Source organism: Eleginops maclovinus, chromosome 20 (genome assembly GCF_036324505.1).
Source record: "Eleginops maclovinus isolate JMC-PN-2008 ecotype Puerto Natales chromosome 20, JC_Emac_rtc_rv5, whole genome shotgun sequence".
NCBI lineage: Eukaryota > Metazoa > Chordata > Actinopteri > Perciformes > Eleginopidae > Eleginops > Eleginops maclovinus.
Genome location: NC_086368.1, coordinates 1,402,424 through 1,893,709, shown reverse-complemented (window position 1 = coordinate 1,893,709; position 491,286 = coordinate 1,402,424). Strand labels below are relative to the sequence as shown.

At 42.0% G+C, this 491,286-nt stretch overlaps 1 protein-coding gene and 2 long non-coding RNA genes across 4 annotated transcripts; 2 read left to right on the top strand and 1 right to left on the bottom strand.

Moving 5' to 3' along the window:
- The first annotated feature begins 5,137 nt into the window (after positions 1 to 5,137).
- On the top strand, positions 5,138 to 335,141 carry fhit (fragile histidine triad diadenosine triphosphatase). Of its 2 annotated transcripts, XM_063911525.1 has the most exons (9): positions 5,138 to 5,166; positions 12,623 to 12,691; positions 41,048 to 41,133; positions 64,693 to 64,726; positions 129,729 to 129,844; positions 265,421 to 265,566; positions 271,442 to 271,471; positions 281,734 to 281,802; positions 334,929 to 335,141. In XM_063911525.1, the coding sequence occupies exons 5-9, from the start codon at positions 129,739 to 129,741 to the stop codon at positions 335,034 to 335,036; spliced, it is 459 nt and encodes a 152-aa protein (XP_063767595.1). In that variant the 5' UTR covers positions 5,138 to 5,166; positions 12,623 to 12,691; positions 41,048 to 41,133; positions 64,693 to 64,726; positions 129,729 to 129,738; the 3' UTR covers positions 335,037 to 335,141. The 2 variants fall into 2 exon arrangements, with proteins under 2 accessions (XP_063767595.1, XP_063767594.1); XM_063911524.1 differs by lacking the exon at positions 64,693 to 64,726.
- On the bottom strand, positions 84,363 to 85,195 carry LOC134883577 (uncharacterized). The gene is made up of 3 exons (XR_010168290.1): positions 85,056 to 85,195; positions 84,866 to 84,937; positions 84,363 to 84,757 (listed from the first exon to the last, which is right to left on the bottom strand). It is a non-coding gene; the product is annotated as an uncharacterized LOC134883577 (long non-coding RNA).
- A 94,089-nt stretch (positions 335,142 to 429,230) lies between the features above and the next one.
- Positions 429,231 to 455,769, top strand: LOC134882485 (uncharacterized). The gene is made up of 3 exons (XR_010168162.1): positions 429,231 to 429,338; positions 455,280 to 455,445; positions 455,633 to 455,769. It is a non-coding gene; the product is annotated as an uncharacterized LOC134882485 (long non-coding RNA).
- The last annotated feature ends 35,517 nt before the right edge of the window (positions 455,770 to 491,286 follow it).

Below are 491,286 nucleotides of genomic sequence, written 5' to 3'. Positions count from 1 at the left end.
ATAGAGACTCCTTCATATACAGCAGGTTACAGGGCCGTGCAGAGGCTCCACTAACATGTTATTAATAACACACAGAGACGTCATGTTACCAGCTATCACATATTATTCAGCCCACTTAAACAGAGCATGAGTTTAATTTCAGCATACTGCCATAGATAGCTTTAATTAATGAGCTGCAATAAACTACATTTCAGCATTTAAAGCCATACTTTAGAGGTTATTATGGTGAAAGTAGCTCAAAGTAACACAAAGTAGTGTAACGCATTACAGTTCAGACAGTAATAATGTAATGTAACTTATTACTTTAAAAGACAGCAATAAGTAACATGTACTGTATTACATTTTGGAAGTAACTTGCCCAACACTGTTAGTTACAAGTCTGCTTTGATCTTCCTGTTTATTGGAAGCAGAGTAACCTTTCTCATGCGTACAAACTACAGAGTAAGCAACGACAGTTTGATCATATCTGACCTTTGACTCAGGTCAAAGACAGGACACCCGAGCCAGACAAAAACCTGCCTTGGTTGGTGGAAGTACTCTGAGTGTCTGACTCCTGAGACCTCAATGTTAGGGAGCCAGGCTCTATGGATAAAAGGATTATTATTATTATGGGATAGTTGAAAGGACACATTAAACAGACATTGTTCATTCCAGGAAGAATCTTACCGACTTCTGTGATTCCCTGACCTTTCCTCCAACGCCGCTAATAGGTTAGCCTTTTAGCAAAGAGACAGAGAACTATTAAATTGATTATGTCATTTGACACATTTCTCATGATGATCATATTGACTGGTATGGCCACAAGACAACATAAACATTGTGGCTCAGTTTGTGACCCGCATCATCTATTGGAGAAGCCAAACCTGCTAGAGTTGACAAAAAACACTTATTTATAACCACATCTAATGGAATTGAAATAAAAAAGGAAAGTGAAACTTATGATTGTCAGTTTCAGAGCTCCTTTCCTATCATCTAGAGAATTCAAATAGCTCTTATCATAGCTGCCACTGAGGTACTTCTGGGTCATTTCACTCCGTTAGGAACCTTCCCAAGATATACTGACTATTCCACCGCAACCCTGGACTCACTGTTAGTTCTGAACAGGGGGGGGAAAAACCCTCATGTATTATGACAATTTTCTTTTGATTTTTCATTTGTATGTAGTAGTGCAACTGTCACAGACAACGACATACTACACATTACAGGGGACTACGATAGCATTTGCCCCTCTAACAACTTTGGTAAAGTACTTTCATTTCCAAGATGTTTGTATTACACTGTACCAACACACAACAAACACCTTTCCTGTGTGGAATAATGTCACACTCTTATGCTGTGAAAATTGGGGTTGCTTTTCCTAGTCCTGGTGATCGACACATCTGGGTATTGGACACAATAATAGGTAAGCAGATTCAATGTGATTCCCTTCACAAACACTATATAGCAGAATGTATATAAATAATGTTTTTCCCTCCCTTAAATCCTATTTGGTACAATCCAGATTTGCAACACCTGGTGGAGCATGGGTCCCTCATGAGCACATGTTCATGAGAGCACCATCCTCAAACAGGAAGTGGGCCAAACCAGACATCAAAGAAAATAAATAATTAATTTATAGACCTTGCAATGTGATCACACCTGCCGCAAAGCCAAATTGGGCCAGGGGCATAAAGTGTAAGGGAGGCAAATAATTGTAATTCCATTTATTTTTATTTTACTTTTATTTACCACAAAGTCTTGTTGAGATAACGTCCTAATACAGCCATGGATTTTGCACTCTGTTACTCTGTATGTCATTATTTTAATTCTAATACATCATGCTTTGCTGGGGACATAAAGTAAGCAGGACCACGGTGCTGTCTTGTGGTGCCTGGCTTCGGACAACACGCTCCAGGACACTTTTAATGTTTGTGCATTGCAGTATACTGCTTTAAAGGCCATTCCCAATATGCAGAGCTGACAGGGCACCCAATTCAAAGGTCTCTGTGTCAAATACTTTCAAACTTTAGAGGATCAAGAGCAAGGTTTGTTAGGCTGCAGGGATTTCTCCATGCTGAATCCATTCTTGCAGCCATTCCTGCAAACGCGCAGAAGCATGGTATGCAAATTGATGTATTACGTGGACAAATGGTGACAGCCTTCTCGTATGACATTCAACTTCCAACGGTTCCAATAGGTCTCTTCAGAATCATTGGCACTGATAGACTCAGGAACACTGCCCTGTGTGAAGGCTCCAGGTTGCTGTTCGCCCAGTCGGTTCCATAAAATATAGGCCAAACTATGGTTCTCCAACTGTGCGATGGAAGTTATTTATATAGGAATTACGTTCCATTGTAAACTGTTCAAAATAAGATCTGTGGACTAACTACAACAACACAGACACTGTGTATGGATTTTTGATGATAGAACCCAATAAAATTCGATACACCCATTTGGTTAGAGAAACACAACAAAAAAGTGGGGAAAAAAGGTCCATATACCATTTGGAGAGAAACAAACAAATGCAAAATGTGTACATTTTTTCGTAATGTAACAATACCTCGACATTTGATACTCTGACATGGTTGGGTGCTAGCGGCACAAGAAAAATAGTTAATAGGTCACTGGAAAGCATCGAGCCAGCTAGCCCATCAGAACAGACTGGGCATACATACAAATATCAAACCTGGAAGTGAGGGGCCCTTTTGACGTTTTTAAATATTGTGTTGTATAAGAATGATGATCCTCCTTTTAAGTGGGCACTGTGAGACAGAGAATGAAGGACCATGATTATTTCAGCGATATTTTAACAGTGTGTGTAGGAGCACAGATGCCCGATCATTCCTGTCTGTACTTATCCTCTCACATCTGGATGACAATTCATCAATACATCTATCTAGTGCTATCAAGCTCCTTGCTGAGGCTGACAAACTGTAACTTTTATAGGAAAGAAGTCCCTTATTGGGGATTGTCTGACAATGAAAGGCTCTTTTTCACTTTTATGGCAATTAATTTACAACCGATATAAAAAGCTTCATAAACTTTGCAGCTGTTCATGTATAGTGCTATCTTTCACTCAACCAGTCAGTTCCACATTCAGCCTCTGCTTTTTTTTAATTAATAGGGTTGTTAATGTGTCCCATGATGGCATGTGTGATCATTTGCACCTCTTGGACTTTTCTACTAAAATGGCCTTCATTCCAACACAACACTATAGCGGCATTCTATCCATTACAACACGCTTTTCACTAAGGCAATATATGTTGGTCCATTTGCAAACAGGATTTTAGATTCAAATTCGTAGGCGTAATTTAATTTGCTCCATAGCACCAGCAGAGCAAGAATCTTATTTGTGTCAAGTCAAAAAAACAGGACATACTAAATAATAACACAATTGATCTGTTGGTTAAAAGTCCATATGTTCATGTCACGTCAGTGAATATATACAAAAGAAAATGTGGACAAGTATAAGTCCTATCTGGCTTCATCAGAAGGTTCTTGTTCATATTCTATGATGAACAAAAATTTGAGAGAAATGACTACTGATCATTTTACTGGGAAAAATCAGGGGAATGTGTGCATTCCATGTTTTAACATGTTCTACCGATGATGAACTTACTAGAAACAGAACATGAAGATTCATCCTATGGGGATCATCACCTTAAAAACCGTGGATGATTGGTTTACACATGAATGCCTGTGAGGAAAAAAACATTTCAACATCCACAGATCATTGGTCAACACATCTGGAAGATTTAAATTCCTAAGCCAACGGGAGACATTCTGGGCAAATGTCAATTGTGTTTAAATATTAGGTTTGAAAATAATTAATATGAAATAAATAAATAGACTTGTGCATGACCCCTAAAACATAAACAATTAAAATATAGCACAAGCAAATCAAAACGTCCCTCAGCTTAAGGCCTAAATATTCTCAATAAAATTAGTTTTTAGACAAACAAAAATAAAGGCCTGTCCGGCTCTTTGCATTTTAATTAAGGCTGGCTACTGTCGAATTGAAAAGACATGGTGTTCAGTTTTTGCCTGCAGAGATTCCCCTCTCTGGAGGCCGGGATCACAGGCCTTCGGACAGTTTGGTCCACTCATGATAGATTTTACTGAATCACTTAAGGGGACTTAGCAGGCTGTTGAGAAATCAACCCTCCATAAACGCGGAGCGCTGTCCTCTTAGTAAATTGTGCTTAGAGTGATTTTCACAAGACATTTGACCAGAGATATTTATTTTATGGACTTCAACTGCTTTTCAGTCAAAGTGGGGTAAACAACAGTGAATGGAAACACTGGCTGGACCTTGTTTTCTTATCTTACTCATGTATATCTTTCCTCAGCTCCCTGCATTCATTGTAGCTCATTCAGTGGATGTATGGTGCAGCATCCTGAAAAATGTAGATGAGCAAAGTCTCTTCTCAAGATATCACTGTCCTGAAAAACAGTGTTGATAACCTTTTAGTTTTGGCCTGATTGGGAGCTAGATGATTGGTCAAACTTCAAAACATGCACAACCATCCTCCTAAGACGGATTCACAGAAATATGTGAAAAGTTCTTTAAATAAAGCATTGAATGGAGAGACAGACTGTCCACTTAACATAACATATATTTATCTCAGATGTAACACACTCATTCTCAGTTTTAGTTTTGCATTAAACCCTACCATATTAGTTTTGCAATATTTAACGTTTAAAATCTACCGTTTTCATGTCTCAATGAAGTTACAAAAAGTTTCAAAATTGAAATCTCTCATTTTTGTCAAAGATTTAAACTTCCAATTCTTGAGTCTGTGAAAGGGATTCTTTTTCCTAACTAGTCTTCAGTGAATGTAGTGTTTGTTGTCAATCTGTTTTAGGCCATGTTCAAATTGTGTTTGTCACTGTGCAAACGTCTCTTAAAAAGTTATTAGGATCTCAATCATACTATTTACTTCAATAAAAAATAGAATTACATGTAATGTCGGTGATTTATTTGTAATTCAATTTAGTTAAAAGAATATGCACTGCCGTAGCTGTCAGCATAATTCCTATCTGCCGTAAACGCACCATTAAGATTACATTTCTTCAACCTGGTACTTGTAGTTTTATTAAAGTTGACAGAGGTTTATTACGCTCTACGGCACGTCTTTAAAACTACACCTCCCAGAATGCAGCGCACAGTTTAGCCCGTCACAGAAGGTGAGTGTGTGAGCATGTGTGTTTGGATGTGTTGTTAGAAATAGCAGCCCGGGTCAGTGTTTATCTCAACCATTAAAAGCCCCGGCCGTGTGCTCTGTTTTCACTGAGACTGTTAGCCGTTAGCACAGCGGCTAATCCTGCTAACGAGTCGCCGGATGCAGTAGTGCGAGCCTACACATCCGCGAGCACGGATGTGCCTTTAAAGAGCTGTACCACGTGATGTGATTCAGAAACAGTGTTAGCGGAGAGCAGCTGGTCTGTCTGTGGAGTGAAGTTCAGTCCGCTCAGTCTTCCTGTGTCTGCTGCTTCATGCAGAGACTACACAGCTCTTACAAGCTCTTCGTTTTATCCACCCGGTCCTCCGCACATAAACTGAATGTTATTTTAGTGGACAGTCCAAATGCCAGCTCTGGCTGTCACTAAACACTAGTGATATACTAAAGTTTCTCAAGGTCAGGATATTCCTGATACTCATTTGATGTGTCGTTATACTTTTTGTTCCTTTGGCTGTGAAGGAAATAAACTACATTTATTAAAATAAAAAATGCGACTGCATGTGCTCTAACATGTGTTTTTGCTGGAATAACTGTGGTTCACAACCACAGTCAGGTGTTGTACTCCTCTCCAGCACTCTGCACATGTTGTCTGACTTTGTATCACACTTTAAGCAACACTTCAAGCAGCTCGCCTTAGTTTGTTAGCTTGTAACCATCCATCTATGTTGAAGATTCTCCAGGGTTTTAATGAGGTTCAGGTCTGGAGATTGGGCTCAGTCTGACAGGCTGATGATCTGCTGGTTCTCTCCGCACTTCTCTTGAGGGAGAATCACCATGCAATGTTAATCACAATTTGCTCCACCCACAAAACCTGCATTTTATTCTGAGTTGAGCTCGGAGTAAATCTGATGCAAATGATGTCAACATGTCTTATAATGTAGAAATTGTTAATTTATAAATTTGTAATAAAAATTAAACTTTTGTAAAGTTTAGCTTTAGTGTAACCACATTACACGGGTAGTTTTGCTGTAGTCCCAGTGTGATGGTAGTGTTAGCTTGCAATGATTTCGGTGTAATTTGGTGAAACCTTGCAAGCATGCATGTATACGTGTTTATAAGTTTCTGGACGAAGGTGTCATGTATAGTGCAGGGTATGCCTTTATCTGCTTATTGATACAAAGTATACATGTTTCCGCAGAAGCTAACGTTATGCACATGCACAATAGACCATACATACATGTACATTAAATCTTTACTCTCTGAATATACGTATTATCTCCTGTTAACAAGAAAGATGAAAAAGTTATTTTTCCAGACAATCTACAAATTTGAAATGTTACCAGAAAATGTACAAGGCTTAAAACCAGCTCTTCTGATATGTATTTACAGAGTGCTAAAGCTCTACACACCCTCTATAGTGATGTCCGTTTTAAAATGATCCCCTGAAAAGGAGGAGTTTGAATAATGCGTGTTCCAGCAGCTTGAAAATAAGCTGTCCCATCACTTTTCACACCATAAACATGAATTGTGCAGCAACTGAATGTGATCATTTCTATGTGGGAGGCAATTACATTCAACCATTGCAGTGATTTACTCTGCCTGCTTTACTGGCAGTGTGAGAAGGACTCCATGTTTAACTTGATGGGTGGAGGCCCATGGCCACTGCATTACAAGTTGGATTATGCATAGTTTTTTTGTGATATGGGACAGTCAGTTATTTATTTATATAGTTTACCATTGAAAAAGTTTTATTTGTGGTAGTTATGTTGGACTACAGTTTAGGGGAGGGTTAATACAGACAGGTTGGCACCTGAGTTGTGACTGAGTGATGATGTGGATTGTTATAGGTTTATAAATGATGTGGGAATAATAAATCTGAAAGTGAGACAAAGTTTCTGGAGTAATAGTTGAGTTGATTCTTGAAAAGGAGTTGGTTGCAGTTAGAGCTGAAGTCAGGTTTGAGCTCTGTCCTGACTATTAAAAGAACCCTACTGACTGTAATGCATTTCTTTACTGTGAATGATACATTGTTTTATTAGCTTTTATAAACTATTAGGGTATTAAATGCCCTGCACAACCACACAGGAGTTTTCTGTTTCCCTCAGTTAGCAGAATTGTTGCTGGAATTGATGTATGCTCACTAAAGTCTATGCACTGGGGATGATTCTTTCCTCTCGACATAGAGAGCCACGTTGTGTGTATCCTGGTTAAGTACCATCATTGCTACTAGCTATCTCACTGGAATTCCATGTGCCATGCTTGCTAACCAGAGCTGACAGTCTAAGACGGCCATGTCTTAAAATGCAAAGTGCTGCATACAAATGAAGCTTTCATCAGTATTTTGACTGGTTCCAGCAAGTTCTTAATCATTAACATTTCCAGGAGTAAGCTAACAGGACACTGTGGCAACGTGTTTTCTAAGATCTCTGTTCAGCCAAAAAGAGCCATTAATTTCCTTGTTGCTTTGACAATAGCGTTACTTCAGAGTCAGCAGTCAATCCATGAGCAGTACCTATCTCGTATGAGGGAAAACGTTTATGTAAACATGTTGAGCCGTAACGTTACATTAGTGCCCTCGGTCAAAGCTGTCAAGTTACATTAGCTCTTATTCCCAAATCAGCGATGCAGAATTCATATTCATAAAGAGTATACTGTTTTATATCACTGTATTGCATGCAAATGAATAGTTCACTATATCATTCATCAGTGTAATATTTACTTGCGTATGGAATGCTGTTTAAAAATCCAACTCTACATATCCTTCATTACACTGTCAGCCCTAAATGCAGCTCTCCAGTACAGTTTAAAGCTGCTGCGTCTCGATGAGAGTTTAAGGGCTTAAGAGAGCAGTTGCTAAGTTAGAAATAAAGGGGGGGCGCAGCTGGCATAAAGTGATACATTAGTATAGTACTTGAGTTTAAAGAACTGTTACCTTTCTTCCAGCATTCCTCTTATTTACAGCAACAGGTTGCCTTTTGCTGTACATTTTTCTTTGTATATTCTTAGAAGGCGGAAATGTAAAGTGATCAATCCCTTTTGTGCAGTATATGAGACATGACGTTCAAAACACCCCCTTTTTGTGACATGCGAAGGAAAGCCTGAGTTAACGAGAGTGATGATTTCTTCCACCTGTTAACTCAGGTCAGGGTTCTGGTGTTGCCGAGCCAGCTGAAGCAAGGAAACTCTGGCTCTGTTGAGCTTGCTTCGTGGTATACTGTACCCCCCTGGACCTTTTTTTGTACTAGGCTGTTTATTTATGCTGTGAAGTCGGAGGTCTTTGAAGATTAACTCCATTTTTATTGCTGGCCTAATGTACCCATAGGACGAAATGCAGGTTTTGGCCCTGCATGGCTTCATGGTTTGGTTTTTGTTCATTCACCACTCAATAATATTATTTAAATATATATATAAGTCAGAATGTTTCTTGAATAATTATGAATGTTTCTTTTGAAATCATTTTTATTTATTTATTTTATTTAATAGTAGGCCTATGTTTTTTTTAGCTGGCTAGAGCTTAACCCCAACACTATCATTTACCAGATTTGGGAATCAGGTGTTATAGTGTGTATGATGCTATGTACATTGACTCAGTCAACAGTAGGGCTGACTCAGATTGAAATGTTATAAAAATCACAACATTGACGAGTGCAAAATCTGCATAGCAGTAGGCTACAGTATATGTTGTTGTGGATTTTACAAATTGCATTCTACAGACAGTCTTTGTCAGCAAATAAATAAATAAAGACGTTAATAAATACATGCTAAAAAGATCTGCAATAAGCAGCAAGACCACAGTAAATATGAGACTGGCAGTGATAGTATTCAACACGCCTGCATACGGCCTACCAGTATATTGTACAACAAGATACTGGGCGTTTCCCAAAGTCAAGGAACCATGCTCAACTGCCGTCATTTTAAGGACGCTACGTCATAGAGCGCCGCCAAGCACTGTTCCAATGTCGAGAACACTCGCGCCTTTTGTTTTTGAGAATTCTGAGAATTTTCAAGGATGCATCGATGGATCCTCAGTGAGCAAGAATACCCACAATCCTCTGCGTTCACGCTGCGTGGTGTATTTGAAATGGCGGAATCCAGGCAGTACAAATGTAAGTGAAGTTAGTTTAACGTTTTCACAAATATTTTGTGCCGTATTACGTTATTCATATAATGTAAATGCAAAAAATGCATTAAGCTGAAAGACCTGTGCGATTATCCAAACGTTTTTGCAACGTTTGGATACGTATGTTGCATGAATTGTATGCAACGTAGCTGGTGTATAAACAAACTACTGTGAATACTGAATCATTGCCATGATTACAACGTAGCCTACTGATTTTGACGCAGAGATGTGAAGATCGCGAGTTAATGAAGAGAAAGGAAAGGATTGACAGTGTTAAAGACGCTTGCCTGCCACTGTTACTCGCTCACAAGATTACCGATTAGTGCGCATTTCCTGACCATATAACATAAACTAATGATTATTTACGTATATATATGTATGTTTGACAGCCCGGCAAACTGAAACTTTCTTGCGCCTGAGGGTGGCGCACAATCATCTGTTTACGGGGGGAGGGATACGGCCATTAATGTTCTGTCGGTGAGAAGCTCTTGCGGGATTAAATGTTGTTAGACAAATGCACCAATAATTTGCAATGTTTGTAATGTACCTACGTTATTGCAATTTATATAATTTACTTATATGTTGATAGCACTTTGATTGAGCATATGAGCTTGGAAGACCAGGTCACTCCAGTGCAGGCAAAAAATAAATGGGACAACCTGAAGAGTAAATATAAGGTGAGGAGCAAGATGGAAGCAATAATTAAAACGTATATTTTTTAATTTGAGGTGAATATTGTTTTACATTAAGTGCCTTCTTGCTGTGCCGCTATAGGTATAACAGGGAAATGTTAGATTGCTAGTAGACTAGTTGTTTTTTATTGTCGGCAAACCAACCGTGGGGTCATGGCGTTGGTTTGCCGTCATGGATGAGCTCCTCGGCCGGTCAGCGGCAGTCTCCCCCCTTGTGATCGTGGGCTCTGTCCCAACCAGTCTGGGCCAGGTTAGGGTGAGAGTGGAGGAGGAGAAGGAGCAGGAGCAGGAGAAGGAGCAGGAGCAGGGGCAGGGGAAGGAGTAGGAGAAGGAGCAGCACAGGGGAGAAGAGAGAGGGAGGATCCCTTCTTCCAACTTCTGAGAGAGGACATCCTGTACCAGCGCCAGGCAGATGAGCGCAGGGAGAGGGAGTCCAGGGAGCGTTCGGACCGTTTCTTCTCTCTCCTTGAGCGTCTTGTTGAAAGGCAATAGATAATTATAATAAATATATATGTTTATCCAAATCGACACGTTCTTTCTTTGTCTTTTTCCTCCTGAATAATAGTAATTTAGCAGTTTATGGTAAGAAGCGCGCGGTTTAAAAGCGGAAACGCGGTATTAAAAGCGCGAGCTGGAGCGGAAGCGCGTCCACACTAGCTAGTCGTTCCAAACTCCGAACGCTCCGAGCACTACATAGCACTCTAGCCTCATTCTCCATAGAACGCGACTAGCAAGGAAGTGTTCTAGCAAGTATGCTTCCTTGACTTTGGGAAACGCCCGCTGTCGGTGGATGCATGTGTCCCCAGTGTTTTGAAGTGTTTAGTTATCTATTTTTCACCTAGCCTGGTTTAGCCTCACTCTGTGTGGAGAGCCTGAGCTGCAGGGAACCGTCAGGTGGTCCGAGTGACCAGCTGGATTTTTTATTAATTTTCAGAATAATTTCTTCGCCTGTTTTTAATGATGCTGTTAAGGAAGTTCACATGACCTCCCCCCCTGTAATGACATCCATCTGTCTGTCAGGAAAGCAGCTCCTCTGAGATGTCAGTGAGCTTCCCCTGAACCCGTGTGTTAGTGCAACTTTCTTATGACTGGTTTTATGACATTCCTGTGGGCTGATACAATATTTCTTTCTTTCTTGCTGCTCTAAATATTCAGTATTTTAAAGAAAAAGCCATCTGTCCTTGTAGTGTGTATCAGTGCTAATTTGCATTGATACATGCAAGTGTGCTGGAGTCGGCGGTGTGTGTTTACATAAAGCATTAACGGTGCAGCATTAGATCAGTGACACTGTATCCCTCACATACGCTGACCTGCTTTGCATCATAACTCCACGTGGAGATTTGCAATGTAAGAGAGCCTATTTTAATTATGCAACATTTATTCATGCCGCAACAATACCTTCAGTAGATTTGGTTCCTCCTGCTCCATGTATAATTCAGAGCTGCGTCCATTCTCTCAAAGCTCTGTTTTTTCCTAACGTGTTGGACATATGCAGATATATTGTGTTAGTGCATTGTTGTGCGTCATTTCTGTCCCTGACACACATAAGTTCTAAGTAAGGAGAACTACACATTACACTCTCTCTCTTTAACACAGATTACTCTTTGGATCTATCCGACTCACTTCAGTGACTGCTTTGCAAAAGAGAACTGAGCCAGTTGATTCAATATTTAGATCTCTGTGACTATTTCAAATGTTTTCCTCACCAAACAGTGCTTCAAAGTTAACTTCATTGGCCAGATGAAGAAAGAAGTATGTGTTGAATACACATGTTAAGAAATTAGTTCAGCTGATATATAAATATATTTAAAAAAAACGAAACTCCTCAGTGGTAGCGTTATAATAATAATGTTAACTGGTGTGGTACTGAGAATATAAACACAATACTCAATACTAATAATACATTTTGGATTCACTAGCAAAATATGATTTACACAAAGGTAGATGTCTACATTTTTCAAAGCATTTAAATGAATTAAAAAAATGTTTTATATAAACATGTTATTTCAAACACACACTGCAACTACAAAAAAAAATGTAGGTTGATCATTTTATGTCAAGTAAAAAGACAAAAGATATTAGTTTGACTGTTACATTTAATCCATGGCTATTGCTAATGTTCACCTGACACAGCCACAGAGACTGAATGCTGTAACTGACTAATGTGTACGTTATAAACCCTGAGGCACCCCGCTGAACTAAACTAGCCCAGGGAATTGGTCTAACTGGAAGCCGATAGCACATTGTGCTCTGTCAGTGTTTCCCTTCATATCTGGGACTGTAGAAAGTGTCGGGCTCAGAGATATTAACACACATTTCAACCTACATGTTGTCAGGGCTCTTCTGGCCTTTCTGGAGTCTGTGACACTGTATGGAAATTTAAGTAGCAGAAAGTTGGAGAGTGGCCACTTAGAGTGAAGATTCCTCGGTTGTAATTCAGCCGTCAGAGTGTGTGTCTACGTGCAAACTGCCAGAGGTCAGAAGAGCTGCCAAATGATTTTCACTGTGAGGTCAGAAGGTCAACGTCGAGGTATCGAGAGCGGGGCTCTGCCGGACCTCAAGCTGAATATCAATGCTCCACCTCTCCCCCTTAGTGGCTCTCACATTTACATCAGAAATCACATCCATTCTGCTTCCTTCTCCCACAGGCCGAGAGAGCAGAGCCGCTTCCTTCCTTCTCAGCCACGAGCAGCAGCACTGAGGAGTCCTCCATACAGGTACAATACTCAGCCAGCACTCTGCTCTTGGACCACTCTCATTTCTGTTAGAGTGGTTTATCATCTTTTACCCAAATAACAATTGGCTTGGAAACTAGATTGCCGGTTCAAGTCCCCTAGACAGACCAAACTCAGTGTGTACTGGTATTTTCAGAGTTGCCAGTTCACTTGCTGGGCACTTTTCAGGTGCCCTTGAGCAAGGCACCGGACCTCCCCACTACTCCCGGGTGCTGTTTAGGCCTATTTTAATTGAATCACTCTAATGAAACCGAGGGCATCATTTTAGTTAAGATTTATTTTTTCTTCTGACTATAATTCAATATAGCCTCTCAATATTCACACCAATCCAAGAACTCTTAGTAAAATAAAATATCTGCAATATAAACACCTTTTAATGACCATGGACCCCTCGGTTAAGTGTGTTAAGGATACTTAAAAAACAATCAAACTCTTTAATCCAAGAGGAGGCATATACAGCCTGCATTAAGATGTCAATGTTAAAGCTTTCAGTTTACAAAAAAAAAAACAACAAAAAAAAAAATGTTGATACAGCTTATAAAAAATAAATAAGACATTTTTGGAGTTATGGCCGGTTACATCTGTTCACTGATGACATCACTTCGCTAGCAGTTTCTGACCTTACTTTCAGTAACAGAAGTTAAAATCATGTTTCCTCATGTTCCCATTAAATATTCATTGAGTGGGGTGACCAGTATTCAGCAGAAATGCGTTGCCAGCAGGGGACCTGTAAGCTACCGTGGCTGGATCCGTGTGTCCTTTGGCTCCCTTATAATTGGGATGTTTTTGTTTTTTTTCTAGTGGTGGGGGTACTTGAACCTAGCTGATCCAACTGCAAACCAATCAGGCCATGCTGGAACAGTATGTTGTGTTATGTCACTGTAAAGCACATAAGTGATGTTCTCTACCTGGATGCAGCCGATGAAGCCTCTCTGCAGCTTTCACCCAACATCTTTCTGGCTGTTTCTGCTCAGAAGTACTTGAGCTAACAAAGTGATGGGAACATTACATTCCTATAAATGCCTCCCACTGCTTTGCCAATGGAAAGCTTTCAATGTCAAACAGCAGGAAATCTTTGCAGGGGTGGTAACAAAACACACCTAAAAGCATACGGTTAGTATGACTGACAGCTAAAGCTCAAACCGCAGAGATTCAGCGGAACACAGAATGACTAACCCTAACCCTATTAAAAGAGTGTCTTTTCTCTTTGAAACGTGTTCACATCCCAGCATGATTTAACCGGACCATCCTGGGCCTGGATACATGGAATTGGACTGGACTGGTCTTACTGGACTCAATACCATTGCATCCTATCAATTGGTTTTAGATATTGCAGATTCTGAAATAGGCTATCCAAGAGATTTCACCCAGCATATAAAACTGTGTGCAATAAAACAATTATTTCTGTGATAAATTCTATACTTTTGAATATACAGTTTCTTTTTCTTTTTGTATATTTATATTTATTCATGATGCTCATCACCAGACTGTATCCTGGTAGTATTGCTGCTTGCAGCCAATGAAATCTCTTGGTGGGAACTAAGTGTACATCCCTGTCAGCGCTTAATGCTGAATGTTGCAGAAAGAAGGCACTAAAGTTTGCTGTCTGCAGATCCCAGCAGAGGATCCTCTTTATCCTCATGCAGTAGCTTGTGCCTTTAATCCAAAAACCAATGCTATCGCTCTAAAAAAAATTACCTACCTAGTTTCTAGTCAGACTTGGATTTTTCCCTCCATTTGTTTCTGTAGGGACAGGAGCATTTTTAATCTCCAATGACAACCATGTCGTACAGAACGATAATCCAAAGTACTGTTTGAGGGAGAGTGGGAAAGGGAGACTGGAATTTGCTCGAATGCAGTTTAACCAGTCAGTCCTGGAAAATCATATAATTGTTCAGAATGTCCTCGAAAACAACAAGCTGCCCAGGAAACGTAATAAGTGGGCAGTAAAGGTATGACCAGGTTCTTTTATGAACCGTCACAAGCATTCTCTATATTTATACATATATATGTATATATATATATATATATATATACAGTGGGGCAAAAAAGTATTTAGTCAGCCACCAATTGTGCAAGTTCTCCCATTTAAAAAGATGAGAGAGGCCTGTAATTTTTATCATAGGTATACCTCAACTATGAGAGACAGAATGAGAAAAAAAAATCCAGGAAATCACATTGTAGGATTTTTAATGAATTAATTGTAAATTCCTCGGTAAAATAAGTATTTGGTCACCTACAAACAAGCAAGATTTCTGGCTCTCACAGACCTGTAACTTCTTCTTTAAGAGGTTCCTCTGTCCTCCACTCGTTACCTGTATTAATGGCACCTTTTTGAACTCGTTATCAGTATAAAAGACACCTGTCCACAACCTCAAACAGTCATACTCCAAACTCCACTATGGCCAAGACCAAAGAGCTGTCAAAGGAGACCAGAGACAAAATTGTAGACCTGCACCAGGCTGGGAAAACTGAATCTGCAATAGGTAAGCAGCTTGGTGTGAAGAAATCAACTGTGGGAGCAATTATTAGAAAATGGAAGACATACAAGACCACTGCTAATCTCCCTCGATCTGGGGCTCCACGCAAGATCTCACCCCGTGGGGTCCAAATGATCACAAGAACGGTGAGCAAAAATCCCAGAACCACACGGGGGGACCTAGTGAATGACCTGCAGAGAGCTGGGACCAAAGTAACAGAGGCTACCATCAGTAACACACTACGCCGCCAGGGACTTAAATCCTGCAGTTCCAGACGTGTCCCCCTGCTTAAGCCAGTACATGTCCAGGCCCGTCTGAAGTTTGCTAGAGGGCATTTGGATGATCCAGAAGAAGATTGGGAGAATGTCATATGGTCAGATGAAACCAAAATAGAACTTTTTGGTAAAAACTCAACTCGTCGTGTTTGGAGGAGAAAGAATGCAGAGTTGCATCCAAAGAACACCATACCTACTGTGAAGCATGGGGGTGGAAACATCAGGCTTTGGGGCTGTTTTTCTGCAAAGGGACCGGGACGACTGATCCGTGTAAAGGAAAGAATGAATGGGGTCATGTATCGTGAGATTTTGAGTGAAAACCTCCTTCCATCAGCAAGGGCACTGAAGATGAAGCGTGGCTGGGTCTTTCAGCATGACCATGATCCCAAACACACCGCCAGGGCAACGAAGGAGTGGCTTCGTAAGAAGCATTTCAAGGTCCTGGAGTGGCCTAGCCAGTCTCCAGATCTCAACCCCATAGAAAATCTTTGGAGGGAGTTGAAAGTCTGTGTTGCCCAGCGACAGCCCCAAAACATCACTGCTTTAGAGGAGATCTGCATGGAGGAATGGGCCAAAATACCAGCAACAGTGTGTGAAAACCTTGTGAAGACTTACAGAAAACGTTTGACCTCTTTCATTGCCAACAAAGGGTATATAACAAAGTATTGAGATGAACTTTTGTTATTGACCAAATACTTATTTTCCACAATCATTTGAAAATAAATTCTTTAAAAATCCTACAATGTGATTTTCTGGATTTTTTTTCTCATTTTGTCTCTCATAGTTGAGGTATACCTATGATAAAAATTACAGGCCTTTCTCATCTTTTTAAATGGGAGAACTTGCACAATTGGTGGCTGACTAAATACTTTTTTGCCCCACTGTATATATATATATATATATATATATATATATATATATATATATATATATATATATATATATATATATATATATATTCAGTTCATGATAGGCTTTTCATTCTCCAGCACACACAAAAAAACAATGTTGCTTTGAACCAATGCTGTGAACTGAGAATGAAGTCAAAACTGGATTTATTTCCAGTACCTAATTGAAGTACCAAAATAGGAACGTAAAGCTGTCAGTTTGCTTCACGAGAAGTGCTCGTCAGATGAAGAGCTATGGAAACTAGCAGGGGGTGCATTCAACAATTTATGTAACCTTCCGATACCATCCCTCCCTATTCATGCTGTGACTGCCCAGCTGCGCTCAGATAAATCCATCCATCCACCCATCTTCTCCCGCTTTTCCGTCAGGGTCGCGGAGGTAACAGCTCCAGCAGAGAGCCCCAAACTTTCCTTTTCCTTTCCACATCAACCAGCTCTGACTGGGGGATTCCAAGGCGCTCCCAGGCCAGCGAAGAGATATAATCCCTCCACCTGGTCCTAGGTCTCTTCCCAGCTGGATGTGCCTGGAACACCTCCCTAGGGAGGCGCCCAGGTGGCATCCTCACTAGGTGCCCAAGCCACCTCAACTGGCTCATTTCAACGCGAAGGAGCAGCGGTTCTACTCCGAGTCCCTCCCGGATGACTGAACTTCTCACCTTATCCCTAAGGGAGATGCCAGCCACCCTGCGGAGAAATCCCATTTCGGCCGCTTGTATCCGCGATCTCGTTCTTTCGGTCATGACCCATCCTTCATGACCATAAGTGAGGGTAGGAACGAAAATGGCTCAGTAGACAGAGAGCTTTGCCTTCTGGCTCAGCTCTCTTTTCGTCACAACGGTGCGGTAAAGCGACTGCAGTACCGCTCATGCTGCTCAGATTCTCCGGCCCATCTCACGCTTCATTGTTCCCTCACTCGAGAAAAAGACCCCGAGATACTTGAACTCCTTCCCTTGGGGTAAGGCTTCATTCCCTACATGGAGTGGACAGTCCATCGGGTTCCTGCTGAGAACCATGGCCTCAGATTTGGAAGTGCTGATCCTCATCCCAGCCGCTTCACACTCGGCCGCGAACTGATCCAGTGAGTGCTGAAGTTCACAGACCGATGAAGCCATTAGGGCCACATCATCTGCAAAAAGCAGTGGTGCAATCCTTAGACCGCCGAACTGCAGACCCCCTCCCCCACGACTACGGCTCGAAATCCTGTCAATGAATATCACAAACAGGATTGGTGACAAAGCGCAGCCCTGGCGGAGGCCCACCCTCACCAGAAATCAGTCCGACGTGCTGCCGAGGACACGGACACAGCTCTCGCTCTGGGAATACGGAGATTGGATGGCCCTTAGTAGAGACCCCGTCACCCCATACTCCCGCAGCACCTCCCACAGTATCTACCTGGGGACCCGGTCATACGCCTTCTCCAAATCCACAAAGCACATGTAGACCGGACGAGCGTACTCCCAGGCCCCCTCCAGGATCCTTGCGAGAGTAAAAATCTGGTCCGTCGTTCCACGACCAGGACGAAAACCGCATTGTTCCTCCTCAATCTGAGGTTCGACAATCAGCCGGACCCTCCTTTCCAGCACCTTAGAGTAAACTTTCCCGGGGAGGCTGAGTAATGTGATGCCTCTATAATTGACACGCACCCTCTGATCCCCCTTTTTAAAAAGGGGAACCACCACCCCGGTCTGCCACTCCTTCGGTACTGTTTCCGACTTGTTGAAAAAAAATGTTCAAAATGTTGATGAGACGTGTCAACCATGACAATCCCTCAACACCCAGAGCCTTCAGCATTTCTGGACGGATCTCATCCACCCCCGGGGCTTTGCCACAATGGATCTGTTTAATTACCTCAGTGACTTCCCCCCGTGAGATTGGAGTTGATCCCCCTTCATACTCCAGCTCTGCCTCTAACATAGAGGGCGGAGTTGTCGGATTCAGGAGTTCCTCAAAGTGTTCCTTCCACCGCCCTAACACCCTATCAGTTGAGGTCAACAGCGTCCCATCCTTACTGTACACAGCTTGGATGGTTCCCTGCTTCCCTCTCCTGAGGTGTCGGACGGTTTTCCAGAACAACTTTGGTGCCGACCGAAAGTCCTTCTCCATGGCTTCTCCGAACTTCTCCCACACCCGCTGCTTTGTCTCGGCCACGGCTGAGGCTGATGCCCTTCGGGCCCGTCGATACCTTGCAACTACGTCAGGAGTACCCAGGGATAACATATCCCGAAAGGCCTCCTTCTTCAGTCGGACGGCTTCCCTGACCACCGGTGTCCACCAGGAGGTTCGAGGGTTATCGCCCCTTGAGGCATCTAAGACCTTGAGACCGCAGCTCCCCACCACAGCTTCAGCAATGGAGGCTTTGAACACCGCCCACTCTGGTTCAATGTCCCCAACCTCCACAGAGATGTGAGTTGAAGGCCTCCTGGACTTCTGGTCCCACGTACACTTATGAGCATCTTTATGTTCGAACATGGTGTTTGTAATGGCCAATCTATGCCTAGCACAGAAATCCAGTAACAAACCACCACTCCGGTTCAGATCACGGGGGCCGTTCCTCCCAATCACGCCCCTCCAAGTGTCTCCATCATTGCCCGTTGGCCCATTGGTGGCAGTGAAAGCAGAGGGTCTCGACAGACCAGACTCGGGCGACAGAAGCTGGCTTTGGGGACGTGGAATGTCACCTCTCTGGGGGGGAAGGAGCCGGAGCTTGTGCAGGAGGTGAAGCGTTACCAGTTGGATCTCGTGGGGCTCACCTCTACGCACAGCGTCGGTTCTGGAACCTTACTTCTAGATAGGGGTTGGACTCTATTGTTCTACAGATTTGCCCAAGGTGTGAGGCGCTGAGCGGGTGTGGGGATACTCACAAGCCCCTGGTTGAGTGCCGCTTTGTTGGAGTTTACCCCAGTGGACGAGAGGGTCGCCTCCCTACGCCTGCGGGTTATGGGGGGTAAATCTGACAGTTGTGTGTGCTTATGCACCAAACAGCAGTTCAGAGTATCCGGCCTTCTTGGAGACCCTGAAAGAAGTCCTGTATTGGGGCTCCTGAAGGGGACTCCTTAGTCTTGCTGGGAGACTTCAACACACACCTGGGCAATGATGGAGACACTTGGAGTGGCGTGATTGGGAGGAACGGCGAGGGGGTCTGCAGTTCGGTGGGCTAAGGATTGCACCACTGCTTTTTGCAGATGATGTGGTCCTAATGGCTTCATCGGTCTGTGACCTTCAGCACTCACTGGATCGGTTCGCGGCCGAGTGTGAAGCGGCTGGGATGAGGATCAGCACCTCCAAATCTGAGGCCATGGTTCTCAGCAGGAAACCGATGGACTGTCCACTCCATGTAGGGAATGAAGCCTTACCCCAAGTGAAGGAGTTCAAGTATCTCGGGGTCTTGTTCTCGAGTGAGGGAACAATGGAGCGTGAGATGGGCCGGAGAATCTGAGCAGCATGAGCGGTACTGCAGTCGCTTTACCACACCGTTGTGACAAAAAGAGAGCTGAGCCAGAAGGCAAAGCTCTCTGTCTACCGGGCCATCTTCGTTCCTACCCTCACCTATGGTCATGAAGGATGGGTCATGACCGAAAGAACGAGATCGTGGATACAAGCGGCCGAAATGGGATTTCTCCGCAGGGTGGCTGGCTTCTCCCTTAGGGATAAGGTGAGAAGTCCAGTCATCCGGGAGGGACTCTGAGTAGAACCGCTGCTCCTTTGCGTTGAAAGGAGCCAGTTGAGGGTGTTCGGGCACTTAGTGAGGATGCCACCTTGGCACTTCCCTAGGGAGGTGTTCCAGGCACTTCCAGCTGGGAAGAGACCGAGGGGTAGACCTAGGACCAGGTGGAGGGATTATATCTCTTCACTGGCCTGGGAGCACCTTGGAATCCCCCAGTCAGAGCTGGTTGATGTGGCCAGGGAAAGAGAAGTTTGGGGCTCTCTGCTGGAGCTGTTACCTCCGCAACCCTGACGGAAAAGCAGGAGAAGATTGGATGGATGGATGGATGTTAGGAGGATCAATAAAACACATATGTTAAGTAGTAAATACATTTCTTTATTAAACTGAAAATGTTTTTTGCAAAGAGGATATAGAGCAGCCTAGTCAGCTAGCCTGGCTAAAAACCTTAATTTGGTGACCTATGGCACATTCTAATTGTACTATTCAATTTCAAAGGGACATTTCTAAGTATAATCTACATTTGCACAGTGGTTTTCCACCTGTAACTGGGAAGAAGGCAACGTAAAACGAGACACATGTTACTGTTGCTTTTTGTAAATTTAATTGAATTAGAATGCCCTGCTGCTGTTTCAAGCTTCAAGTGTTTCATTGTTTGATTTTGGCAATGAAGATGTAGAGATCGTGCCTTTGTTAATATGACCTCAGGAAGGAGCTCACTTGCAGAGAGGGATTTATGTAACATTGGAAGATATAAGTTGATCAAGACATCTGGAAAAAAAGGGTAGGCTAAATGAACTCTTCACATTGTCATTCTGCACTCACTGTATAACTTGCAGATGCCCTTAAAAAAAGAAATGTGTTTGGTTCAGAAGCATGTATAACTGTGGCGAGAGGGAGATTATAGAGAGGAGGCAAACGGCACAGTGTAAGCACAGTAATCAACTGCTGCTGGTTTGTTTCTGCCATCCCGCCTCAGGCTTTAACAGGCTGGCCAGGCTCCTAGAGGAGGTATGGCTGATATATGTCTTCACCGAGCTCCCTCCTCTGTCTCTCAGTAAACAGACCCATCCTCCTCCTGCAGCTGTACAGTCTGGTGGCTTACATGCAATGTGCAATGCTTTTTAAATCAGGGAAATAATGTCATAATCATTCTATTTCTACAAATAAAGGTTTCCACTCAAAAACTGTCCCTGAAGGTTAGAGTAATCAGACTGAAGGCACATTTAATTTCACCTACTTCCTTTATCATGACAACGTGCAGCTGATCTGTGTGCTTTGTTATTTTGCTGTAACAAGCAGATTTAAAGTCTGAGACTGTGGGTACTGGACATATCAAATGAAGCATCCGTGTCATACTTTTTGATCCAATATAGCATCATATTAAGGTTTGACATAACTTCAGACTACAATACATACAGCAAAGGTCTGTCCTAAGACATTTATTACTTTTCCAAATTGGAATGTTGAAAAGATTCTGTCTTATTTGAACTCATTCACCCACACACAGGATATTGTGATTTTCTTTTTGATAACTAATATAATACCTAGTATTGTTTAACTTCTATTCACGAGCCTTCCCTTTGGATCCCCCCTGAGTATGCCCTCCTCACATTTTAAAGAACCCCCTCCAAACATTATGCCTTAACAGACAAACACCAGGTGGGGCCAATTGGACACATGTTTATAATATTACTCATCAGTAGATGAATTATACTCTGGAAATGTCTCCCTGAGTTGAGCTAATCTTCTCGAAGACCTTGTAGCTTCACTAGCTAAAAATTCAACATGGCGTTTCTTACACTTGTGTCTTTTACTCAACCAACAGCTGTGTGTAGGCACAGGTATCCTGTTCTTTTTACAGAAGAATGTAAGATGATATCATCAACATCAATATCTGTATATATTTATTTTGCTTTGAATACACTTCTAATACAAAATGTATAAAGATGTAAGCAGTAATAGAAGTAGAAGAAGTGGTGGTAGTATACCAAGAGCTATGGCTGTTACGCTTGTCCAATGGAGATGAAGAGTATTCTTCTGAATGTTGGCCTGTTTCTTTAAGAGTTAGAGTGGAAATGTAGGCCAATGTTAAATAAATGGTTCTCCACATTTGATGGCACAAACCTAATTCATGAGCACATTAGGGACACGTGTCCCCATTGGTCTCCCTGAATGTCTTAGACGGACACAATCCACTTTGACGGTTGTCAAAAAGCACACATTTTTCAGTTTTTATTGCTGATTTAATTGCAGAAGAGTTCAGATGTGTTTTCATTTGCATTATGACTCCCAGCTGGTGGATGTGTGCATGCTACACTGAACAAAGAAAGCAAATATTAGCAGCAGTAAATGCCAAATTTGTTCATGTTAGATTCCATAACCAAAGGCCATCAATGCAGCAGAGCCTGTCAGAGTACGTTTATTAGAATGCACTCATTACATTAACTTGGTCTCAAATTAAAAAAGCTGCTATTAACTATTTTAATTGGATTAATATGAGGATAAGGGGATAGATTTAGGGTTCTAAATCTGTCACTCCAAGAAATGCATGGATATTAGTCGTATCAATATGCAAGTACAAATTTGTGCTCTAAAAGGCTGAGGGAAGAGGAACGTTCTCTATGTGATATGATTCAGTTTTTTCCAGTCTGATCTTGATTTCGAAATTCACAACGGCATCCTTCCACTTTAATCTAATGTTTTATTTTATTGCCTCCATTTTATTTTAGACTATGATCTTGGCTGTATGTGCCTACATTAATGTCTATACTCCACATAGTGATTCTCACGTTTATTCGAGTGTTCCTTCTCCCAAATGTCCAACCTGAGAGAGAGTTCTTACGAGTAGAAACTTGTCAGTACTCCTTAGTCATTGCAGGCTGACTTTGTGTGTACTCTATATTTAAAGTGTAGCTTATTGCAAAGAGGCTCCAAGGATAAGACCAGAATGATGTCAATCTGAGCAGAGCTGAATGCTCGCCCTCAGCCATGGAATGTTCCCACTCTGACAGGCCATCACTCATTAGGTAGGAGCAGTGATCAAGGTCACTCTGCGTCCAGAACCATGCTGCCCTGGGTGGAGTTCTGCTGGAACAGGTCCAGGAGCTCCACTGCTGAATTTTCCTGCATCTGTCACGCATGTCAAAATATTAAGAAACATCACATCCATTCTCCAATCATCAAGATTCCAAACTCTTAAACACTCTGTGTCAACCATGATGATAGATGCTAAGGGAGGGTCTTTCCGTTTACTCCCAGTGGATTTGGGAAACATCTCATCCTAAATCCTAAAAATATAGTTATTGAATTACATTTACTACAATTCACATGCTGAGATGATGGGAGGGCAGAAGGAATGTTCTATTCATTCTAGCAGCCAGCTACAGAACATTGTTTGTTTTGCTACCATGTTACCATACCGCAGTGGTTCCCAAAATGTTTCAGTCAGGGCCCCCTTACATTTGTAGGATTAATTGAACAAACATTACATTTTTTCTGCTAATAATATCAAAACACAAAGATCCAACTATATACAGTATATATATATATATCTTTTTTATGGCTAGAACATCCATTTGTACGTTGGTTCGATAAAATGAGCAAGATAACTGTTATGTAGTAATAATAAATCATAAATGTATTTAATGTATTTAAAAAAAATTATAACAAAGAGCAACCAATGTTTGTTTACAACTTCCTAGCTTCACGCGCTAGGGGGTCCCGTCCCCCAAGTTGGGAGTCACTGCGCATACAGCAAGGTCGACCAACATGTGATACTCCTGGGCAGGATGGGTTTATAGTTTGAGCTGGTTCTATGGCACCAGAACTCTTCGTTTTAATGCACATTTTATTATAAAATACATCAAAAAGACTGGATGTTTTTACTCATGATTTGCCAGTAACTTTAAACATTGGTCATAAAACGATGTTCGTAGACCATGAAAGCATTTGTTATAATATGGTCCATTTTAAATGAACTTAGTGCATGGACATGCCAACAGGTTATAAAGACGTTCAGGACTCAGTATGCTATTTCCACTGCTGTGGTGGGGACTCCAGGTCTCACACAATGCTCTCTGCTTTAGCCAAGGAAGCGTAGGATCATTGTGATCAAGTGATGATAATCCGTGGCACCGTTTCCTGACCGTCTGAGTTCAGTTTTTTTGTGAAATTGAATAGTATTCATTGCAGCAAAGATGAACAAATGTTGTGTGTTTTTTTTTCATCTTATCATTTGTTTGGAATAAAGTCATTTAGGCAAGGCAAGACAAGTTAATTTATATAGCACCTTTCATATAAGGCAATTCAAAGTGCTAGACTAAAATAAATAGCATTTAAGAAATGCATAAAAAATGTCATTTAATAACTGTTATTAAAAAGCAAAGAGAATAAAACATGAATAACACAGGTATTACATGAAAACATGATAGTGCAATGTTAGATAAGAATAGTTCATTAAAAGCAACAATAAAAAAAATACTGCCTTCTAGAACAACCAATATGAGCATTCTCTGATTGGCGGTTCCTATCACCAGGATGCAGGTTTCTAATCAGACATTGGTTTGGTTTGAGGGGTTCAGTGCCTTTCACAGATTGATTGATCCAGCTTGAAGTAGGGTCTCACACTTTGACCCAACCTTCTCCTTAAGACACTCAAACTTTAAAGTAACTTAACTCCATCTTTGCTGCAATGAGTTGGCAGCAGTGACTCTCATCACTGCGAAGGCTTGTTACAGTAAACCGATTTTTAAACGGCTCCAAAAACAATGCTTTTTTCCCCCCTGCCTGCCAAGCACAGTTTCACTCAGTGTATTACCAGGGATCTTCTCTTCAAGGCAAGTCAAGTGTATTTATATAGCACCTTTCAACACAAGGCAATTCAAAGTGCTTTACAAAAATTAAGGACATTAAGAGCATTAAGAAACGCATGAACAAATGACATTTAAAAACAGTTATTAAAAAGCAAAGAGAATAAAATGAACATAAAACATGAATAACAGAGGTATAAAATACAAGAATAAAAGTTACAGTGCGACATTATATAGAAAGCAGCGGCAAAAGGAAAAGTCTTCAGCCTGGATTTAAAAGAAGTAAGAGCTGCAGCGGACCTGCAGGGTTTTGGTAGTTTGTTCCAGATATTTGGAGCATAATTACTGAACGCTGCTTCTCCTTGTTTAGTTCTAATAAAATGCTGTATAATTTCTTTCACTAGTGTCGTAAGATTTCACTTTATCGTTCTTGGGACCTTGGGCTTGGTTCATGAACTGTTGCAGGAGACTGTATGTGGTTCTGATCTATATTCAAGTTGACTTAGATCCAATGTCTTTTGTATGTTTGTATGTTCCATCCAGTCAAAAGGAAATGCGTTGTGATGAGTCCATGCCAAGAGGACTCTGGAGGAGCACTTAGTGTTGCTGTAACGTAATGCTGCTGAGCAGAGACTGGCAGCTCCCCTGATTTAATTTACATTCTTTAAGCCAAAGGAAAACAAACATTCTTCTGTTTTGATTTATTGAATTAGACACATAAATAAATACTAAACAAATAATAAATGAATAGCACTGTAGTTATTATTTTTAAATGTCAAACGCGCTCTGTGAAACCCAGATGAGGACGTAAAGATATGACCGTATAGAACGTGCTGTTGGTGAAAGTGAAGCTAACTGCTGTGTTCAAAATTGAATTGAAACGAAATAAAGCAGGCGTTTACAGAATCATACTGGGGATCGAATCATTCTGAAGATGCTACGATGTGTTCTACTGGAGGGCGGTTTGACATTTGACAAAACCTTCAGCTTAAACTGAAGAACCTGAAATGTGAATTATTTAAAACATACTAATACACACTGAACCAAGATCGCAAACTCTTTATTCCTCCAATATCGTTGACAACAGCGCATCCTTTCACAATAAAAACTCTTGACAAATACAGCTTCACAGAGAGGATTTGGTTAAGACAACAACAACCCAGCTGACAGCTCTCCGTTTGGTAGCGGTAGTTTTGTTGTACAGGAGACTGGTTTTGGTCTCGAGACCGGTCTTGAGACCACTTTTTGAAATTCTTGGTCTCGGAATTGACTGCATTTGTACTCGCTCGTGTTTTAAATGCAACCAATAACGTGACTTCAGTGACTTTGAAGCACTCACGAGACTCACAATCTTTTACTTATGCGCCACAATGTTTGTTAACATGGGTCTGGTCTACGATGGCTGCTACCCCCTCATCTCCCCCCATCCCGTCCTCACACATTCAAACGGTCGTGAAGTGAAGAGGTCTGGAAATCCAACGATAATTAAATTTGGCTACACAAACCTCAAAAAAATCACTAATTTACTGATGAAAATGAAAATAATCATTTTTTGAATACATATGAGGAAGTTGAATCTATATCTTAAAGGTCCCATATTGTGGCCATTTTTACTGATCATAATTCCATTGTTGAGGTTCACTAGAATGGATTTACAGGAACAGTGTTAAAAATAAATTTCAACCACTGACTTTTTCGTGGTACTGCCTTCGGTAAGGCAAACAGATGACATTTCCCCTCACATTTCAGGTCACAGTACTTCCTTGACATTTCAGCCTTTCAACAGTAAATTATCGGTTTGCAAAGGGTGTGCCTATTGGTGTATAGCGTTCACTAACAGGCGGACCACGGTCTGGGTCCAGACCCTGATGCCGACCTATACAGACCCGGACCTATAATCAATACATTAATAAGGGATTTTCATTTCGACAGGGCTGTTCTATTTTAACCGGGGCCAAAGAGACGAGTGAGCGATACAGGGAGATAAACACAAGGAGAAGAGACTAGGAAGCGGGAAAGAGAAGATGGAGGGAGAGTGAGAGGGGAGAGACGAATTAGCGGGAGAGAGAAGATGGAGAGAAGAGTGAGGGGAGAGACGAGTTAGCGGGAGAGAAAAGATGGAGAGAAGAGTGAGGGGAGAGACGAGTTAGCAGGAGAGAGAAGACGGTGAGAAGAGTGAGGGGAGATACGAGTTGGCGGGAGGGAGAGAGAGAAGACGGTGAGTGGAGCACCAATGAGCACCTTCACATGTGTATGAGATGGCCCTGACACCATTTCAGCCCTGATTTAAAATCCTGGCCGGACAGGCTAGAGCTCAGTTCTCTCACTGAACTAAAGACAGGCAGTGAGGGAGTGGAATATAAGAGGGACAGAAAGACAAACCTTAAAACTGTTCCATTGTTATGATGTGTTCGGACTGATATCTTATATAATTGGCTGAAACTGTTAAGATGTGAAACAGTTAACAAAGAGAAAGGGAAACTCAAGCTGCTGCTACTTTATTTAATCTTTCTAAAATTAAATAACATGCATTAAAAATATCTACAGTATTATACTGCATAGCTGTATATTTCAAGTGACAATAAATGTTGTTGTTTTTGAATTGTACTTTGTTTGTTTGAGACAGTCAGTTGTTGATTCCATGCAGACGTTGATACAGCTGCTAGGTCACAGCTAATGTATATCACACTCATTCATAACGCCAGTTAGATATTTTGATGTTCTGGACCTTTGATGAGGACATTTTCTCTAACTGGACCTCATTGAATTTTAGTTGAATACCCCTGGTCTATAGCTATGGGCGTGCCAACTTGCCGATTGGTCTCCAGATTTAGTGACGTCAATAACCCCCGGAAAAAAAAACATGGAAAAAGACAAATCTACATCGAGGCGTGGGAGGGCAGCATAGACACGACTTTTCTGCTTTAGAGTTTTACTCTAAACAGGGTGTACTTTGAGGGTTTGTGACTTTGCAGACCGTTTACATGCAGAAAAAGCTACATAACACACAAAAGGACAGAAAAGCATAATAGGGGACCTTTAATGTTAGTTTGTGGATATTTTTATGATGATCTGAATCTTTCAAAATAAATTGATTATGGTATCTTCCACATTTTATTGTAAGTGTATTATGTAGTGTTGGATCCACACTAGTCTGGTTCCGGTCTCACCCTGCCTTGGTCTTGGTCTTGACTTGGTCTTGGTACACTCGGGTCTTGGTCATGACTTGGTCTAGGTGAAGCTGGTCTGGACTACAACACTAGGGAGTGCAGCAGCTAAAGTATTGTGAACTGTGGAACCTCTATTCAGCAAAAGAGCCCTATTAAGGGTTGTGACAAAGGAAGTGTAGTTAGCAGCAAATACAAAAATGACGTTTGTTCTTCTTTTATTCTTTCTCAGATCAGCTAGAACAAAACCTGCCAACTTATTAATAACCCTGGTCATGTTGCTCTCTCTCACAGCCCTGTGTCTCCGCTTCTTTGGAATTCTTATAGACAGCAATGTCAGCTTTACTGGCAACGTATACTTTGAACCTTTTTTTCAAAGCCCAAAACGTTGCCCTTGTCAACCAATTACAGCATCAATAGTGTTCCCATTGCACATGGAGACATAAAGGACTCAGGCAGAAACAGCTGAGAATATGCTTTTCCACCTAACTCATAACTCATTCTTCACAATACACAGAGTTGTTGTGATTTCTGCTGGGTCCTTGTGACAGAAGACACACTTGGATGTCAGGAAGTAGCATGGGATCATGAGAGTTGTTGTCGTTGTTGTCGTTGTCTTTTCCAGATTATCACTGCGCAAGCACGAGTTGGTAAGCCATAAACTTATAAACTATACATCTGAAAATTGTGTTGGTTTATGATCACATTTGTATATGATGTCTGAAGTCAATCAAAACATTGCTCAGTTATATGGCCCTTGCAGAGAAATTCCAAAGCTGGGAAAGACCTTTCAGATTTATCCATGGTTGTCATATGAGAAAAGTAGTGATCTTATTACAAAGTTTTGTTCTTGAATCAACTTTTTAATGGAAAATCTTTCATGTAATTTTATTTAATTTGACAGCTAAGAATAATACATCAATTATTAATGCCATACATTTGTGTATATATTTACAGTAAATGTGTAGCTGTCAAACCGAAGTTAAATCCATTTCTCAATTATTCTAAGAATGTACTAAACACACTAAAAGGAGTTCTTCTCCAATGATCGGGAAATGACATTGTGATAACAATAACTCATCTCTCTCGTTCAGATTAATGTTGGCAGGTTTTTTTGTTTGTTTTTATTGTATTCTTTGCGGAATGCCGCTGTGACAAATGTCCTACTTGGGTTGAGTATGTTGCTGTCCAATATGGCGGACCATCTCACACTTGCGCAGTGCGAATCGGGCAGATGTGCAAATCGGGAAGTCACAGCCTTCACTGTTAAATGACCGCCATTTCTGCTGATGAATATGTTGTGACCAGAGTTGGGTGTAACGCGTTACAAAAGTAACGGAGTTACAGTAATGTGTTACAATTCTCAGTAACGCAGTTACAACACATTTTAACCAGAAATGATGTGTTACTTTGTTTCTAAGAAATCACAAACATCAAGAGACATTCCGACACCAGAGAAATAATTGTGCAGGTAGAATAGTAACTCAGTAAGCCTGTTTGCTATTGGTTAAGATAGCTGCAGAAACAAATTGGAGAGCTGCAGGCTCACAATGCAGAGCTGCAGGCTCGGAGAAAAGACAGACAGGAGTGCTCGCAGGCCGAAGCAACAGAAGGTAACTTTCTCTGGTCTGCCTCTTGAACCCCGAGAAGTTCAGAGACTCGTGGCAGAGTGTTGAAGATCTGCAGCCTCTGTCCTCTGTGGAGTTTAGAAAGCTTGTCAGCCAAATCCCCGTTAACACACCAATGACCAGGTGAGCTAACGTTGAATAGAGACTCGTTGATATACAGCAGGTCACAGGGCCGTGCAGAGGCTCCACTAACATGCTATTAATAACACACAGAGACGTCATGTTACCGGTATCACATATTATTCAGCCCACTTAAACGGAGCCTGAGTTTAATATAGCTCTTTTCCTAATGTTCAGCATGTACTGATAGATAGCTTTAATTAATGAGCTGCAATAAACTACATTTCAGCATTTAAAGCCATACTTTAGAGGTTATTTATGGTGAAAGTAACTCAAAGTAACACAAAGTAGTGTAACGCATTACAGTTCAGAGACAGTAATAATGTAATGTAACTCATTACTCTAAATAGACAGCAATAAGTCATATGTACTGTATTACATTTTGGAAGTAACTTGCCCATCACTGGTTGTGACTCGTGTTGTGAGAAGTCATTTTGACAGAAGAGGTGATGTATTAGAGATTTGTAGTCGAGGGTTTTGAATTGCTCCTCAACAGTCATAAAATAAACTTTAAAAAACACTGTAACTGAGTACAATTCTTTGACTGTTTGGAATAATAGTTGATTTATTATCTGGTGTTTTCCTGGAAGTGACTATGAAAATCTATTTCTGTGGGTTTGAACATTTTTGGAAACACTTACTGTATATGAACACTTTTATAATATAAATACACAACTAAACAAATATATAACATGGGTAGTTGTTTTTACACATTTAATGCAGAAATATTACATATTATATCTGTAACAGGCCTATGATGAGTAGCTTCAAGTTCAGTATCTTTCTACATAATTAAAAATCAATATTGTTCCATAACGTTAAGGCTTCACAGTGTTGCTCTTGGCTTTACCTTGAGAAGCTCTCATTGGAGCACAGCGACTTTCCTCCGCACACTGTTTCTGTGAGAGCCCTCCCCTGAGATGCTACCCCAATTGAAGGGACTGAGGGCATAAAAAACTTTTAACTTGAAGACTGATCCGACATGATATCGGCACTGTATTTTCTACCTCTCACTCGTTTCTCCCCCCTCTCTGTCTTGAGGGAGATTCTTGTTTTCTCCCAGTCTGTCCTCCTTCCGTCACTCTAATCAGCCCTTTTAATTACTCCCGCTATCAGCCACCCAACGCTTCCCTGTCACTCCTGGGAATATCTGCCCGGAAAAGGAGAGAAATGGAAGGGGAATGCAGCGGCTGATGGCAGGCAAGGGGCTTATCAGTCAGACTGAGGGGGGGTCGGGGGGGCCAGGGGCTTTGGTAAAGCGAGCCCTTTGCCAGTCCATCAGTGACACTGCCAGCTGAGGAGCTGATGTTGTGATGAATGGGCTTCTCCTGTCCCAGTCCAATCCAGCACTGTCCTCACCGCAGCACACAGCCTGGGAAAAGAGGCTAAAGAGCTGCTTCAGGGCTTTGGTCTCGCATAAAATAAGATGTCAACTTTATTTATAGTGTGCTGACTTCTAAAACTTGATTTCCTTCTTAAAATAATAATATTTAACATGTATTACAAGATGCAGATGACACTGTACTAGGTGTCAGCGAGTTGTAGCAGCACCCTCTTGCTGATAATGTTAACTATTCATTTGTATTTATGTTATATTTCTATCTTATTGTATCTTTTAAATACTTTTTAGCTGCTGCGACAAAATAATTTTCCAATCTGGGATAAATAAAAGATCTGTCTGTCTGTCTGTCTGTCTGTCTGTCTGTCTGTCTGTCTGTCTGTCTGTCTGTCTGTCTGTCAAACCCTCTTTATTATTGTCATACATGTACAGTACACAGTATAGCACTCACACAACATTGAGTCTCTGCATTTAACCCATCCTACAGGAGTAGTGGGCAGCTATAGTACAGGGCCAGGGGAGTGGTGCCTTGCTCAAGGGCACCTCTACAGTCCATCCATCCACGCACCCATCCATAGCCCACTTGTCAAAGCTAGGCTTTGAGCAGCTTCTCTAAATTGCAGGAGATGCAAAACAACCCCTGAATGCTTTTACTTCTCACACTGACTGTTTAACCCTTATGTTGTGTTGGTTCACCCGTGACCTGTTTCAAGTTAAAATTATATAACAACTACTCTCTAGTTTTTTGTTTTTAGAAAATGTTTTGGGCAACCAGTGCCTTTTAATATAGTGACAGTGCAGGTCAGAAACAGCGAGGCAGAGGGGAAGAAGCGCGGCAAAGGGACCCAGGCAGGATTCGAACCCGGGTCCACCGCATGGGGATCAAACCCCAGTATATGACCGCCTACTGAGCTAAACGACGGCCCCCTCTAGTTTTTTTTTATCTGAAAAAACGCTTCATGATATCCTTGACAACAGCTATATAAACACTACAACACTGATTCTGACAATTGTAGCAAAGTCTGAAGATCTCCCCCCAAAAAAAAGTATAATTTGTGTTCGGGTCTGGTCAAATTTGGAAAGATTCATCTTTGAACCCGCGAACACCATGAGCGGTAACAGCTTTTGAACACAACACCAGGGTTCAAGATTCAAGAAACTTTATTTATCCCGAGGGAAATTACTGCGCAACAGTTGCAGGACAAAGTGGGAAAGTAATAGAAAGTGAGAGGTAAAATCAAACTAACATAAAATAAACTAAGTAAGTAAAAGCAATAAAATTACAGTTAATACGTAGGTATATACAATACACAACAATACGCACTGTGCAATTTAGCAGCTTTAAGGGGTTAAGAGGGTTACCCTTTTTATGTTTTTATTTGAATAAAAGACTAAATAATGTGTGTTAAATTTGACCCATTTCTAAATGTTTTTATATCTGAGTAAAGCGTGTTTTCGTCTAATTGCCACCAAAAAAAGAACATGGATGGTTCCATACGTTCTTTGCAAGAAAAACTATTGATAATTTCTTTGCCTGATTTTCTGAGCACTTTATTCTAATTTATATTGTGGGTCACATGATGACACATCCAACACCGCCCCCAAACACACACACGGGTTACAGGCCATCTGTGCTGTCTCCCTCAGCGCGCGGCATTTACATACCTATTAAAGTGAAGGAACTTTTAGCTTACTTTGGCTGCTGGTGTGACTTGGCAGAGGATTTGGAAGTCTAGAAACTAAATCTAAACATAATGTGAGACCTGAAATATTAGAACCTACTCTTTAATTATACTTTCCCATCAATTGTACAACTTTTGTCCTCCAGTTTAACTATTTCTTAAGAATATATTATTAGGTATCTTAACTTAAATCTGTGTTACACCAACTTAATTCAGATTAATAACCACAAGTGTTGTTCTTTTGCGGGGAATTGACATAAAATGGAACCAACTGTTATAGTTTATTAAGAGGCAAACATTTTGAATGATTTTAAAAATAAAATAAAACATCCCTAATTGAAATAACAACCTTTTTTTTCTTGCAAAGAACCCAGTACGGAACCATCCGTGTTAATTTGTTTTTTGGCAAAATTACCCTTTATTCTGATATAAAATAATTAAGAAATTGGTTAAATTTAACCCGAGAACAACATGAAGGTTAAAAAACTACACTACACACCGTTGCTCTGTCAAATGCAACAATCAAAGTATTCATTTTTTCACTTATTTAAAAACAATTTTTATTAAGTATAAGTATTTTTATTGGGCCATCAATCTTCAACATACAAACTGTTGACATAAGATCACTCGATTTTACATTTTTTATACAATGAATATGGCATATTGGCCATCCCCCCCACCCCCCTACAAAACCAAACCGAAAAGTGTCACAATATGATATAAAAGAGGAAAAAAAAACGAAGTAAATGCAAAAATACAAGAGGATATCATAAAAACACAGAAATACAAAGAGACACTGTGTTACACAATACACATTGGGCTGCATGACCATTCACACGCCAATGGAGACAATCCAGACAATCCCTCATCATTGCGTTATAACTGTCCAGTCTCAAAATAGTAGCCTACAGCGTGCGTTAATGAATAACAGGGTTATCTAATCCCCTACAGAAGGAATATAATTAACAAAAGACATAATAAGATCCCAGGTTTTGTTAAATTTATCAGAGCAGGCCCTTATACAATACTTAATCTTCTCTAAGTATAAGAAAGACATTAAGTCTCTCAACCACGACTGAGAAGATGGAGGTTTCTGGTCCTTCCACTGCAGTAAAATGCGTCTGCGGGCTACAAGTGAAGCAAAAGCAATAACACTCCTCTCCTTGTTAGTGAAACTAGAACAATTCTCAGGGACAACAAAGATAGAGATTGAAGGACCAGGAACCACCGGCTTATTGAAGGCCTTCGAGAGTGTATCATAAGAAGAGGACCAGAATGAACCCAGCTTTGGACAGGAGAAAAACATGTGTGTGTGGTTGGGCGTTGAGAGAGACCATCTATCACACATCTCACTTGTGTCAAACTGTTTGCTAAGTCTAACTTTGGTCAGGTGTGATCTGTGTAGGACCTTAAACTGTATCAGTGTCAGTCTGGCCCCCACCTCAATATGAAAGTTTAATGTTAATGCGGCCCGCGAGTTTGATACGAATGGCACTTTTCAGTGTTGTGTGCAGAGCTGAACGAACCTACCAATCACGGTGGGGTATATTGCTCTCGGGGGCGGGACATCGGCCGCGGGCTCAGAAGCGGAGGCGGCCGCGGAAATTGCTGCTCAGCGGGACAGAAAAAGAAGCGGAAAAGACGTATCGGCTAAACACTGAAACTTCAACGCGACAGTGACACCAAGTGGAAATATATATTACACAGCCCCAAACATGTCTTTTTCAAAGCCTGCAGTGAAGAGAAAGGTTGGTGATGAGCACAGACAATTTCAGGAAAAGTGGGAAGTGCAATATTTCTTTGTTGAACACAGGGGCATCCCGACGTGTCTTATTTGCACAGAGAAAGTTGCAGTGCACAAAGAATACAATTTGAAACGTCATTACACAACTAGACATGCTGAGGAGTATGCAAAATACCAGGGAGATGAGAGAGCCAACCGGGTTGCTAATCTTAAAACATATCTACTGAGGCAAAAAGATTTCTTTAAGAAAGCGACCAAAGAGAATGATGCAGCAGTCGAAGCTAGCTACGTGGTTAGTGAGATGATTGCTAAAGCAGGAAAGCCATTCACAGAAGGTGAATTTGTCAAAAAGTGCATATTACAGGCTGCAAGTATTGTCTGTCCAGAAAATAAAGGTCAGTTTAGCAACATCAGCCTTTCTGCCAACACCGTGGCAGAGCGCATTTCTGACCTGTCAAGTGACATTTATGATCAACTGTGTGAGAAAGCAAAATGTTTCAGTGTATACTAAGTCTCTTGATGAGACCACAGACATCACCGACACTGCCCAGCTCGCAATCTATGTCCGTGGTGTTGATGACAATTTTGAAGTCATAGAGGAGTTGCTCACAGTGATTCCAATGCATGGCCAGACCACCGCTCAGGAGATATTTCACCAGCTGTGTGATGCCATTGAGAATGCCGGTTTGCCATGGAAGTGGTTTGTTGGAATAACAACCGATGGAGCGCCATCAATGACAGGGAGGAAAAATGGACTGGTGGCACTTGTTCAAAAAAAACTGGAAGAGGAAGGTGTGGAGGAGGCCATTGCTCTGCACTGCATTATCCATCAGCAGGCTCTTTGCAGCAAATGCCTGAAGTTTGACAATGTGATGTCTTTCGTTGTGAAATGCATCAACCAAATCAGATCCAGGGGCTTAAAGCACAGAAGGTTCTGTGCTTTTTTAGACGAAATGGAGTCAGAATATGGGGATGTGCTCTACTTCACCGAGGTACGTTGGCTCAGCAGGGGAAACATGTTGAAGAGATTTTTGAGTTGAGAGCGGAAGTGAAAGCCTTCATGGAGAAAGATGGGGTTGCTGTTCCTGTGCTAAGTGATCCCAAATGGCTCATGGACTTAGCTTTTTTTGTTGATATCACACATGAGCTTAATGTACTGAACAAGAAGTTACAAGGCCAGGGGCAACTTGTTAGTGCTGCCTATGACAACGTGAGAGCATTCTCTACAAAACTTATGTTATGGAAAGCCCAGCTGTCTCAGACAAACCTTTGCCATTTTCCAGCATGCAAGGCACTCATGGATGCAGGCACACCATTCAGTGGTGTATGGCGTATGTGCATGTCATTTTGAAGCTACAGGAGGAATTTGATCACAGATTTGCAGACTTCAAGACGCACAGAGCCACATTTCAAATTTTTGCGGACCCCTTCTCCTTTGATGTGCAAGATGCCCCTCCTGTGCTTCAAATGGAGCTCATTGACCTGCAGTGCAACTCTGAACTCAAAGCCAAGTTTAGGGAGGTGAGTGGAAAAGCAGACAAGCTCGGGCAATTTTTGAGAGAATTGCCCCCCAGCTTCCCTGAGCTTTCACGAATGTTCAAGCGGACCATGTGTCTTTTTGGGAGCACATGCTTGTGCGAAAAGCTCTTCTCTACGTTGAACTTCAATAAGTCCAAGTACAGGTCCAGACTTACTGATGAGCATCTTCAAGCCCTACTGAGGGTCTCAACTGCTTCATCCCTGCTTAAGCCAAATGTGGCTCGGCTATGTGAGAGGAAGCGCTGCCAGATCTCTAGCAGCAAGAAGTGGGCAGAAGAAGCCATGTTCAGAACAGTTTATGTTCAATGTTCCATTCATGTTCAGAAAGTTAAATGTTAAAGAACTGTTAATACAGATATTTGAATCTGAATAATAATAATTACATTTCTCTAGTCAGCAACTATATGTGGTTTCTTCAGTCTTCTATATCTGCTGTATTATTATTATTATTATTATTATTATTTTCATTTTATTTATTTATTACTGATTGATTTGTTTTTTCTTATGAATTTGTTAATTTATTTTTTCTTCTTATTTTGTGTTAACAAATAAAAATAAAGACCTTTGATAACATTGGAATGTTTTTTAGTACTTTTCTTGTGGGAAACCTGATGCGGCCCAGCCTCACCCAGACTGTACCTCTAACGGCCCCCGGGTAAATTGAGTTTGAGACCCCTGTATTAGATGATAATAACCCTGTATTCAATCTCCAATTTGAGCGCTGTCCACTTTTAGGAAGCAAATTCCAAATCTAATAAAAGGGGGGCATGGTCAGATATGACTCTTGCTGAGTATTCACATAATTTCACTGAAGGAAGGAGTATTTGTCTAAAGAAGAATAATCAATGCGGGAATATGTTTGATGAACATGGGAATAGAATGAAAACTCTTTTACTGTTAGAAAGAATGCCGTACTTCAGCTCGGTTATAGAAATGAAAGTGGAAAAACAAGTATCAGAGGGGGTATGTAGACAGAGTCCTGATCATTCACTTACTACTATGAACCTGAATGAAACGCTCTGCCTCTTCCGTGGAGTCAAAGATGCAAGTCTGTCCGTTAATAGTAACACACAGGCGGGCAATTGTATTTATCACATTCAAAATGCAGGCACATTTATCGTCAATTATCTCGTATGTTGTTTGCAAAATGAATGAGTTGTCCCTCTTTGATCACATTCTACTGCTAGCGTGGAAGCTCGCCTTCACAATTTTAACAACCAGTTACCTTATTGTCTACCGACCAATCACAACCCTTGTGGTCTCCGCGAGTCTCCATCTCCTCGACGTATAGTTAGGAATTTTGGCCGGCGCACGCAAGGCTACTGAGAGTGTCTCCGGGAGGGTTTCCTACGACGGAGAGGGCTCTCCGTAACCTTTGACGGATGACCATAAATTAGCCTTTAGCCAAAGTGTATTCCCTCCTTGTAGAGCTGCGACTTGACTTTGTTCGAGGCGGCCCGCTTCTTGGCGAGGGTGGCGCTGAAATCTTCGAAGATCCTGATGGGATGTCCTTGGAATGAAACATCCCGGGATTTCCTAGCCCACAGCAGCACACATTCCTTCTGGACATATTTATGGAAGCGGACAATGAAGGGCCTCAGTTGGGGGTTTGGTGCCTTGGTGAAGGGGCACCTCGGCAGTGGCCCAGGAGGTGAATTGACTCTTCTCCAGTACCAGCCCACACTCCGAATTTCTTGGTCCGATTGGGACATGAACCGTCCAAGTCTCTACAGACTGAACCACTGCGACTAAATATACAACCTGATCATGAAATGTGCTTGATCTTACAATACCTTTGGTTATCGCCAGTACCGATCAGTGTAACCAGAGGAGCTTTTAACAGAGCATTGTCCACGAGCCCCTGAGCGGTGGCAAAATATCAGGTGTGATTAGTGTGGGCAAATGTAAAACTGTAACAGTCACAAGGAGTTTGCTCTGCCAAATATATCTAGCCCTTTTATTTGAGTTTACGTCAATTCTGCAGATCAATGATTTGCCTTTGAGCTCTTATCTCTTTACTTTGGTCCGTTAAAGTAAATCTGAGAATATTGGATCTGTCTCCCTGCTGAACCCAGGTACACACAGCTATTTTTATGCAGCCTACCTTGGTTCACAATATGAGGAACACTCTCATATTCCAGGGTGAGCTGAGGGGGCTGGCCCACTGCATGCAGAACCCTGACACACTGAAAACATCATGATGCAATGTCAATTAAAGAAACATTAGGGTTGGTGGGAATAAATACTTCATTTGCAGCGCCTTGGTGTATACATAAAGGTATTTAGGCAAGCACTGCTGTTTATTATTTATGTTTGTTCATGTTTAATAGATATAGTGAAGAAAGACAGAAACAAAGGCGTGTGGAATAGAAATATGTTGTTTTCTGGAGTTAAGACATAATCTTAACAGTGTAGCATATCATATTTTTACATTCTCAATGTATGGTGACCAAGTAGTTGATTTTATTTTCTCAGGATATGTTGGGCTGTTGGTTGTAACAAGACCAAAGACTACAGATACTATTTAATTTGATCCCTAAGGAGTTAGATTGGCAGAATACATGGTGGATCCAATCAGAAGTGACCACTGGCGGCCAGCATCTACTTCCAGATCTTGATTGTGTATGCCATCAATTTAGTTATATTAACCCAAGTCAGAGAAATGTGCTTTCAAAACACTTCAACATTCTTCATGAAATTAGCGTTAGGAGTGTTCTGGTCGGACTGAGTTCACCACTGGAGATCTACTTACCACTCGGAAATGACATTATTACTGTAGATGTACCGATGGATTGACATCGCTCTGTAAGGAATCACAGCTATAGATCTGCACAGAATGGGTTTTACTATCCTTATATATTAACTGTTGTTTATGTAAGTTATAGGTCTCCTATTCTGCTATATTTGAACAATATATTGTAGGTCCATATCTATACAAAACATGTCTGTGAAGTGTTTCTCTCAAAATAGCAAACAGATCCCCCATTGTAGCATGACTCATCCCCCTCTATTTCAGCCCTGTTCCTGAAGTGCTGATTCTGTGACTGTAGCTTTAAATGAACTAGAACACTGACATTATATGTATTATACACTGCCCGGCCAAAAAGAAGGTCACCACCTGGATTTAACTTAGCAAAAAGGTGAGAGCCTCCCATTGGATAATTACTGCATGGGTGATTATTTTTCAGCGGGCAACCAGTTATTTAACCCTAACTGATGCAGTGAGTAGCTTCTCTTTTATTAAACAGTCTTGTCGAAAGACATATCCTGTGGTCGTGAAAAAGACGTTAATCTGTTGCAGATTCAAGATGACAATAGCAGGATCCATCGGGCTCAAATTGTGAAAGAGTGGTTCAGGGAGCATGAGACATCATTTTCACACATGGATTGGCCCCCACAGAGTCCAGACCTGAACCCGATAGAGAATCTTTGGGCATGTGTTGGAGAAGACTTTGCGCAGTGGTCTGATTCTCCCGTCATCAATACAAGATCTTGGCGAAAAATTAATGCAGACAGAAATAAATGTAGTGACTTTGCAGAAGCTTGTGGAAACGATGCCACAGCGAATGTGAGCCGTAATCAAAGCTAAATGCGGTCCAGTGAATATTAGAGTGTGTGATCTTTTTTTTGGCCAGGCAGTGTATATACAACAAGTCTAAGTCCCTCCTGCAGACGTCCTGCTGCATACACACAGACACACAGAGGTGCTGTGGAGGGGATTCAGCTCGCGACTGTATATGAGGGACGATAGGTTGGGACGTGTCACGTGGGTGGGACCTTGCCAGGAGTTCAATGTAAAGCCAGCCCACATTTCAGTTATGACGTCATAACCGAAGCAAATCTGGATCAGCTCGTTTGTACCCACGTTTTTAGAGATGTGGGTAAGAGAAAAAGAGAGAGGGTTGTATTTTCTGACACTTGTGAGTCTCCTTACACACCGGGGACACATATGTATGTATAAAAGACAGCAAGAAGTGCATTTTGCATAATGGGAACCTTTAAATCACAAAAGAGTGGCTCAATCTGTAGGGACTTTGGTTTTGAAACAAAGGGTCACCGGTTCACGTCCCAATCGGACCAAACAATATGTGTGGACTGGTAGCTGGAGGGTGACAGTTCACCTCCTGGGCCCGGCCGAGGTGCCCTTGAGCAAGGCACCTCTCCACATGCATCTGGAGAGGTGCCTTGCTCAAGGGCACCTCGGCCGGGCCCAGGAGGTGAACTGGCAACTGGCACCTCTCCAGATGCATGTGCATGTGTGCAACCTACAAAAACTGTATATTGTGTCAAATTGTGTGTCTACAAAAAATGCACGTGTGTGTGGTTGATGTATGTATGCACTCTTGCCTCTGCGCTACAGGTGTGATCCTGCAACATGAGAACCTCCTTGTTCACTCACGTAGTACACATGTTGATTGTTCAATATGTTGAGACCTAGGATACAAGAAACGTTGTAGAACATTTGTTTTAAAGTTTACATGTCATTTGCTTACTGAACCGTCTTTAAAGCTGTCACTCAACTGTCCAGATTGAACATGTATTACCTTAAATACCTTTACACAGATTTCTACACTACTCTTTCTTTCACTCCTTTCAGTCCCATGTTCCTCCCTCACCCAACCTCTTTATAAGTCCATCTTTTTTTATCTCAATAAAACAGTTTTAAGGCACAGCGCCGACACTCAGGCAGTATCATGCAGGTTCAAATCCCTTGTGTGCATGTGGGTGATTGAACTCATTAGCAGAGCTACAGGCGTGACATACCTGCTGGGATCAATGTCGGGGGGGGTCTCTTTGTCAATAGTGAAGCAGCTTCCTGCAGAACGCTGCTGTCAAACGGTCTCTTCCCTAATCATTCAGCGGAACATGCCATCTCACGACCCCATATGTTTGATCACAACTTGACAGAATGCTCGTATTAGTCCGCTGTATCGTACACTAATTAAACTTGTCTTGTTACTTTCTATTCCCTCTGCCCCCCCAGCTCGAGCAACACTTCTCTCCACCGCTTCCTGCAGTCTCTCTATAATTATCCACCTACAAGGTCGTGGGAAACCAGCAAGGTTGAAGGTAAGTGTTTTTACCTGATACAGGACTAATAAAATGTTGCTGCTTGATTGATTTTCTTTCCATTTTGCTTTTAAGGCATGTAAGCACATTGATTTTGGAGAAAACAAACATTAGATGTTGTTTTCACATCTTTACCGAACACTGAGCTTCTGTACAGGAAGGCTATCCAGTACATCTATAAAAAACAGGATTATTTTAGTATGTTTTAGTTGCTGGATATAAAATCCCAGCAGCCCTGTGAAAGAAAAAACCTGTTAATGTTGTTATGGAATGTTTCAGATGTTTCCTCTCACTGATGCTAAGGGTGTGTGATCTACGTCTTAAAATACTGCAGGTTAATCTGTCAAGGTCCCAAGTATTTTTAATGTTGTGTACATAATGTTGTTGCTTATACAGGTCCCCACCTCATTTTAAAAAGGAGGTCATGGCTCATAATTGTTGTTTCACGTTCAAAGAAACAGTGTGTGTCTTGGCTGTAGTGATAACACCCTGACACAGTGTGTTACAGCAGATAAGACGAGGTCTTTTTCATCTGTAGTTGAGCTGAGTTTGAGTCAAGCAACAAGCCCACATAAGGGTAAAGGGGCCCCTGGTTTTACCACGTGGCCACAGGGTCCGTGGTTTGACTCCCAGCAGGGAACGTTGGCTTTTCTCTCCATACTTTTCTAAAAGAGTTACCTTACTTTCAGCAAACTGCATTAAACAGGAAATGTTGCATTTGTTGGAACTACTGTTGTGTGTTAGTGACTCTCCATGGGACAGATGCTGCATTTGGGCACATTGGGTTCCAACAAACAATAATGGAATATGTGTCACAGTGTTGGGGTAAATAGGACACAAATGCAGTACCAAGACAGGGAAGGCAGGTATCAAGGTTGAAACACAAAGCGAGCTTTATTCCAAAAAAGCTGATTACAAAAAGGGGGACCAGACAATGAAACGTAAAACAAACTAAGAAAAACTAACAAACGGAAAGAACACAAGAAACAGGCACAGAGACGTGGACAGGCAGGTGACGATGAACGAACCAGGAACACAAAGGGACAAGACTAAAAACAGCGAAGGGTAATCACAAGACAAGACACAGCTGGGGAGGAGAGGAGAAACAGCGGGCAACAGGTGAACACAATCAGACCATCAGACACAGGAAGTAAGACCAGACAAGACAATAGGAGGGAGATACATTTCAAAATAAAAACCCTGTAATCATGATATGGCTGATAGCAATTGTAAAAGGAATATGATCAGCGTACTGACATGGTTACTTTGTGTGTGTTCAGCTGTATATAATAATATGTATAGCTACATCTGTCAAACATGTTCTTATATGAATCTTGTGAAAGTCATTACTTCTGCAGTCAGTGTGAATCACAAGCGTGCCAGAAGCTGTTAGAGGTGATGATGTTAACTGCAGCGCTTCAGCCGTGTGCCACTAAAGCGTTCAGTGAGGGAACACTGGAGCAGATGCAAACGTTCCTCTGTGATAATCATGTTAGGGAGCCTATTTGTGTTCTGCATTGGCGTCTGATTTAGCATAAATTGTTCCGATACTCTGGCATATAAACACAGCCGTGGCACTTGAAGGTATCCGTGGTTACAGAGGTCTGTGTGCACTTTGCAGTTTGGGTGCATGATTGTTATTTAGCTCAGTGTGCACTTTGTGGTTAACGCAGCTCGGTATCTTAGTAACAGCAGGTAGGGCTGTCTCCTGATCACCTGTAAATACTTCAACGTCAAGTAAAAAGGAAAATTGCCCTCCTTAAGTTGGGTAAAGCCTCCATGGCCCCTGCACTTAATGAGGGTATAAAATGTACTTCTGCAACAACAGGAATGTAAGTGTACGTTGCTTTTGCAAATTGTGACTTTTCAAATAAGATATAACCTCATCATAACCCCTGTGTAGAGTTACCCGGTGTTCACTGATTTACTGAGAACAGCATTCTGGTTCTAGAGGATACAGTACAGGCAGCACTCAGCAGCAGTTAGAATTAGAAGGTCTGCTCAAGACCCCTCAGTTCATTAAGTTAGTTCTATTTTAACAGTATTTTTTTGGGGGGGGTTACTGGGAGCCGGTGCAGAGCTCATAGAAGTGGGATGAGGTGTTCTAGTCATTCAGTTCTAGTCCGGACTCGGGCAGCAGTGTTCTGGATGACATGGTTGCAGTTGTCTGAAGTATTCTTACAGAGACCTGTAAAGACTACTAAAGACAAAGGCATGAACTGACTCTGAACTAAATTTCCTTCTGAGACTGTCGGATGTTTGAAGCAGCAGCTAAAATCGAGTGGTTCGTTTTTCTGTTATCTCCTTATTTAATTGCAGGGAATATTTAAACATCCAATGGTCCAATGGTCTATGTACTGCAATGGCTTATTGTAATGTTTGCCTGTCATCACGTAATTATTCTATGGTAGTCAAGATATGAGTGATACAGTGATTTATTTAAATAAAACAATGAGCCCTGTAAGAGTCATTTGAGTTCGGACAACAGTTCAGATCTCATTGAATTCCAATCATTTTATTAGCTGTAGTTAACTAGTGGTGTAATCATTTACTCAAGAACTGTGCGATTTAGGGCAGGGGTGGCCAAACTGCGGCTCTTTGCCCAGTCTCATGCAGCTCCTCAGTTCATATGAAAAACGTGAAATCTAAGCATGGATCTGTTCTGACTGAAAAATAATTGCTTCGAGTGGCCACAATGGGATACAAGCCAGATTTGTAAAGGATTATCCAAGTTAATGAATGCCAGAAGTCCCACTTAGTTCAGAGAAGCAACATGCATAGTAAGGTTAAAACCCTTTTCACTTTATTTGAACTGAGAGTTTGAGCTCCGTTGGGAGCTTCAACGGAGACGCTTACCGTTCACTTTGAATGGTGTGAAGTCAAGCTTTGCCAAACTGGATTGTGGTTCCGTTGCTTCCTTTTGTCCTCCGTTGCTCGCGGTGAAAGATGAGAAAAGTTCAACTTTTCAAGCGTCGACGGTAGCGCCAGCCAATCAAATCCTGCGTATGCAAATATGCCAGTACAAGCGCTAGCCAATCAAACTGCGTGTATGTAAATATGCTGGGAGAGCGAGAGCGCGGGTCTTTTCGTCGTTTTCCAAAAAGTGGAGGAGAAAATAACAAGGGAGGGAATCACCTGGTCTTGTACGACCATTCCCTGTACATACAGGGAGACAAACAGGAGGAGTGATTGGTTGTTGGTCGCGTTAACCCCAAGCGCCAGACACGCCCACCGCCGAGCGTCAACGCAATGGAACTGTGTGTCTACTGCATTACTGGTTGACAATAACTGGCCTCTGGTCTTAATACTGGTAGGAGAGGGTTTAAGTCAATTTCTGTCAATATCATGGTGTGTGACATACAGTAGGAGTGTGTGTGTGTGTCCATTATTGTACATTTTTAGATTTTCATTTTGTATGTGTGAGGGATAGAGAGGGGCAAAGTGAACACACGGAAAGGCTGAGAGCAAAAAGAAGGAGAGAGAGATGTGGGTTAGGGTTAGGAATGTGTGCCGGTCTGTATGATGTGGCTTTGTAAAATGATTGGCTCTTAACCTCTGACTGGATGGCCACCCCTGATTTAGGGTATTTGTAAAGCGACTTTGAGCACCTGAAAAAGCGCTTATATAATAAATGTATTATTATTGTTATTATTATTATTATTATTATTAATAATAAGAGATTCATCATTAGTACGTGTATATAGAGAACCAAACATAGCTCCACCTTTACCGCAGCTTTAATGAACACATTAATGCATCGCAAAAGAAATCCAGTAATTTAATATACAGTATGTATGATCCTCAAATGACTGCTTTTACTTTTGGTACTTTAAGTCGATTTTGATGCTAATACTTTTGTACTCTTGATGAACATTTTGAATGCAGGACTTTACTGTAACAGAGTATTCCTACACTCTGGTACTTCTACTTTTACTCAAGTACAAGATCTGAGTACATCTTCCACCTCTGCAGTTATCCTTTGCCCCCCCACCCCCACAGTGAGCAGCTGTTGGATCTGCTCTCTAACTTCTCTCTTTGCGTTGTGTTTGGGTTCTAATGCCACACATCTGCCCGTTGGTTTTAGATTTCCAGTTACATGTGGGGCCACCCACCCTCAGAGTGCTGCTTTCTCTATATTATTCCTTTTAATCACATTGCTGTTCAGCTAAGAGGCAGAACGAAGCCCTTCAGAAGCAGCCCGGTGTTACACACTATTTTGTCAGCTCTTAATTGTATTGGTATATGTGGAGTGCCAGCAACATGTTGAATGCAAGGAGCCGAACATGTGCAATTACTGCTCATTGATGAGGAGTAAGATGATAACCACTGTTACTCTGTTATTGTACTTCAGTGGAACCATCCAGCATCAGCACGGTTTATTCTGACCTCAGCACCAGCATCAGAACCACAGCCATGCTCACCCAATCATCATCATCCGTGTTTTTATCATCAGTATAACCATTTAACGTAATAATATCTGTGGTAAACACTCACAAATACTGCAACCCCCTCTTTCCTGTAAGCTCTATGAACAGAACAAAGGCTGAAGGTTTGTTAAAGCTTTCATTTGTATTTCCTTTATATCTGACACCAACATGTATGAGTAAATGCAACATTTCAGCTCATTTAAAAGCAAAAATAGCAATTTCTCTTGGAATTATAGCTATCATTTGTTTGCCTGCTTTAAATTATCCTGATCTGCGTCAGTAAGAATGCATTGTGAAACAGTTATTCATTTATTCAAAGGGGAAGTAATGCATGTAATGCTAGACTACGCAAGGCTGTATTTTCCATAAAAATGTTCTTTTTCCTGAACATAAGTATGTGATTCAGTAGTTGTAAGAAAATCAGTGTTTAATTGGTACACTTCCACTTAATCAATTCTCATTAATTGCTCCCCTATAAAGTCTTCAGCTCAACACAACAGATCTGCTGAACAGGCACAAATGGGGAATGTGTTTAAAGCCAAGCAAACAAAACCACAAGTGTGGAATCTTTTATTTTTTAGAGCTAGGCCAGGCTAAACAAGGGAAACAAGGCATGACAGGAATTCCTCAGAACAAGAAAGTCCAACATCATCTTCTCTGACCCTGACTGAAAGAAAAAACAGATGCACACCAGACTAATCAAAAGAACAAGACACATGTGGGGAGGGAAGACAAACACAGGGGCAGCAGGTGAACACACTCAGGTAATCAAACAGGAGGGAACACAGACAGGAAGTAATAGCAAACATAACGGGTGAAGAATTCTTTCTAAATAAAACGGGAAAACAAACACAGATCTTGACATGCCAAAAATAAAACAGGGAAAACTAACACGGATCCTAACAGTATGCGCTGTGGTTTGAGTGAAGGTAAAGTTCAGTTTGTTCAAATATTAGCAGAAGATTTCAATCTTCACAGAAAACGAATGATGTAACGGCCCAGGGATCAGGGTTCAGGGGAGCGCAAGGAGCCCGGATAACGGTCAGTACTGTTCAGAGCGTGTGGGCCGATGAGGAACTAAACGTTCAAATGGAAACCCAGTGAAGTGGGGGAATACATGTTTTTCTAAAAGAGGACAAAATGATCTGCTATTTATTTACGCATTCACAGCCTTGCCTTCAGCAGTGTGAGGAGTTTTCTTTTTCTCTATGGTAAGATAACTCTTCATTATTCAGTTTAGAAAAAGACAGATGCTGCATGCGACTCTCATGTTTAATACATCTCACACAGGTGTTCACATGGACTTCCGGAGAAAGCATTCTTGTCAGGAAACACTCTGCTGGAGTTTTTAAAGCAATTTATAGACATTATTAAACCCATTGTTTGGTAATGGTTGTATTATCTCTTTCAATTGTTAATTCAGAGTTTGATGAAATGTAAAAGTTTTACATCTGCCGCAGGGGAACTGTTAACCTACCACTCAGTCGGGGAACCTTGACAGCCTCATGGCAGGTATAATTTCTACACTCAGAGTGCCGTTATGTCAAATGGATCTCTGAGGACAGGCTTTTACCTACTGCTTGTTATTACAAACAGACTTTTCCACTGCTTTAAGGCCCCAGTAATGAAGAAAAAGTTAAATTGCTCAGAGTTATTACGTGAAATGACGATTTTAGAGGTGTTTAAGTGTACTTACTGAAATAACCATTATTTTCAAGTTAGAAGGAAAATTGCTCTCCTTGAGTTGGGTGAAGCCTCCGTGGCACCTGCACTTAATTGTGGGTTTAAAATGTACTTCTGCAACAACAGGAATGTAAGTATTCTTTATCACTCCTGAAAATAATCAAACTTTCACCTTCTGCACTTATGCAGCTTTGTCCATTTATTTTTTTTACGGGGAAGAGACAGTGTTTCCTCTGCTGAGCTGGTACATGTTTTCACATTATTCTTCTTTGCTTCAGAAACTACTAGGTTCAACATCTCTGGAATATAGGCTTAGACATACAGAATTACATGTATTTCTACAATACAATTCCAGGGGCCCGTAGCACATACCAGAGACCAGTGAGGGTCATTGGAGGGGCCAAAAGATGTCGGCCTAGCCAATCATTGATCAATGACGCGTTGAGGTGTGATAAGATGCTGTTAGAAGGGTGGTTTCAACCCTGCCCAAACTACATGAACTACTTTATCGTTGCCAGGTTTCCTGTATGTTTGGTGGAAATCCCAGAAATCCCAACATCTCACACCATTCTGGTTGGTTGTGTATATTGGGACTCTGACAGTGGAGACTGATGTTTGCATTTGTAGCTATAAATACATAAGTCATTCACCTTGCTTAAAAAAGCCAGACAAATGTTAGTCATGCTTTAGTTGCCACAATGTCTATGTTGATTATGTATGTGTATGTGTGTATAAATATATATATATATATATATATATGTGTGTGGGTGTGCAGGTGTGTAATATGTATGTATATATACACATCTATATATTTATTTATTTTTTATATATATGTATTTGTATTGTTTAATCCTCGGAATTGTGGGAAACCGTGTTTTGATCTCTCTGTCTGTACATACAAACTAAAGAGTTGGCAATAAAGCTGACTTGACTTTTGTGGATATTACTCCAGTTGCCAGCATAGTGAACCCGGAAATGTTGAGTACCCCAAAGTTTGATGATAGAAATGTATAGTAAAGGTCCCAAGCACATAGAAAACTGCCGGATTCTAACTTGAATGAATGAGCATTTGTTTTGCAAATTGCAGAAATAGCACAAGTTGCATTAATTGAGCTACCAAATCCTGGTTATTCCAACAACAATTAGTACCCATGTCCAGTTTTAACGTTTTTAATGTATGCATTATTGTATCTTGCAGAATTCTGTTTAACTCTATTTTACCTCACTGTTGTAATTTCCTAGTTCCATAAAAGCACTTCTAGGGACGAGTGTTGCAAACTAGCATTCGCTATAAACACTACGATACTTGCATCGGATAGCTGTTTTCAGTCTGTCAATGTATATTGTATCAGTCCCTACCAAATAAACGATAAGTAAATACATAATTAGCATTAGTTAGCATATGAAGACAACAGTTTTTTTTTTAATGATTTGGCCAATGTTGATGTGGTTTTGGATAAAACTGAGGATGTTGAAGCAATGTCTGACATATTTAGGATAAAAAATTGTAGTTTCAACCAGAAAGTGGCCATATTGGAACTCCCAAAAATGTATCAAAATGAGCCCAACAGGACTACTGATATGGCCCTTTTCTGGTTAAAACTGCCTTTTTTTTATCCTGAAAACGTCAGCAATTGATTTAACATCCTCAATAACCCCCAAAACCACTCCAAAATTGGCCAACATATGCAAGTTAGCATTCAGAAGTTTCCATGCGTTGGGGACCCGTACTATTAATTTCTAACATAAATTTTTGGGGTACATTTGCGGAATGACAATAAGATTCCATGAGCTGACAAACAGACTATATTGTAAGATTTAGGGTACAAAAATGTGTGCTGAATAGTTGCTGCCTTTGCCGTGTGCACTCTGGTGGAACAGCTACCACAGTAGTAAAGGTGGGTGGCGGTGGGGATTGTGAAAGCCATCTTATATGATTCACATCATTTGAAAGATTTGATCTGAAGTCCAAATCTGAATCACAGCTACATTCAGGTTGGCATCCTGTCTGATCTGCAATGCTGCTACGATATGTTAATCTCAAACACTATTAATGTCTGGGATAAAGATGCGTCCATCTCTGTCTGATTCCCATCTGTTTTGATGGTCACCCATTGAACTTTATCCGGAGCTGCTGGATTCATCACCATCTGTTCATGCGAGTAGAGGCGTTTTGGTTTGCTTTGAGAGGAAAGAGGCTGCTTTGCTGGCAGCCTCTTTCCAGAGAAAAGGCCCTCCTACACCATCCTGTTGTTTATGGAGTATTCATTAAGGAATAAAGATGTGTTTTTTAAATGTTCCTTCATTTCTGCAACGCTCTTGGGTTTGAAGGTAATGTTAGCATGAATCATCGAACAATATTTGGTTGTTTCATATTTCTATTTACTTCTGTTGGCTCTGCATGAGTAAGAAAATGGCAAAATACTAAATCACATCTGCGCTCTGTCGATACTGTAATTTACAAGTGTTCATTTTACAGTGGTATGCAAAAGTTTGGGCACCCCTCTGAGATTTCATGACAATTTGCTTTTCCTTTATAATAGAAGATCACAGCAACAACATTTGTTTTCCTACAAAGATGTAGACGTTTTAGTGTTTTCCAGACCAAAATTCTTAGGGTAGCATTACATAGTTTTATTATAATAAAATAAAATGCAAAAAATGGGATGTGCAAAAGTTTGGGCACCCTTATAAATAGCATTCATTTCAACACCTGTACGGATTTATAGCTGACAGGTTGCTGCACAAAATTGCTTTGATTAGCTCATTAGACCTTCAATTACAAAGACAGGTGGAACCAATCATGAAAAAGGCTATTTAACATAGGTAATAGCTGGCTGTGCCTGGCCTAGGTTCTTTCTTAGGGAGTGGCAAGATGGGGACCTCAAAACAACTCTCCACTGACCTGAAAGCTAAGATAATCCAACATTATAAATTAGGAGAAGGGTACAAAAAATTATCTGACAGGTTTAAACTGTCTGTCTCCACAGTCAGAAACGTAGTTGTGAAATGGAAGGCCACAGGAACAGTCCGTGTGAAGGAAAGATGTGGTAGGCCGACAAAAATAGGGGAAAGGCACAGGCGAAGGATGGTGAAAATGGTCACAGAGAAGCCACAGACCACCTCCAGAGAACTACAACAACATCTGGCTGCTGATGGTGTAGTTGTTCACCGTTCCACAATCCAGCGTACTTTGCACCAGGAAGAGCTCATTGGAAGGGTGATGTGCAAAAAGCCTTTCCTGAGTGTTAATCACAAGAAGAGTCGCATGAGGTATGCAAAAGCACATCTGGACAAGCCAGAAGCATTTTGGAACAAAATACTGTGGTCAGATGAGACCAAGATTGAGTTATTTGGTCATAACATGAACAGGTATGCATGGCGAAAAAAACACACTGCATTCAATGAAAAGAACTTGTTGCCCACTGTAAAATTTGGTGGAGGATCTATCATGTTATGGGGCTGTGTGGCTAGCACAGGTACTGGAAAACTTGTTAAAGTTGAGGGCCACATGAATTCCTTACAGTACCAGGAGATTCTTGACAAGAATGTTCTAGAGTCAGTCACAAAGTTGAAGCTACGCCGGGGTTGGATTTTTCAGCAGGACAATGATCCTAAGCACCGATCAAAATCCACCAAGGAATTCATGCAGAAGCACAGGTACAATGTTCTGGAATGGCCATCCCAGTCCCCAGACCTTAACATCATTGAAAATGTATGGATTTATTTGAAGAAGGCTGTCCATGCACGGAGGCCAAGAAACCTGACTGAACTGGAGACGTTTTGTGTGGAAGAATGGGCCAAAATACCACCTGCCAGGCTTAAGGGACTTGTCTGTGGCTACAGGAGGCGTCTACAGGCCGTTATTGCAGCAAAAGGAGGCAATACTAAATATTAATGGAATTATTTCTTAGGGGTGCCCAAATTTATGCACATGCCTATTTTTGTTTGAATGCACATAAACATGTTTCTGTTTGACCAATAAAAGTTATTTCACTACTGAGATGTTTCTGTTACCATAAGGTATAACATATGTTTCACTATTTTATTTATCTTTTGCACCATGTATGTTGAGTTGTTGGAGGAGCATGCGACATAAGATTTTCATTGCCAACATATACGCTGTATCTGCTGTGCATATGACCAATAAAACCTTGAAACCTTGAAACCTTGAAATGTTAAAATGAAGTTGCTGCTTCAAAAGCTCAGCAAGTGACAAACTGATGCAGTGGTTTTCCTAAGGGGTGCCCAAACTTTTGCATACCACTGTATGTGTTGAATCAAGAATGTAATTCTTAAGAAGTCTCCAGCTCGTGGAAAGGGTTGCTGTAGTGAATTAATCTTCATTGCAGCACTCCTGTTAAATATATGATTATTTATATGATCAGACATTTGACAACAATGATCTATGATATAAGGTTTGAGAAGTAAGATCAAGATCCCTGATCAGCCTGTTGGGGTTTTTTTCCCCCATATTGACCCCCATATATGTTGCTTATTACACGGGCAGATACTAAACAAACTAACGACTCGACTCCCAAAATGAATTGAATTTATTTTATTCACTCAAAAATGATCGCATTTCTTCCGCTAAGAAAAAAAAAAACTCTGTTCCACGGCGCACCAACGGCTGGAATGGCGACAACAACAACTTTACTGCAGCACTGGTCGAGGTTTTCTGTAAATGTTCAAGTCTGTTCACAGTTTCTGGTCCACTAACAAGCCCTTAACCCCTGCAGAGCCCATAACGTGTTCCTGTTAGAATGTTTGCTTCCTGTCTGTATTCTTCTGGTGATATATCTGACGTCCAGCGCTACGTCTTTAAACATCTTTTCCTTCCTCTTTCTTTATCCTCCTTAGCAATGATAAGGAATCAATATAGTCCTTGACAACGGTCTGCACCACTGGATTAACAACGTGTCACATGTTCTGAATTGACCAATCAGAATCGAGTATTCAACTAAAGCATGTAATAATTGAAAATAAACAACAATGAGACAAGTTTTTAAAAGTGACATTTGGTGAATCGATTGATGTGTAACCAGATAATAAAAAGATATTTAGGATCATTTTAAATTATATGTTAATTCATTTAGCTTTTATTTGTATTACTATTTTAAAATAATATACACACAAATTCAGAAGGCGTCAACCAAATTGTTAATGCAATCCTTTCTTTCCTAAAACTCTCAAATGAAATGCTTCATTTATTTGGAATATTCTTCTGTCATGATCTCAGAAATGCCTCCCTGTGGGGTACAGAGTAAATGACAGCTTTTTGATTATAGTCATCATGCTCTGATAATTAAACACAACCCTTGGTTACGGCACAGTGGCTTAATTCCTGGCTCTGCAGCCTCTTAGCAGGTCGGTCTTGGGTTCAAATCCAGCAGCTGTTCTGTTCTGTGTGGAGTTAGCGTGTTCTCTCAGTATCTGTGACTCAGATCTGTGCTTCATTCACACACAGTACAGGTCAGGTCACTTGAAAAATATTTAAAAGCTGCAGCTAGCAGTGAATGTGTGTGTGTGATGGTCCTGTGCAACCGGTCCATGGTGTACTCTCACACAATATCACCCCCCCCCCACCTCCATGACCATTCACATGGTGCTTTTTTATACGCTTTTTTCCCAATTTCCTATAGTAAAATTGTCCCTTTTTTCTTTTATGGATAATGATTATAGGCCGCCATTCAGCATAAAATAAGATAAGTACTTTATTAATCCCAAACTGGATTTTTTGCAGCAGCAGCATAAAACAAAACAAGGCAAGCCATTGCACATAATTAAAAATTAAAAAGTAGAAATAAACAATTCTAAAATATAAACATCTAAAGATAAAATAGAAATAAACAGAGTGACAAAAAAAATATACGGTTTACTATGAAGATAAAGGATGTATAAACTCTTTGACAAATAAACACTAGTGTCAGGGCTTCCCTTTTGGTGTACATGTATACATTCAGGGCACATACAGGAAGCAGTGTGCAGTGGGGGTCACGGTTTAATGCCTCATCACACCACTGGAGTCTTGAGGAGATCATTTATGGAACTGGGGTTGATAAAGCTTTCATGATGTTGCAATCGTAGGGCTTGTAGCTGTATAAAGAGTGGGGAAAGAAAGCCTAAAAGACAAACAAATCCTGCACACCGTCACAGAACGATTTCAAAACAATGTGTTACTATTGGTAGTATCTTTCGTGCCTGCACCACCTCTTTCTGTCAGGGGGAGATTCGGGTCTCGAAAGCTTTGTGTTTTATCAACTTTCGTCTTACTCAATATCAAGCCACAATTATTTCATTCTTTCTTTTTATTGTATAATGTCTGACTTTTTGTCCATCAGTGAGGAAGAGGCTCAGAATACTGGAATTTATATTTTTATATCGTTATTCTTTTGTTATTTACTCAACAATAAGTCACAATTATATTTGTTTTTGTTTATTTGTTTTATTGTATAATGTCAGACATTTTTCTGTCCATGTTGTTTACTATCAACAGAATTACGTTGCCAGGCAACAACACACTCTGCTACAAGAACCCTACCTCTTCATTTGAATATGCATAATAGGCCTAACAAAATACCTTTATGTAAATTACGATGTAAAGGAATGTGTGAAAAACAAAAAAGAAACTTTACCAGCTTGGCAGTTGTTTATCCCACACCACCTAGTGGTTCAAACACGTTAGGACACGTTTAGCCAGCTACAGTGATGACATCACGCCCTGTAGCCCTGAAGAGTCCGTCCCATTGACACGCATTATAAAGTCTAAACCAGCCTGAAAAGGTGTCAAAACTTAAACTGTGAAAAGTCAAAAACCGTAAAAGATATCAACAATCTGAATGCAAGTTTAATAGCTGAATTTCTTGTGACCATTTTAAAATAACAATTTGAATGAAGTCTCTAGCTGAAAGTATGCTCAAGGATTAGCACTTTGAACATGGTGAAGGTAAAAGAAGATTTGAAGGTTCCTCCCATTAAAAAAGAATATGAAAAGTTACCCATCATGTCCTGAAAAGGCTGAATATTTAGATATTTAAATGTGTTTTATAGCTGAGAGAATGAAGTTATTGGAAGCCTTAAAATGAACAGAAGAACCGAAAGAAGCAGTTGAAGAATAAAGATTGGAAGAACATTGGAAGTGTTGGTGTTCACAAATCAATAGATTAAATGGGTTGTATAGTTATATTATATATATGTGGTTATGTTTCTTGTTTTGTGTGTTGGACATAGTCATAGACGTGGTAATTAAATCCATCAGAGAAGGTATTTTTATTTTATATCAGCAGTTATGTGTGACACTCGTGGTACGAGTCAACCATAGTGCACATTCCAGAACTGCCCTGAGATCACATTGTGAATATGCAGAGAAATGTGTCAGCAGTTTGAATCATTTATTTTTAAAGTGAGCGAATTAAAGTATGAATATTTCATTTTCAAAGGCATGTAAGCTAAATGACTGAACAGCAGCATATGTGATGTGGTCTTCAATATAGCTCTCTGCTTCTGTATTGTACAATCAGAAGGTCAGTAGTTGTGTATTTGTCGCACCAACACAATGATCTGTTGTTTAGGCGAACAATGACTCCGATCCCGTCACGTCCTCTTCACAGTCGTCTCCGGAGGAATCTAAATGTCTAATAAAGAACAGTATAAATGACAGATAGCTTGTCGATAATGAATCGGAATATGCAAGTTACACTTTAAGCACATTTTAATATTTCAAGCTTGATTAGAACCACCCGGATCCGGAGTTACAAGACAGCGTGTCCCGTCGGTATGTGAAGCACATGTTGGATCATGTGTAGTACTGAATCATTTAGTGTCTTCAGTCTAATATCATTAGCTTAAACAGACCTGATTAACCTTTAATCTATTAAAAGCAAGCACAGACACGACGTATAGCTGTGGTGAATAGCTAACTGTCACAATATTCTGCTCTTCCTCTCCAGTAAACTCTGTGTCCTGATCAGAACTACACAAATATTATTTCCATCAGGACACTCACTTCAAGGTTTTACCCCTCTGCAGAAACAACATTCATTTTATTGTTGACTGCAAGGTGCTCTGAACAAATGATAAGCAAGGCTGACACTGATTGGCCCTGCTTTGTTCTGAAATTACAGGGTTTGCCAAATACGTTACAATGTGTCGTCTTGGCTCCGCTTTGCTCTGAAGCAAATAAGAGGTTTTGTTTTTTTTGTTTCAAGGTCACAATCTTGTATTCATCCTTATTTATTTTCAAAATGTAAAATTTCCTAGATAAGAGTACAGGAGGTGGCTGACCTGGGCCAGCATCTGGGTCATGCTAGCATAAATAGCGGCTACTCTTCACACCAAAACTGTAGAGCGTGATTGTTAGCGACACACCTTTAATGTGCCTGGCTCCTGCTTTGGTCCAGATGGTGGTTCACCAAAATATCAATTAACTGCATGTGAGGGAAAAACCTGTTCATGGCTGCCCAAAAAGCCTTCAGTGTAGGCCATCATGAAATTACAGCTCTTGGGGGCCCAAAGTGTTATATTTAAAGGTTGATTGACTGGGACGCAGAGTGTAATATTGAACGTTTCTTATTTTCTATGTGTTTCACACTCCGGCAGCTTCTATATAAAATGTAAGATGATAAAATAAAATATCAATAATGATGGTATCAGTCAAACGTAATTCATAGTAATGATGGGATGTATTTAAATTGGAGAATTATCATACAATTCATGCAGATGGGAACATTAATGTCTGAACCAGTCTTAGGATGTTTAGATATGTTATCAATAATATTAGGTCAGTGTTTGTTATCATTTTATCAGGATATTTCATTTGAACAAAACTGGGGACGTCACTTCATTAACTGTGTCTATCTCTACAATTAGTGCAAGACCATTTTTCCAACACATCAAATCAGAACATACAACTAATCAAACTAGAATGTGAACTTCACTTCTGAAATGACTAAATGAAAGATAAATCTTATTTTTTCTTTAAATTTGAAGTGTTTCTAAAATTAATTTGGACCAGAATTTCCTAGAATTTAAGTTGTGGAAATGTTTAACCCTGTTTTTCCGTGATATTCATGCGTATTCTCCACCTAGCATTTACCCACAAATGGACAACAAGAAGCCCTTAGCTACTGGTGCCATGGGGGAGGGAGGGAGGAATGGTGTTTGAAGGTAGTGGGGTGGGAAAGTTCTTCTGGTAAACATAATGAGGAATATGAGGAATGGCAGTGGCAGCAGAGGTGTAGTATTTGCTTTCTGCACTTGATCTGATCACACATTAGATCTGAGTTCAACATGGGATTTCACATGCTTTACATGATGATTTTTTAATGGTGGCATGGCTTTGAGATCTCGTTTGGTAACATCTAACCATTCTAGCCCTTAGCCAGGATCCCATCTGACATTGGTGGAGAGGCGGGGCCACTGCGTTCAGGCAGAGATGGGTAACTGCCAGACACCATTTCATTAATTGGCTGCTCTGGATAAAACACCTTGGAAACGAGCAGAACATGCAAACTCATTATTCAGCAGAGGGACCTGGGAACCAATCAGATCTATCAGAATTGATACAAAGAGGCTTCCGACATCTGAAAAAGTAACATCACGTAATAAGCAGTCAACATTAATCCTTCATGCAATTTCAGAAGGAAAAGGGAAAAAACATTATGTGCATCCATGCTCCCTGCAGAAAGCCCGTACTGAACTCTGGTGCATCCTGCAGTTAGCTAGGTCAGTTCGGCTTCGGAAAAACTACCATAGGTAGGATGTTTAAGAGAATAGATGTAGAAACACCTTTGCATGTCATCCCCCATGAAAGTATAATATTATTCTGTCCTATTTGATGATTTGCTTTAGCCTGACATTTTCCTGATGCCGGTTTCAAATGTAGGTGTGCAGAACAGTCCCAGGATTAGAGAGGATTAGTTACCTTCTGCCTTTATAATATTGACATACTGGAAGTAGAAAATATTCATATAACTGTTCTTCTTTTCACTTTTTAAAACATGTTTGGAAAATGTTCTCAAGTATATTTTAGATATTGTGTATTTGTCTTCCTTCCAGAGATAAGCCATGACTGCGTTGCATTGTTAAAGCTCCATTGCATGTTTATGCTTCAGTTTATTTAACAAGGCCATGTGTCTCCATACAGTAGACCTTTCAATGAGTGTCTTCTGTGTGTGTGTGTGTGTGTGTGTGTGTGTGTGTGTGTGTGTGTGTGTGTGTGTGTGTGTGTGTGTGTGTGTGTGTGTGTGTGTGTGTGTGTGTGTGTGTGTGTGTGTGTGTGTGTGTGTGTGTGTGTGTGTGTGTGTGTGTGTGTGTGTCCTCTTTCTAATACTGTGTAGTGCTTTGGATGATCAACACACAGATGCAGCCTCTATTGACCAGGTCTTAAATCGCACGGCTGTGTTTCTCTTTCATGAGCAGCCATGCTGTTTACCACTTTGATGTCCGCCACTGTTTTTTTTGGGGGGGAGTGAACGTGTTTCACTTCACCTGCAGAACTGTCCAGATGGATGGCAGGGGGCATGCGTGTGTTCCCATGCCATCTGCTCATTATCTGCATGGGCCCCCCCCCATCTTACCTAAACGGAGTCTGTGCCTGCTATTGGCCCTCTGGGGACAGAGTGACACAATAGACACACATGAGAAAACACATGCGCTGCTAGTTGTTTGTGCCTCCCAACAACAGCATGCACAGTTAGCGTATGATATTTTTACCTGTTTTTTCCATCTTAAAATCATATTAAACCAAGACTCACTACTGTTATTTGGAGACCTCAGATGATTTAAAGGTCCCCTATTATGCAAAATGCACTTTTTGATGTCCTTTATACATAAATATGTGTCCCCGGTGTGTAAGGAGACTCACAAAGTGTCAGAAAATACAACCCTCTCTCTTCTCCTCCTTACCCACATCTCTAAAAACGGGGGTACAAACGAGTTGATCCAGATTTGCTGCCAATATGACATCATCACCGAAATGTGGGCCGTCTTTACATTGAACTCCTGGCAATGCCCCGCCCACGTGACACGTCCCAACCTATCGTCCCCCATATACAGTCGCGAGCTGAATCCCCTCCGCAGCATCTCTGTGTGTCTCCTTATTCAGCAGGATGTCTGCAGGAGGGACTTAGAGTTGTTGTATATATAATACACATAATGTCTCTGTTGTAGTAGTAACACTGAGAAGTGGTTCAGAAATAATGCTGGATGTGGTTTGGAACATAATATGGCGTTTATTCACGGCAGCGTTTAGCTGAGTTTCTCCTTTAGAAACTTCTGTCTTCAGAGGAGGGATCATCACGCTCCAAAGGGGCGTGGCCAGCTTCAGCTCAGCTCAAATTTAAAGCGACAGTCACAGAATCAGCACTTAGGAAAACGCGGCTGAAACAGAGGGATAGCGGACATGCTAAAATGCATGATCTGTTTGATATTTTGAGCAAAACACGTCAGAGACATGTTTTTTTATATATATGAGACCTATAATATATGCCATAAAAGAGCATAATAGGAGACCTTTAAGAATTTTCCGCTACACCTGCTTCCCGCAGTGCATTTGCATGGAATAAACAGTGTCTTTCTTTCTCTTCTGTTGTCCAATTCAAATCCAAACGATTATCTGCAGAGATGACTGAAATGTAAGGATCACCATGCTGAGCAGCTACACAATCCTTCAGAATTGGCACGTATAAATACCGTGTTTGCACAGCATTGGTATTACCTGGGCTTACTGTGTGATTTGTAAAACTATGAAGAGGTCAACGTTATCCATGCATATTTTTAGATAGATGTTTATCCTACCAACAGATAGTATTGGGATCTCGTTGGTAAACATGTGGGAAAGAGTTTGAGAGTCTAAAACCGTTTTACTATTGGAGTTAAGATGTGTTCAGAACCTAATCCCAAGGTGTGTTTTTGCATATATACTCACCCTAAACAGCACATTTACCATGTCCTATTTGACAGATGTCCCTGGGAAGGGGGGGTTCAGTATCAGACAAAGGAAACAACAATTCATCTGAGTTTCTTCACGAGTCAACACTATAAAGCAGCAACGATAAAACATATTAGTCTCTTGATATATTGCTTTAATGATTGCTACCATTGAATGTCATTAAAAGGTCAGCTTCTGCTGCTCAGGGTCGTGAGTAACAGGAAGCAGGTGTGCAGCATCTGGAGGGGACTATATAGTTGTTGGATGGAGTTTAAATGGAATCAGTTGCAAATTATTTAAATCAAGCCACCTACACCATCAGGCGTCTGACAGATGATCTGATTTACATACCAGGGTCTCAGGCCTTTGAGTGTGTCCCTCTTTCCACATAGCAATAATAATAATACATTTTATTTATAAAGGTGCCTTTCAAGGCTCTAAAGGTCGCCATAGAAGTAGCACACAAACAAGACAACAAGTAGACATTTAAAATATTTGTATATAAGTGTAAATTATATTTAATTTCAACGTTTATCTTTAAATTATTAGTTCAATATCTAAACCAACAATTACCATATCAATGGCTGCTAAAGGTTGGGGATTTTTCAGTTTTGCATTGTAGAAGTTGGCATAATTCACTCATGTGCAACTCAGAAATTGACAAGAAGCACAACCAGTTCTGTACACCTTCTGAATTATTGTTTCTGTGTTCCTCTGCTTCCTGTGTCTGTATATCTGCGTAGCGGCGGACATGTGCGGAGGAGCCACTGGGCCTCACTGATAAAAGACGCTAGCGTAGCTAACTAGTTTCGCTGCAGCTGTGAAACTACCGATTATTACATTATAGTTTTGATATGTAACTGACAAAGCTGTTTCTCCCTCTGGTGACTTTGTGTCTGCCTCACTGCTTTGCTGCAGAGCAGTGTGTGTCCCATTTTCGGTGGCTGCTAGCTGACAAGCTGTCCAACAGACCGTAGCGCTCACTTGTGGCCCCTACCAGACGGGGATAGTAGCTAGAAGTCAGCAGTCAATGATAATAAAGCGAGGAATAAAATGTTTTAAAAGTGTTTAAAGTGTGAATCACTGGAGGAACCAGGGGTACACACACTGTTGGGCAGAAGCAGCAGTATGGATATTAGCCAATAAAATGGACTAACACACAAGTGACCAATCCCATGTTCTCCTTATGGTGCTATGTACTTCTACACTACGCTTTGCCTGGTTTACGTGATTCCATAAAGTTGTACGAGTCGTTAGCTGCTGTGTTAGCGAGGCTACCAGTTCCTTTGGTGGTGGATGACTTCTCCTTTGTGCGTTGTCACGTTAGCTGGCAGAGTTTGAGTTTGCGGCTCAAAGATAGCAGACCAGGTTATCTCTGGAAGACTCTCGAGTCACTGCAGCAGTATTGTAGTCTGGTGCATCTGCTCGGAGGTCAAACAGCCAGCAAACATGTTTCAAGGTCAAACAATAACTCCATGCATGCAAGTCTGTGTAATCAGGGAAACATAATTATAAAGTAAACCCCTTTAAGTGTTTTTAGTTTTGCTCCTCAGTTCACCACCTTTGTATTTTATTGGCATGGTTCAGCTTAGAAGCAGATTGAATACCTACATTTACTTAAATATTGATTAAATAAGCATTTGACTGATTGAGTAGCTTAGGTAACATGTCTAACCCTTCTTAATCTGGCCAAATTTATACTCCCCAGCTGCTTGATCCAAATACTAAATATTCTGGTTCAAAGGTAAAAACGTTGATCATCTACAGCATAGTTCACTAACAGGCGGACCACGGTCTGGGTCCGGACCCTGACGCCGCCCTATATGGACCCGGACCTATAATCAATACATTAATAAGGGATTTTCATTTTTTTTTAGCGGGATACACAGAGAGAAGGTGGAGAGAAGAGTGAGGGGAGAGACGAGTTAACGGGAGACTGAGAGAGAATGCGGAGAGATGAGTGAGGGGAGAGACGGGTTAGCGGGATACAGAGACAGAAGAGTGGGGGGAGAGACAGGTTAGCGGCAGACATAGAGAGAAGGAGGTGAGTGGAGCAGCAATGAGCACCTTCACATGTGTATGAGAATGGTCCTGACACCATTTCAGCCCTGATTTAAAATCCTTAAAGCTGTTCCATTGTTATGATGTGTTCGGACTGATATCTTATATAATTGGCTGAAACTGTTAAGATGTGAAACGTTAACAAAGAGGAAGGGAAACTCAAGCTGCTGCTGCTCTTTATTTAATCTTTCTAAAATTAGACACATTTTCAAAAGCTATTTTATTTGTTTTCTCTATTTCATTTTAAATGCAGCCTGAGTGGAACATTACAAATATCTACTAGGTCACAGCTAATGTATATCACACTCCTTCATAACGCCAGTTAGACATTTTGATGTTCCGGACCTTTGATGAGGACATTTTCTCTAACTGGACCTCATTGGTCGTTGAGCTACAGTTACTGATGATATGGATAACACTTAAAGAATGCTTCCAGTAAAATGACATGATAAAAGAAGTGAAGTGGTAGCACTCTCTAAGATGGACTACAGATGTTGGTTTTAGTGTTGTGACAGAGTGATTCATCTTTTACTTTATAAACAAGCTTCTTCTGAGCAGTGGTCAACCGTATCTATCACAACTGGACTTTCTGTAGAATACGCCCATTGGCTACCAATCAATATATGATTGGTTGATCAAATTGTCAATCCAAACGTATGCTCTCATTCAGTTTAATGGCCAGGGCATTCTATCGAGGATATAGAATACCTGGTTGAAGGATATTCCTCCCAGAGACCCAGAAAAATATCTGAGTAGTTGCATTTTTTTCTAACACAAAACCACCAAATGTGTAGTGCATGGACTGAGAAAGACAAACAAACCAACGTAACACTGAAATATTACAGATCAACCACACAGATATGATTCTCATTTATTGATTTTATTTACATTTTATTAAACTTTGCAGTTTATGTAATATATTGTATTTATTTTTTGTTTTATCTGAGGGTTCCAGGGTCTTTTCTGAATACCTTGAAGGCCCTGACGGTTCACCACTGCTGTAAAGTGAGATTTTGACCTGCTTATATGTATCAATACCAAGTCATTCTAATGAGCAAGTATTTACCCTGAGACCATAAGGATCAGCTCAGTTTCATCTTCCAGCACCTTCATTACTACTTTTACATTACATTACTAGCTTTAGCATTGAGCTGATGAACTGACCGACACACACTGTTTCAGAATCACAATGTTAATGTTTGTCTTTATATAATGGTAATAATGTTGATATGATGATCTTAAAATCATTACAGCGTCATTCACCTGGCTTAGTTAGTTAGTAACGTTGTTGGCTGCGGTGTACTCCTCCTCGGGCAGTCACAGTGTGGCTTGCAGAGCTCTGCTTGTTTCCCAAGTTTTCATTTTGTTCAAGTGTGAAGACATTTATCATCCACTTCACAGAGCAGTCACAAACAGAGGCACACATTTATTGTCACGCCTAGAAATGGGTACGCTCACAGTCAGTACAGCAGTCCTCTCTTTTCACATTCATTCATATGGGAATTTTTTATTTTTGCGTAAAATAATAAAATGAAAATGTTCCTTCCAAGTGAGCAGTTGTGCTACACTCCCTTAATATCCTCAGCCTGCATATCAGGGCTGTCATACAGCCACATTTAATCTCAAGTGGGCCGGACCCGTAAAATCACAGCATAATAACCTATAAATAACCATAACTCCAGCCGGTTCCCTTTGTTCAGTGCAATAAAGAACAACTTACAGATCACAACAAATATAATGTGGAACTGAATAATATAGCATTTTCATTTACGATCATAACAATTTGTCGAGCTAAAAGAAATTCACATTCATTTCCACATCTGTGTAGTACTCCAAACTAAAGAGGGAACTATTAAGGAAGAAGGTTAAGTGATCCCCTGCCATGTGAATGTATACATTCAAAATACATAAAAGTTGTGAAAATTCCAGTTAATGTTTTCTCTGTGGTTTTTACCCCTTGCATAGTCATCCCGCGGGCAGGATTGGATCCTCAGGGGGGGCCGTATGTTTGAAACCCCTGCTGTACAGTATATTATATAACAGGTTACACTAAAAGTAAAAGGAGTAGACCTATGTCTTTGGATACTGCAGGGCAGCCCAACAAATCACTCTTTCCCCTCATGCACCTGCTGTAGCACTGAGTATATCAAATCCCTCTGCTGACTTTAGAAGCTGCGCTCCCATGATAAGCCCCCCCCCCCCCCCCCCGAATAAAACGTTAGCTTGAGATTTGTTGTATTCAATGTAAACACCTATTGTTTAAAAGCCAAGTAATGAAATCTCAAACATGTGCCAGAAGGACAGCAGGGGAAGCTTTTTGAAGAAATATTCCGCTCCCACCATTCATCTCTCTCACTCTGTGTGCTCGCTGCTGTTTCACTCATGGCTAAGCATAAAAATAAATATCAAAAACGTATGACTTTGTCATATATAGTAAAATCATGTTTGCTCTTTTTTTTCTCCTTTCCTGGGATTGTGTGGGAAATTGAAGAGTAGGATTTCTACAGAAAGTCGACAACAGTGACATTCAACATGACACAGCTCGCCTTTTGACAGCGGCTATTTCTGACTTGTCATAATAGCTTAAAAACTAACACTACATTCCCTTTGTGCTGTTCACGTGTCCGGGAAAGACATGGCAGAGTGACTGTGTGCCAACATGCACTATAGCAGAGCCTAGAAATAAAGCGGCTGGAGGAAATGAGCTATCATTTGTTATTAGATTTTCAATGGGACATATAATGTATCAAAATAAAAAAAGACATGGGGTGGCTGGGGTGTTTTGTAGTTGTTTATCTCGATAAACATCAGAGGCAGGAAGAGGAGCGGCTGACTCTGGTGGACTGCAGAGAGAAGTGCCTCTTTGGGATGGGAGGGGTTGAGGACAGACTGTTGTGATTCACATCCTGGATCCTGCTGTAGCCATATAGCATTTTCTTTTTCCAAATGTTCCAAATGAGGATATATTATGTTACTGTATGTGACTGCCTAGAGAAAAACTGCTGCCCAAGTCTTTTTTAGGATTCAGTGTAGGATGCTGACACATAATTTATTGAAGTACTCTACTAAAGTTCAATTTTGAGGAACTTTTACTTTTAGTTTTCTCAGTTTTTTCTACTTCCTACTCTATTACATCTTAAAGGCAATATTGTACTTTTTACTCCACTACATTTATTTGACAGCTTTTGTTACTATGTACTTTTAGGTTAAAATTAATAGCTACAATTAGATATCAATCAATAATTCAGTAAACCTTGACTTTAATGTATAGGTTAAGATATCCAGCACTAGTATATCAAATTATTCAAATTAGTTCTACATGTACCAGTTGTGTCAGTAATCATAATAGAAACTCAATTTATGTATACAAATTTACAATTGGCCATTATGCATTAACTACCAAGTACTTTAACTTTTGATGCTGATACTTTTGTACTTTTACTTTACTTCTGAATGCAGGAATGGAAGAAGAAGTAAGAAAGTACTTTTGAAAGTAAGTCTTGCTGCTTTTTCTTGTGTAACAAATCCTAGAACTTCTTCCACCACCTCTTCTTGTTGAACATTTTTTAACTTTTCATGAGAGCGCCGGTGACATCCCTGTATGGATATTACATTGGTGGTCACATTGTCTCCCAAAGTTTGTCCTCCTTGCTGAACAGCTGTCAGATTGAGCGGCAGTCTGAGGGTGAGCATCTTCCAGTCCGAGCAAATAGGAAACAGTGCAAACTTAATCAAAGCAAAGAGCTGATATCAGTCTATACAACTACAGTGGTGATTAATGTCAACATTCTTGAAACGTTTTTCAAAAACCACTGAAGCACTTTTTTTCTGAAGTTGGGATTAAGCGTTCCCTAATGCGCTACTGGAGCTATTCCATAGGAAAGACCTTGTATCAAAACGCCCAAAACTCCAGTTCCTAATCCAGTATGTTCATCACTGCCTCAGTCTATTCCACACATTCGCAAAATGTGTGTGTCTTATGTTTAATGTGTCATCCAGTCAATGTTCCAAAAGCCTGTTGTATTAAAATTAGCTCTCCTTTGAAAATGACTGCTACACAACTCAAGACTTTACAAGTGTAGCCCAGTTATTCCCTAGTTTAATCAGGGAAGGGCCCTGTGTTCGTTAACTCTATAAATCAAATGTACATTAAAGAATACATAAGGTAATGTTGTCTTATTTCTCTTTCGTTATCCTGTTTATATGTTACCAATATACCCTTTGTGTTATGTTGAGTCCCTTTAAGCACCTTTAAATAATGTAACTTCACTTGTCACTTACCTTACACACATTAGCTTAAATACCTCTATTAACAGAAATCACCAAATTTCACACTGAAATCAGTTTAAGAAATAGAGATCTCAATTATTTACTGTGTACTTATGAACAAACAACATTAATATACAGTCAGAATGTGCCTTCAATAATGTCAGATTAATAATCCCTTTAACTGGAAATTATTATAATACCAAAATAGTTCAGGTCACCTTTGTATCAATTTCACACTTAACTCAGTGGGCCCACACTCATTCAGCACACACACACACACACACACACACACACACACACACACACACACACACAAGCCGGCAAATAACATGAAATAAAACCCCTCACGTTGCAGGCCTGATGTGATGCTTGAGAGCGTTCAAAGTCAACACTATTTGTCCTCTTCACTCCAATGAGCAATAAAACCAAAGCGATACCTGAACATCTGCAACTCCAAACTGCAACTGTACCGATCCCTCAGTCTCAGATGGCGATCAACGGCGGCAGGAAGGTGTCCAGCGACCACGTGCTCTCTCGTATTGTCCAAAACTCCTCACTGTGTCACCCACCTGCAGCAAAACTGCTAAAGATCCTCAGGGTGTTCATGCCCCAACTCCAAACTGAAGCCAATAGCACAAGCTGAGTTAGCTATAACATGGCTAAGAGTACATCCACTTTATTAATGAATGCTAACACTAATATAATATACACACGATGGTAATTCTGTGACAAACTTTGAGTAGAAAGGTATCCAGTTCCTTGCAGACGGTGTGCAGAAAAGAATCCACATGAAGACCGTCGAGCCGACAATCCTGGGACACTAACTGCATACTTATTTGCCACAAAGTCTTAACTTTAATTCCCTTTGGTGCCGCGACTTTGTCAGTCAAGCCACCACTCTCACGCCCCTCTCTCCATCCATTCACTTTCTGCCAACTTCCACCCGACCCCCTGAACCAATCAGTGACCAGCATTTTCCTTATTCACAAACATTACTTCCTGTTTTAACCATGAACTTTCAAAATAAAATATGGTTGCATATGTTTGCTGACACGACTGTATTGTGTTTATTGCATATTAACGCAGCTGAGAGAAGTTGTGGTGCCATGGAATCTGAGAACACAATCCAATAAGGTGTTAATTAAGAATGAGCTAATTAATCATTAAAGATGTTAATGATCCCCTTATTATGCGCTGTGGGACACTTTAATGTTGTGTCATGTAGAATATATGCCTCACTGCTCTGTGTACTCGGCGCTGTGCTGTGAGGTGACAGAACACACACATGGAGGGGCAGCGCTGACTGCTCAGGACTAGTTAACCACAGGCCTGCAGACCCTCCATCACTCACATCTACCTCCTCTCCATATGCTTTACACTCACCCTCTTATTTCCTTTTCCCTCACTAGGTCCACACTATATCCCCATGGGTCCTAAACATGGAGCACCTGTCATCCTTGTATATGTGATCAGTCAAGACATAATACATTCTTATATTTAGCTGAGATTTTTTTATCCTCACTTGTCATGTGTTTGTAAATTTCCGCTGCGTGGCATCATGTCCGGTCACCAAAGTGTATATTCTTCACAAAAATCCAGTTTTAAGTTCCATTAAAAGTTGCTTAAAAAACAAACATGAATAAATAAAACAAAGATGTGATGGTAATTTATTCGTGAAGAACAACACTAATCGTCACATTCAAAGCAGCATTTGTGAACATACCATTATGGTTCTGTTGGAGAGACCCAGTAACAGCATGCTCAGGTTCTCTTAGTAACAGACTTCTTATTCATTTCATCTACATATTTCCAGCTTGTTTTATATTTTTGAACTGCCTTCAAGCTACCGTCAATGTGACACCTCTTCCTGTGAGATGTTTAACATTAAAGGTGCGAATGCAACAATCTCCTATCTGTTCTGGTAAACTTCAGATGTCAAATATTGACAGTTGACCTAAGCATCTTTAAAGGTCCCCTATTATGCAAAATTCACTTTTTGCTGTCTTTTATACATAAATATGTGTCCCCGGTGTGTAAGGACACTCACAAAGTGTCAGAAAATACAACCCTCTCTCTTCTCCCCCTTACCCACATCTCTAAAAAACGGGGGTATAAATGAGCTGATCCAGATTTGCTTCGGTTATGACGTAATAAGGGAAATGTGGGCTGGCTTTACATTGAACTCCTGGCAACGTCCCGCCCACGTGACACGTCCCAACCTATCTTCCCCCATATGCAGTCGCGGGCTGAATCCCCTCCGCAGCACCTCTGTGTGTGTGTGTGTGTGTGTGTGTGTGTGTCTTTTTTGCCAACCGGCCAGTGTGGTTGGTGTATTCTAAAATGTACCAGCCACTCAACTTTTTTACCAGCCACTTTTTATACTAATATATATGCGTTAATGTTTACAATATAATAGGGTACATTATTTTTTTCTAATCAGTAGGCCTACCAACTAGTTTTTCATCAGAATTGATTCTACAATAAGTAGGTGCTACCAAAGAACTGAGTTGCAAATGTTACACTCTTACTGCATATGATATGATAAACAATACACAAGTATCTGCCATGTTAAGTAATGTTTATTCTGGGAAACATTGTGCCATTAAACTTCATAAATGTACCTATTTCCTCAGGAAAAGGTTAACACTTTCAGTTGCAGACAACACAAGCACAAGCCACTTGCAACCATTACAAATACAAACCATATAGGCTAGACAGTGCATCAAACTATCCAAGATCCAAGATGCTTCATAGAAAAGGATGATCTCCAAAACATCAGCGAGAAAACGTTTAGAGAAGTCAGCACACGGCTTCCAATTTCAGGTTTTTTTTTGTCCCCACGATGAAGTTGTTTGACCTGTGAGCGTCCGATGCGTACTGACCACAGGCTGAGCAGTACATGGTCTGGCTCATTTCCTCGTACACCAGCCTGTCGCGATCTGTTGTTCGCCATCTCTCATTAAAAAAGCGCTTAGCCTTTTTTTCGGTGGTAGGTCCCCCACCCCTCCTGTACACTCTCTTCGGCGGGTCTTTTCACCCCAGTGATGTAACGCCACATTTTTGGTTTAACTAGCAGCTGTGATGGCCGCAGGTTTAGGTAGCCTCCTGCAACATTCTTTATCTCTCCGCAACAAATAGTTCCACTTTGATTAGCCTACTTTGATTTAAGCGTGGAGTAATAATTGTGGATAAGGAGTCGGAGTGTCATTCTCACGCCGCTTCGACCCTATTAGAAACACACTATTTGACCAGATCATATGGTTGTGGAAAGCGCAGCTGACCCATGTATGATAGGCGAATTCGGTCGGATATGACTGAAAAGTATTACCGCCACTGGTAAAATGACACAATATACCCGCCAGTATACAAATCCACCCGCATATGACGAGTGCTAATTTCCATCCCTGGTGTGTGTGTGTTCAGCAGGATGTCTGCATGAGGGACTTAAGAGTTGTAGTATATATAATACATATAATGTCTCTGTTCTAGCTTAAACACTGAGAAGTGTTTCAGAAATAATGCTGGATGTGGTTTGGAACATAATATTTAATCACGGCAGCGTTTAGCTGAGTTTCTCCCGGTTTAAAACTCTTCAGACGAGAGATCATGACGCTCCAAAGGGGCGTGGCCAGCAGCTTCTCCAAAGAGGCGTGGCCAGCAGCTGCTCAAAAGGGGCGTGGCCAGCAGCAGCTAGTTCATTTAAAGCTACAGTCACAGAATCAGCACTTTCAAAACGGGGGTGTTTCGTCCGATGGGCGGACAGGATGATGGGGGTGGGGGTCTATAGCATTAAACTACCAGCAATATGCATTGTATTTATTTGCAGAGGGAATTCTACAAATAGCTGTACATTTCCCCCTCTGCTTTTGATGTAGCATGTGATGTCACCAGCTCAACAATAAGCAGGCTGCAGACGCAGAGCCTTAATGGCCACCCTCTGATTTGAGACTTCAATCATGTCTCTCTTTCTAACACTGCCCACATTCACCCATTATGTTGAACTAGAGACAATAACACCCAGGACTTACTTTATGCCAACACCAAGGAGGGGTACAGCTCATGAGCCCTTCCTCCCCTGGGCAGATCTGATCACAACCTGGTTCACCTGCCTGTGTATCAACCTCTGGTCTGCAGCCGGTGCCCATACACACTGTGAAAAGATGGTGTGATGAGGCCCTGAAGGTTTTTTCCAAACCAGAAACCCTGGATTCATCCTGAGATAAATGCTGCGCTCCATTTACATTGGAAGTCGGAGGTCAGAACTAGGAGTGACGTCACATCCGAGTTGAATGCTGAAGCACAAGTCGGAAAAAGATGGACGTCTGCGGGATAGATGTTGTTTACAGCTTTAGCAGTCACCTCCGGTTAGCCATCGTTAGCAACACCAGGTGTTGCAGTTTAAATTCAGACTCGGAACTCGGATACTCCCATTTCCCAATACAACTGGACCGCACGAAAAGGCTCTTCAAGGACAAAGGGAATGGCAACCAGGACAAGCTGAGGTGAAAGATCAGGAAGTGAAAGGACAGAAGCAACATGGAGAACCAAACATCTCTGGGTACCAGGAACCACACTCCCCAGGGGAACCCAAAGACGCTGAATGACATTTTTTATAAACAGATTTCATCAGTCTATCAGTCATGCGCCCCTCCCCCAACCTGGTCCCCCCCTCTGCTGCAACCCCCATTATCCTGAGGGCATGTCCCACCCCCTCCAGTACACTGTCAGCACTGCGGTTAGACACACACCAAAACTGACTGTAAACCTAATTGTGTACTTTTATTTTGAGTATTATTTTAGTTCACTTGATCCTATTATGTGACATCCTACACTTATTTGTACCATGGTGCTGTACTTATTTTATTTTCTTGCCACTCTAATTTGATTGGCCTACTTATTGTTTGCCTTTTATTTGCACTGTCCCTTTTCTGATTTAACACTGTTACTTATTTCCCCCTATGAGAGAAATAATGGGATTCCATCCACCCCTCCAGGACCCTGTGACAAACAGTGAAGACAGGGACATACACTTGTTAAAATCATTCAGATACTTCCCCTATGCAAGGCTGCAGCTGGGCTCATCAACAGACCCACCCCCCCTTCTCCCCCCCCCCCCCCACAAGGGCAACAACACTTTTTTTTATAAATCTCTACAAACATTGAACATGAGTTAGTCAAGATTTACACACACCATATTTTATATTTCTAACACTGCACGACTCTCAATTTCAGAATACGTTTTATATACAGTTCTGTCGATATACACATTTTAAAATGATCAGGGAATGACTGTCACTTATACACAAAGAATTTTCCAACTTCCTCTTTTTCTGCAGGCTGCTAAAATATAAATAAAACATAATTAATGCTGAAAGCATTATGAGTTACTTTGGAACAAACTTTGAGAATAAAAATATGCTAGTGAGAAGGAGCTCTCAAACTCCAATTCTTATCATTAAAAATAAAAATAACTGAAACATTTAAATAAGTAACGGATATGTCTGATGTGTCCCCGTGAGGAATACTACTCTGATGTGTTGGAATAATTAGTGTCATTAGTGTCTGCAACGTTTGATTCAAGACTCTTTTAAATATTCCGATTGTTTGACGGTGTTTTTCCATGCGCCTGCTTTCTGTTTCAGAGTTGATGCTGAGAGTGTTCTATATGCGTTGACCCTGATGGTATAATATAGCACATTATGTAAGTCAAGTTCCACTTAAGGTAGCAGAGAAGCACATTTGCCATAAATTACTTCTAGGCAGTGCATTATAAATGGATTCAGCGCTGCAGTCCAGAGTGTGGCCTTGGAGTAATTTCCAGACATGGAACATCTGAAACCATCAACCCTAAACATGCACTCCACATTTCTCCCATTACTTCCTGGCAGGAAGTGGTCCCGTTGGTCCCTCATCTTGGTTAATGGTGGCTGAGTGGCTCTCAGGCCGCTCATTTAATGACCTGAAATGCATAAAAACTCACCTACTGGGTCATTTTCTTCCTCTCAATCCTAATGTACATTTGAGAGTCCCTTCCAAATGTGTCATTCAGCCCAATGTGTAATGGCAGAAAAAAACTAAACAAAGAAGGAGGTGAAATGGAAGGCATTGTGGTTAATGCAGGGCTGACGATGATGGGTGCTTCCTGTTAGAGACACACAGCAGAACAGCAACAAAAACAGCATGTAGAGGCAATGAAACACAGAGGAAACACACAGTTTGGGCTGAGTGACAGCTCCTGTCCCAATTTCAAACATAACAGACTTGTGGCCCTCACATGTCCGTTTATATGACGGCCTCAGAACACCTTTTCCTTTTCTGTATTCTGCAAAGGTGACCGTGATGTGCCCATAGGTCGGTCTGCATTATCAGGCTGATTTACACTTCAGGGAAAAATGGAGGTTGACCATGCACTGACCAAAAATAATTTATTTCACATAAGCTGGCATTGCTACTATAAAAAGCAAAAGCCTAACAAGGGACTGGGTGAAAATGATTGTGGTGAAACAGGGCGAAGCTCTTGGCTGTCTGAAATAACTCCTTCATTACATTTCTAAAATGAGAACCCTAATTTGGAAATTCCGGACCATGATTAGTCTTGATATTTATCAGTTACAGGTGTATTTTCACAGTTATGATGCCATCTTTAAAACCTGGTGCTTTACATTTCATGGACACATCGTCCACCTTCAAGACTTATTTTCCCAAAAAAGTTAAGAGCAGTCTTTAGGTTAAAAAACATTATGGGAACATTGATTTTGTTTTTGATTTTGATTTGATTTATTTCAAACGTGTAAAACAATAATACAAAATGATAATAATAATGAAACAAGCAAATTATGATACTCTACAAACTTAAGCAGTATCAAATTGATAAACAAAAAATATCATTAACTTAAATATGATATATAAACAATTGATCTACCTGATTGCATATCCAAAAAGGAGTGGGAAGAAGTTAACACTTATTTAATCCCAACCCTTCTCCCAAAAACTTAATTATATATATATTAAAAAAAAATAATTAACACATACATCCAATAACCTAAGGTGCTCTTTACACAAAAAAAGAAGATTAAGTTGAACAACATACCCAAATAATCAGTTATGTTAAATGAACTTGTGTAATATATTTACAGCCAGCATATTCAGTGCTAGTCCCTTCAACATGTATATTTTGCAGTTTTAAAAAAATATATTTGAGTTCAATTAAGTGAAACATTATTTTAATCCAATGAATTTTTGCTAATTAGTTTAACATATTTCCATTTTGTCAACAGGTTCCACACAAATGAATTTGGTAAACCCAACATATTTATTTTACATTTCCTTCTTCAAGGACATATCGCAACAAACCAGTAGGGGGAAGAGCTCAGCACTGTATGGAATTCATTCATTGTGTCTCTTTCCCTACACACACACGCACGCACGCACGCACGCACGCACGCGCGCACACACACACACACACACACACACACACACACAATCTCTTTGTCCCTCAGAGTGCAGGCTCACTCAGCCCTCTCTGTGGGCATGACAAATGATTAGTGATTGTTTGCTGTACAGCGACGGCTCTGCCAGCAGTTACTCGGAGAGTTTTGTAAACAAGTCTATTTGGAAAGCAGGGGAGAAGTTCTTGGACAAAAGCTCTGCCAGTCTCGTATATCATTCATTCCATCTGGCTGTATGCCTGAGATGTTTGCTTGTGCTGCATGAAAGGGTCTAAAGAGACATTGGTGAATGCATAGCACACAATACCTGAGCATTCCAGGAGAGAATATTTATCACAAATCTGTCTGTTCAATCCCTCAGGGCAAGAATACACCTACAGTTTATTTGCCACATGTAGAGGCTGTTTCTCATATTTACCTCTCATGGGGTAAATATGTCTTCACTATGATAATTTCCTCTGAAAAGCTGATCATTTTACAAATGTCAGGCATATATTCTTTGTTTGAAGACCAAGAGTTGGTCTCAAGTAGACCAGGAAGCTTCTCATTTAAGTTTAACAATATTTATTAATGCATTAGTGTAGTAGAAGGGAACACAGCTCCCCGGGCGCTGCCTACTGCTCCTAATACTAGGATGGGTTAAAGGCAGAGGTCAAATTTTACTGTGTGTGCGTTGCTGTGTGCAAGTATGTGACTAATAAAGAGGGTTTCATCCTCCGATTCTATCTTCTATCTGTGGTTCCCTATCCAATTCACTGGTCCACAATCCACATAGAGCAGTTATCTGTCTGTAGGTGCATGGATAAAAGAGGACGATCTTCAGTTTACAAGACGTATACTACTCTCTGGTCCTTCCTGTTTTGTCTTCTCTCATTGGTTGGCGGCGAGGGCCGGATCTTATTGGCCCCTTGTCGGCATATGGGCGCATATCCCCGTCTCTTATTTAGTCTTCTTCCATTGGCTGACGTCGGCGGGGCGGGTCCTCAGCGTATTCTGCTTCGTCATCTTTTTCTGTCGCTCTCTTATGACGAAGCCATGAAGCATCTCCTATTATACTTTATTGTACAATCCTTCTGAGGTTTATTGGTTATTAAATACGTAATAGTATTATTGCAGCATCAATGAGTGAGAGGTAGAGGCGGTGTGTTTAGTATGTAACTCCACGCGTCCTTCTCCCTCTACTCATATATACAATACAATATTAGCTAATGCTATCTGAGGCTAAAAACAATAACATCCAGTGGCCAGAAGTACAAAGTCCGGTCCGTTGGGAACAGTGAATTATATCATTTACTGTTCCGTCTCAATATTTTGATTATCCTTACCCAAAAAATGTTCTCTGAAGTGCAAGTGGCGACTGCTCTCAATCTCTAAACACCTGCAGTCCGTCAACAGAGGGAACGGACAGTCAAAGTGTTATTATAAGAAGTCACTCTAAAGCAGTTTTTAACTGTCCAGGCTAATCTCATGCTGTTTGGTCAAACTGAACATAAATTGAGAGCGCTGAATGGCAGATTGGTGACACTTGGCATTTTCTTGGTAGTCATTGATTATTCAGCTGTGAAAGTATCGTAAGAGTCACCGAGGTGATGAAGTTCACGTTCCTGTGGGTAGTTTCGTTGTTTTTGTTTTCAAATATGTTCACCTTTCTGATCAGTTAAACCTAAGGAATGTTCGTGCAAAAGTGTATTTTATTGCTAGGATTTGTTTGAGGTCTCCACTGATTTTCCAGAAAACACATTTTATCCAAAGATTTGCAGCAACATGCTGATGATACATCCTTAAAAACACACACACACACACACACACACACACACACACACACACACACACACACACACAGACAGACTTGAGCTACCAAGGTTTTTGGGAGCAATACGCAGTACATCGTCATAGAGGATTAGCTCGGGTTTGAAAGTGTAACTAATTACTTTCTGCTCTGCAATACGGGGCCACACTCCAGTGTATCAATGAATATCATTAGATTAGAGGCTGAGCTAACTGAGATGTACACTCCTATAACACCACAGCCCGTGATGAGTCACACACACACACACACACACACACACACACACACACACACACACACACACACACACACACACACACACACACACACACACACACACACACACACACACACACACACACACACACACACACAGCTGCACCAGAGATATGCTTTATATTTGAAGCCAACTTTAACCTGCTGACTGGTGCTTCCCTCGGCCGGCATCATCCCTCTCCAGCTCCATTCCACACATCCAACCCTCTGGCATCTAATGTGGCTGAATTTACAAAGACCTGTTCCTGTCAGAAATAGTCTCTCTCCATCTGTATGTGTAATTGGTATTTTGTATCAGAGATGCTCCAAATGCCTAGGGGGTGATAAACAAGCCCCCAGGAAGTGCTCCGGACTTTCAGAACATATTTGTAGTGGGCTGAGAGCGGGTACTACAACTTCCGTATCAGTCCATGACGTCACCCGGACCAGAAAGACTTTTTCCCATTGACTTACATTGGGAAAGAGACCTCTTTGAATCGGTGGATAATTTTTATAACTAAACTACCCAGTATGAACCCTTTTATAGCCCTTTTTAAAATCATTAGGTCCTTAAAGTTGTAAAATGTGCTAAAAGCTGAATCCAGATTTATTTTCTCTCTCCATTCATTCTACTGAGCAGAGAGCGGGAGATCGGGGGCGGGGCTTAAGGGGAAACTCAACTGCTCATGCTCTATGCCAGGGGTGCCCAACCTTTTTTGAACCAAGATTTACTTTTAAAGTTGATAGTGTGTCGAGATCTACCAAGCCATAACGAAATTCATAGCGTAGCCACAATTAATTGTGCACCTATATAATAACACAATGTTCTGACGCAAAGATCAAGTTTTAACAATAATAATACATTTATTGAAGTAAATGTACGTCTGCAAAGAATAAGCACAAGTGGTTCTCTACCTTAGTGGGACTTCTGGCACTGAGAGGAGGAAGCTACTAGTCTCTCATAGTCCGGACAGTAGGAACTGAGTGCCAGCCGTAAGCAGGCCGCACGGTGGTCATCAGTCATGGTGGATCTGTGTTTTGACTTAATGATTTTCATAGGTGAAATTCTTTGCAGTTTGTCTGAGGTTGGGGTACTTCTTTCTGCATTAGATTCCAGAATTGGACATTTGTGTCAGGTGTAGCTCTTGATTTGAGCTCAATGTCATTATTTAGTGTGAGGATCTCATTCTCAATAGCACCGCTATCCAGGTTGAAGAGTGATACCACTTTGGACGTTATACAATCCACATCTATATTTTCCCCAAATGGAAAACTGAGAAAACTGACAACAGGCTCAATGGATGCAAAGTCAGTAAAGCGCCTGTCAAATTCTGACAAGATGCTTTGCAGTTGATCATCATAACGTGCACTCTCAAGCTCCGCACAGTCTTTGCCCTGATGCTTAAGTTCTGTGTCCATGTGTGGAAAGTTCCGCAGATCACACTGTTGCAACCTGCTTGATAGCAGCTGTAACTTCCTTTTAAAGGTGTTCACGGAGCTGATCATGTTGATGATGTGTTTGTTCTTACCCTGCAGCTCTAGATTCAAGTTATTGAGCTTGTCAGTCAGATCAGTAAGAAAGGCTAAATCCAAGAGCCACTGACTGTCTTCTAGCTGTGCATGTTCAGCATGGTTTGAACGTTTCAGAAATTCTTTAATTGAAGAGGGGCAACTTGCTCTTACTAACGAATTCCATAAAAACCTGCAAAATATCTGTGCCTCTTGTGTGCCCTTTCAAAGGCAAAATGGTCAGCAGCTCTTCTTTTATACTCATATTGTCAAAAACCATTCTAATGAACACACATAGCTGAGCCACATCCACAGCATCAGTGGATTCATCGACTTGCAGAGAAAAACACTCACATGTGTCAATATCATTCCTCTATTGCAGTTCAACATCCTCTGCCATTCCCTCGCATCACCATGTAACAGAATTTCTTGATAGCTGCACATCCTGAATAGCAGACACAATCTCCTTTCGATTTTTAAGATCGGCAAAAAGCGCATCTGCGGCTTCCATGAACACTTCTTTCACAATCCCACCATCCTTGAAAGATTTCTTTCCTTTTGCAAGAACACGACAGACACGATAAGAAGCTATGGTTGCAGCATTACTCGTGGTATTGGGCCTGGTAAAAAAGGACTGTTGTGCTGCTAGCTGACTTTTCAATTCCTTGACTTTTCGGGCGCGCAGTGGTGATTTAGCTGGGAAGTTTGTATCGTAGCTCTTGTGGACCGTCTTGAAATGCTGCTCCAAATTCCCTTTCTTTGGTAAAGCCACATTTGCATTGCAGATAAGACAGATGGACTTGGCATTGGAATACACGAACAAATAATCCTCCTCCCACTCTGAATGAAAATGATAAGTTTTAGATTTTTTAGCTTCTGTCGCCATGGTAGTATCCACTCGCTCTAGTCAAGGTTCTCGTGCCCTTACGAGTCCTTAGTTAGAACCTAGCAACCATCCCCTGCGCGCACAGATAGAAAGAAGCGCGTGAGATTTTTTATTTGATTGTGCCTGATCTACCTTACTATAGCTGTACACATCTACACACTGCTTAATGCGATCAGCAGTTCATTGTGCCTATTTAAGAAGTTTTAATTTAGGCCTATTTTACACAACAGTAGGAGGATAGCTTACACACAACATTTTCTCGCAATCGACTGGAACTCAGCCCGCGATCTACTGGTAGACCACGATCGACTTGTTAAACTCATGTGCGTTTTATTTGTTTATTTGATTACAGTTTTACAAAAACGAAATAACTCCTGTATGTTTGCTGGAACTTCAGTAAAGAAACAAGAAAAGAAAGCCTTGTGAATTGAATTCCACTTCTTCATACAAGATGAAGTTGTTAGCTAGCTGTCTACTTTTGTAAGACTGGAACGCACTGCAAGGGCAGCATAGTAAGACTCTTAACCCTACAGTTAAGTTAAAGTATTCGGTATTCTGTGATTTCAATCTATACATTTGGTTGTTGTATTGGCAGAAGATGGGTCCTTTGTCTGTCTGTCTTGACCACAACGATTGCCGTCACGGGCTGTGGTGTTACTTTGACACCTCTGGGTTTATGCCACTGTTGTGGTAAACTTGTGGAGGACTGTTCTAGGCCAACATACATGTTGGCGTTTTGTGTCTTACAGAGGTCCAGGGTACGGATAAGCACGATGATGTGGGCGCAGAACCCTGCGGAGCTAACGAAAGACCACCTCGTTAATTACAGCTAGCCTGCTAAACGTTGCCTATTATGGTTATGATACGCTAGCATATACGGCTATACAATGTTATAGGTGCTTTGTGCTTTTGCTTTATAATAACGACGGTAATAGTGAATATAGACCCACCCAGCTTTACAGGAACAGTGTTGCTCGTTGACATCATTTGTCCCAGCCTCCGTCTGGATCATCAGCTGATGTGGCAACTCACTTTTTGATGGTGATCTATAGCTTTTGCCTCTATTTTGATCGCATTATGCTTATTCTTTGTTACCTTGATGTCCTGTATGTAACCCTCAAAGGTATACTGTAAACCTCTCTGTCTACTTCGGTCAGAAACAGCATTTGCTGCTTTGTAAAAGCCGGACAGCAGTTCAGCTGGAAAAGCTGCCAAAACGCTGTGTTGAAAGTATGTTTGACAAACTTAGCAACAATAACCAAGGGGGGCTAATATAGCAGCGTGTCGTGTGTGGCGTACGCTTTCTGTGGTGACCAGGCTTCAGATTGTGGTTGATTTCTTACACGTTGCGTTTGCATTTCAATTGTTCATCCTAACTATTGTTGGGTTCTAAATCTTGAAGAAGAAAATAGCCGAAAAGAATATAGGAAGCTTCTCGTCAAGTTTTACAAACAGCGTGTATTAATATGAAGATATGATATGATAAGTCGACAAAGGAAACACAGCTGCGGTCCTTCCCCATGTCACTGACCACAGTCCACATCGAAGTAGTTAGTCTGTCTACAGCTCCATGGAAAGGCTTCGATCTCTTGTTTACAACTGGTTTTCTACTCTCCCGTTGGTTGTCGGGGGTATCGGCCCCTTGTCAGCTCATACGCGAGTCCACGGCCCTTAGCACTTGCTGCTCCATTCAGATCTTCTGTCGCCCTCTAGTGACGTAGTCAAATATCAGATATTATATGGCTAGACAAATTACATAATAGAACACAGTAACAGGTGATGTATTAGCGTCGATGAGTGGGAGTTGGAGGCGGTGTGTTTAGTATTTAACTCCACACGTAATTCTCCATATACTCTCAAACACGCTATCCTATTAGCTACATGCTACTCTGTGAAGCTAAAAACAAAAACAACTGGAGCCCGAAACTCCAAGGTGTCGCCCACCAACCGGTCCGTGAGGCAACACTACAACAGTGAATTATGTCCCTTGAAGTTCCGGCACAATATATTGATTATTATCACACTATAAATTAACCAGAATTATTCTTAAATGTTTAATCATTCTCCCCCATGCATCAGTAGCTTTGTCCCTGTTTTTTCTCCGATCAAATGGTTTCCCTCACTGCTCTTTTTGTGCTTAGGTTCTCCCGAAACGTTTGTGACAAATCCTTAAAAGTTTGGTGTGATGAGAAGTTTTTGCATGTATTCATTGTGTTTAAGCGGCGACAAACATTTTATTTTGGGCATGTCATCGTAGGTGTTTGTTGTTGAAGAGTATGGGAGGGGTGAAAGAGATGAATGTGTGTCTGGAGATCCAGCACAGTGCATCAGAGTGGGAGTTGGATTGGAAGGACTGAGGGGGAAAAAGATTTCAATTACAAAACCAATAAAGTAGCTGTGTGAAGTGGTGTGGAGGAGAGGAATTACATCTCTGTAGTGTTGAATGGCCCGTAGCTCTTCCTGCCTCGGCTATCATTGTCTCCTCCTCCCACAGCTCCCCTGCTTTTAATTGCAATAAACTCATGCATATTCACAAAAGGTGTCAAGCCCTTTGCTGGTGATAGATTGAGGTATGTGGCCAATTTGCATAGAAATTATGCATTTGTTTTGGTGGGTGCAACAACCCCTTCTTCTCTCCACCGCCATCTGTCTGCTAAACACACATGTTGTGTGTGTGTGTGTGTGGGGGGGGGGGGGGGGGGCGTCCACACCTCTTTGTCAATGTCATGTTGCACGTGTTCAAGTAGCGATAACATTTCCACATTTTAACATAAAACAATGTCTAAACCGTACACAATGTTCCTTATCTAGGAGGTTATATCACTTTGTATATGAGCAGTTTAAACAGACAGTATCAAAGCCCCCCTGCCCCCATGAGCGACTTTGTGTTCTACTTTGTTCTCATGTCCAGTCCTTGTAGCACATGGTGGAAAGGAGCAGGGAGAAAAAATCTTATTTGACCTGCCCCAACAACAACAACAATAACAACAAAAATAAAGTGAAATGGCCGTTACAAATAGCAAAGTTCTGTCTGTCACAGTTGCTTACAAATCCCTACAGAAACAGAACACCAGAACACAATCAAAAGTCTACTTCATACTGTCTGATTACTCTTTCTTTACACATTTTCTTTAACTTAAAAATGTTCATACAGCCCTTTAAGTTGTTCGTCAAACAATTCCACACATTTTAATTAAAGTAGTACGTGCAAACTGATGCTTAAAGAGATAATCCGGCGAAAATTGACCCAGGGTCTTTTTCTGCATGAAAACAGATCAAGTAAGCCCTCCAGAGCTTTTTTCGTTCATCAACCAGTTGCCTGTAGCAACCGGGAGCAACGCTAATAGCCCAAATGGCTTACAGCGCATTCGATCGGGGCAGTGCGCAGAACGCTTCCAAAACGGCATTTTTTAACCACTAACATTGCACGAAATAGCACCAAACCTCTGCAGTAGCATGACTAGATTATCGAATGCAATGCAAAAGGAAGGAGCCCATTGAAGATTTGTTCCAGAAAAACACGTATACTTTTTTGTTTGTTTATACTTCATTTGAAAAATGTTTTGCCTGAAATTACAGGCAACTCCTTTCATTTCCGTGTCAACACTCACTAGTTATGAATTTCCATGGAATTATACATTCCTAACATTCCTCTTGAACTGAACTCCGGTGCATTCAATAATCGACTTGTGCGGACTTTGATTAGAGAGGAGCTGGAATGGGGGGCAGTTGGGGAGTCTTGTAAAACAGCTCTTTTTAATAAACTTCGGGTTTGCAAACTACATTGTTGGTGCTCTGTTCTATGTGTAGGGACGCTAGTCATGCTACTGCAGAGGTTTGGTGCTATTTCGAGCAATGTTAGTGGATAAAAAATGCTGTTTTGGAAGCGTTCTGCGCACTGCCCCGATCGAATGCACTGTAAGCCATTTGAGCTATTAGCGTTGCTCCCGGTTGCTACAGGCAAGCTGTATACTGGTCGATGGACTAAAACAACTCTCTGGAGGGCTTACTTGATCAGTTTTCATGCAGAAAAAGACCCTTGGGTCAATTTTCGCCGGATTATCCCTTTAAAATTAAATTCCACCTATGATGCTCATCCTCTGAGATTGAAACACATTTGTTTTGTATATTTTCTGACAGCATTCTGTTTTTGCTTTATGCATAACTAAAGCCGTCTGTAATTCTATTACATCTTTACATTTTCACAGCCGTGAGTCAAAATAAGATTGTTGTTAACCTGAAATCATGTCTGAACAACCATTGTCTTCTCATACAATTAAAAGCAACAAGCATTTCTGATTTAAAATCATGTGTACCGAATGGACGCAGACGATGTGAGAAGGGAAAAATATTTAATCTGCAGGTTAAAGAAAACTCAGGAAACTGTTTTTGGCTCACCATCTGACTCCCCATTGCCATCCATACTGAAAACAATCAAGCAGGTTTTTTCATATAAGTGCTTGGTCGTAATGACAGACCAGCTGCTATCATGGAAAGACCAAATTGAATATGTCAGCAAAAGGACAAAACAAAGAATGTATTTTCTCCGTTGCCTTAGGTCTTTTGAGGAAAGTAAACAAATCCTTATGTTGATTTCTACACCTGATATTGTGTCTGTTCTACAGTACTGCAGGAGTACCTGGTGCAAGTGTTTGTCTACTGCTGTCAAATCAAAACTGTTCCACCAGCTAAAAAAATCTGCTCAAAGATTGTTGGTCAACCCTGTGAGTCACTTTGTGTCAGCATACCATAATAACATTTGAGGCTAGCCAATAACCATGTCCTGAACCATGAATATGAATTGTTGCCATCTAATCGGAGATGCAGGGTCCCACCGAGTCAGACTGAAGCCCTGCTTTGTGCACCATCCTCAAATTAAATTCAGAGCTAAATCCCAGATCTAATGAATGTGAGAAAGTCTTGAGCATGTTTCTCTCAGGGATTGTGGTGTTATGTTAAACGTCTGTTAAATATTGGTCCTTGTTGGTGTTGCAAATGGAGCTGCTGTGATGAAGAAAAAATGTATTCTTTCGTATCATATCTGCTCCTCACTGTCTGGCTGGAGGAGTCTAATAAACCACAGACCGGTGCAACCTGCTGTCACGGTGCTGTTCACGAGCCCAGGTGTGTGAACTTCAGCGTCTCAGCAGGTCACACACACGCTGAGTAATCCTCCTTGGTCGCTGGGGCTCCCTGTCACGGTGCCCCTCAGCAGTTCAGATACTGTGCTAAACTGACTGTGTGTGTGTGTGTGTGTGTGTGTGTGTGTGTGAAACATTGCTTCAGAAATCATCCCAAATAGTAAACAGTGTCCAGTTCCGTTCCATAAATCACAGGAATCTAATTTCATATCATTTAAATAATTTTGTTTCTTAATGTTTATTTTGCACCTGAGTGTGAGTCATCATGATGCTGGCTCTTAGTATCTGAAACTACACTTCCACCCGACAGGAGTATGAAGCTTTTTATTTTTATTTTAAAGGCATTGATTATTTCCATTCATACACATCTACTTACAGCCCTACAGACCTCGAATATGTGCTGCTGTTTTTTAAAAAATTTTAATGCAGTCTACTCAGGATAAGTAGTTGTGATATTAAGATGTGCAGCTACATGTACCTCGTTTGTGAATTCTCAATTTGCAGCAGTTAGCTGCACTTTCCAGCAGGGCTTTTACCCAGTGTTCGAATTACCCCGTTGTTCATTTTGTAATGAAAAGCGTCACCAATTCTAAACTAACATTAGAATATTATGCCCAATGTCATTATACCGTCCAATAATAAAATGCTTATTAAATGCATTATGCTGTTTTATTTATTTTGAAATCTAGAAGAGCAGATCAACACCGGCTCCGGATGGCACTCTCGTCTGAGCGTGCACATCGGTAGGCCTATCATTCTCAAATATGTTTTATTTAAGTGCATCACATATCATCATAACGTCGCATTGCATGAGGAGCCAGGAGAGGGAGATTGGACAGTAGGCTAGTCTGCGGAGCAGTGCCCCTGCAGTCTGGGGGGAAATTGCACCCAATCGGAAGCTTATTTCCTGTGTACAGATTGAATCACAGCCAAAGCTGTGTTAGGCTTCTTCTGTTGCAAACTGAATATGTCCTCCTGCTGCTGCTTCACATTAACATTTTCCACAGGCAAACAAGTCCACTGACTGGGTCATAAATAAAATGTACGTACACAGCGACATGCGGCTGTGGTATTTGGTCAGGGAGGAATAGTGCAGGAGAAAGCAGCCTCGCAACTCATCCAGTTACACAATGCCATGGCATCCTGTTCAGCTTGTATGTAATACTGGCCTTGGACCTCTGCTTCATGTTACACCCCCCTCTCAGCTCCCTGACCCCCCTCACTTTCTCCACATGTTCATATACCTAGGGATGGGAATTGATAAGATTTTTACGATTCCGATTCCCTTATCGATTCTGTGAAACGATTCAATTCCTTATCGATTCTCTTATCGATTCCAATTTGGGGGAAAAAGGAGAATAAACAGTTTGATGTAACATTTATCTTTGTTTTAATGAAAAATATTCTATTGTGACAGTTACTTATTAATCTCTAATAACAAGTGTGTGTGTGTGTGTGTGTGTGTGTGTGTGTGTGTGTGTGTGTGTGTGTGTGTGTGTGTGTGTGTGTGTGTGTGTGTGTGTGTGTGTGTGTGTGTGTGTGTGTGTGTGTGTGTGTGTGCGTGCACTCAAGTAGTGTGTGTGTGTGTGTGTGTGTGTGTGTGTGTGTGTGTGTGTAAAAAAATTAACAGTTCTTTTGCAGATGAACATATCTGCTTTTCTGTACAAGAAAATGTAACAAATAACAAATACTGAATCATGTAATTACAAGAACAATGTAATCACAAGCACAGTGTGTATGTGTGTGTGTGTGTGTGTGTGTGTGTGTGTGTGTGTGTGTGTGTGTGTGTGTGTGTGTGTGTGTGTGTGTGAGTGTGAGTGTGTGTGTGTGTGTGTGTGCACTCAAGTAGTAGTAGGGAAAATTAACAGTTCTTTTGCAGAAATATGAGCATATCTGCTTTTTCTGGAAGGATACGGGATCTTTCGGGGCTTATGGTGTCTCCAGCCGTGGAGAACACCCTCTCAGATGGGGTGGAGGAAGCCTGCACATAGAGGTAGTTTTCAGCCAGTCCAGATAGCAAGGGCAGCGTATCCTGCTTGTTCCACCACCACAGTGCGGCGCTATCCCTGCAGGGGATGGAGGGCAGGCTTTTGTAGAACTGGATTTCCTGATCCACCTTCTGAGCCAGGGAAAGACGGGGCTGTGATTCACGGATTGACTGCAGCTCGTTGTCCTCCTCCTCGAATAGTTCTTCCAAGGCTGTCTTTTTTGATGGTGGTGGCAGTGCCTGAAATTAAATGAACATGAAGTAAAAAAAAAAAAAAAAACATATATAAGTCAATAATCATGACAAAACAGCATCCAAAGGTCATTACAAATGAATGAGTTAACTTACATAGTGTTCCTCTACTTCTTCCTCCTCCCCATCTTCGCAGCCTTCCCTCTGTGTCTCTCCTTCCCCTGGGAGCTTGAGAAGTGATGTAAACACATTAATAACTTTTAACACAGAGCCGTAGAAGGTCTCACTCACAATGGAATCAAATGCAATGATAAGACAAACAGAATTTAAACAGAAATTAAAATACCTCATCTCTTGCTGCCACTGTATTTGCTGTTATTGCAGCTTCCCTGATCCTGTCCCAGACTGCATCACTTTTCACTTTGTATTTAAATCTGGGGTCCAAGATGGTGGCTTCCTCCAGGAATCTCTGAATGTCAGTTCCCTTCAATTTCAAAAAGGAGGATAGGATGACATTAGACTAGTGGTACAAATTGGCCTAAAGCATCAAGGTAAGATTAAATGTAGTTGTGCTTATCTGGTAGCGTTTGGAGAGATCCTTCCAAATGTTCTCCTTGATGCTCCTTGTGAACGCAGAGTCACCTTCCTGCACAGTGTACTGTTGCTCCAGCTTCTGCAAGATGGGCAAAATATCACCGCAGGTTTGCACTTTTGTCGCTGGAGACGGCCAGTGTGTGTAAGGAGAGTATCTTACTGAGCAAGTCTTGTTTCTCTTTAAGAACAACTTTTGCCATGTGGGACCTCTTCATCCAGACAACAACTGCTCGAACTCGTGCTGCCCAATTGGATATGGCAGTGCAGTTGTACAGCTTTTGCGCTCCCAGGTTCAGCGTATGAGCGAAGCATGGAAATTTGACAATTTGCAGCTGTTTGATGGCTACATCCATGTTCGCTGCATTGTCTACAGTTGCTGCCACAACCTTTTCCCGTACACCATATTCTTCTAAAATGTAATCAATCTCCTCTGCTACAGCTGAGCCTGTCTGAGATTGGTACACGGCTTTGGTTTTTAGGACCTTTTCCTTTACCTGGCCATTGCTCACGTAGTGCAGAGTAACCGTGAGATAATGATCCTGACAAAAGCTTGTCCACCCATCAGCCATGATAGCTGCCTTTGACACTGTTTTCAGTTCAGAGATCACATTTCCCTTTTCCACACCATACCAAGCAGGGATTAAGTGGTTGGTTAAGCTTTCCCTGCTGGGGGCTTTGTATTTTGGATTGAAAACCTTTGTCATCTCCCTAGAAAACATATGAAAATGAATGAGTGTAAACATCTGTTTAATGAGGAGGAAAATATTCTATTCTATTCTATTCTAATCTGACATTTGATAATCTGACAACAACCTCACATTCACCTACCGAAATTCAGGGGCGTCTACTGTAGAAAATGGGTGCAAACCCTTAACAACAAATTTGGTAACTGCCCGGTGACATTCTTCTACCTTTGCCTGGGACATTTTATTTCTGCCTGCCTCGACGAAAATAGAAGCCAGAGGTAAACGGGAGCAAGTGCTGCTAGCCTCTGAGTCAGCCAGACTACCCGTCTCGTCCCGGTCATCATCTTGTTCTAAATCTAACGAAGAAGGCATTCGTTTGATGAAAAAGCAATACTGTACAATTTCGGGAAATAAACTAATTTCCCACCTCCCTTTGATTTAAATAAATGAGCGTCACCTTTCTCTGGCTCCCTGAATCGGCGGCGCAACTTACTTACTACTTACCCCAAGGAGAGGTAGGAAATGGGTTTATTTCCAGAAATGGCGTGGTACATAATTTACTAGGAATCACATTAAGGATTAGTCAGTGGGATAGCTACTTACCACCAGAGTTGCCTTCGGTGTTAGCCCCCAAGGTCACGGTGGTCGTAGAAGCTTGGCTGCTGTCACTCCGAAGGGCATCAAAAACGCGACACTCGTTAAAGTTTATCCCGTGTTGTGTGCGCAGATGTTTATGCATATTTGAAGTATTCCCTCCCGCCGATGTTATCAACAATTTGCAGTGGTTGCAAAACGCCCTGTTGCCATCCTTATGTAATGTGAAATGAAGCCACACTTTGGACCGTTTTAACCTTAGGGGTGCCATTTCAGACTTGTAAAAAGTATCACGAGCGTCACCTGCGTAACCAAGCAACTATGCCACGTCAAGCCGGGCTTACTGAATCATTCGTGTGTACCTTGCTGCGTAAATAACGTTACATAAACCGTGCGGTCTGGAATCTATAAGAGAATCGTTTAACGAGCTGCCAAACGGTTCCATGGAATTGAAACACAAGGAACCGGTTCTCAACAGTAACCGGTTCTCGATTCCCATCCCTACATATACCGCCTCCTATATAAAAACACCAGCACTGACCATGTGTTCCTCTCCTGGGGAATACCATGCTGCATGCCCTGGGTGTTTAAGGCTGCTAACAGTTGCTCCTGCTAACCCATGTGAAGGTGTTTCAAACAGAACATGAGGAGCATTCACCCTGCTTTATCATACATTTTGACTCCTGAACCGTGTGGGTTTACTGTTCCTGTGAGTTTGTTGAGCTCAACTCAGACCGACTCCACTCTGAAATCCAATTCATTATGTTTATTTGTGCTATTAATGGCCAACAGTTCCATAATAACCTTTTAGCATAGTTTAATTCAAGTGGTACTCTTCTGTTTGCTGGATAAAACGCAAAACAACTGCAACATGTGAGAGTACACCACCCAAGCCCCCCCCCCACACACCCCACCCATCCTGCCGCTCTCTTCACTTCCACTCTGCACCTGCTGTTAGGGCATGATATAACAATACATAGGTTATATACAGTGGGGAGAACAAGTATTTGATACTCTGCCGATTTTGCAGGTTTTCCCACTTACAAAGCAGAATAAAGTCGGAATCTACAACAAAAATCCAGAAAATCCCATTGTATGATTTTTAAATAATTAATTTGCATTTTATTGCATGACATAAGTATTTGATCACCTACCAACCAGTAAGAATTCCGGCTCTCACAGACCTGTTAGTGTTTCTTTAAGAAGCCCTCCTGTTCTCCACTCATTACCTGTATTAACTGCACCTGTTTGAACTCCTTACCTGTATAAAAGAGACCTGTCCACACACTCAATCAAACAGACTCCAACCTCTCCACAATTGCCAAGACCAGAGAGCTGTGTAAAGACATCAGGGATAAAATTGTAGCCCTGCACAAGGCTGGGATGGGCTACAGGACAATAGGCAAGCAGCTTGGTGAGAAGGCAACAACTGTTGGCGCAATTATTAGAAAATGGAAGAAGTTCAAGATGACGGTCAATCTCCCTCGGTCTGGGGCTCAATGCAAGATCTCACCTCGTGGGGCATCAATGATCATGAGGAAGGTGAGGGATCAGCCCAGAAATACACGGCAGGACCTGGTCAATGACCTGAAGAGAGCTGGGACCACAGTCTCAAAGAAAACCATGAGTAACACACTACGCCGTCATGGATTAAAATCCTGCAGCGCACGCAAGGTCCCCCTGCTCAAGCCAGCGCATGTCCTGGCCCGTCTGAAGTTTGCCAATGACCATCTGGATGATCCAGAGGAGGAATGGGAGAAGGTCATGTGGTCTGATGAGACAAAAATAGAGCTTTTTGGTCTAAACTCCACTCGCTGTGTTTGGAGGAAGAAGAAGGATGAGTACAACCCCAAGAACACCATCCCAACCAGGAAGCATGGAGGTGGAAACATCATTCTTTGGGGATGCTTTTCTGCAAAGGGGACAGGACGACTGGACCGTATTGAGGGGAGGATGGATGGGGCCATGTATCGCGAGATCTTGGCCAACAACCTCCTTCCCTCAGTAAGAGCATTGAAGATGGCTCGTGGCTGGGTCTTCCAGCATGACAACGACCCGAAACACACAACCAGGGCAGCTAAGGAGTGGCTCCGTAAGAGGCATCTTAAGGTCCTGGAGTGGCCTAGCCAGTCTCCAGACCTGAACCCAATAGAAAATCTTTGGAGGGAGCTGAAAGTCCGTATTGCCCAGCGACAGCCCCGAAACATCACTGCTTTAGAGGAGATCTGCATGGAGGAGTGGGCCAAAATCCCTGCTGCAGTTTGTGCAAACCTGGTCAAGAACTACAGGAAACGTCTGCTCTCTGTAATTGCAAACAAAGGTCTCTGTACCAAACATTAAGTTCTGTTTTTCTGATGTATCAAATACTTATGTCATGCAATAAAATGCAAATTAATTACTTAAAAATCATACGATGTGATTTTCTGGATTTTCGTCTCTCACAGTTGAAGAGTACCTACAAATTGCAGACTTCCACATGCTTTGTAAGTGGGAAAACCTGCAAAATCGGCAGTGTATCAAATACTGTGTGTGTGTGTCAACATACCTGCAAACTAGTCACCTTTTGGCGAAATTCGCCGTTTTTAACTCAAAATATGTCATTGACGTGAATCGTGTAGATCCGAAGAGTTTTTTTTTTTAGGGGTGGGGGGGCTGACCGACAACTGACCGACCAACCATAGACTGTATAACCGACTGTATAATGAACAAGAAACAAGTTTGCTATCTTCACAATAAATAAAATCTTTGTTCAAATGACTCGCGTCCACGACCACCGACCAATCATAAGCAAGATAAACCACAGCGCGCGTTTTTTACCCATCGGTCCCTCTTGGAGTGGAGCGCTCAGTCGTCAGCGAGTGGTTCTTCTGGACAATTTTTGGGATACTTTACAGATACAAGTTTTGAGGTAGGTCTAGTAGCAGCTAATCTGGCAAAAACATTGTATGCTGTATCATTTTAACGTTGCTGAAGTAAAATTATTTTAGCCAAATAAAGTGTATTAACATGCTTCAGCTTATCAGCTTGTGAGGTTGCTAGCTAACCTCAGTGAATTGTGTTAAAGTTAGCCTAGCTAGACCCGTTCTACGTCACCTCGTTCAATGCGAACAGAATACGTTTGTGAAGGCTGATCTCCACAGCATCCGTCCTGTTACCTGATATTACTGGCGGCTATGTCATTGTGGTCAGATATGAGAGGGATGAAAATGAACACGTAATGAACAAATACACATCCGTGTGTGGTTTAGTGAGTAGCTAGTAGTGGTGCAACGGATCATCTTTGATCCGTGATCCGTTCGGATCAATTATTTCGGTTTCGCATTCATCAACTTTTTAGTAGCTACGAAAAGTTTGGAGTTACGAACAAAATCTACAAACGCTGGCGACCGTGTGTAGAGTTTGATTACAGTAAGCACATATAACGCTTCACTGTTGGAAATGACAGTATTCATATTGCGCTGTGTTATGTACACAAGACGCAGATGCCTTTGAAACACGCGATCTAAAAACGAAAACACATTTTATATGTAGTAACAATTGTTGGCAATTGGCAGGTTTAAGATCCAGATTAGGTTCATGGTTGTGAATTATCTATGTAAATCGACTCTATAGATTACACGTTCATTCTACATGTTGAATGATGATAGCGTAATAAAAATATAGGCTATACATACAATGACAAAACTGCCGTGGGCGATATGTTATCCGTATCCTTTGTTAAAGTTAATGTTCAATAGCTCTATGCCAATGGGAACAACAGAACGTGCGCATTACATATGGACCAATGCGACACGTTCATTACGGCCGTGGACCGATAAACACTCAGTACCGTACGCACACCAACCGGCATTGCGTGTTTAACACCTTGTTTAACACTGGCGTTACCGCCGCTTAACTTAAATAATGAACAACTGCTTTTAATTACGACTTGGCCGAGATCTTAACGTGCTGTTCATGTTTTCCCATGAATAGCCTACTACTATAACTCGGAGCGGAGCAGGATATAATGCGCATGTGCGGCGTTGCTAGGCAACGTGTACAAAGGCTGGGGGGGATGCCCCCAGACCCCCCTACAACGGTTTAGTTTGTCACCTTTTTCAGCCCTTCTCAGTTTGCAGGTATGATCAAACACTTGTTCTCCCCACTGTATATACAGTATAAAACCCCACGTACTGTCCGCCCTCCTATGCCACCCTGCCTTGACCTCTTGCTCCCTCCTCTGCCACCCCATATGAAATGTTCTGGAACCCCCACTGGTCTTAGCTATCTGAAGCATTGGAATCAAACAGAAGGTCGAAACTATTATTAGAAGGAATTATAAAGAAATGAAGGGGAAATATTAGGTTTACCTTTGGCTACCCGCTAAGCAATCCCATTTTAGCCATGAGGCTAGCGAACCAAATCGAGATTTTTCTCCGCATCTCTGAAATGTGTGGTCAGTGCTATCCGTCTCTTTGAATGTAAGTTGGTGTTCTGTTTTGGGGTTTCTTGGTCGTGTAGGTATTTGTTTCCAATGGTGGAATAGCAACTGTTCTTATCATTGTATCAGTCAGAAGGGACATGCTCATTTGATTGATTTTCAATATGCTGAAAACTGTTCCTGGAATTTTGTTGTGTTTGTATTGCTTCAGTATGGAATGGTGCTGTCTCTAAAATTCCCTTCGTTTTTTTACTTTTGCTTTAAAAACGATATGCTCTTTTAAGGAGAGTCATCACGCCCATTATTGGTTGGACTGTAACGGCTACGTAGTGATTCTAAATGGCTGCCGGGTCCGTAAAATATAGTTACACAGCATAAAGGTTCTGTGAATAGGTAATGGCAGCTTCACCATCAACACATGTAAGAGACATCACTCTCAAATCTCTGATCAAAAAATAAAGGAATATCTTTTAGAAGAATAGCTAACTAAGACTCTATGACAAGCAGCACTGAAGCTTCATGGTACTCCACGTTACTGAAGCATTGCGCTATAAAGTAAATAAGTACATTTACTCAAGTACTGTACTTAACCCGTAATGCCCTCTCGATTGCCATGCACCTTTTGTCCTCTGGGGTCATTTTTGACCCCGCTTGGATTGACTGTGTTTTGCCGTCAAAATGTGTTTCTTATTCATCAAATGATCTGAAAATGATGAGGGTTGTTCAGTACTATGCTCTTAACGATCAACAAACGATCAACAAAAAACAAACAGGCCTTTCCTCACAGGTGTTGGGGCAATACACCTTTTAGGGAGACAGGCAGCACAATCAGGAGGAAGCAGGGCTCTACTGGACAGGAGGCTCCTCAGCTCATTCTGAAACATGTTCTGGAGGAAAAAGACCAGGAGGACAATCCTGGACATAATAACGATGAAGGATCAACTGATGATTCGATGTCAGAAAAGGAGGGAAAATAATGACGAGATGACCCAACATACAGATGAAGAAGCCCCCACATGGCCCGCTGCACGAATGGAAGAAGGGTTTGAAGCGGAGGAAGATGATGGACATGGTGATGACAATCTGAAGCTGAAATAGAAAAAGTGTCAGAAGTAGAAGACGACACTGTGAAAAACGGACTCTTTTTTTTCTGTTCATGTTTGTTGTTGTTGGCCATTGCTTGACCCCACACATCAAAGGTGTGTGTGTGTATGGTGTTTGTGTGTGTGTGTGCGCGTGCGTGTGTGTGTGTGTGTGTGTGTGTGTGTGTGTGTGTGTGTGTGTGTGTGTGTGTGTGTGTGTGTGTGTGTGTGTGTGTGTGTGTGTGTGTGTGTGTGTGTGTGTGTGTGTGTGTGTGTGTGTGTGTGTGTGTGTGTGTGCGCGCGCGCGCGTGCGCCGTGAGAAAGGGGGTGTGTTTGAGTGAGGAAAGTGTGGTGGTTCATCATTATGCTGAAACAGTTTGCCCAACTGCACCACTTTGTCATTTTGATCCCAGAGGACAGCAGGTGTTATAAAATGCAATAAAACACCCATAATTCAATTAAATGACTTCAAATGTATTTTGATCGTCAAGAGCATAGTATTGAACAACCCTCTTCATGTTCAGACCATTTGATGAATAAGAAACATATTTTGACAGCAAAATATTTCCTTGACAGAAGGAGGGCTAAGTACAATTTTGAGGGATTTAATACTTCCCCATTACAATTCGGAGGTGAATGCTGTACTTTTACTCTACTATATCATGTAATCCCTTTAGTTACTTGGATATGTTATCTGGATTAATGATGGTAAATATAATCAGCCCTTAAATCAGACTTTAGTTCACCTGCAGTAAATCCAGCAGCTACCCTGCAGTATACAAAGCCATTCAAACTAGCTGCACCTTTACCAGCTCTGAGAACACTTTAATGATCAATCATTATAATCCAAACTTCTATTTTTGTTTTTTTGTGTATATGCTATATAATGCTAATACTTTTGTACTTTTACTTAAGTAGCATTTTGAACTGCAGGAATGTTCCATATTACTATTTGGGATGACTTCTGAAGCTCTTCTTGTTGGGTTTTGCTTTCAGAAATCAGAATCAGAAATACTTCATTCATCCCAAACTGGGAATCTTTTGAGTTGCAGCAGCAAAATACAATATGAACGTAAGAAATAATTAGAAATATAAATAAGAAATATACAGATGTACAAATAGTGCATTGAAATGGAATATTAAATAAAATATAATTTACATGTACAATGTTAAGTGTAAAGTGTGCATGTTATGTCCAGTTCACAAGAGAGGCTATGGAGCAGTGAGTTGTCTGCCAACCAGAGGGGAATTATTGTTAAAGTGTTCACATGCCGTATCACATCGATATGTCATCGATAGTTGCCAAGACCTCCATGTGTGAGCAGCAGAGTGTTCAACATGTAGCCTGCAGACGGTAAAACTGTGTGTGTGTGTGTGTGTGTGTGTGTGTGTGTGTGTGTGTGTGTGTGTGTGTGTGTGTGTGTGTGTGTGTGTGTGTGTGTGTGTGTGTGTGTGTGTGTGTGTGTGTGTGTGTGTGTGTGTGTGTGTGTGAGTGAGTAAAGCTGCTGTGTACATGGAGCGCACTTTCATCCAGCTTTATAACATGTTTGATGACAGAGCCATGAATAAGTAACCGGCAGCCTGGGGTTGTTTTGTCTTGCACCTATTGACTGCATTCAGCGACCTGATATGACTTCCAAACTCATACCACATCAAGGAATTCTGGGTAATCAATGCTTTTGATGCTTCCAGCTGAAATATGTATGACTGATATCAATATCAAAGCTGAGTATGCGTTTCTGTTCATTCTCTTCCTGTGAACTCTTTTGAAATGTGTTAATTAGTTTCAGTTTGTTAACTGCATATTGCTTTGAACGTCATTTCACACTAGCAATTTACTGATTTGCTTTAGACAAAAAAAAAAAAAAAAAAAAAATCAAATAAAAGCATAACGCTAAATATCAAATCCCTCATTTGGTTTATGATGTGGAATATTGGTCCTGGTGATGGATTTTATTTGATTATATTTGCGTCTGCTCTGCTCCGACATGTACAACAGTTTAATTAAAGGAGGGTAAAGCTTGAATGCGAATGTAATTGAAGAGTAAATTGAATTATTGTATTTGTTCAGTCGTGTTGCCCTGTGGGTGTTCTGTGGATTTCATTTTACACAGTTAAGACTCCTGAGAAGCCAGCTCCGAGACATGACACTCTCTCACACACACACACACACACACACACACACACACACACACACACACACACACACACACACACACACACACACACACACACACACACACACACACACACACAGTTAATTTTATTGCATCAGTGACAAGCATTTATAAAGCCCCCTAGGCATATAAAATTAAAGCCTTTCACTTATTCATTTGATGCACTGCAGTTTAATAAGTTTACTTTCAGGGGCTGTGGGTGGGGAAAAAATATAAAAAAACATTTGAGGGAAAGAAATCTAAATTAATTGGCAATTGTGTATGCAGATATGAGCAGAGGCTGAGATATGTGTGTGGCTCTGTATGTCTCCCTGGTTTGTCCTTTGTTAACAGATTCTACTCAACCACTTTTAGCCACTCCATCAGGCCCAGTGACTCAGGGGCAAAGCTACAAATGAACATCAGGGCTGCAAAATATTGCACAACCCTTCAGTTCAGTTGGGCATGATAATACTGATGGTGTAAATGTACGCAGCAGAGGTTCAGTTCAGTTGAATGATCTTTAAGGACAAACACTGATTAGAGTATTGCTGTAAAGACCACTTTTCAGACTCGACTTTACAGGGCCTGGGGGACGGACACCTTGGACAAAGACCCTGTTTTCAGTCTGATTGCCCCCCTTTTCAAGGGGAAACACACGTTGGACTGTGATTCCACTAAACCAAATGCATCCCAGAATCAATGAGGTCTACACGTTAAATACAGCACATTATTTGAATCAACACGTCATGAACCAGTTACACAGATATGATACAATGTGAAATGTCAAACATAAAAGGAATAGTTTTCCACTATTAATATAACCATCCATCCATCCATCCATCTTCTCCCGCTTATCCGTCAGGGTCGCGGAGGTAACAGCTCCAGCAGAGAGCCCCAAACTTCTCTTTCGCTGGCCACATCAACCGGTTCTGACTGGGGGATTCCAAGGCGCTCCCAGGCCAGCGAAGAGATATAATCCCTCCACCTTGTCCTAGGTCTACCCCTCGGTCTCTTCCCAGCTGGACGTGCCTGGAACACCTCCCTAGGGAGGCGCCCAGGTGGCATCCTCACTAGGTGCCCGAACCACCTCAACTGGCTCCTATCAACGCGAAGGAGCAGCGGTTTTACTCCGAGTCCCTCCTGGATGACTGAACTTCTCACCTTATCCCTAAGGGAGATGCCAGCCACCCTGCGGAGAAATCCCATTTTGGCCGCTTGTATCCACGATCTCGTTCTTTCGGTCATGACCATAGGTGAGGGTAGGTACCAAAATGGCCCGGTAGACAGAGAGCTTTACCTTCTGGCTCAGCTCTCTTTTCGTCACAACGGTGCGGTAAAGCTACTGCAGTACCGCTCCTGCTGCTCCGATTCTCCAGCCCATCTCACGCTCCATTATTCCCTCACTCGAGAACAAGACCAATCTTTATAGACCACCGAACTGCAGACCCCCTCCCCCACAACTACCTCCAAAACCTGTCCATGAATATCACAAACAGGATTGGTGACAAAGCGCAGCCCTGGCGGAGGCCAACCCTCACCAGAAATCGGCCCGACATGCTACCGAGGACCCGGACACAGCTCTCGCTTTGGGAGTACAGAGATTGGATGGCCCTGAGTAGAGACCCCCTCACCCCATACTCCCGCAGCACCTCCCACAATATCTTCCTGGGAACCCGGTCATACGCCTTCTCCAAATCTCCAAAGCACATGTAGACCGGATGAGTGTACTCCCAGGCCCCCTCCAGGATCCTTGCAAGAGTAAAAAGCTGGTCCGTCGTTCCACGACCAGGAAAAAATCTGCATTGTTCCTCTTCAATCTGAGGTTAGACAATCGGCCGGACCTTCTTTTCCAGCACCCTAGAGTAAACTTTCCCGGGGAGGCTGAGTAATGTGATGCCTCTGTAATTGGCACACACCTTCTGATCCCCCTTCTTAAAAAGGGGAACCACCACCCCGGTCTGCCACTCCTTCGGTACTGTTTCCGACTTCCACGCAATGTTGATGCGACGTGTCAACCATGACAGTCCCTCAACACCCAGAGCCTTCAGCATTTCTGGGCGGAGCTCATCCACCCCCGGGGCTTTGCCACTGTGGAGCTGTTTAACTACCTTGAGACCACAGCTCCCCGCCCAGCTTCGGCAATGGAGGCTTTGAACACCGCCCACTCAGGTTCAATGTCCCCAGTCTCCACAGGGATGCCTGAAAAGCTCCGCCGGAGGTGTGAGTTGAAGGCCTCCTGGACTTGGGATTCCTCCAGACGTTCCCAGTTCACCCGCACTACACGTTTGGGCTTACCAGGTCTGTCCATAGGCTTCCCCTGCCATTGGACCAAACTCACCACCAGATGGTGATCAGTTGACAACTCCGCTCCTCTCTTCACCCGAGTGTCCAAAACATGCGGGCTCAGGTCCGATGATACGATAACAAAATCGATCATGGACCTTCTGCCTAGGGTGCTCTGGTACCACGTACACTTATGAGCATCCTTATGTTCGAACATGGTGTTTGTTATGGCCAATCCATGACTAGCACAGAAGTCCAGTAACACACCACCACTCCGGTTCAGATCAGGGGGGCCGTTCCTCCCAATCACGGCCCTCCAAGTGTCTCCGTCATTGCCCACGTGTGCGTTGAAGTCTCCCAGCAAAACTAAGGAGTCCCCTTCAGGAGCCACATACAGTCAAGAGTTTTCCCCCCCATAACCCGCAGGTGTAGGGAGGCGACCCTCTCGTGTACTGGGGTAAACTCCAACAAAGCGGCACTCAACCGGGGGCTTGTGAGTATCCCCACACCCGCTCAGTGCCTCACACCTTGGGCAACTCCGGAGAAGAATAGAGTCCAACCCCTATCAAGAAATAAGGTTCCAGAGCTGACGCTGTGCGTAGAGGTGAGCCCCACCAGATCCAACTGGTAACGCTCCACGTCCCGCACAAGTTACGGCTCCTTCCCCCCCAGAGAGTTCCACGTCCCCAATGCCAGGTTCTGCCGCCCGGGTCTGGCCCTCTGCCTTCACTGCCACCCTTCTGACAGCACACCTGACCCCATGGCTGTGCCCGGCCTGGCTCCAGAAGGGGACCCCGGGCTTCCTGCGTGCCAGGTATCCTCGCTTTCATTTTTTTTTTTCATGAGGTCTTTTGAACTATTAATATAACGCTTTTTATAAACAATTCTAAACAGTATTGTCTTCCCGGAGTTTGACGGTCAGTTCGGACTCCAGCTAACTGAAGCTAGGCCGTTTCCAGAGCTGCAGGCTGCTCGACGCCCGGGGAGGCAATAAAACAGGTTCTTATTTCTGCCCCTTTGAATAGAATCCAATAAACAAACAGACAATGGATGTGTAAATGTGCAGAAGTAGGGGAGGGTGGGGTAAGTTGAGCCAGTGAGTAAGCTGACCCACCCTCTTTATCTAGGGAACTGTGCATTTGTTATGTGACCATAAATCAAGGAAGCACCCATCATTTCTCTTTGACTGTGATGAAGAAAGTGGTACATTACAGTGGTTTTTATTCACAATAAACCATGTTTAGCTTTTTCTAAATGTTTAACATGTCAGGCATAATTACTGTCCTGTCAAAGCAAATGCATCCAGCTCTGAACATATCATACATGTTGTAGTGACATAACAAAATTGCCTCATTTAACATATAGTTCATTTCATAATGAAGTTAAATAAATAAATCCTTTATTTCATGTTATATCAAAGTAGTTGAAGTGTAGCATGGTTTAGAAAGCGGTTTTTATTCTGTTTGCCAGTGCGTCGTGACTCTGAGTTTCTGTGGTTTGGTGCCTCGGAACCAATGTCTGTTCGTTGTGTGTTGGTACTGCCCTTTATGTGACGTACTGTGAAGCACAACGTGGGCAGACGTCGTTATCAAAGCTGCTGCATTATCGTTGTAAGGTATCAGCAGAAGAAGACATTTTAAGAATATCCTTTCATGACAAGCGGCCAACAAGGTATTGTTTATGTGTGCGCCATGTCTTATTTTCTTGTTTATATTTGTATTTGTAACACACTAATGCTAACGTTTGGGCTATGTATGTATGGATGTATTTTGTTTGTTACTATAGTTCTCACGGGCGTAACGGAAGGGGGAGGCTTAAGTATTAAGGCCAAGAATATAAACGCCCTTTTAAAAGAACTGACCTGTGTCTGTTTGGTGAAAGGAGCTACATGTTGGTTATTCAGCTAGGTGTACAACCATGTGAATCACTTAGCTAAAGATTAGCGGGTGCAGGAGCTGCAGGGCTGGAGCTTTCCCCCCGTCTGCCTGAGATTAGGCTTCAGTTGGGGGGGACAGCTCGGTGATAAGATAGATATGAAATCAGTTGCATGTCACTTTCCCTTCTGAAGAAAACTGTCTTTACTGATGGGTTCAAAGCTCTTCTTATGTATTGTCCTTGTGCAGAGGTTGGAAGTAACTAAGTACATTTACTCAAGCACTGTACTTAAGTACATTTGGAGACACTTGTAATTGACTTGAGTTTTTCCATTTTCTACTACTTTGTACTTCTACTCCGCTACAATTCAGATGTTAATGATGTACTTTTACTCCACTACATGTATTTAATCCCTTTAGTTACTTTACAGATCTGGATTAATGATGGTAAATATAATCTCCCTTAATTCAGACTTTAGTTCACCTGGAGTAAATCCAGCAGCTACCCTGCAGTATACAAAGCCATTAAAACTAGCTGCACCTTTACCAGCTCTGAGAACACTTTAATGATCAATAATTATAAAACATATCAGAGATATTATTCAGAAATGGACCAATCAAACAATCACTACTTTTACTGTCGCTACTTTAAGTACATTTAGATGAGAGTACTTTCTACTTTCACTGGAGGAACATTTTGAATGCAGGACTTTTACTGTGACAGAGTATTCCTACACTCTGGTACTTCTACTTTACTCAAGTACAATATCTGAGTACTTCTACTTTTACTCAAGTACAAGAGATGAGTACTTCTACTTTTACTCAAGTACAAGATCTGAGTACTTCTACTTTTACTCAAGTACTAGATCTGAGTACTTCTACGTTTACTCAAGTACAAGAGATGAGTACTTCTACTTTTACTCAAGTACAAGATCTGAGTACTTCTACTTTTACTCAAGTACTCGATCTGAGTACTTCTACTTTTACTCAAGTACAAGACCTGAGTACTTCTACTTTTACTCAAGTACAAGATCTGAGTACTTCTACTTTTACTCAAGTACTAGATCTGAGTACTTCTACTTTTATTCAAGTACAAGACCTGAGTACTTCTACTTTTACTCAAGTAAAGATCTGAGTACTTCTACTTTTACTCAAGTAAAGATCTGAGTACTTCTACTTTTACTCAAGTAAAGATCTGAGTACTTACTGCAAAATATGTTAAAAGATTCAAACTCCGGACAACAAAGACAGAGCAGATATACAGTATTCATTTCAAGCGAGTCTTACCATTAGTCACAAGTTCTAAATTTACTTTTGAAAGTGCTTTTTTGGGAAGAATTTAATCGCCAAGGCACAATAAAAACAGATGGGTTTTCAGTTTGTGACAGAAGATATGCAGAGCTCCCGCTGCCCTGATATCAGTGGGGAGTTCATCCCACCATTTAGGAGCCAGGATAGCAGCAGGTGTATACTCATCGTATGGGTTTGAAGCAGGGGGGGTTCTAATATTATAAACTTTTCCCAAAAGAAAAGTTTATAATATTACTATTTATTGGCTATAGCAGTGGTGTGATAGGTGGAGCTAATGTAATTCTGCATTCTAGTCGGACCCCTCAGAGCAGTACACCGCCACTGGCCGGCTGAAGCGTGCAGGAAAAAAACCTCACTTGTCATCTTAGACCAGAGGCTGATCCCTTTTTTCTTCAAGTCAGATTAAAACCTAGCCATTAAGAGACTAAAAGTCACCAAAAACTGCAAGATATTGTTGCTGAGATGTGAACTTCTGGAAGAGAAAAACCTCAGCCTGTTGCAGAGACCCTGAAGTACAGTAGTGACTGAACTGTTCATTGCCTTATATTCAGATTTGCAGTAAATACTGTTTATGTTATTTAATAAAATTGTAACTTAGTTAATAAAACAAGGATTGTAAATGAAAAAAATAGGTACTACTTAATCTTGTCACTGAAACAAATACCAATTACTGTATTTTATGTTTGTTTCACTCAATTAACTCATACTGCCTTTTTTCTTTTTCAACCCTCTCATAAGATAACTGGCCCCAGCGTGGCCCCCCCAGTAACTTTGGTCTAGAACCGCCACTGGTGTGAAGGAGCTGAGCTTCGTCCCGGGTTAATGTCTGACTGCAGGGAAGTGAAGCTTGTTTGTGATGTCAGTGGGATCATAGTTTCTCTGAGATCAAACTGCTCTCAAGCAGTTTTGTACTGAGAGCAAGAAAGTGTTGTGCGTCAGCTACCCAAAAAAAGGTGAAATTCCCACAGTCCCAGCATGCATTAGGGTGGAAAGCAGGGAGAGACTAGATGGATGGAGCGTCCACTACAGGGCAACACGCAGGCAGACACAGGCCGGCTGTAAATAGGAACTGAAGTGTGTGGTTTACCTGAGCTGCATGTGAAACACATCCCTTATGATTTAAAAAGTAATCCAGATAAATGACTCGGTTAAGCTGGCAGGACATGTATGCTCAGTGTGGAGCTCTCCCCCCTCAGTGTTCTCAGCTTTGCTCTGACTCCTCTCACTCTGAGGAAATGCTGACTGTATCTGTCAGGCCGCATTAGGGTCAGCAATGCCGGCTCTGATCTAACTGACGGCTGTTTGAATGTAGTTTACATGGTGGCAGCTTCTCAAATTACCACTTGCCGGGAAGCAAATTCCACATAACGAGTGTGTGTGTGTGTGTGTGTGTGTGTGTGTGTGTGTGTGTGTGTGTGTGTGTGTGTGTGTGTGTGTCAGCAAGGTCACCGCCACACCACCCACATGCTTTTCACTTCCCTTTAGGTAGAGAATGGACATTGACTGACATGATACTGATCCCATGTTCACAAGAACTTCATTTCATGTTTCAATTATAAATGTCAGATATATGTATTAAAATGATTTTCATCTACACCAGTATTTCCCATTCTTTATCAACCCTTCTGTTGTGTTTGTTTCTCATTACTTTGATTTTGCAAAGCAGTGTGTTTTAACAGCTCTTTCATTAACACAAAAACATTCATCATCACCAAATTTAATTTAAAATCCTTTTAATCTGTAAATAATGTCTCCAAATACTGGTTTACATGAATAACTGCAGTGATTATACAAACAATAGACACTGAAATGTATTCCAAATTACATTTGGCTGATTTGTGTGTGTGTGTTGTGTTCTGTCTGATGGAACATGATACGGTTGCCCTTTCATTTCCTATGGAGGTCATTTTTTACATAGGTGTTTCAAAGTTGACTAAACTTGGAGGATACCATAAGGCCTTGAGGCAATCAAACGTAAAACACAATATTTATGATGAATGGAAGAAGTAAACCACAACCTGTACACAGAGGCGTCGTAGTGGGGGGACAAGTGGGAGTGACTACCCATGACCCAGATGGGGGGAGGGCCCTTGAAAGGCATGGAATTAAAAGCTATAGGTTTTGTCTGCAATTTTTTTCTTCACTAAAATTAAAGTAGCTCAAAAACATTGGGTGAGTGACTGAATTTTGTAACGAAAAACAAATGGTGAACTCGAGTTTGTCGCTGTGTTCGTCATGTCCGACGGACTTTGGAAAGTACAATACAGCCGTGAGTTTCTTCTGGGAAAAGTTCAACTTTCTTCAATGTTGAAGCCAAACTCTCCGTGGAACTCAGCAGCCTGGGACTACTCTGCTCCCCCTATTGTGCCGACCCCAACCCGGAAAGGAGACGCCGCAAGCGGTGTGAGATGAAACAGAAAAGGGGGAAGCGTGGAGGTATCCGGGCGAGGCTAGCGGCTAGCCAACACAAGCCGGCAATTCCAACACTACTCATGGCAAATGTCCGTTCACTGGACAACATACGGTTACTTAGAACAACCCGGCGTGAGGTAAGGGACTGCTGTGCTTACGTGTTCACGGAAACATGGCTCCACAACAACATCCCGGACTCCGCTATTCAACTAGACAAGCTAACATGCTACGGAGCAGACAGAAACATAGTTAGCTGGGGGAAGACCCGCGGCGGCGGTGTGTGTGTTTACATCAGTGATGCTTGGTGTCGAGATGCTATTGTTGTTAACCAACACTGTTCCCTGCTGGTGGAGTTTATGGTTCTAAGGTGCCGTCCTTTTTACCTGCCGAGGGAGTTTTCCGCCATTCTACTGGTGGCAGTTTATATCCCTCCGAGCCCCAACAACAAGGACAGAGAGGAGGCACTCAGTGAACTTTACAAACCATCAGTGAGCAACAGTCAGCACACCCAGACGGCCTTCTCATCACAGCTGGAGACTCCAACCACGCTAAATTAAAAACTGTTCTGCCAAAATTATACCATCGTGTTGATTTTCCAACCAGGGAAAACAACTCATTAGACCTAGTCTACACGACCATCAAGGGAGCATACAAGGCGTCCCCCCTCCCCCACATCGGCCTCTCTGACCACCTCACTGTCCTGCTAAAACCGGCCTACAGAGCAAGGGTAAAGGTTGCCAAACTGGTTTCAAAACAGGTACGGGTGTGGACAGAGGACAGTACTGCTGCACTTCAAGACTGCTTTGATATGACAGACTGGGACATGTTCAAGCAGGCAGCAACTTACAACCATCACATTAACATACAAGAATACACAGAGACAGTCACAGGCTACATCACCAAGTGCATTGATGATGTAACCACCACCAGAGCCATCACCATCCGAGCCAACCAGAAGCCATGGCTGACAGGAGGTCCGCACGCAGCTCAAGGCCCGCGACACCGCCTTCAGAGCTGGAGACCCAGCTGGGCTGAGAGCAGCCAGGGCTGACCTGTGCCGTGGCATCAGGAAAGCTAAACGTCTGTACACCAGGAAAATCACAGGACATTTCAAAGACAGCAGGGACTCACGGAGCCTGTGGCAGGGTATTAGGACCATAACGGACTACAAACTACCACGGCAGACCTGTGACAGTCACACCTCCCTGCTCAAAAACCTCAACGGCTTCTTGCACGCTTCGAGGCACAGAAAAACACAACTGCGCAGAAACCCCCCCCACCCCCGCCGCCGCCGGCGGGACCCGACAACATTCCTGGTCGAGTGCTGAGGGACTGCGCAGAGGAGCTCACGGATGTCCTCACAGACATCTTTTAACACCTCCCTAAGCCAGGCTGTTGTTCCCACGTGCTTCAAGGAAACCACCATCATTCCTGTGCCGAAGAAGTCATCTCCAGCCTGCTTCAACGACTACCGCCCCGTCGGACTGTTTCAGTTTGCCTACCGAGCTAAACGTTCCACAGAGGATGCAATCACCTCCGCTCTACACCCAGCCCTCACACACCTGGACACTAAGAACTCCTACGTCAGAATGCTATTCATAGACTTCAGCTCAGCATTCAACACCATCATCCCCCAGCAGCTTGTGCGTAAACGTACAGACCTGGGCCTCAGCCCCTCTCTCTGCAACTGGTTGCTGGACTTCCTCACAGAGAGACCACAAGCTGTCCGGGTCAACAACAACACATCGAACACACTAACACTGAGCACGGGGGCCCCCCAAGGCTGTGTGCTCAGCCCCCTTCTCTTCACCCTGCTGACCCATGACTGCAAAGCCAGCTACAGCTCCATCCACATCGTCAAGTTCGCCTACAACGCCACCGTGGTGGGTCTCATCAGCCACAACGATGAGACTAACTACAGGAAGGAAGTGAAGCAGCTGGCCCGTTGGTGCCAAAATAACAATCTCTCAATGTGGGGAAACAAAGAAGATTGTTGTTGACTTCAGGAGAACCCACTCCCAACCCCCCCTCCCACTGACCATCAATGGTGCTGCTGTGGAGCAGGTGAGCAGCACCAAATTCCTGGGTGTGACCATCACAGATGACCTCACCTGGAACAACAACACCACTGCACTGGCAAAGAAGGCCCCCCCCCCCGTCATGCTCTCATTCTACCGAGGCGCCACTGAGAGCATCCTCAGCAGCTGTATCACGCTGTGGTTTGGAAGCTGCACCGCCTCCAACCGCAAGAGCCTGCAGCGCATCGTGAACTCTGCCCAGAGGCTCATCGGGGTCTCACTCCCTACACGACAAGACATCTACAGCACCAGACTCACCCGCAAAGCACTCGGAATTGCGGGGGACCCCACCCCTCCAACAGCCTCTTCAGCCTCCTGCCTTCAGGGAGAAGGTTCCGCAGCCTCCGCTCGAGCTCCACCAGGCTGAGGAACAGCTTCTTCCACCAGGCGGTCAGGATGCTGAACTCTCTCCCTTCCTCCCTCCCTCTCTCCTCTCACTCTCTCCCTCCCTCCCTCCATCTCTCGCTCTCTCTCTATCCTCCGTCCCTCCCTCAATCCTGTTTCTCTCTCCTCCCTCCCTACCTCTCTCCCTCCCTCTCTCCTCTCGCTCCCCCTCTCTCCGTCCCTCCCTCTCTCTCCCCCTCTCTCATCTCCCTCTACCCCCGCTCCCATCTCTCCCCTGACCTTTCCGCCCTCCGTCCCATCCACCTTTCCCCACAGCCTCAATGGAAATGCACCAGGACATTAATCCCCCTCCCTCACACACCCGTCCCTCATCCAGCACCAGTCACTTTCTATCCGCTGCTATTGAAATGTACTTTGCACAAAGTATTATTTGCACTAAAGAACTACCTGCACTACCGTCAAACTGTGTTGATTGTGTCCAACATATGTATATACCCTTTTTACCCCCCCCCCCCCTTTTCTTTCTACGCTCTTATCTTTTTACGTTATATGTTCTTGTTTATATTTGCACTGTGGGACTGCCAGAAACGGTATTTCAATGTTCTGTATGTATAACACATGTGGAAACTTTGACAATAAAGTGGACTTTGACTTGACTTCGACTTTGATTCTGGTGTCCCTCTCACCCCATACAAAAGGAGGAAAATGGTTTAGTCCTCCCCCTCGCACTAGGATTCATCTCGTTATCCTTAAGCCGTGCCTCCCAGCACTGCGTCTCAGCTCTGTCACATGAGCAGGAGGGAAAATAACTCTGGTTTCAGCTTTTAGCGCATTTTACAACTTTTAGGATTTAATGATGTGAATAACGGCTATTCAAGTGTCCGTACCGGAAAGTTGATTTACCTCAAAAAACTAGTGAAGTCTTGTTCTGTTGTCTTTTATTGTGCAGTATAGTCAGCACTTTCTCAATGTAGGGGTTAGAAAACTAAGATGGTGTTTTTTTCAGCTAGGTCTTATACCATGGGAACGATAAATACTTAAACATGAAGAATGTTCTTTTAATGATACTCCAAGCCAACCTCATTTAACCATAGTAATTGTAAGTTACTGTATGTTGAGGAAAGAGGGTTGAAATGTGCACAGCTTATTATTACTTTTATTATTACCACTATTATTACTACTTATACTTTAGTTCTACATTATCAAAGTATCAAAAGAGACTACCCTAATAACCGCTACAGATTCATGTGTTGGCTCAATCTTTTGTAAATACATTTCAAAAGATGCCATGGACATGGATACAGCTTACAGAGACAGCTTATGTATAGGGCCCGGAGTTTTGTGCTACGCCCCTGCCTGTACATCGTCAGATCCACACACACAATGTCAGTCAGTCCAGGACTACACACTCTCACTGTGCTGTCTGTTGTCATTTTATGCACCAGTCTTGTTTGTTTTGCTTTTTCTTGAAATATAGCTGGTGAGTTTAATGAATCTCCTGCAGTTGGATTAGTTTGCACACTCAGTGGGTTTAACCTGTTTGCCTTTAAAAGTTGCTTGTTTGTGAGTGGGAAAAACTTTGATGGCAAGATCTCACATCACACTCAGAAATTCAATCAAGATTAGTGTAAGCCTCGTATAAGCTTCAGTAATTAGTGCTCCTCCAAGCAAGGCGGGCTTACCATTCAGCTAAATAAGGGCTGCTGCACCAGGCTTCAAGTAATTGCCTGACTCTATAAATCTTCATTTCTCTTACACTTCATGCACTGCATCCAATTGAATAGAATTTAACATCCATATATCGGCAGTGTTTTTTTTCTGCTTGGCTTTAATCTCAGGGTATCATGCTACACCGGGAGGAGATGATACTGTGTTGTGGATGTTGGCTGCGTAAATATTTCTGCATGTGGGAAGAGAAGGCGTGCTGGGTTCTCACCTCCTTATCTGCCTTTGGTGTTGTTTGTTGCAGATGTGCAAACAATGCATAGTAATTTCAATACGATTATTATGTGTTTGTATGCTGTCACACATAATTAACACTAAAACAATGCAATCCTTGACAAAAATCCAGCTGGAGAGATTGTTCAGTGTTTGCATGGTGCCAACACGTAGCTCTGAAACAATATTTAAGAATTATTGCCACATATGGATTAGTTCATATGTATGCAGTTAATTAAAGATTAAATGATAGCGATGAAATGATTTGAAACGTTCCTGTCCTCTAATGCAGAGCCAAAGACTGTGTTTGTATGCAAGCTGTGTATGGATTACATTTAATGATCACCAGTGAAATGGCGTTGGATTTAATGTGTTCACTGGCATTTTTGACCTCTAATTAAACAAGACTGAAAGTGTAATGCCCCGTTAATGTCCTCTAGAGGCTAAAGGCTTCATTACACTGCAAAACACAGATCTGGATTTAACACACAATATCCATTTTGCATTCTCAGGGGCTTTAAGGTAAGACTTCCTGTTTAATCCTGAGAGTGTCCAAGCAGAATTGTGTGTCAAATCTAGTGGGTTCACCTTCCTGGTTCCTGCCATGAAGAGATATCTGGGGAGTGTGTAGTGGAATTTAACCAATAGAAACTAACAGTTAATTATAAAATGGCGAGGAAACCTTCCAGATACACTGAAATTAAGTTACTTCAAATAAGACTGTCTTTTAAGGAGTTTATTCTTGCAAGAAGGTAACAGCGTTGAGTGTCGAGCTGTGAGCAGCGAAGTACAACAATCAGGAGTTCTGCAGAGGGTCTTATATCCACATTTTCAGGCAACAAATTAAAGTTAAAATAGACAAGAAAACATATCATATATAGGATTCTTTTTAACACACCGGCTAGCCACAAGAGAGACATCATGTCTATATTCCTAAAAAGCAGAAGTCCAATAGCCTCACACAAATAGTTCCAACATTATTTACGACTCATTAGGTTAGGACATATTTACCTGTCAGTCATTGTGTTAGCTAAGCTTGACGGAGAAGAACACATGGAAACTTACAATGCTCACAGAATAATAAAATAGTCCATAACATCTGCTAAAGGAAATCTATGGAGTGTTCATCATGAGGAGATTGCTGGTGTATTTTCCTTGTGATTCCCTGAAATGTATTAACCGGGGGATCAAACTCATTTTTGTTAATGAGCGATCTTAATTGGATGTCAAGTAGCTGGAACCAGTAAATTCATTGCATATTAATCAATAAATATCAAAACCTCAACAATAGTTAGTTAATGTAAGAAGTGAATGTGCATACTCAAAACATTCGCAATTAATGAGCAATCAACTGATCAACAAAACGCGATGAATAGCCAGAGATAGAAATCACTGCTTCCAGAACAACCTGCAAACAAACCATCCTCTTCTCCGATGTGCTGGGAGATTTATTTATTTTTTGCTGTGATGAGTCATAAGATAGTGGCGCTGAATATGTATTATTTCATCCCTGAAAGCTGCACATTTACCTCAGCGAAGAGAAAAACTGGTCCCCTGCATGTCCCTCACTGGAGCTCCTGCACAACCCTGCTCTAACCCTTATATCCAACTTTGATCTGAAACACAATGAGCCATTTCATGCAGATTAGAATGTCTAAATGTGTGCTCTGCAGAGGATGAAAACATTTGAGTGACTCAATGAACTCCCCCCCGTCAGTGTGGCTGAATGTAATGACGTCAGGATATGTTCTGCTGTTTGCACCAAAAGTGTTGAATCTTTTATTTCCTTCCTGCTTGCACATTTCTTTGCAGTTCTGATTAAATCTGATCGTAAACTTCATGATTTTCTTAAACCATCTAGAGTTCATTATAGATATACAGTAAGTGATTGACTTACAATTCTCCATAAACTGGAATAGGTCCCCCCCTGTGACTCTCAGTATCCCAAGGCAATCCTCACAATTCTGCTCTATGAAATGGTATCCCTTCCCGTCCGCTGTTCAGTTCTGCTGTCTGAGTTGAAAAGGAAAACCGGGCAGTCAGACAGCCTCATGAATATTGTGGGTAAGAGGAGCAGATGAAGAGGTTATTCTGGTTACTTTGGCAGGGAGTGAGAACATGTTATACATGATGTTCAGAAAATCTGTTGTATCCTCACTGTTTTGGGAGGATACTGTGTATCCACGGAAAAAGATCAAACAAACACTGCATGTTCACGGCAAATACTGGTTTGGCAGGAATCTTGTTATATGAAGAAATGTGGCGGAGATGACGACCATGAGGGAGACTGTCCTCGAAAAATTAAAGTGAAATAGCAGATACTTAGAATTTACTAAGGTGAAAGATGGAGCAGTTATGAGGAGTATAAAGACTTGGAGGAGCAGCTGAAGTGTTAACACGGTCACATGGACGTCTTTCTTCTCTGTTTTGTTATCTCTCAGCAGCATTTCGAGCTGCCAGTGAGTGGAGTGGCTCAGGCCAGCCTGAATGATAGAAAGGCTCTGTGGGGTGGAGGGTGTAGTCACGACATTTATGAAGAGGTTTCTACTTCACGCCATAGTTTGCAATTTGAAGAACCCTTCAGGCCTGATGTGAGCTAAAGGCCATTTTATCCTCAAACCAAGAGGAAATGCCCAAGAGGAACAAAAACATAGTCCACATATTACATACACTAATGTGGACATATTTTACTTTAGGTGAGTTTGAATAGTCAAGGTCATTGTGTTGGGAGGACTGGTTGGAACACATTCTGCATTTTGTTTATGATGAATGGTGGAATAACCTCGGCGCACACCACAGATCTAATTTTCAGACTTAATAGATACCCTCAGAGATAGAAGCACAGGCGGGTCCAACAGGGACCAGTGTAACACTGTGGTAGACCCCCCCTGTGGCCCCCCCTCCAAAAAATACATCTTTGATAATGCAATGTGTGATAGTGTTGCAGCCAATACTGTGCTGTACCCTGGGCCTCAGATAACAGGACTTTTTAATAAATAAATTGTGTTACGAAAACAAATAATAAGTGGCTGCTCTCTTAATTGTGGCTGCTGTAGTGATATGTTGGTACTGCGGAGCGGCTCAATTGTTGAACCGCCCATAAAGCTGCTGAGACGTGGCAGACAGCTGGTGTGGATTCATGTGCTATTCTCTGTCAGCTGCCACGGGGAGACGCTGACGTGTGTCAGCCCGCATCATATTTCTCTCTGCAGGTACCAATCTGACTGCAGAGCTGTAGTTTATTACTGCTGGGGTGCAGGGCAGCGGATCATGTGATGTTTCATGTGTAGGCTTCAGTGGTGGAAACACATACGCTAATTCAGGGCTGTCCAAACTACGGCTTGGGGGCAAATTGTAGCCCGTGGCCCACTTTTAAGTGACCCGCAGCAAATTCAAAAAGTGTAATGGAATAGGGCCCACACCTGAAACGTGTGTTTTTCCTATATTGTACTTCTTAATTACATACAGGTATATGTAAATATACTACAGAGTATTCATGTGTTAAAAAGCCCACTTTTCAAAGTAATTCAGTCAATGAAGGTTAAAAACATTTTCAAACAAATATTAGTTGATTAAAAGCGCAATCACTTATTACAAGCTTGAAATATACCCTCCATATTTCCTCTTATCATAAGCAATCTGACGATTCTGTTTTAAGGAATGAGCTGCCAACTAAATAAAGGAAACCCTATGTAGAGCTGTGATGTAGGCCCAGCCCTTCGTATGTTTTTCTGGATATGGCCCTCAGTGAAAAAAGTTCCTAAACAAATCATGTGGATAGGTTTTTGAAAGACAACAGTACGACATTATTTGATCGGAGCCTCTTATGTTGAATATTACATTTCAATGAGTGAAGTGGACAAACAGAAAGTCTTCCTAAAACCGCAGAGATGGACAGACACCGAGACATTAACCAACCTCTTCCCTCAGAACAATATTCTCATCGCATAAAAAGCTGTTGACATGTTGCATGAGTGAAATGTAAACCTCATAATACAAATGTTTTTTTTGACGAAACACTGTCTATAACATCACTTTGATAATTAGTGAGGATTAGCACTTTTATCCACTGTGGAGATCAGCAGGACTTTGTGTATGCTAGACCACATTAGCATGTCAGCAGGCATTATCTGATGCATCCTGCTGCCAAACACCCCTCTAATTCATTGATTTACTTACTTATCCACTGCAAAATCATGCCTCCCATTTCTTTTTTTTAACCTCAGGATGTTCGTTGCCTGCACTGTATTTCTGCTGTACTGGTGGGAAGACAGTAGGGGTGGGAATCACCAGGGTCCCCACGATACGATACTTAAGCCACGTCACGGTAGTATTGCGATTCTACGATGCTAGTATTGCGATACGATATAGCTTCAATTTAATTTATCCATTCATTTGGTTAGATACAGCCGGGTGGTAATGCCTTCAAGAGTTTCTGTGGTGTCGGTTCATCTCCAGTCAGCGGGCCCTTGGTCAGTGACAGGGATGTATTTGTCTAACCCCGGGTCCCTGTGCGCACCCCCCCCCCATTACATGCCAGCCCTGGTTTTGTTCCGCTGCTCTCTGAATAGTGTTTCCGCTCCCCAGGGCTGTTAGATTGCTTAGTTATCACCAGGAGGAGATAATTCCTGTCTGCCATTCGCCGTGCCGTGGCAGTTATCCAGCGAGAGGCTCACAGGGCTATTGTCTAAGGGCCTGGGGAGGGGACAGCTCCAACAGTCAAGACCCTGCAGAAAGGCGTTGGGGGGGGATGAACCGCTGAAGCCGGATGGCCAACACCGCAGGTGTTTTTAATCATTTTACATCACATCATTGTACACAGTGAGGCTGGGGGGGTGCACAGTGCTGTGATACTGAGAGTAGAGAGGCAGAGACCGGCTCAACCTTTCAATAAACATGGACTGCGAGTTTTGGCCTTCAACCTCTGAAGACAGCCTGTCCTCCACCTGATCCTGCACTGTTTCAGCAAGCATTTCCAGCAGCTTCGTTTATCATGCCCTCCCATCAACTGTAGAAATGTTGTCCCAGTTTGACTGTTCATAAAACAAATGATTACCCAAATCTTGGTTGCACCTTTTCTGCCAAACTTAATTCCAACTCATTACCAAACTTTCTTTTCTTTTTTTTGTTGAATAGAAACATCTAACTAGTATTTTAAAATAGACACATTTGATGGATTATCAGAGACTGGTCTATTTCCCAATTCAGTCAGGGCGGTTTAAAAGAAAAAACGAAACACGTTATGGACAGCACATTATTACACCAGATGATATTAATTGAAATAAAACACATATTTTGGGGAATTAATTAGGATCGGAGCTGATATTCATCTCCAGCCCCCCCAAACTGTGATGAATATTTCCCCAACTATATTTGTACCCAGAGTGAAGGACAAACATGTCCGTCTTTCTTAGCGTCAGTTGACCCTCTAAATGAACAGTATCTATATAAACTTAACACAAAAAGTAAGGATATCTGTTTGGTAGATTATTTCTTTGTTGTAACAAAGCTTATTGGCATCAAATCTTATACTGTTGGAAAGCCTGTTTTCTTATCTTTGAAATGGTGCCACATTTGAGAGGAACATGCCTTTGTGGGGGGAGCAGAGGAGCTGAGTATGTGGGTTGCGCTGTGAAAAATATGACAAATCTCCTCCGCCAAACAGCCTTTTCTGCTGTTGACCCTTTTGGTGTTGTTTGGTGGATTAGGTGATTGAAGTCTGATGAAACGAGACGTATTGGCAAAAATGTATTAATTTAACAAGAAGCCTGCGTAGCCTCTCCTCCTCATGCTGGTCACCAGCCTGGTCACACACTGCTGTTGGTCAGCATCCCATTCTTCAACCAGCATTTTTCCCAAGTCAGCCAGCGTGGTTGTGTTGTCACTCTGGCATGGACAGCATACCCAAGCTGATCCCACAAGTGTTCAATGGGGTTGAGGTCAGGACTGCAGGCCCTTCCCCCATCGGTGCAGCAATCAGCAGAGCTCTCTCCACGTCTTCTCCACACTGTGACCCTATGATCCATGTTCTGCAGGCAGAATCTGGACTCATTGCTGAACATAATGTTCCTTCACATGTTCCAGTGCAAGTCGGCCTGACAGAGCAGGGCAGTCAATGCAGGCCTCCTGGCGGCCGTACGAGACTGGAGAGAGGCTGGTGTTTGGCATTGGCAGAGGAGATTTGTCACATCTTTCATGGGCGCAACCCACATACTCAGCTCTGCTGCTCCTCTCACAAATGCATGTTCCTCACAAATGTGGCACCATTTGGAAGGTAAACAAACAGGCTTTCCAACGGTTTAAGATGTTTTGCCAAGAAGCTTTGTTACAACAAAGAAATAACCTACCAAACACACATTTCCTTACTTTTTGTGTTAAGTTTATAAAGTTGACAGTGTGGTGATATTACAGCAAAACTTTAATTGCACTTTATGATCAAAGGATTTATTATCAAATAAGAATAAAAAGTGTCCACTGAAGGGCATCAAACTTCAATTTTAAAATGCTTTAAAAAAAAAAAAAAAAGAAATGTGAAAGTTATAGCTAGATAGTTAATACATTTCAGAAATGTGTTTGATATGGTGTCATCTTTATATGCTGACAGCATTTAACACATACACACGAACATGATTCAAAACATCATCAGATGATGAACTGTTCAATACACTAAAACTGTTACGAACTTCAGACACAAGGCAGTTGGACTCAAATGCACGACTCCAGGAGAGAGAGTTAAAGTATAATAAAATACTTCATTTTCAAAAGATTCCAAAAAATAAAATCAGGACGCTCGCAAGGAGGATAAGTAAATAAAAAGGGATCAACACACTTGATGTGGTGAAAAAATACAACAAAAAGAAGCTATCAACAAGTATCAACAAGTCAGCTCAGTAAGAGGAACAAAACTCAGAAAAAATACCACAAAAAGTCAAATCTTAGGTCCTGAGCTGCTGCAACAGTGCAACATATTATAAAAGGACATAAGACAAAATAATAAGAAAATACAAATATAAATAATAAAAAGTATTGCAAAATGAATAGTGAATAGAATATACACACAATAAGCTAAAGGATGCTGGGCATGATGAAAGTGATCGAGTGTGTGCACAGGAGGTATGTACCAAAGTAAAACAGGAAGTGGGTGACAAGACAAAAATGACTACACAAAACATGAAACATGACTAACCATTAACCTGGGGCATGATAGGACACACAAGAACTATGGCAAGACTAACATTTTTGAAGAGACACCCCAAGAACATACTCAGCTGATACAAAGCAAAGCAGGCATCGTTGAAAAATACATTAAAAACACATTAAGTCATGGTCATCATTAGTCTTTATGCCTGATTTGTTATCTTTGTGCACATGATCTACATTTAATGATTTTGAATTAAATCATAATGGAGTTTTTTTAATTTGCCTTCGGGTGCATCTTTATGTAGCTTTTTGTTTTGATTGTTTGTTTTCTTCCAAAAAGCGAAACCCTGCGAGGATTGAATTGCCTGTCACCTTTAATAAAACATCTCCACGTTCCTCAGTGAGGACGCCACCATGAGGCCTGTGCCCTTGAATCCTGACATGGATATTGATATTCATAAGGCTTGTTGATGCAGATTTAATGAAATACAACAGCAAACCAGATTCAACAGGCTCCCTCCTTTGGTCTGCAATACTTGGGACCTTTAATTTCTGCCATAAATATATGACTCATGTTTGGTTGGAATTGAACAGGCGCTATTATTCCTGTCAGGACTAAAGGATTGTAAATATAAGCAAGCAGTGTGGCACAGCGGCTGATAACAAGCCTAATTTATGCTGATGTTGTGCTATAAACTATTTATGGGGGCTGTTAGCGATTGTGAGCTTTATATTGCTATCCCAGCTGCTATAAAAGAATCTAAAAACATTTAAGGGGAATGTCACAAACAAACAGGGACATGTTTCCCGCTGTACACCAGGCAAGGAGAGATGTTGTTTCATGTGAGGCAGCTCATTGCATGTCCTTTCTTCTCAGATCATGGTTCCATAATGAGACCTTGGTGTCCAGATGGCATGTAGTGTGATTACTCTCATCGGGTTGGTTCGGAGGTTTGGTGGGGCTTTGAACCTCCTCCCAAGATCATTGTGGGAATGCAGGCCTTTTGTTCATTTTCCACTCTCGTCTTCACTATCTAAAGGTTCACTCTTCCCTTTCTTAGATGAGATTCGAGTGACCTTGGAGAGCATTTGCTGTCTTAATGAACATCATCGGTATTCGTCCATGGCACGGCTTAGCCAGATTGATCTGTAGTGGATTCCCTTGGTTTTTTACTAAGATTTCAACAAGAGCTGTCCAAGGCCGATGGATGGGGAGATGGACTTTGAAGTGAGGCTTTAGCGCAGTCGGATCCATAGTCTTCCCACATGTCCATCACTAACCCCCTCATCCTCCCAAGCTCCAGCCCTCAGTCCACCAGGGAGCCCTGGGAGCCTGCAAAAACTGTGAGCGCTGCACTTTCCCCGCTTCTTATGCCCTCATTTTTGGCTTGCATTCAAGTTACATCAGCTTCCATTAGAAACACCTAGAGTTTTACATGAGATTTTTATTAAATATGTTTAACCTGTGTTTCACCTTCAGATTCACTGCTTTCGTTACAGGGTCTGTGAAGGCGTCTTCAGTGCCTTCATGTGACCGTATGGAGACATAAAGCTTCAGAGGAAACAGTTTACAATAGTAGAGAGAAATAGAAATTAGAAATACTTTAGCTAAACTTGAATCACTTGAAGGTGTTTTTAAATCGATTCCGTTACTGCCTTTTTTAATACCTAAACACAAATATTTGCATAGGATGAAAAAAGATTCAAAATTCAAAGGCTTTATTGTGATATGCCCGGTAGCTACAGTGAAGACATGGCGATGAAAAACTGAAGTCCCAGGCTAACTGTCCGCATATTCTGTTTCTGAACCATTTCAAAAGCCCTGATAGTAATAGATTTTATTTGGTACTAATAAATGGTATACATAAATACATCTTAAGTTTACTGGTCATGCTTAGTAGTACTTAGCTGAAGACTTTTAATGCCAGAAATCACAGGGAATTTTAAATTTGAAAGACCTGGCCATATAACTGTCAGGGAATGTGTGATCATGGCATTATTATTGTATTACATTTTTGGAAATGAGTTTGACCCAGACACAAAAGTCATGATATCTCCACCGCCTCAATTTTAACCTTATTTTCTGCAATTTTATGTAAAATGCAACATTTCTAAAACTAAATCAGATACAATATTGCATTATTTTTAGGGAACATACATGTGTATGTTCTATATTATAAAACATGTAAGTTTTATTTTTAAAAGATCTTAAGGAGCAAATCATAGTCTGATGTATAACCAGCATCCCTAGTTATTCTGATATGGAACAAGGCAAACAAACTGTCAGCCTTATTGATACAGCAAACTATATATAAATATGCGCAGCACATAAACTGGAAGAGCACTAAGTAATTCATGTGGACTGTGAGGCATGATATCTGACGCTATGTTTCAGAGTTCCTCTCATAGATGAACGTCTGAATCACTACAGTCAGCTGTGCCTTGTGTGCCTGGACTGTAAATGATTATGTTGTGAGTAAAGAGTACTTATAGCCTTACCATTTACCACACTGACGCCATCAGCATTTTGTAATAACTTGATTCACATAACATAGTGCTTGGTTGAGCTTTAAATTAACCTTTCAAAACATTCAGGAGACTTTAGAATTTAATTTATTTCTGTGCATACAATGGGAACCATTTCAAAAAAAAGCTGGATCTCAGGAAGAAAGGAAACGGTGCCCTGTGTGGCCTCTCAGCCAGATGATTTTCTTTAGGATTCAGGAGGCCCATGGTAAATGCATGCCATTCTGACAGGAAATCAATGGCAGCTGCTGAGTCTGGTTTCTACTTAAACTTCTATTTGATTTGAACAACTGTTCAGTTGTTCTTACCAATGGAATTATACAAACTTTGGAAGCAAAATCCCCATTAAATCCTTCCAAAGCTTTCACCCTTCAGTCAGCATGTGTACAGATGCAGGTGGGTACGTTATGCCTCCTCCCTTGTGTTCAATAGAACAGAAGGCAGAAGCCCATCTTAAACCTCTCCTCATCTGATCACACTTGTGTGATCTGTAGCATGTATGTCCAAAATCTGAAACCTTTCCTATGTCTTATATAAATTATAAATGATTAATATTATATTTCAGTTACAGAAATAAGCAACAATTTGACCTCATGTAAACAAATTCTTAATGTTAAACACTTGTTCATAATCCACAACAATCATTCTGTCCTACAAAGTGGTTCCCTCTGCTCCACAGTGCACTGTGGTTTTATTAGCAAATGTGTTAGCTCATGATTACTGTTGACTTGGACTCACCTGACAGAATGGCTGTGTAATGCAACAGTACAAATCAAATGGCTGTTTAGTTTTATTTTAATGGTCAACGCAAGACATCAACTGTGATCCCGCCTTACTTACTGGCTTAAAAGTGAGACCATTCTGAGCAAAAGGTATGTTTGCATGCTTTAACATCCTGCAATAGAGAGCAGTGTCATGGTCTTAAGCAGAAGGTTTGCTGAAAAGAAAACAACGGGGTCTTTTTCCTCAACTTGTTCCATGATGTCCCTCCAGCATCAGCGTACTGTTGAGAAGGCATGAGACGACCAAACGGCCCAAACATAGTTTTTGCTGTCTCAACCTTTTGTTGCATTTTCGAGGACTTGCAAAGGCTCCGTAGTTACTCTAAATTCCTGTGATGTCCAACTGAAGTTTATTGATTGGAGCAGGAACATAAATGTGCGAGCTGTTGGATTAAGAACAATAGGACGATTTAATGTTGGTTACAAACTTCCAACAAACAATTTAATGAAAATGTTGTGTGGGAATTATAATGGCATATGTCAAATACTCACTGCGAAGCAAGAGAATAATTTGACAAACTGCATTGTGCCTGTGAGAACACATCTCAACAAAGGTCAGACTGACAGGATGATCAGGCCAGCAGACCTGCACCGTGCCGGCTCTCTGACTGAGAGTCTGTCTTATTGCTTTATTAGATTTGTTGGTTTATTATTGATAAAGTAAAAAGGCTGTTGAAGAACAGAAAGATGTGTTGCTTTCTACATTTCAACATTACAATTAATATCACAACATATGGACCTAATAGAAGAGACAATGCCTCACCGCACTATAACAGTGTGTTATTCATGGCCACTTCTAGTGAACATAGGGAAAATAATAATAATAATAATAACAACCTTAATTTAGCCTTTCAGGGGACCCAAGGTTGCTTTACATCAGTAACAAAGAACAGAAAAAACAGCCAGACAAACAAAAGCAACAACTCAAATTGGGATGAAAAATCTAAAAAGGCTACACAAACAAAGAGTATGTTGTATTATACAATGTAATCCTAAATTAGTGGTGTACTCTGATAACACAAAGGAAGCTTCCGATTAATTGCTTTATCTGTTTGAATTAATATTCATAACACAGAGACATATTCCTGCTTATGGTCAGTAGTGGACAGCTCTGAGCAGAGAATGGACTCAGGCTTGGTTCTGGAGTCTATTTGTCAGAGGCAGGCAGTCTACCTCTGTGTTCGCAGCCTCTGGTGATTTTCCCGTCACTGCGTCCTCTCTGTCTCTGATGCTTTTACCCGCTCTGATCTCATTTGCATTGCTAATGCCTGTTTCCCGAAGACGGTCTGCTGACAACGTGCATTGTTGTAATGATTCATGTATGCAACCAAATGGAATCTCTCAAACATCCCTGGCATGGGGAGGGTGGGCTCCCCTAATAAGATTTGCTCGCAAGCTTTCCCGGAGATAATGGGGTTAATGCAGGATATGAGTACTTGTTTACAGCTAGCGGACATGCATGTGGGTAGACTTCACAGTTCCCCTTCAACACTGAATTTAGCCTGTGATTCCACACTCAATTGAATTCTGTTTGATGTAGAATGTAATACAGAGGTTATATCAGACAGATCAATGTCAGCATGCCTGTACTGATTGTCTATCCACCCAGAACCCTAGGCTGTTTGATGTGCACAGAATAATTCAATTTGGATTTGCGCTTTTATGTGCAATGTGTGGTGCATGTGTGATTCTGAAATTCATGTCAGGGGGACAGCATACAAGGACAACAGATGTATAAAACATCAAAACCTCCAAATGTAATGTTTCTCTCATGTTGCAGCGGCTTGAGCTTTGCTTATCTCCAAGAATATGAACAAAAAAGTCTTCCTTGAATTCAGAAAGACAGCTTTGGTCACTAAATGAAAGGAACGAACAGCAACTAAAAAGCCATTTACTTGCAAAAGCAAGTTAATGGAGGAATAATTGCTGTGCCATTATTAGTTGCGGAATTTGTTTTTCTACAACATTATGAAAAGCCTCAGAAATGCCTTTTCTGTTTTGTTCACAGGACAGTTTCTTAACGGCTTCCATTAGTGAAACCTATTTTTAATGCTGCTTCAGCGTTTTGATTACCAGTGTAATGTTATGAGTTCAATTATGTTTTTGGCTTATGGAGCAGTAATGAGAGATATGTTTTTGTACAGGAGACTGTACATTATGTACGGTGTTCATTTAGTAATAGGGAAGCTTAAATGCTGTTTAATATGGAAGTGTTAGTCACATCTAAATATGCAACACAGTTACAACAATTGTCGGGCTGTGAAGGTAAGCAGGGGTTGAACTTTCCTCTTATTTTCACTTTTTTCCTTCCTGATAAAAATACTTCTGTCACTGTGTGTACCGCGGAGTGCAACACCATTCGTCTTCAATGAGACATGATCTGAAAGTGTGCATGGTCAAAGGTGCTCCGGCTACACTCTGTTCCTTCAGGTCTGGGGGCATGAGGTTGTTTTTATTTGAGTGCCCGCTGAAAAAGTGCAAAACAAACAGTGGGCTGTGCCAAGCTGTAAGAACATGTGATTCCCAAACAGCCTGACCGCAGGGGCTAACTTTGAGAAACACCCTTCTGACCTACATGGTAGCAGCGCTGACCACGGCCAACCTGACAAGGATTTCCTCCTAGAAACAACGCTGTACCTTGCATTGAACTGTGTTGCTTTGCTGGCGGCCATAATTGAAGATATGTCTCTTTAGAGCTCTGTGTCTTGTTCTCAGTACTCTGCCTGTAAGTTTCCCTCCTCTCAACAGTATTTTTTGTCTTCTCAACGGCTGTTTCAAGTCAATAGACTAATCAGTAGGTTGGATTGGCGTAAGAAGTTCAAATGTATCCAACGTAGCTGAGATGTACGTATAATATAATCACGGATGTTTTTTGGATCGAAATACAAGTTGAGTTGCACGTCTTTCTGCTTACTGAATGCTGACCATCAAAATAACTTATATTTCCTATACAGCATTTTAAACCAAGAACTTTAAAAGCATCAGTATAATGTTACCATATTAAAAGAACATGGCTATTTAAGGAAACTTTTCCTGGATATAGAGGCCTATCAAGTTTAGTTTAGGGAAAAGGTGCTTTGTGGATTTTGAATGCTCCATTATGCTTGCAATGCTTGCCATTATATAGTCTAAGTTGTTATGTCACATTTGATTAACCAACAGAGGTATAGAATGTAAAGGATATACAGATCCACAGTCTCCGTCTGTCAGCTGACCTGCCCTGGAACTATGGGGTCAGATCAGTCTCATAATACCCAAATGCACACAGAAGCATTCACACTTGTAATCCAGGATCCACACATCCATACATGTAAATAAAATCCAAATACAGAAAAAAGTTGTACATGTGTATTTTTGATCCACACATATTTGTTTTCCGTGTCAAACCGCTGAACCTGCATACACAAAGCGCTTTCTGTGCATGGATCGCTGTGCATTCGTGTGTGGGTTTCTTGAGACTCCCCTGACGCTCACCCGATTCGTACTTGTAATGTTTTCCATCTATAGCCAATCAGATGTCTCCTCCATTCTAAGCCAATCACATGAGCGCGGCCCCACGAGGGTATGATTTCTTGCGTTTGTGACGTAACGCTTCATATACGCATTTTGCGCTGTCCGGAGCTGACAGGTCAACTTCAACATGGCGTCTAGCACAGGTGTAGGTAATAAGTGTCTCTGCGTCAGGCCTGGCGCCAGGATAAAATGACTGAAGGGAAATTATTATTATTTTTTCTTCAGAAAATAAAGTGATTTAATGTACCCATGCAAAAAGGCTGAACAATTAGAACATACGGTTTCAACATTTAAAACATTTATTAATCAAATCACAAAAAATAAATCACCTAGAACGTCACAGTGCTAAATACAGTATTGAAAAAATTAAGGCCCCTTAGAATTGGGGGAAGAAATAATTTATAGTTATGTAATAATTGTGACATATTTTGTACTTTTTGATGGATGTTTGAGTATCAAACTGAGGGGGCAAAACATTCAACTGAGGGGGGCAAAGCCCCCTTTTGCCCCCTCATGGCGCCAGTCCGCTCTGCGTGAATGATTAAATATGTTTTAGGTTGGAATTCTTGTGACGTTAATGATGTGTTAGCTATATAATGCTAATAGACTACCTAGGACCTTAACCGGTTAATCCTATTTGACTCAGCTCTAGATGTTCAAATCCACTCCATCAATCAACACAATGGAATATATATTTGAATAATAATTTGGGCAGGAAACTTTGGATTAATTCCTGCTAAGCTGTCCCTAAAAAAGAAAAGAGAATGAAAGAAGTTAAAGGCATGTATGGCTAATGTTAGCTTTTTAAGGTAATAATCCTAGGTAGTCTATTAGCATTATATAGCTAACCTGCCAGAAAACGATAGCATTAGATGCCCCCAAATTACTTCCATGCTAATAGTAACACATCACTAACGTGTCAAGAACTCATACCTAAAGCATATTGAATCATTCACGCAGAGACACTTACACCTGTGCTAGACGCCATGTTGAAGTTGACCTGTCAGCTCCGGACAGCACAAAATGCGTATATGAAGCGTTACGTCGCAAACGCAAGAAATCATACCCTCGTGGGGCCGCGCTCATGTGATTTTCTGTATTTGGATTTTATTTACATATTACAACACATTTGTGTGTGCTTTGAAAATACAAGTGTGAATGCTTTTGCGGATCATGAAATACAAGTGTGAATCCTTCTGTGTGCATTTGTGTATTATGAGCCTGATCTGACCCCATTTGGAACAGCAGTGACTTCACTTTTCATACCAGTGTATCCGACTTAAAGAGACTTGTCATGTGCACTACTGTTTCTGTAATAATCCATGATTATAGGTATGACAAAAAATGAATATGACTAAGTAAGTAAACTACTGTCCTCCTGTCTTCTTTCACATCACTGTTTTCAATGGTCTAGTACCACCAAATACAAATGAATGTTCCCTTTTGTTGTCTGATGAACATTCTCAAGTTGCTCTGGCAGGAAAGAAGAATTCTTCATCTCATCAAAAGTGTGTTCTTTGCTTTGTTATCCCTACAGATTATGTCTGATCATGTTAAGGATTCACCACATGATTACATATCTTACTCTTACAGAATAGCCCCTTTGTTTTGTTAATGTGACCTTATTGCAACACAACTCTGACTTCAGTCTAGCCCTTCAAGTGCGCTGAGTAAGCTGTCCAAATGCTGAGTTGATCCAGGCGTGTACAATATGTTTGAAAACTATTTTATCCGAATTTCCGCCTGTTTCCAAATTAGCTGCAAAATGGTAAATGTTGTCCAACTTGTCTCATTTTTTGGGGGCTTGTTTTTCAGCTTCAGGGGCAATCATTAATCAGAGAGTAAATATAGATGTTGTAATTTCTTAACAGAGAAGGTGATTGAAATGCTGATGGGTTGAAGGCATGGATCTGAATAAAATTTAGAGCTGGACATCATCAGTGTAGCAGTGGAAGTGATGGCCATGTGGGCAAATGATTTTTACAGAGGGGGAGCAAATAGAGGAGGAACAGGAGAGGACCAAATAGGGAACCCTGGGGGACACCATGTGAGGTGCAGTTATTGATTTTAAAGCATTGTTGTCTGTTTGTGAAATATAACCTTAGCCAGAGGAGGGGGTACTTGTGTTGTCAAGGAAGGACTAAAGGTTGACAAGAGAATGGTGTGGTTGATGACGTCAGTGAGATCGAGGAGGAAGTGAAGACCGAGGTGTCTGGATTCTGAGAGGAAGAGGAAGTCACTGAGTTTGAGAAGAACTCTTTGTGTTAGTTCTTTTATGAATGTGTTTTTATGTATTTAAAGCTGCGGAATGTTGGTCCAGGGTCAGTTTACAATCATAGTGTTTAGTAGCACAAGTGAATAGGTTCAGCATAGTAATAAGTCACGGTGATTTGTGGATTTAACTGTTGGAATGAGAAAGATAAGTTCTGTTGCTTCCAATCCCTGCCGTCTTCACAACACAACAGTTTCAGGGCTCTGTGCATGTTTGGTTCACATCTTTTTATTAGTCCCCAGCTATCTGCCTTTGCCTTTCTCTGATTGTAAAACTCATTCTGTTCTAAAGACTTGAAAAGTGTGTCTGACAGATATACTGTTCAGCCACCTCCCATCAGAAAATTGAATCTAAATAAGATTTCCCTTTACCAAAAGACTCCCATTTGTGTTGTGTATGAATCACACGAGTGAGTAGCACAGCTAAGGTGTTGTTATAGTCTTTTAATTAAAAGGCAGTGTTATGTTACCCTCTAGCTGTTGTTTGTCTTTTTTACCCATAGTACCATGCTAAAGGAATGCCTCATCAGTTATGTCCTTACCAGAGAAAAGAAGAATTTGCAGATAAGAGAACTGTCCTCCTGCTCGGCTAAATCACATTTGTTTTGAAGTGAAGATGAGATTTAATCTTGTTTCAATGGCAAGGCTCTTATTACACCTAAGCAGGCACTTGGCAACCTGACATGGGCGACAGGTGAAATGATGTGGGGTTTATTTAGTCTTTGCTAATTGATTTTGCATTGACTTCAGTTAATAAGTGTGATGTGCAGTTGTTAACAGGCCGAAGGCCGAGGTTTAACAAGCGCTTAGTTGATTGCAATGGATTGTTGTGTCTTGATGTCTTTATCAATAGAACAAGGAGCTGGACTGCTTCCTTATTGGCTTCTACCTTAAAACCTGCTGTGACTGTGATCCCCGGCAGCGCTGCAGTCACTCATTGTACAACGGAAGCTTCTATCCCTATGAGAGCCAGGTCTTTCCCTGCTATTTTGAACACATTAATGCATGACAAATAACACACACACACACACACACACACACTTAAAAGGAGAAATTGGGACTCATAATTATAAATGAGCTCAGCAAACAAATAGGGACTTAGGAATCGAGGTTTTGGGCTCATTAAAGTTTTATCCAGATGTTCGGTCAGAGATTTGCAAACTCACTACACACAAGTCGAGTCAAGTCAATATTATTCATAAAACAAGATCCTGATTTATTTGTAAATAAATAATTCACACATTCTCACATTTTGATTAAAGAAAAACCTACTGATACTGTCCATACTGCTAACCATAGGAAATAATTAAATGTCTAAATGTGTTTTAGATGTTCCGTCCGTATGTATAGAAGTCAAATATTCCCTCTCTTTTGATGGAAACTTTCCTTGTGGTCATGTGACATCTAATGCTTTTGACCTTTTATAATAATCAACAATGTTCGCAACCCCAAAGCTGTGCCCAACTATAACAGCTACAGGAAAGGCCCCCCCAGAGTTTCTCTTTCACTAGTGAACATACGACACACTCTCTTTCACACCATGACACTGAGAGTAAGTGACTGGTTCTGAGCACATGGCTCCAATCTGAACAATCCCCAGAGTGATGATCAATGGCTATTTGCCGGTTCAAGGTGTTAATTTTATGGGCTGGTGATTGAGTAGAACTCAGGGCTGTGTGGGGGTCATGTCAAAGACCCTCTTTGACATGACCCCCACACAGCCCTGAGTTCTACTCAATCACCATATGGCACCATATGCATCAGCTACTGATGTTCATGATATCAGAATGTCCTATACTGTTGCAAAGAACCTGAGAGGGCAACGATTCCAGAGTTTGCACAGTGCAGATGCAAAAGAATCCACCTCCAGCGGAGCATCATTGATAGCTGGGAATAAATAGCACATTGCAAATGTCATCTTTGGATTGGAGATCCGTTGCCTGGTCTTGTTGGAAGTCAGTGTAAATGTCAGAGGCTCAGAGGCATGCATGTGCACTGAATCGTCCAGGTAGAAAGGCTCAGCTGGGGAGGGGGGGCTGATTCTGTGGTTGGTGGTGAGATGTAATGAAACACTGTAATATTTCATGATGGCTGACTGTTCTTCATGAGGGTACGCTTACTCTACTACGCCTAAAACTGAATTCATTATTAATTTACAACGTAGTATAACATTAAAAGGCTAATCGTAATATATAACAGCAGCACTGGCTAAAACTGTTGCTCTGTTGCAATTACCTCCAGCCTAACAACACAGCTGCTGTGAAGCTGTGAAATGAGCCTGCTGTCCAGAGTAGTTTTCACTGAAAATCATGCTATAGATAACTTTGTCAACTAAACACACTAACACGTGGGCCTTTTAGCGTTGGTGTTATGTGCTAATACAATACAGACTTTCAGATCAATCTGAAATAAAACTGCATTACGACACAATGACAACATCAATATGGTAGACAGTGAGAGAGACTTGCTGTGACACATAACGTACTGGGAACCAATACCTGCCTAGAGTAGTCGGACAAATTCATCCAGAAGGTATATTTTAAATTAAGTTGTCAATGGTTGAATTGGATTAATTGGTTAACGTGTATTTTTGTTATCATTTTTAAAATCATCTCTTGGTGCACAGAAGAGACATTCATTTGATCGGTCCACAAACATATGAGAAACAACTCCAGCATATAGTACATCATTCTTAAAACTCTGAACCTTAGTTTAATTTATAATTAAGCCTGTTTATTTCCTTGGTAAATTCTAAAGTCTTTCAACTTATTGTGGGATAAACCCAGTTTCTTTGGCTACTGGCAGGACAGGACTACTGAGGCAGGGAGCAGAGCACTGGTTGTGACTGAACAATATCCTCAGTGTTTATAAGCACAGTTTAGAAATGAGAAATTAGGTGTGTGTCCATGGAATCATCTAAAAAGATACTCAAAGTACTTTGAGGCCTAATCATTTAAAATGATCTCTTTTGAGACGTGTGTATAATCTGTTTACTGGCTTACAGAAACGTAATCTGAGCCTGGGATCCCTCCATGTGCCACCCCAAACTGAAACTCTCTGTGGGCTCTCTTTCTACCAATTCCAAACCACCCTCTACACCCTGCCGCTACACACTACCCTTACACACCCCTCCATTTGTGCGTTCCCGCTGAGGGTCCGCCACATTAAGTGCCGTTCCAAACCAACAAGTGTGGAGGGGGAGTGGGTTATCAAGCCCTCCAACAGCGAGTCTGCACCCGACTTCACCTGCTGCTCTACCTGACCGACTCACCGCTGTGTGTGTCCCTCAGGAGACATGCTGTGTGTGTCCCTCAGGAAACATGCTATGTGTGTCCCTCAGGAAACACGCTGTGTGTGTCCCTCAGGAAACACGCTGTGTGTCCCTCAGGAAACATTCATTTAGACTGGTGAACTGCGTAAAACACGATACTCATTAAACATCATACAGATGTTGCCTCATTTTCTTTGTTTCACTCAGGAATATATACAGTACTGAATTTGTGTGAATTTAATTAAAAAGGTGTGTTTATTTAAAGACTGGTGTGAAAACCAACCAGCATATAAACATCATATTTTACAAATAAAGAAACGACAATAAATATTTTGGGAGTTTTATTATGGATATTGTTTTATTTTTTTGACGAAGAGATGCTGATTTGAAACCGTTGTTGAGAAAAGTTATAGTATTTCCTGTTTCGGCCGGAGAGAGCGGAGTTCACCCCAAAGCTGGCTACTGTATCTACACCCCCCACCTGAGAGAAGGGAACCACGTTCAGCTGCGAGTGTAACTACAGACGGAGTTCACTCCATCACTTCATGGGGGTGGGTAGGGTGTAGGGTGTGGTTTGGAATCAGGCCTCTCTCTGGGCTTTGTCCTCCTTGAGGTGGAGATCAGCACCAGGTGTGTGGCTCACCTGCTCCCAATAGGAGAATTAGGAGAGGGAGGAGCCACCTGTTAGGAATGTATAGGGCCTCCGACTACCTGCCTCTCAGCCCCTCACATGACCTATTGTTCAACAGTTTGTGGTATTTTCTCATATGATATTAGTATGTTATACTGGATTCTCAGTCTGTCTAGTGATACTAAAAAGATTTGAAGAGAGTCTGCTGAATATTCATAAGAAGAAGTAAAGAATGCCTCAGACAGACGACAGAGCGTGTGAGGCAGTAATCCACACAGAAACATCGACATCACCTCAGTACCAAGGAGAGCGTGGAACTAGATTTAACTCTGTAACACCAGCAACAAAACATACCATGTCAACAATTTCACTGCAGAATGAATAAAATCAGACGTATAAAGGCCTACCTCACGCTAAGATCTCTGCCACTACAACAAATAGAGAGACATGCTGTACAAATGTGCACCACTGACAGAACACCCAGAAAGCATTTTGAAGAATTGTTGGTGAAAATTGTCCATTGTGGATTCAGTATTTCTTTATTTGGTGTATAATATAGATTGTCTAGTGATACATGTATTTTTTTTTACCGTGAACATGTCTCTAATTGCTGTTTATGTTAATTATTATTATCTTATTTTCTCCTTAAATATTTTTAGGTCATGTGTAATGCTCTACAAAACTGCTGCTCTGACAAAATCATCCTCAGTAGAACTAACGTTTATTATATGAGTAAAAACAACAGGCTTAGGGGCCCCTTGTTGAGTATCAATTACCACACACATCACAATTCTTCCATAAAGTGACATGCAAGTTTTAAAAATGAAATGACTTACCCTAGCAGGCTCTTTTAACATCTTTTCAATTCACTGCGTTTCAGATCCCTAACAGAAGTAATCGCTAGGAAACACACAAACTGACCCGACCTTTCTCCCCGGGGAGCGATGGGCTGAGCTGCTAGCGATGTATATGAAAGAGAGGAATCAGCTGTGCTTTTGTTCCCAAAAAGGCTGTTGGCATTTACAAATGGAAGGTGATAAAATCTGTGTAACGTGGATGCTAATTGGGTGATCTCTCCATGCAGGGAACTAATTGCTGCATTCTAGTTCTTAATTGTAGAATTGTCAGAGTGTATTTGTAATGTAAATGCAGGAGAAACAGCTGCTCAGAGGGGGGAGGAGTCTCCTGGGACCAAATCAAAACTCTCCCCCCTCCCCTCTCTCCTCTCCTCTCTTCTCTCCTCTCCTCTCTCCCTCTCTAACTGTGCTGGATGTGCAGGTGAATGGAGAGGGAGAGAGATGGGAGTAAGGAGCAGTGTGAATAGTGATTACCCCCCCCCCCCCCCTCGGTCAGAGCACACAGACCACCATGAGGCAGCGTGTAATCGCTTAGGCGTCATTTAACCCCATTACAGTTATTCACACCATCCCTCCCAGTCATTAGGTGTGATTCAATTGGTTATGGTGTTGTGCAAAATGATCAAGCCCAGTCCTAACCCCCCCACTCCCTCTGAAATAATAATAATGTCTTTCCAACCCTTAAAAATAAAGATTTCTACTGAAACTGTTAGCTTATAAATATAAATAACAACACTTTACTATGCTTTGATTGTTTGCACAAACTGTGCAAGTGAAGGAATTAAATATATTTGATATATTTAATATATATATATCATCCGTACATATTCTGGAGAAGGGAGCAGAGCTAGCTTACAGTCACAGTCTGCTGCACAGTGTGGTAAACATTTATTAAATCAGCTGCTGGTGCCTCCTCTGTTTAGTAATCCTCTTTTGGTTTCAGGAAGGATAAATCCACAGATCGATATTGTCTTTACATGTCAGGCGTTTCCTTTGAGTTTAGGAAAAGTATCGCTTCACCTCCGTGCGCAATTGAAAAATACTGCTGGTGAATCTCACAAAACCTCTCTGGGAGTCGCCCTCCATGGCTACACCCATCAGTAAATACATGTCTCTGTTGATTGATTGACATCTGACACAGCTAATGGTGAGAGCCCTCTCTTGTTTTCTAAACAGCTTTGGATAAAAGACACGTTTTAAATGGGCAACTGTCAATCAAATGCGGGACAAATCTGTGGGACAAATGATACAAAAAGCGCCTGATCACCCTAGCAGTGAATGCCGACCCAAAACACAAAGCTCTCTCAGGTAGAGACTAATGACCTGTGACCTGTCAGAAAACCCCAAAGGGTTAAAAACCTCACATACAAAAGTAACGTTAGCATTTTGAGAAAAAACAAGTAGCGTTAGCATATACAGAATTTTTATCCCTGTTATCTTCATGACCTCACTTGGACGTGAGTGTGTTTACCATACAGATAAACCTAGTGTGCCATGCTTCCTGGTTTAAGTTATTGCCTCAGTTATTTTCAGGTGGGTCTTAGTATCAGGACTCTCACGTCCACCTGTAGGACAGACACTGGATGCATCTGTATATTTCAGGGGGGGGGCATGATTGCTTCTCTCAGCAGGATGTCGACCGTGAAACAGCTGATGGAGGGGTTTGTCAGATATGTTTCTTTCCTCCGATAAGATAAATTAATCTCTCTACCACAGTGGAGTGTCACCAGGAGAAAAACTGTTGCAAACAATAATGTCTTTTTCACCTCCCTCTACCTGGATAAAAATAAATCCATGATCTGTATTTATTCCCTCATGCCTGCTTGTTACTGCATTCCTCCCACCATGGTTTTCAACAGTGTGATTGATAATTTTCATTAGCAAGGTCAAATTGTGAATGTGTAAGGCTGCCAAACATTAACCAGTGTTGGAGAAACAGGTAATTGTTTTCTTTCTAACTCAGGTGGAAGGAGTTTTCAACAATGTGCTACTGTGCCCTTCAGCGGCTCTCATACTGAGCACCTTACCTTTTAAAATAAAGTAAAATCAGTCACGCAGTCAAGATTCAATGTTAACTGCCTTTGAGTTATTAAAGATCTCCACCAATCAGAAATGCATCCAGACTGAGGAGAATGCTGACTCCTCTTGTCCTGCCTTGAACAGTGTTGACGCCAGTGACAGTGAAACAAAGTATTGTGAATTTGCTCGCTCAGACCCTGTTATTGACCCACTTCTGTCTCTGCCCCCCCCAGGCCTGAGGACATGTTGACCCTCCGCTTTGGACAGCATCTCATCAAGGCCTCGGCCGTGTTCCTGCAGACGGAGCTGTCCTTTGCTCTGGTCAACAGGAAGCCTGTAGTGCCCGGACGTATCCTTTTATTACTTCCAGCTGAGAGGTTAGTGCTGACTGTGTGTGGAAGTGTGAGTCAGTTTCTTAACCCCTCACACACCCTGGGTCTGGGGATGAGTGGTCACTTTGTTTCACTTATTTGGTCAGTAGCGAATCGTCAGGGCCAGCAAGGCCTTCTCTGTTGGCCTGAACCCAGAATCACTGACTATGGTTGGAATATTATTTCACCTAAATGTGTAATAATATGTTCTCTTCATCTTATAGCTGTTCTGTGTTGCGCTCGGTTGAGTTGTGTCCAGTAATGGTTGTTCATGTTGGAGCTTTAATCCAATCATATTGAAGTCAGAATGTGTTGCCAGGTCAAAGCAATCCGTCCGAGGCCTTCAGAAACAGCAGTGCTGGCCTTGTAGCTTAAAAGAAGTGGCAATGAAACTGTTGCATTGACCAATCAGATTTTGAGCTTGCGACAGCGGGGCCTTCTGAGAGCCTTCCATGATGTCGGCATTTTCATGTCCTTTGATTGTATTGTTAGCGCTAGCAAACACTAGCGTGTGTAGCGGTAGCTAATGGAAGACACCTGCTGGCACACATCATCTGCAGTTTCATTAGCTACCAGCACAAAATATTTTTATTTAGCTATAAAAGCATATTCCCTCATTTCCTACCTGGAGTGGACAGTCCATCGGTTTTTCTCAGCAGGAAACGGATGGACTGTCCACTCCAGGTAGGGAATGAGGCCTTACCCCAAGTGAAGGAGTTCAAGTATCTCGGGGTCTTGTTCTCGAGTGAGGGAACAATGGAGTGTGAGATGGGCCCGAGAATCGGAGCAGCGGGAGCGGTACTGCAGTCGCTTTACCGCACCGTTATGACGAAAAGAGAGCTGAGCCAGAAGGCAAAGCTCTCTGTCTACCGGGCCATCTTCGTTCCTACCCTCACCTATGGTCATGAAGGATGGGTCATGCAAGCGGCCGAAATGGGATTTCTCCGCAGGGTGGCTGGCATCTCCCTTAGGGATAAAGTGAGAAGTTCAGTCATCCGGGAGGGACTCGGAGTAGAACCGCTGCTCCTTCACGTTGAAAGGAGCCAGTTGAGGTGGTTCGGGCACCTAGTGAGGATGCCACCTGGGCGCCTCCCTAGGGAGGTGTTCCAGGCACGTCCAGCTGGGAAGAGACCGAGGGGTAGACCTAGGACCAGGTGGAGGGATTATATCTCTTCGCTGGCCTGGGAGCGTCCTGGAATCCCCCAGTCAGAGTTGGTTGATGTGGCCAGGGAAAGGAAAGTTTGGGGCTCTCTGTTGGAGCTGTTACCTCCACGACCCTGACATTAAAGCGGGAGAAGATGGATGGATGGATAAAAGCATATTATTTTTTATTTTAACCCACATTGGCTGACAGCGGAAGACCAAATGATTTGGTGAAGCTAACCAGCGTGTCACAGCATGAGCCTCCATGGCAAGAGAACAGGAACTGAAAACTCAGATAATCTGTACAACAAAACTCTTCTTTAGGAAAGAAAGGGGGATGGATTTGGTTAATAAATAATCAAACTTATTGGTGAATAAAAGCTATAATGAATGACTTCTATTTGCATTTTCTTTCATATTCTCTTAGTAAATTCTAATGCTTCTGCTAGAGGTGATGAGGCTCAGCTGTGTCTGCAGTGAGAGGACACTTGTTGAATTGTGCTATTTGGGTTCCTTACTGTGGTAACAGCATTCATTCTGCTACATCAGATACCTGTCTTTGATGCAGCGCCCTGTTATACTGCGTTCCTGTTCAATATTAATGGTTTCTATAGCCGTGACGTCGTTACGATGGTATTAAGAGGTGGATGTATTCAGGTAGGACACTACTGAAGGCCTAGGGGTCGAATGCACGGCCCGCTACTGAGTTTGGTGAGATGCTGTAAGCAAGAGAGATAAAGAGGAAGAATGTATATGTTTTCTTCAGAAGGTCTTCTTTTGCTTCCCATGAAGCCGTCTTACAGTACACCATGACATCAACATATGTAAAACAATAAAAACAGTATTGAATCAACATAGCTGTAGCTCCCCATGATCCCCATGTCACCTTTGGTCTGAAACACATCTCATCCTGTTTGAACTCAAAACCTTTGTATCACAAACTGTAGGCAAGACCTTTAGAAAGCTAAATCATCTTAATGAGCTGTTAATCTGTGCTCAAACCACCTAAACCAAATAATGATCCTGCACAGGGCTCATTGTAATGCTTTAATAACTAATGTTACCGTTACCTTTATTAGAGCAGAATCAATTCCAAAGATTTGTTGAATGCTCTTAACATGGTGCTCAAGCAGACTTCTCTTACCTTGACTGTCTGTATACTGCTCCTGTTTTTCTTTCTTACACCAGTAATCCAAGAAGTGAATGCAATGCTGTTTGTATTTTTTATTTTTACCGTTACAAATGGTCCAATCACCATTTAAAACACTCTGAAATCATTTCAAAACAAAGTCCTTGCTGGTAAATGACCCTCAATGCTTGAAAAACGTTTTTGGATGTGTTTGGGGTCATTGGAGAGGAAGTGTAGGGGAGCTAAGAGGCTTTAGAGTCTGAACAGATGTTGCTAGTGTTTTTAGAGGACGGGACAAGGGCTTTCCTTTGGAGCGGCACATGAAGCTTCGTCTTTCTGTGACCACAGCTGATCAGCTGTCAGTGGCTTCATCAGCTTCACACACTGCTCAGGTTTGTGTCTGTGTTGTTTCTGTATTGGAATGTGTCTTACCTGTCAGTGCATTTGGACTTTTGGACTCTCAAAGAGGTCCAGCTGAAGCTGAGAAACCAGGTTGGAAACAAACATTTCCTGCCAGCGTCTGAGTGCCTCAGCTGTAGTCAGCTGTTGCAGGACGGCAAAATGGCTATAGTTGTACATAAGAACTCTCATGGTTGTCATGGTTCCTCTGTTGTCATCATGAATCAGCCCAGTACAATCTATTTTGAACTCAGGAATTCTTTTCAAGATTGATTTATATATTTATTTGTACACGGACCATGGATACTTTACATTAATCTCTGAAAAGAGATGATTTATGTCAGATTTGATCTACCAGCTCATTTCCATCTGCAGGTACATAACAATCAACAAACACTAAAAACATTTCATAATCACACAAACAATTATTAAACAAGATTTAGGTACGAGTCAATAACATAGTACATAGTACAGTTCAAAAATAATATTACAATACAGTTAAAATAGAAAATCTCAGATTACAGTGTAATTAATGTTGGTATGACTGGTTGCTTAATATTCATCTTTTTGCACCATAGGAGAACATGTGGGTTTTAAGCTCACCTGGGAGAATACTCCATTGTTGTAGGTGGGGTTATCTGTGGTTAGTGCAGATCTAGAGTTTCTGCAACTCTGCTCACAGCAGAGCGGAAAAAAGCTCCTCAATGGTCGTAGTGTTGTAACATATTAATAACCATAAATTCCAATCAAACTCCTGAAAGCAGAACAAGATTTTCTAAACTGAACAGTTTGTATTTGGACAGTATCTCATAGTGATGGTGTTGTAACGACTTCTCATCAAAAACCTTTAAGGCTTATTAATGTAAAACCTCAATTGGTCTCAGGACAGTCTTAATTGCCAGGGACCAGCGGTTATACAGTAGTGCAGATGTGAGAGAATCATGGCATGCAGAAATGTTTTTGATGCTTCTATGGTTAGTGACTCCCTAATATGTCTAAATTTGAAAATGTTATATTTCAGTGTTTGACTAATGGGGTGAACCCTGCGAGCTAGTTCAGGAAGTCACCTCGAGCACCAATGATACATTCGCACATAACGCCCCTTGTCACACTTGCAACCAACCAAACATTGTCTCTGAATCTGGCGCTCTATTTAAGCTGTTGGATCCGCCTACCTCTGCCTCGCTAATGCTGCTGCTGCTACTACTGCTGTTTCCACGCTGCTAATGTGTTCACCTCACTGCTGCTGCCGTTTTCACGCTGCTAATGTGTTCACCTCGCTGCTGCTGCTGCTGCTGCTGTTTTCACGTTGGCGATGCTCGTCTGCCGCACCACCACCCCAGCTTCCTCCCCAGCTTCCACCTGTAGGCTCGGGGGATAGTTATCTAAACATCACTCAATGTTCTATGTTAATATGTGGAGTGATGAGGCCCGAGCCTAGACGCCAAACTCAAACTATATACTGTTTCTTATAAACATATTAATGAAATACGTGAGTTGTCTGACTGACATGTTTGTGATATGGCTTTCAAAAGTCAAATTGGCATCCAAGATCACTCCCAAATATTTTACCTCATTTACATTTTGTATTATTTTTTCATGCACACTAAGACCTTGACCTGCTGTTTTTCATTTTTACAAATAAACTAAACAGAATCACTTGATTGTAGAATAAGCGGCGTTACTAGTGATAGATATGCCTTGTATCTCCACCCCAATCAGCGGTATTCAACCAGAAGTCACACTGTGGGTTTGTGCTGTCCAAACGACTGAAAAATGTAGCATTATGTCTCATTGAACTTTATTGTATTTGCCGTTACTTATTTACCTATGGACTTGTCTTTCCTACTTTACTTACTTATTTTAATTGTTCTAAGCACAATGATTAATTCATATCTATTCTATTTTCCACTGGCACTACTTTTTTTGTTGCAGGAGCATGCACATGCATTTTTGGAAATGCATTTCTAGTTTCACAGAGCAGTGATGTAGCATTGTGTTATCGTGCCGCACTGAGCATGCTACGTCCTGCTAACGGTGAAAAATCAGAGACTGGAGAAAAAGACAAACAAATGAAACCACTTTTTGCTTTTTTAAAGAGTAACTACTCTTTAAAAAAGCAAAAAGTGGTTTCATTTGTTTGTCTTTTTTCCTTCAGTGGATAAAGCTTTTGAAGTAGCAATGGCTGAAAAAATGAAAAATCATCTATTTTGTGTCTCTGTTTTTTTTTCCTCAGTTACTCTCTTTAACAGACATGAGGCTTTTATACAATAATTATTCCAATCACTTCTTTTCTGCCATTTTAAGAGTGATGTTGTTATGTTTTATTGACAGTATCTTGACAATCATGAACAAAATTGGATGAAACTATGAATAATTAGCTTATGAAAACAGTGTTTCATTTAGAAATCATGGATTCAAAGCAGCCGAGTTGTGACTATGACATAATTGAGTTGTGCTGATGGATGAAATATACTTTAACTACAAGGAAAACTGGAAATAAAGCTTTGTCTCCGAGCTGATTTGAAACGAATGCCTGGTTCCCTCTGCAGAAATAAATAAAAGGCACTAATCAGTATTTGAGGGTCCACAGTGACAACTTATGGCATACCGTTCTAACACCAGAGACCAAGCGTGCCGCTGAGGGTCAGAGGGGACACCATCACAGCATCCTCATTATTGCCTCTGTCCCCTCTTTCCTCTCTGTCCCCTCTGCCCCATCTGTCCCTTCTGACCCCTATGTCCCTCTGTCCTCTCTGTCCCCTCTGAACCCTCTGATCCCTCTGTCCTCTCGGTCCTCTCTGTCCTACGCAGTAAACAAACAGTGTTTAATGCGCTTGACAGTCCTCTGCAGCCCTGCCTGTCTGCGTCTCCACAGTGTCTCATTGTTTCTGTTTGACTTGACTTAACATACGCTGTTCAATGGAGCACTTCCTAAAGCCTCCTGTTGTTGCTTGGCAACATATGCTGTCTTTGCTGAAGTGAAGCTGACCTTGTTGTAAAGGGTATATAAGCGGCTGTTCACCATAGATACCCACAAACACACACAATGTGAGTGACAGTCACAGGGTGTGTTGACGATCGCCTTGGCCTGATGTTATTTTCTGTTTTGTTATTGATCATTTTCATATGAGGGTCAACATACAACAGAAGACGTTTAAATGTGTATGGGTGTCACGCAAAGGGAAGAGGAGGTCATGGATCCCCATGGACTAAAATTAAAAAACTAAAAATAACTTTTACTTTTGTCTAATAATCATTGTTTTTAACAAGGCTGAGCAGAGAAAAAAAAAGAAAATCTGGAATTAATTTGCATGATTTCCATCGCTGATTTGTGTGAGTAATGTGCTTATTCACTTTCTGGAATGGTAATCAGTTTTTTGCTTTGTGTTTCAACTTCTCAAGTGCTGCTCTCGCCTAGCACAACTGCTCAGATTAACTTTGGACCAGTGAGACTTCTCTCTCTGTTCCGCTATAAGCCTCCATTCTGAAGCCATATCTGATCAAATTTCTCTTTAAACACTGTGATTATCACTGCTGATCGCAGAAGCCTGACATATTTTAAGAAAGCCCGTGAATGATCTGAGTGTGCTGCGTGTCTTTATTCCCTCTGAATCAGCCTGCTCTGTGCCTACCTCCGCAGCTGAAAGGTAGTTACATTCTTGGGGAGTTCATTTATATTCCTTCAAATGATGGATGCTGGAATAATATGTGGCTGTCTGAGATAAGAGACTAACCAGAAAAATGAATAAATGAAACATTGCACCAAATGCACCTTGAATGAATCAAATTTGCAGAGGTGGGAGAATTAGTCTGATCGTGTACTTGAGTAAAAGTAGAAGTACTCAGATCTTGTACTTGAGTAAAGTAGAAGTACCAGAGTGTAGGAATACTCTGTCACAGTAAAAGTCCTGCATTCTAAATGTTCCTCCAGTGAAAGTAGAAAGTACTCTCATCTAAATGTACTTAAAGTAGCGACAGTAAAAGTAGTCATTGTTTGATTGGTCCATTTCAGAATAATATCTCTGATATGTTTTATAATGATTGATCATTAAAGTGTTCTCAGAGCTGGTAAAGTGCAGCTAGTTTGAATGGCTTTGTATACTGCAGGGTAGCTGCTGAATTTACTGCAGGTGAACTAAAGTCTGATTTAAGGGCTGATCATATTTACCATCATTAATCCAGATCTGTAAAGTAACTAAAGGGATTACATACATGAAGTGGAGTAAAAGTAGACCATTTACCTCTGAATTTTGGAGTAAAGGACAAAGTAGCATAAAAAGGAAATACACAAATAATGATAATAGTAATAATAAAGTACCTCAAAAGTGTACTTAAGTACAGTACTTGAGTAAATGTACTTAGTTATTTCCCCCCTCTTTAAGTGTGTGTGTTGATGTGATGAGAGCTTTAGCCCTCCTGCAGGAAGCCTTTCACATCTTTTTGGTTCAAATGCAATAATATCTGAGTTTCTGAACCTGATTAGGCAGCAAGTTGCACATTTCAAAGATGTGAAATATGAAATTCCAACAACACATTACATGGTTTCTGGGGAAACTAAAAAACTAAAATGATGCAGGGAATACTCATGATACCCGGAGGATGAATGGTGACTTCCCTGACCTTTAGCGCAAACATCCGGTCCAAATGTCAACATTATATGACTTTTTTTTTTTTTTAAGACAAGCAGATTTTTAACTATAATATACTACTGCCACAAGATTGCTGACATCCACCTAGATCACTCGTATTCTTTGTTATAGACACATGCATTTTGTGCATTTCGGATTGTATGTCGTATGTCCGTCCTGGGAGAGGGATCCTCCTCTGCTGCTCTCTCCAACGTTTCTTCCATTTCCCCCCCCCGTAACTCTGGGGTTTCATAGGAAGTTTTTCCTAGTCCGATGTGATGGTCAGAGGATAGAGGGTGTCATATTCATATTCTGTACGAACTGTAAAGTCCACAGAGACAAATATAAAATGTGGGATATTCGGCTATATAAATAAACTTTGATTGATTGATAAAGCTCCCCAAAGGATTAACATGTTCCTTTTTACACACTGCATGAGCTTTCCATCCTCAGGACAAAATAACAACATTTAAGACAAGGAAACTCTCATCAAATCGGCAGATAGCCTTGAGATTTGAGTGTGTATTCCTCCCAAACTTTGGATTATTACAGCATTATAATGTTTAGTGATCCAGCGACGTTATTAATGGACACTATCATCTGCTGCTTGAATAAATCTGTATGTTGTTATTTTGAACTGGCAGAAATCGACACTCCTTCCATCAGTCTGATCCCCGCTGTAAATTCCGTCTGCGGCGGGTTTAATTGGGGTTGCTCTAACTATTAACACACATTTAATCAGAGGCAAAAAGAGGGCTCAGGAGACAGCACCCTCATAAAGGACTAGAAGCGGAAAGCTTTACCCACAGCGGCTTACAGCATGTAAACACATGTCGGGCTGTAACACATCTCTCCTGTTGATATGGAGGAAACAGATGGAGGGATAACTGAAGATCCTCTTTGTGATCCTATTGAACAGTCGTTCCATGAAAGGGAAGCTGTTCAACACTGTGTGATGGAGAAGAGTTCCTCCTTTGTGCTGCTGAAGGTTACACTGGGAGGCATTGCACCATGCCTACTGGCCTAACTGTGAAATAACACGGGGCGGGCTGTGGTGACAGAACAGCCCCCCACAACATCAACACATCGTTTGATTAGGTCTCGTCTTTCTTGGAGAATTCAATAGAGTTAGAGCTGATTAAGTAGATGTAGTAATCCTATTAAAATGTATAATTAGTAGGATTTTCTTTCTCTCTGCTGGGGTTATGAGTGTGTGTGTGGGGTGGGTAGGTTGCAATTAGCACAGACACAATGCTGTCCCTCGTTATCCAGCCATCTCTGACACACATAGAGACACTCAGGCAGGGATTAATGGAGGAGCAGCACTTTCTTCTCAAAATAGCCCCTAAAGTGTCTGTGATGGCAACACAGCGAATGTGATGTGCTGGGGAGAATTTCCTGTTTATTTCCAGGCTGAAATGTTTAACATTTCAACTGATGGGAAGCTGAGCATTGAGACCACAGACTAATAGAGCATAATTCCTGCCACTGTTGTTGTTGTCAGCTCTGGGTAAGACTGCTGTCTGCGTTTCTATTTTAAAGCTATTCTATTATGCTATATTTTAACCATATATTATAGGTTTCATATCTATACAAAACATGTCTGTGAAGTGTTTTGCTGAAAACACCATCCAGATTCCCCATTGTAGCATGCCTCATCTCCCTCTATTTCAGCCCTGTTCCTGAAGTGCTGATTCTGTGACTGTAGCTTTAAATGAACTAGCTGCTGCTGGCCACGCCCCTTTTGAGCAGCTGCTGGCCACGCCCCCTTTGAGCGTCATGATCTCTCCTCTGAAGAGAGTTTTCTACCAGGAGAAACTCAGCTGAACGCTGCCGTGATTAAATATTATGTTCCAAACCACATCCAGCATTATTTCTATACGTTTCTCTCTCGGTTTACCACAAGGACAGGACCTTTATATTACACACAGTCTCTCCAGTACAGCGTTAGCTCTGAGTGTTAGCGATGCTTGCTAATGTACACACAGACCATATTACTTCCAGAACAGAGGGGTTTCAGCTCACGACTGTGTATGGGGGACGATAGGTTGGGACGTGTCCCGTGGGCGGGACGTTGCCAGGAGTTCAAATGTAAAGCCAGCCCACATTCTCCTTATTATGTCATAAGAATGGCAAATCTGGATCAGCTCGTTTGTACCCCCGTGTTTAGAAATGTGGGTAAGGAGGAAAAGAGAGATGGTTGTATTTTCTCCTTACACACCGGGGACACATACTGTATGTAGGGCCTATGTATAAAAGACAGCAAAAAGTGCATTTCGCATAAAAGGGGACCTTTAAAGAAAACTAAATCAATAGAGGCAAACCATAAACAATGTTTCTACAACATAGAAAACTTAATAAAAGTTGCCTTTCCTGCTTGTTCTGTGTATTAATTTGAGGAAGGTCTGATCTGTGAGGAGACTGTTTTGGTAGCTCTGTTGCATCTTTCTTGATTCGGCTCACAAAGTTTTCTACCCCAGCCAACCTGTGTTTCCACTGAGGTCATTGTTAAGCCTAAAAAAAACTACTGTTGAATTAAACTGAAAAAAGATAGGAATTGAGGCAAATCACATGTAAGTTGAACAATCAAAAAGCTACTTTTGAGGGAAAAATATATTTTTTTAGCATTTCTGGCTTATTTTGTAACACAAAAAACTACCTGATTCTGGTATATATTATGTTTTTGATTAAAATTGTGCTTAGAATAGGTGTGGTTCTAAGTATATCAAGACATTTGTGACTTTATCACCAAAGCTTTTTTTATTTCAAGGACAAAGGTTCTGGTTTTTGAGATCTGTATGGTTAATTTGAAAAATAAACAGATGTTTAAAAAAAATTGACTCATAACTGTGCTTGGAATACGTATTTTGTTGCTTAATTCAGGACATTTCCCATTTAAGAAAGATTTCTGGATGAGTTATTTTTCTTAATTCCAGAGTGTTGTATTCTTATTTCAAGGATTTAACATCTGGATCAGCTCGTTTGTAGTCTAATCATCCCACTGCACTGGCAGATTATTAAACTTGTTTCAAGTCTGTTTAAACTCAAATCAATGTTTTTCTTTTTATAAGATGGAGGTTTTTTGCAGTGATATGTGCTGATTGTGGGAAAAGGCCTGTAATGATGATGTCATCCAAACGTACCTGTTTGTATCCTTTACAACTTGCAGAGATACTTCCCCCCTTAACATAGCACAGTTTTACATTGTTATGTATGAAAACATAATGTTTGTCTTGTCTTTGTTGTTATGTTTGTTGACCTAATAGTGTGTTAATATTTTATGTTGTTTGATTCACAATTAGTTTTGTATCTGTATCATTTTAATGTGTTTCAGTAAGAGAGATGTAATCATGTAGATGGTGTAGCAACATCATGGTGTCACACATATATTGGCTACCTTGTGAAACTTAAGGATATTTTGGTCAGAAGTCAGATGGAGGGGAAGATTCTCCATGTCCTTTCCCCTGGGACACATTGTTTTGTGTGAGACCTCAAATCCCCCCCACGCCTCATACCGTCCACCCTAACCCCACCGATTCTCTCATGCACATGCAGCTGAGCACGGATCACTGGTGCTCGCATGCCGGCGAACGTATAAACAAAATCAGGTCATCGGCTTCTCTGAGCTGCAGGAAGTGCTGAGCCTTGACCTTTTTTTTCTTCTTCTCTGGTGTGTTTACACTCATATCTGGCCTGGGGGGCCCCTATTTGTTGGGGGGTCTGAAGGAGGCGTAGATTTTATCCGAGCCCCCCCACAGAGCTGTCACAGCCCATATACAGCGTGGACAGCAGGCCCCACAAAAGGCCAGTGCAGGAGCAGGCCACAAGGCAAAGAAGAGGGGGGGGATCAATCATGTATGCACACACACATTTGCACCAAGAAAATAAATGTTCCAGCCGGGGAGGGGGGCAGTCTGTTTGAGACCAGACATCCAGCGAAGTAGTGCACGTGTTCTTTAGCAGAAAAGGTTTGAATTGGAATCTTCATCACGACAGCAATTAAAAGTTAATCTAGCCTTTTTGGTATTTTTTCTAATTGTATCTGCTTTTAAGAATTGATTCCCATCTGAGAGATTAGCTGCCTTGGTGGATTGTTTCTGCATGATGTCTGCTTTTGATGTTTGAGTTTTTTCACTGGCACATTTTTCATATGCAATGCATTATAGACACTACTTTGTTCTTTCTTCTCAGTAATCAATAACTCACAGAACTCATCAGAGCTTCTCTTCATCTTAGACAAACAACAATTCATCAGTGCCTGGAACATTTAGACTTTTTGAGGAGCTCTGCCGTTGCTTAAAATAAGCAGCACCTTTTGAATTTTTAAGCAGCTTAAGTTTTTATCTTCCACATACTTTTTTAGCCTTCAAGAAGAAGTTCCCGACCCAGCACGGGATGATAATGTCCATTTCATGTGTGACAGCACCCTTAGTGTAGAACATGACTTAACATTAAAATATATGCTTTATACCACGGTCACTCTGAAGGTCTTCCAGGGTTTTTACCATTAAACACCAGAACATTTGCAAATATTTTTGAGAATGATTATCTGAACCTGAGGATCAGTGTGACAGTAGTGTATGCCTTATGGTCTGAGCTGGTTTCCAACTGAAGCAGGCTCCCGTTGCCCTGTGCCAAGCTCTTGAATGGTTTTTATATTAAATAACAATTTGGTAACACTTTATATTAAGGTACATAAATTCATCATCAGCTAGTTGTTAATAAACATGCATATTAGCATTATATTGGCTCTTTATTAGTCATTATTGCCGCTTTTACACCAACCCGGAGCTGGAGCTGGAGGCGATAAAGGTTTTTCGTGTTTGCACCGCAGCGGCGCAAAAAAAAACAAAAACCGGATCTTTCTGGCCCCACTCGGCTGCCCAGCAAGATCCAGGATCCAATACCAACTAATACGTCACGCTTACTTCAGAGGGGGGAGATTAACCTGAGCTAGTGATGCGCGGGTTAAGGATTTTTAACCCCCGCACCAACCCAACCCATCGTGACAGCCAATCCGCACCGCCCGACCCGCAAAATTACGCTCTGATTTTTTAACCCAACCCGACCCAACCCGCGAAAATGGGAGAAAAAAAAAAAAAAGATACCAATGAGTTTACGTCGTGATTTGCCAAACGGTAGGCCTATTAACGAGGGGTTTTGCTCACAATTATGAGGAGATGCACGGCAGGCTATTATTTTCGCTAAACAAATGATTGACAGGAGGCATAGCTCGCAGCTTGCTGCTGCCTTCTGACGTGCTGCCTGTGTGCGGTGCATGAGACGGAGCGGGAAGAGAGGGAGAAAACCCCATTTTATCCTTACACAAAAGACAAGCATACGAACGGATACATATAACTATAATAGCGGGAATAATTGCGATTTTTACCCGACCCGCCCGCTACCCGCATTTTCCACGGAAAAAACAACCCGGCCCGCCCGACCCACGGGCTAGCCCGCGGGACCCACGGGTTTTGGGCCAGCCCGCGCATCACTAACCTGAGCATTAACTGTTCATGGTGTGTACAGCGAGTACAAGTTGTAACAAGCAGTATCGCTGAGCAAACTGACTACAACGCGACCACACACTTACAAACACACACTTTATAAAGTCAGGCGACACTAACCAGGCTCAGTGTGACGCTGTTTATTTGAGCTTACTTTAATCACCATCCGTTCACTGTTATTGATCATTGGGAAGAGCAGGCAGACGTTCTCCTGTTGTATTATTGCAGCTATCGGGTGGAATCAGTGCATGGGCTACACAGGTTGCCATCAGAAGGAAAATCAGAAGGAAAACTACGCCGGTAAAATATGCCTGTAGAAAACGGCTTATGCCACAATAGGATAGCAGAGTAGTCAAGATAGTCAGAGTAGTGCTGATATGCTTACATCACCTGTCTAATGCCAGAGACACTTTCATAACAGCGTTGTGATGCCAAACAGCGTCAATTCAGACTGAAACACATTCACTTATTGGGGGGGGGGGTATGCATCAGCTGCGAGTGTGACAGTCAGACAGTGAATATGAATCAGTCAGAGGGCACGTAAACGGTTACGTCATGACGCAAATGATGACGCAATGACGCAGCTCCACTTGAGCTCCACTCGGCCTCTGAGCGGTGGAAACACAAGGGGTGCTACAGGGGCTAGAACCAGAAAAGCGCCTGAAAAGCAAAAGATCGGATCTTGAACCGGATCCGGTTTGGTGGAAAAGGGGCATATAAAACACTTAATTATTAATGCCTTACTCTACATGACTAAATTCTACAAGACATAGGCCATTAGTTGAGAGTTGTTCCTCAAGAACCCTGTAATTAGTGCTTATTTATTGCAAGTAAGGAAGTTGTTGTACATGAGTTTTGGTCTTAATATGCTCTGCTCAATATGGGACTAATAAGGCAGTAGAACCACAAGAATAGTCATTCTCCCATAATAACACTCAACAAATATGGTCTATTCTTATGTAACAAGACATGAAACTACAAGTGTTAATTGAGTCCAAATAACTCAAAATTAGGCATTTCTAACTAAGAATATGTTAGTTCCCCACAAAGCCCTACAAATAGCACATATTTTATATATAAAGCCAGAAATAACTCTATATCAACTTACCGTTAAAGTAATCCTCCAAATGAAACCACAGCTCCACATGCCTTCCTGCAGTCAAAGATAGAGCAGAGTGACTTCACTAAATGATTACTGTGTCTTTGGAGATACCATCTTATGAATCCTGCTTCAGGGCTCCAGCCTCTTAGCGCAGGAGCACACTAGACTGACAGTTAAGGCAGTGTACTCAGAGACCTGTTGAAGGAAAGGAAGGAGGTTGACATAGCTGGTAACTTTTTCAGCAGCTCATTGTGCCGCCATTCATTAATCTATCTTGCAAAGTAGTGTGAACACCATCATGCATTTTCATTTCAGTGGAGTGTGTTGAGTGTCAGGATGATGTCATAATGTTTAACATTATTATACCTTCGTTAAAAGGTTCTGACCTACCTTCATCAATTCATTAATGATTTAACGCGACCCTCCCACACTTAGCAAGCTGCATCAACAGATGCATTGTGGGTCTGACTAAGATGCTTGTGATGGCTCCTCCAGCTCTCCATGCTCACTTAGGAAAGTCAGTGACGTGTGCACAACCTCTCTGCCTTTAACAATATGAGACAGCAGAGAACTCACCCAGGCTCAGATAGTTTAAAACTCTGAGTGAACTGCTTGTTTTGTACTTCAGAGTGAAAGAGTGAGGAAGTTTAATCTAGGGCAGACTGTGGTGCTCACACAGACTGCTGACCAGTTGCATAGCAACACATTATGTTGTTTATTGGTTTAGTAATGGCAGAACATAACACTTATGTAGCCAAGCGTAAAAGGGGCTTTATTGGCATGAAAGTTAAAAAAAACAATGTTGCCAAAGCATTACAATAATTACAAAACATTAACATACATTTCAAATTGTTACATATTAATTACATATATACAGTAATACAATTACACTTCAACACGTATGTGTGTCTTTGGGTGTGTGGGTGTTTCTGTGTGTGTGTGTCTCATTCACTATCCCTCAGGTTGTTATCCGTGTGCACGTTGACACACTAATGCTGTCTGGCTCCAAGACCTTTAGAATATGAGACACATTAATCCCTCTTAATCTTTCTTACTTTTTACTTTCAACAAATAATTTAACTTTTCCTTCAATATAATATCACTATAACAATATTACTACGTGAGTAAAGTACATTAGTTATCAACTGTTACTTTGTCTGTTCTGTGCAACACACTGAACATTGTACTGCAGAGAAGAAACACATATAAAGTCATGTTTATTAATGCTAGCAGTATGTTTAGTATCACTGTTAGATACAGTAGTTACATTAGGATTAATAATCAACAATGCAAAATGATAATGTGATTAATAAAAGCGTCTTGATGAGCTGCACTGTGAGAATACAGTTCTGTAATCCCTGTATGTGAGCATGTGATCCAGATTCTTATGTGTGTTTGTGTGAGGACAATGCACTGAGGCAGCATTCACCATTCCTTTTTCTCAGGGAGAATGGGGGGGGGGGGGGGCTCCTTCCCTCAGTTAAAACTTTGTTTTATAATTAAAAGCCCATCTCCCTTCGGCCTGCTCCAGATGTGCTGCTCAGCCTGCTCTCAGCCGCAGAGAGGAAGCACAGCCGGACAGCTCCGACTGAGGGAGGCTTGGTCTCAAATCACATTTGTTTTAATTCACCCTCCCTGGGCAGGGTCTTCAGTCTCTTCAGCTCGCATTAAAGCTTTAAAAAAAATCATTATTGTTACATTTATACCACAAACTGACAGGCATGCCTGCAGCACAGATCAGCTGCAACCAACCAAGTGTTGAGCTGTGACGATTCGGCTGCAGCAGTTTATCCTCAAGGGGGCGCCAGAGGGAAGGTCGTGGGGCTGTCATTATGGTTGATCCAGTGGGGAGCATGAATGTGCTCGGTGCACTTTATGTCATGATAATCTGCTGATGTGATTATGAAATGGCTTTGTTCATGTTATGTGGAAATTAAGAAACTCAAAAAAACCACAACAACAAGCTGTGCAGCCGGGCAGTGAGACCGCGTGAGAGTCATGGACTTACTCATTATGAGTTCCCTGATGGTGGTGCTAAAGAAGTGGAACACGTGAAGTGGTAGAGTCCTCAGTAGAATAAGCAGTTGGATTCAAAAGTTTTAAATAAAAATGAAAGAATATAGGCCTACAGCTCCCGAAAAAGTAAAGAGACCACTCCACATTTTTCTTAAATCTTTTTCTCTACATGTATGGCAGCCATTCCAGTGTCTGTTGAATTCCAACACAGAGAAATGTTGTCACTAGTTTATATAGTATAGTATAATAATTTAACTCAAAGACATTCCTATAAATAATAAAACAAGAGAAAATGATAATGCTGAAGTGGTCTCTTCATTATTTCCGGAGCTGTATGTGTGCAGTTGGCAAAAGAGGAAAGCTATCCTGGCTCTACGTAGTTTGGGGTCGGTGTAGTGGATACAGTAAACTGTGATTAATTTACATCTTACACAATAACATTATACAAACACCTAGCTCTGCTTTCCTTTCCATGCTGAACTACAATCCTTCTAATGCACACAATATGGCTGCAACATATAACAAAAGATGGAGGAAAATTCAAAAATTCAACCTAATCGTTAGTTATATTATTAGGATAGACCATCTTGTGCTCTTGTAATATACTAAATCATAAACTCTGGTGTATCTGAATAATCATAACCGAGCATCAAGCACCCACCAACAAAGCATCATAGGCGCCGATACCGTGGGTGCTTCGGGGCCCGAGCACCCACGGAGATTGCCGAGCACCCACGGAGATTTAACCGCACACACGGAGATTGCCGAGCACCCACGAAGATTTAAACCGTTTAACCGCCAATGTAGAGCGCAGCTGGCTTACGAAATGGAGAGATTTCTGATAAAACCCCCCAAAAAAACATCAAGCGATGCTCAAACTTCCACAAGTGCCCAGTCAACTAACGGTAGGCCTAACGAAGATAACCAAAGCAGTGAAGGTGTGCGGAAAAAAGGACGGTCATTTCAGGCTAGTTGGAAGACGAAATTCCCGTGGATAGCATATGCCACCACCAAAGACAAGGTATTTTGTGAAGTTTGCACAACTGCTAAAAAAATGAATGCTCCGCTTCCATCAACAACACACGATCAAGAATCGTTCAAAGGTTTTGTACAGGATGGCTTTTCCAGCTGGTCTAAAGCACTGGAACGATTCAGATCTCATGAAAAGTCAAATTTGCATCGCATTGCTGCTAGCATTGTTGCTGCTGCTAATGCAGGTGTTAATGTTGCCGCTTCTATTTCTGCTGGAAAACTAAAGCAGATGTCTGATGCCAGAATAGCTTTGTTGGCTGTCCTATCGTCTATTCAATATCTCTCGTGTCAGGGATTGGCCATTCGAGGAAAAACAGACCAGGCTTCCAATTTGATACAGTTGCTAAACTTACGTGCAGAAGATATCCCGGAGTTACAGTCATGGCTGGCTCGGAAGGAGAGCAAGTGGCTATCTCATGACATCCTCAACGAGATGACTGAAATTATGGCCCATGATGTGATGAGAACACTAATTGGAGAAATTAAGTCTGCTGAGTTTTTCTCTGTGATTATGGATGAGACCGCCGATATTACGGTCAAAGAGCAGGTGTCTATCTGCTTCCGTTTTGTGACTGAAGATCTGGAACCAGAGGAACTTTTTCTTGGATTTTATCAGACATCAAAAACGACAGCAGAAACCCTTTTTCAGCTTTTAAAAGACGTTTTGGTTAGATTCTCACTGCCAGTCAGTAAATGCAGAGGACAATGCTATGACGGTGCGTGAAATGTGTCTGGCATTAGAACAGGTCTACAGGCTCGCATGCGGGAGCTGGAGCCCCGAGCACAGTACATCCATTGCACTGCTCATGTTATGAATTTGGTTGTGCATGATGTCGCCCAAAACATTCCACCATGTCGGAACTTCATGGTACTTATTCGTGACATGGTAACACTCATCAGAAATTCCCCAAAGCGACTCACCTGGTTCCAAGAGTTTCAAGGCAAAGACGCATCATCTTTGAAACCGTTATGCCCGACGCGCTGGACCATGACAACGGCCTCGTTACAAGCCATTGCTTCCAACTACAGCGCGCTACTGGAATTTCTGGAGGACCTTTTGCACCTGCAGAAATTTAGCACTTTTTTCTCTTTGAAACTCATGCTGAAATTCTTCTCTCGCATGGAAACAGTCAATGCTGCACTCCAAAAGAGGAGTTTGCACCTACAGAAAGCTAGGCAGATGGTTGACACGCTCAGAGAAGACATAAAGTGTCTTCGTGAAGAAGGATTCCAAGGATTTTGGGAAAACACAACTGCAGCAGCACATGACTTGAATTTGGAGAGCCCAGCTGTGCCAAGGCCAAGAAAAATACCCCGCCGACTGGAAGATGGAGGTTTGCCGCACTGCTTTCAAACACCAGAAACAATGTACCGACAGCAATTCTTTGAGATCATGGATACAGCGTCAACATGCCTGGACTGCAGGTTTAGTCCTTCTGTATTCGAACGCATGCAAGATGTTGAGGATTTTCTGATCGGGAAGGGTGACTGCAAAAGCATCATGGAGTTCTATAGGGATGATTTGGATGAGAAAAGGCTCAGGCTGCATCGTGATATGTGCATTGACTTAGCAAAGCAACGAGGAGTTCGCCTAGCTTCTTTTCAAGATGTAGTGGACTTCCTAAAAGGCAATCAGGGAGAGCACCTGAGAATCATGTTGCCAGAGATGACCAAACTAGTGAAACTCGCACTGACTGTCCCAGTAACATCCTGCAGTTCAGAGAGGTCATTTTCAGGCCTGCGGCGACTTAAAACTTATTTGAGGTCCACGATGGGGCAAGCAAGACTGACCCATATTGCTGTATTGAACACTCACAAGGATGTATCAAGAAATAGGAATCTGGATGTAATCGCAGACGAATTCATCAAGCGCACTGCTGCGAGGAGTGCCACTTTCCTCATAAAGAAGTAGCGTCAATGGTGAGTGAAAACAAATCCAATTTTGATATTTAGTAGCTGTGTGGGCCTATGTGTTGATGGTTAATTGACTGCATTTTACTGCGTGGACCTGTATGCTTTGTGTGTGTAACAACAGCATTAGATGGCCGATTATAACTTGTTTGGCTGGCGGCGTACGTGTCTCACAGCCACGGTGGTGTCGAATTTGCGTTGGATTGTGCACTTGGCCTTAGTTAATGCGAGTCGTTTTACTAAATCATCTTGGTGGAATTGATTATTACTTCAGATCATCTACCTGTGCATCGAACCATCCTGCCTGCCTCAACGACGACTCTTTTGCCTCTTCCTCGCCGGTACTTCTATATCTGACCTGCCTGCCGTGCATCGAACCTGGACTGTGACTGTGACCATCGGACTCCTCTACTGCCTTTCCCATACTGGATATTGTTTTATTTGTTTTTGAACTGCCTACCTGTTTACCGAACCTTTTCAGTAAAGATTATTGATTGCACTCACCCCCTCGTGCGTTTGAATCCTCAAACTCTGCATCCAGGGCTCGACATTAACTTTTTGGCTTACCAGCCAACATGACTGGTAGATGAAAATAATTACCAGCATATTACCATCATATTTTTACCGGCCAAAATTAAACCTGGCTTTTCAGACCTACTCTGACATTGTTTGACATAAACAACCTGTAGCCTAAATAACCCTATGGAAGTAGTATTATTTACATTCATTTGTGCCTAATTTGATATGTGCCTAAATGATCATTTATTATTTGAATAATTCATAGAGGCTTATGCCACCTTCCGTCTTAGATGCAAAAGACTTTTATTTTGATAAAGGTATCGAAAATGTGTTTATGTCACCGTGGGAACGTGAACTTGTCATTACGACTTCAGATCTGGTTACGGATGGATGCACATGCACAAAGTTAACAAATTGTATGGTTTAATGGACCCGTAAGAGAGCTCTTATGGTGTTTTACCCATTTATATTGTTAGGCTACAGAAGAATACATGGCGCTGAAATCCATGCGTTTGACTACTTTTTCCAAATCCATAGGGCAAAAAGTCACGTAGGCTATGTTTTTTGCATAAGGTTTATCTTGGGCGTCGAGGGTCGGGCTTTAAACTTTTTAGAGCACCCACCGGCAGAAACATAAATCGGCGCCTATGCAAAGCATCATTGTTAACGAGACGTCTCGGTGTTACTATAAGTGTCGGGGGTGTTGCTGCCACCACCACAGAGCCCTCACACTACGCCCACAGCCCGACGGTTGCGGGGCCGGGGGTGCTGTTCCGCTCGCAGTCGGAGCAGAGACACCTTCACCAAGCTGACCAAAAGCTGAGAATGCTGTCCGACGGTTAGATAAAGCGCTGGATGAGATATTTATTTGTAGAGCAATAACAGTAAATGTGTCTGCATTGTTCTTGTAGCATTCAGTGTTGGGTGTAACGCGTTACAAAAGTAACCGAGTTACATTGATGTATTTACTTTTTGCTGTAACGCAGTAATAATAATATAATGCATTACTTCTGAAATTTGGGTAATATAATACCCGTTACAATTCTCAGTAACGCAGTTACAACACATTTTAACCCGAAATGATGTGGTGTTTTGTTTCTAAGAAATCACAAATATCGCAAGACATTCTGACACCAGAGAAATAATTGTGCAGGTAGAATAGTAACTCAGTAAGCCTGTTTAGGCTACTATTGGTATAAAAAAAATTCCGGCCATGAAAACAGTATTTTCCGTTACTCAAGAAGGTGCCAGTTTGCAGGTATTGTGTGTGTGTGTGTGTGTGTGTGTGTGTGTGTGTGTGTGTGTGTGTGTGTGTGTGTGTGTGTGTGTGTGTGTGTGTGTGTGTGTGTGTGTGTGTGTGTGTGCACATTTCTCTCTGCGTTACCACTTTGGTCCCCTGGTTTCTCCGAGCTGTGTGTCCCCCCCCCCCATCACTCTCCTCTCCTCAGACAGATGACATCGCCGGTTGGCAGATGATTCACAGTGCCCGCACCAGGAGCCTGTGTGTGGATCCATTCCATCAATAATGGATTTACGTGCACTAACTGCGTCTCTGCTACTTGTGTATTCTAATTCCACAAAAGATATACACTCCCCCCCCTGCTTTGATTAATATCAGAGTCTGAATACCACATGAGACTGCGCTGATTATTTTTATTCTTTTAAGCTTGGGTGGAGCCGGAGGCAGTTACGGCTGAATTAGACTAATGTTTTGACACGACTGCTGGAGAATCGGAAATGGAAGCAGGGGGGCAATGGGCCCTTTATGGATCCAATGAAAGATTGTGTTAAGACAGCAGGACTCCCATTATCAGTGGGATGTGCAGGAAAGAAACTCTGGGGATCTGTCAAGTTAATGTAGCAGCTTAGCATGTAAAGATAATGCTCTCATCAAGCACAATGCTCCAAGTGACCTGTGGGAATTCCAGTCACTTCCATCATGATACCACATTGACCTCTTGTTGGTTTGGTTACGTTTGAGTTTATTGTATTTGTGGTTCCAGATATAAACAGGAAGTGTAACTGAGACAGAGAGGAGGCTGACTAACGGTGTTGTTCAATGTTCCCTCTCCTGCGTGATGGAACTCATAGGGGGGAGATTGGGGTAAGATGAGCCAGTGGGTAAGTCTAGGCAACTGTGCAAATTTGTTGTCCTGTAACCATACATTCAAGAAGCACCCATCATTTTTATCTGGCTGTGATCGAGAGAAGCACATGGTAAAGTGGTAAATGTGTTTTATTCACAATAAACCATGTTCTGCTCGCCAAAGTACATGTTAAACATGTCAGGTTTAATTAATGTTCTGTCAAAGCACATGTATCCAGCTCTGAAAATATGTTTCATACATGTTGGTTATTCAGCAAGGTGTATATTTTATATATTTGTAATAATAATAATAATACAAATTGTGAAAAATTCCCATTACAGCTTCCCATAACAATGTACAGTATGTCATTTGTTTTTATTTAAGACCTACTCACCAACATATATTTAATTTACTTTCAGATAAACGATCTGGAAGCCAGTCCTGTGTCAGTATACAGCGATCAGCCTTAAAGGTCCCCTATTATGCAAAATGCACTTTTTGCTGTCTTTTATACATAAATATGTGTCCCCGGTGTGTAAGGAGACTCACCAGGTGTCAGAAAATACAACCCTCTCCCTTTTCCTCCTTACCCATATCTCTAAAAACGGGGGTACAAACGAGCTGATCCAGAAGAGCTGCTGTAGCTCAGACTGCTGAAACAGTTAATGCTGGTTCTGTTAGAAAGCTGTCAGAACACACAGAGCATCACAGTTTGTTGCGTATGGGGCTGCGTGGCCACAGGCCGGTCAGGGTGCCCATGCTGACCCTTCATGGAGTCGGTGTTCCCTAATGGCAGTGGCCTCTCTCAGCAGGATAATGCGCCCCCCCCCCCCCCCCACACACTGCAGAGATGCTTCAGGAATGGTTTGAGGAACACCACGACAAGTTCAAGATGTTGACTTGGCCTCCAAACTCCCCAGATCTCAACGTCTTGGAGCCAGATACCACAGCACACCTTCAGAAGTCTAGTGGAATCCATGTCTCGACAGGTCAGGGCTGTTTTGGCCTCAAAAGGGGGACCTACACAATATGAGGCAGGGGGTCATAATGTTGTGGCTGTTCGGTGTATGTCGCCTATTGTAATGAACTTCCCTCTGTAAGCCTTACTTTTAGATTTCCAATGGAAATTTTCCATACATCAATATTGAATGATAGAAGTTAATTCATGGCTCAGGAAGAGAGTGTTTTACAGTTGCTTTCTTCGGGCCAGAGGCTCGCCTCTGTGTCTCTAACTGAGCTCCACAGGAAGCCTGTTCATGGCTCCATCCATTATGTGCTTGGCTAGCGCAGCCTGTTTACCCCACTACATTATTTATTTCCTATTTTCTACATTTTTAAACATAATTGAGAAATTGTGTTGGTGGATACCTCGCCAGCAGACAAAAATGAGCCATCTCTATTGTCATGATAAGCAGTCACGCTGCTGGAAATATTTATTCCCAGTGGCAGGCAGCGATGAGTCCTCCCACCATCTTCCTCTTCAGACTCTGCTTCCTGCAGCAGCCACAGTCAACACTTTCTGACTTGCTCTCATGGAAAATGTGACGTTTACAAGAAGTATCATTTGTCCGCCTGTGCCTTGCACTTGGGTTCTGTTGTCACATGATGTCCCTGAGTGAATATCTCGGTAGCTGATCCATGTGACGTATGCACAAGACAATTTAGGGCCACAAGCAGAACGTTAGGCCTACCTAAGCCTTCCTCTGAATCAAAAACTTAGGTCCACTAAAAGATATAATAAAGTGTTGATATGGTACTATTATATCAGTGTGTGTGTGTGTGTGTGTGTGTGTGTGTGTGTGTGTGTGTGTGTTAGGGCTTTGACCTCGAACTTCGTTGTTCGAATATAATTCGATTGTTTAAAAAAATAAAGAAATTCGAACGAATTTTAGGGAGCCCTTAATATTCGAACCTATATGGGAATTATTTTTTATTAGTGTTGTTTTCAATTCAGATTCCAAGGTTTTTTTCACGCCTGGTGAAGTAAAACCGCGAGCTCATTATCAAGGCTATTATTGGTCATCTGGGCTCCTGTAGACCTATGACGTTGGCATCCTCCTGGTTCGCGCAATCGCGCTTATTTTAAAACAATATTCTAAAACAATGGCCGCGCCAACGACAACTACGCCTGACGAGGAGTAAGCCTTAACCTACTTAGCCTGACTGGCTTATTTTTTTATTTATTTTTGATGAGAACAGTGGATAAAACTGTTTGTGTTTAATCCAGAGTCTGATAATAATACAATTAAAAAAACCAAAACAAGTGACTGTGTTTTTCTTCCGAAAGCATCATTGACTGACTAGGTGCAAGTCACGAAAGGTTCCTGTAAGCTCGTGTATTTCCGATGGAGCGTTAACTGTCATATGTGGGACCCACACTAATGTTGTACATATTACGGACACCCGCCATTGACTGATACACTGCCCTCTGGTGGACAGAACATCGAACTGAAGTGTGATACTAATATTGGTCTTACTGAAGACATTTAATGGTCAAAATATTATTAATAAATATTCGAATACATTCGAACTTTAATATTAATAAACAAACGAACTTCGAATATGATTTTTGGGCAAAAGTCAAAGCCCTAGTGTGTGTGTGTGTGTGAGTCTGTGTCTGTGTCACCACACACAACATCACCCGATTGCATGAAAGTTACTTGAGTAGAGCCCCACGTATAATGTTTTGATTCATTTAGCAAAAGTAGTCGTAGCTTATGCTTGCTTCGGCTTGCTTCGGCTTGCTTCGGCTTTTGGCTGACTGTAGAATATGAATATGTGTGACAGATTGGTGGGTCGGTTCTTTCCTCGCTCAGTTTAGTGTCTCATTCGTTTCCTCTGTGTTTTAGTTCCCTTTGTGTGTGATTATATTTCTCCTGCCTGGCTATCCAACGTAATGTATTCATTCCACGTCTCTGATCAAAGTGCTATCACAATGATGTAAAATCAATAGGAGCATTACATAGGAATACATGGCCCATTCATTTGTGATCCATGTTTTACACGTGTGATGCTGCCGCGTTTTCTAATTGAAAGTGAGGTGTGTTCAGTCTCTGTACAGCTGCAGAAACAAACATCAACCTTATTCATGATTAAAGGTGACTCATCAAAGTGTTGTTTACCCTCAACAAATTGTTGACTTCAGAGGCAGAGCATTCCTGTCAGAGAGCTGTGCAGTGTATTTTTAGAGATGCGGAAACAGTATAGTGTGCAGGCAGACCTCAAATTCTAAACTTGGCTTGAAATATTGAAAAACACAAGAGGTCCCACTAGATGCAGCTTTTCATTAAACACACAATTATAATAATGTGATTAAAAATGAAGAATTAGAGAAATGACTGTATTCATGAGGTCCTTGCTTACTGAACATGCTATTAGTCTGCCCCTATCCCCAACCACCAACCGCCTCCACCTTGAAAACATATGCTGCTTGACGCGTCCCAACACTACCAGCCATTGTAATGGAGTCCCAAATTGGATGTTGGTTATTCTAGTCATAATAATGAAGCCGCTGACTGGGAGCGCTCAACACACCCTGACAAGTGTGTGAACCGCCCAACACAATACTGCAGATAATTAGGCTTTTTAATGAGCTGGACCCGGCTGTAAACATTTAGAGTTCAGAGTTTGTTAAATGTGCTCCACTATCAACCCCTCCTATGAGTCGCTAACGGACTCCTATCTGTTAGGATCAGGTGTGTGGGAGGCTTTAATAATGTAGGGATGTTATGGAAATTCATGGACAGCATAACAACAGAGAGTCATTTTAACATAGTGATTAACAGCGGTGACAGCAACGCTGGTTTTGTTTTCACCTTGTCAGTTTGTGTGTGTGTGTGTGTGTGTGTGTGTGTGTGTGTGTGTGTGTGTGTGTGTGTGTGTGTGTGTGTGTGTGTGTGTGTGTGTGTGTGTGTGTCATTTCATAGTGTTAATATTTCTCTCAGTCTGTGATGTGGACAGACTTCTTCACATGATAGCATCACATCTGTGCAAGCTGCAGTCAGGACCACAAACACATAGACATTCAGAGCTCAAATGTCTTCATGGTACAATATTTGATATAAAGAATACATTATAATACAATCTAAATATGCCAAATACAGAATATTGTAGTTAACTCTTTTAAACAACTGATGACTGTTTTTGAGATGGGAAGGACCCAGTACTCGAGGTGAAATGCTGCCCCCTAGAGTGGTGTGTTCCTGCAATAGCGGAGGCTGCCGTCTCAGGACCGCATTTCTAGGACCCTATAGCTCCTCGTGACACTGCCACGTACCGAATTGGAGACATGAAGGTAGACGAATATCAGAGTGTGAGTAATGTGAAGTTCTTTTAAGGTTTTATTTGTTTAACATTAAAAACAATTCCGGTGTCCTGAAATGAAGTGTGAGGAGCTCACGTTAGCTATGATAGTCTTACAAACAATCATCTTTTAGCTTATGATAGTTATAACCATATTAAAGGCACTACAAACAATTATTGGTTAGCTATGGATGAGAGCAACACATGCGTCACTTCCGGACGAAAATACAGTCAATACAGATTCTGAAGTTTTTCGGCAATCACATAAAAAAATTCAGATAACCGCGCCGTTTTTAATCAACAAGATGCCCAATGATGATGGTCAGACTGCAAGCTATTAAAAAATGTCAATGGAGATCGATGATCTGCGTCAATTTATAGTGTAATCTAAATCAATAGGGAAATGATGTCCGGTCAGTCTGCTTGAGGAGGAGTATCGGCAGCAGGCTGACACTGAAACTGAGATTTATAAATTACATCCTTTCTTTTACTCTCCTTTTTCTGGAGAGGAAGTAAAGAAACCGTAACTCTGGATTTGTTTGTTGTTTGGGGTGCAATATATGACTCAGCAGCTTTAATACATGGAGAAAACTATTATTTTCCGCTTCGCTCTAATGCAGTATTTTCACCCAAAAGTGGGCGGGGCCATCATTTTGCCTGGAAGAGCCTCATAGTTCCCTATCGTTTTAAAATAAACTATAAATCGGCACAGATCATCGGTCTCCAATGGCATTTTATTAATAGTTTGCTTGTCTGACCATCATAATTCGGCATCTTGTAAATTAAAAATGGCGCGGTTATATTTATTTTTTGAAGTGATTTCCGAAAACTTTAGAATCTGTATTTACCGTGATTCAAATAACAGCATATGGTTTCCCCAAAAGTGGGCGTGGCCTTGACTTTGCCAGGAAGTGAGGTAGGTGTTACTCTCATGTATAGTTAACCCTAACCCTAACTGTAATGCATGACCAAATATTTCCAAGCATTTTTAGATCGTTGATAACTATTGCAGTGTATAAACAGACTCGTAGTAGGCTCAATACTCGCTAGTTGTTCTTTTGCAGGCATCCAATTCCCTAGGTGGCATGTTGTAAAAAACTAGGGTCAAATATGTGGTCCCACAACTGGTGGCCTGAAACTGCAACTCCGCTATTGCAGGAACATACTATTGGCCCCATACTTTTTTTGAGAAGGTTGTGTGAACATGTTGCACTTTTATAATAGAAATGGCTGAAGACATCCTAATTTCAATATGATATATATATATTCATTTTAATACAAAAAAAATGACATCAAAGGTATCCTGATTAAATTACAAATTACACTTCATCCTCTGAACTAAGAAAGAAAAGATGTCATCAGGTAATTTCCAAGCCAGCAACCGGTGGTATACAGCGGTATTTCGTACAGAGCATGAAAATGTCAGCTCTGCCAACTTTGTGAATCAGTATAGCAGTTGTATAGAACAGAAGAAGAGCTCATTGCACCAGGGACAACACTGTGCTGCTGGATTCACTTTCTACCAAAGCTACCTTTCAAATGACATCTAATATTTCATTAAATGAATATATTAACTAGTCATATGATAGCAGGCCCTACAGGCAGGTGTACTTGTTAAACTGCCTGCATAGAGCTGAAGGTTCTGCCACCCCCCCCCCATCATCAACGAGACAGTGAGTGAACTGTCTGCACTGCATCTTTGTCAACTGTCACCAGCAGGGAGATCCGGCCGAGTCTTTTAGATAGTGTCAGTGCACAGAGACCGTGTAATCTGTCTCCCCAGCTCTAGCCCTCTCATCCGTCTCTCTGACTCCCCCGCCCGCAGGGTCAGTAGTTAGTCACAGCAGCATCCCTCCATCCATCCATTCTGCTAACTCATTCAGCAAATACTTGATTTCACATTAGCAGAAATATATAAATTACACCACTGATTTTAGATAAGATCTGCTGAATGTTAAATACATTTGCACTGCTTGAATGATCAGAGTTTCCATTGAGATTCACTTTGACAGACTCTGCTTTTTGTCTCAGATATATACGACAGTTCCTGTGTGGAGTTTCCCTGTCACCCACCATAAAGCCCCTGAGTCCCCTCATTTCATGCTGCCTCTCTGCTCTCTGTAAATGCTGCCCAACTTTGCCACCAAAATAAAAGTTTTGTATATGTTGTCTCTGGCTTGATCTCTTCAAAGTTGATCTAAACATGTTTGTAAAATTACGAGTAAAAAAAACTACGTCATTTACTGCTAAAGAAACTTTAAGCAACCTCTAGTGTTAGTTTTTCATCACTTACGCTTCAAATCAGTCGGCCTCTGTTCATACATCTGGTGAGGGTAAACAAGTACCTCTGAGGACTAGTGGGACTTTGTGTTGCTTCAGTTAAAGTCTCTAAGAAGGAGTTCCTCAGCTGGTCTGGACCACCAGGGTCCTCTACTAAACAGGCAATGACATCACCCTGTCTGAAATAGATATTAGTTACAGTATATCCCATTACTGATATCTACTTTCAAACAAAGGAAGTGGAGAGTGAGGCACCTGGCAGTTGGCTGTATCTTCACATAGTGTCTCTTCTGTTTTTCCTGACCTCTAAAGACTATTGTACATTTCCAATTTGTGCAGCAACAATAAGAACAACATGAACAATACTTTAACTATAGTGACTGTTTTTAGTTTGGTCCTAAAAAAAACTTCAGTTACTCTTCAGGGAAGGTCAGCGAGGACTGTACAGAGGTACAGAATAGAAGTCCCACTCACTCGTAAGCTTTGGTTTTTCCTCAGAAATCTGTAGATCTGAGTTTGGTTCTGCATAATCTGCAGAGGCTCTTCACTTTGACGCTGCCCCACAAACTAAAGGGAAGTTGAACCCACTTCTTTAACCTTTAGACACCCACTGCACCCAATTTGGTGAAGTTCAAGCTTAAAAACCCCTGCATTGCTCTGACCCAACAGACTGCAGGAGTCGTATTAATTAAAACGACTACATCAGCGTGTAATTAGGGTTTTTATGGGAGAAGTTGAGGATCATAATTTGGATCACCAGAGGGCTCCAAACTTTATTTTAATGTCCCCACCAAAGTTTAACGACTTCCCGACTGTACTCCTGCTGGAAGTTTTTTTGCTCATTAAATCTTCACTTTTAAATCTCTGACTCCCAGTAGAGTCTTTAAGGCTAGATCAATGCTAGTTTCTATGATTATGCTTAAATATGTTTACATTTAATATATTAAAAAAAACGTCTTGTCTTTTAATACCACTTGAAGACAGGACAGTTGGGGCGATAGAGACTCACTGCGGGTCTGTCCGACCAAAACGAGATGGAGAAAAGAACTACCCTGACTCAGTCATTGATAATATAAAATCCAGATTAAATTCAATTAAATCCAAAGTGACAGTAGTGAGAAAATGATTCGCCACCACACTTTTGTCCACACTGTTGGCAGAAGGCAGCTTTTTTGCTGGGAGTACAGTGCGTGGCTTTTGGGAGACATATGGATCTCCGTAAGCAAATGAGCCAACTTAGAATATTGATTCAATTGGATGGTATGGACCCAGTGTTAGAGGTGAAATCCTCATCAGGTGTCTTGGAACCAAACCTTTACGCTAGCAAGAAGTTATTTCCATTTGAACTTGGTGAACAGATTTCTCTATTTCAAATGTGGTCACGCTTTAAGTATCTAGTTCACACCTGGATGAGATGTGATTATCACTTTAGCTGGACTTCCTCCAGAAATGGCTGGTCTAGATGCACACTGATCAAAACATGTTGCTGCATTTACAGCCACAATAACATGTGTTCTCTTTTCCAGGTCATATATCCTGATACAAATGATACTATAATGAAAATAAATATGAATGAAAGGCAATGTAATATGTAGAAAAACATGAAGCCTATGATAGCAGAGACATTAAGTCTTCACATTCAAAAGTGTCTTGAGGATTAAAGTTGACTTAAGTCAAAAACGATGAGTTTTTCAATCAAAGCTCATTGTTTTAGTCCTTCCAAAAACACATTTTCCTATTGTTTGACCTGTAAGACCGAGTTGGGGCTTGTGTAAATGTTCATTTGAAAACAGGATCATGTTGTCTGAAGACTAAACTATTTATTCTTCTCTGCACATAACTTTTCAAAAAGTATTTTTGTGAAAAAATGAGGGCCCCGGGTGTTTCCTGGAACAAACTGAGTGCTTGTTCCTCAGTCTCAGTTCTGTAAAACGACATACCCCTCTTCATCCTGAGCGGAACAGTGGCAGCGTCTGCACCTGTTTCTTGGATTTAAAATGGCAAGTGTGGAGTTCAAAGTTCTCCTAGTTTTTCAGAAATGTACAATATATATTTTATTACAAACACTGTCAATAATTCATTGTTTTTGTGTTAACTGGCAGTTGCCAATTTAACATCCCCTTTCAAAGTGTTAACTTTTTCGGACTGGAAGTCCATAATGAAGTTACTTTCTTTATCAATTTTTTTTTCTATTTGTCTTTCTTCTCGATTTTGTCTTTCCCTTTCAAGTGGCAAAATAAAGACAAGTCTTTGATATCCACCCAGAAAAAAACATGAGCATCTGGGAGATGCTGAGAAACAAAACACCATTTGAATTATTTGCCTTTGAAGCTCCATTCATGAGCACTTTTGTTATATCAGCCAGCGTGACTTGAGCTGCATCTCCAAACTTTGTTGTTGGCAGAACAAAGTCGCCGTGCTCCCGGCTCCGCACACTGTTGTGTCCCTGTGTGTGTTTGCATCTGCGCACGTGTGTACACTTGTCAACCTGTGCTGGTGACAGGGATCTGTGAGCCACCAAAACATGTGGGTTATCTTGTTTGTTCGGTTGAAAAACAGAATCCCCACTCCCCCGCACGGCCACCCTGCTTCAGTTTGCTGGTTGATAGTTTTGGCATTGATACGGCAAAATAAATTCAGTGAGTGGTGAGCTGTTACTGTGTGTATCACTGTGATAAGCTGATCACAAACCCTGGGATTTATGATACCAAATTAAAGAGCAACATTTGTTCACTCATCTATTATTGAGCAGATACTGGCCATGGGGGGGGGGACTTTTCAAAGCTGCAGTTGGTAGGGTGGTATGACGAGACAAAGAAGGAAAATGACTTCAAGCTTTTGTTCCAAGCTTTGAGACATTTATATTTACTCCATTTAGCCCAGATATGACAGCAGGGAAATAAACCTCAAACAATCTCTCAACAACAATACAATCTCATTTTTGAAAAGACTGAAGTAAATGAAATATTATTATAAATGGAAGCTGCTGCTGTCTCTTTTCACAGGCAATGTGAGAGGCTCTTCATCAGTGCACTTGCCTCCACAGTTAATTTCACTGTTGAAGTGAGAGGCTTTTAGCTCACCAATGTGCTCATTTAAAACAACCTGTTTTAAAGTAGAGTGACAGTTTTGGTTCTTTAGACATCCGACTGCATTCAGATACAGAGCTGCTCTGTAAATCACATGGCCTTGACTCTTCTTACAAACCGTGTCCATAAAGGAAACATGTTTTATGTTCCATGACAATGCCCTCTGTCGCTTTTGTTTCTTTGTCCTTGTGGACAGATCACTTTTTCGCCACCAGCCAATCAAATCTCCTCTGTTCTGTCATTGGCTGTAGGTCCTGAGCAGCTTTAGACACAGGAAAATATACTTTATATCAACACTGTCCGAACAACAGACAGCAGCCTCTGTCATCCCGGCAAATAATAAAAAAAAACAACCATTAACCATAAAAGTGGCGTATCAATAATTTTGTATTGCTGATTTTGTCATTGAAATGTCGTTCTACTGGTACTGTAGAAACGTCTGAGCACTTAAAGGGGCCATTTCCAAGCTTCTCACAGATAAGACACACAGACGTCATTAGAAGGCCTCTGGTTTGATGTCTCACTATCTTTGAGAGTCCCAAACAAAGTATCCAACACAAACAGGCTTCCTTTTCATTAGTTGACAGCCTTTCAGTGTGCCTCGTCACTCTGCTCTGCCAATGTGTTCCTCAGCCCCCTGTCAGCACCCAGCAGGAAATACATTTGTGCGAGTGAAATGGATCTCGTGCATCTGCAATTTGGCTTTGGCTTGATGATTCGTTGTGTTTTTCATTAGGCATTATTCAAACAAGCAGAGCTTATTGAAAAATTAAGTGAAATAAATGAAAGAGCAAGTCAGTGGAAGGCCACCATAGTTTGTCATTAATAAGCAGTTCACTGAAACAGCCAGTGTAATTACTTTCTCCATAATAATAGTAGCCAAAGAATAATGGCTTCTGCGCAGTCCCTAATAAATGCATCTTTCTTTTAAAGGTCATCTACTTGGTTAAAGTGTTCAGTGGAGTGACCTCCTCTGCAGCGGTGAACACTTCACGTTTCTCTAACTGACTCTGGAAGTATCCCACATCCTCTAGTCGACTACCTTTACCACTAGTCGGCGCTTTAGGCACTAGTGAACTAGTCGTGAACAAACTGGAGGCAACCACGGGAGATGATGCTGACCTTGGCGCTATTGCAGGCCTGGCCTGCTCCTTCAAGAAAAGCAGCTGCAAGAGGTTGTGGGATTGAGAGTTTGTGTGTATGGAAAGTGATGGCCAAGGCGAAGTGTGTGTGTATGAGAAGAGGGAGAAAAGGATGGAGAGGTATAGTTAGTTTTATGTACAACAGTGTCTGTTTTACTGTTTACTGTGAAGAGCAGCAATAAACAGAGGTGTTCCAATGGCATTTGAATGCCCAGTTCATCTTTTCCCGGTGATATAAAGTGTTCGGACAGCAGGTTACCGTCTGACAACCAGCCGAGTCAAAGCTATGGTTTCGGAGCCTAGACACCAGCAGTAAGAAAGGTAACAGTGCGGAGGTGCAGCAAAATGCGCCAGCAAAACAAGTCTGACATTTATATATTTGTATGTATGAAAGTACTTCACAAAAGATTTTACTGACTCCAGAGTGAAGTGTCAATTGTGTACAGCTGTACTGAAGTACAACTAGAATACCTCTGCTATGCTCAACCATCTAAAGATGAAACACCCGCTGCCGACAGCTAGCACTAATGCTAAAATAGTTGCACACTCAATTTATATTTTAACAGAGTTTTTGCTGCAGTCTTGATGAGTCCAGTTGCTGTTTTTTATTTAATCAGCCACAATATGATGTAACTCGTAGTAAAATGCATTGTTACAGTGTTTAATGTCACTGTATGCAATACAAAATAGAGTTTTCCTTACTGTATGTGTCGTTATGACGTAACGACTAGTCGTTATGACGTAACGACTAGTCGACTGCTATTTGGGAAAACTTGTCAACTACTAAAATTTGCTTGTGGTGAAACCCCTCGTATCCATACACCAATCAGACAAAGAACTCTCTTTTGGATCATTGGGTTTGAAATTCTAAATATCAATACACAGTAGATTAGCAAAGACACTGTGGGCAGTGAGTGGCAGTACATTTAGCACAGCTTTGATCCATGCCTGTTACTTTATATCATGGTCACCTTCTCCTGAACCGAGACATCTCATCACTGAGCTGCACATGCAAGCAACCTCCCTAGCGACCTATGAGGTGAGGAAAACGACGATAGACGGGTCCGAAGTAACAAAAGATATAATCGACTTTGACCTCGAAAGCTTTCTTCTATTGCAGTCAATAGAACCACGTGAGGTCACGAATGGTGAAGGATTTCTTCTTCGTCCACTGACGGCAGTGCTGCTCAACAGACACATGAGTACATGGAAGTAAAGGAAAATAATGAAAATAGGTTCTCTAATATTTTTGTCAGAATTAAGTGTTTACAATGAAGTGGGAATAATGGCAGTATCAGCTTCTCTGTACAGAAGTCCTTTTATGTGATTTTGATATTGGCCTTCAATGTGTTGTAATAGGGTTGTTGAAACAGGATCTGTGACTCTTCTGTGAGCTACCTTTTATCTTTATCTCTCCTAGTTCTAATATAAGTGTCCCTTTTATGATCTTAGCGTTATTGGAACTTAGAACACAACCATTTGGATTCAAAAGGAAACTTGGATTCTTGACCTTGAAAATAGTGATCTTCTGCAGATTGTTAAATATGTTTTCATGTGTGGTAGTTCTTTTGAGTAGAGCAGTTGACTTGTCTGTCTATAAAAACCTTGTTTGACTATTTACTGTTATTTGTTTGGTTAAAATGTGTATTTTATTCTATAAACTACTACATTTTTTTGTCTAAATTCCAAATGAAATATTTACTCAAATACATAAGTTTCAGGAAATGACAACTTGTCCAGTTCCTAAACGTGTCCCTGTTTTCAGAGCTGGAATGAGCTCTCCAGATGGAGAGGAGGCATGGCGCATCTGTAAAACCATGAATACCCGGGACAAACTTGAAATCTTGCCAAGTATATTTGTCTCATTTCTAGTCGGAATATGTTTGATATAAGACATGATAATTTAAGAAGTAGCAATGCAGTGAGATATAGGCTCTTGTTTTCAGACAATACATCTTAGGTATCTTTTTAAGTCAAAGACTTGAGAACATCTTATTTTCAGTTGGATCTCAGATAAAACACGGTTTTTAAGCTGCTGTGGTATCGGTCAAAGATGGATCATCTTGTTTCAACAACAAAAATCTTGCTTGAGTTTATAAACACATTTGAATTGGAAAATCACCAACTAACATCAGAAAACTGGAAACTTTGGAGCATTTATGGCTTATTTATTTATATCACATTTCCTGATCCTGTTCAAATATAGTTAAAAAAAAATTCCCAGCTCATTACAAGATCTGATTATCTAAATATCCCATTTTATTTCGAGAAATGTTACCAAATAAAATGTCACCTGGCAGACTTGTTCGACCTATTCCAACGAAACACCTTGTTTTCATTATTTTTTTTACTTGGTTTTGGAGCAGCATTTTTTCCAGTGACACTACAGGCATTTTTAAACATGTATCTCTACATTCCGACCAGCAGTTCTTCTTTATTGAGGCACAGCTGACTGACCCTCTGTGACAGCAAGATGTTGTGATGTGACTGCAGAGCTGCTGTCAGCTGAGCTCCACCCATCTGCTGGCTGGGTGGAGGCAGTGCAACCATTAAACGGGGTCAGCAGCTGGCAGAGCCAGGGCGTGTTGGCAGCTCACCGTGTTCTCCCTGACCCCGTGACCCCGCCTCACCCAGGATGCATGTAGATGAGGGAGCGACAGCGAGGGTCACTGTCATTAGAGAGGAGGGCACAGTGCTCTAATGACTGCCATGCTGAAACGCCTGCTTCCTGTCAGCGGCGCCACAGGTCATCACATACATCATCATCGTCATGGGACTATTTACTGCGGCCAAAGCAGTTCCAGGCAGCCTGTAGCTCAGGGTACACTGCAGGTCACACCTCCTCTCTAATTACACTGCAATTAAAAAGAAGGTATTAACCACAGATAGTTAAACTCTGGGGAAGCAAAACTGCACTCAGGAAGGACTACACCTGTGTTTTGTAGTTGTTTGCCCCATAATTACCTCACAATGTACCTCCTGCTGAAAACCTACTCCTAAGTTTCAGTTTAAATGAATAGTTTCACACTACATTCTGTACTAGCACAACCTGAATTTTGAGTAAAGTTTGCGCCAAATAAGCTAATGACAAATGACGTCATGTTATCTCAGAAAGTCCTGGGAAATGAATCACATATCACGTATTAAACACAACATCACCTTATTGTTCTGATTCAGATTGATCCGTACGGTTTATATTATCAAGATGTTAATTTGTGACAAAATATGTGAATAATTGAGGAACACTAGCATGGTTGAAATAAAAAAAAATATATGGATGCTTCCCAAAGGAGCTTCCGACCATGGTGGGCAGTGATGTAAGATGCATGTCATGGGGAGTCTAGGTCAAGGTACAGTCTATGAGAGGGAGCCCATTGGAAACCTTGAGATATTACAATATATACAATCTGAAAATCAGTTTAATCTCAGGAAAAACATTCCCAGGAGTCACATTTTATTAAAAAAATTAAAAAATAACCATAAAGTATGCTCACTTTAATTTTCCCTAAGCCCCCGCCTCTGTTACGCTGGTGGTGGCTGCTCAGTCCAATTAATGGAGAGAGTGAAGGATTTACATCTTTTAGGCCCCAATGAGTTAAATATTGACTTTATACAGTGTTCGTACTGAGTAGTGGATTAACCTCCAAAAAATGATACATTAATATACTGTACATTAGTGATGCGCGGGTTAAGGATTTTTAACCCCCGCACCAACCCAACCCATCGTGACAGCCAATCCGCACCGCCCGACCCGCAAAATTACGCTCTGATTTTTTAACCCAACCCGACCCAACCCGCGAAAATGGGAGAAAAAAAAAAAAAAGATACCAATGAGTTTACGTCGTGATTTGCCAAACGGTAGGCCTATTAACGAGGGGTTTTGCTCACAATTATGAGGAGATGCACGGCAGGCTATTATTTTCGCTAAACAAATGATTGACAGGAGGCATAGCTCGCAGCTTGCTGCTGCCTTCTGACGTGCTGCCTGTGTGCGGTGCATGAGACGGAGCGGGAAGAGAGGGAGAAAACCCCATTTTATCCTTACACAAAAGACAAGCATACGAACGGATACATATAACTATAATAGCGGGAATAATTGCGATTTTTACCCGACCCGCCCGCTACCCGCATTTTCCACGGAAAAAACAACCCGGCCCGCCCGACCCACGGGCTAGCCCGCGGGACCCACGGGTTTTGGGCCAGCCCGCGCATCACTACTGTACATACATATCTTCTGGTCAATGGGGAAAAGTATTTTTGGACCAAAAATCTGCAAAATGACTAGAATGAGTCTTATTTTAAAAAAAATGAAAGCCCCAGGAAGTCACTGTATCTTAACAGAAAGTTTAAGATTAGAATTATATTTTCAAAATAATATTCCAAGAATTCTATCCTTACAGAAGAATCAGGATGAGGCTGTTTTCTTTCTAAATAAAAGTCCCAGAAACCAACACGGATGCTTTTGTCAAAACCTACTTATCACTGGGTATATTGGCATCGGGACGCGCACCAGTCACATAGACAGAATGTCTTAAGGAATTTTCTAGTTAGCTTTCTTTTCACTGATTGGTTTAACTGTAGACACTGTGCATCCTGCCTTAGTTTCTGTTGTGATATGCTTTAAGGCTTCTCCCCATTATCCAAAGAGTAACCAGTTTCTTTTACCAGTTGTTTTTTTGTCTTTTAATGAACGCTTCTTTGATGTTGTCATTTAGGGATAAATTCAAGGATCCAGAACCAGGTGCTCCGTTGACTTGGCCTTGTATTTGAAGGTGTGTATTTTCCTGTTTTAAGGAAAGCTTGAAGCTGAAAAAATCACTTAAGGCTGATTAAACAGATGTTCAGGGAGAAAATGGCCTGTATTTATGTAGCGCTTTTCTAGTGCACAGACCACTCAAAGCACACACACACACACAGACACACAGACACACACACACACACACACACACACACACACACACACACACACACACACACACACACACACACACACACACACACACACATTCATACACTGATGTCAGAGGCTGCAAAGTCAGGTGCCAAGAACAGTAAAGGTTCAGTGTCTTCCAAGAGGATTGTCTAGTGTGCAGACTTTATATTTTCCATCTGTTCTGCTGACCATGGTATGGGTGTGCATGTTATGCTATGATTTCTTTCTTTTTTTAAATCTGTGGTTAAATTACATGACTTCAGGCCAGTATGCTTAAAATAATGTTTCTCTAAGGCTTCAGCATCAGAGGCTTATCCAACCAGCTGGATTCCAGCTGACAAGTTATGTCCAATCTTATTCAAGCAAGTGTGCGAGGCTTTTATAACCGGACACGGGACGGGAGCTGTCCTGACAGTTAATAATGCCTTCATCTTTTGCCATCCCAACCTCCTTTTGTTGTTTATTTCATATCATTGTTAAGGGTTGTGCTATAGGCATCAATACTTTTAATATCTGATAAGTGTTAAAGCTCATCTAAATTCCGGGTCCACAAGTTGGTTTTCCCATGAGCGTTCAACCACATCTCACATTCTCCATCTTTGTTTGCATTTAGTTCAGCAAACTGAAAAAAAAATAAACAAAGAAAGCGCCCAGAAACATCTGCTGATTAAAAAAAATGCTTTCAAGTGGACCTCCAGTTAAGATTATTTCTCAGATATACGTCTTTATCCTGCTTCTTAATGTGGAGCTCTTGTACTGGAAGGGAGGTAAGAGACATTCTGTCTGCTGTGAACTGTGATCCTCTCCTCCCAGCCATGATCTGAATACAGAGGAGTCAGACTGACAGCTCCTCTTAAAAAACCTCTCAATCCTGCATCTGTCTGAAATCTTTAACCAGCCCTGCTCCCCCTAAAGCACTGTGCAGCTGGTCAGCCTGTAGACTTTCATTGTTTCTTTTTTAATAATAATAAATTGTATTTATTTAGTGCTTTTCTGGGACTCAAAGTCGCTTTACAATATAAAAGAGGGTTGGGGCGGGGGGAGTACAAACACAGGCACGTTACAGGTCATATTACCCATGTGTTGCTCACCAACCATCAGGATAAACAGCAGGGTGTGTAATGTGGGGGAAGAAACTCATCGTCTTTACCGCTGCCTGAAGCCTCTTTTTAAACACTGATCTCTATGACAACACAAAGTGAGCCTTTTATCTTTGAATGCCGTTTGATGGCTCAGTAGCAGATACGAGGACAGGAACATGCTAGCGAACCTTTCTGACTAAGCCTTTTTTTGGCAGGTTTTTTAACCTGAGTTGCTTTTCACAACGTTGACCAGTAGCCTCCCTTTGTACTTACTAACTTCATGTCTGAGATCTGGGATCCAACATCAGTATTGCATAGCGGGTGCGATGGTAGAAGGTAACCATACCTTGGTTCGGTTTTAACCAACTCACTGTTAGAAACATCTGTAACATCATCAACGTTTACTATCAATCAGTACATTTGTTATTTAAATGAAGTGTATTTTATTCTTTTTAGATAAGTACTTTACGAACCACCAGAGGTGGGAAGTAGTCAAGTACAATTACAAATACGTTGTTACTGTATAATGTAGGCATCAATACTTTTAAGATCTGTTAAGCTTTAAAGTTCATCTAAATTCAAGGCCCACTGGTTTCCCAAGAGCTTTCAACCACATCTCACATTCTTCAGTGTTTGGCTTTTTCAGCAACATCTGCTGATAAAGCCGCGCTGTTGACACTTCCTAAAGATGCTTGTAAGTGGTCCTCCAGTTAAGATTATTTTTCAGATATATAACGGAGAAAAGCTCAAAGCAGACATTTCCCTTGTCACTGCAAAACAAACACAGATGAGATAAATGACTGCATTATTAGTATCAACAAATAGCCAAATATATCATCAAGTACAAAGAGTAGCCCGTCTTTGAGTAAAGCCCCATTTCCCTCGCACACAGCTCCATTAAGTGTCTTTAGTGGGAAAGGTTTGAATCAGCAATGGTTCCTGGAACATTAGACTGCAGCAGTCCCAGGTATTAATGGGATCAAGCTCCTATTGGCAGCGGTGATGCCTGAGACCCAGCTGCTCACGCTGATCTTCCCCCTTTGCTTGGGCAACAGGGATTTGGCCAATTAGCATAATTTATTAATATACACAACACCCTCTTCTCTAAGCTAACAGAATCAAGCCAGACAGCAGTGATTCTACCGTCTTATTTACATTCAATATGATTGGTATTACTATGGCACCAGCAGGAAATTAACTAAAATGCACATCCACACACACAAAGGCTTCAGTAGGAGTCTTTAGGCAAACGGGTTTTACAGTCAACAGTTGGACAGAACAAAGTAACAAAGCAAACGCTTGACCACAGGAAGCAACACAACAAAGGAGGCAACACAGACTAATACACAGGGGGGTGCTGTGGGACAGGTGGAACTGATCAGGGCAGGGCAGGTAATCACAGAGGCCGGAAACACACCAGGGCAGGAAGTGAAGCAATTAGACACGGTGTAGGAGCGTAAATGCAGTTTGTTGATGTTTTGACTTCGGTGGTTCAGTTCATGTTCAAAAGGACAGTAATTAATAACTAATGTTTGGAAGTGTGTGCTGTGATTGTGGCATCTTGATGGCTGTGTGCCTTTTGATTTATTTTTGGTGCACCCAGGGGAGGAGATTCCGGGGTGAATCTTGGTCAGTCAGATAAAACAAAATAAAAAATGCAAGAGTGGAGCCACACAGTTTTTTGACCTCTCTCACTCTCTCTCGATTTTGGAATCATTTTATAACTTTTGTAAAATGACATTATTTTCTGTGCTTATTTTTCTTGAATCAAAGTAAACGGTTGAATTTACCGAGGTGTCCTGAGGATTTTTGATATGGATTACAACAAGGGAAATTGCTACGAGTGTCAAGCTAAGGCTTCAAACATTGGAAAGCTACACACGGGTTGCGGTGGAATTGTCAGTGGGTACTTCTCACTTCTCTTAACTTGCATCCTTGAGTCTTTTCCTTGCGCATTAGTCCCTCCCACCAGGGATGCACGGAGAGACACAAGGAAACCACGCGAAGAGAGAGAGGAAGCAAGGAAATGAGCTTTAATCATAAGTTTCGCTTTGTTTTGTTTTTTCAATTCCAACCTTGGCAATGAAGAATACATGTCACTCTGTTGTCCTCGTTCATAAAGCATACAATACCACCATCAGAGAGCACGGTGCAGAGTAGATGCGCTTTCAGTAGTCCGCTTTATACAGACTGTAGTCCCCCACAGCAGACGCACATTCCTTCATCATAAATACGGTGGATAGTGTAAGTGCAGTTGGAATCTCAAAGCACCGCAGTCTCTTTTACTAAGTCCTTTTGAATTCTCTTATCCATTATTCCTTAACCCTGTGACGTTTCACACAGAGGTCAAGAAATAGTAGGTAGGAATAGACGATAGGAGCTGATTTGTTGACTATTCGATCATACCCTGGGCGTAGTGGCCAATCGGTGGTACTACAACTTCTGGGTCAGTACGTGATGTCAATGGAACCAGAAATACTTTTTAAAATTGATTTACATTAGGAAACAGACATCTGTTAATCGATGCATTTAAAAAAGAAATCTGCTAAGTCAACTACACAGTACACTTTTGTATGCCTTATTTTAATCATTAGGGTCTAAAAGTTAAATCCAGAGTTATTTTAACTCTCCATTAATCTGACTGGGCCGAGAGCGGGAGATCAGAGGCGGGGCTTAAGGGAAAACTCAACTGGGCCTGCCCTATGAGCCCAGAGAGCTGTACGTTTGCCTCCTACAGGGTGTAGTGGCCAAAATCATATAAAAAATAAAGATTTAATTAACTTAAAGTAAAATTGCTGCTGAGGCACCAGTTAGCGAATCTTATGCAGGGCAAGGATGCAAGTCCAGACAAGAATCTCCCTTTATCCAAAATACAATGAACACCCTTCCTATTGACTTGTTTCTTTAAGCCTTTCCTGTGGCTTTCCTTTCTGGCCTGAAACACCCTGGTAAAAACAAACCATGTGCCTACTAGTGCTTTACTCCCACCACCACCTGTCTCCAATATATACCATTACACCAGGTGCCCTAATCAACCAGTGCCCAAACATGACTTCAAAATAAAAGCATCAAAACTACTAAAATAAACGTTTGACTAATAATTAATATACATCAAAATATAGCTCAAACACGGGGACTGTTGTGACGTTTTGCCCCCAAGATTCGGGCCATTTCGTCTTCATGCCCAACTGATCATCTCTCTTAGAAATGAATGAGGCCCCGCCTCCAACGCTGCATCCAGTTTTTGTTGTTGTGTGTGTGTGTGTGTGTGTGTGTGTGTGTGTGTGTGTGTGTGTGTGTGTGTGTGTGTGTGTGTGTGTGTGCTATTATTGTGTATTTGCTTTTAAGAATATGTAATGTAGGCATGAGACTGACATGAATACAACTTTTCCTGTCATGAAATATAATCATATACACATTTGTAAACATATTCTCCACTCTGATGGAAGCAGCCATGAAGAGAAGCCGACAGCAGAGAGACAGTAGAGACAGTAGAGACAGCAAAGACAATGGGATCGACAAAGCTGTATGCTTGCAGTTAGGATGGACAGTGGCAGGAGAAACAGAATGGATATGTGTGCTGGAAGGAACACAGGGCTGATAATGCCCGAGGAAATCCATTCCTCTCACCCCCATACGAGGGGAAATTACAGTTTTTTCACATTCTTGGTATCATTGGCTATTATATGTATGTATTTGTTCAATCTAAATAAGAGCCTTGTGAGCATGGAAATATTGCAGTGAGTTGAGTTTAATAGGGTTTATCAGCAGCAGTAAAAACAAAAAAAGAATCTTGATGTGATCAAAGATGCAACATATTACAAAAGGACATGACACAAAATGATGAATAAATATAATAAAATAAAACAAAAAAATAGATGTACTCTACTTTAATAGTAGATTAAATTAGAGTACAATAGTGCAGGTAATATGTTAGACCTGTCCATAAGTAGTGCAGATGAAGTATACACATACAAATTCAAATGGAATAAACACAATAAGCTAAATTATACTTGGAATGTTGAGAGTGATCAAGTAATGCAGGATTCTACGTACACGTAAATAAGTTTAAATTATACAACAACAGAAGGTAAGATTAAGATTAAATATTGTACAGTGAAGTACAATTAAATACAGTTTGTTCTGCTCATAACTATTAGTATAATAAATGAAATAAATTGTGAGATGCTCTCACCTGGCCAGAGACTATGCATATAATCTGGTCTTCTTGCTAGGTCTGGAACATTTACTGTATTGTTTATTAATATGTCCCTGAGAAGGGTTAGGCGGTCAGTTGGGGAGTAAGGCTCCATAAATGATATGTTTATTTTGTTCAAGCGTCGGTATGTGATGAACGGCCTCTGCTCGTCTTTAGGTCTTTATTCTTGTTTTATGCAGCTTTTTGACAGCCTCTACAGAAAGTTGCTTATTTGTGAACACGTCTTTCTCTCTTCATCTGCATTCTATCATGTCGTTGGTGGAGTGATTGGACTTTAATATCTGCCACGACTAAAGGAATTCTCTTCACCCACAGCAGCCATGATATCTGGAGATCTCTGCTGGTCTCCTCCACCATCAGTCTGCAGTTTACTCTGCTGAGCAGGGCTGGAAATTAGAGTTTGGTCCACGGAGGACAAGTATTCTCGGGATCATTAGTGAAGAAACAGCTTTATTTACTGACAGTGGAGGCAGACAGTAATGGAACACTGCTCCTTTCTGGAGGATAATGGCTCTACTTCTGTTGTGATGAAAATCCCCTCTCTCCCCATCAAACTTCTCCCAGCTACTGCAAACCTCGTCATAACGTGGCCCCGAGGCCCCACGTCAGATCAATTCCAGTTTCCAGCCTGGCTATTTTTCTTTTTATCAGTTATTTTCGGTGTGTGTGTGTGTGTGTGTGTGTGTGTGTGTGTCCACCTGTATCTCTGTTTCTGCTCCCCTGTAGCAGTCTGAGGCAGATGATGTGTAGTCGTGAACAATAAAGCACATTTCTTTTTCTGCCGCCTTTCTAACTCCAGCTCCAGCATTGAGTAACTCTCAGAGCTGCAATCGTTTATTTAAAATAAGCAGTGATTCTGAGCGTGCGTGCGTGCGTGCGTGCGTGCGTGCGTGCGTGCGTGGGTGCATGGGTGGACACTAGGTATTGATCAGAGGGAATAAGGGCAACTACAAGGGACAAGTGAGCCCACACACACTGACATGTGTGCATTGTGCGATCATGGATTTGTACACACACACACACACACACACACACATACACACACACAGAAATGTCACAGCTGGGTTGAAGATGAATGGGGGAGTAATTGACTGAGACAATACAAATAAGGTGTGGCTGTAAAAGAGCATCAGGATGGATGGCTGGGGCTCCTCGTGAAACAGTTCAGAGTTTTTGGAAGTGAGAATAGTCTGTGAGGCGAGTGAATGCTGGAGATAAACAGAGAGAGGGAGAGGAGAGAGAGTGCAAACATGACAGGGGAGAGAGAGAAAGCCCCCATGAATTACCATTTAAGGGGGGGGGGGGTTGCCTATAGACGCTTCTCTCCCCTCCATGTCTGGTGTTGATTAACCCTGTCATACATTATGCATCCTGCTCTGGAAGTGAAAATGACTTTTGGAATGGGCAGATGTGTAAGAACACTGCTCAGATTGCTCTCCTGCAGAACATCCATTCTCGAGTAATCCTTGTTACTCCGCAAACTGTATTCAATTTTTGGACACGTCAGCTTTCGATGTTGTAATGCATGCATTATGTGTCTCGATGAATAATATCACACCTCCATTCTTATATTTTAATATCATTTCTGTGAATACAGTATTGTGAAGGTCCCTATACGACATCCAGAGATGTCTCTTTTTATGAAACACTGTGTGGATAAAGCTGAAGAGTGAAGGTAGGAGTGCATTTTCCCAAGAACTGAAATACAATTCTGAGATACTGAGACTTTACATTCAGTACGTCCATGTTGTAAGATATAATATGTTAACTCTACTGTGTCCATCTGAGGGCTTGTTACTTTGCATTTTAAAAATAATACATATGCTGTGCTATGTATGCCATGTGTAAATGTACTAGGACTCAGCTTAGGGAGTAGTAGAATGCATACAACTACAATACTACAACAACAACAATGTGACTTTACCGTTTAAACAAAACAACAACATACTACTACTAACTACGACTAATATCTTGTATTTTGTAATTCCTTTGAGATGGGGTGGAAATGTGTCTGAATGTGAATAGAATATTCACTAAGTCCTGTTACGTACAGATGCACACAACTGTCTTTCATCCAGAGAAGTACGGGTCATAGGATGTTTTTTTTCAGATTTTATTTCTGTACTTAACAAACTGCCTCTTCTTCTCTCATGCCAGTCTCTACTTCTATAACAGGAAACAACAACTATAACTTCTACTATTTATATTGCTACTAACTGACGGGCACTACAAATGGCCTGTTCGACGGAGCAGGGTTTGGGATTAGTGAGGTAACTTCAGGCTGAGATATACATACGGCAACCCATATAGGACACTAGCTCTGCATGGAGGGTGTGGGAGGGGTTCTCCAGAAGATGGACGTCCTTGTTTTGCTGTATCATGTGATATACAGTATCAGTTACTCCATATGAATTAGACTTGGTGAAGCGCCTTAGAAAAACAAGTTTCAAAGTTACCGTAAACTTATTTAATGAATTCAGGGAAATGTGACTTACTCTGTCATCATTGCCACACGTTAGTGCCGAGCATTGCTAACTGAAAATTACTCTTTAGTTACAGTCAGTGCTGCTTAAAGAAAGTCAGCCTTCTCATTGCCATCAGACTTGTGAAGACTGATCCTCATGCCCTCACCCACCGAGCACAAAAGCCCCTCTCTCTCTGCGATCAGTGTTCTTAATTCAGCAGATAGCATCCCCCTCCTCTGTGATCGCTCCTACCGTTCACCTGCCTCATCTGTAATCCTGCTCCACATGGAACTGTGTGTGTGTGTGTGTGTGTGTGTGCGCGCCCCATGCACAGGAGCCTTGGCTAGCATGGTAGGTACTTATGGTGTAGATAGCATCTTTAATACCTGCCGGGCGTTGTCATCTGCTTTCACATCTGATGGTTCCCCTGGGCAGACTGAATTATTAATGACTCCCTCCCTCCACAGCGGTGCTGATCAGCACTGTTAATACACACTGTAAGCAGGGTTGTTAAAATAACAGTGACAGCGATAGAGAGGGAGGTGTCACATTAACTTGGCACTAACAACAGTGGTGTGAGCATTTAGCCGCTCAGTCCCAACAGTGTCAGCTCTCTGAGGGGAATGGAGGCTGCTAATGGAAAAGAACGGACTCATTACTAGAAACATTACTACCACTTTTCTAGTCTACTTAAAAACACTACTGCAGTGCCTGATGCTTTCTCCCCCCCATACTTTGGTGTTCTCCGCCGATTTCGACTGGTCGGTTTTAACTGCTCTGACATTAACACAAAAACCATTAATCATAACCAAATGTTATGTAACTCCCTTCTAAAGTGTAATCAATGTCTCAGGCTACTGGTTACATGGATAACTGCAGTTAATATACAAAGACTAGACACTCAAAATGTATTCCAAATAGAACATGATTGTCGATTTTGGTGTGTTCTATCTGATGGGAGAACATAATCTGGGGCAGCTGTCCCCTTTTTCAAATCGGGGCTCACTTAAGAATCTAAAAAAATATTGCGGCCCACATTCAACATATACAATACGGAGGCTAAATAAAGTTCTCAGAGTACTTTTTATTTAAATTAGAAAAGGAGCTGACCATCAGTAACAAACAGAAACAAGAAACTAAAAAGTGAGGGGCTGTAGGCAAATTAATAACGATTTCATTCAGAAATTGAGAAATGCATTGTTGTACATAACGATTGCACATATGTTACACGCACCAGATGTAGTGAGGTAAATCACACATACAATGGTGCAGAAAAGAAAAGAAACATCAAAACAAGTGCATTAAATGAATAAGCCTACTAACATACAGTATGTACCGATGCTGTAAATGCAGAATGTAGGCTCAGACAGAAGCAAGAGCTCAAGATCCCTGATCAGCCTGTCGAGTGTTCTTTTCCCCATAATGACCGCCTCGTGGCACATTATCCCTTACTTTCTATCTATTTCTTTCTTACTTACTATCCCTTACACTTTGATAGTTTTAGCTGTGGATGTTAGTTCTTTTTAATAAGCTAGACCAGGGTCAGACCAAAACTGATCAATCAGGTGCATATTCAATGTGGTCCCGTGGGAACGTCCCTACGTAATCATAATGTTTTGCAGATTATTTGGCGGCCCGCTTGCAATGTCTCTTCAGACAGGTTGGGAACCGCTGATCAAGGGTTACCCATGCATTTCCTCTGGAAGTCATTTTTCAGGTGTTTCCAAGTTGACTGAACTTCTTAAAATTCAATGAAAGTGGTGATCAACAGTTTTAAATGTTCAAATGTCCTTGCAGCAATTAAATGTAAAACACAATATTTATGATTGATGAAAGTAGTAACTCAGTCAGATCTGACCCGAACACAACAGGAGGGTTAAAGTTATTGAACCAAATGTCATTAAATATTGTTACTTGTATTGCTCATTATTAAATGCTAATGAACGTAGAACTGCGGCACCCTGCTGTTGGCACAGAGGGTTGGCGTCTCCCCATTGACTCTCACAGACTGTACTCTGCCCCTGAGGATCGACCCAAACTGCCGAGGCTTGATCAGAGAAATGGATTTTGGAAAGTCTGGATATCAACACACAGCAGTGAATCAGATCAGAAAACCAAGTCTGAAGCAGGAGAAAACTGCTCCCGGAGGAAAGCCTTTTTCTAAAAGACTTTTTATGTTTTCAATTAGATAGCAGTTTGCAGTCTCAGTAGAGCATTTGACTCTGAATCCAAAAGTTAATGTAGAGACTGATTTGGTCTTTGGGCTGCTTAAGTGACTCATAATTATGCTTAATTTTTTATGATTAACCTCTTTGAGTTTAATTGTTTTTAAATGTTCTGTTGTGTTGGCTTCGTGTGAGTTGGTGTACTTAAAGCTCGCGCTGTGTGACAGTAACCTTGCTGCCTGATTCATTTTCTGCTGAAAACGTATTTTATAGGCTGCGTTAGAGCTGTTTTTTATTTAGGTTTGGGTTGCAACTGCTTTCATGGAGGGAATTATTAAGACTCTGTTTAGACTCACACACACACACACACACACACACACACACACACACACACACACACACACACACACACACACACACACACACACACACACACACACACACAGTGCAGTCAGGTAGAGCTTTCCTTCCCGACAGCTTTATCAATATTCTCTCTCATCAGAGCGCTCGGTCAGCGAACGTCACTGAAAGGCCACCGCTGCACGACTAACTGCCTCATTAAAAAGTTTGGAGGGGCATGGGGGGCAGCTGGCAGAGCCCAGAAGGGGCCCGAGGTTGACAGAGCTAGGAGTCTCTGAGGCGGCAGCCCCCGGAGATCAACTCTCATCAGAAACTATGACCCCAGCCGCTGACCCTGTCTATTTACACCCCGTTCAGACAGCGAGAGGAGGAACACAGCGCTATCTCTCCGTCTCCATATGTCTCTCTCCCCCCGTCTGTCCCTCTGCTCTGTTGTGAATCACCAAGCTGGCTGTAAAGAGAGTCAATGACAAAAACTTAAGAAAATTGAAAAAAATTAAGAGAAGTGCTTGAGATTTCTTTTAGTTCCCATACTGTGAGAACGACAACTTCAATTTGTAGACCTGAAAATGATTGTTGGGTAAAGTAAACAAAAAATATTTTATTGAGTTGCTAATTATATATTTATTTAATTTCTTGTGTTAAGTCTCTAACTGTACTTAAATAATGGGAAATTATGGTTTAATTAGGTTTTAGGGTTGCTTTGCCAAACCTATACCTCTACAACTGAAACCTGCTGTGTTGTGGTCACAGCAGTCTGCTGTGTTTTTCCTCCTCCTGGGTTTGCCACTCCCCCTGTCGGTCTCACTTCACACCTGGCCGTCATCTGCAATCATGCTCACCTGGTCGTCATCTCCAATCAACTCCCCTTCATAAACCCTTGGATTCCCTGCTGTCGGTGCCAGATCGTACTTCGCTCTACAGTGGTAATGATACGTACCCGGCTCCAGTTTACCTTGTTACCTTGTTACCTTGTTACCTTGTTACCTCGCTACCGAACTCTCGTCTCTTGTTGCCTTTGACCACAACCTAACTCTGTTCCCCTCTGCCTGCAGTTATCCGGATCACGCACTCCAGCTCGCCTGCCTCACCCTCCCCCCGGCTTCCGCGTCCTCTACCTGCTCCTCCACCTCACTCAATAAACCCCCTTGCATCAATTCAACACCGTCTCTTGTCTGCTCTTGGGTTCAGAATCGTTAACATAACAGAACGATCTGGCCAAGATGGACCCAGCGGACATGGACAGCATCCGCGGAGCTCTCGCCGCCCAAGGCACTCAGGTTGCTGAGCACAGCCAAGCCCTCCGGGAAGCTATGGAAGCCGTTAAGAATCTCGCTACCCGAGTCACTCAGATGGGTGCGCAATTGGACTTACTAGCCCCCCTTACCACAGCGCCTCCACCGTCAGCTTCACCTCCGCCGGCCCCCACTCTCCCGACACACCTGCCACGAGCTCGTGAGCCTCTCATTCCTGCGCCTGAGCGCTACGCTGGGGACATGGGTATGTGCAGAGCCTTTTTGATCCAGTGTTCACTAGTTTTCAGTCAGCAGCCCCTCACCTATCCCACTGAAAAGGCTAAGATCGCCTACATTATGGGGTCACTTAAGGGTAACGCATTAGAGTGGGCTTCAGCATTATGGGACAGTGATTCCCCAGTCAACGATAATTTTGAGCTTTTTGTAGCCGAAATGAGGAAGGTTTTTGATCATCCAGTAGAGGGAGGGGACGCCGCCAAGCGGCTTATTTCCCTTCGTCAGAGCTCCCGCAGTGTAGCTGAGTTCTCCGTCGAGTTCCGGACCCATGCAGCCAGGTCGGGCTGGAACGACAGGTCACTATGTGGGCTTTTTCTTTCCGCTCTCAGCGAGTCAATTAAGGATGAGCTGGCTACTAGGGAGGAGTCTAACACTCTCGATGAACTGATCTCCCTTTCCATCCGGCTGGATAATCGTCTACGCGAGCGGCGTAGGGAGAGGACAGGCAGTTCCGTACCCCCGGCACTCGCTGCTTCCTATTCTCCTCACTTCCCGAGAGCTGCTCTCTCTGCCCCCGTGACACATGCAGTCACTGAAGAGGAGCCCATGCAGCTGGGGCGCACTCGTCTTACCCAAGCGGAGCGGCTTCATCGGATCAAGACCGGAGTGTGTCTGTACTGTGCGCTGCCCGGGCATCTCATCTCCACCTGTCCGTCACGACCAAAAGACAGGGCTCGGCAGTGAGACTCGGGGCCCTGCTGAGCCACGCCCCCTCCGTCCCCGTTCCTCACTATGCACGCTCACCGCTGGAGGCCACTCTGCTGTCCCTCGGTCATCCCTTTCCGGTATCGGCCCTTGTGGATTCGGGAGCGGATGAGAACTTCATCGACGCCGGCTTCGCGTCTCAGGTTGGCATTCAGTTGGAACAATTACCCTCTCCATTAAACGCTAATGCCTTAGATGGCCGCCACCTGGCCCGTGTTACTCACTGTACTAAGCCCCTGGAGTTAATTGTTTCTGGTAATCACCACGAGATGCTTCAGTTTCACGTCATCCGGTCTCCCCTTATTCCCCTGGTTCTGGGCCACCCCTGGCTCAAGCGGCACAATCCCCAATTTGACTGGTCTTCTGGCAAGGTGGTGAGTTGGAGCACCTTTTGTCACTCCACCTGCTTACAGTCTGCCCTGTTTCCAACGGAGGGAGGTGTCCCCTTGCCCCAGGAAACCCCCGACCTCTCCTTGGTCCCCCCCATCTATCATGACCTGGGAGAGGTGTTTAGTAAGTGTCGTGCACTCACCCTGCCTCCCCATCGCCCCTATGACTGTGCCATTGATCTCCTCCCCGGCGCCCCTTTGCCCAGTAGTCGCCTGTATAACTTGTCCCGTCCTGAGAGGGAGGCCATGGAGAAGTATATTAAGGATTCTCTTTCGGCTGGCCTCATGAGACCCTCCTCTTCTCCTGTTGGTGCAGGATTTTTTTTTTGTTGCCAAGAAGGACAAGTCTCTTCGTCCATGTATTGATTTCAGGGGACTCAATAACATTACAGTCAAAAACAAGTATGCCTTGCCCCTCATCAGTTCCGCATTTGAGCCGCTGCAGGGTGCTACAGTCTTCTCTAAATTGGATCTACGCAATGCCTACCACCTGGTGCGTATCCGGGAGGGCGATGAGTGGAAGACTGCTTTTAACACCCCCCTCGGCCACTTTGAGTACCTGGTCATGCCCTTCGGCCTCACTAACGCCCCTGCCGTGTTCCAGAACCTGGTAAACGATGTCCTCCGGGATTTTCTCAACCGCTCAGTTTTTGTCTATTTAGACGACATCCTTATTTTCTCTCGCAACCAGGAGGAACACTTCCAGCATGTCAGGCAAGTTCTTCAGCGGCTGTTGGAGAACAAATTATATGTGAAGGCCGAGAAGTGTGAGTTCAGTGTCACCTCTGTATCCTTCCTTGGGTTCATCATTGAGAGCGGGCAAGTGAGGACCTGTCCCGAGAAGGTCAGTGCAGTGACAGACTGGCCCATTCCCGATTCCCGCAAGAAACTGCAGCAGTTCCTGGGATTTGCCAATTTCTACCGGAGGTTCATCCGTGATTACAGCAGGGTTGCAGCACCTCTCACCCGTCTCACCTCTCCTGCCCGCCCATTTGCCTGGACGCCTGAGGCGGAGACTGCCTTCTCTGGTCTTAAGAGACTTTTCTCGTCTGCCCCCATTCTTATCCAACCTGACCCCTCCAGGCAGTTCATCGTGGAGGTCGATGCGTCTGACACGGGGGTGGGGGCGGTCCTGTCCCAGCGCTCAGCTTCTGATGAGAAGATTCACCCCTGCGCCTTTTTCTCTCGCCGGCTGGTACCTGCTGAACGTAACTATGATGTTGGTAACCGCGAGCTGCTGGCTGTGAAACTGGCATTGGAGGAATGGCGGCACTGGCTTGAGGGGGCAGAACAGCCGTTCGTGGTTTGGACCGACCACAAGAATTTGTCATACATCCAGACAGCTAAGCGCTTGAATTCCCGCCAAGCCCGGTGGTCCCTGTTTTTTGGGCGGTTTAATTTCTCCCTCACCTACCGTCCCGGATCCCGTAACGTCAAACCTGACGCCCTCTCTCGTCAGTTTAACACTATGAACACACCGGCCTCCCCTGACACTATCCTCTCTCCTTCCTGCCTCAAGGTTGCTGCTGTCACCTGGGAGATAGAGTCCCTCATCCGGAAGGCCCAAGTCACCGAACCAGATCCGGGCAACGGCCCTCCTAACCGTTTCTTTGTCCCCAGTTCGGTTCGCTCTCAAGTTCTGGTGTGGGGCCACACATCGCGCTTTGCCTGTCACCCTGGCGTGGGCCGCACCCTGTCCCTCCTGAAGAGGCACTTTTGGTGGCCAGCGATGGACGCTGACACCCGGGCATTCGTGCTTGCCTGCACGGTGTGTGCTCGGGCCAAGTCCTCCCATCAACCTCCTGCTGGTCTGTTACGCCCTCTCCCTGTTCCTGGTCGGCCCTGGTCCCACATTGGCCTGGATTTTGTGACTGGTCTTCCCCCCTCTAAGGGCCACACTGTAATACTCACCGTTGTGGACAGATTTTCGAAGGCGGTTCACTTCATTGCGCTTCCTAAGCTCCCCACTGCCACAGAGACTGCCCAGCTGCTTGTGCAGCATGTCGTTCGCCTCCACGGGATTCCCGCTGACCTCGTCTCCGACCGTGGTCCCCAGTTCGTTTCCCAAGTGTGGAAGGCCTTCTGCCGAGCGCTGGGGGCCTCTGTCAGCCTGTCATCAGGGTACCAGCCGCAGACTAATGGGCAGGCTGAGAGAGCCAATCAGGACCTCGGAACCGCGCTGCGTTGTGTGGCTGCGCGCAACCCCTCGGCTTGGAGTGACCATCTCTCTTGGATCGAGTATGCCCACAATTCCATGTCCTGTGCTGCCACCGGCATGTCCCCGTTCGAATGCTCCCTGGGATACCAGCCACCCTTGTTTCCTGCTCAGGAGGATTACATCTCCGTCCCCTCGGTCCAGCACCATCTCCGCCGTTGTCGCAGGACGTGGAGGGACGCACGCACCGCTCTGCTGCGCTCCGCAGAGCAGAACCGGCGCATTGCTGATCGCCACCGGGCTCCCGCTCCTGCCTATCGGGTGGGTCAACAGGTGTGGTTGTCCTCTAGGTATCTCCCCTTACGAACTGGCTCCAAGAAGTTAACCCCTCGTTTTGTTGGCCCTTTCCCTATTATTTCCGTCATCAATCCCTCAGCGGTCACACTCAAGCTGCCTCCAGCCATGCACGTCCACCCCACCTTCCATGTCTCTCGTTTAAAGCCAGTCTCCACCAGTCCCCTCTCCCCCCCGGACGTTCCCCCCCCACCTCCCCGTTTGACTGACAACCACCCAGATTACACCGTCCGGCAGTTGCTGGACATTCGTCGTCGGGGCAGGGGGTATCAGTACCTCGTGGATTGGGAGGGTTATGGGCCAGAGGAAAGGAGCTGGGTTTCGCGGGGCCTCATCCTCGACCCCTCCCTCATCCGGGATTTTCATCGGGCTCACCCAGAGAGGCCTAGGCCGCCTGGAGGCGTCCATTGAGGGGAGGGTACTGTTGTGGTCACAGCAGTCTGCTGTGTTTTTCCTCCTCCTGGGTTTGCCACTCCCCCTGTCGGTCTCACTTCACACCTGGCCGTCATCTGCAATCATGCTCACCTGGTCGTCATCTCCAATCAACTCCCCTTCATAAACCCTTGGATTCCCTGCTGTCGGTGCCAGATCGTACTTCGCTCTACAGTGGTAATGATACGTACCCGGCTCCAGTTTACCTTGTTACCTTGTTACCTTGTTACCTTGTTACCTCGCTACCGAACTCTCGTCTCTTGTTGCCTTTGACCACAACCTAACTCTGTTCCCCTCTGCCTGCAGTTATCCGGATCACGCACTCCAGCTCGCCTGCCTCACCCTCCCCCCGGCTTCCGCGTCCTCTACCTGCTCCTCCACCTCACTCAATAAACCCCCTTGCATCAATTCAACACCGTCTCTTGTCTGCTCTTGGGTTCAGAATCGTTAACATAACATGCTGGGGTTTTCATCTACACTCAAAAATGTATAACACATACAAAACATACATATTATGAACAAAAAAGAACGAGTTAGCTATACCTACTTCATGGAATTTGTAGTATATAGAACTCAGAAATGTAAGTGAATTACAAATTAATACGTTATATCAACAACAGATTATTAGCTGGATCAAATGCAGGCAGTTTTCCTTAAAGATCTCACGAAGAAAAAGGACATTACTATTCCTACTACGATTGTATACACTAATATTAATACAAAATCATTTGTGATTAATTTCAATATGCCCGCTGTATTTTATAAATCGTGATTTATTACAACTTTCCATGCTCGCTTCCGATGTTGCACAACCGCTCGCACCAAACAGCCGCCGCTGGTTTAAAACGTCATGATACGTCACGAGGAGAACTGGACTCCACTTGTTGAATACACAAACAGTTCCGATTTCGGACTCTGGTTCGGATATTTCGACAGAATTGAGTGACAGTGAGTCAATAGGCTCGGTGCACTTTCAAGAAGAGGTGGAATTTATTGAAAAGGATCCCGGGGTCGTGGAATCAGATCATGCGGGCGAGTTTAACGTGGTGGAACCATACCAGTTCAAGCCATAATATTCAAGTAGTAGCGACAGAGATACAGACGGGAGTTTAGGTGTCCTTTGATAAGCAGGCAGTCATATCATTGGCTAAAACGAGCTGGATCTAATTGATATGGACATAAACGCGAGTATAATCGGACGGGAGAGAGAGATCAGAGATCAGGATCAGCTGCTGCTGATGGAGAAAACGCAGCTCCGCCCGGATCACCTGCAGCTCCGCCGTGGTGGCGGACCGCTGATCGGAGTAAAACACACACTTCAAGTTAGAACATCACACTAAGCTATTTTATCTACTTCTGGAACTAGCTAAACTAATTATAAGTATGTTTATTCATTACTGTCGGGTCACTCATTAGTGGATCCACAAGCTGCATGAGACGGATACAGATGGGCTGTCAAGAGAGCGAGAGAGAGCGCTCCGTTATTATTAACCAAAGTTACTGTAAACGTTTGAATACTGTAGTGAATCTACTAGTAGTTTATTTAAATGTATTAATTATGTAGTTTTTTGTTTGTATAAGCACACCAGTATTGATTCTGTTGTGATAGGGGGGTCAAAATTACCCCCCTTGGCGAACCGTAAAGCGCAACATTTTATCATTTTTTGGCCACAGAAACATCCCATAGCCAGATTTGCAGACTTCCCCACATCCATATACAACACATCGCTTGTCAATTACTCTTACCATTCTACTGCTGTCCATTCTCTATCGTAATGAGTGACATCAATGTTTGATGGACGCTTCAACGCATACAAACAATGGTGGCCGCCCTGAGCTGTGTTCTGTTCATGACGTCATCGCCGGAAAGTGCCAAAGTGGATGTTTCCGTCGCGGCGAGCAATTGTTACTAGCAGACAACTTTTTTATGCTGTTATAATCGTGATTTATTAAAAATACATCAATAATAAAAAACATATATGGCACATTTCACAATAAAAATGCAATGTCTATCATATACCAAGCCCATGATCAGGTATTGATAATATTTTGTAAGCTCTTTAAGACTTAAGGATTTCATTTGGACTTAAAACTCCAAAGTCTAGTGAAGACAGTTGCCTGGAAATTTGTTCTAACGTATTATAAAGAGATTGCAGTTTTATTTATGTGCATTTTAACCTTTTTTCTCCTTCTTCAAAGAAATTGTGTACCTGCTCCTGGTGACCTGGCACAGGCAGACCCAGAAGGGGCCATGAGGGAGGGGGATAAAACTGAAAACAGTCAGCACATTGCAAGACAATAACACCAAGCTATCCTCGATAAAGGAAATTGAATTCTAAAACGACTATTTGTTGCAACAATAGCTGGCTTTTTATTGTGTACCTTAGGGCCAGGCACTGGAAAGGCTGTCAACACAGTCATAAACAAGCCTTAATCATAATGCGAATCTCTATTCACATTATTTCTTGTCTTTATGGCGACAAAAAACTGTCAGCACTCACTCCTCCTGGCCTCAAAAAACTCATTTTAGAAGCAGAACAAACAGGGTAGTGAAATAGAATTGTAAAATCAAAAGAGGATTTAAAGGTGGAAGGGACAGACGTGAGAAAGGAAAAAAAAAGTGGCAGATTTATAAAGCTGGTACCCGAGAGAAACATACAGAGTGACGGAGAGGAAGTTAGCAGACAGCTTGCCTCCCTCTCCTCGGCTCGGCTGCTCACTGTTTAACAGATGGAGGATGACAGCGGAGGCTTAATGAGGTTTCAGGCACACAGGCAGTAACCTGTGCCACCAGGAAAAGAAACACATGGGTAACTATTCCTCAACACTTGGAGAGTCCCTCCTTCTGAGTTACACGTTTGTCAATTACGGCACACCAGCATGGGCCACTGTTTTCCACCATTTCCCTGGGGGCTGCTCGCCAGAAAACAATAAGCTGCGGTGTATTTGACTCGATGCAGATAAGCAGAAGTCATTCTTAAGATGAGGTTTTAACAGTGCAATCACCATGCACAGTGCTCCTCTGCACTTACAAAGTGAGACTGTTTCAAGTGGTCATGTTAACTTCCTTCATGGAGACCCAGCAGTGCTGTGTAGTTATTGTTGGAAATCAGAAACTCTGCCACACAGGTTTCCTTTTTGTTTTTATGCTTCTTTTTATTGGTAAAAAGTACTTTAGGATCAGGGAAGAACAACAGCACACAGTGTCACCATGAATCTAGCCTGCAATAAATGGACAAGATGCAAACCAGGTGTGTATTTTAGCTGTAATAAAGGTCCCCTATTATGCAAAATGCATTTTTTGCTGTCTTTTATACATAAATATGTGTCCCCGGTGTGTAAGGAGACTCACAAAGTGTCAGAAAATACAACCCTCTCTCTTTTTCCTCCTTACCCTAGCTCAGATTTACTGCGGAAATGTGGGCTCGCTTTAGATTAAACTCCTGGCAACGTCCCGCCCACGTGACAAGTCCCAAACTATCGTCCCCCATATACAGTGGGCTAGCTGAATCCCCCCCCCCAGGTTGTCTGCAGGAGGGACTTAGAGTTGTTATATATATAATACATATAATGTCTCTGTTCTCGTGGTAACACTGGAGAAAGAACAAGCTATGTGCTGTATCAGAAACAATGCGCCACGTATTTTGGAAGTAATATGGTCTGTGTTTACATTAGCAAGCATCGCTCAGAGCTAACGCTGTACTGGAGAGACTGTGTGTAATGTAAAGGTCCTGTCCTTGTGGTAAACCGAGAGAGAGAAACATTTGAGCTCCATACTGTTTCAGAAATAATGCTGGATGTGGTTTGGAACATAATATTGCGGCAGCGTTTTCCTGAGTTTCTCTAGGTAGATTATATCGTTCAAATATAGCATAATTGGGGACCTTTAAGGCAACATTTTAAATCCTTGTTTTCATCCACTACCTTAATGCTACTTTCAGACTTCATGATTTGTGAAAAAAAAGTTACCATTTCCCATTTAACTTTATTTTGATATTATTATGTAGACCATAAGCTGTTAGAAATACATATTTTCCAAGCTCCTGCACTTTTTATAAATGAACTGCAAGCAGACAATGTACAAGCCCATTGTAAAATATGTCCACCCTGTCATGGACACATTTAATGTAGATTGTATACATTTTGATCTAAAAATGTAAAATTTCAGAAAAATATTCTGTCCCTTTTCAAAGAATATATTTTTATAGTGTACATATACTTATGTTTATAAGAAAAGTATTTTGATAATATCGAATGTGTGCCAAAAATTGGTTTCCCTTTAAAATATGTGATATTTGAACCTTTTTTTCTAAATAAAATCTATGAACAAATATATCTGGTCAAACTTTCAATCCATATTATATGGTCCTCATTTGTTTATAAAGAAATCACACACAAGGCTTTTCTAACTTATGGAAATAGTTTTTTTTATTTTAATAAACTTTCAGAAGACAGGTTGGACATTGACATGACAGGGTGGACAAATACTTACATTTTTAAAATACAATAGAACACATAAAGCGGAAACCATTTAACAGTTAATAAACAATTAATAACACACATTGAACATTGTTTGGTCGATTAAGAATGCTTTGCACAAAATTCCAAACAGACTGCTCTACCTGTACAGAGCGCCTGTTCAAAGCCTGTGGCTCTTGCATTAGGCAGAGGATCTGCCCATAAAGGTACCAGCTGATGTCCTCACAGGGACCTGGCCAAAAGAACTTGTTCATGCCATTTCTATGCATCCATTTTATTTTAACACTGTGCCCTTCCACATCCATAATGACCCCTGGGTAGCCTTCATTGTCATAGTTCACTATGCACCCTGTCGGCGTCGGACATTTTGGTACAACGACAGGGTGGACATTTTGACCTATAGTTAGCATTTAAGATTCCAACAAGTTGTGACAAGCTAACTAGCTAGCCTGATTATTGGAGAGATTTTTGTATAGTTAAACTTAAATGTTTATAAAATAAAATATTCTAATCTCTTCCAGGATATTTAATGCCGATAGGGTGGACATGTTAAGCTTGGAGAAAGCAAGTTATTAAAGTTATACAAAGAAAACTATTAAAAAGGAAAATCACTAACTCACCCACCTTTTGACTTTAAATTTCCCGCCACTGAAGAGAGATAATAATTGCCTTTGTGATGTCACAGGAGGGAATTGTCTCTTCTTAAAGGGGCGATTCCCGAATATGACAGGGTGGACATTTATTTATGGGAGACACACAAACTCTCAATTTTTTTATAAAGAAAATATGATTTTGATATGTTTAATGAACTTAAGCTGAGCTGTCATATTAAGCAAAATCATAATATAAAAATATATGTATATTTTTGTGATGATTTGACTTATTTTAACCACTTTGCAATTTAATGGATGGTGCAAGGGACATAGCAAAATAGCATACATCCTCTTCTATAAAACTGAAAAAAACGAGAGAATGTATGCAAAGAGCCAAGTAATGTATTATATCTATATAATAAACACTAAACTAATATGAAAAAAAAATCGTTTATGGTAAATCTTTGATGAATTAACACAGCAAATTGATGATTTATGTACAGGACACCAAAAGGCTAGCCTGGTTATACCAGCCTGTTTGACTTCGATTCTCTCCGGCATACAGTCTGGAACAGCGTCATTGGATTTGGAAACTTGTCTGAAGTTTAAAATCATTGGAGTTCCCTTAACCAATCACTAACGTTTGGTAATGACATATGTTATGCGCCGAAGGGCAGGCTCTGACCTGACGCTTCCTGCTTCCGCTTTCACAGTAGTAAACAAATCGCTACCTGCGAGCGTGGCTGTCAAAATGGCTGTCAAAATGGCTGTCAACGACATTCGTCGATGTTGTCAATGTAACATAAGGATTCAGGGGACAATTCGTAACTCGAAACAATTATTTCAAAACAAGGAAGGCGGATAGCTATTAGCGTCTCTTCCTCCGTCGCCATTGTTGAACTACAGACTAGACTACAATTCAAACTCGGCTCCAACTTCGACGTAATCGCTCTCAACCCCTCCCCCTGTTCGCTGATTGAACCAATAGGATTCTGAGTTCCAGTAATCGTACGTAATGAGTTCTTGCCCAGTCTCACTTCCAGGAGCAAAATGAAATTGGGCGGAAGTACGTAGGCTGGTATAGCCAGGCTAATTAAACGCACCCTTCAGCGAAAATTACCCAGGTTGTGTTCATGAAGGTGAGCAGTCGCTGGCAGGACAATGTGTAATGTTAAGAATATTCATTGTTTGAGGACCAAGAGTTGGTCTTAAATAGACCAAGAAGCTTCTCTGTAAAGTATTACAATATGTATTACCGTAACGGCACGATAAGTCTACAAAGGAAACACAGCTGCTGTTCTCAGCACGCCACGGATCCGCAGACCACGTTGAAGCAGTCAGCTGTCTACCAGCAGCGTGGAGAAAAGGCCCTTCTCTTTTGTGTACATCACGCATTTCTACTCTCTGGTCCTTCTGGTCTCATCTTCTCTCATTGGTTGGAGGAGGGGGCCCGATCCTGTTGGCCCCTTGTCGTCACATGGGCGGGGAGGGTCCCTTTGTAAATGTAATACAGATAGTTACGTGTCTTCAAAAAAGTAACGTATTCAGATTACTTTAAGAATGCGTTTGGAATACTTTCATTTTTGACCCGAGAGCAGTTACCAATGTGGACAGTAATAGATGGCGAAATAAATTATTTACTGGCTACGATGAGCACATTTGTTGCCAGTCACTTGCCCCATGCATTCAGTAGCATGCTATTCACTTTGATTTTATCCCGTTATGAAATAGTCATCATTTAAACAATAAAGACCTGTTCCAAACGATGACTTACCTCCAAGTGCTTTTTAAGATTAGACGTGGAGTCCTTTGATGCAGACAGTGTATTGATGTCTGGAAGACACAGGGTACACTGGCCCGACACGACTTGTTTAAATTAGAAATTCCATGTTTCGTTGCTATTTTTTCACTGAGCGGACGCATGCCTTTTTCTAAACACTTTTTTTTAAACGCTTTTTTTCCTTTTTTGGTTCCATCTGTGGCGGTACTAGGTTTTGTGAGCTGTGATGATTCCTGTAGGCTGCAGCTTTAGTAATGAATATAGCATTTTGTGAGGAAACCTTTCCACCAATAATTCCAATAAGTGTTCCCAAATGTATTCCCTTCAGGTTTATTAAAGTCACTATAATCAGATTTGTTTTTCAAATATAACGCAAGGTGAATAGTTACTTGATTTTTGTATTATGCCGTTACATGTATTCCATTACAACCCAACCATTAGATGAGCATCACCAATGGGCTCCCAGGCTCCGTGTCCATGTGTACTCTCATCTGACGATGACAGATAAACAAGATGGCTAAGATGTCAATGTTCCGCTGAAGTGATCCTGAGGAAGAGACTGGGAACGGAGAGCTCAGAAAGCATCTGTGCTGCAAACTGCTCTGGTGACAAGTTGCTGAAAGCCATAAGGAGGATGTGAACTATGACACGCGGGATAATGAGCATGTTCAGTGTTACAGTGCACAGTCAGCAGATGGACTGTCCCATCACTGAGCTGCTAGGAATCATCAGTACTTACATACAGTAAAATATCTAGTCCATTTATTTTTCTGTGTAAATCTTCTTTCATTTTTAGTCTAACCTTTGCTTATTATTGTACATGTAGAAATGCAGAGAAAAACTAGAGCCATCAGTGAACCTGGGTTGAGAGAAATAAAGGACAAAGATGAGAGATTTGGGTTGGATTCAGGGAGAACATATATTATCACTAAAGTTTTCCCAGCAGTTCTTGTGCCTTGCTTCTGATGATCCATACACATTCTGCATACAGTCTTTAGAACTCCCCCGTGTTGTAACCTTTGGCTGATTAATGCACAGTTTTCTAAACGTCTAACCACTCTGGACTGGTATTATCTGTGGACCTCATGTCATTGAATGGACTGCAGAGGTCATCCTGTTTGTAATCTAGTGTGCATATGTCATTTACATAATGTGTGGGATGAGAATGTGACCTGATAACTGTGACCATTAAAGAGCAAGGCCATCTGGATGCTTTGTGATCCCACATTTATTTGCATTTTTATTAACAGACCAAACTAATCTCAGACTCCTGCTGCTCCTCAAAGTAAAAGTCTCACCTGAATTGGAAGTCTTTTCAGTAGTGACATTAATAAGCATTTCTTCCATCACAGGTTATTGCTTTCACTACATTTAATGGCTCATAACAGTGAATAGTGTTTGTCTTATTAGGACAGTTGTTGATGTGGAGTAACATTCTGGGACAGCCATTATGCCAACATCCTGGTTCTGTCTGTTGGCCTTTAGCAGTGTATCTGGAGCTGGAGGACAGGACTAGGCATTTCACCAGGACTAATCCCCTTGGTTCCTAAAGAGGAAATCTTAAGGTGTATATCTTGGTCATGGTAGGGCTCTTCTCGACTCGATTTGACTCACTTTTGGAAGCAGCTACTTTTCCAAATTCTCCAATTCAGTTTGTACCCCTCAGTGTAGGCGGCTGCTCAGCTGTTTGCCAAGGCGATGCTGGTTAAACTGCCGTGTGAAAAGGAGTGATCCGAATCCTTTCATTTACAACCAGGACTAAGTCGATTGTATTAAATGAGATACAGTGGCATTTTGCTGGCTGTTATTTATAGGGATGCTGGAGTCAGTGCCTCGGCTCCCGCTGACCCCTGAAACACATGTGGCGTGGGATTAACCCGTCACCCTGTGTGTCACATACAGACAGCTGTTATTTCATACTGTGCCGTTAGTCCTAACACAGTTTCTGTCATAAGCACATCTGCAGCGTAGCATCCTGTCACCATGGATCGGTGGGTTGTCTCGTGGCATCAGTGGACGGAGACGCCTACAGTACACTGCCTATTTGGGATCACATATCCTACCCCCACCCCCCCCCCCCCCCCCCCCCCCCCCCTTCTGCAGCATCAGCAGCTTGCTTTCCGGCATAATGGCTGTCCCCATGTGCAGGCGTCAGTGTGTGACATCCATAATTAGCCGGACTGTGTGGCAGGGGGAAGTGTGTGAAAATGTGGCATCACCTGTGGGTTAAGTAGAGTTCAGCTCTGGAGGGAAGGGGTCGGTGTCAGCTGGAGAGGTGACAGCATTTTTAAAAAATCCCTCTCCCTTTTGAACTGACCTTTAAAGAATTATAATTTAATTATGCATCATGTGCCGTGTGCTCTGGCAAAACATCAGACCTAACAGCTGAGAAAAAAGATCTCCCATCCTAATGAAAGTGGTGATAAAACTGGAAATCTAATGTCCATTCCTGGCTATGGCTTCTCAGATCTATGTAGTGGTTGAACAGGATTTCCTCTGAAACGACTCCATGTGAGATGGCAGTAAGGAAATACGCTGCAGTCGAGTAACTTAATGTGACCATTCTCAGCTGTGAGTTTTCCTCCATCTCTGTCCTCCATATTTACTTTCTCTCCAGGGAGCCGAGTGAGGGAGGTGATAATCTTAGTGTCTCATTAAGGCTTAATTTAAAATGATAAGCAGGCTAGACTGTTAGGCATGTAGGTGACTTATTAAACTTCTTCAAAGCTTAAGGACTGCAATTCAGCTCCTCCTTTGATCAGTAATTGCTGGCAACTTTCCTACAATTAATTGATTACTCCTGGGAAAACGGGATTTTTCTTACTTCATTTTACAGTGTGCTTTCTTTTTGTTTTTAACTCAACCTTTCCCAAGGTGATAACGAAGCACAAACTTCCTCAACCCTCCTCTCCCATTGGACTGGAGACTTATCCTGACGTAACTTTGTTGGAATGTAATGGCAGACTAAGAGACTGAGGCAGCTGGATTCTGTAGGGATAAGAAAGCATGCTGCTGCTGTGTCCCATGGGGTCCACTGGCAATCTGCTGGAATCACTTGTTTTTCCCTTCGGGGCCCGAGGCCCTCCTTGTTAAAGTAGGTCCACTGAGAGCTGTCATCCACTTGGCAGGTGGAGAAGAGAAGACACCAGATGATCTAAGCTGAGTTTACAGTAGCTAGAAGGCTTCATGTGTGAACTTGTCATGTTGCTTTAGCTGCTGTCTGGATGAACTCTGCAGCGTGTTGGGTTCGCCCTTATTCCTTCTTTCAAGGCCAACATTGTTTTTTATCCATTTTAGGCCATCTACTGCATGCCACATGCACTTCAGATTATACCCAGGCTCAGTGAACAGAGGGGAAACTTGTGGTCACTCAAGCAAGTTACTTGTTCCAAATATGAAATCAGATTATGGCACATTAATACATCAAGCTTTTTGAGTCCAGCAATTCGTATAAACGTGACCCTTTGCACACAGAATGTAAGCTTCTTCTTCGGGTCGGAGGTTAGAACTAAGTGTTTTAAAAGTTGTAGCGGCATCACACAGATGCTAGGAAAGCAACGCCTTTTTATTTATTTACTAACTTGCTAGCTAGTTCATGTCGTACTAGTGGTTTTTTAAAGTTGTTTTTTTTTAAATGTGATGAAGCACAGGCTTTCCTGTTATCTGTGTTAAATGTGTGAAATGGATTCGTTGTCTTTTATCTGCAAACCAAATATACATACGGGTACGAATAAATAACCTAATCCTGATTTAAATCCAACTGAAAAGCAAGTCAATGTTTTGCTATCCTGGGAGAAGAGAAAAAAGAGAAGCTAACTGACAATAGATAATAGTATGACAAGTTCCTGCTGCTGAAATAGTTTCCATTGTTCCTTGTGCAGTTCTGTGACCTGGTTAATTTTGGCTTTCTGCACACTAACTCAACAGGAGGTCTCATGATGGACCAGAGATCATGTCCGATTCCTCCTCATCTGGACGAACTCTAAAATCTCCGTCCAATGCGCCCCTTTAGTTCCCAAATGATCGTTTCACACAAACAAAATCCTCACTCTCTGAACTGCTCATTTGTTATTTCTACATTAATAATGGTTTAGAAATGAACTAGCAAGATATAAGGTTTAGGTTTCGAGATCAATTTGAGATGACCCCAGCTACATCATCTATCACAAGGAACAGTTAGGATTTTTCACTTTTCAAATCGACATGCACTGTCAACCACATAACAGTGCAGACGATGACAGAAATAACAGCAGCCATCCAGAACTGTTCACAAGTGGTATGGGATGTTGGGTCTTCCAGCTCTGCATCCGTATCATTCTCCATGTTCCTTTTGTAACACTGTATACTTAACCAGTTATGAATTTACAGTGAACTCTTAATCCTATATGATATTTGGGCTGTATGGTATCTAGTCTTGGTTACGACTCGGGAGCCAATGACACACAGCTAATAAAGGGTTAATTAGGACAACACATTTATTACGACACAGGAGAAATAACTGATAAACAATGTATCCCCTATGGCTCGTTCACACGGTTCCGTTGCATTGCCGAACTGCATTGTGGTTCCGTTGCTTCGCTTGGGCTCCGTTGCTCGCGGTGAAAGATGAGAAAACTTCAACTTTTCAAGCGTCGACGAAAGCACCAGCCAATCAAATCCCGCGTATGCAAATATGCCAGTACAAGCGCTAGCCAATCAAACCGCGTGTGTCCGGGGCGGGAAATTAGGGTGATTGGTTGTTGGTCGCGTTAACCCCAAGCGCCAGACATGCCCACCGGCAAGTGTCAACGCAACGGAACCGTGTGTAGGCTGAATTACCGCAAGACGCTGGTTTTCTTAGTCCTTGCTTAGTCAGTCTGTAAATTAGTTTAGTCAGTTTGTTACAATTCTTCCCAGCTCAGGTGTATGAATGTTATGGTTGCTACCCGGGTAGTGTGTTACCAGGGTAGCAGTTTTTTATCTTTCCTGAAGCAAGTTTGCTGTCACTCCAACGTAGGCTGGATACTCTCTTTCCTCTCCTGAGATGGATCCTGGCTCGCCGTTACTCGCTCACCTCTTCTCAGAGAATATCTCAGACTCGTATAAAAACCAACCTTCACACAGCAGGGAAAATATCTCTCATTACTATTGTACAATCATTTGGTTACCCATAAGAAAACATAATTCTCTTACTTTCTGTCTGCATAAATTAATTAATTCAATCCACTGTGCACAAAGAAATTAACACTGGAATCCCATACACACTTATGCATTCACATCTTACATTTGGCTCTTAAATCTTCTGTGAGCACTGGCCACAGTAAACCCAGTTTTTCACTAAAACATCAGAAACCTGCCTCGTCATTACACGAGGGATAAAAGAAATTGGAGTTAATGAACACTTATTTTGTTCTTCATAGTAAAACAGAAAAATAAAACTCTGGAAAACATTTCTACACTCATTTAGATGTCTCCGATTGGTTTTATGGTATTCACAATGTAAATAAAACAGTATAGTGTGGCTAATAACTAGCATGCTATGCTAACATAGTATGTCAACTCACCGGAGATTCACAGTGTTATTCCAAAAACAGGCACATTGATTTCAAAATAATCCTCTGGTCTCACCATCAACCACAGAGTAAAAACGACATGAAAAGAAAGTGTTTTAAACAAAAAACTCCTGACTGAGTGCTAACAAGCTGTGTCTGGGTAGCACCTCTGACAACGTCTCTCATTTACGTGGTTCAGTCTCTCGCTCTCTCTAGAAATGCAGTCTGAATCCCCACCATTACACAGTTATAGCGCCTTCTAGCGACCATTAGTGGGATCGTCAAAAATAACTTACCAGTCAATTTAATAAGGCTTTTTTGGACCCAGCTTACCAACAGCAAAGGGCTTTGTTACACATAAGTGGTTGGTAAGATTTGTGGTCCAACAATATTGGAAATTAAAAGACTTTATATGCAGCTTGCCACATTCTCTTCATAGAACGCAGATTGAGATAATGAGCACTTTGAAGGAATGAATTCTCACTCCTCAGCTCCTTATCTCTTGCCCCCAAAAACAATTCTCCTTCCTATAATGAACTACAGTTCCTGCAATGTTGCGTTCATAATAAAGCTGTTGTCATCATGTAATGACACTAATCCTTCAGGTAAATTACTTTAAGGGGTATCACATAAATTGGAGAAGAGTGTGGTCCTTAAAGAGAATCATCTTATTTGGTTTAGAGACGACAAACAAAATAAGAGACAAACTGACGAACTGGCCTTCAACAGGAATCCACTCTCCACTGGCTTTCTGATTGCTCTGCAGCACTCTGGTCAAGGCTGTTCATGTCACAATACATACTATATGATGTGATGTCTTTCAATCATTTCATTCATCTGCTGAAAGAATGATCTGTTACTCTCTGGTGCGTCACATAATTCTGTGTCAGCACATGGACTTATTTAAGACAAGATAAGATAAGATCTACCTTTATTAATCTCTGTGGGGAAATTTGAGTGTTTAACCAGCAACAGAGAAGAGGAGACACAGTACAGGTTCACACAGGGATATGAAACACAAATTTTAAATAAAAAATTCTAAAATTCTTAAAACAAAAAAAATATATAGATAAGTACGGAAGCCGAGAACGGCCATGGTTATGTCGTGATAACGACTCATTATCTCGTTATCTCGACATAACAAAGACTGTTTTCTCGTGATAACTACTTATTATCTAGTTATCTCGACGGCCTGGGTCAGCTGAGACCCTCAACTTCTCCGCAGTCACGCCTTGAGTTGTAAAATTAGGTTGGTTATGGCAAATCATTTTAAGCCGATCAGGACAAGTGCTGTGGCTTGTATTTCATTCATCCGGGCTCCACCAACTGGACCCAAAGAATCCACTCTTCTATGCTACTCGCTCAGGAGGGTGTAGGATGACAGTCAGCAGTGTAGCTGCCTTATATACTGTGTGGCCAACACACGCAGTCAGGTAGGCTGGTCCTTATTGGCTGGCTACGTTTAGGTATGCAATTTCAGTGGGCAAACACATGCGGATGATTGGTGAAGATATTACAAACAGTCCAGTAAAGGGCTCATCTGTTCTTATAGAACTAGATATCTCGTCTGTTGAACATTTGAAACAGTTATTCCATCAAAATTGCTTCTGTCTTTTTCTCGTTCTTTAATAAAGCTTGTGATAAGGAAGTAACATATTGGTAATCACAGCTGAGCCAAAGATTGGTCTCTCTCAGTCACTGATGTGGAGTTTCTGGGTCTGGTTCTAAAAATCACAATACTTGCTATTTGTTTTTCTTAGAATATTTGTAGTTTTAGAGAGGAGAAAGAATCAAATTGTCATGTCTTACATCCAAATGCACCCATCTGCTGTTGAGATTCAAATATATTTCTTTTCTTAGACATATAGGTGTAAGAACACAGAAGGCATGCATGCACACGTGCGCGCACACAAACAGCGTCATGCCTTGCAATCTAAACAGATTGCTTGTGTTGCAGAGCATGTGGGCTGGGTCCACTGAGAGATGTCTCGATGTGGTGATGGAGTGTTTGCAATGCCTGGCGGAAAACAAATGGCACATCTTTGTGTGCACAGACATGGGTGAACAAATTTCACTTATGGTAACAACACACCCAACACTGACAGACTGATTCACACACACTCCGTATTTTGCATCCTGTGTGTTTATGATTTCATTATAAGCATCAGTCTTTAGCCCTTCTTTCCTTCCTGTTTTGTGACAATGTCATTGTTACCCCTTTTTTATATTGTGGTAGATATATACAGTGGTGGAAAGTACCCAAGTACATTTACTCGAGTACAAATTTGAGGGAACTATTGTACTTTTTACCTCACTACATTAATCCAACAGCTTTAGTTACTTTATAGATTACGATTTTTAAACAGAAATATATTAATACCATTTAAAATATTATGTTTTGATATAGATCAAATTATCCATTAAGTACCTAAAACATTGATGGGTTGAGACAGCATTTATTGGCAGCAATTTTGCTTATATATTTTTTATATAAAACATTTCATAGTTCCAGATTTGCTGCTTCACAGATTTTTCATTTATTTTTAACATTTTAGATTTCATCTTCTGCAATGAGTACTTTTACCCCCAGTTCACTTTCCTGATTATACTTACATACCACTTTCAAGGCAGGAATTGTACTTGTCATTAAGTATTTTTACAGTGTAGTATTAATACTTTTATTTAAATAAAGCATCTGAATGCTTTTTTACCTCTTTTTCTATACATGTACAAAAGGATCTTACTGCAACAATCAGAAGGTCCAACTGTCAGACATACACACAAGTACACACACACATGACATCCGAGTGTCGACACACACACACACATGAGCATGAGCCGGTGGCATCTGAGGGCAAACACACAGCCTCCCCTTTGTCTACGTGTCACAAGGCATCACGTTAAACAGGCAGATGCTTTTCACTTGACATAATCATCAACACTCTATCAGAAGAGTGACCCCCCCCCCCCCCCCCCACCACCACCACTCTGCCTGTCAGTATGGTCTGGTCATTGGAGCCCTGAGGAGAATAAAGAGGAGAGAAGTGTCAGCCACAGGGCTCAGCATCCACACGGCTGGCTTCTGCAGCAGAGGCCCCCGCTCTTCGTATCAATGGAGAACACGTTGCTTCTGTTGCACCAGACCTAGCCCAAAGCTCCAGTTATTATTTCAACAAGCTCACTTTGCCTCAGAGACACTATTTGGGATAAAATCTGTCTAGTTTATTCCTTCACGCTAATCTTTAGCTAAATGATTCACATGGCTGTACACCTAGCTGAATAACCAACATGTATGATACATATGTTCAGAGCTGGATGCATTTGCTTTGACAGGACAATAATTATACCTGACATGTTAAACATTTAGAAAAAGCTGAACATGGTTTATTGTGAATAAAACACATGTACCACTTTCTCTATCAGTCAAATATAAATGATGGGTGCTTCCTGAATGTATTGTCACATGAAAACACACAGTGCACAATTGTCTGTATACAAGGAGTGGGTCAATTTACCCACTGGCTCATCTTACCCCACGCTCCCTTGATCTTAACAGATTGAAATATATATATTTTTTGTTTATTGCACATGATGTATATTGCACAAAGATCTTAATCATACTGTAGGTTATGAGCTGTGTCGGGTGATGTTGGTGCCGAGTTCCAGATTAACAATACACCTGATAATTTGCTACCAGCTTCTAAATCATAGGTACAGAATGTGTCTAGTTTTCTCTCACAAACCTCATACTTCCTCTCGTTCTCACCTCGGTGTGTGTTGGCCTGATCACAAGGGATATGCCACTACTTTATTTTTGTTTTGTACACATTTTTTTCATTTTTGCTTCTCATAGCAATATTTTGAATGCATTTCCTTTTTGGAGCATTTAGTTTGTAAATGTTTTTTTTTGCTGTGAATTTTTTAAACGTGTCTCTTGTGTAGTGTGTTTGCCTCTTGGCTGTTTATGTGTTATTATTGTGAGCAGGCCACCCCGGCTACATCTGGCTGTGCTGTGGACGTCTATAAGTCGGTTAATTGTGGAAATGATTTTATTAGCCATGCCAGCAAAACATACCGCTAGCTCATCTTGCTTGTCCCGTCATGCATTCTGAAAGAGACTAGTACCATGATGTCTTCCCTGTTTCCATTGTTTGAGGGATGCATCTGTATTTGGTGGTGACGTATATGTGTTGCTTTCTATGGATATGCAATGGATTGTGTTTTGTGTATTTTTCATTACGTGTTGTCAGATTGGAGATGGTGTCTTTTGGCAGTGTGTAATAGTTGAGGCCAAAATGCAATGGTCTATTTTTACTCCAGTAGAAGTGTTTGCCTTGTATCTGTGTATGTGTGGATAATGACATACTTAATGCAGAAAGCCCCTGATCCAGGTTAACAAGCACTTGCTCAGCAACAATGCAAATAACTAACAGCAGGTGATATTTCTGACAGGTGTGTGTGTGCTGCTGAGTGTGTGTAGTGTGTGTGCTGAACCTCCTGACTGGCTGCCTGCGGGATTTGTACTGCGTCTGAAGGCTGGCCAGTTTACATTTCCTGAGGATGTGCTGTTCAGCAACTATTTCTAAACCCCTCTCTCTCTCTCTCTCTCTCTCTCTCTCTCTCTCTCTCTCTCTCTCTCTCTCCCTCTATCTATATCTGTTAATGTATGTAAACCTATAGGCACCCTAACTTTCTGAATTGTTCTAGCATACAAGTATCAGCTCATTTAAACAGTGTTTTATTTCTCTTATGTAGATGTTAATACATACTGTAAGAATGAAAGTGTACTTATTTTAACTACTGCAAGTTTACTTTGAGGTTTTAGTAGAATATAGTATAAGCCATTCAGCTGTTTATGGTATTCAACATTAATAACATCGGGTCTGTCAATTGATCTTGAAGTTCAGAAAAAAAAAAAAAATTTGAATAGTTTATTTAACTATCTATTGTATTTTGCATTAACACTTACCTTGTTACAGCACTAACAATTACTTTTGATTTATAACAATACAATTGGACTTTACAGTAAAATCAATTCAAATGTTTCTGGTGTAGCGACACAGATGATGTGCACCACTCCTCACTGTATTGATGTCCCCTTTTAAAATGATGCACCATTGTCAGTGTGAGCAAACAGCAGTTCATGTTCAGTAAACATGAACAATATGTGCATCACTGACCTTGATCACTGCGGGGGCCACAGCCGCCCTTGGCCCGTTCCTCTGCATGTAAATTACAGACTATTAAAGAGAGGTGGAGCATGTATGCTGCACTCTGCCAGCGCCACACGGCCAAATTAAAAGGACATACATTTTAATCGGCACTGGCCTCACCCCTCGGCACTTACTACTATCTGATTAATGGCTCAGCCCTCGCATTTCAATAGCCCATGAATAATTCTGCTCCAGTGCCAAAGTCATGATTAAGTGTATTCATTGAGGAGGGAAAAAAAAAAAAAAAAAAGATGTGGGGGGGGGGGGGGGGGGGCACTGTGAGAAGAGACTCATCTGGATTTTCTGAGGACCGAAGTGTCCGTTTCAGCCTGCAGACCTGAGAGCAGGTACCGAGCATGTCAGAGAACACCTTTCCTCTTAGCCCGCTCTCTGAGATACACTGCCCTGCTCTAACGTGTTCCTGTCACTTCATAGGCGGAAAATGGCTACTAATTTAAATCTTTACAGCATGGAAATTAAGGTTGAAACCAATGAAAAAAGTCACATCACAAAGTCCAAAAGCATGTATTTAGGAAAAAATGACAAAAGGAATAGATTGCAATTTGTCACATGAAGGCGACACACTACAGGTGAATAGGGTCATTTTATTAACGTACATATCAGCATGACATTTCTCCAGTTAATTACTGACATTAAGACAATTGTATTTTGTATTACAAGTTTTCTGAAATAGCATGTTTAATTTGCACATTAACCACTATCTAATTAAATATGCACATATTTTAATACATTTCAGGAACACAATTCTGAACACAGGATAAAGCAGGTTCAAAATTCTTGTTTCATTTTGTAGTCATATTTGAATCTAAAGTTTTTACAGAAGGGATTTTGGATATCTCTTTTTATCACTACATAAATCTGGAAATACTGTCAACAGCCGTAAAATATCCATTTTCACCATGTTTTTAGGTATAAAATGTTACATAATTCAGGCTATGAATGATATATGAACAAACCCTTCTGTAAAAACCTTCAGATTATTGATAGGAATAAAACCATAAGGTTTGGTGTATGTAAGTGCTACTAAAGTGGACATTTCTTGCTCCCAATATGAGAAAAAAAAAACATTTGACAAGGTGACACCAACAAAACGTTTGGCTTCTGTATCGTTTGATAACATTTATAAAACCACAAATTAATTTGAATACTTACTATATAATTACTATCAAATTGAATTGCTTATAATTCATTCACTCATAAATCAATGTAATTGTGATAATCAATCAATTAACACATTTTCTCAGCTCCATAACAACAAGGGAATCCATCCATTGAACATCCTGTCTGCACTTTATTCCTTCCTTTAAGCACATGCTGTTTTGAAGCACAGTTTTCCTCAGTATTTTAATTGTCCTCATCAGAAATTGGTCATTTGTTCACACATTGAGAACAGTGTGCTTCACATTAGGAAGGATGTCAGGGGAGATGTCTACATGCAGTGTGTTGTATCCCTTCTCTTACTAACAGTCAATGTTGAATTATTTTAACCATGACCATGATTATATCTTTACCTTTACCAAGTTTAAGTAGTTTCACTGTCCTACATTTACCCATGCGTCAGAAATCATGTCAAATAATATTAAATAATTTGAGATGGCCCTATCGCTTTTCCAACCCAGTCCAGATTCAACCATGCCCACTTCACCAACTGAGCCCTGTGTGACTGCGTCATGGTTGTATAAAGAGATCGTCCCCATGTTAATGACGCTGAAGTAATATCATGTCTACTTTAGCTTGGGGAAAAATCAATCAATCAGAGTTAATTTAAATAGCTGAATATCACAGATTTTACATTTTTCTCAGTGGACTTCACAGTTTGTACAGAATATGAATAACAATTTCCCACCCTCCGTCCTTGGACCCTCACATCGGACAAGGAAAAACTTCCTAACAAACCTTGGGGAGAGCAGCAGAGGAGGATCCCTCTCCCAGGACGGACAGACGTGCAATAACATAGGTAGTCCAGATGCTGGAGAATGCATGAGAGTACACAGGTACAGAGAGAGTGAAAAAGGAACTAAGGTGTCCCCAGACAATCTAAAAAAATGACTACCTCTCCACATGGTCCGACTGTAGCTGTCAAACTAATTTGACGTGGGATAATAACGCTATGGTGGCGCTCAGACGCTGCGTCGATGCTTTCGTTATGCAGAAGTGTGTGTGCTTGAATCTCAACTGGGATGGAAAAACGATAGACGCATGCAGGAAGGAGATGAATCACCTGCATGTTGATTTGGACAATTCCTATGAGACTTTTGCGACACCAGTACCAGTTTGAGCTATGCCACCAGCCTCTGGCCTGCAGTCCAGAGTGCAGCATGGCACCACGCACAGGTCTAGCCGTTTCCTCTGGGTGCAAGCATGCGTTGCTTTGTCGATGTAACTTTGTTACGATGAGCTGAATGTGTCAAACTCGCACAGCTACGCCTTGATGTGAAAACAAAAACTCCTGTCTTCGACATCAGCAGGATAAATCTGTGTATTTGCTGGTGCTTAAGATATTCTTTCCTCTTCCTCTCTCCGCTTCTCCTTGCCTTGATTGTTTTTTTGTTTTGCTACTATGTGTCAACTGCTGTTGCATCAAATCAAGTTGGATGATAGAATATGTGTTGCTATTTAAATGCTAATTTTACCTCCTCTGCTTGAGAAAAGTTTCCTCTCTCTGTTGAGGTGGCAGTAAAACAGCCAGCTTATCTCTGGCTGAGCTGCGTTTTATGCTCAGGTAGGGCGAGTTAATACAAAACTGAGACAAAGCTGCTTCAAGATAAGCACAGCCTTCAATTAACTGTCAAAATCAATTCTCTGTTGGTAAAAATAGGGTATGGACCTGGTTCTCCTTCAATCACACGCATACACACAGCGAACACCGACACAGATCTTTTAACTTTTATTCCCAGGTTTCCATTATCACCTTGTGTTTATGGCTTGCATCTTTAAAGTTTTTTGCTGTAGATGTGTTGGCAATGAAAACGTTGCATATACGACAGAGATCTGAGTGTACCTTTGAAGGTGGCTATCAGCAGTGTTTTTTAGTTGCGTTTTTTGCTGTGTTGTAAATAGGAACATATGTCCCCCCCCCTCCTCAGTAAACGTTGGATTGCAGGGATGTTGTTCTCATCTCACGAAGAGATTGCAGAGTTACACCAAGGAATTTAATCCCTGAGCAGCTGGGAGGCATCTGCTGCTGGAGTGTGGTCTTCCAACACTGTCTCACAAAAAACATGTATTGGTCCACAGGGTAAAACGTAGTAAACAAGAATCCTCTTTAAATGTGACACGGCTTCAATATTGTTTACCTATACACCGATTCGGCGAAGTGACCGGAAGTAGAGCGGCCGCCATTGATGCGGTGTGCGTGCGGTGTGTATTTCGCGGTATTTCCATAGACAGTAAAAGGGATATTTCGCTGGATTTGTGAACGAGATTTGTGAAAAGCAATAATTATGCCCAGACAGTCTGGAAGGGCGTGTGCCGTCATCGGCTGCTTCAATAACAGCCAAAAGCTTCAATTATGGAAGAAGTCTGTGTGCGAGACACACAATTTAAGCGTAAAAGAGGACTGTCCATGTAGTAGACCATTTGGTCTACACCGCTTCCCTGGTCGTGTGGAGGATGAAGGTGTTCAGAAGGTGTGGATAGTAAACATCAACAGAAAGAACTTCATCCCAAATAAAAACAGCACGGTAAGTAGGCCTATTCTCAGTATTTTCTTGGTGAAGGTAATTAGCCTAGTTAACCATTGTGAGCCTTTGTTTACAGTGTGAACACATTTTCTTATTATTTTTCACATCTCTCACTGTAACTTCCACAGTGTGGTGGCTGTGGATGGCCTGGGAAAACCTCACCGATCCTTTCAGTATGACATGGTCTTCCAAAAAGCAATGTAGTATTTCCCGACCCATCCAGAGCTCAGGTAGTTTTGACCTTCTATCAGTGACCCGTAGTTTTTGTTTTGTTGGTCATCACTGGCCAGCCGAAGAATAAAATACTCCTGAATATCTAAAACGAAGCAAAAAAGTGTTTTTGTCTTTGATCACGTCGCAGCCATATCATGTTAATGAAATGTCATGTAAGCTTGCGTTAGTATGTTAGCTACAACAAACGTCAACACATAGCGATGTGTGTTGACAGTCTATTTTCTTGCTGTATCCTATTTTAATATGTCATACTTATTGCTGAAACAAGTATTTAATTCCAACATTAATAATTACATTATTTTTTAATCACGTGGGCTGTCCTTAAAGATTAAATGCTAGTTAGCATGCTAAGGTCAGTAAGTCAATTCAACGGAAGCTAGCTGTGTTTACATCTCCTTCTACTTTCCGTTTACTAATATTTAATTATATTAATTCATGAATTAATATCAGTAATTTCAGATACCTTCATCAGTAACTGGAGGCCACTGTCTGACATCGTCCAACCAAGTAACTTTATTCATTTGGGGTTATGGTTATCTTGCTATTATTGATAGCATCAATGACTGTTGAATGGATAATGAGTGTAATGATTGAGCACGCACACCGCAGCAATGGCCCCGTCGCTAGATGGCGACATACACAAATCGCTCACCGAATCGGTGTATAGATAGTAAGCCAGTGTCCCTGTCACGTGATCATCAACTTTCACGGTGTAAAAATAAAAAAACATGGCAGACACTCGACTTATTTTTTGTGGAAAATACGGGTAGCCGAAGAAACTACACTACCCATAATCCCCAGCCATCATTGCGTAAACGCCACCAGTCCTCTTTGTTTGCCTATTAGTAAACAAGCTCGGTGATTGGATGTTTTAGAGGCAATGCATTTCGGGAGTTGTACTTCATACAATAAGAAAAACAAAATGTTTTGTAAAAAAATGACAACTAAACAACATCTTTAATTTCCCTTCACACAATACGTCTCCCTGCAGTATCAATACTCATTTGGTTGACTTATATTTGATCCAATTGGTAGATAGGCTATATTTTTTTAAAACCTTAATCGCAACACCTATTTGCACACTAAAAATAAACTATAAATATGGTGTCGTTTTGCATCATGGTGCATGGTGTATATTGAGAGTTGTAGTTTTTAAAGATATTATTGATTTTTTTTGCATTAAGTAAAAGTAGAAATACTACAAATTAAAATAATTTGTTACAAGTAAGTCCTGCATACAAAATCTTCCTTGAGTAGCAACACAACAGTGTTGGTAACACTCCTAATCTGTAATTGGTCAATAATTGTGTAAGATGTAATGGAGTAAAAAGTACAATATTGACTTTCAAAATATAGTGGAATAGAAGTATAAAGTAGTATACAATGGAAATACTCAAGTAAAGTACATGGACCCCAAATTCATACATATATTACACCACTGCATGTTTTACATATCTTGTTCACTCCTGTGTTTGTGGATTCACTGGACACACATTTCAAAATGATAGAGTGTTCCTTTGAATTGGTGTCTAACAGCTGTGATATTCTACTGTACATGTGAGTTGACATGAGATGTATACGGCTCACAGGGCTGTGTGTGGAAGTCAGCCGTATCTGCACTGTGTACATGTTCAGATCTTGGTTGTGAACTACAAAGGATCCAGCAGCGAGTCATCCTGACTGTTAACAACTCAGCTTCTATGATAGATTTATCCTTATTCAAATTGGGTAAGCAATTGCCTGCCAGAGAGCTGAGGCAGTGTGTGCATTTTTCATCTCCTTCCATTAATGCTGTTTATATCGGTCCGTTCCAGTCCCCAGGAGACGTCAGGAAAGCATGTCAAAACGCCTCGCAATCAACACACACTATCTGCATAACTCAATTAGAGCTCCAGCATGACTTTGAATGTGCTTGTTGTGTTTTTCTTCCTCCGTTTCTTCAACGTCCTCTCTTCGCTCTCAGTTTGTAATTTAATATCAAGGACTTATTGAATGACAGTCCTCTCTCAGGCTCTATTCTCAAAATAGACTGGTGCGAATAAGAAATGAGTGTTGAAGATCCTGTTGCAGTTGCTTGTCTCAGTCGTCGGTTTAGGGGACATTCTGGAGATATGGAAATGTAAAGACGTGCGGAGTAATATTGCAGTTCTTGCACTTTTTCCTCATTCATACATAAGAATGAGCGAAATCTGTGCAAATCTACATGACTACCGGCCTGACTCCTCCAGATCCTGCAGCTTCTTAAAATGATGAGTGTCTGCTCTGCAGTGGACTGTGAACTATGCAGGTAGAAATTTGAAATGTATGTGATGAAGTCTTCTGTAATCTGCGGTCTACTTTGGAACCAGAGGGTGTATACATAAAACATATTATCACAGCACATATTGATCAAGGATCCCTGAGTATCCTGTGTCACATTGATAGTTTCCTCAGTCTCTCATCAGCTCCATCAGGCTAAGATGTGCAGCTCACAGGAGGTTGAGGTTGAATGAATTATCGTCCAAGCATAAGTAGGTGCATAGGTATAAATAATAATAATCATAATATGTTTAATTAGTATAGCACCTTTCACATGTAGTGCTTCCTGAGAACAACGTTAAAACTAAAACCACAGAAACATGAAGACAATAAAAACATGTGCCAGAAGTTAGGTTAACATAAAAACAAAACACAGGAGTCCCAAAAGGAACAATCAAAAGAACCTAACTTCACATCACACACATCTCAAGGAGACTTCAGTTGTTTTCTAAAAGCTTCTACAGTGACTGCAGAGCGAATGTCTATAGCGAGAGAGTTCCATAGTGTTGGAGTCACTACCTCAAAGGCATGCTCACCTTTAGGTTTTAACCCAGAGCCAGGGACAGCCAGTAGGCCCTCATCTAAAGACCTGAGTGACTTACTGGCGATATAGGGATGGAGAAGGTCACTTAACTACTGAGGTGCTTTTCCATGCAGGGCTGTATAAGTGATAACAAGAACCTTAAAATGAATCATTCTTAGTTACAATAATCCAGCCAGGTTAATATGAAAGTGTGAATGATCATTTCAAGCTGCACTTGTGATACAACATACCTGAGCTTTGCAATATTTCTTACAGTAGATGGAAAATGTATAGCCTGATCAAATGTCACACCAAGATTGCGTAAGTGAGACCAAACAGCTGACGAAAGGGACCCAATGCTTTTTCGCAACCTTCGGAGCTATACTGTCTGAAGCAATGATAAGGACATCTGTCTTGTCTGAATTAAGCTGTAAAAAGTTCTTAGACATCCAGTCCATAATGACAGTCAGACAGTTGTGTAATACAGATAATCTATCAGGATTATCAGGTTTAAAAGACACATATAGCTGAATATCATCAGCGTAACAGTGGTAGGAAATATCACTTAATTTACTGATAACCTGACCGAAGGGAAGCATATACGAAGCAAATAGAATAGGACCAAAAACGGAAACTTGAGGCACACCACAGGAAAGAGCAGCAGACGTGTAAGGACCAATTATATATACAAAAATTCCCTCATATCCCAGCAGCAGGAAGAAGCTGTGCTGGTCATTCACACATTGTTCTTTCTTTGGTGGTGATCGTGGTCCTTGAATGTTACTTTTTTGAAATACATCTAATTAAACTAGAAAAGATCAACTTCACACGTGCCAGGTCCTGAGGACTAATTCTGCACTGCTGCAGTGAAATATCAAATGACCAGATCAACGAAAAATCTGAAAGGGAAAGGAAGTATTTTTTTAAATATAAAAAGCAGTCAGAAAAACAGCACACCTCTGACAACTTTGTTTCCATTAGTTTAATGTATTGTTTGACTCTTTAATTTTCACAATGAACACAAGCTCAAATACAAATAACTTGTTTATCCACTCCTGATTCAGATCACCTACTTAATGTAATGGGTTCTTCCTTGGCCAATGCTACACCCTTTCACTCAGTGGGATAGTTTTACCTAAATCCTGCTGACAGATAGACAGAACAGCATTACCTTCTTGATCACAGAGAGGATCACAGGCTTCAGGGAGAGTTCTCAGCAGCATACAGCCCCAGCTGTTCCTACACACGATAACATCATAGTTTTAAAAAGTTCCATGGTTTCATCCACACTAAAATTATGAACTATGTCAAAAGTGTCAAGCACAGTTTTAGTGGAATTATAACAACAGACGTGTTTCAGATATAATTGTGTAGTTTGGACATGTTCTTAATCTTTGACCTCGTTATCTTTGTTTTAGAAGTAATGCTGAAAAATACAAATGAATCCGTGCAAGTCCTGGTTAAGAGTTATGAACGAGTCTCATACTGCCTGAGTGAACATCAGTCTGCATGGATCCGACGAACAGTTTTCAAGACCGACATCAAAGAGCCGCTCCATTCAGCGCTGCTGGAAGTCCCAGCTTTATTTAGACTTTATTCCATCGGAACAGTTCATCACAAGCTTTCCTCTCTGACCTCTTTCACTAGGACAATCATTTTTGATCGTCTTTTATTAAAGAAAGAGAGGTGTTGTTTACCTCATACAGTGTCTCTGACCAAGCAGAATCATGACAGCTCTGTGCCTCACTGGCCCTCCTCAGTAAGTGCAGCCCTGCTGAGACTCTGGTTATCGCTCTGATGATGAGTTTGGCTTCACAGTAATTGCTCCAGCATCACTAAATCACTGCGCCCGAATGATCATGAGCATTTTACACTTGGAACATCTGTCGCAGCAGGCCGGCTCTTGAAGCGGCGGGGTTTTTATGATTAGTTATCCATTGATCAAGGCCTGTTTATGTTTGATCTATCAAAGTGGGAGCTTGTCTGAGATGAGGGAGTTAGAGGAGCTGAGTGTGTGTGATTCCCTCTGATTAAGGGGCCAATGTGAATACTCCAGTCCCATCTCACTATCATATACTGTAAGGATCGCCTTGATCAAATATACGGAGGTGATAGATTATTCATGGTTCTGTATCTTAGTCTCTGTGAATGTGCTTGTCCTTTTTAGGTTGGAAAGACGTAAATGTGTACTCGTTTATAATATTCATTTAAAGATGGCAGTATATTGTATTAAAACAGTAAGCTAACGCATGATGAGGACTTTGCAAATATAATCAATATAAAATGATTCCCTCAGCAGAACACTCAGATATAAAGCGCTCTGCAGCAGCTGACTAATAATATTGTTAATTATTAATAAATACTATCAACAAGTCAGCATGAGCAAATGGCCTGGCAAGACTCACACACATTTAGTAGTTGGGTGGGATAAAGAACCAACTCCAAGTAGCTTGGAATGGTATTCTCGCTTCACTAACAATATGAATTAAAGTTTCTGTAGCAAAAAAAAAAGATGTGCAACAAAATGCACTACTTTGCTGCGAGACTTCATTCTGAGCTTTACTAATGTGAAGATGACGTTTCAGAGAGTATGGTGAAGAAGAGACAACCCATTCTGTCTGGAATCACATCGTTTCTCTGCAGGACAAAACAAATATTTTTCACTTCAAAACTCTGAACTTTAATCTCCTACAGGGCAGGTTAAATGTGGGCATTGGTTGCCATGGTGATCTGGGAAGCTAAAAGGGAGGTTTTGTGAAGTGTGACTATTTCTCGGTGGTTCACATCTGCTGGATAAATATTCACATCACATGTTAGAGAGAGTTTCTCAGACATGTTGAGTGTTTTATCGATATGTTTTGCCGAGTTTGGCTTATGTGTGTGTTAGCATGGGAATGTGTGTGAGCTAGGTCCCCACATGGCCATATAGACAAACACAGCAGAGCCGAGTTCTGTATTGTGCTTAATGCACTTTGTGATGTTTAAGCGTTATTTTTTATAGGGAGGTTAAGAAGTCCCATAAATATTGTGTAAATAGAATTGTGTTTGTAATCTCCACCACACGAAGCTTTTTGTATATATTATACTTATTTGAGAAGTGTTGTATTTCTTTAAATGCTTTGACTTCAGTGAAATTGTTGCTATCACAGTAGCCGCGGGTATAGCCTAACTGCTGCCACCTGACAGATGATTTAGGTTCTATTGAAAAGTTATATTTGTCTGTTGCAGACCACAGCCACACATGGCTAACATCAAGAATGTGTATTAAAGATCTGAACTAGTGGTGCTGAATGCTAGTGGTAGCTTAGTTGCTAACTGCTCTGTATTCGTGTATTTCACTTGCTTGTTTATTACATGTCTTTTCATTTGTTTATAAGTATTAAACATACTCTGACCTCCCTGTGTCATACTTCCACCACGCTGCCAACCCGCTCTGCCCTGTTCCTCTGGAAGACCATTCATTTTATACCCAGCATGAGTCAGACACGTGTATATTTACAGGTCAGGCTGCATGTTAACCAGTGCGCTGTTACTCTTTCAGTCCTGTGCTTCCCCACAGACTGACAGGGATCACAGAGAGGTGAGGCAGAGGGGGAGGGTTTTGAATGTGTGAGAGACAGCTTGAGGCTGTAAGGTTGACTTGCAGTGCTATAGAGGTCAGGACAGAAGGAAAGGATGAAGCAAACACAGAGCCAGAAACAAACAAGTCCAGCAGGTGCTCACAGCACGGGATATCAGAACAAATGTACATGTGGACATGTAAAACTAAAGCAACTCTCAGCAGCGGCTAAAAACACTCGCTGTTTTTTGACAACCATCACATTATTTCTTCATGTGCACAGTGTGTGCAAAACCAGAGCGAGCTGTGAGTAATCAGTCATGCTGCATGTGGTCCAGTCAGGGCAGCACTGTTTGATTTAGGTGTCAAAACACATTAAAGTGAACGACACCAAACATGAATGCCTGGGCATTATATTTTTATGAGTGAATTGAGATGGTGGGGGCAGCGGATCAGCTAATTGTGAATGAGGGGGCGGGCTGATGGTTTTAGGAAGTTAAAAAACAGGCATCATCATTCCCATGTGGTCCGGACCCCCTTCACACTGATCACACAGCCGTCCTGCACATTATGCATGATGTCTCCCAGCTACTGTGCTGCCACATTCATTCATTAACCCAACGGGACCGCAGGCTGCTGCTAACAGATCTGAATACAGCGTGAGCCGAGCGACGGGTGTCAACATTCATTAGTCTGATTGTCAACTGACTCACTGAGCGTGCCACCAACAGTCTCTAAAAACTTTGTGAATGAGTAATGGGGGGTAAAGTTTCAAGATTTAGTTTTCGGTTTCTAATGTTGGAAGGATCAACCTGAAAAAGTAGTTTGAAGATAAACAAATGATGTTGTTATGGCACAGGGGCGGAACTACCCCCCACTGAAGAGCTTTGCCCCCCCAGCTGCCCCCCCCCAACTTTTTTGTTCTTAAAAGTTTAAGTGGTAAATTCAAAACCCCCTCCCACCTCTCAAAGCATTAAACGAAACAATACTTTGACCTAATTATTTTCAGTTTAAGAGTAACCTAAAGCCCCTAAACTATTTTGCTACGGCCCTGTATCATGCACACAAACTCTGGGTCACAGCTGCAGCAGAGAGAGACTGAGCTGTCCCAGCATCTGAAGGGGAAGTCCGTTACCCCGTGGAACATTCTGTCCTTGTATTGATTTGAGTAAAGACACAAAGAGTTTAATACACAATATTAAAAACGGCGTGAATTGGTATTCATACCTTTTAACAGACTGTCACCTTTTCAGGCCGTTTCGTTCCAACAACACACTACACATTGACAGTGCTAGCTAGGAGATCGATCATTTTTATTTTGTTACTAAGCAGTTAAAATACGTAGGTTAACCTTATATGTCACAGCAAAGAATGAATAAATTAAAACAAGTTAAATCGCATATGTTTACCGCATAGAGGGTAAATAGAGGTGTACCGTTAAACTGAGAACATACAATTTGAGTAAGTATTGTGAACACAAAGGGTTTAATGTCTTTTACTTTTCTGATTTTATTCAAGTTAATTTCATTTCTACATTGCCATACAGTGTAACGTATCAAGGATTTTAACCAGTGCTTTACATTTTGACTCTTGCAGGCCAGAGTAGCTGGATTAATTCAACAGAACATGTAAAGAAAAGAGGATATTGGCTATTTTTTTAGCACAAAAAGTCAGAGAACTGAAGAGAAGGACAAGAGAGAGGGAAATGAAAAAAGGAGAGGAGAGTACACCGGAGGAACCAGGAGGGTCAGAACAGGAGAAGGCCACAGAAGGAGATGAAGATATGGCTAGAGAAGAAGTGGGTGTGAGAAATGAAGAAGAGGGTTCAGACTCAGAAAGAGGGACAGAAGCAGGAAGGCAGAGGGAGGCTGAGGAAGATAGCCGGGAGGCAGGTGCCATTCTAGCTGGACCCCATGGTATGTGTTTAAACCCCCTCCATTACAGTAGTATAGCATGGCATGTCACTCACATAAATCTTCACGTAAAATGACATGTTAATTCCTGGTTTCTGCTTTATGTGTTATACAGGATTACTTGCGTAAAGATTTACAAATGCATATTATTGTATTAGTGATTATGATCAAACAGATATAAAACAAATATCGTGCCCCCTGCAAAAACCTCTTGCCATCCCAGGTAAAATGTTCTAGATCTAACACCGCCATGGCACCACCATCGGAAAATGATTTTGGCTTTGTTTCCCCACACACTCGACCATTCTGTAATGTTTGGAGCAGTTGTAGTGAATTAACATTTTTACTTTTAAAATCTAAATAACCAACATGGCTGTCTCATTTTGTGATGATTTGATTTAGTGCTAAAAGATAGAAATAAGAAATTAAGTTCCTTCAAAATTCATCTGATATTTTTGTTATTGGTTAGAAAATACAAATGAAGAATCGAATTTGGAAAATGTTCTTTGTATTTACATCTAGTAAATACATTTCTCAAAGAATAACAAGAATTACTATTCTATTCAAACAAATGTTTCTTTTTCATTCCACCACCTCAGACAATTCAGGATCCCACATTATACACTTTCCAAAGCTCAAATACAAGAGGAAGGCAGAGCATTCTCGCCAGCTCTTCATCTGCTCTCCCGGAGCCTTGGCCTCTATGACTCCAAAGAAATAAGTGCCATTCAAAGGCATCCTGGGTAGAGGCTGTTGAGTGTGCCTCGATTAGCTGGAGAGGTGGAGAGGAGCTGATGTGAAACACAATGAGGTAGAGGAGGCTAATGTGTGAGGAGCAGTCAGGGTCAGAGGTCAACACCACACTCTGTCTCCTGTTCTAAATGTCTTCATCTAAGGACAATCTGTGAGGACATTAATCCTAAAAGCTCTCTTATGAGAAAACATTGTGCTCCGAGAGCAACTGTTGAGACTTTTTTTACGTTCAAAATATCCATCTCCATAAGGCAATGCACAGGCAGGCAACACAGCCTTTCTAAATCACAGTGGAAATAAAGGGGCATTCAAATGCAATGACAGGTAGAATAGCACATTTAAATAAGCTAAACTACGATAAGACAAGGCATAAAAGTTACAGTGCAGAGTTAGAGATGAATATTATTTGATTTAATAAAAGGCAGTGCCTGACAGACCTGAACGCTGCTTCTCCGTGTGAAGGGGACAGAGTCAGACGTGGATGCTTCATAATGAAGCCGAGGATCAGACATAAACCCTTCAGAGTTCTACACCAACAGCAGTGTTTTCAAGACATGAGGTGACCTAGATGTTCAAAAGCCAAGATCAGTTAGTCCTGACATAAAGGTTTCCTTTATAAGTTTGATAAAAGAAAAATATTCCTGTTTAGAATGCTCATCACTTTGTCCAAATTCAGTAATTAAAATGAAAGTTTTATTCAGAAAGAATCCACTTATTGTAATAGAAACACCACATTATCTCTACTGATGCCGGTACCAGTTTTCAATGTGTCCTTCTAACTCTCAATTTTTATTACGAGTTAACTGTTACTCCTGTCCTAAATGGTAAAATTAAATATAAAATTAAATATATGTATGTAGATGTAAAATGTACATGTAAATTACACAGGTAATCATATTTGATCCCAAATTATTTAGCAAAAGATGTTTGTAAAAACTAAAAGTACCGTACAGATACATTTGACCTTGTTCAATTGTGCACAGTGATCCCTTTTTACAGTGTGGGCACACAGCACGGCATCTTTAACTGAAATCATCAAATAACTGACAGGAAGTGGATTGTTTGACCATTTAATTGTAATTGAATTTCTTTATTCATTTAACATGAGCTCTAATAATAACATGGAGTATTCCAGGGCTCATCTCAACAACCCTGCAGTATAATCACTTCACATGGGTGATGGACACAGAGAGGGGTCTGAGCAGAATGATGTGCAGACCTGGAGCACAGTCATTTAATTACCGTAATATGTATAAAAAGCAAACTGCCACATTTTCCTGGCCATGGATGGCCTACACAACCTCACCTTTTGCTATCAGCTTTGTGACATTAAACACACGTTTTTTTTAAAACATCAAACATGTTTTCTAAAGTGCCTTCATGTGGGAAGCCACCTTTTTGGCTGAACTTAGCACCTGTAGAACAACAAGATGAAGAGACAGAACGCTCCAGTGTAGCGCAGAGGCTTCACTGTGGCCCTCAGGCTTTTACCTTTATGAAAGCAATGTAACACATTCTCATCTGGGTTAAGATGACCGGTTCAGCTCAAAACTACCTATGTTTTTTTGCAAATATACAAAATTGCTAACTACGAATGTGTCTGCTTTTGCAGGTAAAAAAGAGCCCAGACTTTCAAATAAAGGCTATGTATAATCCCACCTCTGTGGCTCTTATAATGAGATTACATTTTGGAGTATTCTTAAAGTTTCTATCCCTGTTCCGGCTGTGAATCCGTTAAATAGTTGGTCCTGATATCATCTAAGCTGGAAATTGTTATACAAGCACACTTCTTAGCTGATATGATAGGAGTTTGCACTCCAGCACTTTTCTTATATCCTGAGGCTGTAATTACTGACTGGATCAATCTGTATGTAGATCTATTGAAATTTCCCTGAATAATTGTCATTATAACATGACACTTAGCTGTCCGTCAAGCCCACAGCAGAGTCACCTGGAGTCCCCCTCCTCCCCCTTTAGTCCTTTAAAGATATGTATCCTCTGTCCCAGTCATGCAAATCAGCCACAGGGTAAGATTGAGGTATTTAAATATATTTAAATCAAATTGAAATGTATTGAGATGAGCGGTTATGCTGCCTGCGAGTCAAATCACAGTGATTGCTATGTGCATTCATGAGGAGATTTATTTTTCCCTTACAACCTCGCAGGAGCTGCACAGTGAGACACCTTCAGCCGACTTATCTCACACACTTTCATTATATGTCCTTACCTCTGAGACACACATCCACAATCTGCTCTTACTAATGTGCATCTGCTTGATATCAAATTAGAAAAGAACGATCAGTATGAGCTGTGAAGTGATCTTTCAGAAACATATGTACTGATTGTTTGTGGCAAAAATGACCAACAAATAATGCAGTTATATATAATAGTTTGTGAAAGCAGTTTTTCTCATGAAGCGGATGCTTACCTTTTGGTTCCTGTTCACTGAAATATCACTTAATGATATTTTGGTACAACCCTAATCAAGACAAAAACAAAAATGCAGAATTAGATTTTAAAACATATATTATTAGAAGATGCCTTTTAACAGTAAAGTAACCACCAAGCAACACGGACCTGCGTGATCTTATGACATTTAGCAGGGATCCAAATGCTCATCATGGCAATTGTTGTCAGTTTGTGGAAAGAAAGATTCTGATGGTTTAAAAATCACACAAACAATACTGCTGAACTCATCAATATATCCAGCAAAGCATTAATGAGGAGGAAGAGGCACTTGTCTGTTTAACTGCAGGATAATTCCACTGCCTTCTCTCAATATGCTCCTGTGTATGTGAAATAAAGTCTTTTGTTCTCATGATGCTAGAGCTTGTTTGTATTGGTTGTGTTATGGTTGAGGTTACGTATCCACATCCATAACACAGGCTTTTGTATTGTATGAATGTATTTAGGGACATCTGGAAGCCTCTCAAATGCAGCTGCATTGACAGCAGTTTGCCGGAGACTCATGCCTTTTCCCATTAAGGTTGATTGACAGTCAAATCCTTTTTTCTATTATCAAACATGAATATTTCTTTCTTAATATTTCTTTTTGGCCTGTGAAATAGATGGGTTGGATAGATTTGTGAATGGATAGGGCGAGGAGACGACGACATGTAGCTGAGGCCATGAAGCCATCTGTGTTTGAACAATCTGTGGCCTGTAGGAACAGGATAGTACTGATCCATTCACCCATTTCACAGAAGACTAAATGATTTCATAATGTGATGTGGATGAGGACTATTGTTTTTAAAATTAGTATCCGTTTCCATTTCATTTCCTAAACCAGGAGCAGAAGAATACAAAACACAAAGACAGTTTATTGTATAACATGCACGTATCCTTGTGCCTTCCACCATCAATTACTGGAGACCAGAGTTGTCTTTTAATCACTATAATGATGAAGAAAGGGGGAAACTAGGAAATTAAAAACAATACAAAAGTGCATAAATATACAGAAGAATATCTACAAACTACAATCACATTGAAGCAACACCAGAGAATATACGCACACATGGCTGTAACACAACATTATGGCAGTTTTTTGCTGAATTATGTTTTTTGTTAAATTATGGTTTTATGGAGGAGTTTACGACACAAATATATGACATCAAAAAAAGAGTCTCTTTAAAAAATGTAACTTGCTTCACATATTTACTGGAAATGAAAGGAAAATATGTTTATCATCATTGTATATACAGAGAATGCGCACAAAGGCATGGGACATTAAGGATTGAAGCGGATTGAGATTACCAAAAACATGGCTGTCATTACATTTACCGGTAGTTTCCTGACCAAGTCACGTGGTGTGTTGGTCACATGATAAATCTTTATTTCATATCATTTACTGCCAGCAGGGGGAGACAAATCTAGCAAATGAACAATAATGTCCTGACAAAACACTCTGCCTGATATCTATGGATACCACCCGATGACTAAGCTTCTAAATACCCATGTTCGAATGTCACTACTTGCTCTTGTAAGTCTGTAAAAGGTCTGAGGAAATGCTTGGCACCATCTTCTCTGGAGATATTGACCTCCAAGCTCCAAGACCTCTTTGCTCGGGAAAGCCTTGGTGACCAATGCCAATCGCCCTTCATTCCTCTTGGCTTGCGATTATTTCACGAGAACAATAGTTCTAACATCACCTTGTCGAAATTGAGACGTACTGCTTCCTCCATTTGCTCCAAAATGCATCTGCAAGGAATTGAACCTGATGCAAGTGACGCTTGAACAGATCTTTGGTGGCGATTCCCCCGGAGGAGCTGAGAAGGTACATATCATCTGTGTGAGGAGGGTAGCAGGGAGTAGCACCACTAGATCTACAGGGCCAGTGGATATTGGACCCAAGGGTCTTGCGTTCATGTTGGCTGCTACTTCTGCCAGAAGAGTTGCGAGAGCCTCATGTGTTAGCCTTAAGGATCCTTCCTGCAGGAATATGGAATCCATGATTCACCGGGCTATGCCTATCATCCTCTCCCATGCGCCGCCCAGGTGAGAGGAGTGGGGTGGGTTACATTTCGAGGTGCAGCCTTGTTTGGATAGGTACTTCTCCACATAGACACTGTCTATGTTTGAAGGTACCTTGAGCTCCTTGCAGGCTCCGATGAAATTGGTGCCTCTATCCGAGCTTCACTGGAACATCAAAGTCAAAGTCAACTTTATTGTCAATCTTTCAATTTGTGTATACAGACAGAAAGATCAAAATGCTGTTTCTCACAGTCCCGAGGTATGCATTAAAAAATATATACAATATATAAAAATATATACAGTGGGGCAAAAAAGTATTTAGTCAGCCACCAATTGTGCAAGTTCTCCCATTTAAAAAGATGAGAGAGGCCTGTAATTTTTATCATAGGTATACCTCAACTATGAGAGACAGAATGAGAAAAAAAAATCCAGGAAATCACATTGAAGGATTTTTAATGAATTAATTGGTAAATTCCTGGTAAAATAAGTATTTGGTCACCTACAAACAAGCAAGATTTCTGGCTCTCACAGACCTGTAACTTCTTCTTTAAGAGGCTCCTCTGTCCTCCACTCGTTACCTGTATTAATGGCACCTTTTTGAACTCGTTATCAGTATAAAAGACACCTGTCCACAACCTCAAACAGTCATACTCCAAACTCCACTATGGCCAAGACCAAAGAGCTGTCAAAGGAGACCAGAGACAAAATTGTAGACCTGCACCAGGCTGGGAAAACTGAATCTGCAATAGGTAAGCAGCTTGGTGTGAAGAAATCAACTGTGGGAGCAATTATTAGAAAATGGAAGACATACAAGACCACTGCTAATCTCCCTCGATCTGGGGCTCCACGCAAGATCTCACCCCGTGGGGTCAAAATGATCACAAGAACGGTGAGCAAAAATCCCAGAACCACACGGGGGGACCTAGTGAATGACCTGCAGAGAGCTGGGACCAAAGTAACAGAGGCTACCATCAGTAACGCACTACGCCGCCAGGGACTTAAATCCTGCAGTTCCAGACGTGTCCCCCTGCTTAAGCCAGTACATGTCCAGGCCCATCTGAAGTTTGCTAGAGGGCATTTGGATGATCCAGAAGAGGATTGGGAGAATGTCATATGGTCAGATGAAACCAAAATAGAACTTTTTGGTAAAAACTCAACTCGTCGTGTTTGGAGGAGAAAGAATGCAGAGTTGCATCCAAAGAACACCATACCTACTGTGAAGCATGGGGGTGGAAACATCATGCTTTGGGGCTGTTCTTCTGCAAAGGGACCAGGACGACTGATCCGTGTAAAGGAAAGAATGAATGGGGCCATGTATCGTGAGATTTTGAGTGAAAACCTCCTTCCATCAGCAAGGGCACTGAAGATGAAGCGTGGCTGGGTCTTTCAGCATGACAATGATCCCAAACACACCGCCAGGGCAACGAAGGAGTGGCTTCGTAAGAAGCATTTCAAGGTCCTGGAGTGGCCTAGCCAGTCTCCAGATCTCAACCCCATAGAAAATCTTTGGAGGGAGTTGAAAGTCCGTGTTGCCCAGCGACAGCCCCAAAACATCACTGCTTTAGAGGAGATCTGCATGGAGGAATGGGCCAAAATACCAGCAACAGTGTGTGAAAACCTTGTGAAGACTTACAGATAACGTTTGACCTCTGTCACTGCCAACAAAGGGTATATAACAAAGTATTGAGATGAACTTTTGTTATTGACCAAATACTTATTTTCCACAATAATTTGAAATAAATTCATTAAAAATCCTACAATGTGATTTTCTGGATTTATTTTTCTCATTCTGTCTCTCATAGTTGAGGTATACCTATGATAAAAATTACAGGCCTCTCTCATCTTTTTAAATGGGAGAACTTGCACAATTGGTGGCTGACTAAATACTTTTTTGCCCCACTGTATATACATACATTATTATATATACATACACATACACACTCAATATATACAAAAAAACACAAATAACCATTATTTCAAAAGTATGCAGGTTATATTAAAAATGTACATGGTGCAAATGGAGTGCAACATATTGTCCATAACAGCGTAAAAAGTGACTGGTGCTGGATCTTTGTGTCTGTGTGTGTGGGGGGGTTGTTAAAGTCCAGGTCCAGTGTGGGCAGGGTGGAGAAGTGAGATAGAGGGGAGAGGTGCTACAAAGTCCCGGCTGAGAGAGAGGGCACGGTTGTAGTGTTCCACCATGCCATCAATTGTTTCGTAGGGGTGGTAGGTGGCGAGGTGGGTCGCTAGGGTGCCAGAAAGTGTTGACGTACACACCCGTTTGATGTTCCTGAACGTGATGGGCCGTTTGGCTCACTGCTTAGGTAGAGGCACCGGGACCAAGAATAGAATGGCAAGGTGGTCAGAGACAGCCAGGTCAGTGCACTGCAGGTGGGAGGGGGTTATGCCAGCACAGCACACCAGGTCCAGAGTGTGCCCTTTGTCATGTGTGGGGCCCTGTACATGTTGAGTAAAATTAAAGCAGTCCAGCAGTGAAAGGAAATCAGTAGCAAGGGAGCAGCTGCTGGAATCCACATGAATGTTAAAATCACCCAGCAGGATGGTAGACGGGGATTTCGGGCAAACAGTGGCAAGCAGTTCAGTGAGCTCTGATATGAAGCAGGCAGAGGCTTTGGGGGGGCGGTAGATTAGGACAACCTGTAGCTGTGTGGACCCAGTCAACATGTGAACACACTGAGAGGTAGTATTCACTGAGATGTCTTTTACCAGGATCTCAGCCCGATGAATAACAGCCAACCCGCCACCACGGCGAAGGCTGCGAGGCTTCTGGATATAGCCATAACCTTGGGGAGTGGCTTGGTTGAGAATTATACATTCTTGTTGGTTCTGCCATGTGTCAGTAAGACATAAAAATCCAGTGATAGGAGAGAGTTCAGCCTCCTGACAGCCTGGTGGAAAAAGCTATTTTTCAGTCGGGTGGAGCTCGACCTCAGGCTGCGGAACCTTCTCCCTGAAGGCAGGAGGGTAAAGAGTCAGTTGGAGGGATGGGAGGGGTCACCCACCATGCTGAGTGCTTTGTGGGTGAGGCGGGTGTTGTAAATGTACAGGAGTGATTGGAGTGAGGCACCAATGATCCTCTCAGCAGTGTTCACGATGCGCTGCAGGGTCTTGCGGTGCAGCATCCGAATCATGATGGAAATGAACCGTCTGAGAGCATTCACAAAGCTTGATGTATCCATGGACTTTATGACCTCCTGGGTGCACAGAAAAACAAAACTTTGAGAAATAAATATATAAATACGGATATGTTATTGACCCCCCCTCGGATTCCCCAATAATTTCTGACAGCTTCTTATCACGGGGGTGCGGAGACGCCTGTCCCCGGCCCGTTGCACAAACACTCTGCCTGTGTGTATATTGTCATTAACTTTTTCGGACTGCATATCTTTCTGAGGCAGTAGCGTTCACAGTGCTTCACATGCTGCAGCTCTTTGTTATCTTCAAACTGCACCCCCCCAACAAGAACCAAAATCTTACACGGCGTGAACGTTTTTTTTTAGCTGTTCCGTCGGCATTTCCTTCAATCATCATCAGGCAGTCAGTCTAAATGAATATTCATACGGGGCGTTTCTTTGACTATTTATAGGCAAATACTGTATGGGCGTTACGTGAAGTCCGCAAAAGCTGCGCCGCATTTCAAGTTGATTGTGATCAAATCAGAATATTTTTTTGCCTATTCACTTCCTTTGTTCGTACATACGCCATCTTTTCACTTGAATCATACGAAAGCTTTATAAATGAGGCCCCAGGACTCAACACATTTGAGACCAGCATTATTTGCGGATAAATGGCCATCTTCTGGGATTCCAACAAGCTTAAGACAAGTGGCACATTTAAAGATGACGCTGCTGTTTAGAATATTCTTTGTTTGACGACCAAGAGTTGGTCTTAAATAGACCAAGAAGCTTCTCTGTAAAGTATAACAATATTTATTAACATAACGGTACAGTAAGTCCATAAGGGAAACACAGCTGTGGTCCTTCCCCACAGACCACAGACCACGTTTAAGCAGTTAGCTGTCTATCAGCAGCGTGGAGAGAAGGCCTGGATCTTCTGTTTACATCAGGCACTTCTACTCTGTGTTCCTTCCGGTCTCGTCTTCTCTCATTGGTTGGCGGCGGGGGCCGGATCCTGTTGGCCCCTTGTCGTCATATGGGCATATCCCCATCTCATTTAACTGGTCCACAGTCCACTTTGGAGTGGTTAGCTGTCTAAAGCGTCTTAGGAAGAAGGGCTGTTTTCAAACTTTTCAAATTGTTTTCTACTCTAAGGTCCTTCCGGTCTCGTCTTCTCTTATTGGTTAGTAGCAACGGGTCTGGTCTTCGGCACATCTGATTTCTTCTTCTTCTTCTGTCTTCTATTGGCTGACGTCAACGAAGGCGGGTCCAGGGCACTTTCTGCTTAGCCTCTCATGACGTCTCTATTTATGATTATTATACAATTCTTCTGAGGTTTATTGGTAATTAAACATGATTTACAGTTTTTTCTTTTTTTTTATCATGTTCTGTTGCTTCTGTGTCCTTGGGTGTCAGGAAAGGTGCCTAAAATGTTTTATCCATCCATCCGTCCATCCATGTTCTCCCGCTTTTCCGTCAGGTTCGCGGAGGTAACAGCTCCAGCAGAAAGCCCCAAACTTCTCTTTCCCTGGCCACATCAACCAACTCTGACTGGGGGATTCCAAGGCGCTCCCAGGCCAGCGAAGACATATTATCCCTCCACCTGGTCCTAGGTCTACCCCTCGGTCTCTTCCCAGCTGGACGTGCCTGGAACACCTCCCTAGAGAGGCACCCAGGTGGCATCCTCACTAGGTGCCCGAACCACCTCAACTGGCTCCTTTCAACGCGAAGGAGCAGTGGTTATATTCTGAGTCCCTCCCGGATGACTGAACTTCTCACCTCATCGCTAAGGGAGATGCCAGCCACCCTGCGGAGAAATCCCATTTCGGCCGCTTGTATCCGCGATCTCGTTCTTTCGGTCATCCTTCATGACCATAGGTGAGGGTAGGAACGAAGATGGCCCGGTAGACAGAGAGCTTTGCCTTCTGGCTCAGCTCTCTTTTGTCACAACGGTGCGGTAAAGCGACTGCAGTACTGCTAGCGCTTCTCTGATTCTCCGGCCCATCTCACACTCCATTGTTCCCTCACTCGAGAACAAGACCCCGAGATACTTGAACTCCTTCACTTGGGGTAAGGCTTCATTCCCTACCTGGAGTGGACAGTCCATCGGTTTCCTGCTGAGAACCATGGCCTCAGATTTGGAGGTGCTGATCCTCATCCCAGCCGGTCGGCCGCGAACGGATCCAGTGAGTGCTGAAGGTCACAGACCGATGAAGCTATTAGGACCACATCATCTGCAAAAAGCAGTGGTGCAATCCTTAGCCCACCGAACTGCAGACCCCCTCCCCCACGACTACGCCTCGAAATCCTGTCCATGAATATCACAAACAGGATTGGTGACAAAGTGCAGCCCTGGCGGATGCCAACCCTCACCGGAAATCGGTCAGACGTGCTACAGAGGACCCGGGCACAGCTCTCGCTTTGAGAGTACAGAGATTGGATGGCCCTTAGTAGAGACCCCCTCACCCCATACTCCCGCAGGACCTCCCACAGTATCTCCCTGGGAACCCGGTCATATGCCTTCTCCAAATCCACAAAGCACATGTAGACCAGATGAGCGTACTCCCAGGCCCCCTCGAGGATCCTTGCGAGAGTCAAAAGCTGGTCCGTCGTTCCACGACCAGGACGAAAACCGCATTGTTCCTCTTCAATCTGAGGTTCGACAATCAGCCGGACCCTCCTTTCCAGCACCTTAGAGTAAACTTTCCCGGGGAGGCTGAGTAATGTGATGCCTCTGTAATTGGCACACACCCTCTGATCCCCCTTTTTAAAGAGAGGAACCACCACCCCGGTCTGCCACTCCTTCGGTACTGTTTCCGAATTCCACGCAATGTTGATGAGACGTGTCAACCATGACAGTCCCTCAACACACAGAGCCTTCAGCATTTCTGGGCGGATCTCATCCACCCCCGGGGCTTTGCCACTGTGGAGCTGTTTAACTACCTCAGTGACTTCCCCCCGTGATATTGGAATTGATCCCCCTTCATACTCCAGCTCCGCCTCTACCATAGAGGGTGGAGTTGTCGGATTCAGGAGTTCCTCAAAGTGTTCCTTCCACCGCCCTAACACACTATCAGTTGAGGGGTAAACTCCAACAAAGCGGCACTCAACCGGGGGTTTGTGAGTATCCCTACACCCGCTTGTTGCTCACACCTTGGGCAACTCCGGAGAAGAATAGAGTCCAACCCCTATCAAGAAGTAAGGTTCCAGAGCCGACACTGTGCGTAGAGGTGAGCCCCACCTGATCCAACTAGTAACGCTCCACCTCCTGCACAAGCTCCGGCTCCTTCCCCCCCAGAGAGTGGCGACATTCAACGTCCCCAAAGCCAGCTTCTGTCGCCTGAGTCTGGTCCGTCGAGACCCTCTGCTTTCACTGCCACCCTTCTGGCAGCGCACCCGACCCCATCGCTGCTTCCCGTAGGTGGTTTGGCCCGCGGGACGGGGAAGCGGAGGTGTTGCCCACGTTGCTTTTTCGGGCTGTGCCCGGCCGGGCTCCATGGCAAGCCCGGCCACCAGACGCTCGCTGACGAGTCCTCCTTCTGGGCCTGGCTCCAGAAGGGGACCCCGGGCTTCCTCCGGGCCGGGTATCCTCGCTTTCACGTGTGTTTTTCATGAGGTCTTTTGAACCAATCTTAGTCTGGCCCCTTACCTGAGACCAATTTGCCATGGGAGACCCTACCAGGAACACAAGGTTCCAGACAACACAGCCCCCAGGTTCATCGGGGCACACTAACCTCTCCACCACAATAAGGTGCTGGTTCTCGGAAATGTTTTATTATTATTATTATTATTATTATTATTAGTGAGTTGGTAGCATGTTTTATGATTGTTGCTCTCATCAGTTAATCTGTTAATTTCATGTGCGGTAAAATAAAGGCCTTTTAACAACAGGCCCACAGGATGCTGTCAAACCCCCATGCTTCCTATTTGGATATTGTTTTTAAATATTTTACCTGGCAGCATTCACATGTGTTTTCAGAGGCTTTCTCCACCCCGATAAAATAAGTCTACCTGAATACCTGGGAAGTTTAATATACTGTATATTTGAGGTTATAGGAAAACGAAATACGGGAAATTATACAAACATACATTTGTAGAAAGTCCAGGCCCTGGAGCTGTGTTTGTTTTCATTGTAACTTATATCAGTCACTTTTTAGCTGTGAGATTAACAGCATGAGCAAACAAATCACTCTGAGAAAATCTCTAAACCAACACCATCGCTGCATTTTCCTTACATTGTTTCCAAACAGCCAGCATTACCTGAGGGGTGGGGGTTTGCATCTCAGACAGCAGCAGAGTCTGTGAGAAATGAAGGAAATTTCGGGGGTTTGGTTCTTCCTTCTTCTCATTTAAAACACCTGGTGGATAGTTTATCAGAAAATTAAATCATGACAACCCCCCCAGGGGACAGGCTCTGCATGGGGCCCTCACACCGCTAATCACTGTAACTGGTGGACGTGATTATTTATGAGGGACAACCCACCAGTGGATACGCTTTTAAACTATAATTGTGTTTGCGTTTTAAACTGGTTGCCTGCTAGATTAAATTTAAAAGTCAAACGGTTTAATGTTTGTCGGCGAAGCGAATAGTAGTGTGTTTACAGTTTAGCAGACGGACACTACGAAGCTGCTCGCCAAGACTGAATGCTTCTTGAACTTTTAATGAAAAACCATGTTGCAATTTATGTGATTGGCAGGTAGTTTGTTGGTTTGCGCCTGCCCTGGGAAGATTAAAGGTGCATTGTGTCTATTTGTGACTCACTCTGTTTGTTTTCTTGACCACACAACAAGCCACAGTGAGTAATGGGCCCTGGGCAAATTAAGCAGCTTGATTAACTCTCCAATATACATGGTGTCATCAATGGTGTCTGTCTTTGCTCTAATGGAGTCTCTAAAGAGCGTATAGAGTTTGTGGTGAGTGTAGCCTACAGCTCTGTGGTGAAGATGCTAGAGCTGGAATCAGTTAATGGCTTGGAAGGCAAGCTCGTTTAGTGGCATCTGCAGCTTCGTGCTTAATGATGATTACATCATCATCAAGCACCCACCCCCCCACCCCGGCCTGGAGCTGTACACTGTAAGAGATGTACACACATCACACTCACTTTATTATCACTATAAAAACTATATTTTACAAGTCATTTGTTTCTTTACTAACTGGTCCAAATGGAATCTTCTTAAAACAACCCACTGAACGACATATACAACCTGATTTTACTAAAAATACATCAATAAAAAGAAGACAGATCGCAGCACTAGTAGCACAAGGTCAAATAATCACTGCATTGCCAGTTGGCTGTTGTACGCTGGTTTAATTCTTTCAACACTGATGCAACTTAAATATGGAATAATCATATAAGTGAAGAGGTATTGGAAAGTTGTGATGGAAAAGCAATGACGTTCTGTAGTTGACATACTGTATATACAATATGTGATTTGATGTGATGTCAGCATTTTAAATTCGTCTGTTTCAAACTGTCAATAAAGATTAAGGCAGTTTGGTGGATGTAAAGGCTTATACTGTAAACCCAGAGAAATATGGATGCATACAACAGTGTTACTTCTACAATCTCACACTGCCCTGAAGTAATCTATAGCTGGAATGTAGTGTCATTCCCCAGGGAACAAAGAAATATTCCAGAGGGATGATTGTTGAGGAGGAAAGCTTCTGTGAGCTCGTCTGTGGTGTGGATCACTATTTACAGAGTGAATGATGGAACCTTTCCTCTAATTCTTATTGTTTACATTATATTACAGGCCTGTGCTGTTAGGCCCTGTAACTGGTCTAAATGAATGTGTGTCTCTTCATGTTGTTGTTTGACATCATAATGCAACTGTACTCGTAAATATTGGAAAAGTCTCCATTTATAGTTGGTTAATAACCACAACCAGAAAAAGCCCCATTAAAGCATTTATACTTTGTTAAAAAATAAAGCATGTTAGATCAACCAGCACCCTTATTTTATTGCTGTTCCAAGACATGTTCTGTGCAAATGGCCTTCCATACTTCTAAGGGGGTTGGATGTCTTCAGTCCACTGTGACATTGACTTTGGGATGCTACACCACTGGCAACAAAAAGTAATAAAAACAATAAAATACAAATGTTACGTAAGGTTTTTCCACTGGTCTGTGTTATACATGCCATTTCTGTATCATTCCAATCATGTTTTATAGTAAAAATCGACACATTTGGATAAGAAAATGAATTGCAAACACAGCCAGAGACGAGAGGCAGGAATCAGCTCAGCCTGTTACTGCTAGTCATTGTGCAACCTCCCAATTGAGTGGTGAATGTTAGCTTCCTCTTGTTGTGTAATTCTGGCTGATAGTAGCCAGTGCCTCCCCATCCACTGACCTCACTGCACGTTTCTGCGTTAAGGTGTTATGTAGATTCACCAGGTATTCTGGGACAGGATGGTCACAGAGCCGGGGTTGGCATCTGCCAAACATTTTTCCTGTGACATCATAAGGTGAGGCAAAGGCCGACTGCGTTTTTGGAACACACATTTCCTAATAGATTAAGCTTGAAAAATATGCAAGGTCTTTGGATCGTCTTGAATGCATTTAATATATAACCTTTAATTAAGGGAAAGGGAATAGGAATAGGTGTACCTGGCTTCTTAGAGACATGCAATGTTGATGTTCATTATTTTTAAATGACCTTTAGGTGATAAGACAATACTTACAATACATATACAAAAAAATGGTAAAATTATGTCCTGGCTACCCATATGCGAAAAGATGAATCCAGGCTGAAACAACATTAGGTCCTCCTTTCATCAAACCACGTCCGCTCAGCTGACTGCTAGATGCAAGACAAACATCAGACTCCACTGCAGCCCACTCATTTTTTCTGTTGATAAAACACACTGAGGAATTGTATTGCTTCAACTTACCCCATAGGAAAGTAAACCAACTTTAATAGACAAGAGTTTGTCCAATCCACTCTTCAGCCTCACAACAGGAGGATCTCATTCAATGTTCTGAGCTGCTTAAATAATGCACTGTAGCTCATGTTTATTCATCATAATCAACATAACTGTATTTATTGTATTTTGTGAGGCAGGAAGTGTGACACGCTCTCCAGTGGTCTGGTTGTCTTAGTCCTCAGGGGACTGCTGTTTGCGACCAGAATTGCTTTATTTGAAACTCTATTTACGTTCATAAAAAAAAAGTCTGATTCTGATAACTAACACCTCTTCCATAATTATTTTAACACAAACGTTGACTTATTTGCTTTGCAGCTCTGCCACTAGCTTACCCAATCTATCCAACTTCACCTTAGGTATGTTTGTCCGCTCAGCCCTCAGGAATAACCTGTTGAATGAGGATGTGTTGTTCACTAAGATAAATATTATAAGATTTCAACAAGTTAAAAACATGCTGCAAATGGTGATTGAGCGAATATTATTTGTCCGTGATAATACAATCGAGTTCATTTACACTACACGATGGAAACAGAGAAAAAGGACAGTGGAGATTGTAAGTAAGAGATTACCCACGATGCACTGTCAAAGGCGTATTACCGTTCACAGAGCTTCTGGAAGCATGAGGGAGGCAGAGGAGTGGACCGGCAGGTTGAGACAAAGTATGATGAGATGACCCAGGTTGTAACTAGAAAGGAAACTGAGAGAAAATAGAGAAGAAGGAGTGAAGTGGCAATACTGGGAGAGGAAGAGAGGCAAAGGTTGGAGACTGCAGTTTCTGATAACAGTATCAGGTGAAATTATGTCAAAAGGGTTGCACAGAGATAAAAGGAGAAAATGATGGTCCAACATCGAGAAAAAAGCTCTCTGCTTTGTCTATCCACTTTCTCCAAGACTGATTTTTAAGATTTTGGTCGTACTCTATCTCAGCTTCTAAGAAATCAACCCGACCTTTTTTCTTCCTGACCCTATGATCTTCCAGTTGTCTTTTTCTCAAACACTTTCCTTTGCCACTAAGACACATAGAACACCTTTGACCTAGTTAATATATTCTTGTGTGGGACCCAGAGTCATGTTGGGCGTGGAAATGGACATGAAACTTTACTGTATGGCAAAAGCACTTCATTTTTTTAATCATTTTTTTATTGAAACCTAAAGGCACATATCCATCCGACAGTTTCCAGTGGCGGCTCCTGAAAACAATCTCAAGGGGGCCAATTTTTTTCTGATAATGATTAAGGTGACCCATTCAATAGGTACATTAAGCAAGAACATACCAATTTGTTGTTGGATGATTAACTCAGACAGAGATCCCTCTTGTGTCCACCAGATGGCAACCAGTGTTGCCACAGTTACTTCAAAATAGTAATCTGATTACTGATTACTCCTCTAAAAACTAACTTAGTTACTTCACTGATTACTTGATTTTAAAAGTAACTAAGTTAGATTACTAGTTACTTTATTAGTTACATTCAGCAGCTGCCAACAGCAGCTGCCTCAACATAAAAATGACTCCAAGCCCGACCAACTTCTTCAACTCTCCCCCACTTACTGGTTTTGCGCCAGTCCAGGTTTTGTTGTTTGGGTGGTGGGGGACCTCCTGCTTTAGTCACAGCGCTCTGCTTCACACCACCTGGTGGGACTTGCTCTGTAAGTTTGACTGTGCCATGCTGCGACTCCAAATGTTTCTTCAGATTTGACATAGTGTTTGAAGCTAGATAGCACTTTGTCTCCAGCACAGAGAGAACAACGAACCTTAATACTGTCATCTTTAGCTGACACAAACTGAAAAATAGTGACTGTATGTGCAGCTAAAAAACGCGCATCTCTCTCCTCCCTCCATTGTTGCTTACGTTTGTGTCTCTGAGTGGTATTACACGTGAGTGGTCCTCATGCTGAAAATGTGACTTAATTGTCGCATAGACGTCACTCCCCGAGACACAAGAAGAAAGCAAAAATGACAAAAATAGTAACGCACAGTGACTTGGATAAGTAACTTTAATCTGATTACTGGGTTGGAAATAGTAACGCGTTAGATTACTCATTACTGAGTTTGAGGATGTGACGGTTCTTGCTCACCTCATCATTGTGGCAACGAACAGTTAGCCTGTATCCCTCATCCAGTTGAGTGGCAATGTTCACCCTCCCAAAAGACGAAAATCTCAAGCAGCTATCCGTGTGGATCTTCGACAGCTCACGTTTCTTTATTTTTTCAGAGAGATGCTGCATATCTGTTACACCAGTCGACCTCCAAGCATTGCTGTCTGCCGTGCCACCTTCAGGGTGAAACAGTAGGCAGGGATAGCAGAAGACTGCGTTGGCTACTTCACAGCCTGCTAGCCAGCTTTTTCGCTCATACCAATTTCTAGAAAATCCTCGGGTATAGGTTTAAAACTTGAATGGTTAAATTTGCCATCTTGAGAGTAGTAACTGACTTGATCGAAGAAGCTGCAAGCTTTTTTTCTAAGTTACGTATGACGAAAGCGCGTGAGTGCAAGCCCTCCCGGAACCCATAGAGATTGCATTGAAAGCTCTGATATTTGAAAAAAATGAATTTTACATGAGAGTCTATGAGAGACCCCTGCGGCAATTTTCAACCTAACTGAAATTGCCCCTAAAGGGGCGGGACCATATGAAGCACGATTTTAGTCTGATTGGACAATGACGTTTTTGGCAGATCTAACGTCTAGAACACTCATTACGACTGCTGCTGTGTTAGAAAAAAAATCCCTCTTTTTTCCGTTGGTAGTGCGTCGCCCAAATTGCCCTAATACACAAACCGCCCCTGACAGTTTCTCATTTCTTAACATTTTTTAAACAATGAAAATTACAGTCATAAGCAATGTGAAATATAAATTAAAAGAACTGACTTCAAGGTACTTATCCATCATACTACATATACTGTAGAAGTCAATATGTTCGCTTCATATTTACCCTATAACATACAGATCTTTACCATTCTATACCTACATATTCATATTCATATATATTCAACATGTGGAGCGGGGAACCAAGGGATTCTCAGATTTGCCCACATATCTCATATCTAATTGGCGATATGAACTCAATCTAATTTTCCCAGATCCTCTTACATTTGTCCAATTCTTATCTGGAGGAGAAAGTCCATTTCTCCATCAGGTATATGTTATATTACATCGATCCAGTCTTCAGCCTTCGCTAACTCTTTCTTCAGCCAGTTTCTGGTAATAGCCTTTTTAAACATGCAGTTGTCTCTGAAGTTTGTCAGTCCTACATTCATTTTCCCCAAAGATAGTACCTCAAAACAAAAGCACTTTTTTTTATGTTGTTGTAATTTGTTGTCTTTATTAAACCCGTAATTCTCTGATGTGTGATATCAGTTTAATATTTAGTAGGTATAGTTACATTTAATAGGAGTATAGCTCACACAGGCACAGAGGGCAGCTCAGGGGTCCTTAAGGTGAAACACAAAAGAGGTAAAGGCTACGGTTGAATAGTCAGTATATCTTAGGAAGGTTCCTAACGGAGCAAAATGACCCGGAAGTACCCAAGTGGCCGCCATGATAAGACCTGTTTGAATTCTCAAGATGATAGGAAAGGAGCTTAGAACTTCCTTTATAACCTCCTTCCTCTCAGGAAACACTGGACCGCCCTCTAGCAAAGGAAAGGCGAAAATGCTGTCCCACATTGCCTTGCGGCCGCAACATTTACCATGTCACAGCATTCGGCCGTTCATGGAAACAAACGATTGTGACGAGCGTTTCATGAAAGTTACGGTGCTTATTTGTTTTGAACGTTCAGCTCTATATTAATCAAAAGGAGAAATATGAACGTTACTTTTTTACTGAAATGATCAAATAAAGTCCACATTTCAGTGTTTACTCAGTTGTGTGGTGTTTCTGAAACGTTTTAAAACATGTTTGAATTGTGATATACAAAGTGATAGGCTAAGGCATAACTAGTTTATAATAAACACATTTGTATTTATTTATAAATATTTTCATAAAATCATACGTATTGGGATTCATGTGGATTAATGTGTGTGGACCGGAGGGTGAGGGTGACGAGCATGAGTTTCACTTTCCTTTTTTATTTCAATCCCAACCTTGGTAATGAAGAATATATGTTGTCCTCGTTCATAAAGCATAAAATACCACCATCAGAGCACGGTGCAGAGTAGATGCGAATAAGGTGTAGAAGCTGTAGTCCCCCACAGCAGACGCACATTAATAACGTCCTTCATCATCAATACGTGGATAGTGTAAGTGCAGTCAGATTCTCAAAGCACCGCAGTCTCTTTTCCGAAGCCCTTTGAATTCTCATATCCGCAATTCCTTAACCCCCGTGACGTTTCACACAAAGGTCAAGGAATAGATGATAGGAATAGACGATAGGAGGTGATTTTTTGACTATTCGACCGTACCCAAAGACTCTCATTAGACGGGCCGGGTGTATGCGACCCTGCAGGGATGTGCCTGTGCTTTTGTTTGTTACTGGTAAGATCATGTGATGAGAGGTTGTACAAAAGTATTGACATAAATGTATATTGTATATGAAACTGTAACAAACTAGCGGTAATACATTTATATTGTATATTATCATAGTTTTGCCAGTTTAATATTGAGTGTGTAATGTGAGACGTGCGTCCCCTACTAGCTTATTTGGACTACTGCCTGGAGTGGAACCACCTTTAACCGAGTTGTGTAAATGTGCTGAATCATGTCAGTTAATGTGTTTCACGGGTTAACTGTGAGCAGACTGTTAGTCTTTTATGTGTTATGTAAGTTGAAAATATAAACAAATATTAATGCGAAGAAATCACATCTTAGCTCAGTGGTTCCCAAACTTTTCAGGCCCCCCTGACCCGGTTCCAACCTACTTTGGTAGGGTTAATTGTATATAGTTGTAAAACATCACATTTTCTTTAGTAATAATAACAAGACAAAAGATCCAACCATAATTGTATATATTATTATGGATTGAAGATGAACAACAGTGCTTGGATTGGCAAATGATCCTGAGCTCTGTGGAGCAATTAGGCATGATTGAAAATAGCAGGCCTACTTTTTTTAAATGAAAATAATATTAATCAACATTAACTACTATTTGTACTGCAGGTTGCAAATAATCACATCGCTAATCCATTCCTCTTCCACACGTAGCCTACCTATCAAGGGAAAAACTAGACAAATTGGGAACAGAATCAACATTGCTTTATTTTAGGTTTAGTGTTAATTCTGGGCTGCTAACACACAAAACATACCGTACCTGGACATAGCTTTGTAGATTTACTCGTACTGTACTTATTTTGAGGTACTTGTACTATACTTAAACAGTGCTGGGTGTACGCAGCGTCAAACGCACCATGTTAATACACTGAAAACAACACATCTATCTCTAATTCCTCTTCATCCCCCCCTTCATTATCTACTGTAAAAGTACTGTATTCACAATCTCAGGGCCCCCCTGCTCTGCCATTATCACACCACAGCTCTGAGGTCCCTCTCTCTGTGTGTTTTAGGATTACAGAGCACAACTAATTGCACTAATTGCGTCCTAAAGGAAGCTTATTACAAACACAACAACGGCTGAGGAGAGGATACCAATTATCAGATGGAGCTGAAGTCATTTGATGTAATTACCAAGTTCATCTGCAAACATGAAATTAAAGTTTATTTTTGCTGGAAGGCTTGTCAGAGGCCCTTTGGCTGCATTCTTTTCTCTCTGCTCGCTTCTATAGACATAAACTGTCATCACTGTCATGAATGACATCCTTTATCCAGAAGCAGACAGATGTCAGGGAATGTTGTCGCACAAAACAAACACAAAGCAATCTAAATATTTTCCTGCTACACAACATTCCTCTCACTGTTCATCCGTCTTTTCCTTTCTCTTTACAAACTCTCTATATTGTCTTTTCTTCTTCTCAACTCTGAGCTGGAAATGTACTATACGTTTAATTTTCTGGAACTCAAAGCCAGGAGCACTTACAGCATATAAAAAGAGTCTGATGAAGAATTTATATTGCTGCCAGCCTCGGGGCGTCGACAGAAGAGCCTTCACCAGAAATCATTGAAAGCATCAGCAGGACAGGGAGCGCCGCTCGGCATACAGAGCGCGTCTGTGGTTTTAGGCTCCATTCTACTTCTCAGAATATGGATCTCAAGTGGTATCCACACTTCTTCTGTTCTGCTAAGCAGTCAGTGCAACAAGTGGATTTCAATTAACTGAAGTTCAAATTTCTATAGGTAGTGCTTCATCAGCCCAGACATTAAAGGTTTACTATTATGCTCTTTTATGGCATATATTATAGGTCTCAAATATATAAAAGAACATGTCTCGTGTTTTGCTCAAAATACCAAACAGATCATTCGTTTTAGCATGTCTGCTATCCCTCTGTTTCAGCCCGTTTTAGAAAGTACTGATTCTTTGACTTTCCCTTTCATGTAAATGAGCTGAAGCTGGCCGCGCCCCTTTGGAGCACAGCTCTCTGTCTGAAGAGAAAAGTTTCTAAAGCAGAAACTCAGCTGAACGCTGCCGTGATTAAACCCCATATTATGTTCAAACCACATCCAGCATTATTTCTGAAACACTTCTCAGTGTTTACCACTACAATAGAGACATTATGTGTATTATTCAACAACTCTAAGTCCCTCCTGCAGACATCCTGCTGAACACACACACACACACACACACACACACACACACACACACACACACACACACACACACACACACACACACACACACACAGAGGTGCTGCGGAGGGGATTCAGCTCCCGACTGTATATGGGGGACGATAGGTTGAGACGTGTCATGTAGGCGGTACGTTGCCAGGAGTTCAATCTAAAGACAGCCCACATTTCAGTTATGACGTCATAACCGCAGCAAATCTGGATCAGCTCGTTTGTACCCCCGTTTTTAAAGATGTGGGTAAGGAGGAGAAGAGAGAGGTTTGTATTTTCTGACATTTTGTGAGTCTCCTTAAACACCGGGGACACATATTTATGTATAAAGGACATCAAAAAGTGCATTTTGCATAATAGGGGACCTTTAAGACTCGGGAGTCCTTTTTCACGTTCTTGTTGATGTAACCAGAAAAAACTAGCAGACAAATTACGCAAAAACCTTCAATTCATTTTCTACAACGAGCATTGAATGAGTGATAAGTGGGGGGTGTAACGGGCGGAGATTAAATCATTTTAATGTGACCAGGCAGAAGTGGACATTATGGCACAGTCGGCGATCACACATTCTTATGTGTTATGACTGAAGATTGCACTATTTTTAGCTGTTAAAAAAAAAGGATTCTGACAGCTATAAGCTTCTGTAGCAGCAGACTGTAGACCTCCTAATCCACAAACTGTGTGTATTTGACTGTTATGTCTTACTACCAGTGTTGGTTGTAACGTGTTACAAAACTAACGGAGTTACAGTGATGTATTACTTTTTGCTGTTACTTCTGAAATGTGGGTAATATAATACCCGTTACAATTCTCAGTAACGCAGTTACAACACGTTTTAACCTGAAATGATGAGGTGTTTTGTTTCTAAGAAATCACAAACATCAAGAGACATTCTGACACCAGAGAAATAATTGTGCAGGTAGAATAGTGACTCAGTAAGCCTGTTTACTATTGGTTAAGAGGGCTGCAGAAACAGATTCACAATGCAGAGCTGCAGGCTCACAATGCAGAGCTGCAGGCTCACAATGCAGAGCTGCAGGCTCACAATGCAGAGCTGCAGGCTCAGAGAAAGAAAAGAAACAGACAGGAGTGCGCGCAGGCCGAAGCAACAGAAGGTAACGTTCTCTGGGTCTGCCTCTTGAACCCCGAGAAGTTGAGAGACTCGTGGCAGAGTGTTGAAGATCTGCAGCCTCTGTCCTCTGTGGAGTCGCCGGCTTTTAGAAAGCTTGTCATCCAAATCCCCGTTAACACACCAATGACCAGGTGAGCTAACGTTGAATAGAGACTCGTTCATATACAGCAGGTCACAGGGCCGTGCAGAGGCTCCACTAACATGTTATTAATAACACACAGAGACGTCATGTTACCGGTATCACATATTATTCAGCCCACTTAAACGGAGCCTGAGTTTAATTTCAGCATACTGCCATAGATAGCTTTAATTAATGAGCTGCAATAAACTACATTTCAGCATTTAAAGCCATACTTTAGAGGTTATTATGGTGAAAGTAACTCAAAGTAACACAAAGTAGTGTAACGCATTACAGTTCAGAGACAGTAATAATGTAATGTAACTTATTACTTTAAAAGACAGCAATAAGTAATATGTACTGTATTACATTTTGGAAGTAACTTGCCCAACACTGCTTACTACTAATAATAATATGTCTGTAATTACCTAGTTTAGTATTTAGGTTAAAAGATTACCAGTCATTATAAATATAAAGACAAGCCTGTGTTTTGAAGTTCTCACACACTGAGTCAGAAGATCATCAGCCTCCAGGTCAGGCATGTTGCAGTATCTCCCACATCTTGCAACTTCCAAGCAACTTACATTGCTTTAAAAAAAACCCACTCTGATTGGCTGTTCAATCTGAGCCAGGAAGGGTGAGGACCAGGCTTGGAATTTCATCATTTTAGGGGCAAGGCCATTTGGCCTTTGGTGCCACACATTTTTTTAGAGCACAAAGGCCACATGCCAGGGCACAAAGGCCATTGAGGGAAAACATAGGATCTCGTATACAACAGGGTCACAGCCCTGGGATTTGATTAAAAGGAGATCCTCGATGGTCGAAGTCTTCAGCCTTAAGCGCCAGTCTCCTTGCATACGCTTCATTGTGTAAGACTTGAGATGTGGAAACAGGGAATACCAGGACGATCCTGACGAGATGTAGTAAGTTGGGGTACTTGCTCTCCTTTTCCCTCAGCATCTTCTACCAAAGCACAAGGAAGGCCTCCCTCTTGTGGTGCCGCTCAATATCATATTTGGCTTTTAACCATTCCCTCTCCACCTCTGCCACATTGCAGCCATTACTGGTGAGAAGTGGCTCGAAATGCTCGCAAAGCTTACGCAGCTCACTGTCTCCATACTGCTGAATGGCACTGATGTTATCTTCTGCTGTTGCAGTCAAGCAGTTATTGAGGTTAAGACGGTTCTCCTTACACTTTTCTCTAATGGCCTTCAGTATTCCTGCAGCATCACATGAGTCTGGCTCTGTAATACTGAAAAGCAGAAAAATACATAGTTATTTAAATAGTTCCATGCTGTGTGGCCCTGGCAGCTCTTATTGTCTTCAACTGAAATGGGAGTTGACTACAGAAAATACAACACTTTTTGATTGATATCAAAGACATACCAAAACAAATTATCAAAGCACATGAATATGAAGAATAAAAAGCTTACCCAAGTAGTCTGATTCCTGGTGTGCAATTTTCAATTAACTTGATGCTGACCACCTCTTTCTCTGATGTGCCTTTGTCGATGCTTCCATCAAAGAGCAAGGAGCAGTAGAATGGCTTACGTTTAACCAAAGCATGAAGATGGTCTCTCATGGTCCCCGCAATGTGCTCTATGAAGATGCGACAGGCTTTTGAGTTATGATACGTCACCCCCAGTTCCACACCATGCTTCCTTTCCATGGACACTAAGGTTTTAAACAGCCTGAAAGGCTGCTCACAGTAGGCCGCAGTATATGCTATATCAAATAGCTTGCACATGTTGTCTTTGGTCTTTTTTTTCTCACATTTGTAGTCCCTGAAATATATGGTTCAATGCTGCAACGTTTTTCTTGACTTGTGTTCAAAGGACACTTTCCCTGACTCCTTTCATAGTAATCCTTACAACGACACCGCTTTCTTTTTCATAGCAGAGCCAGTCATATCCCCAGGAGTCCATAGTATGGGCTGTTGTGGTCCTGGTTTTCAGTTGGCCTGCCTGGGTTCCTGTCTGTGCTTCTCCCTGTGCTGCTTGTTGTGTCTCCATACTCTCCAACTGTGCCTCTCGTTGTGCTTCTTGTTGTCTCTCCATACTTTCCAACTGTGCCTCTCGTTGTGTCTCTCCCTGTACATCTACTGTCTCTCCTTGTGGCTCTTGTTGTCTTTTTCCCTGAATATCTCTCTCTGCCTCTCCTTCTGTCCCCTGTTGTCTCAGTCCTTGTTCACATCCTTGAGCCTGACTGGCCTTACTGCAAAGCATGAAGACATATACACAAAGGTGTTTATTTTATTTAGCCTAGCCTTACCCATTGAAAAATTATAGAAATAGTTCTGTTGGCGGCCCGGACGACTCCAGCCCCAGCTGTCCTGTCGGCGGCCCGGCCGACTCCAGCCTCGCCTGTCCGGTCGACTCCGGCCTTGCCTGTCCAGTCGACTCCGGCCTCGCCTGTCCTGTTGACTCTGGCCTCTCCGGTCCAGTCGACTCCAGCCTCGCCTGCACTGTTGGCGGCCCTGTCGACTCCGGCCTTGCCTCCGGTCTCGCCTGTCCAGTTGCCTCCAGTCTCGCCTGTTCCTGCGCCTTTGGGGGTCCCGCCTTCACCTGTTCCGATGGGGGTCCAGCCGACACCTGTTCCTGCTCTGTTGGGGATCCTGCCCTCACCTGTTCCGATGGGGGTCTCGCCAACAACTGCTCCTGTCCTGCGTCCCCTCTCCTCTGTGAGGAGCTGCTGCTGCACGCTGCGCATGCTGCAGGACTTCCTCCCCATGCAGTGGGTGTCTGGAGGATCGGTAAATTAAATCCATTCTTCAGTGTTCTTGGGAGGCCGTCTTTTATATTTGTGACTTTGTTATACTTGCAGCTACTCCCGTTAACTTCCAGAAACTTACTATGGCTCGCTCAACCTCTCTCTCGCGCTTACACATGCACACACGTATCCCCCACTCTCTCTCTTAAAGGGATAGGCTGCCGTCTGCATTGTGCTACCATTACAGGTTACAACGTAAAACATCGGCCATCGGTATCAGCAAAAATGTTATTCTTAACATCGGTATTGGCATCGGCCGACATTTTTGCAATCGGTGCATCCCTAATTTAAACTGAGAAAAACAAACTTTGGATATGATGCTTTTTACTGTTGATAACTGGAGACAGCCAGTTCAACATCATCTCACCAGACTTTCAACAACAGCTTCCTCCATCCTGTCACAAATGAAGGCTTCCGTCAAGGTATATGAAGGCTACTTCCACTGTTTCATAAATCTAAGTATCAATTCCAAGCATGCTCCTGAATTTAGCTGCTGGGAGAGAGGTCGAAGAAGGCACAGTCTTGTTCTTGTGAAATTGTTATCAGGCTGAAATACACTCTGCTTTCCTTTGGAGGCCGTAGGCTCCTGGGGATCGGTGTCCCACCTCCCATGTGGTGCTTTGCAAGGATCCTGGTGCCAATGCACCTGATCCTCCCCTTCTCCTTTTGTTTATTAGAAAGGTAATATAATCTCTACTCTCTACTATGTGCTGGATGTTTTCATTAGTGTTGCATTCTTTTGCTGATATGAGAAATGGTATCTCCCAACAAAGACGTCCTTCCCCATTCCAAAAAAGTGCTCCTTTTGTTAGGAAATCATTGAGCAAGCGTTACATTTCACGATGCTATTCATATTTTGTTACTGGCTAGTCTGACGTCTTCATATTCCTATACATGTTATTTAAAACAAGCTCACAGACATTCATTTTAAAAATGTCAAGGTCCTCTAAGTCGTGACAGAGGAAACATGACATTAAGTTAATGTTAGTTTTAGTTGCATTCTAATTTCAATTCAATGCATAGAGAAATATGTCCTTACAGCAGTGTTTTTTTGTACTTTTTTGTAGTGCCAAACATCCTTATGAGTGTGACAACAGGTAGCATTGAACTACAATTTTGTAAATTGTATCTCTACCATTAAATTAAATTGTGATGATAATATAGCCCTGGCCTACCTATAGTGTAAAAAAAGGTAAGTTCTCAAAAACAAGTTTTCAATGCTCAGCATTTGGGAATTTGTAGTTTCTTCTGCAAGAACACTAGTTGATCCACATGCTCTGGTTTGAGAGTGATTCTTTTTGCAGTGGAGAAAACCCACTCTGCAGACACACTTTTTCCTGGGATACACAAGTATCACTTTGAAACCCGGGAGAGGTGTGTGTGTCCTTTAAGCCAGAGATCCAGGGCAGAGGCTGTATGAAGGATCTTGTTTTCTGCCTCACTGTTCACCTCTTCAAGAGATCTGTTTTGATGGCATTCTTGATCTCATGGATCATCGGTGAGTCTCCAATGGTGCCTGTCATGTTCTGGAGGAGTTGTGCATTTATTGGAGCAATGAGAGACACTGTTGGGTTGCTCTCTTCTGACGTCAGTGTGGTTGAATCCTTCATTGGCTTTAATGCACACACAGCGTCCTATGCATTTGACACATCTGTTTTGTTAAGAGTGCAGAGGTCTGACTGTCATTTTCTCACCTTTGGAGACAGCAAGGTGGCACATATTGCAGGTTGTTGTTCCAAGAACCTCTCAACCATGTTGTATGCGCTGTTCCACCCTTGGCAACCTAAGTTATCAGCTTATGATTGTTCAGGCCCAGACATTTCTGATTCACTTTCAAATAGTGGTTCCCTTTAGTGCTGTGATGGCAGAATGTTGATATCCGTCGGACTCTAGCCTGGAGAGGGTGGCCACTGTAAGCACACGCTGGGACGCAAGATTCAGTGTATGGGCGAAGCATTTCACATGATGGAATTTTCCAACTTGAACTGCAACGATCATATTAGATGCGTTGTCTGTCACCAGCACTACATCTTTGTCTGATAGCTGCCATTCTTCCATGACAAGAGACAGATGAACACCTGTGTGAGACTCGTAAACGGCTCTCGTTTGCAGTACATGTGATAAAAACTGCCAGTCCTCACCAATGTAATGTGCCGTACTGTTACATAAGACTCCATTGCGACAGAAGTCCAGGAAACACATGCTATGGCAACCCGTTTAGCTTGGCTCATTGACACCATTACCTTGGCTTTGGTTCTGTTGTAAAGTGCAGGTCTGACATTTTCTGTAAAGTGGCTACGTGATGGGAGCTAATACCATGGCTGCAGCATCTTTAACAGGTGGCGAAAACCGGCGTTCTCCACGACTGCATAAGGACGTAGGTCCTTCGCTATGAAAGCTGTCACCGACTGGGTGATTTTCTTCCCTTTCTTATAGTTGGGAGGCAAAGTTGACAGCATCTCATCAATTCTTAGCTGGGCTGGGTCCGCTGTTTTCTTAACGGTGGCAGGCGTTAGCTTCTCACAGTGAAAGCGGCTAAGGTGGTTCCTCCAAGGTATTTGATTTTTGACACAGCGTGCGTCCTGTCCAGTTCATTTTTCCCTTTTAGGTCATAAAACCCATAATGTCTGCTTTTAGAGCACTAGGAGCATTTTTTATTATTTGCTCACTGCTTTCGCCTTCGTCCGCCATATTTGCACTAGCTCGGTAACCCACAATTCAATGCGACGTTGCTACCATGAAGATTTTTTTCACAATATGAATGTATTATGTATAATGAAACGCAAGTAGCAACCTCACTACGCTATTCATGGGTACCACTTGAACAATCAATTATCTTCTGTCACTGCATCGCGATGCAGAATCGTCCATGTCTGCATCGCGATGCATCTTTGAAACGATTAATTTCAACACCCCTAGTTTTTTGTGCCAAGGCACATTTTTGATATAAAACAAATCCTGAGTCACACCACCAACCAAAAATGTTATAAAATCACATATTTACAATGACAGTTAGTCAATAGTCTGTTAATTTATTTATACTCACTCAGTGTGAAACCTGGGATTGTTCAGATGCACACAAAGCTGATATCCTGGCAGGAACTGAAGAAAGGCACACACGAAGCGCTTCCTCAACAGCTCTCAGTCTCTCTGTTTTTAGTTTTTATAGCACTGAAAAGCTCAGCTCACATAGATATGTTGTGGAAAATGGGAGCAATGTTGCAATAGCTCTGTTTGCCAGAATGGGGAACCCCTTGGCATCAGTCAACCAAAAGCTGTTCAAAGATTGATCAGCCACGCTTAACTTTAAATCACGGTCTTGTCTCAGTTCAGTTAGTTCCTCCTACTCATGCAAAGTCATGTCCGTTCTGAAGACTGCTGCTGAGCTATAAGGGCCCCTAACCCAGTCAAAGTTTCGGTGGAGGTTGAGGGAAATAGAATGACAACTTATCCCAAGAGTTTTCAAATGTTTATCTATTATCTCACTCAGTTTAGCAGTGTTGACATCTCCCTGCCATTTATGTGAGTGGGAACATGTCAAGGTTGGCACTTTCCATATGTTGTTGCCAGAGGGACACCTTAGAACCGAATCCATTGATTTTATATATGCTTGTGAGCAAGGTTTTCATTTCGGCCTTGCATCCGTGTGTTCAGTTCATTCAAATGCTGAAATATATCCGCCTAGTATGCCAGCCTTACACACCACTCATCACTTGCAAGCAGCTTTGCGTAATCACACTTTTCATCAGTGAAAAACACTTTTAGTTGCTCTCACAGCTCATACACTCGGGCCAGCACTTTGCCGCACGACAACCATCAGACCTCCATATGGAGCAATAAGGCTTTATGCTCCGCTCCCATTTCCTCTCATAAAGATGCAAATATGCGGCTTTTCAGAGGTTTTGTCTTTATAAAGTTTACCATGCGCACGAAACATCCAAAAACATGAGCTAGGTCTGCTGGTAAGGTATTGGCAACGAGCGCCTCGTGGTGCCTAAAACAATGGGTAAAAATAACATCTGGCTGTCTCTCTTTCACTCTGCTAACGAAGCCTTTGGTGGACCCGTCCATGGCTGCTGCTCCATTAGTACAGACACTCGTGCAGCTTTCCCACTGAAGTCCTCCTTGTTGAAGATATTCTGATGTGACCCGAAAAATGTCCTCTCCTGTTGTTTTTCCTGGCAGTGTCTTGCAAAATAGGAAGTTTTCTCTTATGGCATCTCAGTCCACAAAACGCACATTGGCCTGGAGTTGAGCATGTCCTCTAATGTCCGTAGACTCATCAAGTTGCAATGCAAATTTCCCACTGATGCTTATCTTTTCCAAAATAACCTTTTCAATGTTTGCAGACATGTCATCAACGCGTCTGGCAATTGTGTTGTCTGAGAGCGGGACTTTTGCTACGTCTTTGACCGCGTCAGGCCCAAGCATCTCACTTACAATGGCTTTGCAGGCAGGCAGTATTAATGTCTCTGCCACAGTGTGGCTTTTTGATTTGGCTACGAGTTCAGCTACTAAGTAGCTAGCTTTCGTAGTTTTTCTCATAAAATTTGCCTGTACCTCCGTGTTTTTTCGCAAGCGAACAGAAGAGTCTGTGTTCTTGCTTTGAATTGACGGACGTGTTTCATTTGGAGATGGCGTTTTAGCTTGCTTAGGATGCCATGCCATGACACTGTTGCTAAGCTTCACCCCACACACCAAGCATAAGGGGTCAGTGCATCAGGAGAATCCAAACGAAAGATAACTTTCGATGTATTTTCTTGTGCTCACCGTTTTTGCTTTCTTTCGACCACCATTCATATTAATCTCTTCATCTTGGCTATAATGTTGTCCAAGGCCCAGTTCCAGAGTCTTCATTTTTCTTTTTCAAATATTTATCCATTGCTGTACGTCTTGTCACCACCAACTCTCCCGCCCATCACTGATTCTATTGTCTTAAATTAACAAGGTTTCAAGGTTTTATTGGTCATATGCACAGCATATACAACGTATATGTTGGAATGAAAATCTTATATCCCATGCTCCTCCAACAACTCAACATACATGGTGCAAATAAGATAAATAAAATAGTGCAAAAAGAGAGAAGAATATTTACAATAACAACAATAAAGATTTGAGGATGTGAAATATATACATATGTGGAATACATTGAAAGTATTTAAATACTTTAAACTGTTGAATGAGGAGGTATGGACAGATGCACATATTACGTATAAACAGATGTATATGGCAGATACAGTGGGGAGAACAAGTATTTGATACACCGCCAATTTTGCAGGTTTTCCCACTTACAAAGCATGTAGAAGTCTATCATAGGTACTCTTCAACTGTGAGAGACGGAATCTAAAACAAAAATCCAGAAAATCACAATGTATGATTTTTAAATAATTAATTTGCATTTTATTGCATGACATAAGTATTTGATCACCTACCAACCAGTAAGAATTCTGGCTCTCACAGACCTGTTAGTGTTTCTTTAAGAAGCCCTCTTGTTCTCCACTACCTGTATTAACTGCACCTGTTTGAAGTTGTTACCTGTATAAAAGAGACCTGTCCACACACTCAATCAAACAGACTCCAACCTCTCCACAATGGCCAAGACCAGAGAGCTGTGTAAGGACATCAGGGATAAAATTGTAGACCTGCACAAGGCTGAGATGGGCTACAGGACAATAGGCAAGCAGCTCGGTGAGAAGGCAACAACTGTTGGCGCAATTATTAGAAAATGGAAGAAGTTCAAGATGACAGTCAATATCCCTCGGTCTGGGGCTCCATGCAAGATCTCACCTCGTGGGGCATCAATGATCATGAGGAAGGTGAGGGATCAGTCCAGAACTACACGGTAGGACCTGGTCAATGACCTGAAGAGAGCTAGGACCACAGTCTCAAAGAAAACCATGAGTAACACACTACGCCGTCATGGATTAAAATCTTGCAGCGCACGCAAGGTCCCCCTGCTCAAGCCAGCTCATGTCCTGGCCCGTCTGAAGTTTGCCAATAACCATCTGGATGATCCAGAGGAGGAATGGGAGAAGGTCATGTGGTCTGATGAGACAAAAATAGGGCTTTTTGGTCTAAACTCCACTCGCTGTGTTTGGAGGAAGAACAAGGATGAGTACAACCCCAAGAACACCATCCCAACCGTGAAGCATGGAGGTGGAAACATCATTCTTTGGGGATGCTTTTCTGCAAAGGGGACAGGACGACTGCATCGTATTGAGGGGAGGATGGATGGGGCCATGTATCGCGAGATCTTGGCCAACAACCTCCTTCCCTCAGTAAGAGCATTGAAGATGGGTCGACAACGACCCGAAACACACAACCAGGGCAACTAAGGAGTGGCTCCGTAAGAGGCATCTTAAGGTCCTGGAGTGGCCTAGCCAGTCTCCAGACCTGAACCCAATAGAAAATCTTTGGAGGGAGCTGAAAGTCCGTATTGCCCAGCGACAGCCCCGAAACCAGAAGGATGTGGAGAAGATCTGTATGGAGGAGTGGGCCAAAATCCCTGCTGCAGTGTGTGCAAACCTGGTCAAGAACTACAGGAAACATCTGCTCTCTGTAATTGCAAACAAAGGTCTCTGTACCAAACATTAAGTTCTGTTTTTCTGATGTATCAAATACTTATGTCATGCAATAAAATGCAAATTAATTACTTAAAAATCATACAATGTGATTTTCTGTTTTTTCGTCTCTCACAGTTGAAGGGTACCTAGGATACAAATTGCAGACTTCCACATGCTTTGTAAGTGGGAAAACCTGCAAAATCGGCAGTGTATCAAATACTGTGTGTGTGTGTCACAGAGCTCAGGAGTTCAGCAGTCTTATAGCCTGTGGTATAAAACTGTCTCTGAGTCTGGTGGTCTTGGATGGCAGCAGACAGAACAGATTGTTGCTGGGGTGATGGGGGTCCTTTAATATCCTACCGGCCTTCTTCCTACACCGCTGGGTGTAGAGGTCCTCCATAGAGTCCCTTCGATGGTGATGGGTGTGTGTGCCTCTCTCTGCCTTTCCTGTAGTCCACAATCAGCTCCTTTGTTTTGCTGACGTTGAGATGGAGGTTGTTGTCCTGGCACAAAGATGTCAGGGCTCTGACCTCCTCTCTGTACGCCGTCTCTTCGCCGTCTGTGATCAGGCCGATGACGATCGTGTCAAAGTCAAAGTCAAGTCAAAGTCCACTTTATTGTCAAAGTTTACATACAGAAAATTGAAATACCGTTTCTGGCAGTCCCACAGTGCAAATATAAACAAGAAGATATAACATAAAAAGATAAGAGCGTAGAAAGAAAAGGGGGGGGGGGGTAAAAAGGGTATATACATATGTAGGACACAATCAACACAGTTTGACGGTAGTGCAGGTAGTTCTTTAGTGCAAATAATACTTTGTGCAAAGTACATTTCAATAGCAGCGGATAGAAAGTGACTGGTGCTGGATGAGGGATGGGTGTGTGAGGGAGGGGGATTAATGTCCTGGTGCATTTCCATTGAGGCTGTGGGGAAAGGTGGGTGGGACCGAGGGCGGAAAGGTCAGGGGAGAGATGGGAGCGGGGGTAGAGGGAGATGAGAGAGGGGGAAAGAGAGGGAGGGACGGAGAGAGGGGGAGCGAGAGGAGAGAGGGAGGGAGAGAGGTAGGGAGGGAGGAGAGAGAAACAGAGGATTGAGGGAGGGACGGAGGATAGAGAGAGAGCGAGAGATGGAGGGAGGGAGGGAGAGAGTGAGAGGAGGGAGGGAGAGAGTTCAGCATCCTGACCGCCTGGTGGAAGAAGCTGTTCCTCAGCCTGGTGGAGCTCGAGCGGAGGCTGCGGAACCTTCTCCCTGAAGGCATGAGGCTGAAGAGGCTGTTGGAGGGGTGGGGTCCCCGCAATGTCGAGTGCTTTGCAGGTGAGTCGGGTGCTGTAGATGTCCTGTAGTGTAGGGAGTGAGACCCCGATGATCCTCTGGGCAGAGTTCACGATGCGCTGCAGGCTCTTCTGCAGCTTCCAAACCACAGCGTGATGCAGCTGCTGAGGATGCTCTCAGTGGCGCCTCGATTTTAATCTCAATGAACTGGTTAAATAAAGGATATAGATATATGATTGTCACTTGCTTAGACATCATCAATGATAGAAACCACTGTACTCCACAGTACGGTCCAGCTTAGATTTCCCTTATCTTTCTTGTGTTCTTTGCATAAGTTCTGTGGGAATTAAAAAGTGATTTCCACAAATGATAATGTGGGATGATCTAACAATTTAAATAGGACAACTCTTTATAGAAGTTGTGTATGTTTGTACCAGGTGTCAAACAAGTATCAACACTTAGTTTGAGATGCAGAATATCAAAGACTCGTGTTCAGCACATAAACATATCCCAAACTAACTGAAAATGGGATGGACCCACAGGAGACAAATAAAAAAGTGAGGTGATTTATTACTGTTGTGGTAACATTGCACTACTTTTAAGTGATTGTTGAAAAATGTAGTATTTTTGGATGATTCCAGGCTGTCCATCTCCCCTCTCCCTGTGGAGTGACACTGACAGCAGCAGAGGATCCTCTCACAGCCACAGCATGTCTCCCCACTGTAATGTGAATGGATCTCCTCGCTAGCATTTCACAGCTGACCAAAGTGACTCATATTTCATACTGAAGGAAATGTATAGATTGTCACCTCAGCACTTTGGCTCCACGTTCAAAACCTCTTCAATCTCTCATAGTAGACCAGACACCAGAAGGGGGCAAAACAAAACACCAGGAGCTATTGTGTCATCCTTCACAACTGCCGCCCCCCTGACAAATGATGGCTTCAAATATGCTATCAAACAGGAAACACACAAGCCAAGGTGACTGTTTTTATAGTAATGAAACCTCTGCTGCTCGTGTTGTATCTCAGGAACAAACAGCTGTGAGATGCCTTCAGGCTGCCTTTAGGGGGGCATGTCAAACAGGGCCGCTGGAATCACATCACAAAGCCGGATTTTCCCAGCAGTGCTCTGCTGTCACTCACAGCCAATAACAAAAGGAAGGCAAATGCAATGTTTTTTACCTCAATTTTAAATCACAAACAAATAAATCAACATCAATTGTTTGTCCTCTCCAGAGCACTGAGACTGGGCCGAGTGTGAAAATGTGAGACTCTGTACAAGTAAGGGTCATTTTGATAGAGATCTTCTTCCTCTTTCGGAGAAAACAACATGCTTGCGTCACAGGAAACTTGATCATGTGCGAGTCTCTGCTGCTAACCTCTGTCCATAAGCTCTCTGAGCCAGTTTCTAATATTCTTCAATTCACAATTTAGGAGTTTTCAGGCGTTAATACATAAACTCCAAACACAAATTAATGACGTTTTGGGCATAACCATCTCGTACTGTCCAAATTAACTTCACATGGGGGTCGTTTTTACCCCCCTGCATTTTTAACTGTTAATATAAAACACACGTATCTCAAATGTGTCACGTTTCCTAAGATGTGTATATTTATCCTCTAGTGAAGGGTCTGTTGGATGAAGAGAAAAGTGTATACCTAGAATGGTTATGGAATGTTGGCGGTTCTAGTGTTAAATTCAAATCCATTTACCAATAAGCAGGTTATGATAAGGTTCTCATATGAGCGCATTCATTTTAATTAATTAATTACACAATTAATTAAAATAAGAAACTCAAATGAAACATAAAATATGATTTAATGCTGTAACCATCACAGCGGGCCCCCAGCCTTGGAGAGCAGCGCCCTATATTTCTAAACACACATATAGTGATACATGTGATTAACTTAAATTATTTGTGTCAAATCTTGTAAATAATCAAATGTATTTTTAATTGCCTGGCAACCCTTTTAAAGACACATATCCCTCCAGAATCTAAGTATGTTTCATAAAGAACTGTCAAATGAGGTTATTAACAACGTAAACACAAAGTTGAATCACAGACCGTTACGTTAACTGTTTCTTTATCTTTGTTTTCACATGAAGTTCTGCTTCTGACTTCTTTACATGATCTATGTTTAACTGTTAGTGTTTCGCAGGTTGAGGTTTTGGGTGAATAAAGCCTGGTTATCCTAACAGACTTGTAAATCAGTGTGTCCTGCAGTAGGAGAATGTTCTGGCTCTTTGATGGACACTGAGGCTGGATCTTGGAGCGTAGATAGTGCTGTGGAGGAGCATTGTGGGCTTTGCTGTTCCCTGACAAGGCTTATTGCTTTGACAAGTCTCTGTCTCTGAGGTCCCTGGCTCTCCAACTGCTTTAACCTTGTGATCCGGAAAAGAAGATGTTTCTCTGGCGGACAGTCCCACATACTGGCTTAGAAGACAGAGAAGCAAAGGAGAGACAAAGAGGCGGGAGTGTGTGTGTGTGTGTGTGTGTGTGTGTGTGTGTGTGTGTGTGTGTGTGTGTGTGTGTGTGTGTGTGTGTGTGTGTGTGTAGGGGGGGGAGGGGGGTGATGTCCTTATCTAATCTAGCGGCTCAGCACCATGCTTGGGAGCATTTACCACAAATATTGATTTCTAACCCTTTCCCCATCCCCGTCCTTCACTCATTTGTTTAATCATATCAGATTCAGGAGCCTGTTGGACATTGATTTCATTGATTGCCTGAGACAAAGCGGCCAATCTCTATCCAAAGCATTTTCTTTTCTAGAGCCCATGTTGTTATGTTAGAGCCCTTGAGTTTAAATTGATCTGACAGCTTCTGAAGACAAATCTGAAATGAACATGGACGCAGGTTTGATTAGCTCTTACTTGAGAGCAGGTTCACTGTGACTGACTACTTTAACATGACCGCTCAATACTCACTTTATATATTTATCGGGTGTTGTTTTTCTTCAGTCTCTCATAAGCCATGTATTTGCAATTCATTATTATTATCCCTATTTGGTTTTCCTTGGAAAAGGGCCAAATATGTTTGTTCAGAAATAGTCTATTTGCCTCCATTTACTTCCTCTAGTAGTATGAACTGTATGTATGTTAAGATGCAGTATAAATATTAAACACGTCGTCAATACGCTCAACAGTTAACGCTATAGTATACAACCCATGGTGTACTGTACACAGGGAGTTAATAATGCACTGGGATTGAATGGTTCTCTATTTACTTAAATATAGAATACAACTTATAATACTCATAATACAACAACAACAACAACAACAACAACAACTACTATTACTACTACTACTACTCATGATCTACAGTCTGTGTCTGGTAGTTCATATTTTTACATGTGATTACCGTTTCTGCTTTTGGAGCAGACTTAATAATTTGGACTGAATGAGCTTTTTAGGACTTTGATCATTTGCTTACCGATCATTTTGTTAGTATTGTAACTGTAAGAGGGGAGATACGAATCAAATCCATCTGTTGTCAGATATATTTAATTAAAAGTGAAAATATATAACCATGGAAACAACGTACAACAGGAGACATATTTTATATTTGCTGTATATGTAGCAGTTTACAGGTATTTGTTTTTATGTATATATATATATATATATATATATGTGATTTATTTATTAAAGAGACTATTCTATCAGGGTCAACAATACAGTTATTTAATTCTAAGTGAACAAGAAAATAATTTAGTGCAAGAGAACCAATATGAATTTGAGTTGAGCAATATTTGAGTTCTTCACGATAATGATGAATGTGATTCCCCCTGAGCTACCCCTGTACTGTGAATGCTGTTTTTGGATTAGGAGGGAGGCTTCTGGCAGTGGCTACGACAGATTGAAATAAAATCCCAGTTATAGTGGAGTTTCTGTAGTCTTAGGTTAGTCTTCAACCTATAGAGAAGTGCATTATTAAAGCCCTTACACCCATCTTTGGTTTGCACAAAGCCCCGGTGTGATCTTGTTGAGGGGGGGATTTAGAGCTGGGGGTTTGTTATCCCGGATGATTCTGTGCAGGTTGTGTCTTCCTTCCTCTCTCTCCATCTCGTGTGTCGGCCCTGTGCTGAGCTGTCACAGCCTGTCTCTGCAGTTCTCTTTTTTTCCTCCGGGCTGTGGATGGGCTCAGGGTAGCTTAAGACCATCTAATCCTAGATGACAGTTAAGTAATTATTGTGGAGGCAGGCTTTGCCCAAGACACTGGGTATTGAATGAGGCTGTGGTAGCTATTGACAGGAGATGGGGGAATTCTATTTTTCCACAGTGGGAGCTTTGGCAGCGTGAGAAATTGGACACTTCAGGCTTATCCCACCTTGGCCAGTTTAGAGTTTGGCCATTTGTTGTGGATCACGTATTGCACAAAGTGGTTCTACTGTATGTACCTGCTTCCTCTCCTTATAAAGCAGCACAGAACTACTGCTTTGGGTGAATAAATCTGTGACAGTGATGTGTGTGGATAATCCGCGTTAAAGCAGACGTTGTTCCTGGATAGACACATTGCTGTAGGATCGAATAAATGATTTTTCTCTGAGCATAAAATGGATCTCCTTCAGCACCATTACATTTAGATTAGAAAGCGAGGAACTGGTGTGTTAATGTGTCGTGCTGCCATGACAATTATATTTCACAAACCTCATTAATATGGGTTGTTTCAATTGTATGTAAGATAGATAATATGGCTGTGAAGAGGTTGGTAGTCAGCATAGGGTACCCAAGTGCCAACAAACCATATGAGGGACAAAGAGGACGTTTGTGTGGGACAATGCGAGACATGTTACTTGTGAGGGAAACTTCTGAAGCAATGGAGACGAAACACAGAGAGACACGGGGAGAGCTGGAACTTTGATGGCAAACACTGAAGGTTTATTATGAAGTTAAGGGATGGAGAATTGACAAGACATGTGCTGCAGCCACGAGTTGACAGAGCTGTTGCCCGACCAACTCTGAAGATGTCTTCTGCAGTCCGAGGTTTTAACTCGTTCAGAGTGTATAATCAACATTCCTCATCAGTGAGAGTAAACAAATATGGACCCTGAATCGAATTAAAGCTGTCATACATGGAAAATGATATACACCAGGGAACCTACGTTCCAGATAAGAAGGGCTTCTAGACGACCCTGAACAGTAAACTATCTCAGGTCAGTTTGTGCTCGGTCATAGACTGGCATCAACAAAGCGCCCAAGCTGCCCCTCCTTAAGGGAGATTACAGCAACCCCAAGGTCTAAAGACCTATGTCATGGGAGTAGAGACAGAGGAAGGAGAAAATGATGAACTGTGTCAAAGTTTAACTACCTAAGCCAAAAATTCCCTAACATTACTGTGTTGCTAAGAGCTAGTTTATATTAAAATATAATGTCTATGTTGGACAGTCTGCTCTGCAGCAGTGAATATGCAGGATTTAATGTTTCACATGCGAAATCTGAGTCTGTCTAAATAAAACGAAGCTAAGACCCCATATTAAACATCTGCATCATGTCAATGCGATTTGAATTTGTGATGTCCTTTGGAATATTTAGATATAACTTAGTCAATCTAAATGCATATAAAAGGCTCACATTATTCTCTATAAGCAGTTGCTGCCAGACCTGTGCTCCGTGCCGACAAACACTATATTCATCAAAAATGAATATAGTGCTTCATGTCAGTTTTATGGTGTGAATACGGAGAAGTGCATGCATAATTTCAAGCAATGCATCCTCCTAATATGATTATTTACTCCCGCTTTTGTCTGCATTTCAAGTCGGGTGATATTTCAATTATAAATCATCAACACACCCGAGCCCCGGAATAATACGCCCTCCGACAGGGGGGCTGTGCATTTATAATGGGGGTGCATAACGCCATGCTTGCTTGCCCTTGTGTTGAGCTAAAAGTTCTGTCCATATCATACATCATATGGCTGTTGACACATGGAGATAAACAGCCTCCTCCACAGGCCAGATTGTGGTGCATGATTGTACAGATGTAATTTGGTTTTAGATCCATTTTGTCTTTGTGTTGGGGCACGCTGCCAGTTGCTGGGGGGGTCTGGGGTTAAGGTTAGGGTTAGGATGTTTATTGAGCTGAAAACACTCCTAAAATAATGGAGTCATTTCCTGTCAATAGAACCCGCTGCTGTCATCCCCTTCATATTCTCATAGAGAGACTGTTTTTGGCTAATCACTGCCAATCAGTTTTAAATACTATTCAACCGCTTCAACCGCTGGCAAAGGACTGGATCTTCTCAGAAAATGACGCTCTGATATAGAAGTCCTTTACGTGGGCACAATGCCTGTCAAATCTCAATGGAGCATATTGAAATGAAATTCAGATTCTATTTTCTATCTCCTCATTCCTTTCCCACCCCTGTTGTTTTTGTGATGCCAGGAATGATGTATGTTTTAGGCTGTGAGTGTTCAAGTGAGAAGACGTTTAGAGTTTGAGGCAGACTCCCGGCTTTGTTCTTCTGAAAGGAACATGATGGGGAGCGCTTATTCTCCTCCTTTTGTCTCTGTGCTGCCTGTCAGCGCTGACTGCTGGGTGCCTGCTGAGTTTGCCTTAGCCTAACTTCTTCTCATTGGCAGGCATCACACCTTCCTCTTCACTGGAGCCTTTCCCGCCTCTGCTCCGGCAGCACATGCTGGCTTCAACACATGAACAACAGTCCATGCCAGGCAGGGAACAGTGTTCCTTCAATCAGCACAGTCAAATCTAACATGCAGCAGCTCAGTGTAGTAAGGCCGTTTTATGTGTGGTGATGTAACCACCAGAGAGACTATAGATGAAGAAAAATGAAGGCTTTAGTAGAAACAGTATGTCTGTCAGGTTCTGGGGATGTTAACAGCACCTATATGCAGAATAAGGAGGAGGGATACGAAGTATAACCAAGAGCAAGCTTTTATTCACTGAAAAGCTGTTACAAAATTTCAAAAACTGACAAAAAGGAAAAGTAGACACAAAACTAGATCAATCCAGGAGGACAAGGGAGGACAGACAAGGGACATCCGAGACATGACACCGAGAACCAAATCACGGGAAAAGTGACGACGAACTGACAAGGAGCACAACGCAAAGCATGGGTACAGTCGAATAGTCAAAAAATCAGCTCCTATCGTCTATTCCTATCTACTATTTCTTGACCTTTGTGTGAAACATCACAGGGTTAAGGAATAGTGGATAAGAGAATTCAAAAGGGCTTAGTAAAAGAGACTGCGGTGCTTTGAGATTCCAACTGCACTTACACTATCCATCGTATTGATGATGAAGGACGTTATTAATGTGCGTCTGCTGTGGGGGACTACAGTCTGTATAAAGCGGACTACTGAAAGTGCATCTACTCTGCACCGTGCTCTCTGATGGTGGTATTTTATGCTTTATGAACGAGGACAAGAGTGACATATTCTTCATTACCAAGGTTGGAATTGAAATAAAAAAGGAAAGTGAAACTCATGCTCGTCACCCTCACCCTCCGGTCCACACACATTAATCCACATGAATCCCAATACGTATGATTTTATGAAAATATTTATAAATAAATACAAATGTGTTTATTATAAACTAGTTATGCCTTAACCTATCACTTTGTATATCACAATTCAAACATGTTTTAAAACGTTTCAGAAACACCACACAACTGAGTAAACACTGAAATGTGGACTTTATTTGATCATTTCAGTACAAAAGTAACGTCATATTTCTCCTTTTGATTAATATAGAGCTGAACGTTCAAAACAAAGCACTTTAGCAGGTTATGGTATAAGTTTTAAACTGCTTAATAAGCACCGTAACTTTCATGATACTTATTTCTCTGTCACGATCTGCTGTTTCCGTGAACGGCCGAATGTTGTGTCATGGTAAATGTTGCGGCCACAAGGCATTGTGGGACAGCATTTTCTGCTTTCCTTTGTAAAGGAAGGTCCAGTGTTTCTTAAGCTAAAGGAGGTTATAAAGGACGTTTCTGAGCTCCTTTCATATCATCTAGGCAATTCCAACAGCTCTTATCATGGCGGCCACTTGGGTACCTCTGGGTCATTTCACTCCGTTAGGAAGATAAACTGACAATTCGACCGCAACCAAAGACTAATTACACAGCCAATCACAAGTCAAGACACAGCTTGGGAGGTGATTCAGAAACACGAAGGCAGCAGGTGACAACAGTGAGACAATCAGACACAGGAAGTAACAACACCAGGAGAAACTACATGTCAAAATAAAACAGGAAACTAAATACAAAAACTAAGAACATGACAATATCACCGGAATAAGATGTGATGGGAAACTCAGGTTGTGTTTCCCGGTTTTCCCAGTTTTGATGGGTCAGAATACCAAAGTTAGTGACATATTAACAAAAGATTCATTTAAATTTAAAGTAATTGAGGGAATAAAGTCCTGATCATCAGAGCAAACTGAAACTCAAAAACTTGCTGTTGTCCTTTAACATTTTGTTGACATAGTCCTCAAATGTTGGAGAGGGTTTTCTCTCATCTGGTCAGTGGCACACATTTCCATATTTGTTTGTCTGGGAGGCATGTGGCTCCCATCCTGCCACAAGTGCAACATTAACTTGTTGCATTAAAAAGCTTTTATTCCAACTCATAAACATTTATAGTACATATTTGAATTGTGATACATCTGCATCATGAGTGTTACCAATGCTGTAGCTACGGTACAAAGACTCCTCACTGATATCTGATCCCAGCTGTGTCATTAGCTTCTGAATAGTCATTTTTGTCACTTTATTTTCTCATGTATCGTAATTCTTGTTAGGAACGGGGGCTTAAGTCGACATAGATACTGGAGTTGTGCTATAGTGTGTTAACAGTTTTCCCTGCCAGAACAAATATGACGATTGTTCTTGCTGTATGTTGACTCATAACAACGTATAAGCTGCAATCAGTCAAAAACAGCTCTGGAGACACTGAAGAGACCACTGCAGCATTAATATTTACTCTGGTTTGACTATTTATAGGTGTGTCTTTGAGATAAATTATTTTTTTAATGTTATTCTATAAACTACTGACAACATTTCTCTGTGTTGGAATTCAACAGACTCTGGAATGGTTGCCATACATGTAGAGATACATATTTAAGAAACATTTGGTGTGGATCTCTGAATGAAGCCAGATAGCTAGCTGGCACTGTCTTTTTTTTTTTATATGAATTGAATAGATTTGAGGTGTGGGCAGTAATTCAGAGTATAGCTTCCTGCTGTTTGAATGTTCATGAAATATAATGTGAGAAAAATAAATAAAAATACAAAAACACAGACTTAAATAATCCAACAAGAACATCAAGCCTACATGTTGACTTTATCTTCAAAGTCATCTAAACTATCCCTATCATCAGCTCTTGTTCTGGTGATGAATGGAAATCCTGAAGAAGCCCTTCCTCTGCTGTCTCTCAGCTCGAGTCCTCTTCACTCGGCTTCTGTTTACCCTGCCAACTGGAAGAGAGGAAGAAAAGCCCTCAGGCTATCACTAATATATGAAGCCATTCCCTCTCTGCCCACTCCACACCATGAGCCCCCCCACTGCAAGCTAATATGCTAGCCCATTTACTCCTGTGTGTGTGAGGGTGTGTGTGTGCATATGTGTTGTGGTTGTAGACCTGTTGAGAGCCTGGGGCCTGCAGAAGCAAGAAGAAAAGAGAAGCACATAGTAAAATAACCCGAAGTTCATACATGTTTGTAACCCTTTATGGCATTGTTTTTCCAACTCCAACATAACATACACACTGGTGTTCTACAGGTATGTCACATCATATGGTATTATGAGTTTATATACAGCGGGTAAAATAAGTATTGAACACGTCACTTTTTTTCTCAATAAATATATTTCTAAAGGGGCTATTGACTTGACATTTTTACCAGATGTCTGTAACAACCCTTGCAATCCATATGCAAAGAAACCTAAACAAATATGTTCAGAAAAATTAAGTGATTTGTAATAAATGGAATGACAAAGGGAAAAAGTATTGAACACACTTACTGAAATGGATTTAATACCTTGTAAAAAAGCCTTTTCGTACAACAAAACCCCTTGCATTCATTGCTCAGGTGTGATCTTGACCATTCTTCCACACGAACAGTTTTCAAATCTTGAAGTTGGCCTCTCTGATCTTTAGATCTTTCCATAGATTTTCTATTGGATTAAAATCAGGTGACTGTCCGACCCATTTTAGCAGCTTTATTTTCTTTCTCTTAAACCAATTGAAAGTTTCCTTGGCTGTGTGTTTGGGATTATTGTCTTGCTGAAATGTCCCCCCTCTTCATCATCCTGGTAGATGGCAGCAGATTTTTCCATTCCATCTGTGCATTACGTGGGTTGTTACCAACATCTGGTGAACATTCCATGCCAACAGCACCTTTAGAAATATATTTACTGAGAGAAATGGTGAGGTGTTCAATACCTATTTTATCTGCTGTATATGGAATGGAGAACAATGACTTAAAACCAAACTCCCCCCTAAAAAAAAAAACCCTCCAAGATTATATTAGTGACTCCAAATAAAAACCTGAATATTCAAATCAGTGAGGATGCAATAAACTCTTTAAAAAGACAACACAACCAACTGTATCATTTAATAAATGCTAGCTACTATAAAAAACATATTAAATTGACTAAAATTAGTAATTGAAGTTCATTAAAGTAACACATCCAACCATATTGTCCTTTTCTCTTCCTCTCACAATCAGACCTACAGTACAGTAGAGTCCGGCCCTGCAGAGCCTTTTTGATGTTTGTGTGCATGGACGGATGAATGTCCGTGTCAGGAGCCGTGTGTCATTTTCTGGGCCATGGTGGGGTGATGGGGGCCGTTATAGGCCAGCTGTAATCAGGCTGAAAGAGCCAATTGTTGCAGCAGCAGTGATGGATCTCTTTGTTTTGGCAAGCCAGGATTTGAAGCTGCCAAGGGAAAGGGCATTTTGATTTATCTGAGGGCCGCTGCCTTCATCACAGCCTGTTATCCTGCCAGTGTGTGTGAGGGAGGAAGTGAGGATGGATGTGTGTGAGTTTTTGTTGTTGTCATTCTCTTCACTCTTAATTGCTGTAGCAGGGAGCCTCTTCTCAAAGCAGAGAGAAGCACTTCAGTTTGTCCCAGCGACACAGGGGGATTCAAACATTTAGCAGACAATGTCCTCAGACATGGAAATATCAAGAGGCCGTGCTGGAGTGTCAAACATATCCACTTGTCATCCATCAGTTTAATGCAACGGAGCAAGAGAAAGGTTTACCTATAAAACAATATATCATTTTTCACTTTGCCTCAAGCTGACTTTTGAAAATGCAAATGATATTTTTCCCCAATCTTTGCATCCATAGTCAACACTGAATTGTTTAGCGATGTGTGGACACGCACACATTTGATTTAGATCTGTTCAGTTTTACTAAGCTGACATTTCTGCAGCTCTAACATTTCCAGCACTCCTAAAGTAAGTAGAACAATTGTTTGTTTGTTCATATTTAATATAGGGGCTCCGACTGTGGTCACAATTTTTTAATAATTAATACCCCCCCAACCCTGAACTAGCGAGTCAGGGAGGGAGGGGGTGGTTAGGGACTGTTGAGAAGTCAGTGAGTGTCTGATAATGTTCAACACATATTAATGATGTTGTAAATCGCCAGTATAATAAAGTTTTCCATTGAATTAATGAAATTAAAACATATAGACAAAGAATGCAAATACATGTATAGATGAAAGACACAATTAAGACAAAACAGGAAGAAAAAAACACGTAATAAAATAAATAAAAAACATTGTAAAGACGAAACAATACAAAACCGATCATAATGACTTTTAAAATGTCTATGTTGACTCCTCTCAGTTAACATACCGGAACTTAGTCCATACCAGTGAAGCTGAGGGACACAGGTCCCATCAACACCTCCCACATGGAGCAGCGTTGTCCTGCAGGCGGCCATTATCAAGGCGACTTCATTGAGTCATGTGCGAACAGCCCCAAGAATCAGTCTATTAGTATGTAGTGTGAAATTGGTGTGATCCTACTGAGATGGGGAGGAGGGGGGAGGTCACTGAGGGACTTCTTCAGTCTCCGGTGAAGTCATTGTACTAGTGTAAAAAGGACTGTGTGGCATTGGGAATAGGAATGGGGGTGAGGATATGGCGTGGGGGGGGGGGGCTTTCAGGGACAGATGTTTTCCCTCAAAAAAATGATTGCATTTGCAATGTAAAACCAATCTGCGATGCCTTGTTCTTATTACATGCACCACGACCCCGGGAGTGAATCAGTCGGAAGCAGTCAAATAACTGTTGTGACAGATAATAATGGGATATGAACAGATGGTTTTCTCACTATATGGAAATGCCTGGGTTCTTCAATCTTATCCTTCAAACCCCCCGACTGGAGCAGACGGCCAGAGACAGAGGTGAGAGGCTGTTCGGAGCTGCAGATCTGATTGGCCCAGGCACAGACATATGGAACGCTCTCCTCCCTTTGAGCCACACAATGGCTGAGGGGAGGAAATCAACCACTCCTGGAACGCTAAGGAGCTGGGTCATTTGGGATCCCCTTTAAAAGGTGGCGTTGTCTGTGTAGAAACACACTGAAAGGTGCTGTGTGTATTGGCACGCAGTGAATGGAGAGAGGCATTGGCACATGGTGAGATCCCTGTGTTTATCAGGCTGAGATGATGAACAGAATGCCACATCTGTGTGTACTCTACTTCCTGATTTGGTTGGGGCTACAGTCAAGGAAGCTATTCCTGCATCCCTGTGTCTTTGAAATGACCCTAATGTTGCACTGAAAAAACTGAACCCTTGACTTTAATTAAATGTATTATGTCAACAGGTTGCACATAACTGTATTAGGTTAATTGAAAGCAATAATATTGAGTTCAGATAGGTTCAACCTAATAGTCAACGTTTCAGTTTGTTCAGTGAGGATGACTCTACAGCAGTGTTGTGAGTTTAGTGTATATATATTTAACTAGAAAGAGTGTTTGGTAATGAAAAAAATCTACCATGTTATTGCTAAAGAGGACACATTATTATTCCTGTAGTGAGTTCTAGAGTTGAAAGTTCTGCAGATTCTCTCCCTCAGAAACACTCCTTGCTTGAAGGGGATCCATTTCCGATGTAACTTGGTGACATCACCATGGGAAACGCATAAGTTCTCCTAGCTACTAGCATGCCATCAGACAGCTAGTCACAGCGGAGCTGAAACAGAGACTTAAAGAGAAGATGCTGTTTTCCACAGGGCTGGGGGGTTAGATCCCACTGTGTTTGGCCAATCTTGTGATTCAGGGCCCCAACCTGTAAGGATATCACTGCAGAAACTTGAAATCATGCCAAGTATATTTGTCTAATTCAGAATAGTCTTTACACTTGATATAAAATATAATAACTTAAGAAGCGACAATGCATCTTAAGTATTGTAGCGACCCTGCAGCGCTGACGAGGGAGAGACTCAAATGGGGGGGGGGATTTATGTGGGGAGGATGTTGCCCTAGTTAGCTGGACAGGGTGGGTAGAAAGACATGGTGGGAATTAAGAGAGTAGAAGAAGAGTGTGGAGCTGCGGAGATTGAGGAGAGCGAAGAAGAAGAGAGAAAGACAATTGGGGAGAAGAGCGTGCGCCGCTTAGATAGTCTAGCCTGTTTTTGTTGTTTTGGGCAGTCTTCCAACCCCTGGGTTAAGTCTGGTGAGGGCAATAAAACCCGGTTCTCTGGTTCAACTGGATCCTCCGTGTCCTCCTTATTCAAATAGCTAGCCAGCCGTGCTGCGGAGCCGCAAATGCTACAATATGTGTTTAAGTCAAAGACTCTTGAGAACATCTTATTTTGAGTGGCATCTCAGATGAAACGTTCTTTGCACCTTAACTTTTTTTTGGAGCAAATGTGGCTTATTTATAACACACCTTTCCTGATCCTGCTAAAATAAAGTTCAAAATCATTTTCGCATCTAATTACAAGATCTGATTCCTCTGAATATCCCTTCTCATTATAAGACATTTTCCCAAGCTAACTTTCACTCGTTTTATTGGCAGATTTTTTTGTACTAATTACAAGCGAAACTTTTTCATTATTTTTAAGCTTTTTTCCATTTATCAGTTTTGGATTATAATATGGTTTAAATGACATACAATTGTTAGAAATGTTGCAATGTTTTTTTAAATTCAACATGTGTTCAAGTGTGGAGGTGGGATAATGATTACAAACTGTGAAGTCACGGTGGATGTTCATACGGTGTTTGTGATATTGTTGGAATTTAAGTACCTGTCCTTTCATAGGTCTGCAGACAAAAATAAGCGTCAATGTTAACATTTCTCCTTAGTGCTTTTGTTACATTGAGGCATGTTGCTCTGCCCCAAATGTTGCTCCGCTTCAGCCTCAGCTTTTTCTGCCTGAGAAAATTGTTGCTGCAGTGGAAACACAAAAACTGGTTCACAATCTGGCACCGGCTCCAGCAGGCCCTGGTGTGGCAGCCTTTGTCTCTGTGTATTAAAGAGCGTTACAATAAAGCTTTAGGCACGTTCTAGAAAACACAAATACAAAACTGTAAATTTGCATTATATGTCCTCTTTAAAACTTCATGATTGCCACAGTTAAGAAACAACCTTCCTCCTGACCAGCTCAGGGCAGATTTCTATTAGAAGCAGATTTGTCTGCAATCATAGTCCTTTGAGCTGAGGAAAACACACACTGAAGGAACAGTGACATCCTTAGGGTCTCACATTACAAGATGCAATCCGCAGGCTCACATGCTAAATAATGTATGTGTTGGTTCATGGGTAAACCCGCTACTTTCTATTCCACAACATACAAATAAGCCTCGCCACCTGTGAAGGACGCAGAAACAGAGGAAAGTTCAAGAGATACAATGGGCGGGTAAAGAAATTAAGGATTATATATCGAATAGTGTACAAGAGGTGGATAAAGCCACTGAGAGGCACTTTATTGCTTTATTGACTATAACATGTTTGGCATTTTTCTTCTGTAGACATATTGGTTTCTAGACGGCCCCCTTGGTTTGTGACATTACATTTTAGATTCAAGATTCAAAGGTTTGTTGTCATAACATATATAAGTACGCTGAAATTACGTTATGTATGAACAACTTAGATCGCAGGTTCCTCAACAGTGCAATTTCAAGTCATAAAACAGAATAGAAAAAGACATATAAAAAATATATATAAAAAACAACAGCAAAAATACAAATAGTGCAGGTGGTGACCAAAATGTGACAAATAGCTTTTATGAAATAAAAACAGACTGTGAAAAGTTATAAAACAAAACACCCTAATTTGACAACACTGTTCTTGTCAATCACAAGTTAGCTCCGCCCTCAAGTGTATTGTTCAATTGTTCTAAAGGAACTTAGATTACATAATAAAGATGATGCTGTCTGAAGGACTGAAACAAGCGGCTGGGATCTTTTCACTCGTAGATAATGGGACAGGGCGGTTCGTTTACTAAAATAATCTGATTTCGTGACAGGCTATTATAAAGAAAAAGGTTTAATGCACTTCCACATCGGATTCCATTTTTCCCCTGGAGGTTGACGCTTTCTAAAAACTAACTCAAAAGGAGCTTCTATAGATCTGATTCATTAACGTATATTACATTTTTATGGTTCCAGAGGGAGCTGTATTGTATCTGATACATGTCCTTAAATGAAGTCACACCATTCAGCCTGGGTCTAGTGTGTTGAACATCATACACATGTTTTATAAAAACTGAATACCAGAACTCACGATGGCACCAGTTATTTTCAGTAAGAAGTGTCTACCTGACGTATTTACCAAGAACACACAGGCTCACTTTCTGGTTATACAGACAACTGACTCTGTGGTGGCTAGGGTGACCAGGTGCCAACAAGCCATGCGGGTCAAAGAGGACTTTTGTGCGGGACAATGATGGACATGTTACTGCATTGCTTAGAGCTAATTTAGATTGAAATATAATGTCTATCCAACCATTCATAAAAATCCCTACTGAAACTATTAGATTATAAATATAAATCCCTATGATTAATTGTTTGCACACACTATGTAAGTGAATGAATTAAATATATATTTTTAATTGTGTTTTTTTTCTAACAAAATATCGTCGGTAAATACATTACCTCCTCTGTTTAGTAATCCTCTTTTGGTTCCGGGAAGGATAAATCGACAGATCGATATTTTCTTTATGAGGCAGGCGTTTCCTGTGAGCTTTGGGGAAGTATCGCTTCAAAATGTGTTCACCTTCGTGCGCATTTGAAAAACAATTCTGCCGAATTTCATAAAACCTCTCTGGGAGTCGCCCTCCATGGCGACACCCATCAGTAAATACATGTCTCTGTTGATTGATTGACATCTGACACAGCTTGTTTTCTAAACACCTTTGGATAAAAGACATGTTTTAAATGGGCAACTGTCAATCAAGTGCGGGACAAATGTGTGGGACAAATTATACAAATGCTGTGCATTCCCGCATGCTGTGCATTCCCGCACAAAGCAAGACACCTGGTCACCCTAGCCCATCAACACTTTTACTGTCTTCTTTTTTAAATGTGGTGTATATGGGCTGGTTCAGGGTGGGTTTTTTTTTTTTTTACCACGAATCTGTCTTTTATGGTGTAGAACTATAAAGCAGTGGCCTTACCCGCCCTCTTCAGCCCTCCTCATCTCTGGCTCCATGCTACCTCAGCTGCTGTTATCATAACACCCTGGAATCTCTGACCAAACAGCAGTTGAGTTGCATTGTGGGTTATGCAGGTGCCAGGTTAATGTGTTTGTTGTAACTATATTCATCGCACAACATAAAGGAAACAAGTCTATCACCTCTACACCGCCCAGCCTCGTCCTGACTAATTTTTCACGTGGCCAAGTGCCATCTCCACGGTGCCACAGAGGAAAGAGTTACATCAGGTCAGGTGGTTTTGTGTGCAGTGAGGAATAAAGCAAACGGATCATTTGTGTGTCTGTTTGAGGCTCTTGAGATGAATGGCTCCCACACGAAGCCACTGTGGCATGAAATGCTACGATGTAATCATCTTCTTGCAACTGTTTCATGAGGGGATGAACTCCAATGTCTCTTTTTACTTTTCTGTTATTTCTTGATGCCTATATCTCTCATCGCCATGGCAGCATGTTCAGCTACATATCCCATGCCTCTGACTTGTGAAGCAAATCAGAGAATTTGATTGTGTTACCGAGCAGCTCCACTTTCTTAAATTGGAATATCATGATATTAAAATATGTGTTTCTACATTTTTTTATAGAACTTTAATCTTGAAGACAGAAATTACTTTATGCAGGTCCTGATAGTAATACAGTAAATGTCATAATAGATATGATTTTAAACATAAAAATAATAATAAAGCTTTATTAATATAGCTCTTTTCATAGAGCAGGAGCAGCTGAAATTGCTTTACAATAAGGCAAACATCACAAATTAAAATCAACAAGAAGAAATTCACCTCAGATGTTAAGACCCTTTTTAAAACATGCAGCATAACAACATTAAATAGTGTTTCAATGTGTTAAAACACAAGGAGGTAAAAGGTATGATCATAAAAACAATAAAACAGACAATGATCCCTCTCAAAGAAATAAAGGAAGACAAAAGAAATCGATTCCAAAAAATATAAAAACGATACAAAAAATCTAATAAACATGTATACACAATAAAATAATAACATGTCAGCTTATTGATAATTATAATAGAAGATAAACCATTAAGAGATTAAAAGATCACCTTAAAAGGAAATGTCGCTGATAAAACTGTTAAATAATAGTAGTTAAACATAAAACCTTTAAAATTAATAAAACAGTATCAAATTGTATACTAAATATAAATAATAAATACTTAAAACTCAATTTTAAGAAGGAGGGTGTTGCTAATAAAATGCTCATTTAAAAAGATGTGTCTTTAGTTGTCTGAGTTAAAGTAAAGAGCGGCATTAGAGCTGCAAATAGAACCAAAGACTGACATGAGTAGAGGAATATTTGGGCAGTAAATGTGAAACTTTTACAAATGCTACTTCTTCATCACTTAACATTATGGTGTTTATATTTTACATCATCATTTTCAATGTTGACGCAACAGAAGAGAATGTAATCCTTTGAATGCTTCTCTCTTTTACTGTTTTATTCTTGGCCAGTGCAGTGGCTACGTTCTTTTACTGCGCCGTTCTTTCCAGAGAACTGCTCTCACTTTGTTCCCTTAAGCTACTGTTATTGATCAGATGACCCATGACGGAAAGCAACATTGTCCTGAAGCCGTTTGGATATTTGCTCTCAGCTGCCCATCAAACTGTGTCTTACTTCTGTCAGCGTGCCTGATTACTTTTCTGAGAGTAATCGCTCTGATGTGTGGATGATAGCTTTTTTTCCAATATGTTCCATGACCTTTATGACTTTAATGGAATTGATCATTTTTCTTGTTTTTTTCAAGTGATCTTACACTGTGTTTGAAGGCCGAAATAAAAATATGTTTTTACAGATGGTGTATTATCAATATCTACATTATTCTACACAGAGGAGGAATTATGAAGACTTTAGCAATATCTCCATTTTACCTCTAGCATCATCTTCACATAATTATAGATATTGTGACTAGGTGTTACTGAGACTGAAACGTGTGTAAAGCTACATATTTGGAAGAGGGAAAGACAGTAGCGGGCTGTGCATTTCACCCCTAGGCCTTCAGTAGTGTCCTACCTGAAAAACCTCTTAATACCATCATTATGACGTCATAGCTATAGAAATCATTAATATTATACAGAAAGAATGAATGCCCTACTAAAGCAAGAAACCCAAATAACGTTAGGGGGTGAACAAAGAGTCGCAGAGGTTTATATTTTTGAATGTGTGTTAAGCCAGAGTTCCTTAACAGACCGTGTTCAGATGTGTTGGTGTGCCCTCTGAGACCGGTGGAACGGTTTGTGGACCTGAAGCCAGATGAGGTGTCGGACTTATTCAGAACCACTCAGAGAGTCGCTCAGCTGCTGGAGAAGCACTTCAACGCCACCTCGCTGACCATCGCCATCCAGGTAAACTCTGCAGCATCAACACAGTGAAAGAATGACTCTCTAGCTGCTAGCTTTGGTGTTAAATGATATACATGATATCATTAGGCCCTCCCTGAGGACATACTCAGCACTACATCGTTCTTATATCTGTCGGATTTGTTTTCAGTTTATTAGGTACACCTATTTAAAGTAAATTCAGCAATGCAACAGTCCTGCAATAATCCTCTCTTTATGAAAGTTATAATAGTTAGTGTTGAAATTGTTTCAGGAATGTGTTAATTCACTTTAACCTTTTAGAGGTGAATTTTGATTCTAAAGTCCAGAGGATCTGAGGCTGCAGTAGTGTTCAGAGTTTGTTGCTGAGACAAAAAAAAAAACTGTCCAACCTACAGAAGAACATACATACAGAGATCATTACAGACTGCCGAGGCCTCGAATCATTTCACTTTAAAATATGCACTACGAGTTGAGTTAAACTTCAAAAATCCAAGCTTGCCTCCACTGTGGTCCAGAGCGTAGTTCAACCTTATATAAGACTTTATTCCCTACATAGTCTAAGGTTTGAACTGTTCTTTCCGTGGAAATGATTATCCTTTCAATGAAGAGTAAATATTACTTTCATACGTTTGGGGACAAAATATTTTCCAGACCAATCTAAAGAAACTTTAAGAGACATTTGAAAAGCTATTACATCAGGTATTACATCTTAATGGGGTAGAGCAGATCATTGTTCTCAAATCAAGAAAAAAGGTTGTTTAGAGTGAGGCTGAATTTTTACTTGTTTGAAGAAAATATGATATTTACAACTCAGCAGAAGACGGAATGAGTTAAAAGGAGTAGAATGAGGCCTGATGGTGTTTTTTATCATGGATCAGGATCATTGATCAGAGTGCTAAAGCCAGAGCGGACTCCACACAGCCTCTCCTCAGACGGAAAGCCTATTCTGCATAACTGGTGATATATATGCTAATAACAAAATAGCACCTAGCAGTCTGCGGCCCTGTCAGAGAAAATTGTTTCACAGGTTAGAAGAGAGAAGCAGAGCAGCAAAGAGTAATCTTTACCTGGATATCATTTTCTTTTACTGGGAGGTGATGAGGAGCGATGAGGAGTGATGAAGAGTGATGATAGGAGATTAGTTGTGACGGCTCCCGGGTTAGAGCCAACACATTAGAGGGGAACTCTCAGCAGTAGGCCGCCGCTGTGACAAATAATAATATCACACAAATCACTCACCGGAGGATTGATGGTGTAGAAAGATTTTTGGATTCTGACACATCACTCTATTGGACTGGATGATTGTTGAAAAAATAACAATGGAGCTTATCATATTTGTTTTTAATGTTTCCCTCAATCGCTGGTGTGATTGGTATTAGAGGCTTCCAGATTCCATTCATCACTTTCTTCAAACAAATAAGAAAGTATAATCCTCATACATTTGATCACACCTAACACAGCAGTCTGAAAAGAAAGCATCGTGTTAGAGCATGTCATCATTAGGATAGACGAGGAAGTTCTGCTGCTGCGGAGAAAAAAATCAGGGCCGGTTCTGGGCAAGAGCCTGATTAAGCTCTGGTTCTTCCGGTTTCCACCGAGGCGGGCCGTCTCTCAGCCCCAAAAAACAGTTATTCACTGTCCCCACTCGGCTGCCCGGCAAGAACCAAGAACCAATATGTAACGTTTACTTCGGAGGATGGGGTGAAGAGCAGGCAGAGACGTAATGTTACCAGTATCACATATTATTCAGCCCACTTAAACAGAGTATGAGTTTAATTTCAGCATACTGCCATAGATAGCTTTAATTAATGAGCTGCAATAAACTACATTTCAGCATTTAAAGCCATACTTTAGAGGTTATTTTGGTGAAAGTAACTCAAAGTAACACAAAAGTAGTGTAACGCATTACAGTTCAGAGACAGTGATAATGTAATGTAACTTATTACTTTAAAAGGACAGCAATAAGTCATATTTACTGTATTACATTTTGGAAGTAACTTGCCCATCACTGTCCACTGATGGGGATAGGGGGTATGCATCAGCTGCTTGTGTGACAGTCAAACAATGAATACTTTCCAGTGGCCGCAGCCGTGAGTTAATGGGACACTAAACGCCGGTGGACGAGGAGCACTGGAGCGGGCGGTAAATACCGCTGAACCACATTAATAAATAATAACTATAAGCAGAGTCGGCGCCAGAGCAGATCTACTGGAGGGGCATTTGGTCATCAGCGGGGGGGCACTGCCGTTTGAGAAATATTTTAACGCTGTGGCGACATCATAATCCAACACAGCAGAAATGCTACCAAAAACGAAACATGTTTTTCTTTGCTATTATTAGCTTTTTATAAATGTGTTAATTTCCGTATCATGACACTTAGTCGAGGCTATGTGTGTAGCCCTATGCACGCAGTTTACGCAAATGAAGAGCATAATAAAAGGCAAAAAGGGGTGGGGTAAAGTTTGGACAACATATAAACTATAAAACAGGACTGCTGACATAAGCTTAGGCACGCATTCGGGCAGGACAAACCACGCATCTAGCACCAGGCTGAAATGACATAAGCCCATATATCTTACAGGCAGCCAACAGGTATAAAACACAAATGCAGATAGACCCAGCAAACATTCATCAACAATTCACCTGCTTAGTAAGCCTTATCATGAAAGCCAGGGCTGGCTTCAAAAAGTGAAATGAACAAACAACTTACCGTCAGAAGAGTTGCAGGCGACGAGTGTTGCTGCTGCTAAGTACTGTGTCCTTCCATTCGCTTGTGCATTTGCGTGTCAAGTCTTTCTCGAATGCAAGTTGCACCAACCTGGCCTTTCTCTCGTGTAGCATTGTGCGTCTGTGTTCCAAGAAAACATTTCTCAGAGTGGAGAATTAATTCTCTCACATTGCTGTAGATGCACCAAATGTTAATGCATGTTTGAAAGCAGTCAGCACACTGGGCATGGCAATCAGATGGTTGTGGTACGTTGAGATGATGTGCTGTATGGTCCATTCTCCCTCTATTGCTTGCTTTTCTGGCATTAAAAACTCTTTAGCAAGGGTAAAGCAATTATAGTCGATTGTGACAGGTCGAAAATATGCTTCACAGCTTTCCCATCAAGGAAGTTATCGGCCTCTGGATTTAGTGCTGCAAGTGCATTTGCCAGTTGTGAGTTGCGCTTGCTGAATCTGCGATCCAGTTCCCCAACCAAAGAATCAATAGTGTTGTAGTACAATCTCCGAAGTTCAGTTTCCAAGTTATCACCACCTCTGTGCTCTCCTGTAGGCCCCATAGCAATGTAACCATCCATCCGTGTGCTCTCTATGGGTCTCCGTTTGGGCCCGGGTCTCAGTGACTCACTGGTGGCCGTGGCACAATCCAGCTTCTGCTTAAACTCTTCATCACAATGGAGTTTTTTAACACATGCTGTTGCACTAGCCACAAGACTTAAACCCATCAATCAGTCAGTGTCTTCTTTCTGGAGAAGCTTGTTCGGTGGGTTCAATAGAGAAAGGACTCTGTGGGTTAAGTTGGCAAGGAACATGAAACTTGGCTCAGATATCTCACGCAGCAGGCCTGTAGCTTCCATTCTCGTCTCTGCGCCATAGTTCAGTACAGTGTCAGCATCAGTCAGAATAAATGTTATGTCATGAAATGACTTAAGAATGACTGAGACAGTGGCAAGATGCCCTGTCCATCTCTGCTCCACAAGACGTTTAAGATGCGCACCTTTGTAATGCATAGCAACCATTGGCTTCCTACAGAATTGAGTAGAGGGAACTGCACACCTCAAAAAACTCCACAAGTTCAGTCTCTGCTGACATGACATGAACCACAACCAAATGCAACTGATGGTTGAGGCAGTGCACATATGGTATCTCACTTGCAAGTCTCTCCTGTAGAATTTTCTGAACACCACCACGTTTCCCCGACATAAGCGAAGCTCCATCATACACCTGACTCAGAATTTTTGAACTATCCAGGCCAACCTTGTTAAGCTCAGTCAGAACGGTGTCAGTTAATGTCTGTGCGTCACCTTTCTGAGCGATAGCGATGCACAGTAGACGCTCTGTAACTTCGTAAGACTCAGTCACAAACCGAAGCACAATGGAAATATTTTCACATTCTGTGGGGTCACGGGTTCCATCAACTCTCAAAGTGTAATAGGAGTCACCAACTTCCTCCACTATAGCCTCTGTCACCACATTACTGAGTGTTCTTATAAGTTCATTTAGCATATCATGACAGGTGAAAGTGGCATTTCGAGGGATTGTCTTCACCATATTAGCCAATTCAGGATCCTTTTTGATGGTGTAATAAAGCATGGAAAGGAAAAGTCCAGACCCCCCCTCGGACATGTCATCAAAAGCCTAAATCTTCCCACGTAGTGGCAACTGGTTTTCAACCAAGAATTCACCAACATCTATTAGTAATACATAATACCGATTTTTCCTTAGTTGATCTGCATTGACAAGGGTTGATACCTCATTCCCTGTATTGCGACGCATCTCCCTCTCCTTCCACATTGCATAGCAAGACAAGTGGTCCTTCGAAGTTTCATGTTTATTAAATCCACGGTCTTTGGCCATGGCGTGTTTCCAGTTACGCTAGCCCACACTCACAAAGGCATCCAATGTTCCATATTTTCTAGTGAAACCGAACATCCGGCAGCAAAAACAAAATGCTGCATCTGCCTTGACACTGTACTCCAACCACTCTCTTCTGTGAAACCATTTATCAACAAATGATCACCCCTTACCACTGTAAACAGTTACAGGATACTGTTTTAACACAATTTGGACAGGCCTGTCAGTCCCGAGATCATCAACCGCTGTCCGCTGACTTGGAGTACTTGTAAGTCGTTGCTCTATGGCTGCACTGGTTAAGTCCGTTGGCGGTTGTCCGGAGCTAGCATTAGCAGAAGGGCCAGCTCGGCTCTCAGAGTCCGTGGCTGTACTGGTGGTGGTGGCTCGGGGGTCAGAGTCTGCTGCTAGAAGAGGCTGAAGAGGGGGAGGTCTAAGCCATTTTCGTAAATCCATTTTTAACTGTATGATAGAGATGGACAAACTGTCTACCGTATTTTGTTCCGATTCCAACCAACAACTTGAAATGGATTCTGCGCAGTGCGCCTGCAGCTTAACGTTACATTTAGAAAGCGAAATCGTACCAAGTTTACTCAGCGACCAATGAGCATTGACCATTGACCAAGACTAGTAACTGGCTATGCATGCACAACCAAAATGATGCGTTTTCGACGCTCATTTCCTTTTATTTCATTTAAGTTACAGTTTGCACATTTAATATTAAAATAATAACTAAAAGGGATAATTTTTTGGGCCACGCCATGGCCTGTGGTAGGAGGGGCATCAATCACCGCTAGGGGGGGCACGGCCCTCGAATGCCCCCCCATAGCGCCGGAACTGTAGACTATAAGGTTTGAGAAGAAGTTGCTTTATTTAATCTGGCTTTGTTTGATTAATAGCAACACGATCATCGACCTGACGCAGTCTTCCCGTGTTTTTGTTGTCAGCGCAATGGAGTGAAAATCTGCAGCGTAAACGGTGATGTCATGACGCAGCACCACTCGGGCTCTGGGCGGTGGAAACACAAATGAGTCAAATACTGTCAGTCATCATGTCTGTATGGTACATGTCACGTAGGTGTAAAAGACTATCATTCAGTCCTCCTTTCCCTCCTCTTAAAGAGTAATGGAATAAAGCCATCGTAAAAAAAATATTTCATAACAGGAAGCAGTCGAAAGAAATGAAGGAAATCTTTTTTTTAACCGGAGGAAGAAGTGAGGCGCTGTATGTAGCTCATCTTGAATTGAAATATTTCTCTGAATTATTAATGTAAATATTTCTGAATTCCCAACTCTTTTCTAATTACCTCTTCTGTTCCCACTAGGATGGCCCTGAAGCTGGACAAACCGTGAAGGTGAGAACTTAATAATTCACCAGCTTTAAATATGTCATGAGGCCTCTGCAACAGTTATACACTATTAAATAATCATCACATTTGTGGTGCTAATCTCTTGGCATGGCTGAATTATTTAAAGGATCTCTTCTAAAAGGTTTAAATCATTTCTGGTTTGGTTGGAGTCTGCATGGAATGATTCAAGTGACTGACTGGGCAGGTTAACGTGAGAGGGACACATCATTACGAACCACTAACCCCCCTACCACCCCCCCCCCCCCCCACCCCCCCCCCCCCCCCCCGCGCTAAACCCACCTCATGCTGCTGCACTCAAGTGTTCTTGTATCTTTTGTAACACATATTGTATCACAGGGCATTTGTTTTGAAACATGTTTACATCCAGTTACTAATACAAGCAAACTGGTTAAACAGTAACACACATTTTCTGTTGTTGACATAGTTTAGGTCTTTTCACAAATGAATTGTGAGATATTCAACCACATTTGAAGAACCATTCGTAACATGTATACACACCTTTGCCATTGGACATGGTCCTAAAACTACACTGTAAATAAAATAAAAATGTAATGTTGTTTGACGTTTTTGTGCATAAAATAAACAGTTAAAATCTTGCAATGCATCATGGGATGAATAATTAGTGCCTGTCGACTTAAACCATCACAGACTTTTGCTGAAGCAATGACTGAATTCATTCAAATGAGCACAGTTTGAAGACAGACTTTAATTTTACTGTTCAAAAAGGGCACAAAAGTTCAGATACAATGCGGAAAGAGCCCCTACAATTACCATGTAAGGTAAATATGATAAATAACCAAGAATTGATCCATTTACAAATAAGTGAATAACATTTATTTTCAGTTGGTAGCAGCACATGTGGGAAATTGAACCTTTAGATGCAGCCCCTTCAGATGTTCCCATTCTTTGGTGAAGCAAACTTACTGAAATGAGTTTGACCTCAAAACTATAATTTGAAGTTTTGCCAACTTAACTAATTTAATGAGACAAAATGTACTCAATAAGCATAATTAGAGTGGTTGCAATGATTACTTTATTTATTTAGCAACAAAACAACATATGTATTGTTTACTTGACTTTTTTCAGATCAACAATTTGAAGTTTTATTTTTTGTGTACTTTGTTTTAAGAATACTAATCCCTGACAATCCAAATCTAAATGACTCAACTCTCAATTTAAACCAGGGTTGTCCAAACTACGGCCCGGGGGCCAACTGTGGTCCATTGTCCATTTTGAATTGGCCCTCAGCAAATTCTAAATGTATGCTTTTCTTATATTATACTTCTTAAATACAGTATATATGTAAAATACATTACACAGTATCCAATGTTAATAAGCCCAATCTTCTAATAAATTCAGTCAATTAAAGTTGAAAACATAGAAAGCACAAATCTTAGTTGATGAAAAAAGCACAGTAACCTATTTAAATAACAACCTTGAAATATACCCTCCATATTTCCCTTTATTACAAGCAACACTGTTTTAAGGAATGAGCTGCCGACACTTTTTGTACCTATGGAGAGCTGTGATGTAGGCTGTTTATTTTCATAAAGCGTTTTCAAGTATCAAGAATAATTTACCTACATTTGATTGATTTTGCCTACTTATAACTAGGGATGGACCGATTGAAAAAATGTCGGCCAATACCGATGGCTGATGCTTTACTATTTAAACTACAATAGTAGCATAATGCAGGCTAAGGCAGTCTATCCCTTTAAGTGAAAGAGTAAGGGATACGTGTGTGCATGTGTAAGAGCGTGAGAGAGGTTGAGCGAGCCATAGTACGTTTCTGGAAGTTACGGCAGACCCACAGTCACTGTTCTAATCCTTCAAAATGATGCCCTGAGATTTGGTCCGTCAGATTTAAAAACAACGACGCTAACGCGACTTTTCCCGGTCACGTAGCAAAACATAAACATCGGCGACTGCCATCGGTGATGTCACCTTATTTACCGATGTGCCGATGGTGGTAAATAGGGCTAACACTGGCCAATACCGATGTCTCACCGATGTATCGGTGCATCCCTACTTATAACTCAACTTAGCCTATAAGGCAATATTCCTCACCTCTAGTGAGGGGCCCATCCCTTTGTTTGTTTGTCTGTATGTAGCCCTTAGGGAAAATAGTTTCGACACCCCTGATTTAGACCAACATGTTTTAAGTCCCTCATCACAAACTAATAGTTAGGTCATGTGAGTCAAACTGCTCTTACATACGTACCGCTCAGCTCACTCAGCGGTCAGTCAACACCAGGGGTAACCGTCCTTTTGTCAAGTTGGATTCTTGAAGGCCACCAACCTTCTCCCTAAAAAAACAAACTCCACTCTGTGCCCTTAGAGAACAATGTCTTTTCAAAATCTTTAAAAGATCTTTATTTTTCCATTTCCACAATCCCCATTTTTTTTTTTATCACATGTACCATTTTTATTTGAGATGAAATGGCTTTTCATCTGGCTACACAAACAAGGTCAGAGAGTAATGTCTTCCTGCTTGGTTTTAGTCGCATTCACAGCAGCAAGTATTTTACCATTATCAGGATATCAGAAGCTCTGAAATATTCTTGTAGACTTTTTTTGAGAGCCTGTACTGCAGGGGAGCACACCAGGTGGGTGGGGGTGGGGGGTTCGGGGGTCTTTAACTCCCTGTAATAATTTACAGTACTCAGCGTAAATGAGTACACCCCCTTCGAAAAGTAACATTTTAAACAATATCTCAATGAACACAAAAACATTTTCCAAAATGTTGACAAGATTAAATTTTATATAACATCTGTTTAACTTCTAACATGAAAGTAAGGTTAATAATATAACTTAGATTACACAGTTTTCAGTTTTACTCAAATAAGGGCAATGCCAAAATGAGTACACCCCACTGAAAGTCTCTGGAGCAAAGCTAAATTTTAGACTACAAATCTAATTTAACAATAACCAACCACAGGTGAGTCTAATTACTCATTACACAGGTGTCCAGCAGACAGCTGACTATAAAAGGGTGTTACTTAAAGAAAACCCCTTCCCATTTCATGTTGTTAGCAATGGCACCACATGGAAGAGAAATGTCACAAGACCTGAGAAAGAAAATCATTTCTTTACGCCGCAAAGGTGAAGGCTACAAGAAGATCAGCACAGCTGTACTTATCAGTCAGACTACTGTAGCAAAAGCGGTACATAAACTTTAAAAAGATGGAACTGCAACCATCTCACAGAGACGTCCAGGCCGTCCATGGAAGTTAACACCTCGACAGGAGCGTCTTCTGATGAGAAGGGTCGAAGAAAATCGGCATGCAAGTTCACTGCAGTTATCTAAGGAAGTAGAAAGCCAAACTGGGGGGACTATATCCCATGACACAATACGGCGTACACTGCAGAGGAATGGCATGCATGGGTGCCGTCCACGAAGGAAGCCTCTCCTAAAGCCCAGGCACAAAAAAGCCCGCCTAGAGTTTGCCAGGGCCCATGCTGACACAGATGAAGACTACTGGGACTCTATACTCTGGGGTGATGAGACCAAGATAAATGTTTTGGGAACTGATGGCTTCAAAACTGTACGGCGTCACAAAGGTGAGGAACACAAAGAAACATGCATGGTGCCTACAGTGAAACAAGGGGGTGGCAGTGTCCTTATGTGGGGTTGCGTGAGTGCTGCTGGTGTCGGGGAGCTGCGTTTCATTGATGGCATCATGGATTCACAGATGCACTGCTCTATACTGAAAGAGAAGATGCTACCATCACTCCGTGCCCTTGGTCATCGTGCACTTTTCCAACATGGCTATGATCCTAAACACACATCTAAGGCCACTGTTGGATTTCTGAAGAAGAACAGGGTGAAAGTGATTCACTGGCCAAGTATGTCTCCTGATCTGAACACAATTGAACACCTATGGGGAATTCTGAAGACACAAGTTGAGCATCACTCTCCATCCAGCATCCAGTCTCTAAAAGGGGTCGTTCTTGAAGAATGGAAAAAGATTGATGTAGCAAAATGTTTCCAACTTGTTCATTCCATGCCTAGAAGACTTGGTGCTGTCATTAAAAATCATGGAGGCCAAACAAAGAACTAGATGTAGTAGTTTTTGTTGTGGGGTGTACTCATTTTTGCATTCCCCTTATTTGAGCAAAACATGTGTAAAAAAAAAAAGTGTAATCTAAGTTATATTATTAACCTTACTTTCATGTTATAAGTTAAACAGATGTTATATAAAACTTAGTCTTGTCAACATTTTGGAAATTGTTTTGTGTTCATTGAGATTTTGTTTAAAATGTTACTTTTCAAAGGGGGTGTACTCATTACGCTGAGCACTGTACATATTTTATAAAGTAATTTTTAACAAAAACCAACTCTTGATGTGTAGACCTGTCTGGTTTATTTATAAAAACAGATTATCTTAGTGCATATAGCGCACCTGCTATAGTGATGGCTCCCCCCCATCTATCACCTGGGTTATTGCAATCAGGTGCCCGCACCGCGGCAATAAAAATGCTGCATTGATTGAATAAGAGTGAGGCAGGCTATAAGAGAGAGGCAAATGCACTGTAATAAACTCAGTGCCTGGAGTCACACACACACAAGATACATTTCTGTTTTTGGAAAGATGGAATTGGATTTTATTTTTGTCTTATGGAAAATGCAGGGTGATTACAGTGATTTATCATGTGTAGGTCTATGTATGGACCCTGTTTGTTTACTAAGCAAGGCTGGCTGTTATATATGAGTGTTTATAGATAAAGATGATTAGATGTAATATGCACAAAGTACACGAGACTGAAGGAACCCACAGGGATGTGTTTCCTCAGCAGTGAATATGGAAGGCTGAGTGAGAGGCTGAGGAAGGATCTTGAGGATTCTGATGAAGTGTACACATTCTGCATCTGACAGAGGATACGCATGGCTGTTTAAGTGGCTGTTCAATTTATTCGTGGAACTTTTGCATCTAATGTCAGTCCATCAGCTGTGTGAAGGTTTGAACTACACAGGCCTAACAGACAACAAACTAGAGGCACTTTTAATGTCCACTCAAGGAAGACACACAACCAAACAGCTTGCAAGCTAAGGTTCCAACAAGTTATCAGAGATTTAATGATGTGGCAACTTGACAGGTATTGTAACCCCTCTAGTGTCATATTGAACTAGTTAGATATATTTCCCAAGATGTTTATCTGCTCTTTTTTGGCCAGAAAATGTAAATTGCTCTCATGTCTGTGTTTCATACAGACAGAGGTTAGGGCATGGTTAGCCTAGCTTAACGTAACACTAGAGCGTCAGACTCAGCCACTCTGTCTCTGTGTGATAAAACCCTATACCACACACACACACACACACACACACACACACACACACACACTCACACACACTAACATTCAGACATCTTTAATATTCAAAATAAATGTTTAGCCATTGATATATATGTCTTAAACCCATTTCCTAGTATATCTGTCCTAATCGGAGAATCATAGGTGGATACAGTATGTCTACTGACTGTTGTATGTCCTCTATGCCTCAAGACAAAAAGTGTGGGAGTGGAATACTAATGATGTTGGATAGGTGTGTAGTACTTTTTAGTACTTTAGTTGACTGACAGTCAGATGGATTGCAAGGGACTTGGACTTTTCAGTTTTATCAGAACCAAAACACCAGGTCAGAAAGAGACAGCTTGCCATTGTTTCAGCGCAGTCTGTTTCAAACTGAAATATAACCTGGGTTTTTTCTAGTCTAAAAACATTTTTGGGATAGTTGGATGTGACTTTCTGATCATTACAGAAATTCCTTTTAGTGCATCATCATAAACTACTCCAGAACCAAAGCATTCTCGAGCAGCACCACCGTCTCGGAATATATACAGCCCCGGAAAAAATGAAGAGACCACTCAGTTTTTCTTAAATCCGTATCTCTACATGTATGGCAGCCATTCCAGTGTCTGTTGAATTCTAACACAGAGAAATGTTGTCAGTTGTTTATAGAATACGATTTTTTAAAAATCATGTAACTCAAAGACATACCTATAAATAGTAAAATCTGATAATGCTGCAGTGGTCTGTTTTTTTCCGGAGCTGTGTATATATATATATATATATATATATATATATATATATATATATATATATATATATATATAGCAGGTTGAGCTTGGTTATGGTTAGGTCAGAGTGAGAGCTGACGAAGATGGCTAAAATGTTCACACTGCCCTTTCGGAATATGCAGATGAGTTTTATATTTTGAAAGCAGTAACTTTTTTTGTTTAAAATCAGTGAAATCCAGCTTGGTTAATACACGAGTATTTGACTGCCTGTTTCAGATTGAGATCATCAGACTGATTTGATAGAGCGGGTCACATCTGTCTACCTGGCAGATTTAACTTCAGTCCCTTAAGGTTATTATATTGAGATTTTGGAAGCTATTTTGCTTGTTTGTTTATTCAATTAGATAATAATTGAGAGACATTGGGTTTCTTTAATTTGAAAAAATGAATATACAGCTTTGCATGAAGGGCGTTCTGTTTGATAGCACATCGTCTTGAAGCAGTAGATGATTGATTAATCGTCCCGGGACATGAAGGTGCTTGCTCAGAATCTGGCTGAAGGATGATGCAAAGTCAAAATGATGAGTGTGAAATGACCTGAACATCTGCAGAGTGTGGAATCAGGCCACACCAGGAACAGAGGACAGATACTGCATCTCAGGAAGGTTTCAGAGGAGTTCTGCTCAAGCACAGAGGAGAGGAAGTTATGATGAGAGGACTGATCAGAGCTGCAGGCACAGAGTTCAGGGCAGGTTTCTATGACAATTTCTGCACCCAATCATGCTCCCCAGGGGATGATCCTGTTCAATTGTAATTCTCAAACAAAAGTGTGTTTTTGATGTGCTTTCCCAAAAGATGCACCTGTGCATGTTCTGATCTGACACTAGAAGAGTTCAAGCTAGGGAGCAATGGTAAATATGACCTATTGATTGTATTTTCCATTTGAATAAAACAGATTTCTTCTATTACTAATTGTGTTTTTATTGATAGATATATATTTGGTAGCATAATAGTTCCAAATCAGGATTTTGAAGTAAAACTCATCTAGACTTGTGTAATGTCACTCAAAATGAAAGTTTGATTGTTTAAAAATAACGCCATATGCTTTTTCTTTATCATTCGAGGACGTCTCAGTTGGGGAGGGTGTGCTTCCATTAATGCGATAGAAAACTAAACTATTCCAAGAAAATGTACGTCCCCCTTTTACAAACATGTGACTAGGAAGGTTTGACTTTTTATATCATATCATAATAATTAATCATTTTCTGAAGTTTTTCTTTAAACCAAAAACTATATTTTGCAACATAAAGTTTTCCACCTACGATGGCAGTATTTATCCTGTCAACATTTTTAAAAATATTTATTTATTATATGTATTTATTTATGGTATATTCAGGACAAAACCAGCCATCTTTATTTGTCTCTTAATGTCAGATATCTCGTAAAATCTTTCTTAGCTTGTGCATGGCAAATAAAGTCTTCAAATTATGTGCCACATTATGAGGAAACGGAGAGCTTCATTATGTTAGTCTGAGGCAGTTCACACCAGCCCCCACCCCCTCCTTGCCTTCATACTGAGAGCCCTGGACATGTAATATTTGCATGCGAGTATTCATTTCATATTGTTTATTTGTCATGCCCCTGGTTTTCAAGGCCTTTTAAAAGATACATTAACCTTGACCAGGGATTTTATAGTTATAAGAAACATGTAGAATGTTCAAAGACTTTCACATTTCCCTACAGCTATGAGGTTGGTCTACTAAAACAGGTTTTAAATTGTAAAATCATTTTAATAATGGAGAACCCATGCAGGGTGCCCCTTGCTGTGCATGTTGGCATTTAACTGGGACCTACCACACACACACAAACACACACACACACACACACACACACACACACACACACACACACACACACACACACACACACACACACACACACACACACACACAGATACAATGCAGGATCAGGACGCCATCATTTCCCAAAACAGCAATACCACCACCCAAGTCACTAGTAGACTCGCACGCACGCAAGCACGCACACACGCACACACACAGTGTCCAGAGGCCACTGCCTCATTCACTCACACATTTGGAGAGACTGTGTGATAAATAGCTCTCCTGCCATGATGTGTTATTTTTTTCTGCATCAGAGGTTTTCCTCAAGGTAGGCGAACTCAATAATGTAGACATTATGGAAATTACCTCATTAAATAGAAAAATGGATAGTGAAAAAGCAGACGCCTCCAAACATGCTATCTTGTTTGTAGCATTTATAAACATTCATGCCACCTGCCTCCACAGTTTATCACAGTGTAGCAAAAGGACATGAATAAAAAACCCACAATTAGGTGGTTATGCCCTTGATGATGCATACACACACACACAAACACGCACGCATGCACAGACAGACAGACACACACACACACACACACACGCACTCACACTCACACTTACACACCTCAGGTCAAGGCCACAGATTACAGGGGGGGGGGGGTTATGGGACTAACCATGTGTAGTTCATAGACAGAACATGTAAATATAGTGGATCAGTCAAGCATATCATTGTTCCACATCACACTATTCCACCGGTTAAATGTATCATGTCAACACATTTCAAATATTTGTATTAGGTCAGTTGAAAGCAATAACATTCAGTTGAAACTAATCTTTTTGATCTTAACTTAATATAATTGCTTTCAACTAACCTAAGACAGTTATGTCAAATGAGTTGACATATTACATTTAATTAAAGTCAGCGTTTCAGTTTTCAGTGTGCTGCTGACACCAGAGAAGTGTTCTGTTGCGTTCCCAGAATGGAAGGCTTTGTGGGGTTTGAGGGAATGATATTGAGGAAGTCAGTCTGAGATATGGCTGCTCAGTATGGTGTCCACCGCTCCTGCGTTCCTGTCGGGGTTCATCCCAAAAGCTTCAAGATAGTTTCTACATCTTTACTGGACTTGTTCCAACCACGAAAGGTGTTAATGCTGTGTTCATATTACATTCTTAGTGATTTGTTGCCTTGCTTCACCAGCTGGATGTCATGATCCTGGTTTTGCTTTTATAGTTTCCTGTTTTATTTTGAAATGTTTACCCTCCTGGTGTCTTGTCTAGTTTTACTTCCTTGCTTGAGTTTCCCTCCTGTGCCTTATTGTATTGTTCACCTGTTGCCCCCATGTGTCTCCTCCCCTCCCCAGCTGTGTCTTGTCCTGTGATTACCCTTCTGTGTACCAAGTCTAAGGTATGGTCGAATTGTCCACAAATCAGCTCCTATCGTCTTCTCCTACGCTCTATTCCTTGACCTTTGTGTGAAATGTCACAGGGTTAAGGAATAGTGGATAGGAAAATTCAAAAGGACTTAGGAAAAGACGACAGGGCTTCAAGAGAATCCGACTCACTTACACTATCCAAAGTATTTATGGTGCTCCAGCGGACGTTATTAATTCACCGTGCTCTGATGGTGTTGTTTTATACTTTAGGAACGAGGAAAACAGAGTTGTCTGTACAGCTTTAATTTGAATAAAGCTCACTTTTTGTTTGAACCTCGATACCTGCCTTCCCTATCTTCATACAGCTTTTAGGTCCTATTTACCACCGTGACACTGGAGTTTATCTGCAGGTTAATTTGTTAATATCTGCCTTTCGTTGCTGGGCCAAATAAACTCATTTTGCCAAACATTAATTTTAATAAACTAAACTAAAATCTTTACATATTATTATGTTCTCCTGCCTTTCATTTTTAAAGGTCCTTGCCTTGGCACTGACATATAACACTTTGAGGATTTACTGTACTGATAGTGGTGGGTAGACGGTGTGGATCAGGGTACAGTTTCTGCTTTACTGAGTGTCTGCTATTTGTTTTCTGTGTATTTGTTTCAACTAAAGCAGTTTCTTTGGGACTTTTATTTATCATCCATGCAAAGAACTATATCAAAGTTAACCATACAGGCGGCCAAGTTAGTGACAGCGGGGGGTTGACACTAGAAGGGGGCTGCGGAAAGAATCAATTAAATTCCTAAAAGCATAAAAATAAGTAGTCTCTGTGGTGCAGGTAGCAGCGCTGGGATGTGAGGCTCTGCTCCGGCTTCAGCGTTCTGTGAAGTGATGAAGACTCTCCATGGAAAGCGTCTCTGTCACATCAGTCAGTCACAGACTCCCAGCTGACAGTACCTGTTCCTCTCAACAGTCCATATCTAAAGCTATGCCTTCTCCTTCTGTCTGCTTACAGCACGTCCACGTCCACGTGCTGCCCAGGAAGGCAGGAGATTTCGAGCGGAATGACAGCGTCTATGATGAGGTCAGGTTTTTGAATCCTTACAACTTGATGTGTGTAGATCCTGCAAAATGACAACTTCAATTCACCTCACTCACCACTGAACCAATATTTCACTCATAATCAGTCAAACAGATGAACAAAATAACTTTGAATGTTTTCAGTAATCAACATCAGGACTTGTATGGTCCTAAAGATATTTTGCCGCAAAATACGTCTTTATTTTTATCCATAATTTTGATCTGCCCCAGCATTCATGTGTGTCTCCTTTTATCACTGAATAATAAAACGTTGACTTTAATTTAATGTATCATGTAAAAAGAATTCACATCAGGTCAGTTGAAAGCAATAATACTAAGTTTAATAATAAAACTTATAAGACTCTATGTCAAGGGCTGGAGGTTAACAGGACCCAAATGCAGAATAAGAAGGAGGGATACAAAGTACAACAAAAAGCAAGCTTCACTTAAAAGCTGTTACAAAAATAGAAAAACTGAGGAAGCAGGGGAAATGCAACAAAAAGGAAAGGTAGAACAAACCAGGAGGACCTAGGAAGACAAAGAAAGGTAAACAAGGGACATGCAAGACATGACACAGAACAAAATCACTGGAAAGATTTCTCTCTCCGGCTGAGAGCACGTTCACGTGAAAGGGGCAGGGTTAGCAACATTTGACCAATCACAAACCCGAAGAAGCGTACTGACAGCGGAGCGTCACTTCATGAATGAAGAGTAAACTGTCATATTAGACAAATAAGAAGTTAAACTTCACACATCCATGAATTGAACACATAATCCTGGATAAAACCAACATAGGGGCAGCTGGAGGTGCAGGAAGGACAGCTGGTAAAACACTACCGACTGTTTGAATGCGTAAATTAACAGGTTTATAATATCACAGCCCCCCCATCTAAAACACGAATGGATCTGACACTTTAATTACACTTGAGTGTTTCGTCAACTTAACGTGTTGTTGTGCATACAGTATGCGGCACTGTAAGTGTTGCACGGCCTGATCCGGCTCGAGGAGCTGACTCAGATAATGTAATATATTATGATGTGATTGATGACGTGATTTGAATGATAAATGCGACTCGTCAGTGTCTGCACTTACAGTACCGCGGACTGTACGCAATGCTCTGAGTTACTTTGCTCTGGTTACTACTGTTCTCGCAGATATGTAAGTAAGCTTGCTTGCCACAAATGTAATAATAGTGAAATTGCTCTGAAGAAGGGCAGTGATTCTATTCATTTTCATGTTCACACAGTTTGCCATCCGTTGTTCCTGCATACGGCACTTTAAACTGTATTCCTGTATCCTGTAGTATGACTTCGTAGCATTAAACTCCAAACACTGAGCTCTGATTGGTCAGCAGATGAGGCTTTCATTGAGTTGGTCTCGACAGGTTAGGTGTTCAGCATAAGTTACCATGGAGATATACCTCGGTAAGAGGTGAAACAGCATCGTAGGACCGAAAACCCAGAGTTAACCCTGAAGTTACCACGCTAACCCCAAATCCTGCTTCATCGTACAGGCCTCTGGTAGGACCACTAGGCTGGGTCACATGTTATCAAGTGAGTTTGAATTTAGACTATTACTCCTGGTTTTAGCTGTTCAAATATTTAAATGATTTTGCTAGAGAGGAAAGACAAGTAAACTCACCAGGAGAGGTGTTTTCTGTTTCCATGCTTGTAGTTCCATTCCAGTGTTTCCCACAGATCTGAAATATAGTTGTGGTGGTAGTGCAACCAGGGTTGTAGTGCTATTTTTTTATAAGTACTGGAGTGCACCTACCACTAGCTATGGCTGCACACGATTGTGGCATGACCACCCAAACAGATGCATGTACATAGGTTACTATATTAAAAGTGTGCAAATGTATTCGGTATCTATTCCATGTCAACATTTTTAAGTGGTGGTGGACCTAATATCCTCTAGGGGGGTCTGGGCGCAAGGTGCAAAACGGTGGGGGGAATCATTCCCCCCACCGTACACATAGATTGGAATTGGAACCTCTTTGCTGGCCTAGTGGCCAGCAAATACCTGATGTGGTATCTTTGCATACTTTTGTTTTTGATGGCACTCCAGGCAATCACATATTTGATCTTTGCTCCTACTAAGCATTAGATACATATAAAAATAAATTAAAACGGCAGAAGAATAGTCCATCAATTATTTTGTGGTGCTGCGCAACTGGCATTGTTCTCCGAGTGAGACTGCGTGTGTTCCTGTAGGAGTCTGAAAACACAATTCACTGCTAATGAACTGATTCACCTGTGGCGCCTAATAACTTTAATTAAACATCTGAGAGATGAGTTTGAACAAATATCAGTGGGCTCTACGGCCCCCAGGAGCCACAATCTCCCAACCAATGAACCACAACACTTCAATAAGAAAATAATGAACATGCCTTTCAGGCTGTTTTAAATTTCACTGTGACATTTTGAATTCACAACCAGAGAGTCTGTAGCAAATAAATATCAATGACTGCTTTGATATGAATATTCCAATAACCACGTTTAATAACAATAACTTCCCTATACTTCCTCATTGTGCCCGAGGGGAGGAATGCAACATGCAGTTCCACGGCACGCTCCCAGAAGCAATATATAAATAGGTTTGTTTTTAATTTGCATGTGATCATCAGGGTTATTGTGAGAGCAGCGCCACCATTTATATTTTCCACGTCACAGCCGGCAAGTGAGAACATTTCTCTCTGAGCTGTTTGCTTTGCAGTGAATAATCACCCCCTGTTTTCCCCCTTGTGCCTTAAAGGTCTCCTATTATTCTATATTTGAACAATATATTGTAGGGCCATATCTATACAAACTTGTCTCTGAAGTGTTTCTCTCAAAATAGCAAACAGATCCCCCATTGTAGGATGCCTCATCCCCCTCTATTTCAGCCCTGTTCCTGAAGTGCTGATTCTGTGACTGTAGCTTTAAATGAACTAGCTGCTGCTGGCCACGCCCCTTTGGAGCTGCTGCTGGCCGCGCCCCTTTGGAGCTGCTGCTGGCCACGCCCCTTTGGAGCGTCACGATCTCTCCTCTGAAGAGAATTTTCTACCGGCAGAAACTCAGCTAAATGCTGCTGTGATTAAACCCCATATTATGTTCCAAAGCACAGCGCCACCATTTATATTTTCCACGTCACAGCCGGCAAGTGAGAACATTTCTCTCTGAGCTGTTTGCTTTGCAGTGAATAATCACCCCCTGTTTTCCCCCTTGTGCCTTAAAGGTCTCCTATTATTCTATATTTGAACAATATATTATAGGGCCATATCTATACAAACTTGTCTCTGAAGTGTTTCTCTCAAAATAGCAAACAGATCCCCCATTGTAGCATGCCTCATCCCCCTCTATTTCAGCCCTGTTCCTGAAGTGCTGATTCTGTGACTGTAGCTTTAAATGAACTAGCTGCTGCTGGCCACGCCCCTTTGGAGCTGCTGCTGGCCGCGCCCCTTTGGAGCTGCTGCTGGCCACGCCCCTTTGGAGCGTCACGATCTCTCCTCTGAAGAGAGTTTTCTACCGGCAGAAACTCAGCTAAACGCTGCTGTGATTAAACGCCATATTATGTTCCAAAGCACATCCAGCATTATTTCTGAAACACTTCTTAGTGTGCATTTGCATAATAGGGGACCTTTAAAACAGTGTTTTATAGATTCAACACATTTGTTTATTCATAAAGACGAGATAAAGCAGGTAAAACCCTTTTGTAACCAACATTACAATAGCAAATCAATAAATATAAATAATGTATTGTAATGCACAAATTCATTTGATTAAGAGTCAATTAAAAACGTTTTTTACAATAATTTACTGGGAACAAGTTAATCTATGCTGACAAGAAAAGTGGCACTCAGGTGCTCAGAGCGCACGGGAGAGGAGAAGCAGAGAGGTGGAGGAATTAATGAGTGAAATAGTTTGGTGAAAAGTTGATTTAGAAGTTGGAAAATAATACCTATCTGTGTGGTGATTCATAGAGAACATATCTTAATCAGCCACAGCGGTTTTGGTTTTCGGCTTGAAGTTGGTGTACAAGTGAAGATTCCCCCGTGGTGTACGCGGGAAGATGACGTGCACATCAGGATACAAGCTGGCGAGCACAACCCCACGGACTACGTTTCTAAGGACAGACTTTTTCTTCACCGTGCCAGTTAGGGGATCCGCTGCGTACAGTTTGACAGTTGATAACTCGCTGCCAGAGTGGTAGGAGTCAGACATTCCGTTGTAGTCCACTGTGGAGCTGTTTAACTACCTCAGTGACTTCCCCCCGTGAGATTGGAATTGATCCCCCTTCATACTCCAGCTCCGCCTCTAACATAGAGGGCGGAGTTGTCGGATTCAGGAGTTCCTCAAAGTGTTCCTTCCACCGCCCTAACACACTATCAGTTGAGGTCAACAGCGCCCCATCCTTACTGTACACAGCTTGGATGGTTCCCTGCTTCCCCCTCCTGAGGTGTCGGACGGTTTTTCCAGAACAACTTTGGTGCCGACCGAAAGTCCTTCTCCATGGCTTCTCCGAACTTCTCCCACACCCGCTGCTTTGGCTCGGCCACGGCTGAGGCTGCTGCGTCAGCAGTACCCAGGGATAACATATCCCGAAAGGCCTCCTTCTTCAGTCGGACGGCTTCCCTGACCACCGGTGTCCACCAGGAGGTTCGAGGGTTACCGCCCCTTGAGGCACCTAAAACCTTGAGACCACAGCTCCCCGCCGCAGCTTCGGCAATGGAGGCTTTGAACACCGCCCACTCTGGTTCAATGTCCCCAGCTTCCACAGGGATGCCTGAAAAGCTCCGCCGGAGGTGTGAGTTGAAGGCCTCCTGGACTTGGGACCCCTCCAGATGTTCCCAGTTCACCCGCACGGTCCGTCCAGAGGCTTCCCCCGCCACTCGACCCAACTCACCACCAGATGGTGATCAGTTGACAACTCCGCCCCTCTCTTCACCCGGTTGTCCAAAACATGCGGCCTCAGGTCCGATGATACGATAACAAAATCGATCATGACCTTCTGCCTAGGGTGCTCTGGTACCACGTACACTTATGAGCATCCTTATGTTCGAACATGGTGTTTGTTATGGCCAATCCATGACTAGCACAGAAGTCCAGTAACAAACCACCACTCCGGTTCAGATCAGGCGGGCCGTTGCACCCAATCACGCCCCTCCAAGTGTCTCCATCATTGCCAACGTGTGTGTTGAAGTCTCCCAGCAAGACTAAGGAGTACCCTTCAGGAGCCCCATACAGGACTTCTTTCAGGGTCTCCAAGAAGGCCGAATACTCTGAACTGCTGTTTGGTGCATAAGCACACACAACAGTCAGAGTTTTCCCCCCATGACCCGCAGGTGTAGGGAGGCGACCCTCTCATCCACTGGGGTAAACTCCAACAAAGTGGCACTCAACCGGGGGCTTGTGAGTATCCCCACACCCGCTCGGTGCCTCACACCTTGGGCAACTCTGGAGAACAATAGAGTCCAACCCCTATCAAGAAGAAGGGTTCCAGAGCCGACGCTGTGCGTAGAGGTGAGCCCCACCAGATCCAACTGGTAATGCTCCACCTCCCGCACAAGCTCCGGCTCCTTCCCCCCCAGAGAGGTGACATTCCACGTCCCCAAAGCCAGCTTCTGTCGCCTGAGTCTGGTCCGTCGAGACCCATTGCTTTCACTGCCACCCTTCTGGCAGCGCATCCGACCCCATCGTTGTTTCCCGTAGGTGGTGGGCCCGCGGGACGGAGAAGCGGAGGTGTTGCCCACGTTGCTTTTTCAGTCAATGCCCGGCCGGGCTCCGTGGCAAACCCGGCCACCAGACGCTCGCTGACGAGTCCTACTTCTGGGCCTGACTCCAATCTTAGTCTGGCCCCTTACCTGAGACCAATTTGCCATGGGAGACCCTACCAGGAACACAAAGTTCCAGACAACACAGCCCCCAGGTTCATCGGGGCACACAAACCTCTCCACCACGATAAGGTGCTGGTTCTCGGAAATCTTCTTACACTGTTTTTATCAATGTTGTTAATACAGTTTCATCTTAATCTTCTCATGTTGTCAAAGAATGTTTCTCCATTAGCTCATAATGTGTCAGTTATGCTGTGCGTTGAGATTCCACCATATCATTTCCATGTCCGAATCTTTAAGTGATTATCAAAGAGGTAAGTTAATTTGAACAGTCAGAGACAAAATCCAGAAATGTACATTAAAAAAAGATATCAAATAATATGCATTTAATTGGATGAAATAAGTATTTGATCCCCTTGCAAAACATGCCTTAGGTGAAGGAGGTTATCAGCCAATATTCTACGATACATGGCCCCCTCCATCATCCCCTCGATGCGGTGAATCGCCCTGTCGCCTTACCAGAGAAACCCCCCCAAAGTATAATGTTTCCACCTCCATGCTTGACGCTGGGGATGGTGTTCTTGGGGTCATAGGCAGCATTTCTCTTCCTCCAAACACGTCATGTGGAGTTGATGCCAAAGATCTTGATTCTGGTCTCATCTGACCACATCACCTTCTCATAAGCCTCCTCTGAATCATTCAGAGGGTCACTGGCAGACTTCAGTACATGTGCCTTCTTGAGCAGGGACGCTGCAGGATTTTAATCCATTAAGGCGCAGTGTGTTACCAATAGTTGCAAGAGGATCAAATACTTATTTCCCCTAATTAAATGCAAATCAATTTATATCTTTATATCTTTTAAAGGTACATTTCTGGATTTTCTGTCTCTCACTGTTAAAATCACCCTACCATAACAATTATAGACCGTTTGTTTCTTTGTAAGTGGTTAAACTAACTAAATTGGCAGGGGATCAAATACTTATTTCCTCCACTGTATAGGCTTCTCAATAGATGGAGTAAAGAGCGTTATCAGATAGCAAAACGTAACTATAACAACAACCGTCATGCCTCAGCATGAAACACCAGACTGTATAAGGAAAACACCGACACTCGTCTCCGTGGTTACAATATCAGTAGATCTAGCAGAACGATAGCCTGAAGGCTAAACACAGACCATCAACATAAACTATACTTTGCTCACCAGAGCTCCAGTATATGGTTAACTTCTTTCATTTTCTGTTTGTATTATTTACCGCTGGTGATGTAGTCTTAGCTCTCGCGTTTCCTCTTCATAACTACACTTTTCACAGCACACACACTTATAGCCAATCAGCTCTGACTTATGAGATGACGTTTTAGTGGGGCTGCGAGCTTCGCTCCACTTGTGATTTGTTTTTTGTTGCACATAGTGAATGAAAAACTACTCTGAGCATGCGCAGTGTAGATTTCACAGTACACGTTAATTTTCACAGTGAGAGAGGGGCAGCCCGGAGCTTGCACCACATCGCTCAGCCCAACTCAATAGCACACAGTGGACACTAACCAGAAGAACGCAGTCTGAAGCAGCAATGTAGAGACGACTAAACATGATCTTTAAATATATTTAAACATATATTTTCAACATATTTTGGTAATTATTGTTCAATCATTTCTGCTGATCGTAGGAGGGGCTGTGCACTAATGACGAGTCTCCACTGATTGTATGTATTTTGTATGTATCACCTTTACTGAACAGTGACTTTTATTGATGGATTGACGATAATGGTGAATGCCTACATATGGTGTAACACTAGCAAAGGTTGCATTATGTTCGACAACTGTTCAGGCTCACCCTCCCATCAAGTTAGGAGTCTGGGTGTCATCCTGTATAGCACACTTTCTTTCACACCTCACTTCAGTAATGTCATTCGGTCTGCTTATTTCCATAAACACAACATCAATCGCCCCGCCCGTCCCTCACACCTACAACCAACAGCACCATAAGTGTTCACACCCTGGTCACTTCATGGACTACTGCAACTGTCTTCTCTTTGGTCTCCCTCTCAAGTCCATCCCAAAACTTCAACTGGTCCAGAACCCTGGCGCCTGCATTATCACCTGAACCCCCACCCCATTAACCACATCACTCCTGTTCTCCAGCTGGCTGCCGGTCAAATGCCATATCGATGTTAAGATTCTGCTCCCCCCCCCAAACCCTAAGGTCTTCTGCTTCCTTACACCTCACTGCAGCACCTTTCTGCTTAACCGCCATGGGTCCAGAGCCTTCAGCTGCTCTGCACCCCCCCTCTGGAACTCACTCCCACCGGACATCCAGAATACTGACTCTCTCCATTTTCAAATCACGTCTCAAAATATATCTCTTCACACTGTATATCCACCCTGATCACAACACAAGTGTTTTTATCGATTATATTGTCTTGTTTTTGTGCTTTTGTTTTGTTTTTTGTGTACCTTGTAAGGCGACCTTGAGTTTCTTAAAAGATTCCTTTATAAATAAAATGTTTTATAATTATTATCATTATTATCATCATTATTATTATTATTATTATTATTATTATTATTATTATTATTATTATTATTATTATTATTATTATTATTATGTTACTTTACCATGACCACCATCTTTCCCTGATTCAATCAGAAAAGTAACATCTTGCGCTGACTGTGTTCAACTAAACACAAGGCACACGTAGTTAAGTTCCAGGTGCTCACAGAGGAGAAGGAGGAGACTCTCCAGAACATTCTGTATTTATTGATTCTCCTGTTTGAAATAACTTAAGCATTCCTAATGAGAGCAGCTCGATTTGATTGTGCAGCTGATAGATGCAGAGGACTCCGCGGCTGTGGTGAGAGGCAGGTCCTGCCCCCTCACAGCTTCAGAGGAGAGGAGTTGAAATGTCATGCTGATAAAGGCACTAACAAGCTGGAGAGGGGGCAATGAGCTGGAGTGGCGTCTTCATTTAGAAAGACTGACATTTTGATTAAAAGTTTCATATGAATATTTATAGAGGGAACAGGCACTCGATCAGCGTTTCATTGGTCGGTTGGACTGAGTTGCACTGAGGCCTCACGCCGTGCACAGGACTGCAATTACTATAACCTATTTAGAGCCCCCCCATCTGGAAACCAAAGTGAACCTGTACATTATTTCATGTTTAAAATGGCGTATGGATTTTAAAACTGGAAGCATGACTTGTTTTCCTATTCCATAAATATTTGGACAGAGACAAAGCTTTTCTAATTTTGGCTCTGTACGTTACCACAATGCATTTTAAATGAAACAATTCAGATGCAGTTGAAGTGCAGACTTTCAGCTTTAATTCAGTGGGTTGAACAAAAAGATTGCATAAAAATGTGAGGAAAATAAAATGTTCATTTCTAATACTTGGTTGAAAACCCTTTGCTGGCAATGACTGCCTGAAGTGTTGAACTCATGGACATCCCCAGACCCTGGGCTTCCTCCTTTTTAATGCTCAGCCAGGCCTTTACTGCAGCGGTTTCAGCTGCTGTTTGTTTGTGAGCCTTTCTGTCTGAAGTTAAGTCTTTAACCGCAAATGCGTCCGGTCCGGTGTCACATCAGCAATAAACACTAGTGACCCAGTGCCACTGGCAGCCATGCATGCCCAAGCCATCACACTGCCTCCGCCGTGTTTTACAGATGATGTGGTATGCTTTGGATCATGAGCTGTACCACACCTTCTCCATACTTTTTTCTTGTCATCATTCTGGTTTCATCTGTCCAAAGAATGTTCTTCCAGAACTGTGCTGGTTTTTTGAGACGTTTTTTTGCAAAGTCCAATCTAGCCGTTCTATTCTTGAGGCTTATGAGTGGCTTGCACCGTGCAGTGAACCCTCTGTGTTTACTTTCATGCAGTCTTCTCTTTCTGGTAGACTTGGACATTGATACGCCTACCTCCTGGAGAGGGTTCTTCACCTGGTTGGCTGTTGTGAAGGGGTTTCTCGTCACCATGGAAAGTATTCTGCGATCATCCACCACTGTTGTCTTCCGTGGACGTCCAGGTGTTTTTGCGCTGATGAGTTCATCAGTGCTTTCTTTCTTTCTCAGGATGTACCAAACTGTAGATTATGCCACTCCTAATATTGTAACAATTTTTCGGATGGGTTTTTTCTGTTTTCACAGCTTAAGGATGGCTTGTTTCACCTGCATGGAGAGCTCCTTTGACCGCATGTTGTCTTCACAGCAAAATCCTCCAAATGCAAGCACCACACCTCAAATCAACTCCAGGCCTTTTATCTGCTTAATTGATGATGACTTAACGAAGGACTTGCCCACACCTGCCCATGAAATAGCCTTTGAGTCAATCGTCCAATTACTTTTGGTCCCTTTTAAAAGAGGGTGGCACATGTTAAGGAGCTGAAACTCCTAAACCCTTCATCCAATTTGAATGTGGATACCCTCAAATGAAAGCTGAGAGTCTGCACTTTCTGTCCATGTCCATTATATAACTATAATTGGAATATGTTTCAGTAAACAGGTAAAAAAACTAAACTTGTGTCAGTGTCCAAATATATATATGGACCCAACTGTATTATGTTCCTTGTATAATATTTGATACCAGCTTTAATATTATCTATATATAAGAAAATCCATAATATAGTTGGTTAAATATTACAGGTATTCCCTAGTTATATGTAAGTTATGTGTTAACGGAAATCCATAAGAATTATTTTTGACCCTCCTTTTTCAGTTTTTATCAAATGAATGGGACTTTTACTTCAATAAACCCGAAGTAGTCATTCCAAAATAACTTATTCCATCTTAATAGTGTCTAAAATCTTTAAAACATTAGTGCGCCCGTTGACTAGAACTAAGACTCTCTCAGAGATCTCTTTATGAACAGTGGCTGCAGATTTTGGAATATAGTGTGCATTAGAGGGTGGGAGAGTTTGATGACCCTGTAGGCTGTGGATAATACATTCATGGATGTTTTAATGTTTGGTTTAGATGTGAACACTTTTGGAGAACATTGTAAATGTGAACCCAAGCTGATCACAGTGCAGTGTGTGTGACGGAGCTCTGTCTGGCTGACCACATGTGTGTTTGAAGCCTTTGTGACTGTGAAAATAATCAATATATTGTGCCGGAACTTTAAGGGACATAATCCACTGTTGTAATGTCGCCTCTCGGACCGGATAAAAATACTTTATTCGATCTAGAGAGATATTCTAATGTTTTTTAACGAGAGATTGGGGCTACTTCCTGTGAAGCTGTGAGACATGTGGACTCTGGATCAGTGAATTGCATAATGAAGTGTTCCCTTGTAGAGCTACTATACTATTGCATTTAAATAAATACTGTTAACTTTACAAGAAGCTTCCTGATCTACTTTCGACCACCTCTTTACCTAACATGACCAAGAGTCTCTAAAGAGCAAATGAGGCTTAGGAAATATCAACAGTTGCTGCTACAAAGAGAAAGATCAGTGTAGTTAGACCGGCGGCATGGCTTTATCTCCTGCAGATGATTCAAGGTCCAAAAGCTTTCTGAGGTGTGATGCCCGGGAGGCTTTCAGAAATAATAAAGAAAAAGAGTTGCTCAGGGACAAATAGTCCTTCTACATCCCCTATTCAGCAGCTGCAGGTCATTACACTGTGCCTCACTGATCAGTGTGTCCCCGGCCCGGTGTGTGTACTGTGGCAGCCTCACCGAGGAACTGCTTTGAGCTCCATTAATTTGAAAAATCCAAGGTCATAATTGTCACTGATTTTGGTCTTTTGTTAACTATTGAACACTTTTTTTGTTTTTTTTCAGCAAATAAATGACTAACTTAATACTAACTATTTATTCCTGGCTTTTTATTTTGTTTTTACAACTGTGCTTTAAATTAGTACACTGGTGGTTTTCTTTGGATAAACACGAGTTATGTACACTGGATCAACATGCTTTGAGCCATTGAACACTTAATTTTTTGAGGTTTATCCGAAGTTACCTTTTGGTTGAGTCTTTTCATCTCACAGGTCAGGGCTCAGAACATTTCAAATAGTTGGGACATGGTAAAGAGAGACTGAGGGACCAAAACATTGTCATCCACACACTGACACTCACACACACACACACACACACACACACACACACACACACACACACACACACACACACACACACACACACACACACACACACACACACACACACACACACACACACACACACACACTGTAACCTTTGGTCAGCTTCCATTTGGATTTATATGGACTTTCTTTTGATTTGAAACTACATATTCCGTGTCTTATTTCCCCATTATTTCGACATGGTATGTACATTGTGAAATAATCAATGATGTTGAAATGACAAACATTATCAAAGGAATACAGTGAATAAAGCAAAGACAAGAAGTAAAACATCCCGGGAGAAGGAAAACACAAACCAGGCTCACAGCACACATGATGCTCAGTGACAGCTGTTGGGTTGAGGTGATGTTGTAAAGAAAATTGAATGTACCATCTGGTACATGAGAGGGAGACAGACACCAGTAGAGAGACACGCTGCAGCAGTGTGTGTTTAGCTGCAGCAGTGTGTAGCTAAAAACACCCCTTGTTGTGCAATACCAATTATGTGCAATATATATTATGCCGTTTATACCTGGCTTCCATATCAGAACTGTTACAGGCTGTGTATTTTGTGTATTTTATAAGTTATGTAATTCTTTTACGCAGGGACGTGCACAGACATTTGGAGGGGCTATTGCTCTAAACTGGAAAAAGGGCTTCTAACTAATTACCTTAAATAAACTCACTAATTAATGAAACCAGTTCAATACACATTATTCTTATTCTTATCATTCGTTATGAGCGCATTCACTGAAAGGTATTGAATTACTTATTTCTTTAGTATTCCATAACTTAATAACGGAGATGGTCAAACTAAAGTGGTAGAAACATGGCAGAAATCCTACAATGAAGCGGGACAGTGAAGTGTTCTCCCTTTGTGAGAGGGCGATCAAGAGAAGAGAGCGAGTGTTGAGGGAGTTTACGGAGCAGATGAAAAGACATAGAAGCACAATAACAAGTATATTTGGGTGTTTTTTTGTAAATAACCGACGGTGTCAAGAGGAAGTAAAGTCCCCAATTTTCCAAAATCTGACACTAGAGGCGGTCTTAACGCATCGGCACCAATAGCCTACAGTATAATAAATGTTATACAGTGGGGCAAAAAAGTATTTAGTCAGCCACCAATTGTGCAAGTTCTCCCATTAACAAAGATGAGAGAGGCCTGTTATTTTTATCATAGGTATACCTCAACTATGAGAGACAAAATGAGAAAAAAAAATCCAGGAAATCACATTGTCTGATTTTTAAAGAATTTATTTTCAAATGATTGTGGAAAATAAGTATTTGGTCAATAACAAAAGTTCATCTCAATACTTTGTTATATACCCTTTGTTGGCAATGACAGAGGTCAAACGTTTTCTGTAAGTCTTCACAAGGTTTTCACACACTGTTGCTGCTATTTTGGCCCATTCCTCCATGCAGATCCCCTCTAAAGCAGTGATGTTTTGGGGCTGTCGCTGGGCAACACGGACTTTCAACTCCCTCCAAAGATTTTCTATGGGGTTGAGATCTGGAGACTGGCTAGGCCACTCCAGGACCTTGAAATGCTTCTTACGAAGCCACTCCTTCGTTGCCCTGGCGGTGTGTTTGGGATCATTGTCATGCTGAAAGACCCAGCCACGCTTCATCTTCAGTGCCCTTGCTGATGGAAGGAGGTTTTCACTCAAAATCTCACGATACATGGCCCCATTCATTCTTTCCTTTACACGGATCAGTCGTCCTGGTCCCTTTGCAGAAAAACAGCCCCAAAGCATGATGTTTCCACCCCCATGCTTCACAGTAGGTATGGTGTTCTTTGGATGCAACTCTGCATTCTTTCTCCTCCAAACACGACGAGTTGAGTTTTTACCAAAAAGTTCTATTTTGGTTTCATCTGACCATATGACATTCTCCCAATCCTCTTCTGGATCATCCAAATGCCCTCTAGCAAACTTCAGACGGGCCTGGACATGTACTGGCTTAAGCAGGGGGACACGTCTGGAACTGCAGGATTTAAGTCCCTGGCGGCGTAGTGTGTTACTGATGGTAGCCTCTGTTACTTTGGTCCCAGCTCTCTGCAGGTCATTCACTAGGTCCCCCCATGTGGTTCTGGGATTTTTGCTCACCGTTCTTGTGATCATTTTGACCCCACGGGGTGAGATCTTGCGTGGAGCCCCAGATTGAGGGAGATTAGCAGTGGCCTTGTATGTCTTCCATTTTCTAATAATTGCTCCCACAGTTGATTTCTTCACACCAAGCTGCTTACCTATTGCAGATTCAGTTTTCCCAGCCTGGTGCAGGTCTACAATTTTGTCTCTGGTCTCCTTTGACAGCTCTTTGGTCTTGGCCATAGTGGAGTTTGGAGTATGACTGTTTGAGGTTGTGGACAGGTGTCTTTTATACTGATAACGAGTTCAAAAAGGTGCCATTAATACAGGTAACGAGTGGAGGACAGAGGAGCCTCTTAAAGAAGAAGTTACAGGTCTGTGAGAGCCAGAAATCTTGCTTGTTTGTAGGTGACCAAATACTTATTTTAATCATTTCGTCTCTCATTGTTGAGGTATACCTATGATAAAAATTACAGGCCTCTCTCATCTTTTTAAATGGGAGAATTTGCACAATTGGTGGCTGACTAAATACTTTTTTGCCCCACTGTATATATAAAACGTAAAATGTGTAATCACACACTAAGCGATATAGATGAATATGAATAATATGAATAATAAAAATGTACCTGGTTTAAAACACTTTAGTCGTCACACTGTGTAGAAGAAGAAGAAAGCTACTAACGCTAAGGCTACAATAATTGTATTGCTGCGAACAAGCACCACGCCATTGAAACATCAACTTTGTTATAAGTTTATTTCACCTTGCTATGTGTTTTTAAAGCATATTTGAAATGTATGAGGTAGGACTCAGAGGGCTTTCCTTTACTTTCAACTGTCAGATTGTAAACTGAGTCACGTGACTGGGGGCAGATGACAGCGCTGACGAGATGTGTTTCCCGCAGCGAGACGCTACAATACTAATTTTGGGCATTTTGATTCGGCCACAACAGAAAAAATAAAAAACTTTCGCTCTCTCCAGAAGGGCAGGTCAGCAATACAGGGCAAACGGGCCATTGCCCGGGCAACATTAGCCCGTACATGTGCACGTCCCTGCTTTTACGTCATATCTTTTATGTTTTTTAATGCTTTTTGGGTAATATTGAGCTCTCTTTGGCTCTTTTTGCTTTAACAAATGCAAATTTACCCTCTGTGGGACGAATACATGTATTTTGATTCAGATAGCTGTCGCAGTGTGTAGCTGCAGTTGTGTGTAGCTACTGTCAGCGCTGCATCCCCCCCTGCAGAGGGCCCCCCCCCCCCGCGCAGCTCCACCTGATCTAAATGAAATGACAATAAAACTGCACTCCGGCGGAGTACCGTCCCTTCTTTTCACAGCGATAAACAGCCTGCCGAGTGTGGATTCAGAGTCACGCACTATTTGCATCTGATAAAGAGCGGGCCCTGGCGATGGGGGGGATGGGGTAACAAATTGCTTTTTACCTGTCTCACTGTGAGGAGCTGTTTCTGAACTCTGTTATTGCACTTTAATTCATCTATATTATGACACAAGCACTTTACCTCATTACTTTTCAATTCATATCCACTGCTGCTATGTACACCCATTTATGTTAAGTGACGTGGCTTTAGAGTTCTCACCTATTCAGTGTGCATTAATCATAACAATACTCACTATTGTAAGAACTAACAGTAAATTAGCAACCCCCGGCTCTGATGTATTAACAGCAGCATTTACTTCAAGTGTAACATTTTAAGGTGATATTATGTTTCACTTTTTGTTGATTTTCAAAGTGTGGAGGAAAATGTAGCAAGTATGTGACAGACACAACACTATATGCGCTACTGGACCAGTTCTAGGTTCTAATGGAGTGGGATAAAACAATATAAAAATTGACCAGAGACCAGTATTAAATGAAGAAGCCAGCACTTTACTTATGTGAACAAAGACAAAACATTAGAACAGTTATTGAAGAAATACAAAATAAGATTTTGGTATCTAATTCAGTTCAGTTCAGTCCAGAAAAATCGACATACTCCACTGTGGATCTCTTACGGCTGCTATAAAACGATGATTATCAGAGCAACGAACAAGACCTGCTTTTAATATCTATCTAAATTGGATTTCTTGATTTATGTTACTTTCCTTGCATGATATCTTTGGCTGTGGCAGCAGTGGTGCTGTGGATCAGAGTTGACCCATATAGGCTTCAGAATGTAATCACAGCACTGACCTGTATTCCGTGGTTTCCTGTGCCCATTGTAGAAGAGGTAATGAATCTGCCTGGCCATCAGATAAACAGTATAGTATCTGGGACAGAGTAATTGCTGGAAACAGTCAGTATGGACCCCTTGATAATAGGAATGCTGTTACTGGGAAAACTTGTGTCATCCATCTGATGGTGTGTATTCTATTATACTTTAGTGCATACTGAGGCCCAACAAAATGATTATTCTGATTTTATTAAAGCAATTTTTGCGTTCCTATATTTGATTTGGCTGTTGTTGTTGTTGGGATATGGTTTGCTGAACTTTAATCTACAAAGACAGCCAGTGGATATTTGAAAATTAGACACAAGGACATGAAGAGCAAGGACATGTTTTGTACAATGTAAGGATGGACCAAAATAAAAGTAAGTGCATAAATAATTTTTAAAAAGTAGTTTGACATTGTAAATGTTTCATGATGCAGATGCATGTTTGTTGAGGGAATGTTCCGGTTATTTGTATTTTATTTTGTTGATTTTTCCTTTTCCAAAGTCAATGTGTTATACATACAGACAATTGAAATACCGTTTCTGGCAGTCCCACAGTATAAATATAAACAAGAACATATAACATAAAAAGATAAGAGCGTAGAAAGAAAAGGGGGAGGGGTAAAAAGGGTAAATACATATGTTGGACACAATCAACACAGTTTGACGGTAGTGCAGGTAGTTCTTTAGTGCAAATAATACTTTGTGCAAAGTACATTTCAATAGCAGCGGAGAATAGAAAGTGACTGGTGCTGGATGAGGGACGGGTGTGTGAGGGAGGGGGATTAATGTCCTGGTGCATTTCCATTGAGGCTGTGGGGAAAGGTGGGTGAGACAGAGGGCGGAGCGGTCAGGGGAGAGATGGGAGCGGGGATAGAGGGAGATGAGAGAGGGGGAGAGAGCGGGAGGGACGGAGAAAGGGGGAGCAAGAGGAGAGAGAGAGGTACGGAGGGTGGGAGGAGAGAGAGACAGGGAGGGAGAGAGAGGATTGAGGGAGGGACGGAGGATAGAGAGAGAGCGAGAGAGGGAGGGAGGGAGAGAGTGAAAGGAGAGAGGGAGGGAGAGAGTTCAGCATCCTGACCGCCTGGTGGAAGAAGCTGTTCCTCAGCCTGGTGGAGCTCGAGCGGAGGCTGCGGAACCTTCTCCCTGAAGGCAGGAGGCTGAAGAGGCTGTTGGAGGGGTGGGGTCCCCCGCAATTCCGAGTGCTTTGTGGGTGAGGCGGGTGCTGTAGATGTCCTGTAGTGTAGGGAGTGAGACCCCGATGAGCCTCTGGGCAGAGTTCACGATGCGCTGCAGGCTTTTCCGGTTGGAGGCGGTGCAGCTTCCAAACCACAGCGTGATGCAGCTGCTGAGGATGCTCTCAGTGGCGCCTCGGTAGAATGAGAGCATGACGGGGGGGGGGGGGGGCCTTCTTTGCCAGTGCAGTGGTGTTGTTGTTCCAGGTGAGGTCGTCTGTGATGGTTACACCCAGGAGTTTGGTGCTGCTCATCTGCTCCACAGCAGCACCATTGATGGTCAGAGGGAGGGGGGGTTCGGAGTGGGTTCTCCTGAAGTCAACAACAAGTCAGTTAAATTATAAACTAACTATTGACACTGAAATGGGCACAACTGTTAGGCTCATGTGGAGTGGCGAGACTGAACCCACAATACAAACACTGAGACAGGGATTGAGTTTAGAACAGGCCGTTTAATTACTGGAGGTGTGCAGCGGGCAGAGCGAGGCGACGAGGAAGACGGCTGGACGAAGCCGGCTGCCGGGTCGGCCGAGGATCTGACAGAGAGACAGATAATTAGTCGGGCAGAAAAAAAACAGAACAGTTCTCTTACTAGAAGCTAAGTTAGCTGGGACGTTTGACCACAAGTGGAAATCTGGCGAACTGGCGAAGACTGGAGATGATGACCGGGCTTTTAAGCAGGTGAAGGTGAGTAGTGGCAATCAGGATGCATGAGCAACAGCTGCAGAGTTGCCATTCCAAATGTGGGTCAGTCACGCCCAGCCGGGGAGACACACACCCACATAGGCAGACAGACAAAAACAGGGAAGTGGCAATGTGGATCCTCACAGTACCCCCCACTCAACGGGAGCCTCCCGGCGACCACCAGGCCTATCAGGATGAGCTCTATGAAAGGCTATGACCATGGCAGGGTCCAATATCCGGGAGCGTGGAACCCAGGCACGCTCCTCTGGGCCATAACCCTCCCAATCCACTAGGTACTGCAGTCCCCTGCCTCGACGTCGCACATCCATGAGGCGGTGCAAAGAATATGCAGGATGATCATCGAGGAGTCGGGGGGAGGAGGGGGAACTGTAGGAGGGCTCAGATCGCTTGTGTGAACCTGTTTGATTTGGGAAATACGGAAGGTGGGATGGATTCTCATGGACCTAGAGGCGGATGGCAGTGGGATTAATGATCCTCCCAATGATGAAAGGACCAATGAACCAGGGGGACAACTTTTTCGAATCTGTACGAAGAGGGATATTTTTGGACGATAACCAAACTGACTGACCTTGGGCGTACTGGGGAGCAACCTGTCTGTGGCGATTAGCAGACTGCTGATTTCTAGCAGAGGTCTTGAGGAGAGCAGAGCGTGTGTCCCTCCAGATCTTGTGGCAGCGGTGGATGTGCTGTTGGACTGAGGGAACTGCTAATTCGACCTTCTCCTCAGGAACAGGGGTGGTTGGTAACCTAATGAAGCCTTGAAAGAGGAGAGGCTGGTAGCAGAACAGGTAAGTGAATTGTGTGAATACTCAACCCACGGCAGATGGGAACTCCACGTAGAGGGGTTTCGGTTCGAGATGCAGCGAAGGGCAGATTCAAGGTCCTGGTTGGTTCTCTCAGTTTGGCCATTGGACTGGGGATGATAACCAGAGGTTAAACTGACAGAGCAACAAAACGCTTTCCATGCCTGGGAAGTGAACTGAGGTCCCCGGTCAGACACAATGTCAGCAGGTATGCCATTTAGGCGGAACACGTGATCTGTGAGGAGTCCGGCAGTCTCCAGGGCAGATGGGAGCTTGGGCAGAGCTACGAAATGGGCAAACTTTGAAGATGGTCAACGATAGTGACTATGGTGGTGTTACCTTCAGGGGGCGGCAGTCCAGTGACAAAATCCAAGGCGATATGGGACCAGGGTCGGCTTGGAATAGCTAGTGGCTGGAGCAACCCGGCAGGGTGTGGGATGCATGGTTTGTGGCGCAGATTGAACACGCAGAGACAAATTCCTTTGTGTCCTTAACAAAGGTCGGCCACCAGAAGCATCGATAAGCGAGATTGTGCGATTCATCCCTGGATGGTTAGCAAGATGGGAGCAGTGAATCCACTGAAGGAGTAGGTCAGCTCCAAAACCTCCTCATCGAAGGGGTCGTGTGCTGAGTCCATATCTGGTTGGGTTGTACTGTCAGGGTTGAGGAAACAGGACCCAAGTGCAGTAACACAAAGGGAGGCAGGTATGGGTCCAAACAAAAGGTGAGCTTTATTCAAATGAAAGCTGTACTATTAAACAAAGGAAAAACCTCACCTACACTAACACAGGGACACCAGGAAGAGGAGCAGACAGACAGACGGACAGGAACAGGCAGGTAACATGGACTACACCAGGTGCGAAACGACGACAACCCAACAAGGAACCAGAGGGGAGCAAGGACTAAATACACAGGGGTAATCACAAGACAAGACACAGCTGGAGAAGGGAGGAGAAACACAGGGGACCGGTGAACACAATGACATAATCAGGCACAGGAGGGAAACGCAGTCAGGAAGTGAAACTAAACATGATACAAGAGGGGAAACATTTCATAATAAAAAACAGGAAACAACAGACACAAAACAAGGATCCTGACACAGTGGTTCATCTTAACCCCCCATGAGGAACTGAGGTTAAGTTTAGTCTCTGTAGTTTAAAATGCTATTTCAGTGTAGTTTTACACAACTGATTTGTTTTTTTAACTGGTCTTGTGTAGATTAATACAGAATCTGGATAGAATGAATTCTACTATTTTAGATTGTTTCAATCATTCTATGGTACGACACAGTAGAAAATAACCAACAAGAACAACTATCACTGACTTTATAAATCAGTACAGTACATTATGTTATGTTTTTACTTATGCTCAGGTTTAAACTTGAAAAGTCCATTGGTCAGTTTCCCCCCAGATGGCTCAATGTACCCCTTGACACGAATCAGAGTTAACCCACAGATTGGGCAACTTAAGCCACAAGACCACTTTTTTTGAGGAGTCATATTTTCATTTCCCTTTGAATATAGATGCATTATTTTCATTTTAATTGACAGAAGACTGCTGCCGTCTGCTGGTGTTGTCATTTGACTTCTATTTCATATTTCCTTGGCTAGAGGACAACATAAGTTCAAATTGGCTCATCTTACTCCATTCACCCTCCAGTGAATTTGGCCTGATATTATTAATGTTGCTATATATTAACAAAGGGACTGAACTACTGTAGATTGTCGAATCGACATCATGGAAGAATATTATCTCATATTATTCATTCATACTTTGTGTAATTTTGCAGTTTTTTTACATTGTCCTTATATTGTGTTTCTGAGCTACTCCTACATCTCTTCGCCTCTGCACATTCTACTCTACATGCCTTTACAAATTGTACCTCTCTGTTATTGCTTTCTGATACGCACAATTACATCTGACACACGTATTGCTCGCTCTTAATGGTGTCCGGTAAACACTTCTTATCCTCTCGTCTTTCTGTGCATGTTTTGTTTTCTGACTTCATTTGGCAGCGTGTTGAGGCGGCCCTGTTGGTCCACTGCTCCCCAGGATTTCTATCAGTCCCTAAGAGAAAGCTTAGTTTAGCATCTCAGCTAGCTGCTTGCAGGGGAGCTTGGCTTTGAATACATTTCCTGTAATGTCCTGTCCACAACGTTTGCCAGTGATGACACTGGTAATTGTTTGGATAGCTGTCAGGTTATTAAGCCCAGCATATGGAAATATTATCAAGTTGTTGTTCTATTTCTGCATCTCGTCAATTTCACAGCAGATTGTATCCCTCAGACTGGCTCTTTGTCATCTCTCTCTCCTTAAACACTTTACCTCACCCCTCTCAATATGCTAATTCAGTTCTCCACACCCAGTGGTAAATTGCCCACTGAAGAAGGAACCATCTGATGTGTTGACGTTCACTAAAGCCAGTACAGCTTGAACTCCATTGACGTTGTAAGCTAAGTGTGAGTGAGGTTCAGAAGATGTCAGAGAAAGTGTTGATTTACACCTCATTTAGCATGCAAATGTATGTATGAACCTGAGCTGTGACTGGCATCATATTTCAAATCACATCATCACATGACTTGTCTCAGTAGTGAACTTGGTAATTTAAAAAGTCACTGTCAATAAAAGTATAACATAATTTATTAAAATATTCCAATACTAAAGAGACAGTCATTTGGAAATAATCATCATTATGTCTAGAATTGAGTTTTGTTGTGTTTCACTGAATCCTAAGACCACACTGAGCTTTTCCAACACACACATTACAGCTTTTTGGGGGGTTTCTGCAAATAGAACATGGCAGCATTTGGTTTTTGCATGACTCACTTATCAGCCTCTCCAATCTCTGGCTTGTTGTGTCAGCGGAATTGCTGTCAAACTTTGAATCACTGACACAGTGTCACCTCTCAGATGTCATCTTGTCACCTTCATTGGCCGCTCTTAAGCTCAATTTCTCTAGCACTTCACTTCCTCCGAGTTTGGAAAGGCCAGGGTTTCCTAAGTCTGAGAACGAAATGGAGGCAAGTATGAATCTCCCCTGTGTCATTCATGGTATCTGTACTAACAATGCTCCTGTGGTTCAATTAGGGAAATGATATGGAAATGGGCTATGCTGTTTAATTACCTCCCACACACTGCATGCGTGGAGGGGGTCACCAGCTGAGGGTATTCATGTGGGCATGGAGATGTGAAGCAAGTTGTTCAATGCCTTTGGACCAGGAGGACTAGATATACCATGAGTGTTAGTTCTCATAGGATTAACTAACTAAATGTGTCTGGGACATTGTGTCATTGAGAAACGGCTAACCATAAATTGTTCATTGAAACAGTAACTTCAACCCAGTCATTCCCCTGAGATAACATTTCTGTTTATGTGAAGGTAAAAGAAACATGATATATCGTGAAATCAGTTTAGTGCAGTCCTATTCATCTGATGGTCTATACTATACTGTAGGCAAACTTCAGGATCACCAACCAGTTCTCTTTTTAGACATAAATGAAATGTAATATTGGATGAGAATTAGAAATCAACAGATTGACACCAAACCAAATCATGTGGAGATCACTTACACTGGAAAAAAAGCTGCCCCAAATTATTTTTTTTAAATGATGAAAACAAGGTGTTTTTGCTTGAAATAAGTAAAGCAGTCTGCCAATAGAACAAGTTAAAATGTGCTTGGTAAGATTGCTAAAATAAGATAAGATATTTGGATAACCGAAATCTTGAAATAAGCTGTGAAAAAGCCAGAAATGCCCGAAATCGTATTTTTTCACCTCACTTCATCCACTTCAGGCACATTCATCTTATTTCAAGTTATATAATAGTAAAACTCTTACTTGAAATAAGATTAGAAGTTTTTATTTAAGAGATAATGTGACTTTTAAGTTAGCTGGAAACACTCCAAATAAGCATTTGTTACTGGTATTATGAAGTGAATGCAACAATTGTTATTCTCTTCATTTGAATTCAAGAGTATTTTTTTAGGCTCAATAATAATTATACTGATGTAGATCTCTTCAATCTATCACTCCAAATAAGTTAAGTCAAAATGAAAACAATATCAATATTTTGTATATTTATAAAGTCTTGGAGTTGAGGTCAGCCATAATGCTAATGTGGCCTGTGATGAACTTGAGTTCGACACCACTGATCTAAAGTATGCATGCACTTTCATGTCACTAGGTTCATCATGTGATACATGAAGAAGCTTCATTGCTAGATAGACTATTTGCTTCAGTAATGTTAACCACGCTGTTCTGACAATAATTGTGAGATGACATGGATATGTTGTGTGATGGGTACACAACCTCGGCCTATACTGAAATATCCATTCTGCTGTAGAAGCGCTGCGGCCTCACACAGCTGCCAGCATATAGACTCTTCATACTTTTTTAAAATCATCTGTAGTGCGCAAAATGAGGCACAACTGGTAAGGAGGTTGTTTTTGTCTATGACTCTAATCAGAGTCATCTTCCATTCCCTTTAAAGCCTGGTGCACCTGCCTTGCTATTTACAGTAAATAGCAGGTTCTGCAAAATGGAGAAGAAGATAGTTTTTTTCTGAGGAAAGGGATCGTAGGCAAAGTGAAATCATGTGAGCAGATGTTTTTGGTTCTTGGTTGGCAGACCCTCTGCCTTTGCCACTTCCAATTCCCTATTCCATAAACAACTACATTTTAAATATAAGCTTTGATACATGTATACACTGATAAACCGCTTTATTGGGGGATTTTGGACAGCGCCAGCAGTAAGATAGGAGCCTTAGACTTGTTTTATAAAAGGAAGAATAATACGATGTGTGGGGAAGGTTATTGAATATGATTCTGGAACACTACTGCTTTTTTGGCATTATTATTAGTGCTCAGAAAATACAAAATGCAAGTCCTATCATTTTCAAGGGGAACATTAACTCTTGACCTTTTTTTTTTGATTGAGCTATTTTCAGTTAGCTATGCTAAGCCTCTAGTATGAACACACTACAGACCATACACAGAATCATGGGTAGACTACAGCTGTGCCACTGTTTTCTTTTCTTACTCTGCTTGCTTAAGTAAATAATAAAGAACACTTCCGACCTGCTGAGCTGCTAGCATGCTCAGAAAATCTAACATCAGACAGTGTTGTTTAGTGAAAACGGGGAGAGTTGAGTCTTTATTATGTTTGGATTAGTGGAAACTGGCTTATCAAGAGAGGCATGCATCCACAAAGAGAGAGCCTTTGAAGGAAGTCAGCTAACCTTCTGCAGAAATCATTTCTCATTTACTTCAGCTTGGTTGCTCCTGGCCTCCGTGCACCCTGCAGGCCATCAGGGAAATGACTGGAGCTGATACTGAGCTCAGAAATAGAAATAGAAAAATATATATCTTCTACTGAGACTATATCAACAATTGTGTTATTTGTATGAAGGTTTTTTTTGTTTTCTTTTCACAATTTGGTGGGTTTTTTTTACTGTTTCTGTTTATCATGATGAATATTTAGCCCCTTGGATATGGGTGTTCATTATGTAAATCTTCCTTAATGGCTTTATCCAGCTATTGCATGACTCCTGCAGTAAAAGCCAAAAATGGTGGCATAGTATCCGGCCCCTCAGCTGCAAAATGGAGCAATGTAATTAGAGAAAATGATAATTAATTGTTATTAATAGCTTATGCTGTTGTGGTCTTTGTGTTAATCTGATGTTATCTTAATCAGTCTGGGGGATTCTAGGAGATTCTACAGGTATGGTTATGGTCTTGAACTTAAAGTAACTTTGGCACTTACTCAGAAAAATGCGTACCTTCACATTCTTCAGATCCACCCCCTCCCCCGCCCCATACACACTCATACACACTATAATATTGCTCACTTCCCCTTCTCTTCATTTGATGCATTGTGAACTTAAAAAGCACCCATGTATGTCAGTGTCCGGTGGGGACTGTCACAGTTGCGTAGGAGCATCGACGGGGACATGATAGAAGCCGCCAGTTATGCTGTTTTTAATTTCTTTGGGGAATTTGCATGGAGCCGTGCTCAAGCGGGAGGATATTTTAAACATGTCTTCTCCCCATTTTTCTAACATGTCTCTGTAGTGCAAATGACTTTGGTTTGTGGCGAGGAGAGCTGGGAGGAAGGGCGCTGAAATGGCTTCCATCTGCGCTCCCTGCTGGGAATGGAAGTAGAATAGTAAACAGGACAGTGACAGGACAGCCACGGATGGTTGGGGGACAGTTTGAATGTCCCTAGCTGATCAGTTTCCTCACTGTACTCTCAACCAACAATGCTCCTGTGGTTCAATTAGGAAAATGCAATGGAAATGGGCTATATTACAAAACACCCACACGTTTCCATCGCATGGTACAGCTTTCTCGCCTCGCCTCACAGAAACTGGTTTTGAATGCAGATAGCACCTCCTCCGTGTAGGCGGCTGATCAGCTGCTTGCTGAAGCTACGCCGCATGAAACTGTCGACTAAACTCACTGAATCCTTTCATCATCAAACAGAAAACATCTGCACTTTATCATCAATTATAAACTGTGTTGTATGCTTAGGTTTTGCTGGTTGTGAATTGTTTATAAATCTGGTTCTATCTGGTAGTTAAGCATGCTTTTGAAAACCACCCTCTAATGAACAGCACATGGTTAACATGAACAATGGATGCACCTTGTTATATAAGCTAGCTAGCGTTAACTGCTCTTCCCCAGCGCCACACTCTTTTGTTTGAAAAACCAATATGTTCCGCCAAACTCTTGGCTCTGTAAAGCAGCGGTTCCAAACCTTTTTTGAATCAGGGCTCACTTAAGAATCAAAAATAATTCCGCAGCCCACATTCAACTATAAACAATACGGAGGATAAATAAAGTTCTCATTACTTTTTACTTCATTTAGAAAAGGCGCTGCCCATCAGTAACAAACAGACACAAGAAACTAAAAAGTGAGGGGCTGTCTGCCATAGGCAAATTATTACTGATTGCATTCAGAAATTAAGAAATGTATTCTTACATACATACAGAACAATTGCACATATGTTACACGCATCAGATGTATTGAAGTAAATCACACATACAATGGTGCAGAAAAAACCCAAACATCAAAACAAGTGCATTAAATTAATAGGCCTAACAAAATGCTGTAAATGCAGCATGTAGGCTCAACCAGGAGCAAGAGATAGCTTCGCGTCGGGCTCCCTGATCAGCCTGTCTGGTGTTCTTCTCCCCATAAGGACCGCCTCGCTGCACATTATCCCTTACTTATACACTTTGATAGTTTTAGCTGTGGATGTTTGTTTTTTTTACCAAAACCGACCAATCAGGTGCATTATCAATGTGGTCCCACGGGAAAGTTCCTACCATCAACTTTCCATTCAAGTTTTGAAAAAAAACATTACGTTTAAAAAAAGATATAACATTATAATGTTTTGCTAATTTTTTCGCGGCCCTCTTGCAATGCCTTCAAGGCCCACTAGGGACCCACCAGGGGGCCATGGACCACAGGTTGGGAACCGCTGCTGTAGAGTAAAAATCTGTCTGTGATTTGAAACAACTAAGTCCTCTTTTTAAAAATATATTCTATGTCTCCTACATAAACACAATATGTTCTATCTCAGAACAGTGTTTTGCTGATAGTTTTCCATCTGTTTAACTGATTGTTCTGTCATTTTAAAACCTGTGCAGTTTTTTAAATGTTTTTGCAAGAATGCAGAATGGTATGCACACGTTCCTGCTTCAACCACTTTAACACTGTTGCTGCTGCAGAAATTATTTGATTTTCTTTTCGCACCAAAGCTGCATCAGATGATTTGGCACCATTGAAATATGTGGCTCTGTGAGTGTACCAGAACGCCACAAAAACTAGAGGAGCACATTTTAAGGCTGGCCTTAGCTCCAGCAAAACAAATGACCAATTACTCAATCTTAGATGATATTTGGGCCTATCTCCACCCAATTATTACAACACAGGAAAAATCAATGTTTACAAATAAAATATCTATCCCCAACTCTTCCCTTACAGCAAGACACTGCTTTTCTTAGTCGTTTGTTAGTCAGTCAGTTAGTCCTCCTTAGTTCAGTTTGTTTCAATTCTTCTCAGTTCAGGTGTAAGTATGTTATAGTTGCTACCCGGGTAGTGTGTTATATTGAGATCTCATGTGATTATTTGTTCTGAAGTAAGTTGTTGTCACTCCATCGTAGGCTGGATACTCTTTCCTCTCCTGAGATGCATCCTGGCTCGCCATTACTCGCTCACCTTTTCTCATAGTATATCTCAGACTCAGAAAATAACAATCATTACTATTGTATAATAATTCAGTCACCATAAGTAACACTGTTTCTCTTACTCTCTATCTGCATAAATGACTTAATTCAATGTATTTATAAATTGAATCCACTGTGCCTAAAGACAGCACAAAGAAATGAACAATTTAATCCCATATGAAGTTATGCATTCACATCTTACATTTAACTCTTAAATCTTCTGTGAACATTGGCCACAGTAAACCCAGTTTCTCAATAAAAACATCAGAAACCTGCCTCGTCATTACACGAGGGATAAAACAAAATGGAGTTTGCGGTGAGATCAATGCTACTAAAAGACCGCTAATATTTACACACTCCCTCATAGTAAAACTGGTCAGGTTCAGCAAATAAAAGCCAAAACCCAAAATAAATTACCCACCCCCCCTCTGATAATCAATCCAAATCCTGCTTGTTAGTTACCCAACATAATTAATATAAAAGTCAATAACGATTCATTACCGAACTCTTACCTTCACAGCTGGCGAAGTCGCGCTAGCTAACTAGCAGGCAATGCTTGCAAATTGGTTGTAACAACCAAGATAAAATATAGATAATTACGCTGTGCATTTACAAACGAAGACCATTATAAGCATCATAAAGGGCCTGTGATACAATATAAACATTATTAATTCAAAAGAGGTCAATATTTCAGCAACGTACCTCTGGAACTAATCGACGGGCCCCAATGTAAGTGAACGGCGTCCAACGCCCAAATACCAATGTTTGGAACTATCTCGATGTCCATACCCCGGAAGTAGGCGCCGCCATTTTTTACAACGGAAGTCTATCGGAGTGTCGCAACTCTTAGTATCTATACAGTTCTGAACAGAGCTATACGAAGCGAGGAGAAGCAAGACTACTGCCAAGTTCACACTACACAATTTTTGGCCCAATCGGCCGCTCCCAGACGGATTTTGGAGCTCAGGGACGAATTAGCACTATATCGGCGTTAAATCGGCGCTCGGCATTTGATCGTTATGTGTGAACTGCTCAAGAGCAAGGTGAAAGACTCCCCGACGCCCGACAGATATCTAGCAAGCTAAATATCTGGACCTGTCGGTGAGTCCAAATCCTGTAGTGTGAAAAGGGTTGTGCCTGGTAATGGGTGCGCCGACGAGAGCGCAAGACACGGGGTGAGGAAAAGCCCCGGGGAGGAACTGCATAACTTTCACAAAAGAAGAAGAAGCGTTGTCTTACACAACAAGTGGACACAGCTGTTTGAAACCTGATTTTGAACTGTAAAGTTGTAGCTAGGGTACACAATTCACTGAAGTTATCATTAGCTGATGTGCTAACAAGCTTAAAGATGAACTGAACTGGAATTTGAAGTAGAGCTGATATAACAGATGTATTTTATCTCTCATCATTGGTGGAATGATTAAAATGACTGAATTTGTTAATAGGGAAAAAATGGTATGGTAAAAGTGTTGCTTTTGTTACATGGGCACCGCCATGTTGGATTTCAACAATCGGCTACGTCACTGGCATGGTAAGCTACTCTGTGGCTAACTAGCACTAGCAGCACAGCCATATATTCGGAGGTGATTTAGGCTAGCAGGCATGTCGGCGGAAAACCAAATCAGCAGGGTTAGAGGGGGGTCGTACTGCATTGCCCCTGGCTGCAGTAATGAACTGTGTAGAGCTAAGGCAGCTGGCAGCAGCAACATTTTCATAGGTTACCTTTAAACTGCAAACCAGCCCTTAATTCATGGCTAGCAGCATTGAAACTGGCTAACCGTCCGACAGCCCCTGGATTCCAAGTCTGTAGTGAGCGTTTTTTAGCCACAGACTATGAAGAAAGCTGTACATTCGGTACAACAGGGTTGCTGTTGAGGGTTAGGTCCAACAGGCTGAAACCTGATACCATCCCATCCCTTTTACATACTATAGCACAGGGCAGACAGACATTCCATCGAGCTGTGTAAACACCACCGATGCTATCCGCTGCAGAGACAGGGCGCTGAAGCGTACACATCAGGCAGAGGAGAGGGAGGTAGTTATGTGTAGCTGTTATCCAGCATGGTAGCAAGTCTACTAGGCAAAGGGTTGGATGTAAAGTCGTTGTCACATACACAAAACACATATTGATACGCACACACAAATAAAGCCTAACGTGTAGGCTTTATAGCGTTCAACAAAACTGAGACTGACACATCCGGCATTAATTGAAATTGAGTCACCAAACAAACTACATAGAGACCAAACGATCCAACCTAGGGAAACACGTTTGAAGTAGTCTTATGTCAAACTCCACAACCTAGCACTCCGACCAAACAGACTGCATAAAGCACGACTCTGACGATAATCACAGTTCGATAATAATGCGTTTACTAGCTGCTTACTAAACCACGGCGGGTATGTTAACATAATCCAATGTCCCTCTCTGCTCACCAGCTAGCTGATGTTCTCCATCTTAGGGCAGTTTGATGCAGAGGGAGTTCAACTCGCAGAAATAGCTGCTAGTTCCATAGTAAGAGGGATCTGTGCAATATCCATCAACATCCATAAGGAAAAAACTAAACTGCCAACTTTGGAACTAGCCTAAAGTAAACAGAGAAACTCACGAATTATCCGTTCGCCTAGGGTGTCTCTAATACATGCAGCCAGAGACGGACTCTGATGCTAACTTACCTTGTAGAAGCGAAGGTCATAGATCAGAAACGGTAAGGCGGTCCCGTTGGATGAATTCGTCCAATCACATTTTCTAGTTATCTGCCTCGATTTTCTTAAAAGCACAGGGCCTCAACCATGTTTTCTATTTTATCTAAATACACACAATATATAAAAAGTTTATATTTCCTAACATACATAATGTGCTTGGACACAATGGATGAGAGTGCATGACCGTGCTTGGATACAATACATCATAGTGCATTGCACATTATGCAAAGAGGCTACTATCTAATGCCTATTTTAGACACAATTTCGTATGGTATGCAATATCTTGAGACAAAACAAATCGACACACATTAATACATTAGGAAACATAACAAACCACAAAGCAATTACTAGTACTTCATTAGCACAATGTTTATTAGTTTGTAAATGTGTAGTGCATAAAATGATCCTCCAGCTTTGTACAAATGTGTCCTCTTCCCCCTTCCCTCAGATCAAACAGGCTTGCATGTCAACAATGGGCAGTGAAACAGTGAATGACAGGGATGAGGAAGATCAGGACATAAACCGTGAAATCAGTTTATCTGTTGGTACCCAGACAGACCTAGTTGAGGAGTATATAGACAAACTGACAAAGTAAGCACTACAAATAGGCATTTGGCATTACACAATTAAGCGCCGTTTATTATTTCTTTCAAAATGCTTTAAAATCCATGGATGCTAGACATCTGTCATCGGGTTCAGTACTAGCAAGCTAGCTATAGCTGGCGTCTGACTAATCTAAAAGAGAAAACGTGTTTATAGAAAATGTGCGGCTGAGGTTATTAACTAAAACTACAGCAACATGAGAGCCAAATCGTGTTTTTTGGCTGGAGTAGCGCTTTGAACTAGCATACAGTAGGATAAGTTATAAGATAATATTCTAATCAACCGATTTCTTTTCAAACGTGACTTGCTGAGTTGGGTTTTGTTTACTAGTGGCAACGGTTGCTAAGGAAAGACAAGTCATGCAGGCAGTGTCTAAGTGTTTCTGCACTTTGAAACTGTTGGCAGCTAAAAGTGTTAGGATGTTTCACCTTACAGCAATAATATACCTAAATATTTCTTCTTTAATTGTAAATAGTTTGTAAATATCTGAATTGAAGGGGACATTTCTTCTACGTTTTGTAGCATGAGATTTATTTCTGGTGTTTGACTTTTGCTTTGTGGTAGGTCCAGTTTATTCCACTCAAAATAGGTATATTCTCCTGTTGTTACTTATTGTTACTTTGGCGTCTCCCGCTCCTTCACTTTTTTTTTTTGAATAATCCCAGTTGGCAATAAATTCAATACATTTAATTAAATCTGTAGTTTGTTTGGGTACTGCTGAGGCAGGAGAATGTAATGGGCTACTGTTTATGTTCCCCAAACCCCAGACAGGGACATAGCCTAAGTGAAAATTCCAGTATTTCCCACAGCCATTTGACAATTATCAGTAGGAGCATGGTCATGTAATGCTTGAATGCAGTAATATGTGTTACCTTCAATCTGTTGAAAGATAATCTCATAATTTCTAAGTCTCAATTTGTTTCTCCAAAATTCACCAGAAGTCACCATTTAATGGTTTCATTTTCAAAAATGTCCTACGGTGGGGCATGTCCCCTGTCAGCAACTGTTTGCTTCATACTTTATTTTAACCGCCAGCCGCCACTGGTATACGGCTACACGCCGCTAAATCCGGAGATCAAATTTGTTCATCACCTTCCATTGGTGTAAGTGACACAATATTGCACTTTTGCATTTAAATAAACAGAGCAGTCTTTTTATTTCAATGATGTGCTACAATCCTACTATTTACTGCCGCAGTATATCAGAATAAAATGACGTTAAAATATTCTTTGGTTACTGCATTATAGTGTTTCAATATGTAGGTAAAAATCAAAGGAATTCTAACACAAACCAAGTAGCATTCAGCTGCATGTTGCTTTGAAATCAACATTAAGAGGATAGATTATGATGATAAACAATCTTAAACTCTTTTAAATAATTGTATCATAAAAACATTTTTTGTATGACTTATACAAACCCAGCAAAAAGCAAACATCCTCAGAGAACAACGTATGGCCTCGGTTGAAATGCTACATCTTTTGTTCCTCTATAGTCTTTTTCAGGCATGTGAAATGAAAAAAATAATGGGAATCAGATTTTGAATGCTCAGCAGCTTTCCGTTCAGTCTCTCCACATACAGCCAAAGATGGAAGCATGTTCCATCTACAAACCTAGAGTGTATTTGAGTCTGACCAACACCTGCACTGAGCCCTGCAGAGCCAACAGCAGTCTGCCTGTTGGCACGGTCCCCGGCCGGCAGCGTGCAGCACGGTCACCTGAGCACGTGGTGCCGCCAATTAGCTGCCGTCACTTCTGGCATTTTGGTGGCGGGCCAAATTTTAGAATTAGTGCACAAAGTAGGTGAAGAGACTGTCTGAAACAGCTGTAACCAAGGCCGAGCTAAATATGGCTCTGCTGTGTTAACCGCAGCTGAAGAGCTTTCTGGATTTCTATATAGCCCGTCTGACCACCTGCATGATGCTTTTTGTGTAACTGTTGGGATTAATCCCACCCAAAAATAAAATAACCACAATTTGTTTTTTATTAACAACAGATTTGATTGTTTATGCAAACACTAATAACACAGCATTTACACATTTATTTTTACAGCATTAAGTATGAAGCTGCAATTTTATTCCAAACACTTTTTGTTCCAACTTCACAGAATCAGGAGTTATAGTTACAGCAGAACCCTTACTCAACATGTTCTCATTAGAACTGATTCACCTGAGTGGAAACGTATTATTGTTACTGTAATTGATTACACCCCTCTACTCATTTACTCAACATGTCAACATGTATAAACTGTCTCTTAATAAAGATCAACAGTTATAAATCGTCAGTTTCATTAAAAATGTGCGAACCAGGCTCAGGGACAGGTTCATCTCACAGCATGCACTTTTTTAATTGTTATTGTTGGGGTTTTTATATTTATTTGTAATGTCGTGTAGTTGTAATGTTGAGGAATCTGGGATCTATTCATTCGTTACAGCTGTGCAAAGAATTAAGAGACCACTTCAGCATTATCATTTTCTCTTGTGTTTTTTATTTATAGGTATGTCTTTGAGTTAAATTATTTATGTTTTATTGTATTCTATAAACTACTGACAACATGTCTCTGTGTTGGAATTCAACAGACACTGGAATGGCTGCCATACATGTAGAGATAAAGATTTAAGTTTGTCCGGAGCTGTAACTATACCGTTGTTGCGTATATGTTATGACAATGAACCTTTGAATCTTGATATTATTGCTTCAGCTAACCTAATACAGTTATGTGTAATACATTTAACTAAATTTGATGTTTCAGATTTTTTTTGTGGAAGCTACTAATCACAGCAGTGTGTAGGTAGCTGTTCTGGAGATTTTCCAAGAACTGTGTTACTGCGACATGGGCTTAGCCAAACCAATGGATTTTCAAGGTGTTTGTGCAGACTAATCTTTTGGGCAACACATAGATAATTTATTCTTTTCATGCATTTTGTGTCCACCAGTGTTGTAGTACTCGAGTCCGTCATTAAAACCCTGAGGTCGACGAACGCGCAGGCACGTTTTCTCAACGTTTTCGATATGTTTTATTAATATTTATGCCATAATACGGTGTAGAAATGTTGCCGGAATCGGTAGACTCTCTTCTTTCCGATGCATTCTCCCGCGAGATCCTACGTGATTCACAGCTGGAGCTCGGGGGCCAATAATAGAGCTTGACGCATACATCTTGGAATTTTTTTTAATGACTTGGACTTGACTCGGCTTGAACACTGGAGACTTGAACGTGGACTTGGACTCGAGGCATATTGACTTGACTACAACACTGGTGTCCACTAATACTCAAGTGCATTTGTGTCAAAACTATCAAATTGAAGACATAAGCTGTTTTATTAAAAATATATCATCACAAAGGTCATTACATCATTCGAACCAAATGTGATCATTTCTCTGGGGGGATTCATGTACAGCACCTGTAAATGGATGAACATCTCTCGGAAATAGTCACTTACAACATTCTCTGCAACATTTAGCTTGTGTATTACTTTTGCACATGTGTCTTCTCATCTGCATTACTTGCACATTGGTCTAGCAACATTCTCTTACAATATTTTATTTCTACTTTATTTGTATTGTTTCTCTGTATTTGTTTTAGATAGAATTGGAGGATGAAACCCTCTTTATTGTCACATACATGCACACAGCAGAGCACACAGTGAAATTGGTCCTCTGCATTTAACCCATCCTAGTACTAGGAGCAGTGGGCAGCTATTGTGCAGTGCCCGGGGAGCAATGGTGAGGGGGGATTGGAGGGGTCCGGTGCCTTCCTCAAGGGCACCCCAGCAGGGCCTAGGAGGTGAACTGGGACCTTTCCAAGTAGCAGTCCACTTTCCATATTTCAAGTCTGTTCGGGGACTTGAACCGGCGACCCTACGATTCCCAGTCCAAGCCCCTACTGACTGAGCCACTGCTGGATTTTTTTTTTTTCATTTCTCTTTTTTATTTTTTATTGTTTTATGCCTGTTACACTATGTTGCATGGTTGGAGGAGCCTGAGACTTAGGATTTGTATTGCCATGGCTATACTGTAACTACTTAGCGTAGGACAAAAAAGCCTTTGAATCATGAAGCTCAAAAATGTAATATACCAAAATGTAATTCATACTTTAAAGGTGGGGCTTTTCATTTGATAACTATTGCGCTATTGAGGCAGTTTGCCCCACCTATACTGCTACTGTGCCAAAAAGCTTCACTTTTGAGCAATCTTTTTTTTATTAACATTTCGAAGCACAGATAAGCATTGTGATTAATTCAAGTTAAAGTACTAGTCCCACCATTGGTTGTCATTATCTTCCTGCTAACTTCTGCTGCTGAGTAAAAAAACAGAGAACAAGTAATTGAGATACCAAGTCAAAACCATGAGATAAAAACCTTTGGAGACATTTTGAGGACTTACAGGATCCTCTTTTCTCCTCCCAGTGGTGGAAACAGGTTTTCATACTAATTGGATTCCACATTTGGGTTTACATCTTAATAAGGAGGTGGTGCTGGTCAGCATCCGGTCCAAACAGGTTGCCCATCTGTTAAGGCTGAGTCATAAAAATAACATTTACATTTAATTCCCTGCATTGTGGGATACAGCAAAACACAAAATAACTGGACACAAGAATAGCAAAACATTTTTACAGGCAGGTTAATGTGTTTCTTTTTCCAGTTAAAATATATAAATCATGTCTAAATGTTCTCAATTGGAATTAAAATGAATCCGAATACAATGTATTTGATACAAATTTGAATAAGCGTTCTCTCAGCCTGTAACACAAAGAAGGTTCCCTCAGCGTTATGAATCCATGTCTTCTCAGATTGCTGTGGAGAGGTAGAGGCTGTTCTCAATGATCCTGTATGTGCCTTTGATTATAATATAGGGAGGAGGAGACGGGGATAAGAGAGCGCTGCAGGGAGAGCAGTTCCTCTTTAGCGGTGTGCAAATTCACAAAACAAAATCGATGTCGCTTATTAACTAAACAACTTCCTCTTAATGCAGCCATTGATGTTGTGACAGATCTTATTTGAGTCTGTTGAGAGGCTCTCTGTAGCACATCACCACGGTAACCTGCAAGCACATCCACATATCCGCAGGACAGACAAATGTTTGAAGAGTCAGACTCAGAATCCCTTTACCTGTCCCACAACCGGGAAATACACATTATTACAGCAGAGAAAGTGAAGAGAATAGACGTGGATTTTACCATTTAAAATAATGAAGTATGCACACACTTCTATCATAAAAAAAAACACAATAAGAAAAAAACAAATAGCAGATAATTACAACATAGTGAAAACAAGTGAACATATTACAATTAAACAGGTAGCTGATACTGTTTTCATTTGTAGACACATTGAGCCAAAGCTTGACAAAGCTCCATGTTTACAGGCTTACTGATGTTCTCATACTGAAGATTCACATGAAGATAATAATAGATGTGACTATCAGGAGTTTGTTCCTCTTTTTTTGTTTAAATGTATTTAATAAATAAGAAAAAGCAGTTGAGGCTGTGAAAACAAAAAAGACAAAAAGTGTGAAGAATTGAAGTGACATCGCTGCGGAGAAATGTACTCCAGAAATAAGAACACCTCATTAAAACGTAACCATGACTACTAAAGTTACTGCTGTATTTTTATTGAACTTATGGCCCGAATGTCAATAGTCTTTTTTACATATATTGCTTGGTTATAAGAATATATATGTTGCCTGTATGGCTCAGATAAATAGTCTTTCTAAAATAACAAGATTATGGATGTATTCATAATTACACATGATTTCAGTTGTCAAATAAACCCAATTCATTTTTTAATCCTGGAAATTCTCACTGAAATGACTTTATGGCAGCAATTTCTGTGGTCAACATGAATAAATGGTGACTTCTCCGCTTATTACACCCCCTCATTGAGGAAGGTTAATGTCAAGGGAGAGAATGGTGCAGCATTTAATAAGTGGGACTTTGTATTACCACCCACACAGAGACCCCCATTACCTCCTCAAAGGTTGAATCGGCAGACTATAATTACTCGCAATTAGCTATATAAAGAGGCTTGGAGGATTTGGATTTGTACCTTAATTCCATCAATTTTACAATCAACAACAAATGTGGGGCTGCAGCTCCTGCAAATCAACTAGAATATCAGCGCATGCTGCTACTATGGGATGGTTCTATTGAATAGAGCTTTTTAAAGTGAAATCCAATTTTAAGTGGGATTTTTCCATAGGCTACAATAAAAAACAGGAACAATAAACATTTCCTTTGTAATCCCTTTTATGTTAAATCAAAAAACTATAATGTATTAGTTTTTGATAGAAACGTAGAAGAAGACAGCCGCTGATGGACTTCAGTTATTCTGACTGTACAAAGCCTGTCTTGGTTAATTTATGTAATGTAGTGAGACGTAACTTAACAATAAATTATAAAATACACTTGTCTATGCATGACATGATGGTGAAAAGATGACGTCGAAAAGACACTTTGAATCCGGTGCAAGCAAGAGAAAAAAAGAAGGCCTCATGACAACATTTCACTTAGGGCCCCATGTTTGTAATGTGATCACTAAATGAATGCATTGGTCCCTCTCTGTAAACATGTGCTTCCTCTGGTTAACTACCACTAAACATTTTGCATGTTGTGTAGTTTAAAAGTCTCTGGAGATATTTTGTTCCGCCTCCCGATGACTTCAGACCCACAGCTCCTTGTTTACATGGAGCTTTTTCAGATCTGACAGGCCAAGGTCAAATTGGCATAAGATGGTTTTCTGTGGGCTTCTTTGATGCCCACACAGCCAAAAATCACACACCTGCATTTTGTTCCGACACAGTATCTGTCAGGAGACTTTTGCATATTTTCTCTCCACAGGGGAAATGCAGTCAGGGTTTTTGTGCTGCTTATTGATGGCAGAATTTTTGCCACATCAGATGCTGTTGGTGCTCTGATAAAATCCCTCCTGCTCAGACGTCCGTCACTTAGAGGTGGCGGTGCTCTCCTGGTGGAGATCATTACCGATAAAGAAGAAACACAAACAGACAGCTGCATCTCTCAGTCTTAAATTCATCCACAATTTCACACATTTGTCTTTCTTTGGGGAAAAACCTCATCTGTTCTGACATCTGGTGTTTATGCTGTGTTGCAATCATGACAGTTATTCAAGCATGCCATTGTAGAAAATGAACGTCAACTCATGTGTCAGTCTTAATAGGCACTCTTTGGGCTTTCTTCATCACGGTCTTAATGTGTGGCAAACTTGGCTTTTCTGGTCTATTAAAGGTCAATTTGTGGTACTTGTGTGCAAACTGTTCAGTTGTTAGTTTCAGATGAATAAATACAGCCCTCAGGACCCCGAGCATATGACCATAACTAACACAATAAGGTAGGCCATTCTCCGAGAATATATGTTGGAGGAAAAGTTGGGCACACTGCTATCATACAGATATATTAGTTTGAGGGAACAGCTTTACAATAATATCAGCTATTAATACAACATATAAAACTGATATGGCCTGGAGCCAAACTGTAAAAGAACATGATTTTAATTCTGCGTTTATGTTCAAGACATTTAGAAAACACAGGAGGTGCGGTGACACAATGAGTTTATACAGTCAGTTTGGACATTGGATATAAATATTGACCTCCTTTTTGATTCTCAAACTGGATTATTAACCATGAGCACGATGTTTCACTAAACTCTAATCCTAACCCTACCAGAAAACAAACATATATTGGAAAGGTATTGACCTTGTTAGCTGTATGGCTGTGGCTATAGCTATTAAAAATGCACAAAGTATTTCCATTCTCACCCTGGGTTCAGCCAATATATTCCTCTCAACAATGTCTTAATAATTTATGGTTTTATGTTAGTCAGTGCTTTAACTGTCAAAGTCTTATATTTTCTTTTTAGAAATTGGTTATAAGCTGGCCCGAACCATGAAAGCCTAAGAATCTCTCCTCTTATTCTGATTGAGAAAATGTCAAACCGATGATAAGAGAATATTTACAAGTATTTCCAAAATGATTATTGCAGTAGCAGCTATTTGGCTAGTATAATAAATTGAGGCCTTCAATGTTCAAATGTTTTGGAGCTTCTACTTTTTGAAAGATTAGCTTTCTGATGAGACCTTGTTTGAATATGATCATGTTGTGCAGTATTCACTGGTATCGTGTCATTTCAGCCATGCTTGTAAAACATTTGGGAGTTGAGCAGAAAAGTGAAATAAAAGATGAGTGCAATAAGTTGAGAAAGTGAAGTGAAACTTTAAGGCACTGTGACCGTGAACGCTCCTCCTGAAACAATAGGCAGAATTTGGAGACTTTATATAATGCAGGTGTTATATTCATACCAACCTGCTCGCCCACACAGCCTTAAGTACTGCTTCAGTATGTATAAGCGCCATCTCTAAAACATCTCATACTGTTATGCAGATGTAAAGTGCAACGGGTTAACACGGGGTTGAGAACAACACCACCTCATACCCAGCATTCTCAGCAAAACAGCTGAGTGAAGTCACTCAGAGAGGATAGTGTGCTACAAGCCAGGCTCAGTGAGTGAGTGACTCACAGTGTTTGTGTGTGTGTGTGTGTGTGTGTGTGTGTGTGTGTGTGTGTGTGTGTGTGTGTGTGTGTGTGTGTGTGTGTGTGTGTGTGTGTGTGTGTGTGTGTGTGTGTGTGTGTGTGTGTGCGTGACTGAGAGATACAAAAGTGCAACTTGGCAACAGTGATCTTTCATTTGTTTTTCACAGTGTATCTCATTTGGAAATTTAAATCTGTGAGAAAAGAAAAAACTGTTGCCAGATATTTGTGGAAAAGTGGAGAGAATTGTCCGATGATTCCCTGTGAAATGCAGGGAAGGAGAAAAACAAATGGGAATAACACAGAGTTCGTTAAAAATTGGGGCCTTAATTAGACACCAACTGCCTTTAATCCTCACAGGGTGGGTACACATTTTGGCCAATAAAAACGCACTTCTTAACACACACTGGGTCGCAGTTGTTACTTGACATGCTAGACATTGTAAAGTTGGTTGGATTCCTTACAATTCAGATGTTTCTGGAGTGCTAAAAAAACAAGCTTAGTTTCCTGTCTCAGGAATCTCAGGATCTCAGCTGATCCTAGACCGTGCCTCAAAATTCCCCAGACCCTCATCCCCGGAATCATTTAGTTTCAGTGTACATTTTGGTTCATGCCCCTGCTTGCTAGAAGTTACGAAATCAGTCACGGGGGAAAAGATTTCCAAAACTTTGTTCTAAACACGCTATTATGCTTATCGCGGATTAAAAATTCCGTTTCACATCTACATTCATGATTCTACTAGACATCGTGATGTCCTAAAATAATGTCATGATTTTGATCGTTTAAAGTTGCTTTCGCGTTGCCTGTGGAGTCTGGATTGTTCACACGTCTTGCATGCCCTTATAAGGAGCTCGTGGAGCGTTTTTGTATGGAAATTAGGTGCAGGAGAACTCTGTGCACAGCTGTTTTAGGAACAGACGGGCTGTTTAGGAACACGTCCAGGCATTCATTAATCCAGCGGAGATCTGTTGTTAGGTTAATCTTCCGAAGCCCGTTTGAATATACTTCAGAAGACAAAGAATGTTGGACAATGCGACCCAATATGAACGCCAATTTATGAATTTATGAATACCGCGGTATCAACGATATCTCAAAATTCATATCATGGCGCAGCACAATACCGGTTTTTACTATCATACCGGTATATCGCCCACCCCTACTTGTTTGTCCAGTGTCCTGTACAGTTAGGGTAGCCTATATATATATACATACATTATTATATATACATACACTCTCTCTCTCTCTCTCTCTCTCTCTCTCTCTCTCTCTCTCTCTCTCTCTCTCTCTCTCTCTCTCTCTCTCTCTCTCTCTCTATATATATATCTATATATATATAGATATATATATTACAAATGGCTGTTATATCCAAATTATGCAGGTTATATTACAAATGTACATTGCACATGGAGTGCAACATATTGTCCATACTGTGGAAGGTCACACACACTTCCTGTGTCTGGATATTTGCTGAAACGACTGATGCTGTTGTTTTGTGGATGGGCAGTCTCCTTAGACCCTAACCATTGGTGGAGCAGAATATGTTACATTAGTTTGAACAGCCTGCACCACAGCACAGGGGATGTCCTCATATACAGAATGGTGTGATTGTGTGCAAATGTCATCCTGATTCTTAAGGTCAATGCATCACACAAATTCATCCTTATGGGACAATGCACATCATGTGCTTTTTCCATGCAAACACAGCTATGTGTTTTGTGAGCCATATAATCACCATCACATCATGGTGGGGGGCCTCTAGAGAAAGAGTCAGGAGCCCACCGTCATCATTAGCAGTTCATCTCAGCAGCCATGTGATGTGCTGACCTGTCAGGCCGTCACTTCTGTTCTCTAAGTCTTCGCACAACATACCTTTGAATTTCAGGGTGGTGTGTGGAGGTCACATTCAACATAAAACCAGATTAATTTAGACAAATGAAAACGTCCAGAAAACAGACTTGACAATAAAGATCTAATAATCAAAGTTTAGTTTTTACTTACCATAACTTTAGATTTACTGCTACCTTGAAGTAAGCAGATATAAAAAGTTATTTTTATTGGCAGCCGCTTCTTTTAAGACATGAGAACATCTGTCAAGTTTTGAAATGTTCTCAGTGTGTTTATGTGCTGTGTCTTTCTCTAACCCATTTAGACAGTCAGCCAGTTTATGTTAGGCCAGACGACAATTGTCTCATTAATTAGCAGCGTTCTTTACCTTCAGAAAATGTATCTACAAAGTTACAAAGCTCACTGCGCCGTCAAAGTAAAGAGAGACGCTGCCACGGATTATTCTGAGAGGCTATCAGAACATCAATGCAGACAGGAGAACAGTGAGCTGCTTAATATAGATTCTGCATTGAGTAGAGAGTGATCAGATCACAGTGATCAGAAACGGTGAGAGGAAGACGGGTTCTTGGAGAGCAGTATTGAACAACTGGAACACACCCAAGCTATACAGTAAAAACGCCCCACAAAATCAGCAATCAATTGAGTGTTTCTAACTATTTCTACTTTCTTGGTTTATTCATGCTCTGTCTGGCTCTAATTGACATACTGCACCACTCTTACACCTCATTAGACAACAGTCTGTTGATGTGCATTTCAACAAAGTCATGCAGCTTTGGTAATACGGTTTCTGTAAGGTGGTGACGGCTGGGAATCTCATACCCCAGCTCCAGTACAGTGAGAAGATGACTTAATCCCTTATTTTCTAGCTCAACTAACGAGAGGTTGACGTCACATTGCCGTAAAGTGGTATCAGGTTCAGGTGGGTCGGAGGACAGTATTGGACCGATACACGATACTGGTATCAGTACTCAAATAACATCCCATCAAAACATATTATATGGCTAAACAAATGACATAATAAAACACATAGTAACATTTGATATATTGATTATTCTCACAACCAGGACAATGGAATTCCTCAGGGGTAGTGGGATGGACACGCTGTGGTGGTAACCCTGTATGGTCCCAGTCAGGACTCCTGCAGAGCCCTTCTGCTACTGGCTCTCAGCATCTGTGTCCATGAGGATGCAGGCTGCAGTACCTATGGGGGGCTCATTATCTGTTCTGTGGATGTGAATGGCACAGAGGTTAGGACACCCTCCCGGTCACCCTACGGGGTCGCTGTTTAATGAAAGCGTGTCCTGTCTGACGTATGGGGTTGCGGCCAGTGTGCCGTCCAACACCCACTCTCCACAGGAGAAAATGGGGTTGCCATAGGTTAATCAAGTGCAATTTCTTTCTCTCCCTCCTGCCTGACATTTCCTCCTCCACTTTAAGGAGCATGTTTTGAAAGAGCTGTACAATCAGCTGCTCCAGATTTGTACAGAATCCAGTTCTTCTAAATCTCTCTGCAGTGTTTTATGGCTCACTCGACGTACAGTTTGGCCCTGCATTAGGCAGGTGATGTTTGCAGAAGCTGACAACGGAAAATAAAAATACAACAACAGAGGTTGTAATTTTTCGGGATTGGCTGAATAATAATCATAGTTTATCACAGGCATTCCCAAAGTGTGGGGGTGCGCGAGCTGCCACCAGGGGGTGCGCGAGATGAGCCATGTAATGGTGGTCTGGTGTAAAAATATTAAACAGTGTTGTTTTTTAAGTGGGATTTTTCCATGGGCTACAATAAAAAACAGGAACAATAAACATTTCCTTTGTAATTCCTTTTATTTTAAATAAAACAACTATAATTTATTAGTTTTTGATAGAAACGTAGAAGAAGACAGCCGCTGTCGTCTTCTACATTTCACTGTAGCCTAGGATATATGTGCGCCAACTCGTTTCATTTGTTCTTTCAAATATGATTAACTGGCTGAAATCAGGGAAACCGTCAAGTGGAACGTCTCATGACAAAGTTATTTATAAGGCGATAAAATAAAGCTTTGGTTTTTTTTGCGTTTTTTGGGGGGGTGCGTCAACCCGGTTGGGACGTAGAAGGGGATGTGCCGCAAAAAAAGTTTGGGAACCGCTGGTTTATCATAACTCAATTTTAATTGAGTTTGGCAAGTGCACTTTGAACAGAGTTGGGTGTAACGCGTTACAAAAGTAACAGGGTTACAGTAATGTATTACTTTTTGCTGTAACGCAGTAATATAATGCATTACTTCTGAAATGTGGGTAATATAATACCTGTTACAATTCTCAGTAACGCAGTTACAACACATTTTAACCCGAAATGATGTGTTTTGTTTCTAAGAAATCACAAACATCAAGAGACATTCCGACACCAGAGAAATAATTGTGAGGGTAGAATAGTAACTCAGTAAGCCTGTTTACTATTGGTTAAGAGGGCTGCAGAAACAGATTCACAATGCAGAGCTGCAGGCTCACAATGCAGAGCTGCAGGCTCACAATGCAGAGCTGCAGGCTCACAATGCAGAGCTGCAGGCTCACAATGCAGAGCTGCAGGCTCAGAGAAAAGAAAAGAAACAGACAGGAGTGCGCGCAGGCCGAAGCAACAGAAGGTAACTTTCTCTGGGTCTGCCTCTTGAACCCCGAGAAGTTCAGAGACTCGTGGCAGAGTGTTGAAGATCTGCAGCCTCTGTCCTCTGTGGAGTCGCCGGCTTTTAGAAAGCTTGTCAGCCAAATCCCCGTTAACACACCAATGACCAGGTGAGCTAACGTTGAATAGAGACTCGTTGATATACAGCAGGTCACAGGGCCGTGCAGAGGCTCCACTAACATGTTAGTAATAACACACAGAGACGTAATGTTACCGGTATCACATATTATTCAGCCCACTTAAACGGAGCATGAGTTTAATTTCTAGCTCTTTTCCTAATGTTCAGCATGTACTGATAGATAGCCTTAATTAATGAGCTGCAATAAACTACATTTCAGCATTTAAAGCCCTACTTTAGAGGTTATTTATGGTGAAAGTAACTCAAAGTAACACAAAGTAGTGTAACGCATTACAGTTCAGACAGTAATAATGTAATGTAACTCATTACTCTAAAAAGACAGCAATAAGTCATATGTACTGTATTACATTTTGGAAGTAGCTTTCCGATCACTGACTTTGAATGTATACATTCAATCACATACAGTTCATATTGTGTGTTCATTCGGTATGACCCAGTATTCAGCCCTAACTTCAAACCAAATGAATCAACACATTTACATTTAAATACATTTTAAACAAATAATTCATACAACACTCATTCATACATTCATAAAAATGTTGCTTATTAGATATTAAAGTATTTTGAAACTGTATACTTTTTGTGGCATTTTGGAGGTCTGACAGAATAAGCTAGTAACCTAAACCTTTGATAAATGAAGTCACTCAACCCCTCATTGGTTTATAAGAGCAGAAAGAACAGTGTTTTAAATTAAATTAAAATAGCTTTTGGGTCCAAAAGACAGTTGGGAGGTAGGTCAGATCGCTTTCCCTCCTGTCACAGCAGAGACAGTAAACAAGTGTTTTGTTGCCACTCTATTTGTATCTGCTTAGAGAATTTGGTGTGGTGGTATATGGTGTGGTAGATTTGGTAACTTTGCGTTTGACTACTAGATGGTTTCCAATGAATGCTGGACCCCAGAGGATCTGTCCTTATGACTTTTTAGATTTTTTTGTGAAAGTGAAACATCTCATCCCCAATTAGATAGAATTAGATAAAACCCGCAGGCTTTTGATGCATGTCATCCCTTTCCTTCCCACTCTCCTACAGCTAAAATGAATAATAATGGTGGAAAGCACCCTGATAAATCATTAAAAAACAATGTTATGAAATTGGGAACAAACATTTGGTTTCCCTCTGGCTGTGATGCCTTTTGATCCCTTAACTTTTCATCTAGAGCCATCACCTTCTATAAATCTCACTTGGTCCAATAATTTCCCACCAGCCTCAGCTGTCCTTTCTGTTTAACGCTATTTAACAAATGTTGGGCGACCATCTCGTCAACAAATAAAAAACTAAGATTAATCCTGTTAAGCATTATCATTTTTAGCATTGTAATTGTTGTTTTTTCAACCCTAAAAGCACCAAGTGCACATTCGCACACAATAGATGAAAACGTTTTTACATATTCTGCTGATGTCCAGGTGTATATCAGTATGTAGTGTCTCTACTTTAAAGAGTCCTCTCCTGCTGATGTTCAGGTGTATATCAGTATGTAGTGTCTCTACTTTAAAGAGTCCTCTCCTGCTGATGTTCAGGTATATATCAGTATGTAGTGTCTCTACTTTAAAGAGTCCTCTCCTGCTGATGTTCAGGTGTGTATCAGTATGTAGCGTCTCTACTTTAAAGAGTCCTCTCCTGTGATGTTCAGGTGTATATCAGTATGTAGTGTCTCTACTTTAAAGAGTCCTCTCCTGCTGATGTCCAGGTGTATATCAGTATGTAGTGTCTCTACTTTAAATAGTCCTCTCCTGCTGATGGTCAGGTATATATCAGTATGTAGTGTCTCTACTTTAAAGAGTCCTCTCCTGCTGATGTTCAGGTGTATATCAGTATGTAGAGTCTCTACTTTAAAGAGTCCTCTCCTGCTGATGTCCAGGTGTATATCAGTATGTAGTGTTTCTACTTTAAAGAGTCCTCTCCTGCTGATGTTCAGGTGTATATCAGTATGTAGTGTCTCTACTTTAAAGAGTCCTCTCCTGCTGATGTTCAGGTGTATATCAGTATGTAGTGTCTCTACTTTAAAGAGTCCTCTCCTGCTGATGTCCAGGTGTATATCAGTATGTAGTGTCTCTACTTTAAATAGTCCTCTCCTGCTGATGGTCAGGTGTATATCAGTATGTAGTGTCTCTACTTTAAAGAGTCCTCTCCTGCTGATGTTCAGGTGTATATCAGTATGTAGAGTCTCTACTTTAAAGAGTCCTCTCCTGCTGATGTCCAGGTGTATATCAGTATGTAGTGTTTCTACTTTAAAGAGTCCTCTCCTGCTGATGTTCAGGTGTATATCAGTATGTAGTGTCTCTACTTTAAAGAGTCCTCTCCTGCTGATGTTCAGGTGTATATCAGTATGTAGTGTCTCTACTTTAAAGAGTCCTCTCCTGCTGATGTTCAGGTGTATATCAGTATGTAATGTCTCTACTTTAAAGAGTCCTCTCCTGCTGATGTTCAGGTGTATATCAGTATGTAGTGTCTCTACTTTAAAGAGTCCTCTCCTGCTGATGTTCAGGTATGTATCAGTATGTAGTGTCTCTACTTTAAAGAGTCCTCTCCTGCTGATGTTCAGGTGTATATCAGTATGTAGTGTCTCTACTTTAAAGAGTCCTCTCCTGCTGATGTTCAGGTGTATATCAGTATGTAGTGTTTCTACTTTAAAGAGTCCTCTCCTGCTGATGTTCAGGTATGTATCAGTATGTAGTGTCTCTACTTTAAAGAGTCCTCTCCTGCTGATGTTCAGGTGTATATCAGTATGTAGTGTCTCTACTTTAAAGAGTCCTCTCCTGCTGATGTTCAGGTGTATATCAGTATGTAGTGTTTCTACTTTAAAGAGTCCTCTCCTGCTGATGTTCAGGTGTATATCAGTATCTAGTGTCTCTACTTTAAAGAGTCCTCTCCTGCTGATGTTCAGGTGTATATCAGTATCTAGTGTCTCTACTTTAAAGAGTCCTCTCCTGCTGATGTTCAGGTGTATATCAGTATCTAGTGTCTCTACTTTAAAGAGTCCTCTCCTGCTGATGTTCAGGTGTATATCAGTATGTAGTGTCTCTACTTTAAAGAGTCCTCTCCTGCTGATGGTCAGGTATATATCAGTATGTAGTGTCTCTACTTTAAAGAGTCCTCTCCTGCTGATGGTCAGGTATATATCAGTATGTAGTGTCTCTACTTTAAAGAGTCCTCTCCTGCTGATGTTCAGGTGTATATCAGTATGTAGTGTCTCTACTTTAAAGAGTCCTCTCCTGCTGATGGTCAGGTATATATCAGTATGTAGTGTCTCTACTTTAAAGAGTACTCTCCTGCTGATGGTCAGGTATATATCAGTATGTAGTGTCTCTACTTTAAAGAGTCCTCTCCTGCTGATGGTCAGGTATATATCAGTATGTAGTGTCTCTACTTTAAAGAGTCCTCTCCTGCTGATGTTCAGGTGTATATCAGTATGTAGTGTCTCTACTTTAAAGAGTCCTCTCCTGCTGATGTTCAGGTGTATATCAGTATGTAGTGTCTCTACTTTAAAGAGTCCTCTCCTGCTGATGTTCAGGTGTATATCAGTATGTAATGTCTCTACTTTAAAGAGTCCTCTCCTGCTGATGTTCAGGTGTATATCAGTATGTAGTGTCTCTACTTTAAAGAGTCCTCTCCTGCTGATGTTCAGGTATGTATCAGTATGTAGTGTCTCTACTTTAAAGAGTCCTCTCCTGCTGATGTTCAGGTGTATATCAGTATGTAGTGTCTCTACTTTAAAGAGTCCTCTCCTGCTGATGTTCAGGTGTATATCAGTATGTAGTGTTTCTACTTTAAAGAGTCCTCTCCTGCTGATGTTCAGGTATGTATCAGTATGTAGTGTCTCTACTTTAAAGAGTCCTCTCCTGCTGATGTTCAGGTGTATATCAGTATGTAGTGTCTCTACTTTAAAGAGTCCTCTCCTGCTGATGTTCAGGTGTATATCAGTATGTAGTGTTTCTACTTTAAAGAGTCCTCTCCTGCTGATGTTCAGGTGTATATCAGTATCTAGTGTCTCTACTTTAAAGAGTCCTCTCCTGCTGATGTTCAGGTGTATATCAGTATCTAGTGTCTCTACTTTAAAGAGTCCTCTCCTGCTGATGTTCAGGTGTATATCAGTATCTAGTGTCTCTACTTTAAAGAGTCCTCTCCTGCTGATGTTCAGGTGTATATCAGTATGTAGTGTCTCTACTTTAAAGAGTCCTCTCCTGCTGATGGTCAGGTATATATCAGTATGTAGTGTCTCTACTTTAAAGAGTCCTCTCCTGCTGATGGTCAGGTATATATCAGTATGTAGTGTCTCTACTTTAAAGAGTCCTCTCCTGCTGATGTTCAGGTGTATATCAGTATGTAGTGTCTCTACTTTAAAGAGTCCTCTCCTGCTGATGGTCAGGTATATATCAGTATGTAGTGTCTCTACTTTAAAGAGTCCTCTCCTGCTGATGGTCAGGTGTATATCAGTATGTAGTGTCTCTACTTTAAAGAGTACTCTCCTGCTGATGGTCAGGTATATATCAGTATGTAGTGTCTCTACTTTAAAGAGTCCTCTCCTGCTGATGGTCAGGTATATATCAGTATGTAGTGTCTCTACTTTAAAGAGTCCTCTCCTGCTGATGGTCAGGTGTATATCAGTATGTAGTGTCTCTACTTTAAAGAGTACTCTCCTGCTGATGGTCAGGTATATATCAGTATGTAGTGTCTCTACTTTAAAGAGTCCTCTCCTGCTGATGGTCAGGTATATATCAGTATGTAGTGTCTCTACTTTAAAGAGTCCTCTCCTGCTGATGGTCAGGTATACAGTATATCAGTATGTTGTGCCCCTCCTGTGAAACGTCTCCATGCTTTAATGTTCAGAAGCGTCTTTATGTTTCTCTTGCTGCCTGTGTTGCAGCACCTCTTTAATTTCTGCCCGTTGTTTGGGAGAATGTGAACTTTTAAGATTAAATGGCCTTATTCTGATCATTTTCAGGTTCCCATTACTGTGACATGTTTCCATGCTTTATTGTTCAAAAAGCTCTTTATTTCTTAGTGCTCTGTAAAGTGAAGACGTCTGTATGCTGGCCATTCTGAACTTTGTTCATCAAACCTCAGGCTGACTTATTTAATGGGGCTTCAATGTCATTGAAGGCAATGCTACTGTCAGTGTAACATTTCCTTAATTAAAGCAGAAATACTATGTTTTTAATAGGTGTGTTAATACCCATCTATTACCCCTTTAATAGCAAAAATCTTTGAAACTCCGGGATGTTTTGGAAAATGGTCAGCAGGAGAGAGACGTAAGGTGAAGTAAATGTGCTTAAAACAGGCAAAACCATGCTAGTCATTTGCTTAATGACCAAATGTAATAAAATGATGGAGGACAGATATATTTTGATCTGAACTCCATACTGTAGTACGATAGAATGAAAACAACTAAAGTATCATCTATTTAAAAATGAAGAGTGGCGCTGCAGCAATGGACTGTATCGCAAAAAATTAAGTTGTTTTCTATAAAGCCCAAAAATAAAGTATGAACCTGAAAGAGAGCATAATATCTCACCTTCAAACCTAACAAACAAGTATACAAATATTTGTGTTGCTAAACTGGAATAATGGCTGTAAATGTGTTTAAACAGTGTACATGTCATCCTGTGGGATAGTTGCAGCATTCAGGGAACAGGCCACCATCTGTGTCACTTCAATTGATTTCCCCTCTGTAATGTACAACTGTAGCAGCATTTCTTGAAAATTAAATCAATATTAAACCATCCAAAAGGGGGAACAATAAATCTAATAGAAGTGCGATTTTAACTCATACAAATAATCAAATTTTAACTTAATTTGCAGATTAAAACTTTTTTTAAACAAAGGGTAGAACAAAGTGACTAGATAAGATTACACTTTACTGATAATAATTCGATTTTAACATTTGAAAATCTATCAATCCATCCATCCATCCAATTGCTGAAATTAGTAAATGGTTGCAGTGCCTGAGAGCCTGACCGCCGCCGCCCCCCCATTGTTGCTTTAGCCAGCAGTAGATGAAGACACACGCACAGCATTAATATGCACTGACATGTTCACCACTGTCACAGAGAGCAGCTCTGTTTCATGCTGCAGCTCTGCAAATGAAGAGGAGCTGCACTAAAGAGCTTTAACACACACACACACACACACACACACACACACACACACACACACACACACACACACACACACACACACACACACACACACAAAGCACAGCAAATGTTTGGACATCAGCTCAGCTGCGAGCGGAGTGGCCTCTGGGGCTTCTCCAGATGCAAAACCAACTTTCTCTTTTTTATTACCATTTCTCTAGTTTAATAATCATACAAATATGGATTTAAAAAATGCACGAAAACCAGCATGTTTAACTTAATATTCCATTCCTTGTACACTAAATGTAAATGATATCCTGCTTTATGTTGTGTTAACTGACAATTGGCCCTTCAACAGTGTTTTATTTGACAGTTTATTGATTCTTTATATTAACTGTATATTTATTTACTCTCTAATGCCGGTTTATTTGTATTTTGAGATGTTTCTGTTTTAGAATTGTTTATTTCTACTCTTTTTATTTGTAATTATATGCAATGCCTTGATTTGTTTTAAGCCTCTGCAAAAGAAAAAATCCCAATTTGGGATCAATAAATGACCTCTTATCTTATCCTCGTACGTGCCACTATAAGGATAGACAAACTGTGCTTTTAGGGAACGGTTTTGCAGGTAATTAGCTACCATAATATGCTACAAAAGTACAAACTATCTTAAAAGTTCATTGCAGCCTGTCCTAAGATAACTATTGTATTGATTAAAGAGAAAAATAACATGTTTTATTGGTTTAATGTCTCTTCTAAATATGAGGGCTGAAAAAGTGTTCATAATATTACATACGCTATAATAAAACAGACAAGGTTGTTTCTTCTATTTCTGACAGTATTGGGTTTTCTTTGAAGTAAAGCGAGAGGGAAATGTCACAGCTGATTAAATTACACCTTGCATGGCTTCAACCGTGTAATAACCTGAGCGTCGCGTATTATACCTGGGGGATATGTTAGTGTTTATCTTTAATGCTATAGTTTCACTGTGTTAGGAAATAGGAGTTCACCCAAGATAGAACTGACTGTTCATCATTCGGACTTTCAGGGTCAGTGCACTTGTTCGGGGGGGAGAAGCTGTGAAGTCTGTCGGCCACAGTGCAGAGGTGCAAGAAGTACTCAGATCTTGTACTTGAGTAAAAGTAGAAGTACTCAGATCTTGTTCCTGAGTAAAAGTAGAAGTACTCAGATATTGTACTTGAGTAAAGTAGAAGTACTCAGATCTTGTTCCTGAGTAAAAGTAGAAGTACTCAGATCTTGTACTTGAGTAAAAGTAGAAGTACTCAGATCTTGTATTTGAGTAAAAGTAGAAGTACTCAGATCTGGTACTTGAGTTAAAGTAGAAGTACTCAGATCTTGTACTTGAGTAAAAGGAGAAGTACTCAGATCTTGTACTTGAGTAAAAGTAGAAGTACTCAGATCTTGTTCCTGAGTAAAAGTAGAAGTACTCAGATCTTGTACTTGAGTAAAAGTAGAAGTACTCAGATCTTGTACTTGAGTAAAAGTAGAAGTACTCAGATCTTGTACTTGAGTAAAAGTAGAAGTACTCAGATCTTGTACTTGAGTAAAAGTAGAAGTACTCAGATCTGGTACTTGAGTTAAAGTAGAAGTACTCAGATCTTGTACTTGAGTAAAGTAGAAGTACCAGAGTGTAGGAATACTCTGTCACAGTAAAAGTCCTGCATTCTAAATGTTCCTCCAGTGAAAGTAGAAAGTACTCTCATCTAAATGTACTTAAAGTAGCGACAGTAAAAGTAGTCATTGTTTGATTGGTCCATTTCAGAATAATATCTCTGATATGTTTTATAATTATTGATCGTTAAAGTGTTCTCAGAGCTGGTAAAGGTGCAGCTAGTTTGAATGACTTATAAGTAGGGATGCACCGATTGCAAAAATGTCGGCCGACGCCGATACCGATGTTAAGAATAACATTTTTGCTGATACCGATGGCCGATGTTTTACGTTGTAACCTGTAATGGTAGCACAATGCAGACGGCAGCCTATCCCTTTAAGAGAGAGAGTGGGGGATACGTGTGTGCATGTGTAAGCGCAAGAGAGAGGTTGAGCGAGCCATAGTAAGTTTCTGGAAGTTAACGGGAGTAGCTGCAAGTATAACAAAGTCACAAATATAAAAGACGGCCTCCCAAGAACACTGAAGAATGGATTTAATTTACCGATCCTCCAGACACCCACTGCATGGGGAGGAAGTCCTGCAGCATGCGTAGCTCACAGAGGAGAGAGACCCCCCCCCGAACAACTTTAAAGTTACGGCAGACCCACAGTCACTGTTCTAATCCTTTAAAATGATGCCCTGACTTCAGATTTGGTCCGTCAGATTTAAAAACAACGACACTAATGCGACTTCTCCTTATTTTACCGATGGTGGTAAATAGGGCTAACATCGGCTGATGCCGATGTCTCACCAATGTATCGGTACATCCCTACTTATAAGTGTTGATTATATTCCACATCATTAATCCAAATGTGCTATCCAAAACTACTGCAAATGTACCATGTAAATATAGTGGCGTAAAAGTACACCACTAACCTCTGAATTGTAGTGTGGTAGTAGTACAAAGTAGCATACAATGGAAGTGCTCAAGTACAAGTATCTCAAAATTGTACTTAAGTACAGTAGCTACTTGAGTAAATGTACTTCCCATCTGTGGCCACTCCCGTTTAACTCCAAAGAATGCATTATGTGTTTATTGTTATAAATCAGCTGAATAACCTCACTTTGGAATATTATTTACAGAGCGCTTTCCAAGACAGTCAAAGACACTTTCGTTTACGGACGAAATTACCTTTCTGCTTAGGGTGAGTGGTCTGGAGAGATTCCTCTTAGCCCTTATAGATGATTCTTTATTGGGGCTCTGAAAAGGTGGTATGGGCATCTATCCCGCTCTGCCCTGAACTGTGCAGACAACATGGTGAGCCACTCAAGGATCTTTTTAAAAACATCAAGGGCCTGATTCACTTAACCTATGCTCCTCTGCCTCTGGTCATCCAGAGTGAGATAGCTTAAGACCATTTCCTTCAGGCCCCTCCAGGCCCTGTTACCTGCAGACCTGTGTATCCGGACAACCCTGACCAAACTTAGCTCTCTACACGAGTGTGAGAAGTTAGATCTGATGAGATAGGTTCGTCCTGAAGCCTTATCTTAACAGAACAAGCTAAATGCATTTGCGTACTCCTGCCTATCATTTTCTAAGACAGCTTAACACCTTCTTTACTCTACCAATCACTCATTGCTATTACGTAGTTAGATGAACCAATCATGTGCTGAACATAACAATGTCAATTTGTGTTTTATTGTGTGCCATTTTAGCCTGGGAGACATTTCACACAGTTTCACGAGGTCATAATGATGAATGGTTCTGACTCCGTACCTTTTCACTGTTGGTTTTTGCAGTTGCACAAGCATGACCGAGAAGATGAGGACAGTCCCTCCAAGTGGAGATCAGAAGAGGAGATGGCCGCAGAAGCTTCAGATTTGAGGAAACAGCTCGAGAATCCCTAAGTGGTATATTTAAAAGCAGCCTGAAAAATACTAATAAAACTGAATGGAAACCATGAGCTGTCCAAAACTTTGGTTTGTGAGCAAATAAACAAGTGAATATTAGACGCTGATAAGCAAATGTAAGAGTCTTATGTCGCATTCACACCTACTCCTCTTCTCTGGTGCCAGAGAAACGCCAGTTTGTTACATTGTTTCATTTTTCAGAAGGTTTAGTTTGCATTCACACGGCCAAACCTCAAACAGACTTTAAACTGTGAACAAAAGTCATGTGCACAGAAATGCTTTTCAACAATTGGTCAGACATAAGCGGTTGAAAATGCAAATCCCAGCAATTTGTCCAGTAGCCTCCACCCTGGAGCATCTGCAGGTTATTCATGCTGCTGTTAATCTGGAGAGCATATCCACAGACTCTAGCGGGTGGCGCATATTGTAATATAATTAGAGAACTTGCATTAAAAACATTATAACACGTATAATGAGAGACGTCTTGCAGTGAGGAGGAGGTTTCCCCGATGACGGGGCTCTGATCAGATGGTTTCATGTATTGTTGAAGGAGCTTTTTACTTCTACACGACACTGTTCAACACTCTAGTTAAATCCATTGTGCGTCATTCTTTCGCAAAAGATTTTGAAAACCTCTGTGTTCTTGTGACGCTTAAACACTACACTTCCTATGTTTTGGTGCGGACTGCATTAACACCAGTGAGGAACCGCTCCAGAGTTCACGAGCAAGCGGCCCGAGACCACCTTTTTTAGGCGGCTCAGAGTCCGGTTGTTTAGTTCACATCAGAGGTTTCGGACTGCGTTCACACCAACCCTAACGAACAGCAACGAGGGCTGGAATGCTCCAGGGTTCGATCCAACCGTACTCACAAGGCTGGTGTGAACGCGACCTTAAACTAAAAGAGGGGTCATTATAACTGCATTGGAATCCTGAGCATGTAGCAAAATGACGCTCGCATTTAGGTCAAAGCAATGGTCTGTCAATTTCTGTATTAGGGTTCTAGATTTAAGAATCATTAATTGTCAATAATCCAACACAGGGTTGCAAAACACATTTTCAACAGGAGTGTGATAAAACTAACAAAATGAACAACATGGCCAACATCTTGAACTGTTTCCCTGAAGTGAAACTTTTATAATGTCTCTGCAGATATTGATGAGCGTATCTCGGTCATACGACATACAGCTCCGGAGAAAATGAAGAGACGCTCCACATTTTTCTTAATTCTCATTCTCTACATGTATGGCAGCCATTCCAGTGTCTGTTGAATTCCAACTCAGATAAATGTTGTCAGTATTTTATAGAATATAATCAAAATACAAATAAATTATGTAACTCAAACACATCTCTATAAATAGTAAAACCAGAGGAACTGATAATGCTGCTGTAGTCTCTTAATCTTTTCCGGAGTTGTATGTTCCTGTAAAGGAGAACACTATAAGTTAGACAACTGAAGCAAAAATATAGCAAGGCTGCAGATTCAGTACACTGTTTTGTTTTGCAGCTAAAGAGGAGTCTTAAAGCATAGGAAGCCTTTTCATAGCAACAGCTCATTAATAGATGAGCGTGAATTTGCGTGAAGTGTTTTTGCGGTTTTGGACGATTTGAAGTTATTAATTCTAGTCTTGGCTTGCAGAATATGAATCACCATAGTCAGACAACAATGACATTTTTCAAGCTTTAGGCAGGATGAAAATGTCAGCTTACACCGTGAACACTGTTCCTCCTCAGCTCTGCTCCCCCTGCCTCCCTACATTTCTACAAAAATAATGAGTGAATGTCTCACAGTACCATGGCAGGACGCAGGACGGAGGATTTCACAACTAAATAAAAAACTCTTTGAAGCTGTAAAGGTACGATGACCCCCGCCAAACAGAGCAACTGAACAAGAGAGACTCAACAAAAGGTGGTCTGCATGCATGCACACGTGCACACACACACATACACACACACACACACACACACACACACACACACACACACACACACACACACACACACACACAAACTCACTCAGCTACCGTCCACTGTGCGTCTTCCCTCCCCAAAAAATACTCTTGTGTCCTTGTGTAGAAATAATTGCAGCATTCCAGAATAGGCGCACACTTGGCAGTGGGTGTTCACATCATCATGTTGTTTGTCCTCACTTTTTTTATTTATGTAAATTGACTGCAAACTTTGCAGGCCTGTTTATCGTATTCATGGCGTGGTAGTTATTATGATATGTAACATATTTTGCATAATAATAAGAGAAAGAATATATAATGAATATATCAATGGAAAACCAACTCTCTCCTCTTTCCAAGCGTCAAAATATCTCAAAAGGAGATTCAGAATCAAAGGACGTTATCCCAGAGGGAAATTATGTTTTGTGTCTTTTGCACCATTTATAGAATATCAGTAATGAATATTAATTCAAGTAAAAACGTGCAATAAAAGTCCTCGTAGCTGCTGGCTCTGGGGCACAGGAACACTCATGATTATATTTCCAATCTAACCCGGGAATCTGGAAAAGCCTGCAGGCACATGATTAACAATATAAACTGACAGTCAAAATGATCATGTTGGTGTGTCAGAATCTGAATTTAGTTTATTGCCAGGTACATCTACACATACAAGGAATTTGTAATAATGAAAAGAAAGCATGTTTAAGAAACTATATCGCATTAAAAAGTAATACACCGAATTTACATTGAAATATACAAACAAAACTACCGTCGGACCAGGAGATGGCAGGAACCCCAACGGACCAGGACCTGATGATGGCTGGGCAGATGACAGGACAGGCTGGGCTGGAGTAGGCTGGGCCGCCGACAGGGCAGGAGGGGATGGAGTGGGCCAGGCCGCTGACAGGACAGGAGTGGCTGGAGTGGGCCGGACCACAGCTGGAAGCATGGCGGCCAGTAGTGATGCGCGGGCTGGCCCAAAACCCGTGGGTCCCGCGGGCTAGCCCGTGGGTCGGGCGGGCCGGGTTGTTTTTTCCGTGGAAAATGCGGGTAGCGGGCGGGTCGGGTAAAAATCGCAATTATTCCCGCTATTATAGTTATATGTATCCGTTCATATGCTTGTCTTTTGTGTAAGGATAAAATGGGGTTTTCTCCCTCTCTTCCCGCTCCGTCTCATGCACCGCACACAGGCAGCACGTCAGAAGGCAGCAGCAAGCTGCGAGCTATGCCTCCTGTCAATCATTTGTTTAGCGAAAATAATAGCCTGCCGTGCATCTCCTCATAATTGTGAGCAAAACCCCTCGTTAATAGGCCTACCGTTTGGCAAATCACGACGTAAACTCATTGGTATCTTTTTTTTTTTTTTTTCTCCCATTTTCGCGGGTTGGGTCGGGTTGGGTTAAAAAATCAGAGCGTAATTTTGCGGGTCGGGCGGTGCGGATTGGCTGTCACGATGGGTTGGGTTGGTGCGGGGGTTAAAAATCCTTAACCCGCGCATCACTAGCGGCCAGGGCTGGGCTTGGCCTGGAAACATGGCGGCTAGGGCCGGAACTGCAGCCTGGAACGCTGCTGCTAGGGCTGAAACTCGAGCCGGAAGCGTGGCTTCAGAAGGCTTGGCTGGAGGAGGCAGGGCTGGTAGCCTGGCCTTTGCACCCCTTAGTCGACTGTTGCAGGCTCCGCGGACCTCCAAAGTCCAGGCGGGAGCCAACAAAAGTGTTGGTGGCAGGAGCCAGTGCTGGAGCCTGAAACACTGGTGCTGGGGTACGGGAAGCTAGTCTGGCCTTGCGTCTCTTGCCAGTGCATTGCAGGCTCCGTGGACCTCCAAAGGCCAGGCGGGACACAAGGAACGGATCAGGGGCTCGAGCTGGAGACAAGGCTGCTGGGGCCAGAGCTGGGAGGCTAACAGGAGTGTGCTCAATGAAGTCCTTTAAAAAGCTGGGCAGAAAGCTAACAAGATGGGATCTATCTTTAGCTTCCTGGCGTGCCAGTTTTAAGGCCGTTCCTTTTAGCTCCATAATAGGAGCTTTCTCCCACTCCTCAAACAAGTCTATGAGGGAGTAGGTCAGCTCCAAAACCTCCTCATCAAAGGTGTCGTGTGCTGGGTCCATACCGGGTTTGGTCGTACTGTCAGGGTTGAGGAAACAGGACCCAAGTGCAGTAAAGGTAATCCAAAAGGTTTCAACAAAAAAATTAGCTTTAATCGAAAAAAGAAATTAAACAAGAAAGAACTTAACATATACTACAGGGGAGCATGACTGAGACAAACATGGAGACAACAAGAAATTAGATATGGGCCATGTGGAAAGCAACAGGTGAACACAATGAAACATCAGGCACAGGAGGGAAACTCAGACAGGAAGTGAAACTAAACATGATACAAGAGGGGAAAACATTTCAAAAGAAAACAGGAAACAACAGACAAAACAAGGATTATAACAAATATATTATAAACATATATTGTCTAGGCTCCCAGTGGACTCCTGCCTGATGAAAGTCATGTAGTTCTTTTTCAAAATGAAATGCTAATGAACAGCTTGTGATCACTGACTGCCATTCATGGAAACAAACAGCTGTAGATAATGAGACCACTAGCTGATTGGTTCATAGTTAGGATATTAATTAGATTTAGCATTTCACTCAGTATTTCATGAATAATTATGTTATGACACTTTCAGATGAGGCAACCTAAAGATAAGGCTACACAGAGATCAATGATGTATTAAAATAATAAGCAATAATTCAATTACACTGCCTGGTCAAAAAAAAAGTCACACACTCTAATATTTGTTGGACCACCTTTAGCTTTGATTACGGCTCACATTCGCTGTGGCATCGTTTCCACAATCTTCTGCAAAGTCACAACATTTATTTCTGTCTGCATTCTTTTTTCGCCAAGATCTTGTATTGATGACGGGAGATTCAGACCACTGAGCAAAGTCTTCTCCAGCACATACCAAAGATTCTCAATCAGGTTCAGGTCTGGACTCTGTGGTGGCCAATCCATGTGTGAAAATGATGTCTCATGCTCCCTGAACCACTCTTTCACAATTTGAGCCCGATGGATCCTGGCATTGTCATCTTGGAACATGCCCGTGCCATCAGGGAAGAACAAATCCATGGATGGAATAACCTGGTCATTCAGTATATTCAGGTAGTCAGCTGACCTCATTCTTTGGGCACGTTGCTGAACCTAGACCAGACCAACTGCAGCAACCCCAGATCATAGCACTGCCCCCACAGGCTAATGACCTTTTTTTTGGGCCAGGCAGTGTATAATGTGCCCTGCATGTGACAACTGTTCACTGAGAGCCTTTATGAAGTCAGTATTACAGTCAGGTGAAGGGGTGACATTCATGCTATCCAAAGGGATAGTTTAGCTGCGCGCTGCCTCGTGTGTTATATATTGTGTTGTTTGCATGTGCACTAAACACTCACAAGAGCAGCTGTACTAAGATCTGTGAATTGAAAAAGCAAATATAATTTGCAATACAGTCACCCAGGGGGAAGAATAATCAGGGAGAGGATAAAAGAAAAGTGACTTTTTCCTTTCAAAACTCTTTTATACGATGTGTTACAAAGCAGTGCTGCAGGAACTACACATTATAGTTTTAGGAGCAGGTAAAGATGGAGCTATTACCTGGTTTTATACTTCCTCTTGTAATTCAGCTGCCTTGGGTTGTCAGGTTTAAGCTGCCTGCAGGCTGGCTGAGGTCAGAATCATCATCAGATCTGTACGCAGAAATAACTGGTTTCAACAACAAGTTGGAATCAATCAGCACACTTACAAGGAGATGAGAATATACTGTACATTGAGCCACCTCAACAGAAAGATTTAAACTCTCGTTCAGGTTTGAATAGATAGCTGATCAGTAGCGACTGTTAGACAGCTTGAAGAATGGGCTGGTTTGTTAAAATTCTGACATTTGACATGTTCCTATAACATCCAGAATAATAATAGTGTGTGTAACTATGTGCTATGTGTGTGTAACTAACCCATCAGCTTTTTCTTTCTTTCTGGTGAAAAAAGAAAGCAGAAGTGTACAAAAACTGACTTTTACAATTTCAATATTTTGAACAGAACGGTCATGACCTATTCAACACAACAGTTCACAATATTGAAGAATGTTAAACGTCAGTTATTGAACGACTCTTTTTCTTGGTGAATATGTAGCACCAGCACTTCCATGGTTTTATTGGTGCTGAGATGTCATCAACAGCTCTGCTGCTGAAGAGAAGGACGACGTGTGACTGCATGGCCCCCGGTGGTAATCAGGCTGTAAAAGGCATCGTGAATTTTAAACAATATTACTAAGGATCAGGGATTTTAAAGGGAGATAATTCAGAGTCTTGGGGGAGGAAATCCATTTGGTGTTGGTTCTGAGTAGCAACGGCTGCCAGCACACAGAGGAATCCACTATTTCAACAAAATGCATTTTCATATCACACCAAGAGATGTCAAAATGTTCATCATCAGCTGCAAGAGCAGAACTGAAGCATCATTTTATTTGAAGTGTAGCTCTACCAGGCAGGTTCAAACCGACGGCTCCAGTTCATTTCTCTTCTCACTTGTTGACTCTGCAGCTCTGAGCCTCTCTAGCACATGTAGAATTTTGGCCAGTTTTGTTTTACTTTGGTTGAGTTATAGATGCTTTGCCCCTGGCCAATGCAACTCTCATAATAGCCAACCAGATTCTGACAAATCATACAGTTTGTCCAACAGAGCGCACAGAGAAGAAGCTTCTCTGTAAAGTATTACAATATTTATTAACATAACGGTACAGTAAGTCCACAAGGGAACCACAGCTGTGTTCCTCCCCCATGCCAACTGATCTACAGACCACGTTTAAGCAGTTAGCTGTCTATCAGCAGCGTGGAGGAAAGGCCTCGATCTCCTGTTTACATCAGGCATTTCTACTCTCTGGTCCTTCCGGTCTCGTCTTCTCTCATTGGTTGGCGGCAGGCGCCGGATCCTGTTGTCCCCTTGTGGTCACATGTGCATATCCCCATCTCTTCTATTGGCTGACGTTGACGGAGGTTGGTCCAGGGCATGTTCTGCTTATCCCTCTTAAGAAGTCACCGTCGCCCTGTGATGATGCAGTCATGAAGCTTCTCCTTATGATATTCTATTATGCAATCCTTCTGAGGTGTATTTGTTATTAAACACGTAATAGTATCAGAGCAGCATCGATGAGTGAGAGGTAGAGGCGGTGAGTTTAGTATGTAACTCCATGCGTCATTCTCCCTCCACTCATATATAGAATATAATCTACATGCTAACTGAGGCTAAAAACAATAACATCTGGTATGACCGCAAGTTCAAAATCTGGTCTGTCGGTGAACAGTGAATTATATCATTTAATGTTCTGTCACAATATATTGATTATTCTTACAGTAGACCGAACCTCCACCTCCAGAAACATCAACTAAAGGGACGAATGTTGTTTTATAACAAAGCATTAAAAAGGCGTACAGTACATTGTGAGGGGAGCAGCTAAATCCCACATCTATCTAAAAAGCTGCTTAAATTAATTAAAAAGACATAACGTTATTCGAGATTAAGGACACTCCAAAGGGGCCCATGCGCCTGAGTTACATTAGAAGAAATTAAGCGAGTGTCTTCCGGAGCAGGCCTTGGCCATGAGTGCTCCAGATGGAGCCGTTGCTCGTGGCTGTTGTATCCATGAGTCTGTGTGTTGGTATGATGACTCTTAAAGCGTCCTCCGTAGAAAGCAGGCGAGCAGTGGAGAGAATACAAAAGTGACTAAATCTGTAAAACATCCCTTAACAATGGCAGATGTAAAGTGATTCGTCTTCCACAGTTTCTTTTAATACAGTTGAGTGGCTACATCTTATAGTATCATCATTATTTGACGATACTCTGCATTACATTAGCTAGGAAAAATAGTATTTATCCAAGCTTTTTGAGAAGGATTTTTTATGTCATAGATTTCATTTCACAAGGTTCAGCGGAAACAGGTGGAAACTTTCTGCTGTCCTGATATCAATGGGCAATGATTTTATTCCTCAGTGGTGTGTGGGAACCTGGCGTGTGCCTTACGGAGTCTCTTAAATTACATTAGTGCACCACTGTAAAGCTTTAACGGCCTGCATTAGCAGCTCATCTACAGATTGTAGTCTTGTTTTTTTCCATAAGTTGCAAAAGAACTTGGTAGAAAATGATATTTTTGCTCATTGTAATAAAATGAAAACATTGAATATATATATTTTACTTTTTTATTTTGAAGTCAGCACTTTCAGTTTTATTCACGCAAAGCTTTTGTTGTTAAATATTACACTGCAACAGCTCCAAAAAGTTGTGTGACTTTAAATGTATGAATAAGGAATCCCTAGCACCAACCCTACTGGATATATTTATATTATGAATAGGTTCAGTTATGTAGAATTTATTCAAGGCAGATTTATAGAAACACAAATCCATCTTTATAGTAGTTTTGTAAATCTTCTAAATCTCTTTTTGTAATCATGTTATTGTAGGCGTGGGATGTCACAGTGTACTGTTGATACTGAAGCGAGCAGGGTGTGTGGAGGTTGTGTTTTGGGTGATTCACCAAAAATGAATGCAGGCGCTGTTCTCATCGCTCCTGGGTTTCTGAGGAGCCTTCTTTTTTCTTTCCTCTGCACTTCATCTGAAAGTCTACGCTACATTCCAAATCCAATGGATGATTACAGGGAGCGCTTTTGTAACTCTCTTGTTTCAGTGAAATAATTCAATATAATAAAGCTTAAAATCGGTTTAGACAAATAATCACAAGTGTGGAGATTTTATTTTCAGGGGGTCAAGAAAACTGTCTTCCCAGCACTTTTTAGGTTAAAGGAGTATTTACTGAGAAAGCTATAAGCTGTAGGTGGGTGATTTCAAAACATAGAACCAGGGAACAATACAGTATATTAAAGATTTGACCTGTCATGTGTGTCGCCGTCTGTTGTTTTCTGTGTTATTGTTTTTTGTTTGTGTATTGTATGTATACTGTGTACAGTGCTGTGAAAATGAATTAATCCCTGGGAACTTTAAAATCTAAATCTAAGCTAAATCTAAAAAAACATGAAAGCCCTAAAGGTACATTAGCTCTCCAAGCCACATGGAAAAACTGAAACGTTGCCTTTAATTAAATGTATTATGTCGAAACATTTCCAATAACTGTATTATGTTAGATGAAGCATAATATATTGAAACTATTTTTTTTTTTACTGAATTGGTTTGCTTTTCATCTAACCTAACACAGTGATGTGAAATCTGTTGACATAACGCATTTAATTAAAGTGAACGTTTCTGCTTTTTCAGTGCAGCAGGCTCATAAGGTGTAGTGGTTTTCCATTATAGCTAATCATTTTTGCATTGCATGTGTCTTCTTTTAGTTTTGTCACTGACTCACGTGTTCGCAGGAGCAGCCTGAACAGTAAGAGAAATAAAAAAACTAACTCCAAACGCCATGTGTCTTATTTATTTATTTATCCAATTTGATGAATGAGTCATGCCTTCTGTGGACAGGAGGTATCCAGTATTTTGTGTTAAGGCTAACATTGAACAAACTGTGGAAACTCTCTAACACTAAAGTTTACCGTTAAGCAACTGATCAGCTGTTGGCTAACGTCCTCTCTACCGTGTTGTTGAAGTAGGAATGCATAGGCGATGGGCAGGTTATGTGGTTACCAAGCAACACAATAAAAAAATACTCAGCAAGCTGGTCTTTAAATTGTATTAAAGAGAAAAAAAATGTATTTCTCTTACTCAGTCTAACGATGTAGCCTTTTCCTATCTGTCTGATGCCCAATGTGCATGTTAAACAGCTATTTATAAGCGTCTTTGAAAAGCCCTCCAAAATAAGAGCTCAGCACCCGCATAAGTGGGCTCCTATGTGAATATGCCTTTTTTTTCTACCCACCTTTTAGCTGAATTTAAATGAACTAGTTTTGAACCATATCCATAAATATATTCAGGCTACTGCGAGCATTATGCAGGTAGATTTGAACTTGATGACTCTCCATTGTCCAGTGCCAAAGGTCAAGCAGGATCAGCTTCTTATCAACTTCTTTCCTTTGTGCTTTGCAGAATTACTTTTTCACATGCAAGGTTTCCTTTCCATAATTAAACCCATGTGAACTTGAAACATTTTTCTTGAATAAAGCTCTGTGAACTCAATCCCAATCTGACACAATAAATCCTCAATCTTCCAAGAAGTGCTGAGACAACCAAAGAGATGCGCAGAGGTAGAGCGGAGCTCCTTATCGGTCTCAGGCAGGCAGTGCTTTCAGGAGTCTTCCCCACGATGAAGAGCTTCCACTGTTGATGTGTGTTGGTCCTGCCTCAACAGAATCAGAACCAGGTGTATTGGCAAGTACATTTACACATACAATGAATCTGCTTAATGTATACAGAATAATATAACGGAATAAAAAGGAGAAGATATAGACCTAATTAAAAAATTAAACTAAAAAATGTTTACAAGAAAAATAAATATACAAAAAGGAAGTACAGAGAGGATTTTACCAATGAAATTATTAAACCTCTTGATCAAGGGCTCTCAGAACAAGATGCCTTGAGAACTAAAGGTAAGTTAACATCATAGGTATAAAGACACATATTGTTATCAACTCAAAAAATAGTGTAATTGTAAAGACTGTCACTAATAGCATTCTGTGGAATTATTGTTTTATTAATGTGAACGTGTTCTACAGTCAGGTGGAGTACAGTTTGATATGACCTCGTTTGAGTTGTTCAATTGCAGAAAATGTTGCATGTATAACAGTCAACATCTTTACATTAACTTTTACATGCAATCAAATTGTAGAAATGTTTCTTGACCATGGTTAGCAGATGCAGTTGTCACATCATGTGTCACCTGTTGAAATCCCTAACATAATATCTTTAGGGCCCCTACATTATGGAGAGATGGCCCTAAGCCCAATTTAGTTCTTCTTTTTGCCATAGGAATAAATCCATAGATGATCTCTTAAAAGAGGAAGAGAACCTACACCCACTGAGGATCAGCCAATCATCCGTGCACGGTATCATCTGCTCATCCAACCCTCTGAGGACACAGAGGCAGGCTTTGAGTGTTTCTAGCAGGAATGCCAGGGTTAGGAGCCAAAGCATCCTTATTTACACTGAAATGTCATTATCAGGGTCTCACCCAGGGAGCCTCCTGCTTTGTGTGTGCATTCAGGGAGAGGTATTTCTGTCTGCTGACTGGTATAAGGCCAAGTCGACTGAGGAAAAGGAGAGGAATACGATTTGATCCTGGATCATTTATCACTCCAGCACCTCCATGGCTCAGGGTTCAGTGCAGAAGGTTGCATATTTCCAAGTTGTTCAACTCAATCCACCTCGTGCCCACATCCCCAGCAGACGGCTGCTGAGAGGAGCTGTGATTTAAGTCACACGGATGGCTGGGAGTCACACAAAGAATGAAAACGGGACTCGGATGCTCCTTCATTCATTCACTTTTAAATAGCGACCGTTCACGCATGACAGCTGGACTGAACCTAGCAACACCATCCAAATCGGCTCTCCTGAACTCCGCCCACCTGGACCGAGCTGCATATTTTTCATCAACTTCTATCCTGCCACCATGTGCATGTGCACTCGAGAGGCAAATGTGAGTCTCACAAGTGAAGTCCAAGCCATCCACCAAACGCCTTCGCTGTTCTACAAACTTCAGCTCCATCTTTCTGAAAGGCCAAAAGAAGGTGTAGTTTCTCATGCCTAGTCTATTACCACTAACTAACTGTTCTACATTATAAAATCATATTGATTAAATGACCAGTGAATTAACCAATTGATAGGTGTAACCATGAGTAGATGAACATATGCTCTCAAATGTTGCTCTGAAACCATGAGAAAATTTGAGAGAGCAATTTACAAAAGATAGGTCATTTAATTATATCAGGATAATCATCAACCCCAACAGCCACATGTTGGACAGAGGAACAATGATGTTTGTGTAAAGGGTTAAACCAGTAAAACCGTAAAAAATAAAATAAAATGCATAGTGTGATTAAAGTACAGTTCATTGATAAAACTAAATTACTTTAATAAAAAGTGTGTCACCCCCATATTTTTTTATTTTTGATGTGTCTTTAGAAGTCATTAAAATTAATTTCATTGTAACTGTGTGGCAGACTGTTCACTAGAGCGCGATAGTGCTCAGCAGGAACCTAAAACCCTGTAGGGGCAAAAACTGCAGAATAAATCCTGCAGTTGAGCTACACAGAGCTAATGTTTCAGCCTCTATGTTCTCCATACGAGGTAGAGTCTCCCGCCGGCCCAGGTACCCTTAGGACTGAGGCCAGCAACATTTGCAACTCAAGTGTATTGTTCTAAAGCATGCAATAGTCAAATCAATATTTTGTTGTTTTGATTTCAATGTATGTATTGTATATTCAGATCCTCAGGAGGGCTGTGATCTGGGCATGGCATCTTTAAATACAGTGTGCCCTTTGCAACACGTTTCAACAAACTGGGCTCTACAGAACTGATCAAACCTCTGCAAAATACAGCAGCACCTTGAAACATGAGTACTGTGACATCCAATATAACACTGACTCTGAAGTCAGTGAGTGTTATGTTCCCCTCTGCTAAACATATATTTGATTAATGGTGTGAAACAAATATCTATCCTAGCTATCAATGCTGCACCATTCAGTTCATTAAGAGGCAATGTGGACTTTGCCAAAATGCTGTCAGGAGAGAAATGAGGTGAGCTGAGTGGTAGGCGCTTTAGAGGTGGGACACATTAAAGGAGATGTGCTGATTTGGAACTGTAGGAGAAAAGCATTTCTCCACTCATGTTATCATTGTTGAAACCCATCCAACATCCATCACACCCCTCATGACATCAGACCTGTCAATCATATGTGCCTCCTTGTTTTTTTTTATACTGTATATATATATATATATATATATATAACTCAGGATATACAGTACATATATATACATATATATATATATACGTACTGCATATCCTGAGTTCCTGAGTTTTCTTCCTGGAAGTACACTGAAAAAACAGAAATGTTGACTTTAATTAAATGTTTTATGTCAACAGATTTCACATAACAGTTAGCTGAAAGTAATGTAATGATATTAAGTTAATGTTTTTTTTATTTAAAGTTAAATGGTATTGCTTTAATCTAACCTAATACAGTTATTTGAAATCTGTTGGCATAATACATTTAATTATAGTCAACTTTTCAGTTGGACCATTGGACACCTCTGGTTCCTTGCACTTCCTGGTTAATATGTGGGTTTGTATTTAGCTTCGTTGGGCTGTGTAAGGGAAGAATGGTGAATAAACCCAAAGACAAACTGTTTCTAGACATGCCGTTGTGTTTTTAGTATAAGAAAATCTCTTTTAAAAAGGTAGATATTAATGATCTGAACACAAACAGTCTTTAAGAGTCTAAACAGGACTGTGAACAGCTAGTTTTGTCCTATCTTTGCCCTCACATCCTGCTGGATGATCATCCCTGTGTTTCTTTGTTCTTGCATCTCTTGTGTCTCGTCAAAAATGTTAGTCTTGTCAAGTTTAATGGTTTGGGTCATCATGCCACAGGTCTATGGTTGGTCATGTTTTATGTTTTGTTTAGTCATTTTTATCTTGTCTCCCACTTCCTGTTTTATTTTGGTACTCACCTTCTGTGTCTCATTCCAGGTCTCTTGACTCCCTGTCACTGCTCTCGTCAGCCCCGCCCCTGATTGTTTCCACCTGTTCCCTGTTACCTCATGTTTAAATAGTCCTGTCTCCCTTTGTGTTGTGCCAGTTCGTCTTGTCCTGCCTGTGGGTCAGTAACCAGCGTACCAGCATTTTGTTTGATGTATCAGGTCTGTTTCTTGTTTATGTGCCAGTATGATTTTGTTCCTCATTCCAAGTGATTTTCTGTTGAGAGTTGTTCAGTATGAACAGCTATGATGAAAAACATATCCAGGCCTGTGTAAAACATTCATTTTGTCAGCAATGGCTCATCAATGGTCAGGAGCCCCAATGGTTAAAAAGGAAGTAACGTTGTGTTGTGGGGGGTTAATGTTCAGCTTAAAATTCTGACATCCACATTTCCCTCAAGACTTGCCGGCAGAGAACAAAGAAGCGGTTTTCATTCAGATGGAAGGCTAATGGTATTAAGGCTCTATGCTCTCCCTCCCTTTCTGCTTCTGTCTCCTCCCCCTCCAACAGCCCCTCCCCTCTGTTAGCCTCAAACAACACCATGCCTATGTTGTATTTCCTCTGTGTGCAGCTCCGTGGGGAGCTTGGTGTGTGATTGGTTTAGAAATGAATGTTTGGGAAAGGGATTTAAAGATTTCCAGCATACCTGTTCCCGTATCACAAATTGGAATAGATAAAGTATCTAAAGGGCTGTGTTCAAATCGTGTGTTTGAACTCTGCTGTGTTTGCCTATTTAGCCAGGTCTGTTTAGGCTGATTTACATGTTGATGATGAACATTTGGCGATTAGGTGGCTTTGTATCATTCAAATGTTAATGAATCAAATACTATGTTTGACTAATGTAAACACAGACCATAATACTTCCAAAACATGTGGTGCATTGTTTCTGATACAGCACATAGCTTGTTCTTTGTCAGTGTTTACTGCTAGAACAGAGACATTATATGTATTATATATACAACAACTCTAAGTCCCTCCTGCAGACATCCTGCTGAACACACACATACAGCTGGGGGGGATTCAGCTCGCCCACTGTATATGGGGGGAGATAGGTTGAGACGTGTCACGTGGGCGGGACGTTACCAGGAGTTCAATGTAAAGCCAGCCCACATTTCCCTTATTACGTCATAACTGAAGCAAATCTGGATCAGCTCGTTTGTACCCCTGTTTTTAGAGATGTGAGTAAGGAGGAAAAGAGAGAGGGTTGTATTTTCTGACACTTTGTGAGTCTCCTTACACACCGGGGACACATATGTATGTATACAAGACATCAAAAAGTGCATTTTCCATAATAGGGGACCTTTAAGGGTTACTACTTACAAATGTGATAATGCTAACTGGTAAATATTACCTCCTGAACATTTTTTACTGTGATGCATGTTAAGATAAGATAAGATGTACCTTTACTAGTCCCCATGGGGAAATTCAGTGGTTAAAGCAGCAACAGAATAAGAATGAAAAACAGGACAGTGTGGTTCACACAGGATAATAAAAGCAAAATAAAATGGTGTACAGGTAAGTATCTGTTCAGACAAAAAATGGAATGAAGGACTTCAATGAACATATATACATTCTGTATCTGGATTGTTAAATATACATTAATTGATACAGCGTGGTGGAGAGGTTTGGGTGCCCCGATGAACCTGGGGGCTGTGTTGTCTGGAACCTTGTGTTCATGGTAGGGTCTCCAATGGCAAATTGGTCTCAGGTAAGGGGCCAGTCTAAGATTGGTTCAAAAGACCTCATGAAAAACACATCTGAAAGCGAGGATACCCGGCCCGGAGGAAGCCCGGGGTCCCCTGCTGGAGCCAGGCCCAGAAGGAGGACTCGTCGGCGAGCGTCTGGTGGTCGGGCTTGCCACAGAGCCCGGCCGGGCATAGCCCGAAAAAGCAACGTGGGCAACTTCTCCGCTTCCCCGTCCCACGGGCCCACCACCTACGGGATACAGCGATGGGGTCGGGTGCGCTGCCAAAAGGGTGGCAGTGAAAGCAGAGAGTCTCGACGGACCAGACTCAGGCGGCAGAAGCTGGCTTTGGGGAAGTGGAATGTCACCTCTCTGGGGGGGAATGAGCCGGAGCTTGTGCGGGAGGTGGAGCGTTAACAGTTGGATCTGGTGGGGCTCACCTCTACGCACAGCGTCGGCTCTGGAACCTTACTTCTGGATAGAGGTTGGACTCTATTCTTCTCCGGAGTTGCCCAAGGTGTGAGGCGCCGAGCGGGTGTGGGGATACTCAGAAGCCCCCGGTTGAGTGCCGCTTTGTTGGAGCCTACCCCAGTGGATGGGAGGGTCACCTCCCTACCCTTGCGGGTTATGGGGGGGAAAACTCTGACTGTTGTGTGTGCTTGTGCACCAAACAGCAGTTGAGAGTATTCAGCCTTCTTGGAGACCCTGAAAGAAGTCCTGTATGGGGCTCCTGAAGGGGACTCCTTAGTCTTGCTGGGAGACTTCAACGCACACGTGGGCAATGATGGAGACACTTGGAGGGGCGTGATTGGGAGGAACGGCCCCTCTGATCTGAACCAGAGTGGTGGTTTGTTACTGAACTTCTGTGCTAGTCATGGATTGGCCATAACAAACACCATGTTCGAACATAAGGATGCTCATACGTGTAGGTGATACCAGAGCACCCTAGGCAGAAGGTCCATGATCGATTTTGCTATCGTGTCATCAGACCTGAGGCCGTATGTTTTGGACACTCGGGTGAAGAGAGGGAGGGAATTGTCAACTGATCACCATCTGGTGGTGAGTTGGGTCGATTGGCGAGGGAATCCTTTGGACAGACCTGGTAAGCCCAAACGTGTAGTGCGGGGGAACTGGGAACGTCTGGAGGAATCCCAAGTCCAGGAGGCCTTCAACTCACACCTCCGGCGGAGCTTTTCAGGCATCCCTGTGAAGGCTGGGGACATTGAACCAGAGTGGGCGGTGTTCAAAGCCTCTATTGCTGAAGCTGTGGCGGGGAGCTGTGGTCTCAAGGTCTTAGGTGCCTCAAGGGGTGGTAACCCTCGAACGTCCTGGTGGACACCGGTGGTCAGGGAAGCCGTCCGACTGAAGAAGGAGGCCTTCCGTTAAATGTTATCCCTGGGTACTCCTGACGCAGTTGCAAGGTGTTGACAAGCCCGAAGGGCAGCAGCCTCAGCCGTGGCCGAGGCAAAGCAGTGGGTGTGGGAGAAGTTTGGAGAAGGACTTTCGTCGGCACCAAAGTTATTCTGGAAAACCGTCCGACACCTCAGGAGGGGGGAAGCAGAGAACCATCCAAGCTGTGTACAGTAAGGATGGGACGCTGTTGACCTCAACTGATAGGGTGTTAGGGCGGTGGAAGGAGCACTTTAAGGAACTCCTGAACCCGACAACTCCGCCCTCTATGTTAGAGGCGGAGCTGGAGTATGAAGGGGGATCAATTCCAATCTCACGGGGGGGAAGTCACTGAGGTAGTTAAACAGCTCCACAGTGGCAAAGCCCCGGGGTTGGATGAAATCCGCCCAGAAATGCTGAAGGCTCTGGGTGTTGAGGGACTGTCATGGTTGACACGTCTCATCAACATTGCGTGGAAGTCGGAGACAGTACCGAAGGAGTGGCAGACCCGGGTGGTGGTTCCCCTTTTTAAAAAGGGGGATCAGAGGGTGTGTGCCAATTACAGAGGCATCACATTACTCAGCCTCCCCGGGAAAGTTTACTCTAAGGTGCTGGAAAGGAGGGTCTGGCCAATTGTCGAATCTCAGATTGAGGAGGAACAATGCGGATTTCGTCCTGGTCGTGGAACGACGGACCAGCTTTTCACTCTCGCAAGGATCCTGGAGGGGGATTTTTCGCCGTCAGTGAGGAAGAGAGTTAAAAAGTCGGAGCAGCTCTTCCGACCGTCCCTTTTTTGTTCATTTCCATTTCAAAATAAAGTTTATATTGTGTTCGTTATTAATATTTGGTTTGTACCATCGGTTTGGTGTAACAAATATTAAAACAATATATAAATAAGCTTCATCAGCCACAACTATCAACAGAAAGAATGATCTGGCTTCCGCCAAAGCGGCCAAACGACTGCATGGAATTCAGCCCAGCCACAGTCCACTCAACATATTCTATGGCGGCAATATCTACTGGGAATTGTAGTTCTAAAATACATTTGCATATTTCTCAGTTATAAGTTGCCAGTATTAAACTATGACCCTGGCAGTTTAGGGGAGGGGAACCCCATTGGTGTTATCAAATACAAAATATATAATTGATAAATGGGGGAAAATTGCTTGTGTCAATATTGGACACTATTCATATATCCACATGGCAGCTAAGGTCAGAAGAGCTTTATTTAACAGCTGGTCCTATGTCTCTGACCCCTCCTTTTGTTAAATGATAAGCTTTGAATCATGCACATCTCAAGGTTCAGAGGGACATCTTGCAAATATGGCAGTAGTCATCTATCATCATCAGATCAACTTGATGTTAAGATAGTATTGATTTTGATAACAATTTAAGCGAAATCCTAACGGTAGACCACAACCTTAAATACACATGTTTATTTAAAAGATAAGCCTCTTGTGATACACTCGCTTGACATTGCAGAAAAGGTGATAGATAGCAATTTGATGCTACTTTCTAGTTCTACTCCATAACAATGAAGAGGTTAATCGTGTGTTTTTACTCCACTATATTTATTTAGTTACTTTGCAGATTTGAATTATTGATATGAAATATAAACAACCCTTAAATAACACTTTAGTTACATCTGAGTCAAATTCAGGGAAGGTGATTATTAAGTCCCTCAAACAATTTAGCAGTATATGTAATAGTGGGTGCTTCAGAACACCTGCAGATCCTTATAAAGCATATTCATTAGCACATCCTTCTATCAAATGTGTGTACTTCCTCCATCAAACTGTCATATTCTGCACATTTCTTAGACTATCAACATAGATCTTATACTCGTAAAACAAATGTATAATGTCAGTTGAAATAAGTGCTTCAAGATAGTTAACATTGCAGGAAAGTCGATTGTGAAGTCCCAAAAACAACTATGCAAGATATTAGACATTATACTTTGCCAGGCTGAATATTTATCTGTAGATATCCACAAAGTGTTTAGCCTATTGCAAAGAAGATCTCAATCTAAAATATTCTTTAATGTTTCAATAAAGCTTAATAAGTGTGTCTGTTTCACTCATCCTCCTATCAATATCTTTGGACATCCAGCATTAAACTGTGATATTCTAGAATCTAGATATCACTAACAGTATCTTCTGGATATTTGCTTTTCTCTATTTCTAACATTGGCCTTCTACTTGCCCCCTAGTGTGTATTTCCTCTCAATATGTTCATTTGTTTTCATCAAATATAATATATTCAGCAAAACATGCAGCAGACTTTAGCAACACAACCTACTTGCATTGCAATAAATAAAATAATAATAAGTTGTTGTAACCACTAGGTGGTGTGGGTTAATAACAGTGCTGCTGAAAAAGCTCAATCTTATTCTATTAAATGGTCTATTTTGAATCTACAATATCAGATTTGGTTAATTTAATTATTATTTTGGGGAAACGCCATATACACTGCTGGTAATGGAGATGTAGCAAGCCATCCTTTCCTTGTTTTATTAATGAATTCAAATCTGTTTTTCTGTCTCTTGAAAAAATACAGTCCTGGAAAATAGCAAAAAAGATTCATAGTGATATTTCTAAATTGGTATTATTTTAAGTCTGCTCCTTAATGCCTCTTTACTTATTTTATTCCCCCTGGAGCTTTTTGGATGAGTCATTTATGTGTCTTGTCTTTGATGTGAATTCACAGTTATTTTTGCTCATATGGTGATGATGATGATGATGATGATGATGAGGGTGATGATGATGATGGTGATGATGATGATGATGATGATGATGATGATGATGATGATGATAACTTGATGTTATTTGTATCCTCATCGAGCTTTTTGTATTGTATTGTAAGTTCTAACTATGTTTGATAACTAAACATACACTGCTGTTTGCGGTTTGGATTATGACCAATATATTTTGTTATACACATGATATGTTTTGTTATACACATGATATGTTTTGTTATACACAGATTCAATCAATAAAGGAGGGTTCTTGTTGCAGATTTTGTGAATGAACAAACTGTTGATTAAAACCCACAACAACACAGAGAAGATGGTCACAACAGCACCCAGTGGTCTGGTTAATAAACATAACATAATAACGATAACAATATAAACTTTATTTTGAAATGAAAAGAAACCAGTGACGGAGAAAAGTCCAACATCACACAATAAAAATAAAGAATTAAAAATAATAATTGTGACGCTAAAGCGCTTCCCAGTGCGTTTGAAAGTTACGCCAAAAAGGGATCTTAACTGACAACTCCGAGACCGGATACACTCTTTTCAGGCGGTGAGAGTTGACGATAACTTGACATGGACGCTGGTCAATAGAAATGAATGGGAGAGCGTTTGCTTGACACATCCGTGTATTTCTCCACTTATGGGCCGTGTTGACAATAGCGTGTATCTTTCACATTTTGAGGGGTCGAAACGTCTCATCTTCACGTCTCCCAGAGTGGACCAACATGACATGTTCACGTCTTGCCGTGATACCGGGTTGTAATAAAGACAATATATAAAGAGCATGTATTAAATGCGACGCAGTCTCGCATCACATGCTTCAGCAGAGAACGGGCCTTAGTCCTTGAATTTCAACACAACGGGGAGCATTCCCTCGCGATCTCAAGTCGTCTACTAACAACGTTTAGGGAGCTCTATAGAAGTCTATGGGATTACCCTGCAAGTTGGAAATTGACGCTAAGGGCTTCCCAATGCGTTTGAAAGTAACAACCAAATACTGAGGTCTGCTGGTGAGGTAATCAGTAATCCAGGCCACCAAGCTGTGATCCACCTGCATCAGTGACAGCTTCTGTGGAAACTGTAGAGGGTCCAGGGAGTCAGACAGGGGTTTGAGATGCTGCAGGATCAGTCTCTCAAAGATTTTCATGACATGAGAAGACAGAGCTACAGGCCTGTGGTCTCCTGGAGTGCTGGGGCGTGTTTTCTTGGGCACTGGGACAATGCAGGAAGTCTTCCAGATCTCAGGCACCTTCATCAACTTCAAAGAGAGACTGAAGGGGTGCACCTTTAGCACCCGTGGGTTGGTGTTGTCTGGCCCATTGGCCTTTCTCACATTGATCTTCGAGAGCTGATTCCTGACCTGACCGTTGGTGATTATCGGAGGTGTGAAGCTGCTGGAAGTGTCACCCAAGAGTGGGGTTGAATGTCCTGTTGACCTGGAGATGGGAAGATCAAACCTGTTGAAGAACATGTTTAGCTCATTCGCACGTTGGTAACATTGGAATGGACTTCAGAGCACTGTTGAGTGAGAAACTTCCAAACTGATAGTAAAGTTTGGAACAAGGCTTATGGAGCCATATACAGTATTTACATGACATTTGGTCTTATGTTACTATGGTTAATATCTCCCGAGTAAACTACTAGCATCATCTAACCTTTCATTGAGCTACTGTTTGAATATTTGTGGTTCCCAGAGTATGAAACCTGATTGTACGGTGCCCCCATGGATTTTGCTCTTGTTCCATGAGAACAAAAGTTCTGCTTACACAAAATAACAACTAAGGACTGACCACATTTGTGCTTCTCAGAGAAACCAATTTCCCTTAGCACTATCCTCCAAATATCATTCGATTTGTAACCCCACAGCTGGCAAGGTTGTAGTAATATATATATTTTTTTAATGTTTGTGCGTGGAGCAAAAAAAGTGTTCATAAATAAACTGTGAAGGTATCGAATATTCTCAACTAAAAGAAGGGCAACATTTTGGGGCAGCAGAAATAAGTGTAATGGCTCATCTAATGAAAGTATGATTGTCAAAGGGAGAAGTTTTTTAATACATTCAAGGTATCAAAGATTTTGAAAAATGTGCCTGAGGTACACTACAAACAAATACATATCATTTATACTATATAGAGTAAACTGTAATACATACATTTATTTCCCTTTTCGTTTGGAAGAAGCACAAAGCCATTTCAAAGGATATCCAGTAGAAAGCACAGAAAGGTCAAAGCATTAAAGCAGTGCTGTGCCGGATCCAGGACTTTTATCAATTTCATCTTCAAGGTCATATGTGTCAATCATTGTGGCAGGCTTCCCCTCTGTGCCCTTCATTGACTGCATTTTAAAAGCTACCAGTCTCTGAAAGTATAAATCCACTGTCGCTACATTTCATCCCTGCACACTCTGTAGGAATGTTCATATGTACTGCGAACAGGTTGAAATAATTGTCTCAAAGGAAGTCTTTTAACAGAATGATTTGTTCTGTAGAAATTTGTTAAAATTACGAAAAGTCCAGCCCTAACAACTGCTTTGTCTTAAGGGAACCGTGCTGAGTTTCTGATGTAAAATTAATCCTAATGTTTCATTTTCCTTTCTGCCTGTTTCCTTTTCTTGCTGCACTTTTGGACAAGCTTGCATCCACTTATTAGCAACATGATTTGATTATGATGTTCATTTATGCTTGAAAATGAGCTGAAGAGACAATTCAAAGCCCTCCATCAACCCCCTCCACCACTCTTGTAATCTCCCTACTAACCATTGTTGTTCTGCACAATACATGCAAGCACACATCGCCGCAGGCCTTTGGGATTAAAGTCTCGTACGAGAAGCACTTCTGGGCGATAATCAATTTGATGTTGCATAAAGGTCATTTCATCCTCTTTTAAAGAAATGGAGAACTGTGATTAATATTTCATACAGTCATTGATTCTCAGTGACCTTTACATGGGAGAGGAGGTCAATTATCTTACCCAGAAAACAGTGAATGAAAGCGTTCCCTCTGCTGCGTTAATGTTTTAATGCCACATTCATCATAGCTATCAGGACAGGCATGAGGAATACAGAGTGAGGGAGGATGTGGTTTTTCACTTGATCTGATTACTCACTGTTCATGCTTACATCATTAGATGGTGAGGGGAGAGTTCTCTCGGTCAGAGGGTGAGGATCAGCCTCTGAGTCTGAGACAGAATGATCATATTGTAGAATGTTTTTTTTTAAACCATCTGTTCAAGAATTAAGGTACATTTTCATATAAAGGAAGATATTCAATTCATGAGCAAATAGTGACTGGCATGAACAGGTCCCAAATGAAGGCCATTTTCAAACAGGGAGGGTGTGTATTTTTTCAGAATGACTTATAAACCCCTGAACCAAGATTTTTTCACGTTTGTATAATAATAGTTTAGCAGAAATTCTACCTGTCCCAACGTCTGCTGTCTGCTCTTCAGCAGTGTTGGGCAAGCTACTTCCAAAATGTAATACAGTACATATTACTTATTGCTGTCCTTTTAAAGTAATAAGTTACATTACATTATTACTGTCTCTGAACTATAATGCGTTACACTACTTTGTGTTACTTTGAGTTACTTTCGCCAAAATAACCTCTAAAGTATGGCTTTAAATGCTGAAATGTAGTTTATTGCAGCTCATTAATTAAAGCTATCTATGGCAGTATGCTGAAATTAAACTCATGCTCCGTTTAAGTGGGCTGAATAATATGTGATACCGGTAACATTACGTCTCTGTGTGTTATTAATAACATGTTAGTGGAGCCTCTGCACGGCCCTGTGACCTGCTGTATATGAACGAGTCTCTATTTAACGTTAGCTCACCTGGTCATTAGTGTGTTAACGGGGATTTGGCTGACAAGCTTTCTAAAAGCTGGCGACTCCACAGAGGACAGAGGCTGCAGATCTTCAACACTCTGCCACGAGTCTCTGAACTTCTCGGGGTTCAAGAGGCAGACCAGAGAACGTTACCTTCTGTTGCTTCGGCCTGCACGCACTCCTGTCTGTTTCTTTTCTTTTCTCTGAGCCTGCAGCTCTGCATTGTGAGCCTGCAGCTCTGCATTGTGAGCCTGCAGCTCTGCATTATGAATCTGTTTCTGCAGCCCTCTTAACCAATAGTAAACAGGCTTGCTGAGTTACCTGCACAATTATTTCTCTGGTGTCGGAATGTCTCGCGATGTTTGTGAGTTCTTAAAAACAAATCACCACATCATTTCCGGTTAAAATGTGTTGTAACTGAGAATTGTAACTGGTATTATATTACCCAAATTTCATTAGTAATGCGTTATATTACTGCATTACAGCAAAGTAAAGTGTCACATTACTGTAACTTCTTACTTTTGTTACGGGTTACACCCAACACTGATCTTCAGACGGTCTGACTTTGAGAATCTCTCTGGATGAGACAGCCTCTAGAGGAGTCAGAAACCAAAACTAAAATCCTGTCTGAGCCACCTGACAAACACAAACAAATTTCATTATTTAATGAATTTGTACATTTCTGTAAATGTCTAAATCTTCAAATAAAAAAACTGAAATACTTGGTTTATAGTTATGCTGTGTGGCAGTGACAATTTAATGTACTTTGAAACTGTTCTTACTAAACAGATTAATCAGGTCCTGCTGTTGTTCTGTTCATATCACCCACACACACACACACACACACCCACCCACCCACCCACCCACACACACACACACACACACACACACACACACACACACACACACACACACACACACACACACACACACACACACACACACACACACACACTCTCTGCTGTTGCTATTTTCACTCCTTCTCATTTGAGTCTTTACATCTGCTGACAGAATCAGTGCATATGTGTTGGTAATTATAGATTACAGCAGAAGCTTTAGAAATGTTTTCTTCAGGTTTTGATGTGGTGACCCAAAGTTAATAACGACACTCAAAAGAGATCTGTAAGGTTTTTACTGATGCACTTACATTTATTTTGATTTTGGAAATGTTTAGAAATATTACAAAAATAATTAGTACAGATATTACAGTTAAAGATAATAATTTAAATAAGATGAATATTTCATAAATGATATACTATTTACTGGGTGGTGTTAAGGGTTCACCAAATATGTAAAGATAGTGTGAATGTGCTGGGATAACTGGTCAGTGTATGCTTTGGTCATTGGATTTTCTTTTCACAAAAGGATATTCAAAAACAAAAAAACAAGTCGATATTTAATTTTTGTTTTAAAAGTGGATTAACTCAATTTAAAAACGGGATGATTTTCATTATCTATTTCTCAAAACAAAAATGTAAATCACTAAAAAACAGAAACGAAAAACCGCCCATTTTTTCATATTTTGCTACCGGAAGTTGCCTTACAAAATAAGAGCGCTGATGAGGACGGTTCTGTGTGTCTCTATTCATCCATGTGCTCTGAAGTAGAGGATAAAAGCGGTGATAGTTAATAGACATGGATCAGTACGTTGTCTTTTGCAACAATAAAATAATGTGTCTCAGAGAAGAATATATGACTGCAGAAAAACGAAGCTGCATATTTCCGGTTAAAAAAATAATAGTAGTAGCCTACATATGTTACAATCAGTGAATAGCTAGCTAACATTACAGCTCTGCACCTCTCTGCAGCCTGTTAGCCTAGTTGTTGGGGATTTTGCATCCTTGAAGTCTGCCTCCACGTGGATTATGAAGTTATCATCGTAATATTATGAATTATAATAATAATAATAATAATAATAATAATAATAATAATAATAATAATAATAATAAGTATAGTTATCACTTGATTTAGAGGTTCACTATTTGGTGAAGTTTCCTCAGTAGTCACAAGACTGCATAAAGGTTTGGAAGTAACCACTAGCACTAGGAGTTCATTTACTTATGATTTCTTTGACAGGTCTCTTCTCAAAGTCTGTATGTGAGTGATGACACCAACGTGGCCTAGTTTCCTGGAGCATCAGGTGTTTTTAACTCCTATGATCTCACTCCCAGAGGTCACTGTGAGGTGCATGGTGAGGACGAGGTCACGCCATCACCTTCAAGTAACATGGGCCAACAATTTTCATTCATGCGATCACCTGCAACTAGTTCTGCTAGGGCCACTATCACCAAAACATTTTAAAGGTACACTTAAAGTCGCTTTTCAATTACCGTGAAACATCATAGTTTAAAATCTACTATTTACGAGATGGGAAATTAATTATTAGATTTAGTTGAAAAAGAGATAGATAAGATTTTAAATGATGAAATTATCATTTCAACTCCAGTTTCCATTCTTTGTATAATTCGTAGTTATTGTGTAATAGTTGATACCATTTTATGCATGTTTTAACTTTTCCCTAGAAAATGCTCTATATTATCTATTTGTTGATATACAAATGACACATATGTAATAACCATTGCTCTGATTATTAATGCCTTGTGTGTCATAGCATTTATGTGGGTATGATATTCTTACAGATCAGTGTACCTTGCTGAACTGGTTTGTGGGAGACTGAATCCCAGCAGAATGGTTGTTGTCAGGTTTGTGGAATACGAGGCTTCCCTTCAAGGAATCATTGGGAAAGTCCAAGATGCCATTGGAACTCATGACCCCATTATATTAACGGATGCATAGGGAAATGAAACTTTGGAGTCAGAGGGAACAACAGGTGGGCAATATTAATGAATTATGTGTATATATTCCATGCCACATTACTACTCAGGACTTAACTATACACTTAAATTATATAGTTTTTTCTACTCCTAAGAGTCCCAATACAGGAAACAAAATGCAAGGGAGATACTTGCTGTACCAGAACGGGACTTCCAGGAGTCGCAAGGAACAAAGGGAGAAGAGTGAGGTATCTTATGTATTCATATTACTCGTATACATTATTCACTTATTGAAGTATATTGTGCTTTTCTTGGTTTTATCCTTAACCTTTATTATTCAGACTATTAAAAATGACACTTTTTTTCAAATCAGCACCTATCTTCTGGCCATAAGTGCTTCTTTATTAACACTTTTGCATGCTGCTACTGTACGGGCTCCCCCACCAAATAAAGTGCCTGTCAATAAAAAAAACATATCCCCATAGTCAAGGTTAGCAATTGACCTTGATACACCCTCTTGCCCTTTGCTGCTGTATTTAATATAAATCCCATAGAAAACAGCCCCGACTTGGCCAAGCTACATTCATAAATAAAATACTTGCATTTTCTAATATTTCAAACAAATGGTAAGACCACGATTAGCATTAACGACTTAACAGTACCATTAACTATGTGTTACGGTGTTTCTGTTTAACACACACACACACACACACACACACACACACACACACACACACACACACACACACACACACACACACACACAGTAACTTCACTCAAGTGTGTGTATTCACGCGAGACTTCCCTTGTCCCCGAACACAGTGTAGCGAACGCGCCTTCTGCTGGTCGGAGTTAGACACTGCATACTGCTAGATAACACTACATTTTTCAAACAATAAACCAACCAACCATCCCTTATCAGAAAACACACAGACAATTTTCACCACACTCTGAACATGAGCTGTACTAAATGCAAATCATGTTAAACATGTAATTAATAATAATGTAGGTATATCAACCCACTGATGGCTCTGTATGCCACACTCTCCCCCTCAATAATAAATGTCTCCAGACATTTCAGATACACAAAGAGTACCTTTTCACACATTGAATTTTTCCACTGAAAACATGGTATTACTTATTTTAAAGTGGCACTTGACATTCAATTCAATTAGTACCCATTTATCAAAATATCTGACCCATTTAGACCTATACCACTAAACATCAGTTACTGTACTCTGGATCCCAATCAGATCAACTCTCAAATGTAACAGAACTCATATCGGCCTTGGTTCTTTTAGTCTGTTACCAGTCTCTTCTTTTGTACAGTACAAGTTCAATCCATTCCCTCAATGTCTAGTGATGCCTACGGTCGCCACATGACCGGTGGGTTGCAGGCTTGTGACATACTCACGACGTGCAGACTCTTGGCACCCGCTTCTACCCACGTCGGCTCACCCAAGGTGTTGTTGGTCAGCATTCGGGGACGGTGCCTGTGTCGCTGCGGGTAGCTGGTCGCTGGCGGAGGGTCAGGATCATCTTCCTCTGATGACTCTTGTAGACTTTCCCCAAGCTCTGCAGTGTCATTCTCACCATCTCCATCAGCTGTGATGCCTCTGTTGTCAGTCTCTGTCTCCTCTTGAGCAACCGTTGCATCTTCCAGATGTGGAGCTCCGTCTTGCATCGTCAGAGCTGGTGCAAATGGCTCTGCCTCTGGATTCAAATCTGCAGCTCTCTGACTTAGTTCTTGGTCGTAAGGGAAACGACACACCAGCTCAACTTCATCACTGCTTTCACTGTCTGAGTCTTCCTCTGGTTCACCGATTTGGTGTTGTCTTGTTCTTGTCTGTGTCTGTATTTTCCTCTCTTGTTTTGCAGGGGCGGGTTCCGGTTTCCCCAAGGGCAGACTGTCACATGGGAGTAGGAGGTTCCTGTGCAACACGCGACTCTTACCTCCTCCCTCTGGTGCTACTTCATACACCGGGCTGTCACTGCTCCTTCTCTTCAGCACTTTAGTTTCCCAGTAGGACCGCAGTTTACCAGGGCCGCTCCTCTCTGACAGGTTACGCACGAGCACCCGTCCACCAGGTTGCAGGTTGGCTCCATGTACTCTTTTGTCATAGCCTTTCTTGCCTCGTAGAGCTTCCCGGGCCGCTGTTTTGGATGCGATCTCATAGGCTTGTCGCATTCGGTTTTGCCAGTTCTGTACATATTCAGTGTAAGTCTCTTTTGCCTCTCTGGGCTGTAGGTTGAAAAGCAGATCTACTGGCAAGCGAGGTGACCTTTTGTAGAGCAAGTAGTAGGGAGAGAACCCTGTGACCCCACTGCGGGTGCAGTTGTACGCGTGCACCAGTTTTGTCAATGAGCTCTTCCAGTCAGCCTTCTGTTCACTTGTGAGGGCGCGGAGCATTGATACGATAGTTCTATTGAACCGTTGACACTTCCCGTTGCCTTGGGGGTGGTAACATGTTGTGTGGGACCCCCGCACGTCACAGCTCTTCTGTAGTTGGTCCATCAACTGGTTGTCAAACTCTCTCCCCATGTCGTGGTGAATTCTCTCTGGAAATCCGACACGGAGTGCAAAATCATTGAATAGCTTGTCAACAACAGTTTTGGCAGACTTGTTTTTCGTGGCGTAGGCTTAGGCGAAACCAGTGAAATGATTGATCACAATAAGAATGTACTCAAAACCCTGTTTGCATGTCTCTAAGTGTAAAAAGTCAATGCATACTAGCTCACCTGGGCGTGTTGTGACAATGGTTGTCATGGGAGCCCTGGTTGCTTTGTAAGGTCGCTTTGCCTTGAGACACTCACACTCTTGGGTGACAAACTGTTCTATGTCAGAGTACATACGGGCCCAATAGAATCGATCTTGGATCAGGTTCAAAGTTCTCTCGACCCCGAGATGTCCCATTTCTCTATGAAGCTCGTGGAATACTGTTTGACGGTGCTCTTTTGGGAGGATAAGCTGTTGTTTACCTCCTGCTTTCCTAAAGAGAATTCCATTGTCATTGACATTCAACTTTGCCCACTGTCTCATTAATACTCTGATGTCCGCCGGTTCTGCTTTCAGAGCTCTCCTGGACGGGTGCTGATTCTCCCTCTTATAATGCAGAACTGGGCCTATGACAGGATCTCTTTCCTGACTGTCTCGTATCTGTTCTGGTGTCAGGGACTTGGTTCGAGGGTGTGGACTCGCATCTCTCACTAAGTTTAGTGTTTCTATGGGGACTGTTGCTACCCAGACCGAGGGGGTGTCTCACTGCACACTGACTCCCTGCACTGCTGCACTTAACACTTCCTGATCCACCTCCTCTATACACTGTGTAATGAACGCATTAATGTCTAATGGCATGCGGGATAGGCCATCGGCATCTGCGTTACTGTTTCCCGGCCTATACTTAATGGAAAAGTCAAACTCGGACAGCTCCCCCACCCACCTATGACCTGTAGCATTAAGCTTAGCTGTTGAGAGGATATAGGTTAAGGGATTGTTATCTGTATACACTACAAAGTGTGGGGCATGATAAAGATAATCCCGAAAACGTTCACATATTGCCCATTTTAGTGCTAAAAACTCTAATTTTCCCGAGTGCATGTGATAGTTCTTTTCAGATAACTACCATACCGTTCTGTCTCTGATAAAGTACTGCTCCCAATCCCTCCTGGGATGCGTCTGTGTGGAGGACGAATGGTTGGGTCATCTCTGGGTACCCCAGAAGGGGAGGCTCTATCAGCTTGTCTATGAGAGAGTTCAATGTCCTTTGGTGGTTATCTGTCCATTGTATAGGAGTGTTAGATGGGAGGTTACCTTTCTTCCTGGTAGTGGCCCTGGCCTTCTCTCTGTTCATTTGACCAGGTGTTGTTGAGAGCAGCTGGTAGAGAGGCTGGGCTATTCTGGAGAAGTTTGGGATGTATGTTCGGTAGTATGAGAGGAATCCCTTTACTCTTCTCAGCTCTCCCACTGTTGTAGGCGCTTTCTCCTTTAAGCCTTGGACTGGGGCCACCTCAGATGGGTCCATAGTGTAGCCCTGTCCAGACACCATCCGTCCCAGAAATCTCACCGTCCTCTTCAACACCTCACACTTGCGGGGGCTGAGTTGAACCCCGTGCTCCTGATATCTCTGTAACACAGTTCTCAGGTGCTCAATGTGGCCCTCAAAGCTTGGGCTATGGACCAGATTGTCGTCCAGATACGGTTGACACATGACATCTCTCACGCAAACAATCTTCCATGTTCCTCTGGAATTCCGCGGGCGCTGCACTCAACCCGAACGGGATTCGGACCCACTGGTACAGGCCCCAGGGGGTTATGAAAGCTGTCAGGGGCTGGCTTTCCTTGTCCAGGAACCCCTGGTGATAGGCCTTTCCCTGGTCCAGTACAAAGAACCAGGAGCTGCCAGTGAGGGAGTCAAGCATGTCTTGGATTCTGGGTATGTTCAGTTCTCTGTAGTCACAACTCAAGTCCCATCCTTCTTTCGTACGCACACGACCGGTGAGGCGTACGGAGAGCGTGAAGGAGTAATTCAGCCCTGATTCAATAAATCCTGGATATACTCTTTCACCTCCTGGTGTAGTGGCTTTGGGACTGCCATGTACGTTTTTCTTACTGGGGTAGTGTCGTGCAGTGTGATGTGGAGTTTAAGTGAGGGGATTTAGCCGATGTCGTCATCGTTGTATGCGAACGCGTGACACTCCTCTCTCAGCAGCTGTTTTGTGATCCTTCTTTGCTCCTCGTTTAAGTGAAGTATGCAGTAGACAGTGTGTTCCTAGCATTCGAGAAGTGACAGAAAAATTTGAAGAGCTGGTACTGGCATCACAGAGCTTATCAGGTGTCACTGTAGCAATCAGAGAGCTCACCAATCTGACTCCCACTCGAAGAGTCACCCTGAGTCCTTCCCAGCTACAGATCATCAAGCAAGGTTTTTGCTGTGTCGTTTGTTTGAGTAAGTATGCAATGGATAGTTGAATATTTATCACACACATAACTTCAAAGCCATTTAATATTGTGTCCACCATTGTACAAATATGCATTTTTACATTCACACAAAAAGGTCATTTGTGTCTTATACACTACAGGTAATTTCATGTACTGACACAGACCTTTGTGTAACACGCCATAGTATGCTATAATAACAAAGACATTTCCAACAGCATTAAAGTTGTGTTAAAAGTAAACACTGTCACCCAATACACCAAACATATTTAACAGGGAGATACATACAGAGAATGACTAGGTTTTCTCATTTTTTCTTCTAGGGTTCATCGAAGAGCCAGTCTTCACACAATGTTGCAAGAGCATCACTGGCTGCAAAAGATGTGTGAAACAGCAGAAGGACACCTCTGACTACTGTGCAAAATGTAGGGGGGGTCAATGAAAACAGCACCATATTTGAGGTTAATGGTCAGTCAGAAGTATGTTCTGTTCTGAAATCCCTTTTGATGAGGAGTAACAGTTTTCCCTTTTATACACACAGACAGGCATGGTGTTTTTGAGTTTACTTTAGTGATGTTATTTGGGTCAGAGTTCTTGTTCAGAATTTCTTAAGTGCAAAGTAGGAAGTAAAAATGTTTAATTCTTCAAAGGAAAAGTTAAACATTTATATTTTGTAGCTTGTTGCCTTACTCTTGAGTTCAAGACAAGGTGACAGAAACATATATAAAAAGAGGCCGGCAAAGATAACTCATCACTTGTTAGCTTTGCACAAATACTGGTAGTCCATAGGAAAAGGTATTATGCTTTGCTGATAGTCAAACGATTAACTTTACAACAACACTAAATGACTACACTACACTTTTATTTACTATCTCAGGACCTTTACGTCTTTTGTGATATTATATTCTGATGCTAACACATCCTATTGACTACCAGTATTGTGTAAAGCTAACAAGTGATGAGCATTCTTTGCCTGTCTCCTTTTCTAGATGCACCAACAGTTAAACAAATGGTTTCTGTCACCTGCAGAGTGATGCAACAAGCTAAAAAATAGAAACACAGATTTGTTGATTAATCTGAAGGTTTAATGGAAAATAAATACTGTATGTTTTGGTTGATTTGGGAAACATGGTCACGCAGACTGCAACAAAATATGCAACTATACAAACTGAGCAGTCATTACATTTACCAGACTATGTGCATACGACCTATCCAGGTAATAGGCATAATGACTGCAGAAGTACTCTTAAAGTTTTACCAGCGATTTTAAGGACCATTTACAAATTGAATATAAAAACAAAAGATCTCAACACATAGCTAGAATATAAGGTTTGATGAAACAGTCTGCGTCTGCAGTTTAATGTTAATCTATAACAAGATTGAAATAAAACCTGTTTTGGCCAAAGGTAATTTTATGTGGCGTTGCGTGTTATCCCTGAAAGTTATAAGGCATGATTATTGTAAAGAAAATGTGAATTATATATGCAAGAACACAGGCTGCCTCGCGCTTCAGTTTAAACAGTAAACCGCACAGAGCTAACGTTACCGTGCGGTCGCTGTTTTTAGTTTCTAATGCGATGCCTGCTGAATCTAACACATCTTGTGGATGTGGACCTTGGTCACCAGCCGAGGGAACATGATGTCATGATGTCATGACGTCTCCTTCTCTGCAGAAATGATGGAGTCTGGAGTCACCAACGCCGGGAAGACCTTCACCTTCCTGGGTTCGGAGCACGACTCGGGTCTGTTGCCTCGCTCTCTGTCTGTGATCTTTAACAGCATCGAGGGTCGGCTGTATCCTCGCAGCGACCTAAAGCCGCAGCGCTGCAGAGACTTCAGCCGCATGACGGCCGAGCAAGAAGCCGCCAAGAGCAGCAGCAAGAGGAGCCTGTGGAGGCTGCTCAAAGAGAGCGACAGAAGTCAGACGTCTGGAAGATCCACTTTCCTCGATGGTCAGTAACTGAAGAAGTGAAGGGAAACATTACAAGTCCTAGTCCTAAGGACTAAGTCCTAAGATGGCTGTCGAGGCGATGAGTGGTTTGTTGGGCTCAACTCAAATCCTCATTTCAACACTCTCAAAGGTTCAAAGGTTTTATTTGTCACATGCACAGCACATACAGCGTATATGTTGGCAATGAAGATCTTATATCCCATGCTCCTCCAACAACTCAACATACATGGTGCAAATAAGATAAATAAAATAGTGCAAAAAGAGAGAAGAATATTTACAATAACAACAATAAAGATTTAAGGATGTGAAATATATACATAAGTGGAATACATTGAAAGTATTTAAATACTTTACACTGTTGTATGAGGAGGTATAGACAGATGCATATATTACGTATAAACAGATATTTATGGCAGATGTGTATAATATATAGATGTGAGTAGACATTCACAGAGCTCAGGAGTTCAGCAGTCTTATAGCCTGTGGTATAAAACTGTCCCTGAGTCTGGTGGTCTTGGTCCAGATGCTGCGGTACCGTCTGCCAGACGGCAGCAGACATAACAGATTGTTGCTGGGGTGATGGGGGTCCTTTAATATCCTACCGGCCTTCTTCCTACACTGCTGGGTGTAGAGGTCCTCCATGGATGGCAGCTCCGTCCTGGTGATGTGCTGAGCAGTTTTCACCACCCTCTGTAGAGTCTTACGGTTGAGGGCGGTGCAACTGCAATACCAGGCGGTGATAGAGCCAGTCAGGATACTCTCGATGGTGCACCTATAGAGGTTGCAGAGTATCCTGGAGTCCATGTTGAACTTCTGCAGCCTGCGGACGAAGAAGAGCCGCTGTCGAGCCGTCTTGGATATGACCCTGGTGTGATGTGTCCATGTCAGGTCCTCACTGATGTTTACCCCGAGGAACCTGAAGCTGCTGACTCTCTCCAGAGGGGTCCCGTTGATGGTGATGGGTGTGTGTGCCTCTCTGCCTCTTCCTGTAGTCCACAATCAGCTCCTTTGTTTTGCTGACGTTGAGATGGAGGTTGTTGTCCTGGCACCAAGATGTCAGGGCTCTGACCTCCTCTCTGTACGCCGTCTCTTCGCCGTCTGTGATCAGGCCGATGACGGCCGTGTCGTCAGCAAACTGGATGATGGTGTTGGAGCTGTGTGTGGCCACGCAGTCGTGCGTGAACAGGGAGTAGAGGAGAGGGCTGAGCACACAACCCTGAGGGGCTCCGGTGTTGAGGGTCAAGGTGGAGGATGTAATGTTCCCCATCCGCACTGCCTGGGATCTGCCCGTTAGGAAGCTCAGGATTCAGTCACAGAGGGCGCTGTTGAGCCCGAGGTCCCTGAGCTTAATGATGAGCTTGGAGGGCACAATGGTGTTGAATGCTGAACTGTAGTCAATGACCAGCATTCTCACATAAGTGTTCCTCTGGTCCAGGTGGGAGAGGGCAGTGTGAAGGGTGAAGGAGATGGCATCATCCGTGGACCTGTTTGCCCTGTAGGCAAACTGCGGGGGGTTCAGTGAGTCAGGGAGGGAGGAGGTGATAAAAGTTTTGACTAACCGCTAAAAGCGCTTCATGATGATGGAGTTGAGTGCAACTGGGCGGTAGTCATTGAGGCAGATGGGTTTGTCTTTTTGGGGACAGGGACAATGATGGACTCTTTAAAACAAGTGGGGACTACAGACTGGAGCAGTGACCTATTGAAAATGTCTGTGAACACATCTGCCAGCTGAACTGCACACACCTTGAGAGCACGGCCAGGGATGCCACCAGGTCCAGGAGCCCTGTGTGTGTTGATCCTTTTCAGAGATCTACACACATCTGCACTGGTTGAAACCAGTGAGCAGGGATCCTTGGCCATCTGTGCCTCCACAGCCTTGGGCCTCTCAAAGAGTGCATAACATGTGTTCAGTTCATCTGAGAGAGATGCAGACACTTCTTCAGCACCACTCGTTGTCCTTTTGTAGTCTGTTATTGTTTTTAGTTTGTCCACAAATATCTGGCGTTGGAGCCCTTGTAGTTAGACTCCACCTTGTCCGTGTATTGTCTTTTCGCACTGCTAATAGCTCTCCGGAGTGCACACCTGGAATTTCTGTACTCATCTAAATCACCGCAGCTGTGCGCTATGGCCCGTGCTTTAAGTTTAGCTCGGACCTCGCCGTCCTCGTCCTCCTCAAACACACAGCACTCTGTGATGCCAAGCAGTGGCGGAGAGCAGAGTCAGACTGCTCAGACCAACGCTGCACTGTCCTTGTCACAGGTCGGTCCCTCTTGAGTCTCTGCCGGTAAACGGGGAGCAGAAGAAGAGATATGTCGTCTGACTTACCAAAGGGGGTCGGGGTAGGGCTTTGTATCCATGCCGGATAGGAGTGTAAACATGGTCTAGTGTATTTCCACCGCGCGTGGGGCAGCTGACGTGCTGATAGTATTTCGGCAGGACTTTCTTCATGTTGGCTCTGTCAAAATCCCCGGCCACAATAAATGCGGCCTCTGGCCGAGAAGTCTCTGTCCTGTCGATAATCCCATACAGCTGCTCCAGTGCTGTGTTGATGTCAGCGTGCGGCGGAACATACACTGCTGTTAAAACAACCGATGTGAACTCCCTCGGCAGATAAAAAGGCCGGCATCCGATCATGATGTGCTCTAGGCTGGGAGAACAGTCCGAAGAAATTATTTCCACATCTGAGCACCAGTTGTTGTTAATCATGAAGCAGACACCTCCTCCCTTGCTCTTCCCTGAGTTTATTGTCCGGTCCTGGCGATGAATGGAGAATCCGTGTGGAGCAATGGCGGCGTCTGGTATCGTGGGATTGAGCCAAGTCTCTGTGAAAACCAAAACATTACAGGTCTTAATGTCCCGTTGCAGAGCCGGAAAAAATATTATATGGTGACTACAACATTAACTGGTTGGACAAAAAGGGTAAACAAAAATTGAAAAATATTGTGTCAAAGTTCAATTTCCAGCAGATGATTAAAGAACCTACAAGAATCATCAAGTCAAAAAGGAATTAAGTAACTGAAAATAAATGGTACTTGATAAGGTTGTGGCAGCTCAGCTAGTTGACCACCTAGAGACCAATAATCTCCTTCACCCCCAACAATTTGGTTTTAGACGAAAATATTCCACAGAAACTGCAAACTGTTATTTCATTGTAAATGTAAAGTGTTTCTTGGATGGGGGAAATGCCGTTGGGGCACTGTTTCTTGGCTAGGGCTGGGCAACAACATCAAATATCACATATTTGAGCATTCATAAGATATTTATGCAAAAGATAGTTTTGATAAAAAATAATTAGTAAAATGGATTTGATGATAGGGAATGTAAAGGCAGAGAATAAAACAGCCAGAACAGTGCAATATATTTATCTTTGCATAATTCTCCTAGAAAGCAGCCTTTAATACCAGAGGTTACACTTACGTATGTCATATTATCTCCAAGCCCCCGGTTTGTTGGAGTTTACCCCAGTGGACGAGAGGGTCGCCTCCCTAAGCCTGCGGGTCATGGGGGGGACAACTCTGACTGTTGTGTGTGCTTATGCACCAAACAGCAGTTGAGAGTATTCGGCCTTCTTGGAGACCCTGAAAGAAGTCCTGTATGGGTTTCCTGAAGGGGACTCCTTAGTCTTGCTGGGAGACTTTAACGCACACGTTGGCAATGATGGAGACACTTGGAGGGGCGTGATTGGGAGGAACGGCCCCTCCGATCTGAACCGGAGTGGTGGTTTGTTACTGGACTTCTGTGCTAGTCATGGATTGGCCATAACAAACACCATGTTTGAACATAAGGATGCTCATAAGTGTAGGTGGTACCAGAGCACCCTAGGCAGAAGGTCCATGATCGATTTTGTTATTGTATCATCGGACCTGAGCCCGCATGTTTTGGACACTCGGGTGAAGAGAGGGCCGGAGTTGTCAACTGATCACCATCTGGTGGTGAGTTGGGTCGAGTGGCAGGGTTAGCCTCTGGACAGACCTGGTAAGCCCAAACGTGTAGTGCTTGTGAACTGGGAACGTCTGGAGGAATCCGAAGTCCAGGAGGCCTTCAACTCACACCTCCGGAGGAGCTTTTCAGGCATCCCTGTGGAGGCTGGGGACATTGAACCTGAGTGGGCAGTGTTCAAAGCCTCTATTGCCGAAGTTGCAGCGGGAAGCTGCGGTCTCAAGGTCTTAGGTGCCTCAAGGGGCGGTAACCCTCGAACCTCCTGGTGGACACCGGTGGTCAGGGAAGCCTTCCGACTAAAGAAGGATGCCTTCCGGGATCTGTTATTCCTGGGTACTCCTGACGAAGTTGCAAGGGATCGACAGGCCCGAAGTGCAGCAGCCTCAGCCGTGGCCGAGGCAAAGCAGTGGGTGTAGGAGGAGTTCGGAGAAGCCATGGAGAAGGACTTTCAGTCGGCACCAAAGTTGTTCTGGAAAACCATCCGACACCTCAGGAGGGGGAAGCAGAGAACCATCCAAGCTGTGAACAGTAAGGATGGGACGCTGTTGACCTCAACTGAAAGGGTTTTAGGGCAGTGGAAGGAACACTTTGAGGAACTCCTGAATCCCTCGTAAGGATCCTGGAGGGGGCCTGGGAGTAAGCTAATCCGGTCTACATGTGCCTTGTGGATTTGGAGAAGGCCTATGACCGGGTTTCCCAGGGAGATACTGTGGGAGGTGCTGCGGGAGTATGGGGTGAGGGGGTCTCTACTCAGGGCCATCCAATCTCTGTACTGCCAAAGCGAGAGCTGTGTCCGGGTCCTCGGTAGCACGTCACACCAATTTCTGGTGATGGTTGGCCTCCGCCAGGGCTGCGCTTTGTCACCAATCCTGTTTGTGATATTCTTGGACAGGATTTTGAGGCGTAGTCGTGGAGGAGGGGGTCTGCAGTTCGGTGGGCTACGGATTGCACCACTGCTTTTTGCAGATGATGTGGTCCTAATGGCTTCATCGGTCTGTGACCTTCAGCACTCACTGGATCCGTTCGCGGCCGAGTGTGAAGCGGCTGGGATGAGGATCAGCACCTCCAAATCTGAGGCCATGGTTCTCAGCAGGAAACCGATGGACTGTCCACTCCAGGTAGGGAATGAAGCCTTACCCCAAGTGAAGGAGTTCAAGTATCTCGGGGTGTTGTTCTCGAGTGAGGGAACAATGGAGCGTGAGATGGGCCAGAGAACCTGAGCAGCGGGAGTAGTACTGCAGTCGCTTTACCACACCGTTGTGACGAAAAGAGAGCTGAGCCAGAAGGCAAAGCTCTCTGTCTACCGGGCCATTTTCGTTCCTACCCTCACCTATGGTCATGAAGGATGGGTCATGACCGAAAGAACGAGATCGTGGATACAAGCGGCCGAAATGGAATTTCTCCGCAGGGTGGCTAGCATCTCCCTTAGGGATAAAGTGAGAAGTTCAGTCATCCGGGAGGGACTCGGAGTAGAACCGCTGCTCCTTCGCGTTGAAAGGAGCCAGTTGAGGTGGTTCGGGCACTTAGTGAGGATGCCACCTGGGCGCCTCCCTAGGGAGGTGTTCCAGGCACGTCCAGCTGGGAAGAGACCGAGGGGTAGACCTAGGACCAGGTGGAGGGATTATATCTCTTCGCTGGCCTGGGAGTGCCTTGGAATCCCCCAGTCAGAGTTGGTTGATGTGGCCAGGGAAAGGAAAGTTTGGGGCTCTCTGCTGGAGCTGTTACCTCCGCGACCCTGGAGAAGATGGATGGATGGATGGACTGCAACATTATTAGCAGGACCTTACCTCCAAATTGGATGTTAGCTTACTAAGCCATTTCAGTTGTTTCCCATCTGACTTAACATGGGCAGGGAAACTACAACTAAGGAAAATGAGCTTAACATGTTGAAATTATATTTGTGAAAGTTTAGGCTGGATTACAACTCAGCAAAAAAGGGGAAAGGAATGGAGAAGGAGCCACTTTCCTTTCCAGTCAGAACAGCAGCGACTGCAGCAATAACAGATTTGGCTTTGATGAAACCCAGAATTCATTCTTTGTGATGTCTTTCTGTGACTAACTGTCACAAACAGAGTGAGCACCTACAGCTCTGTCATTTTTCCTCTGGGGCTTTCCTTCATTCGCTTGTGTTTGGCCCATTTTCTCTCTGAACAATAAAACAGTATTGATGGCCAACTGAAGGAGAGTCAACAGCAAGATTACTGCATTATTTTGCGGCTTGCTAAGCAGTGACTGTGTGTGTGTGTGTGTGTGTGTGTGTGTGTGTGTGTGTGTGTGTGTGTGTGTGTGTGTGTGTGTGTGTGTGTGTGTGTGTGTGTGTGTGTGTGTGTGTGTGTGTGTGTGTGTGTGTGTGTGTGTGTGTGTGTGTGTGTGTGTGTGTGTGTGTGTGTGTGTGTGTGTGTGTGTGTGTCATCAAACGAACAGAGCTTTGTTAAACACAAGCTGCCTCTTCACTATGACACATCCCCCTAATCACCTCCCTCTATAAAGCAGCTAGGAATGGTTTGTAAATTAAACTGAACATGTAATAGCAGAAAGTCAGGACCACCCTGATGGGTGATGCCTGCATAGCATCCATGCAATTACCAAGTTCACAAGCCGGAATATTGAGAATCAGTGCCTGGAAACAACATTTATGACATGCTGTTAGATCAAACATCAATACTGTCAATGCTAAGCAGTTGACTGTTGCTATTAGAATAATAACTTCTGAATATGTACCTCCTGTCTTCCCTGGCAGTAATAGAGCATTTAACAATTTGACATTCAAGTATCTGAAATTGTCTGGCTATATATTTGCAATTTTTGGGGGAAACTGGAGATGTTCTCAATGCCAGCTTTTTGGAAATAAAGCAGAAATATTTCAAGCTCTATGGTATTGGATTTTTTGAATGTAATGACTTACATGATCATGAAATCATAAATAGGATATGTGGCTCAGAAACCCCCCTGATGCTCAGAGCTAGACTTTAAAGCCTCACAGAGGCAGGATGAATTTCTTCTCGGATCATCAGTGAAGTCAGCTCTACCGATGAACTGTGTGCTCGCATGTCTTCAGCTTTCCTCCTGCCTCAAGCTCTCTTTGCTATTTTGATTTAAATGTGTGTCAGTCTCAGCTACAGACCATGAATCAGTTTGTACACTACTACTATACAACTTCCATCTCAGCAAGGCATTAGTACTTAAAATTATTTTTCCTATGTATACATTTATTTCCAAAAGTTTGAACCATTTATTAACTAAGGTCATGTTAGCATGTCAAGAAGGGCTTTATTATTTAAAAGTAAACTACTACCACTTGAACACCAAGGGTATAAGGGTATATACCGCTGAGTGGCTTAAACTATATAAAATGTATTTGAGTATTTCTAAAAGCATTTTAGTTTTTCTTTAAATGTAAAATATTCAACAGCTGTTGAAAAAAGCAGCTTCAAACTTGCTGGGTGGCACTGTAGGGCAGCTCTGTAAAATTCTGCTCAGCCTAACATCCTCCCCATTAAGAAAGCAGACGGAGAAGGGTCATCAGCGAGTAATTTAGTAAACGTGTGCCATATTGTCCCTATCAGTCCCTTAAACCTTGTTACTCATCAATTAATTAATGAATAGGAACCGCCTAACGTCCCGGGTAGTTTAAGGTAGAACCTCGGCACGGCCCCTGTCGCAGATAACAGCCAGGTCTCTAACCCCACAGAAGGGCCCTACTTCCTAATTTAACATAGTCACAATCGGTAATGTGACATTAACCTCGTAATAGAATCCTTATAATCGGACCTTGTGAGAGTTAACATTACAAATGGTCAATCAGGGCAAGTTCAAATAAAGTCAACATCTGTCAATGAGACAAGCTCAGGGTCCAAATTTGGCTCCATTTTTATTCAAGTTGTTTATTGTGAGATCAAATGCAATCATTTGGATTTAGTCTAAGTTGTGCGTGTTTCCATGGTAAGGCATTGGAGGACGTCACAGTGCCAGAGGCCAAACTCATTACCAGAGTCATCTCCAACAATTCACCTATTCTGTCACAAAAGGTTCATTAAAACCAAAAATGCTTGATGTGCTTGTTACATTTTTAGGAGCATGTGTTCTGTCGTGCAGGTGAGTGGGGTGTTAAAGAGAAAGGTCGGACAGGAACAGTTTAGGGAGGCAGGAAGGAAGGTATCCCGTTATCACATAATAGTTGTTATCCCCCACAAAATGGTCAGCAAACTAGAAAACCTTGATCTTTGTTCTTGGCTGTGCTCATGAGTCATGGACTTTCTCTCAGATCGACCACAACAAGTCAGAATTAGTAAGCACACATATTCGACCCTCATCTTAAACACAGGAAACTCACATGGATGTGTGCTTAGCCCTATGGTCTTCACACTTTTCAGACATGACCGCACCCCCATCAGCACCTCCAATTCCATAATTAAATTTGCAGATGACACCACAGTAGTCGGACTTACTACAGATGATACAGATCTACAGGCTTGAGGAAGACCATTTGGCTGAGTGGTGCAAGGACAAAAACCTGGTCCTTAACATCTCTAAAACCAAGGAGCTTATTATTGACACCACTGCGGAGAGCGTGCAGGACCTCAAGTTCCTTGGAATCAACATATCCAGCCATCTGACATGGAGCTCCAACACCTAAAACTTGGTGAAAAAAGGACAGGCTCTGCTGGTGAACATCTATAAATCAACCATCGAGAGCATCCTGACGAGCTGCATCACTGTGTGGTATGCCAGCTGCACAGCTGCGGAGCAGAAAGATCTGCAACGGGTGGTGATGGCAGCTCAGCTCATCGTCGGGACTGAGCTCCCAGACCTTGACAGCATCTACACCACTCGACTGAGGAAGAAGGCCAGCAGCAGCATCATAGACACCACACACCCTGGACACTCATTCCAAAACAGTTCAGGGCAATAAAATCACACACTAAAAGAACAACTTCTTTCCAAGGGCTGAGGCCTCCATCACTCCCATCCCTGTCCAACCTCAGAGCACATTACCAGTGTGGTCACACACCTCCACACCTCCACCCCTCAATGACTGCAACCACAATTATTTATAAAGATTTATGGCTATTTTGTTCCAATAAATACTTATGAACATGGTTCCACACACTACATTTTCGTAGTTTTGCACACTTCAAGGTATTTAGTCACGTAAAATTGCTGCTACCTCTGCTTTTGCTACTGCTTTTATTTATTCATTTATGTTTATTTTTATTACTGCAGTGAGAGAGGCCAAATACATGTTGTTAGACATATGATGAAAATAAAGATATATTCTATTCTAGGTAGGTACACATTCCAGGATTAAGTGTAAAGGTGAAAAGTAATCAGGTGGGTGGGGAGGGTCCGGTAATGGCTGAGGCAACTGGTGGACAATGCAGGGGACTGGATAAGTGACATGTGACTGGATGGAAGGACAGAGAGACAGGAGGGAAGGCAGCGCTGAGGCAGACCTGACATCCTGATTCTGATTACAGATGCATCTGCTCATTTTAATGTTTTCTGTTATGTTTTCTCTATTTTCCCTCCAGTAAACTGACAAAGCAGCACAGCATGTAGTAAGCTGCCTCTGGCAATATATAAAAGCTCCTTTCCATCTGAAATGTCTCCTCTCTGTTTTGCTGGCATGTTGTACATCCAATGACACAGTTAAGATACTGTTTTCATCAGTAGAGGTGTTTGAAAGGTTATGTGAAGCTGTTGGAAAGAGGGAAGGGAAATCTTGTCATACAAACAAACATGAAATGTTGGCCGCAAGAAGTAGTTTATTTAGTCTCCTTTTATAACATGTGGCCTCACAGCCTACACACTGTGAGTCATATGCTGTAGTCTCCAACCAAACTCACATTTTCTGGCAAGGGAACATAAAATGGTGGGCAGTGTCAGATGCTCTCAGCTGGTCAATAAGCATATTTAGAAGAGTGTTTACTAGATAAACTTCTTCAAGCCCTACAGGAGATCTGGGGGTGATAGCTCATAGAATGCAGTTTCATCTCATATGAGTCTGAGTAAAAAAACCTTCAGCTCACTGTGAAAAACGCATTTGTGGAACCATTGTCCACTGATTTTGCCAGTTTTGTGCACCAAGGCTTTGCGGTCAATTGCTACATCGGCAAATGCATCGATGACGTCGTGCCACGGATTACTGTACGGACATTCCCAAATGAGAAGCCCTGGATAAACGGCGAGGTCCGAGCTAAACTTAAAGCACGGGCCATCACGCACAGCGGCAGTGATTTTGATGAGTACAGGAATTCCAGGTATGCACCCCGGAGAGCTATTAGCAGTGCGAAAAGACAATACAGGGACAAGGTGGAGTCTAACTACAAGGGCTCCAACGCCAGAAATATGTGGTCTGGACTAAAAACAATAACAGACTACAAAAGGACAACGAGTGGTGCTGAGGAAGTGTCTGCATCTCTCCCAGATGAACTGAACACATTTTATGCACTCTTTGAGAAGCCCCCGGCTGTGGAGGCACAGATGGCCCAGGATCCCTGCTCACTGGTTTTAACCAGTGCAGATGTGTGTAGATCTCTGAAAAGGATCAACACACACAGGGCTCCTGGACCTGGTGGCATCCCTGGCCGTGCTCTCAAGGTGTGTGCAGTTCAGCTGGCAGAAGTGTTCACAGACATTTTCAATAGGTCACTGCTCCAGTCTGTAGTCCCCACATGTTTTAAAGAGTCCATCATTGTCCCTGTCCCCAAAAAGACAAAACCCATCTGCCTCAATGACTACCGCCCAGTTGCACTCACCTCCATCATCATGAAGTGCTTTGAGCAGTTAGTCAAAACTTTTATCACCTCCTCCCTCCCTGACTCACTGGACCCCCCGCAGTTTGCCTACAGGGCAAACAGGTCCACGGATGATGCCATCTCCCTCATCCTCCACACTGCCCTCTCCCACCTGGACCAGAGGAACACTTATGTTAGAATGCTGTTCATTGACTACAGTTCAGCATTCAACACCATTGTGCCCTCCAAGCTCATCATTAAGCTCAGGGACCTTGGGCTCAACAGCGCCCTCTGTGACTGGATCCTGAGCTTCCTAACGGGCAGATCCCAGGCAGTGCGGATGGGGAACATCACATCCTCCACCTTGACCCTCAACACCGGAGCCCCTCAGGGTTGTGTGCTCAGCCCTCTCCTCTACTCCCTATTCACGCACGACTGCGTGGCCACACACAGCTCCAACACCATCATCAAGTTTGCTGACGACACGACCGTCATCGGCCTGATCACAGACGGCGACGAGACGGCGTACAGAGAGGAGGTCAGAGCCCTGACATCTTGGTGCCAGGACAACAACCTCCATCTCAACGTCAGCAAAACAAAGGAGCTGATTGTGGACTACAGGAAGAGGCAGAGAGAGGCACACACACCCATCACCATCGACGGGACTCCTGTGGAGAGAGTCAGCAGCTTCAGGTTCCTCGGGGTAAACATCATTGAGGACCTGACATGGACACATCACACCAGGGTCATATCCAAGACGGCTCGACAGCGGCTCTTCTTCCTCCGCAGGCTGCGGAAGTTCAACATGGACTCCAGGATACTCTGCAACTTCTACAGGTGCACCATCGAGAGTATTCTACATCACCGCCTGGTATGGCAGTTGCTCAGCACATCACCAGGACGGAGCTGCCATCCATGGAGGACCTCTACACTCAGCGGTGTAGGAAGAAGGCCGGTAGGATATTAAAGGACCCCCATCACCCCAGCAACAACCTGTTCTGTCTGCTGCCGCCTAGCAGACGGTACCGCAGCATCCGGACCAAGACCACCAGACTAAGGGACAGTTTTATACCACAGGCTATAAGACTGCTGAACTCCTGAGCTCTGTGAATGTCTACTCACATCGGTGTATAGTACATACTGTATATATATATATATATATATATATATATATATATGTGCATCTGTCCAACATATACGCTGTATCTGCTAGGCATATGACAAATAAAACCTTTGAACGTTTGAACCTTATGTTGTAATTAAACCGTATTGACTAATGGTTACTAATAATAATAATAATCATGGATTTCATTAATATAGCGCCTTTCAAGGGATCCAAGGCTGCTTTACATGAGGTAAGGACAGACAACAACACAAACAATAGGTAATCCTTACCTATTTTTTATTAACTTGTTATTAACACTCTGCTTAAATTATTAACTTGTAATACAGGTTAGAAAAAGCTAACTCAGCGATTGTGTCTGTTCCACTGTTATGTGTAGATTTAACTTTCTTGTTGTGTAGTCACCGTTAATAATTATACAATCTGTGTATTTCTGTTTAAATTCTTTATACATGCACACAATTGTTACAAGAGCACTATTTAACTTCTATCCTATTTATGTTGCTCTCAAAGTGCATCAGATTAGTGGATTGGACTTTTCAATTTTCTAAATATATAATTACATTTTCCACAAAAAATTCACTAATGATGTGTGACAGCTGAATAATTTATTAGACAGTAATAGTATGCTATTACCTTTAATCCTTTATTTTACAATAATCATATGAAGGTACCAACTTAAATTAATGTTTTACTCCTCTATGAAATGTGCATTTCGTGAAACTTGATTTAAATGAACATAGCCATAAAAGCTAACTGTTTGGTTTGTTTTTAGTAAAATGCTCAGCACACAATTAGACGTTTCAGGTCCATCAAATCACGAACAAACAGACTTAAGAAGAGCTTTTACTCCAGAGCCATACGAGAACTGAACACTGCTAAACACTGACACTGACAACACTGATGATGGAATTCTACTCTTAATTTCATCTGCACCTTATGTATATATTCCAATTGCACTACTGTACTTACCACGGCAAGTCGTAATGTGCAATATCCTGAAGTGCAGTATCTCGCTGCCAATGATAGAAGTTATTGTCGTATCGTTAGTGTGTCCATTTGTTTTGTATATATATATATTTTTTGCACTTTTTTATTTTTTCTACCTCGTTGATTGCTGTTTGTTGTGTGTGAGTGCACCGTCAGGATTGTTACTCTATTTCGTTGTACTTGTGTGCAAGGACAATAAAGGAATCTAATCTAATTAAAACCCTGTTCTGATATTAGTCTGTATTTAAAAAGAGTATAGTGTTAACATTCACTGTAACCATAACCTGCTATAATAGTGAAGACGTTTGCTGGCGTATTCAGTTGAATAATATGTTTTTGATGTTTGTCATATCCAGGTCTTTGTGATTTAAAGGCTATAGCATATTTTTTATTTTTGAAGTGTTGTGATTTTTTGTCATGTGATAATATGTTTCTATGTCCATGTTTTTATTAGAAATAGATGCATTCAATTGTTGTATTCTTTCCCATTCAGGCTAGTCCACACATTCGACAATCACCGCAGTAAAAGGTATTTTCACAATGTATACAGTAGGGATGGGAATGATTAATCCGATCCAAAAGATTCAGGTAATTCGAATATGAATTGTGAATATTTTTATTGTAATATTTTTTTGTTTTGTTTTATGGAAAGGGTGCCTAAGTTGATTACATATTATGAAATGGATTAATTAAATGTATGCGACAGTGCCCTTTTAAATATCTCGAGAAAAAGATCAAAGAAAAAAAAACGTGTAGCGTTTCACTCTAACAGAGAGTCCTCCACAACAAACATGGCATCAAAGCGGAGTAATTTGTGGAAATATTTCGACCAGGCTAATGAGTGCGGTGCAGAGTGCAAACTATGCTAAATTAAACTTGTGTATCATAAGTCAACTACCTCAATGCTTAATCACTCCTGTGTAGACATGCTTATTTTCTGAGTGTTAAAATAGCTGCATACTTTGCATAGGCCCTGTTATATGTTGTTGATCTCTGTTTTGTTGTAATTATCTACCCTATGCAACGCATTCATTTAATTTGCCTTTAAGAATGAGCAATAAGAGGTCAGAAGCAGTTTTGTTATGTTTTAAGCATGAAAGCTGTAGGCTAATAGCTGTCAACTGTTCAAACTGTGGTCACGCGTTCAATAAATGGGAGAAATTCGACTTGGTTTCTATATTTATTTGAACATGTATTTATAATGAAAACCTTTTTGTTTGTTTTTTTACATAAAAAAAATGTATATATATATATATATATATAGGATATGTACATTTCGATAAATCGGTTAACTTTTCGGTTCACTTATCAACATGGCACACCCATAAGGATATTGAGAAAGTGAGTGAAACAGCATTCCACAGTTAGCTGTGTGACTTTATAGAGCCTTGCAGTCAAGCAGACTTTTTCACCCATTTACCAAGACATTTGAAGTTGAAGCAAAAGGTAACGTGTCCATATCAAGGCTGTAATTTTCAGAGCAATGTTTATTCCACTTGTAATGCACATGAAAAAACAAAGAACATCAGATGCACAATAGGATGGCATTCAATCCTGACATTCTTCTGAGAATATGCTTGAAGATCTTCCCCCGTATATGAAAGATCCACCTGAGGAAAGTGTCCCTGAGGCTGATTATGTTGAGTATGTGGAAGATTGGAGAGTCAGCTGGAACAAAATGTAGCTGCTCTTTTCCTGAAGATGTCATAAATTCTTCACATCTCTGAAAGTGCACTGCAAGAGGTTATAAGCAGATCAACCAAATGTATTTGCTGTCGAAGCCCTTGTTACATTCCTCAATTCGGAGAATACTAAATCAACATTGTGAAGAAGTTGTAAACTCTTTAGTGAGGGAGATAGCTAGAGTACTCACTGAGAATAATTTTTTCCTGAAATTCACTTCTGCAGGGGGCTCATTGTCAACTGCTAGAACACGAACATACTTTTTAAGAGAATTCTCTATGGTGATGTCTGTTAAATTTCTCCTAAAAAACGACAAGCAGTCAGTGGTGTATTGTAGTGTTGTTGTCCCCATACTAAGATGCTGCAGACTTTGCTAAGGAATGCAGACATTTTGGACAAGGCCATGTCACCTGAAAGCACATTTTCACAGGGATACAAATTGCACAGGGATGGTTCCCACTTTAAAGACAATTCTTTCTTGACAGAGGAGGAGTTCATGATTGCTCTTTGCTTGTACATAGATAATTTTGAGGTAGTTAACCCCTTGGGAACCTTGAGAAATAAGCACAAGCTATGTGCTATCTACTGGGTACGATATCCTAAATATCGCTCTTCTCTTCATTCGAATTCAGCTTGCTATTTTTTGCAAGGTTGACAACAAAGACCATGGCTATGCGGAAATTCTCCACCCTCTCATCCAGGACCGTTTCAGAACACTTGACAGCTTTTAACCACACAATAAATACAGTGTAGCAACATGCTTTCAGGCAGGGCCTTAACGTATCCATCTACTCTAAAAGGTGCACCATACCTTTATCAATGCAACTTTAAATCTTTTTGAAACTCTGTGTGAAGAATATTTAGATTTTTAATTTCCTTTTCTCTTGAGCAACATGGTGTACTGAATGAGCCTCTAGGAGCCAGCATAAAAGGCATTGTATTGTTTATGGCATTTGTATTATAGCTGCCCATTCTTTGGGAGGGCGATTCTGTATGACCAAGCGCGAGGAAATACATAATAAGGAAGTTCGGACAGGCTTATTCCAACTAAGAACAAAAGAAAATCATGACAGACATGTGTTGCATGATTCTAAAATGGATCAACTGTATCGTGTCAAAGGAAGCTGTCCACTCAGTGAAAGCTTACAACCTTCTCATGTTGTCGTTGGTTATCCACCAGACATTTTGCATGATCTTCTGGAGGGTATCCAGCATTTTCCTTGTGTTTGATATCTGATATCAAAGGGATACTTCTCCCTCCAAATTCTGAATGGAGCTATTAAGAAGTTGCCATATACTTTTTGGGACAGAACAAACCAACCCCATTTCATCACAAGGAACTTTTCCTCCAAGGGAACAATTGGAGGAAATCCTAACAAAAATTGGACACTACTCCGACTCCTGCCTCTAATGATTGGTCAACACATTCCTGAGGAAGGTGGAACATGGGAGATTTTAATGAACTCAAAAGGAAAACCTTTTCCCCGGCTCGTTCCAATGCTTACGATACCGGAAGCACCTTAAGCCAGCCCCCCAAGATAATAGCTTGATCAACACCCTGCAATCCCTCGCTATTACCATGTAGACACTTGATGACCACCTTTAGTCTCTCGAAAGGGCATCAGCATCCGGCTCCAGTTCATCAACCATCAGGGCCACTCAGTCTGCTATGGCGCTGCCTCTGGCTTCAGCCACCCCAGCCCCTCCTATAGGTAGGCCTTATATCCCTAAAACAGCTAATATCTCCTCCCGGCTCAGGTCAAAAATACTAGAATGTAAGGATGTTAATCTGATTAACCTTATCCTGCCTTCTCCTGAGTTTGACAAATCCATCGCCACCAGGGGAAGCGTCACTGCAGTATTCAAATCAACAGATCCCTGTCTATAGGGCAGTTTCTGGTAGCCTTTGGCATTTTCCACGATGTCATCTGCTGAGTTTACCCAGAGAGAAGGAAAGAACTAGAAGCCTATCTGGCTCTGATTGGTGATCTAAAGCTCAAATACGGGAAGAACATCTTCTACTCCTGTCATAAGAGCTTCTCTGGTAAAGCCGCGCTCTATATAGCATACTCAAACATTCGCCTCGACTGGTCCTTACTGGACACCGAGTTGCTCGTGATGTCTGCCGGCTGCTACCAAACTATCACATGCCACAGCTGCGGGTCTCTGGGCCACACCAACCCCCTCTGCCCTACAGTGCCACATCGTCTTCAAAGCCCCACCTGTGCCTCAAACTCCAATTGACAAACAAGGCCATCAGATGCAGCGCTGGCAAAAAAAGGTAGATTTGCAAAGATTTTAACGAGATTGTCTGCTCTTACCCAAATTGCAATTTCCTCCACATCTGCAGCTTCCGCAAAGATGCTCATCCCAGGTTTATGGATCCCTCCCCAGCCTTTGAAACAACATGGCGAAAAAAAAAATCTGAACATTCACTCATCTGCTCCAATAAATGTACAATGTCTAGCAGCAAAATGTTTACTCACCCTGACTCAGTGTTCATCAACTATGTCCTCACAGGGTTTTCCTAAGGCTTTAGGGAAGGGGTGCTCACTTCATATACGTTGCAAAAAAACCAGTCAGCTTTCAAAGAGCCAGCAATCGTTTCTCAGCTTCTAGTGTTCCGCAGTAGTCCAATGGGAGTAGCCACTAGGAAGTATTCAGAAAAGAAAGGTTAAGATCTCTCCGCACCTCGTTCTGGCCCGTTCTTATTAGCCTCATTCCTCCTGAACTATTCTACCTTTTCTATTCCACAGTCGATAATCAAATCACAAAACTTTGAAAAACTGTATGTGAGGATGTAGCCATCAGCGGATATAAAATAAGTAAAGTGAACCCACAGGGTGAACCGTCAAGCATGAATATTGAACGACCCAAAAGAGTTGAAGCAAACGATCAGCCTAATCTACATGAAGGACATGATGAATTGAACCTCAAAACTGCCAGAAAGATTCTCACAGAGGAAATGAAGAAATAAAAACATTCCCACTACGTAGACGAGAGATTGTAAAAAAGGAGAACATGGTTGAACGATGGCCAGTCCTTTTCACAGAGAGACAGGTTGGCTACTTGTTTGTACTGAATAGTTCCTTAAAGTTTGAGTTTTTTCCATGTTAGCATTTCACTTTCCCAGGTTCCCAACCAATGATATAATGCCAATCAATGCAACTAATAATCATTTTCATTATTGATTATTCTGCCAATTATTTTGTGATGGATTAAAGATATGGTCTATGAAGGTCATATTTTTTAAATATTTGGTGTGTAAGTTCAACATCTAAAGATATTCACTTTAATATGTCAATTCTTTTTGATTGAAAGGAAGTCTTTGAAAGAAAAATGACCTACTACATTCGATTATCATAAGATTTGGAATATATTATTGTTCTCAGGTTTTGATCGACTAATCTACCATCAAAACTAGTTAATTATAGAGGCCTGAAATCTCAGCATACAATATTATATTGTAGTGGGCTATAAGTGTACCCTGCCTTTCTATCTTGTAAACCATAGTGGTTGCTTGTGTTGATTGTGTCTAATATATGTATATATTACTTAGTTTTGTTTGTATACCCCTTTTTACTCCCCATATCTCTTTCAAGGCTCTTATCTTTTTATGTTATATGTTCTTGTTTATATTTGCACTGTGGGACTGCCAGAAACGGTATTTCAATGTTCTGTATGTATAACACATGTTGAAACTTTGACCATAAAGTGGACTTTGACTTTTGACTTTCTTGCTGGCATAACTTTTATGAATCAAATTTATGTCTTCTTAATATGCTGGTTCTCCATCTCCAAACCCACCCCCTTCTCTAATTTTTCAGGTATTTGCTGAGTTTAATCAGATTACCAGTTAGAATCTTGGACAGCACACCCCACGTTTCATCAAACAGTTTGAGTCCAAAAAATGATTTTTTTCCCGACAGAAACTGACAGAGTTGATGCAGAGCATCAACTGGGTGGTAAGTAATATAACTTAGCAACTTTTAAACAATCTTTTTTGTCACATGCTTTGATGACAGGATACAATGAGAGATGAGGCCCTGTCTTCCGTCACTGTTGGTGTGCTGACTGTCCTCAGCGAAGACAGTAGTCCTCAGCAGGGTCCGAGCTCTATGCAACTCGAGCCCATCATACTTGACACATGAAGGATGACAACGAACTGAATAAGAACTCAAGGGAAAGCAGGACTAAATACAAAGACACTAATCGCAACACAAGCCACAGCTGGGGAGGGGAAGAAGAAACACGAGGGCAACAGGACTGACAACAATGAAACAATCAGACACAAAGAAAACCAAAGACAGGAAGTAGTACTACACATGACACAAGGGAGGGAAAACATTTAAAAATAAAACAGAAAACAGACACAAAAGGATCATGACAACTACATTTTGGGAATAGTGACGTCCCTTCTATAAAGGTGCTTATCTGAACTCTAAAACTCTGTCAGCTTTTTGATCTCTTTCTGTTTTTCTTTTCACTTTTTGAACAGTGTTTGTATTATGCAGTTATTATAGCTTTTTTTATGTTTAGAATTGTTGTGTTGTTCACTGCTGTTTTATTAAGATAAGGGTTTGGAGTAGTGAATGTACATTTAAATTGGATATTAACCAGCATATTCAATCATCAGTAATGGCAATATTATCCTTGTTCATTGTTCGGCTCAGAACCGTCTAATAGTCAATATGGGTTGAATTACTTTTTTGGCATTTGAAAATAAATGTTGTTTGGCAACTGAATCAAATAAGTTTTTAAATGCATTATTTTTAGGGGATTGTTGGAGTTTACACAATGTTAGTTTGTTTAATTTAATGCAACACTGAACGCTCTGTCTCCAACAGTTCGGGCTGCAGCCTCCGAGAAAGGGTGTAGGGGTAGAGGAGGTCCGTCAAGTAGCTACTGGGGGGCGAGGGCATGGAGAGACTTGTATGTGAGAAGGAGTGTTTTGTACTGGATCCAGGACTGGACCGGCAGTTCAGGGGGCCATATTTACAGAAATGTAAGGGCAAAGGGGGTTGGACATTTCCCTAAACTATTAGGAACCCTGGATGTATTGATCCATCCAACCTCTGTATCTGTGTGTGTGTTGGTTAGCATTTTGTAATACACATCCGATAAAACACGGTGGCGTTGGATGAAGTTTTTAAATGAGGCAGCAAAGGTGAAACCCCCCCCCCCCATGAAATTAACATTAATTTCTGTGGATACCTGACCGGGTTGCACGCACAGTGTTCTAACTCAGACACAAAATACAAATATACATCCATGTACTAGGAAAGGGGTTGTGGAAGCAGTACAGGAGGTGTTGGAGTGGGGGTTCTGCTCCTTTTCTAATTTGCCAGTAGAAATCTCAAGACCCTTTTTGCTTAACATCACCTGACAAGTCAGTTGACATCCAAGAGAGTTCCCTTAATGTATTCTTAAACCTTTTGAAATCGTTTTTTCCCTGCCCCAAAATCTCATGAATAAAGCATAGGGCCCACTCAGCAACTGAGTGGCAAGGAGGGTGGAGGCAGCGGCCAGGTCCCATCCATCACTGTCAACTTACACACACATGCACACACAAACAAGCTTGTCAGCGGCACAGAAGGTGATAGCAGAGTGTTGGGATGGAGATACAGGGATATGAGAGGGAACAATTCTCCCAGGGAGAACGGGAGGGAGCATTTAGTGGGAAAATATCTTCCCACTCAAATCATTTGGAATCAGATGAGCCACCCAAGGCTTCAGGCACCTTTTCTGCAGAGTTGAAGCAGGAAAAAGAAACAAAATCAACACTGAGCTTTTGATGCTTCCGTCATTCCAGCTGCATTGAAGTTTTAAGAATGCATGTGAAGGTCAGTGATGGTTACAACAACATAACTGAAGAGCAGCCGAATGCCAGATTGTAATGTTGAAATTCATGAGGATTTCCATTGCTCCTCTTTTAAAAGGTAACAACAACTACACACAGACAATCATGAGAGTTTCAGATGTTTGAAAATACACTGATTTGTTTGTACTGTACCCAAAACGTACTGTTTTTATACATTTTGTTACCAATGCTTACTATTCATTTTATTATCATCACACTGGAGAAACCAACAGTTTGTGAAATTAAAATGTAACTTAATGCCTGAATTTAAGGACAAACAATAGTGTAGGGAAAGCTTTAGTTACAAGGAAATTATTTGTCTTAAACACTATGTTATGTACTCTTCTCTCTTTTTCACTATTTTATTTATCTTTTGCACCATGTATGTTGAGTTGTTGGAGGAGCACGCGACATAAGATTTTCATCGCCAACATATACGCTGTATCTGCTGTGCATATGACAAATAAAACCTTGAAACTTGAAACCTTGAAACTTGAAACTTGAGTGGGGCAAAAAAGTATTTAGTCAGCCACCAATTGTGCAAGTTCTCCCATTTAAAAAGATGAGAGAGGCCTGTAATTTTCATCATAGGTATACCTCAACTATGAGAGACAAGATGAGAACAAAATCCAGAAATCACATTGTAGGATTTTTAAAGAATTTATTTTCAAATGATTGTGGAAAATAAGTATTTGGTCAATAACAAAAGTTCATCTCAATACTTTGTTATATACCCTTTGTTGGCAATGACAGAGGTCAAACGTTTTCTGTAAGTCTTCAAAAGGTTTCCACACACTGTTGCTGGTATTTTGGCCCATTCCTCCATGCAGATCTCCTCTAAAGCACTGATGTTTTGGGGCTGTCGCTGGGCAACACGGACTTTCAACTCCCTCCAAAGATTTTCTATGGGGTTGGGATCTGGAGACTGGCTAGGCCACTCCAGGACCTTGAAATGCTTCTTACGAAGCCACTCCTTCGTTGCCCTGGCGATGTGTTTGGGATCATTGTCATGCTGAAAGACCCAGCCACGCTTCATCTTCAGTGCCCTTGCTGATGGAAGGAGGTTTTCACTCAAAATCTCACGATACATGGCCCCATTCATTCTTTCCTTTACACGGATCAGTCGTCCTGGTCCCTTTGCAGAAAAACAGCCCCAAAGCATGATGTTTCCACCCCCATGCTTCACAGTAGGTATGGTGTTCTTTGGATGCAACTCTGCATTCTATCTCCTCCAAACACGACGAGTTGAGTTTTTACCAAAAAGTTCTATTTTGGTTTCATCTGACCATATGACATTCTCCCAATCCTCTTCTGGATCATCCAAATGCCCTCTAGCAAACTTCAGACAGGCCTGGACATGTTCTGGCTTAAGCAGGGGGACACATGTGGAACTGCAGGATTTAAGTCCCTGGCGGCGTAGTGTGTTACTGATGGTAGCCTCTGTTACTTTGGTCCCAGCTCTCTGCAGGTCATTCACTAGGTCCCCCCGTGTGGTTCTGGGATTTTTGCTCACCGTTCTTGTGATCATTTTGACCCCACGGGGTGAGATCTTGCGTGGAGCCCCAGATCGAGGGAGATTAGCAGTGGTCTTGTATGTCTTCCATTTTCTAATAATTGCTCCCACAGTTGATTTCTTCACACCAAGCTGCTTACCTATTGCAGATTCAGTTTTCCCAGCCTGGTGCAGGTCTACAATTTTGTCTCTGGTCTCCTTTGACAGCTCTTTGGTCTTGGCCATAGTGGAGTTTGGAGTATGACTGTTTGAGGTTGTGGACAGGTGTCTTTTATACTGATAACGAGTTCAAAAAGGTGCCATTAATACAGGTAACGAGTGGAGGACAGAGGAGCCTCTTAAAGAAGAAGTTACAGGTCTGTGAGAGCCAGAAATCTTGCTTGTTTGTAGGTGACCAAATACTTATTTTACCAAGGAATTTACAATTAATTCATTAAAAATCAGACAATGTGATTTCCTGGATTTTTTCCCCCATTTTGTCTCTCATAGTTGAGGTATACCTATGATGAAAATTACAGGCCTCTCTCATCTTTTTAAATGGGAGAACTTGCACAATTGGTGGCTGACTAAATACTTTTTTGCCCCACTGTAAGTACAATAATTATTCATGGTCTTTCCAAAGTAACAGTAAAATAAAAAGGACCCTCACCAGACAATAATACACACTCCAACTAATAATATATAAGGACTGTGATATCCAGTACTTTTTGAAATATAATCAAATGATTATGACATCTTTAAAAGAAGACAATAAGTTGTATTGTTTGCATGTAAAGAAGTATTTAACCACCTTTACATATATATCTGTTAGTTTTAAGTTTCCTCTAAACATTACCTCATGCTAGATCACCTACAGTTCAGTGAAGTTGAGTGATCATTTCATTCAAAAGGTTAAATTAAGATGTTAACAAGCAACATTGCTGTTTTGTCAGTTTTCACATTTCAGTGTATTTAAGACAGAGACTCTTTAACATTTTGTGAGAATTGCTACCATTTGTCTCGTGGTAAAGGTGAATCTTGCAGTGAGACAACCGAACAGAAACTGAAAGACGCCTGCCTCAGGGTCAAGACGAACATCCAAGAGGAAAATTAAGACTTGTGATATGAGTTTTAAGACCAGTACAGGACGTTCACCCAGAGACACTTTAAATGTGAACACAAAAATCTGCACACTAAATAGTTTAGTAGTCTAACAGGATCTTAATTTGTTTGTGACGTTGCACCTCAGAGAAGGTGCTGTTATTGTCAGGTCGAATACACATCGGTGCTTAGCATTGCCAGAGAAGTAATGACTCCAACTTAACAGGTTTCCTTGATCTCTAACATATTATGGTCTTTTCATGATTTATAAAAGTGAATATATTAGATTTTTGTAAAGGAACTTTTAAAACAGCTTTTACAGACATTTGAACTGTCTCAGCCACTGCTGCGTTCCGTCAGGAATATTCTGAAGCAACACACATATTTAGATAATTCAACTGTGGGAAAGGTATTAAGGGCTGCCTCAGAAAACGATGGCATAACAAAATATTGTGGCCAGGATATCAACCACTAAAAGGAGAGCAGAATATGTGAGCAAAAACGTTGCTGTGGTTAAACCAGTCAGATATATTATTGAAAAATAACAGAAAATAAATGCACTGCTGCATATGTTCCTCTAAACATATGCTCAGGTCAGACATTTTAGACAAAGCTCTTCCAGTAGAAAAGCACGTGCCACAGAGTACAATACATGCAGAGATGGTAAAGGAAAGGACATCCTTCAAGGGGAGTAGTTCAACATCGCTGTTGGACTTCATACAGATGATTTTGGAGTGTCCAATCCATTAGGAACATATGATAAGAAATATAAATTGAGTGCAGTGTATTGGGTAATTGCTAAATTGCCTTCAGAATATAGGCCCACGCTCCACTCCATTCAGCTTGCTCTTTTATGCCTCTGTTATGTATTTGTGTAAGAAACAGTACCAAGCAATGATACAAAAAAAAAAAGTTTGAACGGTTGTATACACCCAATTTTTAATACCTACAGTGCTGAAGATAAGATGTGCCTCTATTGATTCACCATAGGGGAACTTCCATTTGAAGCAGCTCCACAAGGGAATAATGTGTCATTAAAAGACAAACATTTCCATACATATCTATACTACATTGAAAACAGATTGCGAATAGCATCGTTAGCTACGGACGCCTGGGTGCAAACAGCATCTGCCTTAATGTTATATTTACTAGTATATCAATGGGCAGGTGGCTCCCCTCTCCATCTGTGGTGCAGGGCTGGCCCATGGTGACATTATGGTGTGACACTTATGAAGGGTGTGTATGTTACCTCTCACTGTATTTCAAAGAGACTATGTTCCATTTTCAGTGAGTAGTTAATGTGTTGTGTGTGTGTGGCTTTTGTCCCCCACAGTTTGCAGACTATGTGAACAAGTGGAGCAGACCTACCTACCTGGAGGAGACAAAACGGTCCAAAAATCGAGCAATCGAAATTTAGATTATATTTGACCTTTTAATTTAATCTACAATTTATTTTGGTTGAATATGGGATTTGAAATTTAAATATTTATGGTCCATGGATTCCTTCTGCCATTTAGCAGGAGCTGGTGTTGTTGGGTCTTGGAAGGTTACCCAGCCACGGTTAGCACAGAGAGTAAAATCATAACGAAAACTACGCCGGTAAAATATGCCTGTAGAAAACAGCTTAGCCTATGCCACAACAGGATAACAAAGTAGTCAAGAAAGTCAGATTAGCTTCGGCTGCTATGCTAACATCACCTGTCTAATGCCAGAGGGGGGGTATGCATCAGCTGCTCGTGTGACAGTCTGACAGTGAATACTTTTCAGCGAACACCGCCGTGATTTAAAGGCAGACTAAATGCCGGTGGACAAGCAGCACTGCAGCGGGCATAAATGAACCAGAAAAGTGCCAGAAAAGCAAAAGATCGGATCTTGAACCGGATCCGGTTTGGTGGAAAAGGTACATTAGACAGCTGAGATCAATCCGGCAGTGCTGCAACCATGGTGAGAAGAAACCAGCTTTTGGTCTTCCCGTCACATGATGGATAACAAATACTGTGCAAGCAGAGCTACCTTGAACAGGATTTATAAATCATTCTATGAAATTTGTCATTTCTAATATTCTAATAAAGGTTTTGATTTAAATGTCTTACTTCAAAATATACTTCAGCAGATAAATGAAACTTGTGATGTTTCAAGACGTAAAAAAGATGTATTACACTTTCTTTTGTGGATTGAAAATAAACTGAGGTAAGATGGTTTGCAACACTTTTTTTAATGTTCAACCAATACCAATCTATAACTACTGACTTATTTGTAGAGACAGTAATTCATTTGTTTGTCTCAAAATAAGACACTGTGTGGTAACAGAATGCTCAGTGTTTATTGGTTCCTTGCCCATTTTTCCAACCTGTAATTGTATTTAAGACTCATTCAGAGAGGAGCACGCCGAGCAGGGAATAACATATCCACAGAAAAAGAAATATCTAGGTGAGATAAACGCTCTGTTACAGTATGATTAGTATTTCATTGTGTGTGTCGGAAATGACAAACTGTAAGTGAGGCTAGTTATTTTCAGCAAGGATGTTTATTTTTTCAAAGACGCATAAAACCAGTGGGTGGCAGATTTAATCTCTGACTGTGGACTGTTTCCTATTTTTCTGACATGCTTTATGGGGGGAAAATGAGAGCAGGATTAATGCTCCTGGGAGCCGGCTGTGATTAATATCTCCTAAGAGCGTTGCTTGAAGTTGGTCAACTTTAGAATTTGCATTGGAGATCAAGAGCCCTCCTTAAACAATGCATTTTTGACTCATGACACCTTCTCAGTTCATTACCAGCCAAATCATATGCAAAAAACATTCAACTCAGTTCAGAAATAGTACTAAAGTCTAACTTCTACTACTCCAAAATGCTACCAACTCAGTGCTCCAGTTCCCTCATGGAACAGTTCACAGAGGATGGTTCACGCTGACTTCCAGAGAGGACCTGTGGCAAGCCGTTTTAAATATTAAAATGTTATTTGTCTCTTTTCCTTGTGACTGTCACTTTCATAACCTGGCTTTGTGGAACCGGCATCGGAGCAGTCATAGCACTGCCTGACTTCTACTGACTATCGAAGAAAAAGGCAGAGGGATGACACCAGGTAGAATCAAGATTAATGACGGGGATCAACCAGTAGTTCCATCAGCGGCGGGCCACATCAATCACCTCATGTTAACCAAGACTAATGACAGCCTGGGAAAACATCTTGATAATGAACTTTATAATGATGGATGATGTCAAAGATCCCAATGAAAAAAGAAAGAAAACAGCACCTAGATCATGTTTTCTTGCACAGGAACTGAGCCACAAGGAACAGTAAACATGTGTACAGAGAAGATGTCCTCTACTCATGCATTGCATTAGATGTACGTCCTTTCAGTTTCACATACTTCACTCTGTGCCTAACTCTGCACTATAGGGCTCCTGTAGAGGTCATAGGTTGTGTTATAAGTCCTGTTTTGCTTCGGAAGGTTCCCATCGGAGTGAGATGACCTGGAAGAACCTAAGTGGCAGCCATGTTAAGTGTTGTTTGAATGAGCCCCAGGAACATGTTCAAATAGGTTGTCACCTTACCAGGGAGAAAGCACACTAGTCTAGCAAGTTAAGTCTTTCTATGCCTAACACATGGTGGACTAACCTACAGAAGAAGGGATCACTGATTTGGGTAAACGTGGAGCCCTTTTCTCAAAGTGTTGCAGTTTTCATGTTTTAAGTAATGATTTTCATATTTTAAAAGGTATTTGTAGAGTTTAAGAAGTAGCATTTTGATATGTTAAAGATTTCACAATAAGTCAAGAGACATTGGTTGCTCATGAAATCACTGTAGAATATTTCATTTATAGATGAACAATCAGAAGAATCACAGAAGGTGTTTTTCACACAATGCTTGTTAATCAATTAAAAGCAGACTAGTAGCAGAGAAAGCACTGTGAAATGCATTTTAAAGAAGACAAGCAGGTGAGAACATATTCATCAATTAGAAAACACACACGCATTTAGAAATTGCATTTAAAACCACAAAAGGCTTGCAATGTAACGCAGTGCACTGTCTGCATTACATTCTAGGGTGTTTTTTTTTTTAAATGAGCTTGTTTGTCTCTGTGGTTTATTAGTTGCCCAGGTCATAGAATGAAACAACTCAGATTATTTGATCACAAATGCAGCAGAGGGATTCAGACATTGAACCATAATAAAAACTACAAAAACCCCTTAAAGAGAAAAAGTTGCTCTTTCATCTGGCGGCTCAGGAAGCATTCCTTCCAGTTTCATGTCTCCTCTGATGGTGTTTGGTGCAACCTTTTATCCAAAATGACTGAAGGGTCACGGCATGTAAAGTACATTTCTAATTGTCATTTACAGTTGGCCTGACAATGAAATTGCTTTTTGGTTATTATACAAGAACTCGAGTTTCAATTCACACTTTCCCTTTCCCTCTGCCCACACAGGATGTTGATGCCCCCTCCACCCCAGATATGTCGGTGTACTCACAACTTCCTGTGTCCTGTCCTTTCTTTTTTTTTGTTTAACTCGGACTCTGTATTAAATCTAAGATGTGTTTCCTGTCCTGATTTAAAGAACCCACTCTGCAAATTATGTAACAGACCAGCAGTTTGGCTTGAGCTTTAACTAACCTGTGGAGCTGCTGTAAATCATCCTCTTATCTCCCACTCAGAGTGACCGCGGCTCCTCACTAATGGCCAGTCATTCCTGCAGACTGTTCTTCATTTTTATCACCCTATTCCAAGGTGTTATATTATTTTGTTCTGTCAAGACACTGACCACGTTATTATTCATGATAATGAGAATGTTACTCTCTCTGCACAGATACCCACTGGTTAACCACAGAGCACTTAATCTTGTTTAAGGATGATTTTCTATTTTGCAATTAAAAGAATTAGCCCTGCAACTTATTATACCTTAGATAAAATAAGACTTGCTTTATTAATCCCAAACTGGGATTTTTTGGTAAAACTAGGATTTGTCTTTATGTGCCTTTTCCATCATTTGAATGGGCATAATTTAGTATTTCAGAGAGATTGGGGATGGCAAGTGTCAGTAGTATTTCCCAGTCCACTGAATGAAAGTCAAACAGAACGAATATACAGTATGTACAAGCATGGGGTTAAAGTATGTATACAAACAACATTTAAAAAATATGGCACCCATTTGAATGATTCATCTGTATGTTCATCACTTGTTGAATGTAATGAAATGTTCTTCCTCTGGGCGCCACTAGCATTCCTTTCAACATCTAGTGTTGCTTAAATAAAAGTATCCGTCATAACTGAACTCATCTATACACATTACATGAAGCAAAAGCCTAGATAATGTTTTTAGCCATTTCAGACAATGATCAATCACTTGAATTAAACTTAATTACAACTGCTAGGGTTGTGAGCAGCACATAGCATTTGCTATGGTTCCCTTACCATAGACACAGCTCATCAGAAATTCATCTCCTCTCACTTCCTCAGTTACATATAGAAGTGGGAGGGTTACTTAAAAAAGGTATTCCATTACAATTGCTAATTACCTCTAAAACAAAAAGTGATCAGTAACCTAATCAGAGTATCATAATTTAAATATAATGTAACCTGATTACTTTCCCTTACTTTTGGAATACCTCAATATCAAATGTAATGCAAATAAGTAAAATAGAAACAAAATGTGAATAAGATCCACAACCCCCCCCCCCCCACCACCACCACCACCTACTGGCACTACAGTGGGGCAGTGCAATACTTATGTGGATTTTTTCACATCAAAAATTGCACATTTTCGCTTTGCCCTTTCTGGTCCTCCCACCCTAACTTTTTCAACAACAAATGCCATTTCCCAACCCCTAAACTGCTTTCCTGAGGTTTCATCAGCAGAGGTGCAGAACATCAGCTGGAAGATGAGATCCTCCACCTGTGCCCTGGACCCTCTCCCAACCTCCCTGGTAAAAACCCATATCATTGTCTTAAGTCCCCTGTTCACCGCTGTTATAAATCACTCCCTCCAAACTGGTCACGTTCCCCCTGTATTAAAAAATGCCATAATCAGACCATTGCTCAAAAAACCCACTCTTGATCCGGAAGTCCTATCCAACTACAGGCCCATCTCCAATCTCCCCTTCATATCCAAAGTACTTGAGAAAGCAGTTGCCACCCACCTTCAGGACCACCTCAAACATAAACACCTTTAGAATGGGCCTGAATTCTCCTGTCTTCTTGGGAACCAGGAAGTACATGGAGTAAAAGCCCTCTTCTCTACCCTGAGGGTGCACAACAGACACAGCCTGTTTTTGCAACAGGGCTTGGATTTCTGTTGAGAGGAAACCTATCTCCTCTTGGGAGTATATATTTGCCTCCCTTACACCCCTGAGAGGAAGGGCGAGGACTACCGCCAGTAACAACAACGGATGGTTAATGTTACGTCTATTTCTGCTAAAGCGCAGCGGGCCTCCTACCTGGTAGCACAGAGGATTGATAAGGCGCGAAAGCCCCACACAATAGCAGAGGAACTGCTGCTCTCTGCTGCGGTGGATCTGTGTGAGGTGTTGTTGGAGGAGCACGCGATATAAGATTTTCATTGCCAACATATACGCTGTATCTGCTGTGCATATGACAAATAAAACCTTGAAACCTTGAAACCTTGGGGAAAGATGCGGCTGCCAAATTGAGAAGTGTACCTCTGTCAAATGACACCATCAGACGACGAATTGAGGACATGTCTGCTGATATCAAATCACAACTTCTGGAAAGTCTGAGAGGGTCTAAATTCGCGGTTCAATTGGATGAGTCCAATGATGTGTCCGGCTCTGCGCAGCTCATCGCGCTGGTTCGCTACCCGTGGGAAGGAAGGATTCAGGAAGATTTTTTATTTTGTCAAGAGTTGACGGGGCGAGCAACAGGTGAGGAGATTTTCAATGTTATAGATATGTTCATGGAGACTGGCAATGTGAGTTGGGAGAATGGCATTGCAATTTGCATGGATGGGGCAGCTGCCATGACCGGACGCAAGAGTGGGGTGGTTGCTCGTGCCAAGGAGCGCAAGCAGTGACAAAACACTAGCTCGCTTATGTGGTGCGTTTAAACCGCCAGCATTCCAAACTAAGATAGACAGATCACCTATTATGGTATGGACCAGATTTCATAAAAAAGCAGGATAACTGAAAACATTGGCAACAACCGGACCCAACAACCCCAAGCATAACGCTAACATCTGACAAACTTCCCCCCATGTCATGCATTTTGGATTTCCTCACATAGCATTCAAGATTTGCCATCACACAATATAACATATCCCCTGTAGACAAAGACAAGACGAGAAAAGGGACAAACAATGACGAAAAAGACAAGACAAAACATGAGACATAATGCATCAAATAAACTAGGCAGGCAAACAATTTAACATCTAGCTGATCCGTAACCATATATGGATATGGGGCAGCAACATTCCAGAGCCCAACCCATGACTTGTTACTAATTTAAGCATAACAAACCGTAACTAAATAACATGATACAGAATACATCAGTTCTGCAAACATTATACCATACCGAAGTAACATTCATCATGCAGGTAACGTAATGGCTAAAACAAAAGAGAACGCTATCCTTACCCTTCACCTCTCAATAGAGGAAGAAACAGTCCCAACAACTAAAAAGTTCAAGTAGGAGCTCCTAGGTCCAAATGGAAATCCAAAAAATCTGTAGATATCCGAGTGCAGTCCACATAAATTGAGGAGAAACAAATGTCCAAGTGCAGCCCTAAGAGGCTTAGCTAACTGGACGATTAGTGCTAGCCACAGTGCCAAGGTTTATAGCATAAACTAGCTAGCTCTATTTTAGCCTAGCTACTGAACAGGCTATTTAGTTAAAAAAAACTACTGAGAGCACTAACATAAAATCCACAGAAACACACTCCATAAAATAATACAAATAAATGTGAACAAGGCGGCCTTGCACAGAGGGCTGCAAAAGTACCAAAGGCAAAAAGAGGAGGGATGGGAGTCTAGCGTCTCTCTTCGCTCAGCCTACTCGTCTTCATTAGTAGTGCTAGCTGGCCGCGACTCCGTCTCCAGCTGAGCGACGCGGTCCTGCAGATCCGTAGCAGATGAGGGCTGTATGTTGAGGTTCGGCAGAGAATTGACGAAGTCCTTAGAAGAGTGAAACGACTCGGTGTTCCCACCTGCTTTGATTTTCAAAGTGGCAGGGTAGCGGAGGGAGAATTCAACCCCTTTAGCTCTTGCAGTATCCATGGCTCGCGAGAATGCCTGACGTCTCTTGAGGGTGTAGGCACTGTAGTCAGGGGAAAAGCGAATCCTCCGTCCATTTACTGTAGCAGGCGATTTCCTCGCTGCCCGCAGGATGTGTTGATGGGTGGTAGAGCGAATGACAGTAAAAACCATGGTGGGGGGACTGGCTCTATTGTTGCCGTTATCACTATATATCCGGTGTGCCCTCATGATTTCGCCTTTAACATCCCCCAAGGTGGGAAACCACTGTGGTAGGGAATTTGTCAGGAATTGTATGGCATTCGAACCTTCCACCCTTCCAGCTAGACCGATAATGCGGAGGTTGCATCTCCTGTTGCGATCCTCCATGTCGGCTAGCTTGAGTTGCATCTGTTCTAGCACGGACTCATGGCTGCTTAGCAGAGCAGAATTGTCTCTCACCTCAGCGTTCATTTTCCCCATTTCTGCTTTAACAGTCCCAATACTTCCTCTTAAGGTCGTCAAGTCCGCCTGTATTGCGCTCAATGTCCCTTCGGTATCTCTCCCAATTTGCTCCAGTTGATTAAAACGTGCTTCAAGACAGACACGTTGCTTTTCTTGCACAAGGTCAGCGATGGCTTCCACATCTGCACGTGTTCCCTTTTTTGTGGAAGATGCTGTTGATTTCTTGCCTAATTCGGACATCGTAATAGATAAAGCAGGATATACATTTTAAATCAACTCAAATTAATTCCAGTAACGGTTAATAAAAGCGAACTTTATAACTCAGGGTTGAGGAGAGCAAAAATGATGCCGCCATCTTGTCCAACCGATCAGGTGACTCACATTCCAGGTCACTTGTTGAAATTAAATGCTGTTTTTGAGAAGGTTAAAATATGTTTTATTAATATTTATGCTCCCAGTGTGGGCTCTGAAAGGCTTTTATTTTTTGAACAGTTGAAGCATGCCCTTAGCACCTGCAGTAGTGAGGAGTATCTGTTCCTGGGGGGTGACTTTAAGTGCGTATTCGCACTTCAATGTTTCTCTGTTGGCTGATAATCATTTTAAAACAGTCTTAAAATTTTTTGGGCAAAACTACCGTAATTGTAAAAGTGAGTACAGTAGGGAAAGTCCAAATCAAACAGCTTTGCCTGCAGTACACTCTCAATGTCACCAAGGACATGGCTAGATCTCTGAAGGCTCTGGAGAGGGAGGTGGTGGAGCTGCAGGGATTGGCAGACTCCACAGGAGAGCGAGAACATGTTGAGGTTTTCAAAAGTAAAAATTCAGCTCTGTCCGACCTGCTGGGGTTTTCTGGTCAGATCCCGGTTTCAGAACATCGTGAAAATGGATGCTCCCTCTCACTTTTTCTTCGGTCTCGAGCACAGGAATGGTCAGAGTAAGCTGATGCACTCCCTGCGGTCAGACATTGGGCAGCTGCTTCAGGAGTCGGCCGACATTCAGCAGTGTGCTGTCAGGTTTTATAAAGAGCTCTACAGGTCAGATTACCAGGCAGAACCAGAGGCGGCGCTGTCCTTCTTTGAAGGCCTTCCTAAGGTCCCTGAGGGGGACAGCGCAGACCTGGAAGCTGAGCTCTCTGCCCAGGATGTCATTCATGTAGACCAGACATACTGTGTACCCAGCAGGTTGATAACTGACAACGTTACTCTGATTCGAGATGTTTTGGACCTCTCCGGTTCATTGGGCTGTGAGCTTGGTCTGATTTCTTTTGGGTTCAGCTCTGATAGCCAAGATCCAGGTCTGGTACAGGGACATTGAGAGTGTACTGAAGATTAACGGTAGTTTGTGTGCTCCTTTTAAAGCCGAGAGAGGAGTCAGACATGGCTGCTCTTTGTCCGGGATGCTGTACTCCCTGGCCATAGAGCCTCTCCTACACAACCTACATGGTTTTTCTTTTCCTGGCTGCGATCATGTTCTTAAATTGTCTGCGTATGCAGACGATGTAATGGTGATTGTGAAAACTCAACAGTATATCAATGATTTAATAGATGCTGTGGGTGTGTTTAGCAAGCTCTCTTCTGCTATGGTAAACTGGGGGAAGAGTGAGGCCTTAGCAGTAGGGGCAGGCCACTTTAATGGTCTAGTTTTACCTGGGGGCCTTGTTTGGAAGAGGGGAGGTTTGAAGTACCTGGGTGTTTATCTCGGTGACGAGACCTTTTCTTTACAAAACTGGGACGGGCTCGTGGAAAAGGTGGAAGGCCGATTAAAGAAGTGGAAGTGGATCCTTCCAAAACTTTCTTTTAAGGGGCGTATTTTGCTTTTGAATAACCTTGTGTCCTCCATGCTGGCTCACCGGTTGACATGTTCAGACCCGCCTGTAAACCTGCTGTCCAGGGTGCAGGCTCTAATGGTGGATTTCTTCTGGGACCGCATGCATTGGGTCCCGCAGAGCGTCCTTTTCCTGCCAAAGGAAGAAGGGGAACATGGACTTGGTCACCTGGCAAGCAGAGGGGCTGCGTTCAGGTTCCGTTTCGTCCAGAGGTTCCTGACTGGACCTGCTGACCTGGTATGGAGACCCGTGGCTCGTGCTGTACTGGAGCGCTGTGGAGGGCTGGGCCAGGCTGAGTCGCTGTTCCTAATGAACCTTAAGGATTACATTTGAACAACCTCTCATGCTTCTACAAGGGACTTTTCAAGGTGTGGGGGCTTTTCCGGAAAGTGAGAACGGAGAACTGTGCCTCTTTATTCTGGCTCCTCAAAGAGCCGGTGGTCCACGGGACTCGTTTTCTGTGGGGAATAGGGCCTTCTCTACAGCAGAGACTCTGTGAAGAGAAGATCCTCACACTGGGACATGTGCTGGAGGTGTGTGGCACTCGCCTGGACAATGCTGCGGGCCTGGCGGCACGTTTGGGCATCAGGTCAGTCCGAGTGACCGGCCTCCTGCTGAGTGGTTTGAAGCAGCAGCTAAGCGAACCAGAACTGGCACTGGCTGTTGCTTTCTTTAACAGACTTACTGAACCAAACGAAAATTACTCTTTTCCGGAGATACTTTATGTTCCTGACGTCACATGTGATAGTTTTCTGTTAAGGTTAAATAATGTCACTGATTTTAAATTTAGCACCATGTCCAACAAAAGGATGTATTATTTAATGACAAAAGTGTTAAACCAGAGCAGATTGCAGGGGCCGAGTGGATACCCGGTGGAGAGCCCGCCTGGCCCTGACTGAGACTCAGAGGCCTGAGTGAGCGCTTTACAAGCCCCCGCTGACAAAGAGGCTGGGGGATCTACAGTGGAGGATTCTCCACGGCGCGGTTGCTGTCATTGCCTTTGTTTCAGTGATCAACCCAGCTGTTTCTGATACCTGTCCGTTCTGTGACCAAAGGGAAACCATATTCCACTGTTTCTCAGAATGGGATCGACTCCTTTGTCTCTTTCAGTTACTGACCCAGATGTTTGTTTTGTTTGGTGAGGTTTTTTCCCCCCAAGTGTTCATCCTTGGTTACAGGTACACCCAGAGACAAAAGGTTAAATGTCAGCTTCTGAATTTTTTGTTGGGCCAGGCCAAAATGGCCATCTACCTCAGCAGGAGAAATAAAGTTGGGGAATCGATGGCCTGTGGTGCTGTGCTGATCTTTAAGTGCATGGTGAGAGCAAGGGTCAAAACTGATTTCAGTTATTTTCGTCTGACAGAAAATGTGGGGGAGTTTCAAAATATGTGGTGCTTTAACAATGCTTTGGTTTCAGTGGTGAATGATGAGCTGGTTTTCAGTCAATTCCTGAATTGAACATGTTTTGCTTTGATTTTTGTTCTGATGTGGTTTGTTTCATTTATTTGTGAATAAAAGTGGTTTGAAAAATCAAATCTGTCTCTCTGTGTGTGTGTGTGTGTGTGTGTGTGTGTGTGTGTGTGTGTGTGTGTGTGTGTGTGTGTGTGTGTGTGTGTGTGTGTGTGTGTGTGTGTGTGTGTGTGTGTGTGTGTGTGTGTGTGTGTGTTTGTGTGTGTGTGTGTGTGTATGTGTGAAAAAATAGTAATTTAAAACACATTTCCTACATGTCTACACCACCTTGCCTAACCTCTTTGGATTTAATCAAGAAACATTAACCCTGTATAATGTTAACCAAAACTGTACAATTATGTTATATTACTAAAAACGTATTATTGGGAATCGCGAGAAGTTTCAGTGCGACAGAGACACAGAGCGTCCCCGTAACCATGGTAACTCACTCTCACTCCTGCCTGGTGCGCATGGCGCGAGGGGAGAGGGAGAGACGCAGAAGTGAGACTGACTGAGATTACTTTGAGCAACATGCATGGGAATAAATTACAATATAATACATTTGTGTATATTTCTCGCTATTCAGATGGTCTGCTGCCTGGTGCTGCTGTTGCGCAATGTGCAGTGTCCTCTTTTCGCGCCATGACATTATCAGTTATGAATTTGTTTTTCACTGCTTGAGAAAATGGACTTGTGGCTGAGAGCGTGTGGAAAATGTCAATTGTGTGAGAGTTAGCAGCCCTGTGAACTCGCTTGACATTATTATCATGGACTGCCTTGCATCACTCCAATAGTGTCCAGAGCTGGCTGCCATTACAAGTAGTGGTTTGGGATTGTAGCAATGCAGTTGCAGTTGTTTTGCAATTTACTTGATATATGTTGGAATGTATGCATGTGTTCAATTGTTTATAGCCTGCATTTATTTTGTGATTAGACTTTTATAAATCATTTAATTTTAACTAAGAGTGAAACACTTGATGTGTTGTCTTTATATGTGTGTGTGTGTGTGTGTGTGTGTGTGTGTGTGTGTGTGTGTGTGTGTGTGTGTGTGTGTGTGTGTGTGTGTGTGTGTGTGTGTGTGTGTGTGTGTGTGTGTGTGTGTGTGTGTGTGTGTGTGTGTGTGTGTGTAAGTTCTGAAATGGACTTCAAATTATCACTTTTCTCTTGATTTCCCTTTGATATTTTGTTTAGGTACAGTGTGACTTGCAGCTAAATGATTGATTGTTTTATGGGTATTCTGTGTTGAGATGGTGCAAATATTTTTAATACATATCTAATATCTTTCTAATACATTTCTCTTGTATTGTTCTTTCACATAACTAAGACTATAGAAGTGTAAAAAATAGGCTACGTCAGATTATTCCAAGGGACATGCATGTCAAGTCAAGTCAATTTTTATTTATATAGCCCAAAATCACAAATCAGATTGAGGGGGTCCTTGGTGTATTCTGTATCTTGTAAGGGGTCCTTGGCTGAAAAACAATTGAGAACCTCTGTGTGGGGGTCCTCTGTGGGGACGGGCCAGCAGCTGAGGAGCAGCGGCTAAAAAGCTGTGGTACTCTCTGGTGGTCCTCTCCACCGCCAAACCTTCCATAAAAGGAAGATTGGCCCATGGGGGACCGACTTGGAAAGCGCTGAGCCCCTGCAGAGGTCCTTGAAAGCAACGCGGCCATCTCTCGCAGGGGCACGCGCTGCGTATTAAGGGTGTCTCCACCTCGATAGTGAGATGTGTTAGTCGAAGCCACTATACCAGCTGACGTGTGTTTTCTGACAACCACACGCCGGTTATAGTGTTCTGGGACCCATGAACGCGCCCAACCGCTGTCTCCTTTAATGTAGCTATATAGACTGTACACCTGATATTAGTCACCAGGAGCAGATGTCTATTATCCTCAGAAGTGTGAATTTAAAGGGACAGCCAGAGATAAAGGAGCACTACAACTGGCTTAAGTCTGTCTACAGTCATCTTGGACAAGCTGACTGATCTGAAAATTCCATTTGACAATTGCAGAGGGCAAGCCTATGACAATGGGGCCAATATGAAAGGTAAACACCAAGGAGTACAAGCCAGACTGTTGAGAATGAATCCCAGAGCTGTGTTTGTTCCATGTGGTGCACACACATTAACCCTCGTCATTGCAGATGCTGCCAAATCCTCCAAAGATGCTGTTGTTTTTTTTTGGCTATGTACAAAAGCTGTTCACCTTTTTTCCTGCTGGCACACAAAGGTGGAATATCTTGAAACAACATGTGAACATAACAGTGAAGTCATGGACTGACACAAGATGGGAGAGCAGGCGTCAAAGTGTCCATGCAGTCAGGTATCAGTCCTCTGAGATTCGAGAAGCCTTACTGGAGGCCAGGCAGAAGATTAATGATCCTGTGGCGAAAGTGGAGCCACAGTCACTTGCAGAGGAAGTTGGTTCTTACCGCTTCTTGATTTGCTGTGTAGTGTGGTGTGAGATACTGTCAAGAACAAATACAGTGAACAAGCTCCTCCAATCTGCTTCAATGCAGTTTGACGTAGCTGTGCAGTTAATCTCAAATGCAAAAGCCTCTCTCACTCAATACCGGGACACTGGATTCTCAGATGCCCAGACAAAAGCCAGAAGCATTTGTGAGGAAATGAATGTAGAAGCTGTTTTGAAGGACAAGAGGCTGAGAACCAGCAAAAAGCATTTTAGCTACGAAGCACCTGATGAGCCAGTGGCTGATGCACTGCGGAATCTTGAGGTCAACTTCTTCAACATTGTGGTTGAATCTGAGATCTTCCATGTCCCAGGAACGTCTGAGTGGTTTGGCCATCATGAGCATCAACCATGATGTGGGGAAGCAAATATCATATGATGACATTATTGATGATTTTGCATCCAGAAAGTGCAGAAAGGGACACTTTTAATGGTGAGTAATGTGTTACACATTTAGTTTGATTTGATTTGGTCTGATTTGGTCTGTATTTATTTTGAGTTAGACTAACAGGTGGCGACACGAGTGCAATATGTTTAAAGGGGGGATGAGTGGAAGCACTGGGTGTCAGGTGCGTTCAGTTAAGAGGGCCCCTTAGCAGAATTTTGCCTAGGGCCCCATGGAGGTCTGAACCGGCTCTGAGTCAAAACTTAAATAGGATTATGCCAATAGCTGAAGTTACGCCAGACTTTGTGTCTTGCCCGACATTCAATGCGGAGACAGTTGACAGCCTGCCTGTTGAGTGCATCCAGGCTTGTTCTTCCCTGTGACTGGTTGGCATCTTATTTATTAGTTGTAACCTATTTCTTATTCTTAGCCTGTTATTAGTTATTTAAGTTGAACTTTTCAGCGTTTGGATAGTTTATCAATTTATAAACCCGGCAGTATTTTTTGGCCGGCTGTCTGTCAACTAGCTCTAGAATATTTAGTTGCCTAAGTAGACCTGTTCGGGATTTAATTGTTAAGCGAACCAAACGAAAATAGTTAATGTGATGTTAATTTCATCGGCAAAAAAACACTAAACCTGGATTAAACCAAACATAAAGCTTTTGTATTGAAACGGAGATTTGTTAGTGAACTTGTTATCTCTGCTCTGAAGGTGTCCATCATCCCTTAGTCACGTGATCACCAGCTTTTGTGTTTGAAGAACCTGCTCAGCAAGCAAGCTGCAGTCTGCAACTTGCGGGAGGTATGTAAGTTGCTAACATACAAAAATATTCTCCAGCGATGCATAGCTTTCTGAAATATACGATCCCATCCCGAGTGGTAGGGACGACCCCAGTGGCTCATGGACTATAGCTGGTATGCTAGTAAAATCACAATACCAAACATAATTTCATGCACCTTTGGCTATAAGCTTCATTGGTTGACTGGCTAACTACTAGCCGGCTCGCTAGTTAAAACGAGCAGTGTAACAATAGTGTTGGTATGGAAACGGTGGTGCTGTTGCGAGCGCCACAAAGCCTTGCTGGCCAAAATTGGCTTGAAGACGAGGTGTAACTCTTGTGAATAGCTTAAAAAGTAGGGCATGGATCTGCATCATTTTGTGTTGGTGTACAAAAATATAAAAATAGTTCCTGAATAGTCAGTCGGCATGTTCGTATAATTGATCTGCTGGAGGGATTAAATATGCCTCTCTCGTTTCAACTCACCTTCAAACTTTTGGAGTGGCTGAGGGGGCATGTTTTAAGAATTCTGCTATCAGCAGCTCCACGTCCTTCTCTTCCAGCCCCAGCTTCCATTTCATGATCGCCTCTGTAATTAGATTGAATCCGTGATCATTAGATTCCATTTGTGATGTTAGTTTCAGGTAAACGCTTACAGATACTATATTTTTCTGAAAGCATATTAGTCCATGAATCACAGGGCCAAACATGGGCGTGTCACCAACACTCAGGGGCAAATTCTCACTATTTCTTAAAAGTGTAGAAAAATAGCTGAAACAGCAAAATAGATTAGCGTGACCCACCAACAGGGAACTACAGATGAACAAAGCTTCATGACAGGGCCATGTGGCACTCTTGGTGGCATGTGTACACTTTAGCCTAAAGTCACTTCACTATTATTTGTACATTAACATTTTTTTGGCAAGATCTCTATTTTTAGCTCCTCGAGTTCTTCCAGTTCTTCCAGTGTTTGTGCCAGCTGTAAGTCCACAGTAGCGTCCCCTGGGTCCCCACGTCGATTTGCCCTTAGCAAAAGTAGAGCCTCTCTGATTCTGCTCAATAGTTTCCACCTTTCTGAGTAGAACCTCCAATGTTGCTGTAAAAAATTTAAGTTGAGAAGAGAGGAGTGTTTTTAGTAGAAGTTGGTGTCATTTGCATACAGTGTTTTTACAAGACAAGTCACAATTTTGAACTACGTAACATGTATTACCATTGATATTCTTTGCCCAGATGGGCATTGTTTCTCTTCGGTCACCTGAGTAGTGTGTAAAAAGCATAAAGTGTTGTGTTAGTATAGACAGATAACTGTTATAACCTGTGCATAAGAGTGCGTTTAACCACCCTCTCCACCCGCCACTTTACCGTCACCAGTAGAGATTGAACCACCATGGTATATCGAAGATGGAATTGAATCATCTGCAGAAAGTACAAAACAATAATTCAATGGCATTTTTTTGTGTCAAACTCTTGTTGTCTTGGCCAATAGAATCACTGTTATACAGTTGTGCTCATAAGTTTACAAACCCTGGCAGAATCTGTGAAATATTGGCCATTTCTTGGAAAATATGAATTATGATTGCAATTAGTATCTGTGTATAAATAGTCAATGAGTTTCTTAGCTCTTGAGAGACCCATGCACATCTCATCCAAGGATGCACTGACTTTGTTGGATACTGAGCCATGGGGAAAGCAAAGGAACTGTCAAAGGCCCTACGAGAAGAGGTAGTTGAACTTTATTAATCAGGAAAAGGGTATAAAAAGATATCCAAAGATTTGAAAATGCCAATCGGTAGTGTTCAAACTCTGATAGTGGAAAATTAGGGGGTCTGTTGATAGCAAGCCACGGTCACGTAGACCAACAGTGATTTCAGTCAGGCTTCAGCCAGACTTCTCTGCAAAAAACTGGTGTGGTTGTTTTATGGCGTTGGTGCAGTAATAGCTTTTTTCTGGCAGCTCTACAGTGAGGCCCATTGTTGTTCAAGTACCTCCTTATTGTGCATCTTGAAACAGCCACACCACTTTTTCGCAGAGAAGCCTGTATTTCAGCTGAAGTTGCCTGTGTGCTTGGATGAGATGTGCAGGGGTCTCTCAAGAGCTAAGAAACTTATTGACTATTTATACACTGACACAAAAAACACAGACAGTTACAATCAGACAAGTCATAGGTGTGGAAAGTTACCCTTAATAGCCATTTAAACCTGTGTGTGTGAACTTGTGTGTATATTATCAGGCCAATATTCAAGGGTATGTCAACTTTTGATCAGGGCCATATGGGTGATTTCAGTTATCATTATGATTTCAAAAGGGCAAACACAATTATGTGATAATAAATGGCTTCACCTGACCGCTATCCCTAAATAAAAGAAAAGTTTCTGCATGATCAGTCATTTTTTCCAAGAAATGGCCAGTATTTCACGAATTCTGCCAGGGTATGTAAACTTATGAGCACAACTGTCATCATCATTCATCATACGTCATCATTCCCATACATTTACCGTCATTGTCTGTGAAGAGTTGTGTTGCTGGTGAGGATGGAAGGGAGTCATCTACAGAAAGTACAAGATAAGAATTTTGGTTATGTGTTTTTGTTTCGAACCTCAGTCTTTTCGACTTATATAATTATTGGTATTTGTTTTTAACCATCATTCCCTTTCATAACTTTACCATCATCAGGCTGTTGAGTGGAGTGCTGTGGGCTAGGCCGTGGACTGGTGCCTTTTGAACTACTAGGCCGTGGAGTGGGGGGTTCTGTCTGGGGTGGAGGAGGAAGGGGAGTCTTCAAATGCGGAAATTGTCCTGGCTTTTTTGTCTTCTGTTTCTTTTCTCTTCCTCCTGGTGTTTTCTTTTCACCTGGACAGAATCATATTAGCCGAACGTAAACAACAGTGTTACATGTTTACAAAAGGTTTAGAATTGCTGCTTGCACTTTTAACACTAAATTACTGCAGTACACAAGGATGTGCAGATATACCGTTGTGAGTAAAACAATTTGGCATCACAATGATGTGCCTCCCTTTGTCCTCCTTTCCTGTCTCCACGCAGGACTTTGTCTCCACCCTCCTGTTCATCCTGACAGCCTGATCCCAGTCATCTAAACAAAGTAAGGTTGACCAAAACAATTTGTGGGAATTTTTAGCTAGAAATGACACTCTTTTAGAAATGACAACTCTAAATGTGTTGCTTTTTGTGTACATCACCACTTGTTATTGCAGCCCATTAACACACCTGTTGTGGAAAAAAATGTTATTTGCCTTTTTAGCCATGTTTTGGGATCAGGCAAAACTTTTTCTTTTGCCCTCTGTGTGTGGTTGTTGAGTGGCCAGTAGCTGCATGTCTTCTGAAATGGATATCAAATACAAAACAAAAAACGTCACAACAGCAGTGGTGTTTTGCAGAACTTGCATAGAATTTGTGACAGGATTGACATAAAGGTTTTTAGCGTGTACTTACATCTCCCTCTTTTTTTATCCAATTACTGCTCACAATACCAACAGACTCCTCTCCCAAAAACTCCACAATGCTATACATTCTGTAATCAAGAACAGAGAAGTTAATTTGATACAGTAAAGAATTATTGTGTCTTTATAAAAAAAATGCAATGATAACACACTGATGAGAGCGCACATGACAACGTACTGAAATGTCATATTATATAATATATATATTATATTAATAATAAATTAACAAAATAATAATTTTAACTCCATCTATTGGGAAATTTCACAATTAACAGTGTCTGCATTGAATTTTCATTGAGCCTATCCTGAAGTTTGACGTCACGGTAAGTAAATGACCACACCAATACGTCGCCGCAACATTACTTGCGTTACCAAGTGGCAACGTTAGCAAGTGACCACACCACTACGTCACGGTAACGTTATTAACGGCACCATAGGGCAACGTCAGCAAATTACCACACCACTACGTCGCGGCAATGTTACTCCCGGTACCAAGTGGCAACGTCAGCAAATGACCACACCACTATGTTGCAGCAACAAATTTATTTTACTTGGTGGCAACTTCCTATAGGCAACGTTGTGGCAACGTCACTCACGCTACCAAGTGGCAACGTTAGCAAAATGACCAAGCCACTACGTTGTGGCAATGTAATTTGGTTACTTAATGGCATCTTCCTGTAGGCAACGTCGTGGCGATGTTGCCAGAAAGTTGCCAGAAAGTAATGTCGCCATGATTAAATGGCGACTTGTAGGCAATGTTGCCGTCTGGTCGTGTGTTAGCTGGCCGTGGATTAGATTATTCAATTGCCCGATGCTGCGGTCCAAATAATCACACCTCTTCGGTGGGGTGGGGTCATCTTGCTGAGGGGTAATCAGCGAAACGCCCAAAACACCCAGGTTGTTGGCGGCCGCAGCCAGCTGTGCTCCCAGACAGAAAATGTAATCAAAATACTCCAGCGTCTCCCTGTCACGCGGCAGTGGGGGCAGAGATCTCCTCCTCTGAATGCGGCAATGTTCAGCAGGGATGGGTCGATGTCCAGGGGTGTAACAGGGAAGAACAGTGTGTTTTTTTCCTTTCTGAACTCGCCAAATCTTTCTCCAAATGTGGCTTGCATTACGATAATTGCACGAGGCAAATAACCAGCATTTATGTGATTGTGTTCTTTTTTGAACTCTCTCGGGGAGGGGAAGTGAGAGAGTGTACCTCTCTGTACATCTCTGGCGAATAGTCATCTTACGCTCAAACGTCAAAATATCCTCCACCTTCTGCAGGGCCGCCCTTTCCCTGGAGATTTTTGTTCAGCTTGTTTAAGTGACTTGTCATATCCACCATGAAGTGCAACTTTTCCCGCCAACCTAGATCTCCTAGTTCGGGATAGCTGAGGCCTTCGCTTTCCAAGAAGGTTTTTACATGTTCCAGACAAGCAGCAAAGCGTTTCAGAACCTCTCCCCTGGACAGCCACCAGACTTTGTTGTGCAGCAGGGGTTCCAAATATGCGCTGTTGACTTCATCTAATAATGAACAGAACTGTCGGTGGTTTAACCCTTTTGCCATTATTTTGTTCACTATCTGAACAACAAGGTTCATCACTTCCATTCATTCCGGGGGGGAAATGTTTGAGCGCACAGTGCAAGATGCAGTGAAACGTCAGCAGCTTTCGATCCAGCGACTTTTGGAGTAAATTCACAAAGCCCTTCAGTGCTCCTCTCATACTAGGTGCCCCATCAGACACCAGGTGAGAGGTGCTTATTCTTTTGGCTTTTAGACAACTCACAACAGCCTCACAAAGTTCCCGCCCCCGTGTTTGGCCTTTTAGCGGTATCAGTTCAATTAGTTCCTCCTGCGGCCCATCTGTTTTCATATATCTGCATAACAGCGCTGTCTGCTCAATATTGTTTACATCACTTGACTCATCACAGGCAATTGAATATGCTTGAGCTAAATTGATGTCATCTATTTGCTTACTGGTGATGTTGCCATTTTACTGGCCCTGTCCTTGACGGTCTTTGCAGAGAGGCATTTCTCTCATTTTCTGAACAATTTCCTGTTTGTTTTTGAAGTTTGGAGTTCCAAGAGCGCTGGAACTTTCCCAACTGCATCGGTGCCATGGTTTGGAAGCACGTGGTGATCCAGGCTCCGCTAAATGCAGGGTAACTCTACTTCAACTACAAGTCCACTCACTCCTTGGTACTACTGGCTGTCGTGCCCAGTACCTCTTCAGGGTAGTGGATGTTGGAGGCTACGGAAGGAGCAGCAACAGTTGGACCCTGCGGAATTCGGCGTTTAGAGAGGGCCTCAGAGATGGCAGTCTGCAGCTACCACCTGACACTGTCATCCCGGGAGCAGAGCAGCTTTCTTCCCCATGTGTGCGTTGGTGATGAGGCTTTTCCGCTGCTGAACAACCTGCTGCCTCCATTCCCTGGACATCACCTCCCACGTGAAAGGAGGGTGTTCAATTACTGCCTCAGCCGGGCCAGGTTGGTGGTTGCGTGTGCATTTGGCATCCTCTAATCTCGGTGGAGAATGTTCAGGCATGTCATCAACACCAGCCCAGAGGTAGTGGAGTTGTGTGTGAAGGCCACATGTGTGTTGCACAACTTCCTTCGAAGGAAGACGATAGGAAGGAGATCACGCACACCTATCGCAGAGGCCAGTGATGAAGCTCCAGCTACTCCAACCCTGCATGATGCACCGAGGCTGGGCTCCAACAATGCCACATGCAGAGTCCTCCAACTCCGGGACACCTTCTGCTCCTATTTCAATGAGGAGGGTGCAGTGTAATGGCAGCAGAATGTGGTGTAGTATCATCACCATCCAAACCAAAAGCTCTTTTAAGAGCTACCCATATTCTCTTTCAAAATCATATATTCAAAACGAGCCATTTAAAAACCATTAATTCCTAATAAATGTGTTTGTTTCATTGATATTATGATATGACTAACACAACCTTTTTTTCAGCCCTGTTTTTACTGATCAACCACTCATTTCAGAAGGTTTTCACATGAACAATTATACCAAAGACGTCACATTATATATCGACATACATGAAGGATCTGGTATGTTGCAACAGACAAGTGAAGACACAGTAAAGCCATAACTGTCAGGGTTGGGGAAACAGGACCCAAGTGCAGTAACAAAGTGAGGCAGGTAGGGGTCCAAACAAAAGGCGAGCTTTATTCAAAAAGCTGTTAACAAAAACACTAAGCAAGGGGAACACAGGACATGAAACACACTTAGCTTGAGATAAGAAGGACGGACAGGAACAGGCATGTGGCATGGACTAGATCAGGTGAGAAATGACGATGACCGAACAACAGACAAAAGGGAAACAGGGACTAAATACACATGGGTAATCACAAGACGAGAGACAGCTGGAAGGGGGAGGAGAAACACAGGGGCAACAGGTGAACACAATGACGCAATCAAACACAAGAAAAACCAAAAGACAGGAAGTAAAACTACACATGACAACGGAGGGAAAACATTTCAAAATAAAACAGGAAACAGACACAAAGCAAGGATAATGACAATAACGTTCTTTCACAAATGTTTTATTAATATCAACATGTAGTGTAGGTCAGTATGTGTGCAGTGAAGAGAAAAAAGATTAAAAAACAATTGTTGTCCACCTCCTACTCAACCTCCAAAATCATTTTGTGGATCTAAAATCTCACTTTTGCCCTCTGGGCAAATGACAGCCATCGCATCGAAGGCAAGAAGCTTCAGAAGAAACTTTCATCCTCGTTCTCCACTGGTGAAGGTTGAGCTGGTCTGATCTCTTTGGCTGTAGGGCATACCTCGCTCGAACACCGACATCTGCCTTCCCCTTCTCTTTTTTCCCCCGCCCTCTACACTCTCCTCTTCTGCCTGCCCTGCCTCTGCCTGCTGGCTGCTGGCTGCTGGCTGCTGGCTGGCTGAGCCAACTGGCTCTCTTCCTCCGGCACCGGGCTGGGGGTTCAAATTCTTCAATAGAGCAGGCAGGCAGGGTTTGCCGGGGGACATTGCTGGACGTCTCACGGTCAGTGATAAATGGGGTTAAAAACTGGCTGGCGATGCTTGAAAAGTTGAACTTTTCTCAGCTTTCGACACGAGCAATGGAGCCGACGCAACGGAACGGAACCACAATGCAGTTCGGCGACGCTTGAGAGGTCCGTCAAGCGTTAACGGAACGGAACCGTGTATACGGGCCATAAGAGGGCTAAGCAGAACGTGCCATGGACCCGCCTCCGTCAACGTCAGTCAATAGAAGAAGGCAGAAGAAGAGGACGAAGTCAGATGTGCCAGATACCCACCCCGTTGCCACTAACCAATAAGAGAAGACGAGGCCGGAAGGACCTTAGAGAAACAATTTCAAAAGTTTGAGAACAGCCGTTCTTCTACGACTCTGCAGAGAGCTAACCACTGGAAGGTGGACTGTGGACCAATTAAATAGGAGAAGACCTCGGCCGAGTGTCCTTTGCAAACTTATTATATAATTGTATTAATAAATCCTGTTAAATTTAGATTAGAAGCTTCTTGGATTATTTTAGACTATTCCTACTATAGAATTTAGAACCCTACAGAACTTACTATCTAGGGCAAGGACTATTTAAGGTCCCTTATTAAGCAAAATGTACTTTTTGCTGTCTTTTATACACAAATGTGTCCCCGGTGTGTAAGGAGACTCACAAAGTGTCCGAAAATACAACCCTCTCTCTTTTCCTCCTTACCCACATCTCTAAAAAGGGGGGTACAAACGAGGTGATCCAGATTTGCTGCCGATTTGATGTCATAACCGTCTGTGGGCTGGCTTTACATTGAACGCCTGTCAACATCCCCCCCACGTGACATCTCCCAACCTATTATCCGCAATATACAGTCGAGAGCTGAATCCCCTCTGCAGCACCTCGTGTGTGTGTGTGTGTGTGTGTGTGTGTGTGTGTGTGTGTGTGTGTGTGTGTGTGTGTGTGTGTGTGTGTGTGTGTGTGTGTGTGTGTGTGTGTTCAGCAGGATGTCTGCAGGAGGGACTTAGAGTTGTTGTTTATATAATACATATACTGTCTCTGTTCTAGTGGTAAACTCTGAGAAGTGTTTCAGAATAATGCTGGATGTGATTTGGAACATAATATGGCGTTTAATCACAGCAGCGTTTAGCTGAGTTTCTCCCGGTAGAAAACTCTCTTCAGAGGAGAGATGACGCTCCAAAGGGGCGTGGCCAGCAGCAGCTCCAAAGGGGCGTGGCCAGCAGCAGCTAGTTCATTTAAAGCTACAATCACAGAATCAGCACTTCAGGAATAGGGCTGAAATAGAGGGAGATGAGGCGTGCTACAATGGGTGATCTGTTTGGTATTTTGAACAAAACACTTCACAGACATGTTTTGTATAGATATGGCCAGTGGCGGCTGGTGGAGTTTTCTCCAGGGGGGGCTATAACTCCAAAATGTATATATATAAAAAAAAAAAAGCATGCATACATGTACTAAGTTACCAAACGAGTGTATTTACATAAATGAAAACAACAAAAACAACATTATAGATAGATAGATAGAAGTGCAAAGAGAAACAAGTGCGATATATAGAGTATGTACAGTATATGCAGTTAAGAGTGATTATGTAAAGATAAGGGCAGTATAAAGAGGTGGGAATAATTGGCATAGTATAAACAGATGTAGTATGAACAAATATACAGATGTGCTATATTACTATACAGATGGCCAATATACATATATAATAAATATCTATCTATCTATCTCTCTATCTATCTCTATATCTATCTCTCTATCTATATATTTAAATAATATATATCATATATAACATGGACAATACACATACTTTATGACAGAAGGCTGTGACGTCAGCCCCGCCAAATCCAGCTGCATTCAGCTCGGGGCGCAGGAGAGGTGCGCCCCAACATCGTCCTATCTCTTGTATTGAAGAGGAGCTACTGCGCATGTACAACTTTTAACGAGAGTCTATGGGCAAAGATTCCTGCGCCCCAGGGCAGAAATACGTCACCAATCAGACAATGTCAACGAACGAACAACTTTACTCATCATTAACTATGAAATATTTATCTTGCACATCTAAAAAAATATATACATATATTTCGAAATATTTCTATTTTATTATTTCATTTTTATTTAAATTTTTGTATGTCTTATTCAAGGAAATGTGGTGAGAGGTGAGTGGTGGGGCGGCGCCCTAGCGCCCTCTATTGGCCAGCCGCCACTGGATATGGCCCTACAATATATTGTTAAAATATAGCATAATATGAGATCTTTAAAGGTGCTCAAACTTCATAGTCCATGCCTGGATTTTTTTATGATACAGAACATACTACTATATGCTTACCAACCAAAGAGGTATGAGTATGATTTTTAATATTGTAAGGGTCATATTTGCTGGTACATTTTGCTTTGAACAGTAGAAATACTTCTGTTAGACATTGGTGCAGTCATTGTGAAGCTGTTAGCACAGCGCTAACACCAGAGCCGAGTAAGACTCCCCTCTCATGTTGTCATGTATTCCAAAGTCACACACTGCATCCCTGCTGACAAATACTAATGGTGACTTATTCCTGGGAAATACCCTTTTTGTCTTTTGTGTCTCTAGGTGTCCCTATTTTCCTGAGTTCACTGCAGTGCTCCCGTTGTGCGCAAGTGAAATACTGTCATGGGCTATGTTTCCATTCAGCTTATACACTCCCAAAAACCCCAGGACACAGATCATTCATTTCCATGAAGTTTACTGGGAATCTTGTGAAACTGTAAACACAATAGAATGAGATATCTGTATTATAAAACACACCAAACACAATAGCATCTGTGTAATTATCACAGCTTGGCTAGCCTAGCCACGTAGTGTATATGATGAGATACGATCAAGCTAACCAAAATAGCAAGTAACAGAAAAACGGAAAGCTGACTTTAGCACTAACTTAGCCCGAAAAAGTTTCACAGCTGTGGCTCAATAGCCCGATACACGCGTCCACAGATCGCTGACTGAGTGGAACTCATCAGTAGTTACTGTCTGGCGGTCCGGAACAACAGAGAGCTTGATTTCAGAATACAAACATGTTTTATAGAACCACCCTTTCAGACCATAAAATAAACAAACTCAAAAGAAGACGTGCTCTGGTATCGTGCTCTCATTGGTTGGTAGCGGGGGGCTGGATCTTGTTGGCCGCTTGTCACATGGGGTTCTCCGGATTCTTCTATAGGCTGACGTCGTCGGGGACGGGTCCTCTTATGACGTCACTATCGCCATCTTGTTAGTGATGTCCTGAAGCTCTCACCTACGATATTCTATTATGCAATCCTTCTGAGGTTTATCAGTTATTAAACACGCAATAGTATCATTGAAGCATCAAAGAGTGAGAGGTAGAGGCGGTGTGTTTAGTATGTAACTCCACGTGTCCATCTCCCTCTATTCATATATACAATACACCTTCCTCAAGAGGGGGCAGTTTTTCTGTTAGCATGACAGTGTCTCATAGCCCTTATGGGTGGTACATGGCTCGTCCTCCTGCCGTGGTAGGGATTGGTGCCTGTATCACGGGGAGCTGGTAGCTCTGGGGCACGCTATCATTTTGTTTACACTTCTCTGCGGCCTGTCTGTAGTGTTCAAGCATCGGCTTGCTTGATTCCTCTTTCCTGCTCCTGGTAGTCGTTGGATGTTTTTCTCTCAGTGGCATGGGTAGATCCTTGACTTGGATAGTACCCGTGAAGGCAAGAGTTTTCGGTTCCAGCTCCCCGTCCTCATCATCTCCTGTTGAGGAGGCGCTAGAGTTGGTCCTGGTTGGGAACTCAATTTACCGTGGAAGCATAACCTTGGGGAGGGCGGCGATGTAGATCTCAAAGCGTCTGCTGATCCATCCCTGCTTGTCTGATGTCGAAGGTCAATACCTGGGGAACAGGTCTTCGCTCTGGTGCTGTGATCAAGACTGAGCTGGCGCTCAGACCGTCCTCTTTCTGGGTATCCTGTGAAGTCTGCCTGGTGTTCCTCCCGTGTCCCATGTTCTATGCGTAGTTCGTGTATGCGGGATTCTGTCTGGCGTTGTTCCCTTTCGAACCGTTTGGCTAGCATGTCGCCTATGGTCTGTACCTGTGAGTTTAGTATCTGCATTTGTTCCGATAGAACGGATACCGCTAGATCTGCGGTGCTGGGTTCTACTTCCAGTTGGCCTTTTGTGATGTTGAGCACTGGGGCCTGGATTGATGATGCGAACGGGTTCGTGTTTGAATAGGGGGGTGGTTGCAGTGACAGGTACAGTTGGGTAGTGGGCATTGGGGTCTTTGGAGCCTGTTGGTCATCAATGGGATCTTTTCTTCTGCAGCGGATACTGGAAACATTGTTGTGTGAGCAACCATGACCTTCCCTAGTCCGGCTGCTATGTTCTTTGCCATTATTAGTTCTTCTTCGGCGTTCTCTAATTTTTTGGTTCTCTTGGTTATTCCACCCTCCTTCTTGTGTGTCAGCTTTTGCCAGGTTCACTCGGTTCTGTAGTATCTTCATCAGGTTTTTTCTTTGCTCCAGTGGGGGTGGGGCTTCTGCTGTTGGATTAAGCAATCCATCCGTTTGCCACCTTGTCACGTGCTTGTTCACTCGTCTTCTCATTTTTCTCTGTAATTCTTCGGGGTGTGGGTATCCATTCTGTCTTTGAGGACCGAAAGCCAGTTCTGTGGGGCGGAAGTTGTCATCTTTCACGCGTTGTTCTTTATGATGCTTATGGTGGCAAGTGGTTTGCAATGGTTTGTAATTGTAAATATTGTATTGTTAGGTAGACAGAACCTCATATGTTATTTTATTTATTTATTTTACTAGGGGCGATATTTGGTGTAGTACCACTTTACACCACTATGGGTGATTTCCAAATGTAATACCTAAACTATCCTCTAGGGCCGTTAAAATAAATGTCTAATGTAGTACCCACACCTTCCTATAGGGGGCTAAAATAAATTTCAACTGTAATACCTAAGCTGTCCTCTGGGGGTCTTAGTTGATTTGAACTGTAATACATAAACTATCCACTGGGGGTAAATTAACTTTCAAATGTAATACCTAAACTATCCATTAGGGGTAAATTAATTTTCAGCTGTAATATCTAATCTATCCACTGGGGGGTGAATTATGGGTTTTAATTTTACTTGTATTACTGGCTCTGTCCACCAGGTCCAGAAATATTTCACTTTGCTCTTACTTGGTGCACTATCTCCCTTTGGCCACCAGCTGTCACCGTTATTTAATTTCGCTCTTATTTAGTGTATTAGCTTCTACTTGCCACCAGATGTCGCCCTTATTCCTGTCTCTATCTCGGCCTCGCCCTTTTTATCTTATTTAATAAATCTGCACTTATAACTCTATTCAACACCTATTTACTTCTCCTTTTACTAATATTCCCAAAGTTTTTAACAGCATTAGCGAAACACATTCGCCCGGGTATGCTGAACTTATGAGTATTTTCACTCCATTCAGCATCAAACAACAGACTCACCATTAACTGTATCTCAACTCTTTTAACGTTGCCCTTTAAACTATCCCAGGCAACCATTATCTACCTCAATCACTCAACATTCCTTCACTCTTAACTTTTTTAAGCTGCGCATACCCCACATTTGACCACTTTCCACTCGTATTTTGTTGATTTTTGAATTTTTCTTTTCACAGAGCTCTATGTTCCTTTTTTAAAAATTATTTTTATCTTTTCTTGCTCAGTCACAAAACGTTTCACCACTTGACCAGGAGACAATATTGGAAATTATAGTGAGCCATCGTACGTATAACATACGTTCACCCTACTTTCAACATACGTAATTCCTGCAGTATTAAACTCTCCATGGTATTAACACTGGCTCTAACGGACTTTGTCGAAGTGTCTCACTAACGTTTTAACCCAGCTGGCTCCGGTTACTTTTCTTAAGGTTTTTCTCTTTTATTTTTCTTTCACACCATAATTAAAGCGGCCGGACAGCACCGGTCCCTCAGCGAGGACATCTTTCAAACTCACATACATATCATCAGCACAACTGTTTATAATATTTGTAATAGACTTTACTCTTTATCTCTATACACTTATAATTTATTACCTCCTTGCTTTTCCACGCCGCTCAGACACCAGCAACGGTGGGACCTTTTCAGGAGGGTCTACGTCTCCCTGCAGGGCGAAGAGACCGACAACCCTGTGCTCGAGGTGGTGGACATGGTAGAGGCCTCGTCCCGGGCCCGGCTCCTCTCGGGGACCAGTTCCCGGTGGCTCCTGCGTCATGGGTCGGGCGGGCATCCCCGCGCCGGCCTGGCATCCCCGTGCCGGCCTGGCTGTCCCCAAGGAAGCCCTGAGGCGACAAAGGTAGATATACATCCGTCATTCCCAGCCGTGTGCTCCCCCCACCACTGCCGCGGGAACCGGTAAACCGACTCCGCAACGGGTTTTACTGTCCGGCTCACCCGGCACAGCAGGCTTTCGTCTCGCAATGGACCTCAGCAATGGCCAAATGAATAACCATTCGGCTACACCCTGTCCCCATGCACATTCAGCAAATGTGTGGGCTCAGCACTTCAGCCGAGTATTGGGGGATTTTGCTCGATGCAGGCAGGCTACGTGCCACTCTGTCAGAAAACAGACAGACATCCCTGCTTCAGGCAGTCTGCAGACTACCACAGGGGGCGACGGTGACAGCTCTGACCATCATGCAGACCTGGGTCTCATTGCGGCTGCTCACAATGTGGTACCGCTGGGGCTACTGCACATGCATCGCCTGCAGAGGTGGTTTGCCAGCCTTCGCTTCAGGCGAAGCGAACAACGCCTGCTGACTATCCACCACACCCCCGTGCGTCCGTGACAGGATGAGGGGGGGACCTGCCTAGTTAGAGCTCTAGTGGGTGCATGGCCTCGGTCAGAGACCCACCACATCAACCTTATTGAGCTAAAGGCAGTAGTCCTACAGCACTGCAAACCCTTAATACAGGGAAAACATGTGCTGGTGAGGAGCGACAACCACACCACAGTGGCCTACATCAACAGGCAGGAGGGTGTCCACTCCGCCACCTTGTTGAGCACGGTGGAGAACCTGTGGTTGTGGGCCTCTCAGGGAATATGTTATGTCGGGAGGCCCTCCACATTCCGGGACTGGAGAACAGGGGGCCACCCTAATGTGAAGAGGCGGGCCCCTGCCAGATGAATGTGCTTCACCGGATGTGGTGAGACAGATCTGGGCCCAGTTCGGAAAAGGGGAGGTGGACCTCTTCGCCAACCGGGTCGCTGCTCGGCACCGTGGTACGCAGAAATCACACAAATGATGGTGGTTCAGCCCTGGACCGTTCCTCAGTTCTGGGTAGCGCTGTCGCAAGAAGCAGGGCAGTAGGGGCGTTACCCACTCTGGGCCAACTTCTCCAGGCTTGGTTCCTGAGAGGAAGCTGTCTGGTAAAGCTATACAGAACAACCAGGCAGCAAGAGCAGGATCCACCACAGCCTGTTACAGGACAAAATGGTTGGGGTTTCAGCGTTGATGCGAGGAAAGGAGTCTAGAGCAGGGGTGCCCAACCTTTTTTGAACCAAGATCTACTTTTAAAGTTGATAGTGTGTCGAGATCTACCAAGCCATATCGAAAGCCATAGTGTAGCCACAATTAATTGTGCACCTATACAATAACACAATGTTCTGACACAAAGATCAAGTTTTAACAATAATAATACATTTATTGAAGTAAAAGTACGTCTGCAAAGAATAAGTACAAGTAGGCCTAGGACTGCTCCGTAACAACTCAACAACATACAACCCAATTAATAAAATGCCTAATTTAAGTTGGAAAAGTGGTTCTCTACCTTAGTGGGACTTCTGGCACTGAGAGGAGGAAGCTAGTCTCTCATAGTCCGGACAGTAGGAGCTGAGTGCCAGCCGTAAGCAGGCCGCAAGGTGGTCATCAGTCATGGTGGATCTGTGTTTTGACTTAATGATTTTCATATGTGAAAAGGCAGACTCACACAAATATGTTGATCCAAAAAGTGCAGTCAAATTCTTTGCAGTTGGTCTGAGGTTGGGGTACTGCTCTTTCTGCATTAAATTCCAGAATTGGACATTGTGTCAGGTGTAGCTCTTGATTTGAGCTCAATGTCATTATTTAGTGTGAGGATCTCATTCTCAATAGCACCGCTATCCAGGTTGAAGAGTGATACCCCTTTGGACGTTATGCAATCCACATCTATATTTTCCCCAAATGGAAAACTGAGAAAACTGACAACAGGCTCAATGGATGCAAAGTCAGTAAAGCGCCTGTCAAATTCTGACAGGATGCTTTGCACTTGATCATCATAACGTGCACTCTCAAGCTCCGCACAGTCTTTGCCCTGATGCTCAAGTTCTGTGTCCATGTGTGGAAAGTTCCGCAGATCACACTGTTGCAACCTGCTTGATAGCAGCTGTAACTTGCTTTTAAAGGTGTTCACGGAGCTGATCATGTTGATGATGTGTTTGTTCTTACCCTGCAGCTCTAGATTCAAGTTATTGAGCTTGTCAGTCAGATATTTAAGAAAGGCTAAATCCAAGAGCCACTGACTGTCTTCTAGCTGTGCATACTCAACATGGTTTGAACGTTTCAGAAATTCTTTAATTTCGGGCAACAATTCAGAAAACAGTTCCAGAAATGCACCTCTGCTGAGCCACCTTACGTCTGTGTGCAGCAGCAGATCTGTGTTCTGCACCGGTCTCCTCCAGTTGCGCACGGAATAATCGCCTCTGCAGACTCCTGCCCCGAACAGAACAGGCAATCTTGTTAGCCACATCCATCACGTCTTTCATATTTAAAATTTTCCCGCAGCACCCTTGCTGGTGAATTATGCAATGGTGATTCAGGAAATCCGGCAAAGATTCAGACTGTTTGCACAATCCAATGAACCCAGCAGTACGTCCAATCATTGCTGGAGCCCCATCGGTTGTAATGGAGATGAGTTTGAAGAGGGGCAACTTACTCTTACTAACGAATTCCATAAAAACCTGAAAAATATCTGTGCCTCTTGTGTGCCCTTTCAAAGGCAAAATGGTCAGCAGCTCTTCTTTTACACTCATATTGTCGAAAACCATTCTAATGAACACTCATAGCTGAGCCACATCCACAGCATCAGTGGATTCAACGAATTGCAGAGAAAAAAACTCACATGTCAATATCATTCCTCAATTGCAGTTCAACATCCTCCGCCATTCCCTCACATCGCCATGTAACAGAATTTCTTGATAGCTGCACATCCTGAATAGCAGACACAATCTCCTTCCATTTTTAAAATCGGCAAAAAGCGCATCTGCGGCTTCCATGAACGCTTCTTTCACAATCTCACCATCCTTGAAAGATTTCTTTCCTTTTGCAAGAACACGACAGACACGATAAGAAGCTATGGTTGCAGCCTTACTCGTGGTATTGGCCTGGTAAAAAAGGACTGTTGTGCTGCTAGCTGACTTTTCCTTGACTTTTCGGGCGCGCAGTGGTGATTTAGCTGGGAAGTTTGTATCGTAGCTCTTGTGGACCGTCTTGAAATGCCGCTCCAAATTCCCTTTCTGTGGTAAAGACACATTTGCATTGCAGATAAGACAGATGGACTTGGCATTCGAATACACAAAAAAATAATCCTCCTCCCACTCTGAATGAAAATGATAAGTTTTAGATCTTTTAGCTTCTGCCGCCATGGTAGTATCCACTCGCTCTAGTCAAGCTTCTCGCACCTTTCCGAGGCAAGTATAATAAATGTGACTTTAAAACCTCACAGCCATTCTCTGAAATATCCTTGAAAGTGTGAAGCAAAGAGTTAGAACCATAGACTGTATATATTGATGGACAGAGGTTCGTCCGTTAAAAGTGAAGCAAGCGCTAGTCCAGAGCCCCCTGGTGGCTGGCTGCAGTACAATGCGTAGCTCCGCCCATTCCCATGTATTTTCAATGGGCAAGTAACCAACTTTCTATGTCACTTTTCTCACCTAAAACAAATTTTGCATCCACAACTTTTTATTCGAAAAAATAGCTTTCAAGGTGCTTCACATCACACCATTTTTCTTTTTCCCGAGAAATTATTTTCTTTAATGTTATTTTAATAAATATAAAAGGGGCGTGGTTACACTTTGATTGACAGTGCAGCCGCTTGCAACCTCCTTCAACATTTCATTTCATTCAGAGTAGCTGTAGGCTCGGCTGTAGTGGTGTTCTTTTGTCAGGCAACTCATATTTGTTTTATTTGCTGTTATTACTTTACATTTATATATTGACAGTCATGTCGTGTTGTGCTGTTGATTGTACTAACAGGCCATCTCAGGGGAGCTCTGTGCAGTTTTTTCGGTAAGTGAATATTAACTTAATATTAGCTAGCGAACTCATTAAAATGACGGTAGCGATAGCTTAGCCGCTAACGTTAGAAAGTTAACTTAATTTGACAGTAATCTATAGATTTTCGGACATCCTTGAAAGGATTATGGTCATATACCAACGAAAAACAGATAGATTTGTATGTTGAAGACGCTCGAAACATCGAGATTTCTAATGAGAAAAAAGTTAACGTTAACGTTTAAATATTCTAGGCTGAATATTTAATGACAGCTGTCACAGCTGGCTTTGCGATGAGGGTGTTTGACGTGCTCTGTGAAATACATGAGGTGAAATTAACAAATAACATTATTCTTAGTGACATTAGGTAGAAGGATGGTTATTATTGTTATTATTTATGTATCTTATTTGACATTGTGCCAGGAATAGCGATCTAGTTGGCAATCTGTTACGTTACCAGGTTAATTTACCTCAGCATTCAGCGGTACTATGCATTATTAATTTAAAGATAGAACTAGTCTAATCATTGTCAGTATATTGTCAGTTTATTTTATGTAACGATGGTGTGATAGTTCTTAGACGAAGCCGTGTACGTGAAGGATTTCAAACTTTAACATTAACAGTTCTTGGTAACATTTAATGAGATTTAATGTTAACGTTATGACAGCTGTTTTCGCTATGAAGGCGGTTTAACTTCGCTAACGTTATGCTACCGAGTACCTCGGCATTCTGCTAGTTTATTAAAGGCATCAGTGTTGTGCCAGTTCACAGCTTTTCTGAACTAGTTCAAGTTCAGTTCATACATGCTCAAAGTGAACAGTTCACGTTCAAAGTTCACAATTTTAATTCTGAACTAGTTCAAAGTTCAGTTCATTTCACTTTTTTCGTGAGATATTCAAATAAATACTTTTTTTCACACTACGAGCTAGAAATCACTATACGTTCTTTGAAACTGTTCATTGTAGACATTTGCGCATAACACTGCTATTGTGGGTTTCTTAACAGGTGCTGAAACTTGTAGCAATACAGACAAGATAGACCAGTTCTATACTTAGTGCAATGAAATCTACTAGCATTCAATTAAATAAAGAATATATAATATGAAATATGAATATATTATTTAATATATATGATATTATATATACCTATGTGTGTGTATGAAATGAGCAAAACTCTTGAATTGCATTCACACTGGATGGATGTTTTAATTCAATGTGCCGTTTCAAATTCGAGAAGGACGTTGTCGATGTCCTAACTTGTTTTTGCTGCGCAGGTGGACACATCTTACACAGGAAGGAAAGATTTTTGCCGTCGGGGTCTTGGTTTGCAAGAGTGTAAAATTGTTTTAAATGTTCGTGAGGAGAATCGGAGTCCGTCTCCGTGCCATCACTTACTAGCCATCTTGTTTTTTTTAAAATCGCAGCGCTTTCTCTCACTCTCGTCATTGGTCTCTGTATCTCTCTCTCGAGCCTCCAGCCCTCCGCGCTCTCGGCGTTGCTATGCGTAAGCCGCTCTGCTGCAATTCATCATGGGTAACGTCGTGCGGAAGCCAGTACGTTTCAACTATTCAACTCAACTATTCTCAGCCGGACACTACGTTGCCCGCAATGCATTGCGCATACAGTGCCAAAACTATTTCTGCGTTGATACATGATTTAAGCGGCACCTACAGGAGGGAGGAACTTTCTCTCTCGTTGCGTTTCAAAAGAGAAAACAGATGTCACTCAGTTTTCAATGGAAAACAAATGCCAACGTTCATTTACAGTGATGTCTGCCGTTCATGACACATAATGTGAAGTAATTCACGTTCAAGTTCTTTATTGAAAAATGTGTTGCGTTCAGTTCAACGTTCACGAAAAAATGAGCGTGTTCAATGAACGCGTTCTTTTGAACTCGTTCACGCACAACACTGAAAGGCATAGCCTAGTCAAATGAATGTCGTACAATGACTGACTGAACGAATGTGAATGTGTGTGTGGTGGGGAACGGACGGAGAAGGGGGCGTGTTTCACTCGATAAGGGGCGTGTTTCACTCGATAGTGGGCGGGTCTGATCGCGACCTCCTCTTCACTGCGCATGCTTCAGATTCTACTGCGCAAGCGTACTTCGAACTGGCTCCAAATTTTCAAAGATGGCGTCGCCTCGGTTGCTTCAATTCTATAGAACACAGCTGAATGGAGCCACTCTGTCCATCTATATATACAGTCTATGGTTAGAACCTAGCAACCATACCCTGCGCTCACAGATAGAAAGAAGTGCGTGACATCTTTTCTTTGATTATGCCTGATCTACCTTACTATCGCTGTACAAATCTACACACTATTTCACGCGATCAGCAGTTCATTGTGCCTATTGATGTTTTAAGTCGGAAGTCTAATGTAGGCCTATTTTACAAAACAGTAGGAGGATAGCCTACACACAACATTTTCTCACGATCGACTGGAACTCTGCCCGCGATCGACTGGTAGACCGCAATCGACTGGTTGGGCACGCCTGGTCTAGAGCATCCATCTTGTACATTGGGCTCTTTTCTATCCTATTTACAGCTACTGGTGGACAGGGGGCTTGCTCATGCCACAGTCAAGGTGTATGCTATGAGGGTGTTGGGGACAGATCAGTCTTTAGCAAACTGCTTGTGAAGTGTTTTTTGCAGGGGGTCAGGAGACAACACCCGGTGGTGCATGTCTCCACCCTGCAATGGGAACTGCCATTGGTGCTCGAGGCTTTTGTTGCAGAACCATTTGGACCTCTGGAGCTCTCCTCTCTAAAGGTGTTGTCATTGAAAACAGCTTTGCTGCTGGCATTGACTTCTGCCAGGAGAGTGTGCGAACTCACCACTCTATCGGGGCACCCGAGCTGCTTTTTGATTCGTGATGACCGCAACTGAGCGACACTCAGACCGAACCCCTCCTTTGTTCCAAGAACCTAAAGAGTGCTTTCAGGTTGAGGCTTATTTAACTAGACGGCTTTAGCCTTCCACCCCATGCAGGGTCAGGGAGGCAAAATTGCATCTCCTCTGCCCAGTTTGTGCGTTGGCGTGCTATGTAGAGCACACAGCTGCTATTAGACGCACTGAACAACTGTTTGTGTACTTGGGGGATGGCGTGGCCGGTAAAGTTCTGTCAAAGTAACGTCTAGCAGGGTAGCTTTGTGAGTGCATCTCACATGCCTATAGGCAGGCGGGGAGAACCCTCCCCGCTGGTGTCCATGCACATTCTACACGTGGGGTTGCTGTATCTCTTGGACGTGTCTGGATCTTTTTCATCCGCTGTGCTTGCGGATGTGACACAGGACTGTTGAAAAGGGGAGGAGTGTGCGTTAGTGAGAGTATCTGACCCCCCTTTTGTTTAACATGTTTGCCAGGCCCCTTTGGGACCCAGGAAAGGTGGTGTGCAATTTGTTTCATCACTTGCTCCAACACCTGCAGGGATGAGCTAGGGGCTTACCCAGGCCAATTAGGCTGTACCCAGACAGGTGAGCTACGGCCCGACTTCTCCATGGTCACAACCAGAGAGTAAGAAGTAGGGTGCGGTGGCTGTCAACCAAAGGCTGATCAGGAGCAGTGTGGTGGGTCGATGTTGTGAGGCGACAGGACGTGCATGCATCGGGGCTCCACCCACTGTACCCATAGAGTCCAGTAGAGGGCGGAGCCTGTGTGAAATAGAACGAAGGTTATGTATTGTAACCCTAGTTCTATAAGCACAGGGGGAGCCCTCTACCTAGGGCCCCCGTCTTTCCTATGCCGCTCGCTGAAGAGGGTGTAGAATGACAGACAGCGGTGTAGCTGCGTTGTATACTTTGAGGCCTACTCGTGCATTCGGGTAGGTTCGTCCTGATTGGCCGACTACGTTGGCATAAATTCATTGTGTGAAGGCTCGCGTGTCATTAGTGAAGGGTAGTACCCAAAGAGTCCAGTAGAGGGCTCTGCCTGTGCTTATAGAACTAGGGTTACAATACATAACCTTCGTTATCTAATCCTTCCCTACTCTTGCTATAACTTTCCTGTCATTTGTGAAGCACCCAGAGGCCTCTCTTCACTAACTTCTACTGTCCCTCTCTTGGGCCTCTCTGCCTTCTCTTCACAAAGGAATGTGCGGTTTATATTTTCTGTGAACAGAGAAGCAAAATGCAGTTCCTTTCTTATGTTTTTAGCTCACCTTTATCTCTGTCATGAAGCTAACTTCTCTTCATAGTTTAAAACCCTCTTTGGTAGCATTTATACATAGACATGTCTTTATGAGCAAACAATAATAACTAAATAATATCCTTCACATATACAGTATTCCAATGTATACTATTGGACAGTACAGTGAATTAAAAGGGGAGTGATTAGTTAAATATGCATGGATACAAATAAAACATTTAAACTAGGTGAAATAAGATAAAGTTTAAACGCTTGTTGAGAGCTAAAACTAATCTTTACTGCTTCTACTGGAGAGGCTGGTTCAGGAGCCCAGACCCACTCCAAGAGGCTTCATCCAGAACCTGCTGATACAGACGGGCGAGGGAGAAGCAGAGTTAGAAGAGAAAGAGAGAAATACAATGTGAAGAGAGAGAGAGAGATGTACAGTTACAAGGGAGAACGTTAATATAAAGTAATAATATAGATATGGGTGGAAATGTTAATATAGAGTTAGAAGAGAGAGAGAGAGAGAGAGAGAGAGAGAGAGAGAGAGAGAGAGAGAGTTATAATTAATGGACAGTAAGTGAATGTGTTTATAACTGCACTTGAACACGCCTGTCAAATAAATAAATGTGCGATTAATGGTTAGAAGAAAAAGGGCTTCTCACTCCTACATAAATGAAAGCGTGTCTCCAAAGACAGAATAAATTAGCTTAGCTTTTTTACAAACAACAGAAGGTACAACAGGGACCTAAACTGTAGTTTTCAGCACACAGGAACCACAGGACTAATGCACACAGAGACAAGGCTATGCTGTCTTGTTGAGAGTAGGAGAGTGCGATGAGAGGGGCAGAGGGACTCCCTTGCTGCAGCTTAAATGCTCCTGCCTCCTCAGGTGGACCAATCGGTGTGCCCCACACAACCAATCAGTTGACGGGCACCACCTGCTCACTCACACCCACACAGAAGAGGAGATAAACCAAGCAGAGCTCCGACGACATAATGACCCAGGGTCATAACAGGTGACCTTTAATATTTTTACTTGTAATGGTGGTACTCACAACTTGGTCAGGTGAAACTTACTAAAAGTAAGACTTAACAGCGTTTGTTTACATTTATACATATATATGTCCAATCACAATCCAAGTGTAGTGTATATTGCTGGTGCAGATTTAATAATTAATCATTCATTATTCACGTAGAGTGCCAGCCCTCTTGTTTTGAAAACGTAGTGTATTGTCAATCCCTAGCAGTAAATGTCGGTACCAAATAGAACTCTCCATTTTGTTTATTGTCTACACAGCAAAGACAAGCAGGTCACATCGTTGCTCAGTACTATGCCACAGATTGTTTTGTTTTGATCCTTTGAGTAGGTCTGTAAGTATACAAAACTACCTGTGAGCTTTAGTTATTTGTTTAAAAATTGCAGTTCAATTGATTGGGTGGTTTTCAATGTTTGAGATAAGCTAACTAGCTGAAAAGCTAACGGACATAGCTATTTCGTCGCATAGGCTGTCGCTTATGCTGCTTAATTTAAGGCAACTGTATGTAATTTGGTTTATTTAAGTTAGGCTACGCTGAGGGAATCAAAGAAGCCAAGGCCAGGGAATATACCAGGTGCGGGAGCAGAGGGTGGAATCCAGGGGAGCTGAGAGGGCAGGCTGAACCAAGAGAGCACAGGAACACGGCAGGTAAGGGAGGTGGCTGGGCGCGGCAGGCAGTGCAGTAGGTAAGCAGATCTGGATAGGGAGACCGCGAAATAAGTAATACACTGGAGGAACAAGGGGTGTGGGCTAAATCAATATATCGAAGTGGAACTTTAAATGGCATAATTTGCTGTTTCCGGACGGACTAAAGCTCGAACTTCCGGTAGTACCGGATGTTGTTTTTATTTTAGTATAATAACAATGACGCGTGGATATACATACTACCACTCTTTGACGCTACATTATCATGTATTAATGTGTGTTTAATTATGTAACAATCCCAATGAATGTGACGATTAATTACGTGAACGAAGGTAATATGAGAGAATTATTACGGAAGAAGATGACGTAGCCAAATACGTCATGGATCCTCCTCCGTTTGCGAAGAGCTGGAGATATGCCCATGTGACGGCAGGGGGTCAATAGCATCCGGCCCCCGCTGCTAACCAATGAGTGACAACGAGACCGGAAGAACCTTAGAGTAGAAAAAAAAATGGAAAAGTTTTAGATCTGCCCTTCATCCTACGACGCTGTAGACAGCTAACCACTCGAAAGTGGACTGTGGACCAGTTAAGTAGGAGAAGACCTCGGCCGAGCATCCATTATAAACTTGTCATATCATTGTATTAATAAATCCTGTTCAATTTAGATGAGAAGTCTCTTGGAATCTTTTAGATCATCTTATTATAGAAATTAGAACCCTACAGTATCTAGAGAAAGGCCTCAATATCACAAAAGCTCTTGGTTCACTGTACATTCAGAGGTGTTTGAGCATAGAATCATGAAGAATTATGGTAAAATTCAAATTTGAACCATAGGAGGTTATGTGATAATTTGTGACCAAAGCCATTATGTACAAACTGTGTTTGCCACAGTGCATCAGGTATTGTGTAAGAAAGCTGTCAACATTAAAATCCATTTGGAAGACGCTCCCTCTCTTGTGGATGACATTATATTCACTCCAGTATTCCAACTCAAGGGCACAGAACAATAAAGGCATGTATAATAGTTGTGAAAGACATTACACAGCCTCCAATAAACTTAGTGCTAGCTGAATCATACATAAATGAGCAAGTCCTCCGAGTTACAGACGATTAAAGCGCTGTGTGATGGCAGGACCGTTTGGGAGTGTAGAGTGGGGTTTCACAGCTGGAAGGGACATTCAGCGCACAAATTCTTCTCATTTGAAATGTGAGAGAAAAAAGAAAAAAACATTGCAATTCAGAAGTGTAAAACTATCTTTTATATGGTCTTTCTTTGCCTGGGGGAAACTCAGATGTATATCTTAACAGAAGTCAGAAGGGAAAGACTACTCTCAATTAAATCCTTTCTGGGTCGATAGGGGATTGAGCTTTAGTCAGGCATAATTAATGTGGAGATGGATGGACATGTGATTGGCAGGCAGAGCACTGTGGGGAACTCGGAGAGTAGTGGCTAAAAAGTACTAGGCCTAGGCTTCTTTGCCTGGGAATCATTCATCTCTGTACAGAATTTGACATTAAGGTAGTGTACAGCAGTGCTAACCCTAACCCTAAGATCGCTTTTTATTCCAAATTGTATGCAGAGATCTACCAATCTGATATCTTCCAAAAAAAACACACTTAAGACTAAGACTGTTCATGTCATATTTATTTCATCAATTTCTGTTACAACAGGCTGAATGTACGTGCATACATACACACAAAGAAAAACACAGTTATGCACAGTTATCTGCTCAATGCACAATATTCATATTAACAGTAGGCATATCTGTTCAATACAAACTATCCATATTTACAGTATCTGCTCAATGCACAATATTTAGTTTCTCAGTTCAATTAATAATATTCACATTTACAGATATTAGCCTACAGTTCAATGAACACAATCCATATTAAGTTTCTCTGTTCAATGCACAATATCTGTCAATGCTCAAGTTGCTCTATCAGCCTGACTTTAATGTAACTGCACATTATCTGTAAGTCTTTTGAAATCTGGTTGATAGTTAGTGATTGCCAGTCTGAGGCAGTCAGTAAGATGTGCGTCAGTCATACGAGTTCTATACTTGGATTTTATTATTTTCATTTGTGAAAAGGCCATTTCACATAAGTATGTGGAGCCAAAGTAGGCCTTGCGCATGACACAATCAGTGGATACCTCTCTCTACTCACGAGAGACCAAAAGTCCTGGTCTCTTGCTCTGGCCTTTAATTCAATGTCGCTTTGCATTTCAATAATCTCCATGTCAACGCCCATAGGTAATGTAAACACCTCCTGCATTTTAACTGACAGCTGTTCAATGTCACTGCTGAGGAAAGGGTTTGATACAAAACCAACTACTTGCCCCATGTCTTGTACCTCCACAAATCGAGCACCAAATTCTGATGTCAGTTTGTTCAAGTGGGCGCAGAATTGTTCAAGATGAAAAGCGGTTTTGTCTGTGAGGTTTTGTGACAGCTTTTCAAGATTTGGGAAGTGTGTCAACCTCGCATGTCTTAACTGAGTGGTCCACAAACTGAGCTTCACTTTGAATGCCTCCACTGCGCTAATCATGTGACCAAGCTCTCGGTCTCTCCCTTGCAATTCTCGGTTAAGGTCATTGAGTTTTGCAGTCAGATCGGTAAGGAACCCCAAGTCCAATAACCAAGTATCGTCGGACAGCTGCTCATACTACCGTTCCTCGACTTCAGAAAACTGAGGATCTCTGGCAGCAAATCTAGAAAACGCTGGAGCACCTTGCGCCGACTGAGCCACCTTACATCTGCGTGAAGGATCAAATCTCCATATGCAGAGTCGAGTTCGTCCAATGAAGACTTAAATAGACGGTGCTGAAGTGCTTTTGCGTGAATTTAATTGACTATTTTAACAACATTCATTATATGTGACATGTCAATTGCTTTAGCTGCCAATGCCTGTTGATGTATCACACACTGATAGTTTACAAATGGTGGAAAGTCTGTGACTTTTCTGCACAACGCGACGAATCCTGAAGGAACACCGATCATCGCCGGTGCCCCATCGGTTGTGAAGCACACTATTTTATGAATGAGAATCTTGTACTCACGCACAAAGTCCTTGAATGCCTTGTACACGTCCTCACCCCTGGTTCTTTCTTTCAATGGGATAAGGGCCAGAAAGTCCTCCTTGACGGTAAAATCCGTGAAGACCATTCGGACAAACACACTTAGCTGGGCTGTGTCTGTGGCGTCGGCAGACTTGTCAAATTGAATTGAAAAGTATTCCGAGAAAGATAAGTCTTTTAATACTTGCTGGGATACATCTTCGGACAATGACTCGACTCGTCTGGCTACAGTTGGTGCACCAAGTGGTACACTTCTTATCCTTGCTTTTATGTCTTCTTTGTTTTTAAAACCAGCAAACAAGACGTCAGCTGTAACGCTCATTGCGTCTTTGATGAACTCACCATCCCTAAATGGTTTTTTGTGCTTAGCCAAAATATGGCTAACTCAGACGAACGTTTATGTCTGCCTTGCTCTTTGCTGTAGGCGCGATGAAAAGCGACTGCTGTGCTTTTAGTCCTCTTTTCAGTTCATCAATTCTTTTTGATCATAATGCGCTTTTGAGTGGATATGAGCTAATTTGGCTAGCATGATGGCGCTCCAGGTTGCCACGTTTTGGCAAGGCTACCGCCTGTTGGCATGTGAGGCATAGCCTTCTCTTTTGCTGATGTGAAAAGATATTCATGCTCCTATTCCGTGTGGAAATAATACGTTTTTGATTTATTTTTCACCGGGCCCTCAGCCATATCGATGTTAACTGTTAGGTAAGGTTGGCAGAACTTGGCACAGTTTAAAGTTACTACTTTCTCAAGATGTCCGTTAGGATATGATTTTTTTTTAACCCCGTCCACAATTGCATGCAGCCTCAGCATAGACCTCAGCATATCAAATAACCAATTGGAGTTTGTAAAATGACCTATGTGTGATTCAAATCAACAAGCCAGAGCTAGGTCTAAAAAGCTTGTTAAAACAACCAACCAACCAGAGCATGAACATTTTTATTTATCTTTTTAGAAAATGTGAAAATGCTAGGGGTCGACAGTGAAGGCTTTGAAGATCGACCAGTCGATCGCGATCTACCTGTTGGTTACCCCTGGTGTACAGGATGTGAGTGAACAGGAAGCATTTGTGCTTCTGGTGGCGCTACAGGAATGGCCGACAAATCACCAAAGTCATAGGGATTTATATCCTAGGTACCATGAACATCTGTAGAATTAGGATTATTCTGTATTGAGTTATGGTTGACCCATCTCAGTCTGTTAATCTCCTTCAGTTTGCAGACTAGGCAGCGTTCATCTGTCTTCTGAGATGAACAAGTGACCCTCGAGCAGTTGTAACAACATGTACCCTCGTGGATAGTACCATGGACGTCAAGACGAATCCCCTCAAAACTGCACCTGTTACTCTTTTCAACAGCACTTTCTGTCAGGTTTAGGGGATCCACAATCTAACAGGGTTCCAACAGAACCATCCAAAAGGCTCAGCAGAGGAAGTTCAACATTCTTCAGCTGCTGACACACCGCTACCATCCAGTCTGTTGCTAAACAGGACAGAAAAAAGGAACGGTTAAATCAAACATCCAGAAATCTGTACAAATTATACAATTTGTTACATAAATTATGTATTGGAAAAACAAACTGTGCTTTACATAATCTGTCTTTGATTTATCTGACATAAATCCTGTACAGTATTTGCATACTGTACATAACCACTTACACATGCATACAACCTCATCTATTACATCAGACATTCTATATTAGAATTTTTGTTTTAAAATAATATTCTTCATTTATATATAGGCATGAAATGTTATGATTCAAATATATATATATATATATATATATATACTATGTATATACCAGTGGCGGGCCGTGCATTTCACACCTAGGCCTTCAGTGATGTCCTACACAGTCCTACCTGAATTATTCCACCTCTTAATACCATCATTATGACGCCATGGCTCTAGAAACTATACATTTAGACAGAAACGCAGTATAACCGGGCATTGCATCACCTTAACATAGTCAAGTACAACAGAGTTATATTAATATTTCCGAAGCATTTATAATCAATACATCAGCATTTACAGTTAACTTAATTAATCAGATTATCTGACAAACCGCTCCTTGACACCTGTGTCTGTCACATAACGCAGACAAGTGCCAGCTGTGCTACATTACCCACATCTGACGTCTCGTCCACCATAACAGCGACAAAGGGTGCTTTTTTAATCTTCATTTTGATCTCTTCTCCCATCACTTCAGCAATAGCATAAATCAGGTCGTTTTGTATTTTGCCTGACGTCCCAGTAAACATGTTGTTTGTGTACAGGTGGTAATGCAAATCTGTGTTGTTCTCAGCAAGAAAAGAAAGAAGCTCCACGTAGTTTCCTCTGTTTCTGGACTCGGCGCTTTCATCGTGTACCATAAATGAAAGTTCCTGTTTACCCAAAAACAGGACACAATCAATCAGTCTTTCAATATTTCCCTATTTTTGTTCACCCTTTCGTTGTGGAGCTCCGTTTCCCTGCACACTTGTTCGTTGAGCTGTAGATCCACTCGGGTGTCCCCAAAGGTTTTCAAAAGCACCAGTGCTTGCAAGTGCCCAGCTGTGCTTTGGTGTCTCGTTGCTGCCTTGGTTAGACAACTCAAGTTTGCAAATCCAGTGTGGCTCCAAACACCAAATCGATCAGTTGCAAATACCAGGCATTCCCGGCAGTACAATTTGCAGTGCCTCTCGGAGGCTGTGAGCCAGGGGTACCACTCGTAGTTTCCCTGCTGTGCTAGGCTCGCTAGCGTTGGAGTTGGTCGTTCCCTTTTCAAGATGTGTAGCTTTACTTGAAAAGTTAGTTTTGAAAATGGCGTTGTAATTATATCTTCTACCAAATTGATCTCTTCTCCTCCTTCAGCCATTGTGGGTTGAAAAAAATAGCTTGTAGAAATCTACACAAATTAGCTCGCTCAAGTTCTAGTTCTGTTTGCTAGCTCTGCCCATAGACTGTATGGCTCTGCCTACTGCCTAGCTCTGCCTCTCAATAGTGCGTATCCAATCAGAAGATGTGCACGTGCTAACGTTAGCGTACGCCTGCTAGCTGGCCCGTTGTCGCCACCTCGAAATCTGATTGGTTAACGCCACAGTTTTGTTTGCGTTCACTTTAAGCTACAGCCGCCCGCACTGTTGATTCTGAAGGCCTAAGGGCAGATTTCTTTGACCCTAGCAACACATTATGGCTGAAATATGATTGGATAAAAGCTCTAACATAAAGGCCAGCCCTCCAAATCTCGTTCTGAGGCTGGAAGCAGCGCAGCCAAGACGAACGCTATAAAATGAAGAGAATAGACTATGGGGAATAATTTAATACGTATTTGTGGAAAAAATATATCAAAATTTTATTTATATTCTGATGATGTTTAGGCCAGCAGAGAAGGCCTTGCTGGCCCTGACGGCCCACCACTGGTATATACGGTATATTTGATTGGGTGCTTTCAATTGATAAAAAAAGTAAGTTGCGTTGATCACAATCCAATCCTGGAATTAGTCATGATAAATCACAAATAACAATATTAGCATTAACATCTGACCAGTATTTTGGAGGAGATGAAACAAACACATGTTGTTATATGGACATGTTTTACAGATCGGTAAGACAAATCGGGGGAATTCTTACTTTAATATGACATGATTTTTGAATGAGCATATTATTGTGTTTCCAGGTTTACATTATTGAGCTGTGTAAGTTCAAAGGTTCAAAGGTTTTATTTGTCATATGCACAGCATATACAGCGTATATGTTGACAAAAATCTTATATCCCATGCTCCTCCAACAACTCAACATACATGGTGTAAATAAGATAAATAAAGTAGTGCAAAAAGAGAGAAGAATATTTACAATAACAACAATAAAGATTTGAGGATGTGAAATATATACATATGTGGAATACATTGAAAGTATTTAAACACTTTACACTGTTGAATGAGGAGGTATGGACAGATGCATATATTATGTATAGCAGATGTATATGGCAGATATTTATAATATATAGATATGTGTACTATAAACAGATATGTATAATATATATATATGTGTACTATAAACAGATATGTTTTATATATAGATATGTGTACTATAAACAGATATGTATAATATATAGATATGTGTACTACAAACAGATATGTATGGCAGATGTGTATAATATATATATATATATATATACAGTATACATGTGTACTATAAAAAGATGTGAGTAGACATTCACAGAGCTCAGGAGTTCAGCAGTCTTATAGCCTGTGGTATAAAACTGTCCCTGAGTCTGGTGGTCTTGGTCCGGATGCTGCGGTACCGTCTGCCAGACGGCAGCAGACAGAACAGATTGTTGCTGGGGTGATGGGGGTCCTTTAATAACCTACCGGCCTTCTTCCTACACCGCTGGGTGTAGAGGTCCTCCATGGATGGCAGCTCCGTCCTGGTGTAGGAGCTCTGTGCAAGGACAGTTATAGCAAGACAATACCGAAGTTGATTTCTTTCTGTGAGTGTACTGGTGTCCCTTTGTAGTGATTTAATCTCCTGCCAATCCAATCATGCTCCCCCCCCCAGCCCCCACAGACAAATTTAGACAAACAAACTGCCTGCACAGAACTCGTACAGAACTCCTTTTAGTGGAAGACGGAAACACTAAGCTATATTTAGTATGTAAAGCATGTTTGATATTGAATGTGAATGTTATGCTTTGCTCATCCCAGAGAGGTGACACTGATCAATAGTCAGCTCAATAGCTGCCATTTGCAAAACAAGCTTGTTTCCTCTACAGCTTGTAATCAGGCAGAGCAATCATAATGCTATTCCAGCACATCATTTATTCCCATTAGGAAAAGCAATCACTAAAACATACTTTATCACAGCATATTGGGCACAAATCTGAGGTAAGCAGCACCGTGTCACCCCCTCAGAAATTACAGTTAAAGAACATGTTCAGCCAGTGGAAAAAAGGGTGTAGATGATCATATTTCTCTATTACTCCCACGCCTGGAGGCAAACACTTTAACAATGACTGATGCACCTCCCCCATAGGAATATGAACTTAATCAGATTGCATTCAGTGTGGTGAGTCTTCCTTGAGATACTTAGACCTTCTACACTTTCAGAAAGAAAACAATAAAAGCATTCACTGCGTTTCTCTCCTGACACTTTGGACCTCTTACAGGGCTTAATGAAGTGGAGGAGTTAACATTAGAGACAGATACCAAACAATAATTTTAGCTGGCAAAACTATGCCTGATTAGTGTATACTTCAACTCTTTAAAAAGTATTGTATATCTCCATCTGTCATAAGCAGAGTGGAAACAGCTGAGGAGATTGTTACCATGACTACTTGAGTGACAGATATAGCATATATTCCCCTTTCAATTCTTATCATTTCCCTTTAGGCAACAACCAATTTATTCTGTCAAAAATCAGTCTTGAGATCTCACACCTATAGTATATAGTGCACATAATCAGCTCATTCAATTTACTGAATATATCTGCCACACAGCACAGCTTTGCAAGCCAATCTTTACTACCCTCAAACAGTGTGGCATAGGGAAATCCTTGCTCTGACAGAAAAGTGTGCACCTCCAATTGTAGTTCCAACAGCCTGTTCAGTATCCTCCCTTGAGACAGCCAGCACACTTCTGTGTGTAGCACTGTAGTGTGTGTTCAGCTCCCATGTCATCGCAGGCGGTGAAAAAGACACGCATTGCGAGGACATGAGTTGATGAAGTGAACACTGATGCTGTGGTTTAAACGTCATGCAGCACAGGACTCCGTTTTTTGGATGCCAGTGCTCCCAGCAGCTGGGAGTAACAGGTCCTCAATGATCGTGTACAGCTTTTTGGCCTTAGCCACGAACATTGACACCGCATACGACGCTTCAAGTGCTTTGGCTGATGTTGTGGAGACTTTTCGCATCATCTCTTGGTAGGATCTATACTCAGCAATTGTTGTTTGGTGCTGAGAAGTCTCTGGAGGTGCTCTGGTTTCATCGAGTTGTTCGGTTCTCCCCAGAAAAAAAACACAATGCCTGGGGTGGGTTGTGGTTTGTTGATGTGAATCCCATCAAAGCATATGCCTCCTGATATTGACGGCATTTTGTTGGCTCCATGTTGTCTTTCTTTTTTACTCCGTTGTCCACGTTCCCTGCTGTAGTGCTGCAGGATGAGACTGGACTGCAGGGCTAACTCCCTGTGTTATTAGACTTTTTTTCCTCCACTTGATTTAAACTATTGTTGTTTACTTTGTTTTTCATTATTGGTTTATTTTGATGAGTTCAGATTTTCTTGTTATTTGCTTTCTTTAGTTTTTGATTATTCACTTTCAGTGTTTATATACGTTTGGTTATTTTATTGTTGTTTATTGACAACTGTTTTGGTTTATGTTATTTCACTCTTTAGTTATTATATACACTTTCTCTATACCGCATGAGGGCCCGAATAGCTGCGGCTTATTTTGGTTTCCTTGATTTTGCATTTGTTTTTTAATTGCTTTATTCTGTGTCTTTGAACACTCGCTGGTTGTGTTTTCCCTCTTATTTTCCAATTTAGTTACTGAGAGCCGAAGCTGGTGGTGGTGTCCAGGGTGGTGGTTTCCCCCTCCTTTTCGTGTGCTGTGCACCCCTCGGGTTTTGGATTTCCGCCGTGTGATTGTGCGATTGTTGAACACGTGTGACTCGGGTGCTTTACCTTTATTTTTATGGGCTCCCTCTACTCACTCGGCGACCCTGACTCCCCACTGGTAAGCCTCAGCCCCTAATTAGTTTTCCCCCTTTTGATATAGCCCTGTTTGACTGTCTTTTTAAACTGCATTTTAACTATTGTGCCAAATAAAGTATTATATTTTGTGATAATTGAAAACATGTCTCTTGTTCCGTCAGTATTTGAACCTGTGTGTCTTCTTGTTGACGTAGATCCTATGTTTATTTCCCTGGGTGAAATTCCGAAAGTGGCGTTATCGGACTGGTGAATGGTTTAATCCAGGGGTCTTCAACGTTTTTCAGGCCAGGGACCCCCAAACTGATGGAGAGTTGGAGCAGGGACCCCCTACTATTAATATGGCATACAATTGTGTTTTATATTAAACGGGGCCTAGTGCAGTGTGTAAACATAGATACTGTTATTGTACATTCAATACTAAGCTATTCAAATAATACACAGGTTAATATATTCATGTTTTTATTTTAAACAAGTGCAAGGTACAGTGTGGCCGTACCACTGCCATTTATGAACATATATCTTGCACACAACACAGGGCTATTAAAATAAATCACAATAAAAGTTTGAACTTTAAACAAGTGCAAGGTGCAGAGTGGCTGTGCCACTGTCATTTATAAACAAACACTGAGCTATGAGATTTTAACACTAAACATGCATGTAGATGGGACAATGAATCCTCAAACCATCTGTGGATGGCACACGTACTCTCACATCAGTGAGATGTCTGACCCTGATGAGCAGCACACAGCTGATCCAGCCTTGGACGGATGGAGGTTGTCAGGCAGAGGGTCATATCAGCCTCAGGCTGCAGCCTTGACCTGTATTTGTTTTTCAAGTAAGTCAGTGAGGCAAATCCACTTTCGCAAAGATAGGTTGTGGCAAAGGGCAAAAGGCTCATCATGGCTTTTCCTGCCAATTGCGGAAAGTCTTTCTGGCAAGAGATCCAGAACTGGGTGAGTGGTTTTGTGTCATATATGTGTCTGAACGTACTGTCAGTGGATAGTTCGATTAGCTGATCCTCCTCCGTCACTGTCAGGTGTGTGCCGTCTGCTGCGTTGTCTGTGAATGGAAACAGTATCCATGTCTTGTCCCTGCGCCAGGAGTCAGCCTCAGAAAAGTAGTGCCCAAATTGTCCCTCGAGCGCCTCCAAATGCGCAAGAATTGCGCGTGTAATGGGGGGCGAGAGCACAGCAGAATCTCCCAGCTCATCCACTGATGGAAACATGGAAAATATTTCCTCCCCGATGCGCTCCCTCCACCTTTTGATTTTTTTTAGAAAGCCTTCCATTTTGTCATACAGTTGAATGGCATGGGTATTGCGGCCTTGCATTGAACTGTTCAGTTTGTTCAGCTCAGCGAAAACATCAGCAAGATAGGCAAGTTTGGTGACCCAAACATTGTCACTGAAAAGTGCAGCCAGCTCTGTGCGCTTTTGGAGAAGTAAAAACTCCCGAATAGACTTGCGCAATTCCAGCACACGTGACAACACTGTTCCACGTGAAAGCCACCGAACCTCGGAATGGTAGAGTAGCGCAGTGTGTTCTTCTCCCTCAGCAGCACAGAGATTCGAGAAGAGACGTGTTTGCAATGCGCTCTTCTTGACTAGGTTGACTACTTTCACTACCGAGTCCATGACATCTGCCAATTCAGCGCTCATATCTTTGGCAACAAGTGACTCCCTGTGTAGCATGCAGTGCGTCCAAATCACTTGCGGAGACACATCCCTTACAAGTGCGATTAGTCCACTTTTTAAACCAGCCATGGCTCTTGCACCGTCAGTGCACAGCGCAATACATTTTGTCCACGGAATGTCATTTTCTCTGAAAAAAACATCGATCACTTTGAAGATTTCAGAACTAGTTGTGCGTTGAGGGAGGCACTTACAAAACAAAAATTCCTCCTGCATTTCCTTATCATCGACAAAGCGCACAAACGCCAGAAGCTGGGCGTCCTTCGACACATCTGTTGACTCGTCTAATTGTAACGCAAATGCATCTGCCAACCTCAGCTTCTCTATCAGTTGCATCCTCACATCAGATGCCATCTCGTCTATACGGCGAGCTATGGTTGTGTCCGACACTGGAATGGTTTTCAGTTTATTAATGTCAATATCATTTCCATACATGGTTTTACACATATCGGTTGCTGAAGGCAATATTAAATCCTCTGCAAGTGTGTATGGCTGTTTCTTCTGGGCAATCCGAAGAGCAATTTGATAAGAGCATTTCAAAGCTAGCTCCCCAACTTTGGCTGATTTTCTGATCAATGTCTGTTGACCTTGGAGGGATTTGAGGCTAGCTTGGAAGTATTCAACAGGTTTGTCTTTTAAGTGGCTGTGTGTTGTCTCCAAGTGACGCTGCAGCTTTGATGGCTTCATAGATTCATTTGAAAGAACAGTAGAGCAAATGACACACATTGGAAACTCAATGCCATCTGTCTCCTTAAAGGTAAACCCGAACTTCAGATAATGATCTGAATATTTTCGTGTCTTCTCCCTTTTGCGCTTACCCTTATTAGCTGCAACATCTGCAGGCGCAGCAGGTTCTGCCTCGTCACTTGCATGTTCACTGGTGGATGGTATCTCGCTTGTGCTTGTTGATTTTTTCGCTCGAGTTACAAAACGATCCATTTTATATGTATGGTCTTCTCAATAATGTCGCTGCGTGCATCCCTGTGTCTGGGTCTTCAGTAAACTGGGGCCTGAATAGGCTCTCGTCCAATCACGGGGAACCTGACAGAGCCAGCGCATAGACATAATATTATGTCTATGAGCCAGCGTGTGTCACACGGCCTCGTGATTGGCATATCTGCCTCCATTTTTCCGTTCGCTATAATATTTTGGATTTGTGTTGTGCATTTAAAGACATTGCAATTTGTGGGAAAAAACGGTTTGTAAAAAAAAAATATATATATAAAAAATTGTCTAATCAACCAAAGATTTCGCGACCCCCCTGCAGTACCTCCGCGGACCCCCTGGGGGTCGCGACCCCCCTGTTGAAGACCTCTGGTTTAATCAAACTCACTTTAAATAAATCCATTCATCTCCCCTATCATCTGCGGCTGCTGCCATACAATTCAAACAAAATTCCATTTCAATGTCTATTTGTTATACTATAATATTGCAACTGGCTTCACGCTCAGTGTGATTCTAGGTCAACGTCTTCTTCACTGAGTTATATTTCGGCAGTTTACGATTGCATTAAAAATAGGAATATTTTATATAAAATTGTGTTTTTTATTTAACTTATTGTACTATGATTATTTTTTGAAACACCACCATTTGAGAATCACTGTTATAGACTATACAAACAACACATTATAGATTCCAATTATTACGAAACCACACAAATAAACGGCTGCTGAGCAACTAGAAATGTGCTCAAACACCGTCATATGGAAATTGTGTTGAAACCAACAAATACAGAAAAGCACAGAGCTGCAACTAAAACTCCTATTAGGAAACTTGTGAAAAGGTTGACGACAATGAACTCATATTACTTATTTTTCACATTTGATTCAAACAACTTAATCTTCAGACGTTCTATTTTAGCATTCAGCTTGTGCCCATCCACATTCATCACCACCGTCTGCATAAACTCGAAGGTGTATCTCAGAAAGCTCAAATGAATACATAAGCCCCAATACATGTGCGTTTTTATTATTTTCTAGTGTTTTAAAGTTTTCGTCTGTTCAGTCCAAGTACCCCGGACCCAGTGGTGTAGTCTACTTTTTTGTAGTGGGTATACTGTAATAATTGTACTCATCCATCTTAGAGCGACGCATCGCGGAGCGACACCTGTCTCGAAAGCAACACCTCATGAACACCATCACACTCACTAATGCATAGAGTATGCATCTTGAGACTGGTTATGTGTCAACATGTCAATGTATTATAAGCATTTTTATGTGACTTTTGACTACCAGTGACATTAACAAATAAAAGAATGAACAATGATGGAAAAGGCCCACTTATCTTCTAGGGTTGAACAATTAATCGACATTTTTTATCAAAACCTCAATATGGCTTACTGCAATTTTCAATATACAATAAATATGGTCATGCTACAGACCTGACCCACACATCATATTCTACACTTTAAAAAAATCTTTGTTTCGCATAGATCTGCACAAATATCACACAATAATCATTTTAAACAGATTTTTCAATGCATTAGATATTTATTTAAACTTGTTCAGCCCTATTATCTTCCATATATCATTGTCAAACTATGTACTGTAACAGCTTAAATGAACAAGCAAACATCCTTGAAGTGCTACAAGACAAATTAGCTTCAAACAAGAAACAAATGAACAAATAAGCTTCACCTCAATAAATGAAGGTTGAAAAAGCACTCAACATGTCCCTACTGGGTTCACTGTGTTAGTCCACAAGCGCTGAAAAAAGGATGGAACACTTCTAGAAATAGTCTGGTAGTCTACAGAGCTTTCCAGATATGTTTGTACTCAGGCATCTGAGGTGTGCATTGCCTCCTTGCTTGCGTGGCAGAGCGATGGCTTCTCAGCCATGTTGTGACGTACTTCCTTGGCTCAAAAAGTGTTACAGGGGGCCCATTGATGCTGATCATCATCAAATTACTTATATTTGACAACAAGTGTCGATCTCTTGTCTGTGCATATATTGTTCATGAGACTGAAGCCCCTTTCACACTGCCAGGGATGGTCTTCATGCATTGTATGAGTGGCTTTAAGCTTTCAGGCTCACTGTCTGGGTGCTCAAGGAAATCTCTCATACCATTGACTGCTTGCTCTTCACCAAGATTGAACCGCCTGCAGAGTCGTTTCACTTGTGCCTCACCATGCCGTATGGTAGCAGGGGTTGATGGCCAGTTGCCTGTATCCAGAACACTGGGATCATGAAGCATTTCACCATCAAATGAGAGGCGCTTCTCCAAGTTGTTGATCAGTGATGTGTGAGCTTTGCATTTGACTCCAAGGGAACAGATCCTAAATGTCCCAAAGCTTGTGCAGTCAGTGCCTCCTCTAATTTCTCTCCTTGGGTATCTTTGAATGATGCCAGCACTCTGATGGTTTGCAAGTTCAGATTCAGGTCACACAGGAATTCCTTGCTTTGCATTCGACGTGCCAGGCCTCTATACGTTTGTCTCTCTGTGCTGCTTCTTGTTTGGTCGCCTGCAGCATTTTCAAAGTGTCTATTGAGTGCTTCATATGATGTCCACACAGCCTTTACAGAACGGAAACTGCTGGCCACCCATCGCGTACTTAAAACTCTGCCAATTTTCAGGACTTGCGAGCCCACTTCTTGTGCTGCTTCCAGAAGCTCTCGTGAATTTTTATTGGACTATAGAGATTGTGGATCTTCTCTAGGAACACTTTGAAGTGGTTGACTGCCTGAACCTCATCCACAGCATCAGATACAGCCAGTTCCAAACGGTGGTTCATGCAGTGCCATGTGAAGAGGTTAGGGTACCTTGCTGTCAGCCTGGTTGCCACACCAGAGTTCTTGCCTAACATGACACTGGCTCCATCAGAAACAAATGAGACCCAGTTCTTTTGAAGCCACTCTTCAGTGAAGCCTGCAGTGTCCAAACAGTTCAGCAGAGCTTCTTCTATATCCTTTGCCCTTTGGCTCTCCAGCTCAACCAGCTCCAGGAACAAAAATGCAGGAGTAGCTCCATCCACTGAGGCTTTCAAGTTGACAATCATTGCAGATTTGTGGCTGATAGATGTAGCCTTGTCAATGAGAACAGACAACTTGCTTGAAGACGTCACAATACTGTGATTGTGATACTGTGATATTTCTTTCTGCATCTCTTTTGCTATGTGTTCTACAATTTTTGTGGAACTGTACCTTGAGTGCAGACTAGTGCCCATGTTGGCACCATTTTTTTCCTGAAGCTCAATGAGACTATCATGGTCAGTAAAAGGTTGGTTCATCTTCGCAAGATAGTATGCTGTTCTGAATACAGAATATGTCTCTGCAAACACAGTCTCTGACACAGCTTTCACCAAATTTCCAACTAAATCCTGTCCACCCTTCCCTGTGAGCTCCTGGGCTATTTTGTGTGCTCTGGACGTCTCATGTCGTCTAATTTTGTTTCTCAGAGAGGCCAGAGATGTTGATCTGCTTGAATCTGAGGACTGGATCTTAAAGTGCACCCACTCCTCAGACATAGACACTCGTTGTTCTGTGAGGACACCGGTTGATTTTGTAGCGCTGCAAAGAGCACAACCTGGAAATAAACAAAACCATGACTAATTAGCATAGTATAATTTTTTACCAATAACATCTGCAGAAAAGAGCCAAGATTTACTCAAAAGTATTAAATAAACTGCTTACAATATTTACATCATGGCTAACAAATAGTAATTAAATGGTGCAAAGGTTTCAAATGCACTTTTAACATGACCATGAATTAACTCTCATTTGCATAGTCATTGACTTTATGAATTTCTGTTGTTTGGATCAGCTTTCCTTTGCATGTGTGCTGACATTTACCTAACTTTCTGTCCCTCCACTCGAACCAAGGATGCCTGTTCTTAAATTCCCTAGCCTGACTTTCAGTCCACAAGGCTGGCCAGGAGCTCTCATCTGTGTCATCATCTGAAACAAGGAGATAATATAAACATTGTGTTCTGTTTATGACTGCACATACACACACACACACACACACACACACACACACACACGCAGTATCTCGCTCCCTTTCTCTTCCATTGATCCACCACACTAACGTTGATCAAGTTAGCTAGTTCTAACCAACTATCCCCTGCTACTGTTACGTTAATGATAACCATGCTAATTTCACTTACCTGGTAACTTTGCGGTAGCGCCGGGCTCGTTCTCTGTCACCTTTAGGACAGCCGCCTGACCTGGCTCTTCTTCTGTAGTGGTAGTAGGGGAAAACTTCGGAAAACATTGAAATATTGTCGCCTGTTTTCGTTTCATGTTTGCTTCCTGTTTAGCGCTCCGCGAACTTGAATGGTGGACGGATCAAATTGTGATAACGTTAGAGAAACGCGGGGTTTGGCAGAGCCGAACGAAGTGTGTTGCTGTTGCTTAGCAACAGGACAGGCGACGGAAGCCCCAGACGTCCAAAAGTATTAACACAGAAGGGGAGAAAGCGTGAAAGCGCAGTCACAAAATGATGTTGTTACGTATCATCGCTCAGTTTTAAGAGGGTATACGGAAATCACTGGCATTTTCTAGTGGGTATACGGCGTATACCAGCGTATCACGTAGACTACACCACTGGTGGGAGGAGGATTATTTTTTTGTGTATTCGAATGCCAAGTCCATCTGTCTTATCTTTAATGCAAATGTGGCTTTACCAAAGAAAGGGAATTTGGAGCAGCATTTCAAGACCGTCCACAAGAGTTACGATACAAACTTCCCAGCTAAATCTCCACTGCGCGCCCGAAAAGTCAAGGAATTGAAAAGTCAGCTAGCAGCACAACAGTCCATTTTTACCAGCAATACCACGAGTAAGGCTGCAACCATAGCTTCTTATCGTGTCTGTCGTGTTCTTGCAAAAGGAAAGAAATCTTTCAAGGATGGTGAGATTGTAAAAGAAGTGTTCATGGAAGCCGCAGATGCGCTTTTTGCCGATCTTAAAAATGGAAAGGAGATTGTGTCTGCTATTCAGGATGTGCAGCTATCAAGAAATTCTGTTACATGGCGATGTGAGGGAATGGCGGAGGATGTTGAACTGCAATTGAGGAATGATATTGACTCATGTGAGTGTTTTTCTCTGCAAGTCGATGAATCCACTGATGCTGTGGATGTGGCTCAGCTATGTGTGTTCATTAGAATGGTTTTCGACAATATGAGTATAAAAGAAGAGCTGCGGACCATTTTGCCTTTGAAAGGGCACACAAGAGGCACAGATATCTTGCAGGTTTTTATGGAATTCGTTAGTAAGAGCAAGTTGCCCCTCTTCAAACTCATCTCCATTACAACCGATGGGGCTCCAGCAATGATTGGTCGTACTGCTGGGTTCATTGGATTGTACAAACAGTCTGAATCTTTCCCGGATTTTTTGAATTACCATTGTATAATTCACCAGCAAGGGTTGTGCGGGAAGATTTTAAATATGAAAGACGTGATGGATGTGGCTAACAAGATTGCGTGTTCTGTTCGGGGCAGGAGTCTGCAGGGGCGATTTTTCCGTGCGCAACTGGAGGAGACCGGTGCAGAACACACAGATCTGCTGCTGCACACAGACGTAAGGTGGCTCAGCAGAGGTACATTTCTGGAACTGTTTTCTAAATTGTTGCCCGAAATTAAGGAATTTCTGAAACGTTCAAACCATGCTGAGTATGCACAGCTAGAAGACAGTCAGTGGCTCTTGGATTTAGCCTTTCTTACTGATCTGACTGACAAGCTCAATAACTTGAATCTAGAGCTGCAGGGTAAGAACAAACACATCATCAACATGATCAGCTCCGTGAACACCTTTAAAAGCAAGTTACAGCTGCTATCAAGCAGGTTGCAACAGTGTGATCTGCGGAACTTTCCACACATGGACACAGAACTTAAGCGTCAGGGCAAAGACTGTGCGGAGCTTGAGAGTGCACGTTATGATGATCAAGTACAAAGCATCTTGTCAGAATTTGACAGGCGCTTTACTGACTTTGCATCCATTGAGCCTGTTGTCAGTTTTCTCAGTTTTCCATTTGGGGAAAATATAGATGTGGATTGTATAATTTCCAGAGTGGCATCACTCTTCAACCTGGATAGCGCTGCTATTGAGAATGAGATCCTCACACTAATGACATTGAGCTCAAATCAAGAGCTACACCTGACACAAATGTCCAATTCTGGAATCTAATGCAGAAAGAAGTACCCCAACCTCAGACAAACTGCAAAGAATTTGACTGCACTTTTTGGATCAACATATTTGTGTGGGTCTGTGTTTTCACATATGAAAATCATTAAGTCAAAATACAGATCCACCATGACTGATGACCACCTTGCGGCCTGCTTACGGCTGGCACTCAGCTCCTACTGTCCGGACTATGAGAGACTAGCTTCCTCCTCTCAGTGCCAGAAGTCCCACTAAGGTAGAGAACCACTTTTCCAACTTGAACTAGGCATTGTATTAATTGGGTTGTATGTTTACTTCAATAAATGTATTATTATTGTTAAAACTTGATCTTTGTGTCAGAAAATTGTGTTATTGTATAGGTGCACAATTAATTGTGGCTACGCTATGGCTTTTGATATGGCTTGGTAGATCTCGACACACTATCAACTTTAAAAGTAGATCTTGATTCAAAAAAGGTTGGGCACCCCTGCCTTAAAGTAACACAGACTGTGTGTCAGATTGAGAGCATGTGCTGCACTCCTGGGAAACAAAGCCAGCTCCAAAGTCTGTCTCTCGCTCTGTCTTTCCTCTTGGACCCTTGCAGTAGCTACCTGTTTTGGCCTTTGTTTGTCCTTACCTTTGTATAACACAGCCAACAGCTTGCACTACATTATACTCACTAACTAGCATTTACATTACTGATGTACTACTGATGCCCTCATGTCACATCAATAGACTCGTCTACCATCTCCTGTGTAGCCGACTACCTGACAGACAGACTACAGTGTGATTAACTGGGCGGTGTTCTGTTTGATGGAGATTGGTAGTACTTGAGGTCCTCAGGGGACAGAGCTGTCTCCTTTGCTGATTGTCATACACCGCAGCTCTATAGAGCCTAGGTGTTAAATCCTCTCACCACCGATACCATATGCATGCTCACATGCTATGTGAACGGATTCATTATTCCATAAGGGCTGCTCTTTGGGACAGCTTTGTCTACCATTAGTAGATGTAGTTTCTCCAATTCATTTTATTATTAAGTATTTCTCTTCAGGGTCTAATGGCAGCCAAATGTTCAGAATCTGAATTCTTTTATTCGTCCTTCAGAGAACAGCAAATGTACTGATACTCAGGGTGCGATTTGTAGGGGGGGATGGTGAGGATTTCCCCCCCTCTGGTTTTCCTATCCCTACCTCTGCTAAATTATTTTTATCTCCGGTGGGGACAAGGATTTCCCCCCCTTGATAGCGATGAATGCAACTTAACTGCTAGACTACTTAAACTCTTGAAATCTAACGATCTTCAGTGTCAGAGTAGGCTATTCAGCAGCCTTCTGGCAGACTGCGCATATTTCGGAACGTCATCGAAAACAAAAACATTGTAACATTTTAGTGCGGGAACTTTGCAGGAAAAACAGCGCTGATGCAAACATGAAACGCGTTCAGAGCAGCATATCGTCCTACTTTACGGGACCAAATAATAAAACAACGAAATGAACACCTGAGAGTGATAGCGCAAGAAATTCGCTGGAGGTTGGCGTTCATGTAGGCCTGCAGGACGATTCCCAGCCACTTGATGAAAGAAACGCCGATGTTGCTAGCGACTCTGAAACGCATGTGGTAGGAGGGTGCATTGAGCCGGGGCGCTTTGCTAAATGGAGAGAGGGTCGTGAGTGGCTAGCTGTCAGCACAGACGGGTCAGTCAATTGCCAAGCTTGTTCCGACGTCAGGGATTTAGGCCCACACACACAGGAAAGGCTTCATATAGACTCTGCCTTCATTAAAGGCATAAAAGCCAAAACGGCAAAAAAATTAAATGACAAAATCAGCAAGCACGGAAAATGTCAAAGCCATATCAAATGTATTGAAATTGTACAAAAAAGACAAGACGCCGCAATTGAAAAGGCAAATGAGAACAGTGCAGCTCTGTGGCGAAAGCATCATGAGCATAGTTTAAAAACCACAGAGTACTGCATTCGCACAGCTTACATGATCTGCTACACTGACCTGTCATTCAAAATGCAGCCTCACCTGGTTGAACTGCAACAACTCAATGATGTTAACCTCGGTAACATGCTGCATTCTGACAAGGCATGTCGGAATATGCTGATGTTTATTGCAGAGAAAATGACAGTGCGTCTGGTGGACTTCCTTTAAAGCTCACCCGACAAGTTCAGCATTCTCATTGATGAGAGCACAACAGTTTCAAATAAAACATGTCTGATCATTTACATTAGAATTCCATTTGAAGGGGAGTGTTGCAATTTCTTCTTCCAACTTGCTGAGTTGCAGTCGTGCACTGGATCGGCGATCCGTGACACTGTGCTTCAGTGCCTTGAGAAGCAGGGTATCTCAAAAGACATGTTGCGCTCCCGACTAATTGGGTTCGCGACGGATGGGGCCGCCGCTATGTTGGGCCGATACAAGGGGGTCGCCACACTCCTACGTGAGGAGATTAACCCCAACCTGATTGTCATTCACTGCATGAATCACAAACTAGAACTTGCCGTCCATGACACTGTCAAACAAATTACAGATGCAAGTCATTTCCAGATGTTCACTGACTCCCTGTACGCCTTCTCTCAAAGTCCAAAGAACATGCGAGAGCTAGAGCTTGTCGCTTCCAATTTGGAGATGCAAGCTCGCAGGATAGGAAGGGTGTTTGACGTGCGCTGGCTATCCTCGTCTTGCACATCTGTGACGGCTCTTTGGCAAAGCTATCCAGCCCTGGTCAAACTCTTCGCGTCACTGGCCGAAGACACATCACGATCAACCAAAGACAGGGCCAAATGTAAGGGAATGCATGCTAAGATGACTCAGTGGCTTTTCGTGGTGGAGATGGCATTCGTAAAAGACGCGCTCGAAACGATGCAGGCCCTGTCCCTCTTTCTTCAGAGACGAGATGCCACAGCAATCACCGCTACTGCTGAGGTGGGCGTTGCCGTGCGGACACTGAGGGCTATGAGGAATGCCGATGGAGTGAACATACGATGTCTGAAGGAGGAATTGGGCAGTAAGCAAACATTTAAGGGGGTTAATGTGTCTCAGCCGAGTGACGGAGAACAGCGGAAGGCAGAGACCTTTCGTGAGCGTTTTTTCATCTCCTTGGCCGATAACATCCAGAGCAGGCTCGATGACAACGGCATTTTTTCTGCGGCGGCTGCGCTGAACCCCTCAAATTGGCCCTCCGATGAAGATGAACGGTTGCTTTATGGGGATGACAAACTTCTGACCATTCATAAAAGCCTTGCTATAGCAGACACAAATATGCCCACACTCCTCAAAGAATTTCATGAACTGAAATGCAATGGTGTCACTGGGGAGACTTTGAAAAAAGTGCTCATCGCTGTCTCCACGCTCCCTGTGTCAACGGCTGAGTGCGAGCGTGGCTTTAGTGCGATGAACCACATCCTCACGGAAGAACGAAACAGAATGCACGTCTCCACTTTGAATGGCCTACTGTTCATTGGTGTCAATGGTCCAGAGGTGGCATCCTTTCCTGCGCACACATTTGCAGAATTGTGGATAAAAGAGGGCCGAAATGCTGCAGACAATGCCCCGACAGGAAAACCGAAAAAGCCACCACAAATTCGTCACCAGAGCCGACTGTTTACCTAGTCTAGTTTTCCAGACCTGTCCCTGAATTGTTGACAGCACGTTTTGCTATTTTAGTGAATTATTTAGTGAACAGGTGTATATATATAGCCTACCTTTTGCGTTTTTTTCTCCCTATGCAAGTTAAAAGTCCAATGTTCTTGTCTATGAATAAAAAATAAAAAACATCCCCCCCTCTGTTTTTTTGTCAAATCGCACCCTGCTGATACTGATTCTGTCTCAAAAACATGTTACTGAGGTGTTTTAAAGGTTTCCCTCAGGGATGCACCGATGCCAAATTTCTTGGCCGATGCCGTTGCCGATGTAACAATTTGGCTGATGCAGATGTTTTAATGTGTTTGTTTTCCACTATTGTTATTTCACTCTCTGCCAGGAAAAATAAAATAAAAGTCTCTCAAAAATGGTTTCAGTTTCAAAGGCCGAGCAATTGTTATTATAACCTCACAGTACGCTGTTTAGAAAATACGCAGCTTGCCCGGATCACCTGCAGCTCTGCCCGCTGTGAGGGGACCGGTGAGCGGAGCAAAACACACGTTTAGAGTTAGACCTATCACACTTAGCTAATACCTCTGAATCTACCTAAACTAGTTATAAATATATTTACGCTTTACTGTCGGATCACTCATTACTGGATCAGCGATATGCATGAGAGGGCTGTCAGGAGAAGGAGCGCTCCGTTTATTATTCCCGTGTTATTATCCAAAGTTAATCTACATAAGCAAATCGCGGATCTCTGGGTGAAACAGTGGAATAGTCCCACACTGACGACATGTTGTGTTTTTGTTTTCATTAGTGTTTTTTAATTTTCTTTTAAATACAAACGGACTAAGGGTGCTGCAGATGTTCTGACGGAACGCAGGACAAAATAACTAAAGCATTGGCGACGGCCAACGGTGAATGTCAGCTTATCTGCCGATGTGCAGATGGCAGTAAATAGGGGGAATATCGGTGTCTGGCCGATGTATCGGTGTATTAAGCGTCATCAGTCATTTGTTCACAGTTTTCTTTAGTGCAAGACCAGATTCTGTGCATACTGATTCTGCTTTCAGATTCAACTTCTTCTAATATAACATGAACACAAATCCATCTTATTCTTTTTGAAGTCTTGCTAATGCATTCAGCCTGTGTACATAAAAAAAGAACGGTGACTGACTGTTAAATTTCAGGAATTGCCTGCCTTACAGTTCAGAACAAATTGGATTTAAAATTGTACCACTTTATCTTTACAGCAATCTGAACATCCTGATGCAGACATTGGGCAATGTAATTTATGATAACACTAATAATGCTTCATCGAAGAGCAGGCAAAAGCAAGATGCTAACAAATACAAATGTCACATGGCAAAGCAGAGCATGAAGTGTGAGATCAGTGTTTTTACCACTGGCTGAGCATTAGGTTTCATGGTACATTTCTCCCTGTCAGGTCTGACTCCTGCAGATTGATATGTTATTAAATCTCCTGCTTGGCAGCACTGATTGATTTGATCAACAAATAAGGCATTTCTCTGAAACTATTCATCATCACATGCCTGCACACATCTAAACATCTCCATTTACCACTTCAAGTAAAGAACCTGCCTGGGTGAGAAAAGTGAGCGAATGGAATGTAAGTGTGCAGACACGCATGACTTCCTGTATGTCACTTGCACACACCCAACCTCCTGAGATGCACTGACTGAGGAGCAGTGACATGCCGTCTTAGTTTGCAAGGTAGGCAGTGCTTACCCTGGCTCTCTTGTTAGTCACATATTTGTAACCCCATAATATACATTTAATATAAACAAACGTGTATTACTTGTATGGCCAATTCTACTGAATTGGTGCAAAGTGAGGTTGGAAATAGTTTACTCACTAACACATTGTCTGTATATATATTATACCATATCTAAAGTACACATAACTAGTAAATGAACCCTACATTTTTATATTGTATTTTCAGACTGTGTTTAATGTTTTCCCTCTCCCAAAAATTGTCACTACCGAAACACAGTATTAAACTACAATAAATAAGTGTTATATTAACCTGTTAAGACTGTGTTTCCTTCCCTTCTCTAAAGAGTATTTAAAAAAATATTTATTGAAGTTTTCACAATTAAATCAATACAAATGTTTCTCTTTTTTTTTTCAAAGATTTTTTGGGCTAGATTAGCCTTTATTTCAGAGTGACAGTGTTGAAAGGGGTAGACAGTGGGGATGATATGCGTAAACGGTCCCAGGCTGATTCACAATAATTCAATTTATACAATTCATCAAATTCCAGAGTTGATGATTGATGAAACTGAACATACATAAAACCAATCAATAATCATAACATTTTAGTTGATGACTCAATATACTTTATTTTTTTTAAACGTGCAGTGTTTCGGTAGTGACAACAGTATTTTGTTTGCAAGGCTGTATCACATTCCCTTAACCTTATTACTTAATCCTAACTGATAACATGCCTTATGTTGGGAATATCACACATAACACAAATGTTTTGTAGTCAATACAATAATTGTATTTTTGAAGACATTTAAAGTACAAACATTACTTATCAATGGAAAATAATCAACCAAGTGGGTTCAGGAAAAGAGAAGAAGAAAACCAACAAACATGTGAGATTATGCTTTTGCTGTCAGGCTTCTAGCTTATCATGAACACAAATTTAACCAGTTTCACGCGCGCACACACACATGTGCAATTTTAAAAATGAACTGGATTTCATTAAAACAGCAACCGGTCTTCATGTTGCTTCGTTATTGCAAGTGAGCTCCTGCTTTTTGTAAGCCATCATAAAACGGGTCTTCAGTGGTTAGACTTAAAAGACGCTATCGCTCTGGCTAGTCTTTACAGCCAGGTGAATGGAATGAGAGTGAACAAACACAGGGAAGATAAACAAATACACACACACACACACACATACACACACACACACACACACACACACACACACACACACACACACACACACACACACACACACACACACACACACACACACACTCACACACACACAGAATGAGAGAAATATTTAATGTACTGTATGTTTAAGGGGTTCAGTGTCAGACACCATCACAAATCCATTCACAAATGTTCAAATAATCTTCTTCTATGTCTTCAATGATTCCAGGAAATGGGCCATCATCATATGTGATGACACGCCACTTTCCAACAAGGACTTTAGTGACGTCATCAACTGGAACGAGAGTCCCTTCACACCGAGAGCTTGAGGTGGATGACTTCCATCTCCTGGGGCTGTTGGTTCATGTTCATACATCTCTTCCAGGCTGCACAATGTAGGTGGACGATGGGTGGAAACAGGGACAGATGTTCTCTCTGTTGCAGAAGCAGCTGAGCACTCTATAATGGATCGTGCCACGTGTAGTGCAGATTACTTGATGAATGCTCAGTGTACCTTTGATGGTGATCAGCTCTTTTGGAAGGAGTGTGCTTACTCTGTTTATCTGTTCTTCCACCACCTAGAGGAGCATGACTTTGGCAAAAGAGGAAGGAGTGTGTCATACAGGGCTTTCGCTGTGGACATGTCAGTACCCTTGGCTACCTGTGAATCAGCAGTTCTCTTCATGGTGGCTCCAATGCCATCGGCAGGCCCTTTCCCGTGACCAGCTTCCAGGAAACTCGAGCAAAACACCTGGCTTTAGCAATAGCTTTGCAAGCATAATATTTAATAAAAAAAGACTAAAAGTTTACTTTACTGAAGAGAATATCTGTTGCATTTTTAAAGTTACATCCTGATTTTCAGACTCAAGAACACATTTATTTCAAAATGATGGGATTCAACAACTTACAATTCATTTTTGTCACTACTGAAGTGATCATGTCACTACCAAAACCTTCGGTATTGACTGTTTGGTAGTGACAATTAAAGCTGATTTTGAACATAACTAAAGAATGCTAGCATGCACCTACAGTGGGGCAAAAAAGTATTTAGTCAGCCACCAATTGTGCAAGTTCTCCCATTTAAAAAGATGAGAGAGGCCTGTAATTTTTATATAGGTATACTTCAACTAAGAGAGACGGAATGAGAAAAAAAATCCAGGAAATCACATTGTAGGATTTTTAATGAATTAATTGTAAATTCCTCGGTAAAATAAGTATTTGGTCACCTACAAACAAGCAAGATTTCTGGCTCTCACAGACCTGTAACTTCTTCTTTAAGAGGCTCCTCTGTCCTCCACTCGTTACCTGTATTAATGGCACCTTTTTGAACTCGTTATCAGTATAAAAGACACCTGTCCACAACCTCAAACAGTCATACTCCAAACTCCACTATGGCCAAGACCAAAGAGCTGTCAAAGGAGACCAGAGACTAAATTGTAGACCTGCACCAGGCTGTGAAAACTGAATCTGCAATAGGTAAGCAGCTTGGTGTGAAGAAATCAACTGTGGGAGCAATTATTAGAAAATGGAAGACATACAAGACCACTGCTAATCTCCCTCGATCTGGGGCTCCACGCGAGATCTCACCCCGTGGGGTCAAAATGATCACAAGAACGGTGAGCAAAAATCCCAGAACCACACGGGGGGACCTAGTGAATGACCTGCAGAGAGCTGGGACCAAAGTAACAGAGGCTACCATCAGTAACACACTACGCCGCCAGGGACTTAAATCCTGCAGTTCCAGACGTGTCCCCCTGCTTAAGCCAGTACATGTCCAGGCCCGTCTGAAGTTTGCTAGAGGGCATTTGGATGATCCAGAAGAGGATTGGGAGAATGTCATATGGTCAGATGAAACCAAAATAGAACTTTTTGGTAAAAACTCAACTCGTCGTGTTTGGAGGAGAAAGAATGCAGAGTTGCATCCAAAGAACACCATACCTACTGTGAAGCATGGGGGTGGAAACATCATGCTTTGGGGCTGTTTTTCTGCAAAGGGACCAGGACGACTGATCCGTGTAAAGGAAAGAATGAATGGGGCCATGTATCGTGAGATTTTGAGTGAAAACCTCCTTCCATCAGCAAGGGCACTGAAGATGAAGCGTGGCTGGGTCTTTCAGCATGACAATGATCCCAAACACACCGCCAGGGCAACGAAGGAGTGGCTTCGTAAGAAGCATCTCAAGGTCCTGGAGTGGCCTAGCCAGTATCCAGATCTCAACCCCATAGAAAATCTTTGGAGGGAGTTGAAAGTCCGTGTTGCCCAGCGACAGCCCCAAAACATCACTGCTTTAGAGGAGATCTGCATGGAGGAATGGGCCAAAATACCAGCAACAGTGTGTGAAAACCTTGTGAAGACTTACAGAAAACGTTTGACCTCTGTCATTGCCAACAAAGGGTATATAACAAAGTATTGAGATGAACTTTTGTTATTGACCAAATACTTATTTTCCACAATCATTTGAAAATTAATTCATTAAAAATCCTACAATGTGATTTCCTGGATTTTTTTTTCTCATTCTGTCTCTCATAGTTGAGGTATACCTATGATAAAAATTACAGGCCTCTCTCATCTTTTTAAATGGGAGAACTTCCACAATTGGTGGCTGACTAAATACTTTTTTGCCCCACTGTATTTGAGGGGGTGTACACACACAGAAACAAAATAATTTGCATAAAACCCCAAAAGTTTACTTAATTGAAGAGAAAATGTGTTCGGTAGTGACAATTCTTAAGGTTACACGCCGACTTTTCAGATTTTGGAACAGATTTGTATCAAAAGTATAGGATTTACCTACTTACCTGTCAGCCATGAGGGACAGGGATGCAGTGTCACTGCCTTGTCAAAAATGCAGGGATGTGGCTAAAAACCGGGCTCAGCCAATGGACTGAAACTCTTGTGTTTCAGTAGTTACATGAAAAATGGAGACATGATTTTTTTAATACAAAAATTTACCCACAATAAATAAAACTATTCCTACTTCTGTTTAAACTTAATCACAAAGATCTTTGAAATACACCATTTAACAAAAATCCTCAAAAATGTTGAAGTGTTAGTTACAGTTTAAATTTAGATGTCAGCATTTGGGACAGCTACTTCCCAATAGAAAGTACCCTATAAATTAGGCTTTTGTATATATTTAACTTCTCAGTATCTAATATAATATCTTGGCATTAAAAGATCATAACATATTCTAAGTAAATGTCTGAATTAATTGTTTTGTGAAACATTTAAGTATTGTTTCACAAAACAATTACCATTAATTTGGTAGATGCCCTGAATACTTGATGACATGACAAATACAGAAGTTATTTGCATCAGATACGTATATATATATATATATACAGTGGTATGCAAAAGTTTGGGCACCCCTTAGGAAAACCACTGCATCAGTTTGTCACTTGCTGAGCTTTTGAAGCAGCAACTTCATTTTAACATATGTTATACCTTATGGTAACAGAAACATCTCAGTAGTGAAATAACTTTTATTGGTCAAACAGAAACATGTTTATGTGCATTCAAACAAAAATAGGCATGTGCATAAATTTGGGCACCCCTAAGAAATAATTCCATTAATATTTAGTATTGCCTCCTTTTGCTGCAATAACGGCCTGTAGACGCCTCCTGTAGCCACAGACAAGTCCCTTAAGCCTGGCAGGTGGTATTTTGGCCCATTCTTCCACACAAAACGTCTCCAGTTCAGTCAGGTTTCTTGGCCTCCGTGCATGGACAGCCTTCTTCAAATAAATCCATACATTTTCAATGATGTTAAGGTCTGGGGACTGGGATGGCCATTCCAGAACATTGTACCTGTGCTTCTGCATGAATTCCTTGGTGGATTTTGATCGGTGCTTAGGATCATTGTCCTGCTGAAAAATCCAACCCCGGCGTAGCTTCAACTTTGTGACTGACTCTAGAACATTCTTGTCAAGAATCTCCTGGTACTGTAAGGAATTCATGTGGCCCTCAACTTTAACAAGTTTTCCAGTACCTGTGCTAGCCACACAGCCCCATAACATGATAGATCCTCCACCAAATTTTACAGTGGGCAACAAGTTCTTTTCATTGAATGCAGTGTGTTTTTTTCGCCATGCATACCTGTTCATGTTATGACCAAATAACTCAATCTTGGTCTCATCTGACCACAGTATTTTGTTCCAAAATGCTTCTGGCTTGTCCAGATGTGCTTTTGCATACCTCATGCGACTCTTCTTGTGATTAACACTCAGGAAAGGCTTTTTGCACATCACCCTTCCAATGAGCTCTTCCTGGTGCAAAGTACGCTGGATTGTGGAACGGTGAACAACTACACCATCAGCAGCCAGATGTTGTTGTAGTTCTCTGGAGGTGGTCTGTGGCTTCTCTGTGACCATTTTCACCATCCTTCGCCTGTGCCTTTCCCCTATTTTTGTCGGCCTACCACATCTTTCCTTCACACGGACTGTTCCTGTGGCCTTCCATTTCACAACTACGTTTCTGACTGTGGAGACAGACAGTTTAAACCTGTCAGATAATTTTTTGTACCCTTCTCCTAATTTATAATGTTGGATTATCTTAGCTTTCAGGTCAGTGGAGAGTTGTTTTGAGGTCCCCATCTTGCCACTCCCTAAGAAAGAACCTAGGCCAGGCACAGCCAGCTATTACCTATGTTAAATAGCCTTTTTCATGATTGGTTCCACCTGTCTTTGTAATTGAAGGTCTAATGAGCTAATCAAAGCAATTTTGTGCAGCAACCTGTCAGCTATAAATCCGTACAGGTGTTGAAATGAATGCTATTTATAAGGGTGCCCAAACTTTTGCACATCCCATTTTTTGCATTTTATTTTATTATAATAAAACTATGTAATGCTACCCTAAGAATTTTGGTCTGGAAAACACTAAAACGTCTACATCTTTGTAGGAAAACAAATGTTGTTGCTGTGATCTTCTATTATAAAGGAAAAGCAAATTGTCATGAAATCTCAGAGGGGTGCCCAAACTTTTGCATACCACTGTATATATTACATATACAGTATATATGTCTCTGTATTCTAGCAAAAAGCTTTTATTCATTAGGAAGCCTAAGCCAAGACATGATTCATTACTCACGTTAAATCGAGATTCCACACTGGCACAATGTACCCAATATTAACATTAATGCCATCATGATGGCGGCCGAGGACATCTGGGAGCTTCCGAAGTTTGCATATTATACTTTTAAAAGCAAAATTATGTAAAAAAAAAGTATCCAATCCTCCACCAAAATACCAATAATTTACTCAGTACTGCCTCAATCAGTTACATCTCTCCTAAAAATAATGCTTTACTCAAATATCCTAGACGTATAAGACCTATATTCTTTCTTCTAGGTAATCAAAATGAAAATGGCTGGGTCTTTAGAGACAGTTGGATTTAAAATCCGATAAAATCGGTTATAGTTTTCCTGAAATTTAGTTAGCCTATAAATCTACATTTAGTTGGTTACTTTTAAGGAAACTGAATGCAATTCATATTTTTGGAATAATAATTGCATTTAGAGATAGAAGAACGTATCAGTAGGAGGAGAGAGGCTGTGTGAATTGCTTTAAATTGTGGATAAGGTGTGTCAAAATGACAGAAAGATGGGGGCTGTCTTCCCTTATCCACAAAGATGTTTATTGAGAAGATGATCACTACAGTGACAGCAGTTTTGAAAACCGTTTCTGGTGGAAGACATGTTATGGAATCAAAGTCACAAAATGTCAAAATTGACCAGTGCATGAAAAAGGAGGTTTTTGCCTGCCGTGTGTCACCTTAATGTGCTTTATGGAAACATAGCTGCACCAGGACATCTTTGACAATAACGTTTCCATCATGGCTTCTGGACTGTTTGGACAACATCATGTCTTCACCATGAGCCTGAGTCTTTGAACATTGAGGCTTTGTCCATTGTCCATTATGTCTAAATATTTGTATATAATATATTACAGCTTTACATGACAACAGAATGCTGCAGAGTTGTGTGTGTGAGCTGAAACTGTCTTTTTCAGCTGGAATTAGCTAAATGTCACAGACCCTCTAATCAGTGTCTGTCTCTGGCTAATAAATACCTGCGAGTGAAAGCTTTAGCTTAGTCTCCTCTGTAGTTGCTATGGATTATGCCTAGGCAGAAGGCACAGAGGATTCGTAGATTTCTTGATGCCTCGTGTTGTGGTAGGTTACATTACCTTTGTTGTTAGCCCTTTTTGTAATATTTTAGAAGCTTTGTCTTAATTGTTGGCGTTTATATAGTCTCAGGTAAGGTCATTGATTCATTATGAATTATATATAAAACAAAAAGCTGGTGTGAAACCTTTTGTTCAGCTGTGTCCTGTCTGATAAGACTTTGAATGTATTTGTTTTGATGTGATTGGAACTAACGCCTGCATTTCCTGTCAACATGAATATGAATGTTTTTTCGCCAGAGCAGGTCTTTCTTCTCCGCACCTCTGACACTTGTTGCATTAATACTAATGTAGACTTAAAGGCGTTATGTTTGTGCACATTTCTTGCCAACTATTGCTAGACCATATCTACAGCACACTGCTGCTGGGGACTAGGACTTCCTTAAAGGTCCCTTATCATGCTACTCTTCAGGTCCATATATGTATTGTGTTGCTCTGACATGTTTACATGCTTCAATTTTGAAAAAGCGCTTTATTTTCCTCACACTACCTGTGCAAAAATGATCACTTTTCACTCCGTCTGAAAACGCTCTGAAGACTCCATGCCCCCACCTTTGCAAAAGCGCACTCTGCTCTGATTAGTTAGCTGGCGACTCTGCCTTTGAAGGATTTGTCAAATGTCCCGCCCCTGAATAAAACTGTGAAAAAATGGCATCGCTTGTTGTGCGGTACCAGTTTATTACAAATAAATAATGATAGATTATCAGTAATCATTTCAAAGTGACACAGAGACATCGGATTAACCTTCAGCAGCGTTTTTATGACCTTGAACACAACTTTAGATCACAAACAGCAAACACTGTTTATAGCTATGGCTCTGTGAAGGGAAGCTGTTTTCTTGCTCTTTCTTGGCTGCTAGTTCAGTGAGTTTTGTTCATACAGTGATGAGACTTATACCAATGGAATCTGTGGAATCTCAGGTTTCATATGATATGATGGTTTGTGCAGATAGCATGAAGTAAAAAAATCGCGGTAGCCCACTGTGCTATAAAACTGTGCGGTAAAAATGGTTAATATGGTCTGGTAGCTGAGTTTCTTCCCGTTAAGTGGGTATGCCACATTAATAAGTTGTTAAATGTGAACCCTGAGACGCTGTTTCTTACAAGTTGCTGAGTCTGGGTTTAGGAGGTTACCGTGTTGTGAATGAAAAACCATCGCCGTATTTCTGCACAGTTCAGGTAAAGTTAGTGTGCATACAGCCTGAAAGCTTGGTAGCTGTTGCGTTGATAGCACCAGCTTGCAACTTTGCCTACAGAAAATGAAAAACCCCAAAAAGCATAATATGGCCACTTTGATAAACTGTATTAATCCCCCTAGTGGTAAATTCAGGTTCACTCTGTTTTTACATGCATACATACATTCAAGGGCGTCAGCAGTTTTTTGAATGTGGGGGGGACACATTTTTGCGGGGGGTCTGGGGGTCCTCCCCCATAAAATTTTGAAAGGAATAGATTCAATTTCCTGCATTCTGGTGCATTTTACATTGAAAATGATCTCCCTCTTTCATTGTTTTTCCTTGGAGCCGGCATGGTCTGCAATTACTGACTACTATTATGTTTTGGTGTAATACACAGAGGACTGACACTGACAACTTTTTTGGCCCTTTATTTTCTTTTAATGAGAGCAAAATATGAGGATTTAAAAAATCAAAGAGTGAATTAGAAAAGAATGAGGTAAATTTGAGGCAACATATAGCCCTATTTTAATGTCATGCAACAAAAAATCTCTTGAAAAAAAAGTTATGAGGACACATAAAATGCGTACCTAGGCTACTCAGAGCCTATTACAATCAAACTTAGCCCTCTTCAGTGCCCTGCAGAACATAATACTATAACTCAATACAACCTTACAACCTGTTAAAGACTTGCTTTTACTTTCTCCATCCTTTTCCTATAATCATATTTCTCCCCTGTTATCTGTATCATGCCTACAGCAGGATTTTTACAGTTAGAACAAAAGTAAGAGATCATACAAAGGCTCCAAAAGTGTGACCTCTTTTGTCATTTGCAGACACAAATGACTGGCAAATCTCCCCTAAGTCAAGTTTGTCACGATGCTCCTGGTGGATGTGGCAAACAGCCACATTGTTCAAGCGCTTTTGAGACATTGAAGAGCAGCCACGTCTTAAGCCTTCTCAAGGCACTAAAACTTCTCTCAGCTTCTGCTGAGGAGCATGGCACAACAAGAAGAAGCCTGACCAACACTTCTACTTGAGTGAACAAACCTCGAACCTCTGGCAGCATAGCTCTCAGGGTATCCACCACTTCAATGACCGTGCTGCAGGGATACTGAAGTTTGAACATTGCCAGCTGTACCTCCAAAGAATGCTGGTCTAGTTCTGGGTAAGAACTGACCACATCCACATCCTCCACCTTTCCAGTTATTAACACCCTTTCCAGTATGTTGAGTGTTTGGAAGCTGCTCTGGTCAAAGCGCTTTGTCAACTGGACCTCAACTACATCCAACATTTTAAAGAATTCTATTCTGTAGAACTCCTCAGGGGAAGTAGGTCTAAATGCAGGTGCATTTCCTGTGAAGCGCTTTGGGGGTCTCCGGATATGAGGAGTCTGGATAGCCTCATTGTCCAACTCCTGGATCATATCACAGGCTTGGGTATATATACGATGAAATGTTTCATCAGATCTCTTTACTTGAATTGTGTTTTTCACACAATCAACCGCAGCCAGCATCCCTGAGACACTCACTGTCTTGCTCTGAAGGGAGCGGTTGAGACATTCAAGTTCTTTTAGAACTTCAAGGGCCATAATCAGGCTGAGCAAAATGTGCCCCTTCTGAAACCTCTCCAGAAGCCCCCTTGCAGTTATGCAAGTGTCAGAGGAACCAGATGCCAGTTCCTCAATACTGACCAAAATCTTTTCATATTGATCTACAACTGCCTGGATAGCTACCACCCTCATGAGCCATCGTGTGGGGCAGAGGGGCCTCAGAGTTCTGAAACTCCCTTCTTCCGACTGGGCAACCTCCTTAAATATTGTCTAATATTTCCCAGATAGATGGTACAGGTTGCCAAGTTTGTGGACTAAATCCAGCGCATCAGACACAATAGTGCTTGTGCTACAGGCTGTCTGAGTCACCAGATTAATGCAATGAGGACCACAATGAACGTAGAGAGCAAGAGGCTGTGTTTCCTTTATGACTGCCTGAACGCCTTTAGCTCCACCTGCCATATTGGCTGCCCCATCATAGCTCTGCCCGCGAAGGCATGATAAGGGCAGGTTCAATCGAAGGAGGACATCAGTTGCCATCCGAGCCAACTCTTTCCCTGTTGTTGAGGAGACTTGATAGAGGCCTACAAAGTCCTCATGAGGTAGCAAATCCCTATCTACATAGTGTAGGCATATGGCCTCTTGTTCATTCCCAGACAAATATTGTACTCCATCAATTATGATGGAGTACATGAGTGTGGACACCTCATGTATTTCCTTTGATATTTTTCGCACAACGGAGTTGCCCATAATATTTAGTATCTCATTCTGCACTTCTGGACTTGTGTAATGGTTACAGGGCTTACTGAGCCAACGCTTTAGAACATCATCCTCTGCTCTAAGCTTTAGTAGCTGAACAAAGTTTCCCCCATCACTCTCATGTCCACGTAATGCTAGACCCTGACGAGCAAGGAAACAAACTGATTGTATTATTTTCAGCAAGCATGATCTGGCCTCTCCTGTTGCTGCATCTTAACTGATGATAACTGCGTTTCAATGCTTCTGTGAAGGTGTGTGTGTGTTGTGATAGCAACTTTGTGTGCGTGACTGTTTTCATGTGCTCAAAATTTCTCAATGGCTTTTTTCCAGTTTTTAAAACCAGAAACCACAAAGGCTAGATCAGCATTTTTAGCAAGGGGGCTTACTTGCCTTTTGAATGCTTCTTTACAATAGAAACAAAACACCCCCCCCCCCCCCCCCCCAGCATTTGGCACATAATGAACCCAAGGAAAGTCCCTAAACCATTTTTCCTGAAAGGTAAGAGTCTTGTTCAGCAGATGCTGGGGGGGAAGGACTCTTGGGTCAGGTTGATTTGGCTTGTGGTACACATCCTCTCCGTCATCTCTCTCAGACTGGCTCCTCTCACCCTCGTCTCTCTCAGACTGGCTCCTCTCGCCCTCGTCTCTCTCAGACTCGTCTCTCTCAGACTGGCTCCTCTCGCCCTCGTCTCTCTCAGACTGGCTCCTCTCACCCTCGTCTCTCTCAGACTGGCTCCTCTCACCCTCGTCTCTCTCAGACTGGCTTCTCTCGCCCTTGTCTCTTTCAACATCCCTCTCTCTTGTATCTCTCTCAGAATGGGTCTCTCTCTCTTCGCTCTCAATGTTTCCCTCTCTCTCTTCCCTATCTAATGTCTCCTGTTCCTAGAAATTAAAATAAGAATGAAATTGTCTATTCATTTCATTATTCATTTTCATAATTTCCCAGTAAACTTAAGGCATGCTAGTTTATGCCTTTGCAATAGTTGGTATACATATACTGAGGCACTGGGCATGTGTCACGAACTTGAAAACACAAGGTAGTAGGACTCAAATGCACGACCCCAGGAGACAGAGGTAAAGTATAAAAAAATACTTTAATTTTCAAAATGGTCACAAAAAAGGATCAACACTCTTGACGAGGTAAAAGTACAAATCAAAAAGTATCAACGGAAAATCACTCATAACATGAGGAACAAAACTGAAAATCACTCATAACATGAGGAGCAAAACTGAAAATCACTCATAACATGAGGAACCAAACTGAAAATCACTCATAACATGAGGAGCAAAACTGAAAATCACTCATAACATGAGGAACCAAACTGAAAATCACTCATAACATGAGGAACCAAACTGAAAATCACTCATAACATGAGGAACAAAACTGAAAATCACTCATAACATCAGGAACAAAACTGAAAATCACTCATAACATGAGGAGCAAAACTGAAAATCACTCATAACATGAGGAACAAAACTGAAAATCACTCATAACATGAGGAACAAAACTGAAAATCACTCATAACATGAGGAACAAAACTTACTAGTAGAGAAACGCAGCGTGCCGCGCGCGTGATGCTGCTGCTGCTGTGTGTTAAAAAAAACAAACGCGGAGTGGATTTCTGTTGATATGGGTAATGCCCTACTGATAAAGTGGAACGGATTTGTTTGTGAAGCAATGGAAAGAACGCTGGACTAGTAGAGCAGTCATGCACTCATATTTTTGATGGCAAATGTGGGGGGGTCCAAACGACTTTTTTTCAAGGGTGTCCCCCCCCCCCCCCCCAATACTATTGTGGCGACGTGCATGCATACATTGATTGCACACAGGTAGGTGCACACATGCACAAGCATCTGGAGAGGTGCCAGAGCGAAGGCTGCCAGTCTCTCCAGCACCAGAGAGCAGTTGGGGGTTTGGTGCCTTGCTCAAGGGCACCTTGGCTGGGCCAAGGAGATGAACTGGCACCTCTCCAGCTACCAGTCCACAATCCTTATGTTTCCAGTCCCTACAGATTGATCCACTGCTGCCCTATGGAATTAGTCAGTGGACCACCAGGCTTCATCCAGTGAATGACTCCCAGAGCAAAACTTTTTTTTACAACTGGCCAACAGTGCATTGAAGTCATGCTAGAAACTCAACATTACATTATCTTGCAGAGAACAGATTTTTTGTTTGTTGTTACATTAGTCCTCCTGTTGTAAAGCCAAACCACTGCATATGCTAATGCAGCGTACACATGGTTCCGTCGCGTTGACGCTTGCCGGTGGGCATGTCTGGCACACACACACATACATGCGGTTTGATTGGGTAGCGCTTGTACTGGCATATTTGCATACACAGGATTTGATTGGCTGGCGCTTCCGTCGACGCTTGAAAAGTTGAAGTTTTCTCATCTTTCACTGCGAGCAACACAGCTGAAGTGAAGCAACGGAACCACAATGCAGGTTGGCAAAGCTTGACGTCACCCCATTCAAAGTGAATGGGAAGTTGTGTCAAGCGTCAACGCAACAGAACCGTTTGGACGAGCTGTTAGTGTGAGTACTGTGTATCAGCGCTGGCTAACTGGGAGACTTGTAGCGTAGCTTACATCTCTACTGTAAAAAGACGCTATTTCCGCTTCGTCAAAGCTGCTGTGGAGAGCTGCTGTGTTCTGCTCCAGCGGACCACTGCCATGTTGTGTGTGCATATGAATCTTAATATTGCATGTAACATATGATGGCTTTGAGTTCCTCCTGATGCTTCTCCAGAGCCATTTGTGTCCTGTGATCCCTTACATCGACACGATCTATAACCATACAATTAATCATCAGGCGCCAGGGATTCTCCACATTATGTTCACCCTCAGAGTCCATGAAAAACACATTAACTCAGAAAAAGTCATAAAATTATATTTAAATGATCTCTCAAAGCGAGGGTGAAATTAGGGCTCCCTTTTCCTTGCATGCCCCCAATCACCACAGTGCATTATTTTCTATTTGCATAATAATGTCATTTTCCAAATTAATGTGGGTGTGCAGAGTGTATGTATGTATGTATGTATGTATGTATGTATGTATGTATATACATATATTTTTTTTATATATATAAATTTGCATTTTTTAATCCTCAGGATTGTTGGAAACAGTATTTTGGTCTCTGTCTGTACACACAAACTGAAAGATTAACAATAAATCTGACTGACTTTGAATTGGTAAATTTTAAGATTGCATTTTAAGCACATACATCTACCTGTAATAAGACACAGCACAGGGAAGAGTCACAATCATCACAGGAAGAAGTCTAGATGTTGGATTGACAGTAAGGCTCTGCTCTTTCTCTGCATAACACCTAAGGAATGATATTGACATTTTACTGCTACCACAATTGCTTCGTAGCTCAGGAGCAGCAATGCGTCAAAAACATGAAACAAAGCTTCTGTTAAACATCTTAAAGAGAGCAAAAGACAAGAAATCTTTAAACACGAAACTTTAAGAACTGCTGAGGCTTATAGAGTCTATTCATTAATCCCACTTTGATTTGCACAAGGACCTGAGTGAAAGCTCACTTCCTGTTTAACAGCATCAACACAGAGAGATGGCTCGGGACAAACCTTGGAATGACAACAATGTACTTGTATCTTGTTTTGTGCTTCAGTATACCACAATAAATACAATCAAATAAAGAAAAGTTATCAAACTCATTTGCAATAAATCATATAACATAAACTAATTGTTACACAGATCATTTGTCATTAAGCGGTAAATGAGAAGTTGGTGAAGAGTATTTTGGGTCTATAGGTTTGATTAGTTACAATTTTTTGCAATTCAATATTTTGTATTTTTGTGCATAGGCACATTTAATCTTCCTGTTTCTTGTTGTGGGATGAAAGTTCCAAATTGAGACATTGAGCTGTATATATCCCTGGGGATGTCTCAACCACTCAGTCATAACCCCTGGACCTTGAGAGATTCAGATCATTCAGTATTGAAAAGTAGAACTCATCTTCAGCCAAGTTGCCAAAAGCATCAATGTATCCAATGCTTTGGAAAAAGTCATCAACATTTATAGATCATTAACCCACCATGGATCTGCTTTATGAATAACAGAAACATTGCGAGTCATTATCATCCAGCAGCCACCGCACACAGCATGGAGTCTCTGCAGAGAGGAGAGACGGGGAGAATCTCCATTAATACTTTTAGAAGCTTGAAATCAGCGGGCAAAGGTTATGGAAATAAAGAGTTTTCTATGCTTCATGCCATTTATATTATACTAGCCTGAAGATTTTTTTGCTGGTGAACTAAATCCCGCGGTAGCAAGGTAAACAGAAGCATCGTGATTCAGATAACTGCAAACGAGACAGAGGAGGGAGTAGGTGAGCGGGAGGAGCTGGGAAGTGCAGCAATTATTTATTCTTTCAAAACTGGCCAGGGACCATGATTTCTTGATCCAACTCTATGTCCGGTTTACATTTCATAAATTTGTTTATTTGATTAAATGTAAAGTGGTAAAAACAAAACAAAAATGACCTTGTGCTCGTTGTCCCAGGAGACTAACCTGCCTGGACAACATTTTCTGCCACTGATTATACTCATAAACAGAGAAAATACTATTGATGTCTTTGACAAAACGTCTCATCAAAATTATGTTAATAATAGCTCACATTTTAAACAAAATAATCTGGACCTGTTTTACACTTTGCACCTTTATTGGAACATTTCAAAGAGTTATCATGAGGAGTATAAAAACTGCATATCGAAGAGTGCTGGGGTTCTGGCTGGATGCAGGGTGGCGCTGCAATGTATTTCCGCAACCATTGGGGACTGGGTGAATGTGCTAACACTATTCATTTTGAGAGTGATGTACTTAAAATGACATATTGCAAAGCTTACACCACTTCCTGTGTCCACTAGGTGAAACTACAGAACACACGCTTCACAACATTGTTGCTCACCATCATGTGCAGACCACACAGTGCAGTTTTTATGTCTAAATTAGATCATGTTTGCCAAATAAGGAAGACTCCCTGTTCGCTATGATTCATGTTGACATGTTAACATTCGCTGGCCTGAAACCTTATCATGCATGTGAGGTTTGGGGCCAATTGTACAAGGTAATTGTGTTTAACCATCAATGCATTATGTCCGCCACCTCATAGGGCTTTCCTTGAAAACTCACAATTTTGATTTTGGAACTTCTAACTGAAAAGTTCTTTTGATGTTCCGAAGCAAATTTGCCAGGTTAATCCAATTAAATTGGCAAAAAAAATGTCAAAATAGAGGCTTTCTAATGGTTTTAGATTGCACATGATATGCTAAATGTCTGTCCTTTTGTTGGGTTTAGGAAACATTTCCAAGAATCAATTCTATTAAGTAAGTGTAAATTATTGTCTTTTAGTACTGCTGGATTTGTATGCATTTAATATAATACTATTGTTGCAATGAAAGCATTTCTAGCAGGCGATAGGTTTCAATGTCAATGTTTTATGAAACTGAGGCAACATGCCACCCAATGCAACAGTGATGCTAATTGATGTGATTTTATGTTAGGAACGTGATAGACACTTGGACTCAAAAGAGAGTTTCAAAGTTCAAAAAAGGTCTTTACTTGAGATAAGGCAAAGTATAACATAAAGTCACTCATAAGAGGAAAAATGTAGAAAAGCATCTGTAAATATGAGAACTAATTAAACTTGACTAAGGAAACTAACTACAAAGGTATCTCGTTGTGGGAAGCTGGCTATCTTGACGACAGAGGGCACAATACAAGACACAGCTAGGGAGGGGAGGAACAGCACAAGGGCAACAGATGATCACAATGAGACAATCAGACAGGAGGGCAAACACAGGAAGTGACACCAGACAAGACCCAAGGAGGAAGATACATTTCAGGGGGGGTAGAGGGGGACAGCCCCAGTTGGACAGGGACATGGGTCGGTGGGACCCCTAACTGGACAGGGAATGATGTTGGCAGGACCCCTGGCGGAGCAGGTGTCGGCGGGACCCCCAACTGATCAGGAACAGAATTCAAGAGGGGCTGGAGTCGGCTGGAAGGACGATAGGGGGGGGGGGAGCGTCTCGTCTCCTCTGTGAGGAGCTGCTGCTGCCAGGATCAGTAAATTAAATCCATTCTTCAGTGTTCTTGGGAGGCCGTCTTTTATATTTGTGACTTTGTTATACTTGCTGCTACTCCCGTTAACTTCCAGAAACTTACTTTGGCTCGCTCAACCTCTCTCTCGCGCTTACACATGCACACACGTATCCCCCACTCTCTCTCTTAAAGGGACAGGCTGCCTTATGCTATTACAGTTTAAATAGTAAAACATCGGCCATCGGTATTGGCATCGGTATTGGCATCGGTATTGGCATCGGTATTGGCAAAACATTTTTTTTTAATTCTTAACATCGGCCGACATTTTCGCAATCGGTGCATCCCTACTAAAAACATAAGAAAGGAACTACATTCTGCTACTTTATTCACAGTGAATACTAACTGCACATTCCTTTGTGAGAGAAGGCAGAGAGGCCCAATAGAGGGACAGTAGAAGTTAGTGAAGAGAGGCCTCTATATGAGGGCCCCCTAGGGACAGTATTCAGAAATACCGTTCACATACACATGTGAAACACTCTCACACACACAACTGAAACCAAACGCTCTCATAAACACATGTGAAAATCTCTCACACACACATATGAAAAGCTCTCACACACACATATAAAACGCACTCACACAAAATATTTTTTAAAAATGTATATATTAATTTCAGTATGTTGTGTGAGAGGCATTTCACTTAAAACGGAAGGCATTCCAATTAAACAGAAAACGGTTGAGAAGAAACAGTGCATTGCAAAATACAGGCGAAATACTATTCTTTGTTGGTGATGTCTTCTCGACAGCCCGCACGTAGCCTAACTGAGGCAGCGGCGTTGCTCAACAATATATTGGCCTCAGCGGAGACCATTAGAACGCTGTCAAGTGCATCCACAATGGTGCAGCAACCGACCGTTCCAACTCCAGGTGAGGACACCGTGGACGGTCACCTAGCATCGCTCTTCCCATCCCGCAGCGGGCAGCGGCCAGCTACAGCTCCTCTTAGGAGAGATTGTGCGCCACGTTATCAAGCCCGAAACATTGCTTTGGCACATGGACATCTGGCACGAGGAAAACAAGGTAATTATAAATATCCGGAGTTTGAAATTATCTTTATATATCGCATGAACATCGTTTCCACTGCTAACAGACTAACAGTCATCCAATGTAATTATTCAATAGTCCGTTACATTATATTATAGAGTCTTTATAATCCATTTTCACTTCAAAAATGAAAAAAAACAACCATTTTGAGTGTTTTGGTTTGATGTCATTTAAATTGTTCAACTTTTGCTTGCGTATTGGAGACAAAACTTGACTGAAGTTAATACAAATGATATGTGAGATAACTTTACTGCCAGGAGAACCAGGCTATTAGCTCCAGAGTAAGCAGAAGTTAGCTAGCTAGTGTGCTAAATAAAGTTATATGATTTTAGTTCAGTGGCATTAATTAATAATGTGGAAACTGTTATTTCCTTCCCAAATGAAGAGCATTGTCGGTTTTATCATTATTATTAATAACAATAATAATAATAACATTAACATTGTTATAACCTTCCAATGGCGGCGCTGGGGGAGAGCAAGCAGGGTCTTACGACCCTCCAGTCAAAGGCTTTGCCCCCCCATTTGCCCACCCTGCCCTCGAAACATATAAGCATTACAAACTATAATCCGAATAAAGAAAAAATGAAGACACCACCGAGACATAACAATCATAGGTAACCGTCCGACAACAATTGTTTATAACGTTGCTGTAGTGGTCCGTATTACAGAAGCGTCTGTATCTTTTTAGTATCTATGGTAACAAGGGTTAGGATGTGTAGTGCGATTTGATTGGCAGTTTGCACGCAGACGGCCAGACGGCACGCAGACGGCACGCAGACGTGCGTTTGACGTTCATGATGGTGGCGGTTGATGCATAGCGGCTAGTTAACGACGGAGCAGATTAGCGAGTGACAGAGCAAAATGGACCGTTTTGTAACGTTAATTTCCAGAAAGCGGATGAGAGTGGATGATGGTGGTGGCGGCGGTGATTTGTGGATGCACAGTACGATAACATCCCCGAAAATGTCGGGCAAGATTCGGGGAGTGAAGGGAGAGCTTCACCGACAGCCGTAGCTCCGATCTTGGGTGGCGGGAAACCTGGCCCTGTGGATTTAAGCCAAGACCCAGCAGAGGGACCGAGGCAGCCTCAGCTGAAGTCCTACCCGCGTCGGGCATTTTGCTCCCAGCTAACTTTAAGAAGTTTTTGCCAGTCGTGGTTTAAACAATACGCGTGGCTGGAATACTCGGTGTCAGTTGATGCTGCTTTCTGTTTTGCCTGTCGGCATTTTCCCCACCATGCTCGGACATCTGGTCACTCAGAAAAGAGCTTCACCCATGCTGGCTTCAGAAACTGGAGGAAAGGAGGTGAGAAACTAACACAACACCATGCAAGTGTTTCTCATAAACTAGCAATGGAAGGCTGGTGTGAGTTTAAGGCAAGGATGAAAAATGGTTCAAGGATTATGACTAAGCTTGATGCTGGACCTGAGAAAACAGTACAAGAAAACAGGCAGTACATGAGAGCAGTCATAGAATCACTGCGGTTTACTGCTTGTCAAACAATTGCACAGAGAGGGCACAGGGAAGATCAGCAGTCCACAAACAGAGGTAATTTTATTGAACTGTTAAATCTGCTGGGAAAGTTTGACACCATTGTCTCAAAGAAATTGTCCAGTGGACCTGGGAATGCCAAATATGTGCATCATGATATCCAGGATGGGCTGATTGATGTTATGGCCAGCATGGTGAGGGAACAAGTGAGCAGCGAGGTTAAGCTGGGAGAGCATTTTGCTTTAATGGTGGATGAAACAAAGGATGTGAGCAAAAAAGAGCAGATATCTGTTGCTCTGCGATATCTAAACAATGATATGATTCATGAAGAGTTTCTGGACTTTATTTCTGCAGAGGGCCTGGATGCAGAGTCTTTACACAAATCAGTTAAACAAACACCGGCTAAGTGTAGCATAGACAAACATGCATGCATTGCACAGTGCTATGATGGGGCCTCTGTCATGTCCGGGTGCAACAATGGTGTCCAGGAAAAGTTTCGCCAAGAAGTGCCACATGCGCTGCACACAGATTAAACTTGGTTTGAGTTGACTGTGTACATAATGTGAAACCAGTTGCAGAATGCTTTGCAACGGTCAAGATGTTGTACAACTTCTTTTCTGGGACAGTGACTCACAAGGTGTTCATGGAGAAGCAACAAGAACTTGAGCCCACCAAACGCACAGTGGAATTGAAAAGACTATCAGATACCAGGTGGGCCTGCCAATATTCTACACTGTGGGCAATAAAAAGAACTCTCCCTGCTCTCTTAGCAACTCTTGTGGATGTGAGCAACCAGACGAATGCTCATAGAGCTACTGAAGCAAGATCACTGATTGGACTGATTGATGCACAATTTGTTGTGCACATCTGTATGCTGGAGAGCATATTCAAGCTCACAAAGAACTTATCTGATCATCTACAGGCCACAGATTTGGAGCTGGCATCTGCCATTGATCTGGTCTTTGCAGTTGTTGATACCCTCAATGACAAACGCAATGCTGAAACATGGACTGAAATCTGGGAGTGTGCCAGTGATATGTGTGAGACAGTTGGCATTGACATGCAGCGCCCACAGGTAAGGAGAAAAAAACAGCCCCACCACCTGCAGGACTTTGTGGTGAACAGCCAAACAGGATCAAAAGAGCTGCTGGAAACCTCAGAAGACTATCAGAACCACTGCTATTTCCCTGTAATCAATCGATTAATCAGTGAATTGGACAGGCGGTTTTCCTCTGACAGCTGTCACGTTCTAAAAGGAGCAGCAGCTCTTAACCCAAAACACGAGACATTCTTGGACAAAGATACTCTTTTGCCCATGGCTGAACATTATGGCGCATTGATTGAAAACCTCTCAGCAGAATTTCACCAGTTAAAAAGACTGATTGAGAGGAAAAACCAAAAGGGGGGACGTTGTCAGCACCACCCATGATGTGCTGGTGCTTTTGAGGCCATACAAGGATGCATTCGTGGACCTGTTCAAGCTTGTCTGTATCTCTATGACACTGCCTGTCACATCGGCTTCATGTGAGAGGAGCTTCTCCTGCTTAAGGCGTTTGAAAACCTACCTGAGGAACAAAAGCGGAGATGCTCGTACCAGCAATCTGGGTGTCCTGGCAATTAGTTCAAGCAGGGCCAAAGCACTTGATGTCGAGGCAGTGATTAACCGCTTTGCAGCCAATCACAACAACAGGCGGATCGTTCTGTTGTGAGTGACCAGTGAGTACACAATTCTTTTTTGACAGATTTGAATGATGCTACCGGTACTTATTGTTTGCCTCATATTATGTCAACTGTAAGTGTAGTATTTAGCCTGTGTGTCTGTCTGTGTGGTTGTTTCAGCAGTTTAAGTGGAGTCCAGAGGAGGAGGAGAGAGGAGTTGAGAGCAGAAGAGAGGAAGACAGCAGTGGAGAGTGAAGGAGAGGAGAACAGGAGGAGGAGGAGAGATGAAGAGAGGAAGACAGCAGTGGAGAGTGAAGGAGAGGAGAACAGAGGAGTTGAGAGAAGAAGACAGAAGTGGAGAGTGAAGGAGAGGTTTGGTTTGGTTTTTAAAGTCCCTTTATTGCACCATAGCAAAAGAGACAACAGCTCACCATCACATCTTCATTCAAGAGCAACAAAAACCACACAAAAACAAAAAAATAAAATACAAGCAAACCTGTCAACCAGACACAGAACCTGTTTCTCCAATCAGAAACTTACATTCAGCTCTCCGTCCCCCCCCACAGAGCACAAAACCCCCCCAACAGCCCATACATGACCGAAACCATGCACATTGTCCATCATCCGATAATACGCATGTTCCACCCTCAGTCTGGCCTTCAGCAGACCCTTCAGGACCAGCACTGGCTCCACACTGCCAACACTCTGGGCCTGGTTCCTGCGAGTCAGCCAGATGGCCAACTTAGCAACGCCAGATACAAAGTTCACCAATGAGTGTACATCCTTCTTTTTTGCACAGTACTTCGGGCCAAAAATAAACAAATCAAAAGCAAAAATCTCCCCTAGACCCCGAAACCACCTTTCTAACAGCTCAAACAGAGCAGACAAACGAGGACACTGAATAAATAAGTGTTCAAGGGTCTCGTTCTGAGAACAGAAGATGCACTCCTCCCCCAACTCTGGATCCAGGTGCGCTCTGTATCTGTTCGTAGCTATTGCTCCATGTACAATCCTCCACTGGAGGTCTGCTGTCCGTTTTTCAACGGGCAGCTTGTACAGAGACCGCCAGCTGCCCTTCGGGGAAACATCTGGACCAAAAAAACCAGTCCACCTCGACTCCTTCATCCCTGCCAAAGAGCGCAGGCTCAGAACCTTGCAGCAGATCTGATATATTGCCTTCTTCCCTGCGTCCTGTAACTTCTCCAGGTGCGGGGTTGTGAGCGACAGCAGCTGACCACCTCCCTCCTGCCACTCCCCCACAACTGGGGTGACAGACAGAGAGGGGAAACTATACTCCTCCCCTTCGGTCCACTGGTCACACACATTGTGGTCTTGTGCAAAAACCCTCAGGGGTTGTGGCAGGGCAGCACAGACTTCCTCCACCACTCTGTTGATGACCCTGATGGAGGTGATGTTGCTTCTCTGTCTCAAGATATCCACCGATGTTGCCGTCATCTTCATCAGATGGCCCAGTTTGGTGCAGCCAGCCTCTCTAAAATAGGCTCGCAGGCTGGCAGACTGCAGTGTTTGAGTCTGTATAAGAGTATTAAAAAACAAAGGTTCCTCAAACAGCCACATGCCCGGAGTCTCATTTTTGGTACGTGTGGCCTTAAAAATCTGCCATGCCTGTAATACCGAACTATAAAAAGGTGTCAGTCCAGTTAAGTCCACATCCTCAGATTTTAAAAGGAAAAGCTGTTTGTCGTAGCCCAATCGCCCGGCTCTCTTCAGCAGCAAACGAGCTGTATCAAACCAGCTTGGGCCACAATTGTACAGCAGTCTTTGTGCAGTCTGGAGTCTAAAAGAGGCTATTTTTGCCTGGATATTGATGAGTCCCTGCCCCCCTTCAGCCACAGGCAGGTAGAGGGCTGCTGCTCGGATCCAGTGCCGGCCAGACCAGAAGAAGTCCAGGATGACTCGCTGAATGTCCTCCATCAGGCCTCTCGGTGGTGTCAGAGCAATAAGTCTATGCCAAAGAGTCGAGGCGACCAAGTTATTTGCAACCAAAACTCTTCCCCTATATGACAACTGGGGTAGCAACCATTTCCATTTAGACAACCGAGCGCACACTTTCTCCTTAACTCCCTCCCAGTTCTTGTTCTGAAACCCCTCAGTGCCCAAAAATACTCCCAACACCTTCAGGCCCTCCTTCCCCCACTCAAGACCTCCAGGCAGACTGGGCACTGTCTGATCTCTCCACTGTCCCACCAACAAAGCCTCACTCTTTGCCCAGTTCACCCGAGCAGATGAGGCCTTTTCGTACAGGGACAGGGTATCCTGCAAACATTTAATATCCCCCTGGCTGGAGACAAAAATATTAACATCATCTGCGTAAGCAGAAACGGTAAGTGGACGATCAAGATCAGAGGACCCAGGCAGTGAGAGACCACTGAGCCGACCTCTCAACATGCACAGCAAGGGCTCAATAGCTAGGGTATATAGTTGACCGGAGAGAGGACAACCCTGTCTTATCCCTCGCTGCACAGGGATTGGCCGACTCAGCCCTGCCCCCATTTTCACCATACATTGAGCACCATTATACAATAAACCAATCCAGGCCAGAAAACCATCACCAATGCCAAAAGCCCTGAGTGCAGAAAATAAATAACAGTGATCCACCCTATCAAAGGCTTTCTCCTGGTCCAAAGCAACAATACCAAAATTCACATTCTGGGATCTGCACACATCAATAACATCACGAATTAGGAAAATGTTGTCCATAATTTTCCTGTCAGGAACACAATAGCTTTGGTCTGTCTGTACAAGTATTCCCAGGATGTCCTTGAGTCTGTTCGATAAGGCTCTGGAAAGCACCTTATAGTCCGTGCAGAGGAGAGCAACCGGCCTCCAGTTTTTAAGTAAGGCCAGGTCTCCTTTCTTGGGAAGCAGGGAAAGCACAGCTCGCTGACAGGAGACAGGAAGAGATCCTGTTCTAAAACACTCCAATAAAACACTGTGCAAATCAGGTCCAAGAGTATTCCAGAACCGCTGGTAAAAGTCAGTGGAGAGACCATCAATTCCCGGTGCCCGTCCTGATGCCATCTGATTAACAGCGACTGTCAACTCCTCCAGGGTCAGCTCAGAGTCCAGAGCAGCTTTCTCACCCGGGATGAGCTGAGGAAGCCCCTCCAGGAGCTCCTCGCGGCACTCCATGCCGCACTGTTCTGCCCCAAAGAGGTCAGCGTAGAAACTCACTGCATGGGTCCTCATCTCCCCCGGACTGGTGGTCACTCTGCCTCCAGGAAGCTTAAGGCAGGTCATCTGTTTCCTCTGTGCCACCGATCTCTCCAGATTAAAAAAGAAAGAGCTTGGGCCATCCATGTCCTTTAGCTGGAGGAAACGAGACCTAACAAGAGCTCCCTTTACTCTCTCCTGCAGGAATAAGCTCAACTCCAATCTCTTCTCCTGCAGCAGATGACCCGTGGTGGGATCCGAATGTCTATGTAACCCCTCTTCAATGTTCCTAATACTTATTTCAAGCTCCTGAACTGCTGCCTTTATATTAGCAGTCGAGTGGGAGGTATACTGCTGGCAAAAAACGCGAATTTGGGCCTTCCCAACTTCCCACCACAGCTTCAAAGAAACAAAATCCGCTTTCCTGGTTTTCCACTGCTGCCAAAAACGCTCAAAACTTTGACAGAAAGTACGGTCCTGCAGAAGTCTGTTGTTAAAAGACCAGTAGGACTTAACCCTTTCGCCTGGTGAAAGGATCAAATCTATACTGACAAAGTGGTGATCAGTGAAACCAACTGGACTTATATTGCTGTGGACTAATCTGGAGCTGAGACTTTTGGAGATGTAAATCCTATCCAGTCTAGCTGCACTCACCCTGCCATTGCCGACCCTCACCCATGTGTATTGTCTGGTTAGTGGATGTTTGACCCTCCATGTGTCTAACAGATCCAGGTGTGTGATGATGCTGTGAAGGCTCTGAGATGACTGTGGGTGAGGTTCTTCACTTGTCCTGTCTACAGTGAAGTCTAGCGTGCAGTTGAAATCCCCACCAATGATAAATTGATCCTGATGGTACTTTCTTACCTCGTTTTTTAGCAGGGTGAAAAAAACCACTCTATCTGTGCCTTGATTTGGAGCATATATGTTTACAAAGCAGACCACAGAGCCCTCTATTTCTGCCCTTACAATCAACAGCCTGCCCTTCACCACTTCAGTAGATGATAGTACAGTTACATCGACATTTTTCCTAAGCAGAACAGCTACCCCTGCACTAAGGTTGGTGCCATGGCTAAAGGTGCACGAACCATCCCACCATAAACCCCAATCTGTCTCGTCTGCTGGATTAGTATGTGTCTCTTGCAAAAACAACACATCAACCCTTTTTTGAGTAGCGACTTCAGAAATTAATGCCCTTTTTTGTCTGTCTCTCCCACCATTGATGTTCAAAGATCCTATCTTGAGGCTCCCCATAGAGGTCAGAGAAAAAGAAACGGATAAGATGAACAAAACAGAAAACAATTGAAAAGAGAAACCCACCGTGTGATACATGATCATTTTACTTTTTAATCTTTTTAGCAGTTTTGCCTTTTTTTGCTTTCCTCAAAGTTGTGATATGCTTTTTGAGGCGAAAACGTTTCTTCTCATCCAAGAGGTCAAAACCGACCAGTCTTTGCAGAACGCCAACAGATCTGATAAACTTTTCAGTATCACCGAAGTAGTCATTTAATCTAACAGACTTTTTAAATGTTACATCCAGAAATTGATTTATTTCCTCTAAAGAATAGAGATCTGTGTTCCTGATCGAAGTTTCACCTATGGATACTGTATCTGACTCAGAGTCATACTCCATGTCCTCTCCTTCACAGGATGCCTGACTATTTAACATACCCTGTTCTTCATTGGTGTTTACAGTGGGATCTGTGCCTACAAAACTTGTGGAAGCTGCTTCAGTGCCTGCAGACTGTGAACTGCTCAGGTTCTCTGCAGTCACAGAAGCCTGTTGCTTGTCAGGCCGACTCTGTTCCTCCCTATCCAAGTGATCCTCCTCAGAAAGTGAACCAGTGGCACCGGCTTCCACACCCTCCGCACCGGGATCCGCATCCGCGCCCGCGGCGCCAGCACCGGACCCGCCAGCAGCGGACCCAGCACCGGACCCGCCGGCCGCGGACCCAGCACCGGACCCGCCAGCCGCGGACCCAGCACCGGACCCGCCGGCCGCGGACCCAACTCCGGAGCCGCCAGCCGCGTCAGCGGAGTGAGCCGCCCCCTGCTGTCTATGCGGACACGTAAAGCGTTTGTGTCCCACATCTCCACACTCAAAACACTTGAACTGTCCCGAGCTGGCGTACACCATATAGAACCCGTCACCGTGCTTCACTCTGAACGACACGTCCAGTGTTTGTGTCGGCGAGTCCAAGAACATGAACACCTGCCGCCTCAGGGACAGTACGTGCTTCAGTTTGGGATCCTTACATCCCAAACTCACCGTTTTAAATCCACTGGCAAACTTGCCAAACCTACGGAGCTCGCTCTCTAACAACTCGTTCGGTATGAACGGCGGAACACCGGACACGGTGATCCGCGTGGAGGGAACTGACAGCGGGGAGACCTGCACGAATAAGTCCCTGATAAACACTCCGCTCTCTACCAGCTGATACACACGGGGCTCCTCGTTCAGGAACACAACCACTGCTTTGTTCATTCTAGACGCAAACGATAAGTTATCATGACCTACCTGCTCACCGACAGCCAACAGAACCTCCTCCACAGTAACGCTACTATCCGGCGGGACTATCCTTACTCCCTGCCGGATAGACGGAGGCGGCGTCTCGGGGGACGCCATTCCTCCCGAAAACTACCTGACACAACCACTGATCGCTCGGCCAACACAGTAAAAATATTAATAAAGCTTACCTGACCATGCACATAGAACAGACGGAGAAACCAGGGAAAACCCGAAAAAAGGACAGAAACCAATTCAAAACTCCGCGCCACTCACCCCACCACCGCTCGCTCACACTCACACTCACACCGGAAACGGAAAGGAGAGGAGAACAGAGGAGGAGGAGAGAAGAAGAGAGGAAGGCAGAAGTGGAGAGTGAAGGAGAAGAGAACAGAGGAGGAGAGATAGTGAAGATGAGAGGAAGACAGAAGTGGAGAGTGAAGGAGAGGAGAACAGAGGAGGAGGAGAGAAGAAGAGAGGAAGACAGCAGTGGAGAGTGAAGGAGAGGAGAACAGAGGAGTTGAGAAAAGAAGAGAGGAAGACAGCAGTGGAGAGTGAAGGAGAGGAGAACAGAGGAGGAGGAGAGAAGGAGAGAGGAAGACAGAAGTGGAGAGTGAAGGAGAGGAGAACAGAGGAGTTGAGAAAAGAAGAGAGGAAGACAGCAGTGGAGAGTGAAGGAGAAGAGAACAGAGGAGGAGAGATAGTGAAGATGAGTTTAGAGAGGAAAAGAGGGGAAGAAGAGAGGAAGACAGGAGTGAAGAGATAGTAAAGAGGAGATCAGAGGTGAGACAAAAGATTCGGTGAGTTAAGAGACAGTGGTAAGAGTATACTGTGTTTCACTACACACTGCTACAATTCTGTTCCACTAGTAAATCCACAGATGTTCTCTGTGGTGGCTATGATTTGAATTGTATTCTTGTGCTTGCTTGTTTGTTGATTCATTAAATACAAGTAATTAAATATGCTTGTGTTTGTTGTATATAAACATTTAGTAACGTGTATTTCAATGTAGTGTATTAGCCCGGGAACAGTGGTGTTTGGTGTTCGTTATGTCAGAATTCACTAGCACCTACTATAAAAAATCAGACCCCCCCATTGCCCCCCCAACAATAATTTTCTGGAGCCGCCCCTGTAACCTTCACAGTGGGAGATATGGACCTGTGCTGGTGACTCAGATGCACTTAATTTTTGGTTTAAAACGGGGAAAAAAACATTTGCTCATTTTATCGTTTTACATTTTAGATTTTCAAGGGGAAAACTGATTATACTTTAGTACCCTGACCTACTGTTTTCTCATTATTGTTTTATTATAGCAGTATGACTTAACTGTCTGCCTTCATGTAGTCGAATAGTAGACTTATAATGCATAATACATTCTTATTTCAGAGCTAGGGCACAGCAGCATGGCCATTTCAATAAGGATGTGATACTACTCCCCAATCCATCATTGGATGTAGCGTGCAAACAACGTCCAAAAGTACGGTTACACAAACATGGACATATCCTCAGTGCCTTTGAATTCAACAAAGGCTCCCTATTTTAATCGGTTATGTAATAACTTGTTTTTTATTTAAGGTTATTTAATTTCAAAGTCTTACTTTTTTTGCTTTTGATATATCATTTTGGTTTTCTTTCTTTCTGTTTCAAAGACTGACTCAGAGGAGGAAAGTGAACTTTCTGCCACTGACAGACCAACTGCTAAGGACAGTGATAAGGATTGTTGTGAAATCCTGCAAATCCCTGCAGGCATGAGCAGCCGTGTCACCACCAGGGCAGCCTCAAGAGCAATGAGAAATAATGATCCCTGTACTGGCAGTATTGATGGTGAAGGCAGTCCTGGCACTGGCACTGGTATTGATGATGATGATTATAATGATGATGCCACCAACCACCCAGCTACCAGTGCTGTTAAAAGGAGTAGATTAGTAGTGGAAGGAGTGGATGGCGGCCCTGGCACAAGCAGTCAAGATGGAGGCTGCCTTCCAAGGAGTGATGGCAACCATGGGACTAGCGGCCATGATGACTACTCATCATATTTAGCACTTGTGTCAACACTTCCTGACGACCCCTCAGATGACGAGGAATTAAACAAGGCCATTATTGCCAGTATGGAGTGTCCAATCTTCTGGAGAGACTATCTCCAGGATGCAGAAGGTAATTGATAGTTTATGCTACTCGTAAAATGATGCATCTATTTATATTTTTACTTTAAAAATAGCTTTTCCTACAAAAACACATGCCATCATCAGCTAATGATAATAACTCAAGAGATGTTTAATAAACATGTTATTTGCACCAACTACCACTTAAATTGTTTTTCTGTGTTTTGTATAGAAGAAGAAGGGCCATCCAAACTACAAAAAATATTGGCCTTCGCAACAGGAGCCTCTGTGGTGCCACCCATTGGCTTTTCCCCAACACCTTCTGTGGACTTCATTCACAAGGGAGAGGACGACTATGCCTCTACACCATTGTTCCCTATAGCCAACACATGTGTCAGCTGCATCAGGTTGCCGCTACATGTGTCATACGAAGTCTTTAAGGACAAGTTTGACTTTGCTTTAGGGAACACTCATGGGTTTGGCAGGTCATGAATATACAGTGGTGGAAATAAGTTTTCAACGTGTCAACATTTCTTTCATTAAATATTTTAATATTTTTCTGACGCAGCTATTTGTTTGACATTTATACCACATATTGGAATTGATTCAACAAAAGTCAATAAGTAAAGCTACACAGGTAAAGACATGTACATGTGTGTTTAATACTTTTTCCTGTGTTATTTCACTTTGTTAAACACTTTTTTATGGAATGAAAGGTTACGATTCCTTTACCTGTGTAGTTTTATTAAGTCAATACCAATATCTGGTTAACATTTCAAAGGAATAGCTACATCGGAAATATGTTTAATGAAAAATATGTTGATGAGTTGAATACTTATTTCCCCCACTGCATCATACTCTGTATGCAGTCTATAATATTTTAGATTAGAAATAGAAAATAGTTTTTTCAGTGCAAAGAGACATAACAGGTGAGGCAGGACAAGACATAAAACAGAACTTAGTACATTAGGGGACATGACAGGTAACAGCAACAGCAGAAAAGTATTAATCAGAGGTTGGGGATTTTGATTCGGGGTGTTTGTGTTAGGGAAACTGTAGGTGTGTTTGTTTGTTGTGTAATTAGAGTAGTGGTGTGAAGGGGAAAAAGGAGATTAAGAAAAAATATTTTTAAAAATGTGATGGATAAATAGATAAAAGGAAGAGAAAAAAGGGCAAGGGTCAAAGAGAGGAAAGAAGATAAATGTTACCATTTATAAAAGTAGTTTGGTAATGTCCAATGTATTAACGTACTGTGTAGGGCTTGGGGATACCTTCCTTCCCCTTCTCCCATATTGTCCCTTTGTTTAAGAAAGTATCCTAGAAATAATAGATTAGAGAGAGGGAGGAAATAACTAGATAAATAATTAAGAAAGAAAAATTAACTATTATTCGAAGTTAACTAGAATTTTTTCTTTTTTTAAAGTATAGAAAAAATTGATCGTGATTACACATGTTGAAGTACACAATGGAGTACACACAGTGAAGGGGACAATTGTCGGATTAATGGTAAGTGGGTAAATATGAAAGTAATATTAAATATAATTTAACTGATTTGCCTGCTGTAAAAAGAAACCCACACGAGAAAGTTGGCATATAAATAAAACAGCAAAAATATTACCAACTCATAACCAAAGTAAATACATACAGGAAAAAAATAAATGAGAACAATAGAGAAATAAATGCATAGATACATATTTTGATGACATTTGTTAGCTAACTTTTTCCATGTGTTCTATAAAGAGGTCTATTAGTTGCATTTCTGACTGCACATTTTTCTCAGAATATAATATTGCTGTTGCAATAAAGTTTGCAATCTTTAAAGTCTCAGTCTCTGCGTGTCTCGCAGTATGTCTTTTTGAAAAAAACACTTTGAACAAATGCTTCTTATAGTTGGGAAAAATGTTTATTAGATTCATTTAGTGTTGGAAAACAGCTTATTTACAAAGTAACTCCTATGTGGACTGAATATACTGCAAGAGTGACAAAAATAAATGTATTCCATGGTTTCCATCATTTTCAAGTGGATTCACTTGTTGAATATTGTTCATTGTGGTCTCATTAATGGCAAGATCAATGTCTGGAATGATAACATTATTATTGGTTTGAAGTTCAGGTAATGGCCCTTCTTCATCAATACCATAATGGGTGTCACCATCAATAATGTCATTTATAACCGGATGAATTCCTACGCTGTTTATTACGCGTGTATGCCACAGCTGAAGAGGTGTCTGCCCCCCTTGTGTGGAGAGGCCATGGTTGTTCCACTGGTTGATGAATTCTGTTACTGCCCTTTCAATTCTTGGTAAATAGACATAATGCAGACAAAAAAGATGAAGTTCATTCAATGAATCCAGTATACCCTGTTCCTCCATAAAGTTAAAAATATTTGCAAAGTGTCTTGATACAACTCTATTGAGTTCTGCCCATAGTCTCTCAATCCTTTGGTTGTGTACTGAAACACCTGTAATAACGCTACGACTGTTCAACCCCCTTCTTTCCAACATAAAACGGGCAACATGTATATTTTCCATACCGTGATCACATCTGACCCTTAAAGGCAAACCAAAGTTTTCTACTGCTTCTATAAATAATGACAAGACACTTGAAGCTCTGTTGTTAGATAAGCACCGTAAGTATATAATAGTCCGGCTAAAGCCATCGACACAGCCATGAAAGACCATCCGCCACCTAACCAGCTTGTGGTTGCCGTCAAAATGCCTGTTGGGAGATATACACTACATTAAAGAAAGTATGTACTTAAAATGTGCACATCTGAACAGTTTACAAGTCAACTTACCATAATTGGTTGGGGACCTGAACACTGTAGACCCTTCGTCGTATAGCATGACGACGTCTAAATGACCGCCCAATGGGATCAACTTGATGCAGGCTCTGTCTGACCCGCCAACGCTGAACTCTTAGGCCACGTGATCGCAGGCTTCCAATTACATATGCTTCACCTGCATTTGGAGTGTTCTGTAGTATATTTGTCTCAATGCTGTCCAGATCTTGATTTGACAATATCTTAATGGCACAACTCCCAGAGTTTGCCTGTGTCTGTATAGGGTTCTTCGACTGATTCCAAAGCATGATGCAATTCTCTGCCATGTCATACCAATGGACACACAATGAGACATCTGTTCAGCGGTTATGCTGTATTGGGGTCGACCTGGATGGCCAGTCAAGGTTGTTGGGGGTATTAGATTGTTTGTCACATCAGTGGATCTCCGTCTGGCCTCATGATCATGCAGCAAGTTGCGAAAGCATCTATACAATGATGCTAGTAGGTCACTGACATCCCTATTATCATGACCATACCTCAACACAACAAGAAATGTAGATAGAGTTTGTGTGTGGTCATCGAGCACTCGAAAAAGCCTCTCCTGATCCAAATTGTTGGATTCTTCCCTTTGCAGTGACTCAATGCATTGCAAAGCACTACTAACAAAAGTTAAAACATCCTCTTCATTACCTCTCACTGCAAAAAAGAAAGTTTGGACTTGAAAAATAATGAGGATCAGATGAACATTCATTGTGGTTGAAGTTGACTTCCTTGAAATTTAGCATAACATGCTTTTCCTAGTGTAGAGTGTTCCTGCTTCCTTCATGTGACAGGAAGGCCTTTTTTAACTGTAATGCACTCCTAATTCCCTACTGAACTCAACATTTCATATGTGTATGTGAGAGTGTTTCACATGAGTGTGTGAGAGCGTTTCAGGTGTGTGTGTGAGTGCATTTCAAGTATGAGTGAGAGCGTTTCACATGTGTTTATGAGAGCGTTTGGTTTCAGTTGTGTGTGTGAGAGTGTTTCACATGTGTATGTGAACGGTATTTCTGAATAATGTCCCTAAAGGCCCCTCATACCTCTAGGTGCTTAACAAATGACAGGAGAGATATGGCAAGAGTAGAGAAGGATTAGATAACAGGCTGCAGGTCGGAACTCGTGGATCCAAGAGGGGAAGACTCTGCCTGTCCTCCAACCAGAAACCAGCACGCACCACACTCATAAATATACATTTAACATGTCATAAGGGACTGCCCCTTTTCTCTTTCACAAAGTATAAATATGGTGTGATGTCACATGTCGAGGCTCTGGGTGGAAATGAAAGACAGAACCTGCTTGCAGTCTGTGGCTCACTAAACCCAGAAACCTCAATATTGAGAATGTATATCTTCATCACAACTGGAAATAAATCTGCTTTCTTATAACCTCACCACTTCGTTTGGACTCCTTGCTTCGTAGACATTTTGAACACAACAGACCAGGCTGCAGGAACACGGGCTGGTAGCCTGGCTTTGCGTCTCTTAGCTGACTGTTGAAGGCTCCGCAGACCTAAGGGCCATGCGGGATCCCAGGAACGGGTTTGAGGGTGAAGATGAGCACTCAGGGCTTCTTGTAAAAAGTCTAAGCCAATCTGGCAACAAGCTCTTGAGCCACGGCTTGTTGGCCACCTCCATTTGTGCCTAAATGAGGGCAGCCTCTTTGGCCCTTTTAGAGGAGGCTCTCCTCCAGTCCTCAAAGATACATTGAAGAGTGTACTCTAGCTCATACAACTCTTGTTCAAGGAAATAAACTGCTGGGTCCATACTGGCCAGTTTGTTTTGTTAGGAACGTGACACAGACACTTGGAGTCAAATGCACGACTCAAAAGCTTAAAAGTTCAAAAAAGGTCTTTACTTAAGATAAGGCAAAATACAACAAAAAGTATATCATAAGAGGAAAAACGTAGAAAAGCAAACTGTAAACATGAGAACTAAATAAACTTGACTAAGGAAACTAACCACAAAGGTATCTTGGCATGGAAAGCTGGCTTTCGCAACAGGTGATCACAATGAGACAGGCAGGAAGGCAAACACAGGAAGTGACACCAGATGCGACCCAAGGAGGAAGATACATTTCAAGATAAATTATTATTTGTGTCCATATTACATATGGACACAAAAGAGCTCTAAAGCACAGAGGAATAAAATGTATTAGGCGTGGAAAAGTATACGAATCATGTCAACAGTTCTATGTAAATGTGCTGCAATGCATTTGATATATATTTCATAGGAACCCAACTGAGGCTGCAGTTAAATAAAGAGAAACCTCCAGCTGTGTACTTTCATGAGAAAGATGGATTGTCTTTTCTATGTGACATGACTGCAGGTTGTGTCATAAACTACATGTACTGTTGGGCATGCAAATATTAAGAGGTACCTTGTTAATGTTTACTTCTCAAAAACGCCATAGACCATTATTTGCGCAAATGTGCAGAATGAAGCAAGAAAATCCCAGTGCTCTAAACCAGTGGTTACCAACCTTTTTTTTTTTTTACCAAGGCGTCTGAGCGACTCCCCTGCAGATCGGATGCAGGGCGATTGGACAACAACGAAATTGAGTGCCAACCAGTCAGTGCATCCATTACAACAATAGGCTATATTATATTATACAAAATAAACTGAATATGTTAAAAAGTATATGTTAAAAAGACACACAAACAAAAATGAAAGAAAGACGATGCCCCGACGCGCCTGGGTAGACTGTCGGAATGGCGGTACTAAAATTTTGTCTTAATAGGGGCATGTCGGAATAGAGGGTGCACCTCCATGTGCCCCACATTACCTGGCCCTAACTACAAAGTACGTTAGGACGAGTCAGGAACTGAGCTGTGTTCATTAACACTGCACTCAGCTGCACTTGGGGAGCATTCCCTACCATAACATGATATATTATGAAGCGTCAATTGCACATACACGCTACAATCCTTAAGAGTTATGGTTAACAACACAGTGACCCTCTAGGTCAGGGGTGGAGAACGCGGGCCATATACGGCCCGCCAAAGCGTTTCACCCGGCCCGCGGAGGCAAGAAAAAACAGACAAAATATATATTTTTAATAATATTAAATTAATGTTAATAAATTACAAGCATAAGTGGAGGAACAAGTTGAAGGAGAAGCAGGATGGAAGGAGAAAAAGTTTAATTTTCTTTTTGTTTACTTTTGAATGTTGAGGGTCACGCTGACGTAGCCTAAACAAGTCGCAGTGTCATTTCTAAATCTAACCGTTGACGGCTAACATGGCTTCCGCCAAGAAACGAAAGGTTGACAATGAATGTCGTGTTTTCCAAGAAAAATGGACTGAGGATTACTTTTTGTTGAAGTAAGAGGCAGGCCAGTTTGCCTTGTGTGTGGAGAATCGCTAGCTGTAATGAAAAAGACCAACGTGGAACGTCATTGCAGTACGAAACATGCTAGGCTAAGTGAATTGCAGGGTCAGTCACGCAAGGACAAAATAGACGCACTTAAGCGAAGTTTGGGTGCCCAACAAGCGGCTTTCACCAGGCCAAATTTGGAGAGAGAAAATGTTGTGAATGCAAGTTATGTGGTGAGTGAATTAATCGCCAAGAAGCTGAAACCTCATTCAGATGGGGAATTTGTGAAGGAGTGTCTTGTCGCTACAGCAGAACTGCTTGCACCTGACAAAGTCAAATTGTTCCAAAGCGTAAGTTTACCGCGAAAAACTGTCGCCGATCGGATTACGGATATGGCAGTGAATATTGGACAATCATTGAAGGACACAACACAGAATTTCAAGTTTTTTTTCACTAGCCTGTGATGAGACAACAGACATCACGAATACGGCCCAATTAGCCATTTTTGTGCGTGGGATTACTGCAGAGTTCGATGTAGGGAGGAATTGCTTTCACTACAAGCAATGCATGGCATGACCAAAGGTGCGGATTTATTTGGGCAAGTTATGTCAGCTATGAAGCAGTTTCAACTTCAATTCGAAAAGTTAAGTGGCCTTGCGACAGATGGGGCCCAGCCATGGTCAGCGGGCAAAGGGGATTAACCGCATTGATCAGAAAAGAAATGAGCCGGCAAAACCTAGATCCGAGTAAGTTGCCACTGTATCATACACCAGGAGAATTTGTGCGCACATTCCGTGAAGCTCAGTAATGTGATGTCAACTGTCGTTTCCACCACCAATTTCATAAAAAGCAGAGGACTGAATAGCCGCCAGTTTAAGGAACTTCTAAGTGAGCTTGAGTCGGAATACGGAGATCTGGTGTACCATTGTTAGGTGCGATGGCTGAGTCGAGGGGAGATGCTCGCACGGTTTTACAAATTGAGGGAAGAAATAAAACAATTCATGGATATGAAGGGCAAGCCTGTCGATGAACTCAGTTATAGCAAGTGGCTGTGTGATTTGGCATTCATGGTGGACATCACCAAACACCTTTCTGAGTTGAATGTCAAGCTCCAAGGTCCTAACCAGCTTCTCAGTTCTCTGGTCTCCCATGTGAAGTCATTTGAAGCGAAATTACAGCTGTGGCAAATGCAACTGGTAAAGGGCAACAGCGTGCATTTTCCTACTTTGCAAGATCAGAAGCCTGCTATGAAATCTGAATATGCAGCAGAGTTTGCAAAACTCCTTCATGCTTTTGGGGAGAGGTTTCAGGACATTAAAAGTAAGATGAATGAACTCAACATTTTTGCAATTCCATTTAATGTGGAACCAGCTGACGTGCCTGACAAACTGCAACTCAAAATCATTGAGCTGCAAAGCAATGATGAGCTCAAAGCAAAGTACAACAACCTCCCTCTGCTTGAGTTTTATAAACTGTATGTGCCTGCTGAAGATTTTCCTGCTCTCAGGAGACATGCACTGAGATGTGCGTCTGTATTTGGCACAACCTACTGCTGTGAGCAATTCTTCTCAAAGCTGACTCTTGCAAAATCTCGGTTTCGCTCAAGATTAACAGACCAAAACCTGGAAAATCCACTGCGGGTAGCTTCATCATCATCGCCATCCAACATCACAGGCCTAGTGAAAGAGAAGCAGTTGCAGCCATCTCACTGAGCAGCTGGGCCGTCCATGCAAGCTGGGCAGTTCATGCACCCCAAAAAAACATTTCCTCTAAATAACTATTTCAAGATTATTATTATTATTATTATTATTATTATTATTATTACTATTATTATTATTATTATTATTATTATTATTATTATTATTATTATTATCATTATTATTATTATTATTATCATTATTATTATTATTATTATTATTATTATTATTATTATTATTATTATTATTATTATTATTATTATATGTAGTATTATGTATTATGTAAGTATTGATCTTTTATACGTCTGTTTGATGTTCTGCAGTCAGCTGCGCGCTGTTAATGTGCGTGCATGGCTACTGTGCCAATCCATGCTGTTATCCATGCTGTTAACTATTTCAAGATTATTGTTATATTATTATTAACATTATTAATATTATTATTATATGTAGTATTATGATAGCTAAGTATTGATATGTTATACGTCTGTTTGATATTCTGCTGCGTTCCTCTATTGCTGATGTTAGAATAAACCAGTTTTGGCTATACTTTGATCAACTCCACTTGAGTCTGCGCTTTGGCACACATTTATTCCTAATGCAGGCTACGTTTTTACGTACACATACTCAGGCCTTTGGC

Excerpts from the sequence above, each read along its gene's own strand:
- fhit (XM_063911524.1), top strand. The coding sequence starts at position 129,739 with ATGTTGACCCTCCGCTTTGGACAGCATCTCATCAAGGCCTCGGCCGTG. Across the intron at positions 129,845-265,420 it reads GAAGCCTGTAGTGCCCGGAC|ATGTGTTGGTGTGCCCTCTG; the intron begins GTATCCTTTTAT and ends GACCGTGTTCAG. Across the intron at positions 265,567-271,441 it reads CGCTGACCATCGCCATCCAG|GATGGCCCTGAAGCTGGACA; the intron begins GTAAACTCTGCA and ends TGTTCCCACTAG.